Source organism: Arvicola amphibius, chromosome 13 (assembly GCF_903992535.2).
Source record: "Arvicola amphibius chromosome 13, mArvAmp1.2, whole genome shotgun sequence".
Classification (NCBI taxonomy): Eukaryota; Metazoa; Chordata; class Mammalia; order Rodentia; family Cricetidae; genus Arvicola; species Arvicola amphibius.
The window spans coordinates 34883888-35460603 of NC_052059.1; the positions used below are offsets into that span (position 1 = coordinate 34883888).

Below are 576716 nucleotides of genomic sequence, written 5' to 3' on the forward strand. Positions count from 1 at the left end.
TGCCACAGGTTAGGAAGGACAGAATGATGGCTGCATGGTCCTTGTCTTCTGTGAATATCTGCCTGCATAGCCCGGAAAACGTAGGAGCTCATTAAAAGAAGGAACATGTGCAACACCTGCTTGTCTTGGGCTTTTTTAAAATAAATTCTCATGGTTAATAGATAGCCGTTCCCACCCTAGATGTAGCATCTAGCCAAAGCCCATAGGAGTTATATGAATTTCAACTAGCCTGACTACAGTTGTCCTTTCTTTTGGATTAGTAAATCCTGTATTATAGTTAACTATTCTGTATATAATAACGTGTCAGATTCTCCAATCTTTAGATTCTAAACCTGTTTCCTAATAGAAAAGCAAATAAAGATTTCTTAAGAGTTGGTAGTGTTTTGCCTAAAGCTTTGTTCCTCCTAAGAAATGTTAAATTACAAAACTATAAATCATGGTTTTGAGAAATGTGCCCTCAGTCCCTCCGTTAGGGGAAGAAAAAGGATTAATTAGAAATTCTCAAAATGGAAGAATTCTAGAAAACAAAAGAAAATAAATTCCTTTGACTTTGTATTTGACACTACAGTTTAAAAGCCCAAACCAAATTCCTTGGATATAATTGTGTCTGGTAAAATGGAACCTTAAGGTATAGTGTGTTCATCGGAACCTAAATGCAAAGGAAACATGGTTTTGTTTGCCCTTCACTCGTCACAACGGTTTTTAATTCAGTGTTACACAATAGATCAACTGGGTTGGCCAGTTTGGGCTAGCATCCACTGAAAACAAAGGAAACATTATTTGTTTCCATTCATTCATATGAGTGAATGTAAGCCAAATGTAGCACTGTCTGTAGCTAGGGTCAGTAATAATATCAATACGCTATTATTTGTTCTTCCACCACAACGGGTTAAAATTCAGAGCCAGTGGTAGGCTGGAGGCGGGTGCACACTTACTGAGACTATCTCCACTTATCTAGGGAACTTCTAAGTAAAATGTTGTTGGTTTCAGCTGACCTTTTCTCTCCTGTTCTCTTCCTACTTTGGCTAATGTCCCATTTTAACACCTGAAAAGGTCACTGTCTGACTGCGGTCAGAGGTAAGAGGACTGATAATGAAGATGGAAGTTTTTGTCTTTCCCATCTAATCACAGTGGGCCACAGATTGTGTGACATTACCGCGGAAGCGGAGTCAATGCTGTCGAAAGGTTTTACAAGTGTCGCTAGAGAAGTAACAAAATAGCCACTCTGTCCTCCAAATTTCCCTTCCAGCAAAAGCGACATAGCCTGACAGTTTCAAGTGTGGCATTATTATTTGAATGAAGGCTCAATGTCCTCATACTATACACATCTTCGTCAATTTTGATTGTGATGGTAGTTTTAAATGCCCGAGGACGGGTGGGTGGAGGAGAGGTATGGGAAAGGAAGGGAGAAGATCTGTGTTGAGGGAGCACTATTTAGACAGAGCAGGAGAGTACTGCATAGGTAGAAAGACAAGTCGAAAAATAAGCCCAGAGAGGTTCCAGAGGCATCTTAAGGGCATGGGGAACCAAACATATTTTTAGGGACTTGAAGTTTGGCAGGAAATAGATGTAAAGAAATAGACCACCAGAATTATAGGTGCTTTGCTAAAAAAAAAAAAAAAAAAAAAAAAAAAAAAAAAGCATGATGAATCATAATCCAGACAGATCTTTGAAGATTAAACATTGCAATAGAGCCAAATTGTTAATACATTAAGCCCAGACTACCTTGTAAGTAAGTAGCTACTGTTCTGACTTCCAGGGGACTACTCCATATTGACCTAGCAACCTTGCCCTCTCTGGATGGACCTGGAAGAGTTTATCATAGCCAAGAAAGTAGAGGAAAGAGACCACCGATCCCCAGGATGTCACTGCTATCACTGTTGTAAGATACTATGCCTGATCCTCATGCTTTACTATTAAGTGTTTTTTAATCTTTCTTGAGTACAGCAATTTATAGAAAGTGCATATAATTAGAGGAATAAAAAAGTTTCTACCAGAGCCAATCCCAATACCCTAGGAACTTGACCACTTAGTGTGAACCCAGGGTCACCCTAGCTCTTCCTAGTGGCCCCTTTCAGCATTCCCTTCTAACCCACCTCCAGTCCTTTGTGACTCCACTGACCCACAGAACCTCTATCTACTAGGGACCCAAGGCTGCCAAAGTAGGCTGGGACTCAGATCAGGGGCATTCATCCTTCTTCCTGTCCTCCAGGTCTTCAGGTCCTTCCTGTCCTTCCTGTTCTTCAGGTCCTCTGGACTTATCCTTGGTACTGTTGCAAGTGTGCACAGGGCCTCCTCTTCCCAGCTTACTTCCATCCCCTGGGCATCAGACCTCTTAGTGCAGACTCAGGGTCCCCTAGCTCTTCTCCTCTGCTAACCCTTTTATTGCAGCCTTTCGTTCCTTTAGGACTCTCTGCCAACAGGCAGAACAGCTCTCTGTCAAGGATCCCACTTGCAGTACACCGGATTAGGATTCAAGGACACCGGTGCCACCTCACTTGTCTAGGACCTAGACTGGGGAAAAGCAACCAAAGAATGGAACACACAACCAATAATGACAAGGTAAGATATTTACCCCGAAAGCACTTCAAACATCATAACTCCAGATACCTATATCCCGATGCAAAAGCTTCTATATAGCAACTAAGATTATGTGTTTCCTCCAGAAACTGGCAACCCTATTGACCCTGAGATATGCAGTTTAGCCTAAGTATAAGACAAAACTTTCAAAATATCAATTATGCTTGTGTTCAAAGACCCTAGAGATGATATAAATAAATGTTTTGATGAAGACAATGAGAACACAGTTTAATAAAAACAATTCAAGAAATCAGAATTTAAGAGAGAAAAAGACTCACTAAAGAAAACCCAAACTGAAATAAAATTGTAAATGAAAAAGTTCGATGTTAAACAAAAAAAAAATCTCAGAGGTAATCCTCAGCAATGGTTTAAAAGACATGAAAGAGAGAATTTCAGGTCTTGAAGACAAGGTAGAAGAAAAGGAAGCTTAGCCAAAGACAATTTTAAGTCAAAAAAAATGCATGAAACATCCAGGAAATCTGGAACACTATGAAAAGGCTAAACCAATTAAACCTCTATATGTATAGAGGAGGGAGAAAAAAAAAACCCAGGTCAAAGTCAGAGGAAATATTGTTAACAAAATCGTGGAAGAAAATATCCCCAACCCAAAGAAAGAAATGCCTGTCAAGCTACATGTAAAAGAAAATGTAAATAGAATACAGAAAACCAAATAGAAAGGCCCAGAAAAGAAACTCCCCATAACACATAATAAACACTAAATGAACAGAACAAAGAAAGAATATTAAATTCTGCAAGAGAAAAATACATATAAAGGTAGTCCCATAAGAATAACACATGACTTTATAATAGATACTCTAAAAGTAATAGGGCCAGACAAATATTCTACAAGATCACAGAGACCACAGACTCCAAACTGGATTACGATATCCGACAAAACTATTAATAATAATCCATGGAAAAGATAAACATTTCACAATAAAAACACATTTAAACAGTTTCTATCAATACAGCTCTACAGAAAGCCATAGAAAAATGGTTTTCAACCAATGGGTAATGACCTCCCACATGGGTCACACTTGAGATAGCCTGCATAACAGATATGTACCATAAAATCCATAAAAGAGGCAAATTTATAGTTATGAAGTAGCAATGAAATAATTTTATAGTCAGGGGACACCACAACATGAATTCATTAAAGGGTCACAGCATAGGTTAAGAACCACTGTTACATGAGTTTTAATTGATCTTAATAATAAAAGCCAGATGTTGCAGTAAATGCTGAAAGTTTAGAGAGACAAAGGAACAAGCCACAACCAACTCTTACCGTGCTAATACCTCAGCTGAAAAAGGCTAAGATCCTGACTCCTTCTGCCTTATATTCCTCTCTCAGCCCAGCCATGTGGCTTCCTGTCTGACTGTACAAACCTACAGACCTCTATAGTTAACTAGTGGCTAGTTCTGCCCTCTGATCTTCAGGCAAGTTTTATTTGTTAAGGCACAAACAAAACATCTCCACATGATGTGTGATTAGAGCCATGCTGCCAGCACAAACTCTGGCTCTTTCAGGAGACCGAGCATTTAAATGGGGTCTGTGAGCAGCATGTTACAAACTGCTTAATGGCTCAACATAGACCCTCTGCATAGTTGGAACTGGGGCAGTATGCACGGAGGCATTGAACATGCCTCCACCATGCTGGACTGGGTAGAACAAGCAGGCAGAGGCCAGTTGGCCCTAGCCATGCCTGCTTAGCATTTTTTAAAAAAGTGGTTCTGGTCAGAAAAGAATTACAGATATGCAATAAAATCAAATCCAGATGGAAAAGACCTCTAAATGGGTCATAGTGTTGAATAAATGTACATAAGCTTGGGAGAGAGAAGAAAAAGAGTATAGAGAGTTATAAAAAGAAGTAAATGGTTTTTAAAATAAAACAAAGTCTTTAAAGAGACAGAGTAAACTTGTAGAAAAAGTAATAGAGTAAGAAAATTAAGCCATGTAAAGATGAAAAATATACAGTCTGAATTATGTATATTATTGTGTTTTCTTTGAATTTTTGACTATGAAGGAGCTAAGTAACCAACATATATACTTTAAATGATTCTTGTCTTCAAAATTTGAGTCTAAAGAATTGTTGCTTTGGAAAAGAGGATCTTTTGTTTCCAAAGAAAATGAGAACCTGTGGATTCCTTGAAGACAAATAACAAGAACTTTGGATCTTTGCAGAAAGAAACTGAAGGAAACAGTAAAAAATGGAAAGGTCTTCCATGACCTTGGGTTGGTAGAATTAACATAGTAAAAATGGCACTCTTACCAAAAGCAATCTACAGATTCAATGCAATTCTCATCAAAGAGCCCAACAAAATTCTTCACAGACCTCGAAAGAAAAATCCTCAACTTTATATGAAATAGCAAAAAAAAAAAAAAAAAAAAAAAAAAAAAAAAAAAAAAACAGGATATCCAAAACAATCCTCTACAATAAAGAAACTTCTAAAGGCATCATATTCCCTGACTTCAAACTCTATTGCAGAGCTACAGTACTGAAAACAGCCTGGTATTGGCATAAAAACAGACAGGAAGACCAATAGAACCAAACTGAAGATGAAGGTATCAATCCACACATCTACAAACACCTGATTTTTGACAAAGAAGCAAAAAATATAAAATGGAAAAAAAGCATGTTCAACAAATGATGCTGGCATAACTGGATATCAACATGTAGAAGATTGAAAATAGATTTATATCTATCACTATGCATAAAGTTCAAGTCCAAACGGGTCAAAGACCTCAACATAAAGTCAACCACACGGACCGTCATAAAAGAGAAAGTGGGAAGTACACTTGAGCACATTGGCACAGGAGACTACTTCCTAAATATAACCCCAGTAGCACAGACACTGAGAGAAACAATTAATAAATGGGACCTTCTGAAACTGAGAAACTTCTGTAAAGCAAAGGACACAGTCCACAAGACAAAATGGCAGCCTACAGAATTAGAAAAGATCTTCACCAACCCCACATTGGACAGAGGACTGATGTCCAAAATATACAAAGAACTCAAACAAAAAATGGTCATCAAAAGAACAAATAATGCAATAAAATTTGTGGTACAGACTTAAATAGAGAACTCTTAACAGAAGAATCTAAAATGGCTGAAAGACACTTAAGGAAATGCTCAACATAGTTAACCATTAAAGAAATGCAAATCAAACACTAAACAAAGACCTGCTGGAGTTAAATCATATCATAAATCATAAATCAAATGGACCTAACAGACAGCTACAGGACACTGCATCCAAACACTAAAAACATACTTATTCTCAGCAGCATGCAGACCATTTTCCAAAATTGGCCACATATTGGGGCACATATCAAAGTCTCAAAAATAGTTTTTTAAATGAAATAACACCCTGCATCCTTTCTGACTATCATGGAACTCAACAACAATAAAAATGGTAAATGTATACAAACTCATGGAAGCTGCACATTGGACCATGACAGAAATTAAGAAGAAAATTAAGAACTTTTTAGAATTTAATGCTAATGAAAATGCAGTTCTAAGAGGCAGGCACATAGCACTAAGTGCCTATAGTAAAAGAAAAAAAAACACAGAGAAATCTCATATTAATAACACAATAATAAAATTGAGAGCACTAGAAAAATAATACCAAAGAATAAATATCAAACTCAGGCTTAAAATCAATGAAAACAAAACAAAATCTTACAAAGAATCAAAAGATTAAGACTTGGTTCTCTAAGAAATCAACAAGATTAATAAACCTTTAGCCAAATTAAAGAAAGACAGAGAAGGTCCAAGTTAATAAAATTGGAAATGAAAAAGAAGACATTACAACAAACACCAAGGAAATTCAAAGGATCATAATGACATACTTTAGAAATTTGTATTCCACTGAACTGGAAAACTTTTGTTTAAAAAAGCATTAATTTCTTTATATGTACCACCTATCAGAAGTTAAATGAAGATGAAACATACAATTTAGATAGACATCATATCCCCTAGTAAAATATATGCAGTAATGAAAAAGCTACCCTCTCAAGAAAAGTCTAGGGTCATATGAATTCAGCATAAAATTCCACCAGAAACTCATTTTGATATTTCTAAAATTAATTCTACAAAACAGAAATTGAAGGGATATTTTTCTAATTATTTTTATGGAGCCATTATTATCTTGGTAGCTAAACCACACAAAGACACAACAGAGAAATAAAATTGCAGACCAATATCCCTTATGACCACAGTTGAAAAAATTCTCAATAAATGCTTGCAAACCAAATAAAAAAACAGATAAAAAAGATTATCCACTGTGATCAAGTAAGCTTTATCCCAGGAAAAGTTCAACATACATAAATTGATAAATGTATCCATTTATCCATCAATAAACAGACTGAAAGACAAAAACCACATGATCATCTCATTAGATGCAGAAAAGGCCTTTGAAAAAAATCCAACATCCTTTTATGACAGAAGTCTTAGATCAGGTAGACAAGAGGCATACCTTCACATAATAAAGCCAATTTACAGCAAGCCCACAGTTAATAGCATCCTAAGAAAACCCAAAACGTTTCACCTAAAATCAGGAATAAGACAAGGATGTCCACTCTCCTCATACATATTCAATATAGTATTTGCATTCTTAGCTAGAGCAATAAGACAACTTGAGGAAATCAAGGGCATTCAAATAGGAAAGGAAGAAGTCAAAGTATTCTTATGTGCAAATGATATAATTTTATGCATAAAAACCCTAAGGACTCTATCAGGAAACCTTTACAACTAATAAACTCCTTCAGGAAAGAAGCAAAATACAAAATTAACACACACAAAAAAATTAATAGTAGTTGTTCAATATGTAAGTGAAAACCATAATGAGAAAGAAATCAGGGAAACAATATCCTTCACAATAGTCTCAAAAATACATCTTGGGATAACTCTAATTAAGCAACAGAAAGACTATGATAGAACTTGAAGACACTGAATAAAGAAATTTCAGAAGATACCAGAAGATGGAAATATCTCCCATGCTTATGGATCAGTAGTACTGATGATGTGAAAAAAGGCTATCCTGCCAAAAACAAATGTCAGATTCAACACAATCCTCATCAAATTTCTAACACAATTCTTTACAGAAATTAAAAAACAATTTCCAACTTCATATGAAAACATAAAAAAGTCAGGATAGCTAAAACAATCCTAAACAATAAAAGAAGTGCTGGAGGTATCACCATCCCAGATTTCAAGCCTCATAATAAAGACAGCATGTATTCGCATAAAAACAGACATGTTTATCAGTGGGCTAGAATAGAAGATCCAGACATTATGTCACACACCTACAGATACCTGATATTGTTACAAAGAAGCCAAAAATAAACTCTCTAGAAAAGACACCATCTTCAAATAAATGTTGGTAAAGGTAGATACCTGCATGTAGAAGACTGAAACAGATCCCTCTATCACTCAGTACAAAACTCAACTCCAAAGGGGTCAAAGACCATATTATACCCTGAAGCTGACAGAAGAGAAAAATAGGAACTAGGCTTGAACTCATTGACACAGGAAAGGAGTTTCTGAACTAGGCATCAGCAGCACAAGCATCAAGACAAACAATACATAGAACTTCAGAAAGCTAAAAGGCTTCAGTACAGGAAAGGACACCATAATTCAAGCAAAGTGTCAGCCTACAGAATGGGAAAAATACCTTCACCAATTATTCATTTGATAAAGGAATAGTACCTAAAATAAATAAAGAACAAAAAAGAATACCCTGAACATCAGAAAGCAAATAACTGAATTTTAAAATTTGATGTAGCACTGAACAGAGAATTCACAAAAGTTGAAACAAAACTGGCTACAAAACACTTCTAAAATGTTCAACATCCTTAGCCATCAGGTAAACAACAGTTAAAACTACTTTGAGATTTCATTTTACCCCAGTCAGAATTAAACCAATATACAACAAAACATACATGCTGGTGAGAATTTGGGTGAGTAGAAAATTGTGGAGAATCTGGGAGGAGTTGGGAGAAGGGAAAAAATTATCAAAATAAATCTTATAAAAAGTAATTTAATTATAAAAATTTTTAAATGAGAATACCATTAAATCAATTTTATGAAAAATAATTTAATTAAAAAATAAAAATAAGTGGCTATCATGAAAGATAGTCCAGAAAAAAAGTTGGATAAATGTTGTATGCAGAAGAACATGCATGAAAGCCTGAAGAGAAAGTAAACCCTTTAAAAGTAACAGAAATGCAGCACAGGGGTCAGAAATAAAAACAGGCCCTATTCCAAGAATCTCCTAGCATATATTACAAGTTGAAGCTTTTAAGGGCTGAAACACTCCAAGTACTATGATCATGGTAGTTTCTGCCCTAGCTTACCATGGAGTACTGAGTTCTTGCTCAGGGCTGAATAAGTCCCAAATAAGCTCTACTCCCCTGGCTTCCCATCACCAGTACTTAGTGAACATTGATGGTCAGCTTGCATCCAGCATATCCACACCGTTTTCATTAATTTATTTATAGTAAGTCATTTAACACTCACACCAAACCTGTAAATTAGATAATTATCTAATAATTATAAAATATGCAAAAAAATAATTATCCCCACTTCGTAGATGAGGAAGGCAAGAGTCAGAGAGAGGAGAGGTTAAGAGATTTGCTTAGCATGCCAGCAATGTGCAGAGCTAACTCCTTCATTTTACAATGTAAAGAAACTAATACGATTCCAAGTTAAGCAAAGAAATTCAGAAGTTGTAGTATACGTCTTATAGCCAAAGCTAGATTTCCACACAGTGTATCTATCCAGATTAATAATGAGTGAACAGAAACCCAAGGGTCAATTATAGGAATTCGAGTCTAAACACACATCGTGTTGGGTCGGTAAGTCTCAGTGCCAATCATGAGCCTCACACATCATAAATACATCGTGTACAGAAAGAAGGAATGAAACGCAATGGCTGGCCAATGATTGGCATTATAAAGCACATATCTGGGACTTGGAGAGCAGGTGCAGAAGGAAGGAGTGAAATATTTATAGATTTCAACTTCTCATTTACAAGCGAACACCAAGCGTGAGTGATTCAACCATCCTTAGTGGGGATCACATTGGGGAAGATACAAAAATGTAAGAATACTCTCTCTAAAAATGGGAGAGCTGCTTCCCATTCATCAGGATTTTACATCTTCTGACAGAAAGCCAAGGCAATGCCTAAATAACTATGATACAAGGCAGAATAAAATAAATAACTCCGGGCATGTACGAATGAAGCCCAGGGACCCCAAAGGTCAAAATCAGGAAAACGCTGAAGCCAAAAAATGATTTTTTTTTGAGAGAGAGAGGAGAGAGAGAAAGAGAGAGAGAGAGAAAGAGAGAGAGACAGAGACAGAGACAGAGAGAGACAGAGACAGAGACAGAGACAGAGACAGACACAGAGAGAGAGACAGAGACAGAGAGAGAGACAAAGAGAGAGAGACAAAGAGAGAGAGACAGAGAGAGAGACAGAGAGAGAGAGAATCTTGAAGAATAAGCTAAGGATGGAGCTGTTCCAAGGAGGCAAAAGAGAAAAGGTAGTCAAACTGAGGTAGCAGGGGAAAATAAAAGCATTCAATAATTGGTGTATCAGAAATGATGGAATTTATTCTCAAGGGAAATGATACATGACAAATAAAAACCAATGAGGGAAAGTGAGATGTGACCTAGAGAGAGTGATGGCACACGGTGGGGAGGCTGAAGTGCCAGACAAAGGCATCCAGACTCCTTTCATATATGCCAAGGAATCATGGGGACTGGAAGAAGGGGGTGTCATGGTCAGAACTGTGACTGTCAACACGGAGCTTTGAGAAATTTAGTCACAGAGACAGAGCTGAGGAGAAAACAAGCAAAGAAACGACACAGAGAGGTCCCACGTACGTTAGTCCTACTTACATGGGAGAAGAGCTGTAGTAGTGGGAGCAAGTGTTAAAATAGACCTGAGTGAAGGGGGAAAGGAAGTCAGCACACGATATATGATGAGGGAAGTTTATAACCAACATCAGCAACCCCACCAGGGACCTCTGGAGCCAGGAGCAGGTGGTGATGCATAGAAAACACAGATGAGAACTGGGTAATGGAGGCAGAATCTACTTTGCGCTGTCTGTGCCATTGCTGGTGACTACCTTATCCCCAGGAGCAAATTCTCAATTCTGGCATATCTACTTGTCTTTGTCAGGGTTTCCATTGCTGTGATGATACAGCATTGCCAAAAAGAAAGTCAGGGAAGAAAAGGGTCTGTTTGGCTTATACTTCCCCAGCACTGTTCATCATCAAAGAAAGTCAGGACAGGAACTCAAAGAGGACAGGAACCTGGAAGCAGGAGACGATGCAGAGGCCACAGAGGGGTACTACTTACTGGTTTGCTCCCCATGGCTTGCTCAGCCTGCTTTCCTACAGAATCCAAGAGCACCAGCCCAGGGATGGCACCACCCACAATGGGTTGGACCCTCCCCCCCCATCAATCACTAATTAAGAAAATACCCTACAGGCTTGCCTACAGCCTAATCTTCGAGACGCGCTTTTAAAGTTGTTTTCCTTTTTTCAGAGGACTTTTGCTTGCGTCAAGTTGACATAAAATTATCCAGCACACTTTTTTAAACATGTCTAATAACCCATGAAAATCAACATCTGAGGGTGCGTTCTAGACTATATATTGTGGGTGATTCTATAGATAATTAAAAGTCTATAACTAGAATACTGAACGTGAGCTGTAAAGAATGCTATATAAGAACTACGACAAGCATAAAAGCTGATATAATAAATCTGACAACACTGAGACACGGGTCACAGGGTATACAACACTGGAATCACATGTAGACATGCATGTGTTAGTGTGTGTGTATGTGCGTGTGTGCTCCTGCGTGTGTGCATGCGTGCGTGCGTGTGTGTGTGTGTGTGTGTGTGTGTGTGTGTGTGTGTGTGTATGTGTGTAGATGCCTTTTTTTTCCTCTTGACCTAAAAAGAAGGGTATTGGATGCCAGTTACCTTCATAAAAATTTTATAAGAGCTACACTTGTATTTCATAGGAATTCCTAGATCCTTTGCTTAAGGAGTTGCTAGCCAGCACTGGGCACATAGACTCCTGCCTCTTTCTGCTCACTCCTGCAATCAGTACCAGAAGCCTTTAGAAGAAGAATAAGAGAATCAAGTAACAGTCAAACAATGAGAGTATAAGGAGCAGCTTATATCTTTAAGACAATATATTCTACTAACTGCTTCTTATTATTAATTATATTGATTGAATAGTTTATCCCTACAGAAAAACCATAAGTAAGAATTGGGAGAGGGGCAGAATTTACTCTTAGCTGTCTGCACTATTGTTGGTACCTACCTAGCCCATGGGAGGAACCTCACAGGAGACAAGAGAGGCAAAAAGTGTCTAATAATCCTGCGTTTAAAAAAAATCTATCCCCATGCCACAATCTTTCCTTTCAACATAATGCTCAGATTTTCTTCAGAGTAATTCAGTAAAAGGACCATCTAAGCACCAGAGAAGAGGAAACAGATTGTGCTACAGATGTGTGTTGCAGCAAGGTGGCGGTCATAGTGGTGTTCTTCATATTATTGCATTGACTTTGTAAATGCGCAGGTTTCCAAAACAAAACCGTTCATTTTTCCTTAAAAACTTATTTCCTCCAGTGGTCCTCTGCTATGGTGGTACTCTGATCTGAAGGAAGAAGGAAAATCTTGTGGGAAATCCAGCATTCTTAGAGTTGTTGGTCCCTGAGACAGTCATGAATGTGTCTACACTCAGTAGGAACTTCTGCAGACAGAGTGAGCACACAGCTTTACCTCCTAAATTCTCAAAAAGGATCCTCATGAAATGACAAGAAGTTACACAAAGGAAAGCCAACCCAAGAGGACATCACTAACAACGGGACTTGCTTTCATGAATCAGGATAAGCTTCTGGAATTCTGAAAAACAGAAATCAGCAGAGTCGTACTGAGGCCCAACCTGAGCAAAGGCTCAGAGGATTCTCAGTGGGAGCAGGAGCCACTTTCTTCCCGTGCTGAGCCTTGGGGAAGCCTCAGCTCTGATCTTTGCCTAGAGATAGAGTAGAGCACTATGGTGAGTGGGTAGGAACTGGTACAGCACTCTGATATACTGAGGAATGGTGTGGACTCCAGGCGGACACTCTCTTAAGAAGCCAAACAAAGCATTTGGGAAGGACTAGGGCAGACACATATGGCCACAGACACGGGATTTGTAGTCATCCTTTGAAATAGCAAGGTTCTAGGAGAAGCAAACTTACACAAAGCACAGAAAGTCTATGACGCTACCCAGATCAGAAGATATTAGCAAGGAAGAGGGTTCTGAGATGTTCACATTTAGAACAGGATGAAGACAAACAGGTGGAGATATCATTCCAAAGGATATAAAGATAAGTTAAGAAATAGAGTATCCTTTGAGATATTAATAGTAAATAGAAAGAGATATGGAGGGAAAATTAGCCAGAAGATGATGATATGCACACACACATATACATACCCATACACACATACATTTGCATACATATGTTTATACACACATACACAATACATAAACATACATATCACACATATATACATACAAACATGTATAGACATATACACACATATATATACAGTCATACATATACACCCATACACATACATATACATGAATACATAACACATATTCAGACACATATACATACACATATATATACATACATATACTTAAATGAATACATACATGTATGTGTACACACATATGTATATGCACATATACATATGTTAAAATCACAGATCACTCAAAACACTGATCCTCAGAATAAAAACTACTGTGGAAGATGTACATAGAAGGTACTAGTGAGGAATCTCCCCACACACAGGGGAAATGACAGAGATTAAAGCCCCAACCTGAGAATCTAAGTTCCCAAAGGAAAAGCTAGGAAAGATGGAAGACAGAAAATAATTTTTAGAAAATAAAAATAAAACGCTTTCCAATGCTAAAATAAAGGCCCTCATTGAAAAAATCTACTGAACTTTAGTTTTTAAAACTATACTTAAATATGACCTATGAAGTTGAAACTTTTAACTACACAATGTAAAAACAATGGTTTATCTGACAGAATTTGACAGAAAAAAATATAAATCTTATATAACGTCGTAAGGAGTCAGGAGACATTGCTTACAGTTGACATATCAAGGCATAGATGATGAAGCTGTTACTTGAAACCATGCAGAAAGGCTAGAGATCTAAAACTAAGCAAGTTACAGGACTGACGAGGGAGAAAGCCACAGGGCGGTGTTCAGCATACTACAGTCCATATCCTTCGTGATGGGTGTAATAAACACCAGTCCGAAATCAATAATTCTGAGACTTGAAGTATAAAAACATAGTACACAGGGTTATAGAAAGTCATCAGAACAACCAGAAACAAAAGCAGGAATTTCCCATAGGGCCAGATGATGCTGGTACTGTCTTCAGGCCTTGACTTTGTCATGCTCTTCCGAGATCTGCTCTGCCCAGGAACCAACAAATTACAATTAGTGTCTCTACCCTGAAATGTGAGGCAATCATGAGACATTCTGCCCTGGGGAACAGAACTTGGTCTATGGGTGAGAGCACTGCGAAGGAGCACAAGAGAAGTTGTGTGATTTTTGCATGAAGACTTTATTGAAAGACTTTTTATAAAGTTTAAAATAAACTTTATTCAGGTATATTCCTGGCTATAATAACACATACTTTCAATTTACAATAAAAATCTCTTACCGCTAGATCAAAAGTATCTGAGTTTATGAGTCTTTTCAAATAAGTGAACACATCACAGAATACAGTTGCATAAAGCATAGTTAAAATAATATGTGTCAATATTGCTATAATTAAAGAAAATATCAGGCCCCAGGACAGCAATGATTAGAACTAAGTCACAATAAGGCAAGTCTCTCACAGTGAAGACTAGAATGGCCAACGGCTATGTACTGATATCATAAAGAGTTCAGTCAGAGATTTGTTAGAGCATTTTGGCCATTTCATTAATAATTTGCATTGCTAAATGCATAAAATAAATTATACTTAGAAAATAAAATGTGTATTTTATCTAATAGCAAACATCACCATAAACAGCACAAATCTATAAAGCATGCCGTGGCAGCCTATAAGTGAGCAGAGAAAAATATACATATGCAAATGGAAACAGGTAATAGATTAAAATATACTGAGCTCCTATTACTAAGAAGAAAAAAATGCATCTGTATGCAAATAAACATAAACTCTAATGAAATTATATACCACATGCAAGAGATAACAATTAACAACCTGTAAAAACTGAACGCTGAATTACTAAGACATATTTAAAATAAGACTGGTAGCCTTGAACAATAAATGCTTTAAAGGCACAATCTAAAATGTTAGTGGGAAGAAGAAAACATAGTAATATTAATGTCAACATACTTGATTTTCCAACGCTACAGCTATTGATTATTTCCTCTGGCACATTAGCTGGGAACAACCATTTGTCTGATATAATTTTATTTCAGTTATTATTCCCAGCAGCTACTTTTTCAAATAGCAAGTGAAAAAGCAACCAGATTTGAAAAGTTATGGAGAGGTTTCTTCCAGTAGGGAGAGGGGAAAAAAGGCCTCAAAATAGGAATGCATAAGGGAAACTCCATTTGGTCAAGCAAGGCCACTGATTGCAGAAAATCATATTTCAGAATTGGGTCAATATCTGAGCATCTCTGAGTCCATCTCAGATGGAAGCCCCAAGTCCACAAAAACAGCCCCTGGCAATGGTGAGAGGTGGCATGCTGAGATTATGACAGACTCCTGAAAGGGGACTCCATTTGTTCAGGACCACTAGCTTTTCCTGGCATCCAAGACATCTTTGGGAAGATAAATGCCTCGTGTAAGATGCTGGCTTTAGGTGAGGCTGACAGGGAAAGCAGATCTGGGCATGCCATCATTCTGGACATCAGAGTCTTACTGATCCCAAAGCCCTGAACTACCCGGCTTACGTCTTCTCATCTCCCTAGCTGCAGTATCTCCAGTGGCCAGCTGCTTGCTGTATAAACTAGCAAGATCATGGTTCTCAATGGATGCCCTTCACTTTAGATGAGAAACTGAGAACAACTTACCAACTACACGGTTTTGAGAACATGCTATTTTAGAGCTTCCTGAGGTTTCACATTCTCGTGCCTATTAAAGAGAATGTCAGTCTGGGTAATGCCAGCTCACTGCCAGACAGCCCACAATGCTTATTTGCTACCAATTTTAATAACAGAATCACACCATAATGAAACCCTTTAACTTATGGTAATTTAATTGTGGAAGCCCTGTCTGTTTCAACAAAAGCCTTCCATAAGTAGCTTTAAAGATTAAGTTATGGGAGGCAACTCTTCTGCCATCTCCCAGTGGATGTGTATTACATTGCATTACATCCCTGCCATTCTGCGCTGGCACAAAGGCAGGCTCGGATCTCCTTAACTCAGCTCCAAAATTAAAATTTAGGTTTATAAACCCATGCATCATTCTGCACAGTTGAGGGAGTCAGCTATCAACCAGCTCTAGAACTTAATAATCTAGCTGTGTTGAGAATCACAGAAAAGGGAATAAGAGCGTCTTCGAACAGATATAATGATAGGCATAATAATTATGTAGTCACAATAGCCAAAATGTATTAAGCTTCAATGTTTGTTAGGAACTATTACCAAGTAATCAACTTTATCCCTTGAAGTCTCTGGGCTAAGAGTCGTCATTGTCCCAGACAGGGAAGGAATGGCATGGGTACGATCTTCATTTTCTGGGGCTGCCATAACAAAGTGCCCCAAGCTGGGGGAGTTGACAACAAACATTGCCTGTTTCACTTGTGGACCCTAGAAGTCTGAGATCAAGATCCTGTTGAGACTGCTTTCTTCTCAGAGCTCGGAGGGTTGAGAATCTGTTCGATGCTTTGCTCAAGCTTCTAGGGCTTTGCTGGCAGTCTTTGATGCTCATTGAATTGTAAATACATCACCTGAATTCCTGCCCCCATCTTCACCTGGCATCATTGTGTGCATGTCTGCATCCAAGTTTTTTTTTTTTTTTTGTAATGACATTAGTGATGTTGGACTAGAGTCTCCTTGAATGACCCGCACTTAATTAATTACAACCACAGCAGCCCCATTCCCAAATAAAGCCAAAATGGTAAGCTTGGGTTACAGTTTAATATGTCATTTTTAGCAGACACAATTTAAGCACAAGAGTAGTTTTGATGACAATAGCCTTACCAGGCCTCTGATTCTCCTTAATGTGCTTTCTATAGGACCTGCCCTTTAGCTGTAAGAACTAAGAGATAACTGTTTCCTACCTTACTCTAGACCAGTGGTTCTCACTCAGTCTTCCAAATGCTGTGACCCACTAATACAATTTCTTATGGTGTGGTGACCTCTAACCATAAAATTATTTCTGTTGCTACTTCAAAATTGTAATGTTGCTACTATTTTGATGTAAATATCTGTGTTTTCTTGTGGTCTTAGGTGACCCCTGTGAAAGAGTCTTTCTTAACCTAAAGGGGTCATAACTCGTAGATTGAGAACCGGTGCTCGAGACCTACTAATACCAGGAGAATCAGAGTGTCTGTGGCTCCGAGCAGTTCAGCCTAACACCTAGACTTTTGCTTGTAGCAGCCAGAGTGGCAATCTTCTCTGAAACCCAGGTAGAGGTTTATAACTTGTAGAAAGTTCTGGGATTCCAAGAGTTAGCAAACACCAAGTTTGTTGTACATTATCCCTCTATGAAATGGGATGGAGCCTGGCATCCTACATCATGCATGGGCTTACATATGAATACAGAATATCTGAAGGAATTATCCATGGGAAATCTAGCTACAGGTCCAGTATAAGGGGATCCTTAAGATCCAACACCCGCTACAAAGCATAATGCATAAATTGATCCATGAACACAAGATTGACTATTAGACTTAAATGTGGGCCACACTGGGAGAATGGGGGAAAGGAGGGAGGTAAAGTACAGAAGAAACATACCTAAAAAGAATTAACATTCAATGTATTTATCACCACCCCCCTTATGGTAGTCATCCAGTAATTATACGCCTCTTGAGAATAGTGAGACCTTGTTCTTCCTTCATTTGTAGAGACCTAAAATGGAGTTTGAGCTTCTCAACAGATGAATGTTTAGCTAATGACTTCCAAAGCTTCTCAAGTAGACTGCAAGTTATCACCTCCATTAGCCACCTCCATGCCATTATAACAATACTCACAGCCCGCCTTTTGGTGAAAAAAAGAAAGCTATAATCTTGCTGCTGTTTCCAATGCATCACAGCAGCCTGGTGCAGTATTGCCTTGTGCTGCTTCTTGAAATCACCAGGACTTGTTATGGCAATCATTTCAAGAGCCACGTTTCTCTTAATTATTTTTTCAGTCTTTTGCCCAGTGCATCATGATAGTAACCACTACCACCCCCTAAAAGCAAATTCTCAGAGTTTAGTAGGACTCTCTCAGAAGAGATGAAATTGGTTCTTCCAGACTTAGCATGCCTACGTGGTTTGCTCAAGATCATCCAGAACACTGTGATCCTGGAAAAGGCTCAGAGTCATTGATTCCCAGGTCACTTCAGGAAACAACAGCCCAGGTCCTCTATCACCCCTGTCAGGATTAAAGGTGCCTGCCTTCAGCTTTGTGATATGCTTCCCTACTGTGTACTATGAGCTCAGTGTCACTCACTAATGTTTAAGAACAGATAGTTTAAATGGCTGATACCTTATGATTATAATTGGGCAGGGCACTGTCCCTTATTAATTAGGTGAACACGGTGTAATTTATTACCGCAGGAGCACTGGGTGTTCCCTTTACTCATAATTGCTCTGAGTATACCTAGGGAATCAAAATTGGAGGGGCTGGAGATTTACTAGCCCTGCCTGGAGGGAGAGAATGTAATAATCCCTTCTTGCTTACTCAAACCAATCTTCCAGATAGAACAGGGGACTGCAGAAAGGACAGAAGCTGATTCAGCATCCAGCTCTACCTCAGTACAAACCCCCACTCCCAACACCCCTACTTCAGCCCCAACAGACTCAAGGACCCAAAGAAGAGCTAATGTTATATGTAATTGCTTTGCAGCTCTAAATGACCTCAGAGGGGCCCTGAGAGGTGGGGGTAAAACAAGGTTCCTTGCAACTTAACAGTTTCTCGTACTGGGGAACAAGGACTAAAGGGATTCAGAGCTGAAAAGCCAAGCAAGTTGTGTGTAAGCTTTAGTGGTTTTTAATTGAAGAGAAGATGACTGATAACAAAAGCTCTACCCAACGGATTCAAGAAGAAGAACTGGTGCTTGCCTTCCCTCTCTGGCAGTCAAAGACAGTTCAAGATGGATGCAGAACAGAAAGCTGGGCAGAGAGAGAGGCCCAGGGTCCTGAAGCGTTTATGGGGTAACAAGACAAATAGGCATGGAAAGGGGCCAGGAGAAATTTTGGTGGCTAGCTTACACAGAGGTATTGGCGGCGGCGGGGGGGGGGGGGGTCTTTTGTTTTTGGTCGTTTAACTTGACTAAATTCAAACATACAATTTCCGTACTGCTACTTTGTCAATGTCTCTGCTTTCTAGATTTCCTGACCTGGGGGACATCTGTTTTTAATTCCAGGAAATGAATGCAGACCACAGTAATGTATGTTTGGCCAAAAACATTTTCCTAGTTTCTCTGTGGGATTGCCTCTAGTAAGCTGTTGAAAAGATGCCCATAAGGTCCTCAATATGTGAAACAGTCTTATTTACATAGTAAAACTATAACTCCCTAAACATTTTGAGGGACTGCGTGGTCTAAAACTTCCACTGAGCACTTTGGTTTACAGGCATTCAAAGGGTCTGCACTGGAGAAAGGTTAAAGGTTGAGGGTTTATAATCAAGTAGATACAACCAAGTTTACATCTTAGGTCTATATCTTGACGTCTATATGGATTTGAACAAATAGTAATTAAGATCTTAAGTACGATCTCTTACAATTGGGAAAGAATAATGGGAACTGCAAAGGATGTGGCAGAGTGGTTTATTGAACTGTAACTGTTACCTAGGGTCTTAGGGTTGGTCCCTGTGTCAGAGGTCAAACATGAATAGACAATGTAAACTCATTCAAAGAAAGATTGAAGTGATGAACTTTGTGTGCCTAAAATCTGGCTGTGTCTGCAAATACCACAGCTTTCTCTCATTTCTCCAATACAAACTGCGAATGTTGAGTGAGCCCCAGCAATAAAAAAAGGAAGCAACAAATCTGCTAGAGAGGGATTAGTGGTTATGTTATATGAATGGTTCCTAGCCTGTTTCTGAAGTTTTTCTAGTAGAGACTACTTACCTGTATGGTCAAAGGACATGGGAGATCTCTTCCAGTCTTGGCATGCTCGTAGGGCTCCTGGGTTATAGCAATAATATTTTCTAATATTTCTAATGTTGGTCTTGTTCTAATTGCTCTCCCAACATTCCTTGTACTGGGGGTTATAAACGCCATACCCATCAATTCCCATGACATAGAATTTCATCATCCTCTACCACAAAGCCCTACAGAAGAGTGGAGCTGTGTTCTTGGCAGATCCCCAGGCAGACTCACTTCTGATGACAGAGGACAATTACAGGTATGCTACTTGGCTATCCTCAAAATAAACCATACATCATCCATGGACCAAGCTCATGTTCTTGATTCTCTCTCCTCCATGAATTCCTTAATCCTCACACATTCCACCTGTACCCTCTAGCTTCCCCCAAATCTCATAAATCATAATTTTAATATACTCTTTTACTAGATGAAGAAAAAAGTATCTCCCTGACTCTGGTCCCATCTTTGTTCTTTCTTCCTTTATGGTGTCTTAGTGCTGTTGTGATGGTTCTATAGTTCTCTGAATTCCTTTGAAAGGAGTTTTGAATGTCATAATGTAAGATCCAAAGAAGGAAGTTAGAAGGACCAAAGTGGTCCTGAAGCTAGGTTCTGGGTGATGAAAATTAATGCCCTAAATTCTCCAACAAAATGGTAGGAAGAGAAATGGAGAATCTTGAAAAATCAGAACAATAGAGGCTGTGGATCTTTTTCCACAAGGAGTTTCTTCCCCTCTTTGTCTTAATATATATGTCAGAAATGATTTGGAAGAATTATTCGAAGGGAGCCTCATCTCAATTTATGTACAGTGTTTTCTAGTGTTTGCCAGCGACTGCTTTCCAAAACCATTACAAAATTCACGTTGTTTGGATGTATTTGGTAGTTTCTAAATTAGTTATAGCTCATAAGACTCCTCTACTTCTTAAATCTTTTATCTATTGCTTAATTGTGTTGCCATCTCCTCCTCCAGAGGTGCTCAGTCCTGTGATGCATGGATGTGCTTTGGGTGATACAGTTACAGAGTACTGAGAGGCTTCAGAGATTAAGAAGCAAGTGGGAAACAATGAGATTTCAGATGAGATTGGAAATTAGATGGAAAGCCGGTAAGAGAAAGTTGATGAAAGGAAGCCAGGGGCCAATGAAAGCGAACTAGCACAAAGGAGTTTGGGGAAGACAGAAGAGAAATTTAAGTAGGTGCAGAAGCACGAAATGGAAAAACACAAAGTTCTCTGGTCTTGTCTTCTAAATTGTTTTCCAACGTTGTGATTTTTTTTTCAATACAAGTTAATATGCAAACCCTTCTGTCCTCTTATTTAGTGAAAACATTTCTATTGAATACCTGCCATGTGCCAGTCAGTTCTGAGTGTTAGGAATACAGCAGTGACTAAAATAGATGATATTTTATTCTGGTGGTACTTAGAATTCTAGAGTAAAAGCAAACAATGATAAATAAATGTGAAGAAAAATAATGACAGGCACTGTGAGGAGAAACAAGGCCGACTGTGGGGCTACAATGTGATAAATGACCCTAATTTCAGTAAGAAGCCCCAGAAGTCCTTTACGGGAAACTGACAGCTAAACAAGGACCCCAGAGGGAAAAATAAAAACTCCGGGGGAGTATGGGAGTCTCCCAAGCAATAGGGCAATGGAGCTCAGGATCTCTGAGGTGAAACTAGACTATAGGCAGGAGCAGGAAGTAATGAGAGTCAAGCAAGAAGAGACACAAACAGGAGGTAAAAGGTCACCAGAAGCAGGCATTTGGACCCAGCAAAACCTCATAGAGTAATTGTGTTAAACACGGAAGAGCTGTAAGAAGTGTTGTCAAAACTGTGGTAGGTGAGGAGCTCAGCTGCCCTAAAGCAAAGGGCTGATGATTTTTTAAGCACTGGTGTACATGGAAGCTTCTGCCCCACCCAGTCCCACAGCTGTTTAGTCCCAAAGAAACACACAGAGGCATATAATAATGATAAACTGTTTCACCTATTAGCTCTGGCTTTTTATTAAATAGCTCTTTCAACTTAAATTAACCCATAATTCTTGTCTATGTTTAGCCACGATTTAGTACCTTTTCTCAGTGAAGTATTCTCAACTTGCTTCCTCTGCATCTGGCTGGTGACTGACTCTCTGCCTTTCCTCTTCTCAGAATTCTCTTAGTCTGGTCCCCCTGACCTATCCTTCCTGCCAGGTTACTGGCCAATCAGTGTTTTATTACACTAATACGAGTGATAAATCTTTACAGTGCACAAGAGCATTATCCCACAGTACACTGGGATAAACCCTCAAAGGTAGTGGAAGCCCCTAGCAGACAGGGCATCCTGTGGATTGGGTGAACAATGTTATTAAGATGTTATTAAATTGCTAATGAAAGTTGGAGTCCTGTTTTATCCTAGAGAATAGCAGAGTGGGGTCTCTGTCTATCCTAGTTACATTTCAAAGGAATGGCTCCAACACCAAGTTTCTCAAACAATTCACATTCCAATGGAAAAGAGGAGGCCTCTAAAATCGCTTTCAGGGGTTTAAGCCTGGGAGAAAGAAGACTCTGCAGATCAGTTAAAGTGAAGGGAAATTTAAGGTTGTCTTGGTCACCAACAGCAAGTAAACTCCATAGCCCACAAACTATGGCACTCAGTAAGGATCCTCTCCAATGACAACATACAGACTCAATGACACAGGGCCACCATGGACTCTTGTGAAGTGTGCCCCCCACACCCTAAGTCCTTTAAAGTGCTGTGCCCATTCTCAGTGCTGAAATCTGCACGCATCAGGACTACATTCAACCCTCTCAGAGAATTCAGTCAACTCAGTCTGTTCCACAATCACGTTGCAGATCAATAACTAAAATAAGTAATGTTAAAGAAATTCTTGATATTTTTCTGAGATGTGATAGTCACACAGTTCATCTCCTAGTCCTTTACTTAACCTATTGTATTAATTTTTATTTTAGAATAGTTCCTAACTTATAGAAAACTTGTGAGGATTGTACCAAAAGTGCCGCGTACCGCACCCCCGTGTCTGCATTCGATGCCCTTTTACCCAGTTACCAAGCTTTGGGCAAGGGGCTGGATGTTAAAATACACAGACACACACAGACAGAGAGAAAGCGACACAGGTCATCTTTGAATTCCTCAAGAATGCCCCCTTTATTGTGTTCAGGGGCAGATTATATAGAGATAGCCACGCCCCAGCCAAACCCACCAGAAACCACTCTCCTACTATCAGGAACTCCTGAAGGTCTCGTGCTCAGAGCAGCTGTAGGCACTCAGATCAGGGGATTACAAGAAATTCAGGATCTGGGGGTCTCACTGCTTTCAACAAAAAGCACCCTGATTCAGACCTTCCTGCACAGCACAAATTAATACCTTACAGTACTATGGCATATTTGCCAACTAATGACCTGATGTTGTCACATTGTTTTTACCACTTTAGATTTCTTTACTTTTATCTTGAGTCGTTTTTCTGTTGTAGGATTTCATATGTCTTAGTCATTTCAGACTGCTATAACAACAACAACAACAAAATCCCATAGAATGGAGATTTAAATAGCACAAATGTGCTTCTCACAATTTTGGAGGCTAAAGGTCAGGTCGTGGTTGCTGATTTGTAATTCACTGTAAGATCAACATGGTGCAGAGTAAAGGGCTATCCATCTTGTCTCCTAATGACACAAGATGAAGACTCTATGATCCTGACTAATCATTTCCCCAAGTTCCTACCTACTGATAATACCATCCTACATGAAAGAAAAAAAAAACTGTCCCATTGTTTTCCTTATGGTTTTGTAGATCTAAGATATTAAAATGGTGGAGGAAAGATACCATAGAAAAAGAAACTATAACATGTGCTTTGGAAGCTTCTACTTTCTAGTTTCCAGAATGGGCCAGAGTCTGGGGCAGCTATGATAACTATGGAGAGGTTGAGGCTAACAACTATAGAGATCTTCCACTGCCGGCGCCATGGTTTGAAACATCACTGGGTAGAAAACCAAAAATCAATGATTATTAGGCTGAATAATATCATAAAGTAGTCTGTAATAATACTGGTCTCTTAGTAATGAGCAAAGGAAGATTGGCAAAGTTCTGCAGGCAAGAAGACAACTGTAGGGGCTGGAATCAGTCTGTCTATAACTAGTGTGTGTTATGGGTTAATCCTGAATGCTGGTGATAGAGGTAGAAAGAACAGGTATAAACATAATCTTGACAGGCAAGCCTGCCAGGGAATGTCAAATGATCAGAGCAATAAGGAAAAGTAGAAATGGTGGCTCTGTACTCAGGAGTAAAAGGAAGAACTGCAACAAGTCCAAGGTCAGAGTGGGCGACCTAGGCATTCCAGATCAGCCTGAACTGCCCTAGAAAGACCCTATCTTGAAATGAAAATTTAAAAAAAGATACTGGTGAAGAATAAAAGAGCAAAAGAGTCAGTATTAAATATTAACTCAACATTTCACTCCTCAAATGCAGAGTGAGCTGATTTCCTATTGCAAAGTTAAGATGAATAGTTGAATCTGGAAGACAGTAGATGTGTACCCAGAACTGGTAAGTGTGAGGGGTAGGTACAACTGGTTTGGGGTTGTCAATAATAAAAGCTTCTGTGCCTCACCCGTGGCAAGGGTGGCAAAGTTCTATATAATTTAACTTTCACATCTTTACTTTGGATTGCTTGTCCTGTCTAAATCTCCCCAGAAATGTTCACATCAAGCAATCCACTGAAGGGGCAACCATTCATTTCTGTGAGGGTGAAAACTGAAGAGACGTTCTTTATCACATCAGCTCACTCAGGGCTTAACTTGGAGATGGCCACACTGGACATCAGATTTCAGCACCGTCATCAAACAACCATGTCAAAAGCAAAAAACAGCAAATACCCACATCACTTTGGGGTCTTTCCTATGAAACTGCAACACTATTAACATCTTCTGAAATGAACTTAGAACAGTATGAGCTCAGAATGTTAATGTATCTGTTTGTTTGTTTGTTTGTTTGTTTGTTTGTTTGGAGTAGAAGAGCCCTTGAGAGGAAATCGGCTCTTTTTCTTTCAGGAGTCACAAGCTTTCTATCCATAAACTGGAAAATAACTCTCCCATCATAATTTTAAGGATTTTGGAGATAATACTTACAAATAAAGATGACTATAAAGGAAAGGAAGAATGGAACCTCTGAGGTTAACAAATTTGTGGTTAAGGACCACAGGCCTAATATAAGATTTGGGTGGTTATTGTATACCCTGAGGGGCAAATCTGAGCCCTCACTAGGAGTTTAAAACAGTGTTATGACTAAAACCATAGCCGCCGAGAGCAGATTCATATTGACTATCTTGCCTGTGTTTCCTTTCCCATCAATGTTGATTTCCTAGACACGTGTAAACAGACAGAAACACTCTCATTTGTAATTATCTTGCTCCTTCTGCTTAATTTAGTTGGATGCATCAAGTTATGTGACATCACAATTTCATCAAAATGAGAAGAAATGTCACATCTCAAGCTGTGGGTTGCAACATCACTGAATGAATCAGACAGCAGCATGGAGGCTTAATTTACAAATAAGTTTTATTTATACAGAAAGAGAGACAGACAGAGACAAAAAGAGACAGAGAGAGAGAAGTTATGGGAAAAACGGTAAAGATGGAGGCTACTCTGAAAGCATTTAGAACTGGCACAAAGTTGAAGATGACTTGAAGATTCTTTAAGTTCATATAGTTTTGCCAAAGGCCATTTAAAATCTCAAATTTGAGAGCAACAAACTAATTAAGTAATAAAACCAGAACATTTGGGGGTCATACAATCAGAATCTGTGATTTTACAGGTGAGAAAGAAGAGGTCCCATGGTAAAACAGAGCAGAGTCCAGAGTTCTTACTGGCCCACCCCAGGCATATTTGCAAAGCCTGATTTACCTGCATATGCAAGTTCTCCCGTGTGCTAGAGAGCCTGGGTCGCCATGGTGACTTGGCACAAGGCCTGATAAAACCCAGACTAAATAAAGGGCAAAATGTTACTATGAGTTTTTTAAGGCAAAGCTGCTTCCACACCTGCTTTCTCCACACGTTCTATAATAAATGCTCCTACCTTAAATCTGCATATCTATATAATAGCCTTTTGTAGAAAATGCATTATTTCTACAAGTTACATGGGCCATTGTCTCAAAAGGATAGTTTGACTAACTCGACATACATTTCCCAGAATTAAATTGTTCCTTTCTTGACCTGGATTTTGATGAGCTTGTTCTAATGTCCAAATCAATCTCTTCCAATGACTGTTAAGGATGTTCTCTGAAAAAAAATGCAAATCATGAGGTGCTAGGAGAGGCTCTCTCACCATAGGACCTCACCTCACTGCCTGGTATTCTTTTGGAAGAAGAACGGGCCCCCAAAAGTTGGATGATTCTATGTACTCTGATATATTCCTTTTTCCTCTATGCAGATGACACAGATAATGATGGCCAGATACCCTCTTATTGTTTTCCTGATACATGGTAATGTCAACACTTCTGGGCCTGAAGACAGAAACCACAAATGAATCTTCCATTTCTCCCTTCCCTGTACTTTTACACTGACTGAACAGCACTCTGACCCACAGTGAAAGCATTTATCTTATATACAGTCTCCTTCCCTCCTAGAATAAGCTCACTCCATGTGCGATGATCCAAGAAGATTTCTCTAATCCCCAACCTATTTTCTCCATACAGATTCTAAAAGGCAACGTCCACAGACAAGGAAGGCCCAAATGTTCACACATCTAAGTACTAAGTGGTTCATCTAAGCACTTGGGGACCAGAGTGCTTTCATAGGAAGCATATGCTGTGTACGGGCCCAACTTCTCAAGTCCCCTCTACTTTCCAACTTGACTTCTCCACTCACAGTTTTGAAAAGTCCCAAGATCCAGGCTTTTAACCAAAACTCCCTTTTCTTTTCTCAACTTAATGCTTATCCCATTTTCCCTTCTAGAGTCTAGCTTAACCTGCTCAGTCTATCCTTCTCAAACCAGCTTTCGGAGAGAATTCATTTTTCTCTCTTAATCTATCAGCCTATATTTCATTCACATCATTAGTATAACTTTACTCGCTTACGCTTCCATCTGTCATTTCCTGTCCCAGTCCCTTCTCTGTGTGACTGATATGAGTCATAGGCCTTGTCAGTTGGAAATTGTAACCCTTGGCATAGAAATTCTCACTACTAAAGTTACCAGGACGCTAGCTACAGAAGCAGCAAGGATAGTATTGGAAGCTGTGCGCAAACTGCATAAATCTGGAGATCAGACCCTTGTTGGGAGCTTATATGCTTCCTACAGGTGCTAAAACTTCAAAATCTTAGAACTTACTGATTTTCTTTATGAGTTAAGGGAGTGTTGTACAATTCAAACTCCCACCTACCCCCAGAGGAAGAAAAAGATGTGAAATCTAGAACATTGGGAGCTATCATCCCAAGACATAATAGATGTCTAATTCCATTTCAGTGGTCAGAAAACATCTACAGTAAACATTCAGAAATGAATGAGATGGTTTAGGAAAATTTCGGTAGTCATTATTGCTGCTCAACAGATGCTGCCTATTTTTTGCTGAGCACATGATCAGATTCTATTTTCTGCTACTTCCAATACCGCGTGTGCCTATGTATCTTTAATAAGATGTTAGTTCCCTCAAAGGAAAGCTGTAGAAGCTAGGATATGGGTGTACAACTTCTTCTTTACTCTTCTACGGGTACTGGCCATGCTATGAAGAATGGCTCTTTGTAAGAACGACGGTGCAAGTAAACCAGCCAGCCTTTGCGGTGTCAGCAAGAGGCAAACTTCATTGGTCGAAGCCACTTAGAGTCTGACAAGTACAAGTGCTCTTTGAACAAGTTAGAAAAAGCCACCAAGACAAATATATTATTGTTGTTCTCCTTAAAAGTGAAGCTAGGAAACAGACTCAAAGGAGAATCAGAAATAAAAGGTCCATCTTAAGTAAGAGCCTTCATTTCATATATTTGTACAAGTGGAAGATCTGACTGACTATTGGCAGATCAATTAACACTACAAGAGGAGTGAGCACTCAGGATAGAGAGGAAGGAATTACCATATATATCAAGGATGTTTGATCTACTCAACATGAGATGTTATCTGGATACCCCTCTCTCGGAGTCTGAGAAAACTAAATAAAAAAGGAAAATAGCTTTATTCGTGCAAATGGTTAAGCTTTGGGTGAGACATAACACAGACTAAATGGTACAGAGATCTGCAATATGCACTAGGTCCCCATCTAAACAAAGATATCCTGGATTCATCCCTTTATGGCATCAAAACATCATACACTTTTAACTTTACAGAGTGAAAACATGTTGGATGTTTAGATCCCTTTATGCCCCAAGCTTCAAAGTAGAGCTAGAAATAGTCATTGTGGAATAGGGAAGGGCAGAGAAGAGCAAAGAGAAACTGTCCTTGTCCCTTTCCTTCTGCAAATGCCACCTTGCCAGTGGGTGTGTGGTCACAGGCACTGACTGCCTCTGTCACACATTTCACGAGAGCAGCTTGCAAAGGGTGGATGCTTGTCTTTTATAGCCAAGCTGTTTCAATGATAGCTCTAAACAAATGACGGCCTCAGATGTCCCCTTAAAGGTAAGTCTGTAGATACAGAAGGACAATGGCTAGAACCCTGGCATTGGCTTCTGCTCTGTTTTTAAATATCCGTGTACATATAATGCAGATTTTGCTGAAACTTTAACAATAACTTCATTATTATGAACTGCTTGAATATTGTCATGTACTTTTCACCAGCATGAGCTTAACACAATTATGAGACGAGTGGATTGCCAAAGCCCAACAACTCAGTTAATGAAATTGTCATCAGTATGAGCAGTGGGTGTCAGTTCTATCTCTATGCTCCGTGGTTAGCATTCTCAAAGAGCAAATGCAAAGGGACTCTGTTCTGTTTGATGTGCTGAGCAGTGGTCTGCCCAGCCTGAGCACACACATCAATCCAGACTCCCAGGGAGACAAATGGAAATTCAAGCAAGTATTCAATCATCACGAGAAAGCACAGCCTGAGAACGTGAGTGACAGGAGAGGCTGGGGTTCCAGACACAGCTCTGTGACTGAGCAGCTGTGTGACTTTGAAAAGGTTATACAGTTTTTCTGGGTCGGCTTCCTTTAAAAAAAAAAAAAAAAAAAAAAAAAAGGCAATGGAATAGATAATTCCTCAAGGCCCCTCCCTCTTGTAACACTCTGCAATGCTCCTGAGTAAGACCATAAGGGAGAAATATTCAGCTCTGGATTTTACTGAGAGCTCTCTCCGAAAGGAACTCAACAACATTCACATAAACCAAAGGCTTACTTGCTTCTCCATGGGGCGTTGGGGGAGGGGAGATGAGATTTGAAAAGAATAGAAATTAGAATCAAGAGTTAGAGAGAATATCCAAAAGCCATTTGGCCTTGTTGAGTGTCATGGCTCCAGCCATGACTGTTGGTCTAAAACTTTACTCACAGTCTTCTCAGGGTGAGGACCCCAAAGCATGTATTTCTATCCAATGGCAATACCCACCCCACCCATTTTTCAATTTCTACTGATTCCAAGACTACTAAAATCCATTATTATTATCCTGATGTTTCTTCAAGCTTCCAGTGGCCTTGTCACCTTAGGCATCTCTGTCCTGTCCCCCTGGTGGCCCCAGCACTTTCCACCCAGATTTTAAACTCTCCTTTAGATAAAGGTAGCTTTATGTAGATTGACCCCTGAGGCAATTCTTAGCTCTGATAGCCAATAGGTTTATCTCAAGTAATATACCAGCATGACTATGGACTGATGTAAACCAAGAGACAGACCTTATGCTCTAACCAGATACATGCCAAAGAAATGGGCCTCTAGACGTGAAGTTTCTCATCAATGGACTGTACCCCTGATTGTACTCAAAGTGGAGTTTATCCCCTTAGCTTTTCCCTATACTAACTTCTCGAGCATCATTCTTCACCTTTCCAGGAAACCTTAGCCAAAGCTTCGAGAGTAGCTTTTCTTTCCCACCTTCTATGTAGACACTTGAACCCCAAATCTAGACTCTGTCTTCTCCTGCAAAGATTACATAACTTTTATGACCTGAGGTAACACCTCAGACATTCTGGGTTGAGGAAGCCATTGCATGTTGCCAAAGCCTTCAGTTAAAAACATAAACAAACAAAAAAATTAACAAAGCAATTTAGGCAATACAAAGAACCAGGTGTGTGGAAGAGATTTTAAACATCTTTCTCAATTTGGCAAATAAAACCCAACTTTAAAGCTCAAGTTGCCTGTGTTATCTTCACAACTAGGTCACTGAAGAGGATGCTAAAAAATGTCTTTCTAGGACCTTTTAGAAACGGTGATAGTTTCTACCCATCCTAGCAGGTAGTCATCATGGTCATAAATTTATAGATCAATGAAAAGAACTGAAAAATGCAAATATTTTTCAAATCATCTAGTAGCAGAATGCTTGAACAGTGAATCTTGCTGGCTCATAAAACTTCTAACTTCTTACGCCTGAGGCATAAGCAGCCTGAATTAGAGCTACCTGGTTTACCTTTTAAAACGTAGGTTCGTGGGCCTCATCCAGCAAGGCAGAAGCAGCATCTCCTGGAGGGACTCCTGTTTGACAGTCTCTGCAGGAGACTCATACACACTAATGTTTCCTTACCAGCTTCCTGCAGCACTAAGGCACTCTCCAAAATCAAAAGCTGTTCCTCATAAATCTTCTATATATTTCTGGAAGCATCACACACAGAAGTGGGCACCTGGAATGTGACTAATTAAACCCAGGTAGAAACAACATCATTCAGGTATAACCGTTTTCCTCAACAGAGCACCACCGTCTTTGCAAAGGTTAAGGAAGCCACCCCAACACAGAAGTGGAGCTGTAGAACCAAGTGCCAGGTGGGACACCTGCGAGAAAAGACTCAAAGAAATTCCCCCGGGGTTTCTTGCTTTGATTCCTTCCACCTACATAGGGCATGGGAATATTTTCCCTCCTAAGTCAGAGCATGGACTTGAAGATCTCTCAAAAAAGTCTAGCAAAAGTTCTGAAATTCTACACAGAACTACAGGTAATATTTAGAGAAAATACAAGTAAAGCCAATACAGAGCAGTCTCTAGGATTCGTATCTCATTACCCATGGGCTCCGAGACTTCACAATACACAATGACCACAAGGAACTTACTGCGCTCCTATCTCTTCCCTTGAGATTAACTACATCTCAGCCCAGAAGTATGCATTGATATAACATCAAAGGAGTCTACCTTCCTCCCTGTTCCTAGTTTCTATATAAAGTGTTAAAACTAAGATTTTGCAAAACAAATACTCCTTTATGCAGAAAAGAGGAAGATGGGAATGCAATTTAATTAAGGCAGGAAGGGAAAGAACACTAAGAAAAGGATGCAAAGGCCCATCTCTGGCCTGTCTCCAGAAACCAGGGAATCTACGGAGGTGTGCACTGGCATTCCCTAGTGAGTGTTCTTGAAGTGTGCATGTCAGCATGTCCTTAGAAATATATTCAATTAAAATTCACACTGATTATTTATTGATTTTACATTTTCCAGCTCTGCCACCATCCAGGCCATTTTCTAACCATTCTCAAAATACCTCTTCAGCATCCGAGGAAAAGGCTGATACAAACCAAGAATTCCCAAACAAGAGTTGAACTACAAAGCTAATTATCTCAGGCATGCCTCTGCTTCTGCAGCAGGTCTTTATGGGTTCAAGAGACGTCATGGGCTTGTTACAGAGGCCAGATTTCAATTTGGGTAATTAGACTTTGCCCTACCCTTGAGAGTTAACCTGACATAGTTTTCTTGCTTTTCTTCCTGGGTCTCTCTATATTTTAAAAAATTGCTTAGTTCCTCCATATTCTAATAACCCCTTTCAAGAAGCTAGCTCTCACCACATATTTCTGGATATCTCTCATCAACAAGATAAGAAACACTGCCGTGAATCCTTCAGGACCACTGCTAATGCACCCTGCCCCAAAAACCCCTTTTCAGTTCGCTCCCCAGTAGAGTTCATGGTGGCATTTTTTTTTTACTGTAATCTTGTGTATCTATCTCTTATTAGCACAGTGATTGATTTTTTTTTTTTTTTTTTTTTTTTTTTTTTTTTTTTTTTTTTTTTGGTTTTTCGAGACAGGGTTTCTCTGTGGCTTTTGGAGCCTGTCCTGGAACTAGCTCTTGTAGACCAGGCTGGCCTCGAACTCACAGAGATCCACCTGCCTCTGCCTCCCGAGTGCTGGGATTAAAGGCATGCGCTGCCACCACCCGGCAGCACAGTGATTTTTGTTGTAGCCTATATCATAGTTGGCTGTGGGTATGCCTCTTGTCCCAGTGGGATGCAGTTCCCTTAAGATCACAGATACATCTTCTCTCAGCAGCCCCCGTGACCACCCACCTGTAGGAGAAGTGGGACTTAAAACAACAAAACGAAACAAAACTAACAATACTTAAAACTTGTTGTGTATTAGGAAATGCACATAAACTTGTTGTGTATTAGGAAATGCACATAAACTGACTTCTTTAAATCCTGAAAAGAGCAAACACCCTAGTTTTACAGCTGAAAGAAAAAGCTTGGGTTTTAAGCAAGATGTATCAGGCTATTTGAGGTTACCATTCTAGAAAGTTCTAGAGCAAAGATGGCTTGACGAGACGCTGAGACCCCAGTACTCATTTCATAGCACAATACCTCTTCCCCAACCTTAGCTAGAGCCTGTCCTACCATGAACATTCAAGGAATGCTCATGAATGTTTGTGAATCAGGAAATAAAAGCTTCTCCATAAACCCTCTTGCCATTGTCTGCACAAGTGACCGTTTGTGGTGCTTGAGAGAGTCCTTTCTTGTAGACTCCACCCAATGGCTGTCACAGCCTTGATAGGGCCCTGTTTCTTTCCACACAGACAGTAACAAAACCCTCCTCGTTTGCCTTTTCTTTACTGCAACACAGAGGAATAAAAGTAGCATACCAATTTTCCCCACTTCGGCATTATATGAATTGATTCTTTCACCTACTTTTACACTTTCCAAAGCAAAAGTCACAATCCAAGCCAGAATAAACAATAAAGAATTCACTGTGTGAGAGACAATGGATACTCTCTCAACCAGCATGACATCTGCCCAGTCATGAATATGAATGAGCCGCCCAAACATAACTTGTACTAATGTTCTAGGGAAAGAGAGTTGTTTCTCCAAGCTGGTAACTCTAAAACTGGCCTCTGTTGCAGGAATATTTTCTGTCCCTACCAGATCAACATGCCCTTTCATTTTTAAGACTCTAGCAAGCGAGGAGTGATGGCCTAACTACGGTCATATTTATAAACATAAGGGCCTGGAGAATTGTTCAATAGGAGAGCACTTGCCTAGCATGCACAAGGCCCTAGATTTCATTGCCAGCACTGCCACAAAAAATGTAAAATGTGATTTTCTTTTGCCTACAATTATAGCAAGAAAGAAAATAACATGTGCCATAAAGGTGAGAGCCAGGAGTTCACCACAGGGTGTAGCAAGACTAAGTAAGCCCCACAGCCATTAATTCCTGGAATTGACTAGAAGTCACTCCAGAGATTTTGTTCCAACTGATCTGAAGACTGGGGACACAATTAAAATCTTTATTTCTTTTGACTTCATCCCCCTTACTATCTCAAGCTTCTATTGTATATTATCTATACGAACCATACTTTCAAGTATTATCTTTGTAATCTTTTCCCTTCTTATCATAAAATATGCTCTCAAAGTAAAAAGTCAGAGGGCCTCCAAGTCTGAGTAAGCGATGTAAGCAACAGAAGAGACTTTCTGGGCTTGTAGGCAGCTGCTGGCCTTCTCTGAGAGGCCCCTCCAGATATACATGTAGTAGACATAAAAGAGGCTGATCATTTCAATTCATGTTGGGGAGGGAAAATGTAATACAAGGTTATGAGAGTGGACTTTATTACCACATGGCTTTCTTTAGAGATTACTTACATTGCCTTTTAAAAAATTATCTGGATTTCAGTGTTTGTTTCTGGAAAACATTAGACCTCTATAAATTTGATTAAAATCTATAACCAAAACTATGGGTTTTTTTTTCGAAATCCCTTTTCCTTATTCTCTTTTATTGTTTCTATGAAGTATGGAATTTTGAATCATTTATTGGATTTAGTCCACAGTGGAAGAGAATCCCCTTGGAGTAGTGGAGGAGAAGGGAAAGTCATAGAACAATCCCTGATCACCTGAGATGATTGGTTAAGAGACAAAGGCCAGATTATGAATCAGGAAAAGAGAAAAAGCAGATCCTAGGGTGAGAGGAATCTGTGGAAGTCCTCTCTCCCCCCTCAGCCTGTGGACCACCAGGTAGAGAGGGAAAAGAGGTGGAAGGGGCAACAGAAGGCTTTGTACGTGATCCATGAGCCCTCCAGGAGACAGATTTCAGTGAGTCAGCTCAACTTTGTTTCAGAGTATAAGGAATATATAGGATTGCAGAGCCTGGGGACCAACCCTAATTTGCATTAAGTGGCATGATCATATCACAAGACTTAGTATGTGGCAGTAGGGTCCTATAGTAGAGCCCTTAACACAAGTCTTCTCAGCAGGGATCTGTGCCAAGGGTCGAGATAAAGATAAACCAGACATCTGGTTTAGAGACAGCTTTTAGATAAAGTCACTTCTCCAGGCTCAGGGACTTTCTCCAGATAAGGGCAGGTAAAGAAGAGGAAGCTATGCTAGATTTGCTAGAAGGATGGAGTTCTAAGCTACCAAGCTGCCATAGGAAGGCTGCAACCCCTACAACCAGCAGTATATTCCAACAGAAATCTTCACACCTGGAACGGCCTGTTGTTGCTCCCTTCTGCCTTTGATTTGGGTAGCCAGATGTAATTTTCCGGGAAGGGGACTTGTCAACTCCATGGCATAAAGAGCATCTTTTAGACCTTATTCATCATTTAGAAGAGTAAAAGTCCTCACTTGAACTATCATAGTTGCATGTAAAATGTCAAACTAAATTTATGCCCATCCCCAAAATTGGCATTGGTGATTAGCATATTAATAATGACACAGCTATTGTTATAACTATGTGGCAGATATCATATATCTGACCAAAGCAAGGACTGTTTTCCAATTTAATTGTACAATGAATTGCATGTTTACGGGTCTAGTCATAACAACTCTCAGATGAGTTGACTAATTTTGACGAATTAGTTCAAATTAGGAGTTAATTTACATCACACAGAAACCGTGAGTCGATACATCAAATGATAACCAATAGAAACTTCCACAAACCTCGTTGTCTGGAATCTGTGATGGCTCTCAGGGCCTTCTTTCTCTCACTGTCTTTGGCCACACTGCAAAACACAAGATGAGTCTCTCGCTTTCAGGTTATTCTGTATGTAATCCTGCTGCTTAAAAGTCAAGTCCATAAAATGTAAATTCCTCCACCTGACTTTTGATTGATGGACTGGTTAGCAGACAGTTATACAGAGTGTGACTCCCAATTCAGATAATCACAAATACCCAGGGGTTCTTCACAATGTCGGATACCGGAAAGGTTATGGCATGTATATCTGGGGGATTGAGAGCTGATCCGCTCTCCCCAATTAGTCAAGGAAGCTTCAGAGATTTCATGACTCAGAGAACTTTGCAAGATGAGAAGTGGCGATGTCTCCCACAGTGAAGTTGATTGGAAGAAAAATTCAGATGTAGCTAGAAGAGACCTTAAGAAAGCCACCATGAGAGTCTGACCTGTGCTGTTCTCTTTAGAGGGTAGTCCTTAGACTATAAAATCCACACAGGTTATCTGACATTACAGTGAAATTCAAGAATTGATTCAGCCAGCACAGAAAGGGGGCAAATTCCAAACAAACAGAAAGCCATAGAAAACACCAAAATAGATAAACTGGTTTGGGTAATGGTTTATTTGATTGGCAATTAGAGCCATGGAAAGATGTGTTCATGGTAGGGAGCGTGAACCCCTAAGCATACATATAGACATGCTCTTTATCCTGACTCTGTCATTTAATATCTAGGTCTCTTCATTTAAAGAGCTAATATCTTCAACTTTAAAGTAGGTATAATATGCTCTAACTCATAGGCATGGTGATAACATTTAATGAGCTAAAGGACCTGCTCTTTTGATAGAATGCAAAATAGGCTATAGGTGAAATTCTTCCCTGAGACCTCAGCCACACCTTGGACATGGAGATGTTCTCCAAGATTCCAGGTTCAACTGGCCTCTGAGAGGATGGTCCAGATAAGCCATGATGCCCCTCAGAACAAAGTCTTTGGTGATCGTGAGATGCACTCATCAAGGAAACCCAAAGTCAGTCATTGATGGCAAAAAAAAGCCACTTCCATGAACACATCCTTTATGCTCTCGTCCAAAGTTTGGAATCAGAAGCAACAACAACCAATAACATGAAAAACAGTTCAACAATGAAGCACATGTGTGAATAAAAATTTTTATCAATATTCTTTAGAAAGGTTTTTTGTTTGCACATTTTGTTGTACTGCTTAATACTATTCCCTTTACTTAGATGATCTTTTAAGTTGTTTGAGAGCTTTAGTCCTGTTATCTCATCAGAACCTCAGAAGACCCTGGGGAGTGAGATTGCTAGTCCTCATTCACGATCAGAGATTGTGATTTGCACACATGAAGGCTGTCCCTTCTGTGTTCTGCTGCCTCTCTGACCAAGATGTGGCTCATTTGAACCCACCAATTAAAAAACCTTCTTCATGATCAAGCCCTGCAGAAGAAGGAAACGACCACGTTTTAGATTCCATAGCACAGAGAAATGTTTGCTTGCATCTGTTTCACTCCTTTAATTTTACAAAACAAAATCACTAAGGTCAAAAAAATATAAAGACTTGACCAAGCCTCCCCGCAATCTCTCACCTGAAGAGACAACATCCCTTGGAATAGTCTGTTAATCCTGAGTAGAAGTCTTTACGGTTCACACTCCCAGGTGCCCAAAGTTATCATGTTTGCTCCACGTTCTTTCTGACTTGATATAATTACCATTAATTAATCTAGGGCTGTAAGAGTCTTATATTTCATCAGCATGTGAAATTTGGAGATTATGATTAGTAGGAAAAAATAATCCTCTAGTTGCCTTTGCTCTAGTTGTGTGAATCTGTGTGAACATATAAAGGAAGATAAAGGGGTAATGTGCTCAAACTAACAAGGGCTGGGTTGAAACATTTCAAACATGAACTGGTGGGGAGCGTCATATCCACCATCTTCCAAATAATGAATGAGGAGAGGCCTGGCCACTCTCAGCTCCACCGCTGTCACCTCTTTAATCACAGTTTAACAGAATGAATTGCAAATAAAAAGGAGGAAAGAAAACATTAAATATGAAAGGCCAACTTGCTAGCCTATATTTTTAGTTCAAGTGACAGTTTTTAAATTACAAAGGTAAAAAACTTTTGTTAAATCGGGTTTTAAATATGCCATATATCAAAGCAGTACATTTTTATGATGCTTAAGCTACTGTTTTAATGGTGAAAGGTAGAAATCCTAAATGGTGATATTATTCTTCACCTCCACTACACCCCTGTTTGCTTGGAGGGGCCGTTCTGTTAGGATAGAATCCGGACTACACTCAGCAAAACGCATAGAAATATACATTTCCATTCATGTCACAATACTGCTAGATCACTTTCCAGCTCCAGAGCTCTTATCATGGCACAGGAAACGGGAAAATTATTCCAGGAGCAATTACAGAATTTCATGGCTGAAGGGATCCTAGAGGACTAAAGGGTACTGTCACCAGACTGAGGCTCAAAAGGTGCACTGACTGTCTGTGTGCCTTCTGTACCTCAGAGCCTAGCCGAGATTCTAACTCCCTTCAGGCCAGTGAATGGTTTTGTACCATGTTATAATTCCCCCACTTCAAACAAACAAACAACCCCCCACCACACACACACACAAAACAACTGTTTGGGTTTGTGTAAGTGCATACATATCTTTCCAAACAGCCAGCACTTCCTGGTTTACATCACCCAGTTCTCCTCTATGGACCAGGGGTAGAAGCTTGGCTTACAGACTGATCTTGAGGACTTGTAGAATCTTTGCAGACATAGCCAGCAGCCTAACACCTTTCTGTCTTCTTCTCAAGAAAAGAATTATATCACATGCTGTTATTGAGTGTAGGAATGAATGCAGAAGAAATATAATCATGAGCCACACAATGATACTCTGATCTATGACAGTGTTTCCACAAGATTCTAATAGCAATGAAAAGCCCACTGATGCCAAGCAGCTGTAAGTTCACAGCACAGAGCATGGCTAACATGTTTGCAGTGATAGTGGTAGACACAAATAACTGTACTGCCTACTATTCACGCAAGAGTATGGCACATATGATTATATACAGCGCAAAATGCTTGGTAATGATGACAAAGAACCATGTTACATGTTTGTGTGCTTACTTCACTGGTATTTATCATCATCTTAGAGTACTCCCAGTTATTAAAACAAACGTCTGCTATAAAGCAGTTTTTGTGCAACACAGGCAGTACCTTCATACAGCTAGGGCTCACCACAGCCCTTGACTGCACCAAGACACCACAATGAGTGGCAGAAGCTGCATCACCTGGATCTGCTAAGTCCAGGCTGCAACATTAACCCAACTGTGAAATCAACGGACAACAATTACTTTCTCAGCATATAGTCTGTATTCAAACCATGTGTGACGTTTAATTTTATCCGAAAAGAAGAGGACATGGTGGAACCTCCCCTGTAGAAACAACTCTGACCTCTTCTCCATGACTATCCTGAAAAACAACTGCATAAATCTTCCTTAAGCAAGAAGAAGAAGAAACTGATTTCAAAGGCACTTTCTTTACAGCTGTAGAATCTGCTTCTGCATATAAATAGCCATGGCTGATAGGAAGTGAGCTGAAACAGCTATCGAGCAGGGAAAATAGCATCCAGTTGGATTCCGGGACCAGGTTCTGGCTCAGATCTTCTATGGAACTCTGACCAGCCCACTCTCCCATCAGCTTACCTTTCAAAGGGAAGCCCCTGTAGATCTTGTGTTTGCACAGAGTTTGCTTAAACCCGTTGACAAAACCTAACACCTTAACACCATTCTAATGGTATTCATTCTAATGGTCCTCTAGGGACCACACCCTAAGCATTTAAACAGACTCATCCTGTGGCAATAAAAAGTGCCCCATATTATCTTCACCTCCCTCTGACCAAAACTTAAATGTTTACTTTCCTAAAAACGGACAAACACTGGGAATTCATTGTTAATGAAATAAAAACATATTCCTATTTGCTAATTATTTTTACTCACTTATGGTAGAAAAAAGAAGAGAGAAGAGAGAGAGAGAGACTGAGCTTCAAACCCTATAATTTGGTGACCAATTAGTCTCTGATTTACCGTGATGTGCTTAGAAAGGGTGTTTTTTTTTAATATTAAAAAAGGCTTGCAGCTGAAAATTTACATTTTAAAAAGTAATTAATGCCAATTCAATGAAGAAATCTTCAGTTTCCTACAGAATTACATTGAACTTCAAGCCCTTCATAAGTCTAGCGAGGCTTGATCATCTGTAAGAGACGCTTCATTAGTATTCTGCTCAGCACCACGTGCATGGGGCCTTACCCCAGGTGAACTCTACCAGAGCCCTTCTCCCTTTCCTGCTTACCCCTGTGACCCTCAGTTCTTAGAGCCAGGCAGAGGAAGAACGGGGCTCATGGTTGTCTGGAAAGACTTAGTCCTTCAGGTTCCAAGTAGGTGCCTCTAGGCCTAGGACCACTGCCTCAACACCAACTGCTCTTCTCCTGGATTTCCCTCTTCTCCTTTCTCCCCTCCCTGGCTCTCTGAATTTGTCTCCTAAGGTGAGCTCACGTTTTCTTCTTGCCCCATAAAACACGAGCTTTCTTTAGTAAGGAGGATGAAGTAACCAGAAGTGGTTTAACGGCCCAGTATTGCTCTACTGTCTAAGAACCTCAAATGTTATCACCTAACTTCTCCAAGGAGTCTTCACTAACTAGAAGGGGATCTATGTTAGTCTAAACACTATTGGGCATAAGAGATGTCCCATAGATTCTTGGCAGTCTCCTTATGGATTGTTTCCCATTTTAACATTTGTTTTGGATAATTTCATACATGTATACAACATATGACCATACCTACCCCTCATTTCCTTCCTCATCTCTTCCTATGTCCTTCCCATAATACTTCCATCCTAACTTCATATATATCCACTGAATCCAGTTAATGTTACCTGGATGTGTCCTTCTGGCTTTTATATTGACAAAACCGGAAACAAAATTCAATTTACTAAAAGATTTTATTAAAATGAAAATAACTGGAGATGTGATAGATGTTAGTGTTTCCAGTATAAAATGTCAGTGATTCACAACCTCTCATTCCATCACTGTACCATTCAGCCATGAACACTCATCTGTCTCTTACATCTGTGGCCACCACTAAATATGGTCCGTGATCACTAATGCATGAAATATGTAATATATTCACAAATAAATGCCGGACCTCACAAATGATTTTACTTGTCTTAAATCAATAACAAATGTCCAAAATGAGTCAAATAATTTAACCATTGATTTCCCCCACCCACTATGGGTTTGTACAATGCTCTGTACTAAGATTATAGAGTTACACATATGCTATTTCCATTTATTAAAGTCACTCTGTGCCAGGCATTTTACATACATATATACAGGCTTCCAACCAAGGATTTTCTTACTATTCCCATTTTATTGGCAAGGCATGTGGCATTAAAAGAAACTATAGTCTACTGTCATTAGCAAGTGTCAAAGCAGTGCTATGAAACTAAAGACTACACTGGAAAAGAGATTTGAAAATGAGATGCATCCAGCATTACAGAGTTTATGCCTAAAATTGGAATGTGTATTTAGTAACCTTTGTATAGACCATGTGTGTTTAAAGTCTGGATGCTTAAGCTATGTTACATTTTCTGTAGACATCAGTGATGAAGTAAGACGTTGCTTTCAGCATCTCTATTTGATGGCTATTTTCTGGATATGTCAAAGAATGTGAAGGCCCTGACCACTGAAAATTACATACCTTGTGACATATGAAAGGACTGTCCCTTGGAACTAGGCAGTATTTCTCCTGTCTGTCCACCTTTCTTTGACCCAGATCACAAGAGCTTGAGTTTCTAAAGTCCACCCTCTGGCTCAGGTTCCCTGCCCCTGTCCTTTACTTGTTAGGCTGAGAGGTCAAGCAATGACCTGCGTAACATCAGCTCTTAACAACTTCAAAATGAGGCATACTTCAAGACCTGAGATCTGTAGAATCTCACCATTCCTGGACTCGTGTATTGTCATGCCAAGAAACTTCTCTTCCATGCACTAGTCGGAGAATATAGGGAACCCAAAATGAGCCTAAAAGGTCTAAGTAAGGCTGGTCTCTATTTCCTTCTCATGTTGGTTCCACCTATAAAACTGGACACCTCATCACTTCACTCCATTAAATATAATTTCTACATCAACTCCCCAACCTACATCTGGGAATGCATGCTAAGTATGGTGACATGATGCTGAATCAGGCGATCTGTTTTAGATTTTGGAGTCATCTTTCCCAGAAATGTAAGCTTTTTGCCTGATATTTACATGAGCGGATCTTCTGATGCTGTTATCTATCTCATACACATCACATCCTTGAACTTCCTGTCTCTGACTCAACGCTGAGATAGCCTAGATCCACCAAAGGCTGTGTGATATCAGACACGGTCCTTGGACATTCTACCAGCTCTCTTTAAACAGTACTAAATAATTACAAAAAAAGAAAACGATTTCTCTCCCAAGGCCAGCTCACAACTGGCAAGAGGGATTTCCTATGCCACCACACACTTGACTTTGAAGCTTTTCTGATAACGTATGACAATCCTCATCTGAAATGGCTTTGGCTTCCTCATTACCATTGGGGTTATCTTTTCCCTACCACCCACAATGACATAGAAGGGAAACAGTGTTTCCCCTCTTGAAGTAGTCGATTGTTCATCAAATGCCTTATTCTTCACGAGAGTCATTCGAATGCCTGTAACACCTAATCTTTCCACCTGATCACTCCAGTTTAATACTAAGTGATCCTGCAGGTATTTAGGGACATATGTAGTGTCCAAGTTATTAGTGATTTTACTATAATGGTTGCTGCCACTGTACACCAGGAGGCCAACAAAGAACACTTGGCTGAGGAGGTCTTAAAGCCACAGGACTCTATGTCAAGGCTGGCAATGCAGAAATAACCAGAGAACATATTCCAAGCCCTTGCGGGAAGTAAGAATACAAGCAGCCCCATTCACAGCACAGCTTCGACTCTACGGAAAACATAGACTGTTGAAACGACTGTTTCTTTAGCCGTTTCATCCTCTGCTCAAATAAATCCCCAGCAAAGCACCACACACCATCAAAATCTGATTTCTCAACCTCTGTAAGCCTCAAAGACAGGAGCCTGATTACTGGGGCTGACTTTCAGATACGTGGTACACTTGATTCTAACAGCCTTCTCCCGAAGACGAAGGCTGCCTCCCACACAGCCTACCTAATGAATGATGCTAACAGCACTGTTAACTATGCCACATCATTAATTGCTCAATCTAAATTAATCAGATATCCTAACATTTCTCTTGTTTTTTTTTCCAAGGCTCTTGTTAAAATAGGCTTAAAGAAATCAGGTCTCTGTTAATGAATGCAATAATAATATTCTATTTCGACATATTGCCCGACGCCTACCTTTAAAGTTTGCAACATCCACACAGGTAAAAGGGTCATAGAACTGTGCGTTCACCTTAGCTATATTCATGATAGGGATTCAACCTGTCTCAACTAGACCTAAGCAATATTTTTCCACAAACAGCAATTTAAAATTTATAATGACCTTCCTGGCAAGTCTTGCCTTGTCTTGTTTTATCTGAGTACCCCAGAATGATAATGTCAAGAAACAGAAGTCCCTTTGTTTCTTCTGTGCCAGCTAAAAAATCATATCCATTGCAAAATTTATTCTCCAAAGAAGATCCTGAGAGCAAGAATCTGCAGACAGGGGTGACTCTGCAGATGTAAGTAATACCTGATGCTGGATTCAGAAATAGACCAAATAGCCAGGCAGGCAGCCTATCCCCATAATCACCAGCCCTCACTAGGGAAGCTAAAGTAGGAGGGTTGCTGAAACTTGGAGGTCAATCTGGTCTATATAAAATGTTCCGAGTTATTCATGGCTGTACGACAAGATCCTATCTCATAAAAAGCAAAAATAAAACAAGCAGAGCCGCTGATCTTCTGCTCAGTGTGATGTGAAGAAAAGTCAAGGGAGGGTCTCCAGTCAGAATAGTCTTTCTCGTGATTACGATGGGTCCCCAAGTCACAGAATCACCATGTTTACATCGTGAGGATGAAGGAAAGAGAGAAAGGTATATGGAGGGAATCCAAAGATCTAGTTTGAAACCCCATGTCTGTCTTCCTAGCTGTGTGGTACTGGCAGACTGTTTTGTCAGGCCGGTGGTACTCTGCTCCTCCTACCCAGAAAGCAGTAGTACAAACTTCATGTCGAAACTCTCACAAGCAAGTTGCGTTTATAAAGTCTATTGCCAAGTCCCTGAAATGTAAGGAATGATCTCTAAATATCAGATCTTTTGTCTTTAATGGCTATTACTATTATTATAATTATTATTACAAACAGGACAAGGCAAGAATGTTTGAGGAGAGATTGGCAATATGGGATGAGGTTTCGTGAAGACATATTATCCCCAAGTGCATTAAGTTTAACGCTAAGTATGTGCATCCTTTTCCCACAGGGCATTCTCCATACAGTGTTCAGATCAGGTTCCTAGGGTTTTGCCTGCCAGTGGCATGGATTTGCACACACTTGTGTTTCTCAAACCAAAGCAAATTACACAGCAACACCCGAGTTCAAAAGAGCAAGAAGAGAGGACCACTCCCAGTTTTAGAAAAGAACCAGGTATATACGAAGAACCACACTATTTGGATCAAAACCCCTTCTTTCCTAGGGCTAGCACATGAACTAGCACTCCTTTACTTCGGTATGGCAAACGGTTCTTGTCAAAATACTCTGAAAAACTCCATCATCTGAGAGTTGCCTTCGGGAACTAATGTAACTCCCCTCCTCCTCCATTGAAAAGGGAAGTGGTAAAAAGAGATGGAACCGATGTTAGGTGAAGGATAAGGAAACTCCAAGGCCTTTGATGATTTACCTAGGAGGAAATCTCCAACAGAGACCAGGAACATCCAAGTTCCTGAGTCCCCAGCAACATTCTCCAACAGTTATCCCAGATAGGACAAACTCTTGCAGAGACCAGGAATGTCCTTGATCCTAGGTCCCCAGCATCATCAGAGTTAACGGATGCAAGCGTTATGTTCTCTCCACCTGTACACTGAAAACACCATGCTGCCAGCTCAGAATCAGCTAATGAGAAGAAGTTGTATAGCACCACTGAGTAAGTTCTGAGATCTCCGGGGAGGAAAACAGATAGAAAAGATGATTTTTTTTTTCGTAGATTCCTAACTCAGAACATAATTCGCTGGAGTTTTCCTGTCTTCTAACACCTGAAAGTTTGGAACAGGCGCCTGTGCAGAGGCAACTAAATCACACCAACAGAAGTCATTCAAGTAACATGTTGCTAGAAAATGCCACGGGCTTACTTAAATCAACTGATTGGAAAGCTGAAATATTTTCCAGACAGCTCAAGCAAACTCACTGTGTCTCAATTTCAATATACTTGTTTGGCTATGCTGGGCTTATGTAACTTTTAGGACCACTACAGATAGTGAGACTCATGCCTCACTAGTTAGGGGCTACCAAAGTACTTTCTGAGTCTGTTTTTACCTCTTTGATCAGAAAATGTATTTGGAGGTAACTCAGTTCAAATGCCAGAAGGGAGGGATCAGTAAAAACTGAATACAGAATGCCTTATATTATAGGATGAGCCAGTGCCTTTCAAAAACCACAGCACAATCGCAATCCAAAGTTATTGCTCCACTCAAAATCCTGTTGCATGATGACTTATAAGAAGGAAAAAATGAAATGGAGGGATGGAGGAAGGGAGAGAGAGGGGAAGGGAGGGAGGAAGAAAGGGAGAGAGAGAGAGGGAGGTAAGGAACCTGAAAGGTTGTGTGGTTGGATGAATAAGTAAACCTCACATACATGGATGGACATTTGACAGGGTAGGAAAGAAAATGAGTCTCTAATGCACTCTTCCCAGAAACAAACTGCGCTGTGGCAGACAGCACAATCCGTCCCTACTCCCTCTCTCGCCTTTTGCAAAGATTTCAGATACTAAATCCAAGGAAAATCCAGCAACACTTCTTTTTTTTTTTTTTTTTTTTGTGTTTTAAAATTTTATTTCAAAGTTTATTGTTGTATAATGATTTGCAATTAATATTTCATAGACCTTATTTAATGAAACAAAGTCTCAGAACTTTAAAGAACATTCCATTTTAACAGAGGCTTTGGCACTGTCCTTACTATAAATTTTAAATATCTTCTATATACAGATATAAGATTTAAAACTAAGTTACATTCAATTACTCAGCCAAAGAGAACACTGTCTACTTTGTTGTTATTCTTTTTCCAAGTAAACAAAGTCCCCACTAATATTCTTGCATTATAATGAGTTAGAAGTTATTTCCCAACTCATTCATATCCAAATTGCATATAACAATGTTAGTTATTAAAATTAAATTTTCCATATCAATTTAAAATAATCTGCTATGCTACTGAATTTATATATTAAGATAAACAGAATAATTAATTATGTTCCCTAAACTCTTAATTCTTATAGTTAATACAGCAACACTTCTTAAATAAAACTGAAATCCTGCAGCTCAATCCAGACCTAAGCACTGCTTACTGAAGTTGCCATATGTAGAATGGCTTTGGATTCAGGAAAGGAAGGACGAAGGGAAGACACCCAGCCAGTGGCCTGTGCCCTGGATCTCTCTCGTGGGTGACCTGGCACAGGCAGGCTTCATTCCCTGCATTCTTCGGAGAGTGATGTAGCCTGAGCTCTTCCCAAAGGCTTGGGAGCAGAGATAAAGATTATCTCTCTTCCTGCCCATTTCTCCTTCAGCTCGGAGCTATATATCTAGGGTCTGAGACGTGTGTGCCTTCGTCCTGGATATCCAATTCTGGACTCGCCGTATTTATCACTCACTTGCTGCAGTTCCTCACCATTTTTCCTTCTCTTTTCTTCCCGTCTGACTCCCTCATTCATTCCAGAGAGGCTGCCAGGCCATTTACAGACTGGAAAACAATGAATCTAGCTCGAGTTCAGAGCTGACTGGTTCCTGGAATATTTAAATGAGATAAATGACGCCGGTGAGAACACCGGCTCCCTGACATATTGGAGTGCAGAGTGTCACGTAGAGCTGTCACTCCGAAGAATGATTCCAAGCTGCCATCCTGCTGTCCTGCCATCCTGCCACCCTGGCACCCTACCGTGAACGAGTAGTCCCTGCAGGAGTTGAGATAGCAAGCCCATTTCTACTGCCTCGGGCCAAAACCAGCTGAAAAGCAGGTACTCTTTCAGAATAAACTTTCAGAAACTAACCCGGGGTTGGAGGTGAAGAATTGGAGCTACAACAGCATCTCCCACAAAACAAAGGGGGCTTCATCTTGGTTGCAAATGCACCAGCCAGAGAAACTATATGGGGTACGTGATCCCTCTAAATTGGACTATTGTGTTCAAGCCGTCATTTTTTAGACTAGGATCCCTTCAGGTAATCAGTAACCTTGAAAAGAACTGAACTCTCCTGCAGAGGTCTGCAGAAAGTCCTCTGAGAGACTAGGAAAGTTGGTGGCAAAAAAAAAATATAAACATCACTGCCCACGCTGCCCCCTCTGCCTCCTCCTCGTCCCTTGCTATCTCCTTCTATCTTCGCCTTGAACATTTCACAAAGTTTAGACGGGTTTAGGTTATCACTCAAACGCTGTGGCTCGGTCTCGGGGAAATTGTTGCTGTAATGGAGTTCTCAATTTATTGGTCAATTTCACCTTGATTTTGTGTCACTGTTAGTTTTGGTAGCCCTTCACCTTGTATTACATGCTCTTAAAAAAAAAATGTGATACATTTTCAAATATTTTAAATATCAGAGATAATTTGATTCAACTCATAATCTCCTGGAAAACTAAATAAAAATACATTTTTAAAAAAAGACATTGTTTGCCAGCCTTGTCTTTTCATAAATAGCTAAAATCTGCCACCTTCTGGATTTGCAGAGGAAGTTAAGATGAGCGGGCGTTCTTTTCTGAGTCCAAGGCTGGATAGCCTTCAGCTACGTAGTGATACTGCCATCTAGTGGCTCTTCCCTGACTACCAATTCCACAAAACAGGAAAGAAAACAGGCTTTTCCAAGGAGGAGCATATACTGGTTTAAAGCAGTTTATGCAAATTAAAAGAGCAAAAATTAAAAATAAATATTCAGAAAGTGTGTTCTAGTTTATCCCAAGAGTTACCATTTGTGAAATAAAAAGAACTTAAGGGGATATTTATGTTCAAATGGACGCAACCTCCTGCGGGGAGAGGGATGTGTTCTTACTTCCAAAGGCAATAAAAATTGGACAATGCCCACATTAACACCACGAAAATTTCATCTTCCATATAAAAGAATATGAGACTTGGAGCTACTTATTCACGTTTTATCTTCTTGGTCTGAGGAATAGACTAAGTATTGGTTGTCTGATAGTCTTAATGCTCCAATGAAAATAAGATCGATACATTTAAACTTATAGGATTTCTAGGCTCTGCACTCTAAGTCATCTTAGGATCTCTTCTGTGTCTGGGGAGAATCCATTTTGAGGAGCACAGTGAAGTGAGCTGTCCTCATGGTCCTTGTCTGGGCGACTGCAGGCATCCAGCTGCTGCGTGGAGAGCAGAGTGGCCCCTGCTGATCTTTCCAGGATGTTATTTCAGTGCCTGCTTCTTGTGGACGTTTTGAAATCTTCCTATCACTTTCCTGTAAGAAGATAAAGGGGCTTGGGGCATCTTTCCCCTAGCCCCCACTTCCCCAGTGTCAGAGACACTCACAGCAATGTGCTGGAGATTCGAGGTTGTCGGGAATTTGACAAACTATCTCAGCTGCTGTAAATCTGCTTTGTGCCCAAAACACAGCAAAGCATGCATTGCATATCTTCAATCTGGTACCAAATTTTGTTTCAGAAGATCAAAATCAGTTTAAAGCTTTTACTGACTGAGAAAAAGGAGAGGCGGGCACACTGCCCTGATCCTTCAGTTTTTCTGTCTCATTCATTCAGGGCAGCTGCCTCACCTCAGCATGCAAGCTGAATCCATGCACAATTACCACCTTTGTTCTTCTTGGTGATCATGTGATGCTGGCACACAGTGACTCACCCTTGGAGGTGATAAGGTAGCCTCGGGTCACTGTGGACCCCATATTAGCCGCATTGGAGACAGAATCCTTGCTTTTGATGTTATTTCGTCTTTTATTGTTTAATACCATGCGTATTCATGTGTTTTGTTTTAGTTTTGTGGGTAAAAAAAATATTAAATTGGTCTGACCACCCCAGTGTAAGGAACACTGCATCTGAAGCTAGACTCAAGCTTCAAGGGATTTTAAAACTCGGAATGACAGAGCCTTGGTTTTTGGCTCTATTTGGGATCTAACAAAGGATTTCAGCAATGCTTCTGCCTGGGATATGATTAACCAAACCCTCTGCGGGCTGATATTGATCACAGAGCTGGAACTACTACCCCAGCTCTGTTCTCCTTTCTCAGCATGCTCCACAGGTGAGCTGCCATTCTGGGATGAGGCTTGAATGGGAATAGGAGCATCAGGGCATGAGGAAGAGCACTGTGTCTAAACCAGCAGCCCCAGGGTTTTGGTGACCTTTTGATGGGGCCACCAAATGAGGTTTCTAGCATGCTTCTATCTGGGTTCTCCCCAAGAGGCTCTGTCTTTCCAACCCCCAAGGCTTGGGGTTGGAAATTCTCCAAGTAAATCCTCACAGATCCCCCTTTCTCTCCCCTCCTCCAGATGGAAAAGCAAAACAGGAACAGAACATTCTCACACATTGCTAAATGCAGAGCTACTCTAGCCACCAGCTACTGGTTAAATTGGCTGTTGCAAGGGATACTGGGGACTAGGGAGCAATGAGTACATTCTGTAGACAGGTTGTTACAGTACCAGCCATTTACAATGTGCAGGCTGGTGGCAGGAACAGCATTTGGAGACTTAGAGGATGATTCTGCTGAGAATATGCATAATGGAGAGGATCAAGAATTTCTTGTGTATCATAGTAACACACCGGTATCCATAGGTTCATTTTTTTTTTATTATTTCAGTTACTCATGATTAACTGTGTCCAAATATACCCAATGGAAAATGGTATAAATAAGTAGCCCATGGTTTCCTTCTGTGATAAAAAAAAATCAGCATGCTCTAATTAGTCAGTAAATTAGCCCTTGGCCCAGTATATCCATAATGTATATGTACCTGCCCAGTAATCACTAAATAGCTATGTGGGTTATCAGCTCAACTAACATGGTATCAAAGCACTTATTTTTCAAATAACCCTTACATACCTAATACCATGTCACAAAAGCCTAGAATCAAAGTAGGCATGGCACAATATAAGGTATTTTGAGATAGAAGTGAGGAGGTACCACATTCATTCAACTTACAGTATAATGTTAGAATTGTTCTGCTTTATCATTGCTGTTAATCCTTCATTGTGCATGGTTTATAAATTAAACTTTCTCACGGTGTGTATATATAGGAAAAATTTTTACGTAGAGTGTTTGTTATGATCCACAATTTCAGGCATCGACTGGACATCTTAGACTGTACCTGCATGCAACACTAGGAAATGCTGAACACAAGCATGCACTGATAGGTCTTCCACAGTAGTATTAAACATAAGAACCAAAACCATTTCCTGGATTCAAGGAGCTCCCGGGCTGGATGGCAAAAGACAGTTGACACAGGAACGATGGCACGCCATGGTAGCAACAAGGTCAAAGTGAGGGTTAAAAGGCAAAGGTTTTAGGGAAGAGTCAGAGAAAATCCACACAGAGAAGATACCAGGAGGTTTAAATAATAAAAAAGAGGGGCAGGGACAAGATACGAATCCAGAAAAACCCAGTGCCCTGGGCAGAAGGGGTGATAGCAGAGCTCTTGTGTAGGATCAAGACTCTGAGGCAGACCTCCTGAGTGAAGTCGGATGTGGGAGCCGCAGATATCAGGCAGTCCCTCCCAACGGGACATAAGATATCCTAGCAAGCAGTTTCAGAAGAAGCAGCTGACAGAATTCTTCTAGCAATGAGGTATTTTAGAGACTAGCTTTGGCAGCAGTGATGAGCAGCAAGTCCCAGTGCCGATGAAAGAGGTAGAGACTTGAAAACCAGGCAAAGGGCCATTTCGGTGTTCAAGTGAACAACGAGATCCTCCACTTCAGACAGAGAATTAGACACAGAGAGTGGGAGACAGAAAGGTCTGAAGCAGAATCGAAAGACTCGGGTTCAAGATGAAGCTAATGGCAAGACGACTTACGTAGGTTGATAGAGCACTGGGGGTCAGTCTCCTGAGTCACAATAAGACAGAGGACAAAGAAAGGGGATGAGAGGTGCTGGCATGATGGGGTAAACTGATAACTACCAGCACACACACGGGCACACACACACACACACACAAATAAATAAGAAACACAGAGAGCAAAGACAGGAAGGATAGAGTGCCGTGGGTCCACAGATGAGTAGAGGTAGTTACTGTAGCATGAGTCAGTGTTTTCATGGCAAAATAATAATAATAATAATAAGTTGAGGCACTCTGAACACCCCTTTTCTGGATGCCAGAAGCTGGGGTTGTTTTGAGATTCCCCTCCTGCTTTCTAGGATGACATCGATGCTGTAATTTCTGAGACTTTAGTTCAACTGGCTTTGCTCCAGGGTCATCCTCTGTTTACACTAATGGTCTGCCTTTCCTCTCCTTTTAGCACCTGCTCCCTCTCCAGAAGCCACCAATGCAGGATCTTTGTAGGGAACAAGCGAGCCCCGGTGACGCCCAACAGTGTTCTCAGCACCTGGAAGTCTTGAAGCTAAGCTTTACCATCACATCCGCTCCAGACTAGGAAACGCAGCTTGCTGGCTATGTGCGCAGTCTCAGTTGCTTTGGCAAGATGGTCTCACAAGAACACCAGAAAGCGGCTGTCTTCCCATCCCTATTTTAGAGGCGAGAAACTGACGCTTAGGGTTATAAAGGAGGGGTGTGCTTTCATCGGACTCGGGACCCCATGCATAGAACTTTCCTCTCAGACAACACATTATCACCCAGTCTCTGCTTTGTACCAGGCAGAGTTACAGGTGCTAGGAATGGAGACGTGAACAAGGCAGACAAATAGCCTGCCCGCCCCCCACCGGAGCTCACATTCTATGTGAGAGTCACGAGCCACACTCATAGATGCAGATGTAGCTAGACAAGATCATCTCCAGTAATGAGAAGGCCCTTTTCCAAATACCTCCTCGTTCAGCTTTTGGACTCTGTGAGGCTGAGCTGCAAAGCCCCGCGATCGGCAACACAAACCCCTGATTGTTAAGAAGGCAGCACACCCACACAGCAGGCCTGTCTGCCGTGTTTGTGCTGCACCTTCCCACCAAGCTCTTGAAACGTGTTAAATAATCATTGCCATTCCACCGCGAGTACATTTCTCTTTTATTTTAATCCTATTATAGAATTTTTTGATGGCAACCCGCTGTTAGAGTACATCTAACTATGTTAAAGCTCCCCAGGCCCTGAGCATGAAAGAACCTCTTCAGAACACACGCCAGGACAGGTGTACCTTGTTAGCATAGAAATGAAAATAAAAGGCACCGCTCTGGGGCAAGAAGGAGGAGCGTGGACATTCTAATGCCATTGCTTAGGAGGTGATCTCTCATTGATCTCTCCTTCCTGCTTCAGGGACAGTGGCTTGATAGAGGCATGGGTTCTTTTCTGAGCCTGGTGCTTGATGCTTAAGAAGTGAAAACCAGAGCCTAAGCCTGGCAGCCCTTCAGTGCATATGCCCCCTCTGCTCTCCTGCCCTAGGCACTTCTTGAGACAAGGATGCCAATGGTCCGCGCAGCCTGCCGGTCACTCCTCCATAATGGTGATATTTCAGCGATGCTGCGGAAATACATACTGGTTCAGGTGCCTGGTTCATCTTTCCCCACCTGCGGTCATTGAGTAGGAGAGCAGTCTGGCCTGGAACAAATGATAACTGGGCCACATTGAGCTCATTTTCTTGAAACAAGGCTATGGCTATGGGTTGCCATGAGAACTTGCATTTTAGGGACTCATTTCTCACTAAATAAGTGACAAGGTGGGGTGATATTGCATCGGCAGTAGAAATTAGAAGATACGCAAGGCACTGCAAACCCCTAAGCCAAGAGAACATATAAAGGATGCTGCAAACAGACCCAATAATTGAAATACACTTTGATAATATACACCCACTCTTGTTTGTGGGGGTGACAGTGGCAATAATTAGCTACCACATGTGTCTTCCGAAATGCCGGTTCTTAAGAAAATTGCAATCAGTTTCTCAAATGGAGATCACATGTCTTTCTTTTGATCTTTCTGACCACAGAACAAGAAATAATGTTGTATCTCAATGTACCTTCAGGAGGTAACATAAAGAGCAGATGACGTAGTATATTAATAACACCTTCAAATGCTGCTTATGTATTCATCTCCTAAGAGCAAGAGTGGTAACAAGGAGATAAATATGGGATATTTTAAAGGTAGTTTAACCAAATGTGAGGGAAGAAAGACGGGAAAGAGAGGGCGATAAAGAGATAGAGATGTTTAGACAGACAAACATAGATAGACAGATAAAGAGATAGGTAGGTAGACAGACAGACAAAGAGGTAGATAGATAGATAGATAGATAGATAGATAGATAGATAGATAGATAGATAGATAGATAGATAGATCACAGATAGAACAGCTTGAGGCATCATTGCAGATGTGGGAATCTGAGATACGGCTTCTTCCCCCTTCAACACAACAGAAAATTATACTGAGTAAATTTTTTAACTCGGGATGATATTTAAAATACTATATTTGACTATTAGCCATGCCTGAAACTATCTGAATAGACTCTTACAGTACCAATGTGTTTATCATGAGCATAACAAGCACATCCATTCCTTGATTCTCGTGATGTTCCTCTGAAAGGGAGCATCTCCTGCTGCACTCAAAACCAATTCTTACTAAGTATGTTTTATGAACATCAGATATCCTAGGAATAATACTAGGTTCTTAGAATGAAATGATGTGGTATTGCCCACGCAGAGCTCAGAGTCTAGCAAAGAATGTGAAATTCAGATAAAACAATATAGAATGGATAACACAAAGTTGCATCTGTTGCTGTAGGACACAGGAACCATACCATGGAGGGAGCTGTGTTTTAAATGCAACTCGGAGAGCAGATGGCGTTTAGAGATGGAGAGTCAGGGAAGGGGAACTCCAAGGGTAGAAACGACAGTGGTGACTCAAAAAACAAGAACGCATGGCCAAGAGGGTGCTTCGGCATGTCTCTGTCACAGGACCGTAGTTCTGGCATAAGAGACACAACTGGGGAAATAGACCAGAGTCAGATCATAACAAGGCAAGAATGCCAGAGGAAGGAAATTGGACCAGATCCCGTAGGTGTTGGAGCACGTTCAACAATTATTTCAGCAGGAAACTAGCATGAATAGAGCTTCCTCATCAATTAGCCTGACAACATTTTAACCTTAGCAGGTAATGGTAGTTGCAAACTGGCCCCCAGGTGCCAAGCTCAGCTGCAAAGGTCAGGTACTGGGTTGCCTGTGCCCCTTGCACCTGAGCTTGGAGAAATAACTACTTATTCAGACTGCCAGTCACTGGCTTGCTGGAGGCACCCTCTGCGCAGGGACAATGAGAAGTGCTTCCCTTACTCAGTACTTAACAGCAGGATTTTGCTCTGCCCCACAGCTGTCATCTGGGACTAGGACCAAAAAAAAAAAAAAAGCTTTGATTGGATACAGGGATCAGGCTTTGGACACCCCCACTTTTACTATATATTTCTGTGAGCATGATTGACAAGGCCGGTGGCCAGTGCTGGTTTTTCAGCATGAGACAGAAAACAGGTCTGTTGATTTTATGTTTTACGGCTGATCGATGGGGTCAGAGCGAGGCTTTTGAGACTCGCCGAGAGAGGGAAGGACTGTGATGCTTTTGATGGCTTTGGGTTTTTTTGTTGTCTCTCCTTCTGGGAAGAAGGAAGGTCATGGTGACTTCCTCTTCCAGACTTCCTGGCTCAGGCAGTGTCTCTGCAAGGAGGCAATGCTGGGGGCGGTTCCAGCCAAGCAGAGGAAGGAGAGGTGACATCTTTTGAAGAAATGCTGTATCTTTTGGCTAAGGAACCCCAACCGCACCTGCATTTCTGCAGGCTATTCACTTGTTTTTTATATCTTCCCCGGCAGCACGCAGATTTGCTGAAAGGTGGAAAAGATGCATTAGCCCTTAGGTATTAGAGAAGATGGCAAGGGCAGGGGACGCTCCCGAGACTCAGCTGCCCAGTGAGCAGGCACGGGGTGGTGCCCTCAGTCGGGACTACCCCTCTTTATCACTGCAATGCTCCCACGAATAATAGCCGCCAGTTATTAAACATGTTCAGTACAAAGTGCACTAGTGCATGTGTGGTACTTAATGCTTACAAAGCCTCTATGGGGCACCGTTGCAGAAGAAACTGGAGTTCTCAAGGGTTAAGTAGCTGGCACAGTGTCCTGCAAATAGAAAAGCTTTGAGCCTGAAAGTGTACATTCTGAGCTATTTGCTGTGGCATGATTCCTCACTTTGCTTTGCTTTGCTTTGCTCACTGCGTCATGTAAGAGTGAAAACCAAACTCCAGGAACTTGGGAGAGAGCTCAGTAAAAGTGCTGGCCTTGCAAACCCAAGAACCCGAGTTTGATCCCCAGAACTCACATTTTTTTTTTAGACACAAAAAGAAGGGAGCTCTGGAGAGAGCTCCAGGAGATAAAATATTTGCAGTGTTAGCATGAGAACCATGACTCAAATCCCCGGAATCCACATAAAGTCCAGACAGGTGGTGCATGGCTCTAGTCCCAGTGCTCACATGGCAAGACGAGAGCTGGAGAAAGGAGCGCCTCTGCAAGGTCTGCTAGCCTCACATGGATAGAAGCCAACAAGGCAGAAGGCAAAGACTAAAACCCTACATTGTCCTTTGGCCTCTACAAATGTACTGTGGCACAGGAACACCGACATTCATATACAAACACACGCATGCACATCCATATATCCTGAAAACACCCAGGTATGTATGGTGAGGCAATAGACAGGCACAATAGACAGGAGGATACCTGGGGTATATTAATCAGCCAGCTTGGCCTACATAGAGAGTTCCAGGCCATGGAGAACCCCTGTCTCTGGCTTCTACATGTGCACATACACATGTGTAGGCACACACACACACGCACATGCACACGCACACGCACACGCACACACACACACACACACACACACACACCAAGCTTTACAATGCAGTAAGTGGATTCTACATACAATGATGGGCAAAGAGAAAATAGCCCTGCTATGATGTCCTCTCTGCCTCTTTGATTAGGAGCACGGTGGAATGAGATGTGGATATGCTTTCAAAAGCCAAAAAATTATGACCCAAGCAGAAGCATAGAAAGAACAGTCTTTTTACTGTGCCATCCAGCGCCAATCAGGGAAGCCAAGAAAAAGGAGGGGCTGCCCCAGAGCCACAGGGAACATTACACTAGGGAAGGAGGTTAAATGGCCTTTTCAAAAAAAGGAGAGAAAGAGAGAGAGAGAGAGAGAGAGAGAGAGAGAGAGAGAGAGAGAGAGATGCAGAGACACAGCTGTTGAATTCAGCTGTGCAGGAGATGCAATCCCTGACCCAGCAATCCCTTTCCTCTCTTTCACCGATCTGAGCTTTTCCTCCAATGTTCAGCTCTCCATGGTTTGCATGTAAAAGCAGCACAGTGTGGCCATCATTAAAAAATATCTGACTAGAGGCTGCAACGAGACACTTATTGTCCCATTAGGCAACAGATTTCATAAACAAATGTGGTTCATTCTGCCCGCAGCTTGACATCGTGGTCTGAGGAGCGTGGCTGAAAGCAATTTATCTGCAAGCCTTCTACTTCAGGTCTCAGATTCCAGAGAGCCCCTTCTAAGTTCCAGCAAAACAGATGTGCAACGGGTTTGCTGCAGGCATTCAGGGGTTAATGAGCTCCCCTCATGTACTACCTACACCCACCCTCAGAAATCCTCTGAGGGTCCCAGTTGCTGCTAAGCCTCCATGGCTACAAAGTCACCAGTGCGACCAATCAGAGCTGTGGCCTCCCGAGAAATGACAGATTTAAAGGAAGAAATACTGCGCACTCGCTGGAGGCGAGTTATTTTAATATAATGCCGAGATGACAGCCCTCCACATTTAATCATCAAACTCCTCATTTTTCGCTACAACATTAGAATTTCCCACAATTGGGAGAAAAAAAAATGTTTCTTTTCCATCCATGCCTGACAGTTGCATATTTGCAAGAAATGTCTGTAAACTTTTCCAATTATTTTTAATAAAATGCAAATTATTGTCTACATAAGCCCTCTTTTTCCTCAGCCACCACCCACAGCGAAGTGAGACAATGGGCTTGCTCTTGGGCAAGGCCTCTGTAGCTTTGTCATCCTCCTCATGGGAAGAACTTACCAAGCAGAAAGCTGCTTCAGGTTTTGTCACCTGTATTATGACCATTTCCTTTTTAATAGCATCTGTAATCAGTGCCTGTCAGAGAAGCTGTGCATTTGATTATCTCTGCCTCAAGTGGGCTGACACAGCTCGGCTGGTTCCCAGTTATGAGCGCAGACACATCTCTAGGTTTGGAGGCCATTAAAACGGACATTTGCATAAGGTCCCCTAAGATAGGTCTGTACTATACTCCAGCTTGATTCCCATTAGCAGACAAGAAGCTGACGAATAAAGATAGGATATATCTCAATTAAAGAGGCATGCCTAGTATGGCAGCACACAGGTTTAATCCCCGAACCTGACAGGCAGAGAGAGGCAGGTGGATCTGTGTTAGTTCAAGGCCAGGCTCGTCTTCATAGGAAAGCCACGGCTACACAGAGAGACCTTATCTCTAAACACAAGAAAGCAAACAAACAACAAAGAAGGGACAAGTATCGTTGCCTGCGGAAAGAACTGCACAGGCAAAGGCAATAGACATGAAAAAATATGGAAGGTCTCTTGAGCAGCCTCTGTGGGGAGAAAGTGAGTATTGGTCCATAAATGGAGGACACATCAAAAGGTAAAATGAGGGACTGGGAATACAGATTAATTGGTAGAGTGCCTGACAAGCCCTAGATTTGATCCTACCAGTGCATAGACTAGATAGGGTAGAACATGCCTATAATCCAAGCACGTGTGAGGTAAAGAGAAGAGAAAAATCAAGGTCATCTTCAGCCACAGGGTGAATTTTACTAAAAGCCTGGGATATAGGATATACATTATTTTAAAATCATAAAACTAAAAGAAAGATGATTCATAAGGTAGCTAGAAATGGTAGTTCTCTAGTTACTATAGGTCAGCTCCAAAGGATGTCGGTGTTACAGGAAAACCATGAGAGAAGACTGTAGATGGAAGTTCCTGTCCCACCTTGTCCCACAGACAGTCAGTCCCAAAGAAACACACAGAGGTATATAATAATTATAAACTGTTTGGCCTATTTCTTGGGCTTATTACTAACTACCTCTTACAACTTAAGTTAACCCATAATTCTGATCTATATTTAGCTATGTGGCTTGGTACCTTTTCTCAGTAAGGCATTCTCATCTTGCTTCCTCTGCATCTCTGTCTTTCCTCGTCTCAGGATTTTCCTAGTCTCACCTATATGCCCTATCTGGCTACTGGCCAATCAGTGTTTTATTAAACCAATATGAGTAACAAATCTTTACAGTGTACAAGAGCATTATCCCACAGCAGAAGACCACTCAGATACAGTTTATAGACAATTTAAACTTTTGTTGCAAGCTGACAGAGACTACATTTAGGTATTCAGGATCCAAGGGTAGAGCCTAGTATTTAGAGTCACAGGCTTTTGAAGGCAGAAGCCACATCCTAGCGTCTCACTTGACAGTGGAAAAGGGGAGATTTTATATAATTAAACAGTTTAACATAACCTAAGATAAGAATTTACCTGGAGGGGGATTCTGGGTTAGCTGGAGGGGGTTCTGCACAAGCAGACAGTCTAACAAAAGCTAACTTACCTGGGGTATCTTGACCTCCAGACCTAGAATACAGCTGAATAATTTTCCACGGAGCTTCCCATCAAAGGGATAAAATTTCTTCTAGTCTAGCTTAAAATGGCCTCCACCAAAATACAAGATGGAGGAGCCTCTTCACTGTCTTGATCATTCACATTAGAATGGATTCTTAAATATAATCAACCTTTCTCAATTTGCCTTAAGAATATTAAATGTAGAGATAGAGATTAGATATAGAGATACAGAAATAGATAGATGATAGATAGATAGATAGATAGATAGATAGATAGATAGATAGATAGATGACATAGAGCTACTTAGGACCATACCAACTGACTAGTAAATTTCCCATTATGTACTGGAAGAAACTAGTCAGGAAGCTTTCCAAAGGACAATGTAGCCCCATGACTGAAGAAATCATTTCTGGTCCTTAGTAAAAAGGAAAGAAATTTGCTGTTGGAGGAGGAAATTAGAGAAACCAGCTTATTCCAGGACACCTGCCTATTGGCAATTGGTCCACCTTCATGCACAGCCTTCTCTATTGAGTTTTTCCTAGGGACACCTCATTCACTGGAGGGTGGGTCTCAGAAACAGACTATCATGAATAGCTCTTCCCTGTCATCTGAAAGGGGAAGCGCTAATGTGCATTCTCCTGTGATTCTGAGTCACAAAACCACGGAACCAGTGTGGGTGTGCCACCTCTGTCTCATCTCCCTTTGCACCCATTTCTGAAGTATGAAGTTAGGGTCTGAAAGCCGGTACGCCTGATAAAAGCAAGAGGTGTTTTACAGATCTGAGTTGGCCTCTGGACTGTACTATGGGTAAATAATTAGTGCATCTCTCCAGTGACCTGTGTTCCAAAGCTTCACTAAGCAGAGACAATAAATAAAGAGTAGTTCTGTCCTAACAAGGAGAAGCCTGGAAAGGGTAGCATCCGAGACACAGGGCACTTCTGCCAGCACCATGGACAGCGTTACTGGGCTCGCTTGCTCCCATATGCTGCCCTCCTGGAAAGTCTGAGCTGACTGCTTCTTTGTAAAGGTAAAGTATTGTTCCCAGCAAAAAAAAAAAAAAAAAAAAAAAAAAAAAAAAAAAAAAAAAAAAAAAAAAAAAAAACACGGAAGCTTGTTTCTTAGCCAAGTGTGTGATCCAATTTTGCAGCCACTAGCACCTGTGCTATCTTTGCAACCTCGCTTCCTTCTCTTTCAATGTGCTAAATTGAGATACAAATGCAGCTAAAACGGATTCAAATTCTTTTTACAAGCTATACACTTCAAAAGGAAAGTGAAGAAAAATCTCTTGAAAATACTATTTATTCTGCTGCTGCTCAGTGTAACCACCACCATACCGCCTCTCCACAGGTCCCAAATGAAAAATTTTGAGGGCTATTGAACACACCACAAGTTTTCAGAGCAGATCGGTGGAAAGTTACTTAGCACAGTTGTTTCTGTAATTGTGACACATTAGAGAAGTGTGTGATGTTCTGAGGCCCTCAGCCTGGCACTTGCCTGGGTAGTGGGATAGCCTGGGGTTAGGATTCTGCACCATAACCCATTAACACCAGCAGGGAGGTGGCTGTCTGACAGCCACATCCCCAGCTGGGTTCTCTAGCTTAATCCTATTTGGTTTAATGGATTTGTTTCCTGAATCAGATGGTCACAAATACAAAGGGGATAAAAACAGTACCACGGTGATGCCTTTGAACTGACCTGGTGTGCCTGCCTATTGAATGGGCTGTCTTCCTCCGAATGTGTGTGTGTGTGTGTGTGTGTGTGTGTGTGTGTGTGTGTGTGTGTGTGTGTGATGTGTTCCCAAATACAATACAATAGGATATGAAATTCCTCCATGGTCCTTAGCCAAGATACAGCTAGTTTGCTCTCTACATTCTTCAATACCTCCTTCATCCATGCTCACTAGTAGACTTCAGCATCGTGATCCAAACCATCAAAGCCCCTGAACATAAAAGAGACTTAAGGATTTTAGCAAACACATCTTTGCATTTAGTTTTTATTTAGCTACACATATACAAAAGGCTTTGTGATTTTTTATTTTTTTAATCCTTCTCCAATCCTGACCACAGTTTCCCCTCTCTACACTCCTCCAACCTCTCCCACCTGCCTCCTGCCTCCCTTCTCCCCCAGAGCCACTCTTCCTCTGTCTTGCTTCAGAAAAGAGAAGCCTTCCTAGGGATATCAACCAAACACAGCATAATAAGTTACAATAATACTAGGCAGACAGCCTCAGATGAGGACTGGATGCGCCTAACCAGTAGAAGGAAAGGGTCCCAATAGCAGGCAAAAGAGCCAAAGACACCCCCCATAGCACTATTAGGAGTCCCATAAGAACACCAAGCTATACAACAATAACATAGGGCCGAGCTCAGACTCATACAGGCTCTGTGGTTGTCACTTAAGTTTCTGTGAGCTCCTATGAGCCTTGCTTAGTTGATTCTGTGGACCACATTCTTGTGGTATCCTCAACTCTACCTGCTCTATAATCCTTCCTCCCCTTCTAACATGAGGTTTCCCAAAGTAGCCTAATGTTTGCCTGTGGGTCTCTGCATCTGCTTCCATCAGTTTCTGGATAAAGCCTCACTGATGACAATGGGCTAGGCACCATTGTTTGAGTATAGCAGAATATCATTAGGAATCATTTCACTGGCTTTTTTGCTTATTTGTTTTGTTTTTGCCAGTTGCATTTGGTTCTATCTTAGGTCTCTGGCTATGGGTTATCTAGTCTCTTGTTTCAAGCTATGCCCACAATATCAAGCATGGGCTCCCTTCAAGAGGGGACCTTGTGCTTACTGAAATACATGGATGAAATGACCAAACAACACACCATTAACATAACCCAACATTGGCTGCAAAGATAGAATGCACAGCTTGTCATTGCCCTTTTTCTTCAGAGCAACTTTGCAAAGTGCCCGTGATTATTATGTCCACTGTGCAGATAACCAACCAAGGCAGATAATGGAAAGTACAAAGTAGGCATTAAGGATTGCCAAGCCTTGCATATTATTATAACAGCATAATAGTGGACAGAGAAGAACTGGAAATCTCCTACTGGAATAGCAGAATTCATAATTTAGAATTAGAAAGACCTAAGTTAAAAAAAAAAAACGAGCTTCATCATTTATTACCTGTGAATGTTCATACCATTTTCTCATCGTGTCTGGGACTTAAGGTTTCCTGCCTCCAAATGCTTGATTTCAGAACTGAATATGGAAAACTATATGACAGACTTAGTAGAAAGTGGGACCTCGTCCTTGCCCTGCCCACTCACCTCAATTACACATCTCATGAGCCATGTAGTATCTGGTGAACTTCTTATGGCAATTTGGTATCATTCTTCTGGCAGTTTCATATTTCATCACCACAATGCATAAATAAAGAAATTAGGGCAATAGTCCTTTGACCATTCCTACCCAGAAAGGATACCAAGCAAGGTCTCATATCACCAAAACATTAAGATTGCTGTTGGTGAACAAAAATGATTTATAAAGAAAACCTAAATTAACCAGAATTGAGTAATGGAATCATTGAGCTAGAAATTATTCTCCATCAGTCTTGAAAATTATGAGCCAAAAATATAGTTTTTGTGTTTTCATTCTTTGACAACTTCATACACATAGTATGCTGAACTTGTGGTCCTTGTGAATGTTCTCCCATTACCATTCTCATCTATTCCCTCACCCTAAAACTGTTCTTCTCAACAATTCTCCTTCCTATTTTATGTTTTTAACTCCCTGAGTTTAATTTTGACTTCTTGCATGAGCATGAGTAGGGGGTTATTTCCCAGAACAGAAGCGTTTTATCAGTGCCAGCCATTACCTTCCCCAGCCCATCAGTGATGGTGGACCCCCATGAGCTCCTACCCAAAGCCAGATGAAATGCTGATGGCGCTAGTCTTGCACAGGTCTTATGTGTGTTACCATAGCTGCAGTGACCTCATGAGTGCAACACTATGTCATGTCCAGAAAACAGTGCTTCACAGGACTCCTCAATCTCTGGCTATCGTGTTCTTTTTCTCCCTTGGCCATCTGTCCTCTGAGTCTTTAAAGGCATGACACAGAGGTCCCTTCCACGGTTAAAGCCTCCCAGTCACTTGACCACCACACTTTTACCGGTCGTGACACTCTATATTAAACATTGCCCACTGTAAAAAAAGATGAAGGCTTAGAGCAGTACTGTTTATGGGTATAAACACGAGTTTAGAAGACAGGTTGACACATGTTCTTTTAGCAAAACAGCAGTAGTAGATGCTCCCCTAGGCCTTTGGCCATTCCAGTCATAGGCTCCTGACTAGGTTTACATTACAAGACGTGATTTCCTACTTGTGAAACAAGCCTCAAATCTAATCATGAAGAGGTTAGTTACCTCCCCCATAATAATCCTCCCACTGTCCTACCAGGGGGCACATCTTGCCAGACATGCCATGACTGTAACTCTTGAAGTCCCAGACTGGATTAATAACTTATCATTGATAAGTCCCCCCCCCCCACACACACATCAGCACTTTGCTTGTCTCCTCCAGGCATCATGAAAGCTAGCAGCAGGGAGGAGACTTCTTAATCTTCTCCAGTAGGGTCGTGTGATCTAGAGGAACACCTCTTAAAATAGAATGTGCTACCGTGTGAAGTAATGAGCCCCTATCACTGGATATAATCAAGCGATTCCAGATAACCAGCTGTGAGAGTCATTCTAAAGGGGATTAATGCATGGGCTGAAGAGTTCATGAGATTCGTGATTTTCAAACTGCTCTCAGCAGCAGAACATAAAAAAGCAATAGCAGAGCTACACAAGGTGAGGAGACGTGGGAAGCTCAGATCTATCTATGAGGCCCCGAGGAATCCTTGTAAAGTCTTAGGTCTCCACAAAACTGTTTATTAAAAATGATGCAGCCAGACCATCTTTTCTTTGCTTTTTAACATTGTTTTTGAGATCATAATATAATCACATCTTTCCGCTCTTCCTTTCATGCCTCCAAACTATCCCGTACCCTTTCCTCTCTTTCAAATTCATGGCCTTTTATCATTAATTATTTATATAAACATGTATAAACACATAAATACAACCTGCTCGGTCCGTGTATTGTGCATGTGTATGTTTTCAGGGCTGACCATTTGGTATTGGACAACCGATTGATACACTGCTCTTCCTAGGAAAACCAATTCGCCTGATTCTCAGCATTGCTTAGTTGCCCATAGTTTTTTGTGTAGTATCGATGTCTCCTGAGCTTTCCCCATCCATGTTAGCATGTCTGTTGTTGTCGTCCTTGTTCCGCTCATGTTGAAGCAGTCATGTCAGTGAAACTTTATGGCTTTAGCTTCTGACATCTCTAGGGAACACAACCTCACAGCAACTTCCCTATTCCTCTGACTCTTATTATCTTAACGCCCCATCTTCTGCAATGACCCATGACCCTGAGGTGCAGAAGTTATGCTATAGGTATAACTACAATCTGGGGCTCGAATTCCACCAGGAAGTAAGCCAACAATAAAAACCAAGATTTTCATGACTCCATGTAGTTTGTCTTTCTCTGCACACAGGTCATCTTACGGTGTTTGACAGTGTGAGCTCAGAGCAATATGCCCTGTGATTTACAGTGACATGCATTTGGTAGCCCAAATAAGATGAATCAGAATTGATTGCATTGCGGCTGCAGTGGTTATCATGGAAACAAGGGAGAGAGATTCTGAGAGGCCGAGGAATGGTGTTGAAGAGAGAACATGAAAAATGCTACCACCCTGTAACTTCTATACAGGGGTGGGGGAGCAGGAAGAGTCTAAGAACTACTGCCTGATCCGAACTAATACAGCCTTTCTGTTCAGAGGCTAAGCAGGCTGGCAGTTAAAAAAAAAGAAAAAGAAAAAGTAAAAGAAAAAGAAAAACAGAATGTAGAGGTCATTTTTTGTCAATAAATGTGTGCCACTAAATTTTGTAGTGTGCACTCCATAGCAAAGTGATGGCCTAGAATCTGGCTGCTCATAACCCTGGGTAAAGTGGTAAGAGTTATAGCACGATGGGCCATGGAAACTCAGGCTTGAGTGTAGACTGTGCACAGCTACCAACCGATACCCTAAGATTCTTCTGCATGTGGAAATTAGCCCTTTCTTATTCAGGGGACTCCTGGTTCCTCTCAAGCCAGGCCACACTGTGAATTTTGTAGTTCCAAGTCCTCAACGTAAGCTACATAATCTTGTGAGCTTAAATTGTAATACATGTAATAGCGCAGAATGAAGTATGAACATGTGTATATTCCACAGGATCATAGGGAAAGCAGCCAAACATAAACCAATTATTCTGCCATGAGCTTTCAGAAGTTAGTCTCAAGAAATCTCAGCCCAGAACTGGGTCACAAAGAAAGCGGCTGCCATAACAATTCAGTTCTGAACCCTGTAGACCCTGTCACAGCTGTGACAGCAAAAGGGACGAGTCCCAGATGATAGCTGCACATGTGTGCTCTTGATTAGTAGCACTTTGCCGAGAAAAGAGCCCCAGCTGCAAGGAAGTCTGGGAAATGTGATTATTATAACAATCACATTTTCCTTAGGACAAAAAGACAGGTCTAGAAGAGGGGATCAAGTGGACACAAAACAAGCTAATGCTTAGATTCTTTATCTGAAATAAAACAAAATGAGGAAGCAAAACAGACTGAACACAGTTCCCTTAGCCACATTTATATAAAGACTGAACTTGTCAGCAAGTGACAAGGGGTAAGAATTAAGACAGGGTCATGTTAGTGATGGCATCCGACTTGTTATTGCTCAAATTTTGATCGTAAACTATTTTTTTCTATAGAACGTAAGCTACTTAATTTTCTTCTGGTCCTTTTTTTTTTTACCATTATAAGACTTTTTGAATAATTTATTTAACTTTATTTTATGTGCATTGGTGTCAGATCCCCTGGAACTGGAGTTGCGGCCTGTTATGGCCTGCCATGTGGGTACTGGAAATTGAACTCGAATCCTCTGAAAGAGCTGCCAGGACTCTTAACTGCTGGGCCACCTCTCCAGCCCCATTATAAGGTTCTTAATTGGTAATGTCCTTCCAGACGATGGCCTGATGGTGACAAGAAAGAGACTTTGGAGTCAGAAAAGTCCACACTCTGAGTCATAGCTTCAGAACTTAGAAAGCTGTCTGGAATTTGGATTTCCTCTTCTGTTAAAGTGGAAGGACTGTAATAGATGCTGGGCCATGGTGATTGCTGAGTGGGATTGTGTCAGTTGTTTAGAAACTGTTGGAAAGAGCAAATGCTCAATAATCGATTGTTTGTCTCCACTGTTGCTTTTACCCATTAATGCGGATTCTTAAATAGTTGTATAAAGATTTGGGGGCTCCACATAAATCAGCCTAATAATCAGCATTCCTGGAAAATGATACCTCTGTTAAACCAGGTGACCATGTTCCTAGGTGAAAAGCAACCCTGTTGTCTAAGGTGAACACATTTAGGGAGTTTACAGTCTTTAGACAATAGAAGATCACAAATAACCTGCAGTGATATCTCATTTGTGTTTTAATAAACAAGGCTTGTCTGAAGTTCAGAGGGTAAAACAGCCACACTGATCAGCCTTACAGACCAGGCAGTGGTGACACACACCCTTAATCCCAGTAGCCACACTAGTTTGACATAGAAACTGGGTGGTGGTGGTGCATACCTTTGATCCCAGAACTAGAGAGGAATATAAAATGGAAGGAGACATCTCTCACACACAGTCTCATTCTGAAATTCCTGGAGGCAAGATCACCATTTCAAACTGAGGTAGAAGTAAGAGCCAGTGGTTGACTGTTTTTCTTTTCTGACCTTCAGGTTGAACCCCAATTTCTGTCTCTGGGATTTTACTAACTGTACAACAATAACCTCTTTCACTAAATTTTCAGGAGTTAAGGTTTAAACCACTGGCAGATCATATACTTCACAAACACAAGGCCCTGGGTTTGCTATCTGGCATAATAAATAATAGTAATAATAATTGCAAAGTGATCTCATTAAAATTTAGTGATAATCCCAACAAAAGCTTTAATCCCCAGGGAAGCCAACAGCAGGACAGAGTAAAATTGCAAGAAATTGTACTGTGAGCTTGAACTCATGGAAGATCAAAAGAGAAAAAAATTAGGGCAAGTAAAGCTTTCGGCTATAGTGCACACTTGAACCTTGAGACAGGAAAGCAGAGAGGAAGAGCACTGGGGAGAAACCAGCATAGACTATGATATAGTACCAACATACCTTGGCCCACAGGCAAGCCAGAGCAGAGATTTCCTGTTAGAAGAATATTCCTGTTGACAGTGACTAGTCTTTGTCAAAACCTCCCTCATTTGATGGCCATCTAAGAAGTGGTCCCATTTTTCCAAGTAGAGGTGGATTCTGTTGGCACCAGTACTGGAAACTGGTCCAATAGCAGCTGAAGGTCAAGTCCTTATTAAAGGATGATCACAGTACCCTATGGCCTAATGTGGGAAATCCTCCAGTATATGTGTTGCTTTTATTGGCTAATGAATAAAACCATTTTGGTCAATGACTCAGATATATTTCTAGCTAGCTCTTACATCTTGAATTAACCCATTTTTATTAATCTGTATATTGCCACAGGCTGTGGCTTACTCGAAAGGTTCTGGGTCCTTCTCCTCCTTCGGCAGCTACATGGTGTCTCTCTGACTCCGCCTACATTTTATTGATATCTCTGTTCAGATTTCCCAGCTGACTTTAATCTGCTAAACTATTGGCTGAAACAGCTTTATTCTCTAGCCAATAAAAGTAACACATATACAGAAGGTCTTCCCACATCAGTGGCCACAATGGATTAACATAAGAGCAACTGAAAACTACTCAAGCATCCTTTAGGCAAATGCTAACATAGTCTACCACTATCATATAGAACTTGAAAGTTAAGAATAGTTGTATTCCCATCTAATAAATATTGTTCTTACTCTATAACTGGCTCTTGTCTAGGAACTGACTATGACATTATTGTGTTATATGTTTTATTTCATATATAGAGCTAAGGTGTGTGTGTATGTGTGTACATACATGACATAAAAGCAAAAGGACGGGAACCAGCAAGAAGGGAGATTAGGAAGGGTATAGAAAGGGAATATATCGTGTACATGTATAAAAATGCCATGATAAAATCCTCTATTCTGTACACTAACTGAAATGTGATAAAATTACAAACAATTCCTATTACAAAGTTTACATTTTGTAATGAAGAAGCAGAAAAGCAAATGAAAAGTTATGATACAGAGATGTGGTAAGCAGTGACTTACCACCCACATTCTGGCAAGTGTACTCAATTACATAACTTCAAAAGTTAAAAAAGAAAGCCTTTTGGAAGAGGGGATTATCCATGAAAAAATATCAACATGCATATTCTTGGAGAGGCTTGTTTGAGGAACCAGCAATAAATTCCTAAAATGAGAATAAATGTAGATGGGAATCTAAAGATTATGAATTCAAGAAGACAGAGGGGCTGAAACTAAAAACCAAATACAGCATCTAGACTATTGACTTTAATAACAAGTACGATCGTGGCTCTACAAACGTCATTTAGAATACAACAAGTTGTCTGTGAATTAGCTGAGGGTTGAATTCTTTTGAATAAAAAATGATACAATGACTATTTGGAGGGAAAGACACATTTGGAGCATTGCAATACAATCCACACCCCTTCTCTTTATATTCCCTTTCATAATAGATGTTCAGATGAATCAAAGGAGCCATAACATAACAAAGGAGCCAGAAGAGAAGCCAGTGAAGAGTAAAAGACTGGCATGTCTGAATCACAACATTTCCAAGAAGCTCTGATTGAAGAGAGGAAAGCCTCTGGAGTAAGGAAGAAAAGGTCAAGTGTGTGCAGGTATGCAGGCTAGATAGAAAAGAAAATGCTACATGTAATCACTGCAAGAACAGGTTTTGAGCAGGCTTTTGAAATACAGAAGCCCTGCTGACTTGAAAGTCAGGGAAATCTATCTTGATGGCTCCTATAGCCAATTTGAAGTTGTTCACAACTAAGTCAATCCAGCTAATAATGACACTCCTCTTTTCAACAGCAACGGCCCAGGTTTCTTTTCAACCCTTCTCTGAGACATAAGTTTCTTATCTCCTATGTGCTCAGGTTCCCCGTCACAGAAGATTAGTATAAATTCTGGTCCCCGTACAATTTGGAACTTCGGTGAAGTCTTCCCAGTTGTCACCCCTTAACCCAGCACAGATTTGAAACCTTTTGGATTAACTTTGATGATAAATCCGATTTCAAAAAATACTGAACCCAGGCACCTCCTAATGTATTTCAGTACTTTTACTAATAGCTTTAGAAAGCTTATTAATTTATATTTCACTGTATATTAAGAATCCTCCTTCAGTTCACCTGCCTCACTCGGAGAATATTTTTTATATTTTAGACAAAGGCACCAAACACTAGAACTTAATGGATGAGATCATTTTAAATATTATGCAGATGCCCATGCAGGTCAGATATTTTAATATTTTCTCATCTCTAATTTATTTCTGTACTTGTTGAATGTGACTTCTCATATGTCCTTTTAAGTACCTTCTTAGTTTTAATGACATTTTAGAAAATTATCTGAGTATATTCTATATGAAGTTTTTCTATAATAGGAAAAGGCCATGAGGTGATGAAGTAGAAACTATTCTGCTGTGTACATCTAACACAACGGCTCAGAACTCTGCCATCAGTATGTTCACCCACCTCAGTCAAACCAGTTAACCCCCATGGGCACTGGAACTGTTGATTTCCGTCTTTCCATCCATTACTCAGCTCTACCAAGATACATCTCACTCCCCCATCTCTTTTGTACTTTCCAACAACTACATCTTAACGGTCTCTGGTTTCTCTTGATTTCACACATTTTCAGTTCTATTCCCATCTCTTCCTCCCTAATGAACTCTTTTCCAGTGTCCTCCTCTGCCATCCTTCATATTTTATCCCTCATCCTAATGCCAGTTACAGCTCTTTACTCGGTCTTTCCTCCATAACTCTCGCATTCAGAATCTACAGGCTTCTCCTAGACTCAGACTTGATAATTCAGATTACCAGCCCAGGGGCTTCTCTGTCTCTGGGAGAAGTCAATCAAGTTCAGTAACAATTTTTCAGATGCCAAAAAATCCTCAGTTTGACAATAAGAATCTTTCAGAACACACCAACTTGACCAAATAATCATATGTACAAAGTATGAGACAGAGAACCTCTGGTCAACTGTCTATTTCTTTCTGAGCATTTGGTTTTTTATTTAATTGACAAAAGCAAAAGGAATAAAATATTGCATTGGTATCAGTACCTCTGCAATAGTGGAAGAAGTAAATTCAGAGGAAACAGTGTAGAGAGATGGATAACTCCAAGCCTAGTGGAGGAAGAGTTTGGCTATTAAGTTGAAGGGTATCCAGAAAAGTCTGCAAGATTCTAATGTACGAAGTGCAATCTCATGTGTCTATCTTTCTCTTTGGGTATGTATTACTCTGTCTCTATCTCTCTGACATCTCCCTGTCTCTTCCCCCTCTATAAACACACACACACACACACACACACACACACACTCACCCACATGAGGAGAACCTAACCTGACCATATTGCTTCATTCCCAACCACAAACCATGAATGAGACAGACTTGGCATTTTACAAGTGAAAGGTGACCACCAGCCAAATTTCCTGGCACAGGCTGTGGATGTTCTTATGGAATGTAAAGTCAGCATTCACAAGCTCTGAGACTCTCAGTGAAAATAACGGAGGAGACAATCAGGAGCAACTTCTCCTGAGTCTAGTTAAGACACACAGCTGAAGAGAAGGTTGAGCTCCAAATAGTCCTACAGGAGACTTAGGCATGGCATCCTGTGAAGGGCTGGATAATGTGGAACACAGTCAGTACTAACAGGACCCCATTATACTCGCTAATGCTTAAGGCCTGGGAAAGTCTCTTGCCAACCTCATTTCTATATTCTATTGTGAATAATAACCTGTATTCCAGGTCTCTGGAGCCCTTTGCTAGCAGAGTTCTTGGGTCTTGTCCCTCTGCATTTCTTCTCTGAGTGGGTATGTGCTTCTCAACAACCTACAAGACCTGTTTCTACTATTAGCTCTTCCACTAAGCCTTTCTCCATTCCCACCTTTACACTTCCAAATGCTGTCTGGTCCCAAACAGCTGTTTTCCTTGCTGTGCCTGTGGCATGTGGTAAATATATTACAATTTCTGATTATACTTTGTGTGTGTGTGTGTGTGTGTGTGTGTGTGTGTGTGTGTTCTCCACTGAGTTGAAAGGCACTGAATAGGTTTGGGCATAGTGAAGCTTGACCACCAGATCCTTGTGATCTTTCTATCTTCCTCCTAAAGACAGACTACATTGGTCCCTCTGCTCTTGACTTTTATACTCTGTAGGCTTACTTTGATGTGAATGCTGATGATTGCAATCTTTTATTTTGGATCTTTTGTACAGATCAAAATTTTTAATTAAAAAAAGAAGAGACTGGGACAATGCAAGAGAAAAAACCATAGTAAATAGGTAATTAAAATGCATTATATATACATAATGAAATGTTATTTTTTTCTTTCTTTTTTTTTGGTTTTTTGAGACAGGGTTTCCCTGTAGTTTCTAGAGCCTGTCCTGGATCTAGCTCTTGTAGACCAGGCTGGCCTTGAACTCAGAGATCCGCCTGCCTCTGCCTCCTGAGTGCTGGGATTAAAGGCGTGCGCCACCACCACCCGGCTATGAAATGTTATTTTATATTAAAATAATGAAATTCTAGCACATGAGACATGTGGGTAAAAGTTGAACTCATTTTGCCAATTGAATCAAACCAGTCGTGAAAAGCACTGTGTGATTTCATACACAGGACATGTCTAGGACAGTCCTCCTCACAGAGACAAACTGAAGGGAGAACCCTAGGAAGTTGTATAGAAGGCTCAGTCTCAACTTTGACAAATAAAGAGTTCTAACAGTGGTTACAAAAATGTACTTGACACTGCTGAAACACGTGCTAAAGAATAGTTATAACAAAAGTTAAAACTAAAAGCTGGGGTCTGGAGAGATGGCTCAGAGGTTAAGAGCATTGCCTGCTCTTCCAAAGGTCCTGATTTCAATTCCCAACAACCACATGGTGGCTCACAACCATCTGTAAAGGGGTCTGGTGCCCTCTTCTGGCCTGCAGGCATACACACAGACAGAATATTGTTTATATAATAAAATAAAAAAACTAAAAGCTGGAATATTAATTACCAAAAAAGAGAGTTCAGGAATAAAACCTAACTCTGAAGCTCCAGCCATTGTCAAGGAAAAGGCAAGGAAGTAAGAATTGGAAACCCCAAGCTCCTACCATGGTCTACTCTCTACTAGAGCCTATTACAAGTGAAGATACCACCTCCATTCTTTTCCAGATGGTTCTGAATGAGGACACCGACTGTTACATAGCCCCATAATACTCACCAGTAGGGAAGACCTGGAATGGTCTCATGGCAGGATCATCTCCTATACTCTATCCTCAGTCTCCTGGGGATGACCTGTGTCCCCGGGAACTGGGGCTTGGTAACAGCACTAGATGAGCTGAAAGGCCTAGCCAAAGGCAAGTATGCTTCTGTGGGAGAAGGTTTGCACCTCAGCGGAGGAAGATTAAAAAGGAGTCCTCAGGGAAGAGGACTTCCATGTTGCGGATCATGTTTTATTTTCCTAACTAAGAATCAGTTATGTTGGTACCATGTGCTCAGTACGATTTTCTATTTCTTTTAAGACAATTGACTCAAGAAGAGCATTTTCTTCTCTTTTTTCTCAGTAATTAACTAGACTGTATCATGATCAAGCCACTTAACCTCTAGGAATCTGCTTCTCCCTGTTAAATGAGAGGGGCGGAATTTGATGGCATATAGGTCTCTTCCAAACCATAAAATCGCGATTTTATGCTGAATTACAGTGTTTCCACTCCATTCTCACCACCTACCCACCCCTCATTATCATGTACAATACAATTTCATATACCTTTCCCCCTTTCGATATTTGAAATTTTCAAGTAAATTATATCATTAAATGGGATTTTCTGCATTATGAAGGCTATATTTTTTTAAATCTAACACATACACTCTGTGAATACAACTATATATTTTGCTTCAATTTAAATGGTAAAGAAAAACACAAAATTATCTTCTTTTTCTGTCCCCCTTATTCAACAGTCACCAAACATTTCATTACTCTGGAAACTTCCTTCAAGAAAACTGAAGAGCATGATAAGGTGAAGTGTGTTCTTCCTAAATTCTCTTTAAGCTTGAAAGGAAATAAATTGCACAGAGACAGCCTTTCACTTATGGCAGCTTCTGTTTTGAACATCTTGCAACAGGAAGAAAAAACATTAAAACTAAAAGTCTCTAGAAAAGAATAAAAACAGTCTATTTCTTAGTGATGCTGACAGAAGATAGGAGGAGAGGCATTGAGTCTGGACTTCTTACCTTTTTCCTCATTAAAGAAAAAAGATATATCTGTTGGGACTAGGCACCAAAGCTCTGCATTTTAGAAAGTTATGGATGGTTTTCTGGGGGAGATCCCATCTTTGGCAGAGAAGCTTCCTTGTTGAGGGGTTACAGCTATACTTATCTGTGGGTATAAGGACAAATGTTTATAGGTTGTCAGTGATACAGAAGCTATGCCCATGAAGTTTCACCAACATGACTGCCCAAAGGTAATCTGATAAAAGATGACACTAATGGACTTGCCAAAGTGGATGGGGAAACACCCATGATACATCAACCATACACAAAGAACAATGGGCAACTGAGGAAAGCAGGAGCAGGAGAGGTTGTTTTCCCCAGAGAAGAACACACCAATTGGCTATCCAGTGCCAAATGTCAGTCCTGAAAGCATACCTACAAGTAACAGTATACAGACTGAGCTAGATATATTTTAGAATATACATGTAATATATATATATATAATATTTATATATTTAGAGTATACAATATATTGTGTGTATGCGATAACAACTAACGTAAAAGAGGCTATAAATTTGAAGGAAAGCAGGGAGAGGTGTACGGGAGGGCTTGAAGGGAAGACAGAGAAGTGAGAAATGATACAATAAAACAAATGGCAACAAGCAGAGTTGGCATTCATCTTCTGTATTTAGGAGCACCCCAATCTGCTGCTTCTGGCTGCTCCTCTGATGATTGGCTGAGCAGCCTTTCTGATGGATCAGATACTGATCTAAATGATCAAACGGTTGTTCTAGTTGATGGGCACCCATGCCACACAGTCATTAAATATCTTATTGTTTTGTCCTTCCTATTACTAAACAATAGGAAGTCTATAGCTTATTTGCAATGGAATAATACACAATGAGAAAAGAAACAAAGGACAAAGATGAGAGGGACCATGGTAGTGGTGGTTAGTTCATATTCATCACACATGGTAGAAACCATGGTAATTGCTGTTGTGATTACACTATTTACACATGCCACATATGAATTACAGAAATCAAATTTTGTTTTGTTGAAATGATGCCTTCGGTGTAGCCCAGACAAGGCATGGAGTGCAGTTGTTCAGCCTGACCTTGAACTAAGTATTTTATACCTTATCCTACTTAGTGCCCAGATGATAGGTGTGCACCATTGCATCCAGCTATAAGTTACATTTTTTAAATGTTTTTTAGATGAAACTTCAATGATATGGTTTTCTAAACAAGAACTCAACAATGATATCACCAGAAGGCATCCTGAAGTATAGGGGGGAAAGACCCTGCTCCTAAATAAAGAGAATTAGAGAATGAATGACTGCTGAAGGAGGGAGAATTGATAGTATTCCCCAGGTTTACCCTACTCATTTATCCAATGGCATATGGTCAGTCCTAAAAACATATACATATGAGCAACACTAAATGGAACTAGCAGGTTATACTTATGTATTATCTATATTATATTTGTGTTATATATTTATATTATAAATTCAAACTTTCCATTTTAGTATAAATAATGTTTAAGTTTTCCACAATGAACAATAAATTTTCCTGCAGTAATCTTTAAAGTCTCCAGGAAGAAGAGGGGCCCCACAACAGCGATTCCACCTGGTTGATATGATGCCATGATGCTAATAGCACCACCTCAAGATCGGTTTTGGGTTACAAACTGCTCAAGATGATTCCGGCTAGGCTAGCTGAGATGGTGAAGCTTACAACGTTCCAGCCAGAATGTCAAATAAGAACTCCAAAAACCCCCAACAACTACTCAGAGACTATCTACAATTGTACCAGACAGTAATCTTAAAATTTAGCCATCATTTTGGTTTTTACATGATCCCATAGAATTAACGTTGTTCCCATGACAGCTAAAAGTAATTCTATAAAGCAATATCCCTTCTCCCAAGAGTTTGTCTTCAGGGTTAGGGACAATTGATGTCTGCTGGGGGGTGGTTATACTTGGTATAGGGTTAGGGGTGGAAATGAAGTAGCCTTGGGGAATCTTTTTTTAAAAAAACAAAGGAATGGATGTGATGGGATAATAGGCACATTGTTGTATCTATTTGTGAGCTATTATTTATATATAATTTACATTGGTATAAATTTTTGTATATTAATACAAATTTAAATTATATTTGCTATATTGAATGTTTCTATTTCTGTTTACAATATTTGTACATCTATGCAAAATTATTTCATCATATTATATGCATGCATGTTTCTACCTCTGCTTAAAATATTTTGTAAATTGATGAAATTTTAGGATATATTTATCGTATTGCACTATACATTTTCTACATCTATAAGAAGTTAAGGCCTACCAGGCCAAAGGGAGTCAACCTGGAGACTGCCTGAAGTTGTCAAAGGTCTGTGCCTAGCCAATAAGGAGCAACCAAGTTTCCTGAGTGCCTAGCAACAGGAGCTGTCAGAGGTCCTGATCATGCCTAGCCAATGAGAGATGAGTATGGAATGTCAACTGCCAATGCATCAAAATGCCTGAGAGCTGGGAGGGTATATAAGATTTTTTTCTCACTGTTAAATAAATGAGTCTTCTGTAAGCCTTCTACCTGAGTCCCAGGATCTGTGTCCGTTGAAGTCATGCCTTTTGCACTCCCTCCCCCAAGGAAGACATTAGGAACCAGCAATATACCTCTAATCAAGATACTTATATATATTGTTTACATTTTGAAGTCATTGTCCTCATGTCTTGAAAAGTTGTTTAAATATTGTGTATTTTTTATGTAAAGCCTTAGTCTTTAAGCTATATAGGTATTAAAAATTACAGGCCAATAGTCATCCATGTTTGTCATACTTACAGTTATACTAGTCAGGTTCTTTAGATGCATAGAGATTATATTCCTCATAGATAAGTAATCTTCAGACACTTCAAAGAACTGTAGAATATGGCATTTAAATAACTTAGGATTCTGTTGAATTGAGACATGATTGCTCCTAGCAGCACTGATCTTATTTAGACAGAAGGGGGAGGTACACACACACACACACACACACACACACACATATATATATATATATATATATATATATAGAGAGAGAGAGAGAGAGAGAGAGAGAGGCCATGAGTGTGGGAGCAAGTAGGATATGGGAGAGGTTGGAGGAAGAGGGAAGCAAATGTAACTGCAATTTCTCAGAACCATCCCCTGAACTTATAATTCTCTTCAGTTTGACCTGTGAACCAGAAAGACAAATAATTATGCACACACCCTGTGGTAGTTTAATGAAATTAGCCCCCATAAGCTCTTAAAGAGTGGCATTCTTGGTGGTGTGGCTCTGTTGTAGGAAGTGTATCACTATAGAGACAGGCTTTGAGGTCTTCTATGCTCAAGCTGTGCCCAGTGTGGATATAGTTCACTTTCTGTTGCCTGAGAATCAAGATGTAGCTCCTTCTCCACTCTTGGCTCCCTCTCTAGCATCATGTCTGCCTGTACATCATCATGTCCCACCATGGTGATAATTGACTAAACCTCTGAAATTGTAAGTCACCCATTTAAGTGTTTTCCTTTATAAGAGTCGCCATGGTCATGGTCTCTCTTCATAGCAATAGAAACCCTAAGACACACCCCCACTCGAATACAGTGGTAGCACCAGCATATTTCAAGTGCAATAGATATTGCCATTCAAGTGGATGAGATTTGAATCTAAGAGGGGCACATAAGGACAGGATTCATGAGGTAGTCACTGATAAAAAGCAGTTTTGGAATCAAATTGGCTGTTGACTTCCAGCTCAGTTCTGTAATCAACTTTCATCAGCTTTCATTTCTACTCTCACTCTCCTGGAACTTGACTTCAAACTTCATTTACCACAAGAAATATCTGTCCAATACACAGCTAAGAAGTCCCAGTCTGATTCTTGCCCATAAATGATCAGAGATTTAGAGGCCTCTTCCTGTATAGTCACCTTGGTCTCACACAGCCCAAACTTATGGTGTTCTGATGATATAATTCTCTCAGAGTGTGTAGATTTCTTAAAAATAATAGTAGGCTCATGCCATTAGATAAAACCTTTACTCAGAAATCTTTTGAAACAGTTTCTAATTTGTCATGTGTTTGAGGAATACCAATCTTAAGATTTTTAGAAAACAAACAAATGAAGTGTTTGTCAGATACTTAGATGGGAAGTAGACATGAACTCCCATTCCCAGCCAAGAAACTATCTCCATTTAACAACCAATTACTTTCAAACTACCACATCCTCTCCCTGGCCCCCATAATCTTGTAACAATATCATAATACAAAATGCATTTAATACAACTTCAAAAGTCTTTATCATCTATCACAGTCTCAACAATGTTTTAAAGTTCCAAGTTCAAAGTCTCTTCTGATATTCATGCAAGCTCTTAACTGTAAACCACTGGTGTAGGAGGTCCTTCTGTTGATGTGTTGCTTTCATTGGTTAATCAATAAAGAAACTGCTTGGCCTGATAGGACAGAACTTAGGTAGGTGGAGAAGACCTAGTTTGAGGGGTGGGCCACTGGGGGCTGACAAACTTTGAAAGGGCATTTCTCTCTCTCTCTCTCTCTCTCTCTCTCTCTCTCTCTCTCTCTCTCTCTCTCTCTCTCTCTCTCTCTCTCTCTCCATTCTGTTTTCCTCTACTTTCCTCATCCTCTCCCTACATGGAATCTTATTTTCTAAGATCTTCCAGGCTTGTTTCACATGGCTTGGTTCTCTTCTGACATAGTAGTCTCAGAGAACTTGTTCTTTATGTTACTTGACTTCCTGGAAAGTTTGTTAAGTGTGAACAAGTCAGGAGGCCAGGAAACCATTGAGGTTTCTAGTGTACTAGCCTCAGAAGTTACTCAGCATCCAAGCTGGTAGACTTTATTGCTCAGAAGGGAAGCACATGACTACTCTAGACTACAGGAGAGAGACTAAAAAGGGCACAAACATTAAGAAGCATAAGTCATGAGATGGAAATATTTGGAAACTAGCATAGTAAAACTACTGAAAAGACAGAAAACTCTGAAAAGTAGCTAAGGAAAATATAACATAGTACCCTTGAAGGAACAATAAGACTGAGGCCGGCTTTTCAAAAACAAAGCAACAGCAGTCAGAAGATAAAGGAGTGACATCTTTAAATGGCAAAAGAAAAACCTCCCAACCAAAAAAATCTACTTGAAAGAAACAGCTTACAGGGAATGAAAACGTAGAAAGATGCTTTGCAACAACACCAAACTAATTAATTAATTGGTTAGTTAATTAATTGATTGAATTCCTCAAATTACAACCTTAAAAAGTTGTTCAAAACCTCTACATAGGAGAGCAATATTTAACATTGATCAAAACCCACAAATACAATGATGTTGAAATTAAGATGCTAATATGCTTAATATAAAAAGGAAGAGTTAAAAATAAGTAGATGGGAGCTATATATGTAAATATTTTACAGAGTACTTGCCTAGTTTTTACCAGGCCCGGGGTTCAATCCCCAGCACTGCAATAAACAACTCATCAAAAAGAACAAAGCTGGTATCTTAGTCTGTCATATACTAGTTATTATTGAGTCAGTATAGTAATAATGTTATAATAGAAAAACTAACTTATGTAGCAGAATAGAGGCCCAGGAATACACACACAGAGAGAGATATACACGCATATACACACAGACACACAGACTCACACACATGAACACTGAGGTTCAAGTGCATAAAGCTTTGTCTTTTCGATAAATTATGAGGTCTGCTAAAGGGTTCACATGGTGGGGAAAGTATAAATTGAGCCCCATTGCACGTGGAATATGTCCTTTCAATATTCATATGGCAAAGTCTTAGACCCCAAGTTACTGCATTTGGAAATAAGGCATTGAAGGAAGCAATTAAAGGACTGGGGATATAGCGCAATTGGTAGAGTCTTTTTCTAGCATGTACAAAGTCCTGGGTTCAATCCCCAGCACTATATAAACAGGTTTAAAAGGCACATGTCTGTGATTCCAGCTCTCTGGAGTAGAGGGAAGAGGGTAAGAAATTCGGAGTCTTCTTAGCTACATAGAGAGTGCAAGGCCAGCCTGAGCTGTGCAAGATCTTGTCTCGAGAAAAAGGGAAAAATGTAAATTAATAATAAAAGTGGTTTTAAGAGTGGTGCCCTAACCCAGCAGGACTAGTTTCCTCCTGCAAAAAGGGTTGCAGCAGAGATGGAGACACACAGAACAGGGGCTCTAAGAAGTAACAGAGGGAAGATAGCCTTCTGCAAACCAAGCACAGGAAACATGGGAGAGCAGCCCAGGTAACTTGGTCACAACTGTAAATCCATGGTTTCTTCTGTTTAGGTTCCAAGCCCATGGCACTCCAGTAATAGAAACTTGTGTACTGTAGAAAGAGTTGCTTATCAAATGAATACCTAAAATCGTGTAAACATCTCTGATCCCAGGTAATGAGTAGAGTCTGGTGTATTTTGGTTAAGAATAGGGGCATCAAACATGATTCTAATGAGGTCTCAGAGGAAAGGGCTTGTTGCATGTGAGAGAGAAAGGTGGCCCTTGTTAAAGTGGCAAAGGCTGTGGCTGAACTGTTATCCAGAGTTTTGTAGAAGGTAGAATTTGCTGAGCAATGAAATTTCATAATTATCTGAAAAAAAAACTTTTAAAAGTAGTGCTGAAGGTATAATCTGATTTCTCCTTCTGCATATAGTAAAATGAAAGAGGAGATATATACATGAAATTAATTGGTGAGAAGAAACAAACAACCAGGACCTGAGAGTTTTAGAAAATTTATTATCTTTCCATACCACAAAAAATTAAAATACATGTTTTATAGAAAATGCCCAAGTGTGATGAAAAGTCACTCCAAAAAGAGATTAATCATGTATTTTGGGGGCTATTTTGGCAGGAACTAGGAATGGAGATGGGATTACATCAATAGAAGCATTGCCATCCTAGACAGAGATGGAACAAACTGCAGGAAGGCTGCCACAGAATGGATTCAATCCGATGAAGAAATACAGTTATTCAGCTAGGAAAATATCCCTCAAGAAAAAATGATGGGCATCCATTGAAGGCAATTTAGGCCCAAAGCACACATTCCTCAGGGGCAAGGATATAGCATCCCTGGTTTCACTGATCAGGCAGCTACCATTCAATGCTTAGAGGTGAAAGACACTCCTTAGAATCTGGTGTGGGGCTCTGACTTGGAATGATAGACATGATAGTGCCATCCCAACAGGCCTGTAAGGCAAAGTGCCAAGCCAAATAGTATTATTCTGTAGCCGTATGAACTTAATGGAATTTTCCAGATGGGTTTAAGATTTGACTGGCATCCAACACTCTGTTTTTTTGGGCAATTTCCCACTTTTGAAAAGGAAATGTCCGTCTCCTGTCAATTCTACTGTAATATATTGGAAGCACATCTTTGTTCTGGTTTTCCAAATACACAGCTAAACTTTGAACATGGGATTGGTGCTCAAGTTAGCTGACTTTGGAGAAGGTGAGAAGAATCTGAATATATGCTATGCGTGAAGGACATATGAAAATATCTGTGTCCATTTCTATATATGATCAACCAAACTTATCAACCATATAGCAAAATGGCTATAACTATATAGCCACACAATAGACTAGTGTACAGATAAGCATAACTCTCTCTCTCTCTCTGCATACAACATCAGTGGATCTCCTAAGTATAACCGATAGGGACATCAGTCATAAAAGTAACAGATTACTTCCATACACAACACAAAACAGGCCAATGTAGTTGGTGGTGTTATGATTGTGAGAGTGAATACCCTTTGGGACAGTGTTTAGAAAGAGCCTGAGGGTTTTCAGAACACTTGTCAAGTTCTCTTTCTTGAGCTGGCTGCCAATTTCACGGTGTATTTTGTTTGGGTATATTTTTGAAGCCTAATAATCATTATGTGTTCATCTTAAGTGTCCTTATACACTGAAGAAATTTCACTTTTTACAGATTTGTTCATTTTTTTATTTGCATGAGAACTTACATACATGTAAGTACATCCATCACCACATGTGTGTCTGGTCACCATGGAGGGCAGAAGAGCGTGTTAGATCTTCTGGGACTGGAATTACAGGCAATTATGAGGGGCCATATGGATTCTGGGACTCAAGCCTGTGTCCTCTGTGAAAGCAGCAAGTACTCTTTACCATTGGGCCATCTCTGCAGCTGAGAAAAATCCATTTCTAAATGATCTTCTTTTAAAACGAGATGTTTTCAGAAAAATTCAGTACGGGAAATTGATAGCCAGAAAACCTAGAGTAAAAGAATTCAGTAATGCAACTTCTTCAGACATTATATGAAAATGCAGAAAAAAACCTGTGAGTGACAAAAGACAAATAAGAGGATCAAACTAAATAAATATAGATTCAATAAAAATAGGAAGAATATGCTTCATTAATTGAAAGCATATGTACAATTAAAACAACAAGCCATGAACAAGGACAATACCAGCAGACATGTTATCATGGCAAGGGAAACGCTCGTGTAGCCCCAAGCCTAGACAAAGATCTACAGAAACTAAGGAATGTTGAGAGTAGGAGAAGACAGTTTCTTCATATAACAGCACCCAATTGGTTATACAATACCAAGTGGTCAGTCCTAAGGTCCTAGACAAACGAGTAACACTATATAGACTGAGCGGACTGTGTGTGAATATTTACATGCACACACAATTAAAGTGAAAGAGGCCATGAATTTGAGAGAAAATGGGGGTGGTAGTAAGATGAGAAGAGTTGGATGGAGAAATGAAAAGGGATAAAATATGTAATTAATTTTTAAATAATTGACAAAAACACAAAGATATGTAAGTAGTTTATTCAAACTCTATGTCTTCACATGTCCCAGAGAACAGTAAAAAGTTTTAGCATATATGTGGGTTCTCATATATCCAGTACATATAGCTGTCTCTAAGCTAACAATTAAAAAGAATAATGAAAGTAAAATAATCTACAACCAAAGGCAAATAAAAGAGAAAATGAAATAACAATAAATAAAAAATTTGACTAGTCAAAGAAATAGGATATTTACATATTAAATAACAATTACATAAACACAAATGAATATCATTAAGTTAATTTTTAATGGATTTTAAAACTAATTTATGCATACTAAAAATGTGTACTAATGTGTGTGTATATACATATACAGCCAGCCTTGAGTTCCAGAACAGCCAGTATATAGTGAGATCCTGTCTCAAAAAAAAAAAAAACAAAGCATATACTTTAAAGTATATAAAAATGTACCTTATGCTTATAGCATAAAGTATAATACACTTACTAAATATATATAAGTATATATATATATATATATATATATATATACAAAGTATACTAATATACATACATATATGAAGGTTTTAGTAAATAAGCTTTGCTGGAATATGCCTATGTGAATACACTTCATACTAGTGAGCTGTCCACTTAAAAATGGCTTGATGATCTGAATTTGAACCCAGAACCAACAGTTGAAGGAGAGAACCTACTCCAAAAGTTGTTCTCTGACCTACACACACATCATCCTGGCGCATACATGTTATATACATACATACACCCAGACACACAGAGGCATACACACACATTCCTTAACAATAACAGCATAACAACAATAATAATTTTTAATCCAAATGGCTATGATACCAGTGTTCATGTTATGTGATTTTATAATTGATTATTTAAAGTTTCAAATAAGCATTAGAAGATATAACTAGCCAGGTGGTGGTGGCACATGCTTTAATCCCAGCACGCGGGAGGCATTGGCAGGCAGATCTCTGTGAGTTCGAGGCCAGCCTGGTCTACAAGAGTTAGTTCCAGGACAGGCTCCAAAGCTACATAGTAACTCTGTCCTGGAGAAAAAAAAAAGATATAACTAGAGACATTATGTTAAAAGAGCCAATCTCCTAGAGAGATAAAACTGTCAGAAAAATAAAACAAATACTGAGCCTGAATATACATAACACGGTCTCTAAGTACATAAGACAAAAGCTGAATGCACAAACAAGAGAGATGAGTAAGACACTCCCTAGTATCAGCCAAATGTGAATTCCCTACGTCTCATTAGTTCCCATATGCTGCTCTGAGGACTGAGGGCCAGGTGCTTGTGAGGACAATTCATTCCAGGTATACAAGTCCATGATGTGTTATCTTGGCATACAGATACCGCCTAGTATATAGAGAAGAATGAATGGCCTCCATGCCCATCAGCTAATCCCCTGAAGGTAGAAATGGAAAGATTAAAGTGAGCCATCCAGTGTGTCAGAGGGATCAGAGACATGTGCACATGCTTGTTCGGGTGTCTGTTTTCTTCTTTCCATTTAACAATGGGATAGAGTTGGGGCATGTCCAAAGACTCTTCTCTGTACTTTGGACATGCCCTAACTCTATCCCATTTTGAGTATGAAGAGAAAAGGAAACAAAAGCATGTAAATTAAAGTCATGGTATAACCTTTCGAATCCCAAACCACCAAAACTGCCCCTCCATCGAGATTGAAAATCCATCTCTTTGCGACCTGCTGTGGACTGTCATTTTATGGGTACTCACCAAGCAGAGAGCAGATGGTTACAGAAAGATGCTGTTTGCCGCACAGCTGGGCTGCCATCTGTCCCCAGACTGGGATGTCTCCTTCCCTTCTGGGAAGAACAGGTGCTTAACAAGGAGGAAAACTCTGAAAAGAGGCTCTGCAAGGCCAAAGACACGTTTCAGGGCTGGTAGAACATGCCTTTTATGACCTTTCTCTCACAAAGAAATCCAAGAAAATAAACTTACTAACCCTCAGACTATGAAGCATTTTTAAATAAACCGCTGTCTTCATTTACTTGGTTCCAGAGAAAATAGTTATTTTAAGAAGTTTCATGCCACAGAGCTTGAATCTTTCCATTTTCTGTCTTTCTTCAGGTAAATGGAGTCTATAACTCTGACTTTTGTAGTCAACAACTCTGAAGCATTTTACACCTACTGTCTTGGACATGTAGACCAATCACTCCCCACGTTTACCTCTCTGAAGGAATGTGGATGATTGGTTGTGTGGAGTGTTAGGAATAAAATGATAGGCTTTTCAGAAGGAAGATGTTCATATCAATGGCAGAAATGCCATACTTAGATCTAACACCCAGCCCAGATTATTTTAGGTATCTGGACATATGGTGGAAACTGGGGTTCCATGCTTGGAGCTGGTTGTTTGTTTAACTGGCCACTTTGCTAACACATTTCACTGGGCAAATCACAAAAGAAATCAAAACTGTGCTTTTGACTTTGCCCATCTTCTTACCTAGTTATTAAACTGGAGAAGCATTAATGAGTAGAGAATATTAGCAAAATGTAAAAGGTGAAGAATAAGAAATGAGAAGACAGAGACAGAAAGAATAGTCTGACAATCTACAACAGCTTAGAATTAATTAACATAAGTTACATATATAATGATCTATATAAAACTAGGACACTAAGATCTAAGCATACATACACACATACCTATATATACATACAGACACACACACACAAGGGCACAGTATCATTGGAGACATTGCAGAGTTATTTGGGTATATAATATGTTGCCTTAACATTAGTTATTGTGCACGGAGCATTTTCAAAACAAATTTTCATCTAGTCTTGACATCAGCGAATGTTTTCCCCTTTAGCAAACATAATAAAAACAAGTCACACAGCACCACCATAATCAGGAGGAGAAAGACAAAAGAAGTCAACCATTTTAGACATTATATATTTTAAAATGTAGTCTTATTTTGGAAAGTTGGTGGCTTAAAGATTACAATAAAGAGTAGGTTGCAAATGGGCAAAGTTGCATCAAAGAATCAATGAATTAAAAGTACAACCTCTGGCCAGACCTCTATTTTCTAGTGTTTTATGTAAAACTCAAAATTGAATTTGCCAGCAGTCATGGGAAATTAAATTCCCTTGAAAAAGTTGCAAGAACCCACATTTTTCTACAGAAGACAAAAAAAATTAAGAGAATTGCACAATATCTGTCTTTTTTTTAAATCAGAATTTTAACAGGCCCCTGAACAGTAACATGCCTCAAAGGAAGGGACACTGAAAGAGTGAGAGGTGTCCCCCTGATCAGGACCCACCTGTCTATCAGAAGCCACTGTGATAGATGAAGGATGCTCAACCAGAAACAGGTTCCACACTCAGAGCTCCCAGTAGGTGAACATCCATTCCAGCTGTTTACTTGCCCCTGGCAATCTAAACAAAGAAACTCCTAAATGGAAATTTAAGTGCTCAGATTTATCAGCCTCTAGTTGTAATCAGGTGGAGAACTAACAAACTGAAGGAAAGAAAGCCATGCAGGTGAGACTGGGTGCTGAGCCCGAAGGTGCACCCTGCACTGAAGCTATACCACCCTCCGGGTCTATGATCTGTAGTAGTAAATTTACTGCAGTTTTCTCATGAGCAGAGGAAACATAATAGTGGCACCTGCCACTTGGTATGGCTGTTTACATGCAAATCCATACTACATTAGCTATTACTCTACTGCATGTCTGGTATAGATGTTTAATTAAGAAAGGCCATCCCATGCTCTTGTTGGTCCAGTGCAGGCAGGGATCAGAGTGAAATATGTACTGGCAAATGACCAGAAATCTGTAAGATGCCTCAGGGATATTATCTGTGTCAATTACTATATATATATATATATATATATATATATATATATATATATATTTCCCAGATTTCAAAAATGCAGACTCAGGGCCCTGATTGTCCACCAGAAGAAATGGCTCCTTCTCTGAGAAACAGAATCAAAACAACCAATCAAACAAACCCCCTGGTGTTGATGCATGAAATGAAAATCACAATTCATTGATGGTGAAAACACATACATGCCAGTCCACTCCCTAGGGAAGAGCCTGTGTGGGAATGAAATGATAGAGAAAAGGGGAAAAAAGTGTTTGGGGACATACACTCTGGAGAGAAGATAACCAGCTCACTCCAGAGACTTGTCTCTCTGAGTTTCCTGGAACATATTCTGGCCCTTGGGGCCTCTGGAAGGTGGTCCTAGCTCTTGAAATGAGAGTTTGAACTATCTTCCTACATTGTTCTATCTCTACTGTAGAGGATGTAGACCAGTAAGACTGGTACAGAAAAATACAAGCGTGAAGAATGGGGAAATTGTCTACCAAATATTTGTAAATGTCTGAATGTCTACTGGGTCTTAAGTAGGCAGGTGTGACTACATCTGGAAGTAACTAAAATCCAAAAATGCAAGGATTTTTGTGTGAGGGATCTTTGCTTGATTTGAAATAGGAAGACCCACTTCTAACCTGGATCTTGAGGCAGAAAAATGCACCTTTAATCTGGACCACACCTTCTGCTAGAAGCCTATAAAAGACCATGGAAGAAGGAAGCTTTTGCTCTTTGCCTGCTAGCCCTTGCCTTGCTAGCAAGTTCACTCCTTCGCTGGCATTGGAGCCTACTTCTTTGGGATTCCAGCACACAATGAACTCATGGACTGAGCAACTGTTGGGCTCACTCTTGGACTTTCCATCCACAGCCATTGTTAGATTATCTGGATCACAGCCTGTAAACCATTCTAATAAATCTCCTTTCTACATGCATAGGGAGCTCCATTCGATAAGTTTTGTTACTCCAGAGAAACCTGACGTGTGCAGATGGGAATTGCTATAGATTTCCTGGCTCGACAATAGAGTCCTTCCCAGAAGACGTCCCTATTATTTCCATACATTTCCCTATCCATTCTGTCTCCAGCCGCAAACCTGGGTTTGCAGTAGATCCTTTCTGCTAGTGATTTCATGTTTCCTAAAGGGGCTGCCACAACTTTATCATGGGAGTATCTGAGATGATTTGGGTGGTCTATGGGGATATTTAAATAGCATATAAATACATGACAATGCAAGTAAAGACGAGATGGCATGTTTTGTGAGATTATTTATGATTTTGAGCAAAAACCTAATATGTATTAGTACCGAATACTTATCTTTCCACACAAACACCTTCATATGTCTGTAAAAATTCCTGCTGACTTGAAAAATAAACACAGAAGCCGGGCGGTGGTGGCGCACGCCTTTAATCCTAGCACTCGGGAGGCAGAGGCAGGCGGATCTCTGTGAGTTCGAGGCCAGCCTGGTCTACAAGAGCTAGTTCCAGGACAGGCTTTAAAAAAGCTACAGAGAAACCCTATCTCGAAAAACCAAAAAAAAAAAAAAGAAAAAAGAAAAATAAACACAGAGTGCAACCAACTGTAACTATAAGAAAAACACTGTGAAATATGTTTTTCTCGGGACTGTTACTGTGTTGTAAGCTCAGCACTCCGGAAACTGAGGGTGGATGATATCTAAGGCTATCCTGGACCACATTGCAAGTCCCATGTCAGCCAAGACTATAGAGAAAGACCTCATCTCCCACAAATACTTTTTGTGTCCCTCAGGATTTCAATTCATTATTACTCATCCATTTGAAAAGTTAGTTTTAAGAATGAAAATAGATTAGCTATCCTACACCTTCCTATTTACCTGAATGACTCCAGATAAGTATCCAGAGACACCTGTGGATCAGTGTTTACTGCAGTGCCCTGCACAGGATTTAAGTTAGGCACACAACCCAGAGGTCCAACAACAGGGGAATGAATATATAAAATTTGGTGTATATAATCAATGAGAATGTTTTCAGCCATAAAGAAGAATGAATGATGAGCATATGAATGAAAGTATGTTGTCAAGGTTTCTGTCCATTCTGGTTCCTGGAGTCATTAAGTCCCAAAGAAAGCACACAGAGGTCTACATTAATCATAAACTCATTGGCCCATTAGCTCAGGCTTCTTATTAACTCCTATAACTTACATTAGCCCATTATTCTTATCTGGGTTAGCCACATAGCTCAGTACCTTTTTCAGCGGTGTAGTCACATCTTGCTTCTTGTTTCTTGCTTCTTGTTTCTGGACAGGACTGCAGAGAAATGGGCTTCCTTCTTCCCAAAATTCTCTTATTCCCATTGCCCCACCTCTCCTTCCTGTCTGCTTTTCCCACCTGTACTTCCTGCCTGGCTACTGGCCAATCAGCATTTATTTAAAACATAATTGACAGAATTCAGAATTGTCCCACACCAAAAGTAGAAGGAAAATTGTCTATGGGGACAAAGGGAATTATCAGGAGAAGGAAGAAGCAAAAAAGGAAGAAAGTAGGGAAGGGACAGAGGCAAATATGCTTAACATAAACACACACTTGTAAGACAGTTTCTTAAATGAGTAAGCAAAAGTAATAAATAAATTTATTTTTTTAAAATATAATAGTAGCCAACAAAGAGATGTAAAATTAAATGTACTGAGGACAAAGGCAGAAGTAAAAAATAAAGTAATACTTGTAATAGGAAACTATATTTATCAAGGAGAAATACTTTGTGCAGTCACTAACAGCAAGGCATATTTCTAGATATTTATATGTATGACTTCAGTTATCCATCACAAAATCCCAATGAAGTAAGGACTATTATTTCCACTTCATAGGTAAAGAGAAAAAGAGATGGAGGTCGGGGGCAGAGTTGTGGCATTTCCTTTGAGAAAGAAATTATTTTCCCTATCACTTCAGGTCACTTCTTTACATATATACTGGTGTTCAGGCAAAGCACAACGTTGCGCATTGTGTGTTGTGCCAGGACAGAAGGCATGGCAGGTTATCAAACAGCTTACAGAGCCTGCGACAATGGCAACACGGATCACTCATTGAGAAAAACCAGGCGCGCTGTGGAAACCTGTTCTGTAACACACAGGTCAAACCATTCTCTTCAAATGTAATGTTGCGCTGTCAAGAGTTCAGAAAGCTCGAGAGAATTGAGTTGGCCTGTAAAGTGAGTTTCAGCCCAATCTTCTAACATCTCATTACAAAAGGGCTGCTCTGCACAATATCCACCAATGAGAATCAATGAGCATTAAATTAAGATGAGTTAAGAGTCTGAAAGAAGGGGCGGTTGGCAGAGGTTTCTCCTTCCACTATTGCCAAATATTTCATCTTCCTCTAGCGAACAATACGCCTAGCCCTCACCTAATTCAACCTCACGGTAAGGTGACTGTATTCTGCCACCTTAAGGAATGACAGGTGTGTTGCTTCTCCAGAAGTACACTTTCAGGATCAATAGCTGACGTTTACTCGATGAAATACAAATTGAGATTAGCTAGCTTCACTTTTCGTTCAGCAAATTCAAGTCTGCAATCAATTTCTGTGCATGGGTAGACTATGGAGATTGGTTTTAAATTGATTTGTTTCCTTCTTAGCTAATTACAGTGTACAAGGAAATGGGGAATCAATTGCTCACCTCCCTCTTACTGTATACATTTCAGTGAGTAAAAACAAGTCTGTCGAAGACGGGGGCTATTACAGTTTTTCCGAAGAGAGGCTATCAAATGTTCTACGTACGTTGTGGTGTGTCAGCTATGACATGATAAGACTCTCTTATTTGTTGGACAAATATAAAACTTCCCCTTCTGTTACCAATTAAGCTAATAGACAAGTTCCTGATTGAATCAAAAGCCTGCTTGGAGCACTCATAGAGAGCCGTATAATAGTTATTGCACAGTTCACAGTAGTGGAACCAGAAAATTCAGGACTCAGAATCCATTACTCCCTGACCCAACAACTCTGAACCTGAGCATATGATAAAAGAAAAATCAGTGTTTCTATCTACCAAAATATGTGTCGCTTAATATATCGTTCATAAAATACAGAAACTGGAAAATTTATGGTATGCATAAATAAATCATGACAAATCAATTTAGTAAAGTATTATACAGAAATGAGAAAGACAAACTACTGTATGGTATATGATGAATGGGTAAGGCACATGGCATAATTTTGAACCAGTTTTGATATGCAGAATCTGTGTGATATTATCTATATGAATTTCAAGTTTAGAAAAGAATAAGTAACAAGGTGAGAAGATATTGAACAGTGTTTACCCAGGAAAATGGTTTGAACTTCAATGCTGTATGGTTAAGGTACACAAAATGATGTTTTGAAATGTACATATATAGAAACAATGAGGACAGGTGAGTCAAGGTGACATCACTGTCTTTGTCTTGTAGTGAGACAACTTCAGCAATACACTATTGGGAAGTTTGTAGTACTCAGAACTGCATTATCTGCTCTAATCTCCATGCTGCCTATTAGATCTCTAGAACATACCGTGAAGCTCCATACATCTTGACCAACATCCCATTTCTTCTACACCCCATCTCTGGAACCACCATCCTAGGCTCTGCTTCTTTGAATTTGCTTATTACACATTATGAATGAAATCATGTGGTATTTTTCTTTCTGTGTCTGAATTATTAGTACAATGTCATCTAGTTCTATCCATATTGTAAACAGTAAGATTTCATTTTGTTCTGAGGCTGAATAATGTCCACATACCAGAGTGTGTATCTTTGGTTACAGTACTGCCAAGTGTGCATGCATGTGTGCATGTATATATGAACATATGCCTGGTGTGTGTACGTGTGTGTAATTGATGCCCTATCTTGGTTTTTGTGAATAGCACTAAAATTAAAGAATGTCTATCTCCCTAAATTATTGATTTTATTTCTTTTGGGTTGATAAGCAGCAGCAAAGTAGTTGGATTGGTGACCGTATCTATTTTTAACTATTTGAGAAACACCAAATAATTTTCCACAATGGCTGTGCCATTTATGTTCAGCAGGTGGATTATTCTTAGGAAAGTCACTGCTTGGGAAAGTGCCTGAGGAACCTTGTAGGCATCAGGAAACATTCTAGTGCCATGGTTCTCAACCTATCTGTCTTGACCACTTTAGGGGATCAAACAACCCTTTCACAGGACTTGCCTAAGACCATCCAAAACTGCAGATATTTGTGTTATGATTCATAATAGTAGGAAAATTTTATTTATGAAGTAGCAATGAAAATAATTTTACAGTTGGGGGCCACTACCTGAGGAACTGCATTAAAGGATCCCAGCATTAAGAGGGTGGAGAACCACTGCTCTAGTCCTTCATCTTAGGGAATAAGTAAATGAACACATAAAGACAGGACTCCACCTAACTGTAAACCTAAGAGCCACAGGCTTCAACATTGTTTACAGCTCTAAGTCCCATCAATTATCATGTAACCTTTGACAAATTGCTCTCCCTAAAGCTGTTTCCTTGTCTATAAAATCAGAATAAGTATCTAATGCTACCTCACTATAGCAGTAATGAAGTATAAACATAATAATTGATGTAAAAATTTTATTTATGATCCTTATGCATAGCAAAAAGTTTGCTAACTATTACCTGCTGTCCTTTCCGAGACTGAGGTCAGAAGCAGGCAGAGTTCGGGAGTGATACATTGCTTCAAGAATTATGATTAAGGCACAGATACGTGGGAACCAGGTGCTAAGTAAAGCAAGGAAATCCAATTCTATATTTATGAGTTAGGGGGCAGTATTAGGTTCTTGACGTCTAAAGAGTGTACACTTTTGGATTCACTTATGTAACAACCACAACCAGCTTTCTGTACATGTGGGTTCTGCACCCATGCATTCAACCAGTTACAGGTAAAAAGTATTCAGGAAGGAAAAAAGTACTCTAAACTGGACAGGTAGACTTTTTATACTTACTGTCATTCTCTAAAACAAAATATTTTCATAACTGATATGTATCATATATACTGTATTAGACATTGTAAGTTATGTAGAGAAGTCCTAAATGTATGAAAATATATGCATAAATCTATGCAAACATACACCATTTTCTTCCCAGAATCTGAGTATCTGTAGATTTCAGTACCCATGGAACACCCTAGAACCAATCCCTAGACATCAAGGAATGAATATACATATTTTTACAGTGTTGGGAAATCCAGAGGCCCATACATGCTAAGGAAATATTCTACCACTGAACTATAGAGCCAGAATGTGGCCACTACATGCTAGTGGTCTTTAAATATGAGATATGACCCAAAAGACAAGATTTAGGTGAAGCAGAGTATATGAACATTAGCCATTAATCAGGGGCTGAGACCACTCTATCTGGAAAGATGACAGGAGACACAGCGCACTAGTTTCTGAAGACAGCATAGGACCCAGATATCAGCTTAGAGAGCAGTAATTTTCTCTGTGAATCTAGAGACCAAAGGAATTTTAAGTTTTTATGAGTTTCTTGCCTGAACACAGCTAAAAGATGACTCACCGTCTTGCAGCTCCTGGATTATTGTTTGGAAGACTGTCGGAATGAGAACAGACATGCTTTGTCGTGACTCGCGCTACACAGTCTGCAGGGTTATCACACTGATTACAGGGATTATAAAATTAAGGTTCTAGCTGGCACAGGGAAGCAGCCTTTGGAAACTTTCCAGCCTGGAAAGAAAATTTCACCACTGAAAATTCTCATTATAAATTTTTCAAAGATTTTATGGCAAATGATAGAAAGTTCAATCTATTTTGAAATACATGAGCTCATAAAAGGATATAACAGGCCAGGGAAGTGTGGGAGTATTAGTTCGCATTCTCTAGAGGAACAGAACTAATAGGAAATATATTTACATGCGCATATTTGCGTATGGCTATGAAGGAGACATGCATGATTGGAAGTGGCAGGACCCAACGATGGCATCTGCATTTGGAAAAGCCATAGAACCCAGTTGCTGCTCAAGCCAAGAAGATGGAAGCCTCAGAATAAGAGGAACTAATTTTGCAGTTGCGATTCAAGGCAGAAGACCTGGAAGCTCCCTGGGGAGTTGCTGGTATGAGTCAACGCTTGAAGACTAAAGAAACTGGAGTCAGATGTCCATGGGCAAAGCAGCAGGAGCAGACATTCTAGCACAGGAAAAATGGAGCCAAAAACCCTAGCAGGCTCTAATTTTTTTCCATTTCATGCAGGAGTCCAGCTGGTTGGACGGTACCACCTACACACATAAATTAGTTCTTTCCCTTGGTTGCTGTCCCTTATTGGTGATCTCCAAAAACACCTTCACGGTCTCACTCAAGTGTGTTTTACGAGTCACTTGGGCATTTCTCAATGCAGTCGAGCTGACAAAATTAATCCTCACCATGGAGAGCACACGGTTCAGTTGTTCATATGCAGATATGAGGTGAGGAAAATGGGGCAGCAGCTACCCTCGTACCTCAGTTCGTGGAGGTGCCCCCCACCAGCCTGTTTCTTTCTGATCACTGCCTTCCATTAGAACATTTATGATGTCGGAGAAGGCTCATCCCTGCCGGGGCTACTCCAGACCTACCAGCCGTGTGTGGCTACTAAGCAAACAAACTTTTCATTGAATTTTAGTTGACCTCAAATAGTCGCTTAAATGTCAAACGTGGGGATGGCAGGCACTGTGTAGGGCAGCACAGCTCTTGCCTGTCAGACATCCACAACCCCAGACCCTTCCAGCCAATGATATCAACCTTGTGGCCGTCCAGGCTCACTTCTTCCCAAGGTCTGAGCCAGCCCTACAGAAAGGATACTAGGCAGGGACTTCCATCCTGCACATCCCTGGCTGCAGGCTGTCACTCACAGATCTACTGAGATGCAGATGAGACACACAACCCCCACATCATTGCATTTAATCCTCCTTTTGCCCTTGCTCTTCCACACCAGTTCCTCATTGGCTCCAATTAGAGGAATCCTGATAGCAAGTCTAACGCAGATGGCAGATCCATCAGAACCTTTCTCGTTCTTGAATCCCTCATTCTCCCGAACCCTGGCCCCTGAAAGAGCTGTGTACAACAGGGGTAGTTCCCCAGGAGTGCACTGCTAAGCACCTCCATTACATTCTCACCTCTGCTAAAGTCTACCTGTTGTCTACCCATTGGTTAAGCGCTCAGCACCCCTCAGATGACAGGCTAGGGAGGTGGTTTAGGTGAGGGCACATCTCGGAGCAACCTGTCCACAGCCTTACCCCACACGCTAGCTCTGTGATTCTGATAAGGGTTTTCGGCATAATTCAGCCTGAAGCTGTCCTGAAATAAAATGACATGCAAAAGTAAACGAACAGCTAAATGAGATGTTTTATGTACATCCACAAAGGGTCCTAGAATATAAAATAAATGTTCATCTACATTCGCGGCAATAAAGACCATTTTTAAGACTCACAGAACATCCAGGATTATATAAAGTTATCACTCACTCTGTCACAGACTTGGTATAATTTAAGGAGAGGTATGTCAAAATCGGGAGTCTCGTGGACATAAATGGGCTTGCAAAACACTTGACAGAAACGTAAATGCACATATTCCCCAAACGTAACTGTCTCCACGAGCTGCAGCATCTCAGGCCGAAGTGGCTGCTTCTGCAGGATGTCAAGGTGATCTGCACAGGGAAGGGTGATTTAATTCATCATTACATCCAGGAAGGAGGAGGTGGCCCGGCTGCCCTGCAGCTGTAAACTATGTCATATTCTCTTGGCAGCCCTTCACTTTGAGAAGCACAGACTTGAAAATAACATCGCTTGATTTCTGAGTGCCCTGGCTGGAGATTCGTATTTCTCAGCTTGGAAATGTGAGGGTAAAGGGTCATTGAAGAAAGTTCAGCCCTGTAAGTATTTCCATCATGTGACGAAAGACTGGGAATTGGTGATTTGTTGGTTTGGGTCTCCTGGTTTACTCTTTCAGGACCATTGGGTGTTCTCTTCATGAATAATCAGAAATTGTTTGGAAACAAAACAAAATAGTTTAAATCCCCAAAAGAGGAAAAGTCAAAACGCTACATAACAATATGCCTTAAAGCGTAAACAACTTTCCTAGCTGTTCCCTTTTTCCTTCTTACGCTTTTCTGCCAATGACTTGCAGCCCCACCTGCTGGTAGACTGAGAAAATGAAGTAGAAATCAAATTCAAGCAAGTCAATCAGATTATTGCCTCTGGTTTTTAACACAGCTTTGGTTGGGGAAATGAGCAGAATTACAATCAAAACTAAAATTGTAACAAGGCCTTACATTTTCTCCCCAGCACATATAGAAATAACCTCAGAAGATTATTAGAATGTTTGATAATCTTTTGGTGTTATATATTAAGAAACACAATATTTTTTAAATCCCTTCACTGGTCCTCATGTCATGGAGCTCCCAGATTTTAATTCAAGTGCTGTGCTATCAGCTGTAAGTCATCCTTTCAATAGCACCACTAAACGTTTTATAAGAAAGGCAGCAGAGAGTTTAAGTATAAAATGAACTATAAATAAGAACATCGCATGCAAACTCAAAAAAATAGAAACATCCCCGGGGATGTAAACTGGTCCAAAGCCTTTAAAGGGACTCATAAAACACATGCTTTCACATTGACTGCAGCTATGCTCCAGCAGAGAAGTAGGAGTGTGGACAGATTTCGTGGGCTGGAGCTAAGCCTGCCACTCACATTTATCTAACATAAATGATCCGAAAGGATCAGATCACTGTAAAGTCCTCAAGCACTAAGAGAGCGCTGAAGTTTCCAGAAAGTTAGTGCATGCAGTGAGACGTCCGCAAACTCTTAGCCTCACTTCACCCAACACTAAACTGCAGGTGGAGTCAGGAGCAGCAGGCATGTAGAGCGCGGTGGGCGTGGTTCTTAGAGCAGGGCTTCTTAAACATCTTCCATCCTCAGCCCTGTCCCTCAGGAATGTGATTCTGCCTATGTAAGCACATAAGATGGGGATACAGCCCAAATATCTGCTGACATATCTTGGGAGCAAGCAGCAGCTGTCTAATTGGACTTAAGACATGATCAACGAAATGGAATTCATGCCTGATGGTATAGACTCAGCCTAAACTGTGGCTGGTGATGTCATGGACCCTAGAGGAGAAACTTGCTACTGTCACACTCCTAAACCAGTATGATTTGTAGCTCCATTCTAAAAACGAATCCTTATACCACAGATAGGTATAGGTCTCACCTTCATTTAAAAAGGGTGGGGGGGGCTGGAGAGATGGCTCAGAGGTTAAGAGCATTGCTTGCTCTTCTGAAGGTCCTGAGTTCAATTCCCGGCAACCACATGGTGGCTCACAACCATCTGTGATGGGGTCTGGTGCCCTCTTCTGGCCTGCAGGCATACGCATAGACATAATATTGTATACATAATAAATAAATATTTAAAAAAAAAGGGTGGGGGGTGATTCTTTTTGCTGTTGAAGACCATTGTAGAAATCCATTACTGATCCAAATGCTGAGAACAACAGGCCATGGAGGGCCCAACCTCTGCTGATACATTTATAATGCAGCCCTTTCAGTTAAGGCTTGGGAACATTGCTGGTTTAGTTTGCTTTCTGTTGGTGTAAATAAACATCAAGACCCAAAGCAATGTTAAAGAGCAAAGGGCCTATAGCAGCTTGTATATCCTGATCACAGGCTGTCATTGAGGGAACTCAAGGCAAAAACCTGGAGGCAAGAACTGAAGCAGAGACCACGAAAGTATGCTGCTTGCTGAACTGGTCCCCGTGGCTTGCTCCATTGGTTTTCCTGCACCTTGCAGGGCCAACTTGCTAAGTGTAGCACGGCTGACATCAATCATTAATCAAGAAAATGACCCACAAACTTGCTGATAGTCTAACGAAGGTATCTTCTCAACTGGTAATTCCTCTTCCCAGATGACTCTAACTTACATCAAGTTGAAAAAAATCCTAATAAGCACAATCTTGAAAGAGGAGTCAGAAAGAATATAAGACCCAGAAGCCAAGAATGTCTGCTTCAAGATAGTGTTTCACATATATTAAAGGGAAGCAGCACCCATGAAATTATTGCCCAAAAATATTGTCCACCATGCCAGGCAGTGGTGGCACACACCTTTAATCCCAGCACTCGGGAGGCAGAGGCAGGCTGATCTCTGTGAGTTCAAAGCCAGCCTGGTCTACAAGAGTTAGTTCCAGGACAGGCTCCAAAGCTACAGAGAAATCCTGTCTCAAAAAAACAAATATATATATATATATATATATATATATATATATATATATATTTCACCTAAACAAGGCCTGAGAAATGACAACAGTGAATGGAAGAAATCTCCCAGAGCCCCACCCACACAAGAACTGCAGGTAATTAATGACTGTTGAAAGACTTCTCAATTGGGATTCTCTATGAGACAGCTGCCAATAAGTTATCCAATCACATATAAACATGAGCAACACTACACGGACTCAGTAGGATGTGAGTTTGGGTGTGGATGTGCTGTGTGTATATTGTATATGTATGTGTGCGTATGGCTTTATTATTTTTACATACATAACGTGTAGCACTATTATGGACATATTGTCGTGTATATCGTTGAGACAGAGAGGAAGGGGTAGAAATGTGATAAATACCATTTGCATGTGACCAATTCTCAAAAAAAAAAAAACAAAAATAAATTAATGTCTGATTCTAAAAGTTTTTGATACACACCCAATTTTACCATTTACTAAAGATGAGAACAAAACCGCATACTAAAGAGATGCATGTGCTTGTTTGTTTTTATGAAAAAGACTTAAAACCTGCAGGCTTCAAGCATCCCTAGATGACTATGAAGATGCTTCAACATATTTGAAACTACAGTGTCATGATTGAAGCCTGCAGGCACACACCTGATAAGGCATCTTCAACACTATTCAAATTTGATCAATATTCTGATTTTATGATTGTCAATGCTCAGAACTTTATTTCACAAATATAAGTGGTACAAGAGTACAGAAGCATCCATAGGGACATTTCAAGAAATGTTGGAAATCCTGTGCTAATCCTAAGTTAAATTTTATTTAACAATTCCATTTTCTATGAAACTCAGGTCTGCAACTCAAACAGCAAATTTTTAAAAAGCAAACATTCTAAGAATTCAGTGCAGATTTGATCTGGATACCTATATGATGAGGGATGGTGGTAGGGAAATATTTTTAAAAAATCTTTGTTGTAATGAGGAGGCGAGCAGGCCTGCTTTTTGTCCTGCCCTGATCCCACACGGCTAGCTTTACACCCGAAATAACAACACACAAACTGTATTCTTTTAAACACTGCCTGGCCCATTAGTTCCAGCCTCTTATTGTCTAATTCTCACATCTTGATTAACACAATTCTAATAATCTGTGTAGCACCACAAAGTGGTGTCTTACTGGGAAAGATTCAGCATGTTTGACCTGGTGGCTGGCTTCATGGCAACTGTCCCAGAGAGGAGAGGCAGGGCGATTGCCCGAGGCATCTACCTCACTTCCTTCTTCCTGTTCTGTCTACTCCACCCACCTAAGGGCTGGCCTATTAAATGGGCCAAGGCAGTTTCTTTATTAACGAATGAAATAAACACAAACAGAAGACTCTCCCACATCACTTTGGTTTCATTAATTGATTATTTTCTATAAGAACAGCCAAAAACTCTGTAACTTCTAATATACAACAGACTTGCATCTGAGCTGAGGTGTTTCAGGCAGGCTTTGTTCATGCTACATGACCTGATGGCAAGTGCAATATGAAGTGGCATGTCTGTGTTCAGAAGCAAATCTGCAGGGATGTCATCACACACAACCACAGTCGCGCACTTCCAGGCACACCGTGGATTAATCACCTATGATTTAGAATGAATTTTTGGTTGCCTATGCAGACACCTTTTATTGTTATCAAATTATCCACAACTCCCAGTCATATAGGCTCACAACCCACATTTTAAGAAATTGGGTATTATGTCCAAGTTTCTTCCATTCATCCACTCAATAAGGCTGTTATTATTATTTTATTATGATTATGATTATTTACCCCACTTTATCTTGTGTTCATGTTTGATACTGAAGATTCAGTGTGAAGTAGGGAACAAATAGCAAGCATACAGATATACAATGCCAGACTTCAGGAGATGCTGTGATGGATAGTAACATAGAGTAAAGGGAATCAAGAGTGACAGGGAAGAGAAGCGAGCCAATATTTGGAAGTAGAGAGACATTTAAGTCAAAGCCAGAGGCAAGTTGGGAAGTAAACAAGATGGATAAGCTCCCAAGAAAGTGAGAAGTGGGACTCTCAGGACTGTGATAAAGACCTGTTTGGTATATTCAACAAGCAAGAAAGCCATTAAGGCTATCTAAATTATCTAGGGGAAGAAGAGTTGTAAGACATCAGATGAGGGAAGCATTTGGGGGCCAGATAATGTAAAAATATAAAATGTAAAAACCATACGTGGAAGATTTATAAAATCTTCCACCAAAATTCTTTGAATTGTTTTTCATTGCAGGGGTTGGATCTTTGTACCTTCCCTTCAGATGTGCGTGGACTTAAGGCTGCTTAGAACAATAAGGTATGGAATAAATTGATATCATTTCAGATGCGGGTCATGAAGGAAAATTGTCTAACTGGATGCATTGTTCATGTGTGCAACTGTCATGTGACATTCCTGAAACTACATTGTCATAGGAAGCAAAGAAACATGTAAAGTGAGCCTAAAGCCTGTCTTCCTTTTGCCCAAGTCAGCTCTCCAAAAGCTTGAGTCAATGGAGCTCATACCACACACCTAACAAAAGAAGTCTACAGGTAATTCAAAAGTCAAGGCATCAGATTCCCCCAGCTAAGTCATCAGAGACTTTGGAGTAGAGACAAGCTATCTTAGTGGTGTCTTGATCAGACTGACACATAGACTCCATGAACAAAGAAAATGACCATCATTTAAGCCACTGATGTGGGAGAGTCTTCTGTTTGAGTTGATTTCATTGGCTAATAAAGAAACTGCCTGGCCCATTTGATAGACCGCCCCTTAGGTGGGTGGAGTAGACAGAACAGGAAGAGGAAGTGAGGTAGAAGGATCAGTAAGATGCCACACCTCTCCTAAGTTAGGCAGACTGCCGTGCCTCTCCTCAGAGAGATACTAGATGCGATGAAGCTCCAGCCCAAGATGGACGTACGCTAGAATCTACCTGGTAAGGCACCACTTTGTGGTGCTACACAGATTATTAGATATGAGTTAGAGAAGATGTGAGAATTAGCTAATAAGAGGCTGAAATTAATGGGCCAGGCAGTGTTTAAAAGAATACAATTTGTGTGTTGTTATTTTGGGGCATAAGCTAACCATGTGGGATCCAGGCAGGACGAAAAGCTGGCCCGCAGCTCCTCACTACAAGCCACAATGTTCTGGACTATGTTGTTACACAGAGGTAGGCATGCTGACACCACAATGGGATTTGGGGATTTCATTTTTAAAGAGAAAACTTGTAAGAGTTGAGACACACGATTGGGTAAATAAAGTGAGAGAGACAAAGCAGGTTCTTACACAAAGACTAATGAGCAGATGGGCAAGTGGAGAAGAGAGGCAGCTGGGGCTATTGCAGTCACCCAAGCAGGAGGTGATGATGGTGCCTGGTATAGAGTAGCATCACTGAAAGTGGTAAGAAGCAAAATACATGAGAATCATCCAGAAATTTATTTTAACAGGATTTGCTGCTGGAATGGATGTTATGTGTGTGAGGACAGTACCAAAGAGTTTCACTAGAGCAAACAAAAGTAACCAGAGGCATTCTTTACTGAGATACAGACAAATAGATTTGAAGGATAAAAAGCAAGAATTCAATTTCTTTTTTTATAAAGGAAAACATTTAATTGGAGCTGGCTTACAGTTTCAGAAGCTTAGTCCATTATTGTCACGGCAGGTATCATGGGGGCACATGGGCAGACATGGTGCTGGGGAAGGAGTTGACAGTTCTACATCCTGATGGGCAGGCAGCAAGAAGAGAAAGTTATACTAGACTTGTCCTGAGTATCTATTTGAAACCTCAAAGCCCACACCCCCTAACACACTTCCTCTAACAAGGCCACATCTCTTAATAGTGCCACTCCTTATGAGCCTCTGGGGGCCATTTTCATTCAAACCATCATACTCAAACCTGCCTTAAATCTGCAATCCTCCTGCCTGAGCATCCACCCAGTATTGCAATGATGATCACCCATCTGCAGGCCACAGAATAGTCCCTCTAAAGCTTAAGATCTGCTGCAGCTCTCCGTGGCATTTCTTTTTATTTTAATTGACTTTTGTTGAGCTCTACATTTTTCTCTGTTCCCCTCCCTGCCTCTCCCCTCCCCTTCAGTCCTCTCCCAAGGTCCCCATGCTCCCAATTTACTCAGGAGATCTTCTCTTTTATTACTTCCCATGTATATTAGATCTATGAATTCAATTTCAAACATGTAGCATGTCTGTTGTCACTCAGATTGAGATGTTGAGACCATTTTGGTATATGACTTTGGAACCCCAAAGAAAGACTGGCTCTGTGAAGGAGTAACTCCGAATGTCACATTTTGGGAAAGATGTCCACAAACCAGAACATATTCTGAAGAGGGTAGTGAGAGTGTACAAATTTTTAGATACCATGCCAATTTTCAAAAGTGGAAGGCTTTAAACACATCATGTGCAAATGTATTCTTCATAGTGAGGATGCATTTGGACCACAAAGACCTCCCATTTATACCATTTTTAAGTAAAGCTCCATCTCTCATAGAGTTAAGGCCCAGCCTCACGTTCATAAAAGTTAATACACACCTCCTCATAGCTCATTATGCTTTTTCCCAAAGGGACTCCACCTCAGAAGCACACACCATGACAAAGAATTCAACTATCAGAAAATGTGTTGGCAGGAGACAAAACCTCAGAACAGCACAGCAGGTGGGTTTACGGGTATGAGGCTGTCTGTGTACAACAGTCTTTAAACAAAGTTAAGTCAAGCAAAGCCACGTACACATGTTCTTCGCAAATAAAATCTGGCCCTCTTTGAAATCCATCTATCAAAATATACGAGAAATAGATGTTTGCTGTTTAAGCTGCTCACCGGGGGCACCCTGCTCACCTATAGCATTCTCAAATGACTGGGACACATGCGCTGTGTTTCTGGGACAATGTGTCTAATTCTTTTTCTGCCTGGAATAGAAGCGTGGTGATGACTTTGAGAATAAGGTGTTAAAAGACGCGGGTTTGAGCTTATTCACAGCCATCTGATTGCTGTTTTGGCTCCCTCTCTATCAGAACTGCTGTCACTCAGGACACCATCTCCTTCTCCACTGTCCTTCACACTAAATTCATCTGGATTCAGAGGTGTCCTGAAAGTGAAAAAGACTTACTTTGCTACCCATAAAATATGTACAGAATGTCAAACACATTGCTCGGCTGTAACGATAAATACTCAGAAATTGCCTTGTGCCCATAGCAGATTTATCTGCTCTGTAAGGGGATGGGAGTGGAAAGAACTGAGATTGAACCCTGTTTAGAAAGAGTACAGCAGCAGATGCTAATATTTCACCCTGAGATAAGGAGACTGACAGCACAGGCTCTGCTTCCCTCATCAGGAGTGCAGCATCTGGAGCTGACCCTGAAGGCATTTGGTGTTAAAACTAGACCCAGAGGAGTTACCGTAGACAGGGGACAGCAAAGGCAGACCCAGACTCCCATGAACATGCCTATCAGGCCTCCCGTCATCATCTGAGGAGCTCTCCCTTGCTGGTTAGACATTTCAAGCTCCAAATAATCGCACACTGAATTTGCATAAGGCCCCCTGGCATGAAAATCGATTAGAGTTAGTGAGGTCGAAAAGAGAGCTGTGCAGGCTCCCTGTGGGAGGTGGAACCGGGTCTCTGCTGAAGAAAGAGACAAAGCTTGCCCGCTGCCCCCGCACTAAAACATCATGTAGTTGCACACCCAGGAACTCTGATGAAATGAAAAGTGGCCACGATTTCATAAGAATTTGAATTGAGGCTCCCAGAATTAAGCTCCTAAAATCGCTGAGGCTTGGGGCACCTCTCGTTTGCTGTTGTCTTGGGCAACACTCCTTCCTTTGTGTATTAAAAGCAAATTACACCGACAACAGCCACTAGTAGAAGGCTTCAGCCATTGGTGAAAGCTTCAACCCACTTAATAAGAAATCCCGCTACCCCTCTACTCTTAACACTGGGTCCTGTCACCAGCCCTCCTTGGTGCTATTGCAATGCTGGGACCAGCACAACTTTCCCACCAGATGGCGCCCAGTCCTCCTGTACTTAAAGCAGAGTAGCACTACGGCCAGCTCACAACACTGTAGGCCGACCTCTACCAAGCAAGATGATGACCTTGCTGGGGAAGGGGGTGCGGGAACGGAGCACAAGATCTTGTCATAGTCAGCCTCGGCTTTCAGTCATCAGTAGGTGATCTGACCACAGGAGCTCAGGTTCAAGTCCCGGGTGACTATTGTGGCCAGAAGGTTGTTCTTGCTCACTGACCCCACAAGTATTGGCTTCATGCAATTAGCTTTGTCTTTTTTCCCACTCTCACAGTATGGGACCTCCTTTGCCACCTATGTCAGGTCATCCTCTGCGAGGCACTCACTGTCCAATGACACCATGTTGCCACTAGGTGACACTGGCTGGCTGCAGCTTGGACTGATCTTGCGAGTGTAGTGGACTCTGCTCAAGTCAATTGACTCCCGGGTTTCTGTCCAAGGTGCTGACTAGCTCCAACGTGTTGGCCAGTGCTGGGCCCTCCACAAGGTAACCCACACCTCCAGGTCGTGGATCTTTCTAATAAAGTCATCTCTGTTGCAGTGGTAACAGAAAAGGGCTGGTGCACTTGAGAACATTGACAGCCCAGATATTCATGATGACCTGGTGGGTGGCGATCCAGGCCATGTGTCCAAGTTTGAAACCAGGTTATAGATGTTCTGGTGCCTGACGGTAAGGCTGCCAGAACACAGGTCATGCCAGAAAATGAGTCTGGCTTCAAGCGGGATGTGAGCAACAAAGGTGGACACAGCTATGCCTTTGGGACCCTCATCAGGACCTGACATCATTCAGGTCTAGCAATGGTCAGCCGATTCCACTTCAACCAAGGTATCCTGTAAAAGGTTGGGCTATGATCATGGGCACAAGCAAATGGGAGTCACGGGTAGCAAAAGGAGGTTGGCAACCTCTGTCCTAGACTACCAACTCCAGACTGCAGGCAGCATGGCTCTCCAGGTCCAGCTCATGGAGCTTCTCCAGATTGGCACAGTGGGTACTTGTGCCTCTGCTGCTCCATGAAGAAAGTGGGGTTGATCTGCTCCAGACTCTGGGGGCTCATTAGCACCCACATCCTCATTACAGGCACCTCCAGGGTGGGTGCTTGTGCCTAGAGTTCTCTCTGAAGCCAGGATCTGAGCCCAGAGAAAACCACAGAAAGGTCATTTGCATCCCTTACCCCTCCTCACATAGGACCTGATCACATGGAAGGCCTGTGCATTGTGGGGTCTGTCCACACAGACACTCTAGGTTCATGTCTGTGTCCCAGTCACCTGCCCTTTGTCCTTTTATACCCAGAGCAGAGAGCTGTTGGATTGCTTCACCAGGTGAGACTGAGACATTTGTGCTGAGATTAAACAGAACAACATGGTACGTGAGAGCACCTCTGGCTGTGCCAGAATCTCCCTCCTTGCAGATGAGGAAATGGACACTTTTGGTGCAAAACACTTACCAGAGCACCAGGCTCTGAACTAACACGAATCTGAGTCCAACTCTTTACAACATCAACAGAAAATCTGAGGGTCATGGGAAAACAGACAATCTTTGTTCCTCAAAAGACCAATTGCAGGCTCTGGGCTCAGACGTCTAGCCCTTTCAAACCCGAAGACACTTGCCTGTAAGCACATTTCCTCATTAAATGTTCTGTGATGTAATCACTCCCCCCATCCAGATGTAAGCACATCCTCAATAGGACTCCACCAAGTGAATGGAGTGGGGAAAAACATACCAGTAACTATGTGTTTGGGCTAGTCCTGGCACTTGGAGCACATGAAGGCCTGGAGAGCTACATAGTGCCCACGGGTGCATAGGAGGTCATTGAGATCTCTTTATAAATTTATGGAATACCAATATATCTTACTTTTCAAGCATGCGCACTTCTCACAGTGGTAGGAAGACCATGGCATCCACAGCTTGCTTACTCCTTATTAAGCAGCCCCCTTTCTTAGAGGCAGAGCTCCCCTTGGCCTTTACCATTTAGATAAGCATATGCACTCATTACAATGGATCTCTTCAACTCACAGCTATCCATCCATATTGAATTGCCATTTCTCGTCTTAGAGGCCTCTGGAACAACGACTTCTCCAGAGTGAGGCAATGTCTAATCAAAGGAGAACTCTTTTCCAAAGCAATCATTTCTGAATAGCTTTTCTATTGCAAAGGAATCATTAATGATTGAAAAAAACCTAAACACCTTCATCTCCTTTTATGTCAGTAATTACTTATATGTAGGGAATCAGTGCCAGAGAGGTTTGTCAGCCATGAACTACTGTAAGGGATAGTTAAGGGTAAGAAAAAGATTTAGAAAAATATACCGCAATCAGTCTTGTTAGAAAATTACTGTCTACCAATTATTTTTTAAAAGCCCCTGGCTGAAGAAAACCACGGGTGGTCTGATTGGCTGAAGGCTAAAGACACATTAAACCATCTGTCTAAAGCAGAATAAACAGCCTTGTGTTGAATTTCTTTATGTGTGAAATGCCCTAAATGCTAACCCATCCCACGTGTTAATGATGACATTGTTCTTCCTGCCTAGGAGACATCACCACTGCAGAGTTCTCCTTTAACCAGCCAGCTTGAATCAGTGAGCAGACTAAGTTCCTCATATGCACAGGCTTTTCCTGGCTCCTCCGTGATCTGGAGCGTTATTGATTTCCGCAGGGACGTGTCAGTAAATGCCTATTTTTTTTTTCCTCTTCACTCTTGGAAAGAAATTGGCATTCATTTTAGCACTAGGATGTGTGCATCTAATTCTGAGACCAAGCCACCTCTGATGAGATCGTTACATTTCAGGTGTTTAAGCTTAGAGACACAGTTTGGGGTTGACTTTCATGTGAATTACCAATCACGAATGTCAGAGAAGGAGAACTTGAGTTGGTTTGGGTGGAGTAGTGTGAGTTTTATTTTTAAGAGTCATTTCATTTCTTCTAGACTTTTAATCATGCCTAATGAGGCATCCTCTTGCAAAGGAAACAGCTGCCCCTCAGCATTAGTGAACTGCAGACTCTTTTGGAGCCAGTATTTTCAATGGCATACAAGGGAACTTTCTTTCCTAAAACTAAATAGCCCAGGAAGCTCCTGGCTATTTGGGCTCTGGATTTCCGATGAGGATAGGGGAATCTTGCCTTTTCATTCAGCATCTTTAGTCTCATATATCCTTTAAGTGAAAACTGAAATTGCTTCAGCTGCGTTGCAAGTTCTTGCTTTCACGTGCATTGGCCAGGAGAGGGACCCGTTTAACCACATTCTGAATCCTTTCCCTTCCGTCTTTCACACAGTCCTTGCCGGGCTCAGCCTCTACCGTCAGCACTGCTGTGACCATTCATGTTTAGAAAAGCCATTTAGGATTCTACAGCAAGTGAAGAATAATCTAAGACTTCAGATCCACACAGCATCAAAAGATCCAGATGAAGTATGCAAAAAGCAAGTAATCAAACCTATTACTTCCACAATGCTATACATCTGGATGTTTATGTTTGGAAACATCCAGCAATGGTGTTTAAATGCCTGATTGCATTTTCACCCATCTTTCCTCCAGCTGTTTGGCATCAAGGAGGCCATTGCTGGGAAGGAATATGCTTTGCTGTTAGGGATTCGTTATTAGTATTATCCTTGTTTTGTAGTAAACAACTACCTTATTAAAATGCTGCTTTATGAATGAAGGGCAGCTGGAGAGTTGGGAAAGAGGCATTTTCTGAGGCAAAAGCCAGTTCTATGGCAATGGAATGACAAGCTGAATAATATAGAAACGGTATGCTCTATCCCCCCGGGGGGATGTGTCATCAGGAAGCTGAGTTTATAGCCCTGAGCTGCTGCTATGCTCATGTTCCATTCTCTTGGTGCTGTTAGATGAAAATCTCTCTTAATGTTGAAAGCACTATGGCGGAAATTTGCTTTAGGTCACTTGTGTTCCTTTTTTCAGCATCCTGCCGAACTATAGGTCCATAAAATATATTTTAATTTCTGCTGGAGTCAAACATGTAGCAAAGCAAACAGCAGGGTCAGAGGTGGTAACAAAGCCATGGGAAGAAGAAATAGATACAAAGCAGCAGTTTGTTCCTCTTGCTCAGTGTGGCTTCAAAGAAGGAGAATTTGGCCAACAACCTATAGAATGCACCTTTACTCATAAACCTGAGACACCAGGCGTGCTATTGGGCCCGAACATGTCAATAAGTCCCATCTGTAACACATTATTTGCCCTTTGATCATTTAAATAATACATGTTTTGTTTTACTGAACACATAAATACCAACATGTCCTATTGCACACAGAATACATTGTATATACACTAAAGTAATTTTTTACCAGAAACACATAGAAAAAAGTTAGCTTCTTAATTCATAACAGCATCTGGGTCTACTTCATAATTCTCCTTTCCTGTTACATAAATTTGGTGGTAAACATTCAGAAAAATAACACACAGTAAAGTTATAAGGGTGAAAAATTAGTAGGTGTGTCCTGCCCATGGGTCAGAGTAAACAGCAGGTTTGACAGGACTCTATGCCAATACTTGTCTAAGCCAGGGAACAGTTCGATATCATTTAGAACAAAGCACTTGGTGCCCTATTCTGAGACACATTTTCATTTCTCTACTGAACAGAATGTTCTGAAGCTGAAGGAGCAGAGTATTATCAAATGTAATATTATTGTCTTTGAGGTGTGAGTTCTAAAAGTTGAAGCTATTAAATCTGATTGAAAGAAACAAATCAATCTAGTAACTTTTCTAGAAAAAAGACAAACCTTTTTGAAAATCATGCCTTGAAAAATAAATTAGTCGTTAGTAAAAGAAGCCTTCCAAATAGAGCAACTGCCTTCCATTACCTTAGAAGGAGTACCATGAGCTCATTTTCATGCCACCCAATGCATAGAAAATTTATTATCAAACCTTGGGTTTATAGTCATTTATATGAAAAGTTATAAACAAGTTGATGATGCTTTGGGGGAAAAAATCACTTCAGGAAAATAGTTCATCCCAAAGTCACCCAAAATACAATCTACACACATGGTATAGAAATAAATGGTATGTTACCAATCACTTAACTGCTTTAACCTAAGAAAAATCACAGAAAGCTACTAAAGAATATCAACACTAATCACAAGCTACTCTTGGCGGAAAATAGCATTTAAATATGTAATTTTCACATAAAAATAACATTTCTCATCAGGTTAATAAAGGTTTTATCAAAACCATGTAATCTTCAAATGCTACATAAAACAGGCAATTTTACACTACTGACTTTATTAATATGTCTGCATGAAGGAAATTAAGTCAGTGAAAACCTTTTTACTGTTTTGGTTCAGCAATGCCTCAAATACAAGCAAAGCAGGGAAATTGACTTTGGATTTGAACCTCACTACCTAAAGAACCAAATTTCACATGTTCAGTTGGCAGAGAAGAGGACTTTCCTCCAATAAGAACACAGAAAAGCATGGAGAAAATAAAACAGCAAAGACTGAAAAGGAACGTCCCATTGTGCTTACTTTAATTCACTTCTGCTTTTCCTCTTCCTCAAGCCCTCTATTTCTTCTTCACACAAAGCACTTGTCCACACCAGTAAGGACGCTTCCAGACCCTTAATCTACAGCTGTTCAATTACACAGGTGATACAATAAATTACATAGCCCCGTGAGAAGAAAATATCAACTTTACCACCAAAGTTCAGAGATATCACAAGTGCCAAATGGCATAGCTGTGTTAGGCACAAATGAGAAGTGAGCAGATAAGATCATAGTCAACTGGAATGGCCAGGCGTGGAGCTAACCCAGATGTGAGGTAAATGAGATATAGCCACAAAGTCTTTGTAGAAGGACTGGATAGGTCACTTGGCTGGAATGAAGGGAAGTAAGGCACTAGACAAGAACACAGGGTCTAGATGAGAGAGACCTTGATGGTGAGTTTTATAATGTCAGTGGAATGAGGGTGGGAAATAAGGAGGAGTGGGAGGAGGAGAGGGAGAGGGAACTGTGGTGGGTATGTAAAATGAATAAAAAATAAAAAAATAAAATGTCAGTGGATCTAAGGTTGCAATGGAAAAACACTGAGGTCTGGAGCAAGGGGTTACTGCCATGTATCTGGATAAATAATGTCTGTAATTGCTTTCTCTGAACATTGATTAAATCCTAAATCAAGACCATACTCTATTTGAAGTTCTAAGCCAAGATCCAGTGCAAAGTCTGTCTGGATATGGATATCTATCAGGTGAATTATGCAGGTGATATTTGCATGGCCTAAACTTCTTCCTTCCTCAAAATTTTTTACCAGAACAAATTAAACAGAGACTGGAATCAAAAGGAAAGCCAGTCAAGATTTCTGCAACCTATAAATAAGATGTGGATGATTTGAACAATGAGTAGCAAGGTATGTCAGTTAGAAATTGGAGGAACATTGCAATGGATAAATCAGTGGGGTGTCACAACACATAAGCCCTAGGCATGGGGAAATGAGACATAAAAATTTTCTAAAGACTTAAAGGATTGTTGTGTGTCCTTAGAATTTTCAATTTCCAAGAAAAGCAGTATATATCCCCTGATGTAGGTGGGTCTTCTTTCTATGTGTTACTTTCATTGGTTAATTAATAAAGAAACTGCCTGGCCTGATAGGTCAGAAGATAGGTGGGTGGAGTAGACAGAAAGAATGCTGGGAAGAAGGCAATGAGTCAGATGCCATGATTCTTCTTCCGGAGACGGATGTAGGCTAGAATCTTTCTCTGTAAGCCACCACCTTGTGGTGCTACACAGATTAATAGAAATGTATAGAAATTAATAGTAAGAGGCTAGAGCTAATGGGCCAAGCAGTGTTTAAATGAATACAATTTGTGTGTTGTTATTTTGGGTGTAAAGCTAGCCATGCAGGAACCAGGTGGGAACGCAGCCTGCTGCTCCTTCTACAATCCCCCAATAGCTTATTCTGATACTCACTAGCTAAATGGTCAAAGACAGAAGACTTCATAAGCACCCCTTGGTGTGTCTGGGAAGAATGTTGACCCGAGGGGATTGCTGTTAAGTTTGTTCGCTTGTTTGTTTGTTTAAAAAAAGAACAAAGAGCTCAGTGCTTAGCACCCTGTGAGCTCTCCAAACCACTGTGTCCTTCACTGTAGGCTTTTATACACTGTACTGTGATTTACTAATTGAAGGGCAGATCTCCTACTCCTATTATGAATCAGAGTCACAGTTTATACTTTTATTTTCTCCTGGAATAACTCTTGTAGACCAGGCTGGCCTCGAACACACAGAGATCCATCTGCTTCTGCCTCTCGAGTGCTGAGATTAAAGATATGCCACCACCGCCCAGCTCTCAGTTCATACTCTTTAACAAATATGTAACAGAGTGCCTAGCTTAGTGTCTTCCATATGAAAAGGTCTCATTAATATTTGTGAAATGTCAGTGGAGGTCTCATAACACCCTGCCATTTCTATACAATACCTCATAACAATATCTGAATGCAAAACTACAAAAAACAGTCTAAAGAAGCATAGGTTTGATATCTGGAACTGAGTATAATATGAGACCTCTATAAAAAGTGAAACTTACTAAATAATATTGGCCCAGCCATGTATAATAAACTTAGGTTATTGAATTAAGTTTAACATTGGCTATCAGGGAGTCTAAACATGAACAGTTTAGCTCGTCAGCATCCAAATTTATTTTCAGACCCGCATCTCTTCTCCAAGCTAATACTTAAAAAAAGAGTATGACAGACAGGTTCCTCCTCCCATAATTCTGTAATAAGAACAGAATACACACATGACCTGTACTTAGGCAACCAGAAATTCTGTCCTTCTAACTTTGGTGACTGACTCATGTAGAAGCCTGTTTCCCAATTAAGGACATCCAGAGAACAACTGAACTCAGAAGATGTAAACTGGTGGGACCACCATACTGGGAGGTGCTTTCCTGAGGACAAAGTTCGTGTGCTTCAAGGAAAGGCTGAGCTGGTATGGAACACTTTGATGCAACCATTCCTGTGCCTTGCTAAAATTATTTAAGTGAAACCTGAGTTCCACAATAGAACTGAAACTAATTAGTTGAATTCTATCACAAGCTCACTAAAAAAAAAAATACTAATGCATTCCAAAACTGGGGAGGGAATGATTAGAAACAGACCCTAACACAAGTAATCTGCTGAGGGAATCCAGGAAAGGGGTCTGTGGGGGCCTATCCAGGAGAAGTTGGAAGGCTGATTGGCTTTCTTGGTATGTGTTTGCACAGCTGCTGGTAAAGTCGTTCATATTTTAGATTCAGATCATGTATCTTTTAAAGTCAGAGACAGGGAGGTCAAGGATTAAAAGGACTTGGCTACTCTTACAGGGAAAAATCTCCCACTAAATTACCAATAATTGTAAGTCTCCAATTGAAACCAGAAAAGGATAAAAAATATAGTAATGCTAAAATAGACACTTTCTGGATAAGGCCGATATTCCAAGATAGATAACAGTTGGCACTTTCAAGTATGGAAAAAAGTTTCTAAATCAAATTAATGTTAGTACAAAACAAAAAGAACAAAAAAAAATCAACATGAGTGATTATTCACTGGGCCTTTGTTGACAGAGGTTTCTGTCCCCGGTATCCATGTCCTCCCAAACTTCCCTTAAATATTGGATATAAAGACCTGATTTGAGGGAAAGTAATAATTATCCCACAGTCACAGAAATCTTCTGGAATGCAATCTTGGAGCAAATATTCTGGATGGTATTGAGGAGACCTTTATGGAAGCCATTTAGGCTGGAAGCCAAGGGGAGTCTAGAAGGAATCATCTGGTTCTATGCTCAGAATGAAACCTCTAGGGTGGAAGAGAATGCAATTACTGTCTTGAGCTTTGAATGTGGAGCTGATCAAATATAAACAAATGTAATCTTTTTCTGTCCTGCCAGCCATCTCCCAAAAATAATGACACAGAAACTTCTTATTAACTATGAAAGCTCAGCCTATACCTTTAGCTTGTTTCTAACTAGCTTTTATAAAATAACCCAATTACATTAATCTATGTTCTATCATATGGCTTACCTCTCTTCGATCTTGCACCTCCTGTTTCCTCTCAGTGTCTCCTGGCATCTCCTGTACACCTAGGTTCCTCTTCCCCTTCCTTCCTCTCCCTGGAAACCCCACACATACTTCCTCCCTAGCTATAGGCCACTCAAGTCTTTATTAAACCAATCACAGTATACAAATGTATACAAATGTCTCACAACATTTCCCCCTTTTGTCTAAATAAAAAGGAAAGGTTTTAGCATTAATGCAGTAAAACTATATACAATAAGAAGATGTATCAGATAAGAATTTGACAATTTTTGAGAAAGAACTATATTATCTATTATGTCTTAGTGAGTCCAAAGTTGTATACTTAAACCACTTTTTATCATAACTTGCATTACCATCCTCAAAATATCATTTTAGACCTTAAAACACTTCCTTAGATAAATAACTTAAGATTTTATGTTTCTCAGCTTTATAAACTTCATATCTCTTATGTAAATTTTTTCTGAATTTGGTAAAAAGGAAAACTGTGAAACTATCTAGTCTTTAACCCCATTAAAGACCCAAGAGATTCATAAAATTATCTGAGTAAACAGGAAGTGTAGAGAAAATAATTTCCAAAACTATAGAAATGGCAGAAATAACTGACTGCCTGGACAGTCAGCCTAAGGTTCCTCAGCAATGATGCAGCATCTATCTTCAGCCTACAGACCTAGAATATTCTATAAAGCAGGAATTTTGAAGGACTTGCCTACCTTGTCTTGGCAAGGTTCAGCAATCATTTTCTCTTGTATTCTGCTTGCCTAGTTTAGACAGTATACTGTCATTACTCAAGGCAAGGGAAGTTTCTTGTCCAAATGTCTAGCTTTGCCTCATTGAAAGCAAATTCTATATGAGGGTTCTTTGACACCTGTCATCCTTTTCTGAAGTAAATTGGTTTGCCATGTGTATTTCCCATCTTTATATGGCTTTTAAAAATATTACTTCAGTCTTTCTTTGAAGACTTTACTATTGTTTTTAAACTATTTGGTTTTTTTTTTCTGTGACAATCTATACCCCCCTTTTCACTGTATTTGTTTAAATATTTTCTCAGTCTGAAACACTTTACTGTGAACTGGGAGCCTTTCCTGACCTCATGAGCCAAGTCTTAAACCCACAACATGGCACTGACTGACTCAAGTCCATAGACAATGACTGGGAGGCACATTTTTATATGCTGTGGCCCGCCTAAGAGACTGTGGGACTAGGAAACCATGTCTGGTTCCATGTGTGTCTGTTTGGAACTTTATTTAAAGCTTTTTCAGGTTTTATGTAGAAATATGTGCCCCATGTTGAGTGCCATATGTAATGAGTCTTTTTCTTTCCCACCAACCAGCTCCCAAATAATGACACAGAAACTTATTAATTATGGAAGCTCATTTTATAGCTTAGGCTTGTCCCTAACTACCTCCTATAACTTCAATTAATCCAGTTGTATTAATCTATGTTCAACTATATGGTTTACCTCCCTTCCATTTTGTACCTTCTGTTTTCTTTTTGTCTCTCCTCACATCTTTGCACCTACATTCCTCCTCCTCTTCCTTTTTCTCCTAGGAAATCCCTCCTATACCTCCTGCCTAGTTATTGGTTATTCAGCTTTTTATTACACCAACCACAACAATCCATCTTCACACAGTGTACAAATAAATATCTCACCACAAATATAATAGTCTTACCCGGGAATCAAGGGATTGATTTGATACAGGAAAACCTCCCTTTAAAAATTCTTATTTTCACCTGGATTATCTGTCTGCCTGCCCATCTCAGATGCAGTCACAAAAGATGGATACTGAGAAAGACAATCTCTGTGATTAGACTCTGGGGAGAATATGTTGACTGGTCTTGGAAGACATACTTTAGTCAAGTCAGGATAGAGAGGATAGAAAAAGAGGAAAAATAGTGGGGAAATTAAGGAGGAAATGAGTCCCTTTCCACAGAGTCTGGCTCTGCGGAAACCTCTCACCAGGTGAGAAACAAGAGTTCCAGGACAATTAACGTTTGCTTAGGGCCTTTCTCCCTTTCAGCTACAAAGTTGTCCTTTTCTAGGAATCTCACTAGAAATCCCCCTTACAGTAACTATTAATTTATTGCTTGGTTTCTTTGATTAAAGACTATGATATAAAGCAAGTTGGAGTGAAAGGCTTTCATTTGGCTTATAGATCCATCATTGATGGAAGCCGGGGCAGGGACTTGAGGCAGGGATCTTGAAGATAACACTTGATGACTTGCTCTATCAGACTCACACAGTTATCTTTTCTACACAAACCAGGAACATAGTGCCCACCACAGACTTGACCCTTTGACATCAATTAGCAACAAAGAAAACTCTCCACAGACGTGTTATTAAGGCAATCTGATGTAGGAAATTCCTCAATTAAACTATTTTTCTTTCAAGGTATGTCAAATTGACAGCAGAAGCGCTACCTACAGCACAGGAATAAAGACATGGTTATCCCTTCCTGTGCAACCCTAGCGATTCCTGGTTTTGTTTTTATCAGATTGCAGTACTGTCCAAGACACCTTCAGAAAGACCTTAAAAATCTCACTAAAAGAGAGATAGATAGAGAGAGAGGGAGAGTGAGAGAAAGAGAGAGAGAGAGAGAGAGAGAGAGAGAGAGAGAGAGAGAAAGGAAGAAAGAAAGAAAGAAAGAAAGAAAGAAAGAAAGAAAGAAAGAAAGAAAGAAAGAAAGAAAGAAAAAAAAAAGAAAGAAAGAAGTGTAATTTCAGACCTCACAGAAGCTTGGATGTCTACACTGGGTCTGTGCAGCAATGGTTTAGCCAACAATCAGACATGGCTGGAGGAGGAGCTGAGGGGGGCTACCTCCCACTGCTGAACTATTTGTAACTGATAGCTGGAGGGACTGAAAGTGTCATTTCCACTCCCATAGACACCCACAAATTACATGCCCATTCTCTGATGTACAGCTCCTACTCAGTGCTCACACAGATGGCCAAGGCTACACTCAATGGGTCACAAAACAAAACAAAAGGTCATGGCTCTGAAAAAAGTACTGATAGGGATGAAGCAGGTGGTTGATAAGGATGGGAGGGAAATAAAGGAGGTAGAGATCAGAAAATAATCAGATTATATATGGGTGTAAAATTGTCAAAGAACAAAATCAATAAAGTAAAATGGATAAAAGAGACTTTTAGAAGATTGCAAGCCACCAATATGTCCACTGCTAGGACAATTTTGGATCATATTTGAGAAGCCCACACTCATACTCTCCCAAGTGCCTGTTCCCTCCATGAATACCTTCCCCTTTCTTTTAATAAACTCAGACTCAGCTTTGTACTAGCGCTCCCTGAAATCCTTTACTATGTCTAAGCCAGGATCCCATTTTACCTGAGTCTTAGTCCCTAAAGGATATAGAGAGCTCCTTTGCCTGCTGCTGGGCTCTTCCTCCATTCCCCCAACACCACTGACAGGGAGTCCTTCCCTCTCTGTGCCACAGGACATGTTCCTGGGCTGTGGATGATGCTCGGCAGTTTCCCCTTTACCAGTCAGGATTTCTAATTATTTTTTAATTGCAGTAATCTGCTATCACGTGTGTTGGGGAAAACTCAATGTGAGATACAAACTGGCAGATCATGGGCAGAGATCATGGGTAATTGTGCCCATATTTGATTGGCAGCACTGCAAATCTTCCAAAGGCCCAATTTGCTGTGAGACATAGCAATTATATCCATCCCTAAATGATCTCTCTCTCTCTCTCTCTCTCTCTCTCTCTCTCTCTCTCTCTCTCTCTGTTGTGTGTCTGTGTGTCTGTGTGTCAGTGTCTCCCTTCCTCTTCCTCCCTCCCACTCTCTTTGTCTCTCTCTCTATGTGTATGTGTGTATATGTTGTATGTATGTGTGTGTGCGTCTCTCTCTCTCTCTCTCTCTCTCTCTCTCTCTCTGTGTGTGTGTGTGTGTGTGTGTGTGTGTGTGTGTGTTGCTGGGGGTTGAACACATGCTAGGCAAATATTCTGTCACTGAATTATATCACTTGCCCTTGTTTTTTGAAATCTCACTATGTAACCCAGGCTGGCTGTCAATTCATGATTCTCTTGCCTCAATCTCCTGAGTATGAGATTACCAATGAGCTTCTTGACGAAGGAATAAATCACTACCCAACATAGCCTAGTCAGCAAAGCCAAGGGAACATGAGCAGAAATTTGTAACATTTGCTTTTTCCCTTTTCCTGTCTTGTGTTCTGTGATAAATGCAATCACCCTCAATACGAAGCATCTTGTGTCCTGCATGATAGGAAGAATCCCGTGTCTGGTAGTAGTTGTCCCATCTTTGTCTCTCAGCCAGTCACTGGGTGTCTTGGTTAAGTCATCCTGAGTCCATAATGCTGCTCTCAGCCTGCAGACAAAGATCCCATTGAGTTGACTCACTTGCCCTATTCAAATCCTCTTCCCTTGTCCTTTTAATCCAGGAGAGACAAGACACCCCTCATACTTGATAAGCTGCCCTTCAGCTGTTTCTCTTGTTCCTGGCTGCCTTATTCAAGGGCTGCAGACAGTTTACAAAACAGCTTCTGTCTCTCAGATTCTTCTTCAAGGGGCTTAAGGGGGAAGGGATCTGGGGACACTTCTCAGGTTGCAGCAGCCAAAGAGAACCAGACCCATGCAAAATAGAGCAGCCAACACTTCTCTTGCTTGTTCTGACTTCTCATTGTAGCTTTTAAATCTTCCAGATCAGTTTAACTCTTAAATTCCTATCAGTGAAATAGGTGAGGAGTTCCGGGGTATCCTCCCTCACCCTCAGGATCACCCTGTCTCATCAATGACTGCCGTAAACTGAACATCTATTAATAATGGATTTGTTTGATAATGTGAAGGCTGTAAGAAATATGTGGACTTGCATCTTACCCCAAGATAAAGTTCCAGATTTACCTAGAAACTGTCTTAGGAATTGCAGAGAGCTAATAATTAAACGTAATCACTACATCATTACGGATTCCCGGGCCTTTCATAAATGCAGCCCTGTCTCCCCACCACTCATTGCTGTCCAGTCTTTAAGTTTGTTCTAGCTCAACCAGCTGTGGCATTTCCCCGAATCTTCATTGTTCATGCTGTTCCTGCGACCATCTTGCTGTTTCTGCCCTCTGAGTTTTGAAATGTCACATAGACATACACTTTAAAGCCATACTTCTCGAGCACTGTGCCTGCCAATCACAGGAAGGTCCAAATGCAAATTCTGGGATCAGTAGGGTCCTGAGATTCTGCATTTCAGACAGGTGTGGCTTCATTCTGCCTAAATAGCAGCTCTCTCAGGACAGGGACGTTAGCAGTTTTCCAAGGGCCACAGCTTCGAAGAAGTATGCATGTCCTGCCTCAGAAGCCAGGATGCGCCTCTCTCTCCTGCCTTTCTGATCAGATGCACCCCATTTAGCCATGAGCCTTATTTTAGAGCAAAGCTCTCAAGTATAAGTATGCTGTGACACAATTAGTCTGGCAATCTTAGCAATATGCTTTAATATCATAAGAAGGGGGTACTGTCATTTCAGAATTCACAGCAGCAACATGTTCAACATGACTGCTGTCCAATACATGTCTGGAAGAAACTACTTGAATAAGCCTACACTGCCTACAGGGATGCCCTTCTAGAACAGACCCATACCAGACACTACAGCAACTCCCCATCTACTACATAACTGGTCCATGCAGTTTTAAAGAGCAACCAAACCTGTTTACGCCATAGGAGAAAAGGCTTGACCGCAGTGTATCTTACAGGAATGCACAGAACAAGAGGACAACAAATCCTCGACATTCAATCTCTTCTTTCTGCGTATCATCTGCTCGTATAGTAGATGTCTTTAGAGAGCGGTGCTTCACAATTATGCTTGCTCTGCTTTGGAAACACAACATTCTTTTATCAATTTTCCAATGTATACATGTCCAGTGTAGTAGGTAGCATATATGTGTGTATACATATATGTGTGTGTTATATAGTATGTATATACTTTTACTATTCAAACAGAACAGCTATCCACATATCGGTTAAATATGTTAAGAGACAAAGAAGGAGGTTAAGGAGATGCATATTATGTATTAGAGAGATACATGTATGCATGTATAAAAATATATATAGAAATAGAAACAAATGCACATCTATGTGTATATATAAAAATTAGTTTTGCAAATGCAGTTTTTGATATGCCTTTAAATATGAGCTATTCTTTTTCTTCCTTGCCATATAGCAATTTTTGCATGTTAATAACTCCGCTGTATGCTTGTACACTGTCATTTGAACAGTTGTTCAGGATTATACCGTATAAGGCACATGTGCATATACCGTAGCATTCCATAATTTAACCATCCCTTTGCAAGTGAACATTGCATTTGTGAGTAATTTTGTTATTTGTGACAGAAAAATTCAAATGCAATCACTTAACATGGATTGAAATTTGTATCCGTTCATGCATAATAATTCTCAAAGCTCATTCAGTGATTCCCACAACACCAGAACCCACCATCCTTATAGTGTTGCCCCATGTTAAAAAAAAAAAAATACATGGTCCACACCCTACCATCACTTCCGCAATCCATTAGGGGAAAAGGTCAAAGGTCCAGGTAAAGTGGTCTTCTTTAATGAGATTTCTTAGAAATTATATACATTTGTATTGGCCACAGCATAGTAGAAAAAGAGGTCTGGGGTGTGTCACGCTTTTCACTCAGGGACCACATATACATATACAAATGAGAATCCTTATTCCTGAGGAGGAATAGACAAGAAAACAGCAATCTCTAACCCAGACAGTGGCTAGCTGCCCAGTTTTGTTCTTGTTCATAATGCTGTGATAAGCACTGTTGCACACACATCTATACAAACATCCCCAGTGATTTCTTTGGGATAAATTCCCAGAAGGTAAATTGCTCAGACCAAGGATATGCCAAATTCTAAGAGCTTTAACATGCATTGCTAAATTTCTCTCCACAAATATTGTGCCAGTTTCTAGTCTCATCAGGATGCAGGTGGGGAGAGAAAAAAAATGCTAATGTGAGATTCAATTTTTAATTTAACTGTTCAAAGATTCTGTACCTCCTGCCAGGAAGATAAAGATCCCTGCACCTCCAGAAATCTGGCGATTGAGATTTCCAGGAGAAAACTTTGAGACCCCTGAGGAACTCTCTGTCTATCTAATAGCATCAGAGAAAAAGACAATTTGAGGTGTAACTCTGGAAAGGACTGTTGCTGTGGTTGTTGATAATATTTTTAGGAAGTGTGCAAGAGAGAGGAACAGCCTTGGATTCAGTAAATAGTAACTAGGTTTGGATCCCAGCCTCCATTTTGCTATGACTGTAAGCAGCCCATTTAACATCTCAGAGGCTCATTTTCCTTAATATAAAAATGAGGCAGTTAAAACCTCTCTCTCTGCTGCTTTTGTGAAGTTTAAATGTGTTAATGGGCAAAGGTTTAATCGCAGTTGTGTTTGAATTGGAGCTTGTACTCTCCTTCAATTTTATGATATTGCTATTCAGTATTTTATATTCTCCATAACTGCCTAGAGATGAGTAATAAACCCCCTTTCTCCAATAAAAAGAACCGTTTGGTTCAGCATTCCTCAGGGCTTCACTTTTGTCATTGTTTTGTAATCTTTATTAATAAAGGATATTAGTTTTTTAATCAACTTTAATACACAATAAAACACACACACACATTTTAACTTTGGAACTCAGTTCCAGAAAGTTCATACACCCATGAAACTGCCATCTCAATCAAGATGTAGAGTGAGTCCATTGTCTTACAAAGTCCCCTAGTGCCACTTCGATTCAAATCCACTCCAGGCGACCCATGCTCTGAATTCTCTTGCTACCCATTAGTTTTGGACTACTTACAAATTTCACTTAAAAGAAATGACAGAATGAGTCTTTCATTTCTCTCTTCTATGTTGTCTAATATGTCAGATGCACCCATGTATTTCACTTTGTTGGTTGTGTTACTGTTGAGCAACATATCGACAGTGTGAATATGCTGAACGTTGAAGAGTTGTATAACCTTTGAGTTGTTTACAATTTTGCCACTTATAAATAAAGTAGCTATGAATATTAGTATACACATTTTTGAGTACTTTTCACCTTAAAGAGAAGGGGCATAAATACCTACAAGTGCAATTGCTAGCATAAAGAGCAAATGCATGCTTCATTTTGTAACTGTTAAAATGCTTCCCATAAGGATGTGCATTTACATCCATTGTGGTATTATTTCCTCTGGAGGTGGTATGATGATTGCCAACATAAAGCAGAGTGGTGATGGATATAATATTTTGACAATGAAATAAGCAGAACAATACAACTGAAATCTAGGACTAAGGTAGCTATAAGACTGTTGGCAATTTCCTCACAGAAGTAAGGGGGAAAGTCAAAGACCTTCCCTTGAGATTCTAGTCACCCTTCTCCACTGCCTTGGCTGCACAAGGTCTTGAGTTGCTAGAGTATAAAGGAGATGAATGATTGACTGAGACAGGGATTCCTCGATGGTGCTTTACGAATCTCCCATGCTGGGCTGGGACTTCCTGCTTGTGCAACTGCCCCAGAATTACTCATGCTTCAGTACAAATACCAGTAAACTCATGGGTGCCCCACAGTGAACTTCACAGAACCCCTTCTTTATGGTTTATCAGTGCCCTCTCTATCTCGGGTAAATCAGCACATCTTTATGTTCCCCAAGAAAAATAAACCGATTTCTTTTAAAGTAATACAGCTATTCCACCAACTGTGAGCAAGACTTCCAACTTCTTGACATCCTTACCCACTTCCCAGCTGTGAAATGATAGCTTATTTTCCTGGTGAGAAACAATATTTGGCATTTTTTCTTGGCCTCATGGGTGATATCTCTGTCTCTGTCTGTCTCTCTCTCCCCATCTCCCCCATGTGTGTATATGTGTGTATATAATGTTTGTTCAAATCTTTTTTCTATTTTAATAACTTTTTTATCTTCTTATTAAAGGGTAAAGGTTTTCACATATTTTCTTCTTTGAAATGCTAAGCCTATTCCGTCTTTTAATAATTTCTTTATACTCTGCTTGCTGATTCATAAGTGTCCTTTGTATATTCTGATAGTAAAGTCCTTGGCAGATGTACATGCAGGGTGAATTTCCATCCCACTCTGTGGATTACCTTTTCATTTTGTGATGGTGTATTCTGATGAAGTTTTTCACTTTGATGAAATGCAAATTATTGCCTTTAGGGTGATATTTCATGGCTTATCTATTCTATCTAGATAACACCTATTTATCCTGATGTTACAGAGACTTTTTTCCTAACTTATTTTCTCAAAATTTGATAGGAAGAGCTTTGACCTTTATATCTGTGATCCATTTTAAATTGCTTTTTGTGTGGTATTAGCAAAGGGTCAATGTTTGCTTTTTCTCATATGGATAACCAGCTGTTGTGGTTCTATTTGTTGAAAACAATGTTCACTTTTCTGTTACCTTTGTTGAAATGGGTTGTGTCTGTGTAGCTCTATTTCTAAATCTGTTTCATTCCCCGATCTGTCTGTCCCCCTGACCATTCCATACCGTCCTGACCACTGTGTTTAAAATAAAATGTGAAACCAGCCTGCATATGTCCTCTAACCTTTTCCCCAGGTGATTCTCACTAATTTAAGAGGCTTTTTTATTTGGTTTTTAAATTTTGTATAAGTATTAGAATCTGCTTCTAAATTTCAACAAAAATGACTTCTGAGGTTTGCGCTGCCATTGCCTTGAGTCTCCCTTTCAAATTAGAGGAAAACGAACAACTTAACAATCCTGAGACAGCCCATCTGCAAGCATACTGCATTTTCTTACTCATTTGCAATTTTGAAATTTTCTCCCAGGGATGATAATTACTTTAAATACATGAGAGTTTTTATTTTGTTATATTTAGTTTAAAGTACTTTATGATCTGTTACTATGTTAGATATTGATCATTTCTGTTTTTTAGTTGTCTGTCACTCATACAGAAATACAACATTTTATCTGTATGTGTGTTAAGACAGGGTTTGGCCATAGAGGCCAGTGGGGAGCATTGGATCCCCTGGGTCTTGGGTTATAGATGGTTGTGAGCTGCCCTGCTGGGGAATAATCTTTGTATACTATAAATACGTACTGTTCTCATTTTTAATTAATAAAAAGCTGATAACTGGGCAGGAAGAGATTGGATGAGACAGTCTACAACAGAGAGAATGCTGGGAAGAGGAAGGGCAGAGTCAGGAGTCACTAGCCAGATGCAGAGGGAGCAGGAGATGAATGTGTCATGCTAATAAAGGTACTGCCAAATGGCAGAGCATAAATAAGGAATACGGTTTAACTTAAAATGTAAGAGCTAGTTGGTAATAAGCCTGAGCTATTGGCTAAGCATTTATAAATAATACTAAGTCTCTGTGTGATGATTTGGAAGGAGCTGCTGGATCCAGGAGCAGGCAGTCAGGACAGGAAATATATGCTTACATTGCCTTACAGGGGTGCTAGAAAACAAATTCAGGTCCTCTGGAAGAGTAGTAGATGTTCTAAACTGCTGAACTGTCTCTTCAAGTCCGTGGAAATGTAATTTTAATTGGCATAGACAAAATTATTAAATCCATACATTAATCATAGTCTTTCATTTTGTTTTTGCATTTAATAGACTTCCTGGGCTTTTCTATATGTTATTTTCAAATAAAGACAATCTTACTTCTTATTAACTTTTTTGTCTTTCCTTATTTTACTAGCTAGTACCTCTAGTATAGTATTCAGTATAAGTGGTGACAAGACTTTTTTCATGTTCCCTATACTAGAGAAAAAACTATTTAGAGAAAAAAACCCTGTCACTTCTAGCAATCTTATCAAAGCTTCATTTTCTTGGCCATATCAGTGTTGGTGTACACCAGGTCTCACTCTAAGGCGTAGTCTTCTATGGTGTGAGCTTTATGGATCCTCAGGGTATTAACAAGGACGCTCTTGTCAGAATGAGTCAGGACCTCAGCATCTTTCAGCAACGTTTGGTCTCTGATGTCTGTATTCTAGCTCTTGGCCCTACACATGTACACCCAGACCTCAGCCTTAATCTTACAGGAATTCTTCTCTTTCCCTGTCTCCAAGCCCAGCACAAAGCCAGTGGTAGTAGTAGCGGCGGTACCTGACTTTAATCCCAGCACTGGAGGTAGAGGTGGGTGGATCCCTGTAAATTTGAGTCCATCCTCATGTATCTGCGTAGAGTTTCAGGACATCCAGGGCTATGGAGTGAGACAGCGTCTCAAAGGACTAAAACAAAAAGACACTGATCCCTTCTGAGGTGCCTCCAACCCCTACAGTAGCTGTTGACTACTCTATCTCTTCTTTGGCTAAGTTAGGCCACCATGTTATGTGTGTCCTCCAGCTTCCTGAACCACAGCAGAAAACTGGGTCGACACCTAACTATGCATTGGAAGCCACTTCCTCTTCCCTTGAGGATTGTTCTTGTTTAATACCAGAAAACAGCGGCCTCATATCTTCTCACAGTTTTAGAGTCATTTATGACAAAAAGCAGAAGTCCACAGGCTCTGTTGTGTATTAACTCTGGCTTGTGGCAGCCAGAGGGAAGGCTCCAGCTTTAGGAAGATGATAAAGTGAACTTCTTTTACTGTCGTAGAGTTATGTTGAAAGCAGGATGGAGTTCATATAGGGGCCTTTCGAAAAGATTAGTCCTCTAAATCTCTTCACCTTTTAACCCACAAGCTTTTCTCATTCTCCTAACATGCCTCAACATTTCTCTCTAGTAACCCCCTACAGATTAGCTGCTGCATGTGGGATTCTGAAAGAAAAACTCAGGCAGAAATGCCTAGTCATGTGCTCTGTACAGTCAAGAGGACAAACTAGCTGTTTCTATTTCTGAAAATGAACAGACAGACAGACAGACAGACAGACAGACACACACACAAAACATTTCATTGCTTCCTGGACACTTTGGAAGCAAGCAATGTGTGTATAAAAAGTAGACCCAAGTGTTTGGTCCCATGCCCAAGCAAAAGAATTCAGATTGCTACTGACTTTTTCTTATCTACTCACCTCCATGAAACCGCCCTCCCAGCTAGAGATCTTGCCACATATCTAACTAACCCCCCAACACTTAGCAGCTTAAATAACCGCTGCCTCACTTGCTCTGGTTCTATAGGCAAACAGTCAGGGCTGAGCCCAACTGGATGGGCCTTTTCTGATCTCATCTTGGATCTGCCATGTGATTATAGTCCTCTGGCAGCACAAACAGGACTTATTTGACTAAGTTTCCCTCACAGATTTGGTAGAAAATGCTGTCAGCTGAGCCACTTGTCACCAACAGGCCAGAAGACTTCTTTACACCAAGGCTATTTACAAAAGGAACAAGAGATAGGACAAACGGATGGATGGGTGAGCATTTGTTAAGCCTCTGCTTGTGTCACACTTGCTAATGTCCCATTGCCAAAACAAGTCACACGGCCAGAGTCAACATAGAAGACAACTAACAAATGTGGTCCTTCAGTGCTGTCACCATAAAAAAAAAAATCCAGTGCATTTATTTAAGCATCTTCTTGTGTACCTAAGTTTTATACACTTGTGCTGTGTTCCTGCAGCATCTTTCCAGTATCACTGTGTGTTGCTTATAAACAAGGATTCAATAGCCTATACCATCTGCAAGATGGGCTGATGATCTTATGACATCTTCTGCTTTGGAAATGCAAGTCTAGGGCTTCTTTCTCATGGGGGCAGAGGATGCTGACCTTGTAGTGCTCCACTAGTAGCTGTTTATACCATGTCTCCCCTCATAGGGCTGGTAGGCAGTTCTAGCCACTTGGAATACACTAACCCAAGTCTGATAATTCTGCAGGCATAACTCACAACATTTTAATATTTACCCAAATGTTTCAGGCTTCACATAGAGAAATGAGAACACAGAGATCAGGTGACTTACTTTAATTAAGCCAAAGGACAAGGAGACAACATTAGGAAGTTTGGTGACCAGACCTTTCAGTAGTTAGAGAAATATACTTTTTTTTTTTTTTTTTTTTTTTTTTTTGGTTTTTCGAGACAGGGTTTCACTGTAGTTTTAGAGCCTGTCCTGGAACTAGCTCTTGTAGACCAGGCTGGCCTCGAACTCGCAGAGATCTGCCTGCCTCTGCCTCCCAAGTGCTGGGATTAAAGGCGTGTGCCACCACCGCCCGGCGAGAAATATACTTTTAATAAAACATCCTAGTTGGTCATGTGGTTCAGTCCTGTCTTCCTGCCCCATCTTCTAAGTTATTGCTTTAATTTATATCTTTCACAGCTTCATTCCAGTCAAGATCTGGTGTTACACAACTGTCTGGTGTTCTCAGACTGAAGCGGAAGAATGTCCAAAGGTCATGACTGGCTTGAGCTCTATCGCTAGGCCCTGTAGCCCATCCCTATAAAAATACCTGAATTCTGGTCACATATTTTATTTGTTTTGTTTTTTGTTTGTTTGTTTGTTTGTTTTTTCGAGACAGGGTTTCTCTGCAGCTTTAGAGCCTGTCCTGGAACTAGCTCTTGTAGACCAGGCTGGTCTCGAACTCACAGAGATCCGCCTGCCTCTGCCTCCCGAGTGCTGGGATTAAAGGCGTGCGCCACCACCGCCCGGCTGGTCACATATTTTAAATGGAAACTTCCCCAACTCATCAATGGGATTCAAAATAAATTTATGACTCTTACTTCTTATTCTTCAAACACTTGATAGGATCCTGTTTCGTCTTTGTAATTTCCTTCTTGGCACAGATGGGTTCCAATGAGGAAGGAGTCAATGGCAGGCACAAAGTGGTATTTCTGAATTCTCCTCACTCAGTACTTCAGCAAGGACCTCCCGAGCCTGACCCCATCAGGTAAGCCCTGATATTGAGGAATTTCAGCACCTCTATTATTGCTTTTGCATGTCAGTCACTGTCAGGAATATTTCTGTTCTGATTTAGTTACCCATTCATCTGTGCCCCAGAACCACTTCAGTTCCAGCACTTTGAGATCTGGGATATCTTTTCCCCAAAGTAATCTCTTAGGGTAGCTTTGAGCTATCCTCTGAGAGGAGAATTTGACAATTGCACTCTAAAATGGGCTAAAGGGCAAGATACTGAAAATAAAACTGCTTTCTACCTCTTACAAATGCCACATGAGTCTGTCTGAGAAAACACAGAAATACCAGAACAGAAAAAAGGTCAAAAACCCTAGGCCACCTGGGGCCACTCAGAACACCAAGACCTCCCAAGCACATAAGTCTGCACCTTCCCTAGAGCTGCACGTGTTTGAAGGCATGAGAACTCAAAACAGCTACAAATCACTAATAAGTCTGTACAAAAAAGACATCGAAAATCCAAATTTGTCTTTAGCAAGTGAAGAGTGTGCTAGCAGGGGGGGAATATAAACAGAGCTGCCGAGAGATACATAAGCAAGGGACTAACACACCAATTCAAACGCTTGTCAGACATCTCTTCAGAGTGTCTGACAGCAGGAAGCCAATTACTTGAGGAAGAATGAAGTTTGTTTTATGGGCTCGCTATAACAAACTCAGCCCCTTCATCCGAACATCCAGGGGGACTTTTACATTCTCCAGTGGAACCAGCAGAGATCTCAGTGGACGGTCTCGAGTTTGCCTTAGAGGTTAAAGCTATGAGCAATGGGAGGAATAAACAAACTCCTTAATTCACTAAAATTAGCTTTTGTGTTTAGGCTGTGGAACTCAGTTTGTGATAACCTGCAGTGGAAGACGCCAGCCTCAGAGTACACTAGCTAATGCTGTAACATACCGTCTGGCCTCATGAGCCCCTGAAGATCGCTAATGTGACAGGCTTTTAATGCTGTTGGCATTGGTGGTCCACCATCTTCCACAGGGAGATGCACGAAGAACCAAAGAGCACCACTCTCCATCCCGTGATTTACCGGCATCATTGTTATTATTTAATAATGTAATATTCCCTACCAAGAAACAAGCTCTTGAAAGTCTGCATATGAGAGAAGATGGTTTTCATTAAAAGTTCATCCTTATTTTGGAACAAAAATTATCTAGTTGGTCTCTTTTGTTTATCGCTCTCTTTCCACTATATTCAAAGGAACAGGGAGTGGGATTCCTAATTACTTCACACACTATACTTGGTTAAATACTGTTGAAATGTGCCTCCCATAGCTCCCAGACTCCTGCTAGAAAGGAGCAGGACTTCCCATGACAGGAACAGATTTGGCCATCTAGGGAGAGAGAAACGTCTGGCTAACTAACCCCTGAGCACCGTGTCCAATGTTTGTAATTGTCTCAGGAAGCCACTCTAACTCGGTCATTTGACTAAGAATAATGCACTACCCTTTTAAAGCAAACTTTTAAAGCCGTAACGGCATTTCTGTGTCACCTTGGCAAATGTTTCTTCAAACACTGGCAAAAAGAAAATGGAAAGGAAAGAACCCGTCTTCCTTCCCTTTGCACTGTGGTTATCATGGCAGCAGCACTACCTTTTCTCCTTCTGAATTCCAGTTTCGAGTGTGATGCTACCATTAGCCATGGTTTCTCTCATTACGCTGATTACCTATTTTCCAAACACTTGGGAAGCTTCTAGTTATCTTTTCGTGATTAATTTTTACATTCATTATACTGTGGTCAGAGAGCATGCCCCATCACTTCTCAGTCTTTGATTATGATCATGCAAAGAGCATGCCCTGTACGAATTTAATACCTGAAGTCAGTTGGCATTTGTTTTAGCTATACTGCAGCTGAAGAGAGCAATGGTCTAAGCATGTTAGTTACGTCAAGTATAGTAAACATATTGTCCAGTTCTCTATCTTTAAGTACTTTTTCCTCTGCATATTTAATAAAATGTATGCACTGGAACTGTAGAGAAGGCTCTAATGTTTTTCTAAAGTACTGGGTTCAGTTCCCAGCACCCATGTCAGGCAGCTCAAACTACTAGTAACTTCAGTTCTCGAGAGTCCAGTGCCTTCTTCCAGTCTCTGTGGGTACCTGTATACATGTGTTGTATAATCACACAGATACATACATACACATGAAAAAAAATAAATGATGTAGGTGTGTATGCATGTGTGTGTTATACTTACCTAAAACAATTACAGCCTTGTATTTTCTCCATCCCATCGGTTTTTACTTTATAAACTTTGAGATGTGTTATTGGATCTAGGCAAACCATCTCATCACTATGAAATATCCCTCTGAACATTCTTTATATCATGATCTCTTACTAACTTATCAAAACAACTTCTTTTGGCTAATAGCAGCAAGGCAAACCTTTGACATGGTCTTCCTCTCAGACTTTCTGCATTGCTTTTGTTTCAAATGCTGGAGATTAAAGCCCAGGGCCTCAAATATGTCAGGCAAGAACTCCACCCCCAACTTTTCCAATTCCTATATATTTTTAAGTTGTTTGCTTTGGGTAACAAAAACTTTGAGTGTGCCAGTATGGTGCGTGCATATGTGGCACACTCTGTGGCTGCATGCATGTATGGATGCCAGAGCTGACATTAGGTCTCTTCCTCTATTGCCCTTCATCTTGTATTGTGATGCAGGGTCTTTCCCTGAATGTGGAGCTTGCTGTTTGACTGCACTGGCTAGACAGTGAACTCTTGAGATTGGCCTGTCTCCACCCAATCCTGCGGGTACAGATGTGTGATACTGTGTCTGGTGTTTACACTGGTGCTTGTGACCAGAACTCACGCTCTCTGCCTGTCTCCACCCAGTCCTGCGGTTACAGATGTGTGATACTGTGTTTGGTATTTACATTGGTGCTTGGGACCAGAGCTCATGCTCTCATGCTAAGGCAATGAAGTCTTTACCCATTGAGCCATCTTCTTGGTCCCATATAAAGCTTTTTATAAAATTCCAATTTGAAATTATTTGTCTTTTGATTGGAATAATATTTTCATTTAGCACACTTATTGATAGCTATGAGTTCAAACATACTATCTTATTGTGTATTTCTCCCTTTTTCTGCATGTCTTATCCTCCCTTTGCTCTTATTTCTTGCCTGACTATTTTCTAATGAAACATTTTATATTATTCCAGTTACCCCTATATTATCTAATTTTTATATTTTTACATGTATTTTAAATTATTGTTCTTTTTACACATATTTATTTACTATGAGTGGCGTGTGTGTGTGTGTGTGTGTGTGTGTGTGTACACATTTCAGAAGATAACTAGTGGAAGTTGGTTCTCTCCTTCCACTTTGTGAGTACCAGAGTCAAATTCAGGTTGCTATGCTTGGCAGCAAACATCCTTATCAAATGGACTATCACCCATGCCAACTTCTATTGTTTTAAGAGCTACCTTAAAAAATAAAGCATGCATTTTTTTTTACTTCTACCAGTGCATAATGAAGGAACATTAAAATTGGGTTTATACTTAATTCGTCCACTAAATATTGTGACATGCATGTACCTTGTGAATAGTAGATATTTAAATCCCACAAAGCAGAAGCATCATTATTATATATACTACACGGCTTTTCTTCTTGAATTTACCTAACTGTTGATCCACCTTGTACTTTTGCCCCCTTCTTAATCCAATGCCACACCCCATTCCACTGTACTAAGCTACCATGAACTGGCAGTGTACATCTTAGATAGGCTCTTTCAAGGCTCTTCTGAACTTGCTGCCTGCTATACTGCCCAGGCTGCTCACAAGAAAGCTACACCTCTTCATTTCCACACTCTAGATGGACAGGACCCTCTGGTTACAGTTTTCTTCCACTGCTCTGTCTTTAGGACACCACACACAGCCTCCTACCTTTAGGGTTTTCTAAGCTAAAGTCTGATCTCTGACTTTCTTCTTCAGAAAAGGTAGGTTGGTATCCTTCCACTCTCTGGGCTGGATTCTGCTCCCATAATGTCCCTGAGACAAACAAGCTTCTACACCTCATCCAATAGAGTGAGATATTAAACTCTTCTTAGACTAAAGCCATACACTTTCTTTTAAATCCTCTTTTTACACCAAAAAAATAGGAGAAGCATTCCTTTGTCCTTAACCCATAAAGAAATAGGAGATACAAGATTCTAATTTATTTGTCTATAATCCTTAAAAGAGAGTGGATAGAATCTTTGTTTTCCATTCCTTAACTAAACATTATATGAGAAGTCGCTTATTAAAGATAAAGATCTACTCTCCTCATGATTCCAAAGGATGCAAAATTCAAAATGAAAGGGCTGAAAGAGGTAAGATCCCTTCTGCTGGTGGAGACTCTTTATAATCTCTCGAGGTGGCGAGGAATTCATTGTGAGAGCGTGAATGCTTTCTAACTTGTCTGTTTCTTAGAAAGCCACTGATATCATCATGAGAGCCCCACCCTCACTACTGATCTAGTCCTAACTAGACTTTCAAATGATATTAATAGAACTGTGGGCATTCAACTCCAATGTGAGCTTTAGAGAACGCAAACACTGTAGCAACAGGTGAAGGACTAAGGAGTGTTTTCTGATTCCTTTTCTGACAACCTCCATTTTTAAATTGTTTTCGTCTTAAATAACGGGCATAGTATTACTATACTGGTTCTTAATGCTTTCACAGAACTCAGGAATCTTGGTTGTTTTCAGCATGAAGTGCCACAAGATGCTGTGAATTATTAATTATTTGATTCCAAACATTATTTTTTAAAACCAAAATGTTTAACTTAATAGAATTTTTTTTCCTCTGGAGAGAAAAATTTTTCAAGTTTATAAAGGACTCGTGGAAAACAGGCTATTTCTACACAGTTGGCATTCCCTTCCTACTGAGTGACAGAAAATCAGCATTAAAATCTGAGTTTAAAAGTATTTTTATATTAGTAGGTACTTTGAACGAAACTGCCTTCCCTGTGCACAAACATGGGCCACTATCTTATGTCTGAATTTCAGAATATAATATACAGTGTACATCCTCATTTTCTTTCCATATTTTTCTCCTCCTCCTCCCCACCCTCATTCTTCACCTTATATTCCTTCTTCTCCCAATCTCTCTCTTCCCCTCCTCCATCTGTTTTTTCAGATGCTGAGAACTGCATATGTTAAACAAATGCTTCTGTTCCTGAACTACATCTCCAGCCCTTGCTTCTCATCTTTATTGATCCCAAGGCACTTACTGAGTATGGACCTCACAGTAGTACTGACTTACAAATAAAAAAAAAAATGGTCACTTCTTCCAAGCATCTCATAGATTAATGGGAGAACTAGAAAAATAAAGACATCGTTAATATATAGCTGAGTAGTGATGGATATATGTAGAGCTCTCTAAGAGCCCCCAAAGAAATCAATTCACGTGCTTCCTGAAGTGTTTGCATTCTCCTAAAAAAACAGGCAAGAATCAGCCCAGCAATCTTCAGTTTTCTATACTGTGTAATTAAACAGATATTGGTGGTGCCAATAAAATGGGAAATATATAGCAAGATTTAGAAAGAACTATCATTAACATAGCCTTGGATGTAGTTGCCTATGTTATTGGAAGACAGAAACAATACCCATTATTGTACTCCAGGACATATAAGGGTACAACTCAGAGAAGCAGAGACTAGAAGTACAAGTTTTGAAGTCATCAACACATAGCTGGTGTTATTATCATTTAGATTAGAATATCTACCACAGGCCGTGTGTTGAAAGCAGAGTTCAGCACAATATTAAACCAACTCTTTTTATTTGATTGTCCATTTTTTGTTTGTTTTGTTTTGTTTTTCGAGACAAGGTTTCTCTATGTAGCAGACCTGAAACTAGGTCTGTAGACCAGGTTGGCCTTGAACGCACAGAAACCCGCCTGCCTCTGCCTCCCAAGTGCTGGGATTAAAAGCATGTGTCACCACCACCCAGCTTAAACCTACTCTAACAGGCTTATCATTACATCAAAAATTAGTGCATCTCTGAAACCTCATTGGTGGAGTGTTTTGTCTGTTTTGTTGATTGAGTTTCTGTATTTGTTTATTTGTTTGCAGTAAATGACAATTAACAAAAAGTCACACAATTGCTTCAAGTGTAGAAAGTAAGAGACTGCAGAGATCAACTCTAATGGGGCATCTGTATCACACCTCCTCTTCCCAAGACTCAAGGAAGAGAAGAGAAAGATTTTAAGAGCCAGAAGTGGTGGGTGACTACAGCAAACCAATGTCTTTCCAGATACAATAGGTGGGTTCACATATCAGCTCCCAGCAGTGGTGACATCACCCACAAGAGCCATACACACTCAAGCCAGAAAATATCCAGCATGGAGAGACGAGGTGAGCATGAAGCCTGACCCCAAGATGTAGAGTATTGGCAAATGATATCTCCTGAGAGAAGGGGAGTTAATTTTCTTTAAGGATAGGACTGCTGGTAGGTAGGTTATGCTCCCGTTGACAGCCACAAATCTAAGAGATTCTAGGTGTCACAAACTGGCTGGACCCGATAGGCTAAAAAAAAAAAAATGAGAACACAAAGTTGAGTGGGTATGGATGATATGATCAAATGTAGAGTTTGAAATTCTCAAAGAATGTATATTAAAAAATCCAAACACTAAAATGTGACCCTCTCTGCTTTACTACACACTCCCTGCCATTATCTTCTACCTTGTACTTCTCCACACATGCAAAATCAACAGAACCAACCAATCATAAACCAAAGCCTTTCAAATCATGAGCCAAAACAAAATCCTTCCCCTCCATAAAATTTATTCTCTCAGTGATTTTTGTCATAGCAATAATGAATGTACTAACAAGGAAAATCAACATAGGAAACCAGAGATGTCCCTCTAACTACACTTGACTACATGGGTCAGAAGACTTGAGGGTTTGTTTCTGGGGCAAATTTGGGAAGGTTTATAAAACTGTTCTCAAGAAGTCTTAGGATTCTTCTTTGATGATGATTTTGTGGGAGCTCAGAAGAGTAGAACATGGGCCGTAAACACTATGCCTGAGCAATGGATGGAAATGGGAACTTTATTGAAATTTTGGCTAAAGGCCATCTGTGTCACACTCCGGCAAAGAACCTGTCTGCATCTTGTTTATACCCTGGTTTTATCAGGGAGAGGAAATTTCAAGGCAGCACCGCACACTGCAGTAGCATGGGTGTTGCCTTTAGCCAGATTTAGAGAGAGCAAAGGGAACTAAGGGCAGAGCAGAGAGATTTTAAAAACTTGCAATTTGACCAGAAAAGAAGTACACATAAGGTTTTGGCCAAGGAGGATGTAGTTACTAAAAAGAAGCCAAGTGCTTGGAGCTAGGACAAGAAGAAAGACAGTTTGACAGTCTCGGGGAATAGGCTAGAGTCTATCTCTGAAACAGGAGACTCGAGGATATAAGAGGATGCACTTATTTCAAAAACTTTGCTTTCAGAAGAGCACCCCATACCATCCTTCTGAGGTGGGGTTGCCCGGGGAAACTGCTTGCCTAGAATTTATCTTCTTAACTTCAGTTACCAGGACACTCAGAGGCTGCTGACGCCATGGTCAAAGCAGACCCAGCTGCTTCTCAAAGTAGTGGGAGTCTGGGCATTCCCCACACGATGCTGGTTCTGCAGACATACAGACTATGAGAACTGTGTCTTCACAGACTCTTACACCACGATTTAAAAGGAAAGCCTAGGAGCTAGAGGTGTCTGTGATTATACTCCTGCCAATAACAGATCATGCTAAGTGAGTGGTATGTGTATCTGTGAGACCGAAGCCATGAATAAAATGAATATCCCAGGATAAAGATACCAGGAACGTGAAACACCTACTGAGGGGAGCCATGGAAAAAGAACCAGTTCAAGGGGTCACTGGGCTAGATCCAGCAAGGGCATAAGAACAATGCTACACAAGTCCTGCAGAGCTCACAGAATGCCATCTCATATGCCCCAGACACCAAACACGGAGTTACAGTGTGTAATATTCACCATACTGGATTTCAGTATTGTCTTTTTGATTTCTGTGTCTGACTCCCTATCATTCCCTTTCAGAAAATGGTTACTCTGCTCTCATTTTATCTTGGAAGTATATAACTTTCTTTTGATTTTTATAAAATCTGACAACTAAGAATTTGCATTGTGACTCAGAGGAGACTTTAGACACAGCCCATTGACCAATGCTGGAACAGTTAAGACTTTGATAACTCCTAGAAAAAAGACAAACATTTGAGTTAAGAGATGGACATCAATGCAGACAAAATGTTTCAGTTTGAATCTCATATCCTCCCTTCCAAAGACCAGGCACTAGAAGATTGCCCTATTATAGCACTGGTGGTAGACAGTGGAACACTTAAGGGGTAACCCTGAGTTAGATGAAGGGGCTACTGACAGCATACCTTCATAGTGAATATTAGGACCTCAGTCCCTCCTCTTGCTCTCTTGCCTCCAGCCACCAAGACAAGCAGCTTTATTCTGCCCTGTTCCTGTTGCCATGACAGCCTGCCTGGCCACAGACCGAAAGCCCAGGAGCTAAGCTACCACAGACTGAAACTCTTAAGCCATGAACTAAAATAATTTTGTTGTTGATTATCTTAGGCATTTTATCATATGAACAGAAAGCTGACTAACACAGTATTGAAATGCAGAGTGGATAAATCAAGAGAGAATACATGGTGATTTTATGTCCTAGAGAACCTGATGGAAAGAATGGATTTCCTTCCAAGACCAAAATTACCCAGAACTTCCTTGGTACACTTTCCCATGGTCTCTGAAGCAAGTCCTGGAAGCTCATTTTACGAAAGCTTCAAGTCAGAGAGATACAAGTTGTAATAAAGGAGGTGATTTGATAGAAATTCCCTGAGCCATGACTTAAAACACTGATGCTCAGAACAGTATGCTGAACAAAACTACCCAGAAAAAGAGGCATGAAGTAGTTGGTTCTCTTACATATATATAAAACATATATATATATATGTATATATACATATATATATATATATGTTTAACTATGTATTACCTGTCATTTGACTTATACAGTCAATAAAACATATTTCCACAGAATCCAAAACCAGAGGCAATTTTGAAATATACATGTGAAATGGGGTTGGATCTATTCATATCACAGCTTCTGAGAATATATCAACCTAGAGATAATGAGTTCCAGTTTGTAGGGATGTTTACAGCTCAAGAGAAATTGCCTTTTCTAAAGCTTTCCCTTTCTCTGGGTTGCCTGAGTATAGTGCATATGCGTCTACTCTCAAACTCATTTCATACCTTGTTGTTTACAAGTTGACCTAACTCCTTCAACATAGTAGTGTCCTTCCAGATAACCAGATAAGGATTGATTCTGATACATCTGTGCCTTGGTTTTCCCAATTCCATCAAAGCCCCTTATATGGCTATACACACAAACATGATAAATACTTGTAGAACTGGTAAGAATTCTACATCTGCGGTGGTTTTAGTGACCCCGATAGACTCAATATGTTCAAATGCTTGGTTCCCAGTTGGCAGAACTGTTTGGGAAGGATTAGGAGGCGTGACCTTGTTGTAGGAGGTGAGTCACTGGGTACAATTCTCCGTTCGTAGCTCTTCTTTCCTCTCTCTCTCTCTCTCTCTCTCTCTCTCTCTCTCTCTCTCCTCCCTCTCTCTCAGCATTGTAGTTGTTTCAAAGTGTAACCCCTCAGCTACTGTTTCAGTGCTATGCCTGCCTGCCCGCTTACTGCTGTTCTCACCATGATGACCATGGACTAACCCTGAGGAACAATGAGTTCCAATAAATGTTTTCTTTTGTAACTTGCCTTGGTCATGATGTTTCTTTATAGCAGTAAAAAAAAAATACTAAGACAACATCTAATCGCAAAACCTTCATATATCTTAAACAGAAATCAAAGGTAGAGAAGACAGTAAGACAATGGAAGCCAGAAACCAGAGGTTCTAATTGCCTTTCTCCCGTGGAAGCTGATGTTTTTCATTTCTCCGACAGCTGTCCAGCAGTATTATATAAGTGTTGCTAAGCACCTCAGGTCACCACACCACATGTCCCATGTTATGCTACCTGTCATGCTGTGGAATTAAAGAAAATGAATCTAGAAGGTGGAGACAATTCTGCACACGAAAATAATCTTCTGGACAAAAGAAAAATTATCACTTATGCAAAGCAAAGGCCCAAACAGGTGTTTGTACAAGAAAAGATCATCTTGGGGGGGGGGGGTCATAAACTCAATCCTCAGTACTGCATTAATCCACACAAATCAAGAACATATGTGCAGGAATTACATCACAGGTTGGCTTTGTTCACCTTTGTTCGGTACCTTTGTGACTGAGACTGGTGTGCACTCCATCTCAAAACAGTCCTCAGGCACCTGAAGGGAAGGATGCCTTGCCTGACCTTTGCAGATTTACATTCCCACCTAGCAGGAAGTGGATCAGAATGTCAGATGTATTTTCAGAAGAATGTTTGTTTTGGTCTCTTGTTGATGCAGTCATTGCCTAGCGCCAATAAATCTTCACTCAGTGTTTACGAACAGGGCACTTTGCCTTCCATTCCTGTACACAAAATGTCTAAGTCTGTTGCAATATCAGACACGGCCCTTTCGGGTTCTGTGCTGTGTTTGTTTTTCTCATTTTATTAGTTTTTCCATCCTGATGTATGTAAAGAACACTTAAACTCTGATGCCTCACAATCTAAAACATGAAGTGAAATTTAAGGCCAGGTAGAGACCAGTTTTAAACTAGCCCTGGCTGGATGTGTGTGTTCTGACTTTCACAGTAGTGGAGGGGTGAGGCCTGACCCTATGCAGAACCAGGGAAGCTCTATGGAATGCAGAAACTGGCTTTGACCTCAAACCCTCTCCTACTAAGAAAGAGCCCCCCCCCCCCCTCTCTCCCTCTCCCTCTCCTTCTCTCTCTCTCTTCTCTCTCTCTCTCTCTCTCTCTCTCTCTCTCTCTCTCCCTCCCTCTCCTTCTCCGTTCTCCCCTCTCTCTCTCTCTCCCTCTCCTTCTCCCCCTCTCTCTTTCTCTCTCTCTCTGTGTATGTGTACATGTGCATGTGTCTGTCTGTCTGTCGTCTATCTGTCTGCAGGCCTGTATGTTTCTTTCATTTTAATGCATTTCAGTTAAAATACATCACTTTCCCCCTTCCTTTTCTTCCCCCCAACTCCTTTTATTCAGCCCCCTCAAACTGGTAGCCTCTTTTTTCTTTATTACCATCACACACACACACACACACACACACACACACACACCACAATCTCACACATGCAGAGTATGCATAAATATGTAAGTGCAACCTGTTGAATGAATCCATTTCTGCTCTTTGTGTGTATACCATTTCAGGACTGACAACTTTGTATTGGATAAGCAGTGAGAGGTCTCAGCCCCAGAAGAGGCTAATTCTCCGTCACTCAGTAGTCTTTAGTGTTCTATAGTTCTTCTAACGGCAGGTGTGAATTTCCCCTCTTCTGTATTCTTTATTGATATTGTCATTGTTCAGGTCTTGTTTATGCAGCCATTTCTAGAAGGGACCTCCACAGCACTTCTGGAAGTCTGACTTTTACAGTCTTTCCACCACTTCTTCCTCTTCCTTCCTTCCTTTCTTCTTTCCTTCTTTCCTTCTGTCCTTCTTTCCTTCCTTTCTTTCTCTCAACAAGACTTCTACTCTCACATAACCCAGCCTGGCCTTGAACTCATCTCATAGCTAAGAATGTCTTGAATTCCTGGTCTTCCTCCCCCCACCTATAGATGTGCAAAGCTGGAGATCAAGCCTAGGGTTTCCTGGGTACTCATGAGCATTCTACCAACAAAACAACTACCCACCCTTCCAACCCCCACCCCTCAATGTATAAAAACCAAGGAATCAGTTTGTTTTAAACACAGAAATCGATGTAACAAACACAGCACAGAACAAAGCAGCTGTGTTAAACCGAGCATCCTGTATTTCTCCAGCACTACATTTCAGTATTGGGAAGATCAGCCAGGGAAGAACAAGAATATGGTGCTGAGGATGAAAATTGACAGCCAGGTTTGCTTTAATAAACTCAGGCCTTTACTGGAATGCCCTTCACTCCCCCTCACTACCCTGCAGCATGACAAATTCTTCCCTGGCATGGAGGTCTTTGTTCATACATCTTTTATGTGGTAAGAAGTTTCCATAACACCTAAAGAATTCTTTCTCTCTCTCTCTCTCTCTCTCTCTCTCTCTCTCTCTCTCTCTCTCTCTCTCTCTCTCTCTCTCTTTCTCTCTCGTGGTCCCATCTGCATCAGGCCTCTTTTTCATTCTTCAGAAAGTGCCTCTCCCACCAGCCCAAGAGCACTAGGTGGAGTATATTCATCATTGTCTCCCCAGATCTTGTCGTTATAACAAAACTTGCTTAATGACGATCTGTTGAGTCAGTCCAAGATGCTCACAACAAAAATCCAGACCCCCCAGACGTTCAAACTCCACGGACAACTAACATAACTCTGCTCTCCAGATTTAGGGCCCAATCTGAAATGAGGCAGCAAGCAAAAAACATACTGGTGTTTAGAAATCAGCCTTTCGAAAAGGCTGCAACCCAAAGTCAAACTAGAGTGGAGGCAATTCTGAGAATTTGGAAGAAAAGAAGTTGAAAAATAAAACAAAACATCCACCCTTTTGGCTCATTTTCTGAAGAGGCTTTAGCAATGGACATGTTTTCTCATTAAAAAAAAAAAAGTCTGAAAATATTTATCCTGAAGTGTCCCCTGTGCTACATAATGATGTACGCCCACATCGGTTTCACAGACCACATGATAAGGAGCCGAGGCGTCTCCTCCCACTCAGAATTTGCTCAGTCCTGTTTATGAGCAGCCACTTAACACTGTTCTTTAGAAGGAACCAATTTAAAGTGAGGGCTGCACGGACGGCTGCACAGATTGCCATGGACACTGTCCAAATGTCACCTCACAGTGTGATAGGAACCCGGAGCTCATTGAAAAGAGTTCATTTCTTTTCTGTAAATTCATTTTCAAAAGTACATTTAGGTATGTACTTGGTTAATAGAATTACTCAAATGCCGCATAATTTGAATAACCTTTTCCACGAGAGTCTCCTGATTCTCTATGAAGAGGCCTACATGATGCTCTATATTGTGTGTACTATGGAAGCTCACATTTACACAACACACACACACACACACACACACACACACACACCACTAAACGGGAAGGCTGTTCAGTTAAGGATGATCACTTACAGCATAGGCACTGCCGACAGTTCAATAATGAACCGGATGGACCAGCACCTAGTAGGTTTAGATCAGTTACCAGCTGTGGTAAATAACCAGTAGCATCCCAACTCCTATCCTCAAAGTCTTGTCTGATTTGATGTCCAAATTTCATCTAAATGCTAAAGAGGGGTTAAAGATGGGTCACAACATTATAGAAAATGTTCTCCATACTACTTCTCAGGGGACTGTGCTGAAATCACAAACTTGGGTTTTTTTTTGTTGTTGTTGTTGTTGTTTTTACAATGACTTGTCTTAAGTACAGAAGCATCTTGTTGCTTTTCAAGCTCCGGTGGATGGAGACCGCTTTTCCCAAACCCTCCACCTTAGCTTAAAACCCTCCAGAGTTACGCTCTTTGGTGACCCGCTTACCACCACATGCCTGGGGGTAGCACTCCAGAGAAGGTAGGGATGACTTGGGTTGCATGAAATTCTTAAGCTCTCCAGGAAGAGTCCAAATATGGGCATCTGCCAGGGCAGACGGAGCCTCCTGTGGAGAAACAAGGAGGAATTAGAAGCAGATCTGAAAATATTCAGCCTTTCCCAGGTGTTTTCACAGCTTAATTATGCCTTTATCAGCATCCATTTCCTCCAGGTGCTTTCACATCATTGTGGAAGCCTCCTTCGCGCACGGAAGAGGCTCCATCACGCACGTACTTGCCATACAAATTGATCTTTCTTCCATTGATGACACAGGAGAGAAATGACTCAGCTTGTACTCATGAACAAAGAGAAGAGCTGAGCAGTTGTCCAATGACACTAATCAGAGTGAGCAGAAAATGTGTATGATTCATTTTCTACCTTTTCCCTTAGTTGAAATGTTTTGACCGGAAAATCAGAAAATTATTTCAGGTTTACAGCTCATTAGTCTTATGTAAGCATCGGTTCACTTTTACTGAAGATAAGAGTTACCTCGAAGGCTTTTATGCAATCATTTATGCTTAATAAATGAGGCCCTGAAATAGATTCTCAATTTTAAAACAAAAAAACCTGAAGACATGCATGTACTATTGTGTTACGTGGAGGTGTTACAAAGCGTAGATGACATCTTTAAACCAAGTGGGGAGTTAGAACGAGAAAGTGGAGACGAACAGCATGACCAGACTGATCTGCAAAAGCGAACAGACACCCAATTTATTTACTATGTATATGAAACAAGGCATGCAGACACACATTTTATATGTGTGCACACAACACAGTTGAAAAGAGATAGAAAACTATATCTGTACAAAGTCCTCCCCTCCACACACACATCTGGTTTCCTGTTCTTTGAGTCACTGCAGCATTTGAAAAGCAATAAAACAGACGAAAAGAAGTGAGTTTGAAAACTATGTCAAAGTCCTTTTGTTTTGTTTTGTTTTTCAGTTTAAAATAAGCCGTAGTGTTCAGTTTGTCCCCACCCGGGGTGCAACAGGACCCATTTGAGTGCCACAAGAAGATGTTTTGGGTTTTGTGGGGATAATTGGCTCTCCACAGTCAGAGTAATTAACGGCATCAGGTACCTCAGGCAGCATTTGCTCGCCCATTGCCCATCCATTTGTGAGCAAATGGGAGAGTGCAAGGGTGATGGGAACAGATGGGGGAGAGACACAAGTGCCTTGCTGGCACCTTGCGTGGATGCCACATGCTGTTGTTCTTTTCTCTGTCCCCATCATTAGCGCCTCTGGCTCCAAAGCTAGGTTTGGAGAGCCCATGGGCAAGTACAGCTGCCACCAGCTGTGCAGGCTGCCCTTCCCATCGCCAGCTCGGCTCACTTGGCACCCGCTGGCACAGAGAAGGAATTTCTATGCTGAGTCCTCGAATGTCTGGATATGTTGGTTTCACAGTTGAGGATTTTTCTTTTTCAACACTAACAACTCAGTAGGGCTGTACTTAGGGGTTAATTGGGCATAAAGACAATGTGTGAAAAGACCCAGCTGTACCTCTGGGGGAGAATTCCAGAGAGTTATTGTAATGAGACGTACCTTTCAACAATGACACTCCTTCTGGTGGTCACACCAAGACCCCAGATGTGACTGAAGTCATGGAGAGGATTGTAAAGAGGGGATGTTAGAGAAAAAAAAGGGAAAGACCATGAAAAGAAAAAGAATAGATAAAGCAATAACTACTAAGGAATCTAATTCATACCCTTGGGTGTAAATGGAGTGGTGGGTGTTTATTAAGCAGAAGAGCTTAAAATATTAAAATATTAAATAGCACACGAAACTGTGAGTTTTGGGTCAGTGTGACTTTCATTTTACAAATGAGACTCTATGGGTTACAATCTATAGGCCGATAAATACAGACTGTGTTTTAAATCCAAAGAGTCCCTTGGGAAATCCTACGCACTCCTGGGAAACCCCATGCACTCCCAACTGCTTCCCCAGGAGTCTTTCGCTAGAGTTCTGCTGTCTGGACCAAGGGCAGTCTATCAACTACTGTCGTCTATCAGAAGAGCACTCAACTTCAGAGTCCAGCTCTAAATCAAAAGTGCCCATTACAAGCATGCTAACAATTTCCACTTCAAAATTACCTGACAAATGTATTTAAATGTGGATTTCAGAAAAAAAGTTTAATGTGGACTTCTGGGTCTCTTCATAAATCGAATACATCAAAATCTCAGTGGCAAGATGCCCAAGGTTCAATTATTAAATTCCATCCTGGAAGCTGAAGGGCAACAGAACAGCCGATCCCCAAAGTATCTTTTAGGTGCAGAATCCTGGGGCTCTGCTGGTAGATGTGGTGCCCAAGGAAATCTGCTTCCTTAAAAGAAACACTTGAAATCGGTTTATGTAGTGAAAATCATTTCTAATCACATGAAGTAATTCTGATGACTTTATTTTATTTCCAAGATCTAGTTCCTTTTGGAAGGGTAAATAAAGATTGGTTTCAGATAGTCAGACAGGGAATAAAAACTTCAAATTCAGGACTATTCTTTTTTTTTTGTTTTGTTTTGTTTTTGTTTTTGTTTTGGTTTTTCAAGGCAGGGTTTCCCTGTAGTTTCTAGAGCCTGTCCTGGAACTAGCTCTTGTAGACCAGGCTGGCTATTCTTTAAAAAAATTTTAAAAAATTAAAATATATATATATATATATATATATATATATATATATATATATATGCCCTAGGCCACACAGCATTTTTTTAAAAAGTCAGTCCTCTATTGGGATGATTGATTTAAAGAAGCCCATACTCTTTGGGAAAAAAATGAATGAATTTTGGTTGTGAGCCTAGCCTGTGACAGCTGAGTCATCTTTCCAGACCATTAATAAAGCAAAAGCAAAAACAAAAAACAAAACTTGATCATCTTGATTATACTTTCCAAATGATAAACTGTATAGGCCGAGTCAGATGAAGTTGCTTTTTAGTTGCAAAAAACAATAATTTCCTGTGGTTCAACTTAACTTGTATGTGTTGGTGTGCCCTACCCTGGTTGAAGTTAGTTCTTATGACTACAACATTTAAAAGCCAACTTGCTTGATCCTTTAATACAAGGCTGTCCGTGTGTGTGTGTGTGTGTGTGTGTGTGTGTGTGTTCTCCACGGAAGAGGGGATAATAAAAAATTTTTCCTATTCAACTGCTTGGTCTATGTCTAAAATCTCCAGATCTTAATAATAAAGAGATGAATATTCATAACTCCAGGAGACCAAAGAACAAGCCAACAAATTCCTAGTGTATTTTCTCGTATCGGTTCCCTAGCATAAACTACTGAAAGCTGTTCCTCCAACATACAGGTGCCTGGGTATTTCCCCAGATACTCTGTGTTGGGTTTAACTATGTCTTTTGAAAGGCAGCTTCATAGTCTAGCAGATTTTTGTCAGCTGCATTTCCTTTTTAACTCTTCAGGCCATTTTCTTCAAACCAAGCATTCGGTCATTGTCACTAAACACATGAATAGGAGAAAGAAATCTAAAAGTTAACAATTGGGCAAAATGGCATAGATTTATACGGATTGAATGCTTGGCAAAGAAATAAAAAACAATTAGACTCACTCAGCCACATTAAGTACTCTGTGCTTTTTTTTTCCCTCCCTCTGCAATCTTCCTACGAGGTGCCCAACTTGGGGTGCCAGTGGGATTATTGGGCAGCCTCAGCTCTAACCAGCCCCCCCCCCCCCCAGAAGCCCCCATTCAGCAGTGAAATCGTTGTCTTCTCCAGATCCTCAGATTATGGAGATGAGGAGATGAACGTGCAGCACTAAGATTCCCTGCCGAGATAGCTTTTCAATCTCCTTGGTAAGAAAAAAGATCAAAAGGAAAAGAGCTAATTAGCATACCAAAGAAGACAAAACCCCTGGAGCTTTATCGTTGTTGCGATCCAATAATAAACACCCGAGTACAAAAAAGATTATTTGATAACGACACACAGAATTGAAAGCCTTTGAAACAGCAGCTTCTAGAAAAAAAAAATATTTTTGGAAGTGAAAATATCCATAATTATACAGAATATTGCTTATACGTTGGGGAGAGGCTCTCGGTCCCTGAGAGGGCTTGCAGGCCTACTTTCCCTAAGAACAACCATGTGGAACCCCTTCATCTGCACAACTCAAAGAGCCTACAAAAGGTTTCAAATCTCTGCCCAAGCAAACATTCAGCTCTTTCATACCTCCCACCCCCAAATTAAATACAGAATTCTTGTTTTAACATAAGCGTCCCCTTTTCCCAGACCAGGACCCAGTCAGAGACTTCAGCTCAAAAACCAAAGAAATTTGCAACCCTTTGAGATTCATTAGCCTTCTCTGTCGCTTTTTTTTGGGGGGGGGGGGGTGAAAACTCTGGTAGTCTCTGCAAATATGGACGTTTTTTTCAAGGGAGAAGAATGAAGTAACTGTTTAATTATAAACAGATCTCTCTGCCAGAAGAAACATAGGGTCCCACCAGGGCAAGTCAGCGCCTCACTCTGCCAGCCGGTTAATCCCGGGATGGTGGCACTTGTCTCCAGACATTAAATGGACAATGATATAGTCATCAGAATGGATTCTTAGTCTTGCAGGGTTTCATTACCTTGTAAACCTGTCCCTTCCTATAAAGCATATAGCCAACTGTGGCCAACATTGGTTCGCAGGTCAACACTGAACCTTCCCAGACTAACCTTCAGTATCTCCACTAGGACAATGCTCCTCTGAGTTTGGGACCTTGGGGATATACTAATAGAGAATTTCTGCATGGAGAAACAAGCATTGCCCTAAGCCAAGCACCAGTTCCTATTTAGAAAACTACTGGACACAAAAAAAAGGGGGAGATATTAATTTGCAAGGACTTGACACAGGTCAAGTAGTGCCCTTGCCAGAAACCCTAGGCCAAGGATCCACTTGTTATTTTACCTTACTTCCAACCAAATAAACCCGTGTTAAGGAGTCAAATATTACTGAATCTCTATCCTTATAAACTAGAGTTTAAATGAATCATGCCTGTCTTAGTTAGGATTTCTGTCACCGTGAGGAAACACCATGACTATAAAGCGAGTTGAGCTGAAATGGGGTTTATGCAGCTTACACGTCCACATTGCTGATCATCACTGAAGGACGTCAGGACCAGAACTCAAACAGGGCAGGATCCTGGAGGCAGGAACTGAGGCAGAGGCCATGGAAGGGTGCTGCTTGCTGGCATGCTTCTCCTGGCTTGCTTTGCTTTCTTTAAAACACAGGACCACAAGCCCAGGGTTGTCACCATTCACGATGGGCTGGGCCCTTCCCAACTGATTACTAATTGAGAAAATAACTTACAACTGGATCTCATGGAGGCTTTTCTTCTTCCTCTGATGACTCTGGTTGTGTCAGTTGACACACAAAACTAGCCATACAGTATAATGCCTGCTTTATAGACTGTTTTTTAAACAAAACTTGGATGAGAAATGTTATCTTATCTTTGACTGTCCATTCAATAGCATACATTTCTCCTTGGGGCCCCTAGGTTCTTTGCAGTCGGATAAAACTCTCGAAGATATTACTTTTTTGGTTTCATACACAGTTCATTTTGTTGTCATTTTTTTTTAGAAACCATCCACTGACAATGAAGCAAGCTTCAAATCAGAATTTTACTTAGAAAATGTGTCGACAGAAGTTAAAGAAATGTCATTTACACACCACTCCAAAGTATTAATTAGACTTAGCTGTTTGCCAGCTAAGTACCAGAGGAGCCCACGGTGATTAGCCGCACTAATTGGAATTTCAACTGGTGCTGATAACCACACAAAGATAATAGGATTATACCCTCCTGCCCTGGAAAGAGAAGGAGCTTTGTCATAACTATTTAGATGGTGGCTTTAAGTCGTTTCACACCTAACTACTCCCAAAGAAAGAGAACACTTCAAGATTCTATTTTTGTTCCTTCAAAGAAATTAAATTTTAAAAGGAAAAGAAAAGTCTTCCAGGTAGCTGTAGAAACAAAGGGAGCATCCTTCTGTCTCTGGATGCTGAGTTCTCTCAGAGAAACACAGGGAAGAACTTTTCCTGGCCGCCACCAAGAGATCCTATGAGTCAGAGAGCCAGTTAGACCTGCCCCTTCCAAAAGCAACATGTTTTGTCTGGAAGTGAAGAAACTCGGACGTTTGTGGACACTGACAGCCCCAGGATAGCCAGAGCTATAGATACAGCTCATCCTGTGAGAGCTTCCTGCAGATGTTATTAGCTGCATTTTATGTGGGAAGAAACTATCATTTCAGGTGGGGCGATGCATAACCATAATTCCAATGGGGCGATACATATCCATAATTCCGGTACCAAGGAAGCTAAAGCAGGAGGATCACAAGTTTTGACGCCTGCACATACTATATGAAAATTTTCATTTGACCCCTATTGTTCTCTTTTCTTATGAGCATTTCCCATGTATGGACATGGAAAACATTCTAGTCATGTGCACTCAAAGGCTAAGGCACAGAGTTCACAAGTTCAAGATGGCAATACTCTAACTGAAAAGTATGAAGCCAGACCTGTAGCCTAGCCATAAGGACTACTGGACAGGCACTGGCTTAGCTTACACATGAAGGCACTCCTGTTGCACCTGGTCAAGGTTTCATGGAGAATCTCAAGTGTATTGGAGACACATGGCAGCTTAAAAACATACGATAGGCAACCACTACAGATTTTCATCATAAGCCAGACAATAGCTTTAGACACTCTTCATGTCGGGATATTACAACTCTGGAATATTCTGTAAAACTTACTATTTTATCACAGAAAGCAACAGCCATCCATAGTATACTACTAAATGTGTCAGGAAAGTTGGGGAAAACAAGGTCATGAAAAATCCAAATCATCTTTAAAAATTGAAAACAAAAGTCAGTGTGAAGAACAATGAATAAACTCTAGTTAGATTCTGAAACCTTTTCCAGGGGAATTCAAGAAAAAAACCAAAGATGTCCCAAGAAAGCATGATGAGTTTCAGAGTGAAAACCCTCAACAATGGGAGGAGTAGGTGAACCACAGACAGATTTTGCTTACTTTAAAATTTTCCCTGGAGTTAACAAGTAACCAAAGCAGATTTTATGGTTCACTTGATGTTTAGGATAGAAAAGGAATAAGCGCATATTAGAATGTAAGCTTCACACAAGAAAAGACTTGTATTTCTAAGCCTTACTGTTAAACTATATAACAGGATCACAGGAAGAGGTTAGTAAATAGTGTAGGGAGGGCAGGAAGGAAGGAGGAAAGGAAGGAAGGAATCTGATTGCAATTTTCTAAAGGCTTAATCAAGTCTTCGACGGTTAAGACCTCTTGATGAGTGAACGCCACGTTCTGTCATGCTATCCATGGTGGCGCGGAGCCTGATTTCTCAGGCTGTAGGGTTCAGCCATGTATCATCAGGTCCCATAACCGAACACAGGCTAATGAAAAACTTGGCAAAAGCAGAGGTTTGTTTCTGCACATGGAGTGATTAAAACTGAATTCAAAATCCAACATGACATGAACCTGAAATGCTTCTGGCAGCGCCCGCCGGTGTCACATCAGGAAGGGTGTCTGGCAGCCTCAGCTCTGAGCACACAGTACGGACACTTCCCCAGCCCATGCTGTGACAACCATGCACCATGCAATGCTAACCACGGAAAAACCCTGCCTGAAAAATTTCAACACACATTCAGGATTCCTAGGTTCCAATTTTTAGTGTTTTTATCATGTGCATGCGTTTTCTGCTCTTATACAAACATAATGGTTAACTTACAGAAAAAAGCTGAATATTTTTCTTACTAGCATTCTTTACCATGTAAATATCAAATTAATGTATTGTTATTTTGTTGTACTAAAATGTTTTTTTTTTCAATTACTCCTTTGGTGACATAAAAAAAAAACCTATGAGTTTTAGCCTAGGATTAGTAAAGAATTTCTAATAATGTCTGAAATTATCCCAAAATGCTTCTCTGTTTTGCACTATACATTTATGCAATGTGGCATTCTCAGCATTGGTGACTACAAAATCAAAATATCAAAGGTTTTCTATGCTCTACAGTATCACACTTTTAGCCAAAAGTTAATTCTTTGTGTAAAATAAATTAGCACACTTATCTGGTGAGTGGACAAATGAACTTTAATCTTTAACAGATGATAAAATTATAGATATACTAAACAATAAATCTTTATGATGTATTACCAGGAAATGTTTAGCTGGTGCATCTTTTCTAAATGCTGATAGTCAAGAAGTTACATTAAAAATATCTCAGGCAGAAAGGATCATGAGTTGGAGAAGTTTCATAAGCCTTGATCTAGAAGATATAAGAGACTAAATTAAGAGTGTATTTATCGATGCTGATGAGAACAGGATGACCTGTTAGAAAGTGAAGAAAGGGCCTAAGTAAGGTACCAGGAAAGCAGCAGATAAAATTATCATTTGAGGCAATGGGGAAATTAGAAATTAACACTCCAAAGTCAGCTATAACAAACATTTAAAATATGTAGAACTTGAAATTCTGCAAAGGCGGGACCTGATGAGCGCCAACAAGACCCTTAGCAGAAGACAGAGTCCTCGTGAAGAAATGACTCCTGGAAGCTGGAGAAATAAAAAATAAAAATAAAAAACAGTCATTTATAAGCAGATTAATTTTCAAAACTATCACCTGCACTAGCATGGAAAAAAGCAAGCTAGCTAATTAATTTGTGGGTTCAGCTCTAGAGACGTTCATGCAGAATGTTTACGGAAACACCTGGCATCCTTGAGCTGCCTAAGATATATTATGACAGTAAAATGAGCTAAACCTTAACTTCCGTTTTCCAGGAGAAATTGAAGAAAATGCAGAGAAAGCACTTCAGGGGGTGGGGTTCAAAAGTAAAATGTCATTCTTATCCATAGTGTACTTTTGTAACATATTTTCAGACTAAGAAGCTGCCTGAAGGAAAATATCAAATCCAGGACACTGTCATGCAAAACAGGACCTAAGAGTAAATCAACAAATAAAATACATTGTTTTTGATACCTAAGAAAAAAATAACAGCACTGTCTTACAGCTCTCAGACATGCAAAAGAACTGTGACTCCATATGGCATTCCTCATAGACTTTCAATGTGGGCAGAGGTAGGACAGAAGAAGGGGGAAGCTTCAAAAATGCAAGGGGATTACCCATGGTGCGTAGCTTGCAGGACACACTAGCAATGGGTCAGCCCTATGGAACTTTGAGTGTTTAATATCTGGTTAGTAAAATAAATCTCTATGATTTGCAAGAATTATAAAAAGTTTTAAAAGGAAATTGTGTTAACATGGACATTTCCAAACCAGATTAAATAGGCAAAGACTTCTCCAAGTGAAATGACTTGTCTGTGCTCTCAACCTGCCGAGGGCAAGGCAAAGTGACTACATTGTAATTCAGAGTGATAAAGGGTCACTTCCAGGTATCAGAACTCAGCCCTCACTCATAAAGTAACTGTCAATACATACCCATCTAGATTCTAGGACAGCGAAGGACCCACAGCATCAGTAATAGCTCTGTCATTCCCCCATGGTCCTTTGTGAATGGGGGCTGTTGCTACTGTCTCTGTTCTGCCATTTTATTAGTAACCATGGAAAATGGGACTTACAATCTGTTGCTTTAGATCGAGGAGCCACACAGAAAGAGCTCTATTTCCACTTGCCCTGATACACAAAACACCATTCTAATACCCAGGGCCTGCTGATATTGTGGAATCAGTCTTTGGGGAGTGAGATCTCAGCAAGGGCAGAGTGAATTGTCCCAGTAGGAGTTATAGGGACTTTTAGAGTCCACCCAGTTGCAGTAGAAAGGACTAGTAACTCATAATAAGCCATGGCTATCATCTTATGCTCATAGAGATTGGCCACATGAGTAGCTTTGGTCTATGGTATATTAGCATGCATCATGCAAGCGAAGAGCCCGTAAGCACCTTAATCCTGTGGCTGATCTTTTGAGAATCTTCCTGAAACCCAGATGCCTACTGTGTAGAAGCTTAGCTAGCCACTCTCAGGATTTATGAAGGACCTCAGTGATTCTATCCAGTGACATAGTCAGTCCAATAAATAGAAGAGACATATTGGCTATTCTAGTCAAATAAATTTGGGCCACAGATGAATTCTGCATACCAAGCCTTGCTCAAATTATAGACTCAGTAGTATATGTGTGCTAGATGTGATTTATTATAAATAATAAAGTAAAGAAGAAAAGCAGATGTGTTTCCATTTTAAATTATCTTATATTTTGATAATATGGTATGTGAACTAATTTTCTCATGACGACCTTGAAACCCAAAATTGTGCATTGGAAGTTCCAAATTATTTTAATGTTCTGTTCAATTAATTTCTCGGTTATATCAAATAAGAGTAATAATGTTGCATTTTTTAATTATACAAGAAAGAAAATGTGAGCGCTAATTTTGCAGTGCAAGATTAAAATTCTTAGAGAAATTGGCCCTGAATCCACAGGGAAGTTACTTTTCACTATACGACCTTGTTCTTTCCTTATTGCATTTATTCTGGGCACAACTATCCCGTGTTTCTGGTCCCTGTTATTACTCCTGCTACACATGTAAATGTAGTGTCTGGACTATCTTTTCTGACTGTATCCGGAATCTGAAACAATGCTTGGCATACAGTAAGTGCTTAGTGAGTGCTAAAGCCAACTCATACTCTTAACATGAAAATAAAAAAAAAAATGCCTCAGATGGACATCTCTAGAGTCCAGTAGGATTTTTAGTCCTTAGTCTCTTCCTGGGGCATAGATAATGTTTCTGATCCTCCTTTGCAGTTGAGGAGATCATGTGACTGCTTCTGGCCAGCAAAGTAGGAGCAAACGGACTCTATTACTTATTAGGTGAAGCACTGAAAACCTGGGGAATTTCGTCTTGCTCTTCTCCCTTCCCATGCAAACCCCACGACATCTAACGATGAGATGGAGATGAGACTGAATTGCCCAGGATGCTTTGCTCTTACACAGGGTATATGACCACTTTAGGTAAAATGGCAAAACCTTCAAGTAATGAGCCTCACTGTATTAAGTCTCCGAAAGTTTGGAGCTATTTGTCCTTACATCACAACCCTGCCTTCCTGTGGTTGGTATGGTATAATAATTAACAAGCTTTTGAAACTCTGTAACTATAAGCCTGGATGGGTTTCGGAGAGTTGATGGAAATTATTGGATATCTACTCTGCACAAGGTGTACGTCAGGCCAAGAAATGTAGACAAAGACGGAAGAGTTACTACTTTCAAGCAGTGTATGGTCTTATGAGTGATAGATTAGGTATACAAGGAGCTGTAGGGCAAGGGAAAATGTGTGTCATCGTATAGGAATAAGCAAGGTGATACAGAAACCCCACCTGGCACGGATATGATGGTTTCTTAGACCTGACCCTCGGTGAGACTGGCTTCCCATTCACTTGCACCACAGGGCAAAATGTGCAGCTGTTAGGTTGTTTCTTGCATCTCTATTTCTCAGGGCAGTTCCCCTGTAGGTTTGTTGTGCATTGAACTGTGTCTGCCAAAATTTATGTTAAAGGGCTTGTCCTTATGACCTCAAAATGTGACATTATTTAGAAATACTGCTTTACAGAAGCGTCAGATTAAAATAAAATCATTACAATGGACTATTTATAGTTCAACAGACTGGTGTCCAAATAAAAGTAGAAGTTTGGGGACAAACACACAGAGAGAAAGGAACGTGTTATTCTGTATTCAAGGAATGCCAAAGATTTCCCATGAGCCACCAGTAGCTAGGGAGAGGAAAGAAATCAAGGCAATAGAACTCAGAAACACAGACTTGCTGGAGCTTTGACCCTAAACTTAAACTTAAACGAAACAATGCATTTATGTTAATTAAGCTGCAAGTTGCAGTACATGGATACAGACACCTTAGAAAACTAACGGAGTTGTATTGATACATGAGCCAGAGAAAGGAAGGAAAGCCAGCCAGAAAAAGGGTATATTTGAGGCTTAGAGAAATAAATTGATAATTTGTATAACTGGTTTAAAAAGAAGGTTGAGCAGGACACAATGGAGAGGCCAACTGGTTGATCAAGGGGAGCCCAGACCCAGTGGATACATCTACATCACAGTTCCTGCATCCATGACTCAAGAAATTCCAAAAGAGAAGCCAGAAAAATTGTAGTGGGTAGATACCAGGTCAGCTGTGAAACAGTCTCTCCTAGAAATGGCTGCAAAACCAGCCAGGAACATTGGCAATATGCATAGCATAATAGTTTGAAAGGAGGGTATTCTCACAGGTTCCCACCCATAGACAAAGAGCTACAGGCAACTAATGACTGCAGAGAGGAAGAATTAGCCTCTCCCAGGGACAAGCCCCCTGATGGCTTGTTCAATACAAAGTGATCAGCCCTGAAACCATATGCACGTAAACAACAAAAATGGACTCAACTGGTTTTATTTATATATTTGTGCATATACATACACGTAGATGTAGCAATAATCAAAGAAATAATCAAAGAAAAAGTGGCTATCAGTTTCAGAGCGGGTGAGGGGCTTATAGAAGAAATTGGAGGGAAAGGACTTGGGAGGGGCAGAAGGGAAGAAGCAAAAGTGATGTAATTACACACACACACACACACACACACACACACACACACACATACATACACATAAGGCTGAAGAGGGGCGAGTCCAGAGGCTGTAGCAGGAACAGAGCCAGCTCTGTGTTGCAGCTGCTCATTATCTATTTCTCCTTCCTCTTCATTGCTGGCAACAAATCACATCGACTAGAAAAAATGGAAATAACAAATACTTCTGGTTATTGTTGCCTGTGGTGGAAAAAGGGAAGAAAGAAACAATTGATGGGGGTGAGTGGAGGTTGAATCTGTTTTCATCATTTGATTAGGCTACCAAAACAAGGCAAAGAGAGAAAGGGGTGGTGTGTGTGTGTGTGTGTGTGTGTGTGTGTGTGTGTATGTGTGTATGCTGTTATTTTTCCAATTTGTTTGCTTTACACCAGTGATTGCCTTTCAAGCACCATTTTTAGGTTTTCCCAAGCAATACAATATTACAGAAAATCTAAATTTGAAAATGCTCCCAAACTATTTAGTGTTTCCAAAGTTACGTGGGTGTGACAGCATTAGACTGATCTTGTTGGTGTTATCACAATGGTTTCCAACCCTCTGAGCTTTGCACACACCAGCACACTGCTCTCGTGGCCATGTTTCTCACTTTTTCTTACACTCTTCTCTTTATGTAGGATGTGACATGAACTAATGCCACCACCTTTTAAAATGGCATGTACAAATGCTTCTGAAAGCAATTCCAAATTAAGAGAACCAAAATATTGGAAATAATTTGAGATAATATCAGCATTTCTGGTACAATAGATTCTAAAATTTCCTAAAGTGACCATTTTATAATGCCAGTCTCTTTCGTCCACTAGTTCTATTATATTTTTTTGTTTTTCTTTTTAATCCTGTGGAGTCCCACTAATAATTCTAAGCATACATTTTTGTCTCCTAAAGACAATCCAACCCTTACCAACATACTTTTAAAAAATGACAAAATGTGTATTTTTTGTTGTTAGACACCTTGCAGAATAGATGATGACACATGTCTGCCTTCCAGGGTTGATAAAAAGGAACTTGAAAGAAGTCATTTTCCCCTACACACATTTACTAAGATTTGACTTTACTAAACATTCTCCTATAAAGAACAATAATGCCCCTTGAAGTTAGGATATTTTATCACCGGTATAACAGTAAAGGGAAAAGTAAAAAGGTCATGGGGGCGAAAATAGCAATTAACACTTATGCTAGCATCTCTATCTTCAAAGCATTTTATGAAAGATTAAGTTACTATTCTTCTGAAATTCTTGTTGAGTTTATAAAGTGTTAGAAGGTTCTGACATCCCCTCAGTACAGTTCCATACACTCCGTGAAGCATTCATGTTATGTTTTGCCTTCAAACACAACTGAAGTTCTGATCAGCCCACACATGGACAGATAAACTCTCACAGATGCTGATGAGAAAAACAAATAGCATTTAGTTCAAAGAGAAACTCCACATTGAAGGGTCTGCATAGACAATGTAAGCATCCAACCAACTTTGGTTAAAGTGGGATCTTCCTGTATTTTTATTTGATTAAGGAACATGCTCACCTGACGAACAAGAGCTGTGTGTTTCTCCTAAATTTCCAGGCATCACCTGAACCTGTGCTGATTCACAGAGATGCCTAAGAGAAATTTTTTGAAAAAAAAATCAAAAGGTCTTTACTGACAAATTTTTATTAAATTATGAATATGTTCTATCTGCCCTGTCCTCTAGAAAATCATAGTTTTATACAGAAAGCAGCTAGATATAAAATACAAAATTCACCTGCATATGAAATACTACTCTCTACAGGCTCATTAGTAAAGGCTAGGTCCCAAACTAGTGAGCTATTATGGGCGAGGCAATTTCCAAAGGAAGTAGGTAATTGGGCGTGTGCTTGGAATCTGCATCTTGTCGCAGGCCCCTCTATCTCTTGTTCTCTCTGCTTCCTGTTTGCCATGATGTGAACAGCCTCTGACACACACACACACACACACACACACACACACCATTAGCAAGTTCTGTCTCATCATGGGTTGGTTTGGTGGAGCCAAGGGCTCTGGGCTCAAACCATGAGAGTAAAGAATCCTGGTTTAAGAGTTGTTCACGCTACTCACTTTGCCACAGTGGTGAATGTCTGACCAGCACATTAAGTGCCATGTACGTGACTCAGAAATGAGTCCCAGGGGAACAGTTTCTTTCTTCCTTTGCTTTGGTCTTTCTTACGTTGGTTTTGGTTTTTTTGTTTTCTGAATTTCCGAACCATTAGCTGTACTATCTTCCCTTGCATTTCTGTATGTCCAATTATCATTCAATAGCATGCTACAATATGTAAAATACCATGTTTCCTTGTGTGTTTACTAGAGAAAACTCCATTTGTTACAATGTGCAGCATAAACTTAACTTTAATGCTGGCCTTTCATTTAATTTAAGTGTGTGTGTGGGGGGGGGCACACGCATGCATGAGTTTGATGTTGGGTAATTTTCTTTAGTTGCTCTACATGTTTAAGAAACAAGGTCTCTCTGCACCTGAAGCTCATCAGTTTGGCCTGACTTGCTGGACAATGAGCTTCAGAAATCTGTCTCAATGTGTGTACTCTATTGGAGAGCTAAGGTTACAGGAGCACACCACCACCCTTGGGTTTTTACATGAGTTTTAAGGGTCCTCATGAATACACAGTGGACAGTTTATCAACTGAGCCCCTATTTAAGTTATTTTTTTAAGATGAAGCTTCAGGAGGCTTTTTTTAACATGATCATTTATCTTTGATTCCTGAGGACTGAACCCAGGACCTCAAGTTCGCTAATCATCCACTCTCCCCTGAGCCACATCCCTCACTATATCTTAGATTTTTATGATAGTGAAGAAGATCCTGTGCTCATGAGAGCAGGAGAACTGGCCCTGCCCCTTACCAGCTGCAGCACTTGGGAGAACAGGCCCTATACCTCCTCTAGGCAGCACAGAGTGCTGACCCAGCAGGTGAGGGTGCAGGTGATCCTGCCCTGAAGCCATGGGAGTGGGAGAATGGGCCTCAAATCTCTGTCTGCCTTGTAAGACAGAGACAGGTGGTGAGAGCAAAGGGGAGATACCCTCCCTACCCCACCCCTGCCCCTCACCACCTGTAGGTGGAAGAGTTGGCCCTTAGGCCCTGAGAGTGGAAGAACTCTCCCTGCATCCCAGTCTGCCATGTGGTGGCAAGGGAAAGATGCCCTCCTTCCTTACCCCTTGTCATCTGCTGCTGGCAAGAGAACTGACTTTGCCCCATACCAGCTGTAGCACTTGGGAGAGAAGGCCCTGCCAACAGTGGAGCTGACCTTGTTGATGGGGGTGCAGGGGAGCTGGCCCCACCATTTATCTGCCATATGGTGGCATGGGCAAAGGAGAGAAGCTTCCCCAAGTACACACCCTTCAAGGACTGTGGCGGATGGGAGAGCTGTCTCTGAGGTCATGAGAATGAGAGAGCCAGCCCCTGAGTCTCACCAGTCTGCAGAATGGCCCCTATACCTTACCTGGGCAGCACAGTTAGAACTGGTTCTGGTGGTATAAGTGTGGGCATAGATGGGCCTTGAAGACATGAGAACAGGAGAGCCAGTCCCACCCTTTGCTTCTTACTACATAGGGTGAGCTAGTCAGGACGGTGCTGAAAAGCTCACCCTGGTGTTGAGGATAAAGGAGAGCTGGTGGGCTGACCAACCCAGCAACCATCCAGACCCAGAACCAGGGCTATGTGTTGGCCCATGTCATCATTTGCCTATGATTTTCTGGAGCATGTGAAGGGGCAGGACCTGCAGACTCAAAGTTGCTGAATCTCCATAACATGGTACAACAGGCTGTGCAAGAGAAGTCACAGTGAGAGCCCCACGTCTGTGGTATAGCAAAAACCAAAGGCCTCACATTAGACCAACGACTCATTGCAATGAACACTTGGAAGTCATGGTGTATGGGCTAAAGTGTGGCTCGTTGTGCCTACCACAGCTTCCAGGGTGAGATTTTTCTCTTCTTTCTTCTCTTTGCTTTTAAATTTTATTTTGTTTCAGCCTGGAGGGGGAGGTTTCAAGTGTAGAGGGCAGATGGGAAGAAATGGAGAGCTGAGTGGGATGGAGATGAAGGATGTGAAATCCACAAAGAATCAATTAAAAAGATAAATAGGGAAAAATGGGAAAAAAAACATTAACAAAACATTAACTTTTTAAAATGTATTTTTTAAGTTCTTTTTCTTGGTATGTGGGTTTTTCTAGATATTCATAGCCCCAGCATACATTTTAATCTGCAGGCTTTATCCAGGAACTTTTAATTTTTCAGGATAATCCATGGGCATGGATTTGACATAACTTTCTAAACAGAATGTATTACTGTCCTTCAGGATCCAAGACTGCAGTTTTGCCTCGCTGTAATGGATGAGAAAGCTCACACCAGTCTCCTTTTAGTTCGCCTTAGCCTTGCTTTTCTGGTTCCACTTCCTTCATCCCTACGGGAGCCTTTTCAGAACCATGGTCAGCGCTTCGCTCCCTGGTTGCTTTATCTGTTTGAGCGCCTAAAAACCACTCCCTCTGTAGTGTGAAGGCCCGCCTCTCCGTATGTCTTTCTTGTGCTTTTTTCTTTTTGGGGGTGGGGGGGGGGCTCTTTGTCTTGTTTGGTTATTTGATCATCTTTCAATTAGTTTCCTTTAAATTTATCTTATCTTACTTATTATATTATTATTCCTTCGAGGCCTGTTTGTTTTCTAATGAGACAAAGGTGTGGTGGATCTAGAAAGGAGAGAAACTGGGAGAAGCAGGAGGAGGAGGAACCACAGTCAGAATATATTGCACGAGAAAAAAAATCTATTTTTAATGAAAGAAAAACACTTGGAAATAATTTTTAAAAATGAGGCACGGAAAAAGAAAAAAGAAGGAAAGTTCCTCTTCTCAAGACAACCTTTATTTCATGACATGTTTTAGATGCTGATTTTTTTCACTAGCCCTCACATATACATTTCATTTTTGTTTGATAATCCTGCAGCTGAACCCCTTAAAACAAATCTCTTGTGTGAATACGATGCTTGGCTTATCATTAAAGGGCACTGGAGAGAAAGGTCATGGGGAATATATCTCCTGATTTCAGAACTTTTCCTCTTATTGAGTAGCTTCCTTAACAGCAGGCAGTTCAGTACAGGAGCCTCGGTGACACAAACCGTGCCGTGACGTCACCCTCACCTACCAAGTTTCTTCCTGCTAGTCCGTGAGGCCCGCATTGCCTCAGTTAAGTGTTCAGCTACCCGCTGGGTGTATTACAGTGCTGGCCATGGCAGAGCTTCATCAAACTGGGTCCTTCTCTGCACACTCTACCCCAGCCCTCTCAGTAGCATCTTCTCCTGCATCTGTATGCCTATATCCTTAAGGGTCTCTTCATATTCCTAAGAGGTAAATACCTTTCAATTAGTTCATAATTTTCAAACAGTATTACATCTCCCCTTGTTCAAAGTATTATTGTTGCTCATGTTCCCTCACTTTTTACTGTTTTGCTGCCTTTAGTATTTCTAAATCAAACCATGCCAATGTCAGCTACCAACTTGCAATGACTGCTAATATTAGATCTAAACCATCTTTGAGTCCAAAACAAGTCCCAAAGATTGGCCATCCTCATAAATTAGATGGCTTCAATAAGAATTACAGCTCTCAGCTTGAGGGAAGCAGTAGAAATTGCAAGAGAACTTCTGTTCTCACATAACCTAGATCCACTAGACCAAATGGGGTTACACCGCATGACAGGGGTCTGAGGTTAATAAGAAAGAACTTAACACCTTCCACACAGGCTAGAACCACACAGGACACAAAGGTTACAGAGACCAGCTTCTCTCTCCTGATCCTGCTTCCCACACCCACCATCAAGTAAGTAGAGCCTCATAGAGTCAGAGGGATTCGAGAATGTCACCTTCAGCTACACTCAGCAGTGCCAGGAGTTGGCACCATAAGTGTTCCTTTTATTCCTTATTTTTACCATTCGATCTCCATTCTTGAATACATGTTGCATAATATTTTTGCTTTTGTCAGTATACTTTTTCAGGATTACTGTATATGCTTCTTCATCCAGCTTTAAACAAAACATTCTTCACGCTACCTTCTACTCATATACACTGCTCCTCTTATCCCTTTCTTTCTCTCTTCTTTATCCCTCCTCTTTTCACTTCCTAATTATATCTTCTATAGTTTTAACAATCGTTAAATGTGGACTCTAACACCCTCTCAACTTTCACATTACCATTACTTTACTCATCTAGAATTTTTTTTCTTTTCAGAATGGATTTTATCCCCATCCTTCTCTAACCTATTTATTGACTAATTAATCATAATCTTATTAACTAAAATCTGAACCCACTCTATATTACCCTTGATTGTTTATCCTCCTACAGTTATTGAAGTCAAAAGGAGATACTGTTATTGATCAGCTAGGATAAAATTTGCATATTGGTAATACTCAACAGCTGTAGTAGTTCTTAGTATTATCCTCAGGAAGTAATATAAAGTCCACATTATGCAACCTAAATTTATGTACTGTCCTGGGAAGCTGTTGTCTGAAGTACGCACTCAACTCCTTATCCAGCTCCTATTTGGGTGATGTAAATAATTCAACTAATAAAAGTATAATTGTTTTAAAATAATCCTAACTAATGAAATAACTCCTGATACATCAATCCCAGTGCAGTGACATAAGAAACAAGAAAAACCAAGACTGCATAATTCCTCCAGAAATTACTAATGCTGCAGTAACAGCACCTAGTGAAGATGAGTTAGGAAAACAACAAAGAGCTCAAAAGAATGATTCAAATAAGTGGAAAAGCCCCACATTGAGAACATAGATAACCTAGTGAAATAATAAAGGCGATACAAGATATGAAAGAAAAATTCAACAAAGATAAGTACCAAATCAAAATCAATCTGAAATGCTGGGTATGAACATTTTAATAGGTCTTACAGAAAGTTCTGTGGAAAGTTTCACCAACAGAATGAATCAGAGAGATAAATAACATCTGAGCTTGAAGACGAGATGTGAGAATTGTAACCACCAACAAGGACATAGGTAAATCATTACAAATCTTCCAGAGAGTCTTCCAAGACATAACTAATACTGTAAAGACCAAACCTAAGAGTTACAGGCATAGAAGTGTTGGAAATTCATTAATTCATTCTAACGGAATAGAAACATTTTCAAATGGATTATAATAAGAAATTCTCCTGAGTTAGGAAAAGAAATGCCAATGAAGACACAGGAGGCATTTAGAACACTAAACAGACAAAGCCAGAGAATAACTGCTCCCATCATACTATGATTAAAATACTAGTTCTGGCGAGATGGCTCAACAGGGAAGGGATCCACCACCAGCCTGACATTTCCATCTCAGGGAACTATAGAAAAGAAGAGCCTCCAATAAGCAGTCTTCCACACACAATATGGCATCCATGCCTGTGCACATGTGATTGCACATGTCATGTGTATGTGTATATGCACACACATTAAATAAAGAAATAATACTCTAAATACACAAAGAACGTGTATTGAAGTGGCAATAAGCATCAAGTCACATCTGAAGGCAAACCCAGCAGATGATAAGAACAGATTACTTAACTGAAACCTTATAGATCAGAAGCACTTGGAATGATAAATTTCAAGTTCAGAAAGGCACCTCCCAAATCAGAACATTATACCCAGCAAACCTGAAGTCTACAAGATATGGGCAGAAGGTATAGTAAAGAACGTTTTGTATTAAGATGAGCACTAAATCTGCTCTACAGAAGATCCTTAAAGGAATCCTTCTGACTGGAGAGAAAAATAAACCCATCAACAAAGTCCCAGGCAAAAATAAACAACAGGAGGATAATAGTTAAGCAAGAGAGGAAGAGAGAAAAAAATCCAAACACTATAAAGTGACAAGAATCAACACATAACTTTCAGTAATAACTGCTGATATTATTAATCTCAATTCCCCAATCAAAAGATACAGAGTAAATCATTTTAAAAATCAGAAAGCATTCATTTTTTTCCCTCCAAGACATGTACCTCACCACAAAATACAGGTACAAATTTAGACAAAAAAAAAAAAAAAGATGGGGAAAAGTGTTTTAAGCAAATGGACGTAGAAAACAAGCAGGTGCCACTGTTTGAATATCTGACAAAAACATGCTTCAGTCCAATCCTGGTGAGACAAAATAAAGATGGTCACTGCATATGAATTAAGGAAACAATCCTTCAAGAGAACATTGTGATTCTAAACACACACACACCAAACCCAGGTGCACCCAACTTCATCAAACAAATGCTATTAAACGAGTCATCTCAGATTAACCCCAGCACAATAGCGGAAGGTGACTTCAATACCTTTCTTTCTCTAACTGACATGTCTTCCTAGGTAAACATAAAATAAACAAATTAAATGACATTATAGATTAAATTAATATAACAGACATCTACAAAATATACCATACAAAACTGCAGCGTACATATTCTCAGTAGACCATGGAACCTTCTCTAAAATACACCATATATTAAGAAACAAAGCAGGTCTCAGCAAATACAGGTAAACTGAAATAATTCCTTATATTCTGCCTAGTCCCATGGAATAAGACTGTAAATCAACATCAAGAGAAATCTATGTATACGCATATTCATGGAAACTAAGCAACATACCATTGAATGATGAATGGATCCTTGAATAAATACAGAAGGAAATTAACCAATTTCTAGAATCAAATGAAAATGAAAACACAACTTACCAAAATGTTTGAGATATAATGAAAACAGTCTTAAGAGGAGAGTTTATAGCTCCATATGCTTGCATTAAGAAATCAGAGCTACCGAAAAAGCTACTGAGAAAAAAATCTAACATCCCTTCATATTAAAAAGTCCTGAAAAAAAACCTCAGAATGGAAGGAACAAATCTCAACATAATAAAAGATACATATAAAAAGTCTACAGCTAACATTCTATTAAACAGGGGAAAACGCAAAGCATTTCCACTAAATTCAGGAACAAGCCAGGAGTTTCACTTTCTCTACTCTTACGTACTGAACATCTTAGTGGGAGCAATTAGACAAGAGTCAAAGTATCTCTACTTGTCGATGCTCTGATTCTGTGTATGAGACCCTAAAGACTACACCAGAAAACACTTAGAACTGATAAATGTTTTCAGCAAAACGACAAGCTACAAAATTAACACATAAGATCAGCAACTTTCCTATATGCCAATGTCAAACACACTGGGAGAAAAATCAGGAAAATTACTTCATTCATACACACAAGCCTCAAAAAGAAATAAGTAAAGCCAAAACTAAGGATGTATGGAAAAGTATCATGGAAATCCACAGCTTTTCAAGATAATTAAAAATGTAAATCTTTACAAAGGCATTTGAATAGGGGTATCTTCATGGGTAGATAAATGTTTTCCTCAAAACGTGCCAAGAATCGGTTACCTCTCTATAGGTTGTTGGTCTGAGTCCCCAAAGTCTCCACCCCCCAAGAGCAAGACTATTGTCATTGGTTTCCTACCATAGCTAAATGATGAGACCAACATGCCTTGGTTTCAGGACACAGAAATAAAGCTACAGTTGACCTGGAAACTCGGCTGGCTAGCTGTCACAGTGCTGGGAGATGCCATGCAGGCTGCAGGCCATCAGTAAATCCACTCAGCAGTGGACTATGTACTACAATATCAGCCTCCCAGGAAGGTGCGCCTATTGACACAATTGTGAAAGACTATTGTAGGGATGACCAGTTACTTTATGGTTGGATTTGAGGCTGGATCAATGGGATTCTTGCCTCATAGTATAAACTTGGTCAAAAGCCTAAAGGAGCTCTATGATTGGGGAGATCATAGGCCTGAGGGAGGAAACTCACTGTTTTGCTAAATGGACAGGTTATCAAACCTCCTTCTAAATTATTTGTGTTTATTTGGACAAGCTACTGCTGCCAGCTCTTTATTTTTGTAATGTGTATGAGTATCTTCCATGCATGCATATCTGTGTACAAAATGCAGGACAGATGCCCATGGAGGCCAGAAGAAGGTGTTGAATCCCCTAGAACCAGGGTTACACATAGTTGTAAGTTACCATGAGCAAACTGGAATTGAACCTGGCTTCTCTAGGAGAGCAGCCAATGCTCTGATCCATCTCTCCAGCCCCAACTAGCAGACCTTGATCTTGGTCAACGATTTTTTTTTTTGTGTAGGCAGTAGTCAATTAAAAGACTCATAACTGGTGATACAAGTGATAAGAAGTGATATCAGGGCCCCTTCCTTTCAGTGAGGCTCAGGGGAATCATGGAAAAGGTAATAGAAAGGATGTAAGGGCTGAAAGATGAGGAATATACTGAAAACTATTGTCCTCTGAACATGGACACTACACTTATGAGAACACAGCAGTGATTTTTGTGTCTGTTATCTGTACAGGTGAAGTCAGGTCAACATTCTACCATGGAGAGAAGAGGGTTCATGGGGCTTCACTCCCAGCAGAGGAGTTATTGCAGCTATTGGCTGCAGGAGGAGGAGCAGCCATTTTTTCTTCGGGAATACGGCCACTGCAGGTTGCACACACTCCAGTGAATGGCCCCACATCCGATACGGATACGTAATTCTAATTGGACTTAGTGGCTTAATTTTTTTTTAGAGGGCATTAAGGTAGAAGGAAGAAGTACTACACAGGGTCAGGGGATTCTGGGAGGGGTGAGAATTCAATATGATCAGGATACATTGTGTACATGCGTAAAAACAAAAGACTAAAATCATTCTTTAAAAGTTATGATATTTTGCTTGTGGCAATTGTGGTATCTAATGTTGACTGCCAAATGGATGGGATTTATAATCACCATAGAAACAAGTGTCTGTGAGGATGCTTCCAGAAAGGTTTAACTGAGGAGCCAAGAGTCACCCTGAGTGTGGATGCTATCAAGAGTATCCTTGGGTACCACACTGAATGAGACAGAGAAAATAAACTAGCAACTGGCATCCTTTTGTTTCTGCTTCCTGATTGTGAATGCACTATGACGCTCTGCTTCCCATTCTCACCTCCTTTCCTTCCTGTCCATGACTGACCACACCCTTCAACTGTGAGCCAAAAAGCCCTTCCTTCCTGGGGTTGTTTTTGTCAGTAATTTTGTCACAGCTACAAGAAGAGCTACTACAGTGGTCCTGCTATGTGGCCATATGATTTCAAGAATGACTCAGGACTGCCTTCCCCTACATATTTTGCTTCCAAGGACTTATGGTGGTGTGGCAAGGAATGCAATCCCAGGCTGCCATGTCTTGCTTCCTTTTCCACAAACATCACCAGGAGTCCAATTCTCCCCATTTCTAACAGCGTTCCTCAGAGTTATCTGTCAGTGCAAAGGATCCCGATTAAAAATGAAACAACCATTTCACTTGCTTGACAAGAAAAGACCTGGTCTGCCAAATTTCCGTCCCTATCACCAGAGAACAGGATGTTAGGAAATAAATAATAAATGTGTTCTGACCCAGGGCCACCTAGCCTGAAATACTTATGGGCCTCTTATCTTAGTGGAACAATTATTCCAGTTAATGGGTAAAGGGATATATATGTATCTGTGATTACCAGTAATCCTTTCACACTCCTGTTCAGTGCTTCCTTGAGATGCAGGGCACACGTAGTGCAGGATTAGCTCTGTCTCTACTTACTATACCCTTGGAGAGATACCACTTCCTGCTATCTTCTCTCGTGGAATAGAAATGAAGAATAGTTACACTATGGGAGTTATTACAATCAGGCTCTTTTATATCTTTAAGGCAATTACAGGCAAAGACAAGAGGGCCTAATGCACAGCATTTCCAGAATTCGTCATTTCGGCATCTCATCTCGCCAAGCAGTGATAACATCCAGATGTTGCCCTATTGAAAGGTGTTAAATAAAATAAACCTCCATCTGAGAGTACTTTCATGCAATATTCTGGGAACTTCCAGAACGTAAAAGATTTTTTTTTCTTTAAAATATCAGAAATTCAATGGTTTAGGAAATAGTCTTATGTTGTCTTAGAATCTAACAAGACTAATAACATCCGCATTTCTTGGTGTCTTCATTTAGCAAGTACTTATGTAGTGTTGAGTGTGTGCTTCTCAAATATTAACTCATTTAATCCCCTCCATGATTTTCCTGTTACAACATCCTTCAGCTGCAAATTTCTTCAAACTGATTGCTGACGAATTCTGGCTGAGCAGTGTGAAATGTCATTTTTGCAGGGTTCTTTGTTTGAAACCAAAGGGGAAATGACATTTGTTGAAGACTTTGTTTTGCTAGGGGCTTGGGAAACTCTACAAGAAGAAAGACCAACACTTAGGATAACCTTCAAAATTGACATATTCCACTCATGTTCTGTGTACGAAACATCCAGGAGACATTCAGAGGTGGCAGGCTTTTCCACAGAGGATTGACTGCCCTTGTGCAAATGCGCAAAGAGGCTGCCTATGCTCATTTAGCATATCCTTTTCGAATGCCTTTGAAGTCTCTGGGAGAGGTACCAGGGTTATACAGAAGAATAGAACCCTGAATTTAACATCCTGCCTCTGACATCAGCCCTAAGGTGTACTGAGCACTGCCAGAGATATTGACACAGTATGTTGAGTTTTCTAGATGATGCAGAATCCTGCCTTTGGGCATTATAGAGGCCTTCTCAAGAATTAAGGAGAGATCTAGATGGCCCCCATAGGCTCGTATATTTGAATGCCTGGTCATTAGGGAGTACTCTACTTGATAAGGATTAGGAGGTAGGGTCTTATTGAAGTGGGCGTGGCCTTGTTGGAGGAAGTATGTCACTGAGAATGGGCTTTGGGATTTCAAATGCTCAAGCTAGTCCCACTGTCTCTCCCTGATGCCTGCAGATCTGGATGTAGAACTCTTTGCTTCTTTTCCAGCACCATGTCTTCCTGCATGCCACCCTGCCTCCTGTCCTGCTGATAGTAGACCAAACCTCTGAAACTGTAAACAAGCTCCAATTAAATTCTTTCTTTAAAAAGAATTGTTGTGATTGTAGTGTCTCTTCACAGCAATAGGACAATGACTACGATACTCTCTCAAACCTGTTTCATTGTCTCTGTCCTTTCTCTTGAGTGTCCAGGGATGGTGAAATTACTTTAAAAATCCAATGTGAAACACGTGTCTTTATGTCTGCCTTGTTACAGAATGTTTTCTGTTTGCTTGCTTTATTTCTAGGGAAGAGATAACCCCTCTCATTAGTGTCTTAACCAAGGAAGGTTCTTTATAGCATCTCCCAGCTCCCTGTGGGATCCAGCATGGGAACTTTCTGGTTGTCTCTTTAGCAGGCAGAAGTACATCATACCTATACACCTCTTTTCCTGTTTACCTGGGTGAATAGAAGGCTAACTATGAATTCTACTGGGTGTGATGGGGGCAGTCTGAGGTACAGGACTTGGTGGAGAAGAGAGAGATTACCTCAAGGCTTCCTCCACCTGCAGCTGGGAAAGGCGGAGTCATCCTAAACAGTGACTCATCTTACTAGAACCCTGGCTTTTTCTGGGGATGTAGCATAAGGTCGTCAGGGGGGCAATGGTTGTCAAATCTCATAGAGCCAAGAGGAAAGTAAAAGATGCGGTTCCTGTGATTGAAACACAGGGGCTGCTCCCAGCAGTCACATCCTAAGAGCAACAGAATCATGCCACCACCCCTCAATCTAGCCAGAGGAAAACAGTGGGCAGCATGAAGGAACCATAAGGAGTTTAATTGGGAGTGGGCGGTGTGCTGAGCAGAAAGGATGAAGCCAACCAACCAAAGGTTATGGAAGTTTTAGTATACGGCTTCTGCAGCATGAGTTCCAGGCCAGACCTATACTGAGACCATGCCTCCAAAAAAGAAAGAAAACCTGAGTTCCATTAGCAGCACCCATGTAGAAAGCATGGGTACATGCCTGTTATCCCAGAGCACGAGATCCCTGAGCTGGCCAGCCAGTCTGGGCAAATCCCTTAGTGGTTGAGGAACACACTAGATGTGAGCCTCTGGTAGTCACAGGTATGCTTGTACTCCTGCACACAGTCATGGCCATATATGCACACACACAAAAGAAGTTAAAAATAAAAGTTTAGATGGCCTGTGTCCCTGAGAGTCCCTAAGTGGCTACTTCCCAAGTCCCACCCACACCTATCACAAGTCACATGACCCTCTGTCCCTGGGTGGTACCTGCTGGAGAGGAATCCCTGCTTTTGGCAGGTCTGTGGATGCTAAAGACAAGGGTATTAATTGAGAGGAGCATGCTCTGAAAGGTTCAGAAGAAACCAGAAGGTAACAGGACTCTTCCTTTCACAGCTGGCAGGAAGAGCTAAAACTATTACTCACTTATGGCTGCTAACGATGAGCATCAAAGACTCTCAGAACAGAACATTCAGACCAGAAACATTCTTACTCACGGATGTGTCACGACTGACGACTGCCAACATCTCCCCACCCCATCGGTTTCTGAGCCACTCTGATGCACTTGGATCTGCACTTTATATGATCTCCCAACAACTGTACACCCCGCCTGTCAGGGATGAGAGCAAAAAGTCCCCCGACTTATTGTTTCTCTAAGCTTACAATTTGGCACCAAAGTCTGAAAAACTACAAAAGAGAAACCACTTAAGTATTACTAGGTCCCTAATATCTTGACTCCTGGGAATTCTCAAGCCTTTGTTTCTGTTCTTGGATGACCACTGTCTGAAAAGCAAGGTGTGTGTGGCTGCACAGTGAGGTTAGGAAGTCACAGCACAGTGCTGGGGCCCTTGGGGTTTGGTGGACATTGCTTCTAGACATTCTCAAAGTGTCTATTAAAGGAACATCAGGGTGGCAAGTCCATTACCTTTATGTCATATCTCCTCACTTTCTATCTTCGAACGATTTGACAACTCTGTTTCTGAAGTCCACATCTCCAGAAGACAGGTGTGGCTATAACTGTCGTAACGCTGGGGAAAGCTACTTCCTCCCAAAATGGAGGCCTTTAAAGGGAAACATTTCTTTGATTCTCATAATAATAAAGGAAGTTTAAATCTTGTCACCATCCACTTCAGGCCTGTCTTGCTCACTAGCTAAGATAACTGTCAGGGCTCACTGCAGACAGAAGAGGAAAAAGCCAACTGCAAAAGAAGCGACATTTTAAGCATCACACCAACTCGTCCCTTGGAAGTGTCTCTCCACCAGCATTTGAGTCCCCCCGCCTAATTTCCCAACAACAAAGACTATTTGAATGTACCACCCTAGTAACACAGGCTGACCTCTGGAGCAGCCTTTATTCATTAGTAGCAGTTCCTGCGTCTTGCCAGTTAATATAAGACACTCTCCAGAGTCGGGCTCCTTATTTGGCATCAAGGATCTTGATTGTGACTGAGAGACTTAGAATTTCAGAGGACAGGTGGGTGGAGGAGGGGGAGAGCCAGCAGAGGAAGGGGCTGGGACTCAGGTAGTGGTTGGGAGGAAGGATGTGATGCACTGACAGAGGAAGGTCGTGGATGCTCAGAGCATCCCAGATGCAAAGCCTTGACACAGAGAGGCAGGACAACAAGGCGAAGGCAGAACAGAGCAGAGAGGATGAAAGACTAGGTGGAAAATGACATTTCTCAAAGGAGAGCTTATTATTCCCCTTGCAGACGTTACAGTGTCCTGATGCCACTGATGCGGCTTGCCTCGTATCCTCAGGGCTGACAATGGTTATTTCCTGCTCGTCCTGCTGAGGGCAGCTGAAGAATATGCTAGTCTAGCATAGGAACTGAAAGGAGAGGCTCACAGCCCGGCAGTGTGGGCAATGACTTTCAAGAAGGCTGTTACCCAAGGAGAAGATGTCCGGCCCCTCCTCCCCTAGGCAGCACACACTTAGAGCTGACTGCCAAAACAACTTGTCTGACAAAATGTTTGAAGAAAATAATTTGAGGGTAATGGAGAGAAAATAAAGGCTTTTATCCATATTATCATGCCTATGCTTGCTCATTAAGTCCCCCTTTCTTCCATTTTCTTCATTCTTGTTTGTGCCTCAACTTTTCACATAGAAAAAAAAAATATGAAAGCTTACCACATTTCTAGCAGAAAGAAGGAAAATGTGTAATTTTCATAATGTATTACTATATCAGGAAAATTTAAATTTAATGTTATAAATCTTTTTTTTTGCCTGCAAATAGGGCGTCCATTTGAAGAACAACTGTTTAGTTCTTCCTACTTTATCGTGTGTGAGTTTAATTAATCACAATGGAATCCTATTCAAACTATTTTCCAACCCAACAGGCAATTGTTTCCTATAGCACGACACTTCCTTCTAACTAAGGATGGCACTAACTGGAGAACACATTAAAACCCTGATGCGCGTCGTAATGAACTCCATGCAAAGTACTTATATTAATGTAATGGAGTTGAGATCTTAATTGCGCTCGTGTTTATATTTGCAGCCTCCTTTTTTTAAAGCCTTTTTATTTTACTAAATGATTTGAACAGCGAAGTAGGAGAGGTTACATGGCCTGCGAAATAGAGATGGGTTTCTCACACGAAAGGAGGAAAAATGAGTCTGGGAGGGAAGACTGGCTAATTTAATTTCGTAAAGTAGGTTTTATTCTCAGCAGATAATGGTGAAAATTGCTCTGTAAAGCAATCTTTGCAGAGCCAGAAAATGTTCCCTGGACACTTAGAAAGAAGCACGTCCAAGAGCCCTTTTTGTTCCTCCCTATGACAACCATTAGCTGCCACTGGAAAAAAAAAAAAAAACTCCAGCTTGAGAGATGAACCTGTGCAAAGCAATTTAGGCAGATACATCCTTTGGCCTTTGGAGGGAAAGAGCTGATAGACAGTGAGATCATTTCCAGCTGAACTTCAGATCAGAGCTATAGGACAATAGGCGATGGGAAGGACATACCGTATGAAGTCTCATAAAATAGATATTCAATTAAGGAGTATTACTTGATGGGTGAACGAGTGAGTTGAGTGAATCTTCCAAGGCTTTGAGTCTGAGATGGGGATTGACTCACCTTTCCACTTTGTTTGGCTTATCCCGCTCCATCCAATATAGGCCAGGAGGACATGTCACATATCTATTTTCTAATTAAACTATTCCATGAAGACAGTGGACAGATATGCCATTCCTTCTCACAGGCAGCCAGGAATCACCTTGCTATGTGCTGGCTGTTATGAGAGAGGGGACAGAGGGGCTCCCCAGTCATATAACATCCTTGTAAGATGCTTCCCTCGGCTCTCAGGATATAGATACTGCTGCTCTGAGGACTGTGAGTCATGTTGCTGTATGAATACTAATAACAACGTGGACTGATCTTGTGCCTTTATGGGGGACTGCCTAGGACCTAGAAACACACCATAGTCATTTTCTAGCGCCTACACTACCCAAGGCAGGCAGACTGCTCACTCATCCTACCTGTAATATAACCCCAACAACCTTTAGGAAAAATTTTTAGTTGATCATAATAAGAGTACATATTATGAGAGACAGCATGATTATTGTACACACACACACACACACACACACACACACACACAAAGATCAAAAGCCAAGATAGCAATTCTATCATTTTAAATATTTAACATTCTTTGTTCTGTGGAACCTTGAATTCCTAGGTATGTTTTAGTCATTGCTGCTATTATATTGCATTTGTTTTTTTTGTAGAGTAAGTGCCTTACCAGTGAACTACATCTCCAGCCTTCTATTATATGTGACATATATAATATACAAGATATATAGCTTATAAGATATCTATAAAATTAGCTATTATATAATATATATAATATGCTATTTTAAATCATAGTTCACTGTGCTGTAGAATACTAAAACTTCTTCTCTAGCTGTATTTTGGTAGAAATTTTCTTTTCACCTTTCTTTCTAACTCTTCCTGGCTTATAGTAACAATGATTCTTCTCTCTATGAAACAATGTTTCCTAGTTTCCATATATGAGTGGGATTTTGTGGGTTTTGTTTTTTTCTGCATCCGTATTATTTCACTAACACAGTGGCCCCATGTTCCATCAACGCTGTGACAACTGGCTTGAACGGAAATAAAGAGGGTAAGGAAGGTAATGAGAAAAAAAAAAAGCACACATGGAGCTAAGCAAGGAGCTCTGAAGAACCAACTTTCGAAAGCATCCATGGCCTTACTGCCGAATCCAGGCACTGCACTGGTTGCTAGAAAGGCCACAGAGTGCAGAAGAAACAAATGGGAAAACCAGGAAATCACCATGGCAATGCCATACCACTACGGACAAAGTGCCAGGGGCTACAATAGAGGCCACTGCTGTGGTTGGGATTGAGAATGGCCCCTATACAGTCACGTGTTATATACTGAGTGGAATATTCAAGTATATTCGAGTGGAAACTTGAAGAGGCAGAGACTAGTGGGATGTTTTTAAGTCACTGCAGTCTGTGAGATACCCAGTTTCCAACTCTCTTTAGACTTCATTTCCTGGCCCATCAAGAGGGGCACAGTTTTCTCCCATGTCATACTCTTGTCATGGTTGTCTCACTACCGTCTCAAAAACAGTAGGACCGGGGGAACTCGAGCTGCTGGACTGGTCCGAGATAAGGTGGAGGAAACACTCAAGAGACTTCAGAGCCAGAAAGGAGTGCAGGGAATCATCATGGTGAATGCTGAAGCATTCCCATCAAGAGCACCATGGACAATCACACTATGACACAATATACACAATATGCCAACCTCGTGCACGACTTCATCTTGAAGGCACGAGCACTGTGCATGAAATCAAGGCCCAGAGTGACCTAACCTTCCTCCAGATTCGCTCCAAGAGAAACGAAATTATGGTTGCACCAGATAAAGACTATTTCCTGATCGTGATTCAGGATTCAACCGAATAAGCCACCATCTCAGCTTCCTATGTCATTCCTTAATTTAATGTCCCCCAGAATAGTAGTGTTAGTCATGCCAGTAGGCATGTGGTGGTTGCCTGAGCACCCATGAAGTCCATGCCATGGTGATCAAGGGTAGCTCTGCCCACTCCAACAAGGAATGTCTCTGGTGATCCAGCCAGTTCCTGGGAAAGCTTGGATCTCATTCCCGGGCATTGGAGTAAGAGCTTATGATAACCCCACACTCAGCTTCATTCTGACCTTCAGTTCACTTTGTCACCCTTGCAAAGCCTGTTTTTTCTTTTACTAAAGATAACTTCAAAACAACAATAACAAAAATAAACCAAAACAAACAGTAAGACCAACAAATCACAGACGAGGTAGGATCACCAAAACTCTGAACCAAGGAAAATTAACTTTGTCTTTTTAGAAATTAATTATTTCAGGAATTGGTCATTAAACAGTTAGCTAACTAGTGAGAGCTCACTGACTCTGGACTGATAGTGGGGAAACCTGCATAGCACCAAATTAGGTCCACTGAATGTGGGGGACAGTTGTGAGGTTTGGATGGTCTATGGGGCCACCAGCAGTGAGACCAGGAAATTTCTCTAGTGCTTGAATTGATATCTGGAAGCAGATTCTTTTTGGAGGGATACCTTGCTCAGCCTAGATATAGGGGGGAAGGGCCTTGGTCTTGCCTCGAAGTGAAGTGTCAGACTTTGTTGACTCCCCATGGGAAGTCTTACCCTTTCTAAGGAGTGGATAGGGAGGTGGGGTAGGGGAAGGTGGAGAAAAGGGCAGGAGGGGAGGTAGTGGGAATGGGTACAGCTATGTAAAATGAGAAAAGATTGTATTAAAAATTCTTAATTAAAAAAGAAAAAGAAAGAAACCAATACAAAAAGTTAAAAACAGAAAGCTAACAGTCACCAACTCCAACTAAGGGAATTACTAGCAATTTCACAAAGAACTTAACATTGCTGTAGATTATGAAGATGAGAAAGAATTTGTTAGGCAAAAAGGTAAGAAAAAAAAACATCCCACACAGAAACCAAAAGCATGCAGAAATAAAAAAGCACAAAAGAGTGCTGTCCAAGACACAAAGAGAAACATTGTTTGACAAGATTTTGGTATGCTTGGCGATGGGGAGAAGGAAAAGGCTTGAAGAATGGGGGTTAGGTAACAACCAGAGCTGAGAAAGCCTAGTACCTCAATATATGAAATTTGGATATTTATCTGAGACAGGGAAGACATTAGTAATTTCAAAGCAAGACATTGATATGATCACCTTTAATTTTATTAATAAGTCTCTTTAAACTGTAATGAAAAGAGACTTGAAAAAATATTGTCCAAACATGCTATATTCAATGAGAAATGTTGATGAGGACAAGGATTGTAAGAAAAAAAAGTAAGTATTTCTAAGTTGGAATATCAGAGTTTGTTAACTCATCAAGGATAGAAGAGACAATGAACAGACCTCACTCCGATGATGGGGTGCGACTGATATCAGTAACTAAAACCTAGACTAGAAAATAGAAAGCAGCATCAGGGAGGAATGGGAGACAAAGTGAGAGGTATCTGCGGGACATTCAAGTAGGTAGCAGGTAGCTAAAAATATCGATATGGAACTTGGACCAGGCATTGAGACAAGGAAATTATATTTGACATTCCCCAGTACATAAATAGCACATAAAAGGAGAGAAAGAAGATGAGAATATGAGCAACAATAATGGAGTCAGAAGAAAATATGGAACTTGAAGGTGAAGAATTCTTTTAATTCAACAAAGGGGGAATAAGTCCATCTGTGTTTTTTTTTTTTTTTTCATGGAAGTTAAATATAGGCTACGCTTCTTCCTTCTTGGCATAGACATTATTTTAAGCAGAACTGTCAGCCAAGTGACCTGGTAAATGAGTTCAACTAGATCTCCCATTCAGGTCTCTGGGCTCCTTAGAAAGCAGTTGGACATCTAGACTCTCTTGAGTTTTGTTGAAAAAGCACAATCAGTAACTTTAGCAAGAAGGCATCCCTGAATATTTGGGAACAGGCATGTGCTATCCTCCAGAGAGCCAGTCTTTTGTTTGGAAGGAGCAATAGAGATAGAGAACCGGGCTATGTTCCAGTTACAAAGGGCATTTTAAGGTTATTCGAGACAGATCAGAGACTCTAAGATGCGAGAAGCGGAAGTGTTAAGGAACTGCGTGGATGTCCAGAACCTTACAGACGAAGGGCGGAAAGTGACGGCTAGATTCAGGAGCAGGTGAATGGCGTCAGGGTCAGCATGCTGCCGTGGTTAAAGGTTTATGAGAACCAAGAGAGAGACAGCAAAAGGAGAGGGGCGGGGAAGAGAGATGTCATGGGAAGGCGACAGACTGCAGCACAGGGAAGGAACTACCCAGTGGAAGCCTATATTGCTGGTGTGAGGTGAAGGCAAGGGCCAATGTCCAAAACAGCCAGAGAGAAGGCCAGAATTGACCAGAGAACTCCAAGAGAAAGAAGAGATCAAGGGCAGACAGGAGTTCCCAGGGTCAAGGGTAGAGATGAAATAATGGAAGGGAAAATAAAAGTTGTTGGTGAATCAATACACTTTTGACCTGACCTGTAGACTCTAAGTAAGAAAGTTAACATTAAAGACAACCTCTGGCGCTTTCTCTGTAAAGGGATGGGCAAGTCACCTCCTTAATGAACTTAAATTCTATCTTCTCCTTTGTAAACTGGGCCTGAAACAGTACCTTTCCAGGCGACTGGGAAGGAAGCTCAGTGAGATAACAAAAAGAAAAGCAGTAGGCCAAGCACATTGAAAGAGCTAGGCAATGACGTTAAATGATTGAAAAACTGTTGGAATTCAGACAAGGCCAAAAGAACTAACTGGTCAGAATGCTAAGGAGGAAGAGATGAGATATTATTCGCATCGCTTATGTGTTGGAAGCAGTGTGCTAAAGTTCTCTGTTCTAGAGTCTCACGGAGTAACCTTCTCCAAAAACAGGGTCTTTGCAAAGTCAGCCAACCTCAGATGAGGCCGTTAGGATGGACTATAACCCAGTATGATTAAAATCCTTAGATAAGGGGGAGATTAATGCACAGGTGTGCACAGAGACAATACACTGTGAAGATAGGCAGGGACTGAAGTTACATAGCCTTGTGTCAGGAACACCAAGCGTGGACAGCCAGCACGAGGACCTGGAGAGATAAGAAAGGACTCTTCCCCCCATACTTCAGAAAAAGCACCTCAGTTTTAGATCTCTATTCTCCACCACTGTAAGATAATGGATTTCATTTATTTTAAATCAACCAGAAACACAGCAGATGGAGATCTAGAAAAATTAGGAATCCATGAAGCCTGCTGAGACCTGCCATCAATAGTCTCAAAGGCACAAGCAGATCTTACACCCATCATATTGGCATGTCTTGGAGCTTTCTTGGCTATCGTAGGAGTGGGGCGGGGAAGCCTAGGGTCTGTGAGTTACATGGATAGTGTGTGGGGGCAGGAAGAGGGGTGCAAAATGACAAGGCAAGCCCAAGGCAAGATGGAGACTGAGACCTCAAGGAGCAGTTTTCTACCAGCAAGATAGGAAAAGCAGCCTAAGTCAACAAAGGAACATGGCAAATATAGAATATGGTATTATAGTATCCTTTAAGAAGATCACGGTATTTATTATTACAGTAAGAAACTCAAAATGGAAGCATTAATGTCACATTTACTTACCAAGTTACTAAGGCCGGCAGAGAATTAGAAACTTGAACACCCCATATGAATAATGATTGGGAGATATTTGAAAATCCAGTAAGAAAGAAGTTCCATCTTCTTTTGTTTGAGGATGGGCTTATCCATTGGGAGTGATGGTGGGGGGGGAACTTCAGGTATGAAGTATGTTTCGTGACGGGCCCTTGCTATGCAAAGGACACAATCACTTCATTCAGTGTTCTCCATAGCTCTGTATTCTAGGTGAGAACTTGAGACAGTCCCTCTGGCGCCTGCAGCAACTCTTCTGCTTGGATCATAGAATCCAGGTTGGAAACTCACTCAGCTACTGGCTTCTCAAAAGAAAAAAAAAGAAAAAGAAAGAAAAGAAAGAAAGAAAGAAAAAGAAAAAAAGACTCTCTTTTCTATCCCCTCCCTTCTTTCCTCCCTCCCTTCCCTGCCTCCCTCCCTCTCTCCCTCTCTCCCCTCCCCCCCCTCTGTCTTTCTCTCAGACTAAACCCTCACTTATCATATCTTCACTGGGACTACGTACAGCTGAGTAACTTTCAGGGTCACCTGGAACTGTTGAAATTCTCCTGTTTAAAAAAAACAAAAGTCCAAGGACTGAGATCGACTCCCTGGGAGGCTTCCAACCCTGCCCCCAACCAGGTGTATGCTCCCCACATCCTGAAGTAGCTCATTACAATCAAGGGCTGAAGAGTAAAACAGAAATTAAATTGACACTTTGAAGAATTAATCTAAGCACAAATTAATATTCATCAACATCTGCTATTTGTTTAGGTGAATGTTTGACTTAAACAAAAAATAGCATTCTCTTCTACCCAGAGGTAGCATCTACCAAAGAAAATGGCGTGGGCAGGGCCTCTTTGTGCAGCCAGCCAAAACGCCTGGCTCCCTGAGGAGACTGCTTTAAGGCAGATCTCCCAGAGGAGTCCCAGATGTTTCTCAATAAATTATTTCTATCTGGTGACCATTTCCTTCCTGACTCTCAAGACATTGCTGCTCTTCCTTCTCAGTTGGGAAGGAAGAGGAAGCCATGATGTTTATCTATTTCACGCTTGGTGACTAATGTGGCTCCGGTCTCTGCTGTTTGATCACCATCCTGGCAGGAGGCATCTCCTCGCCGGACCATTACCAGCTGAATTGCAAAATGTGTGTCACAACAAGTCAGCAAGTGGACAATGAAACAGAGGAGCCAAGTCTGTAGGTATAGCTCCGCACGGACCGGGACTGGCGCAGTTACACAGTAAACACTGCTCTGTTACAGCCAAGGGGGTGTTGGATATTGTAACACAGAATGTATCGTGGAGCTGATCATATCTTTGGAGCAAGGGAATATTTTTCAGATCATAACCCAGCTAAGAGTTGTTGTTCTCTTCCTGCCAAAAATCCAGGACAACCTCTGAAAGCTATCCCAGGACCGCAGCCAGGGCAGTTCTGAGAGATATTTACAAACATAATCTGTTCCGAGGTAAACAGGTAACTTCAGAGGACACTTGGAGACTGGTTTTTTTTTCCTTTACATTTCAATGCTTTCCTCACACACAGTTGGAATGTGGTCACTAAAATGGTAAATATATATATATATATATATATATATATATATATATATATATATATATAGTTAATGAAGACAGTAAGCAAATTGGGAGGTTACGAGTTGAGTATACTTCGGAAAGCAATCCTTGCTGCTGATGGGCATTCTACAGTCTGGTAAGCAGCCGCGTCCTGTGCTGAGTAATGATGGGGAATTTATGCACATTTTCTAGTCTTCACTGGGAGGAGGTTTTTCTAAGAACAGTTCAGTCACTTTTGCGACTTAATACCTGCGCCTTCTTGAGTGACTCAGTTTCTCTGCACCTCCCTTTCCTTTTCCTAGAATTCAGGCATCATCACTAAATGAGCTGATGTGTAAAAAGCCCTTGAAACAATATCTGTACCTTGTGGATGCCACATAACCATTAGCTATTGTTGTCAACTTAATAATGGAAAGTGTATTCAGACTTAGAGACTGCTATTGCTGGAGATACAGACTGAATGAGCAAGAACTAGAACCAAACAATCAGTTAATTATACTTGTGGAAGAGAAAAGCAAAGAGAGAAAAATTAATAAACATATAGTGGAAAGAACACTATAAAAACTTGAAATAAATTGTGTGCTGGACTTGGAGATCTCTGTCCAGCTGAGTCATCAAGCCTGGCTGAATGTGACCTTGAAGTGAAGAAGACCCAGAAAGATAAACCAAAGGGCAATACTTAGTAAAACCCAGGGAATGTGTGCATATAATAATGCAGTGAGCAGAGAGAGAAATAATAATAACAATAATAATTAATAATAATAATAAATATTGGGTCAGATACGTAAAGTCAGAGGCTTGACATGTAAGGTTCTATAAGCAATAAGCGATTGGATTTCATTCTAAAGAGAAGCTCTTTAGGAACTTTTCGGAAAGGGTTAGGATGATATGACATGATTTTGAAGACTAACTGTCTCCTGTTGTAGATAACTTCAGACAGATCCCACTTTATGGTGTTTCTGGCCATGTATATGAATGTGGCCCAGACTTAGTTACTTGCTTCTAGCTGACAGAAAATGCCAATGGATTGAAACTTAAATCACAAAGCCAGGTGCATATGCTCATGTGTTCCCCCCCCCCTCCCATCTCCCCCACCCACTTTTCAAGTTTAGGTCCCATTTTGCAAGCTTCTATCAGGATCCCGAGAGATGACTTGAAGGGAGAACGGCTCATTCAGTTAGACTTTAATATAACCTTGAAAAAACTTGCTGTGATTTTTGATGCACCTTGGGAACAAAGGGTAGAAACAAAACTAGTAGAATTTTGACTTGAAAAATGGGATGCATACAGAGACGAGGAAAAAGCAAGAAACAGAGTTGAGGGTCAAGGCTTGCTGCCAAGCTTTCTGAGTCACATTGATTTCAGATGTTGCTTCTTAAATACATGAAAAGTTAGTGTTGACACTTAGGTAATTGGATTTAAGAGTCTGGAGTTTGGGAAAGAGATCAGAGTTGGAAAGTAGACTTGGACCCGTGAACATTTGCAAGTGATACTCAATGTCACAGGACAAGATGAGGCCTCCTAGGGATAGTATTAGTTACACTAGTTTCCATGGGTTCAGAATTTGATAAGCAAGCTCAGCATCATGGTGCCCTCTATCACACCAGCACTAGAAAATGGGAGTCTGGAAGATCACTAGTTCAAGACCAGCCTAAAATATTTTCTCTAGAATCCACATGCTTAGGATATAACAGTGTTTGCCTCAGATGCACAAGACCCCAGGTTTGATCTCTAACACCACAAAAATAAATTAATAATGGCAAGTAGAATGATAAAGGCTCATCTGTGGGCTGCAATGCATGGGTCCTTAGCTAGAGCACTATACATGGCCTCTCTAAAGGCCTGGCTTCATAACTGTTCTTGTCGATGCTGCCTGCTCAAGATGTCAAACAAAGACCAAAACCCCAAGAGAAGTAGATGGACGCTTCGTGGTCTTTTATTTTTTAACTTCCCCTTCAATGTTAAATCAATTCTTTTGTTATGCTCGATTGATCATTAACAAATCCTGTGTTCAGTCCAAACTCAAAGAAATGAAACCTAGACCCAGCCTCTAGTGGGAAGAATGCCAAGGAATCTGTAGATTTGCTTTAAAGCCAATGAATAGAATTAACTGAAGTAGAAATGGTAAGGGACTCCTAAGCAGAGGCCTGAGGCATACCAATATTTAGATGGTGAAAAGTGATAGACAAATAAAAAGCCAATGAGGTAGGAAGAAAATGACTGGGTATGTTGGATGCCAGGGTAGTCAAGGGAAGACTCTAGCTCCAGAAAGCTATGCTGCACCTGATGCCTCTGAAAAGTAGAATGTCATGAGAACAGAGAGGATGGGAGCTTCTTCTCTGTTTGACAATGAGAGCTACCAGCAACTCTGATGGAATCAATCTCCATGGTGGGGCTTGAACAGGAGCCAGCTCCCACTGGATTGGAGAGAGACTAAGAATATAGATTAGATGTTAACCATAGCTGGTAGCTTTCTATGTACTTGTTCAAACAGGTCACCGGCAAGACCCCACTAAGCCAGACAACCATGTAATCTTTGCTTTAGGAGATCATGCGGTATGTTATTTCAATCTTTCTCATAGTGCTCTTCACAGTACCTCAGTTCATCATGGCTTAAAAAGTTGCTAGTTTCAAGAGTTCGTTTCTGGTGCCATTTGCCCTTTCTTCCGGGAATGAAGATGAGTCTAATCCCTGGAGTAACAGCTGCTTCGGGTTCTTCTCTAAAGAGTGTATTGTCAACATGTCAAGAGTCCAATGCTTCCTCTCCAGTCTTCATCACTTTCCTTCAAACACGTTCCCATCTCTTCCTGGCTCCCCCACACTGTAGCATTCCAAAACAAAACTCAGTTCCCAAGGGAGTCAGAAGATGCCACCCCCGAGTCCTACACCACCCCCATGGCTGTTTCAGAGTTTGTCGTGCTGCTGACTCAGAGTGGAAACCAAGAGCTCCACCTGTCATCCATACTGAGCTTTATCATTGTTATTGTTTTTTATAAATGCTCAATGATCACTGATACCGTAATCTTAACCAACTGTTTTTTTCTGTAGCCAAGCAGGTGCTGCCAAGCACAGATATGCTGCCAAAGAAGCTACCAAGAGGAAGTCTTCAACACTGTCTCACATCTCCAGCTGCTGTGGCTTTTTTCTTTTCCACAAACATCAAATCAGTAGGACCTATTTGATAGGATCCTGTCAGATTAAGATTCTATGAAGAGGCAGGAGGGCCATGTAAAACCGGAACCAGGGAAGTCCTGGGCAAGCGATCTGGTTTGTTAGTCTGAATATTCTTAGAGCAGTGGTTATCAATCTTCTTGATTCTGCGACCCTTTAATATAGTTCCTCATATGACTTCCAGCCATAAAATTATTTCTTTGCTACTTCATAACAGTAATTTTGCTACTGTATTGAATTGTAGTGCAAATATCCGTGTTTGCTGATGGTCTTAGATGACCCCTGTGGAAGGACTGTTGCAATCTATGGGTTGAGAACCACTACCTCAGAGGTCTTTCTTCCCTCCAGCTGCGTGGAATTCACAAGAAATCAAAGCAAGTTCTCTCTAAAATCCCCTCACAGTACCTTTGAGTTAGCTTTTCAAAATTTTCACTCTCCTATTCTTTTTTTGTATGACTATGAGGCTGTTTGTAAAGTATTTCTAAGTTGTCAAAATCAATATTTGTATCTCTAGACTTTTTCAACCATGGGAAAAGGAGAAAGGGCTTGCCCGAGTTCAGAGAGGTAAACATTTGAGAATGAGGTAAGAAAGCTGGACTTATTCCAATGGTGACTACAATAAAACAGAACATGGCTGCATGCATCTCCACCGCAGCGTGAGGAGAAAGATGGCAGATCCACAAAAGATAGCTTGGCCGCATGGAATGCACAGCACGACAGGTGGCTGAAACGCATTGGTCACACTGGAGCAGAACCCTCATTTCTCTGGCTCCCCTGTTATGACCTCCCCCTTTCCCCCCCCACTTCCTTCAGATTCTGATGGAATGTATTTGGCTAACAAGAAATAAGACATAAAAGTTTACCAATGAAGTATTTGGGTCTCAGTGTTCTGGTCCAGAGCCTGGCACATCAGTTTAGGATTACGTAATATGCTGCGGTGCCTCCACCAAGCCCATCCCCTCATAACGTTGAAGCTGTGGGGATGAGAGCATGAACAAAATACATGCTTTTTCTTTTTTGGTGTTTGGCACCTTTGGGACCAGGCCCTCGGTTATGAGTATCCACAGGTCTGCTCCTTCCCTCCTCATGATATGAGAAAGGGGACTTCTTTGAAGTCACAAAGTGAGGGAAACCATTGCAAACATCTCCCCAGGAAACAGGAGGAATGTTAGGCAAGTTTTGTAAATGGTTGGGCCTCAGTTTCCTTTGCCTTAAACTGCAAACGAAATAGATGTATTGTTGGCATATTCCTGAGGAATGACGTAGGAGTACTTGACACGAGTTCCTTTTTAAACTGTTTATACGGCTATTTTTAACAACACGCAATGGTTATTGGTGATTAATAATGGCAGAGCCTTTTAAAATGCAACAATTCCAGTCAGTAGCAGATTGTGCACAAAAACATAAGAGATTTAATTCCAGTACTGGTTCTAGAAGTCTCCCCCACACCTTGAACCATAAGAGACAAACATGGCAAATTGTTCTAAAAATCAAGAAACGATCCAGAGCGTCAATTGTTTATGTAACCGAATTCTAAAAGGAGAGATCAGAGCATTTCACAACTCACTAAATAAAGTGACCGCTCCTAAAGTCAAAAAGATTCAAGCCTCTTTAGCCAGAAAGGGTTCACCAGCTACAGAATCACGAACAAACTGACACACATCAAGACTTAAAGCATCTGCTAGTTTCAAATGTAAGTTTTAGCAGGTAAAGCTCATAAATGCTCTGACAATTTTTTAAGTTCACAGAGACTCATATATAAAAGGTAGCCATAAATCTCAGCGCCACTTCATTTCTCTCATTGTAATCTGTCTAGCTCAAGGATAAAATAAATCCAATGAAAACCTTTACTTTGTTCCCAGCACTCCCTGTTGAACCTGAAGCAACTTCTCTCTGGACAAAGGATGTACCCCAGACCTAGCACTGCAGATCCCACCTTAAGGCAGGTTTCCCAGTTGTTAAGAATGAAGCCAGAGTCTCCATCAGCATTGGCTTTAGTATTGGTTTCCCTTCCCATCCTTATCTCTTCTCTTGCTTATAGCCCTACCTTCTCTGGAGAGTCCGTTTACACACACGCCTGCCAATTAAAAGCCTGCAGATTCACTAAAAACCACCCCAAATACTTTCCCCCAGACAACCACTAAATATAATCAGCGTTTGCTCCCCAAACATGCTCTAGGACTCAATGCATTTCTCATAAGTCGCTTAGTAAGTGTTATGTCATATGGATAGCAGAAGCATATATCACAAGGCACTTTTCCTTTCTGTCAGGGTTTTTATCCTCTCCACCCGGCTGGGAACTTCTTAGGAATGGAGACACCTCTCATTGTCTATATATCTCTAGCATCTGACATGATGCCACATACCTACTGCACATTCCAAAAATAGTCACCCAAAAGGTTGACTCAACAGACCTTTGATTAAGAAGTAATTACCCACTCAAATTCGCAGGTGCTGGGGCTTACCACGTAAGTGCTGACATAGGCTAAACCAAGGAGAATCAAGGACTACAAGAACTGTAACATTTCAGAAGAAGGCGGGTGATTCTAGATGATTATAAGAAAATGAACCCAGTATCATTAGATCATCTGACATTTTAAGACAATTCAGAAATCCATAAGTGTAAATTTATTCAGCATTAGAAAATAAGATAATCATTAAGTAGGGTGCTGAGCAGACCCACTCTACTGGTTAAGCCAAGCACCGCTACAAGACTTGTCTGTAATCATGACAGTCCTTAAGATGATAATGAAGGAGCCTGTGGAGGTCAAAATTAACTTTCAGAATGATAGGAGGTAGAGCCCAGACGAGGAGGACTTCTCATCCTCCCTGACAAGATAGGAGAGCAGATGGAAGCCTGGGTGGTCATGGGTGGGGAGAAGGAGGCGGTGAGTCAGATTTCAACATGATGCATTTGTGACATGCGGGACCTAGTGTCATCTGCTGCTAGAACACTGAGCCAAATGGGGATCCTCCCATCCTGCCCACACACCATAACTGTGGGATGTTTGTTCTACATCAGTTACCAATGATACCTAGGACCTGCCTGAAATAAATGCTAATCAGTAATTGTAAAAGTCTAGAATACCCAGGACCTGCCTGAAATAAATGCTAATCAGTAATTGTAAAAGTCTAGAGTAGATAACTCAAAAAATAAGGAAAGAATACAGACAATACAAAGCAAATATCACTGGAAAACTTATACATATATAGGAGATACATCATAAGAAACAATAAGTCTTACAAAATAAAATTTACAGGTTGAAAGTCACAGCAGAAAAATGTAATATTATCGTGACTTTTAAGATGAAACTAAGGAGATAAGACTAACTCAAATAAAATGAAATAGACAATAACAAAGCTATAAAATAAAGAGAGGATGATAAATATGAAAGGCAATCCCAGGAGAGGCAACACATGGCTACCCGCTCTTCTGAAAGAAGAAACTAGAACAAATGCAGCCCTCTCCCCAAAACTGTATATGAAAAGAAAAACCCAAAGAGAATCTCCTAGCTCAGAAACAAATTACTTATGGTGGTGAGTTATTGCATTTTGAACAACAAGGGAAATGTAAAATGGCCATTCAAGCCAAAAAAAGAAGACATCTATAAAGGGGACAAAAAAAAAAAAAAAACAGACTGGCCTCAGCCACGGTCAGTTACAGTCATGAGTACAGTCTGTGGAGTAGGAGGGCAAAACTACAACAATAACAACAACAACACTCTGTCACTGTTCTTTTGTGGCTGAGGGATAATGCTACAATGCTACTTATTCATTCATTATGAGGTAGATCCGTGGGAATGACAAAGCAGGGAATCCACGGACAAGGGCTGCCGGGGAGCACGGAGCTCATCCACACACAGACTAAGAGGAAGGACCTGTACCGACAATTGTTGTACTCAGGGTATACATAGCACATAGAGGTTAATGGTAAAAAAAAAAAAAAAAAACACCGTTTCTTTATAGTTTGAACGTTTTACATCTATTTGTCTGTTTTGTGTGTGGGCATGTCTGCGAAGTTAGGAGACAACTTGTGGTTTGTCAGCTCTCTCCTTCCATCCTGTGGATCCTGGAGGTTAAATTCAGGAAGTCTGTAGTAAGCACTGTTATCCGCTTAGGCATATATGTGTGTGTTTAGTCTATACTGTCCATGTTTGATACTCAAGGTCCCAAACTTAATGAAACCTCAATGTTTTAGTATTATTTTATATATTTTCTCAACTTAGTGTCTTATAAATGAATCTGTCTCCTACTTAAAATTGATCAGAGGGCTGGGAAGACTGTTAGTCAATAAAATGCTGGCTACACAAGCACAAAGATCTGAATTGGGATCCCAGCACGCATGTATAAAGTTGGACACAATAGCATCCACCTATAATCCTAATGCTGAAGATGTGCAGGCAGGAGGATCCCTGGGGCTTGCCATTCAGCTAGCCTCGCTTAACCAGTGAGTTCCAGATTCAGTGAGAAAGCCAATCTAAAAAACGTCAAATGGAAAATTGTTGACAAACACACTGACATGGATCTTTAACCTCCACAACCACGCACACATGGGTAAACACACAAATGAATGCATGCATTTATCAGTAAATCAACCATTTTCTTCATTTCTCTTTTATAAGTTTTTAAAGTTAAGTTAGTATGGTTAACATGCTTCATCGATTAAATAGTGTTTTATCATATTCCAATTATCATTCCCTGTACTTTTCTCTGTATTTCTGCAGAGAGATGAATACAATGCTAATGATGTTGTTAATAACAGTTATATCATATGACGGGATTTAGACTCTGTCTTCCTTGTACTTTTCCTGGTAGCTTGATTTATTTATAAGTGGTATTGTTTTTACAAACCCAGTAGAGTTGCAGTTCTTTTTGAAAATATATAGAAAGTGTGAATGAAGCTTAATATTTGGCACCTCTTACTGTTAAAATATGACACGTACCACTACTTATCCCTGCTGCATTCTGCCTACTGACTTCCAAGCTTAATGACCCTGGAGCATAAACACTAAGCTATTTTAAATCTACAGGACAGGGCTGGTGAGATGGCTCAGCGGGTAAGGGCATTAGCAGCCAAACCTAATTACCTGAATTCCATCTTCATAGCCCTCACAAAAGAAGGAGAGACTCATACAAGTTGTCCTCTGGTCAACATACACATGACATCATGTGCTCATGTCCAGGCACCACACACACCAAAATAAGTAAATAAGTAAATAAATAAATACATACATACATACATACATACATAAATGTAATTAAAAATTCATCTATGGGACATCACACACACACACACACACACACACACACACACACAAATCATCAACCTGCCTGCATTCTTGACCCTGGAACTGACGAATCTGCTGTCTAAAAGTTACATGAGTTAGAGATGGCTGTTTGGTTTTCCCCTTAGAGGACGTCCTTTTCATAACGCTAACGGGCAGGTGATATTCTTCCAATACTAAATGTCATCACTTAGGTTGCTAACAATTGTGGCAAAGGGAGGCCATTTTACTATGTATGCAGCTTCTCTGTATGTTTGAAAATCTCTGAGACCCCTGATACACCCCTACCCTTTCCAGAAAGTAAGATGGCAGTTATTTTTTCATTTAGTGTTTACCCATGCAAAAGATAAATAACCAGACCTTCTAAATCAGTCTCCAAATGACCATATATGTGACTTACAACCATTATTAGTGCCCTGGAGACTAGCATGAGGTTCACAAGCAAATAGCATCAGAAAGCAAAATAAGTAGAAGCCAAACAGGCTAAAATAAGCTTCCTTAAGCAAAAATATTTCTAAAAGTAGATGTCAAAAGTAAAAATCTTTAAAATCGATAGCTAAAATCTTTGAAATCACAACATATATACAGAACTTCTCTGAAAGCTAGTACCAAGAACCAACGAAAACACAACTTAGGATAAGGTCAATTCAGAATATGGGGATCAAGAAACTAAATCCAGGAGTTCTGAGGCAAGGCAAGCACAAGAACAGGTCTCTGAGATCCAGAAATGGTCTCAGTAAGATGCACCACAGTAGAGAACATGGTGACAATGATATGTATATGATATGGCCAAATAGAGTCATCCAGATGACCAGTTATATCAAGGAACTTCTACTGGCTTGATGCAGGTATCATCTCATGGGTAAATGTTCTCAGTTTGACTAGACTGGTTTTAGGGAACTCAAAGGGCTATTTTAGTGCCTGGAGACCAATTTACCAACCCTTGCCACAACAAGCCATGAACTTGATTGATTGACGTGTCTTTTCTAAGATATTACAATCATCCAAAACATAGATATTAGGTCTTTTATAACACACTACCTCGTTATTATAATATTACTTTACATGTAAGTTCTGGGGGGTGGGAGCATGATTGGATGGCTGAGTGAGGTTTTGCACTATGATTTAAATGCAAGAAATATGACTACTGGTACGTTGGGGATAACATGCTAAAAAACAACACTCATGGCCCTCATCTTTTTCTTTTGTCATCTAAAATCCAGCAGTGTAGTATATGATCCTATATACTCAGCTATCTATAATGGCAACCTCTGCTGTGGAATAATCCTTCTGTACACTATGTGAATGAATATATGTCACCATGAATAGTTAAATAAAGAAGTTGACTGGCCAATAACTGAACAGAATAAGGTTAGGCAGGAGAGCCATACTAAAAGAATGCTGGGAGGAAGAAGGGCAGAGCTTGGAGTCACCAACCAGACATAGGATGAGCAAGCGATAAACATGCTATGCTAATAAAGGTACTGCTACATGGCAGAGAGTAAATAAAGTATATAGATTAACTTAAAATGTAAGAGCTAATTAGTAATAAGCCTGAGCTATTAGCCAAGCATTTATATTTAACATAAATCTCAGTTTGTTTATTTGAGAGCCACTGTGGTACAGGAGAGCTTCTCCAACAAACCTCTCTTCAAAATAGTTATGAAAATGAGGACAATTTATTTGATATACTATGCCCTAGAGATGGTGAGCTAGTTATACTTTTTGTCAACTAGACACAACCTGGTGTTATCTGAGGAATAGGCCGTCAGCTGGGTAACTAGCTTTATCATACTGGACTGGAAGAAAGTCTTTGGGGCATTTTCTTGATTAATGATTGATGTGGAAGGAACCGGACCACTGTGAACAGCACCACCCCTGGGCATGTAGTCCTGGGAAGTATATGAAAGGTAGCTGAATGTGAGCAATCCTGAGAACAAGCCAGAAAGAAGCACCCCTCCAAGGTCTTTGGAACTCCAAGGCAGTTTGTGCTTCTAGTTTCCTGCCTTGGATTCCCTCAAGGACAGACTGCAACTTTGAAGCCAAACAAGCTCTTTCTCCCCCAAGCTGTTTTGGACAGTATATCACGGGAACAGAAAGCAAACTAAGCCAGATGATGATCTCTTTCCATCTGTCTCCTCTGCTGTCATCAGTCAATCAGCTTGTCCTCGAGTCTGCTGTTCTCATTGTCTCAAGAAGGCTATGCCTGTGCAGATGTGTATCAAAAGAATGGAGCTTCTTTTGCATGGATACATATGTCCCTATTCTAACTGCCCTTAGCCAGAATTTTAACATGGTACAACTCACAAGCTAGCCACTGACTGGAGAAAGAACATAAAGGAAATCCCAGTACTAGTAAAAGAGAACACTTTGTGCAAAATTGTCAGTGACCCGGGTAGCTAACAGCGACTACTGTAAATGCCCTGCTCCTCTATTCATCTCAATGCCATTTCCACCACTTTCGACCCCATGTTCTAACCACATCTGCTTCTCTTTAGATATCCATGAACTTCTAGGCAACCAGATCCCTGCTTATCTCTTCTTCCTCTCTGTATTATCACCTCTGCTTGACGTAGTCTTCCCTCCAACTGTAAAACACCTACCCAACCTTCTACTCTCCACTGAAGCATCATCTCATCCGCGAGGCCTTTCTTGACCTCGGGTACCTAACTGTTACACTAATGGTCCTCCCTACACTCATGTGTCATTTTGGTTACAGCATCCCTCCTGCTATCAGGTACCCCTTTGTACTTTCACGACTCCCATTAGACTAAGATCCACAATGAACAAGGCTAAGTCTTATTCATCTTTGTAGCCCCAACTTTCCAGTTCACTGTTGTGCATTTAGAGAAACTCCCTGAAAGCTTCATAAATTGAGCAAAACTGAATGAGCTGGGCTGAATCCGGCCTTATGTAATATTTCCAACAGCTTCTCTAATGTAGCTGTCTGCCATAGGGGACTCTTTAAAAGAATAAGCCTTGGAAGGCCCAGCAGGAACTGTGCCCTGGGCTGCCCTCCACAGATAATTCTAGGAGTGGGTGGAATCAGAATCACCCAGCACTCAGAGCTACCGTAGGACTCTGAGTCCTCACCTGGAGGATTGCTCATGTCCCTAATAGGATTGCCCAGGCTTTACACTGACAGCCCTGCCTCCTAGGAAACCTCGCAGTAGCAGGAAAAACAGGGCAAATGTCATTGAGCCCTCAAGGGTCCTGTCATGGCTTCTTTCCTCACCACCATCACAATTGGACCTCTCTTAAGAAGAGGGTCAATCCCCACCATGTGCTTAATGTCTGTGAAAATGAGAAAGGATATTTGTTATCAACCTCACTGGGGAAAAGAAGATCAAGATTTTTCACCTGAGGTTAAAGGTTTAGAAACTGTGGGTAGAGGAGAGCAAATTAGAGACCCTAAATGGTTGTTCAGGGAAGAGAATTACAAAACATTTCTTGTTTCTAAGGCAACAGCCTCTCAGATTTATGCCAGAGCTCGGGAACTGTTTCCCTCCCTGGAGCAGATGATTATATGCTCATACATCTCCAGAGAAGCCCTTAAAACCTCCTCTTTCTCAGAAAACCTATTTGGCTGAAAAAAAAAATACCCACAACGTTTAAGATGGAGGGTTACTCCAAACATTTCTGATTCCCCAGGGAAATACTCACAGAGACTGCAATGTCGTCCCAACATTTGGCTGCACTCCCATGTGGCTTTAGTTCAGTGGTTTCTTAGGAGCCATGTGAACTATTGCTTTGGATGAAAATTCTAAGGAACTATCAAAATGGCCATTTTTATGGCAGGGTCTCCTCAGAGTGCTTCTCGGGAGGCAGTGGGACAATGCCACAAATCAGCACAATGTAATTAGTTTTACTAGTGAACAAAAGAAGAACCTGTAAGGATGAAGCTATCCTCCTCAGACAGTAAATACCATGGTCATTTCTGATGAACAGTGTCCAATAATCTCCTCTGTAGGAGTCCTCCCAGTTAAGCAGAGGGCCCAGCTCAGCTCATAGTGAGGATTGCCTCTCTTCTTGGTGCATGCTGAGAAACCAGCATCTCACCACTGGCCTCAGTTGTGACCTCATCCAAGAATGTGCTAACCCAAAACTCATTGTCTCCTGCTGCTGGTTACACTCATTTCTATGGAATATATCTAGAATAGATTAAAATAATACTCTACTCCCTCTCTTGTTAGAAGTAAATATTTGAAGGCTAAGAGATTACGTCTTATTTTTCTTTGATTCCCACTGTCTTTGTTCAAGTCCCAGTCCTGTCACTTAGAGATTGTATAACCTTGGCAGGTTGCTTGAACTCACAAAGCTTTCACAAATTAAACAGAGATAATAATGGTGCCAACCTTATCATGCCTTGAAGATTAAATGAATAACAGCTGCCAAGAGCTTAAACCACCTTTTGATTCCTCACAAGTATCATAAAATATTTAGCTATTGTCATTCTTTATATTCTTGGATCCTGTAGGAGCTTTTGCACATTTCAAATGCTGAAAAAATAAAAATAAAATTTCCTAGTGGAACTTAAGGCATAAATGTTTACCAGTATATACCCATTTCTGACCCTTTTTTGTTGCTTTGCTGGCTGTTAAAATCCTAAAAGACCAAAATCCTAAAAGGAGGTTAGGAGGAAAAAAGGCAAATGGCAATAAATCTGATCTCTCCTGAAGTTCTAGTTCCGGTGGGTCCATTAAATGTTACCACTTTGACAGTTCAGAGGAGAGGCAAATAGACCTGGATGGAGACCTACAAAAACCACAACAAACAAATTGTCATCTAACTGAACCTTAAATGCCGGGAGACAAAGATTATGAAGAACACTCCTAAAAATGGAAGTTGGGAATGTTCCAGATGTACTGAGCAATCCCTATAGACATGGGCCATAGAGGGATCCCGTTTCACTCCTTTCCTGCCCATTTGGAGTTCCAAGGTCGGCAGGATAGGCCCAGATTAACCATGAGATCATGCCAAGAAAGAACTGGCTTTTCCTTTCCAGTTCCCACCAGGATCCTGTGGATTCAAAACATACAGTACCAGCTGAGTAGTTTCTAAGAACCTTAGAGTCCACCTTACATGGAGAAGAACGCAGAGGCTTTTGCAGTAACAGTGCTACACCTCCCTTTTCAAGCAGAGTCTTAATGGATGTCAGAATAAGATTAAAAACAATCAGTGTGCTATCAATATAGCCCAGCCAGCCACAATGCTGGGAAGATGCTGCAGTAATCACACACACAGAGATGAAGATGGGGCTTACAGATCCCAGGGACCATACACTAATCTGGAGTTTCTGTAAGAAAACAAAAAAAAAAAAAAACAAAACCAGATGTAATTTATAAGGCCATTCACTGAAGGGCTCTCCTGATAGACTTTTATTCAAATTTCTATGAATCCATCTCCCATAACCTATGATTAAGATATTCTTCCTTGTCCTGTCAATCAGTCACCCAGTCATTTGGATCACACTACTAGGATGATATTAATATTATCATAACTGTGTTAATAGTATATTATTCTATATGAGCTCTAACTTATCAAAACAAAAAAGAAATCTTTTTAAATATTTAAATGTTTTTTATTCATTTTACATACCAGTCACAGTTCCCCTCCCATTCCTCCTTCTGCTTCTCCCCAACCTCTCCCCATCCATCCACCCCATTCACTCCAAAAGGGGAGTCTATAATGCCTGGTACATGCATTTGAGGCACGACCAAGTCGCTCCTCTCTGCATCAAGGTTGAGCAAGGTATCCCACCATAGGGAATATGCTCCAAAAAGCTAGCTGCTGTAGGAAGTCTTACAGCCAGTGGTTTCCCGCCCACTGGGGCGTGGCCTCTTATACTATATATGCTGATGTAGAGCTTGTTTCCGGTCTCTTTTCTGGCCATTCTTTCTGGTTGCTGGATTCGGTTTCTGTTCTCCGTTCAAGCAGAGGATTCTTATTTGTGAGTTTACCCCTAAATAAATAACCATCTTTTTCTCAATTCTGAGCTAGTGTCAGATTTCTTTTAAGCATCCTTCCACAGCTAGCTCATGCACCAGGTATAGATCCTGATCCCTGCCAGGGTCCCTCAAACAGACCAAGCTATACAACTGTCTCTCACATGCAGAGGGCCTGGCTCAGTCTTATACAGGCTCCCACAGCTGACCATCTAGGGTTCATGAGTTCCCGTGAGCTTGGTTAAGTTCTCTGTAGATTTCCTCATCTTCCTCTTGATGCCCTTTCTCATATTATTTCCTCCTTCCTCTCTTCAACCGGACTTCCAGAGTATTGATGAGATCTCCTGGGTAAACTGGAGGCAGGGGTGGAGCAGGAGAAGGGTGGGAGACCGGAGAGGAGCTGAAAACATGAGAGAACCAGATGGTTGAGCTGGAATGGAGGGAGAAAGCAATGAAAGCAGTATCTTGATAGTGAGAGCCATTATGGGGTTAGGGAGAAACCTAGTGCTAGGGAAACTTCTAGGAACCAAGAAGGATGACTTCAGCTAAAACTCCTAGCAAGAGTGGAGAGGGTGACCAAACTGGCCTTCACCTGTAATCAGAATGGTGACTACCCTAACTGTCATCATAGAGCCTTCATCCAGTAACTGAGGGAAGCAGATGCAGTGATCCACAGTCAAAAAGGAAATCTTATGGACTGACCAAACCCAACATGGTATTCCCAAGAAGAAATAATACAGTTTCTTAAATCACTAAATGATATGAAGTCAGGCCTGGTGGCAGACCTGTCATTCCAGATGCTTGGGAGGCAAGAGGATATGAGACCAAGTCCAGCCTGAGAAACTTAGTGAGAGAAGCTATCTCAAAACAGCATGTACAAAGTGACTAGGAATATAGCTATGCAACAGAATACTTGTCTGGCACACAGTACACAGGCCAACACCCAGCATCACAGAACAGATTGGTTGGTTTGTAGGTTGGTTGGTTGGTTGGTTGATTAATTGATTGAATGACAACAGAGAACTTTTTCTTTAAAGCAAAAGCATTTTGAAAAAAGATTTTGTACAGGCTTTAACTGAATTCTAATAGAGAAAAAATATGCTTTTTTAGATAAGAACATTTGAACTTGAAATAAATACTAGGTGACATCAAGGAATTAATATGAATGGTACCATGATTGCAGGGATTTTGTGTCTTTTTAGAGCTTCTTACTGAAGCAGTCACAGGATTGCTGAGATTTACATCAGAAAACTACAAGAATAGAAGAAGCAAGGAACAAACGTGCCAGAGTAGAAGGTGAAACAAAACTGGCAAATATTGAATTTGTGTGGTAGCTCATGAATTCATTTAGACTCCAGACTCTGAACTTCTATGTTATCCTCTGAAGCCCACTCAGGTTGTCCAGCTAAAGTGTGTATTACAGTAACCACTGTAACTAGGCATGTATACAGAAATGCATTCCACTTATGGGAGCAGAGACCCAAGAAAAGACAAAAGAGAACTGAGAAGCCATTCTAAACCTATAGTTCTTCTTATAAGTCCAAGGACTGCAGACTCAGCCCAGCATTTGCACATGGGAGTATATGGTCAATACGCTTCTACAAAGCTCTCTCCCACTAAGTTGGTGAGGTCAGCTACTAGGTAAACATCTGCACTGACTCATCTCAGGGACTATTATAAGAATCTGGAAAGGAAAGCATGATCCAAGTCTGCCCTTTCGTGGTATGACTCAAATTTCTTCTTTCTCCTCTCACCCAATACTATTAAACCAAAAGTACAAATAGTCATGCTCATCTCTTAGTCCTTTAACTCCTCTCTAAGAGAAGCAAGACCCTGATTATTTAGGATTTAATTATTTAACTCAACTAAAGAGACAACTGTGGGTCTGTGGAGATAGATAAGTTCTTGTGGTGTTTGTCACACATATGTGATTATCTGAGTCCAATAATTATCTATAAAAAGCCAGGCATTCTTGTACACAACTAGTAATCCTAACATTGGGAAGGCAGAAACAGATAGATGTAAAGGGATCACCAACCAGTAAGTGCAACCTACTCCACAAACTCTAAATCAATGAGAAAACCTGTCTTAAAAACAATGAATGTTCCATGTTAGTTACTTTTCTATTACTGTGACAAAGCACCATAGCCTAGGCAATTTATAATAGAAAGAATTTATTGTGGTTTTACAGTTTCAGAAAGTAAATTCATGAGCATCATGATGGGGAGTATGGCATCAGGCAGAAAAGCATGATACTGGAGAAGTATCTGAGAGCTTAGATCTTGGGATATAACCACTAGGCAAAGAGAGATATTTGAAAATGGTGTAAGCTTTTGAAACCTCAAAGCTCACCCTCACCTCCTCTGACAAGGCCACACCTCCTAATCCTTCACCAACTGAGGAACAAGTATTGAAATACATGAGCCTGAGGGGTAGCATTCTTAATCAAACCATCACAACTTCTGAAGAATAACAAGCAAAGTCAGCCTCTGGTATGTGTGCATGCATCACACACACACACACACACACACACACACACACACCTCCCTTGGTGTTGTTGTTATATAGATTATTTCAAGGCTGACTATTTAATATTGAATGATTGCTAAGAGCTGCCATGGAAGAATATAGCAGGTAACAACTAGCATTCAGCAAGTTGACCTACTGGAAGAAAGACTCTGTTGGGGAGCCCCACTAGGCAAAGTCCATGGGGTCACTGGCTGTGGAAACCGGTTGCTCCTGCCTGTAATTTCTCTCATGTTACACTTCGTTTCTTCCCTAGGAACTGCTATGGGTGTTTTCCCATTGCTTGTGGGTTTATCTTACAAAAACATTCCATCTATTGGGCACACATACAGATATGGATAATCAGGAAGATGATTTCTGTTTATTTGTAGAATTTTGATGAATAGAAATAACACTAAGATATCTTTCATTATTCAGACTGACATAGGAAAGTAATGGTATTCTCAGTCACTAAGACAGATAATTTTGGGCTTCAGAGCAGATTTAGAACAGACTGGTTGCCCCTAGAGACAAATATATGAGGTCATTTTCCCACACATTTTTTTGTTGCTGATTAAGGTCAGATTAGAAGCAAATTTAGCAGAAATACCTTTCCTGTAGCAGTTGGCTTTTTGCATGTAGTCTCAGGTTCAGTTTATGTTACAGGCTCAAGGTTCAACCAACTGTTTACTTTCTATCTGAGAATCTTCACCAACTTAGAGCTATGTGCATGGCCAAGTGTTACTCACTGGCCAGTCAATGTGACATCCCTAGTCTAGGAGAAGCTATGTGACTTAACTTGTGTTATAAGAATTGGTCTGGTCCTGAAAAATGTAAGAAGTATTTGTCCATATTTTGGCTGTGAGAGGAGCAGCAGCATCAAGAAGGAAGCTGTGTTGAGCTATGTAGAGAAGTGCTGGAAAAAGAGCTGTGCAGAATGTGAGTGGAGTGTGTGTGTGAGTGTGTGTGTGTGTGAATGTGTGTGAGTGTGTGCTGAGTGAGAGATGAAAAAGTGTGAAAGTGAATGAGAGATGTAGAAGAAGTTAAGTGTGTGTGTGAGAGAGAGAGACAGAGAGAGAGAGAGCTGTGTGAAGGAGATGTTGCTATGGAGAAAAGTTGTGTAAAGGAACTGTGTAAAGACCTGTGTGAGAGGATATAAAGAAACTGTGTAAAGTGTTGTGTGGTGAGAGAGCTATCTATGTAAATGAGACATGTAGTTGTGATTTGTGGAGATTTATAACTGTGTGGAGGCAAGGAAGATGAAGTTGTACAAAAAAAAGATATAGAGGAGAAATGAGTGTAAAAGAAAGGTTTGTAACATGTGAAAACAGATGTAACTGTGTGCAGAGATGTATGGCCATATAGGAGAGGGATGTATGCATGTAAAGAGAGATATGCACAAAAAAAAAGAAAAAAGAAAAAAAAAGCCGGGCAGTGGTGGCGCACGCCTTTAATCCCAGCACTCGGGAGGCAGAGGCAGGCGGATCTCTGTGAGTTCGAGGACAGCCTGGTCTACAAGAGCTAGTTCCAGGACAGGCTCTAAAAAAGCTACAGAGAAACCCTGTCTCGAAAAACCAAAAAAAAAAAAAGAAAGAAAAAAGAGAGATATGCAGTTGTATGTGAAGAATGTAGCTGTGTGGACACAGACAGATTCGCAGAAAGCATTTTTAAGATGAAGTAAACGAGAAAGTTACCATCAGAAAGCAGGCGTGATTCCTCATTTTTCCCCTCAGTTAGAAAAAGTCTAATCATCGGATAGATAAGAATTTTTCCTAAGCATTCACCACATTTTTGGATTTCTTTGCATACCCTGGGGTACTGATTGGAGGCTGGCCCACAGTCAACTATAAATAACCAATTACATAACTAAAACTTGGGGAACATTTTTTTTCACCCATTCTCAGCATTTTTTAATTGCCTATGGTTCTTTGTCTCCAGGTGAGGCTCTGTGAGATGAATCCTATGTTGATTTGAATGAAAATAGTTCCCATAAGCTCATAGGGATTCACACTATTAGGAGGTGTAGTTTTGTTGGAGAAAGAATGTCACTGAAAATGGACTTTGAGGTTTCAAATGCTCAAGCCAGGCCCAGTGTCTCTCTTCCTGCTGCCGCAGATCAGGATGTAGAACTCTTAGCTCCTTCTCTAGTACCATGTCTGCCTACATGCTGTCATGCTTCCTACCGTGACAATAGTGGACTGAATCTCTACACTATTAGCCAGCCCCAATTGTATATTTTCTATTATAAGAGTTGCTCTGGTCATGGTGTCTCTTCACAGCAATTGGGCATTGACTAAGACATACCTTTTCCATGTTAGCATGTCTATTGGTGTTGTACTTGTTCAGGTCTCATTTAAGCAGCCATATTGTTAAACTATCATGAATATAGTTTCCTTGTCATAGCAGGAAGGTATCACCTCACAACAGACAACTTTCCTGGTAGCCTGGTTTGCAGTCATTCTGTCCCCTTTCCCACCATGTCCCCCGACCCTGTGATGCAGGAGTTGTGTTGTAGATGTTCCATGGGGTGCGCACTCCATGATCTGTTGTTCTCTTCATTTTGACCAGGGATTCATTTCTTAGATGGATCCTGAACTGGGAGGAGTTGTTGCTCTGAATATTTCCTGTGGGAGGCTAGACAGCTCAACTGTTTAGACAGTTTAAAGTTTTGAATATTCAGTTTCCCATGTCTATAATTTTCATTTTTAAAAGACAGTCTTCAAGAAATAAAATGGAGGTTCTAAAAAGAAGCCTTTTCTTATTATTTTCTGCTTCTTCATTTGGGTGTATTTTTTATTTCAGATCTCAGAGAATGAGGGGGCAATAATTTTCTTCCTTGAAAGAAAATCCAAACTACTGACATCTTTAAATAGATTTATACTCAAATTATACACTGTAAGTCTACCAGCAACTTCACAAAGAATCATCCACATGGCCTTTTGTATTGGGATCTTTTATATGATACTGAAACTCATGTAGGAGGGAGAAAATAATGATTAGGCTTAAGCAAAGTGAAAAGATATTTTCTCAGCTGGAAGCTGTTAATACTTCAGCTGATAGAGACTTGGAGAATAACTCCTCTGTTGTGTGTTTAACAAATAAATATACAAGCACCAGAATAATTCACAGGCTGAGAAATCGCAGGAGGGAGATGGCGGCAGAGCAGATCTGAGACTGATCATTTTCCTGCTTATGGGGATGTTGCTCCTTTGCCCTAAGCATTAGAGTGACAGTTCTTCCGCAGGTTGGCTCCAATCCTATGGGCCTGCCTATTTCTGAGTAAATATTATATTGCCAGGTCGACCAGCGCTTTACACTTTCACAGAATGCAATAGCAGTTTATTTCCATGGAAATGATCCCAAATGATTTTTTTTTCTGCCCAGACTCTTCGCCTGTCTATCTTCTCTTATGACACGACATCCTTTGTAATATGTTCAGTCATACACTAAAATGGAAAGTCTAGCCATGTGGCATATATGTTTTCTCATAGTACTCAGAAGACAAAAGCAGGTAGACCTCTGTGCGTTTGAAGACATCCTGGACTCCATTACATGTTCCAGAACAACCAAAACTGCACAGCAAGGCCTTGTCTTAAGAGGAGGAGAAGGAGGAGAGATGGAGAAGAGAGAAGAGAAGACAGAGGAGGAAACAAAGGAGGAGGTGAGGTCTTTAACTGATTATGGAATCAGTTAAAAAATTATGGAATCAGTTAAAATTGTGGAATTTTATGAATCAGTTATCCCTAAAGAAGAATCTGGAGCCAAGAGGGACGCTGTGCTCTTGACTATAGTAAATAGGTGAGTGTTTAAGGTCAGTGCCTAAATAGGGCAGACAGGAAGTCATGCAAGCCTCTGGTATGGATTCAGTTTCCTTTCCTGTAAAGTAAACTCATAGAGTTGCCATGAGAATTAAATAAGATAATGAATGGGAGACCTCTGGTACATGGTAAATAATCAATACATGTTAGCTTGTTAGCTCTCTTCTTTGCCTTCCCTTCATTTATTCACCCATTCAATTAATATTCAATGCGCCAGCTTCTTCCCAGATTTGAATCACTTCCCAGTGGTAATATGAGTTAGTGCTTCGGGACATGCCTGCTCTCCTCCAGGCGAGTAGGATACAATTTAGTACTCCTTAGCATGGTGCACTAATTGGTCCCTCAGTGACCTGAAAGAGTTAATGCATTATTGCAGGGTTTAATCTACCACTTCCTGACAATATAAGCTTTAGCATTTTTATACATAAAGTTCCCTACACAAGATTTCCCTCCCCACACCCACTCACACACACACTGCACATAAACACTGCAACTCTCTAAGAGCAGTAATCCAGACTCAATCATACCATTAAGGACCCCATTTGCAGTTTATCTTTATGGCCACAAAAGGAAAATTCTCTCCACCCCTTTTCTCAAACACAGCTTTCAAGAAATACTATGCACATGGTGTTATACCTTCCTTATACTTTTTAACTCTTTTATAGGACACATTCCATATTTTAAATGTTTCCCCGTATACTTCATGAAATGTAAGTTGCTTTATAATAAACATGTATCGTGAACTTTTTTCAAAGTCATTGAAACTCTAAAAGATCTTAACAGCAACTTAACATCCCATCACATGGACCTTCCATGATTTGTTTTTAGCTAAGAGTTTACTGTGAGATGTTTATGTGGTTTTCTTTTGGTTTCTGTAAATAACATTGAGATAACCATTTTATGATGTGGGATCCCCCTCTGTATGCTATAAATATATTTTATTACCATTGGTTAATAAAGAAGCTGCTTTGGCCTATGGCAGGGCAGAATAGAACTAGGTGGGGAAAACGAAACTGAATGCAGGGAGAAAGAAGGTGAAGTTAGAGAGACGCCATGTAGCTGCCAAAGAAGAAAGATGTCAGAAACTTGCCGGTAGGGCACAGCATTGTAGTGATACATAGGTTAATATAAATGGGTTCATTTAAGATGTAAGAACTAGCTATGAATATGCCTAAGCCATTGGACAAACAGTGTTGTAATTAACATAGTTTGTGTGATTATTTGGGTCTGGGTGTACAGGAAATGAACATGTAGCCTCTGTTTACAATTTTACACAAATATTTCTGTTGTTCACTCAGATTGCAACCCTATAATGAAATTATGGGATGGGAATGAGTGAACATCTTGGTGGCTCTTCATGAAGGATATTCAGTTTGCTCTGAGAAAGAGAGGAGGACTAGACTTCTTTATATTTATTTTTTCATTGAAAATAGATATTTTTCTCACATAGTCAATCCTGATCATCGTTTCACCTCCCACTATTCCTCCCAGGTCCTTCCCACCTTACTTCACATCTAGATCTACTCTCTTTCTGTCTGTCATTTGTAAACAAACAGGTTTCTAAGGAATAACAAGAAAACAAAACATAAGAAGATAAAATAACAACTACAGAGTGGAATGAGACAAAACAAATAAATAAAATGAAAAGAACCTAATAAAAGGCACAAGAAACAGAGACTCACTTGTTCACAGTCAGGAATCCCATAGAAACACTAAACTAGAAGCTATAATAAGACTTGGTGCAGATCCAGGCAGGCTCTGTGCATGTTGCCTCAGTCTCTGTGAGTTCATATGAGCTTTGATCATACTGATTTAGAGGGCCTTGTTTTTTTGGTGTCTTCCATCCCTTATGGTTCTCAGACTTGCTCTGGCTCCTCCTCCATAGGGTTCTCTGATCCCTGAGGGGAAGAATTTGAAGGAGGCATCCCACTTAGGGATGAATATTCTAAGGTCTCTCATTCTCCACATAACATTTGGCTATGGGTCTCTGTATTTGTTCCCATCTATTACAGTAGGAAGCTTCTCTGATAATGAATGAACAAGGCACTAATCTAAAAATATAGCAGAATGTTGCTAGGATACTTTGTTTGTTTTATAGAACAAACATTTTAGCTTTACTCTAGGTCCCTGGGCTATCTACTCTCAGGTTCTTGGTCACCCAAGCAATGTTGGGTACAGGTTCTATATCACTGAGTGGTCTTATCAGATACGGGTTGGCTATTCCCACAAAATCTATGCCACCATTGCCCTAGGATATCTTCCAGGCACCATTACCAATCAAAGGGTTTGTGGCTGGATTGGTGTTTATGTTTCTCTTTTGGTAATCTGAATAGTATCTTCTTATACCAAAAGCAAAAGAACATAGGGGTGAAGTCTCTATGTAGGCACCTGCTCAACTTCTCCGCATTCAATTAATTGTGCAGGTATTGTCTTCAGCAATGAGATCATTCCATCAGTTTGTGTAGAGTAACCTATAGTCTTGGCAACAGTTTGGATTGTCCAGAGGTTCCTGTGGAACCCCTTATACTAAAACTCAATTAGATGTAACCCAATTCTGGTATTAAAAGCTGCATTTTGTAAAACAAAATGAGCAGATGAAGCTCTTTTTGTATATACATGTCTGAAGCTTCTACTGTATTAGGTTCCCGTAGTACTCCTCAAATGGCCCCTAATCTGAGCTGTCTCTCCATATTTCCTCTTTGTTCCTTCTTCATTCTCCATCCCCACCTGATTCCTGTTTCAGCACCCCCCCAATCCATCCATAACTATTTCTTTCCTTTTCCTAACAAAATGTATCAATTCTCCCCTAGTCCCTTATTCTATAACTAATCTCTTAGATCCTATGGATTGTATCTTGGTTATCACTGACATTACGGCTAATAACCATATATAAGCGATTGCATACTATTTTTCTCATTCTGGATCTGAGATACCTAACTGGAGATGATTTTTTTTTCTAGTTGCATCCATTTACCTGTGAAATTCACAATCTGATTTTTTTTAATGGCTGAGTAATGCTCTATTGTGTAAATGTACCACTTTTTATTCACTTATTCTCCTTTTGAGGAACATTTAGGTTGGTTGCAATTTCTGGCTAGTACGAATAGAGCAGCAATGAACGTGGTTGAACAAGTATCTCTGTGATGTGATGAAGTGCCCCTAGGGTATACATACCCAAGAGGGGTGTCTTAGTTAGGGTTTCTATTGCTATGAAAAGACTCCATGACCATTAGTACTCTTATTAGGAAAACATTTAATTGAGGGAGCTCGCTTATAGTTTCAAGGGCTCAGTCCATTATCATCACAGTGGGGAGCATAGTGGCAAGCATGCAGACAGGATACTGGAAGAGCTGCTGAGAGTCCTACACTCTGCAGGCAACAGAAAGTCAACGGAGACTCTGGACAGTATCCTGAGCATAAGAAACCTCAAAGCCCACCCCCACAGTGTTGCACTTCCTCCAACAAGACCATTCCCCACTCCAACAAAGCCACACCTCCTAATAATAACCCTGTGAGATTATGGGGCCAATTACATGCAAACTACCACACATGGTATAGACGGAGCTTATAGTAGTCTGCTTCCCATCCTTCTGAGGAACTGCCACGCTGGTTTCCATAGTGGTTTTACAAGTTTTCAGTCCCATGAGCAATGGATGAGTGTGGTGATACTTAGTTTGTGCTACAACAAATAAAGCTTTCCTGAAGATCAGAGTGTAGTTAGCCACACTAGTCAGTCATAGAAGCCAGACAGCAGCAGCACACACCTTTAATCCCAACACTTGGGAGACAGAAGCAGGTGGACAGATCTCTGTGAGTTCAAGGCCACCCTGGGCTCCATGAGAATGAATGAGTCTAATAGAGAAACAGAGCCTACACTTCTGACCCTAGCACTAGGGATCACACGCCTTTAATACGAGCACTAGGGATGTGGAGATGGGAGTGATATAACTGAGCAGAGAGAGGAATGTAAGGCTGAAGGAGACAGGAGTTCAGAGCATCTGGTCTGAGGATTCACAGGGACAGGATTACCCCTAAGGTTTGAGGATCCAGTAGAGGTAAGAACTAGTAGCTGGCTGCTCTGCTTCTCTCATCTTTCAGCATTTACCCCTATATGTGACACCAGGTTTTTATTATTAATTCCAGTTAGAATTACAGGTGAGTGTTCCCTTTACTCCACGTCCTCATCAGCATGAACTATCACTTGTTCTATTGATTTAGCCATTCTGATGGATATAAAATTAAATCTCAAAAGTAGTTTCCATTTGTATTTTCCTGATGACTAAGGGTGTTGAACATTTCTTTGTCTTTTAGCTTTTTTAGTTTCCTTTTCTTTTTGAGAATTTTTGCACCTTATTTTTAATTGGATTATTTGTTTTCTTGATATTTTCCCATATTATAGGCTGCTATTTTGTAGGTACAAATGATCATGTCCTTTGCCTTATTGAAGTTTTTCAGTTTTGTGAGGTCGATATATTAATTGTTGATCTTATTGCCAGAGCTCTCTTCAGAAAGTTTTCTTTCCCTGTGTCAGTGAGTTCAAAGCTATTTCCACCTTATCTTTGGTTGGGTTCAGTGTATCTTAATTTTATTTGATGTCATTGATCCATTTGGAGTTGAGTTTTGTGCAGGGTGATAAGTATGAATTTATTTGAATTCTTCTATATGCAGCCATCAAGTTTAATCAGCAAAATTTATTGAAAAATGTTATCTTTTTTCCAGTGTATATTTACAGATTTTTAAAAAATCAGGTATCCATGGGTGTGTGAATTTATGTATGGCTCTTTAGTTTACTCCATTAAATCAGTCTATCTGTTTTTGTGCCAATGCCATGCATTTTTACTGTAACTTTGTAGTACAATTTGAGGCTCGGTATGGTGATGCTTCCTATGGCTCTCCTATTATTAAGGATTGTTTTAGCTATTACAGTGTGTGCGTTTCCATATGAAGCTTAAAATCACATTTCAAGATCTGTAAATAATGGTGTTAAAATTTAGATGTGGGTTGCATGCAATCTGTGTATTACTTTTGGCAAAAGGGCCATCTTCTCTATATTAATATTTCTTTACATAGATCTTTACATTTTCTGAAATCTTCAATTTCTTTCTTCAGTGTCATAAAACTTTTGTCATATAAGTCTTTTACTTGCTTGTTTAGAGTCATCCCAAGGTATTTTATATTATTTGAGGTTATTGTAAAAGGTATCTCCTGACTTCTTTCTTGGTTTATTTGTCATTTGTGTATAAAAAGGTTACTGATTTTTGTGAGTTAATTTTGTATTCAGTTACTTTTCTGAAAGTGTTTCTCAGCTGTAGGAGTTTCCTGATGGAAATTTTAAAGCTACATTTTTATACATACTATTATTTCATCTTCAAATAATAACACTTTGACTTCTTTTTTCCCAATTTGTATCCCCTTAATCTGTTTAGTTGTCTTCTTGCTTTAGCTAAGACTTTAAGTACTGCACTGAATAGATAGAGAGTGGATAGCCTTGTCTTGTTCCTCATTTTAGTGGAATTGCTTTGTGATTCTCTCCATTTAAGTTGAAGATGGTTATGTTCTTGTTGTAAACTTTTTCTTATGTTGAGGTATGTCCCATTTTCCCCTAATATCTTCAGGATTTATATCATGAAAACATATTGGTTTTGTCAAAAGTCTTTTCTGCAAGTAATGAGGTGATCATGAGGTTTTTGCCTTAAAGTTTGTTTATATGGTAGATTATAATTAAAGACTTATGTTTGTTGAACCATCTCCACATCTCTGGGATGAAGTCTACTATTTCTATTTCACTAGGGGTTGAAAGTCTGTTTAAGTTGATTTTCTGATCTGTATTTTTGCCAATACTCTTTTTTGGGTGTGACTTCTTCTTGCTCTTGTAGAGCTTTCATTTTGCTGTTAAGTTATCTTTATGAGACTTCTTTAATTTTTTTATGTAGAAATATAGTTCTATGAGCTTGACTCTTAGCCCTACCTTAGTTGTGCCCCATAAGTTTGGGTATGCTGAATATACATTTTCATTCAGTTGCAGAAAGTCAAATTTTTCTTGATCCATATTTAATTCCATGAGTTCAAAAGCATTTTTATTGTTTCTTCTGTTGTTGATGTCCAGCATTAATTCATGGTGGTCAGAAAGAATGCAAGGTATTATTTCAATTTTCTTGAATTTGTTAAGACTTGATTTGTGTTCAAATATGTGGTTAATTTTGGAGAAAGTTCCATGAGCTACTAAGAAGATGGTATATTCTTTTGTGTTTCAGTGAAAATGTTCTGTATATCTGTTGAGCCATAAAATTAGTTAGCCCCAGCATTTCTCTGCTTAGTTTTTGTCTGGATAGCCTATATATTGATGTGAGTGAGGTATTGAAGTCCCCCACTATCAGTATTTGAGGGTCAATATGTGATTTAAGCTGTAGAAGTGTTTCTTTTCACATTTTGGTACCCTTGTTTTTGTTGCATAGATGTTAAGAATTGTAAAGTCTTCTTGATGGATTTTTTTCTTTGGTGAGCATGTAGTGCCTTCCCTATCTCTTATGATTAGTTTTGGTTTCAAGACTCTTGTCAAATATTAAAATAACTGTACCAGCTTGCATCTCAGGTTCACTTGCTTGGAATATCTTTCCATCTTTTTACCCCGAAGTGATGTCTATTCTTGAGGTTAAGATGTGTTTCTTAGATGAAACAGAGGGAAGGACCCTCTTTTCACATCCATTCTGTTAGCTTTGTATTGAGTAATTGATACCATTGATGTTGAGAGATATCAATGAGTAGTGTTTGCTGGTCCCTATTATTTTGTTGGTGTGTGTGTGGAATTCTGGTCTCAGAATTATTTATTCCTTGTTTTATTGGGTCTGGTTAAACTTGTTAGGTAGAGTTTTCCTTCTAGTACATTTGTAGGACTAGATTTATATATAGACATTGCTTAAATTTGGTTTTATCATGAAATGTCCTATTTTCTCCATCTACTGTGATTTGCCGGGTATAATATTCTGGGCTGACATCAGTGGTCTCTTAGGGTCTGTAGAACAACTCTTCAGGCCCTTCTAGCTTTTAAAGTTTTTATTGAGAAGTCGGGAGTTATTCTAATAGTTCTACCTTCATATGTTACTTGGTTTTTTTTCTTTACAGTTTTCAATATTCTTTTTCTGTTCTGTACATTTAATGTTTTGATTATTATGTGCAGAGGGGAATTTCTTTTCTGATCCAGTCTATTTAGTGTTCTGTATGCTTCTTTTACCTTAGTAGGCACCTCCTTCAATTTAGAGAAATATTCTTCTATAATTTTGTTGAATTTTTTCTCTTTGCCTTTAACCTAGTTCTGTTCTCCTTCTTCTATTCCTATTTTATTTTAACTTTTAAGAGCTTTGTTCTTTTCATAAATGTTCCAGATTTCCTGAATGTTTTGTGAGAAAGGTTTTCCAGATTTAACATTTTCATCGACTGAGATATCCATTTCTTCTATAGTGTTTTCAATGCCTGGAATTTTATCTTTTATCTCTTATAGATAGTTGGTGAGGCTTGCCTCTGTGGCTCCTGTTCATCTTCTTAAATTTTTCACTTCCAGATTTACCTCAGTTTGGGTTTTCTTTATTGATTCTATCTCCACTTTCAAGTCTTGAATTATTTTATTAATTTCCTTTCATTGTTTGTTCATGTTTTCTTAGATTTCTTCAAGGGATTTATTCATTTTCTTTTTAAGGACCTCTATCATATCCATAAAGTCTATTTTAAGGTCTTTTTCTTATACTTTAACTATGTTACAATACTCAGAGCCTACTGTGGTAGGGTTGCTGGATTTGAATGGAGATACATTGTCCTGGTTGCTATTGAATTTGTTTTTAAACTCTCATCTAGGCATCTGGGTTTGGGAAGATTGTAATTCTAGATACGTCATCTTGTCTTTGTTGGGTGAATGTTTTGTTCCTTGATTTCCGTTGCCCTCTCTGCTCTTTAGGAGAATGTTGTGGCTGTGTGTTGTCTGGTAGACAGTGCTTCTGAGATCTTGCCAGGTATAGCCACTTAGGGTTCCCAGCAAAATGTGTTTCTATTCAATGGGAGTCTTTAGGAATGGGATGGGCTAAGACCTGAGGGAGTCTACAGGAAGGAGAAGAGCAGGATCTGTTTAGTTCCATGGGAATAAGGAGAGAGAAGGGGGGGGGGGACCACATCAGGTAGTCTGCTATAGGGTTGGAGATGAGACTGGAGGATTGTATTTGGAGAAGAAAAAGGAGAGTGAAGACCTAAGCTAGAGTAGCTGCATAGCTGGCCTATTTGCTTCTCTGGCAGGCTTGGCTGGAGGGTCCCCAGGGGATGCTTGCTTGAGGTAGGGGCTGGGATAAAGGGATGAGTTGGGGGAAAGAAGGTTGAGGAGCAGACAGATCTAAGTGCTCCACTGGCAATGGAGACAGAGAGGGAGGGGAGTCTGCAGCACAGGTGGTCTGCTACAGATCTGGGGACAAGACTGGGACATTTGTTTGGGAGGAACAGAGGGAGAAGTTGAGATCTGCAATTAGCCCACCTGCTTCCCTGGCTGGAGTAACCTGTGGGTTCCCAGGGAGTGCCAGCCTGAGATGGTGAGTGGGGTAGAGCAATGAGTGGGGGCAGGGGAGTTAGGTAAGGAAAACCTTGGCATTTTGGCGGATCCGCTGGAGACAGGGGTAGGAGAGGAGGGGGCTGCAGTGCGTGGTCTGTTACAGAGCTGGGCCTAAGAGGGAGAGACTGGTTTTAGAGGAACTGGGGTAAAGATCTGCATTCAGCCTGTCTGCTTCCCTGGCCAGAGCCAGTGATAAACTTCTTTATAACACAACCTGGCCAGTCCTAGTACGTTTACACCAAACCGTCCGAGTTAATCTTACAGGCGAAGCATTAAATTTTATTTCTGTTTTTATTTCCACCCGAATGATTACTAATGAAGTTGAGCTTTTATTCCGGCTTATTGGCCATGTGTTCTCTCTGTTCTGTGAATTTTAGGTTTATGTTTTTGCTTACTTTATTGAGAACATAGAAGTTTTATTATCAGTTATATTAACTCATTACATATTAATGTTTTCCCACTGTTTTATTTTAATTTCTGAAATATCTACTCCATAGAAAAGAGCCATAGACCTCAAGCAAAGCTACAGTATCTTTCTTGTTAATAAACATATCCCATCAAATATCAATAATGCATAATCTCCTCATTTGCTTTTAAATTTTTATGGTGTTTTTGACAGAGTGTTTAATTTTAAATATTAAAATTAATCTTTTCCCTTGCTATTTAGTTTGTTGTCTGTAAGCCTATATAGATTTTCCCTGTTTGGAATCAGGTAAATATTTACCTAAAATGTCTCCCAATTTCTTAGCGTGGTTTCACTTTTCGTGCTTCGCCTTCTAACTCATCTAGAATTTACTCGACTATACAGCAAGAAGGTAACTGGATCTGTTTCAAACCTGGCTTCTAGTAGTGTTTACAAGAAAGCATCCCTTTAAGTATTAATTTCTTATGAATTAGGATCTATCTATGATACCTTTTGTATATATTGCTTACCATTCACTTCGAGCGTATTAGTTCATCTTAAGTTTCAAAGTCTAATAGTTCCGGCCGTCCCCTTACTAATCTTGAAAAGTCCTTATTTAAACAACAGCATCAACTATATCCGAATTATTTTTTCCTTCAGATAAACTCTGGAATAATTCGACAGTTCTGCTACTTGTGAAGCACTGAACTGACTGGCTTTCCAGAATGCAATTCTTCTTTCTCCCAGCTTGCATAGTCCCTGCTTTGCTCAATGAAAGAGTAAGCACAGCTGCTAACAGCCGATGCATTTCCCAAGCTTCATTGCAACGGCACTGAACAAGCAAATCCAGATTGGTCAAGGAGACTACCGAGATTGGGAAATATGTTCAGGGCTGTGAGGATGGTTCAGTGGGTAAAAGCACTTGCTACACAGGCCTGATAAACTGCGTTTGGATTCTAAGAATCAATGTAAAAGCAAGACTTGGAAGTAGTGTCTGTAATCCAGTGTCCATATCACGAGATGGGACACAGGAGAATCTCCCAGGAGCTTGAGAGCCAGTTACTTGAGGTATGCAGTACAGTGGCAAACCACAACAGAGGTCTTCCTCACAAGATAAAGACCAGTACCTGAGATTGACCTCTGACCTATACAGACACACACACATAGACAAACACACACAAACCATGCACACACACACACACACACACACCATACACATACACATACATACATATACACACAAACCATATACATCCATATTTAAAACAAAATAGAAATATGTTCACAAAAATCTTTGGTCTTCTTTCTTCCAGAAGAACTGAGTCACTGCCTTAGTCTATTTTGTGCCACATGAGAAAATACCTAAGGCTGTGTGATTATAAACAAACAACAAACAAACAAAACAGACAGTTATCTCCTGGTTCCGCAGTCTGGAAGTCCAGGATCAAAGCACTAGCATTTGCATGTTCTTGGTGTATTTCTATGGAGCAAATGGCGGAAGGGCAGGCTGCAAGCTGATGATGATTTAAGTCTCTTTTCTAAGTGCATTGATTCTAACCTCAGAAGAGAAGCTCTCATGGGCTAGTCGCCCCTTAGTCCTACCACAGAGGCAACACCAGAACTTGGACAGGACCCTTAAAACTACAGGATTAGCCTTGGGTAGCTGGCTCATAAAATGGTGGTTTCTGCCTTGCTGTCCCTCAGGTCACTTCCTGAGCAAACTGCCATGTCATGAAAACACAACACAGAGACCTTGGAAGATTCAAGTGGTCTATGACAGGCCCCTGACAACTGCCACCATGGAGAGGGATCATATCAGGAACACTTCCTCTGGCCCTAACCATGGTTGATTGGTTGTTGTTAGAAGGCCGCTTGTTGGTTCCTGGCTGTTCGGCAGTTCCAAAATAATCACACAGAAACCATATTATTTGAATCAATGCTTGGCCCATTAGCCATTCTTATTAGCTAACACTTATATCTTAATTTAACCCATTTCTAGTAATGTATGGATGTGACTTACAGGGTAAAGTTCCATGGCGGGGGGCTACATAGCATCTCTCTGACTCCGCCCTTCTTTCTCCCAGCATTCAGATTAGTCGTCCCCTTTCCCCCCCCGCCCCCCCTCCCCCGCCTACCTCTATTGCCTGCTCAGGACCAAGACAGTTTCTTTATTAACCAATGGTATTCACAGCATACAGAGGGGAATCCCACATCAGTTGGTTTTTCAAAAACAAAGAAAATAACATTAATTTGAGGTTAATCAAACCAACGGTATAGGAAAATAGATCCAACCAATCATGAACACATATTTCCAAATTTTGCAAAAATGATGGCTACATTTTGCCTAGTCTTGCTTTGAATTGATCGCCGCCATTGCCAACATCCTCACCAAACCATTACGAGAGCAAAAGACTATGGAAGTGATAATACGCTGGTCAAAGCGTATTATATGCTTGTATGAAAATGCCACTCTAACACCAATCTGTACAATTAGCATACTCATAAAAATACAACTATGAGAAACCCTGAACTGAACCTCCCCAGCTAAGGCTCTGTGGAATTCCTGATCTATAGAAACTGTAAAATAATTGTCTGTGTTTTTATTCTTCTGTTTTATCCCCTATTGCATTGCTGTTTTATGACTTGTGTTTGAAAAGTTTTTGTCCCACAGGATAGATAACTAATGCAAAGATCCAGGCAGCTTTCTTCTATGGCTCTTGACAATGCCCCATGGAAATGGCACAGTTACACTCATCCTTCTTTTCTCCTTGCATACCTGAAGTATAAAAGCCATCTTGCAAGCATCAGGCTACCACGAGTATTAAGGCTGGCACACCGAGGATGAGAGAGCAGAAAGATGGAGCCTGCAGATACCACGGTGCAGCTGAAACAGTGCCTTCTGCTTGCTGGTAAATCATGTCACTCTGTGAGGACCATACTCAGAGCTACTCTTAGTCGGTAGGTCGGTCGGTCGGTGTGCCATCTCAACAAAGGTTTCCTAGGGGGCGTTTGTCATCCAAAGTTGCTGGTGGTCAGCACAGAGGAAGGCTCTCTGTAAATATGCTGATGTGATTTCAGAACAATGAATGGCAATGAATCTCACAGCTGTAATGGGAAAGGAAACACATATATGCAAGCTTTCCACCCTCGGCTTTTAGAAATAAGGGAAGTCAAATTAATAAATGATAGCAGAATTTAGATTTCCTCAGGGGGGAAAAATGCTTCCGAGGATTAGCATGTGAATGGACTCCCTAGCACAGCACTTTTTTGTGCTGATGTCGATTAAGCAGTGGTCAAATTGCCTGCAATCAGGTATTGATCTGAATTCTTTAAAACGCCCATGAAACATCAAATAGGTTAGGAAATGCGTCGTTTTTATTTAAATTCTAAACTACGGCACCTTAAGGCAACCCTGCAACCTTCCCTAGAGTCAAGACCATCCACACTTCAGCACACTGCTCCTGCATGAGTAGCCTGCCACCAACCATCCCCAAGAAGGTTCTCAGTAGATTTGGTTTATATAATCTGCAAGGCACAAATTACTTTTAAACCAATGACTTTTAGCATAACACGTGTGTTCTACAATATGTATATTTTTAAGAACATGGTGTTTTCCATGCAGCTACCCAAAGAGTTAAACGGTGAAAAGCATTGGTGGAAGACAGAGGAAACCAGACCCTCAAGTCAGGGGAGTATCTGTGAGGCAACTGCATTGGGAAACTGTTTAGCATTTCCTAATCACCGAACATATGTGTACTCTTTGGCCCATCAATTCACTCCCAACTATATAACCAACAGTAGTAGCACATATACTTAGCAAAAAGATACATGATTGTACGTAGCAACACTGCTTCCAAGAGGCAAAATCTCCAGGCAGCCCCAACCTTCATCCTCCAAAAAAAGGGCAGATCCAAGGTGCTGGTACCAGATGAACCATGGGAGGGAACGGATTCGCACTGCAGCAGCGGCCATGTGTCAGCTCACACCCCCTTCACCCTTCAGAATGAAAGACGTCAGCCTTAAATAGAAGCACGCTGTATGATCCCACTTACTCAAAGTGGATATTTAAAAACTTGTTCTACTGCATTAGATGTCAACACAATGATTATCTTTGTCAGGGTAGAAATTAGGAAGGCGCGAAGCGGTATCCCAAGTTCTTGTGATATTCTGTCTTTACCGTGTAAGGCTAAGACGGGAAGGTTCAGTTAGTAAAAACCCATCAGGGGCATGCTTTTCTCAACATGACATATGTCACAATCCCTCGACAAGGTGTCCTTTCTTGCCACTTATTCCTGTAGTGTGACTTTCAAACGTGTAATATATTTGTTTGCAAAAGGAGAAAAAAGGCTCTGGCACGCAGGGGTTGTTTCAATAAACAAACAAACAAAAAAAGAGTGGCCTTCCATAAACACTCTCTTGAAAACAAACCAAATGAAAAAGGAGAGAGGAAGAAAAGAATTTTGTCAATGAGGTTGAAACCCCAGAAGTCTGTCCCAGTGTATTTCCTGGTAGAGAACAAAATGAAAAACAGCAGCTGTTCCTCCCACCTTTTTGACCAAATGGAAAAGCAAAACAACAGGCGGGGGCACAGGGAAGAGTTCGCCCCTAACCTCTCTTTCGAACTTCCAATCTCAAGTAAAGGTGAGAACGGGCTCAGACAGCAGGCTGGCAGGTAGCCAAGTCCAGACTGGCTGTCTTTGAGCACCCAGTTGGCCTGCATTGTTCAGCTCCCTGGTGTCAGAACCTGTGTTATCAGCAGTCCCCCAGAATATGGGTGACTATATAAGGATGAAGGGCGTATGATACTTGCCTTTAACATCTATTAGAGTTCATTTCCACACTCCAGATTGTACCAGGCAAAAGGAGTTAAGCTTCTATCCAGTTCTGCTCTGCCTGTCACGGGAGCCTGTGGCATATTTCATCTTAGTGGAAAGAATGTGTGTTCGAGATGACTTCTGTGCCCTTAGGACATTTGGGAGGATTAATCTGGAGGTCAGATACCCAAGATGGTGAGTGAGCTTCTATCCTCAAAGTTTAACCAGAAAACTAGATTCTCTTCCCACACCTTCTTGAACTCAGAATTCCACCTCACACAAGATCATATTTTATTAAAGATACGCATCTGGAATTGCATCAGAAAAAAAAAATATAGAGTAACTTAAATAGTTTTAAAAGTACCCCAGCCCAGACAACTTCACAGACTATCTATATATGGTAAGGCTGCATATCTGCAAGATGGAAAATCACGGGGCACCTCTACTTCTTCCGGTGCCCTGAATCTGGAGGTTTAAAATAGCTCTTTGTAGCACCTCCTTTGGACCTTGACAGATGCTCCGGGCTGTTGGTGAACTTCGAAGCGATTTAACGAGAAACTGCATTTTCTTTTCATGTGTGTACATAGTTGTGTAGCCGCGGCCGGCTTTAAAGCACCCGAAAGCTAGAAGCATCTAAATCCTGTTTGTTCCCTGAGTGGGACTGTTCATTAATGAGCTTATCTGCTTGGTTGCTTCTGAAGCTAAATCTGAGTTCTACATCTACTTTCTCTAATGATATTTTTTTCTTTGATTTGTTCAGCACAATTTGATTGTTGGCCTATTAATCGCATGCTTCCCAGACCTTAGAGTTTGTTTTAAAAATTTATTTTAGATGTCTAAGGTTCAAGACATCCTTAACTTACCTTTTTTTTTTTTTTTTTTTTTTTTTTTTTTAGGGGGATAAACACTTCAACAAAACTGTCTAGGGGAGGTATGATGAAAGAGGGAGGGTATTTGAGGGATGTGTTTAAGCTACAATGCATATATATGTGAAAGTCTCCTTATACAGTGAATATATACAATATTTCTAAGTGGAGAAAAAGGTGTTCCATGTTTGTATTTTATCTCTGTGCTATAATAAAACACTTTAACCAAATGCAACATTTACATGAGGAAAGGATTTATTCTACTATACAGTCCACTGCTGAGCGAAGTCAACGCAGGAAGTCAAGGCAGGACTGCCTGTTGCTATTTCACACAGCATGACCTCCAGCCAGAGAACCCAGCGCTAAAGAAGTACAGCAGAAACCAGGGAGGAATGCTGCTGGATGACTTGCTCACTGGATCACACCTTCAGCTAACCTTCTTATAATGCCAAGGACCAGCCTGCCTGGGAAGAATGCTGCCCACAGTGGGCTGGAAACAATGCTACCCACAGTGGGCTGGGCTCTCCTATACCAATCAGCAATCAAAACACACACACACACACACACACACACGGGAGAGAGAGGAGGAGGAACAGATGCTCCCAGGCCAGTCTTACCTGGTTGGTCCCTCAGTTGAAGTGTCTCTAGTCTATGTCAAGTTGATAGTGAAAGCTAACTAGGACACTCAATGTTTGGAGTTATTTTTTTTCTTCAAGATCTTGTGAAGGGCTAACAATATGCATCCACATCCATTCCTACCCTCAACTTTTTCCTCATTCCTATATTTTTTTGGTCCACATAACAATAAAACAACGAATAAATACTTTCTGGTAAAAAAAAAATGTTAAAATCCTAAAAAAAAAAAAAAAAAAAAAAACAAACAAACAAAAAAAAACACATTCACTAAGCCATTCCCCAACCAGAGCTCTATCTACTGTGACATCTTAAGCCACACACTCTGGGTGCTGTGTAAGAATCCACAGATTCGCAGGGTTGGGCTCATTCTCAGCTCACAGGTCTAAATACAGCATCATCTTCCTGCATGTCAGGTAAGCTAAACCCGAGCACCCTCGTCATCTCTGACGGCTGCTCTCTGCTCTTTCTCAGCCCTGTGGCCAGTTCTCACAAGCAGGGATCTAGAGGGCTTGCTCAGCGAGTGAGCAGGGCCCAGCAACCGAATTCCATCTTAGTCACATGCATGTCAAAATAAATCAGAGGGAGAGAGCAACTCCGAAGAATAAGGACATTTCCTGGGGAAGAGCAGAGCTGGGCAATAGGAATACGTGTTTGGCAGCAAACTCTGAGAGTGTCCAAAGAGGACGAGGCAATGGAGATAGAAGGCAAAAGAAGGAGACACTTTGAAATAGTAAGCCTTAGTTGTAATGACTAACAGCCAACATGGCTTCAGTGATGGGACAGATGTTCCTGTAGAAGCATTACTTCTGTTTGGTTGGGTAGCTGTAGCACAAGGTTGCATTTTGGACAGTCTTTTGTAAATCATATGTGTTACCAGTCATACATGCATAGGACCCCCTTCCTTCATAACCTCCTGGCTTTATGTGTTTTGTGGGGGCTAGGGCTTCACAAAGCAATTTCGCTTTGATTCTGACTCTACGCACGCACTGCCATAACAAGAATGAGAGACGCACAATAACGACCTGTTGTAGATGGAAGAGCGAAGGAAGGCGTCTTCTCAACTCCCAGGTGCACAACAGGGACCTCCCACACATCTTAGGGAAAAGTTCACCTAAATCTAAGAGTCCCCGCACCTCTACTCTCTACTCTCTGCCCTTTCTCAGTTCTGCTGCCTGCCTCACATGCAGGGACCTGGAGGTGTGTCAAAAAAAAATAAATAAATAACCCACCCTCCTTTATTTACTGATCCTCTTGATGGGTTGCAGAAAGATCTAGGGTGACTCCATACCCCTTCCAGGTCACAGGGACTTGGGCAGAGCAATATTCAGACCATCAAAATCCTTCCGTCCTTGCGGTCACCTACACCCAAAGTGCAAATTAAAGTTATTCAGCCTTCAAAGAGATGCTTTTTGTCTGAGGATTTTCAAGCACACTTGTCAGGTACGTGCCCATCATAGGTAACATCCTCGGAATATACTTGTCGTCTCCCTGACATCGGTAAATCCATTCGTTCTCAGCTGTAATTTATCTCTTGATAAATCATGCTATCAAGTTGAAGTGTGAAAGCAATACCCTCAGGACATAAAATACCACTGAATCCGCTGTTTGGTTAATTTATTACTTTTATTAGGAAACTGACAGGATTACTCTAACAATCAAGTGCCCGGGGGCCTCGGGTTTTATCAGGTATTCGATACTAGAACACTGTTCAATCATGCCTGGCTGACCCAGCCACTTTCTTCAGCCTCCTTTTGCCACCGGTCCCTCTGGAGAATTCTTGTCAGCCGGAGTGCTGAACGTCGGGCCGGCTCCTTTAAAATGTTCAGACAGATAGTAGGTCTGACAATCAGGAGGAGAAAGCCTTAGGGGCTTTTCTCAAGGAAGTTGTTTGCTTGCTTAAGAGAACTGTCTCGAGTCAGTCCCTGACAGGGTGGCATTACGGATGTTGGGGCACAGCGCTGAGGACTGGCATGGCAAAATGACAGGAGCTAAAGCCGAGAGGCGGCAGACATGACTGGAAGGCCTAACTGCCATATCTTTAGATTGTGGCCTGAGACAAGTTATCGAATGCTTCCCGAGCCTCAGTTGCTTCTGCTGAAAAAGTGGTGGCAACACTAGAACTACTGGCAGAATTAATCGAGGTTATAGAAATGCCTGTCTCGCAGCAGGGGGGCAACAATGCCTGCTGCTTCCTCTTACTACAGGATTTTTTTTTCTACATTTGTCTACATCTTTCTGCATTCTTCTACTGACTTATGTCTCTAGCTCTGTTAAATCCAGCATCATAAAAGACAGAATTTGCAGAGAAAAGGCACGGACATTACCCTGCAGCCAGCTGTGGCTTCGCCACTCATATTTGCTTGTCTGCTTCTTTGTTTGCGTCCATATTCAGACCAGGTCTTAGGGAGCCCAAGCTGGTCTCACCCTAGATTTGAATCCAAAGCAGATCTTGAATTTCTTCTTCTCTCCCTCCACCTCCTTAAAGCTGTGAGTATAGACGCACACCAATACGCTTTAGCCTTGTGTGGTGTTGGAGATCAAACCCAGGGCTTTGGGTATGCTGGGCAAGTGCTCTACCAACCGACACACATCTTCAGTTCCCAGATTCATTTTAACTTCAGATTCAGCATTCGACTCAGCGTGAGCTCTGAGATAGAAAGTAAATTAAAATAGTTTTGTAAGACTTTCCATGCCTCACTCCCTCATGAGATGCATAGCAAATCCCATTGCAACCTCAATCTTGCAAAAAGATAAAAGGAGTGGGAGATAAAGGCCAGAAGAAAGTGAAGCTATATCAACCAAGTGATATTTTATAATTTTGAACATCCTCGGGCTTTCAGCTTAAACTTTGTTCTGACAGGATATAGACAGTACATGCTACCAAAAAGTTCACTTGGGTCCAGGTTGGTAGGCACAGGAACCTACTTAAGACCCTTTCCTTTAGTAGTTCTTTTTCTAGCCACTCCAAACTTCTCCAGAGCATACTGCTTCCAAGATCCCCCCAGGAACTTCGCACTTCCTGATCTTTCAACATGGGATATCTGCACCAGTCTCAACTGGCTTCCCTTTTCTACTTAACATAGATCTAAAGCAACCCTTCTTAACCTGTGGTTCCCGAGCCCTTTGGCAAACCTCTATCTCCCAAAGCATTTGCAATTCATAACAGTAACAAAAAGAAAACCATGAAGTAGCAATGAAGAATATTTTATGACTGAGGGCCACCCCAACACGAGGAACCGTCTCAAAAGTTCGCAGCATTAGGAAGTTTGAGAACCACTGATCCAAGGTCAATTGTCACCTCCTCGGAATAGACATTCCTAAGTGTCTCTCTTAATACATAAGTTTCTACGCCCACTGCCCATGCGTCTCATTATCTTACCCTCTGCCTTTCTGTCATAGCACTCACCGTGACCTGGCATGACTGAGCCATGCAAGCAGAATGAACTTTTGTCCATCTTAGGCATCACTTACATGCTTATGAATGCCCATAGGTTATGCCCATCATAAAGAAGAGAACGGAAAGACTGGCAACCTCTACTATCATAAGGAAAACAACATGCATTCTCTAAACCCCAGAGTTCAATTCCTAAAACCTTAAATCCCAGGACAGAAAAGGAGTAAAGTCAACTGGACATCAACTACCCAATTTCACCTTGACTCCCAGAATCTCCTAATGATCTTTTTGGTTTTTTGTTTTGTTTTTTTGAGACAGAGTTTCTCTGTAGCTTTGGAGCCTGTCCTGGAACTAGCTCTTGTAGACCAGGCTGGCCTCAAACTCACAAAGATCTGCCTGCCTCTGCCTCCCGAGTGCTGGGATTAAAGGCGTGCGCCACCACTGCCCAATGTTTTTCTATAGGCACATCCTAACCATTTTCCCTTCCTCAATGCACTTTCTGATTCCTAACCTGCATATTCCCTTTCTGGTTTATTTTGGTTGTATCCTTTGTTTAATTTTTAAATTAAGATCATACAATAAAGAACCTGTATTTAAAATCACTAATCAGTAAATTTTATAGACACCTATACTCATGAATCCATTATGCCATTCCCAAAGATTTCCTCATCCCCCAGACCCCCATGCCAATCTACACATTCTAGGACTTAGGGCTGGGGATATAACCTAATGGAAGAGCTGTCACCTCGCACGAATGGAGGCCCAAGTCCCTGGAATGGTTTTGTCTGTATATTCCAACTTTCCATGTAACTGGAATAATATTATATCCGTTCCTGTTCACTTTATTTATATGTGGATTCTTCCATTCAGCACAATTCTTTGAAGACTTATCCATGTTGTGGGTATCAATATGCGCTTCTTTCCATTTGATTGCTACGTGGTATTCTGTTGGATGGATATATCACAATTTGTTGATTTAGTCACCTGTTGATAGACATTTGGATTGTTTCCAGTTTCTTGCAGTTATCCCTAAAGCTGCTATTAACCTCCATGGGCATACAAATCATTGCTGAGACATGTTTTCATGCGAAGATGAACCTAGGAGAGGAGCCCTTGATCGTATGGTAGGTGTACGGCTCACTTCTTAAGGACCTGTCAGATTCCTTTGCAATAGAGTTATTGCATTCTATACTCCCAACAGCTGCTCATGATTGCGCCAGGTGCCCCACTCCCTCACAAAGATTTGGGATTCTGGCAGCAACGTCTAACTGAAAGACAAATCTGGTCACCTAACTCCTCTGCTTAAAATTGCCCCTAGTGTTCTACCTCTGCAGAATAAGGCACCTCTTTCTCAGGCCTTGTTCATTTTCCTGTCTGCTAATCACCACACATCTTGCTCCACAGCTTCTCATCCCCAACCCCCAGACCTTTCCCACAAAATCCATAAGTTTCTTTGGCTTCTTTCCTACCCCACAGAATCTAATCCTGTCTCTCGGTCAGTGGAAAGCCTTGGTGCATTGCATCACTGAACTGTGTCCCCTCAAAATGTGTCTGTTGATGCCTTAATCCTAAGCATCTTAGAATGGGACTGAATTTTAAGATAATATTGACAGAAAAAGCTGGGGGTGGGGAATATAATCCTTTATGACTGTGGTAGTCATCAGAAAAAAAAGCTGTGGACACAGGAACATACATTAACACAGAGACTAGGACCATCTTTAAGTCAATACAAGAGGTCAGGCTCTGTCAACCCTCAGGGAGAGATTTTTTTGCCAACATTTTCATCTCCGACTTCTAACCTCCAGGAAGACAGAAGATAATGTGTAGTAATTTAATCCATCCACTCTGTGGACTTTATTTTGGCAGTCCCAGCAAATAGCACAGTTACCTCATTGATGAATGAGCAACTAGGTTGTTGCTTTCTCTGTTAATTGTCCTAGCCAGGTTTAATTGCCTTCTTTTATCCTTCTCCTGGTACTTTGTTCATATACCCATTGGGACTTCCATCTCACTGTAGTTAATTATTGGCTTAAGTGTTGGTCTATCTTCCCCAGTAGGCGAGATTCTTTTGTAGATGTTTTATCTTTGCATCCCAAGCTGTCTAGATTAGTCTCCTGACACCACACAGGCTTCTAGGTATTTTTGTTGCATGAATTCTCTGCAATTAAGCTGCAGACCCACATGTCTTTCCTCAACAGCCCCTATTGTCTTTTTTAAAAGAAAGAATTCTAGCAATGCTCCTTTATAGGAGTTTATCCCAAGGAGAATTTTGAATAAGTACATAAAAATGGGTATACAGGAAAGTTCATCAAAGCATTGATTATAATATCAAAAACTTACAATTGGCATAATTATTATTCAATAGATTCATTATATAAATTACACTATGTCTCACAGAGGAATATTGTGCAGTCAATAAAAATGATGATGTGGATCTATATTTATTGACACAGAAATAAAAGAAAAACACCGCCTACTATTGAATGAGAAAGTCAGATACGTGGCTGTCGGTGTAGTGCTACCCATTACAGGAAGTTATGTGCGATTGTAACTGATGGCAGCCAGTCAGAAAGAAGGATGCTTGCCAAAAGAGTGCAGTAGTTAAATCTGGGTGGTAAGAATTCAGACATGCCTAATTTGAGCGACAGAATAAAATCATTTCATTTTGAAGAAAATACAATAAAGAGTGAAGTAGCTGTGTCCCACTCCTTTTCTGAACCAGTGCCCTCCCCTGTACATAGGGAGATGGCTCTTCCTAGTTAAGAACATGGTTGCTTCAATTCATGCCCCAGCCTTAAGGCTGGACTCTAAATTCTGATGTGGAAAAAAGAGAGAAGAAAATACAGCGAGTCTATGATAGAATTGTGTATGGGAAATAGAATCTAGACAAGCAAATTCAGTCCTTGGAGAAAACAGAAAAATGGCAAGCTACTAAGGATTTTCAGAGAAATAGAATGACTAGGACACATATCGTTGTGTAAAGATCTGTATATCAGAGAGGGTATCCAGTACAAGAATTAGCTCCCGAAGTTCTGGAGTATTTCCTCCATGTGCCAGCTACATGCCGGGGAAACATGAAGTCCAGCGGTATGATTCACTCTAACTCTAGAGGGTAATAGCAAGAGTGTAGAAGGTGATGGATGCCTCTTCCCCATGAAAGAGACAGAATCTGCCTTCTTCCTTTTTTTTCTATCCCAGTCCTGAATAGATCAGATGATGCCTATGAACATCGCCAAAGACAATCATGATAACCCAGAGTACAGACTCAAATGCTACGTTCTTCCAGAAGTAACTCCACAGACACAACCAGATATGTTTACCAGCTCTAAGGGCCTCTCTTAGTCCAGTCTAGTTGACATATGAATTAAACCCTCAGAGACAATGAATGAAAGGAGAAAAAAAGCAACATTTGGAGTATTTATAAATGTGCCAGGGCAGACCTTGTTCCCCCCCCCCCCCCCCCCAGTGTGCAGAATTCCGCTCTCCTTGATTGCACACATTATTTCTTCTTGTTCACACATGCACACATGAATAGTGATGGCTGGTTACAGTCACTTATGTGACAAAATGGCATGGTGACAATTCCCTGGCATTTTGCATTGCCCATATTTTCTGCTAATCTCCCTGTGGCAGAATGCATTTCCCCAATGTGGACACACCAATACATATTCCACTACACATGCTCCTAATGTGACATAGAAGGGCCTTCCAGGCAGAGGCACAGTCAAGGCTGCCGGCCACATCTCCCCCTCCAACACCAGTGGTGGATGAACCTTTGAAACTGCCTCAACCTATTAAAGGATGCAATGTCTTTTATAAGGTTTGCCATGAAAGGCAGCAGAATTTCTGCCTGATTTGCAACATCCTCTTCCTCTCTCTCTCTCTCTCTCTCTCTCTCTCTCTCTCTCTCTCTCTCTCTCTCTCTCTCTCTTTCTCTCTCTCTCTCCACACATCTTTCCCTGGGAATGCTGCCACCATATTTTGAAAAGGCCCATAGCACATGCATAGAGTGGCCATGTGTGGATCTCATAGTTGATTGCCCTGCAAGGCCCCAAGCCAACAGCAACCCCCAGACACCACATCCACAAGTGTTATTTCACCCCTTCACTTCAGATGATTTCCAGCAGAAGCCGTGGATGCACAAAGAAGCCAAGACTCATCTTCTGTGTACGCTGTCTGAATCCCTGACCCACAGAAATAAGAAGAAGAGTGTAAGTGTACAGAATTAATATTGTTTCTTCCCTTATCACTGCCCTAAGAGGAAAAATACCAACTGTGGGTTTTTTATTTTATTTTATTTTTGAGATTCAAAGCAGTTTTAAAGAATCAGCTATATGATAATGTCTTAAAGGAGAGAGAATTGGAATCTTAAATGTCCTAGCATTTGACTGTGAAATGCAAAGCCCTAAAGAATTTAGAAGCACAATATTTTTCTTACCTAAACAACACATTTGGAGAAAGGAAAGATGTAAGAATGAACTTCTAATAAGAAATTTCAAACTTCTATTTTTATTCTGGAGATAAGAGCAAGTGTATGAAGGATGAATCTGAAAGCATCTGGAGCCTCAGTAGGGAGTCTTCAAGCAAGGACTCCAGGAAGCCCAGACTGGGGGGTGCGAGTTGATTGGTATCAGCAGATCCCAATGAGATTGATAACAAGCATCAAGCATGGGGACAATGTACTATCTCAGCCAACACCCTAAGCACTAGAGAATGATACCCCAGGACCAGATGAGCCCTTCAGTAATCAGAAGTGTCAGGGCCAATTTAATGCCAACCTTGGGTGAGAGGGGAGAAAAACACATACATGAATATTATTAATTTGGAATCAATCATAGTAAATGATCTCTTATCAGTTCTGCAGTGTTTAGAATACTGCTTGAATTCCCTCCGTGAAAATTAGGTGCCATTGCTTCACCATTTCTTGATTCAGTTTCTTCACTAAAGAGTTATTCTCAAGAGAGGAGGGAGGTGACTGTCCCAGAGAAGACACATAACCCAAACATTCCAAATGTGTAAACAAATAAATTAGCATAGCAAGCTCTGGACTCCAAATCGGTTCATCCAACTATCTGCAAGAAAGTCACCCTTAAGGAGCCCAAAGGTCCCTATAGGTGTCTCTAATCACACATCCAAAGCTTATACTCCACTGCCTCTTAAGCTACTGAAGAGCAGGGATCAAGTCTCAATTTTTTAAGCAGTCCTGCAATCTAGTATAATGCCTGGTAAATAGAGAACCCAATAAATATTTGTTGAAGTGATAGAAATGAATGTAAGGCTACGTTTCAAATCCTGACAAGGACAATGTATAATTTGGTTGCCCTTATAAGCACATAAACTTAAAATGAAAACTATAGAGTGATAATAAACAGAGAAAGTCATAATGCCTTTTTATAGTACAGAAATGTTTTCTAGCTGGCCAGCATTTAAAGAGTAACAGCGTGATTGCCCAGGAGTCTGGCACAGTGATTTGCTGTGACTTGTCTCCTTGTTACTCTGATTGACAGCTTCTCTGAGCTGTCTTTTTGTGGGCAGCTATTGCCCCTGGTGCTTCTCCCCCCCCCCTTTTTTTTTTATCAAAAGTACATACATCCTGTCATCTTTTATAATCCTCAGAACTTGAAGATTGTCCTTTACTCAAGTTTTCTCAGCTGAAATTAGGTTTGAATAATAATCAGGATTGTGGATCTTCTAAAGCAAAGGGACTTGATGAGAAAATGCTATCTTATGATTCTTCCAGGCATAGAGTTTCAGAGTTGAAGGATTTTATTCCACCCTAGGATTTTATCTTATTAATATTCTTCTTTGCAATTCAAGTGCCAAGAGCTGGAAAAACCTCTGATTGTCCTGCAGCAACGGCATTAAAGGCTCCTTCCAACACAGAGGACCAGAATTGTTCCATAATTTAGTGAAATTGAACATTACCCTGTGACTGCTAATTTTCCATTGAGATGATTCTGCCTCTAACAAGAAAAGGAAAGGTAAAGTCTTCATAGAAAACGCAGCCTTTCTTAACTGTCGTGAACATTATGAGATGACTTAGGCTTCATACACCATTTTAATTTTTTAAACAGAATCCCAAGTTGCTCCAACTGACCTCAGACTCCGTATGTAGGAGGACCTCACACATCTGACCCTTACCTCTACTTCCCAAATGCTGGAATTATGGGGATGCATGACCCCCTTTGTCTTCACCTGCACAAGGTCCTGCTAAAAATGTTTGTTTCTAGGACGTTATAACTGACACTTTCTTTTCCAGCCTTCCATTTGGTAAACCCAGTTATAATTGTGCAGTGATGGTGCATTCTGTTTTAGGAGACTGCTGCCTCAGCACGTTTATTTTTAGCCTCTACTTTCAATTATCTGCAGTTTGGGATTTCGCCTCCAAAGTTAATTTGGGAGAGAGCTCTCTCTTTTAATAAAGGAAGCCGATTTACCCATTCTGCAGACAAACTCACTCAAAAGTATAAACATACTAATCCTTGAGTTTGGAAACATGCTTTTTAAACATTCCTAATGTATTTGACATCCATCTATGCTCCTCATATCTACCCATATCACTGTATTGTGCTCTACAGTTAAATCTAGCCAATTTTGGATTATTGATATCATGAGGGTTGGTGCTGTCAACTTGGCAGAATCTAGTACTAGGTGGGAGGTGGACCTCTGAGCAGTCTTGGGCAAAAGGAGTCATCTCAATTAACTTGAATGAAGACTCATCTTGATTGTGGGTGGAGCCATTACCTACCAAGGATCCTGGATTTCATAAATGAAGAAAACAAGCTGAGCAGTGGCGTGTGTAAATTCTTCCCATGTGAGCAGCTGCTCAAGCTCCTGCTGCCTCCACTCCCCTGCTATGATGGACTCACCTCACACTGTGAACTAAAACGATCCCTTCTTTCCCTATGTTCCTGAGAAAGAAAACAAAGATAGCATTCCATCTCTGAGACCAAAATACCTAAGGAGACAGATGAATGGAAGAAGGAGTTGCCTCGGTTCAATTTCAGATATTTTAGTCTGTGTTTTCTTGACCCCACAGGCTTGGACAAAGCAGAATGGAGAGAGGATGTGGTACAGGCTGTTCTTCAGGATGGATAGGAAAGAGAGAAAGGACAAGACGGTGCCGAGTACAAGACACACTCAAGAACTCAGGCTTGATGATTTCTCTCACACATCCCAGCTCTTAGAGTTCTTAGACATTCCTGAGATCATGCCACCTGGTCTGTAGACCAAGTCCTCAGTATGAGTCTTCTGGGGAAATGCTCTACACCCAAATCCTAACAATTATATGTACCACAGATCTCTAGTTAAAGGGGTTTCTTTCTTTCTTTATTTGCTTTCAATAGCTGAAAATAATAACAGTTACATTTTTTCTAAAGAAAGCATGTGCTAGCCAGGCGGTGGTGGCGCACGCCTTTAATCCCAGCACTCGGGAGGCAGAGGCAGGCGGATCTCTGTGAGTTCGAGACCAGCCTGGTCTACAAGAGCTAGTTCCAGGACAGGCTCCAAAGCCACAGAGAAACCCTGTCTCGAAAAACAAAAAAAAAAAAAAAAAAAGAAAAGAAAGCATGTGCTTGCTCCATTAAAACAAATGACAATTGTTTACTTTTGTAACTATAATTGATACACCACATAATTTTTAACAGGTGTTAAGAAAGTCATTTCTGTTATGCAAGTCTTACAGACGACCTTGTTTTATTGGGATGGACTAGATTACTGTCAATAGGGCACATGTGAGTTAATTTCCTCTCTTCTCCATCATGTCTTCCCTACTGCACAATACAAAATCCTTGTGTCACTCGTGCCTTTGGCTTAGTGATATCTCTTTCTAAATGCAAGCATATTAAGTGATGGTCAGAACATATTGTCACATCCATGTGACCATTTAGGCATTAGTTTAAGAATTTAGCTAATGGGTTGGGGAACAAAGCACTTAAGCTTTGAATAGTGAACTATAAAACCAGTACAAAAATAGAAATTGAAAACTTACATTTTTATTGTCTTTTCCAACGGTATTGAACACATGCTATTGTTGGCATTTACTTAGCATTGGCTTGCATTTAGGTAACTACCTTTGGCTGGTTCTCTAGAGCTCTAAGTCTTAGTCAAATATTAGAGGCTAAGGCTTCACAGTAGGTGTACTTCAAGGATAAGTGTATCTTCCTATAAAATATCGGGTCACATAACCCACCTTTCAGACTGGCAGTGGAATCCTGAGAATAGTCTATGCTGGACAGGCAAGAGTGATTTACCAGTCAGATTCCTCCGACTCCCATTTATCATTGGTCAAAAGTCACCCCCACAAAGCGTCACCTCCCCTCACATTGCTGAGTTATTGTATCCATTCCTTCCTGGAAGTTGCTGGAGAAGTCACATCTACAGCCAGTGTCAAGATCTGCCCCATATCAGAACTAATGGGCAAGGCATGGCTCACCAGTCCTCCTCTGTGAGTTCAGTCAAGTCAGATCTAAGCCAGGCAGCCCAAGCCCCGTTTCAACAGAGAAGAAGCATGCTGAGGGATTCAAGCCCTAGTAGTAGCCAGGGCTTCCAGGGAGCAACCATCCAGGGCAGGCAGCTATATGGGACTAAGCAAGAAATGTAAAGGACACATGCACTTTTAAAATGGGATTCTTTTTGTCACTTTTTTAAAAAGCAAAACACTCTGCATACTGCAGTATTTAAAACAAAACTCTCTGAAATCTGCTAGACCTACTGATGTGTTTGTACAACCTCCAGCAAGCTGCCTCAGTAGGTCTTGTTCCCTTCTAAAACCTGGGGACAGTCATATGTCATTGCACTGTTGGGAAGTGTATTTGATCACACTATACCAGCTTAGGTAAGTCGGAGCCAATGTTTTCAAGACACCTGCATTCTGTGTAGCTCAACTTTAGGATCAACCAAAAGAGAAGTGGCTTTGAATCTGGGACATGAGGGTGACGCAACACAGAGGTCCTTCTCTGCTATCAGACAGTGATGATAGAGAAAGCCATGTCTGACAGTCCAAGAGACACTGATTCCAATCTGCTCCTTGCTCTACTTCTCTTCCTGACGTTGATTCTGCCAACAGTGGCCTTGGGTATCCACTACCTCAGACGCAGTGGCCAACAGAGACTGCACTTCCCACCGACTTCATTAAGGATAGCCTTTTTGCCATCCGTCTTTGGAAGTTACAAACCCACACCATCACAGACTTTTCTGGAAGTTCTGAGTTGTCCACCTAGGGTCACACTGACTTTCAGTTTCCCAGTACTGTCCGTAGTCATGTGATAAGCCCACCCTTCTGGCATCTTGATGTGCTAGGTTCCCAGTGTACCTTCTTACCCCAAGCTTCCCACCTTAAGTCAAGTAAGGAAGCATCATCACGAGAGGCAGATGGATATTCTCAGCAGGCCATGGGAACCTGGGGCAGAGTATCACTGAATAAGGGATAAACTGAACTACGCACAGTGGCCTTGTTCCACTGACTGAACCCTGTCTGACTTAATCAGGGAGACAAGGAGATGGTTGATGTCATCTGCAATGCAGCACCTGGCACAGAGTAAATGTTCAATAAATTAAAATTAGTGTGTCACACAAACCAGTAATGACTGGCTTTGTATCTGCTCAGGAAATGTATTTACCTGCAACCGGCAAAAAGAGAAAAAAAAAATAGTTAAGAAATGGAAGGATTTCCCAACTAAGGCAAGAATAATTTTTTACAAATATTAATACAAAGCTGTTTCTTTATTTTAAAATTAAGTAGCCAAATTCCATTTTCTACAAGACAAATAGATTAAGTAAATTATGGGATCTTTCATATGTGTGGCCAAGAAAAGTCAGAGTCTATGAATATTAAACAGTGATTTCATAGTTAACATTAAGTGAATAGCTTAGAAAAAAGATTTACCATTCCTAAGTCTGTCCAGAAGACTGAAGCTCTTTTCCAGTACCCGTAATAACAGACAAAGCCTGTGCAAATTTAAATTTAAATACTGCCCTTCCTCTCCTGCATGCTTTCTTGGCTGTGTGCTCTCTGGCTATGTCGCTATGGTCACAGAATATAAATATCCTTATCTCATCAGTGAACACTTTCAAAATTCAAAGCACTTTGACATATAGAGTTCCTTCTCCACCGGCTTATCAAACAGCATTATGACTTAGAGTTGTACTTAATTTTAACCACGGTTTTAGATTAAAATTTTTGTTTTCCCATCTGAGAATGGCTAAATCAATGCCCACTTTGGAATCAATGGCATATAGATTATTAGATGATTAATTTGGGCATTAGCTAGAGCATTGAAAGCATACATAACCTACAGATCTTCCCTGTGCTCATTGGTTTCTGTCCACTTGACACACACCTAGACAGGTTGAGAAAATGCCTCCATAAGATTGGCCTGGAGGCAGGTATGTACGGCATTTCCTTAATTATTGATGGATGCAGGAGGGCCCCGCTCACTGGGAACAGTGCCATCCCTGGGCAGTGGGGTATATAAGAAAGCAGGCTGAGCAAGCCACAGTGAACAAGCAGTAAGCAGGGTTCTTCCATGGGCTCTCCATCAGCTCCTGTCTCTAGGTTCCTGCCTGAGTTCCTATCATGGCTTCCTACAATGATGGGGTATGACCTAAGAGCTGTAATCTGAACTAAACCCTCTCCTCCCCAAGTTGCTTTTGATTACAGCACTTTATCACAGCAACGGAATGCCTAACTAAGACACTTTCTTACCTCAGAATGGGCAAAACATGCAGCCGGATCTTGTCAGGAAAAGCCGTCTCCCCACAGATACTGTGGAAATTTGCCTTTTCCCTTTGCCCTGGGGCTGCACAGTTTGTTGATCCGCTTCTTTGCTTTACAGACTTGGGTCTGACATCTCTGCGCTCTACCATAGATACTTTCTTACTTGAGAGCTTTCAATCCAAGACCAGAGAGTTCTCAGAATCTCGGGCAGCAACTGTTCAGAGTTTACCTTTAAGTCATCAAGCTTATTTCTGAGGCGATTTAGTTGCCTCTAAAGTGTACTCTGTCTACAAAGAGCGGGTGCGTGTAGTCAGTTCGAGGTGACTCTTCTCCTAATCTGTCTTTTTGAACTGCAATGTGGCAATGAAAAGATTTTATAAATCCATCCAGAGGGGCAAAGTTATAAACAAGATTAAGATTAACTATGACCTGAAAAAAGAGTATTCTTTATTGTACAGAAAACACTGCTTTTACATTATTTCTTATATAAAACTATCAACATTGAAGAAGGGGAACTCGTTATAGGCATGAACCAAAGCCTAGTGGGGAAGTTAAACATGCCCTGGTTCAGCAGTGGGTAATTTGCCAGACAGGACAGAGGTAGTAGATGCACCGTGCCATAAAAAAGTGTCTGTCTTTCTTCTGAGTTTGAGTCAGTGGAGTGTCTCTTGTCATCTCTAGTCTAGGATCAGACTAAGCTGGAGGAATTGAAGCAAGCTTGGCAATGGAAATGAAGCTGGGGGACAAAGGTGGGGATACTTCTCCTTTTGCATTTTGTGGAAAGGATGACATCAAAATGCCTGCTTACATTTGAAATGACAAACTTCAAGGCAAAAGCTCTAAGAATTGGGATGGAGAGATGGCTCTGTGGATAAAGTGCTTGCCATACAACCAACCATAAGGGACTGAGCTCACATCCACAGAGCCAACATAAAGCCAGACACTAATACACACATGCAAAAAACATAGATAGATAGATAGATAGATAGATAGATAGATAGATAGATAGATAGATAGATAGATAGACAGACAGATAGATTTTAATGACTAGACTGGGATCCCTAAGGCTTTCTAGCCAGTCAGTGTAACCAATCAGTGAGCTCCAGCCTCAACGGAAGACCCACTCTCAAAAACTAAAATGGAGAATTGACATCAATCAACTTTTAACCTCTACAAACACACACTGCACCCATATGCAGAGAGAGAGAGAGACAGAGACAGAGAGAGAGAGAGACAGAGAGAGACAGAGAGAGAGGAGAGAGAACTGCTGACTGGATGATTTTTTAGCATAGAAAGTATGTGAGTACATTTGAATCCAACAACAAGACAGGTGTAAAGGACCAATCGGGAATTTCTGACAGGATCTGTATGAAAAGTGACAGCATCTGACTAAAGCAAGCACTGGGACATGCCAGGGATTGGGGGGTTGACTAATAAGCTAGAAGTTCCATGTAAAGTCTTTAGGAATCTTGAGGGTAACTCCAGGGGTCTGCTTGTAAAGTGAACGGGTTCCCACTTCACAGGGTAAACGGAAGCGGGAATGTGTGGGCTATGAGAGGTTGAACAGTCGTGCTAGTGGGATTTCATGTGTTCTTTTGTTTTCACTATGTCGAAATAATTGACGAATTCAGGCTAAATGAGGAAAGATTTGCTTTGATTCACAGGCTCGGGGGCTTCAGTCCATAGTAGTCTGGCTTCATTGCTTTGAGCCTGAGGTGAGGCAGAACATCCCAGCAAAGTCAGCATGATGAAAAAGAGGGATTCGTCTCATGGATGCCAAGAAACAATGAGAGTATGAAGGGAGGGTCTGGGAAAAGATACCTGCTTCAAAAGCGTGCCTCTCAGTGACCTATCTCCTCCAACTAGCTGCCCCTCCTATGTTTCTATGACCTTCTCGTAATAACATTAAATTATGACTCCATGAATTAATCAGAGTCCTCAGAACCAATCACTTTCTAAAAGCTCCATCAACTAGAAAGCCAGATAAAGGATATAAGGGCCACCATTGCTGTTACATAAATCCTTCTCTTCTTGCCCATACTTCCTGAAGATCCATTGAGGTCTCCTGTGTTTCTGCCCATTCTTAGTGTGTGCTGTGATTACCATTAGTGAGTAAAGAAACTGCTTTGGAACTATATCAAGGCAGAACTTATGTAGGCTGGGAAAGCTAGGCTGAATGCTGGGAGAAAGGAGGCAGAGTCAGGGAGATGCTAGGGAGAAGTCATGGAGCCACCAGAGACAGATGTGCTAAAACTTTACTGGTAGGTGAAAACTTACCATCTGGTGATGCACAGATTAATGGAGATGGGTTAAATTAAGATGTAAGACTTAGCCAATAAGAAGCTAGAGCTAATGGGCCAAGCAGTGATTTAATTAATACAGTTTCTGTGTGATTATTTCGGGTCTAAGATAGCCAGGCGGCTGGGACAAACAAACGGGCCCTCTTTCAATATGTGCCAACTCTGCTCCCTCCATCAAAAATCTGTCACACTTGCTACTTTTCTCAAAGTATCTCACAGGCTTCAGTTAAGAGTTCATTCTCTCTTAAGGTCTAGACCTTTATATCTGACTGCTTCTAAAACTGTCTGTCCCTCAGATACTTTGACACCACACAACCAAAACGGGATGGATTGTCTCCCCGACTCATGCAGTCTCAGGGATTGTCTTGCCATCTTCTCATATTCATCAGTGATTCCCAGTCTCCTCTGCAAAGTTGGATGATTTCCTTTTAACATCTTTCCCCTCACGCCCCATGTTGATCAAGTCTTGTTGTTGCTGATTCTATCCCTCTGCTGCTTTGCTTCACTTTCTGCCCTTCACCCCAGCTTTAGCACAGTTACTTCGATATTTTCTGTTTATTTGTCTAACCCACTTGCTGTATGAACTCTTGTCTTCTCACCTGACTTTCTTCCCAAATTGTCTTCTGATATGTTTCCAGGAAGCTTTCATACTGCCATCTTGCTTGTTACGTTTTCAAATCCATTCTCTCTTGAGGAAAACCCACAAATTTCTAGGTAAGGCTGTTGAGGGTAGGAGTTGCCCTTACTCCAGCTTCATTTATTACCTGTAGTCTGTCCATTCTTTCTCCCTGTGTGCCTTAGAGTTCTGCCCTTTGTCCTGACTCCATTCAATACTTGTCCTTCAGGGTTCACCATAGAAACCTTTCCTGGTGTTTATAAGCAATGCTTGAAGTCCTTATTTTTCCCGTAACAATTGAGTACCTCTCTTATAGTATTCATCTTATTCCTAGTCTTGTCCATTTCTGTCCCCTCTTAGGCTACAATCCACTCTAGAATAAGGTTCGTGTTCTTTCTCTCCAGTACTTTGGGTGGTACTTGGGACACAGTTATCTTTTGATCCATGTCTGCTGAATCAATAGATGAGTAGATATGGGAGGACAAAGGAGCATTCACTCCCATGTTCCTTCTAGAACCTGCCTGGGATTTCTCGGGCTCTCTTCTCATCACACATGCATTTGCATTTAGAACTTCCTGGAAGCCAACACATAAAGGGGAATACTGATGCATAGGATACTGTCTTTAAGGAAGCCAAGCTTCTACTTCTTCCCTCCTAGTAAACTCAAAACAGAATCTATCACGTGAATTCGTGCACAGAACACTGAACAGCACACAGGCAGTCTCAGCGGTGCTTACAGGAGCCCCAGTAATAGTCTCTACTTCGCTATTTCTAAGATTAATGCTTTTGAAAAGATAAAGACCTAGCACTGAAACGTAGTTCATCAAAGAGCATTCCCTGGGAGAGGCTAAGCTAATGAGCCCCACTTTGGGAAGTTTTCTGGTGATGTGGTTTAGCACCTAGGAGAGAGGCTGCACATCTATAAAGTCTATTTCTGAAATATCAATTGTCTCGGGCAGGCTTTGACAGGAACTAAATGACAGCCCCAAATTGCATTCTCTGATGAGAGCCTAGAAAACTCCCCCTCATTCAAGGGGAGCTATTTGTAGCATGTAAACTCTTGCCAGACTGAATGGAGAATTTGGCCCAGGGAATAAAAATATAGAAAACAAACGTGCAGAAATTGTAGGCGAAGAGGCCCAGGGTCGATTGCCTAGCTGTACTGCTTGCCTTTAGCAGGCTGCAAAGAGGCAGCCCAATGAAGGGTTAGCAGTGTGTGAGCTTGTCGCTGGTCCACGGGTGCACCAAGACACACAAAGTGGCTTCTACCCTGCGTTTTTGTTTCAAAAGGCAATATTCTCTTCCCTCAGCCTTCTCTGACAAAGACAAATTTGAATTCACCAGGAATTAAACCTTTGGAAATAGGACTTGGGGTAAATTGTCAAGGGAAGACTAAGCTATCTAAAGAGCTAACAATGCTTCAGGGTGTCAAACACAATCAAAGATTTCTTTTTAGTCACACCCCTGCTTGCAAGTCGGGAGCAGAGCCATCCACAACAACTCAGACAGGCGTCGGGCTGAGGCTCACAGCTGCGGATGCTGTCGGCTCCGGCTCCATCACTGTTCTTACAGAAAGATCTGAGTGTGGCAAAGTCAAGATGCAGCCCTGACAGTAATCATGACAGGATCACCCAAGAAAGATGCTCACAGGAAAAGAAAGAAAGGAAAAAAAAGAAAAAAGAAAACCCGAAGCCCCAAACAAAAGCCATTGCAATAATTATCTCCAAAGTTAGCACAGCTAAATATTGAGACCCCTGACATGAAGAAAATGGAAGAATCCTGGCTTCCAAAATACAGACACTAGAAAACCAGCAGCCGAACGGTCTTCTGAAGAAACACAAGTGGAAGCTGCTGCAGAATATCGACTGAAAAGAATCCAAACACATTGACTTATGTGTAATTAACAAAAATGTTTAATTAATCTGATGATGGAAAATGGCATCAATCTTATTTGAGTGAGTTTTAATTCAAAGTCAACACCATCATGGGTATTATGCTCAAGCAGTTTCATTTAATTAATTATCAAACGTGTTCTCACATATGCCTTCCTTTAGTCTCAATAAATCACAAAATGGCTGACAAATTTCCTCTCTAGGAGAAAAATTAAAGGTATCAATTTGAAACGCTTCCTTTAATATTATTGCTTGACACGTTCTGAAGCAAAATTAAATGTCACAAATGGTACCTTCTTTCCTCTCGCTCATAGTCTAGAAGACGGCAGCTCTTTTGTGAGTATCCCTGGATCCATGAGCAAATTCTTTCAGCTATTTTGAAGGAAGGGTTGTGTTTTTTTCAGGCTTGAGGAATATGTGAGTTTGTTTTTCTCAAAACTTGGCAGAAAAACAAAGACCAGCTACTGGATAATCACTCACATGACAAGTCTCCATTAGGCTGAATTACTGAAATGAAACTACTTTGGTAATTGTCATTCTCCTTCCATCCTATGCAGCAACTGAAATGAAAATACACTTTGGGTCCAGGAAGCAGAGCCCCCAAAGCCAATTAACGCTCCCAAGCTAGTGGGATGCTAATTAGCAATTATTTCTGCCCACTGATGCCCAGGCATCCTGGGTTGCTAAATTTTTCCCTTGTCTAGGTAAGTCTTTTATTTTCTAAATCCCCAGAGCATATTCACTGGATTTCAGTAGTTCTGTCTAGGGCATTTGACAGAATGTGTGTCTTCAATATACCGAATACCCTCCTCTCTTGTCCTTAATAATGATAAATTGTACACAGACAAGGAAAGGGAGAAGTAGAGGCATAAAATGGAGGTGTTTGTTTGGTTTTGTTTTGTTTTTAACAAATGACACTAAGTAAGGAGTGATCAGCCTGAAAGCATGTGGAATGCTATGAAGGAAGGCGGTGGTAAAATGAAGGCATGCTATTTAGGTGGAGATTTGAGGAAGAAATCACCAGGGGGAAGAGAGCAGAACTGCCCTTACTGCTCTCCTTCCCCCACAGTGTGAGTCAATTCGTAGAGCACACTGTAAGACTCAATTAAAGCCGAAAGTCACTCCTCAAGCCTGTTGGCTTTAGTAATCAAAAGGCCAAGAGCTCCACCGCAGTCTGAAGAAGAAAATCCAACAGAGAGGATTTCCAGGGTGTTGGACTATTGCCATAACACTTGCTTCCACTAAGTACAACTTTTCTAAAATAAATAAATAAACCCAACGATTGCTTTTTCTCTCCCAAAGGAAGCATCTTAGAGCAGGAGGTGGGGGTAATTTTACCTTCTGAATCTATGACTCTCTAGAAATTAATACATTAAATTTCTGGAAGATTCTTTGGAAAGTCATAGTGTTCCTAGCAGGCACATTATTCCAGTGAAGAGTATATGATTTTCACCTTCATTAAATTTTGGTTTAACAAATATTTATTCATATCTTGATTTCCAAGGTAATATCCTATGAACTATAAGAAATTAAAATATAACGTAACTCTACCCTTTAAAAGTTTTTACCATTGAGAAGAATGGACATAGAGACTAACAAAAAGATATCCAGCCACATTAACCAAATCAAATAATTCAGAAGCCATAAAAAAGATACAGGGAGGCTGGGCGGTGGTGGCACATGCCTTTAATCCCAGTACTCGGGAGGCAGAGGCAGGCGGATCTCTGTGAGTTCGAGACCAGCCTGGTCTACAAGAGCTAGTTCCAGGACAAGCTCCAAAGCCACAGAGAAACCCTGTCTGGAAAAACCAAAAAAAAAAAAAAAAAAAAAAAAAAAAAAAAAAAAAAAAAAAAAAAAAAAAAAAGATACAGGGAAATAAAATAGGACATCAAGGAAAATGATTCTTGGTTTCTCCAGGAGATATTTGCTTTATTTGCTTGTCGAAAAACCATGTCATTTACCCAGTCTGTGGGCTGCATCCTAAGGAAGAGCTGTAGCAGTGAACAAAACAAGCAGGAATGGACAACTCTTGGGTGACTGCACCCCTCCCTTAGATTCCATACTAGGGCCCACAGCCCCTGCAGCCTTAAAGGAGGCCAGGTTGGTCCTAGGAACCCCAGATTAGATACTAACTACTAAAGCCCTTTAAATCTCATCAAAAACCCCAGAATACTCACAACACCCCAACCCCACCCCATCCCTGGCTCCATATTCTTGTCTACAATTTTGAAAGAAGATTTCTACTTTACCAGAGGCCAGACTAGACATAGAGACCCCAGGTAAGATAACGCCCACTGCCCTCTAACACTCCTTTAAGCCTGCCTAACACCACCATACTGCACCCCAACCCTGGCCTCCATACCCTCATCTACCACTTGGGAAGAAGTCTTCAGCTTTACCAGAGGTCAGACAGGATCTAGTAACCCAAGATTCCATCTCCTCCCTTTGGATCCATATACCAGCCTATAACTTCAGAAGCAGACTTCAGTTTTACTGTAGCAAAGGCTGGGTTCTAGCCCCAGCATCTATACTGTTAGCCAGACTGGTCCTAGAAACCCCAGAGGCCAGTCCAGATCTAGGGACCCCAGACTGCAACCCTTCCCCTGGGCTCCATATTCTGCTCTACAACTTCAGAAGAACACTTTGGCTTTCCCAGAGGCCAGGACAGATATAGGGACTCTAGATTCCAAAAAACCCAAAGAGGACACCCTACCGGACCTGAAGACATACTAGTCACCATAACCTTTGGCAACTTGGGCCAAAAGACCAGGGAGGAAAGAGAAATCAAGGAAGAAAACACCCGTTCAACAAAGACAAATGCAGGAATCAATACCTAGACCTATAATCATCCCAAATCCAGTTGCCTAAATGCCACTGTAAGAACACAATCAATAACAGAGAGGAAAATGTGACATCCCCAGAGGCCAGATATCCTACATCAGTAAAGCCTGAACAATGCAACACAGCTGAAGCACAAGAAAACAATCTTTAAAATGACTTTATGAAGACAATAGAGGCCCTTAAAATGATATAAAAAATTCCTTAAAGAAATTTTTAAAAAGACAAACAAAAAATTAGAAGAATTCAATAAATCCCTAAAAGAAAGCCAAGGAAAAACAAATAAACACATGAGGGAACTTGATCAAGACCTAAAAATAGAAATCAAGGCAATAAAGAAAACACACAGAGAGGGAATCCTGGAAATAGAAAGTCTGGGTAAGTAAACTGGAGCTGCAGATGCAAGCATTACCAACAGAAAACAAAAGATGAAAGAGTCTCAGGTGCTGAAGACACGATAAAGAAATAGATTCATTGGTTAAAGAAAATGTAAAATCTAAAAAATTCCTAACACAAAACATCCAGGAGATCTGGGACACTATGGAAATACTGAACATAACAATAATAGGACAAGAAGAAGAAGGAGGAGGAGGAGGAGGAGGAGGAGGAGGAGGAGGAGGAGGAGGAGGAGGAGGAGACGGGGGAGAAGAGGAGGGGGGAGGAGGGGGGGAGGAGAAAGAAGAAGAAGAAGAAGAGGAGGAGGAAGAGGAAGAGGAGGAGGAGGAGTAGTAATAGAACTAAAGGAGATCAAGGGATAGAAATTGGAAAAGAAGTCAATGTATCATTATTCACAGATGATATGATAGTATACATAAGTGACCCTAAAAATTCTACCAGGGGACTCCTACAGTTGGTAAACACCTTTAGTGAAGTGACTAGATTCAAGATAAACTCAAAGAGAAAATTAGTTGCTCTCCTACATATAAATGATAAGCAGACTGTGAAAGAAATCATGGAAACAACACCCTTCACAATAGCCACAAGCAATATAAAATATTTTGATGTAACTCTAACCAAGCAAATGAAAGACCTGTATGACAAAACTTCAAGTCTTTGAAGAAAGCAATTGGAGAAGATACCAAAAGATGGAAAGATCTACCATGTTCATGGATCAGTAGGATTAACATAGTAAAAATGACTGTCTTACTAAAAGCTATATATTCCCATTAAAATCCCAACACAATTCTTTAAACAATTTGAAAGAACAGTACTCAACTTCATATGGAAAAACAAAAAACCCAAAATAGCTAAAACAATCCTGTGCAATAAAAGAAATTTTGGGGTTATCACCTCCCCTGATTTCAAGCTCTACCACAGAGATATAGTAATAAAAACTGCTTGAATGGTATTGACATAAAAACATATAGGTAGATAAGTGAATCAAATTGAGACCCAGAAGTAAAACCACATACCGATAAAACCTGGTTTTTGGTTCACAAAGAAGCCAAAAATTTACAATGTGAAAAAGAAAGTATCTTCAACAAATGCTGCTGGTATAACTAGGTGTTGGCATGTAGAAGAATAAAATAGATTCATATCCATCACTCTACACAAAACTCAAGTCTAAGTGAATAAAAGACCTCAACATCAATCTAATTACCTGATAGAAGAAAAAGTGATAAATGCTGCCATTGCTTCCACAGGAGACAACTTCCTGAACAGAACACCAATAGCAGATGTACTAAGGAGAAAATCAATAAATAGGACCACATAAAATTGAAATGTTTCTATAAGGCAAAAAACACCATCAATAAGACAAAACAGCAGCCAATGGAATGGGAACAGATCTTCATCAACCCCACAGAGGATTGATCTCCAAAATATTTAAAGAACTCAGGAAACTAGACATCAACAAGCCAAATATTCCCATTCAAAATGGGGTACAGATCTAAAAAGAGAATTCTCAATAGAAGAATCTCAAATGGCCTAGAAACACTCAAGAAGATGTCCAACATTCTGAGTCATCAAGGAAATGTGAATCAAAATGACTCTGAGATTCTACCTTACACCTGTCAGAACAGCTAAGAACAAAAACACAAGTGACAGCTCATGCTGGAGAGGATGTGGAGCAAAGACAACACTCCTCTGGTGCTGATGGGAGCACAAACTAGTATAGCTACTTTGGAAGTCAGTGTAGCAGATTCTCAGAAAACTAGAAATCAATCTACCCCAAGATCCAGCTATCTCGCTCACGGGCATATACACAAAGGATGCTCAGTCTTATCACAAGGACACTTGCTCAGCTATGTTCATAACAGCTTTATTTGCAGTAGCCAGAACCTGGAAACAACCTACATGGCCCTCAACAGAGAAATGGATAAAGAAAATGTGTTACATTTGCACAATGGAGTATTACTCAGCTGTTAAAAACAATGACATCATGAGATTTGAAGACAAATGGATGGAACTAGAAAACAACCATCCTGAATGAGGTAACCCAGACTGAGAAAGACAAATATGTTATGTACTCACTCATAAGTTATTATTAGCTGTAAAATAGAAGATAACTATGCTACAATTCACAGACCCAGAGAGACTAAGTAACAAACAGGGTTTATGGGCAGATGCTAAGATCTTGCTGGAAAGGGGAAATAGAAAAGATTTAATTAGTGGACTGAGGGAAGCGGGGATGAGAACATGAGGGATCAGGCTTGGGGGGAGGGGAAGAGTACTGAAAGAGACTATTGGGAAAGGGGAGGTATTTTGAGGTCAGGTAAAATCCTGGCACAAGGGAATCTCCCAAGTATTTACAAAGATGACCCCAGCTAAGATTCCTAACAAGAGGGGACACGTAGCCTAAACTATCCATCTTCTATAACCAGGCAAGACTTCAAGTGGAGGTAGTGGGAAACCAACCCAGCCACATAAGACTTGACATACAGTCTGTCCAGCCTATAAGATATGGCCTAGAGATAGATAGAGTGGCCAACCAATAACCTAAAACCCATGCCAGGGGAGAAAGCCCACTGCTGACACTGCCTGGAGCACTTTGACCCACAGGCTGGGTGATCCAGAGATAACTGGAGGAAAGAAAAATGCCTACGTGACGTTGCCTCACAATATTCTGCTACACACATAGATTGGTACCTAGTCCAACTGTCATCAGGGAGGCATCGTCAGCAACTGATGGAAATAGCTGTAGACCCACAGGCAAACATTAGATGGAGCTCAGAGAAAATGGAGAGAAAGGATTGTAGGAGCCAGAGGGGTCAAGGGCACCACAAGAAAACTTACAGAATCAACTAACCTGGGCTCATAGGGGCTCACAGAAATTGAACCACCAACCAAGAAGCCTGCGTGGACTGACCTAAGTACTCTACATATATGTGACAGTTGAGTATGATGGTCCTCTTGTAGGACTCCTAACAGTAGGAGCAGGGCTCTCTCTAATTCTTTTACTGGCTTTTGGGACCCTACTCCTCATACTGGGTCACCTTTCCCAGCCTTAACTCAAGGTGAGGTGCTTAGTCTTACTGCAACACGATATGCCACGTTTTGTTGATGCTTCTGGGAGATCTGCCCTTTCCTAAAGAGAAACAGAGGAGGAGTGGATGGGGGTGGGGAAAGAGAAGGGTTGGAAGGAGGTACTAGGAGGATAGGAGGGAGGGGAAATTGCAGCTGGGATGTAAAATAAATAAATTTTGAAATTTTGAAATATCAGTTGAAATGCTAGACATCTTCTCCTTTTGTGGCTTCTGATGTATTTTTTCCCACAAGCTCACCACTGCATGAACCTGTCTAACCTTCTAACGAAGAAAAAACACATTGCTCCTTGCTTTATTTCACATCATCCTGTAATTGCTGCAATGGACACTTTTTCAGGACTGCATGTTGTTCCACTGTGTTTACGGTGCTGGTGCCCAAGCCAGGAGCTGTGCGCACCATTGAGCTACACAGTGGGACCACATTTGTGTTCTATATTCTTCATTTCTAGTTCTATCTGCCTTCTCTAGCCTTTGATATACTTTTTCCTATTCCCCATTAGTTTTATTTGAATTTATTCATAGAGATCTTTGGTTTATTCCTGATGCTGATTCTTTATCATATATGCAGAAAGTATCCTCTCATCCTCAGTTAGTATTTGGTTTTGATGCAATCAAATTCACTTACTGTTTTTTTTCGTGGCATATGCTTTTGGTTATTTTAGAAATAATTTCTTCCTTATCAAATTAAAGTTGTTTGTTCTTATATTTTTGCAACACATTTTCCCTGATAGTTTTAGGGTTTCAGTTTTTATCCTTCTGCCTGGAATTTGTTTGTGTATGGCAGGAATTAATAACCTAATTTCCATTTGTTTTTCTGGCAGAAAGCAATTTGTCGCAACACCATGCATTTTATAGAGTATTTTCCCCAAGTGATTACAGTGTCATTTTGGTAACAAACTAAGTTCCACATCTAAGTCAGTTTCTGGGGTCACTGTGCTGTTCCAATGATTTGCTTATAGATTCTCTACCAGCCACATGTTGTTTTCAATACACAGCTTTGTGGGAACTGTCTGCAAAGTGATAACCCCCATTGTTCTTCCCTTTCAAAATTATCTTAGCTCACAAAACATCCTGTTATTATTCCTATGAATTTTAAGACCACACCACAAGGCAACAACAACATTCTGTAGAGATTTTTAGAGGAATGGCATTGAATCTTTAGTAATAAATGTGGGAATAAGGATCTTTAATATCTCATCCATGAGCATGTTTTAGCCCACATGTATTCATATCTCCCTCACAATTATCAGTAACGCCTTGAGATTTTTTGTCATATTTACATGTAAAGCATTTATATTTAGTGTTTTTCCTCTCTTGGGGTGGTTCTGATTTTATTAATGTCATAAATAGCATTTCGCTCTATATTATCTTTATTTTGCGAACATAACCCTCAGTGTCTGGCTTGATTTACATTTCTCTAATTAGATTCTATTCTTTATGGGCTATTATTTGTGGTTATGGTTTAGAATTCGAATATTCTCCAAAAGCTTATGTTGAGAGTTTGGTTTCCGTTCCAGCGGTGCTCAGATGTGGGGCCTTTGGGAGGTGACTTACTCAGGGGGCTCTTGTCTCATGAACGAAAAACTAAAGGAAGTAACAGAAATTAGGCCTAATGAGAGGAAGTAGGTCACTGGGGTTGTACCCAGAAGGGTATACTATGTTCTCTCCCTCACCCCAACCTTTCTCCCTCCCCACTTTCTGCTTGGCTTCATGAATGTCTTGAAAGGTACACTGTATTTCTTTCTCTCTCCCCTGTCTCCCTTCACTCTCTTCTTTGCTTCCTGGCCACTGTGAAGTGAATAGCTCCTTCACGTTTCCTACATGATAATCTGCTTTGCCCCAAGACTACAGCAATAGGATTAAGTGACTATGGACTAGGACCTCTGCAACCCTGAGTCAAATAACAAATTTCTCTTTAAATTGATTTTTCTCAAGTGTTTTTGTTCAATGAGTGGTCAAAAGCTGACTAATATAATTATATTCATAGAGTAGTAATTTTCTCTATGTAGTCTCTAAGTTATTTTTCATCTTAAATTTGCTTTTTGTCTATGTTAAAACTGTTATGCTAGCCTTCTTTCTAGTTAGTCATTGCACGGCACATCCTTTTCCTTTATTAATTTTAAAGATTCCCATGTCCCTTTATTTATTTTGGAGGCATTCCATGCAAATGACAACTCACACATTGGTTTGCTGTTGTTTTACCTTCTAAGATCTTGCCTTTTGATAAGTGAGTTTAATCTCTCTGTTTTTATGTGTAAGTACTTGGTGTAACAATTAAAATGTTTTCAGCCTTGAGTAATAAATGATACCATCTCTAAGTGTCAAGACATCCATTCTCTTTCCTGACTGGAAGCCCAGAGGTTGACAGGTTCAAGACACAATGTGATTATTACCTCAGTGATGTCATCCAGGTCCTGGGAACTTTCCCTTCTTTGTCCCATTTGCTTTCCTTCTAACCTAGTACTCCTGTAGCTGCAAAGAAGCTTCCAGAATAAGAAGGAGCTACATGCTTCTTCAAGGAGTCAGAGAACTTGCCCTTGAGCCAGACAGGATAAATTGGTATATTGAGTTCATCTTGGACCCTCATCTTTCTATAGTTATCAGGACACTTGGCCTGCACTGACCATATGCAAAAAGTCCAAGGGAGGTACAGAGATTTAACCTCCATGCCACACAATTAGGATTTAGTTCTGAAATTGTATCTGTTGTTCTATCTTTGTCCTGACTTCATTCTAATATTTTAAATTTTTGTTTGTTAGTTAACCACACTTTATTTGATGTATTTTCCTTCATCCACTTAGTCTATGTCATTTTTTGAGTAATTATACTTTTTGTTTATCATGTATAGGGTTTATATATGGAAACACATAGGGAGACTAGTTTAGACTTTTCTGTCATATCCTCAAGCTAGTTCACATACCCACCTTCCTTTAACAAAGATCCCTTATGAACTCCCCAAGCCCACTGATACTGTGTTCTTTCAGCTTGCTTGGTTGCTGTTTTGGTTCTATCTCGTTCTAACCACATATCATACAGGTTTGTTTCATGGATTCCTTTAAGCTTGCAGCCATAGTTAACTGTTGTCTCTGCTTCTTGCAACCACCTCCTTTCTTCTTCCTGACTCAAGTCAGAATCCAGCATCCCGTCCCCATTTAGCGAGAACAATCTCCTAATGGAGACCCTGGTGGACCTGAAATGCCTTTATCTGCACTTCACTCGTCCACTTAATTTCTTGAGTAGGTATAAAAAGCACATGTACATCTTCAAGAAGTATAATTAAAAGGTTGGCTCATTATGAATTTCAAGAACCCAATTATTTGCCCTTAGGACTTAGAAAATACATTTTACTGCTTAATGATCGCTGTGTAAAGAAATGAGTTGCCAATCTTACGACTGTGGGATCATAGTTAATCTTTTTTTATTCCCCCCCCTCCATTGGTCTTTAAGGTTTATCATTATTCTTGCTATTCTGCACTCACTATCAAAAGTCTGCTTGTTGAACTTATCTATGTATCACTACTTTGGTACTTCGTAGTCTCCCAGCTGGCTAATTTTATAGCTGTTGTGCCTGAGCATCATGAAAGTAGTCAGTGCCAGGACAGATTTAGAGTTAGGTTATGTTCCTGAATCCCTTGCTTCATACAGGTGACAGAACTCAAGCCTATAGGAGATGTGGCCCCCTCACTCTGGACCACAGCTTGTCTGAGGCAGCAGATAAGCTTCAGAAACAAACCCTCTCTTGTGAGAAGGGACTTTTTCATCTCAATAAAGAAAATATTTCTATCTTCAAATAAAGTGTCAAAATCTTGTTCTCGTCACCCCAGGCCAACACTTATGGGCTTCCTCTCACCATAATGACGTCAACATGTAAGTACTAACACCTCTGTTCCAGATCATGTTGGAAAAGGTGACAAATTTACAAATTTGCTATTTTGATTTCTAGCATTGCAGTATCCCTTCTCTTTTTTAATATTCACTTACCTTTATTTTATGTGTGTGGGGTGTCTTGCCTGCATGTATGTATTACACTATGTGCATACCTGGTGCACATGGAGATCAGAAGAAGGTATTGGATCCTCTGAAACTGGGTTTATATGAGCCACCATGTAGGTACTAGAAGCCCAACTGGGGTTCTCTGCAAGAGCAGTAAATGTTCTTAACTGCTGAGCTATCTCTCCAGCTCCATCCCTCCTCCTCTTATTTTTGGCTGTGTTTGGGTGGAAATTAGGACTTTATACCAAAGATTTATATCACTAAGCTCCACCCCTAGCCCATAGGTTTTCTTGCTTCGAGGTATGAATTGTTTAAATTTTTAGTAGTGTTTTCTTCATCATGTCTATGACTTTTTTTTTTTGAGAAGCATATTTTACCACTCTCAGTCCACTCTTTTGTCCAGAAAATAACATGGTCCATTAGATCACCAAGGTTAGAAATTTAGAAATTATATTGAATTCTTCCCTTATGTTCAACCTGTTACAAATCCCTGTTTATTCTATTAAGTTCCCTCAATTTTATATTTTTATTCCTGAAAGATCTTTATTTCAGTCTGGTGGGCCTCTCTACCTGATAGATCCCTTTAACAATAAGCCCCAGAGGCTCTGGTGTGCATTTTAACAAGAGAGGTAGCATTGTGGATGAATTAACACAGAATGCTTATAATCTTGTCTCCTATCTAGCTGGATATCGCTTCTCTGCCATAGCAACCCCCCCAACTGAACAGAACTTAAATATTCCTCTAGTCCTCCTCCTAGCAATATACGCTCCTGCTTTCTTATGGGTTGAGAGCTCTTGCTTGTTCTTCATCCCCTTTCAGTTCCAACATGAAAGCACATACATCCCTGCTTTTCTCTCACAGGATCATGTTCTGCCCTCTGTTAGGCATCAACAGACGAGGGAAACGATTTCTCATTCCCTATACCTACTCACTTGCTGTGCTAAGCCCAGCTCAGCAACGAGCCCACAATGTTCCAGACACGAGGAGCCCAGGGGATGCATGGGAATGCATGGGGAAGGAATGAATGCCAGGGAGGAAAAGCACCCCAGGAAGATAGAGGTTGACAGGCAGCTGCAGCAGTGGAGGCTCAGCTCCAACAGAACCCCAATACACCACCATAGATGTTAACTCAGTTGCATTACTCTCTGCAGCAGAAGAGAAGAAATGGAGAACCAGGTAAGAGCTTCCAAACTTTGCCTGCAGGTAGAGTGAATGAGAGGCTCTGGACTGACGCTGAGAACAGGGTGCAGAGGCTGGTAGTGCTAGATGAAGGAGCTGGAGCCTGGGTGAAAGCCAGCCTCTGGGGCCTGGGAACTGAGATGACAGAAGTTAGGAGGCGGAGTTAAAGACAAAGCATTGCTGAGCATTCTTTCCTAAAGTGAGAACATAGGTATTTATGCAGGGGAGGAAAAACTTCTCATACTCAAATGCTTGGGAAACATTGGATTAAATACAGACGGTTCCTTAGTAGCAAGTTTTCTAAAAGACTTAAATTTTGCAAAGTGTCCTATGACTGTTCCAAAGTGGCAGGCAGTATCCATTTTTACTCAGAATGGTTAGCACAGCATGTGTGATAGTTAGTACTGTTAGAACACAGTCCCTAGCTCTGCAAGCTGCAAATCCAAAATCAAAGATGTCAGGGAATCTTAGATGTCTGTGAGGACAGCTGTCCTGTACTTCTTCCTTAGTTTCTTGTCATTGACTGTCAGTCTTTGACACTCCTTGCCTTGTAGAACTGGCCTTCTCTCCACCTTGATGTTGATATGTACCCTCCGTGTTTAGAATATGTTATTTCCATAGTCCCCCTTGTCATAAGGACACCAACCATGTTGAGTGATAGACCCACCCTGCCCTAGTAATTAACTAGTTACACCCATAACAACTCTACTTCCAGATGGAATAATATTCTAAGAAACTGAGGGTGGACTTCAGTGTGAACTTGAGAGGAAAGTAAGTCAGTCTTAAGATAACCATGGAATGTAGCAGAACTGGTAGCCTACCTCCAGAACCGAGCATCGGAAAGATCTGCCTAGGCAACAGCTGATTAAGGGCTGAATTTGCTGAGTTCATAGGATGTACCAACAGTCAAGGGACAGTGACGAGGTGGCAGTTTTACAAATGTGGCAGCAATTTCTGATTGCACAAGGCATTCATTCAAAGTGACCACAGTGTGGTTCAAAGTAAAGTCTGCCTCAGTACAAAAATCACCCCACCTCTCTCTGTGTGTGTGTCTCTCTCTCTCTCTCCCTTCCCCTCCCTCTCTCCATCTCTCTCTTTGCCAACTTGCTGCCTCCCCCCAAAAATATAAAGCTCATTAAAATGAAATCCGAGCTGTGGAGAAATAATAGGGTTATTTTTCCACCCCTCACTAATGCCTAATCCATACTAAAAAGTGGATGAGATTTGAAACACAGCAAAAGCAATGAGGCTTCCTCCTCATCGCTGAAATAAATCTGTTTAATACATACGAGGCACTCCTGGTTAAATGTTTACCTTTTGAACTCTATACTGAAGGAAATGGTTTCCTGAAGCTCTGGATAATCTTTCAGCAAACTGTCAAACTAAAAACTTGGGTGCTTCTTGATGAGGATTTTAACTGCACTATTGATTAGAGTGCAGCTAGAAACCATTTTCAGTCTTATCTTCATATGATTTAATTGACATTGAGAGGTATTTTAATTGAAACGTTAGGCTTCCTCCGTAGAACAACCCTTTGTTTCTAGCAAGGCAATCTAGCTTTTATGCTTTTAATCGCCATCTGTTGTTCAATAAATGTCAAATCGTTCCTAATGGTCTCTCTAAGCATAGGGTTGGTTTTGTTTAATTTGCTTTTGTGCTCAGTGTTCGTTATGGGCAAATGAGTCCTTGCCGTAAAAGAGCACCATTTCTCATGGTGCCTCAGTCCCGTTAGAAGGAAGGAATGATTAGAAATAAAGAGACAAGAGAAATGCTTCTCTCTCTTTTTTTTCAATCCTTCTCAGCAGCGGAAAGATTTAGAAAGTCTATAAAAATATTTCCACTCAGTAGTGCTGGTGATTTTAGTCCCATTCAAAGCAAAAAAGCAGAGACCTCCAGAAGTCTTTGAGTCATGTGAATTATCTGAAATGATAGATGCTAATATATAATATATATGTATATATACATATGCATACATACACACACACATATATATACATATATACATATATATATATATATATATATATATATATATAGAGAGAGAGAGAGAGAGAGAGAGAGAGAGAGAGAGAAGGTAAGTGAGTAAGTGGTGTGGGCATATCCAAATTCAACATGAACTGAAGGCCTCTTAATGTCATAAGCTAAAGGAACTGATTATTTTAAATCCTATGCGTATTTTGTGTGGATACAAAAGCATTGCAAGAACTCCATTAGGCAAGAGACCTTGAGCTGACCACCCCTCTCAGAAGTAGAAGGAAAGATGCTTGGTAGTGGGAGGAAAGAAGATACATTTTCCGGGAAGATGCAGATGACCGTGTGAAAAGATGGGAATACTTTTGTAACCTCCTCGGTTTCCTGACACTAAACATCTAGTGTGAAAGGTTAGTAAATGACATCTGCATAACTCAGAAGCAGATAAGGACTATATGGCTGTTTGGGGAAGCTGGGGCATTCACAGAGACCCGTGAATATCAGGGCACAGTTTTCCAACCAAGAAATATGCTTGATTGCTTAGATCAGGGTTTAAAATATTCTCCAAGAGCTGAGAAGTATATTCTAAGAAGTAATTAGAATGGGTTGAAATACAGGGCTATAAATGGGGGACTGGCACGCTTTTACAAGAAACAGATCATAACTCAACATTCTAATGACTTTTTCTCTGGAGAAGGTCAGCAAAGCTATTAACAAGGGAAGTGGGCACGCAGAGTTCTCCATCCCAAAATGTGGCTGAACTTTGAACAAAGTACCTCCGTCAGGATTCTTACTTTAATTATCTGGGCTGGCTGCCTTTTTCCACGAACAAATGCTGAGGGGGCTGAATGGGCAGTTGGGCTTCTGAGTGCCCTTCTGCTCTTTGCTAGCTCTCTTCCCCCAAAGGAACAAGAATAAAGATGCTGACATGTTCGGGGTTTTTTTTTTTGTAGGCACTGTATTAAAAAATACAGTAAATTGTTGCAAAATTAGAGCCCCCCCCCCGACCCAGGTAGGATTTGCCACACTGAAAACAAGAGGTGAAGGTTTAACCTCTATCAACCGGTTCCCTGTCCTGAGAAGTGAATAGGCTCACCAACGTGGGTCCTGTGTCCACGGTAGCATTTACAGCGGGGCTTCATCTTCAGGACTCAAGCATTTTAAAGTATGTTCGCTTCCCCACTGCTACCTAGCATTATTTGTGCATGCATCCACTACATTACTTATGTAATGGTTCATCGATGGTTAGAGAATTGTTTGTTTTGGTTCTCCTAGCCCCCATCCTTTGAGCTAAAAAGAATTGCCTCAGAACCTTTACAAAAAACATTTATTGGTTTAAAAAATATGATGTAGCAAGGCAAGGCGGTGAACTTCTGTAATCCTGGCACTTGAGAGGCTAAAGTCAGAAAAGTGGGAGGTCAGCCTAAGGTACACAATGAAACCCCACCTAGAAAAACATCATTACAACCTCAGGGTTCCTCCCAACTCTCCTCTTCATTAGTTGACCTCAGCTTGGAGGAAGTGGGTGAGCAGGGTGTTTCTCTAAACAACCTTCACATCTACAGACACCCATCTCTTCTTTCCTTTGGTTCCTCTGGGGCCTCCTTGAGGCTTCCCTTCTATAATGCTTGAGGACATAGCCCACATGACAAAGCTAGCACGCATGAGACTTGGATCTGATCCCCAGATCCAATAATTGACTTTTTGTGTTTATTTTTTCTTGGTTTTGTTGAGCTATACATTTTTCTCTGCTCTCCTCCCTTCCTCCCCCCTTCCCTTCTGCCCTCTCCCACGATCCCCATGTTCCCAATTTACTCCAGAAGATCTTGTCTTTTTCTACCTCCCATGTAGATTAGATCTATGTATGTCGCTCTTGGGGTTCTCTTTGTTGTGAACCTAGACAACAAAAGTAGCCTGGATTTTCTTTGCTTACGGTCTAAAAGCCACTTATGAGTGAGTTCCTACTGTATTTGTCTTTCTGTGTCTGAGTTACCTCACTCAATATGATGTTTTCTAGATCCATCCACTTTCCTGCAAATTTCAAAATGTCATTTTTTTCTGCTGTGTAGTACTCCATTGTATAAATGTACCACATTTTCTTTATCCATTCTTCAGTCTAGGGGCATTGTTTCCAGGAAATGTTCAACATCCTTAGCCATCAGAGAAATGCAAATCAAACCAACCCTGAGATTCCATCTTAAACCTGTCAGAATGGCCAAGATCAAAAACACTGATGACAGCTTATGCTGGAGAGGTTGTGGAGTAAAGGGAACACTCCTCCATTGCTGGTGGGAGTGCAAATTGGTACAGCTGCTTTGGAAGTCAGTATGGTGATTTCTCAGAAAATTAGGAAACAATCTACCTCAAGACCCAGCAATACCACTTTTGGGCATATATCCAAAGGATGCTCAATCATGCCACAAGGACATGTGCTAAACTATGTTCATAGCAGCATTATTTGTGATAGCCAGAACCTGGAAACAACCTAAATAATAGATTTTTTTTTTAGCTCTTGTTGCTCCCAGCTTTCAGATATTGAAAACTTAATGATTGCTACCATCTGGCTTAGCTCCTTAAAGCAATGACACTCTCAGCCTTGAACTCCACCATTGAGAGGCTCACCCATGCGCTACTTCAGAGTCACCTGAGGTCCCTTTGTTTTCTGAACACCATAGGTCATACTCTGGGCTGGTTCTGTGTAACCAAGATATCAATACCTTGTCATAATTACTCTTCAAAGATGTTTATCACAGAACGCCAGAAAATTTTTTCAAACCTTCCTGCTGTTAAGCATTCTAAAGGTTAAGGCCTCCAGTAAACTATGATTAGGGGGAAAAAAAAAACCAACGAAACAGCTATATAATCACCTGCTATATTTAGCAGGCTAGATTTACAGAGTAACCTGGCATTTCTGCCCTGCAGCCTTCTTCAGCACCTCAGGATGTCTCCTGGCCAGGACATGATGCTTTGCCAGCCCAGCACCTGGAGCACAGCTACAAGCCCAAAATATCTCCGCATTTCCCATAATAAAAGTGAACCCATCTCCAAAAGAAAAAGAAAGGAAACGGCATACTATAAAATGGTTGGGATGCCGGTTCATAAAGCAAAACTGTTATATAAACTTCAAGACAATTTTTTTGTCCCTTTGAGCTGGTGTGAGATACAGCGCAAATCTTTCCAGGGCTCAAGACCCAGAGGCAGAAGAGAGGTTGTGGTCCCATCTCTTTAATGCCTCTCTGTCTCCATTAAGCCCTTTGCTAAATTTCCTCCTAATGTCACTCTGTTCTTCTTTGCCCCAAAGAAAGGGACACTTGCCAGGAAGGCTGTCACTGAGGGTTCCCTGGAATTCACTTTTGGGTGAGAGACAGACAAGAGAATAGCTGGTGCCGATTGCATATGATGGGCCAAGAACCCTACCCTAAAGATGCACCACGTGTGCCCACTATAGTTTCAAAGCCACTCAGTGAAAAGTTTGTTTTCACCTGATTCCCACTTTACAAATGGAAAGGTGAGGTGCATCCCCTGGCATCCCACAGCCTACCAGTAGGAACCCCTCACTTTGAACCTAAGAAGTCTGATTTGTCAAATCCATCCTAGCAAACTGCTGCGCTTTCCTGCCCCTCTCCGCCATTCTCAGGACTCTACTTCTAGGAGAGACTGCAGTCGCGTGAATGTTTAGTCCAGCCCTTTAGAAGCGCCTACAGATCCCCGCCTGTGTGTCAGCTGCCCCAGTGTAACTAGCCAAAGGAGAGAGGAAAGACAAATGGACCTGTTGTTCTCTAGAGAGACAAAGGGGGGCGGGCTGAGAGGGATGCTCACCGGGGAGGGTCAACCCCTTTTCTGCGCTCCTTGGATCTCACTGTGAGAGAGGAGTTACGAGCTAAGACACGCTGGTTTCCACAGGTCATCTCCGCTCTTAGCTGTCTCGTGAAAGGAACGTCTGGGTGAGAACTTTATTGAATATAGAGGTTTACAGCTCAAACAGGATTGGAGACTACAGAAAATGGAGCAGTCCCCCGGGTGTCAGTTTTCTTAACTGTCAGACCCTGCGCACATCTGATCTACATAGTCCTGTAGTCCCTGGAGAGGAAGGTAGTCGCATGTACACTCACGGCAACAACCTCGAGTCATCTGGCTGTCCATTCCCATCTCTGAGACTGTCAGCTCTCCTTGCCCAAAGCACAGAGAGGTCTCCCAAGGGAAGCAGACACACTAGGGAGGACTGGGACTCTATCTTCAGCCCAGGCAGGCAAGACTGAGAAAATGTTTAAGGGTAAATGGAAATAAGATGAACCTGTGGAAGCTCTCCCAGCGAGCACGGAGTATTTGGATATCCATTTCCTCACTTGTCCTCAAAGTTCCTTAGTTTAGCTGCTCAGTGTTCTCCTGCAAAGGCAATTTGTCTCCTGCCTATCTAATCCCCTGAAAGACTTAAGAAGATCCAAAAATAGGTGTGTGTGTGTGTGTGTGTGTGTGTGTGTGTGTGTGTGTGTGTGTACTTCATGCTAGAAGCTAGTTGGTAGCTCACTCAGGGCATGTATCTGAGCAACAGGGGTTTTTGTTTCCTCCTTCCTTCCTCCCTCTTTCCATCTCTCACTCCTTTTCCTTCCTCCTTCCTTCCTTCCTTCCTTCCTTCCTTCCTTCCTTCCTTCCTTCCTTTCCTCTCTCTTGAACAGACTCTTACTGTGTAGCCCAGCCTAGCTTCACACTCACACTTCTCGTCCCTCTGCCTCCAGAGCTCTGGGACCACAGTAGTGCACCACCACACCCAGTCCTGAACTGTGTTTCTGTCTAGAAGAGAACCAATGCCCTATTCCCATCTGTGACCTGACTCAGTATACATCATATTTCGGGCAGCTTCAGACTCATATGACAGAACTCAGTGGTCAAGAGGGGAATGTTGGAGCCTACCTGTTACACTGGGCTCTTCATCCAGTTCTATAAGAAATCAGCAATGGGATTTCTGGAAGCATCCTGGACAACCTCTGTATATTTGGTGTGACATCTGGAAAGTGAGAACAATCATAATTGGGCCTACAGATGGGGTCATTCTAAGCATGAAGTACCAGCAAGAATTCCACGAATGTTAGCTATATACAGCTATAGAGGGCCTTCCAGACCCCTCCACCCAGTCCTAGTTCCATTTCCTCTTCCACTCCCACAAGAGGCCTCGATTGCTGGCTTTGCAGAATGCAGACACCCAGCTAAAATGGAAGACTAGCAGGCATCCTAGCTGCTGACAATCAGAAGTTACAAGGTCCCTGGGAGAGACCGGCAATTCATTAGGCTTTCATGCTGGTATAACTTAAAATGGAAAAGGCTGCCCCGAGCATCTTGTCATCAGAACAAATATTCTTCATTCATTCGCCGCACATTCATTAAGCACATTTTAAAAATAATAGCCAACATTGCATAAACACTCCCTGAGTAAATGCTGCGCTAAGTGCTTTCCCTTCCCCTTCCTTCACAACAAGGCTGGAAGGAAGGTAACGTTATTCTTTATATTTCTGCACAAGAAAGTAAAGAAACACGCCTGGGGTCATACAATAAATGACACAGCTACAATTCAACCCTGGCACAGCCCGGCTTTTCAAATACTCCTGTGTCCGAGAACTTAGTTCCAGATCCACACAGACGGGAGAGCGGGGGTAGCCTGTGGCATCATGTCCTCTCCCTGCACCGTTATCTGGGAGGCTGGAGGCTGCTCATCTCATCTGCGTGCTTGCTAACTCATGGGAAAGTCCCCAGGCTTTAGTCCGCACACTGAAACCAGAAGAGAATAATGCTGGGAAAGCATTTGCTATTTAGATGCACAAACCCTCGCCTTTAGCGAGAGCTTCGCATGCAAACTCCCTCTGTTCTCTTTGCCACCACACTCAGACAGAAGACGTAAAGAGAACGTACCTTGTTTTCCAGCTAGACAGGTGTAAATGTGGTAAAGATTGTCCGGGTCATGCCTGTTTCAGGCATTTTATAACATTTTGGACCATTTCAAGAAGAGGCAGGTTTTTTTTTCTTTTAAAAGAGAAATTAAATCACTTGCTTAGTATAATTGGCAGTGATTATTTTTATCAAATGAACAATAACACTACACAGGATAATGATAATATAGTAGAGATAATGAAATCATAGTTTATATGAAAGATCTCTAAATATATTTACTGTGATACCATATTATATAATGTACCTTCTCAGCACCCCTCACCACTAAACACTACACACTCACACACCCCTCACACACACACACACACACACACACACAGAGAGAGAGAGAGAGAGAGAGAGAGAGAGAGAGAGAGAGAGAGAGAGAGAGAGAGAGAGAGAGAGAGAGAGAGAGATACAAGGACACCATGATTGGTGATTTAGCTATATAATTCCCATTCAAACTTAATGACAGTTACATGGCTAATATGTCATGCAGTACTTTGAAATCTTTTATTAATTTAAAACAAGCCATAGAACAAACCTTGTGGTTTAAAACATTTTTTGAGTTAAGGCATTTTCCAGATATACTGGGTTTATTGGGATGTAGCACCACCGTAAGATGAGCATCTGTACTTGAACTTTATAACTATATGAACCTTATTTCAGCACTGAAAAATCTGGGCATTGGTGCAAAGAAGAGTCAGAGGGATGCTAGAGAGATGGCTCTGCAGTTAAAAGCACTTGCTGCACTTCCAGAGGCCCTGAGTTTGGTTCCAAGCACCGATATTGGATAACTTACAGGTTCCTATAGTTACAGCTTCAGAGGATTTGATACCATCTTTTGGCTTCTGAGGACACTCTTACACATGTGCGTGTGCATGCACACATGCATGCATACACACACAAATAAATAAAAATAATATAAAAAATTTAAAAAGGAGCAAAAGTTTAGAAAGACAAAGGACCTAGGGTTATTACCCAAAGTGCTATCTTGAGCCTGACAGAAAGTAGCAGTCATTGGGAGGAAGCGACTCTGGAGGACAGAAATGATCTGCTGACAGAAGGGCAGAGGCATCTCTCAAGCTCTGGGGACCACAGCATTAGAATTTCTGCCTTGGATGAACCTTGAAGACTACTCCACAGCACCCTCCTCCTGCATTCTTCTGAAGGGGTCTTTTCCATTATGTTGCCTTGGATGTGATACTCACCACCTACCAAGGCACAACATCCCTCAACAAGCCAGTGTTCCCCCAGCCAAGAACCCACTGTTCTGAATTCATTAAAATCAGTTTCATATTCTCCTCCATGCAGAGACTCAGAGGGGTCCCCTGACCCCAATGCTGTCCAGACTCTTAACCTCCTGAAAACTCCTGCAGGAACCTTGGCTCACAGTGTGAATGTTGGGGAACAAACTGTTCCCCTCCCTCCTCACAGAGCATAAATTGTCACTGGCCCCTCCCTTGATGCTGGGCTGCGGGTAGGCAGCACCTGTCCTCTGGAGCCCACCCCTCAGACAGCACCTACCAGGACAGGTATGTATCTCTGTCGGTAAAGTGCATCCTATGAAAAGATAAAGACCTGAGATCAATTCTAGAACCCACACAAGAAAAAAAAAATCCAGGTGTAACACACCACAGTTTTGCAATGGTGAACACAGACAGAGCCTTAGAACTCATTGGCCAACCAAAGTAGCCTACTCAGCATGCTCCTGGTAAGGGGTGGGGGATGGACTCCTAGCTCTGAAAAAGAAAGAAGAAAAGAAAAGAAGGAAGGAAAGAAGGAGGGAGGGAGGGAAAGAGGGGAGGACGGAGGGAGGGAGGGAGGGAGAGAGGGAGGGAGGGAGGGAGGGAGGGAGTGAGGAGAGAGAAAGGAAAGAAAGAAAGAAGGAAGGAAGGAAGGAAGGAGAGAGAGAGAGAGAGAGAGAGAGAGAGAGAGAAGAAAAGAAAAGACTACAGACTACCTGAGGAAAGACCAGATTAACCCAAAGCTGATCTCTAACCTCTACACAGCACATATGTGGGCGCACACACTCATACATGAATATACACATGTGCTCACCCACTAGGCCAGTGGCGGGTGACAAGCTGAGGACATGAAAACTTCCAGGTGAGGCTTTTTTTGCCGCACAGGACCGCGTCTGAGAGTTTGTTTCCTACAATTTTGTATCTCCTAGATGGTGGAGACAGAACTTCCACACTGGGACTATTGTGGGATGAAAGGCACAAAGGCATTTGGTAAACATCCAGTTTAAGACTCTGCTTGCTCTCACTGTGTATTTTGTCTTCTTTTCCTCGTGGGGTTAAAATTTGAAATGACTGATTAAATAGCGATGGCGGTCGTCTTCAGCAGCATTCGGGGTGTGGGGTGGAATGAGAGGAGAAGTGAAATGGTACCCAGGGGATCAGTATTCGGCCCAGCCAGAGCCAGCAATCAGAAGAAAGATCTGTGCAAGGAAGGTGGGTGTGTTTGTCTTCTGTGCGAGGCCACTACCCCCACTGTTCTTGAGGAGCGTACTCCTCTCTACCAGTTCCTTGTGACAAAGCAGAGACCTAACCAAACGTTTTTTGAAAATGTTACTAATAAGTAGGGATATTTAAAGGGGGCTGAAAGGATGACTAAGCATTTGACAGCACTTCCTGCTCTTCCTGAAGAACAAGTTTGGCCCCCAGCACCCACACTGCCTGAAACTTTAGTTCCAGGGCATCTAGTACTTTCTTCTGCCCTCTGAAAACACTGTGCTCATATACACAAACTGACACACAGACAACACACACACACACAATTTTTTAAAAGAACAATGAAAACATTGTGAAAACTCAAGTCATCTGATTTACGCAATGCAGCCTACCCATCCTCAGAAAGTGGCACCCTAGGAGGGCACTGCCTTCCTTTGCTGCTCTTGGGCCTCTGCGAGACAGATAAACCATTTAGCTCCTGCAAACTCAGAGAACGGTCCTGACTTAGAGGTGATCAAGTCTGGTCTATCCGCTGACAGTTTCATACTCTGCTCACAGCAGACATCATAAATCAGCCACACTGATCCCCCCTCAGTGACGGAAGACTCACTGAGTTTCCATACTCAGATACCAATGACGAATCAATCAAAGTTAAACCAAGGTATGCTCCTGCTCTGTATTCTTTATTTGTGCCCTGCCAATTCATAGAGGCTGATATTCTGCCAGACTCCTACTCTCTCTGCAGCATGCATCATTGTTCAGCCGTACTGCTCCTCAGCGAGGGGAGACTTAAGTTCTCATACTCAGATAACAACTCCTAATCAATCAAGGCTAAACCATTGTATGATTCATGATCTGGATTCTTCAGTCATCATCATCAATAAAAGAAAACCCCAGAGAAGGGCAAAAAATTCTTGTACATGCCTGCCTAGGACCCAGCCTCTGAGTTTTGATTTCTGCCCGGAGACCCTTATGTTGAGAGTTATCCTGTGCCCACAGAGATGCTTCTCTTTGCTTACCAGTTCAATATCACACATTCATAGGAAAGCCAGTAAGAGAAGGAGCCTTACAGGGAAGGTCTCCACTCAGCTTCCACCTCATCGCTAGGCTACCCAGAGGGTACCACAGCACAAGGTAAAGATGGGTATCTCCGTCACGCTGATTCTTCATAATTCTACTCTGCTGTCATCCTCACTAGAAACAAGGAGAAATGCAAGGTGCTAGCTGAATGGCTTTCTAAAGTTGGGGATGTAGCTAAGTTAGCAGAGTGCTTTGCTAACCCAGCATGCAAAAAGACCTAGATTTGATCCCCAGCACTACATAAAACAGATGCTATTGCCCCGTGCCCAAAACCCTAGCACCCAAAAGGTGGAAGCAGAAGGATCAGAAATTCAAGGTCACACCTAGCTACGGATCAAGTTGAAGGCCAGCCTAGGATACAGAAGACCCAGTCTTTAAAAGAAAACCAACAAAAGACTTACTTTGTGTGCCCTACATGTTCTCTCATAGTTCCACGAACAACGAGGAAGCATTTTCTTCCCTCAAGTCAACCGACACCTCTCAATATAAATATGAAGACTCTCATGGTTGGGATGCAATCACACCAAGCTCCAAACTTGTATCAGGAGATACTGTAGGAAGAAGCCCTTCCATTGCTAGAACATTCTGCCTCTGCCCCCACGTCTCCCTGGGAGGGAAGCATCAGTTAAGTGTTTTATGTATGCCATTAAATTTCACACAAGCTCTGAGATGTAAGTATCCTCTGTACAGATAACACGAATGTGTTTCAGAGAGATTAAGCATCTTTTGCCAAAGTCACACAGCTAGTAAGCAGTGAAGACTTGAATCCAAGGCTAGAATGGGCACAGCTTCTAACTCCACACTCCGGTTATCCACGTGACAAATCCCGCAGAGCCAAGTTCAAAGTTAGACCGGCCTGGGTCCAGACCCCATTGTCACATTCCTGCCCTTGGTATACACGAGAACAAGTCAGAGCCCTGAAAGGCTGCAATCATGCTGCTTACATAGTAAAGAAACAGACACGTGGCTGCAATTTCCTTAGCCCATTCTCCAAGGTGATTGACTCTAACTACAGCCAACCCATCAGCATGTCTAGGAACTTCATCTCTTCCTTTCACCTCCATGTTTCTCAGCCACTGTCGAAACTCCAGACACTCTGCACTAGCTTAAGTATGACCACCAACTACCACGTTCCAGCGTGCGCTCCCTACAGCCATCAAGTTCCCTCCCATTGCTTCTTAGAATCAGATCTGGCTCCCGATAATGACTTATAGACTTCTATCCCGTGGGCTCCTGCTGGCTCTCCTCATCTTTAATTTACCCATTTTTAAAATCTCTTTTATGTATGTTTTCTCACACGGAACATTTATTTGGGAAAGCATATGTTTTGTCTTGTGTTCTTCTATAACCCAGTATCTAGAAAACAGCCTGCTCTATATACTCGGTGCTCAAAACTGTCTGTGTGACTTTATAAATGAACATTATCCACAACATGTAAATGAAAATAAACTCTCTTCCAAAGCTGACTTCTGTGTGTCTTGGTTTGAAGGACATAAAAAATGCAATGGCCTAGAAGCCAGCCTCGGATCAGGCATTGTATTGGTGTTTTAATTAATGTCATGAGCCTACAAAGATCCTCACCTCAGTTACCTTATATATTAGTGTTGACTTTATCATAGGCAGATACGGTAATGCTACTTACTCTTCAAATGGCATTGGAAACAGCTGTAAGTTCCAGGCTTAGATCATTGATTAACAACATTCCCCAAACACAGAATATGGAAAGAGGTGTTTAGGAACAAATGTGCCAAGTCTGCTTTTGCACCCTCGAGTCTGTTGCCTGTGCAAGCAGGTAAATATAGCAGATGATGGAACCTGCCCCTTTTTGTTTACGGTAGTCACAGATGAAGGGACCCCTTCACCAACTGATGCATCATGCCTCCATCTTCCTCCCAGGTGTGAGGAAACCAGTTATGCTGGTTTCTTCCCTCGTGGGGCTGTAACGAGGCTTTCTCAGCTGTTGAAAGAGCTGTGCTGAGTTCAGACAAAAGGAGCTCCTTTTGTGTGGAGCATAAGGAGACCAAGCATAAAGAAGCATTTACAAGGCCACCTGAAGGGTTGGAGACAGGCCTGCAGGGGGCTCATTCTGGCTTCATAATGAGATTTGAAGATTCAGAAATGAAAGCAGAAGACACAGGCAGCAGAAGATGTGGATCAGTTTTCCTTCCAGACGGACTAACGTTTGGATTGCTTGCCCCAGATGTGAGCACCCAGGATTAAAAACCCACATAGTTCTCCAGCAAGAGGACACTCACACAGAGGTGGTAGAAATCCCCAAGTGGTGGTATAAAGACACAGCTGTCATCAATTCACTCTGGGGACATCACTACAAAGGTGCAGTGGAACATGAGGACCTGCTCGTTGGGGTTTATGTCCTGCCCAGTTCCCCACAGCCGGCAAGTCACAAAGAAAATCACACAGAGGTCTCCATAAGTTATAAACTGATTGGCCCATTAGCTCAGGCTTCTTATTAGCTCTTGTAGCTTATATTAACCCATTATTCTTATCTATGTTAGCCACATGGCTCAGTACCTTTTTCAGCAAGACGGGTCGCATCCTGCTTCTTTGGTGATCTGGGCAGGACTGGGAGGAATGGGCTTCCTCCTTCCCAGAATTCTCCTGTTCTCCTCACCCCGCCTCTACTTCCTGTCTGGTTGACCCGCCTATACTTCCTGCCTGGCCAATCAGCGTTTGTTTAAAACATGATTGACAGAATACAGACAATTCTCCCGCACCAGTGCAGAAGCTGGGGACCAAGTAGTTTCAAGCATGAGTTACAACTTGTCAGAGGTCAGGAAGCTACCCCCAGTCCCCATGCTCACAAATCCCGTAGGGAATGGACATCAGACAACTGAACCTAGACACCTGGAAAAGACAGAAAACCGTTTCCAGGATCCTAAACACCATATGGTTTCCTTTCAGATAAGACTTCCCAAGTGTCCTTAGCACCCTCTCCTCTCAGTTTGAAGAATGACTCCTCCCCTTCCCTGGCTGCACCTGGTTCCTGCCAGCTGTTCTTCCCAAAGGGATCTATGGAAATGAGTCAGGCTTTGTAAGTTCTGGGTAGGGGGGGATCTATTCCCCTAAAAAATAACTCTCCAATGGCTACTTCTGCCTGGATGACTCAATTCCTTCATATACATTCTTCTCTGCCCCTCCCCAACCCCCAGCCTCAGGATCGGTACTAGTTCTGCTGGCGCTCGTGCTTCCCCTTGAAGGCCTGAAAAAAAAAATCGCATTCCCTCCAAGCTTCCCCAAAGCTGGATTCGCCCTCTTCCTCGCTCTCCCAGCTCCTCTGTTGTGTTTTATTTTCTATAACCCAAAGTCTATTTGAACTGTATTCGCTGTGTATCGAAGTTTCTCTCCTACTCGCGTTTCTCAGCCTTGGAGGGAGCTATGGTGAACTCACCCTGGTAGATTCCAGGGTCCGCCATACTGAAGCCGCTCAGTCAGTGTTTGTGGAAATCATTAGATTAGGTGAGGAGAAGCCACACAAGGTGCACGGCTGCCGTGAGGAAAGGCAGGTGTTCTGAAAACGAGTGTGTTTATATGAGCTGCCTGGATTTCATAACCCAGTGTTATTGTGCGGGGATTTAGGGATGTCTGGTCTGGCAAGAGCCATGGTTATAAGCTTGACTATTCTCTGGCCACACCTGCCAGCAGTTCCGAGGGGCAGCTTCGTGCTTCTGCAAAGCATCCTGGCTTAGACATGGATTGGCGGAATGCTGGCATTGGCTCCTTGAAATAGCAACAAAGTGTCTGGTCCTCTGGGTTTCTCAATTTCTTCTTCCGACAAGTGCTAAGTATTATCCCTGTGCTTGCTGACAGTTAAACAAACAGTAGTATATGTGGAGTCTGGGGTACAGGTAGGCACTTTTCAGTGTCTGGCACCAGATCAGCATGCAACCAAGTTGTTTACTAATTCATTCATTGGGGGAGCATATTAACCAAGAAGTACACAACCTAGAGACAGAGGACCCAAGTCTTAAACAAGGCTGGATTTTGAGATGCAGGTATTTTAGCACTATGTATATGTATATATGCTGGAGACTCACAGACCACACCAACCAGAGGAGCAGTTAGGTTAACTACAGATCTTCACCTCTTTCTCCTTTCTGTCAAATCCAATCCTCCAGTCTCACCCCCAGATCTACAGAAGACTACCTGCTACAACCTCTCTCATTCTCTGTCCTCATTCCCATGGGACTAATCAGATCCTGGTAGAATACCCAGATTCCTCCCTCAGGTGGAACCCTCAGCAATGTCACATCTAACCTACCCCCATCCCTAATGTCAGCTCCCAACACCTAGAAACTCATTCAACCTGGAACCCCTAGTAGCCACTCTTGGCTGGATCCCAGAAGAATTTCCTATCAGGAAACACACAGCCACCACAGCCTCCTAAAACCAAGGGACAAGAAAACCATCCAAAAAAGACAAGAGCAGGTATTGGCACCTAGAATTACAATCATTCCAAATCCCAGAGGCCTCGAGGCCAGCACGAAAACAATCAGCAATATCCAGGACATTATTTCCACTGGTGTCTAGTAGCTCAACTATAGGAGACCCTGAGAAACGCAACATAACTGAAGCCTAAGACAAGACCTTTAAAAGCATTTATGAATATGGTAGCGCTCCTTAAAGAGGAAATTAATAAATTAATTCCTTAAAGAAATCTATGAAAACATAAACAGTGGGAGGAAATGAATAAAACAGTTAATAACCTAAAAGTAGAAACAGAATCAAAAAAGAAAAACAAAACTGAGAGAAATCAGGAAACCAAAAATTTAGGAATTTGAACAGAACCTCAGAGGCAAATCTTACCAACAGAATACAAAATATGGAAGAGAGGATCCTTGATATTAAATATGTGATAGAAGAAATGGATATCTTAGTCAAGGAAAATATTAAATCTAAAAATTCATGGCACAAAACATCCAGGCAATCTGGGGCACTATGAAAAGACCAAATAAAAGAAAAATAGGAATAGTTGAAGGAGAAAAAACTCAGGTCAAAATTACAAAAGAAACTCTCCTTAACCTAAAGAAGGAGATGCCTATCAAGGTTTTAAAAAAAGAAAAAGAAAAAAAGCATACAGAAAACCAAATAGACTGGACCAGAAAAGAAAAGGAAATTTCCCTCAGCAATAATAAAACACTAAGTATACAGAAAAAGGAAAAAAATACTGAAAACTGCAAGGGGAAGCAACCAAGTAATATATAAATGCAGAACAATTATAATAATACCTGATTTCTCAACAGAGACTCTAAAAACTGAAAGGCCTGGCCAAATATTCTACAAACTCTAAGATACCACAGATGCCAGCTCAGACTACCAGACCCAGAAAATCCTTCAGTCACCTTAGATGGAGAAAATAAGACATTCCATAGTAGAACCAAATTTAAGCAGTATCTATCAACAAATACAGCCCTAAAGAGGGTTCTAGAAAGAAAACTTCATTATAAAGATATTAATCATACCAAGAAAACACACAGAATAAATTACCCCTGACCAGTGAATCAAAGAGGGAGAACACACTCAGAGACACACAAACACCAACAACAAAATAACAAGAATCAACAAACTCCATTCACTAATATCTCTCAATCTCAGTGCCTCAATAGAATGGCAGACTAAGAGAAAGGATGTAAAAACAGGATCTATTCTTCTGCTGCACCCAACAAACATATCTTAACGTCAAGGATGGATATCACCATTACCTCAGCTTAAAAAGATAAAAGAAGGTATTCCAAGCAAATGGGCCTAAGAAAACAAGCTGGTGTAACCATTTTAATATCTGAAAAGGGAGACTTGAAACCAAAACTAATCAGAAGAGATAGGGGAAAACACTAGATAATCATCAAGGGAAAAATACACCAAGAAGACAGACATTACAATTCTTAACATCTATGTAGCAAGTACAAGGGCAACAAGTTCAGAAAAGAAACACTACTACAGCTTAAATCCCATATTGACCTTCACACAGTGATAGTGGGAGTCTCAGTAATGGGTCATCCAGACATAAATTAAACCAAGAAATGCTGGAGTTAACTAACTTTATAAATCAAATGGACCTAACAGATATCCACAGAAAATTTCACCAAACACAAAAGAATACACCTTCTTCTCAGCACCTCATGGAACTTTCTCCAAAAGTGACCATATGCAAAGTAAATATAAATAGATTAAAAAAACAAAGAAATAACATTGTGCTTCCTATTTGGGCACCATGGATTAAAGCCGGACTTCAAGAAGCTTCAGCATGGACACTAAGAAGAGTAGAGAGGGAGAAAACTGTAATCAAGGTGTCTTATATGAAAAAAATCTATTTTCTTTTTTTTAGATTTATTTATCTATTTTTTTTACAGTGTTCTGTCTGCATGTATGCCTGCAGGTCAGAAGAGGGCACCAGATTTCATTACAGATGGTTGTGAGCCATGTGTTTGTTGAGTCATGTGATTGTTGGAAATTGAACCCAGGACCTCTGGAAGAACAATCAGTGCTCTTAACCTCTGAGCCATCTCTCCAGCCCCCCCTCCAAAATCTATTTTCAATAAAAGGAAAACAAGAAATGTCTATACATTAATGAAGCTAAAAAAATGGGTAAAGGACCTGAGTTCTAACCTAGCTTCCCTGGCACCCAAGAATGTAGAGAATAATCTTCTGAAGTTTGACTACACAGGATCAAAGCCATGGTTCCTGCCATGGGGTTGGTGAGAAAGATAAATGATATGAGGTTGTTGACCCTTAAGAAATATGGACATCTTACATCACTCTGCCCTCAGACTCGAGCGAGCAAGCCAGGAATAAGAATTAGCTTTTGCTTTCACTCTTACATGGGTTGAGCCTCCTAGATTCTAAGCATTAATGTCAGTTTTACTCCTAACTTTATATTCAAATTCTTAGTATAGCATCTGGCAAGTGGGAGGGGTCTCTAGTGACTTAAAAAGGGATTTAACGAACTGCCCAGTCTTTTTTGACCGAGAAACAGAAAGGCTGTGATGATCAGCAATGCTGATCTGGTTCTATTGGCATGCACTGATTTCTAGTCAGATGTAGTGACCAGTGCAAGGCAGGAAGCATTTCAGCTATTGAATCTGTGACTGCATTGTATCATGAATAAAAATAAATCAACATCTTTCTCTTCTTTCTCAGTCTACTTATTATCTCTGGGCAGTAATTGAGAATTGGGAGAAAATTCTATGTTCTTCTTTTCTTAAATGTTGACCAACAAGCTTATGATCTTGAATTCATAGTAATAATTAGCATTGATTAACTTGATTTGTAAATTTGGGCACAATGCTGCAGGGCTGGAATTCTGAAGATCTTCTTGACAGTGACAAAGAACAATCTGACTAACACTGACAGAGAACAATCAGAATCCATAACCACCGTGAGATGCCTCTGGATCAAGACCCAGACAGACTTTGATAGCTACCCAACAAAGGCTCTAGGCAATTCTTAAGGGCTCTCATGCATCCTACAAGCCTTGTAAGCAAGACACCAACTACATTTGCTTCAGAGTATCTTCTTAGGGACATCGATAGAGCTAACAGCCTGGAAAAATAGGATAAGTGGCTTCTTCCAGAGGAAATGCTAAGCACACTTACTGACCGTATTAAACTCAATCTATGCTTGGGGTCCTTCTTGTTTAATACAGTTCACTGTGTATGCAGGCATCCCTCTGGGCTATTTGCAAGGTAAATGTATGTAAATATGAGTAATAAAGTCCTTGTAGCTGTCCCCAAACGCACCTCTCTTCTGCCAGCATCTTTGAAACTATAACAGGCAAAAAAAAAAAAAAAAAATTACATTTGGTGATCGGTAAAATCTTGGACTTGCCTGTTAGCACTGATGAACCTGAGCCTCAGAGAGAGCACTGCTCAAGGTGACCCTGTTAATAATTAATAAGTCCCATTCGCTCCATTATTCTACATTGCTTGCCATGAATAAATATCCAAGGCATTGCTTATTCAATTGTGTATTGCTGAATTTATTATTTTATTTAGTTGATGTTTATTAACTACTTTACTTCAAGCACTATGCTAAAGTGATGCTTTCTAGAATTCTTTACAAATGTCACCATGGAGTTCTCCCAAAATAACCAGTTAGGATTCCTAAAGTGAGCTATTTAAGATTATCCCAATCTTGGAAGATATTATACTTACTTTTTAATGGCCTTTACCCAACAGATAGATGACCTTATAGTATAGCAGAGAGTCGGGCTCCCTATAAATTAATATCCAGTGAACTCTTTGGTTATCAGTACAGTCATAGATCCGGCATCTTGGAGACTTCAGGAGCAAGCACAAAGACTGTGCAGAATTAACAGGATTTGGAGACTTAAAAACTATGTGCTTCTTACAAAGAGTGCTGAGACCCAAGCAGAGACTTCACTCAAGTTGTCTGACTTTTCCTAAGTCCTGCCACTGATAAAAGGGAACCAGAGGCTAAGTCTACCTAAACTGCAACAGAGGCATGCACTTCCCCACACTGCAAAAGCCTGGGCACCCGGGGCCCCAAGAAAACCAAGCCAGACCCTACTAGTGTCCTGCCTTGAAGTCCTCATTCCCAGTATGGTGGAGAGGGCTTGGGAATAACTGAACTTGATTCTGCTTCTAACTGATTTTTTTTTTTCCATGACCCTGGAGCAGGCTGTTTTGACCTTTCTGAGGCCTCATTTTTTTCTTCCATAAAAGTTCCCATCCTGGTTTATAAAATTCTCATAAAGATTAACAAATAAGACCCTGTAGGTAAAGGAGACTCCCTAGCACATAGTAGGCTCCCAATAAGCAGTTGCAACTTACATTATCACTGTCATCATGTTGCTTCAGCTGGATAAAATGAGCATCTCTTTAAACAAAAAGAAAATTAGAGATTAGGTGCAGAGCCACTGGCTGAAAGCCAAACAGGGAAGATAAAGCTTTATAATTGCCTCTCTTGGGAAAAGCAATAAATCCAAGCAGCTGTGCTGCTCCCACACTTGGGAGCCAGAGGAGAGCTGTGTCTGAGGACGCCTGTCTTGGAACAAAGGAGCATTTACCATGTACAAAGTACTCTAGAGGGCCCGGGATGATAGACATAGGTGGGCAACCACTGTCCTGCATAGGACAGGAATGTGTTCTCTGTACAGACTAGACAAAGGGAGAGTTAGACAACCAAAGAGATCATTTTAATATGAAGCACGTCGGAAATGGGGAAGAACACGTGTCAGATGAGCAACAAGGGTGAGATTCCAGTGTGGCAAGGGGAGGAGCATTACAGGGCTTAATAGGGGTATCAGGGCAGTAGGGATACGAATGGATAGATAAACTTCAGTAGAGAGATTCAGGGAAGCAACCAAGAAAGCAATGAGTCTGGCAAGTAGGCTCATTGAGAGAGCAGCAAGTAAAACAGTTTGGCTGCAAATGGGATGATATAACCAGCGTCCACACTATGGATGGTCGTTAGGGCTGCTTAATGGGCTTGCCAGGGGGAACAAAAACCTCTGAACAATATGGAAGGAAGGCTATGCTGGCAGCTACATGGACAACAGGCTGGAGGAAGAAGTTGGAAGCAGGAAGGTCAGAGAGGTGAGTATGCTTTACATGGTGCATGCAGAAAGGAAGCCTAGCAGACTGGGGAGATGTTTCCCAGTTCCTAGGCATCAGTGTAGAGCTACTGGCTATGGGCAGCTGCTGGGTGAGGAAGAATTGTTCTTTTTGAAGATCTTCCCACTGGTATGTTTCCTATGCTTTGGTAGAAGGCTCCACACCCATGTACATGTAGGCAGCACTAACTGAACTTAGTGGGTTACCAAATATATTTTTATATACAGACCATATATATACATATACATAAATATACCTAGAGAGAAAGACACACACAGGGGTGAAGTAAAGATGCATACATGTTGGGGAGGTATGGAAGCAGCTGGAAGAGGGAAATGGGGTTGGATATGATCATGTTTTATGTATACATATACATAATCCTCAAGAATCAAGAAAAATTATAGTTAAAAACTTATGTCTAGGAATCTTTCATAAAAGATGAGTGAAGTCTCAGACAAGGATTCATGTTCTAGGAAGTTTACAAAGGCACGAAAGGTAAAAGACCATGGAAAAGAATGGAGGGGAGGGAAGAGGGGAGGGAACAGAGTAAAAGGGAAGGAAGGGAAAATCAGGAAAACATTAGATCTCAGCAATAGTACAAAGGTTAGATTGTTCTATGTGTGTGGAATACTTTTCCATATTCAAAATCCTATTCTTCAGATATTTCCTCAGTCTAAAGATGTGAAAACAGCATGTTCTTCAGCTCTGGGCACATTAAGCTTACACAACCTTGCCCCTAATCACATTTTTAAAAACTGAGGGGAAGTTGTTCACAAAAGAATGCTGAATCAAGAAGAAATAGTCTACTAAATTTTATATATATATATATATATATATGTATGTATGTACGTATGTATGTATGTACGTATGTATGTATGTACGTATGTATGTAATTAGAGTAGCATGCTAGCACAGTGAAAATGGCTTTACCCTCCAGTCTATCTCACCAGGGCTGTCTCAGAGGGCCTTGAATTGAGGCAGATTTCATTTCCTTCTTCAGACACCTACAAACTCTCTAATTTACATCTGCAAGTTTGCATTAACGGTAGTAGACATTCACGGAAGACTGTTTCCAGGTAAAGTACTAGGAACTCACACGTGTGTCATCCCATTCAACCCTTGCAAATAACTACAAAACAGAAACAACTTTTGAACCAATTTTACAGCTGAGGAAACAGAGGCTTGCAGAGGTTAATTGATCAACATCACCTGGGTGGGAAAGGGCAGTGGTCAAAGCCAAAGTCAAATCCAGTGGCCCCAATCTCTCTAGACTCAATTATTGTATAAACTCTCCCGTTTTAACTCACAATGTCCTTTTCCCTCTACGTTTTACTCTTAAGGGAGCACAGGATATTCAGTAGAGGAGAGCATGACCTTCAGGGCTAGGCTCTGGTTTTCTGCCACGCAATTTACCTTTTGATGACAAGGTCACTACAGTACCAATGATAATTTCCTTGCAGTCAAAGGCAAATGCATTACAAAAGGCCAAAGAAAACTACTTTCCATTGTTGGCAATTAGCTAATTAAGTAAATTATGTTAGATAGTCAACACTAAAGCCAGTCCTTAGAGTTTATAAATAGATTAAGAACAAGTAAGAATGTGTTTGAGGGGGGGGGGGAGTCTCATTGTGTTGTTGTTTTTACTTTGGAATAGAATGAAATTATAGAGGTCAGCCCGTTTCCCCTGGGAACCCTGACTGTGTTTCTTCAGTAGGCAAAGCGATAGAAAAGCATAACGAAGCTCACCTGGGCTTTCGATGCAGCTCAATCTCTTAAAGCTGTTGTAAGGGACTTGGAAGAGCACTCACCTTTTGTGGGTCTGTTTCCTTTAATATAAAACAAATGTTTCTAACTCTGGTGATGTCTGTCCTATGACAGTCAGTATGGAAGACAAACCTCAGTCTTACAAACCTCAGTATCTGACAAAGCTAGGAAGTGGGCTTCTAGGTTGAGGAATCCATCACTTTATACTATTGTTCTCCCTGAGAAAGGGGGACCCGACCATCCTTCCCAAGCCAAAAGCCCTTGCTATGCTCACAGACCACAGGCAGCAGGCAAGGCTTTCCGCAGCAAAGAGTTCAAAATGAGGGTTTGCTAAGAAGGCTAAGTAAGATGGTGCAGGAAGGAGATCATGGCTCTCTTGGGGTGACCAGATCCATTTTTACTCATGATTCCCTTGGGGAACTGCTAAGAACACTGTGTTCTGATCCTCCTCCCACTTTCCAAGGGAGTCATAATTGCAAGGGTCGCTAAACTCACATCTAAAATAAGAAGAGAAAGTTACTTCCAGTGCATGTGATGTGATCCCCCTGCCCCCACCCAACAATGCACACACTGGGCTGGTGGTACCTGGATCAATTTTCCTTCTCAGCAGCTGATATTCTGCTTATGACACAATGCCCAGGAAAATCAAGACCAAATACAAATGTTGTATGACTGAAAGGGGCTAAGATGAAGCTTTAATGGGGAAAGACCCTAGTACCTTCTTAACATTTAGGGGTAGCAGAAAAAAAGGAGCATGTTGAGAAATATTTGTTTGACTATGCAAAAATGAGTTGTGTTCGTTTAACTCTGTGAAAATGCGTTACATTTGTTTATGTTGCAGAATATTTATTTGACTATGTAAGGATGTGTTGCATGTATTTAATTATGTATAGATGTGCTGCTGTTTTACCTTGCCTTCCTAAGGCACCTGATTGGTCCAATAGAAAGCTGAATGGCCAATGGTGAGGGAGGAGGTATAAGCAGTGAGAGTAAATAAGAGGAAGAGTTTAGACTCAAGGAAGAAAGAAGGAGATGGCAGGGAGACAGACACCAAGGACCACAGAGGAAGCAGGAAAGTAGGAAATACAAAAAGAAAGAGAAACAGGGGTGGGAGAAGGAAGGAAGGAAAAAGAAAAAAGAAAGGCAAATGTAGATGAATAGAAACACGTTAAATTAAGTTTAAAACACTAGTGAGACAAGTCTATGCTACATCTGAGCGTTCATAATTAATAATTAGTCTCTGTGTCTTTATCTGGGAGCTGGGTGGCAGCCCAAAGGAAATGCCAGCTGCAGAACCAGGCCCTCCACAGTGTCTTTAAAGGTGAAACACCAAATCCCTCCAGGATGGATCTGCAGGAACTTCAAAGAATAAAACAACCCCGAATTTCTGGTGCACCCAACAGTCCTGGGCCTTAGCCAGCTTCCCTCTTCCAGGCAGCCACAGTACGACAACCACAGTGGAATGAACTGTAGACTGACTCATGTATATGAGGCTGGAGGAGTTGGGCCGGACCTGCATGTTGCTCATAAAGAACATGAAAACTGAGATGAAGTCAAAGATGGCTTCCTCACCAGAAGAGAGCACATTTCTCTCTCCAGCTTGCCTCCCACTGCTCAGGCCACCAGCTGATGACTAACCAGATAGCTCAGCCATGCTACCAAAATTTGGAACATATTTTATCAGATAGTCTTCATCTTCACAGCTACCAAACTTCAGAGCAAAGGGTTTTGGAAACCTGATAAGGACATCATAGTTAGTAAATTGTGAGGATGAGAGACTTTGAACTCAAGCTTCTAGTGATCTGATGTACCCGCCTCCCCAAGCTGATCTTTCTCTGATGCTTCTTGTGGTATCATACTGATGTGTTGAGTGTCTGTGTTATGGTGTGTCTCTGCATATGGATATCTTCAGATCTGAGCACAAGTCCTTCACTAAAGAGGAATCCAAGATGCATTATCAGCTTTGAGTGCCTGCTGGTGTTGAGAGCAGGTGTGGCTAAGTACCTCTGCCATCATAGATGCCCCCATCACTTATCCACATCTTCAGCATAATGCTTTCACAAAAGATCCACTCAAGCTCCTGGGCCATTTCCAAAGACTCCTTTCTTTCAGGGCACTGTAGCTTCAGAATGGTGGTCCCTCCCAGCATCTAGGGCCTGAGGAGGAATCAGGGGCTGGCTGTTCTACTGCATTACACCATTTTTTGAGGGGGGTGTATGCCGCCTTGTTTCTTTGAGACCAATCTTGGTCTTTTCTCCAATGAAATCATGTTTCCACAAAGTAGAGGTCACGTGTCTCCCTGCTGCTTGCCCAAAGCAATAACAAAGAGAGCGAAGAGATAAACAAACAAAAAACAAAACAGATGACTTTTTCCTTTGAGGTTGTGATAGTTAGGGTGACTTTAGAAACTAACGTTAGTGCTAGAATGCCCCTGAGAGTGAAAATCCACAATCAGTATTTACTCCCCAAGCCAGGTGTGGAGATGCATGCATGTAAACCCGATGCATGCATGCAAACCCGATACTCGGCAAGCTAAGCTAGAAAGATGATGAGTTAGAAAGCAGCCTGGACGACATATTGAGAACTGGTCTCAAACAGAAGCAAACAAATAAACAAACAACGGGGCAACACATAAATCAGACTGCTCGTGGGAGCGGAGATGTCATGCCCCTAAACAGGATGTAACTTAAGGAAGCAGTATCTGTTTCCCTGCTTTTGACTGTAGCCTGTAGCACACCAAGACAAATTGTGGTTGCTGTTATAGTTTTTAATATCTATATAATACAATAAAAAAAAAAACAAGAGTTTTCTTCCCTGGGGACGGAGCTGAAAGAATGGGAAACAGTACGAAGTGCTTGGGGGTTGTGTATTTTTGTTTGTTTTCATCTGTACCGTTTCTTCCGTACGCCTTGAACCGTCCTGATTTTCCTCATCTGCATTGAGCCCCCACCTCCCTCAATGGCTTTATGTGTTCCATGCTTTAAAATTTTCAGACAAGGTTTTGAAAACCAAATCATTATGAATAAATTATCTCTCTCAAAAATATTTCCATTTTAACTGTGAATAGATTCCTAAGGCCAAGGAGTGGCTCTTGTCACCTCAATCTATACCAGGTATGAAAACAGCCTATTCTTCCTCTCACAAGGTCCCTTCATAAGGAAAAGTACCGCCCCTTTCTTAAGTTTGCCAGAGGGCATGAGGGAATAATCTGACCACCATGTATATTGAATCCGTGGGATTAACTAACTCTAGGTTTTGTCAATACAAGGTTAATGAGCAGTTCATGCTGGGGATGCTTGACATGCCAGACACACCTCTGCAAACACCCCACAGACACTGGAGCCTACTCTACGATCTCCGTCTCCTGTTGACGAAATGAAATTTTTTCCCCTGGAGGCAGTGACAGTCATGCAGACCTGAGGTCAGCTGCTGGCCCGGTCTACAGACAAATGACAGCAGACACCACCAGGAAGGGGTTTCTGGGGTACTTCTTAATTGGGTGCACAGAATCCAGAGTCTACTAATGGCCATTCAAACACCAGCACCATTAGCCACTCCGCTGTTGAACAACCTACCAGATGTATAACAACCGTATTTACTGGTCTGTTTGCAGCTGGTTGTACCTTCTTTGGCCCTGTGCCCCATCCGTTCAAATAGCTGTTTTCCCATCTGCTTAAATGAGAGAAATGTGGTACAGCCCATGGGCATGCCATCTCAGAGGCACACACAGAAGGGCCAGTACTCAATCAGGAAGGAAGGCAATGTCAAGGTCAGGTGACAATCCAATTTTTGTTAAAAAAAAAAAAAAAAAGTTAAGGAGAACAACTGTGCTCTTGCTAGCAGAGCCTTGTACTTTATTTTGCTATTGACAGAGAAAAAGCTCCCTCGGTGTTTTTCATTCAGCAGGACTTTAACAGTACCATTAGAAATTTTCTTCCCACATGAAGTCCCTGAGCATAGACCGCTGGAATTCCTCCTTCTCTTGGACAGTTCTGCTCTCCCTCGCTGACTTCTCAGCTCTGGCTAGGAAAACTGCCGCCTGAGTTCCAGTGTAGGGTTCCTTGTAGAAATAAAGTCGAAAAGGCATAGTGCACCCATGACTCACCTGGGTGGAGGTAGAGCCGGCTGAAAGCATGGATTCTCCCCATTTGTGTTCTCACCTCAAGATTCTGAGAAAAGTTCCACAAGCAGCTCTTGCCAGCTAAATGTTTCCATTGGCCAGGCAAGGGAAGAAATGGTAGAAAGGATGTGGGATACCCCAAGTTCTGGAAGATTCTGGGTGACTTTAAATAAACAAAATATTTTGCCAGGCAGTGGTGGCACACGCCTTTAATCCCAGCACTTGGGAGGCAGAGGCAGGCAGATCTCTGTGAGTTCGAGGCCAGCCTGGTCTACAAGAGCTAGTTCCAGGACAGGCTCCAAAAGCTACAGAGAAACCCTGTCTCAAAAAACCAAAAAGAAAGAAAGAAAGAAAGAGAGAGAGAGAGAGAGAGAGAGAGAGAGAGAGAGAGGGAGGGAGGGAGGGAGGGAGGGAGGGAGGGAGGGAGGGAGGGGGGGAGGGGAGGGGAGGGGAGGGGAGGGGAGGGGAGGGGAGGGGAGGGGAGGGGAGGGGAGAGGAGAGGAGAGGAGAGGAGAGGAGAGGAGAGGAGAGGAGAGGAGAGGAGAGGAGAGGAGAGGAGAGGAGAGGAGAGAAGAGAAGAGAAGAGAAGAGAAGAGAAGAGAAGAGAAGAGAAGAGAAGAGAAGAGAAGAGAAGAGAAGAGAAGAGAAGAGAAGAGAAGAGAAGAGAAAATTGTTATCTGAAGGCAGATGAGACTGGAGTATCTGGTCACCTCTAAGGACAGGGAGAGTGACATACGAATGATGGGCTTTCAAGGCTCACTCAGAATCATCACTGTTGAAAAAAGACCTTCCTCTCCTCACTGTTGTTGGTATCAAACAAAGCTATCGCTGGAGTTCGATGATTAAATATATAAAAACATATATTTGTGTAATATAGATATTTAAACCTTTATTTATACACACATACACAGATGGCTTTGCGTTTAAATGGTTCAGCTTTACGATGGTGCAAAAGCAATACAAATTCGGCAGAAACCGTACTTCGCATTTTGAATTTGGACCTTTTCCCAGGCCAGCTATATTCAGTACCATACTCGTGAGATGCTGGGCAGTAGCAGCCAGATACAGCTCCAAGTCAGCCAGAAAACCATGAGGGGAGACAATATTCCACAGTGTACCAAGTTGCTTGGCTGTGAGGTTGTTGAGTAGGCTGGAGCTATTCAATGCATTTTTTTTTACTTGATATTTTAAAATTAACAGTAAGCCTGCCTGAAACAAGCCCTGTAACAAACTGAGAAGCATCTAAAGTCAAGCATGCCCAGAAGATAAATTATAGGTGCTGAGAACATTCACCTAAGGCAAAATGGGAGCATCAGTAACGACAAAGGCGATGGTGACACTAACGCCGATTCCAGCCTCTCCTGTCACCTTCACTGCAGCCCAGGGAAAGGACGGTTTCCAGCACCACAGGGACAGGGTTGGGCAGAGAAAAGGAGGGGAAAGAGGCAGCAACTGAAGCGAAGCATGTATGACATTGCCGTAAGTATACCTGTTAGCTTGTGCGTTCTTCGGAGATAATGTTCCGTGTGTACTTTAGACTTCGTCAACAAAATCCATCCGTGTCAGATTTAAAAAGTGAAAGATTTTTCAGGGCCACAGAGATGAGTGTCACAGAGCTGAGTGTCTGTAGCAGGCAAACTCTGGGATGCATTGTCTGGTACCAGTTTGGAGGGGTACAAGGATGACAGCAAGGATGGTAGCAGATGCCAAGTTCTTGGGTTCTGGGTTGTAGCAGCAGCCTGACCCCAAAGTCAAATGTTAAACGGTAGTCTCTGGTTGCTTCACCTCCGCCTTCCCTATAATTTCCAAAGCAGTTCTTTAAATCAGATCCATTCCTTGTAATACCTACAGTGGTAAAGCAAACTGATGACTCAAAAGCCATTTTTTTTCTGCTCTGTATGCAGTAAACTAGATTTCCCACCCTGCCTGGCAGGTGGCTGTGGCCCTGTGCTAACAGATACAGACAGGAACGATGAACGTTGCTTTCAGATCATGGCTGAGTCAACTTTCCACGTAAGAGCCTTCATATTCTTGTCCTATCTGGCTGCGTTGTATGGACAGTGATCCCAGTGATCTCAGAGGCTAGATAGAACAAGCCGGAGTCCTGGAGTCGCTGCTTAGGAGAGAGTCATTTTGGAAGGGAAAATAAGTCCCGGTGGCACCAGAAAAACACGCAACTGGGACATGAAGCAGAGAAGAAAGAAGTTAAAAGAAATACTGATGCAGATAAACTGGTGATGTGGGCACCACAGAACTGAAGGAGAAAAAGCGGGCTGCTGTGCCAAATCATTTGTGGTGGTTTGAACGGAAAATGGTCCCTATAGGCTCATGTGTTTGAATACTTGGTCCCCAGATAATGGCACTGTACTGGAAGGTTATGAAACCTTTAGTAAGCGCTGCATAGTAGAGAAAGTGGGTCACCAGGGGGCAGGCCTTAGGGGTCCTCCTAGTTAGCTTTATCATTCAAACTGACACAGTCTAGGGTTATCTGAGGGACTCTGGGAGATTGCCTCCATCAGATTGGCCCGTGTCATATCTGTGGGGAATTTTCCTCATTGCTAATTGACGTACAAGGGACCCTACGCACCGTGGGCAACATCATCCCTATTTAATGAGCCCTGGGATGCATATGAGCTGGCCAAGCATTAAAGTGAAAGCATACCAGTAATCAATGTCCCTCCATGGTTTCTGCCTCAAGCCCCTGTCTTGTATTTCTGCCTTGGCTTCCTTCGATGACTGCCTATCACTTGTAAACTGAAATAATTCCAGGTTGGTTTAGTCATGATATTTATTGAAGCAACAGAAACCACACTAGAACAGGGATTATAGTCGGGTCCCTGTTTCTAAGGGTGTCTCCCTGCTTTTTGAGCTGATGAGATGCAAGCTAGCAGTGTTCAGGCACTACTGCTACCAAAGTCACTCCCAGGTCCTTGCTGTCATATTGCTATACCTTCCTAAACCATGAACCAAAATTAACTTTTTCTCCCTTAAGCTGTCTTGCCTAGGATTTGGTCATAGCTCCACTAAATTAATCAGGCTAGATTCATAAAGGTAGTGGAACTCCAGAAACTGTTTCTATCCTTACCATGAAACTTATCTGATAATAGCCACTAAGGTAAAAGTTAGAGCAAGTCACCAATAATTCCTATATAAAAACAATATTGAGGGTTGGGTGTGTAACTCAATTGTAGAGCACCCACTGCCTAGCATGTGTGAGGCCCCGAGATCAATCCCAGTAATCCAAGCACAGAGAGAGGATTGCTGGCTACAGTTCAAAAGCACATAGAGTTGGCTGACAGAAAGAAATTGACTCTTTATGTGGGGCGATGGGTATGCTAATTTAGCCCAAAAGCAGTGACCATTTCACAGGGCACCGCAATGGAAACGCAATCAAAGTTGTATGCCTAATGTTTGTTTATTGTTTTCAAGAAAGTTAAATGGGGATGGAAGGAAGGAAGGAAGGAAGGAAGGAAGGAAGGAAGGAAGGAAGGAAGGAGGGAGGGAGGGAGGGAGGGAGGGAGGGAGAGAGGGAGGAAGGAAGGAAGGAAGGAAGGAAGGAAGGAAGGAAGGAAGGAAGGAAGGAAGGAAGGAAGGGAATCCTTTGGCAGCATGTGAACCCTGACCTAACCATCACTCCATCTTATCCTCAGTTACCTTTACATCCCCTGAGATCCAAGGCGCCTGAAAGTCCCCAATCACACAGGTCTTCCTTTAGTAACTCTCATGGGAACTGAGGTTTGCAAACTCATCCTTATAATGGGGATCCTGCCTTGAGGAAATCCTGGGGTGACACACTATGAAAAGGATCCTCTTTCGGTGGACTGAAAGCCGTCTTTCTCCTCCATGGATCTCAATTCCAAGAGTGGTTTCCCCCTGAATGAGCTCCAGGAACAGATGCAAATTTCAGAGACAAATGGGCACATCCCATGCGGCCAATGTGGAGCCTGGCAATGAGATGACAACTTAAATAGTGTGCTTTCCCCATGAGCCAGGCCAGCTGGTCTGTTTTCCTGGTTGGGACTATGCCTTAGAAATGTGCTTGCCTTTTAGTTTCTCGTATGTTGCAATTCACCCTTTTGTTTTATGTTATAGTCAGGAACACAGGAGGCTAATCACTCTTCATGATGCGACATCTGTTTGAGAAGAGGATAGGCTCAGACCCAGATCCTAACTACGTCATCCTGAAGGTCGCTGCACACTGTCCCCTGTCCCTCTTTTGTGGGGCTTTCCCTTTGCAGTGGTTCACAGCTTAAAAAGAAAAGGCCCACCGCTGTGGTTAGTAATTTAACAAATCCTTAAAGGGTAGCTATAATTAACTAAAGGTGACATGCAAAATCATACCCTCCCCTGGACTGAAGACGGATATCCCTGTTGATGAGAGCAAGGCAAGTGGAAAACATATGCATCTATTTTAAGCTGATCCACAGGGCATGATGAAGCCAGCCTTCAGCTAAATGAAAAAGAAAATGGCAATGGGCTTGGTTGCTACTGCTCTTGTAGGTCTGTCTTTTCGAGTCAAAGCACCGGAAGTATCAAGTCTAAGGACCAATCTTGGATGCAAGGACAAAGAGAGAATGTTCTTTGTAACTTTTCCAGGCCAAAATGTACCTGCTCAAAAGGAAACTGCTTGCAACAGTTATCACAGAAAGAAATGTAACCTCTAGTCGAACTTAGCTTTTTACCTTGTCAACACAATGAGTACTCCAAAGCGAAAATCTAACAGGAGAAACAGAAGTAACTGTGAAGGACAGAGCACAGACCGGAGAAGAGTTTATATGCTTAGCATCATTTAATTCACCTAAAAGGACTCTGATCTGGGTGTTCATGCAGCATGGTCATATAGAAAATGACACTGAGTCACAGGAATGTGAAAGACACCTGCCCACAGCCATCCTGTTAATAACCAGTAGAAAAATCAAACCAGCCTTGTCTGACTCTGCACTCAGAGACACTCCAGGTGTCACGAATTAGCATCAAATCTCCCGAGTAAGAGATGCTCATGGCATGAGGGGGAGGAGAGTTGAGGAAAAGCCTCTGCATGGCTGAGAGCAAGGGAATTTTCATGCTTTAGAGGTACAGCTGAGAGCTAGAACCCCTTCTCTTGGCTGCTCCAAGCCACTAGGGGACATTTAGGGTCCCCACAGGCCCCTATGCAGCCCCAAGGAAAAGGACGGAAAATGATAGAAGCCTCAAGAGCTCTGATAAAGCCCTAGGGTAACTCAAACCCATTAGTTATCCTCAACAGGAGCCAGCTCAAAAGGCTTCCATCTCAGTGTCCTTCTGGAAAAAGAAATAAAACGACTGTGCCAGTGTACCACACCAATTAGTGGTATGGAGGCTGAAATGTGGGAGAGGGGTTGACTGTCAAAAGGGTTTGAGACGCATTTTTAAAGTATGAAAGAAATGTTTTCTTTCCTAATTATGATGCACATATAAACTATTCGTCAGCAATATTTAAGTATGTATGCATACAGGAAGCTCTGAAATGATGGCTTAATCAATAAGTGCTTGCCATGCAAGCATGGGAACCTCAGTTTGATTCCTAGCACTCATGGAAAAAGGTAAGTGTGGTGGGGCACCCTCGTAACCCCAGAACTGGAAAGGCAGAGACCGAAAGATCCCTGGGGCTTGCTGGCCAGCCAGCCTAGACTAATCAGCAAGCCCAAGGCCCGGTGGGAGACCCTGTCTCAAGCAACAAAGTGAACAGCTCCTGATGAACGATGCCCAAAGACCTCTGGCCTCCACGTATACACGCATGCCCATCTACACGTGTGCAAGCACCTGCACACACAAGGACACCTAAAATAGAAATCTCAAAGTCATGTATACAAATTACGTGATTCAAACAGACAGTGGCTGATAAAGTGTGGACTAAAATTTCTGTTGTGGAACTGCACTGCAAAAACCCCTGAGTGAAAACCCCTCCATCGTGCGGCCTTCCCCATGGAGAGATTTTTCTGCAGGCAGTCATTGCAAGCTGACACACCATGGCCAGTAGGAAGGAGGGTCTGAAGGGAATTTTCAGGCAAACATTTCTGTAGCAGTTTGAATGAGAAGCTGATTGCTAGGGTTACCGTGGCTCCCTGCCTCCTTTCCAGAATTTTCAGAGGTCATTCTATGTACTTAACAGAAACACTCATCTGGAAAATTGCTTTAAGCCAGATTAAATATAATATCACTGTTCTTAACCTATATTTCAGATGGCATGTGTGTCTTTATCTTCATATCCTGCTACAATTGGAAAGCCATACCTGTCTCTATGATGAGCTCTATGATGAACAGATCAAAAAACAATCTTGCTAAAAATACCAAATAGTAGAGCTTCTGGTTGGTTAAAACAGCTTGGCATGTATTTAAAGTGAGAATTTGGTAAGAATAAATAGCCTAGTTTCTCTGTCTTTCCACTTGGGTTATGCGTTCTCATGCACCGCTTTGGTAAAGGTTTCTTTTTCTAATGAAGCCTCTTAGTCCTTTTGTTTTCTTTCCAACACCTACTATTGGAGAAGGATCTGGAGGTTTTCAGACCAATGTTAAGAGCACAATTGTGAAAGGAAAATAAGTCACCCAAATATAGTCTAGCATGGAAAGTAACTGGTCAGCCATGCAAATTAAAAAGCCCATAAGGTCACATCCCTGAAGACAATGGAATGGACTTGGATGATAAAAGCTGCCAGAAAAAAAAAATGTTTCAAGGGGAAATGGACAAGGAAGACTCATCCACTTTTGGCTCTTCTAAAAGTTATTGATATTTTTTTTATTGGTATGCATGCAGATGTTTGGGAGATATACATTGTCCTTACGGCATAGCAGGATGTGGTCACTGCCTTAAGTTGGGTGTTTGTCTGTCTGCCTTTTTAAAATTAAAATCAGAGATTAAAACAGTCTTTGGTTCAATGCACACTTTAATCATTTATTTTAAAAAATAGGAGTACAGCGTTTAAAAATTAGGATTTGAACATCAATTCAAAATAGCCAAGACCATATGAAGGAGCCATCTGAAGCAGCTGGAACATCTGTACCCGCCGGGCTCTTAACCACTGCACTGATTAACCAGATACTTCAAGGAGCTTTTCTATAGCACTTTGTAGAAAAACAAATTTTCACTTCCTTATAAATTCCAGACTTAAAGAGAGAAGTGATCCAGCTTACTCTGAGGTCTTTATCATACAACTAGAAATGCCACCCCCTTGCCACTGTCAACTGAATTTATTTTACAGTCTTGATGCTATGCAAACCAAAATTGCACAGTAAGACAAAGTAAAGTTAATTTTATCTTATATCTATCCTGTAGAAAGCTAGTCAATGGTTAAGAAAAACGCATAAGCCGTAGATACAGGCAACTGGTTGCTAACTTCGCTTCTAATATTATGGCTGCCTTGGGAACTGAATTACGAGGTTAAGGGTTCTACTGTGTTACATAGGTGAAGAGTTGGGAAAAACAAGAGCCAAGTCTGTCATTTGAAATCCCCTCCAGGACTGGTTAACTTAATGCACAAAAGGTTTCTTTCTTAGTCCAGAAAACTCAAAATGTCTAACAGACATCATGTAAGGTGCCACATTTACCTATCCTGGAAGCATGGAGCAGGTCCCAAGAGCTAGTGAAAAGAATCAAAGATAGATATTTGGCCCCTTGTTCACCTTCTGATGTTAATCTACCTAGTTGAGCCCCGGGTTCCTTTCCCCCGTGGACAAGTCCATGGGCTACAGGATAGATGACGACGTAAATGTTTTTCCTCAAGAAAGAATCCCCAGAGTGCACACTGAGTTCCCCTTAAGTTCCTTAATTTCCAGATTTCACCTCACTGGAGACTTCATTAGACAGTTAGCACCCCTAACCTCTGAGAGCTTCACCCAGAAGGACCTTATTTCAGTTGTTAAATCCATCCAAAGAGGAGGATAGTCCCCAAGAGAAGTCAAATTGAGAGAAATATGCTAGGTCTCTATTGTGCTAGAACTATATATATCTCTACTAAACATCACTCCAAAGAAATACACTCCAGGATTTCCTTTTGCAGATGTCTAAATATGTGGAAAAGGCGATTTTCAACCAACTTTTATTTCTCCTTCACCCTAACACCTAGACAGGTTGCCTGGACTCCCGTGAGAAGACAAGATCATAATTCAGAAGATAACCATCATTGTAGACATAAAGTTTTTGGTCAATGGGATGATAATTAATGCTCTGAATTCTTTCCTGCATCTTTCTCATTGGAATGGCTAGATTGCCTTCCTGCCCTGTGTTTGTGTCATAGTAGTAAAAAATCTCTTCTGTTTTGGTGTTCAAAGTGCGGGTAGCATAGAGAACTCCACAGACCATGAAGGCGTTAGAAACAGATGGTTTGTACTGCTTGGTAACCCATGTGTTTAGCACCTCAAGAGAGGTATCATTGAGTTTACTGATCACTATGTTCCCTGTGCTGGCCTCGGTGGCATAGATCACCCACAGTGCTTGCTCATCCACAGCTAAGTCAATGTCTTGCCAATTCACATTAGCATATGAGAAGCGGTTATTGTAGGCAGCCATAGGGAGAGGTTGATTAACAGTAACTACATTGGTAGTCAGGTTAATTTTGGCAATGTTCCTCCCATTATACCAATTTACATACATGTTGTTGTTGTATGCAACCAGACCACCCCCTTGGCCGTAGCGCATGCGATAGTCTCGAGAATGTGAATAGATTAACAAATTATCCAGTGAGTCATAAAGTCTGTAATATTCTAGAACCCTGGCATCTGTATTCAGAGGAGCCACCCAATAGAGAGTTTCCTCTGGGTGCTGAGGAGAGTAATCTCGACCCCAAGCACCATATTTATAACTGAACCCTAGCCAGTTGAGCTGAACCACAGAGGGAGCGCTGATGTTCACCACACCACCATGACTGCAGCTTCCTAAAAAAGGAGAAAAAAAGAAGACATTCTTAGAGAAAATGTACGCTTAAACAATTTAACATCCTAAGAACCAAAATCAAGCCTCGCCATTTTCTCCATCACGGCTCACCCTCAGTGGTAGCTCTGAAGGGGAAGAGCACCCTTTGTTTCTGCCTCACTGAGACCACTGCCAGATCTAGAGAATTGCCTCATGTTTTTTTCATCAGTAGGTTTTCAAATTAGAAAATGGATGTGCTATAACTACATAAAGCCATATTTTAAATTTTGAGATCTCAGAGAGAAGAGAGAGTTGATATTCCATATATTTTCTTCTCCCAGAAAGCATTTTGCAAGTATCTTAAATTTTGGAGCAAAACTGAGACACTAATACCATTCCAGAAACATGTCCTTTCCTCATAAAGCCAAAGGAGCTACTTCACAGGGTCAGCCCTAGGAAAATCTGGGATTAATGAAAGATAGACCCTGGGGGAGTCTCCTTGCCTTCCCTGGGATCCCAAGTATAAATCCACAGCAGGTACCAATGCTGCTGTGAGCTAATCTCAGAAAAGGAAGTAATAAAAACAGCATCTGCGAGGTCAAATAGTCCTTTAATGATAGGATTCTCAAGCTTCTCAGCCTTGAGGAACTACAGTCATTTTGCAATGGACTTGCCTAATCTGTTCCCAGAACCACACCCATTCACATCAATCACCCGGTGAGCATCTTGCCTCAGAGCTTTGAGATGAGTCCCCTTCTTCATACTCCCTATGCTAGGGCGCCATAGGAGGGCAGGCAAGTATTTCATCCTTCCCATTCTGACGCAGACATTGTCAAAATGTGTACAATCAAGTGGGACCAGAAGCGCCAATCCATTGAGTCTTCTTCATTCCATGTAACCCATGGCTAAAAGACTAGAATTGGGCAACTGGCCCTTTGATTGCATACCCTCTGAAATGCCTGCCAACCAAAAGGGTTTGTGAACTAGAAAAAAAAAGGCTAAAAAATAAAAATAAAATTCCTCTAGCATTTTTATGACATCTATCCAAAGAACTGAACACATATTCTCTGGTATTACAACAAATATCCTCCTTTAAAAAAATAGTAAGCTACTATATTGGATAACAAAGAAAAATCCAACTTGGAGCACATTTGAGGTTATTTTTTGTTTGTTTGTTACTTGGATTATGGAAGGGGAGGGAAGTAAGGGAGGGAAGCAGGCAGGGAGGGAGGGAGGGAGGGAGGGAAAGATGGAGGGAGGGAAGAAGAAAGAGGCAGAATATGAATATTATCTCTGGCTCTAAGTGCCTGGATGGAATCAAGGAGCCATGGAGGGCACAAGCCTAAACTAGAGGCAAAAGCGAGCTCCACAGAACTGCCTGAGATTAGCTCTGGGAAGTAAGGGGAGCCAAGCGACTGGCTGCTTCCCCTCCTTGCTAAATGCTTCGCCCTCTCCCTTCCTTACTCAAGGACTGCTGGGAGGTGAAACCATTACTAGAAATCCTGCTTTTATTTTTCCAATCTGCTGGGACTTTTCAGTCCCAGAATTAAATACGTGCTCTTTAAATGCTCTCATAAATCCACAGTCGGTGGGAAAGTCAGCCAACCATACAACAGGTAGAGAAATAAAACCACACTACACCCAACCTCAAATAATTTTGCATATCATTAAACAGAACACAGTCACAGGTTTATTTTAATAATGCATGCACCATTTCATAAATAAAAAAGCAACGTGTGTTCAGCCAAGAGACTGCTCTCTGCTAAAGAAATAATAAATAAAATTATAAATTATTATTTCTTCCCCTAAAAGTGATCTCTCAGATGAATGCTTGTTTGCCTTTGTTTATGAAACAATGCATGAATTATTAAAATAAAGTTAGCAGTGTGTTCGGTTTAATGATAACAAAAACTGGAATGATTTCCATGTGCTAAAACTGGATTTTCCGGTTAAAATACCTAGCAGAAAGCTTATTTATACAGCTACATTTCACTGTGAGGAAATGAAAGTCACTTCTCTTGTTTCAGGTTGGAAGACTTTAGGATTGCCTGCTTCATTGAACCTGACTTTCCTGCAAAGAAAATATCCCAAACCAACAGTAACACAGTATTTCAGAAAAGCTGATGGAGCATATAACTTATCCTCACATTAGTAGGGGGTTAAAGATAGACTCTTCGGTCTTCAATGTGAAATCTTTAGACAAGAAGGAACCAAAATACACGATTAATACTGCTAACATTACACCATTAAAACAATAATGCTACTTCAAATCTAGCACTAACAGTGTTCCTACTGATAACAATGAAGGTTTATCTTTTCTTATGCTGACCAGAAACAGAAGTATTAAAATAGATTACACTCTAAACTTCCTTTCCCTTTCTTGTTTCTTTCCTTCTATCTTCTACCTCCTTTGGATATTTCTAGTGCTCTGGACCTGGTCAAAGTGAAATAGAAATAGGGACCCCCCCCCAAAAAAAAGCATTATTGTCAGCATCACAGATTGTGGCTCCAGTACAGTGGTAACAAGAGACAAGTCAGGCAAAGGGCTGTGGTGGGGTGGTAGGTTTCTCCAATGGCTGGAACTACCACTGCTCAGCAGAGTGACCCCCTCCTCCCATCCCTTTTGCAAGGGTCTCTCACTCCACATCTTTATTTCATGCCCCGCCTAGCTCCTGTCTTCATGTCAAGGTCTTGGATATACTCCATTTCTTACCCATTTCCCATCCCAACTTCACCAGCACCCTTGGGCAATGACCAATGGTCCAGCTCATAATTCAAGAACTTTCAGGGGCCAGTGAATCATTTCACATATGCTGGTGGGAGAGAACAGAGCACCAAATTTTCAGGAGCCAGGGTGTCCTTATGGCAACTCCATAAGCAAGGAAGCAAAGGTAAAACTGGGAGTTAATCAATTGAGTTCCTTGCTGGAACTACTTTGTCATTCTGGAAATCACAGGGACACCCCTTTTGTTAGAGCCACTACAGACATACACCAGCCCGGTACAGAGATGATGTTACCAGATGGGCTCCGATCTAAATCCTGACTCTACTCTTTGGTTACTGTTTATCGTGGAGCTAGTAGCTTAGACATCCCAGACTCAGTTTCTTTATGTTAAATAAGCAATGCCTATCCCACAGGATTGTTGGAAAGAACAGAGACAGGCTTGTAAATACAACTCAATCAATAGTAACCACCACCATCATAATCACAGCATACGGGTTCTGGTTTACATGGTTGTTTTCTGGGTTATGGTGTCTGGGTATTTCTTCACCCATTCTGGTAGTCTCTAGCAGTCTAGCAGACAGAGGGATGATCACACAAGGGAATAAAGAAATAAAAGACTAAGCAAATCATTAAACCCAACCCTCATTGGCAAAACACTAGAGAGCCATGCTACATGTCTGATTTATTTATAGAATGCGGGGCAGGGGATTCTTTATGCAAAGGTACTTTCTTCATCATGAAATCCATTAGTTCCTTCCCTGGCAGTCTCATAGTGTGGCTCTGTTCACTTTTTAAGCTAATGGAGTTGGATTTTTTAAATGCCAGAATGGTATTCCTTCAGAGAACACTTAATTATGGGTCTGTCAGTGCAGATTCTCACCTGGACAACTAAGCTGTCTGTGTACCAAGACTAGGAAAAAATATGATTAACTTGTAAGAATTAGGCAATTAAGCCAGGTTGTAGTGGCTCATACTTTGTAGCCCACTACTAGGAAGCCTTAGGATATAGGCTTGGTGTGCATGTCAGGCCACCCTGGACTGCAAAATGAAAGCCTGTCTCCAAAACATCCAAAACAACCAAAGAATTGGGCAAGCAGAATGACTGGAGTCAAGCAAATGGATTCTGAATCATTGGTTGTGTTCTCTGAGTATCTCTAAGCTTAGGATTTTAGCGTGCCCCCATGTCTTAGGATTTTAGCGTGTCCCCCATGTCTTAGGATTTTAGCATGCCCCCATGGCTTTTATGTCCCATTCAATTGCCCACCCTTTACAGAATACTTCCTATGTACCTGCCAAGTCTAACTTCCTCAATCAAAACAGTGACTCCTGGGAATTCTCATCATGTGTTCTCTAGTATGCTTCTGCCATTTAGATTCAGAGGAAGAAAAGAGACTGGAGTCAATTGTTTGAGGGAGGGGGAGTTAATAAACAGATGACCAATTACTTTAAGTTAGAAAGCTCTGAAAAATGAAGCAGGAAGAGAATTTTTTGCAGGAATATGTATATACACGCATTCATACACACATGTGCACATACATATTACACAAAAACATGCATAGCATTTTATTAAAGACAAAATATATTGCATTTAAGTTCAAGCTGACTACTAGGTTAGCAAAGTGCAGCTGTAAGGGTGGAGCCCAGAGGGTGCAGGATTATTTAGAGCTGAGACTCACATACGGTCTTTTTTTTTTTTTTTTTTTTTTGGTTCTCTGCGACTTTGCAGTGCAAAAAGGCAGACAGGCCAGATTTTAAAGTCCCATCATGGTGTGGAACTTTAATTAAAGCCTCCACAGGCTCACGACTTGGTGGTGCCTGGGAATTTCCCAGTTCCGTATTATCAAGCAATCCAAACATACAGAGAGCAAGTGAAAGAAATTGATTTAAAAACATGACAGAAATCAGTTTAATATAAACATCATAAATATAATATGAACAAAGCTGGAGGAGGGCCAAGTGGTTTGGCGGGGCTCCAGACGCAGCCAAGGTTGTGAGAAAGTGAGTGGGAGTCTGGGTTCAGTTTGCTTAAACCACACAGCTGGGCTGAGAGAGTCCACACCAGTCTAACTGTGAAGGCCTGGGGGAAAGGTTCGCAAACATTGCAAAAGAAAATAACTCAGAAGACTTGCTCACTTTCTTCCCTAAATAAGGAGCAATGGCTTTTCCTCCCCCACCATCACTGTTAGGTGACTGCCACCTGACCACTCAGGTTATCAGGGGGTCCTGAGATGACCAGAGGTCACAGACACATGACAACATAAACTCGGTCACTGAGGGCCCGTGTGCCCTCAATAAAAAAGCAACATGCTTCAGACGCAGGCCCGTCCATTAAAATATCACAGAGGTAAGTAGGATGGGCATGAATAACCCTTCTTGCTTTAAAATGTGCTGGATTTCCAAATGGAGACTGGAGACCTGTGCCAGGAAAAACCCATTTGCAGGGGGCTCCTTGCTCATCCAGGCCAGCACTTGTGACACTGCTCTGACTCTTGCCTCAGAAGGCTGCCACGGTCCGTCAGAATCAGCTCCCACTTTTGGCGTGATTATGACACGGATCCGTGTCTGTCTCTGAAGACAGACCACGATCTTTGGCCTAGACACCCTCTGTCAGTCATATTAGAACAGACCTCTGACCACAACTGCAGGGACCATGTCCCCTGAACAAGACCAAGAGGCTTATAACTACAGCCCGAGCCTAATTGAAGCCTTAAAGAAATCAGTTACGTTGGTGAGATCCTAAAATATACAGTCCCAAGGAAAAGGCTGGTGAGTATTGGAATTTATTTAAAAATAAAAATAATGAAGGCTTCACAATTGGATGACAAGCCACAGTTTCCATTCAGCAGAAATGCTCAAGACCATGGGAGAAGTTTCTTCGGTGTGGAAGCTCTAAAGGATGGGACTGAATTCTGTGACTGAGAGGCCGGAGGGAGGTACTTCAGTGCAGCGGGATTTAGCCCTATCTCTGTTCACAGCCAGGCTTTCACTTCAATTATCATGATTACTAATAATATCCATTGCCGGTGTATGGGTGCTGATTACAGAGCCCCGAGCTTCCCAAGCACTGCCTCATTAATCCCCATAGCAACCCTATAAGGTGCGTGCAATTATTCTCCCATTTTACAAATAAGATGAGGATCTTTTCTCTGCAGCCACATAGCTGGCGAAGTCAGGGACTCCAAAGCTATTCTCTCCAAGCCACCACTCCGCTGTTTCCATTCAGGGATGAATTCAACACCTGCTATTCCTCCCCTAACACACACTGTTCTGTAGTTAACCTAGGGGAAAGTGAGATGCCATCCTGCTAGATGGGTAGGTAGCAACACATGTCCATGGTGCATGAATCCACCATCCTGTAATTCTCAGTGAGTCCCAGCACTCAGATTGCAGCGGGTACCCAGCATGCACTTCAGGGAGGAATAAAGGTGATGTGCAGTGTGAAAGAGAGGGCAGGAAAAAGGAAAGGCAGAAAAACAAAGGCGCACACCCAGCCTATAACATAAATGAGCCAATCAGCCCTTTCCATCTACCAGAGGGCAATACCACAGAAAGATAGATCCTATGTGCTATGCCATCCCTGGTCCCATAACTCTTTTCGCCTTCAGACAGGTTTTACCTGATAGGTAAATGCAATGGGAATGTGTATAACTAGTGGATTCTGTTCTTAAGAACTCACTTTTCCTCTGTGAACCCCAGCATATGATAATAGAACTAGTCGAAGGTGGGAAGATCTCAAATGTGGAAGAGTGAACTCAGAACTGCAAAAGTGCCACAACTCCTCCATCACTACAATCTCAACTCTTTCCCCCACCCAACGCAAGGCTCATTTTGGGGGTCTCACTCAAGTGAGCAGGCTTACCGGGAGCAGGAGGAGGGGGCGTGGCAGGTACAAGCTCACTTTTAGAGGCCTCACATTCTTTTAGTTTGTTCTTCAGAGCCAAGATTTGCCGGCGAATGCTAAGGACGTTGTTTTGGTCTAGCGTCTCCAGCTTCTCTACCAGGAGAGTCATATTCCTTATCTAAGGAAATAAAAAAAAAAATCAGAGTGAGTTTATATTATTGTGCAATTTCTTTCATAAACATTCTGGGGCTGAATTTGTCATTTAGTGAGACGTTGCTACAGAATCCACCAGAGATTCTTCTGAATGGTTTCATTTGGAAGAATACATTTTATGGTTTAGACTGAATGCCTGTCACATCTCAGGCAACGTGTGTGACAAGAAGAAAATGGCAAAGATTTTAACAGCTTTAATAACAGCGCGCAGGCCCACTCTAGGCATTCACAAATGTCCATTAAAGTTCATTTCTAACAACCTTACCCTATAAACTCGTGTTTACTCATGTTGTATTATAATTAAGTTTCTAATGAATGGTGAAAGCTCGGGAAAATGTAAATCCTAAAATATGTAACTAGAATTCTCAATTATAGCCCATGTCATGACTGTGCTGGTAAATTCTGGATGATGTTAAATTACCCAACCATAACATTAATATGGTAATCTTATCCACAGATCTTTAAAGACTTTGCAGAAACATATTCACAAGCAATCTATTTTTTTGCTTAATTCGTGCATGTTTTTATTTTTCAAGTCATTCTTTGAGAATTTTGCATAGTATATTTTTATAATATTCCTCCACCCTCTCCACTCATTCAACTTCATATTCTTTCTCTCTCTTTAAAGAACAAAAGAAAAAGAAAAAAAGCAACTTAAAAACATGGAGTCCAATTTGTGTTGGTAATCCACTCCTGAGCATGGGATTGTTCTGGAGTGTGGTTGATGTGCCTAGTGTCATTCAGTTAAAGAAAGCTAATTTTCCTCTCTCCGCAGCTATGATTTACAAACAGCTTCTTAGCTAGAGGTGAGACATTGTGCCCGCTCCCCCTCTGTCATGCTTAGATTTTTAAACAGTTTTAGATTGCACAGGTCTTCTGCATGCTATCGGTCCCTGTGAGCTCATAGGAGCAGCTCTACCTTATTTCTGGAAACTTCTTATTTCCTTAAAACTGTCTGCCACCTCTGCCTCTTATAATCTTTCCACCCCCTCTTTCTCCACAGATCCCTGAGCAGTGAGGGCACTGATGTGGCAAACACATCTCATTCAGACCTGAACAACCCAAAGTCTTTCAATTTCTGCACATTGTCCAGCTGTCAGCCTCTGTGTTGATTCCCATCTCTAAGAAGAAGCTTCTCTGCTGAGTGTTGAGTGATGCACTGGTCTAGGGTGTAGCAATATGTCATCAGAAGTTGTTTCATATCTATGATGGACACACTGCCATGCCATATTTCAGAATGTACTGCAGGGCCACAGTAATAAGAAAACAGTATGGCATTGGCATAAATACAGACTTATTGAGCAATGTAATAGAGTTGAAGACCGGATATAACACCACACAACAAGAGACAGCTTATTTTTGACAAGCAGAAAATGCCCACTGAAGAAAAGACATCTTCAACAAATTGTGATGGTCAAACTGGATAGCTGCATGTGGAAGACTAAAAGTTGATTGATATCTATCACCTTTGTACAAAACAGTTTCAAGCAGATCTATATAAGGCCTGGTATACACGTAATTTAAGTATGTGGAGAACAATTCTAAGAGAAATTAATGGTCATTCAAAAAAGGAAGGTATCCACAATCAGGCAAATTATATTTCTAGTCTCATGAGAAAAAGTCCAAGACAGAGAAGATATCTTATTTAACATGGCCAATTCTGATTTAATTCCTCACTTTCTAAAGAACATAAAAGTCTTTCATTTCTGGGGCAGAATTCTTAGTGTCCAGCATCTGCTTCTCAGTCAACATGTTCCCAATACACTCAACTTATTAACAACTATAGACATTTATCCAAAACAGAACACAGATGTGCCTCATGGTCCTGAGACAGGAGCAGAATTAGGGTTGAGGAGAGAGAGCATCCCACGTCATAGCACCCGTTCAGTCCCTGAACAAAAGACACAGATATACTAAGAAGTGAGTCATTCCTTACCTCCACTTCCAGCTTGTCAATAATTTCTGAGCTTCCCACAAAATTCTCCTTCAGCTGTATGACCAGTTTGTGCATCTCCTTCACTTCTAGTTTGATAAGCTCAAAGTCCAGTTCTGTGTAACCAATACTGTCCTTCTCCATGACCTCTACTCGGACAGTCAGGTTCAGGAGCTTCTTCTCATACACACTGATGAGCTGGACATACTCCTTCACCTGGAGGAGAGGCAAAAATCTTACATCAACTCACAGAGTGACAGCAAAGAGCCTTCCTCCACTACGCAATGCGTGGAGATCATTTGATCCTCGTCATCGCTGCAAAGGAGTGTGTCAAAATATAGCTACCCTTTTTTATCCAAATGCCAACTAAAACTAGCATGTTACTGTGGCTTGGGGCCACACTTAACTACACTGGAAATAGCATGTGTGTATACTTTACTCCGTTTTTAAAGTCTGTGGATTCTAGTTCACTGGAATGAACTGCTTGGGGTCATCTATCTTCTCAGATCATTTGCTCTAAATCAGAGTCTCTTGGCCTCAGTGCTATGACATTTTAAGCAAGTCTCTTTCTTGGGGGGTGGAGTCATAGAGTGAATTGTAGGGTATTTAGTTATGACAACCAAAAATATCTCAAGATATTAAACATTCTCCGGAGACAAATCATTGCCTCTACCATCCTTTTGTTTAGAGCTATTACTCTCTCTAAATCTCGGTGTGTCCTAGAAGAAGAGAAATACATTGAGTAGATTCCTCTCCTCATGAGTAATGTGCCAAGAAGGCTGAGGCCCTCTGCCTTTTGCAAAGAGGCATAAGGAAGGACCCAACTTACTATACAATGTGTGCGCGTAGGCACAACTGTAAAGCGCACATTTCATTAAGTGAGTTCACATTTATTCCAAGAACTGATTATTGCAATCAGACCTTTAAATTGCACATTTGTTGCATATATTTGAATGTCTGATCATTAAGTGAAAATACTTCCAAAAATTCCCTTGGCGGTGGAGTGTATAATTGGAATCTCCGAAAGGATATTTCAATAAACAGTTGGCGACACATTTTTGTATCTGATCTCTAAAAGAAATGTCATGGCTTTTTCAAAGAACTGCTCATTAAAAAGTTGCTGAAATGTGAGCATAAGTAATTCTTCTCCCCAAACTGCCCTAATGTCAAGGGCCTGGATGGATTCAGACAGATGTTGGCCTGTGGTCTTTCTAATGACAAAGGCTGTCCTAACTCCTGTCACTGTAGCCCTTCCACTTAACCCCACCATGCAAATTAGAATAGATGCATGGGCCCCAGACCTTCAGAGCTAGGACATCAGCAGAAGAGAATTCTAACGAACGTTGGAACTGCAGCCCTTGGCACTGCTACTGTATCTCCTCCGGCGAGTGGTGTTCATTGCCATCAGATGCCCCATTACTTGGAGGCTGGTAGGGATCATGATATTTTGGTGGATATAGGTTTAATAAAGAGTACAGGAGGTGCATAAAACAAGACCCCTAACCCTCAAAAAAATGAACACAGACATAAGGTACTCAGGTTCCATTTTCGTTTTTAAAAATTGGCCATAAAGCCTTGCCTCTGGTGAAATCATAGTAATAATGCACAGTCCGTTACAGGAATGGAGGTTTGAGGAATGAGTGTGCTTGTTGGCATTTGGCCTTGCGAGCTCTTGGAACAAATGAGACACCCTCAGCTTTCCTGGAACACTTCGGTATCGCATTATAGCTACTGTTCTGTGCAAATGAGTGATGTGACTGTCATCCCTGCTAAACAAAATGAGGTCCCCCTCATTCTCACAGAAAACCAAGGCATGGCCTGGAGTGTATGACCTGTGGGAATTTGCGCTGGGTCTGCCCCAAGTTCAGTTACAAAACAAAAGGTCTCTCTCTAAATCCGGCACGAAACTTTGAAGGGTGATCCTTTCTGCTGACATTTGGAGGAAAGCTGGGTGATTTTCAGGAAAAACTGGAATTATCCACAGTTACGGTGGGCAGGAGAAAATTTGAAGATGAGCCAGAAAGGCTTCTCATGCGAAATTTACAGTTGTACAGATTCTGTGCACAGAGATAACACAGACACCTCTGAGATCTTAAGGTTTGCCCTCGGTAGATTCAGCTTGGTCATGGCAGACTAGCATACCCAAGCGCAGGCCCACACCACTGGCATTTGGTACCTTCAGCACACTTTTTTCCTCCTGGATAGAATGCTTGTTCTAAACAGAGAGAGGAGACTCAATCAGGGAGTTTGTCTCCAGGGAATGCTCAGCAATATCTAGAGATATTTTGGTTGTCCCAACTGGAGAATTGAGTATGTGCTACAGGCATTTGGAGGCCAGGGATGCTGTACAAACATGCTGGCTAGAATAAGGGTCTAAGATGGAGAGGACATGCAGCTGTAACAGCATGTTTGTCCCGTTTCACCACTGCAGCAAGTGTGAGGCTGAGAGCATTACCATGCTCACCTTCAGATCACCAGGGCGGCACTTACAGCTTCCACATTATTCTGTTTTGTATGTACTTAGCCATGTTGTGGAGTTAAAAAATAATCAAAGTTGGTTTAGAGTTTGGCTTTGGGTGACTGCTGTTCTTTCTTTCTTTCTTTTTTTTTTTTTTTTTTTTTTTTTTTTTTTTTTTTTTTTTTTTTTTTTTTTTTTCGAGACAGGGTTTCCCTGTAGTTTCTAGAGCCTGTCCTGGAACTAGCTCTTGTAGACCAGGCTGGCCTCGAACTCAGAGATCCGCCTGCCTCTGCCTCCCGAGTGCTGGGATTAAAGGCGTGCGCCACCACCGCCCGGCTACTGCTGTTCTTTCTTACAAAAAAAAAAAAAAAAAGGTGGTCTTGTCATAAATAAGGAGATAATGCATCCGTTATTCAGCTAAATAATTAGTCTGGTTCATAGTTCTGTCAGTTCCTTAAAACCCAGGATTATAACTATAGCCAGATTACTTGAAATAAGTAAATGGACTTTGAAACATACTGTTATTTTCAACATACCCTTAAAAGCAAATGCAATTAGGTTAATTGACCCTGAAAATATCATCAAAACATGCAGTATTTGGTACAAGAACTGCCTGGGCTCAAATATAACTTCAGTACCCAGTGGGCAAATCATTTAAATTCTCTAAGCTTTACTAAGCTTCCCACACCAAGGGTAATGACATCAAGACTGCAAGATCATTGTAGAGACTGGAGCTGATGTACATTAAGGGCCTCGCTAATGGGTGCTCTATAAATTCTGGAAATTAATAGAGAAATGGTTATTTCGGTGTTTTTCAATCTGACCCTTTAATTTTCTTTTATTCCACTGCACAAAGCCTTGCTCAGTCAATATTGTTTATGGGTTGCTCAAATAGCTCGCAGGCTTCCTAAGCCTTCTCATGCATGCACAACTATTAGCAATGTGTCCTATTAAATAACTTGCCCCAAAGACCAAGAACCTTGAGAGAAAGAGCAAAAAATAAAAAAATAAAATAAAACAACCTGAGCTGCCTTTTGTGACATCTCCTTCCTAAGTATGATCACACAGGATGTCTCAGAAGAAAGAGAAAAGTCTAAAAGGCTTTCAGTGTTTCCTGCAGAGACAGCTTCCTGACTTCCTGTGTACTGACAGATAAGGAATTAATGGAAGGCAGTCTCCAGCTTTCACCTACTCAGAACGGGCACTTGCCCAGGTCCCTAGATAAATGGTGATTTCTAAGACAGCCTGGGGACAGCTATAATAATTCACCCAGAAATCCAGAAGCCCTCGGCTAAAGAGATAACTTGGGATTTGAAGGCATAAGTGACCTATTCCCTGTCTTGAGTCTTCTCAGAAGACTTCTCAGAAGAGGAGCCTGGACAGAGGAAAGAGATCCAGCTTGATTCTGAAGACTCAAATCTCTGACCTTCCTATAGCAGCCAAGAGAAGGACAACCTCAGGAAAGTCCCTCTGTCTGTGCAAACCTTGAATTTTCTGTCATGAAAGTGGAAACGAGGGGAAGCGGCCTATGTCCTTTAAAGGCATGTTTGAAAGAACAGGCATACTAAAAGCACTTGGACAAAAACAAATGAAGGCTGTCACTATTATCACTGGTGTCATCTGCCCTGACAACTCAGCAATGCAAACCTCTGCTGACGGTAAACTCCTTTGTTAGGCCTTCATTTCTTTTCTTTCTTTTTTTTTCTTTCTGTTGGTAGTGGGGGAGGGACAAACCACTTATACCTTCAGAACTGAAATTTTTCCCACCCTTCTATCTGCCAATTATTAGCGAAGCAGAGGTCACCTGCCCCACCCCACATACATTGGAACTAAATGCCCCACTCACAAACCTGGCAAGCCATATGCTTTCTCTGGAGCAGCTTGAGGTTTCAAACTGCCCTTCACGCTCCTGCCAGCAAAGATGACACGCAAATCAGTGGTTTCCATGATTTCAAAGCAAATGACTCCAACTGAAAAAGACCTTTACCTAGGATTTTCCTCTACTTGTTATGTTTCTATGCATAACTTCTTATCTCTACTTGATTATGCGGGAATAAGGCTATGAATATTAATGGCTGGAATTTATAATTTAGTGCTATGCCTTTTCTGCTGATTAATTCAAGGACATTTTATTCCTTAAGAAGCCAGGTTCCTGGAGTAGTCAAACACATTTTTACTGGCCACTCATTTTAACTTAGAATATTTATCTACCAATTCAGATTGAAAGCAGGGTCTCAGGCTCACCATATATTTGATTGTCTGAAAGGATAACTATATTGGAGGTTGAGGTGGCTATACTTAAATTGCTCAGGAAAACTTATTTGGAAGGCTGCAGTAAAGTCAGAACTCCTTGTAAATTAATGGGGTTGTATTAAATAATGCATAATGTGATTATATTCTAGCCTGGACTTCACCTGGGCATAAAACAGGAGCCTTCCTAATTGATTTGTAGCTTGGCTAAAAAGCTGGAAGGGGTTGAAATTGGAATGGCAAGACACATGCCTCCAGCAGGCTCAGAGAAAGACAACTACTTTAGAATGAATTCCTCTGGCTACGCAGAGCTGAGACCAGAAGGTTCAAGCCAGGGTTTCCCCCAAGCCGGAGAGACCCATTAATCTTCATTCAAATTGCCAAAGAAGCCTTCAATTTTGAGTCTCATGGGAGACACGTGGGATGAAATGGCATGGAATGAAATATTCCTGCTCTAGCAATGAAAAATAACCACCAAGCAAGAGGGGGAAGGAATTTATACAGATTTCAATATATGTATTTAAGTAAATGAGGGAAAGAAGAAAGGTGGGAAGGAAAATGGAGAACAGGAAGCAGAAGATTCGAAGGAGAAAAGAAAGAGGAGGAGGAAAGAGCTATCTAAAGGTGAGAGAAAACCAACAAGAGCACAACAATGAAAAGAACCAAAAAGTAAAAGAAAGAAAGATTCGGAAGGATAAACAAGAGGAAGGATTACAGCAGAGTGAATAGGAAACCAATGGAAACTAGAATGAACAAGAATTGAAGAAAAGAGTAACAGGGAACGAAAACAGAACTCAAGAGGGTGAAGGAGAGGGGAGAGGAAACTAGTCAAAGCCGGAAGGATACGTGAGAGCCAATGAGAAGAAACCACAAAGCAATCAGAGTAGCAGGGCCAGAGGGTCTCCAGCTTTCCCACTGTGTGGGGACCAGAGTCCTGCAGTGACTTCTTCCACGGTGTGCCAAGCCTCCATCCCACTCTTCCTGGGTTCTCACCCTCTACTAAGAGGAACTCAGGGGTTTACTACAAATCAAGATTCTGTTAGAAAAGAAAACACTTACCTTAGAAAACTCTCTCTCAAACTTCTGAGAAAGGTTGTAAGCTGTGAACTCTAAGCGCTCCACTCTGTCAGCAGGAAAGGTGGTGTCCGGCAGGGAAACAGAACACTGGCAGGTCCCATGCTTGTCCACAGAGCCCAGGAAACTGGAAAACGGCTGTAAATAATAAACAGCAAATGTCAGTGATAAGCTGGGAAAGGAACCTTTTAGGAAACAGGAATGACAGAAACTGGGTTGGCAAAACAGTGGCCAGAAGCAACAAGTATAGTCCCACATATCAATAAACAGTGTCACAGAGACGAGCCAACCCCCATCTCAACCTGCTGGCTAAGCCTCTGTCCGCAGCTTACATCCAAAGCAAGATTCTCCATGCTTGAGGAGTCCTAAAGAAATCACCGTTATCTCTGTGCAAAGAAAGGGAACTAAAAGGGGGCCAAGAGGGCTAAGTTTGAGAGACTCCTAAATTTGAACATCTTTCTGTTCCTCCATTTGCTGGATGTGACACCCCCTTAAGTCTGTTTTCTCCTCTATGAAATTCGGAGACCCTGACTGAAGAAGACAAGAGATGAGCTCTGAGTTTCTGCCACGTGACAGGTGATTGGGTGCGGTCACTTTATCCTTCCTTCTACTAGTCTTCACAAGTGCACACACACGTGCACATACATGCACGCATGCATGCACACGCACGCACGCACACACACACACACACACACACACACACACACACACACACACACACTTTTACTCCAATCCCAGCCCAGTTCATCCCAATTAGAATAAAGAAACCGTGAAGGTTTGTGGACCGTGGTAAAGATTCCAGTGAGAATTCAAATCCTCTCTTCAGCTGGGAAATTACAAAAACTCACATTTCTCCAAATGGAAACAACCATCTACTTGCTCAAAAATTGAGCAGTATATGAGTTTAGAGGTTTCTTGCAAATTTATCAAATAGAAGTTCTCTAGCTTACTACTTGCAAGGGGAAAAAAAGTCATTTTAAAATATTTGAAGTTTCTGTAAGATATTCAGGCTCACACTTCGATGCCACTGCATATTTTAAAATGACAGGTTTGAAAGATTCTGTTTTTCTTTTGTCCCCTTTGAACTACCCCAAGGGGATCCTGGCACAATTAACATTTTTCATTACTACCATTGCCTTGCAGAGTGAGCCTTGCCAGCCAACTGGCTGTGCCTTTTAATGATCTCATCTGAAGGCCAGCCCAGAGCTCACCTACGGAGCAGCAGCCTGAAGGGACTCTGTGACACCGAGGAGGAGAAGGGTTTTCAGAGTCTGGAGAGACTCCAGCCTCGTCTCAAAGTTCACATCCGCTGGCTGCCGCTGAGCGTGGCTGCTCCACACACAAGTCACCTCCACTGATCTCCATGACCCCTGAACAAACTTGGCCCAGATGCTCCTGTAATTACGATTTAGTCCAGCAGTGACCTCTGGGCTAATTAAGGCTCTTGCAAAGGGTGGTGGTTGTGGGTGGTTTTTAAATGAATCTAAGCTTCTCTAAGATTATAAGAATGAACTGTGTGTGTGTGTGTGTGTGTGTGTGTGTGTGTGTGCGTGTAAGACTTAGACGTCAGAGGACAACCCCAACTGTCATTCCTTGGGCAATATTTCCCTTTTTTTCTTGAGACAGTCTCTCATTGGCCTGGATTCACCAAGTAGGCTAGGATGCTGGCCAGTGAGCCTCAGAGATCCTTCTCATCCTGCTCCCCAACACTGTGACAACAACCCCACACTACCACACTTGGTTTTTAAACTGGGGGTCCTGGGTTTGCAAGTACTTTATCCACTGTGCTGCCTTTCCAGCCCTCTGTGCCAGGAGAAATCTTGAGACCATCCTTTCTCATCCAATCAGATCCCTCCATCTGTAGGAATTAGGGAGTGAGGGGTAGGAGCCCAGCAGGTTTATGTTGCACATGCAAGCAAGGGGTTAGAGTGGAGATGTGAAGGGTCTTTGCGAAGAGTGAATAAGGACTTGACAATATATACCAGGAACCTGTCGGAGATGTGGTAGGAAAGTTGGATTCTACTAAACTGAGATCTACTACTCCATCTAAGATAGAAAGATTCTAGTACAGGCATGCCAAGATTTTTTTTACAGGCTTTTAAAGAAATACCTTATCATAATAACTGTCTAGCAAAGAAAAAAATCTTGCACTGCATTGACAAGGGGAGGTTAATTAGCATCACAAGACATGGGGGACCATTCCTGGGGTTCTCAGAGAAGCTCTGTCAATTCCGGAAACAGCAGATATCACCAAAAAGTCTCTAGACAACCAACTAGGAACCACTAGCTAACAACTTTCAGTCCTGAAGTTCACCTGAAAGACAAGCAAATAATTATGAGCCCTGCTGACAGTCATTCCACCGGCTTCTATTGAATGTCTCTGTCCCAGTGCTCTGGACTCCATCCTGCTTATCATCAGCCCAGCGTGCTCAGCTGACATCAAAACGGTCCATAAGTTTGATCAGTGTCTCCCATTAGAGATATTTCTGGTCCTGGAATTCAAAGACAATGAAGCTAATGGTGATGAGTCTCTCTGCGGTGAATGCTTAAAGTACATGGATGAAATGTGGGGAATGAGACGCAAAGACAAGTGTTTGTCCCCTTGGCCTTTGGAGGGATGTGTAATCCCCTTGTGGAGGCGAGGAGGACCCGGCGTGCCCCACAAAAGTGACTATTCTGTTAAGTTCTCACCCAGTATAATGTTCAATTAACATTTACTAAGGTCTACAATACCCCGTGTTCTGGAATTAGAAGCTGATTAAAACCAATTCTGGTCCAATCAGGCTCGCTTTCTTTCTGACTGCCCTAGGGGCTTTTCCAGCAGCCTCAGACTCTGGTGACAAGAGCACACAGACCACAGCAGACCACTGTGGCTCCAACTCTGCCTGTGACCATGAGAAGCCTTCCCGAGATCTGAGAAAGGAAGTGGCCGATTCGTTGGAGGCTTACACGGTGTTCTGAGCCTGCCAGCAGACGGTGGGACTCACATTTGTGATTTAAGGTCGCAATTGGCTCTAATTAGCAGCCAAGTCTAAGCGCCCACAAAGATTCACGACATAAAATCATGGTGCTCGGCGTTCCGAAAGTACAGAAAATGATACGTTTGGAACTTGCTCAATGACAGTTATAAAAGGGTTTTCCACTTCTTCCCAATAAGCTCATCAAGCTGACAGCCAGCCCTAGAAAATTAGGTTGATAGTGGAATTGACACCTGGTGCACTGTAAAAAAAAAAAAGGAAGTTGGAATTGTGATGCTGACTCTCACTCACCACAGGCAGATAAGCAAATGATGAAAGAAATTGAATCTTCTAAGTACAATTTAACTGCTAGTTCTTACTTACTTTTAAATATTTGTCTTCTTACCAGAGAGTGGGCACTTTAAATTTTCTGTCCCTTCACTGGTATTTTTTCTATTACTCCAACTGCTGACTTTTGATTGGTTGTGAAGCTTGATAACAAATTGTTATTGTTAACCTCACTTTGCCAAAAAACAGAAAAGGGTAACCCATCCTAATTGCTCCCAGAAATTTAGTACCACAAGATAAGAGTCGATATGGGATTTCTGACACTTGAGGGGCTGGTGTGTGATGGTGACTCTCTGAACTTTCTCCTTTTAAAAGCAGTTTTCTCCAGTACCCCCAGAAATACAGAAAGAAGCATACAAAGAAATGATTTTCACAACAGGTTTCTCTGAAGTGAGTTAAACCTGAATGGAACAACTACACCAGCAGGAGCAGGCTGAACTGGGGTGACGAATCCTCTCAGTTTAATAACTTCGAGCCCATGACCTCCCCATAGTAAACCTCAGGTTCAACATCTCTAGAGCGGGCGTTGAATGAGCTGTAGATGTGTTAACCCAGTCTCGGCACTTGTTAGGCACCCATTGGCTATTTCTGACGTCATTGCCATCTAGGCCCCATCCAAATCATTTGTTGATCACATTTTCATTGTCTGCACATTTTAATGATGCTAATGGAACACTCCAAAAGAAGGCTCCCCCTCCCCTTTGCCTATTTATCCTTCCACTCGAGTTCATGAAAGTGGCTGGCTAGGGGATCTTGAAATGATTTCTGGTCGCTCTACAGGAGGAACTCTGGATGGAGTTAGGAGCCCTCAAGCAAAGTCACACTGCCACAAGGCTAGCCTGGGAGGAACACTTCTGCAGAAAGGGCTCGAGGTGAAGTGGGCACCTGTTTCCTGTCCTGCATCCTTCAGCTTCTCCATGCCTCTTTTTTTCTTAAAGGAAAGCCAAAGAGGCCTCATCCCCCAAAGAATCAGGCAATCTGTGCGCTCTACAGAGGGAGCCTCTCCAGGCCCATTCCTGGAATACAAGGAGCCTTTGTCGGCTCATTTCAGGGTGGCAGTTGTTGGCAATGGAGATAGCCCCAGCCATTCCTTATAGAAAAGGGGGCCTTGGTCCAGCCTCAAAGTGATGTGATAGACTGTGCTCTCTTCCCATGGGAAGCCTTACTCTCGCTGAGGTGTGGATGGGGAGTGGAGTATGGGGAGAGGTGGAGAAAATGGGAGGAGTGGAGCGAGTGGGAACTGGGATTGGTATGTAAAATGAGAAAAGATTATTTTTTTAAAAAAAGACACTAATTAATTAAAAAAGACATTGTTAAAGAAAAATATGAAATAATTATGTATGCTTCTCGTGGCTACATTACTTATTAAGTAAGAACTTCATGAAATTCACAAGTTTCAGAGCAAAAATTAATGTCATTTATTATTTCTCTTATTATAATAAAAGTAAAGACACAAAAGAAAAAAGAAACAGAGATTGAAAAAAGTTAGCAGTCCCTTGGGACATTTCCATATGTAATGGCATTTCCCTAAGACTAATAACTGCTCTCCTTGTAGCCCATGTTCTCTGTGTGTGCGGACAGGTGTATGTGCTTGTGTGCGCGTATGCCCATGCACGTGGATGGGGAGGTAGTGGATGTCTTTCTACATGCCACCCTATTTTTCTTGAGATAAGACCCGTCAGTGAACCTGGAGCTCACCGATTGGCTGGAATGCTTGGCAAGTAAGCCTCCTGTCCTTGCCTCCTCCAATCAATGATGGAGTTGCAGATGGGCGCTGCCTCCTCCAACCCGTGATGGGACTGCAGACGGGTGCTGCCTTGCCGGGCTTCTTACGCGGGTGGCAGAGACACAGACACAGGTCCTCACGCTACTGCAGAAAGCATTTTACTGACCTTGCCGTGTCCTTGGACCCATGACCCATCTTCCTCATAAATGAGATGCAGAGGAACTGACAGGGCTCCAGATGCCGCATGGAGACTCTCGCTCAGTCGGAGTGTATTATTTACCCCCCAAAGGTTCCCTCTAGGCAGCAAATCAGGTGAATAGATTTTGCTGGAGTGGCTTCTCGTGGGATTTCATTCCTAAAAGCTCCCATCCCAGGCTACATATTAGAACCAACTGGACTTGGCAAACGTCTGAGTTGTAAACAGCTGTGCCGGCTAGCACCAAGGCATTTGAATGTTTAGGATTCTCCTCACTGCCGATCCTACTGGTTGACCCGGGTGGAGAACCTCTTTAGAACATGCCTTTTCCCAAATGCATTAGCTAGGAAAGTGGGATGTTGTCTCTCCTGCTAACAATTTAATTACTTCGCCCGGGTTTTAATTCATTTCCCAGGCATCTACAGTGAACAGAAAGGGTCATAAATCCTTGAAAGTGCTCAGGTCTAGTCATCCATGAAATTGTATTCAGGTCCCCAAAAAGCGAGAGGAAGGGAACTGAACATAGCTCACCCAGACCCAGCAACTTCCTCACCTGTGACACAGTACCACCTTCTGCCCAAGATGTGGCTCCTGGAAGCGTAGCCTGGGGCGTTATTGGAGTCAGCTTCAGGAAAGAGGTGGTCTGAGCCTCTGAACTCGTGGTGGCAGCGCCAAGGCAGGGCAAAAGGAGCAGCAGAAAGTCAAGTCGGTAACTCATCTTGCCTTTTTTCCTAAGATGCTGGCTGCTTCCCACTGCCCAGGGCTTCTTATAGTGCCCAGTGGGGATTTCCCCATGGCTAATGTGTGAAGAAAGAGGAAGCAGCCAGGCAACATGTGACCCACCCTAGGAGGGCCAGGACATCTGCAACCTGAATCCTATCCACACCTTGTCACCAAACCCCACTCTGTGACCTGCCCTAAGATACAGATCACCCACCCACCCCCACCCCCGCGTGCAATAAATATTAACTCACCCAAATTTCGTCAAACCAATATCTGGTTTTCAACTTGATACTTCCTTGAAGGAAATGGAATCAAAGTAGTCTTTGTGGATGAGACAATTTGGAGGCCCCAAGAAAATAAAGCAACCCTTGGCCCTCTGCCTAGAAATAACTTCTGGATGTTAACGAGAGAGAGAAGGGGGAGAGAGAGAGAGAGAGAGAGAGAGAGAGAGAGAGAGAGAAGAGAGATGAGGCAGAGAGAGAGAGAGAGAGAAGAGAGAAGGAGAGAGCAGAGGAGAGAAAGGAGAGAGAGAGAGAGAGAGGAGAGAGAGAGAGGAGAAGAGAGAGAGAGAGGAAGGGGGAGGAGAGGAGAGAAAGGAGAGAAGAGAGAGACTGGGATGTGGGCTCACTTTAGAGACTGCCTCTCCTCTACGATGTCTGAAGCCTTCCTCTCCAGAAACTGCTGCCCAGAGCCATCTGACCTGCCCTTTGTCTTGTCTGTTCTTGTACCAAGTTCTTTCAACAACACAAGAATTGGTTCTCCAGAAGTCCACAAAGGAGTCTGCACTCTGTGCTTCTAAAGGAAAAGGGTATTGCTGCTAGCACAACCATAGAGGCCCAGTTTCTCTGACTTCTATTGCCCTCAGCTCTGTGTGGGCTAGCCGGGTAGTTGGAACTTGCAGGTCGCTCTTCACGCTAGTAAAGACTGCTAGGGCTTCTTCTCTGCCAGCCAGCTGACCTGGCCCTGAGCTTCCAGCTGCCTTTGCATCTCTCCAACGTCACATACAACTTTGTGCCCTCGGCTTTGCTCCCTGTTGAAGGAAAGATGTACTTCTCTCCCTTGTGCTCTCTCTCTTGTGCTCTCTTTCTTGTGTTCTCTCTCTTGTGCTCTCTCTCTTGTGCTCTCTCTCGTGCTCTCTCTCTTGTGCTCTCTCTCTTGTGCTCTCTCTCTTGTGCTCTCTCTCTTGTGCTCTCTCTCTTGTGCTCTCTCTCTCTCTCTCTCTCTCTCTCTCTCTCTCTCTCTCTCTCTCTCTCTCTCAGAATTCAGCAGAATGGGAGTGAACACCCAGAAGTCATTCTAGGCAGAAGGCTAGAGTAGTTTTGTTTTGTTTTGTTTTGTTTTCTTGAAGCCTCTGTACTGTCTTACCCACAAAGACTACTTTGATTCCATTTCCTTCAAGGAAGTATCAAGCTGGAAACCAGATATAGGTTTGAGGAAACTTGCATGAGTTAAAATTTGTCGTGGTGGTGAGGGAGCATTTGTATCTCCGGGCAGGTCACTAAATGTATTAAATGTAATAAATGTATGAAAACTTAGTTCTCTCACTCAGGAGCTGGTGGCCTTGGGCATGTCATTTAGCCTCTCTGTAGTTATAACAATTCCTAAATTGTTAGAACTCACTGGAATGGTACTTTATGTTTTAAAGTGCTCTACAAATGTCAAGGTTCTTCTGGTTTGGGGGTTTAATTCCCCAAAGCCTGGATCATTATGTAAGGCTATTGAGTTTATAACAGGAAAACCAGGTAGAATCTATACTCTGCCTAATTTCATCCCAGGAGGATTCAGAAGACCTGGTTTGCACGGCTCTTTCATAGCTTACCCTCACAAGCATCACGGACTCTCCAAATCAACACGGTGCTGATGTGAGCCACCAAATCTTAAATCCTTGGTACATGGTTCACATCATCAGGGGTAGGGGGGCCAGCAAGGAGAATACAAGCAAGAGAATCGAAAGTAGAGAGAAGAAAGAGGAAAGAGGGAAGGGGCAAAATAAAAGGAAGTCTAAGTCTTTTAGGTATTAAAAAAGAAAAGCCCCTCAAAGCCCCCTTGGACCCTTCCCCTGGTCCAGAGCGCCACACTGTCCCTGACTTAGGAGGACTGAATGAACGATCCACCCAGTATCCACGTTGCCGCATCACGCAGGCTGACGATGTTGCCTCCATCCGCTATCCACATCAGAACACACTTGTGGAGTCACCGGCAGGCATCCGCTCAGACCAATGTATTTCTATTCCACGGGACATTGGATTGGAAGCAGCTGGGGAGACGTAGAAAGGAGAGGGACTCACCACCAGATGCTTTCCGGAAACATCAGCCAGCTAGCATCAATTCAGTGGAAATCTATGGTTAAGATCAAGGTCAGAGACAGACGGCCCACGTTTAGCTGCTCAAAGAATAGGAAATGTATTTCTAAGCTCATATCTCTTATTGTTCCCTGTACGCAATTTCATGTTAAAAGTTCAATAAGCAACACATTAGTTTTAACATAAGTAGGCCCTGTGCATATTTGGGATATATTTATAATAAAATAAATGTTGCCGGTTTAATATTCAAATTGAACTAGATAGCCTTTTTTTCTGGAGTTATTGAAGCAGGATGTGGACTGTGAAATTCGTTATTCCCTTTTGGAAGTAATTCAACCTTGGCTCTTTTGACAAAGTGGTCTAGTCTCTTCAGTGCTTTGCCCAAGAAAGAGAAAGCATAGGACATTTGTGAGAAAGAAAACCAGTGCTCTGCATTCACTATACTAAGATTGAATGCTATCAATATGGGTGTAGAGAGAAGAGCATTCCTCTACCTCCCATCTCAAGTCCCCTCTTCCTCCTGACTCCTACCACAACAAAGGCTGAAATCTGCTCTCCTTTGCTGGTAGCCTCTGCCTGTGCCTATAATGAGCCTTCCTTATCCCTTTTCCAAAACACATATTGGGTCCCTTGTCCGGGGGGGGGGGGGGGGGGAAGAAAATCTCATTAACAATGGTTGCCTGTTGTCATGGTTACATTTGAAAGCTTCTATAGTGAGTCCTCTGGAAGACCCCTTACCAGAGAGGGCTTGTAGCCTACAGAACAGGGGCAGCAGTTCTCCCCAGCAGAGGGGTGACTTAGCCAAGAGAACCAGCACCCCATTGTGCTTAGAAGCCGCTTTGCTCCCGGATGTCTCCATGTTTTCAAACTTACTTGGTAACCTCAAATACACAGAAGTGAGGCGATGCCTCCACAGTGTAACAACAATAGTTTGATCCGTTCCTCTGAAAACACCTTTGTTGTAAGAAACAACAGGCCTCTTGTTATTTGACAGCCCCCCCCCCCCCAAAAAAAATACAAGAAAACGTTCAGGGCGGCAAAGTGAGCATTGTTTTATTTATAAAAATGGAGCCCAACCTGGACTTCCCTTATAGTGTGGGGTCACTGAAATTCACGTCAGTAACACAGTGTACCGCACTAACAGCTTGGAAGTTGCTATTTATTATGCACTTGGTAAGTAACTCACCAGAGCTGTACTTCCTATGCAAGTGCAACATATGAGAAAGACCTGAATTGATATCACCTTAATTTAATTCTCCCGTCATAAAAAACTTAACAAAATAACAACAAAAAAAAAATACCAAACACACTGTCAGATGATTTCATAAAGGAGTGCCTATATATACAGCACCATGCATACTAAGCAGCAGAGACGGCATTTGGGCTACAGATTGACATAGATTACATCCAATATTATAACAATATCAATAACCAAGTCTAAAAGCACAAATGATTGGACAGCATTTACTCATTATTCTTTAAGAGAAAGGGGAACTTCACATCCTCCACTGAGATATTTCAGACTAATGAGATACAATGATGTTCCGGAGAATTTCTTCGGCCAAGAAAACATCTCTGTCACTTCACGAAGAACATATCACATTTCTATACCCTAGAATGCGCTCTGCCCAGGGATCTGGACCCAAGGATCTGAAGTTCATCTTGCCACCTTCAGACTGCCTTGAGATACCTCTTCACTTCCGTTCTTCTACGCTCTAAAGTTGACATACATTTTCAGTACTGGGAGGCCTCCTGACCCCGAGTGTGCTGAGGTGAATCTAATTCATTCTGTGAGGCAAGTTCCTGCAGGAGGAAAAAAAAAATCCCCAAATGCAACTTGAAACATTGTCTAATCTCAGCCAGAATGAGGAGTGAAGGTCTGTTGTTAATACGCCACTAACTCTGCAGCGCTCAGGTTTATCTGGTGAAACTCAGACAGTCTACGAATACCAAGCCCAGTCAAGATGTCAAAATCCCGCATTTGATTTGCCTAGAAGCAAGACAATGTGGTGAAAAGGGAAAATTGCAAAATAGCATCTCAGTCCTGGGCCTCACAAAAGGGTAACCACTAGCAATATATGGTGTCTGAACACCTAAACATGCTCGTCAAACGGGGACATAAAAATACGTATTGAATTTTAAGTATCCAGCATGAAAAAGGACTAAAATTACCTTATTGATATTTGTACATTGACCTTATACTGAAATGATAAGTTTGATACACCGGGTGAAATAAAATGTTGTATTAAAATTTGTTTCCTCTATCTCTACTTCTTATTCAGCTGTTAAGAACTTGTTGTTGCATGTGTGGTTCACATTGCATTTCCTCGGCAGTGCTACTCAAAAGCAAACTTCGTGACACACTGTGATGGACAGGATACTGGAAGCAACCAGAGAGCCAACATTGTACCAGTGTCCTCCCCACAGAAAGTGAGCTAACCAGCCGGGTTGCCATCACTGGGCTTCAAACTAAAACTTCTTCACTAGTGTTAAACGCTATGGGAGTTATCTCTAAAGAGACTCAAGATGACACCAGACGTTTTCCTATGTCTCAAAAAGCCTATCGTCAGGGAAAAGGGGGAAACATGCCAATGATACATGAGAACAAGTAAATGTGTCGGTTAAGAATTATTTCTCCAAGCACAATCACATGTGATTTATTTGTTTCCCTGAAGATTAAGAGATTTCACATACATGTCTATGCTTGGGGCTCCTTCGGGGAGGAAAGGAAAGAACTCAGGACCCCAGACATGATGCTCCTCATGGTCACAGTGAGCTAAGCTGTGTGACATCAGCCTTTCTGGCTGGCACACACCCAGACAGGCACAGTTGCTCCAACCTGCGCTTGATTTCTTCCCTTGGTGCAGCGATACATCTGCCCTTGGGTATTCAATCATTACTTTAAGATTTGAACTGGCTATTTTTCTTTTTTAAAAAAAAGATATGTAAATAATCTGTATGCATTTCCCCCTCTCTCCTCAGGAGAACAGCATATTGTGAAAACGTACTTCCAGGTATAACAGGTGTCTATAACAGAACTTCAGATTTGTAAATTCTGGGAAACCGCACTACCAGGAAGTTGGTTTTAAAGCTGTTATTTAAATGGAGCAAAAGTTAATGAATCATTAAATGAAGCAATGTCCAAACATGTGCAGGAAATTTTTACAAATAAATTTCACGAAACTATCTAAGAACTCTGCCTCCTCTCTGGCTATGTTGGAGGACATTGGCTCCTCCATCCTGGTCCTCGCCGTGCACTCTTCAGCTCACCCAGTCAACAGTTACTGAGATGACTTGGCTCTGGTAGGACACAAAGCAAAATAAAAAAATGTAAACCCTCTATCCCAAAATGATTGAGAAATTTAGGTCAGTGCCAGCGATGCCTTAAACCAGAGTGAGAGCCCTCGGGATGGGGAGCCCTGGGTGACTTGGAGGCCGCCTGCCCATGAAGGGAATCTGAACTGACTGAGGTGAATATAATTCATTCTGGAAGGATTAAGGAAGTTCCTACAGGAGTAAAAAAAAAATCCAAATTCGACTTGAAATATTTTCTAATCCATATCATCAAAACCCAGACTGAGTAGCAACAGGCAGAAGGGGGACATCGAACTGGCACCTGTGACCATCAAGCAACAATTGACAACTCACTGTTAGGACCTCAGTGACCCAGAAATTCTTTGATGGTTGGGGCCAGAGGCTCCTTTGGTTTAATCCACACTGCAAAAGTTTTGCATTCAGTTGCTTTATAATGATATTACGTATTTTCATATTTTCTTGGTGTATGCGAATCTCGCTACTGTACTTAGAATGGCTGTGGGTTTGATGTCATCATGAAAATTTTATAAGATTATTTTTAAATAAGTGCATTTGTACAACACACTAACCTGATTTTAAGCATATTGCTTTGTTCAACTCGCTTGTGATAGATTAACCATGTACCAAATACAAATAGTCTACATCCTACCTTGACCCCGACACCTCGCCTTCTCTCTCTGCTGGAAGCAAATGGCCTTCCACTTTTATGGGCCTCTGCTTGGCTATGTTTCATTTATATGTATATGGGTTTGAATTTTTATTGAGTTCCCAGTCCCTTCATTCATAAATGGGAACAAAGAATAAGCATATGCAGATTTGATTTTTTTTTTAAAAAAAAAAATCATCTTACTTAACAAATAATTTGGTGAAGTATTTCTATACACCAGGGGTTATTCTGGGTTCTGGGGGATAGAGTAACGGAACTACCGACCTCTGCTTTCACACGGATCTGGGTATGCCCTGGTAGGAATTCCTACTAGCCAGTAGACCTTTAAGGGTTACCTGCCCACTTGGGGCGTGGCCTCTTATCTAACTAAAATTCTGATGTAAAGCGTAGAATTCCTCTCTCGGGTTCTCTTCCGGCTGCTGGATTGGTTCCTGTTCCCGTTCGTGCAGAGGAACAAATTAATCTGTGACTCTACCCCTAAATCAATAACCCTTTCTTATACTCAAATCCTGAGCTAGTGTGGGATTTTCTTTTTAGCATCCGTCTTCACTGGTAGACGTGTTAAGGAAGTAAATAAATACCAAAGGAAATGAAGAAAACGTGGGAGGAGGTAGGAAAAGCAGTAAGCAGGGGCTGCATGTCAACGTAGGCTGGTCAGGGAACATCTTCACAAGTAGGAGATACTGGAGTGGTGGTAAGAGAAAAGGAAAAAGGCAGGAAAGACATGGGGCTGTCTGAAGATACAGTACTCCCAAAAAAGTAAGCGCAACGCCCGTGAGAGGCATGTCCCTGGACTGAATGGCACAGCAAGGTCATGAAATGAGGTGGAGGAGAGTGGTCTGAAGTCAGCAGCCATCTTTAACGCCATTGTGGGGATTTGGGTTCTTGCTCTGGGTAAGTGGAAGCTGTTTGAGTAGAGAAGCAAGTCTGATTAACATTTTGGCTGGATCTGCTCCATTTATATCAGAGAGTCTTGAGCAGAAAGCAATGTGGGAAACTGGGGTGGGGACCCCTGAGCTAATTCTGGCAAGGAATGATTGGATTTCAGACCAGACACCGGGTGATCAGCTCTGGAGACAACCCTGGGACGTGGCCATATTCTGGCTGGGACACTTGATAAAAACTGTAGTCTGGGTGGGGAAGATTCAGGGAGACTCTGAGGTACTTGTACTCAGCCAACAGGAGGAGGAAGTTGGCAACCTGAAATGGAGGCCACAAAAGGAGCATGTTTAGAGAGGAGGGCCAGAGGCTCTGTTTGGGGAGTGTGAAGCTGGGCATGGCATTTAGATATCCAAGCACAGATAATATGCAAGCATTGCCTATGGTTCTGGGAAATAAGAGACTTATGCCCATGATAAAGATTGAAGAATTTTTTAAACAGTTCAGGGATAAAAACTCAATGAAAGCAGTAATGAAGTATCAGTAGGAAAGAAAAGACGCATGCTATCTCAAATCTGGGAAGATCCAAGAGTAAAAAATCCAGGCAGTGCAGATCTCTCTGCCTAGGGCACGGAAAGGAGTTGCCCATGAGGTCAGAAGAAAACCAGGCAGGTGTGACGTCCTTGGAGCCAAATGAGGAAGGATTTCAAGAGGAGAGAGCAATCAGCTGTGTCAAATGACTCAGCTGGGTCAAGTGAGATGTGAAGGCAAAAGAACTGACACCTGAAGGGGTTGCATGTCGGTCACAGTGACCTTCTCGAGCCCAGTGCCAAAAAGAGTCTGATGGCCTAGAAATATAATGAGGGGCTTAATAGTGAAAGAAGCCGTGGACAATCGAGGATAGACGTTTGTTTAAAAAGAGCACCAGCTAAAAGGACCAAGTGAGATTCTGTATAAAAGAATTGGAATTTATGAGCACTACATAAATACTGGGTACGATTTTAAGAACTAAAACCTATCGTGTACTAAAAACATGGCTTTAAAATGTCAGCTAGGATAAAGAATTATTGTATTCGATTAGAGCTTTATTACCCTCCAAATACCATGTCCTTACACCCATGCCTATTCAAAGCAACCACTAAATCCTCAAGAAATCAGAATTCTGGTGACAATTAGGCAGGGTCTGTTAAGTTTCCCCACCCCACTTAGGTTAGACACCTCAGCCCACAAAGGGCAGGATGAAGAAAAAGGGAGAGTTCTATACACAAAGGAAAGCTATGACCAATCTCCCTGAGGAGGAAAAACGGGGACGGTCCTTTGTTCCTGAGGTTTGTTAAAGATTCGTGGGGAGATTCTGAAGATAATCAGTACATCATGTTTGATTTCGTGTTCAAACGAAATTTGAGGAATTCCCAGCACCAAAGCGTCCTTCTGTGCTGGTTGGAAGAACAAACACCCCGGTGGCAACAGAGGATGTGGTAACTAACTGTTCAGAATAGAGTTTGTTCAGTTCTGCTCCAGAGTCCGTGTTAAACTTTGGCGGAAATGTGAACACAGGTGTACAGTGTGCATGCAAGAAGGAATCCTCTGTCTTAAAACAGGGCGCTCTATCCAAGGTTACTCCATTCCTGAGTATCCACAGAACCCCTAGCAGCCAGACTGCACAACTGAGAGAGCTGTGGGGTTGCACACGGAGCAGAGGACTTGAGCTGAGGCTGAGGGAGGAGAACAGACATCACGGATCCGTCCACTGAACTGTTCATTCAGCAGACATGGCCGACAGTATGTTCCAGGCCAGCAGAGATCCAGAAAACTAATGTGACCCACAAACGCAAGAGCTGCACTATGTCTTAAACTTCCAAGTGCCACATGAAACAGGTGATTAAAGTCACTAATACATCTTATTTAAAACCACATATCCTAAGACGTATTCAACAAGTTGTCAAAATAAAGAGCAAAACTAAGGATATTCAACGACTTATTTCACTACCAAGTCTTTGAGATCCAGGGTAGGTTTTGCGCTTCCTGCTGGTCTCAGCTTAGGCGGGGCCATAGCAAGTGTCCAGCGCCATCACTGGCTAGCGGTGACTGAGCAGACGTGCAGTTCTAGGCACACACTACTTGCAGAGCAAGAAACGTGTAGACTCTGAGGGTGAAAGAGGACGCAGGTGGGGACTGAGCTCCACAGCTCTGCACGTTGATTGCTTGTGTCCATGGCAAAGAGAAATTTCCTTAGTAAGGAGTGGGGACTATGCTTCTACAGGTACAAGTGTCCCATATGCACACACACGAAGAACCGCACCTAAGAACTCCAGGGTCATGGCAGGAGAGGAAGCAGAAGAGGAACAGGGAGTGCCAATGAGATTCTGTCCTCTAGAATGTCAGCAGCTATGCCCATAATGTCCTCGCCAACACGACTGCCCTAAAAAATGACCTGAAATGTGACCTGAGCAGGAGCAACAATATACATGGTAGTGTAGACGGAGGAAAGGTAACCAGGCCTCCAGAGAAGAACACACCAATTCGTTATCCAAATGCCCAAATGATCAACATAATACAAATAACATCATACAGATGCAACAGGTTCTATTTGTATATGACAGGGAGGAAAATGAAGGAGAGAAAATGATATAATTATATTAGATCTCGGAGAAATAAAATTAATATTTTTAAAAAGAGGACTCAGATAAGAAAACAGGCCCATTAGGAGCCAGGTTAAGTTTAAATTAACATGTCAGTGGAATGAATGTAAGAAAAGTAGCACCCACCAACTCTGAGCAAGTAGGAGTCAGAAAGGTACTTGAGGAAGTGAAGTCTTAGCCCCCCCAAAGGAAGCGACAATCATAAGAACTGGGACATAGAAATAGGGACAGGAAAGCAGTAAGGACAAAGGGACAAGCATCTGCAGTATCTGAGAAAGGAAACAGCCTGCTCTGGGACCTTCGCTTGCTTGTTATTGTAGACCATAGAGTCTAAAGAAGACTGAAACCAAGACCTCAGAGAGAAGAGGGACCAAACCATGAAGGGCTTTGCAAGCCATAGTGAAGAGACGAGGCTGCCTACGGATGGTGATGAGAGTTCTTATGGAATTTTGAGTAAGGCTTCTCAATTGCCCGTTTTCTAAACCCTTCTGCTTAGCTGGCAAACAAAGAAACTGGAGAAGAATGAGGGGCTTTAGGACCACTTACTGGCTGGCAGCAGAGCTAAGAACTCCAATTATGACCCTGATCCACGAGGTCCTCCCATTGCCCACTTAGCAGAACATAGGTGTGTTAGAGCAGAAAAGGGAGGGGGGGTGTGCCATTGTTCCACACCTCGGATGCCGGTCACAGAGTGAATCACAGGAGGAGATGAAGCAAGAAGATTAAGAACTAACACCCTGCAGAAGAAAAGGGAGCGCTGCAACTGTCCACAACAGAAATCAGTGGCCAAGGACCAGCACTGCTCACCTGACTAAACCCAGGCAGGCATGAGAAGAGAAGCCTCGGCTCTGGTAAGGAGAGAAGCCGCAGAGGTGGTTATGGCCAACAGCCTTGGGAGTTGCTGGCTATAACACAGGCCATCTTGGAAAGTAAGGATGAGAGAGCATCCCAGAAATTCAGCCAGTGAGACAAGGAGTCAGGAAGGCTGGAGTGTTGGAATATGAAGGAAATATGTAAGACAGGCAAAACTAGAAAGAGGATCATAGATATCCTGTCCGCTAGCCCACCAGAGACAAGGCGCTCAGTGGCTCAGTACAGCCAGCTGTAAGGTGGGCCAAGAAGGAACGTCCTTTCTCCAATGACGCCCAGGAGAAGGTGAATTTGGAGCCAACATCTCCTGGCTCCTTGTTCACTAGGGTGTAAAATCTGGTTGGAATCAGAGCTCTTTGTACTCGCAGTGTTCCACTATTTTGGCTTCCTTCTCTGTGTCAGTGAGTTCTTAACTCCACTCCTCCCCTTTCAAATACAAATACCTCCAGGAAGGTTCTAATCTTAAAATACCATCCATTAACAGTAAGTCATTGAAATAAATCAGGAATTGGCTCCTGTTTCCAGGAAAAGTTAATGGTCAGGAGTCAGAATGTAAACTCGCACCCTCCAGGCTTTCCCCAGTCACAGACACCAGTGATAAAGGGGACCAAGGAAGCAGAACACACAAGTGTCAGCTTTGTCTCTCTTATCAAGTTTCTTGGAACCGGGTCTGAGGCCATAAAGCAAATGTATACTTAGTGCCTAATGTACAGTAGGCACTAGCCGCTATCTGGCACGTTTATTAGTTTTCCCATTGCCCTGTAACAAAGAGATACTATACGAGATATTGTCTTACTGCTTTGGAGGTCAGATGTTCCACACCTGTCTCTCTGAGTTAAAAATCAAGATGTAGTCACACCGGTATTCCCTTCTGAAGTCTCTGACAGGAAAACACGTTGTCTTGCATTTCCCAACTTCTAGAGGCCAGCTGCCTTCCTTAGCTTGTGACTCTGCCTCCTGCCTATATGGAGGGGGCTCCCGTGTATGGTATTACTCTGACACCAACTCTTCGGCTTTTCTTTCTGTGTTCAGAGACCTTTATGATTACATTGAGCACAAGAACGTAATTTGGGATTGCCTCATCTCAAAGTCAGGGGTTCAGTTGGCCTTCATACTGCCTTCAGTGCTCCTTTCGTTTTTGTATAATATCGCATGTTCTAAGGAATAGGACCCATTCATATCATAGGAACTATGTGGATCATAAGGACACTAGAGTTGAAGAACAAATGTCACTTTCTGATAGGGTCAATGGAAAGACCTGGCAGGACAATGGGCTGTGTAACGTGCATTGGGTACAAGATAAACAAGACACGGGTTGTTTCCCACAGGTCCAGCTAAAGAAACTGTGGCCTCTGCAGAGATGAGGAGTCAGGGATGGGTCACAGAAGGGCCTGGCTGCCACACCCACTGATGAAACTTTGTATCTTTGTCTCTGAGTAGCTATGAAAATGAACCCCAAAATATATCAGGTGATGATGCAGGAACAACCGTGGGGAAGAGAATGACAAGGGGGTGAGAGAAGAGTGCTTTTAACAATACAAAGGTAGACAGAGGGAGGGAGGGTAGGGTCTCTGGGCAGGGGAAGAGCACAGACCATGTGCCTCTGCCAGCAGAACAGAGGGGACTGGTGAAAGGTGGCTTGGAAGAGCTGAGCAAAGAGACACACAATGACAGGAGGGAGACGGCACAAAGCAAGGGACATGTTTCGGCTGGCTCCCAGTGAGAAATGGTCCAGCTGGCAGAGGAAACACAGGCTGGCCTGGAATACTGTCAGGGCTGGAAGTCCAAGGGGAACTAGTATCTGTGATCATGAGTAGTGTTGAACAGGACTGGAGCAGCGAGGCCAGTACCTGGGGGAATAGCCTGCTTAGGGTCTGGGGCAGATAGGATCCCTGGCACGGAAATGTCCTGCCTTATCAGGAACGTAGTGATTATCTACCACACCTACTAATCAGCTACTAGATTCCCAAAGCCATAGCTCAGAACAAAGCGGTCCCTGAGAAGCTATGACAGGTGGATCCAGTTGCTGATTACCAAAACCCGGGAGTCTGCCAAGGAGCTAGAATTCAAAGTTATTCCTCTACAGGCTAAATTGGTAGCATTACTCTTCCTTATTGGAGGGCTTCCAGAAGGACTGGAAGGAAGCTGAAGCCAGCTAGCTCAGAGGCCACAGTTCTCCTGCAAACCCTGAGCCCACAGGATCAAGTAGGGCCCCTTCACAGTTTCCCCATAGAGCCACAGTTGCAGATCTGCAACATCTCTTGGGTAACTGGGTATGGAGCAATGCCCCATGTGTAAGAAACCAACAGCTCCTATTCTTTACAAGAATCGGTGGAAGGAAAGGACAGACCTACTCAGGACACCCACCAGCATGATCTTTCTCCACATAAAATTACACTATGGGGAAAGAAACACATTGTGCTAGCCTAACTTGTTATGTTAAAAAGAAAGAAAGAAAAAAGAAAGAAAGAAAGAAAGAAAGAAAGAAAGAAAGAAAGAAAGAAAGAAAGAAAGGAAGGAAGAAAGGAAGGAAGGAAGAGAGAAAGAGAGAGAGAGAAAGAGAGAGAGAGAGAGAGAGAGAGAGAGAGAGAGAGGGCTCAGCGGTTAAGAGCACTGGCTGCTCTTCCAGCTGTCCTGAGTTCAATTCCCAGTACCTACATAGCAAGCTCACACTGTCCTGGTAACTCCAGTTCCGGGCATTTGTACTCTCACACCAATGAACATAAAATAATAATAACAAATAAAAATAATTTTTAAAAAGAAGAAAGAGAGAGAGAGAGAAAGAAAAAAGAGAAGAAAAGAAAGGAAGGCAAGGAAGGAAGAAAGAATGAAATGAAAGACAAGAAAGAAGAAAGAAGAAGAGAAAGAAGAAAAGGAAAAAAAGAAAAATGAAAAAAACATTTAAAGGGTAAAGTAAGTATCTGGTGTTACAAGCCAGAATAAGGGGGGCAATGTGGTTTCAACAGTCTGGACTTGTTACATGAGAAGGTTGGTGATGAATTTGCTGATGAGTGTACATTCTTCCTGCATGTATGTTCTACTAGTATTCAAAGAGTTCCTTTTTTAAATGTAGAATGTAGAGGCTATGAGATAGCCCAGTTGGTAAGTCACAGTAGTAATACTTGTAATCCCAGCACCCAGAAGGCAGACATAGACTTATCCCTGGGCCTTGTTACCCGGCCAGCCTAGCTGAATCAATAAGCATCAGATCAGTGAAAAACCTTGTCTCAAATGAACACAAAAACAAAAGGAAAGGTTATGGCATCCGTGGGTAACTCCCAAGGTTGTCCTCTAGCCTACACACACACACACAAACACACACACAGACACACACAAAAGAGACAGACAGACAGACAGAGAAAGAGAGAGCTGCTATAGAAAAGGGCCTATCTGCTTAAGTGTGGGAGGCTAGAGCTGGAATAGACGAGAGGAAGGAATACAGGGGGGAGAATGACCTGACTGACCTTAAAACCCCTATGAAAACTACACTTAGCTTTTCTCCAAAAGAAGGAATCAATCAACAGAGGAAATTATCAATCAACCAAACTCCCAGGGCATACTTGAAGCAAGAGGCACACCTCACGGCTCACTGCCTGTCATCTGAAAAAGACCCTACAGTCAGAAGGGTGCTTGGTCTCTTTAAAAGTCACGTTTATATGTCAACATAGCTGGATATAATGCCCATTAGCGTGGTCAAAGATGTTGCTGTAAGATTCTTCGTAGATGTGATTAGAACTTCTGGTCACTTAACAGACTCCTCGTCATGCAGGTCGGTATTATCGACACAACTAAAATCATTAAAAGCAAAACCTGGCCCCTCCTCCCAAAAACAGAACTCTGCCTCTAGATTGCGCAATGTTTGAACCCGAGATTATAACACCAAATTATATGAATTGGCAGCCCCCACTATCATGACTATTCCAGCCCCAGTCACAGTAGCCAATTTTTTTAGTAGATGATAGATAGATGGATGGACGGACAGACAGACAGACAGACAGACAGACAGACAGACAGACAGATAGATAGAAATGGATAGTATGGAGGAGGAGGGTAGATGTGAGTGTGTGTGTGAGAGTGTATGAGTGTGTGTGAGTGTGTGTGTGAGTGTGTGTGTGTGTGTGTGTGTTATCAGGACATGGTGGTATACACTTGTTAATCCCAGAAAGAAGTAAAAAGATTAGGAATTTAAAGCCAGCCTCAGCTACACAATATGTTTGAGGACAGCCTGGGCTACATGAAACCACATTTTGTGGAGGGGAAATAGATAGATAGATAGATAGATAGATAGATAGATAGATAGATAGATAGATAGATGTGTGTGTGCGTGTGTGTGTATTTTTTTGCACACACACACACGCACACACACACACACTCCCTCTTGTGCTGCTCTTTTGCTGGAGAAGCCTGCGTGATATCATGTCCAGCAGGCTGTTTCAGGAGTCCAGAGCATCTTCCTCGGGCCTCCTCTGAGAGCAGACAAAGCAGCACAGTACTTCAGTTTGGGGGCTGAGGCCTAAACTCAGGAGCTCTCTTCTTTTTTTCTTTTTTTTTTTTTCTTTTTGGTTTTTTGAGACAGGGTTTCTCTGTAGCTTTTGGAGCCTGTCCTGGAACTAGCTCTTGTAGACCAGGCTGGCCTCGAACTCACAGAGATCCGCCTGCCTCTGCCTCCCAAGTGCTGGGATTAAAGGCGTGCGCCACCACCGCCCGGCTTCAGGAGCTCTCTTCTAAGATAAAAGAAATCCCCTGTCAGTGCAGGGGTCTAAGGGCTGTCTTTGTCTTTACTCTCAGGTCAGCTAATCCGCACACGCTGACATCTGTCTATAAAAACAAGTACTGGAAGAAAGAAATATCGATAGACACCTGCTAGGGGTCCTTAAGCGCCTTTTTCAGGGTCCCTAGAAACAAAGTCAACACCACATTTCTGAAAGTGTATTCAAGTCACCTAGGTCACTCTGACCCACTCAGATGCAGCGCAAGGAGTGGACAAAACAAACACGAATGTTTGCTGCTGCTTTAATCTTCTCCAAACACTGAAATATTGAGATGTTTTATCTTCTCTTGCACATGGAGGAGATTAAAAAGCCATGATAAATGGCACACACTCCAGGAGGGAATGTCATACATAGGACAATACATAATTTCCTGCTTCTTCTACCGTTTGGGATAATTGTCCTGGTAACGTGAAAACAGGGGGATATTAATTTAAGATTAAAGCACAATTATAAGTTCTGTCATACTGTTAATTTCTTTTAAATGTTCCTCTGAATAATTCCACCTTTGCAAGATGGAATAAGTACACAATTAAAAACTGCATTAAATAAATGAATAACTAATTAATGGATAAAAAGAACTCTGAAAATACAATGGGCCATGCAAATCCTATATGATAATTTGAACAGGCTAGGTCTTTATCCCGCAGATCTCTGAAAGAGTAGTGTGTAGGCACTGAGGCATTTCCCTTTGCATGAGAACCTGGAAGGGTTATGGTTTCCACTCATATGTTGCCCAGAGGAACTTTAGGAACCTACCCGCAGGCAGTCAGACATAATGGACCAACTGAACACCACCCAACTTCTCCAACCTTACCAACATGGCCTTCCCCACAACCCTAAAATCCTGGCTTCCCTTTGTCTTCCAGTCAGAAGGTCCACCACAGTGACTCTACCATTGTTTAGGATTCCCATTCAGAGGTGCAAAGGGCAAAGAGTGGTTGTCATTAACACCTGGGTCTGAATCTCTCCGATTCAATTGCTTTCTTCCCAACACTCCATTGAGGCAAGCATCTGTTTGGCAGAGAGGACTGAGAGAGAGGAATGATCATTTTGCAGCTAAAGGTAATAGCGGTCAGAGAACAGTCGAGAGTCTGGATGTAGCTCAGTGACTAAGTCTCCACCAGGTACTCATCACCTGGTGGCCAGGCAAAGAAGTGGGTACACAGACACAATGAAGACTACTCAGCCATCAAAGGAATGGACTGGAAGCCTTTGTGACAACACAGATGTAACTCATTGTGCTCACTGAAATAAACCACACACAGAAAGACCAGTGTAGCTGGGCCCTAGCGTCTTCCTCCCAGAGTGTGTCATTGGCGTGGCACCGAGGAAGTCGTTAGAGCCCAGCAACATCCCAGGACTGCATAATCTCACTACCACTTGGAATGCATCTAGAATGTTGACCTTATGTGCTAGAGAGCAGAATGGTTTCCGGAGGCTGGGGAGAGAGAGCCGAGGATGGATCAGTGGGTACTAGGGTCCATTGGAAGGACAGATACTAATCATGTATATCTCGAGTACAAAAAGATTTTGAACGTTTTCACCATAAAGAAATAATTTGTCAAAGGAGACAGGTGTGTTTAACATGATTTAAATATTATACAAAGTATGTATGTATTGCCAACATCCCCTAATACTTCATAAATATATACAGTTTGACAGTTTTAGGTATTTAAAATATACATTTTAAAACTTGAATTAAGTAATCTAAAAAAAAGTCCATATAAAGCCCCATTACATACCCACAAAGGTATGGTACACTTTAAGGATGGGCCAAGCACAAGAAGAGAATGAGGAAATGGAATCTGAAGGCTACAGTCTACCCTGCTGTTAAAATGGTTGTGCGGACTCTCCATGGACCATTGTATTTTCGAACAGTTGAACTGAAGACTGGCGCCACCATACCAAGTGGAAGTCTGCAAGATTGAATACAATGAACAGTTGAGGAAGCTGAGACTCCTAAAAACGTTGTTAGGAACTCAAGACCACATAGTACCATGGTAAACAGAAGAGAAGAAATTAAGGCAATTACCACCTGCCCCCAGACCTGTGTTCTTTCAACTAGCCCATAGTTCCTCACAGCAACCCCAGGGTCAGCTCTAGTTGTTCCCCCACTTTTAAAATTAGCAAGTCTAGGCCTACGTGCTTAAAAGGTAGAAGCAGTAGAACTTGGTAGAGCCACTGGGCATGCTCAGTGCCTGCAAAACTGGGCCCCATGTACTGAGTGCTGGCCTGACAGGTGAGGCTGAAGTATGGGGGGGGGGGGGCAACCCTGTGGAAATCAGGAAAAAACAAAACACTAAAGCTACCCACACACATGAGAGTCAATCTGAAATCCTTGCCTCCAGACTCTCAAGGGACATTCTGACCTTGATGTGAGCCCAGCATTGAAGCCTTGTTTTCTTTGCAAAGCAGCTTGCTCCAACAGCTATTGATAGGAGGTGCAATGAACAGTCCTGATGCTGGGGGCAAATCTACCCACAGAAAATTCTGAGGTTATTAAAATTATCACGGATAATGAGATAACTCACTTCAGCCGGTACCAGGTCAAGAATTGGGGTGTGAAGCTCAGGAAGTGGTCTGAGACTCGCACCAAGCAAGATTCTCACGAAGCCGGTGGCGGCAGACCTCACAGAGCTCAGAAACACCTGCTCAGGAACACCTGCTCAGGAACACCTGCCTTCCACCAGCCAAGGAAAACCGAGGAGCAATCTCCCACCCCCTCCACCCCATCCTTTGATGAGAACCACTAGCCTGCTGGCAGATAGCCCAAGTTTTCCCAGTTGGTTCCTAAGAGTCCCGTGGGGTCCTAAGAGATGCCCTGCCACCTGCTGTGCCTCCCATGATTCGGTGGATGCTAGACCTCTATCAGCTTCCCTGATGCTTGGACAAGCTGTGGACTGAACCCCACAAGTCTCCCAGATCTTCTGAAGATAACAAGGATCCCCAACATCACCTGTTTGTTCCTCATCAAACCCCATCCTTATCTTAGCTCGCCATGTGTTCATTTTCCATGTTTCTTTTCTCTTCTAGACGATTCTAGCAAGCTCACAGTCCCTGCTACACCTCACTGTCAGCATTTCTGCCTTGCAGAGGGATGTGGCAATGTCTGTCCTTCCCACCTATTGTCTCCAGTGTGCTGTGGGCACTGGGGGCACTGGGTATAAGGAGGTTAGCAAATAGGCACCATCCTGCCCTTACATTTTCTCCCTAGGTTTCAAATGCCTTTGAGGGCAGAGCCGTGGCTGTACTGTCTCTGAAATTCTAGTCTCTAGTGAGGTGCCTGGGACAGGGTACAAGTCATGTGGCAATATCAAAGCTAAGGAGTACATAATCACAGTCATGGAGGGTTTATTGCTGTCTTCAAGTACTTAGCCCCCGTGGCCAAAAGAGAATCAATAGGTTTTCCATCGCAGATAATATATTTAACACCTTAATGAAAACCATTGATCCTATAAAACTCCTGCCTAACCCTTCTCCCCCACCCTACTCTACAGCATCCAGGAATCTAAAACTTACAGGCAAAGGCAAGTTTTAACCCACAGAGGTTTCCTATGGCCCAATGTTGTTGTGCAAAATCCAAATTTTATGAAGTGTGCACTTCAGTTTGTCACTGGCCTCACCCTATTCTGTTCCTTCCTCACCTTTCCCCAGGCAGCAAAGTTATGTGCTTCCTGGCTACTCCTACCCTAGGCACATTTAGATCTGTTTACTCGGGACTGCTATGCAACCGTTTGAAAGTTGTTTGAGATCCTTAAAGTCAGTGAGGGGTAAATGGGACCGCTGTTGTCCTGTTTCTTAGGTGAGCAGTCTAAAGCCTGGGGCAGCTGGTTTGAGGTGTCAATCTAAAGCTGGGCTTTGGGGTTGTTGACAGGTGCTACGCCCTGTACTCCCTATGTAAATGAGGGGAGAGTCAGAGTCTAGTTGTCCATCAGGATATGCCTCTCACATGGAAGAGGACCCAAGCCCTTTTGAAAGTTTCTGTCACAAACAGAGACATGAAATTATTGTCCAGGAACGTAGGGAAAAATACAAGGTCTCAGCTAGATTCATCAAAGCAGACAGTGAAGGTACTGAGAATTGCCCGAAGATGAGGTACAAGGAGCAAATCTAGAAGGCAGAAATGAGCACAACCCAAGCTCCAGCAAACACAGCAGGCCTGCTGTATCAGCTCCATTCTCCTCAGCGGGATTTCTGCCCCTCCTTTTCCAGAACATCACGAGCCATCATAGAAGTTGACTCCAAAGCAAGCCCGTGAACACAGTTCCACTGGAGTCTTAAAGATGCAAGGGGCTAGGCAAAGCCCTCCTGGGCTTTCCTATGTGAGCTTTGCGTTTTAGGAGGGTGAGATATTTTAAGTGAACAGAATGAATCCCTACCCACAGGATCTCTAGCATCAATCCAGCAGGAAGTGGGAGGGAGATGTCTTTGTTGCTATTGTGAGAGCACCTGGAGAGACGGAAAGGGAAAAAAAAAAAAGGAAGACAAATACTGAAGACCTGGGCTTCTCAGAACAATTAAATTATCTCGCATATTGGGCTTTTATTAAGCTTCCATTTAGAGAAAATATTGCTTCCCTTTTAAGTACAAGACAATTAAAATCATGGTTTGAATATCTCTAAGACAAGGTATTTTAGGTTCTAAGCAGTACAATTTCTTTGATTCCAAAAGCAGTCATGAGATGGCTCAGGGAGAGAAGGTACCTGGCGCCACGCCTGACAACTTAAGTTCGATCCCCAGGGACAACACAGAATGACTCCTGCAGGTTGTCCTCTGGCGTTCATGTGCACAGCCACACAGATGCAGATTAATAAGGAACAAAAAAAAGTAATTTAAATTTTTCATTTAAATATATTTGATTTCAAAGATTGGGCCCCACCCATCCTTGTCATATGGAAATCCCTCCTCAAGTCTTGCCAAAATGCCCTGGTAATTACTCAAGACATGACCCTAAAAGCTAACTTTAGGCTTTCACCCTGCCTGGTTAGCCAGTCCCACCCACCTCTAAGTCAGCATTCCAGAAGCCTACCCCTCACCTCTCAATCAAAGGCGCTGACATCTACCTAAGGGCTCAGACCAATGGTCCAGAGTCTTGTTGGGCTCCCCTCTTCTCTCCTTGCTCTCCACATTACTTCCATTAATAAATTCTGCCGGTTCTGCCTTGGGAACACATCTGGAACCTGACCTTCCCAGCCTCCCTGCAACAACCTTTATGAACTCTGGTTTGGACCACAGGAAAAGTTCCTGCCTAGTTTTGCTTGCGTTCCCAGCTCTCCCCCCACCCCAAGTTGCTACAGTAGGGATTTTAAAGTATAAACTGAGAGGAACCACTCAGACAGCTCAGCGAGGGATGACCTTTGTCTGACAACTTGGGTCCAATTTCCAGAACATGATGGAAGGGGGGGAAAGGGAGAATGTCTCCCTAAAGTTTTTCTCTCTCTCTCTAACTTTCAAATGCACATTGTGGCACACACAAGCCTTTACACAAAGAGAATAACAAGTAAATAAAGTAAGTAAGCAATTAAGTAAATTAGAAGTATTTACTAAGCAGGTTTTCTGTGCTTAGAATCCATTCCTCTCATCTAAACTCTTGCCATGTCTTGCAGAGTTTGCTGTGAGCAGTCATCCATCCTGACTTCATCTTCTTTTAACCACCTCGGATTCATTTCTTCCACTGACCTCACCTGAAATTGCCTTCTCTATTCATGTGTTTAGCAAGCACCTACTGGGCAACGGGTAACAGTCATTCAGGATGTAGTTCAGGTCCTAGGAAAATAGCAGTGAACAAAACAGATTTTTTTTTTATTTGCAATACTGTTTAGCCAATAGCTTAAGTGTATTTCTGGCTAACATATCTTAAATTAACCCATATCCATTAATCTGTGTATTGCCACGAGGCTGTGTCTTACTGGGTAAAGTCCAGCATTTGTCTCCAGGGCTACATAGCTTCTCTCTGAACAAAACAGATTTTTAAAAAAAATAGACAAAACTGCCTTTGTAGAGGTCTTATTCTGCTGAAGGTGAGGAGAGCATATTACTCCCTTGATGGTTGCTTGTCTTTCCTCATTCCTTGGGGACAAGGACTTTCATTATCTTGATCAGTTTCCCCCTCCTCAGAACTACGGCTAATTGCTGATGACCAATCAATGCTTATTTAATGAATTAATAGGTGAGAGACTCTTGAGTCAGGATTGTTCTGTGTTCTTCCCAGAATATCAACTCTCACTCTGCTCTGTACGAAGGGCTAACCATCCATGGCGGAAGTCGTTGCCACGTTCTCATCTGTCTTCACCCCACATTGGGAAACCTGGGGTCCAAATGTTTCCCGCTTCTGAGCTAGAAAGATTAGGTAAGAAAGAAAGTTACTCTTCCAAGCATTGGGTACACCATCTGTCTTGGTGTTGGGTGGGAACTCCTAGTCCAAGTACCTTGCTGCCTGGTCCCAGCCTCTATATGCCCATCTATTCTCACCAGTCCCTAGGCCAAGAATCCTAGAGGAGGCCCTTTTGGCTTTGATCAGGGTGGCATCTTCTCTACCTTTTCAGTGTCTTTAGAAAGTGAGCTAATTAAGGTGTTTCCATCATCAAATCCTGTAGTCTTTTTCAACGCCTTTGAAGCATGGAGGCACCCCCACTCAATCCCTGGCAGATTAGGGGAGTGCTCATTTTTACAGGATGGGTTAAGAAGCTAACTTTGGAAATGGTGCTTAGCCTCTCCTTCAGCCAGAGTCTCAAACACCTCATAGGCAACATCTAATTAATCTCGCTGAGTCCCTAAGATGGAGGAAGGCATGTTTCTTGTTATTATTATCCTCTTTCAGCAGCAGGGGAAGCATGGAGAATCAGCATTTTCCTCTGCAATGTGGATATAGCCAAACTGCACAGCTGCTGTCTCCACAGACAGAAAGCCCTGAGTATTGGACCTGGTTGCATCACCCTGGGAAGCTGAAAGAGAGGAAGAGACAGAAAACAGAAATCTAAAGACCCCCCCCCACCCCATCTGTGACAGGACAAGGTGTCAGAGAAAGCCTGTGTGTGCTGTGCAGCTCTCGTGATGCTGCCTTCTTGCTCTGTCCTTGCGTGTGCCGTGTACTTTCTCTGAGATGTAACAAGCTTGCACACTGAAAGATTCCTTTTTATCTCCCTGGGAAGTTGGATACCGGAAGACTGTGTTTTGAAATACATATATTGACAACCAATTACATAGCTCTCTCTCTGTGGTGCCTTTGCCTTTGTCAGGTGATCCCAGTCCCGACTGTGATCTACTCATAGCTGCTTCTTTTTCCCTGAGAAGTCTCTTTCCCTCTCAGTGCTTCTCAGTAGCTTACTGTCCCCAAGGAGAAAGGATGCTGACTGAGCCTGGTAGGAGGCAGAAAGGGAAAATCATAGAAATGAGGAGGGCGGGTGCCCCTAAAAGTCAATTACATCCAAATTTCAGCATCTGGAAACACCCATTCCACTGCTTGCCTATTCTCTGCCTGCATCAAGTTGCTTCTCAAATGTCCCTCGAAGGGAATTCCAAGCTACCTTGAGTTCTGCCCATCTAGAGTCCTTTATTCTGAACATGAGAAGTCAAATAACTCACTCCAGTGTGGATAGAGGTCTCAAAGACTTAGTGTCCAATAAGCAATGATTCAAACTGGGCTCTCTGATGTATCCTAACCCAAATATGTTGGTGGAGGGGCGGCCTCCCTCCTACACAAATAGTCTTAATGAGGACTTCAAAATCTGTCAACTCTAAAACCCTGTACAGGTAAAACTGTACAGACACATAAATGTATCTATTATTAAAGTGCTCTGGATTTTCATATTGTCCTGTTCATTTATAATATTAAGAAGTACATAGCCAACTGAATGACTGCTAGGGATGATTTTTCCCCCAACAATTAGACCAGAAAATCAGACAAGAAGGGCAAGCAAGCCCTCCTCTGATCCTTAATTCTGACAGCCGGTGTGCATGGGAACTTCCCAGGTGCCAGAGGGATTTTGGAGCTCTCTCCGTTTATAAACTTCCCAACCCCTCCTCACAGCGTACAAAAACCTAATATGACTCAGCCCATTCTACAGTTGATAAAGTCAAGACACCATCAAGCAAAACATAGACCTGGACCTGATGCCAGAGAGCCTGGCTGTGGAATCTCTGCTCTTGACCACAGCTTCAGCCTCACAGCTGAAGGCTCCTCCCTCTACCTCCTCTTCCCCTGACACCCTGTGCCCCACATCCTCAACGCACCACAGAGACCAGGCACGAGATGGTCTATTTCAAGCAAGTGCTTTCTAAGCTGCACGGTGCAGCACAAATGTGAGTTAGGGTGACAACTGCGCTCTACACGATGCCTGAGAGGGTAATGGTTTTTAAATCATCCCAAGCGCTGCAGGACATTTCTAGTTGAACCAATACACTTTTTGCTTTATTCGCTGGTGACCGCGTTTTATACTTAGGAGGCATTCCTCACAAAGTATATTTAAATGCATGAAATACGACACCCTTGCTTCCAAGCACTGGGAACATAAAATTCCCCAACTAGCACATCTGGCTGCGTAGCAGCACAGATGTGTGCACCGTGCATTCAAAGAGTTCAGGTTTCTCCCCCAGGGCTCTGCAGCCAGTGGGTGCTCAAATATTTTGTCAGGATCGATGGTGACATCATGAGAGGTTGCATTTCTCCTAATAATGTTAGACCTCATTTCAAATTCAAAGTGTCCAATCCGATCAAGTCAGAGGTTTCAGTCATAATTATCCCAATGAAAATCCTCTTCGTCTCATTGAAGGCCTTTTTTTTTTTTCAACAAGATCTCAAAACTCCCTAGATGTAGAAAATATATCTTCCAGCCAATTTGATAAGTCTTCGTTTCCAGAGTTAAAGAGCAAATGAAACCTGTGATGAAAAATTGAGCTAAAAAAGATTAGACTACGGGAACAAAAATGAATTATGCCTGCTTTTTTTTCTTAGTATTAAAACTCAGGACTGCTTTCAGCTGACTTCTTATCTATTTGTTCACTTATTCATTCAACAAACATCTCCTGAGCACCTCCTATGTGACAGGCCCTGTCCTAGACTTTGCAGCTGCATCTATAAGCAAAACGGGCAGATCCCAATCCCGGGAGAGTTTGCACGTATCAGCCAGCAGATAGACAAAATTCACGGTGACAAGTGTAGATTAGAAAGCCAGTTGGAAGGTAATCACTGCTCTGCAGACAGCCGAGCTGAGTGAGAAGGTCAAGACAACTTGGAGGCTGAGGAATTCCCACTCTACATAAGACAGAGAGGTCTTCACTCAGAAGGTAGGCATGAGGAAAAACATGGAGTGGGCAGAGGGGTGGGAGACAATGATATCTGAAAGAAGAGGGTGCAGGAGGCAGATGTGTTGGGAAGGAAGAAGTACAACCTGCCTTGGAAGAGCAGGGAGGCAGTATGAATGCACCAGGGATGTAGTGACAGAGTATGAGATCAGAGGGTGGGGAGTTTGGGAGGGGCCTGGCCCTGTAGGGCTGGTAGGCTCTCCTGTAGGTTTCTGTTTTCACCTGTGGGAGATGGGAAGTCACTGTCATGTTGGAATCAAGAAGGAGGTGATGGTTAATGGGACTATTAACTTGACTGGATTGAGAGGCACCAGGGCATTTCCAGGGAGGATTATCTAAAGGGTGACGAGCCATCCAGAATTTAGGTGGCACCATCCAGAAACTGAAGGCCTAGATGTAATTAAACCAAGAGGATCAACTAATGCAGGCCTTTGTCATCTTTCTGCTTCCTGGCTGCCATTAAGTGAGCTCCTATATTCTGCTACATATTCTCAGTTGTGATGGACCGACACCTCTGAGACCGTGAGCCAAAACAAATATTTATTCTTTAAGTTGCTTTTCTCAGGTATGCGGCCATACGGATGAAAATTTAAAATAAGGAGGTGCATTCTGTTAAGAGGATCCCCACTTCTGGCTGCTGCATGAAGATCAAAGGGTATACATGAAGCAGTTCAGGGCAGAATCAGAAACAAGAGCAGGAAGATCAATTAAGATGTTATTGAGTCACTTGGGCAAAGAAAAGGTCAACTGAACCTGGGAGGAACTGTGGAGACAGTGGGATGTGGCCAGATTCTGGGTATCATTTTGAAAGGAGAGCCCATGAAATTTCATGATGGATTAGATCTAGGACACCAGGTGAAAGACTCTGGGCTGACTGGCTTTGGAACCTGCACAGCTGATTACCAAAGATGACCAGTTCCTCAGTTCTCTATATGAAGAAGAAAGGAAAGGAGTGGGAAGAAGAAATATCCTTGGCTTATAATTGTGGCAGCGACTGTCTGATGATGAAAGACAGAAGCCCCTGTATCCTTTCTCTGCCTGCAGCCTCACCCCCAAAGGCCTTTATTCTCTGCCCTTTGACCTCACCTACTTTCTGTAGACCGGGACATCCAAGGCTCAAAGGACGCCGGGCCTACCTAGTTTCTGTATTTCTTTCCTTTTCCTTTATGGTGGCATTGTCTCTACCCTTCTCCTTCAGTCTTCCAGACGCACTCGGAGCCCTGATCTTGCGGGACTGGCGAGCAAAAGTGCTGGTCAGGAGATCAGAGATGTGGATCGCATTCCCTTTCAGCTTCTAAATCTATAGACAGAATGGGTTAAACCCAAATTTCATGGATTAAGGAAATATCACGGAATTTTTTTCCCCCAAATATATCTCTATAGTGGTTTAGCAAGTGACACATTAGTTACCATCTAACCCAGGTGCAGGAGTTCATATTTGTTCTTTTATAAAAGGCACCTCATTAAATCACTGTCTAGTCCGTAACTGGCTTTATTGGAACATAAATTCATTTCACTAAACCAATAAATGTTAATTCTTCACCCTGGAGACTCGAGTCGGTCTGGTTTTATCCTGCTCCAGCTCCTGAGGCTGCCATCAATTACTCATGTTTGGGTTTATATGTCGTTGTGGAATCACTTTAGCTAGAACTAACGGGAAGTGAAAGGACAATCAAGCTAAGCCTCGTTCCAAAGAGAATATACCGAGGAGGGCATTCACCTGAACCCCATTATTCTTTTCTATAAATTAAAATACCCTGGCATTCTGCAGCAGCAATCCATTATATTTAGATTCTCTGCAAAAGCCAGGGCAGGCGAGTAGCGGATACAAATGAAGGCGGCTGGAGGGTCTGGGGAGAAGACAAGTTCGGACTCACAAGGGTTGGGGTTGGAAACCTACTTTGCAATAACTAAGTGTGACTTTCAGCCAATTGCTTAATGTCACGGAAATTCAAAACTCACCGTCAAATTGCATACGAAAAGAGCAGTTTCAAAGACTGGGGAGAAGCTCATGAGAGAGCCGGGGTGGGAAAAGAGGGGTGTGAGCCAAAAGGAGTCTTTTTTTCTTTCTCCCCTTTCCCTGTTATTAACCCAGCTGCTAAGGCAATTGCTTATACCAGCACCCTTCCATTGTGGTCTTAAACAAGTGATTTAACCTCTTTGGGCTTCAATTTTCCCATTAGAAAAATAGGTCTGATCATATCTGTCTTCCATTTACCCTCGCAAGGTATGCTGATAGAGATCATCTCTGTAATTCCTAACATCTGACCAGAAACCAGGTCAGATTCGGAGAACCACAAGATCACTAAAGCGGGGTTCCATTTTTTAAAAACAAAGGCACTATCTCTTCAACCAAATGTTCTCTCCTATGATGGAAGGTTTCTCTTTAAAGCCGTCAGCCCTTTTTTTCCCCCTTCAGATAGAAAATGGCTTCCTCTCTCAGAACCATATATAACTTCAGGAGCAAGGGGGTGGGGAGTGAAAAAGCAGACTTGGCAAAAAGTAGAGGTGAACTGAATGCCTGTACATCCCATTCAGGATAAACTGCCCTTGGTGTAAAACAGTCAGTAACATTTTACAAGGAAAAAGTGCGGATAAATGACTGCAGTCCCAAGATGGTGCTCCTGATGGCTTTTTATAAACCGTGCACACCGCCTGGATGCCTCTGTGCCTGCTCCTCCTGCTCTGGAGAGAATGTGGAAGCAGGGATGCACAGGGCTGCGAGCCAGCCACACTGGTAGTGCCAGTCAGCCGCTGCCAGACCTGTCTCCTGCAGGCCAGAGAGCCTTCCGTCAGCACCGGAGTCTGTCCTAAGGCCGAGGACATCCGAGGGCCAGACTCAACCCTGGAGAGGGACAGGGGGCTTCTGTGCAAGGGTCCCAGCCAGACAGTGGACAACTGAGCTACAAAGTCAATGGGAGAAGCATGAACTTGGGGTCACTGTGGGAAGCTGATTTGAAAACTGGGCAAGCAAAATGACCTTGACCCACTTCCTCCTTCTGTAGGACATGTGTTGAGAGGATAATGTGATAAATACCATTGTCAATGACTTGACGTGTACTCACGTTCAATATATTGTTACCTTTCCTCCTTGTTACTGAGCTGGGCTTGCCTAGTCCATACCAGAGTGTTGCCAAGCAATGGGGAATTTGTAAATAAGGATACTGAGCCATAAAATGTCTTCAAAAGCTGTGTGTATCCAACTCCATGTTTATTCACTACAGAGTCCCAGTTCTTTATCTGATACAGACACAGAGACTGGGAGAAGTAAGTGGGCTGGCTAGGCACACTTCCCAGGGCTTTTGGCAAATATGGATCGGGGCTACTTGTTCCTAATGAGGTGCTCTTTGTATTAGCCTAGCACCCCAGAATCATTTGAAGTCCCACCCCACCCACCAAAGGCAACTGCTTGCTCAATCACACTCCAAACATTAACAGAGGAACTTGAGAACTTTCAAAGTCCCTTTGGGTGTGCTGTTTGGTGGGCCCACAGCCTGTTGTTCTTGAACTGGCGCACTGAGAATCTAATACACCCAGGAACAGCCTCAGCTCTGAAGGAGTTTACAACCAAGTTCAGAGATTTTGGTCCATGGGCAAGGTCACTTGAGGGGCAGGTGACAACCCAGATGGGAGGGACTCTGTGGGTGGGACTTTCTGAAGGAAGTGAGCCTTCAGCCAATAGCAGAGTAGACACTAGTAAGACCAAATGAGGGGAGCAAAGTATCCATGGAGTGGAAATGGGGAGCTGTGGCCTACTAAGGAAAACACTCACTCACACATACATATACACACATACAGAGAGAGAGAGAGACAGAGACAGAGACAGAGACAGAGACAGAGAGATTAAAAGTTGTTAGCTAATTCAGTCTGGTAACTGAATAAAGAGTTTGAGTTACACAATGAACTACTGAGCATATCTGTGACCAGAAGGTCAAGATCAATAGGATGGAGAAAGACAGCTAAATCTTCATCATGTACAACATGCTTCTGGATGCTGTATCGAAATACTAATTTTATAGCACTGAGATTCAAATGAGTATCTGGTAGAAAAAGAATAATTCAGCCATTAAATAATGTTCCCAACTTTTAGTGAGCCAGTTCTGCTCCAAAACCAAGAAAGCAAAACACCATGTTGGAAAATAGTCCTAGTCTGTGACTGAAACCCAGCTGGCTGGACGGTTATTCACAGAACCAATTAAATGCTGAGGTCTTGTTCAAGCAAACTTTCCAGTATCACTCGACAGAACCCTCCCGTTGGCCAGCCCTGATGGGTATGCTCAAAACCACTGGGGAAGAAATGGAATACATGTTTATCAAAAATGAAGATCGGTCCAGCTGAGGAGCAACACCAAGCACCGCATGAAGCGCCAGCTTACCAACATCCATAAGCGCACGTAAAGAAAATGAGAAGTGAGTCGGGACAAACGTAAACCCTGTGCTCCACTCAGAGTGAACGATTTAGCTGATAGTAGCGTGAGAGAGAGAAAGGTGTTTTTGATCACTGCATGGCATGATTGCCAAGGAGGCGCCGGCTGATGCAATGCTCTATTAGAAATAGGAACGAACAGAACAAATGAACACAACGTGGCTTTCATGTCCAGCTGGTGTGATGTAGGTGGCCCAAGGACAGCCCCAGAAGGTATCACGAAGCAGGGATTTTATTTTTAGACACTAAGGTCTCCCTGCCTACCCCAACAGGAACACCATGAAACCTTAATCTCCCACTTCTGATAAAAGTTAGGTAGGTCGTAGGAAGACGAGTCATGGGTTGCTGTGACTTCTCCTGAATCCCTTCCTTTCACCTCATTAATGTCTGGAACATGGCTTTGGTTGTGGAACTCAGTGACTTAGAAATTTTAAGTAGAACCCTTTTGTCCTAGTTAGGGCTTCTTTTTTATTATTATTCATTTTACACACCGACCGCAGCTCCCCCTCCCTCCCCTCCTCCTGTTCACTCCCACCTCTCACCCCCATCCATCCACTCCTCAGAGAGGGTAAGGCCTCCCGTGGGGAGTCAACTAAGCCTGGTATATGGAGTTGAGGCAGTACCAAATCTCTTCCCCCTGTGTCAGGGCTGAACGAGGTATCCCACCATAGGGAATGGGCTCCAAAAAAACAGTTCATTCACCAGTGATAAATCTTGGTCCCACTGCCAGGTGCTCCACAAACAGACTTTGCCATACAACTGTCACCCACATGTGAAGGGCCTAGTTTGGTCCCATGTAGGCTCCCTAACTGTTGGTCTAGTGACCATGAAGCCCCACAAGATCAGGTCAGCTGTCTCTGAGGGTTTCGCCATCATGTTCTTGACCCCTCTGCTCATATAAGCCCTCCTCCAGCTCTTCGACTGGACTCCAGGAGCTTGGCCTGGTGCTTGGCTATGAATCTCTGCAACTGCTTCCATCGGTTACTGGATGAAAGTTCTATGATGGCAATAAGGGTAACAAATCATTACAGTAGAAGGCATGTTCGGGTACCCTCTCCACTCCTGCTAGAAGCCTTAGCTGGGGTCATCCTTGTGGATTCCTGGGAATTTCCTTTGTACCAAATTTCTCCCTAACCCCATAATGGCTCTCACTATCAAGGTATTTCTTTCATTGCTCTCCCTCTCCATCCCTCCCCCACCTCATTCATCCCATTCCCTCATGTTCCCATCTCCCCATCCCCTCTCCGTTTCTCCTCCCCCTGCCCTCAGTTTACCCAGGAGATCTTATCTATTTCCCCTTCCTAGTGCAATCCATGTTTGTCCCTTTTATGGTCCTCCTTGTTACTTAGCTTCTCTGGGGCTGTGGATTGTAGCCTGGCTGTCCTTTGCTTTTATATCTAGTATCCACTTATGAGTGAGTTCATACCATGTTTGTCTTTCTGGGTCTGAGTTACATCACTCCGGATGATTTCTTCTAGTTCCATCCATTTGCCTGCAAATTTCATGATGTCATTTTATTTTACTGCTGATTCTTCTGTTGAGAATTCTCTGTTTAGATTTGTACTCTATTTTTCAGTTGTATTATTTGGTATTTTGATGTCTAGTTTCTTGAGTTCTTTACATATTTTAGAAATCCGAGGTTTGTACTGTTGTGATATAAAAAAGCAGCTTGAGGAGGAAAAGGTTTGTTTCATCTTATAACTTTTAGGTCACATGCTCCATCACTGAGGGAAGTCAGGACAGGAATTCAAGGCAGGAACCTGGAAGCAGAAACTGAATCAGAGGCCATGGAGGGGTGCTGCTTACTGGCTTGCTCAGCCTTTTTTCTCATATAACCCAGGACCACCTGGCCAAGGAGGCACACACTACAGTGAGCTGCCCCCACTCCCATCCCCACCCCCACCCACATCAGTCATTAATCAACAAAATGATTTACCTTGTTGCCTACAGGCAATTTGACATAGGCATTTTCTCAGTTGAGAGCCCCTCTTCCCAGAAGATCCTAACCTATGTCATGTTGACATAAAAACTAGCCACCAAACCTAACTCCTAACACTCTCCCCAAATGTCATTTTCTGAGAGTTCCATTATACTGCTGACTGTGCTCATCAACATTTCTTTATACCAGGGCAGGTTTCCTATACCTACCAGCTCAGACCCCTGGAAGTCGTCTAAATTTTCAGAGTATGATCTTTTAGTTTCACATCTATGTCCTACATACTTGGTCTCTTTGCATTAAGATTTTGTCCATATCAAAAGATACCAAGCCTTAGCTTTATCATCATTGTCATCAAATATACAACAAGACCATGGTTTCGGAGGTTATAGTTCACCAAGTTGAGGAGGGCAAACCATAGATGTTCACATCAGCCAAGAAGTAGCAAGAAGGGAATACAGGAAAGGACAAGGATACATACAGCCACAAAGGTACAGATTCCCAGTGACCTACTTTCTCCAACTAAGCCCATTCTCTTACTTTTCATCATCTGCCAGTAAGAAAATATGTTGACTCCAATAAAGGAGTACTACACTAATAGGTTAGAACACTCATGATTCATGAGCTAATCTTTTCTGGAAATACCATCAGACACCTCCAGAAATATGGCTTTATTTATTTATCCTAGGCATTTCTCAACCCAACCAAGTTGAAAATTAAGATTGACCGTCATAGAAACAATTCCCCATAATCAATTCATATTCTTTGGACATCATGCTGTAACGCCATCCTCAAACGAGAATGCTTATAGGATGAACTAACCTGGGCTCCTAGAATTAAAGAAGAATTAATACAGATGTGGTACTTCTCTTCAAATACCTGGCTATCCCATAGGTAAAAGGAGTCACCATATAGAGTTCCAGCACAAATGACTCCGTTTAAGATGGAGAAGATGCAGTGAAGTATATTTTTGATCTTGGTAAGGCAGAACCTCCTAACAATTAAAGAGATCTAGAAATGAATTGACCTGCCTAGAAAAATAAAGGCTTCCCAAGCACTGAAATCATTCCCAGCACATTCCTGAAGGCCTCGGGGCAGGAGTATTGAAAAAGAAATAGCCCTGCCTTTATGGGCAGTTGGACAGGTTACTGGGATATTTCCAAATATAAGGTTCTTCAGGTTGCTGGATCCCTGTTTGGATGACCAGGGTGCTCTGTGGCTCTCACATGAAGTACACAGGCTTCTGAGTACCAAAAAACAGGCACAAAAAACAAAGAGAAGTTGACTTTTTCTCTAGTCTATCCTCCTGATTTTATACACAAAATGGATGAGACTCGAAAAATTACATTATTTCCCTAGATAAGCTATTCTAGTTTATATCCCTGATCAGAAAGATTTCTGGGTATTTTTTCTTTCTCCTAAATCTCCAGGCCTAACTCTTAAGCCCATTCCTTCTGGCTTTATGCTCAATGAATATGAAGAACAATCAATCAAATTCCTCATTATACCAATTCACACAACTCAAAATGGATTGCAGGAGGCTGCTCCTCTCTAAACTGAGAGATTTCAGTTCATTTCCTGCTCTTCTTAAATATTCTTCCTAATGATCGCTTCCCCCAAGTTCCCCTAAAAGTTCTCTAAAACTGAACACAGAACTCATAATGGCTCCCTGTTTTCTGTAATAGCGTTTCCCAAAAGTGTTCCACGGAACATTAATTGATAGTTATTGCTTTTAAGTGCTCTGTGACCAAATAAATGTGACACATTCCAGACTGAGTAAGGTTAATTGGATTCCTCAAAGCCCGGGATATGTACCGTGAGTCTCCTAGACCGTAATACTACATATAGCAGCCCCCAAACTTCTTAACACAGAGATCTCTTTCAGAGCATGTCACATCCAGTGCTCTAGAAAACACCATTGGGGAGTCTTATAGCAGAGGGTTAAAGCTGCACCACCCTACAGGGCTCTCCAAACTGAAACTCTCCTCTTACCATGTGACTTTGTAACTGTCTTCATCTTTCCAGGGTACCTCCATACAGGATACAGCTTATAATCTCACCTTCCCTCTCCCTCTCAGGTTAGCCCCACCACCACCACAAACAAAGTCAAATCTTTTCCAAATGTCAATCCTTCAGTGATTTGAATGTTTGAATATTTGGTCCCCAGCTAGTAGTGCTGTTGGGAAGGCTGTGGAGCCTTTAAGAAGGTGAAGCCTCATGGGAGGAAGTGAGTCACTTGGGGAGGGACTTGAGGTTTTATAGCCCAGCCCTGATTTCTGGTCTTTCTCTGCTTTCTAACTGTAGTTGAAGGATAACCAGCCAGCTCTCTGCTGTCATGCACTCCTTCTCTTCCTGCTGCCACACCTCCTCCACCATATTGTAATAATCCCCTCCAAGTGTAAGCCAGAATAAACCCTTTCTCCCTTAAATTACTTTTTGCAAGGCTGGTCACCCCCATAAAAAACCATACACTAGCTTGAACTGAAACAGTAGTATTGAGCGATTATGAGAGAGGGAAGAAGAGACTCTCAGTCAGTGAGACACCTTCAAGAGACCATGAAGAACAGAAATGTTGACTTGCTCAGATCACGCAAATGGTCAGGGAAATTGTCAGAACTGAGGTCTCCAAGTTCACAGTGCTATATGGTACGCCAGTGGACTGGCCTGCAAGCCAAGAACCTGCTAAGAAAACATCCTTCTGGGCCTCACTTCAAGCCCCTTGAATCAGATCACCTTTTAGCTCGTCTTTCCAAAAGTCTCACTGATATATTCAAAACCACCCAGTTTGAAAACTGTCCTATTCCACAGGGCCACCTCCCCAAGTCACACATACAGGCCAACCTGGCACCTGCCAGCAATTTACTGAGCGGTTTATCTGAACCTCTTTCTGTTTCTGTGTTGGTAGGAGGAGTTGGTTGGACCTATTTTCCTCTAGGGTTCCTCCTAGCAATCTGAGTGTCATGTCCAAGTGCTACCTGAGTTACGTTCAGCACTTACCCACCTATTTTGCTGGAGTTGCTCTCTCCAGCCTCTTGATACTTCTTTAACCAATATTAAGAGTTAAATGATTATATATTGTGCAATATAGCAACTTGAAACACTGTTTTTGGTTTGTCTCCAGTGTAGCAGGTGCTCTACAAATGTTGCTAATGCTCACAGCAAGTCTAGATTACCTAACCTTTCTGGTTGCTGTGATAGAAAGCCTGGTATAATACCATACAGGGGCGCTGTGGGACAATGGTCTTGTACCCTGTAAAGATTTGTCAATTGGACTGGTTTAATCAAATGCTGCCTGGCCAGTAGCCAGGCAGGAAGTATAGGCCGGGTGACCAGAACAGAAGAATTCTGGCTCAGTCTACAGTCATCACCCAGACACAGAGGAAGCAAGATGAGAACACCTGACTGATAAAAGGTACCAAGCCACATGTCTAACACAGACAAGAATTATGGGCTAATTTAAGATATAAGCGTTAATACAAATCCTGAACTTATAGGCCAACCAGTTTATAACTAATATAGATCTCTGTGTGTTTCTTTAGGCCTGAATGGCTACGGGACCAGGCAAGACAGAAACCTCTGTCAACAGAGGAGGGAGGATTTATCTTAGATCCTGATCACAGATAATTCAGTAGATGGTCCCTAGACTCTGGGTTTTAGGATCTGTGCTAAGGCAGAACATCTAGGCAGCAAGTGCATGTGGCATTGGGAGACTATTCACCTCATGCCAAGGTAGGAAGCAGAGTAAGAAAGGAAGGGCCAGGGACAAGATGCTGCCAAGGACTGGCCCCTAGTGACCTACTTCCTCCACCTTGGCCTGCCTCTTAAAGTTTCTAGAATCTCCCAAAATAGCACCACCAAGTAGAAAACAAACATTCAACACAGAAGGAAGCCTATGAGGAATACTTCACATTCAAGACAGTGAAAGCTAACACACTAGCCTCTGTATTTTAGCATAGAGAAACTAGATGTTTATAATGTGAACAATTTCAAGATCAAGGCACTTCTTAAGCTGTAGAAATGGATTTCTTTCTTTTAAGCATTACTTTTAGAGTGTGTGTGTACATGCATGCGTGTGTGTGTGTGTGTGTGTGTGTGTGTGTGTGTGTAATATACACATACAACCATACATGTGAAGGCATGAAGGTCAGAGAATAATTTTGTGGAGAGTCTCTCCTGCTGTAGGTCCAGGAACTGAATTCAGATCACCAGGCTTGTGTGGCAAATGCTTTAACTTGCTGCCCCATACTGCCAGCCTGGGGATTTATAAACCACATGGGCCACATTTCAGACGCTGTGCCCTGGCCACTAGGCCATGAGTTTATGAATATGAGGAGTCATGTTTTCCCATTGAGGGTGGAGTCTCTCTTCACCATGCGTCCTCTACAACAGTAGCACCCGGATGGCCATCAAGTAGGCACTCAATAAACACTTGTTGACTCAATTAGCAGATTTAATCTCCTTCTACCTGGAACACAGACCGTATCTTCTCCAGTGTCGTGAAAACACGTTAAACTGGGAGACCATCTGCAAGTTTTCAGTTAACTCAGAGTGGAAAATTATAGCCTCGTAGACTGCACCTGTAGACACAAGCTTAATTAATAGGCTTATCTTGGATCGAATGAGTGGCAGACACAGTGCCTTATGGAGAAGGCACTGAAGAGCATGTCAGTGTGGAGGGGGCATGTTTCATTTTTCTTGTTCCATACTATTAAAGCCATGTTAATGAAAATGCATTATTAGTGGTAATAATAATAAAGATGAAAATCCTCCCTCTTCTGATCCCTTACAAATGTTGTTTTTCATTTCGAATCCCAGATCCTCTGGGGAGAAGTGGGAGGGAGTGTCACAAATCCAGATAATGATCGTGGGTATTACACTGTTCATTTGGAGCTCTGATTTAGCTAAGCTGACAGATGTTGGGGAAAAACATGTCTAGCCTGAAAACTCTCTGGTGGCTGCCCAGCTGTGGCTGCAAAAAGGAGTGAGGTTTCTCAACGAAGCTTCACATTCATTTAAATTCAGGATTTGACATGCAGAATCACTTTGCTCACAAGGTAGAAGTTGAAGCACCCTGACATTAGAAATTGACTCCAGCCTGATGCTTTGGGACTAACCACACAGCTCCTTCCGAAGTCCTTCAAATGGCTGTCCCTCCTTATGCTCTGTTTTAACAAAATCTGCCTTGTCATAACATAATCACCATACACACTAGGAAAGAAAAGAAACACATCTTTGTTTTAACCACCAGCACGTCAGACTTCTCTTGTTCACTCTTCAGAGCAGTTTAGGAGGGGAAGGGATGTTTAATTCACCTTAAACGATGCAGGTTTCCCTAATGACAGCCTGAGCTCAGGGTTGTGTTTTTATTTTTGCTTTTCAGAATAAATAGGCAAGGGGCACCATGAAAAAAGCAGACTCTGGAGGGACAAAGCCATTTAAAGAGTGACCTTTGATGTCCTTGGGCCTCAGTTTTCCCAAATAGGAAAGAATTTAAGGCGCTTTTGATCTCAAAAGAGAAAAATCTGCTAATTAAGCATAAGGCAGAAGGCCAGCTTCGTGGCGGTCACAGTGGAAGGAGGTCAGCCCTCAGCCCAGCCTGCAGTGAGCACCAGGGAGATGGAAACAAAGCCAAGGATGGCTCCGAGCTGGAGATGTCCAGTAAACAAATGAGCCTGCATTTCAGGAACCTGTAGAACAAAATTTACAGCCCCTAAAAAGCCGGCATGTGCTCTGAGAGGCAGAAGCCTCCTGTGATGGAGAATGTGGAGCTCATTTTCATCATTCCAAAGTCTGCTTATTACAACGGAGAGGGAAGTGCTTATAAACACAGTTAAATGAATTCACGGAAGAAAAAAAGGCATCAATAGTTAATTTGTCACTATAGAGGAATCCTAACCACAGGTCTCTTGGAAATACTAATCTCCTCATTCCTTCCTCGCCAAATAAATGGATGAATCTGCAAACAAGGTTTGAAAGAGATGTTTTAATGAAAGGTGTAACTTAGAGGTCAATGACACCGGTGGATGGACGAGCTATGGGGAGACACCATCCCTGGTTCACTACCAGGCTCTTGGACTGTTTTTTTCCTGCTTACACTCTGGACCCTACACAGGTTCCTAATATTTTTAAAGTCAGTCATCTCCTTTAGACAGCATTAGTGAACTCAGCTTACTAGCAACTAGCTGTGTTATAAGCTCATCAAAATTCACCCGCTTGGCAAAAGCTAGAATGAAAATATTACTCTAGGGCCAACCGTCCTTGAGGATGTCTAGAATATGTACTGTACATTTATCATTAAAAAAAAATCCAGAATCACCAAAGAAAGATATCTATTTAATTGGGCCACATGTAATATTTATAAGGAAAAGAAAAGATGGCCTAATGGCAACCTTTCTCTCCATATTGATGAATGCGGAGAATGTGAAGACAACGGTCCCTAAGCAGATCTCAGGCATCTTGCGTAAGGTCACCCCGCCCATCATTTCACACACTCTCACTCAACAAACACTTAGGAGTCACATTTTGATGAATCGGGCTATTGAGATGACTAGAGTTGGAAAGAAATTTCCATAGAGAAATCGTGAAGCTATAACTTAGATACATACAAGGGATAGAGAAAAGAAAGCCCCTATTGATCTGGAGGAAGACAAGATCCAGAGTAGAACCTGAATCATAAAGCAAAACCAACGACCCAAAACCTAACTGTGTCTCCCCTAGGGTACCGTTACTCAGCTGTGACTCTACACTGGGCCACGTGGACGTTTCTCAAGACCCGCAGTATGCACCCTTCTAATAGATAAGTTGAATCAGGCTCTCAAATGCGAGACCTAATTAGCTGTCTTTTCAAACAATTCCAGGCAATCCTGTTAGCCAGTATCATTTAAAACTGCTGTTTGAGGCTAGGCCATCTCTACTGAGCCTATAGAATAATGCAATGGCAATTCTCTCTTCACTCATGGGCACCTTCTACCTTCTGCTCCTTCCTCTTAGATCGTCTGCCCCTTCAGGACAAGAACCCAGGCATTTACCTCTTCCACGCTCCCATGAATGGTCCCCGCCACGGTACCGCACATCCTAGACAAGTGTTCCATGAACACATCTACTTTAATACAGAAGATAATAAAGTGATGCTTGAACTGGCCAGTGAATATCTGATGTGTATGACTCAAAGGCTGATGTATCAACATGGTGTTTTTAAAAAAGCGTAACATGTAGATGCAACTCGGGTGGATTGGAAAGATATATATGATCAAATCCAAAGACAATGATTGACCGGATAACCAGCCACCATCTGTTAATGTGTTTCTCCCCCCTAAAAGAAAAATAGAAATAAAAATTGTTGCCCAAGATAATTCAGTGCCTTTGATTAGAGGGCAAAGGACCTCAATTCCAGCGGAATGGAATTTAAAAAAAAAAAAAAAAAAGTTGAGTTGACAGCATCCAGCTCTCAGCTGGCAATCAATGGGTATAGAAGGAAATGAATTCAGGCTTTTGTTAGATTAACTGCTGGCCTTGTAAAACGGAAGCCACTAAGAAACTGCGCCAAGTTTGGGGTCCACTAAATCAGCCAGAAGTTTCTACCACCAAAGCCTCCCTGAAAATGGTTGTCAGGGACAACAAGGCAGATCGCAGTGACTGCCTGAGACCTACCTAGAGAGATGCCTTTCATTCAGGTGCCCACACCAGCTCAGCTTTCCCCACGCCCAAGACAGAGTGGAAGTTTTCTGACTGAACTAAATCCTCCAAGCCTCATTAAATCACGCTTTAGTACCACATTGTTCGGCCATTGCCGTTCCCAGTGTTGTATGTCAAACCTGTCCCCTCACCGTCCCGGATAATAAAATGTTTTATGGTTTTGCTGGATGATTGCTCCGCGTCCCTTTTATTTTGAAAATGGCACATAATAAATACCCGCGCAGAGGAGAGACTGAGTTGATGGAAAACACTGCACTAGCAGGGCCAAAAGCAATCAGCCTCACCCGGGAAAGACAGCACAGCTGGTGGGGCGCCGGAACTGTGTCCTTTGCGAACGTTCCCTCGGTCGTTCATGAGAAGAGCAACCCGCAGGATGTGGCTCGGCGCCTCTGGAGAAGCCACACCGCCAGTTCAGCCCACTGGTTCCAGGGTCAGTCACAGGCTGGCCACAATGGCCACCCCTAAATTCAGTCGGAGATGCCTCACGGAATGAAGAGATGGGCTCATGCGTGGCATGTTAAAGAAGGGCCGATGGCTGGTGGTCACCACAGGAGAGTCAGGCAGGGCATTGTGATTCCGGGCACATCTGTACCTTCCCTCTGAAGGCTAATCGGACCAGCGCCATCATTTCATTGTCTGAGAGTGAAACTGCCATTCCCTGTCAACCAGCCTCATTTAGCTCATAAAGGAGAAACTTAGCTATAATCAAGAGCATATGGAATTCTGACTCGAGTTCAGTCTGATATTTTGATAGCCCAATTCAATTATTTTAACAATACATAGGCTTGAGTTTTAATCCGACCTAGTTCAGTCGACTTTTCAAAGATGAAACTTTGATGCCTTTTTGTAAAAAAAAAAAAAAAAAAAAAAGAAAAGAAAAGAAAAAGAAAAGAAAAGAAATTAGCATTTGGCTTTGGTTTTAAGTTACTAAATTGGTGTGATAGATTCCCACCCTGGCTTTGGAGCTTTAGTTAAGTGCTTTGCTCCAGTCAGAATCATTATCACGGGGCTCACCATGCCTGTGAATTGCATGTTCAACAGTATGATCACTGCCAGCACATTCTGCATATCATTTAGCCCAGAGTTATGAAGCTCACACACACACACACACACACACACACACACACACACACACACACTTACGGGTTAAAAGTATGTGTCTCCATGTATTAAATCATTTCTTCTTGCTGGCAATTATTTGTAACTGTAAGGTTGTTCTTCGGATAGCTTGGAAGCATCCAGGTCATGCTGCCAACTGGTCTGCTTCCAAGCAGAGAATGCAAGCATCTACCATCTTCAAAGGGTAAGTTGATGCATCTACCCACGGTCACTAATGGCTACCTTTAATCAATGACACCATCTTTTAAGGAAAGAAATGAGTCAAATTTGTCTTGTAAGTAAGAGATAATTCATTAATGAGGTTATTACTCTTCCCATCCAGGACATTAGCCAGCAACTGGCAAAGAGTGGGTTCTTCTACCAAGGACGTATCAATCTGACAAAGGCAAGGGTTTCTCTATCATAAGTCTCATTTCCAACTTCAAAAACTTTCTCTAAAGTGGCAGAGCTTTATCGTAACTGCAGCCCCGAAGGGCAGCCCATTGGAGACGGGACAAGATCCAGCTTCTGCTTTTCACAAGACGCCAGCACCAAGCAGTCAGGTCATTTGTAGTCACTTGTTGGTAACACAGACTAAAACAACAACCAGCCGTTACCTCTGAGAAGAAATCAATACACCTCTGAAAGCTTTCGAGGCTTGGGAGGTTAGAAAATAACCAGCTGAGTTTACATAATTCCCAGAGTCTACCCTAGAATAAGAAATCTCGAGAATGAAGCTTGGCGGTTCCAGAAGACTCCAGAAGTCTTACAAGCTTTCGTTTTGCCACGTCTGCAGCACTTAAAGGCTGGATTGACTTAGAGATGTGATAACTTGTAACTATATTTGTTCATTTCCAAATTATATGTATATATAACTATATTAGTATAGCAAATACAGTCTTAATTTGTGAAAAATAAATGTTTACTTACGCATAAAATGGGCAAATGAAACATAAATCTCTTGCTTCTCATAATAGACTGGCTATCTCAATCAACCCTTTCTGGTGAAAGCAAGTATGCTAGCTACAGAGATTTTGTTTTAGTCTGTGTAAACGCAAGAATGAACCAGCAAGAAAGTAATGAATTTTCAGAGGCCAAAAACTCAATGAAGATTGATCCTGGGAAGTTCAATGGAGCATGGAAGCAACTTAAGGGCATTTGCTTAATCTGATAAATTTAAGCTTCAATTTTCACAGCCTGGTGACTGAAGAGTACAGGAAACAAGGAGATCGCCTCTCCAAACAGAGTCAGACTCCTCCTGGGAGGCTACCCTTCCACACTGGATAAAATAGGAGTAAATTCATCCCTCCCACAAAGGACTAGCTGAAAAACTGGGCTGTTCTACACCTTGCTAAAGAAGAACCATCACTTCAGAGTTTGTAGTGCATAAATTATCCTCATCCTGCTTTTCAACCCACAGTTACTGTTCCTTAGACCAGACCCTGACTCTACAGTGGTCCACAGCAGGTAGAATTCTGGCAGGAACAAACACGAGGTATTCCCTTCAACTCAAGCCTTAAGAACACCACCTGATAAATACATTGCAGGAAATGGAATCTTGTGGAAGAAAAAGATCAAAGATCACAAAGCATGGAAAGCAAACGTGGAAATCTGTGAAAAAGCTGCAGAAGTAGTTATCAATGGGATCCATCCCATAAACGCAAAGACTGATAGACCACCAAAACACACACACACACACACACACAGAGCAAAGATACACAAGTCAAATTATACTGAGAACCCACCTTACCTCAGTCGGAAAAGCAGCCATTACAGAAAAAAAGGACCACAGATGCCAATGAGGATGTGGAAAAGGGAATCCTTATACATTCCACTGGACAGAACAAACCAGTCCAGCCAGTATGGAAGTCAGTATAGAGTCTCTTCAAGGACTAACATGGAGCTCCCACGGGACCCAGTTGTGGCACTCTTGAATACTTAACACGGAGGACTCGAGGTCCACGTGGCACAGAATAACTACACAGCACGTCTGATTGCAGGACTCTTCACAGTCCTTCAGTTATAGAACCAACCTAGGTATTCAACAGCAGAGGGGTGGATAAAGCAACTGTGGTGTCGCAGGCAATGGAACTTTATCAGACACAGGAAACAACAGAGCTATGCCATTTGTCAGAAAATAGAGACATTTGAAGATAATAATAGTAAGATAAAAGGTGGTCTCTGAAAGACAAATATGCCTTATCTCCTTTCTAGCTCTAGATGTTATATATATATATGTATATATATATATTCATAAAATCATGTATGTTATATAGATTCATAAAATTATGTATGTTTATGTGGCATGAAGGAAGAAGTGGGACTGTCTGGGAAGCAGAGAGATTGATGAGAGGGAAGCAGGTGTGCAGGGGCAAACATGTTCACCACACAATAAATACTTTATGAAAAAGTAATAATTCTTGAAAACCCATACATATATAATTTTTAATGAAAGAAATAAAATATATGTTGTAGCTAGGAAAATAAATGACTAAAACCTATCTGTCATGAAAAAATATACATGAAATTAAAATCCAACAGATAGATTGAACAACAAATTTGATCTGGCTAATAATTACCAGTGGCAATGCAAATTTGCAGAACTTCAGACCTAGAAGAACAAAACCTGAAAAGTGCTTAAGAATCCAGAAAAGCAGAGTGAAGGGGGCTCTCATGCTAAACTCAGGCTGCAAAAGAGAAAAAGCCAAAGTGGAGAAGAGGGAATCATCAGGATGAGACAGTGCGGGGAAGCTGAGGGAAGACAGCGCAGGCTCAGGACGGCTAAAGAATCTCAATCAGAAGAATTTTTAGAGATGGGGGGGGGTGTGCGCGCGCGCACGCGCGCACGTGCATGCATCTGTAAGTACAAGTGTCCTTGGAACATCTATAAGTAAACTGTCCTTGGAGCATCCGTAAGTACAAGTGCCCTTGGAGTTGGGGTCCAGAAGGAGTCATCAGATTCCCTGAAACTGAAGTTACAGGGAGTTATGAGCCACCAGATGTGGATTCTGAGAACAGAACTTCGGTTCTTCACAAGGGTAATAAATGCTTGTAACTGCTGAGCCATCTCTCCAACCTCTCAACCAGCAGAATGTTTTTTAAAGAAAATTCCAGCCCTAGATATGTAATGATGAAACTGCAGAACAACACAAAAATAAGACATGCAAGAATACACACACACACACTGCCCACAAAGGAGGGACAATTAGACAGCTGAGTGCTCACAGCGACCAGAAGACAGGAGTACATCGCAGTGCACTGAAAGGGAATGACCCAGAAATGGATGATGTTCCTCTACAAATACTAAAATAAAATCGGAAGGATGTAATTCAATCTGAAAAAAAAAAGTACTTCAAATTATCCGATGAAGAAAATATGATGAGGAGAGGAAATAGTAAATACAGAGTCAATTCTAAACACATATTTACCATACAACATATAAAACACATAAAAACAGGGACTTGGGGAGATGCTTCAGAAGTTGGGAGTGCTTACAGCAGAAGAACTGAGAGCCCTCCCAGGACCCTTATCAGATGCTCCACCATCTCTGGCTCTGGGAGATCTGGTGCCTCTCGCCCCCTCAGGCACCTCCACTCACATGTGCATACCTCCATACAGGCACAGACAGACACATAACACTAAATAAGGAGAAGGATCTTTTTATAAAGTACACAAACACATAAATTATGCCATTTAAAAGGAGGAGCCCAACTCCTCGATATCATGCAACACTTCAGTCTTTGATTGCCTTCTTTGGGGCACTAAGAATTGAATCCCTGCAAGGCAAGTGCTTCACCACTGAGCTACAACCTAGGTCTAGTCACCTTCTTTGACTTTTCTCAAAATATTATGGGTGAAATATGAGAGGCTAAGGCATAATTTATATAGGATAACATGTACATAATTTTAAATATCCAGTGGAGCAAAGTTGGACAATTGAATATAGGCATGTCCACCACCTAAAAAATACATTTCTTTCCTTCACTTCAGAAAGTTACACAGAGTTATATCCCCTCATGTCTCTTCTTGGGAATCTGCCTTCCCTGGAGACAGCCACTGTTCCGATTTTTAGAATCTTAGATTATGTATGTCTATTCCTGAACTTCAGGTAAATGTAGTGCTAGAACTATTCCTCCTGACTCCAGTTGCTCGACATAATGTTCTTGAGACTCATCTTGGTCTCACATTGATGGATTGGTCATTGGCCTTTGCGTTGCCAAGTAACATTATATTATATACCTATAAAAGTAACTTGTTTATTCTTCTGTAGGCAGACATTGGGGTTATTTCAGCTTGGAATTGTTACTAATAATACTGCCATGATGGCCTGGTGGTGCACTGACCAGGCAGTGTCTTTAATCCCAGCACTTGGGAGGCAGAGGCAGGTGGATCTCAGTGAGGTCAAGGCCAATCTGGTCTACAAAGTGAGTTCTAGAGCATCCAGGACTGCTACACAAAAAAACAAAATAATAATAATAAAAATAATAACAATAACAATAATAAAATACTGTGAGCATTGTTATACAAAATTTTTTGAGATGCACATTTTTCTGTTGTGTAGGATTTCTTGAGTTGTGGAGTCAGGGTAAATTTCTAAATAAATAACTGCCAGACTTTTTCTCCAAAGTAATTACACATTTCTACTTACTCCAAGCAGCATTCCTGATGCTCCAATAGCTGATATAAACAGCTTCTCTCACTTCCGTCACTCCAGCAGATGTTTCTATTTCCAGTTCCCCATGACTAACAGAGTATTTTCTTATGTATGTTAGCTATTTGTATGTCTCCTTTTTTGAAGTCTCTGTTCAAATGTTTTGTCCATTTTTAAATACATTTGTGTGTGTGTGTGTATGTGTGTGCGCGTGCGTGTCCGCGAGTGCGTGTGCACACGTGACAGGTATGAGTGCATGTAGAAATCAGGAGACGACTCTCAGGAGTCAATTCTCTCCTTCCACCCTGTGGATCTCAGGATGGAAGGCAGGGATCAAATCCTGGTCCTCAAGCCTAGTGGCAAACGCCTTTACACACTGAGCCATCTCCCTGGCCCTGCTTGGTTCTTTTATAGTGTTGTTTTTCTTTGTATTGCTATTTCTAGGAATTCTTTGTATATTCTGAATACAACAATTTTGTCAGACATGGGCAGGCTGATGAGTAAATATGTTTGGTTTCAATGGTCTGTTTCCCCTAAATTAACCTATAAATTAAATGCTATCCCAATCAAAGTCTCATTCAGATTTTCTGAGATAATTGACAAATTTAATCTAAAATTTACATGAAAAAAATAAATGTTTATGCACATTTAGCTTGGCCTTGAGGAAGAGGTGTAACATCTAGCCAACAGGACTTAAGACATTCAACAAATAATAATATGAGGTTTTTTTTTGAGAAACTCAGAGACAAATATATAGATATATGTGAGTGGATCTATTATGCAGTAAAAATGGCACCAAAAATCAATGGGTAAGAACAGACGGCTTAGTAAACACTGTCAAAAAAATTGTCTTGCATCAAAAAGGAGCATAAACCAAATTCCTTCCTTACACTACACACAAAGACTAAGGGAATGAGGAATGCAAATATAAAAGGTAAGAGAACAAAGTTTCTAGGTACAAATATAGCTTTTCTTTAAAACGTGGTCTTGAAAAGGTCTCGGGATTTTTTTGCCTCAGAGTTTTTTAAAATTTTTTTTATTTTTTTTATTGAGCTTTATATTTTTCTCTGCTCCCCATTCTTACTCTCCCCCACTTCAACCCTCTCTCATGGTCACCATGCTCCAAATTTATTCAGGAGATCTTGTCTTTTTCTACTTCCAATGGAGATTAGATCCATGTATGTCTCTCTTAGGGTCCTCTTTGTTGTCTAGGTTCTCTGAGATTGTGAATTGTAGGCTGATTTTTCTTTGCTTTATGTCTAAAAGCCACTTATGAGTGAGTAACTATTTTATTTGTCTTTCTGGGTTCGGATTGCCTTACTCATGATGCTATCTAGATCCATCCACTTGCCAGCAAAATTCAAGATGTCATTATCTTTTTTCCACTGTGTAGTACTCCACTGTGTAAATGTACCACTTTTTCCTTATCCATTCTTCGGTCAAAAGGCATTTAGGTTGTTTCCAGGTTCTGGCTATGACAAACAATGCTGCTATGAGCATAAATGAGCACATGTCCTTTTGGTATGATTGAGCATCCTTTGGGTATATACAGAAAAGTGGTATTGCTGGGTCTTGAGGAAAGTTGTTTCCTAATTTTCTGGGAAATCGCCGTACTGATTTCCAAAGGGGCTGTACCAGCTTGCACTCCCACCAGCAATGCAGAAGTGTTCCCTTTATTCCACAACCACTCCTGCATAAGCTATCAACAGTGTTTTTGATATTGGCCATTCTTACAGGTGTAAGATGGAATCTCAGAGTTGTTTGGATTTGCATTTCTCTGATGACTAAAGATGTAGAGCATTTCCTTAAGTGTCTTTCAGCCATTTTAGATTTCTCTGTTGAGAGTTCTCAGTTTAGGTATGTACCTCATTTTTTATTGGATTATTTGTTCTTTTGATGACCAGTTTCTTGAGTCCTTTGTATATTTTGGAGAACAGCCCTCTGTCTGATGTGGGGTTGGTTAAGCTCTTTTCCCATTCTGTCGGCTGCCATTTTCTCTTATTGACCATGTCTTTGCTTTACAGAAAGAAGTTTTTCAGTTTCAGGTCCCATTTATTATTTGTTTCTCTCAGCAACTGCACTACTGGGGTTATATTTAGGAAGTGGTCTCCTGTGCCAGTGCATTCAAGTGTACTTCCCACTTTTTCTTCAATGAAGTTCAGTGTAGTTTGTTGTATGTTGAGGTCTTTGATCCATTTGGTCTTGAGTTTTGAACATGGTGATAGATATGGGTCTATTGCCATTCTTCTACATATTGACATCCAGTTATGCCAGCACCATTTGTTAAATATGCTTTCTTTTTTCCATTTTATATATTTGCTTCTTTGTCAAAAATCAGGTATTTGTAGGTGTGTGGATTGATATCTGGGTCTTTGATTTGGTTCCATTGGTCCTCCTGTCTGTTTTTATGCCAACACCAGGCTGTTTTCAGTATTGTAGCTCTGTAGTAGAGTTTGAAGTCAGGGATTGTGATGTCTCCTTTATTTTACAGGATTGTTTTAGCTGTCCTGAGCTTTTTGCTTTTCCATATGTAGTTGATGATTGTTCTTTCAAGGTCTGTGAAGAGTTTTGCTGGGATTTTGATGGGCATTGCTTTGGATCTATAGCTTGCTTTTGGTAAGATTGCCATTTTTACTATGTTAATTCTACATACCCAAGAGCATGTGGGACCTTTCCATTTTCTGGTTTGTTCTTCAATTTCTTTCTTCAAAGATTTAAACTTCTTGTCATACAGGTCTTCCACTTGTTTGGTTAGAGTTACTCCAAGATATTTTATGTTATTTGGGGCTATTGTAAAGGGTGGTGTTTCTCTGACTTCTTTCTCAGCTCATTTATCATCTGTACAAAGAAGGAATACTGATTTTATTTCAAGGTTGCTCTGCAATTCTGGAGGTCTTTGGGCCTGTTCCCATGGAGATTGCTCGTTTGGGCCTGGTCCCATGAAGGTTACTAGCTTGGGCCTGCTCCCATGGAGGTCACTGGCTTGGACCTGCTCTTGAGGAGGTCAGAAAGGACTCTTCAAAACTTCAGAAATATAAACCATTAGCCAAAACAATGGAAGCTAAGTGCATTAAATGTAAGGATTTCTACTCATCAAAACTCACCATGAAAAAGGGTTCATAAACACTCAACAAAATCAGTGAACATATTTACAATATTTACAATAAGCCTTACAAAAGACCAAGGTAACTAAGAAATGCCTTCAAGTCAATGGGCAAAAGACAGAAACCATAATAGAGGAATTTTGTTGTTTTGTTTTGTTTTTAAATCGGCAAAATGTGTGAATAGTCAACTTACAAAAAAATGCCCCCAACAGGCAATAAACACATAAGAAAAGACACCAATAAATAGAGAATACAAGTACAAGTAAGAACACATCTTGTGGTACAGATATTGAACTACTAAAGGGGGGAGGGGAAAGAATCCAAGTGGAAGTATGAACGTGAACATAGGAGCCACTGTCTGGTGCCAGAACTGGCATCAGAGATCATCCCTAATTATTCACACTGAGGCCACAGAATTCACAGCCAGAAAGCCTACTCCTGATTAGGTATGCCTGCACAGATGCATAGGAGACATAGTATAGGGTGCCTATTGTAGCATTGCTCTATAGGGGAAACTTGGGACTTATCACTAGAAGGGTAAATACAATAGAGATTGCTGGCAAAACCAAAACTGGATGTTTGATAAAGGACAATATTGGCAGACTACTAACATAACAAGAGAAAAGGCACAGATATGTCTTCCCAGGAATCAAAAAGTTATATATAATTGCATGTAGAAAAGTTTAGAATAAGACTATCATAATAATTCTAGGATACTGTTGAAAACTTAAAGTGAAGAAATTTCTAGAAATTTTTTCACAAATAGAAAATAATCATAGTTTTTTTTTTAAAAAAAAAAAAGGTCTGCCATGAGTTCACACACATTCATTTTCTTTGCTACCAGTTCAGTGTTTCAGGTCTTATCAGTTTGGAGTTGAGTTTTGTTCACGGTGAGAGATGGGACTAGAATTTCCTTCTTCTATGTAACTATCCAGTTTGACCTGCACTATTTGTCAAATATGTTCTCTTTTCTTTCATGTGTATTGTTGGCCGTGTTATTAAAAATCAGATTGTTTTAAGCAGTCATTAAAATCAGCAATTAGGGTAAAAGTTAAGAGCAGACTATTCTCAGAGAACCTGAATTTGATTCCCAGTATACACATCTGCATACGTGCTGCTTACAGACATCTGTAATTTGGGCTCCCAGGAATGCAAAGCCCTCTTCTGGTCTCCTCAGGCACCAGGTGCACATGTGGTGCAGACATACATGCAGGTAAGACATATATACACATAAATAATAAAATAGTCTTAAAGAGTTCAACAGCTAACAAATGGAATCTCATGAAATTAAAAGGTTTTATACAGGAAAGAATGTCATCATTATAGTGACAGAAAGAACGGAGAATGAATGAAAGCAAATCCTTCCCCAGTTATACATCTAACAGAAGGGTACCACATAGAATAAACAAAGAACTCAAAAAAAAAAAGTAGACGTCAAGAAAATGAGCAATCTAATTTTAAGAATGGAGCATGATACTACACAGAGAGTTCCCAAAAGACAAAATGTGAACAGCTGGGAAACATTTTAAACAAATGTTCAGCATCTTTAACCATCAGCAAGACTGCTGAAGTTTCTTGGTCAAGAGGGAAAAAGCAAGTTCCCCTGAAAGGGTCTCATCTCTGGTAGAAGAGTGCGTTTGTTGCTTAGGACACAATTTTGTCTTCTAGTGCATTGAAGACGTCACTGTCATCAAAAGAATGCCCTTGTCCATCATCTTACTTTTCACAAAGTCAGTATGAGCTACTTCTCTTATCCTTCTGTAGCAGTTGGAAACAGCAATCAAATTAAAGAAGCAAGAGTCTGCATTTGAATTAACTAGGAATTCCCATACATCTAAGTCATTGATGGGAAAAATAAATTAAAGTATCTAATTGTCTCTCGGGTATTGACTTTAAGAAAAGCTTGAGAGGTGCCACGAGTACTGGAGACAGGAACCATGGATCTAATTTCTCTGCGGTTTGCTGGTGTTCTTTACGTTTTGAACAAACCCAGCGATCTTCAGCACGTGGTCTTTCTTTTGTCATTAAAAGCTCAATGTGATCTTCTAATTTCACGAAAGGTTTCATTTGGGAATATATTCCACACTTTCATGCTTTTCACAATCCTCAGTAGCATTCTCATCAAAATATTTCTTTTCCAAGCCAAGACCCCAGTCCAAAGAGAGAAAACAAAAACTGTTGGCACTCTAGCTGATGAAAGCCCTAGAAGCCATAGCAGAGAGACTTTCTACTGATAATGTCTAGGAATGAAGTTACCCACCACATGAAAATGGAAGCCTGAGCTGAGGAGTTTCACATTTTCCAATGCAGATCCCTCAGGAGACTTCAACTTATGAGGTCGTGACATGAAACACAACGGAAACTTTAACATAAATAGTCTCTGAATGCGTTTACAGGCTTGTATTTACAAACTAAATACAATGCTCCATTGAGGGTTGTGCCTAGGAAGTCACAGATAAATCCCTTTTAAGGTTTTTTATTCATTATTATTATTATTATTATTATTACAAATTTTACCTCCTTCCCTCCTCCTATTTCCCTCCCCTTCCTCCTATTCCCACTCCCCCTCCTTCTCCAGTCCAAAGAGCAGTTAGGGTTCCCTGCCCTGTGGGAAGTCCAAGGTCCTCCCCCCTCCATCCAAGTCTAGGAAGGTGAGCATCCAAACAGACTAGGCTCCCAAAAGCCAGTACATGCAGTAGAATCAAAACCCAGTGCCATTGTCCTTGGCTTCTCAGTCAGCCCTCCTTGTCAGCCACATTCAGAGAGTCCGGTTTGATCACATGCTCCATCAGTCCCAGTCCAGCTGGCCTTGGTGAGTTCCCATTAGATCAGCCCCACCATCACAGTGGGTGGGCGCACCCCTCGTGGCCCTGACTTCCTTGCTCATGTTCTCTCTCCTTCTACTCCTCATTTGGGTCTCTGGAGCTCAGTCCAGTGCTCCAATGAGGGTTGGCAAGAGACTGGACTCTAGAGGGATTCCCAGGTATCCGAGGAGATGTCCCCAGCTTGCTCCTTGAGCAGCTGAGGACAGGGCATCTGAACTGGCCCTATACTATAGCCACACTGATGAATATCTTGCACATCACCATAGAAACTTCATCTGGCATTGGATGGAGATAGAGACAGAGACCCACATTGGAGCCTTTTATGTTTTAAAAACAAAAACAAAAAAAAAACTGCTTTGAGATTTTGTCATACCGCAGCCAGAATAGTTAAGATCTGAAAAATTAAATGATGACAAATGCTGGACTGGATACAGAGAAAGAGGACACTTATTCACTGTTGTTGGGAAGGTAGACCTGTTGTTGGGAAGGTAGACCTGTGCAGACACCATGGAACTCAGTGTGGAGGTTCCTCAAAAGGATGAAAATAGGACCTCTGCCAGAGTAGGCTCGAGCCAGCAACCTCGTAGGACCAGGCCTGGGCAAGCCACCCAGCAGGAGCAGGCCCAAGCCAGAGACATCTGTGGGACCAGGCCTGAGCCAGCAATCTCCTCTGGACCAGGCCCAAGCCTGCAACCTCCACAGGAGCAGGCCCAAACAAGCCACTTCCATGGGAGCAGGCACAACCAACCTCCAGAATTACATAGCAATTTCTGGAAGTGCCAAGCAACCTCCAGGGAAGCCAAGTAACCTCTGGTTTGACTGGAACCATGGCCCCAACCCCACCAAAAGGAGCAACCATCTGAGCCTTGGATCCACTGGCACCTGGAAGATTGATCACCAGAATCACAAACAGCACCAAATACACCAAATAGAGGAAATGATGGGTAGACAAGGTAAGAACACACACAACACCACAAAGAACAACATAGCATCAGTAAAATCTAGTGGCCCTACAACAGCAAGCCTTGAACAACCAAATATAGATGAAGCAGAAGAAAATGACCTAAAAAATAACTTCAGGAGAATGTTTGAGGCCCTTAAAGAAGAAATGAAAATTTCTCTCAAAGAAATGGAGGAAAAGACAAACATAAAAGTGGAAGACATCAACAAATCCCTTAAAGAAAATCAAGAAAAATCAAACAGGTGAAAGAAACAATTCAAAGCTTGAAAACCAAAACAAGGGCAATAAAGAAAACATAAACTTAGAAAATTTTGGAAATGGAAAATATGGGGAAATGATCAGGAACCAAAAATGCAAGCATAAAAAGCAGAATACAAGAGATGGAAGAAAGAATATCAAATGTTGAAGATATGATAAAGGAAATAGACTCATCAGTCAAAGAAAACACTAAATCTAACAAAAGCTTAACACAAAATATCCAGGAAATATAGGACACCATGAAAAGACCAAACCTAAGAATAATAGGGATAAAAGGAGAAGTCCTTTCAAACACAGAAAATATGTTCAACAAATAATAGAAGAAAACATTCCAACCCTAAAGAAAGATTTGTTTATTAACATATAAGAAATTTACAGAACATCAAATAGACTGAACCAAAAAAGTCCCTTTGTCACATAATAATCAAAATACTAAATACACAGAATAAAGAAAGAATGTTAAGAGCTACAAAGGAAAAAGGACAAGTAACATATAAAGGCAGACCTATCAGAATTACACCTGACTTCTCAATGGAGACAATGAAAGCCAGAAGGTACTGGTCAAGCATTATGCAGACATTAAGAGACCATGGATGCCAGGCCAGACTACTATACCCAGCAAATTGTTCAATCACCAGGAAGGACAAAACAAGATATTCCACAACAAAACCAGATTTAACCAATACCTAGCCACCAACCCAGTCATACACAAAGTACTAGAAAGAAAATTCCAAACCAAGTAAGTGAGCTACATCCACAAAAACACACATAATAGATGATTTCACAGCAGCAAATCCCCAAAAAAGGAAAAACATACACAATAGCATCACCAACAATAAAAACTAAAATAACAGGAGATAGCATCACTGGTCATTAATATCCCTTAATATAAATGGACAGACACAGGCTAACAGATTGGATACAAAAACAGAATCCATCTTTCTGCTACATACAAGAAACGCACCTCAACCTCAAAGACAGACATCACCTCAGAATAAAAGGATGGGAATAAATTTTCCAGTCAACTGGACCTAAGAAACAAGCTGGCATAGCTATCCTAATATCTAACAAAATAGACTTCAAATTAAAATCAATCAAAAGAGACAAAGAAGGACATTTGATATCTTTCAAAGAAAAAAATCCATCAAGAGGAAATCTCAAGACTGAAAATCTATGTCCCAAACACAAGACACTGTCATGCGTAAAAGAAACACTACTAAAACTTAAATCACACATTAAACCACACACACACACACACACACACACACACACACACACACACACACACTAATAAAGACTTCAACACTTTACTATCACCACTGGACAGATGTGCCAGGCCAGACCGAAACTTAACAGAGGAGTATGGGTACTAAAAGTTGTTAGGATTCAAATGGAATTAACAGACATCTATAGAATATTCCATCCAAACATAGAAGACTATACCTTCTTCTCAGCACTTCATGGAACCTTGCAAAAATTTACCACATATTAGTTACAAAACAAACCTGAACAGATACAAAAAAATGGAATAACCCCATGTTTATTATCAGATCACCATGGCTTAAAATTAGAATTCAGCAGCAACACAAATTTCAGAAAGGCCACAACATATGGAAATTAGACAATGCTCACCTGAATCACCAAAGGGTCAAGGAAGAAATTAAAGACTTCCTAAAATTTAACTAAAATGACCACACAACATACCCAAATTTATGGAACACAATGAAAGCAGTATTAAGAGGAAAGTTCATAGCACTAAATGCATACATAAAGAAGCTGGAAAAATCCCACACAAGTGAGTTAACAGAACACCTGAAAACTCTAGAACAAAAAGAAGCAAACTCACCCAGGTGGACTAGATGGCAGGAAATCATCAAATTAAGAGCTGAAATCAACAAAATAGAAACAAAGAAAACAATACAAAGAATCAATGAGACAAAGAGTTGGTTCTTCTAAAAAATGAACAAAGTAGGCAAACCTTTATCCAAACTCACCAAATGACAGAGAGAGAATATCCAAATTAACAAAATCAGAAATGCAAAGGGGACATGACAACAGACACGGAGGAAATCCATAGAATTATCAGGTTATACTTCGAAAATCTGTACTCCACAAAATTGGAAAACAAAGGAAATGGACAATTTTCTGGATAAATATCACTTACTAAAATTAAATCAAGAGTAAATAATAAAAGTAAATAGACATAACTGCTTAAAAAAACAGAAAGTCATCAAAATCTCCCAATAAAAAAAAAGAAAGAAAAGAAAAGAAAAACAGAACTATATGGTTTCAGCACAGAATTCTACTAGATTTTCAAAGAAGGACTAATACCCATAAAGGTCAGGAAACTATTAAGAAACCATGGGGAACAGTCTTCAAGTGACAGAAGACAGAATGCATTGGTATAAAGGGTTAAAGGGGATAATGGAATAGGAAGGGTAAACTAGCGTGGAGGAGGGGATAGAAACGTAGAGGAGAACATATGGGAAGGTACAGATAACACTAAAGACATTTCAAAAAAGTCATATAGAAACCTACTATTATAAAAAGCTACTGTAATACAGAGAGAGAGAGAGAGAGAGAGAGAGAGAGAGAGAGAGAGAGAGAGAGAGAGAGAGAGAGAGAGAGTGTGTGTGTTTTAAAGTGGAGTGGCGTTTCTCTATAATGGGGCAGCATTGCCCCTACTAGACTAAAAAAGTAACAAATTAAAGGTTTAGAGCCAGGAATATGTGACTTCTTTTGAAGTTGTTGGCCAGCAAGATCCCAAAGACCCACAAACATTATGTGTTGTTGCCAATGATCTTGGTTTCTGTGCTGGATAGTTTTGTCAACTCGACACAAGCTAGAGTTATCTTGAAAGAGAATAGCTTAACTGAGAAAACGCTTCCATGAGATTGGGCTGTAAAGCATTTTCTAATTAATGATTGATGTAAGAGGGCCCAGATCATTGTGGGTGGTGCCACCCCTGGGATGGTGCTCCTCGGTTCTATAAGAAAGCAGGCTGAGCAAGTCATGGGGAGCAAGCCAGTAAGCATCACCTCTCCATGGCCTCTGCAACAGCTTCTGCCTCCAGGTTTTGCCCTGTGTGAATTCCTTCCCTCACTGTTTTTAATGAAGAACTCTTACGTGGAACTGTGAGTGAAATAAACCATTTCCTCCCCAAGTTGCTTTGGTCATAATATTTTGTTGCACCAATGAGAACCCCTACAAAGACAGCTATCCTCTCAGACTTGATACTTAGACTTTACTGCTGTAGATGCCAGATACTTGACTCATGCGGAAATGGATAAATCAGAATGGTACCAGCCTGGAAGCATCATTCCCACTTGCTAACTTTCATACTGCTGGAAAGAGGATGAGTGACATCAGAAAAGAAAAGTAAGAGTCATTATTACCCAGCTATAAACCTTGTGAGCTACAATAATGACTAGCCTGGCAAGACATGCCCACTGGTACAACAGCGACAGCAACATTAGGGGAGTAACCAAGCACTTCCTGATTTGATTTAAGTACTGCTCCACAAGATGAAACCAATACCTGACACTATTGTACAGATAAGAACCAATCAATGCAGACCACAGTAGGGAAAACCCACTACTGCTACTTTGCTAAGTGGACATAGCAATCTCCTAATGACTTATTGCTGTACCTGTAGATTAGTGTACATTTCAAACTTTATCAGAGAAGCTTCCATTGCAGTAGATAATGATTCATGAAAGACCCACAACTGTCCAAGGCACATGCCTTAGTCACATTCCTATTGCTGTGACAAAACACCATGGCCAAAGCAACTTAGGGAGAAAAGGGCTTATTTGAACTTAAAACTCTCAGGTCATTTTTCATCACTGGGGAAAATGAAGCAAGAACTCAAGGTAGGAATCTAGAGGCAAGAAGTGAAGCAGAGGCTGTGGAGGAATGCTGCTTACTGGCTTTGCTTGCTCCTCTTTGCTTGCTCAACTTGCTTTCTTACACAATCCAAGACCAACTTCTCAGGCTCGGCACCACCCACAATAGACTGGGTCCTTCCACATCAATCATTAATCAATAAATTACTCAACTGACTTGTCTACAGACCAATCTTATGGAGGCATTTCTCAATTGAAAGTTCTTCTTCCAAAATGACGATATCATATGTCAAGTTAGCATAACTAACAGCATAGAAACTAAGAGACAGTAGAATACTCATCTCTAAATGGAACATATATTCCATAGCTCTTCCCCCGAAGACCCAGGGATCATTGTGGAAGAGGGAGTGAAAAGAGTGTAAGAACCAGAGGTCGTGGAAGACTACAGTGAAGCAGTGTCTTTTGGATACAGTAGAGTAGCTTCTCATATGGACTCTCAGAAACTGTACAGCACACACAAGATCTATGAAAGTCCAAGCAGGACTAAATCCCAGTATGCAGAGTGTATAAAATCCTCTCCCTAGATGTGTAGCTACTGGCAATTGTTAGGTGTTGGGAGAGACAGAGTCAGTTTTGTCTAAGGATATTGCCCCTGGTAAGTCAACCACACTCCAGAGGAAGACCACACATCCAAGAATATTTGGACAGCAGACATTGGTCTTCATATTTTATTTTGTTTTTTGAAGAAATGGAAACATAAAATTGGATGGATTGGAAAGAGGTGGATCTGAGAAAACTTGGGATGAATATGATCAAAATGCATTATACACAATTCTAAAAGGAGTAATAATTTTTTAAAAAACTTGGAATCAATAGTTTCAAATGTTCCCATGCAGAAAAACACAGTTTATTCAATAAATTATATCAAACCTTCAAGGAATAATAATTCCAATCTTTTAAAAGTCTATTCCACAATAGAGCAAAAGAGAGAATATTCCTTATTCCATTCAATTTATTGGTTTGGCAGCACAACCTTAATTCTAAAGCTGGCAAAGGCAATTATAGAAAAGAAAATTATCTATGCAACCTCATCCATGAACACAGATGCAAAATCACTAAGTAAAATATCATCAATCCAAATCTAACAATCTATTTAAAATGTCATAAAGAACTTGAATTTGTAACAGAATTAAAAGTCAGCTTAACATTAGAGAATCAAGTTAAAGTTTTTTACTACATTAGAAGATAAAGTATGCTCATTTCAATTTCGATAAATGCAGAAAAGGTATTGGGTAGAATTTCAAATATTTTTCAGGGGAAAATAAAATTTCTATGCTGATAAATAACATTCAAGAAAAACCATAAACCTTCATGGTCTTGACATACACAAAGCTTTCTTAGATGTTTCACCAAAAGCACACATGACTTAAAGTAAATAAAGCCAATGTTACCTGAATGAAATACTCTTATACTTTGGGAAATACTATCAGACTGTGATGTAGCTCAGGTAGAGCATATGCCAGATTCTTAGATATAAGAACCTCAATAGCATTCCCTCCGAACATTGGAGGAAGGCCCGAGATGTCTAGAAAAATCCAGAACAATAAAAGAACTGCTGGAGGTTTCACCATCTCAGATTTCAAGGGCTACAGTAATTTAAAAAAACAAAACAGCATGGTATTGTCATAAAAATAGATACATTAGTCAATGGAATCTGAATTTTTACAAAGAATTCAAAAATACACATTGGGGGAAAAGATGGGATCTTCAACAAATGCTGTTGGTTAAACTCAATGGCTGCATGTAGAAGAACGAAAATCGATCCATACTTAGCACCCTGCACCAAACTCAACTTTTACTGGATCAAGGACCTGAGAAAAGAGACAGTGAGGAATGGCCTTAAATTCAAGGCACAAGAAAATATTTTCTCAACAGAATATCAATAATATCGGCATTAGAAACAACGATTAATAAAAGAGACCTCATGAAGCTGAAGAGTTTCTGTACAGCAAAGGACACCATCATTCCCAGTAAAATGGCAAGCTATAGAAAAGATTTTTATCAATTATACATCTAATAGAGGGTTAGTATCTATAATATATAAAGTACTAAAAACTGCGCATCAAGAAAACAAATAACCTAATTAAAAATGAATACAGAACTAAGCAGAGAGTTCTCAAATGGCAAAACATAAATGACTGAGAAATACTTCAATGTTCAACATCCTTACCCATCAGGGAAATGCAAACTAAAACTACTTTACCCCCATCGGAATGGCCAGGATTGATAAAACAAATGACAGTTCATGCTGGTGACGATGTTAGGGGAAGGGAACACTTACTCACTGCCAGCAGCGCTGCAAATTGGTACAGCCACTATGGGAGTTGGTACGGCAATTCCTCAGGAAGTTAGGAATAGCTTTACCACAAGATCCAGCGACATAACTCTGCATCCTACTGCAGAGATGTGTGCTCATCCACGTTCATTGCTGCTCTATTCATAATAGCCAGAAACTTAAGAGAGCCTGTATGTCCATCAACGGACAAATGGATAATGAAAATGTGGTACAATTACAGTGGAATACGACTGAAAAAAAATGAAGTTTGAAAGTAAATGGATAAATCTGGGGGAGGACATTCTGGGGGAGGTAACTTAAACCCCAAAAGATAAATATCTGTTTACTGTATATGTAGATGTTAAATTTTAAGCTTTGGATATGAGTTACAAGGGCACCGTCATGTGTAAAAGAAACACTTCTGAAGCTTAAAGCCTACATTAAACCCCACACACTAATAGTGGAGACTTCAACACTCCACTCTCAGCACAGGACAGGTCAGTCAGACAAAAAGTTAACAGAGGAATAAGGGAACTAACAGATGTTAAGACTCAAATGACCGTCACAGACATCTATAGAATATTCCATTTAAACATAAAAGAATATACTTTCTTCTCAGCACCTCATGGGACCTTCTCAAAAATTTACCACATATTAGGTAACAAAACAAACCTCAACATATACAAAAATCTGGAATAACCCCATGTATCTTATTGGATTACCATGGCTTAAAACTAGAATTCAACAGCAAGCAACACTAATTCCAGAAAGCCCAAAAATGCGTGGAAATTAAATAATGCTCCCCTGAATAATCAATGGGTCTAGGAAGAAATAAAGGGAGAAATTAAAGACTTCCTAAAATTCAATGAAAAATGACCACACAACATACTCAAATTTATGGGACACAATAAGAGCAGTGTTAAGAGATTCATAGCACAAAATGCTTACATAAAAAAGCTGGAAAAATACCACACTAGAGAATTAACAAGACATTTTAAAACTGTAGAACAAAAAGAAGCAAACTCACCCAAGAGAACTAGATGGCAGAAAATAATCAAGCTGAGAGCTGACATAACAAAATAGAAACAAAGAAAACAAGACAAAGAATCAATGAGACAAAAGAGTTGGTTCTTTGAGAAAAATCAACAAAATAGACAAACCATTGCCCAAACTCACCAAAAGGCAAAGAGAGAATATCCAAATTAACAAAATCAGAAATAAAAAGGAGGACATAACAACAGAAACAAAGAAAATACAGAGAATCATCAGATCATATTTCGAAAACCTGTACTCCACAAAATTGGAAAACTTAAAGGAAACGGACAACTTTCTGGATAAATATTACTTATCAAAATTAAATATAGACCACATAAGCAAATTAAACAGACCTATAACTGCTAAAGAAATAGAAACAGTCATCAAAAGTCTCCCAAACAAAAAAAAAAAGCCCAGGATCAGATGGTTTTAGCTCAGAATTCTACAATATTTTCAAAGAACTAATACCAATACTCCTCAAATTTTTCCACACAATAGAAAGAGAAGGACCATTGACAAACTCTTTTGTGACGCTACAATTACCCTGAAAACCAAACCACATGATATATTACTAAGAAAGATAATTACAGACAAGTCTCACTCATGAACATTGATACAAAAATGCTAAATAAAATACTGGCAAATTAAATCAAAGAACACATCAGAACCATCATCCACCATGATCAAGTCAACTTCATCTTAGAGATGCAGGGATGGTTCAACATACAAAACTCTGTCAACATAATCCACCATATAAACAAAATAAAAAATAAAAACCATGTGATCATCTCATTAGATGCCATTAGATGTTTTCAACAAAATACAACATCTCTTCATGATAAAAATCTTGGAGAGAGCAGGGATACAAGGAACATACCTAAAAATAATGAAGGCAATATACAGCAAGACAACAGCCAACATCAAACTAAATACAGAGAAACTCACAGCATTCCACACTGAAATCAGGAACAAGAAAAGGTTGTCCACTCTCTCCATATCTATTCAATATAGTTCTTGGGGTTTTAGCTAGAGCAATAAGACAACAAAAGGAGATCAAGGGGATACAAATTGGAATGAAATTCTCACTATTTGCTGATGATATGTAGTTTACATAAGCAACCCCAAAAATTCTAACAAGGAACTTCTACAACTCATAAACGCTTTCAGTAATGTAGCAAGATACAAGATTAACTCAAAAAAATCAGTAGTTCTCCTTTACACAGACAATAAATGAGCTGATAAAAAAATCAGAGAAACATAATTCTTCACAATAGCCAGAAATAGCATAAAATATCTCAGAGTAACTCTAAACAAAGCAGTGGAAGATCTGTTTGACAAGAACTTTAATTCTTTGTAGAAAGAAATTGAAGAAAACACCAGAAAATAGAAAGATCTCCCATGCTCTTGGGTAGGCAAAATTAACATAGTAAAAATGGCAATCTTACCTAAAGCAATCTACATATTCAATGCAATGCCAATTAAAATCCCAGCAAAATTCTTCACAGATCTTGAAAGAATGATATTCAACTTCATATGGAAAAGAAAAAAAACCCAGGATAGCCAAAATAATCCTGTACAATAAAGGAACTTCTGGAGGCATCACAATCCCTGACTTCAAACTCTACTACAGAGCTACAGTCTAAAAAAATAGCCTGGTACTGGCATAAAAACAGACAGGAGGACCAATGGAACAGAATCAATCAAAGACTCAGATATTAATCCACACACCTTCGAACACCTGATACTTGACAAAGAAGCAAAAAATATCAAATGAAAAAAAGGAAAGCATATTTAACAATTGGTGCTGGCATAACTGGATATCAGCATATAGAAGAATGAAAATAGACCCTTATCTATCACCGTGCACAAAACTCAAGTCCAGATGGATCAATGACCTCAACATAAAGCCAGCCACACTGAACCTCATAGAAGAGAGAGTGGGAAGTACACTTGAATGCATTGGCACAGGAGACCACTTTCTAAATATAATCCCAGTAGCACAGACACTGAGAGAAATAATTAATAAATGGGACCCATTGATACTGAAAAGATTCTATAAAGCAAAGGACATGGTCAACAAGACAAAACGACAGCCTACAGAATGGGGAAAGATCTTCACCAACCCCACATCAGACAGAGGTCTGATCTCCAAAATATACAAAGAACTCAAGAAATTGGTCATCAAAAGAACAAATAATCCATTAAAAAATGGAGTACAGACCTAAACAGAGAACTCTCAACAGAGGAATCTAAATTGGCTGAAAGACACTTAAGGGAATGCTCAACATCCTTAGCCATCAGAGAAATGAAAATCAAAGCAACTTTGAGATTCCACCTTACACCTGTAAGAATGGCCAAAATCAAAAACACTGATGACAGCTTATGCTGGAGAGGTTGTGGGGAAAAGGGAACACTCCTGCATTGCTGGTGGGAGTGCAAGCTGGTACAGCCCCTTTGGATATCAGTATGGAGATTTCTCAGAAAATTAGCAAACAACTTTCCTCAAGACCCAGCAATACCACTTTTGGGTATTGCTCAATCATACCACAGGACATGTGCTCAACTATGTTCATAGCAACATTATTTGTCATAGCCAGAACCTGGAAACATCTTAAATGCCCTTCGACTGAAGAATGGATAAGGAGTACTACACAGCAGAAAATGTTCCAGTGATCTGCTTCCCACATCTAGGCCCCTGTCTCCTAAGGTTTCCAGAGCTTCCCAAGAGAACACCAGTAGTTGAGGACCTAAGTTCTGCCAACTTCAGAGCCATTTCACATCGAAACAATAACAACCTTGCAGTAAATCTCCACAGAACTGTGTGGTGGTGTTGGAATAAAGAGAAATATCAATGGAATCGACTTAAGCGCCCCCAAACAGAAGCAGACACTTGACTTGAGATTCAGATAGACTTGCAGGTCAAATGAAAAAGGAAGGACTTCACAATATCAAAGTATTTAATATGACTTCGCAGATTCTTTCATAACAGAATCCAAAATCAATTCCAAGATAATTAAAAAATTGTTAACATGGGAGGTAAATCTATAAAACACATAAAGGGAAATTTTTTAAATAGGGTGATTTCTTTATTGTCTTAAGACAGGGAAAACTGCTTAAACACAGAAGGGGAAAATGGGGAAGAAAACATGTTAAAATTGGACTATATTAAATTAAATTAAAAACTAGTTTATATCAGGAGAATATAAAATGATTATGAAACAAAATACAGATTGAGAGACTATATTTTAAAATACATGTAATTGTCAAAGGAGTAAAATCTAGAATGTACAATATTTCATCATTATAAGATGCAAATTTATTTCTGCCTTAGCAGCTCTTTAATCTGGAGACATCCTACAATCCACTGTGTTTATTTCTGTATTTGTTAGTGTATTTCTTTCATAGCAATAAATAAAAGAGCAGTACCTCTTATAATAAGAGATCTCAAAAATTCAATGAAATATACCATAAAGAACTCAAGATCAACATGCAAAAGAGGCAAACAAAACTCAATCAAAAATGGGCAGGATATTTGAACAGGCACTTCACAGAGAAGAGCTCATGAATAGCCTATAAATATGTGTAGAAAAGGCTCAGCCTCATTAGTAATCAGAGAAATGCAAATTAAAACTATAATGAAATACTGCTTCGCACTTGCCAGCTTGGTAAAAATTAGAGGTTTGACAACACAAAGTGATAGAATGTTGAGCTAAAATGCTTAAATTTGCTTCTGGGAGTGTGAATTCACACAGTTACTATGGAAAGCGTTCGGGCTTTATCTAGTCTCAAAGGCCCATAACCTATGACTCAGCAACAGCAGTCCTAGATCCAGAGATCACCTCTCAGAGATGTGCAGTAGGGACGCAGACTAAGCATGTTTATGGCAGCGGCATAATGGCATAGCCAAGAAACAAATGAGTCTCAGGATGGGGTGTTATACATCAGAAAAATAAAAGAAAAATCCAGCTGTACCACTGACGATAGCCCTTATGAGCATGACACTAAGCCAAATGAATATGTGTTTCTGAATGTCCCATTCAGGAACAACCACAGATATGCAAACTTAAAACATTGTTCAGACTTCAAATACACATTATGAAGCCATCAAAATGAAAGATAACCATGAAGAAAAATTGAGTGAAGAGTCCAGAAAGAAGCATCTACACATCATAAAGGTCATTGAGATATCCTGATTTTAGATAGATTGGAGATAGACACAGGATGATGGTGCAGTTACTTGGGTTTACTATACCCATTTTTGAAAATATATTTTAGTATTGGCTCAATATTTCATTTAAAAAATTTTTTAAATTTATTTAAATTTAACAAAAAAGGTCTTCATGGCTAACACGTTCCCTTACCCCATATATCGTACATGCTTGTGGCAATCAATTTTCTAATTCTTTCTAATGTCCCTAGAAGTGACAGTGTCACCAGAAAAAGGATTAAGGTCCATGTGTTCTTTCAAAGAAATAGAAAGCTCTCTACACACTGTGGGAATACTCTGTTCAGTATAAAATGTATTTTAAATGTTTTTGTACTGAATGAGGTAAGATGTTTATTTAGAAAATTCACTGAAGTGGGAAGACTTGAATATTCATGACGACAGATGAAGTGTTATAGTGCATCATATTTAAATAAACTCATTATGAATAGAAGTTTTCATATTTTCTTTGCATACCCAGTAGAACAAAACTCCACTAAATCTCGCTTTCCCAATTCTGCTCATTTCTCCCAGGCCTTCATCCAAAAGACAACTTTTCGCCAATATATTCAGAAAGTTTCCACAAACCTAAAGTTATAGAACATTTGTTTTAAGTAAATCAATAAAAAAATAATGAATAAATGTCCTGGTTAGTTTTTATTAACAACTTGACACGATCCAGAGTTACCTGGGAAGAAAGAACCTCAGTGGAAGAATTGTCTACACCAGATTGGTCGCTGCCATGCCTCTGAGAGACGGTCTTGAGTCCCAGTTGATGTGAGAGAGGAATCCAGCCTACTGTGAGCAACATCATCCCTACACAGTCAGACTAAGCTGTATAAGAATACCAGTTGAGCCAGTCAGAGGGCAAAGCCAATAGGCAGTATACCCCCTACAGTGTCTGTTCTGCCCTGATTTCCTTCAATGAAGGACTGTGACCTGGCAGGATGAGCTTAAATAAATCCTTTCTTTCTCCAAATTATTTTTATTCATGGTATTTATCACAGGAACAGAAACCAAGCTAGGACAAATAAATAAAGAAGTAAATAAATCTATGTGTTTATGTATATATGTTGGGTCATTTTAGTTTGTCATGGTTTTAGGTTGGTTTGTTTTGTTGTTGCTTTTTTAGTGGTGGCGGTAGTGGTGGTGGCGGTAGTGGTGGTGGTGGCGGTAGTGGTGGTGGTGTGATGATTTGCCACGCTGGAGGTCAAACCCAGGCATGCCAGGTGAGTTTTTGACCCCTGAGCTCTGTCTATAGCCCTTGAAGAAGGGTTTTAACTGTGTAAATGCTGCAGATGAGACAGAAGCAAATCCAAATGGAATCCCACACTGAGGATGCTTACTGTCTAGGAGGGGATGGAGTCACTAATCTAAATAAATCACTCAGATAAGAATTCAGCTTCAGTCGGCCTAAGTGCTACATAATGTACGAATTTAAATAGAGGAAAAAATAAAGCCCTGGTCAAAGTCAACTGAGCCGGGCCATGAAGAAAGCGTAGGCGTGAACTAGGCTTGCGTGCTGAGGGAAGGAGTATAGTGAGAGATGAAGGGAGGAAAATTCCAGGCAGAAGAGCAGAGAGTGCAGACCACGGTAGCAGATACTGCATATGATTTACAGTCAGGATTCAACACTAAGGCAGAATGCAAGACAATAATAATACATATGGATTGGCTTGCTCGGGTGTAAGGATTGTCTGAAAGTTTTGAATAAATATCAGGTATTTCTTACCCAGACTTAAGTATTCATAGCTAATCTTTGGGTGTGATTGATAGTACTTGTACTACCCACTTTTTGGTTTTGATTCAGGTTATACTTGGGAACATATGAATATTTGCATAATGAACTCAAGAGTGTAATGTAAAGACAAGGAGAAAGGAAATTGATGGATTCAAACAATTATATTACCATATTTTACATATGAAAGTAAGCCCATTCAAGCATATAAAGCCTAAACTCATTTGTTCAACACCCCGTGGAAATACGGTCATTCATTCATTCATCAAATACTTAATGAACATCCATCTAGCACACGCCAGAGGGAAGGATACAGTGCTGTGCTCAAGGAACATGACACTTAGTAGAGAATTTGCAATGAAGGCAGACGGCATGGAAGACTGAGGAAGGGGGACACACCTTGCTAGAGTACGATCCACCCTTTCAGTTAACATTGGATTCATGCTCATGTACGGCCATAGAATGATGTGTTCTTTCAATCTGTGGGCCACAGAGGATCATGGGGGCGGTATGATCAAAATACAATATATTCATATCTGAACCATCATAGAGAAACTCATTGCTATGTTATTAATATGTGCTAATAAAAGACTCTTTAGATGTGCAATTGTGCGGGATGTATTAAGAACAAACAACGCACAGAACGGGGAAATCCTTTGGAAACCTGAGTGAAAAGAACAGCTATTGGAGAGAGTGTCGTCATGGACCTCCACTGGCTCTAAAAGGGATGTGACTGCACACGGTCAGCCATTCCAGAAAGTTCTCTTGGGAGGAATTCCTTCTACAGGCAGGCATTCAGAAAGCCATAATAATGTAGGCATGTCATTTCCATATCTGAGGAACATTTTCTGAAGGACAGGATGTGAAGGTGTAGGGAGAAAAGGGTGAAGTTAGTGACCACACTGCATAAAGAGAATAATTAATGCCTCGCGCTGATAAACCTAAAAACAGCAAAAACTGAAAAGCAACAGCTACAAAGGTTCAAAGCGGTTTCTGAGAGGTGGACGGCTGAGCGGAGAGCAGCTTCCGCTACCTCCCACTCCAAGTCTTAGGCTGCCTGGTACTTCTTGTTACATTCGCACACTATTTTTGGTATTTTTAAGAGACGCTGATTTTAATAATATCTTTTAATTTGTTGTTTGAGAATTTAATGCATGCATATAATATGTTTTGATCAAATCCACCCTCCACAGACGCTGTTTTTAAAAGAAACTGTTAAAACGCAAGACCTACATAATCGCTTATGTTGCATTTAAAGCAACGAGTGGCTTTGTCTTCACAAGAAAGACACGATGATAACTCTGCTCGAAGGCTCAGCTGAAGTTTGCTGCTGTTGCCGGGTGGTTGTTTGCATTTTGCTAACTCCTCTGTTAGCCGGCTTTCTCACACAAAGCACCTTTGGTACCGAAGTTATAAAGAAGAATGTTTGGTACTAACTCGCAGTTTTGAGGACCTCAGCTCATAACCAGCTAAGCCCCTGCTGGTTGGGAGCTTGTATAAAGACACAGGGCCATCACATCACAACAGCCTAGAAAAGAGGGAGGGGGAGGGAGAGAGATGGGGAGGGAGAAAGAGGGAGAGAGAGAATGAGGCTAGAATCCTGAAGTCCTAGACCAAGAACAGATCTCTAACACCCTAATATTGTCCACTACCTGACACCTCTTATGGGCTCCACCACCTCGTGGTATGTGGGCTGGGGACAAAGGCGCTCCCAAATGGGCTTTTGGGGGATTTCCAAGTCCAAATAATAGAGAGCCTCGTTATCCAGAGGCTCCACAGGTCAACTCTTGGGGTGGCTCCCCTGTAGCACTGACGTAACCTGCTGCGCACACTTATGTTTCCTCACTGTTTATCTTCTCGTGAGAAATCCTCATCTAACCCAACTCTATCTCCCACGTCTACAGAAAAATAAACTCTCTGCTAAAACAAAACATGGTTTTTTTTTTTCAAAAGGAATGTACTGCATATGTAGAGTTTTTTTCTAAAAAAGTTCTCTCAGGAGAGATTTGTTCTACAGACATTTTCTTTTGTGTGTGGGGGGGGGAAAAGTACAAAAATTAGCTTATTCTCTAAATGTCGGGCACCATGCCTACAATACCAGCATTCAGGGAGTGAAGACTGGAGAGCAGAAAGTCAAGAGCAGTCTGGACTATGTATTGAGTTCCAAGCCAGCCTGAACTTCACAGTGAGATCTGTTTCAAAAAGAAAAAAAGAAGAAAAAAAAGAAAGAAAGAAAGAAAGAAAGAAAGAAAGAAAGAAAGAAAGAAAGAAAGAAGGAAATGCTGACAACCCATCCATCCTTGCTCCAGAGAAACATGCAGTCACTCACCTGTCTTGGGGAAATGTGTACATTTATAGTGAATCTCTCTCCTGGATTCAATATATGAAATAACTGTTTAGCTTTGGGTGATTCTGAAGTATCTATCACCCGACTTGCCTTCTCTCATCTATTCTGTTCCCTCCAAGCCCGGAAGGATTAATGGAAAGCTATTGATCTTGTTGAGCGAAATGCTGAAAAGGTTACCAAGAGTCAAGGGGACCCAGCTATCAGGGGGCAGGAAGCAGCCAAGCTTCCAACTCAATCAAGGGTTTATCTTCAGTGGAACGTGGGTGGTGTATACTGACAAGGACTCCTGCCATTCTGCTCTGAGAGGAAGATGGTGTCCTACCTCTGCTTGGTGCCAAAACTTTCCAGGTAAGAGCTTAGATAGTTTCACTTCTTATTCTCCATAGCTTTTATATAAGTGAGCAATCTGTTGTTGTTACTTAACCCTCTCTCTTCCAGATCAAATGTCAGCCTATGACTTCCAAGTTAAGAAAGACAGAAAAAGCCAGACAGTGGTGGTACACGCCTTTCATCCTAGCCTTCGGGAGGCAGAGGTAGGTGGATCTCTGTGAGTTCAAGGCCAGCCTGGTCTACAAGAGCTAGTTCCAGGACAGGCTCCAAATACAGAGGGGGAAAAAGAGTGTAAAAAGAAAAAAAGGGGGGACTGGAGAGATGGCTCAGAGGTTAAGAGCATTGCCTGCTCTTCCAAAGGTCCTGAGTTCAATTCCCAGCAACCACATGGTGGCTCACAACCATCTGTAATGGGGTCTGGTGCCCTCTTCTGGCCTGCAGGCATACGCACAAACAGAATATTGTATATATAATAAATAAATAAATAAATAAATAAATATTTTTTTAAAAAGAAAAGAAACACAGGAAAATAAAAACAATGATGTCTGTGCATTGAAAGCACAACCAGAAAGATGTAGGTGGAAACTCTCTTTAGTAATGACAGACATTCAGGACGGCAAGTTCTGGATAAGGAAGGAAAGAGATCTGATCTGTTGTCTTTATGGGACGCCATTTGGTACTTGTGGTCACGACTTCCATCAACACCATCACGGTAGGTGACGAGAGACAATGCAAGATTCAGAGCGAGAAGTCAGCAAAATACTTGTGTAAGAAAGAAATTAAGGAAAAGTACGCTTGCTGGAACATGTGGGTAGACCCGAGTCCTGATTCAGCAAGGTGCCTTGTGCACGGGGGACAAACTTCAGGTGGACCTCCTCCATCATTCATCTCCTTTATTAAGGACAGGGTCTCGGATAGCCTGGGATAGCTTTGAACTTGCTATGTAGCTGAAAATAGCCTTGAATTTCTGACCCCTCTGCCTCTGTGTGTCACGATTACAGATGTGTGACATCACACATGGTCTATGTGATCTGGGAATCGAACCCAGGGCTTTGTGCATACTAAACAAGTGCTCTACCAACTGAGCTACATCCCCAGCACCCATTATTCGTCCTTATTTGGTGAATTAAAACATAGCAGTCAAGAGGGTCGGGACACTCCTTATGCAACAAAAACCACTTGAGAACGTGTTGAAGTTTGCTTGCTTGCTTGCTTAGAAGTCAACCAAAATCTCTTTATATTCTCTCACCCAATCACTCATAGGGTCACTTCCATAGGTATATATCTCCCTTGGGAACACTCCTTGTTCTTGTCCTTCTAAGACATCACTTCCCTCCAGGAAGTCTAAGCTATAGCCCATAGATCAGAGATAAGAACCCAGAGTACATGATCCACAGCATCCCACACCCCCTTTCTGGAAGCACTACAGGTCTTCTCACCTCTCCACCATTCCAGAAGGGCAGACATTGTGTCTCCTGCAAAGGGCACACTCCACGTAGGCATATAATACACTTCAGTGAAATCAATGTGTACTATAAAGTGGTACTACACCTGACACTACAAAAATATAAATATATGAGGGCTTTTCCCATATTCTCAAGTTCCAGAAGCTAGAATGAAAAGTAGCAAGCAGCTAGAATTAATTTATGATAGGCACACTTTTACTCACATTGTGTGAATTAACTCAGCTATTTAATTCTCATCCATAATCTCATCTACTCACAAGGTAGACACAACTAATATCTGTACCTTGAAAATGAGGAAACTGAGGCACAGTATGTCTTACCTTCCATAGAAAGAAAGAGGCAGGAGCAAGATAAATGCACAGACTTTGGGATTCCTGAACCCGAGACTGTAACCAATCAAGCCACTTTGCTAGGCTACTGTTGGTTCCCCAGATGAGGACAATGCACCACACAAAGCATCACCACACACCTCTATGAAGTACACAGTGAACCAGGAGCAAGGAGAGAGAAATCAGTCCCAGCTGAGGAACTATGTGAGGTCAAATTTGTCCTCTCCTGTGTCCTCTCCCTCTCCTTCCCCAGCCTCATAGATTCTCCAAGCAACCAGTTTTTTTGAACCAAGTTCAACACTTCAGGACCAATTGACACCCAATCAAACTCAGTGCCCGAAATTTAAATGGAAAGTTGAGGGCTTGGTCCTAATAAATTTCAACACTGGGCCACAAATTATGCTGCGAGTGGAGCTGGCAAAATCCTTTACCTCCCAGATGAGAGAAAATAAACTTGCTAAATATTATATATGGCACAATCTGACATAAAATATTTTTTAAAAGAGAGGGCTCTTGTCCTGACTTCTATATTTATGGGCTTAAAAATTGAAAAGGTTTAAGATGTGGATTTTTTTTCTTTTTCTTTTTATGTTTGGCTTTTCTTCTCCTTTACTGCTTTGAAAATAAAGTGGCAGTTCATGGCCATAATGGATAACTCCACAGTTTGCTGTCTGGAGAATAAAGAACAAGGCACCCTTCACATTTGATATTCATGAGTTTCTGGAGGCCAGAGTTCTGACCTTGTGACCTATGGTGGCTAAGGGTATAAGCCAAACTTGTCTACTTCTCATCTTGATCTTGTTCAGACGGGTCCTCTGACATTTTCAAAGGACAAGGAAAACATTCCTGGGCATCTGGCTCCTTAACCCCATCCTCCTAACAGCTCAATCTGTCTTTGAGGAGGTCAAGATTTATTGTCGTTATAAGCATCTTCATAGTTCTCAGGAGCAGGAATGGCTGAGAACAATGGAGGAAAAGGCATTCTGCTGGGGTGGAAAATGAGGCAGACTGAATGCCATTGCCATCATCAGTGATGTGTTTGGGGTGAGAAGTCTCTAACAGTAATTATTTTAAGTCATCTTTATAAAATAGAAATTTCTAACTAAGACTTTTAGGCTTCGCTACTTTGTACATTTGCTTTTCCTTCCCACTGAGTTTAAACTTCAGAAAAGACCAGAATGGTACCTATCTTCTCCTCCAAAGAAAGGGGTGATACATAGCTTCAGAAAGGGACATTTGGCTGGTTCTTGATGTAGAGGAAAACCGTGATGAGCTCAAAGCGAAGACAACATTGGCAGCTTCCCTTTAAAGACCTTCCTGCCAGGCTCTGGAGACAGCTCAGTTGGCCAACTCTTGTTGCACAGCCATGAGGACCTGCATCTGAGTCCCAAACCCACCAAAGAGCCCTGTATAAGGGCAGTGCTCTTGTAATCCCAGGGTTCATGGGGTTTGCTGGCTTGCCTACTTGGAAAGCCCCCTTTAAACTCCCTTGGAGGAATCTCTCAGGCAGAGACCATCACAAAACAAAGTCCCCAATCACCCTCCACGCAACTGCCAAGCATCCTTCATTGACCACTAAGTGAACTGTCTCTTTTCCATCATCGGTTGATTCCTAGGAAAGTTATTTTTCCTCGGCACCTTCATTATCATCACTACCACCATTATTGTCATGACAACTATTTAGAGAGCTGTGCCAACAGACAATGCTTCCTGTGTTCTTTGTTTCTTCCAGTTACTCTTCATAACAGTGCTCTGAGCCTGACGGTGCTTCCGCACTGAAACTGAACCACTAAGAAAACAGTAGTAAAGCACTTGATGTTGCCAGCCCTGCAGCCAAGATCCAAATCCAAGAGTCCCCCTCTAACGCCTTAGAGGCCCTCAGACAGACCTGAGTGCTATCTGAATCCTTACGTTTTCATGGGTCTGGGTAACAATTCAGAATACCTGGAGGATTGAAGTTGATCCTAGCTCCTTCCCAACGCAGAGGAAGACTAAATACATTGGAAATTCACCGACTTCCTAAACTGGAAGTTGTCTTAGCAGGACTTTCCAAGTATGAATCCTCCTCTGGAAGCCTGATTCAAATGCAGAGTCAGCTTCGCAGGTAGAACAGAGACTCTCTGTCATTGCCCTGGTCCAAGGGTTTGGAGGGGCAAACCCTTGAGGAGATCTACTCCAGCCTTTTACCCCAGCGTGTGGTTATTCTGCACAATCTTCCCAAAGACTGAATAATCCTAAGGAAAGGGCTGATGAATCAGAATCTAGAAATGCGGGGCCTCGCCTTCTTAAATCGAATGCATTTCTACCCAAGCAGTACAGTAAATGCAGAGGTTTGTACAGAGTTTCCTGTGAATAAGGCTTACCTATATGCATCCCAGCCAATGCCCAGGCAATAGCAAAATAAAACTAGAAAGAGCCCCCCCATAATGCATTTAGTCATGGAAAAAACACACTGTTCTTAACTTGTGTTGTGACACATGAAGCTTTAATTATTTACCAGTTCTTAATGCCTGATTCATAATTAATACCAGAATACACTTCTCTTCCGAGCTGCTCCTTGATTGCTGCCACAGCTATGGGATTAGCATATCAAGATCAAATTCATCTTTTCTTAGGAAATCCATGAATATGTATCCAGCTCATTGAAGGAGGAGTTTAGAATGCAATTTGCCAAAGCATTAAGGAACTAATAGGAAACGAAATTGATAATGGTCACCTTCTTAATCTGAATTAATTTAATTAAACTTAAATTAAAAATTAATATAGCCAGAAAGTATAAGTGGATCTTTTCCACACTGACAAAATAGCAAAACAGTGTGCATGCTTTGAAATGTCCCTTGTGAAATGATCGGAAGTAACACCAGTTTTGTCCATGATAGCCTGTGTTAAAAATGGAAAAATTGCCCCTGAAAATTTACCTTCTAGGAATCCAGAAGAGCAAGAGTTCTCATGAAAGCAGCTCCCTTAGGGCTCGGAAGATGGCTCCATTGACAAAGTGTTTGCTGTGTGAGCATCAGGACCTAAGTGCAAATCCCAGTCCCCTCATTGTCGTGGGAACTCATTCAACCAATAGCCTTTTAGATACCAGTCCATTAGGGCATGGTCTGAGGTACTATAAGCACAGACAGGAAGCATGCTAGGCCCTTTTTCTTTTCGCTTGGTTGGTGGTTGGAGTTTGGTTCGCAGCTCCCAGCACCCACAGTGCAAAGAAACGCAGCGGCTCTCTTATTGTGAGTGTTCCCCAATAAACATTTGTTATTCTTCATTATGGGCTCTCGTGGACCTTCCTTTAATTATACAACGTTCTGATGCTCACCTGTAATCCTAGAGCTGATGAGTCCAGAACAGGCAGATCCCTGGAGCTTGCTGGCCAGTCAGCACCAAATTGGTGATCTCCATGTTCACTGAGAGACCCTGTTTCAAGGTTAAGATAATCAATCAATCATCAAAAGAGAAAGACTCCAGGTGTCAACCTGTCAGCCTCTGACCTCCACCCATACATCATGTATGAACATGTAGATATGCATGTAACATAACACCCTCCCCCCCACACACACACACTTCCCATCTCTAGAATAAGAATTAGGGGCCCTAGCAACCTACAGCCTTGGTCCCGGGGTCCTGGCCTATAAGCAAATTGCTTTCATCCTCAGCACTATGTGAAGGATGAAGCAGATGTTTTAAAGTATATCTGTGGCATTCTTGCTAAGATCATCTCTCTGGGAAATTTGGAGGCTGTTCTCAATAACAAGCAGAGGATTTAGAAAAACAAACAACATTAATTTAAACTGCTAGTTTGAAGTATAAAAACGAATTTGCATTTGGAAGGTTTGAATGTCTCTTGCTTGCCTATTTTTTTTTTTTTTTACTGCTCCAGTTCAAAGTCAGAATGTGTAATTTTGAAAGCTTCTTAGATTTCATCTCAGCAGCATGCTAATCAACACTGATCCACAGATTCCCAAGGAAAAAGCACCGGCCTCCTTCCACCTGCCTGGTGGACTCCGTGAGCATCGCTTCTAGCTTCAACACTTCCCTAGATTCTCCGTATACTGCTGCCACTGCCTGGACCACCTTCCCTTCAGTTCCCACTGCCCATCATTTTCTGGTCCTGACAACTCCCTTTTCTCAGGACCCACTTCAGCTATCTCTTGCCCTGAGAACCCTCCACACCCCAACTGCCCACCATCAGCTCCAATAGGTGGCTGGTCCAGTGCCCTTCCAGCATTTGGAAACTCTGTCTTCATCACCACACCGGTTCCTTGGGAGTCTATTGACACCGACAAAAACAGTTGAGCTCAATAGAAACAGTTGAGCTCCTCGTGGAAAGTGCCTCACTTTTCCTGGCATCTAGAAATCATTTAACGAGTGCACATTAAGCCTAATCAATGAAAGAATGATTGAATGCGTGGATGATTAAATTGGAGAGTAATTTTGTTCATTCTCTTGAACCAAACCAGATCCTCACCCGTCATCCAATCCATTGTCCAGTGATCTTCGGTTCTGATGACACTGCAAAGCCCAGAAGGACATACAGTACATCCGCAGACCGGATGCCTAGCACGTAGCAGGTACATCCAGCATACTCAATACCTATTTTCAAATGAATGATAGATACGTCGGTACTAACCAGCCTCCAAACTCTTCAAACCAACAAACCCCAGAGAGAAGCCCTGCAGCAATTCTCTGCAGACATGTCCCATAGAGCATGCTCCACGTCTGGCAGAGCTTCACTCAGAGCTCAAGATGCACCGGTAGTGTGGCTCAGCTCTAGCCCCTGAATATTCCTCTTCTCAGGTCTTTAATTAGTGTCCAAAGACAGAAGGCAGCCTGTACTTTCAGCGCAGTGAATCGCCTCTCCACTGGTTTCGATTCAGATTTGTTCGTTTTTAAACAAAGCTTCCCAGAGCCAAGCTGTTTCCCAGGACTGCCAAGCCAAACAGGTTCTTTGCAAATCCTGAAGGCGGCATTAAAGCACACTGGGGCTGGCAAGCATCTGAACCATAGCTACATTCTTGTTGGTTTTTAATTAATGATGTACACAGTGCTTAGCAACCTGCCACTGCCACTCACCGGCAGGCTGCCCCTCTGATGGGCTTGGTGTGCAGTGAGGTGGTGACTCCAGAGGAGGGTGGCCTACTTGGATCTGATTCTAACAGACATCTCTGACAAGGGGCCTCTGGGATTGAGCCTTCCGTCCTTACCACTAGCAATTTTGGTTCGCTCTTCCCAGTAGATATCCCCTTGCCTTCTGTCAGAAAATGCTGCAAGACTCACTCTGCAACCACTAGCCGCCTTACCCACAGGGACCCAGCCACCCAGAAGCTGGAAGATGGAATTCCTATGATACATTAGCCCTTGCTCTGACTCTCTTGTCCTGTGGCGGCCCAGGAGAGAGCATCTGTACTTTAAGTATCCACACATGCCAACATCTAGAGCATGAAAATTAGGACAAACCTCTGTGGCACCTCCCTACTAAAGCTAGACTAAAAAATATCAGGATCTTGACAGAGTCCTGAGGCTCAATTCAAAGGTTTCCTGCCCTGTGAGACCTTCCATGATCAGCTCACCTTCGCCAACCTTAACAGAAAGCAAGGTGGATTCCTTGTGTTCTGCGTCTTCCTGACATTAGGTTCCAGTTTTTATCATAATTTTACTATTTGTTTGGGGGTTTCCAAGGAGATTAAAGAGAAACCTCAGAACAGCACGACCCTAGGAACTATTTCCATACACCCTGTCTTCCATCCAGCTTCACATTTGGTGACATTGTCTCCTGCCTGGGAATCCATCCTTCCCCTATCACAGTAGCCCTGTCTTTACTTGGTCTGATAAAATAGTAAGAGAATAAAAGAGGTCTGGGAACAAGTAAACTATCTCTCGCCCTTCACAGCACCCTGTGAGGAGATTCCAGACCCAGGGAGCCACTGGGCAAACCTTGCCCCCAAGGCACGAGCCATGGCTTTCTGAGTCTTTGCTGCAGAGAGAAAAATGAATGTCAACCTAAACATGACAGACATTGATTGAAGATTAGTATGTACCAGCATTGGACAAAGCTTAGGAGATAGGCAAAAAAAAAAAAAAAAAAAAACCCAAGAGGCGTGAAATATGGTCTAAACTCACATGAAATCCCAGCACAGATTGTAGGTACAGTAGGAGATCAGGGGAGGGAGAGAACTCATAGATAGAAAAATCTTCATGAACCAGATGGGATTTAATGAGTCTTGAAGAATGAATGAAATTTCGGTAAATGGGTGCTAATGGGAGAAAGGAGGGAGTTCTCAGTGGGTTGAACAGCACACACAGAGGTGGGAATGGGTCTGATATGTGCCAGGAACAGATTTACGGGCACCGTCTGCATTCTCGCACTCCCTAAGCATGTTTCCCAGGTCAGGGGTGAGGATTGGGAATCAAAGAAGTCTCCTTTCTACCTTCCTCAAATTCCAAAGAACACTGCAGTGTTCGGATTCCAGGAAACTCCAGTCATTCTGGTGGGTTCGGTGCTGGAAAAGTCCACGTGGCCTTAGATGGACATACATGTCCCCCATGGATAGCTGGCACAATTCTGAGGGAGTGTCTTTATTCTGGTTGGGGCAGATGCAACCCAGCCTCTGCTTGGAGAGGAGGTGGGGGGGGATACTCATTGGCCCCACATTTCTTTGTCCAGTACAGCCAGGTGGCAAGGTGCCAGCCCATTTGCTGCCTGTCTAGGAGGATATTTATGGGCACATATTTTTCCTTCCTTTCCTGGTAGGTTTGAGGAGATGGATGACGAGTGAGAATTCCCTCTAATAGCCAGAACCCATCGTGTTCCGGGGAGTGTCGTGCTCCCACTAACTCAGCAGCGGTTGCCAGAGCTGTTAAGAATTCTGAACCTCAAACTGCATGTTGGAGAAGAATAAAAAGAAATCCCAGGCAGTAAAAATGGGCACCCCAAAATGAATTCCCTCACACAAACCATTTCTCCTAGTTGAACATTATCAGCCTTTGGACCTTGGCTGAAACCGAGTCGCTTCACCGTCAATTCACGAAATACAATTATCCGCTGTCTGCTTTTCTGATAGCAATTCTTTCGTCGGTGAAAAATGCAACTGTTGAGTCCAGTGTGGAGAAACCTTGATGCAACGCGGAGCAACTGGCAGCAGGCAGCTCATCAAACTCCAAACCTATTTCCCCTGTGCCTGGGGGAGGTGAGCTGAGCTGTTTGCAGTTTGGAGCAAACACTAGAAAATTAAGTGCCCAAATAACCACCATCACCAAACCTGAAAGAAACGTGTGTCCTATCTCTGGCTCTGAGGTACCTTCCTTTTTTTTTCCCTTACAACGTGCTTGAATTGCCAAGCAGGAGTGGGCTGACTTGGAAAGATTGGCCGCCTTTTTCTCACCTCAGTAATATCCAAACCCATTCATTATCTCTGAGCCTTGGTTTATGGGTTTGTAATTCCCACCAACAAGGCTGGGAATATCAAACCCCATTCTGTCATGAAGCAGAAAGGAAGAAATCCTCTCCCAGGGAGCCAAGGGCTCACTGTGTGAAGTAAATTACCTCTTCTGCTGTGCAAAATGCCTGGGATCCTAGCAGTGGGGCTTAGGAAAATACTCCCTCAAGAGCAATCTACTCAACCACATGTGATAATGTCAGGTTGTTTTCAAACTACCCTTTCTAGCGCACGTCTGAGCGTGAGCTCAGGTGAGGAGAACCAGGCAAAGCAAGTCAATCAACTTCGCTTTTCCTCTGTTGTGTAAGCTCCTTCCCGGCACTCTTTATTTGTCCTTTGTGCAAGCATACTAACTGGAAACGTTCACTCACATGCACACGTGCGCATGCACACACACACACACACACACACACACACACACACAAAACCTTGCCTTGGCCCTTATCTCTCTATACCTTTTCTCCCTTAATTCCTCCTTCCCCTCCTTCAGAATCCTCATCAGACTCTCCCTGCCCCCTCCCCTTGGCTTCTGTTTCCCTTATTAGCCCTCCTCTTCTCTGAAGGTCTTCTTCCTACTCCCCCACCCTGAAATGAGCCTTGATAAACAGAGAGGTGTGGCTTTTCTGTGCTCTTTATTTGACAGGACAAAAAAAATCAGCAGAAACAAAGCAAGATATCCTGTCTTAACGTACAATCTAAGCCTTTTAAAGACGTGATGAAAATTTGGCAGGCGTATGGGATATGAAGCTTGCATCTCTGCATAATGAAACTGACATCAGCTCACAGACACAATGATGCTGGCTCTCTGCCTCTTTAAAGGGAGAGAGCATGTTTGCAGTCATTATTGACATCACTGTCTAACAAGAAAAAGGAAGACTCTAATTATGACTAGACGAATCATGAGTGAGATTCATTTCATTGCAGTCCTGGGAAAACAGTGTGCTGGGGAAGATAAATGAAGCCAGGGGGTGAATAAAAGAGAAATGTCTTTAATTTGCTAAGCATCCTCAACTGCTCTTCCAATCCAGCCATCCTGGATTATGAGTTTCCTATTTGTTTGTTTCCTTGTTACCCTTCCTGCCCGGGTACCCCTTGGGTTACCTTAAACCTTGAGTTCACAAAGTGACTGACCACGCCGAGGAAGACTGGAAAACTACTAAGAAAGCTAATACTGTACAGGAGCAGACGCCTTGTGTTAAGGGATTGGCTGCGCCCTCGTTTCCTCATTAATTTTATAAATTATTCTTTTCATATATTAGATTTTCTTAAAACTGGCTTGCACTGCTCATATCTAAGGTCACGTCCAGGTGGGTAAGTCAACAGCCTTCACAAAACAGACCCTATGAGCCCCATTGCTCTAGGTCCTAACTGGAATAGAAAGTCAAGAGCTATGGGAGGCTGCATATCAGAAATTTGGCTGTGGCCCCTGCCATATGAGGTTACCAAACATTTGTATTCCAGTAGGAAAGTGCCTCCCTCTCCTATATTCCAGATTTCATAGTCACATAACTGTCCCTGAAACAAAGGAAACCACTGAAGAATCGATCCCCAAACCACGGGCAGCCTCTCTTTTCCAGTCTGGGTTTCTGGCTGATGATATGGAATTCAATTCCAGAAAGTAGTCAGAAGGCTGTTTCTCAGCCTTCCCAAAAGCCAGTTCAAATCTGTACTCTTGGGTGCTTTGCCCTAATACCACCTGGATGTATTCCCATGTGCGGGGAGGAAATCTGGAAATTTGGAAGGATTTAGGGAAAGGGGATTGTGAAAGACATGAACAATGGGTGCTTTCCTGACCTCAACCAGAAGAGCAAAGGAAAGAAGAAAGAGGTGCTATGAAGAGATATTCAACCCAAGGTCCCCCTCAGTTCAGAGTGATAAGCAGAGGATCACAAAGAACTAACCCAAAGTACCCAACTTCCTGGCAACCCACACCCTCTCCAACACCATCAGAATGTTCTGAGGAGTTTGTGCCAGCCAGCACCTGCTGTTTATTTACTTGCAGATGAGCCTGGCATCTGACTACTTGTGTAATCCCTTCTGAGGCACTCTGACACTCTTCAGTGAAAACCCAAATGACAGGCACTAATCTCTCCTACCATTGGTTTGGTGACAACAGGCACGATGAAATAGTCGAGGGCCACTTGGGATCCTCTATGTTTTCCCAGTTCCTACTTCCTGCCCTCACTCTGACTAAAAGAAGGTTTGAAGATTGATGATAGAGCACACCCATCTGTTGTCCCAGTTGCCCGTTGCCATGGATAATTAGCCATTGGCTGCTTGTTTACATAACTCCTACTTGCCTAGGGACCCATAAGCTTATTTATTCCAATAAGCAGTATACACCTGTATAAATAAGAAGAGAAAATGCATGACTTTTTTTTTTACAGGAACAGACAGGATTTTTTATTAATAAACATACATGTGACAGTAGTAGATTATAATCAATATTTGACTTGGTGTTTTAGATCTGTCTTCAATTTGCAAAATAATAAAACCTTATTAATTCAAAACTCTAAGGACCAGAAAAAAAAATCTTAACAGCTTAACGCACTTTATAGTATCTAACATTTTTGCCCAGGAAAGGGTGGGGCATCCGGCGGCTGAGGAGAAGCAGTTGCATCCAGTCAAGCATGATTTGGGATAACCAATATTGATTTAATGAGGTTTTCGTCTATATCAGCATTTCAGGCACACAGTTATAACTGCACAACCTTCCAAGGTCAAGCCTAGAGGTTTACCCCTTACCTGAGGTGGAAAATAATGAAATCTATTTTCCCCTCGGGAAAAAAATACTTATAAATCACATTTTCCACACATCATGTGACTGCCTCCACCAGCCCAACTCTGCAACGCGTCTACCTGTCACTCCTTCAGCTGCCTCAAGGAGACTCCACCAGGCTCTGGGGAAGGAAGCAGCAGGAAGAAAATGACAACCTGGGCATCAGACTGACAGCCTGTGCATGGGCTGTGCTGCATTGATGCTTGCAGTTTAGGGGGAGACTCTCAGCATTTCGGGGCTCTCTTTTTCCCCCCTAAGGAAAAAATAAGCATGGACTCTGAGAGTCAGTCAGCCTAAAAGTGGGAGAACACTCAGAATATAAATGCATTGCTCTTTGTTTTCCTAAAGTCACAACTGTGGACTAAATCCGACCATTTTGAATTTCTGTGTATACCCCTCTTTTGCAATCAATGCAGGCATGTAACACAATGCCAACTGGCAGTCTTCTCATGCGGATTCTAAACCAACCACAGAACTCGGGGTGCTTATTAGAACTGATTTCACAAGTCTCCTTATGGAATGTAGGTTGCTGCTGAAAGTTGCTACACAATTGAGTCTCTGCACCCTAAGAAAGGAGAGGAAGATTGTGTGCTGCTGTCGAGTCTCCTCCACGATGAATTGGGACCTTGAAGAGGCACACAGGGAATCAGAGCCTTGCCCTGGGAAGAGCAATGAGCAGAATGAATGCTTTGTGATATTGTGGAATTTGCACACTCGGGGACTTGGATTTCAATGTGACAGGCTTTCTTTGACAACTGTGCATACTAAAGGCCACTAGAGGGTGCAGCAGGGATGATGCCAAGAGCTGCCCTCTGTAGGATCATGATATTGGGAGCTGTGTAAAATTTGATCTGGACAAAACTGACACATACAACCATGTGTGCATTTTTAATTGCCCTAAATGATCTACTTTTCCAGCATAACTTATATTTATGGGCAGCATCATGGAAGACAATCACTTTTGGAACCTTGGGCCCTAGGATATTTCTGGCACACCATCAGTCAACCCAATGCAATTTCTTTCCTTGATGCTTCTTTTCTCTTCCCTCCAACAAAGGCTTAATTCACATTCCGCTCATTCCTGCACATCATCTTTCTATGCATTGAGCATCTGCTATGTGCTAGAGATAGGTCACTTGGTGGGGAAAGGCACAGGTCCTGCTCTCAAGGAAATTACCATCTAATGCTCCTGTACTCTCTTATTCGGCGAGGACAGGAAAGCAACATTTGGGAAGCTATTTGGGGAGCATATCGTGCATGCCAAGGGGTCTAGAATGAGCCATTTGAACCTGGAAGTCCAGCTGAGTTTCCAGACATTCTGGAAGCTTTAAGAAGTCTTTATTAGTGATGCAACTAAAACCACAAAATGATATTTTTACCTAACACATTGCCAAAGTTGTTCTTAAAGACAATGCTTAGTCTTGGCAGAGGCTCACTTGAAATTAACAATATTATCCCTTGCTGACAAGAATGTAATTTGGCAAAAAAAAAAAAATTACCGAGGCTTATTTGGCGTACATATCAAACACAGGAAATGAAGCATCGCCTTTGACCCAATAATGGTACTAATACAAGCGCGAAGTGATAGAAGCCTAATCCAATATGATGATGGTGAAATAAAGAAGACAGGCCCAAGAAGTGTCCATTCCAAGTAGGTGCCATAAAACTCATCAGCAACACTGGGGATCAGGGAAGAGGGGAAGAGTTGACTGTGGTTCTACAGGCTCTTGCCTGAGCAAAGATCTATGAAGATGCTTTTAAATTAAAGCAGTTAGAGCAGGAAGAGAGATAAATTGCAAGAGGGCAATTGAAGTTAACTGTTGGACATTAGGGAATACGGAGCGCTGGGGAATGTCTGCAGGGTACTAATGAAAAGTCTAACTGCATATGAAGACTGCTGGAGATGAAGCTTGGGGAGCACTTGTGATATTCCTAAAGGAAGCTGAATTGCCAAGCTGGAAGTCATGTTATAAAAATCTAGTGAATGAAGGAAGCTGGAATCCTAAGTAGAGTGGGTACTGGCTTGAAGGAGAATAGAGTCAGATGAAAGATTCATATCTGTTCAAGTCTTGCAGCAGAAGAGGTTGGAGCAGACTTTCAAGCTAAAGGAAAGCACCCACAGGAGAAACAAAAGCTCCACAAAGGAGAAAGAGAAGGAGACACTTCAGCAGGAGTGGGGTGGCCAGAGTTTTTAAAAGAAATGCCGAATTTCCGGGGAAATTTGAGCCTCGGATAAACTGAGTAAGTGTTGTAGAGTAAGTATTTCCTCCTGCAGCATTTGGGGCATCTTTCATTACAGTTTGCTCACTGTTTATCTGAGATTCTAAGTTCATTAAGTGCCATGTGTTTCTCAGGCAGCCCTGGTACTGAGAGGACAAAGGAAAGCATGCAGAAAGAATACAAGGTTACTTCTGCTGTGAGAGGAGACAGAGGAAACACAGAGCAGAAAGCAGAGAATACTAATTTGAGGAGCTTAGAGGTCACGCTTTCCACTGCCCTAAACAGGGAGGACAAGCCATACAGAAAGCAGGCATGACAACCGTCAACATCCAGTGGAAGGGGATACAGTTTTGCAACATCAATAGATACAAGGGACGTAGAAGGGGAGGCTGGGCAGAAGGCTTCCAGGAAGGCAACCAGAGATTGAGAGCCGCATAGGCTCTGCCATCAGGCTGGCATTTCAGTCTTATCAGGGTCATGGGAAGCTAAGCCTGTGTGTGTGTGTGTGTGTGTGTGTGTGTGTGTGTGTGTGTGTGTGTGTGTGTTGCATGAAAGGAGAGGGAGAGGGAGTGGGGCGAGAAGACAAACTTAGAGAAATGATTTTTTTTTAAGGAGCTAAAGGAGGGCGCTTCAGGGTGATTCCCCAGTGGCTAACATAAACAAATGGGGAGCAAAGAAGAGAGGCAAAGGAAAACAAAAGGAGAAAGTGGCTGAGCAGGAGGGACCCTGAGAACCATAGGAGACACCAAGACAGCATGGGTCCCTTTCCTACCTATTCTCTGAGCATCTCACTACAAGCATTTCACATTCAGTCTGAACTCTTCAACAATGCTTCAGGGAGGATGCTATTTTCCCTGTGTGACAGGATAATATCGGGAATTATTCATTGATTTTCTGTTTTGCACTAGGTAGTTGGCTGCTATTTTTTTCCCCCTCACTTAGTCACCACTCCCAATTCAAACAGCTAGACCAGTCAATAGTCATCACATTAGGGGGGAAGATGAAACAGGCAGAAAGTAGAGAAAAGAACTGAAGAGAGGTTCCGGTATTCTATTCCAAAATTTGATGTTCTTATAAAACTCGAAAGGACCTTGGGCAGAGGTTAAATGTTTGTGTGGAATTTAAGAGCACAGGTTTCCCTGGAGACGGGAAAATTTGCTCCTAGTTAGGGAGAAGGAAGACACAGGGAGGGGAGACACAATAGCTGCCGCTCAGCCCCACAGAGGACATCATGTGCCTCTTGTCAAGCAGAGCCCAGGGAGGCGCAAGCCTTGCAGAGAGAAATGGACAATGAGTCAGGACAATGGTACCCCAGCAACAAGAAAGAATTCTGTGCCCCAGTGTCACCTGAAAACAACACAATTATTGCAGGAGCTCCAGGAAAGAACAGAGAGAACCAGGGAACCTGACTGAGCCACATGAACAGGAGCAAGGGATTCCTTAGAAGTATCTGACCGAAGTTAATAAGTGGCCAAAATTCAGACGGATCCAAGAGTGCTGTGCTGGAGTCGGGTGGACAGCGGTCGCAGGGGAAAGATCCGCTGTGTAGTCCTTTGACACCGGAAGATGCCAGCAGGAGTGAGAAGGCTCACTCATTGGCTGGAAGGCACTGACAAAATAGAGCAGCCTTACAGGACATAGGAAGTCCAGTTGTCACAAATTTTCTAAAGTTATATATTCATTCAAATTAATTATAAACTGTGGCTGGGGCGGGGGGGAGCTTAAAAGGTAGCTCAGTTGGTAAAATGTTCTCCAGGACTCAAGTTTTTGTTTGTTTGTTTGTTTGTTTGTTTGTTTTTAAAAAAACCTGCTCCCAAGGTCCTGATGAGGAGCAGAAGGAGGGAGAACATGAGCAAGAAAGTCAGGACCACAAGTGGTGCACCCACCCGCTGAGACGGTGGGGCTGATCTAATGGGAGCTCACCAAGGCCTGCTGGACTGGGTCTGAAAAAGCATGGGATAAAACCGGACTCCCTGAACATGGCGGACAATGAGGGCTGCTGAGAAGCCAAGGACAATGGCACTGGGTTTTGATTCTACTGCATGTACTGGCTTTGTGGGAGCCTAGCCTGTTTGGATGCTCATCTTCCTAGACCTGGATGGAGTGGGGAGGACCTTGGACTCCCAACAGGGCAGGGAACTCTGACTGCTCTTTGGACTCTAGAGGGAGAGGGAGGGGAGGGGAAGGGGGAGGGAAATGGGAGGCGGGGAGGATGCGGAAATTTTTTAATAAAAAAAAAGCCTAGAGGATTCTTGGAGAAAATTATTTATTGTCTACAGAGGAGCACACAGGCTGCAATGGACAGTTCTACACCCATGGACACACAGATGATCCTGGTTAAGCTCAGAGATTCACGTAACAAAACAAAAAGACAGGAATGTTGTAAAGAACTTGTAGGGAAATGGGGAAGGAAGGCGTGGAGTTGGAGGATAGATAGATGGAGGTGGGTGAGAGTAACCAGGATACATTACACACCTTATGAAATTATCAAAGAAAACATTGAACAAAATGATAATTAGGGGACTGGAGGACAGCTCAGAGGTTAAAAGTACTTGTTGCTCTTGCAAGGGACAGGGTTCTGTTCCCCGCACTTTCGTGGTGGCTCACAACCATTTGAAACCACAGTTGCAGGGGATTCAATGCTCTCTTCCAACGCATGAATGGGTATACTTACATACATGCAAGCAAACACTCAAAGACTAATAAATAATTAAAAATTTTCTTAATTATAGTTTTAAAATCCAGGGGGGAAAAAAAGCACTGGGTGGCCAGACAGGTATCTCAGTGGGCAAGTTCAGATGATTCCTGGGGCTCCAACCTGGCATGCTTCATGGGGTTCAGACCAAGGAGAGGCCCTGGCTCAAAAGAACTCTGAAGAACAATATCAGAGGGCTTCCTCTCCCTACCCCCAAACACACACAAAAGTTATGAACTGAGAATTATGCCTACTGCTAACATTTTTTATAACAGCAAAAACTGAGGCTTGAAGCATTGTTGGATCTTAACCATGAAGCTGCAGGACAGCCGGCAGATTTGGTAAAGGGTCTGCTTTGGTCCCAAACCGGTTGACTCCACCCACTAGAAGTCTCCATCCAGGGAGAGAAATTTCTAGCTGTCTGTCACCTGCGGCTGAGTTCCCTTACAGACCAGCTTCATGAAGCACTGGAACTGTGAATACCAGCAGCCAAATGGATGCTTTGAGATGCCCAGAGCTGAGAAACCTTCCAAAGTGGAAACTTTCTTTAACACTCAGTTACTTGAATGCGCTGCTGTGGGGATCCCCAGACCACTGAATGCAGTGAAAACCACAATTTGCATTCTGAGAGCCCACAGCTTTGCCACCGGGAGTCACACTGAGATTTTTATGCTGCCATTAAAGCAAAGCTCCGCAATTCCTTGGCAAATCCTCCGGGAAGGGGAAAGCAAGAGTTCAAAGGACACATTAGCAAGTTTCTCAATTAAATGCCAAGCAGTAACACGAGTGTGTTTTAGGACCCGCTTACTTAGTCATTTAATTTTTCTTGAAAAGGAAAGCAACCCCCAAGGTGTCCAATCTAATGCCTGACTAAAGCAGACAGAACCGATGACTTCTCAGAAAGGCTTCCAAGCAATATCTCCGATTATGTCTGTTTCTGAACAGGAAAATTGATCAATTAAGGAAAAAAAAAAGAGGTTTGTAGAGAAAAAAATACAGAAAGAAAGAAAGAAAGAAGAAAGAAAGAAAGAAAGAAGAAAGAAAGAAAGAAAGAAAGAAAGAAAAAAGTAGCCATGGGCCATGCTCCTGCTGGCGGTTAAGGAACATTCCATATGAGAAGTTAAATTCCAATTGGAGGCCATGAGAGCTGCGTTCGCGGCAGCCAAGCGAGAGCGAATAAGCATGGTGGAGAAAGATAGAAAGAGAATGGAGTTTGAATTAATTCATGTATTTATGGAACTGAAATGTGAGCACATACTGGCCCCTGTGAGCCACTTTCATCTAGGGTGCCTCTTTTGAAAACTGTCAGTCATCAGAGGTCAGAGGTAGATGCCTCATCTTGTCTTTATAGACCCAGTGCAGATAACAAACCAATGATACCTTGCGTGCTATATGTATACAACCTGGACTTGCTGTTAGATGATTAATGAGCAGCACATCCTGAAGAAAACAGGTGAAAACATACTTATTCAAAATGTATCAGAAGCTCTGCTCCAGAAATAAAGATGGTATCTACTTTGATCAAACCAGAATAAGCCATGCATAGTACCCAAGTGCAAACTTGGGGGTTCCTGTTTCATCTCCGTCACTGCCAGACCTTGGCACCTAGTATATACTAAGCATATATTATGCACTTGAATGAACAAAGGCCACAGAATTCTGCCATCACTGGGACTGGAAGCAGCCCCTCTCGGGTTACAGATTAGTCTAAAACGTCAGCACTAATAAATAGGTGGAGACCGGTCTACACACAAGAAGGCCCAAGACAATACGTATCAGTTGAGAAAGACAAGATAATGAAACGCTGTGCAGAGGCCGTGTCTGTCTCTCGTGGGAGACCTTGGGAAGAAGATACAATCTGATGTGACAGTTTGATTTTGTTCCTGTATGGGAAGAGACAGATCTGGGGAAGAGAGAAATGTATATAGCGTCCCAACTTCATGGCTCTCTTGGGTGTGTCGCTGTTAGGACACCCACATTGGCATTAGCCTGTATCTCTCCCACTTGTCCCTATAATGAACCAATAAGGCTAAGACTCATTTCAAAGCACTTCCAGTCCTCAAATGGTCAAATAACTAATTCTGTCTTTTCTCTTGAAATACTCAGGGAAATATTTCATTTTCAGGATTTGTCCTATATAAGGACAAGTAAGTCTGATTAACTTTTAAGAAACTAATCCTTCTAACACTTCTGTCGTTCTACCTCAAAACAGGCAGTGTTGGCACCTGTCTTGAAGCACTTCCTTTCCTTGTTCTAGAAATTCTGTATCTGCCCTAGAGTGCAGTAGGTACAGTCTTGAGCCAAGCTAGTCACAGTTCCTATCCTTTGAGAGCTCATATAGTGAGAGATCCCTGGTCCTGAAAAATGTCAAATCACAGGTTTAGCATCTGCAACAAGTGGCCCACAAATTCCCCCAACATTTCTCATGAAAATTAGCACCAATAAGGACCCATTACATAGCAGCCTAATACACAATGGGTTTTCTCCCTTTCAAAGGACTTTGTGGGAACCACCTCCCAAGAATCAAGACAAAATTCCTATGTGTCCCACTGAGGCCTGCCCCCGCCTGCCACCTCTGCCTCCCGCCTCCTGCCGTCTGAAGTTGCCCAGTTTGCGACACCATATGGCAAAGGTTGAGGTCAGACATATAAAAACCTCTCAGTGTGCTGAAGAATGGGTTAACAAACATGTGAATGTAAATTCTAACACATTGTAAAACTGTGGCAAACCAGGCTGAAAAGGAACTTCAGCAAAGGCAGGAAATCTGTTTCTCAGCTCCACCCAGCCCTTCCAGTTCATTACAGGTTTTGTGGAGAGAGAATGGAGCTTTGTGCCCTCTCTTGGCAATCTGAACCCTGCTCTCCTGCCAGATTTCTCGTGGCTTTTTCATGATGATTTAGGAAGGTTGGTGTCTGCAAGATGGGAAAGACTTCAGCCTTGTTTGCTCTTTCTGCATCCTGCATCCATCTGCTGACATGGAGCGCGCGCACACACACACACACACACACAGACTCCCTTCCACAGGACCAGCCCCCACAAATTTTGTCCAAGTCTCACTCCATAACTCCATGCCCATGTCGCAGTGTCCTCTGAGATCATTGGGTCAACCTAGTGGTAAGAGAAACCCATCCGGAGCTCAATGACTTACACTAGAATTGGAGCTATGGCAATTTCTTGGTTTTTTTTATTATTGATTTATATTGACCTCTGCATTTTTCTCTGCTCCCCTCCCTGCCTCTCCCCTTCAACCCTCTCCCAAGGTCCCCATGCTCTCAATTTACTCAGGAGAGCTTGTCTTTTTCTACTACCCATGTAGATTAGATCTATGTATGTCTCTCTTAGGGTCCTCAGTGTTGTCTAGGTTTTCTGGGATTGTGATTTGTGGGCTGGTTTTCTTTGTTTTATGTTTAAAAACTACTTATGAGTGAGTACATGTAATAATTGTCTTTCTGGATCTGGGTTACCTCACTCAAAATGATGTTTTCTAGAAGACATGGCAATTTGTAAGCAATGTTGTTGCTACTGCTACCCTACCACTGAAAAGGAACGCCATAACCCTGTTGAGGAATCTGAAAGGAAAGGCAACCTTCTCTCCAAGCCATTGGCTATTGTTCAACCCAACTACACACACATGCTCACACTCCAGAAGTCCCATTGAAATACCTTAAATGATTCAACCATCCCCTTTGACACCCATGATACAGAGAGCTCTAGGGAAGTTGTACTTTGGGACAGCAAGGTTCAAGGATAGATAGTGTGGTGTGAATGAACTGTTCTATCCAGTGCTCTTTCTCTCAAAGTCATGGTAGGAACAATATGGAAGTCCCTCAAAAAACTAATAGGGGGATAGGGACATCCTATGCTCAGTTGGTAAAATATTCGCCTTTCAAGCATAAGTTCAGGCCACCTAACCCCCATAAAGAGAAAGCAGATCTGCTGGTGTGCATTTGTAATCCCAGAGCTGGCAATGCAAAGACAGATGACTCTCTGGAGCTCGCTGGACAGACAATCTAGTCTACTCATCAATCTCTAGGCCAGTGAGAGACCCTGTCTCAAAAAAACCTAAGTAGACACGTTCTGAAGAATGACATTTGAGGTTGCCATTTCATGTGCATCGGCCTGTGTGTGACTATTTGGGAGTTTCCAGATTAGAATAATTAAGGTAGGACAACCTACCCTAAATTGGGGTGGTACCATCCCATGAACTGGAATTGCAGACACAAAGTGGCCAGTTGCTTCATGAGCCTGCCACCGCACCTTTCCCATTATGATGGACTGTTCCTTCAAACTAGAAGCAAAACCAAACCATTCCTTAAGTTGCTTCTTGCCAGATTTTTAGTTACAGCAACAAGGAAAGTGACTACTACAGTCAGTTAAACATTTTAAAAGAGAAAAAGAAAGAGACAATCTGTGCTTTAACCAGGCATCTACCATGCCTTTCCTTATATTCCCATCTTCACTGTTTGACTGGACAATGCAGCATCAGAGCCATCTCTAAGCTCAACGGATCTTAGATGCGTTAGAAAGAGGATCATTCTCCAGTTCCCATGGGCACAATCTCTCCCCATACTAAGGTACAATCCGAGTCTCCCTTCATTTCAAGGACAGGGAAAGCACCTTCTTTAGTGTATCAACCTCCTTGTTCCTCAATAAATCTTTTCCTCAATGCTAAATACACTTCTCAGTACCACCTAACAGTAGATTCTAACTAACCCGTGACATACAGGGATGCTGAAATGGACACTGTAGAGCATCCTTACATTCTCTTCCCTAGCATCTCGGGCTCACATGAAGGGACCAGATCCTAGTAGGAAGCCCATAGTCCATATTTTATTTCATCAAATGTCATAGAAAGACATTCCAGCCATTGGTTTCCCACCCGGAAAATAGGAACGACTAAAATCTTTACCTTTTTCTTTCTTTTTATTTTAGAAATAGCACTTCATGCCTTCCATTTTTCCTCTACACATGCACATCCCAACAGCCACCACAGATGTCTCCAGTGGTTGCTACACAGTGATATACTGACTAGCGAAATAAAACCATAGTTTTATTTACCCATAGAGTATGGGAAGATTGTGGGTAAGTACTTACCAATGGTGCCATTGACCGGAGTCTCCTGGGCACTTGTCTGTTCTTGGATGAACATAATCCATTTAGCACCACTCATGAAAGTTTCTTACTCAAGGGTTCTCTGAGGAAGATGGTGAGGGTAACCTATAAAGTCAAACTCCATTCTAAAGCTTTTCCATTCGATGGCTGGGCCTTCTAACTCAAAAGGCCTTCTAAATATCATGTAATAGCACATTGCTGCCACAGCAAAATAGGAAAAGAAGCGAATTTGCCATTTCCAGTGTCAAAACTAAAGCAGGTATAGTCGTCCACAGGGATAAGAACTCTGAGTCAATGCAGAAGGTCAGAACAAGCTGACCTGACAGCTACGAGGTGACAAAGGATGTCTGTTCCCCAACTCTCTGCTTCCCATCACCCACTGGTCTGGAGTTCCAGGTAAACACCAGCAACTGCTAAAAGATATTTTGCTTTCTTACTTTTTCTTACACACACAAGAAAGAATTTGGTTAATGGAACCTGATTGAAGCAGGTTTCTTTCTTGGGTAGCCCTCAAGTTCTCTTATATCATCTGGAAGTGAAAAACAGCGAGGGAGTCAGAATCTTCTACCCTGGACCCTTTGCGATGAGTGCAATGAAGAACTACATCAGAGATGCTGTACTCAGCGTAGGAATTTCTGACATCTGGGCATTTGTGAGCCTCCAATACGAACAGAATAATAATCCTAGGTTGCCATCGATGGTATACAATTAAAGACGCGTGTGGTACTTGTGAGGTTAGAGAAGACAAGGGAGAACACAACATTGGAAGCTGTGTACGGGGTACAAATTATTCATAAGGAAGCTTGGGAAATAGTTCTTTCCCATCACATTAATAATATTTGAATAGACATGGAAACTTCTCAGCATTTCAACAAGCAGCTTGGGACCTTGCTGCACCCATCCTGACTCCAGGCCTCACCTCCTCACCCCCCACCAATGATTGATGCCTGAGGAATCGGCCTGGTGACAGCCTCTTTCTTTGCTTTCTGAGACTCCGTTTTTCCTCCTTTCTTCTTCATAAGGGGAAAAAAATAGGCGAAGGGCAGTGGGGAGGGGTGGTGATTGTCCTTTCAAATGCAAGCCTCAGAAAGAGCTCCTTCTCAGCAGGGAATGGGGAATTGAAGTGCCAGTCAAGAGCACTCTGGAAATGTTCGCCCTGGACATGCAGAGGGGTGGAGGCAGATTTGGCTGATGCCAGCACCTCATTCCCCTCCTCATTGCCTTGCCTAGGCCTTAGCTTGTTCTCCTCCCCTGCACAACCCCAATCCTGTATCCCACGGCCAAGTTCAGACCTTCATCTACAGCTGGAGGAGAAAGAGGCCAGGCCACAGGAAGATGAAGGGGAGAGGGTCAGGCATGTCACCATGGGCTCATCCATGCTGGGCTAGCTCTGAGGTCTCCTGCTGGACTTCATGGCTCCTACACAATGCATGCATGTTACAGCTGCCTGTAATTAAAACACAAGCCTGGTATAAAGAGAACATTCCGCTTAAAGATTTGATAGAGATGCATTAAGAATTCCTATACATGAATGAATTCATAGCAGCCAAATGACATTTATGCCATGTACTTAGTTACGCTTTCACTAACTCTGCGGTTTTAATTTATTTGCTGGTAAAACACCATCCCTGCTGATGTGCTCTGCTGAGTGTACTTCTGTCAGATACCTATTCAATAAATAAACAGGGTGGCATTTGAATAGCCACGCCCACTGCAGAGAGTCACCATGGGTTTTACCTTCCTGGTGATAAACGCTGAGCTTTCGGTACTGCCCCCTCCTGCTCTGTGGGAACATCCACCAAAGAGGTATCAGGCATCTTCCTGAGCAACCCCAAACTTGATGCCTCCTTTCAGGGTTGGAAAACTCAAAACAACTTGCTCGCCTATACCACTACTGAGCTTACCTTCGCACCTTGCAAGACTTCATTTCTGCCTCTGACCTCAGGGCACTGTTGAAAGGTTGCAAGCACCTGCTAGGGGAGCTGGTAGCCACGGCTACCATGCATGGAGCATCAATCATGAATCAAGAGCCAGGGGAGCTGGTAGACACAGCTACCATGCATGGAGCATCTATCATGGATCAAGAGCCAAGATGACATCATTTAATACAATTAAGAAAAATGCTGCAAATATCAGTAGCTCTTCTATATTGGTGAGAAATTTGGGCACTGAGAATCAAGCATCTTCCTAGAAGCTGGGCAGCCAGGCAGAGGACAGAGACAGGCCCTGGAACCCGGATCTATCCATCTCCAAAGCCGAAGCACTTTCGAGAACATATTACTGCCTCGACTGGTAAAGCTCAATAGAGAATAATAATCATAATAATTGATGGAGATCTCCCCATGCTCTGGGCAACTTTTAAGTGTTTTGTGTGTAATTACTCATTTAACAAATGAGGCAAGGATTGTCATTATCACCATTTTCCAGATCAGAAAACAAACACAGAGCCTAAGTAATTTTCCTCACTCAGAGTCCCAAGGATGGTTAATGGTGATGCCAAGATTTGAACCAATGCCATCTGCTCCAGAGTCTACATGTTGGATCAATACTCTGAGAGCCACTAATAAAACTATAAGTGGTATCTCCAAAGACCCTGTAGACTTTTCCAGAATTGATTGCTTCAGCCAATAAAGGGATGGAGAGAGCCGGAAGAAGTAAACCATAGAATCACTGGAGAGTGTGTACTGTACACGTGGAAGGAACATCTGTAGAGGATTTCCTGGGCTTTTGCACAAGAGACCTTGTATCCATTACCTCTTTTTATTTTACTATCCAAAATTGGGCCAGACTTTTCAGGGTCAAGATTCTCTATAGAACTGTCCATGTTTAGATATCATGCAAATTGGGGGGAGGGGTCCCCAGACTTCTCTCACTTCTAGCCAGCTGGCTACAAACTCCCCACCCATCTTTCAGCTTCAATAATTTGCTAGAATAATTCATAGAACTTGGGAAAACATTTTGCTTATTATAGCAAAAAAGATAATATTCAAAACCACCGAATAAAGAGGCATATGCAAAGTCCAGAGGGTCCCAGTGTGCCTCATCTATTGTCTGTAGGAATGCATTACTCTCTACATGTATCAGTGTGCAGCAATGCATGCATGCAAGAATACTGCTCAGCAGGGAAACTCATGCAAGCTTTGATGTGCAGAGTTTTTATCGGGTTTTATTACACAGAGGTGTTGACCTGAGTCATGTGACGTCAGCTGGGTTCCACGTGGGAGAACACACTCTCCAGTTTCCTCCTCTCCTGATCAAAGCCCCCTGTCTCCTAAGGACAGGTATCATCTTTCTGCCCTGGGCAGCATGTACCCTCGGTTATCTCATTAGGATAAATGATGTCGGAGTCCATTGTTCCCACATTACTTCACTACCTCATTACCGTGAGCTCTCAGGTGTGATCCAGAGGGCCCGCAACAAAACAGCAAAAATATCACTCGAGAAACCCCTACAAAATGGAACGTACCTCCAGTAAGCAGGGACAGAGAGGCCAGTTGTACTTTGTGCTATACAGAAACAGCACAGACTTTAGAGCAAAACACCTCCCCACAAAGCATGGGGTTCTATGCAGAAAGCAGCCAAAACTGAGAAGCCTACCAAACCATCGACCCAATTTTTAGGCCATTTATTTAAATTGGAAAGATCACACAGTAGCCCCATTAGCTTCTCAGCGATTAACCAACAGACACTAAGACAACGATTCCTGGGTGTTTTTGATCCAGTCATTGACGCTGCAATAAAGCCTGTGCTGAAATGCACAGTTCTCAGAGAGTCCAGGCCAGCAACCTTTGCCAGGAGAGCCTCCTGCCTTCTGAGAGGAGAAAAATCAAATGATGAAAGTAAATAGACTATCTGAGGCTAGCTAGCCCAACAGCCTGAACTTACAATTGAGGGAAACCAGAAATAGATGTCTCGGACAGTCCAGTCAGCAAGCAGTATCTCCTCACTTGAGAGTCACACCTCAGACCTTTCCCTTCCAGCTCACTTCTTTATTAAAAAAAAACAAAAAACAAAAAAACAGAAAACAATATCCTTTGGAAAGAAAAGACATTAAGAAAATTCAGCAATTAGGACCAACTGAGCCTCAGTTTGTCACTTAAAATGATGGCATTCAATGGGTCTCCATAAATCTAAGATATACCCAACTTGAGGGAGACAAGTAAACTGACTGACTTTAGTAGGTAACTGGGAGACCGCCTGGAATCCTAGAGCTGGGGAGAAACAGAAAAGACACACCCCACTGGACAGACTTTACGCTTGAATTTAAGAATTAAGGTCAAACTTCTGGGTTGAGGTTTGTAATCTCTGGCCTGCATGGTTTCCCAGGTCCCATCAGGTTCTCTGCTTTCCTTAACCATTTGATGAAACAGCTGTCTCTGTGATGGTCATTTATGCTAGGAAATCAGAGCAGGTATGGTGGGGTGGGGGGAAGAAGAGAAAGGTCTAAGCTATGGAAATAGACTACTTTAGCACTTTCGAGAGCATGATTTGCCACAACACAAAACAGAGATGTAGGCAGAAAAATGTAGGCAAAGCTTTGCCCTTCGTTACCCCTGATTGAGTAACCTACACAAATGAGAACAATAGCCCCTGGGAGCGTTCAGGGTACAGCCTGCACCACTGTGCACAAAGCCTGCAGTGCCCTGACTCTTCCAAATAAGAGAAGTTCTAGAGACCTCTAGACCCTAGAAGAATTTCTTGGCTTGTGCCTAAACCTAATGCAGCCATTAACCCAGTTCTGTTTCCTGAACCAGCTTTTCTGTCTGCTAATCCCCTCTGCCCCAAAGGCATTTCAAACATGTGGACCATTTTAGCAAGAAAAGGTTCCAGAGGGGAAGGCCTCTTTGCCCTCCCATGTACACAACAACCCTCCCGAGCAACTTAGCATCAAGGATGTTTTTCCTGGGCATCTTCTTTCTTTCCCAGGTGTCTGCATCAAGTTCTGTTGAGGTGAAGGGGACACAGGGGCTAAGCCCTCCTTAAGTCAACCTCAGACTTGATTTGCATAAGTTCCAGTCTTCTTGCCTCGCTTCTTGTCCCTTCTCCAAGATCTGCCACCATCCTTGGAACCCCGCATGCGAGGCAGCCTGAACTCAGGCTGCAAAGAAATCACAGATCCTTTCTTCAAAGGGAGGGAGCGAGGGGTGGGATGTTGTCAGGGAGCAACCTGCTCAGAAGGCCCACCTTCCTCCCTTGAGATGTGGCAGGGCTTCTTCAGCCTGCTGCCGTCATGGCCTCACACCCTTATGCACGGGAGGCCTCCAGGACAGATCCAGCAGGAGTGAATTAATAATTGCTGGCGACAGCTCTTCTGCAGCAAGCAGCTCCTCCCCCCTTGGGGACTGTTTGCCCTTCTTCAGAGAGTCCCCACCACAGTTTGCAAACTTCCCTCTGTGAGAACAAAAGGCTTGGAAGTGTGTGTTCCCCTGGGCCCCCTTGTATTCAGAAAAGCTCATTTTCACCTCGTCCTGGGTGTCAGGACACCAGCGTGCTTGACTGGCTCAAATGCCAACTGGGAGTTTAACCTTGAGCGGGTCAGAATTTTTGCATATTGTTTCCATACCTGTAATTGCAATCGAAGATGTATGGACCAAAGCTTTTCCTTGCTCCAGATCCCATTACTGTCACCTGGATTAAGGATCAACCCTCCCACACCTTCGAACACTTGGCTGGGTCATTATGCCTTGGCTCTCACCCTGCAGCCAGCTTCACAGTGGAGTTCACTTGGATGTAGATAGACCAAGGAACCAACATTTTCTTTCCCCTCTAGTCGGCTTGCCTCAACCAGCAGGGCCTCAACCCTCTACATCCTACCTAGTCACTTCTCTCTGGAGTCTGCTTGGGACTCACGCCAAGGCCTTGCTTCCCCACAGAGGCCTTAGGCAAGAGAAGGATTATGGTGTGCAAACCATCTAGTTCCATAAATAATCCAAACGAATCTGCAATTTTGGAAGGATACCAAGGTGCATAATGGAATTCCAAATTTTGCTTCAGGAGTTTCTAATCCATTCGGAAAAGTTTGTCCCAGCCTGCATCTCCCCAGCTGTCCTCCTCCAAGCTTCCAGAAGGTGTGTGGCCCATCACGCTGGTTGGCAGTAGACCTGAAGCCCTGCAAGATGGCCTCTTCCGCACAGCTGCGTGAGTGAGTGTGGGTACCTGACAGGGCTGAGCCAATGCAGATCTTGAAAGAACACATCTGAATTAAGAAATCAGTAAAGCAAGACATGGACAGGTCAGCACTAGGCCTATTAGGTTGGCCTCAGCATGATGGCTGTACTGAAGACAACCAAGTTGAGTCATGTCAAAATTGTCTAAGCTTGTCTTAGAGAGAAAGAGAGCAAAGGTCCCAGCTGGAGACCATGGGACTCCAGAGAGATGTACAGTCACCGCAGACAGCTCTGGGAATCTGGGAGCTGCAGCCTCCTGCAATTCAAGCTGTAAGAGTAAATGCCTGATATCAATCCTACTTCCTTCACCTTGTTAGTCAAAAGCATGGCCCATGAAACAGCAAGAAAGGCATCACCTGAGAGGTATTTGCCTGTATCACTTTCCAAGATTGGGCCGTGTAAGACGCTAGGGCCCACTTTTAGAATGTGGACAAACTACTTGCTACCCCAGAGTGAATGCATGGAGATTTCACACTGAAAGAGATCTCAGGAACTTATGAGTACATACAGCTGCTCTGAGGGGAGTTTCCCTACCTGTTTAGAGCCCCAACCCACCCTGCCAAATCTAGGGCCCCATCCAATATCACTAATACCCAGCCTCCTGCTGTAGACTCTCAGCACCAGCCCAGTTTTTGGCCCCAACAATGGGCCCCCTGGATCTCTTGTAGCCTGCTGGCTCTCCCTCATGGGGAGGATGGTCTGCCCTTCCTCACAGAATCCACCACAGCTGTCTACTTGCCTAGCTCTCAGCCATGGTGGCTGGCACCTAGAGTATCTTTGCCTGGATCCCACCCACCCTGGCTTTGGCTCAGCTGAACCCTCTCCACCCAGATTCTACCTATAGGCCAGTTTTCCCAATCCTGTGATAAAAGTAGCCCCCATTTGGACAACATACAGATGATCCTGGGGCTTGGGTACCACAGGTTTGCCATGGTAACAAATGCTGAACCTAGATCCAGGTGGGGTTGCAGTTCTCAGAGACCCAAAATTGGTACCCCAAAGCTGAGAAGTCTAGGTTATCAACTTCTTTATCTGCATCAGGGTCCCAGATAGAATGTGGGATCAACCTATGAGTGCAGAGGACACGGCTGTAGCAAAAGGATGGCAAATACAGTTCCCACTGAGACCAAGTGCTTCGAGTGCTTGAGGGAGCTTACTCCACAGCTTAGGCCCTGATGTTCTATCTAGGCCTTCTGAGTCCTGTAGTCCTGTGTCTAACAGATACCCGAATTTGGAAAAGTTTTCCTACATCACATAAGACAACCATTGTGTCACAATCTAAAACCTCTCTGGGGCCGTATCTCCTGGATCGTCCAAGGTCACTCAAAGGTAGACTGAAGGGATATGACTTTAGGGGTGAGTCCATTCTAATGTGATTAAGATCCTTATCAAATGATACAGACAAGTAGACATTCAGGAAAGAAGGCATGTGATTATGGAGACAGAGAAGAGAGTGGCGCATCACATAGTCAAGTAACCAGGAGAAGAGGACAAGGAAGCCTGCTCCCTAGAGGCCTTCTGGAGAGCACAGTACTGCCAACAACCTTGATTTCAAGCCTTCTTGAAACAGAATAGCAAGAAAAAGCCATTGTGTTGTCTCAGGAGGCCGCTGAGTGGAAACGTGTTGTAGCAACGATGACAACACACACAATCCCCATGTTGCTGGGGTCCCATGGATGATGTGCCATCCTTCAGGGGCACACTGCACTCATCCCACAGCCTCTCCCATGAGTGCATTCTCTCCAGAAACGGTGGCAGTCACGTTCTCCTGACTTTTACTCTCAGGCACCTCCTTTGCAATCCAGTCCCCCAGGTAGGATGAAGACCTTCCTCTGGATGGTCAGTACTCATCGAGCTCATGAAGACAGGGTCTACCCAGGTTGCTCTCGATGCTCCAAATACTCTCTCCTTGAGAAATCTCATCCAGTCTGTCCTTCATTCACTGCCGTCCCATAAGCACCTTCTAGAGATCAGAGTCCGGTCCTTTCCTTTGAGCATGGATTGGCTCCCTCAAAACTCAGCAAACTTCACGAATCCAAAGAACTCACATTTGACAAAAATACAGCCTTTGATACCATCTCTCTGCCCAATCCCTTACAGGTCTTGGGCTTACTCTAAAAACACATTTCCCCTTTCAAACCAATCTGCTCCCATTCCATGGCCACAGACCTCACACACATGACTTTAAGCATGTTTCACCCTGGAGTCTGTGACTGCTGCCAAGCTTCCCCAAAAACGCAAATGTTTCTTCCCCACTTAAAATACTCATTAGCTTCCCATGGTCCCTAAGCAAATACCAAAAGCCTTATAAATGAACTCTAAGACAACTGAAGAAAGTTGTCCCAGCCCAATTGGGAAAAGAGTCACTTAAACTTCCATGTGTCTCGATTTCCTCTCCTATAAAAATGGAAATAAAAAGAATTGAATGTGTTTTTTTTTAAAGAATTGATATGTTTTGCATAGTACTCGGCTAGTATGCAATAATTCCCTGAGTTTCCATTTGTTGGCACTACAAAAGAAAATTAGTGAATATTTTTCAGTTCATTAGAAAGAATAGATGAGTTAGTATATACCAAACAGTTGGTACGGTACATGGAACACAGCACCCTTGAAAAATCCTAAATTAATATTATTACCACATCGTTTATGACACTTCTGACATTACATGACAACGTGTTCCGTTTTCGATCCCCCCTCATCAGAACACGTGAGGTTTTCTTATGTCCCCTCTTGCACAGCCTCCCACACACTGGCAAGACCTTCCTCCTCCTCCATGCTTCTCCCTCCCACTCAACCTGCAGCCTCCAGCAGTATTGCCTCTTCAAAGAAGCCTTCCCCTGACCTTCTAGACTGAAATTAGACTCGTAGACTCGTAGTCACTAACAACATGCTCTCCTGACTTGCCTCTCCCACCGTTGTATTACACTGTATTCAAGCAATTGTTTTATTAACATATGCCTCTTTGACTATGCTCGAAGTTCTGTGAGCCCACAACATCTGCCTGGTATTCTTGTCACTGTACCCCCAATGCTTAGAAGAGTGGATGCATTACCAACTTCAAAGAATATTGGCATAAATGAACACTTAATCTAGCTCACTTCCCCCAGTAAATCATCACCATACCTAAGTCCTCCACAAACCCATGATGCTGAAATTACCCCCAAGACAAGGGAGAGAACAAATCTAGTAGCGGCTTCATGTGCTCTGTTCCAAGCAATAGGGGAGTAAGTGTTCTCTGTTCTAATTCTTCTCTCTGGGCAAACCCATTCTAGAAGCATTAAAATCAATCAATCATGCTGTTTATCACAACATATTCCAGTAATGCTCTGAGCAATAAAGCCACTCACAATACACAGGCATCCCATTTCGAAGAGACGCTCCAGTCAAGTCTTCCCAGGGGGTGTTTCAGAGGAGCAGAGACCCCCATCTGTCTGGGGGTGGGGCTTCTGTCCTCACAGCTCCCTTTCAAAGCCTGGCAGCATATGTCGTGGGACCTGCGTTAGCAACCTGCAAGGTAGCAGACCCTGAAGCGGAGCTTTGTCCAATCGGGAATGACAGCAAGCGCTGCATTTGTTCAGGGTGTTAGGAAATGCCACGCTCAGACTGACTTGCTAGGAGAATCTCCAGTTCAAAAATAAAGAGGGATTTTTTTTCCCCCTGCAGTCAAATAAAACCAAACTTTGCAAGAAAAGGCTTTCTGCTGAGAGCAAAGTCAAGAATCCAAAAGAAAAGGAGCATCAGGCTCCTGGATTAATGAACCAAGCCTAACAAGAATGAAGTTTAAGAGGAATTAGCTTAAGGTTCTTCACTTGGGCCCAGAAAGCTAGTAAAAGCAGACTAGGGTGGTAAGAGCCGGTATGAAAGAAATGTGGGGATTTCAGCTGACTTTCTGCTCAATAGGAGTTGTCAGTATGACATGGTTGCCACAAAAAAAAAAATCTTAAGCAGCATTAACGAAAGAGTGGGTGCCAGGAGATGGGGAATGGCAACCCTCCTCTCAACCACACAGGGCACAGCTCTGGGTACAGACGCACAAAGCAGAATGCTTCCCACAACCCAGTAGGACCTGCAAAAGCATCTCCGTTGACATGAGGAATGACAGTTTTCTACCACATAAGGGTCTAGGAACCAAGGTCACGTGAACCAGAGAGCTGGCGCTACAGAAGAGTCGAGCCAACAGTGGTCAAACATTTGAACAAGATGGAAAAAGAACTGGGTGCTCTATGGGACTCCATGAGCACCCCCAGAACAAAAGACAGGAGGTGTAAAGCAAAAGTAGACTCGGGCACAATAACACTAGTCAGTGTTGGTACCAGGCTTGATTTTCTTACTTACCCCAAATAACTGCAAAAGAAAAATTTGAGCAATACAGATATAGAAAAAAAAATCAGAATTCTCACTGAGTTTCCTCTAGCATCTATATTTACTCTCCCTACCACAGGATAAGTCTATATTCAGAGGCCACTTGTTCATTTCCCCGGCCTCCCAGACCCAAAATAATCACACTGAAACTATATTAATTGTAACATTGCTTGGCTAATGACTCTAGCGTATTCCTAGCTAGCTCTTAAATCTTAAATTAACCCATTTCTATTAACCTGTGTATTGCCACGTGGTTGCGGCCTACTGGTAAGGTTCCATCCAGCAACTGGCGTCTGTCTCCTGCTGCACCTACATGATGTCCTCTCTGACTCTGCCTACTCTCTCTTCCTCGATCTGCTTGGAACTCCCGCCTTGTGCTATTCTGTGCTGCAGTAGGCCCAAAGCAGCTTCTTTATTAGTCAATGGTATTCACAGCATACAGAAGGGGAATCCCATATCCATAAGTTTAGAGTAATCAATGTATCTGTTTGGGACTCTGTCTTCCCCCATCATGACATCATACTGTTGGGAAAAGCATGGTAAGCAAGACCTTCCAGAGAGACAGAGGGCTTTCCGCCACAGAAGTGGGGCCTGTTTCCACTGAAGACATTCACAATGTGCAATTTGTAACTGTGATTCCTTAAACAGAGCTCAAGTATTCTGGGATCCACCAGAATCTTATGAATATTCAGATTCCTAATCCCAAACCCAAAGGATCTGGCAGAGTATGTCCCTAGGAACTTATGAATCTTCTTTCTTCCACAAGCACCCTACTTAAGTGAGTGCAAAACAGCCAGTGTGCCATGTACTAGAAACCATGACACAGATGCTTAAACCAGCTGACCTTGAGGCTATCCTCACTCTATAACCATTAGTGTGGAAAAGAACAAATTGGAATGTTTCATTCTAGAAACTTAGTGGGATCCTGGTGATTGTTCCTGTCTTATCAGTTGCATTTTGTCAGCTCTTTCCAGCTCTTCAGACCTCACGCCACACCCTTCCTGATCTCTTTGCTGAACTGAAAGAACACACACAACCAGGACTTACAAGGAACAAACGCCTAGCTCAGAAGCAAAGTTAGGGGACAGTCAAACTATGGAACTTCAGTTGGCCACTCCTGCTCATCCTACAACAAAGACCGCTGGGGACCAATTTTGAGAAAGACCAGACCCTGCCCTGCCGCTAGGACCCTGGAAAAGTAACAAAGTGGTCTAAGACTAGATGGAAGACGGGGCACCTACGGATATCCAGGACTCCTTTGTGCTTTGGGGGTTCTCTACAATCCCTGGAAGCAAAGGCAGGAAATTGTTTCAATAATCAAAATGGTTGGGGATGTGTAATTATCATCCAGTAGAGGTTGGACTGAGCATATTAATACGCTGTACCAAAGTTGCACCAAAATGGTGAAATTTGTTATCTCTTCCCATCATGTACTTCCAGCCATCAACCTATTCCAACAGTGTCAGTATGTATGGTAGGGTTTTGTCTAGCTGTGTTGAACTTCGGTTCTAAAGCAGTAAGGGGGATCCTATAAAAGGGAACAAACATCCCAGCAGAAATATATCTCACGTGTATGTCCACCAGCAAGGTACCCAGCCAACCCCTGGCTAATCGGGTCTCACAGACCTGACAAATCGTCCTCTGGCCCTGACAGGTACTTTTCAGGCAGGTGCCAGCACCTAGCAAGGAGCTGCCCTCAGAGCAACAAAAAGGCGCTGTTTCCAGGCTATCTCTAGGAGACTGGCGAATAAAAAGGCTTTTTCCGTGCTCACCTCAAGGTGCTCTTGGCTGGTTCAACAGGAGCGCTATGCACAGCAGGAGCCATGTCCTCAAATGGTGGAGGCCATTCGCTTTGTCACTGACAAATGTCATTTATCATTTGAGACAGAGATTGGATATTGGAGCCTCTGGGCTGGTGAAAGCTGTTGAATATTTTTTGTTTCAGGATGGCTTAGCAGAAACTTGGCAAACTGACAAGTTTTTCTTGAGCTGTGGATTAAAGGTACAGTCTGTCCTCTGTAGAAAATACGTTAGCCATGCTTGGCCAAGTGACTCACCCAACAGTTCAGTTCCATAACAAGCGACAACTAGCTCACAAGTGAAGCAAGGGGCTTTCCCAGTACTGTCCTCACACCAGTCCCTGCTCCTGATAAGTGCTAAAAACCCTTAGGGATAGGGAAGCCCACACCTCTCCCTGCAGGTCTCATGGCCCCTTGGATAGCCCTAATACTGTGTCCCCAAGGGATGATTGACTGGCCATTTCTAAGCACATCTGGAGTGCTGTCACATTTGTCTTACTCCTTTTGGGCTCTGGAATAGCCATTGTTCTCCCCTTCTCCTTCCCCACCTCTTCCCCCATTGCAGTGCAGGTGTTTATCTATGATCTCACTTGAGATGGCGTGACCTGAGGTGTCTGCCTCACGACTCTCTTCCATGGTGTCTCCCTGGGCTTAAATGAAGCAACCAGATAAAAAAGCCTGTGCTTGTGCACTGTTTAAACAACTACTGCCTTCTTACCTAGACTCCTGGCTTCTTGAACATGGATGTCACAGTTGTTTGACACCTATTTTATCCCCCGATGAATGCTGGCTTTATAATAGGTGTTCATCAATGAATAAAAGTAACAAGAGGAGGAAGATAAATAAATGTTTTTGTCTTCCATAGGGGTGTACTCCTGAGTCAGCCGTGCTTTACAGTCCAAAAAGCATTTTTTTTGCACTGTTTCAGCTCCTTCTTGTAGATTACCTTGCCCCTTGAATTAGCAGCCTGATGAGAAAGGGTCTCTCACTATAGAGGTTAAGGATCTTAAAGCCTGTGCTGACCCCAGAGGTCACACAGCCAACAAGCAACAGAGTCAGGAGGACTCAAACCGGGGGTGTTCTCAGTCTAAGGCTGAGGTCTCTCCACTAAACCAGACTAGCTCACTGAGCCATGTAGTCTGCAAGGGGTCTGAACTTGGTATTTTCTCTTGTTACTAAAATTCATGCGCAGTCAAAAGTGCAGCTTCCATGTGTTTTGCAGCCAGTGTTTAGTTATTAATAATGCTCTGAGTGACTAATTTAGAATTTATTATCTTGAGACCACGAACAACCACCGAATATATTTCATTATTTTAGGACAGCGAGGTATACCCTTGGTCCTATTAGGTATTTTCAGATCTGTTTACAACTTTTACAGTGGCAGACTTTCAGTGCTGACTATTCCCGGGGGCTTTCCAAGACTTTGCATGTTACAGCTACTCCACTTGCCCCAGGGAATTTTGAAACTCTCCACACTTTAATTCATTTACACAATTTTCCCAGGACAGAAGGACAACGCCACAATAATAGTCAACATTTGTTGAGTACTCACTGTAAGCCACGCATGCATTGTACAGACCTTTCTGCATGTACTATTTTGTTTAATTTCCATCTGAAGATGTTACATTAAAATCACTTTTAAAGAAGAGAAACACAAGTCTCCAAAATGATAAGTCACTGTCCAAGGTCAATACAGAGCATAAAAGGAGAACTGGTACTCAAACCTGGGGTTATTCGACTCCCCGGCCCTAATTAGGAGCCACTTTATTGTAATGACACTACCAGCAGCCAGGGGAACTGGATATGTATATGAGCTTCTGCCACTAATTGCATGACTTCAGGGAGGGTGGGATTCACGGAAGGGGTGACATTTGAGCTTGAAGGGTGAGTAAGCATTTGTAAACGAGCAAAAAAAATCACTTAAACAGACAGCAGAGCATCTTCAAAGATTTAGGGAGACGTGAAGAGCGAAAGCAATACAGTTGATGAAGCCATTTAAGATCAAGTCAAGGTGACAGCAGAAGATCCGCATGTGTCTGGATATAGAGAAATGGAAGATATGAAAACTCCTCCCAAATATTAAAATCTGACAACCCCACGGTAGTTTAGATGTAATTGGCCCTCATAAGCTCATGGGGAGTGACATTATAGAGGAGGTGTGGCTTTGTTGGAGTAGGGGTGGCCTTTTTGGAGGAAGAGTGTCACTGCAGAGTGAGCTTTGAGGCCTCATATATGCTCAAGCCACACCCAGTGTCTCAGTTCATTTCCTGCTGCCTTCAGATCAATATGGAGAATTTTAAGCTTCTTCTCCAGCGCCATGTCTGCCTGAACACTCTGCCTGAACACCACCGTGTCCCATCATGATGATACTGGACTAAGCCTCTGAATTGTAAGCCACCCCAATTAAATGTTTTCCTTTATAAGAGTTATTGTAGCCATGCTGTCTCTTCACAGCAACAGAAATCCTAACTAAGACAGACAGGTAGAACTATGATCCAGAGGTCCCAGAATCAAAGCAGTGGTCAGTAGCTTAAGTCCTGTAGGAAAGAGTCCCCTTTAGAAAAGCAGATCTGAGTCAATGTCCTACCTGCTTCAGTTCATGCCATCTCCTTTCTCTGGAGAACTCTGTCTCCCCTGATTTCTTCCTATTGAGTTCCCAATCACACTCCTACTCCAAAAGGCCTTCAACTTTGAGGAGCAAGAGAGCCAACTAGTTAGATCTATCATTTGATGACCAATACTCTAGAAAGCTCAGAGTTGAGATATTGAGATCTGCCTGGGTTCATATTAAATCTAGCTGTTCAGAATTACTCACAAGCCACTCTAAAACCTTCCAGTAATTGGTTCTCACTTAAGTTAGTTGAAGTCTAATGTTTATAGCCAAGTTATTCTAATCCTCATTGTTGAAGAAAATAGGAAACTAATAATAATGTTCCAAATGGAAGGTGGGGAGGTGGCTTGGCCGGTAAAAGTACTTGCCATGCAAGTCTGATGCCCCAAATTCAATGTCCAGAACCCATGTAAACAGTCAGATGTGCTGTGACACATCTGTAACCCTGGCACAGCAACAGGAGAACTGATTGAGGGTCATAGCCTGGAACGTACAGTGCTGTAGAAACAAGAGATACCCTGACTCAATAAGGTGGAAGGCAAGAATAGACACCTGAGAACTCCATCTATATGCCATAGCACACATGTACCCATATACCCACAAAGCATGCATGCATGTGTATGTGTGTGTGCGTGCACACGTGCATACACACACACACAGAACACATTAATTTTTTAAAAGAATTTTCTGTATGGTCTTGGGCTTGTCAAGCCTTGGACAGTCAATAATACAGAGTTTGCTTTCCCAGATTGAAGCATTCTCTCCTCTTCTTCCTAGATGGAGAAAATAAGATTATGAGGCTCATTAAAACCTCAGGTTTACAGAAATCACAAGACTCTTGACACAAGACTCGCAAACCCCTTCATGGAGGTCATAGAAGCAGCAAACAGGAGAAGAATCTTCTCTGATGCAGCTGCCTCCAAGTCACAGAAGAAACTCTTGAGACCACAACTTCCAGGAGTTACTGCCCATATTGGGGTTGGCTTCTCAGTGACGCAGCTACCCCCCAAAATCGCCCATGATCCCATCAGTCATCCTCTGCCTTACTTCTGGAAGAAACCTCAATAAATCTCATTGGTTCACTAAGCTGGACTTGAATAGAATCCTTCTGTTGTTGTTGGTTTTGACTTCACGGCCTCCTCACGGCCTCCCAAGGAAAAGCCCTGCAACAGCTATTATCTAGGACTGGTAGCTGAGCAGTCATAACCTGATGGGCTCCAAGAGAATTCCTTTGGGAATATTTCTATATCCAGCAAGACCTACTGCCATAGTGCATCCTACGAGCAGGGAACATCTTACTAAACCATCCCCTTCAGATAATGGAGACGTTGAAGCAATGACTCCCTCCCCACATGGCCATCTCCACCCACTGCGGCAGCTCCGCTCTCTCCAGCCTTCCTATGACTCCATCAATTCACTATAACCTGAAGGTAGGGGTACGAGAAACCTTTCCCCAGGGTTTCACTTCCAAAATAATATATGCTAGTGCTGTTTCCCTTAGCTGTCCCTGAGAAATTGGAGGTAAGATGTAGGATGAGTAATAAAAACCCAGAGACAGAGATGTTGGGGTTCGACCTGAAGGTCAGAAAAGCAAAACAGCCTTACCTCTACCTCAGTCCGAAATGGAGATTCTGCTTCCAGGAATCCTCAGAATGAGACAGTGTCTGAGAGCTGTCTCCTCCCCTTATATTTCTCTCTAGGGCTGGGATTAAAGGTATGTACCACCTGGTTTTTATGGTAAACTAGTGTGGGCTACTGGAATTAAAGGTGTACACCACCACTACCTGGTCTGTAAGGCTGACCAGTGGAAGTGTTGTACTCTCTGGTCTCCAGGCAAGCTTTATTTATTAAAATATAAATGAAATGTAACTACATAATGATGGAGGCTTCTCATTGGCTAATAAACAAACTGCCTTGGCTTTTTGATAGGGCAAAATTTAGATAGGTGGAGTAGACAGAACAGGAAAAAGGAAGTGAGGTAGATGGCTCAGACAATTGCCCCACCTCGCCTCTCTGAGCAGACTGCCATGCCTCTCCTTAGGGAGAGAGATGCAACGAAGCTCCAGCCCAAGATGGACGTATGCTAGAATCTTTCCCGGTAAGACACCACTTTGTGGTGCTACACAGATTATTAGATATGAGTTAGAGAAGATGTGAGTAAGAGGCTGAAAATAATGGGCCAGGCAGTATTTAAATGAATACAGTTTGTGTGTTGTTATTTCGCGTGTAAAGTTAAGCATGCGGGAGCAGGGCAGCGGGAATCCGGCCCACAGCTCCCCACTACAACATAAAAGGCCCCTATTGCTGAAGACACTACGCACTATGGACATTTTGAACTCAGAATTCAAACTGGATTTGACCTGGAAGCCTCTTCCCTGAGAACTAGCTTTTATTGTACTGGAAAGGGCTATACAAGCTACCAGGGGAAGGAAGTCAGTCAATAGTCCTATCCAACTGCAATATCTGTGAACAGCAACAATGATGAACATTGAAAGATATCTCCATAGATGTTTTTAGCAGAATTCATATCTTGCTGGTAATGAATAGCTGTCTAGTTTGACTTAAGTCCCCACTCAGGAGGACAGAAATCATGCCTATTCTTTAAGCCTAGCCAACTACCCAGGACTAGTGAAGTCATAGACCTTAAAGGATGATCTACTACTGAGACTTTACTAAACCAAAATGATCCCTAGCCACATTCAACGTAATTGCCCTTATAGCCACAAATATGCGCAGCTCTCACCCTCACCAAAGAAGCTTCTCTTTGAACAGATGAAGACCATCACAGAAAACCATAATGGGTCAGAATGTAGAGGACAACAGACTCTGTGGTGGCTGGCCCCCAATGGATGCCGCTACAATAAAACTGCTTTATCTGAGACAAAGAGAACACGACAGAAGAGGAAATATTGTAAGAGGCAAAAAGAGCAGGACATCTGTTGCAGGATCATGTCTCCACCTATGGAACCTCAACAATATGACTGCCTCAGAAAACCTAAATGGCAACACTAAAAGACATGCCAACATGGAAGGGGAAAAACGACCTAAGGCCCTACCCCTAGGTAAAGAGCTACAAGTGCCTAATGACTTGGGAGAAGAGCAATTTGTCTTTCCAGGGATGAGTCCCCTCATTGGTTACCTAATACCAAGTGGGCATTCCTGAAATCATATCCATACAACTAGCACCGGTCTAAGCAGGCTGTATTTATATAGTCACATCGCATGTAACGACTACAGTTAAATAAAAAGAGGTCATGAATTTGGATGGGGACAGGAAGGAGGCATGAGAGGGGTTTAGAGGAAAAAGATAGAAGGGAAATGATGCAATCGTATTTTAATTTTTTAATTGCAAAAAAAAAAAGAAGCCTTTCCCCCCAAATAAACGGATGAAAGAAAGTCATACATTACACCAATCTTCACAACGCTGCAATGTAGACAGCATATTCACTACTTTATCCAGGGAAAAGCTGAGCCATAGAGACGTTAACTCACCCAGCAGTTTGCACAGCTGCTAGCAGCCCAAGTCCATCTGGAATCTTTTGCTACATGTATCTGACACAATCTCTGTACTTCCTTGGCCTCATCTCTTGTTTTGCCAAAGTTACCACCTTGCTGAAGCAATTATTGAGGCCAACTTGGTGCTTCCACCTCAAGTCAGATATATACTCTGTGCCAGGGCTCCCCTGGGTCCTAGGAATCAATCAAGTACTTATAGTCGTATTCCCAACTATAAGCAATTATAGCAACAGAGTACAGGGCAAAATCATCAACGGTAAGGAATATGGACTCAAAATCCAGGCAAATGAGGTATAAGCTTCCAAAAGGACTCTCTTAACTCCCCCTGGTAAGAGGTTACAACTATACATGTGAAATGCTGTCATCTACCAGGGAAGCGCACTAGAGATTCAGTGCCACAGGTTTTGCTGAGGACTAACTAGTCAGATAGGCACCTCCCTGCCAGCACATACCAAAATTCTAAACTCCTAAGAGGAGCTCAGTGGTCCAATATAAACTACACTGCTCACACAAACACAAAAACAATTAGAAATAGTGAGCCAGTCTCACCAGGAAATGGTGAAAACGCCTGAAAGTCAAGTCCCCAGATTCTAATCAAGGACCAGCTTGGAGGCAGGTCTTGTTTTTTAAAGAAAATAGTCTCCTCTGTAGTCGCTTATAGCAGCTGTGCAACTTAGATGTGGCCACCTCATAGGCATGGGCTTGGATTTCCTGAGTAGCTTTTAAGGTGGCAAGAAGATGATTCAGCTGACAGGTCCTTTTGTGCAAGCTTGAGAACCTAAATATGGCCCCCAGAACACAAAGAACAAATCCCAGCTGAGTAGTACAAACTTGCAATCCTAGAGCTGGGGAAGCAGGGATGGCAAGCAGAGATACTAGAGACTCACTAGCTGGCGTCTCTCACTCCCCCAACACCCCCACACGCACACACACACACACGCACACACACACTCACTCACTCACTCCAGATAATAATATAAGAAAGTCCTTTCCCCGTAATATTTAATTTTTACTATAAGAATAGGAATGTGAGGGCACATTCTTGTCCCTTCCCTTTCTGAGAAAAATCATGCCTATTCTGTGGCATGATTTTTATGACTTCCATCCAGAAATATTCTGTATGGCTGACCAGTGCACCAGTTGACCTATGCTTTTGTTGTTTAGGTGGCTGGTTGGCTGGTTCGTTGGTTGAGTGGGTGGGTGGGTGGGTGGGTAGGTGGGTGGGTGGGTAAGTGGTCGGTAGGTTGGTTGGGTGAGTGGTCGGTAGGTTGGTTGGGTGAGTGGTTGGGTGGGTGAGTCGTAGGTTGGTTGGTGTGGTAGTGTGTGTAGTTGGTACCACATACAGCAATGGCAAACAAAGAGGCATACAACCTGGAGTTGGCTCACCATTCTTTCCTGGTTCCTTTCTTCCTTCACTTGTGTTCGATCTTCAAACAACATGCTTCCACCTAAGCCTTGTCTTAACCTCTGATTCTCCAGAAAAATCTACCTCAGATCCCACAATTTGTTATGATGGCATATTGACACAGTTTCATCATACTCTGGAATTAACCAAACAGGGTTGATGTGGGAGATGGTCTGAACATAAGAATTAATGGAAGATATTCTTTAACTTTATTCTCTAGAAGAATTAGACAGTTGTTCTTATATAATTTATATAAGAAATTACATATCAATATAGATTAAACCCGCAGCAATGTAATGGACCTAGAGAAATAACAGTGAGCTCAGTAGACAAAGTCTCTCCCTTGAGGACATTGTAGCCTTAGGAGACAGAGTGGTTAAACATGTATTTGCAAGACTGGCTGTGATGACTGAGATGCTAAAGAGCAGGATACTTGGGAGTATGCGAGACAAAAATCTAACTTGGCACAAAGACCAAAACCTCTTGGAGCAAATGCTACTTGCATTTGCTTAGATGTAAGAAGAGTAGGATTGGCCAAGAGAGAGGCTCATGGGAAATATCTCAGCTGAAGACAAGGATTTAGGAGTCTTGTCCATATGTGAGTAATGAGAGCCAGGGGAATGGTTAAGACCGTGCAGAGGAAAGTGAATCTGGCAGAGACTGGGCTCTTAACCATCTCTCTCTCCTCTAAACTCCCAAGGAACTCCGAACTGCCAAAACATCTTCAAGTCTGTAACACTTATCTGGCACATCTGCCGTGACTTCACATTGCATCTGCGTGAGGCTGTGTCTGCAGCTGGGTTGTGATGTCTTTTAGGACAAGGGGACCATACGCTGGGAACAAGGTGAGGCAGGAACATTCTTCATCTGACTGCCCAGCTGATTGCTTGCTATCCCAGAAGGGGAGACTCCCTTGAGGGCTTAACTTAAAGTTCTGCATTTCTCCCATAAGAAAATAGGAAGTAAAGAATGACTATCCCCCAAGTGTTGTGCGTTTTTATGCTGTATTAGAATCATCCAGTAACATTTCTATCTCCCTTGTTGGCATCTGAAAGCCACACAAAGGAAAGCCTTGCATCTATAGTGGATACTCTCCTATCTCCAGGCACTCCCTATAAATCTTTTTTGAATGCATGACTTAGTAAAAATCTAGTACGCACAGAACTCAGGCAAGAAGCATGTTCTGTGACCATGCCCGGTGTAGGAGCCAGCAACACTGTCTCTCTTGCCCATCACATAGAGAACTCCCCCAGCTTCTGCAGGCTGATAATCCTCTGGTTTGAGCCCCAGGCACAGAGACCACCCTTGCCCGCTGCTCTGAGTATCAGAAGTGTGTTGAAAAAGTACTTTAGTCCAAGTACAACATCCAGCTCAGCCCCAACCCTCTGCTAGCGCTATTGATTTGTGTGGGGTTTTGAAATGGAATGAGTGGCTGATTTTCTCCAAATGGCACACTTCATTCATGATGCATGATTGTAATCGTGGCTGCCTGAAGCCTGCAGTTCCCAGCTCGGCAAAAAGAAAAAAAAAGAAAAAGGAAAAAGAAAGGAATGGCTATTTTCTGGAGTGAATACCCTGAAAGGGCAAGAAATCCATATTCATTTTCTTGCCTCTCGGCTGGACTCTATATTTTGCAGGCAGGTGGAACAAAAATCTTTAAATATCATGCTGATCCAGGAAACGCTGGGCAATATTTAAAGAGCTCTGTCTGCTGTCTCGTGCAGCTCTCTGCTCTCCGCAGGCTGGCCCCCACATCACCGGGCTGGACAGCTACTGCCACAGCTCCTGGGCACTGGGCTCCAGACCCCGGGTTCAGATGAACTGGCGTGTGACCTTTACAAAGGACTGTAGTTTATAGGAATGCTGAATTTTTCAGCAGCTCGGGAGGACTGGTACAAGTGGGAAAGGGAGGGTGGGAAATGACTCGAGGCTATTTAAGCCTCCGAGGGGGGAAATGAACTCAGCTTTGACTTTGACTTTAATTATGTCCATCGTCCTTAGAGATGCATAAGGAAGACAATGGGCTGGTACCGTTAATAGCTCTTTCACCCTCTACCACAATAAATAACTTGGAGAAGGAAAGTCTTCGGACTATTTAGATTCTTCCTTTTTCCTTGGCAGATGGTTGGAAAGCCTTCCCCACTACCCACGGGCCTCACTGCCTTGAACTCCTGCAGATGTCAGGTTTTGGATGAAGTGTGACCTGGGACCGCTGGGGAAGAAAGGACTTCTAATGTGCCATATCACAGCAAGCAATGGGGTGGCCTACTAACTGCTTTTTTATGATTGTCACTTACCGGTCCTGATTTAGCCACACTTAAAGAGTGGTGTCAACAATTGTAGAAGGCCTCGAAGGGAGGCCCAGGCCAGTGAGGGTGAAGCATTATTGGAAGCTGGGCAATTGGGTGATGAATGGGAGATTATGAGGAGGGGCAAATGGCCATCGTCAGGGATGCCGTAACAAACTAGACGTTGATGTATTGTCGCCTCTGAGATCCTCCGGCGGGCCATTATGACTCCCCTAATGAGATTGTCATGCACTTCTCTTTATGTAGCTATTAAAATCTTGTCTACATCTGCTGAGGTTTTCCTGGGGAGGAGAGTGAGGGGTCAGCCAGGAGAAAGACACTCAATATTTTTCTGTCTGCTGCAGTCCCTCCTGATATGGCAGATAGGGCTCTGGATAAATGTGACGGTAGCAGACAAATTCGCAGGAAGCAAAGGGTAGGACGTGGCCTTGGCTTGAAGGAACACAGGAGAGGAGAAGTCATCAGAAGCCTCGACAGGGGACATTTCTGATCACAGGGTCTGCTTGGCATGGTCAAGGCAGTGCAGCTTGATCCTTCAGTTATTTCTCATCCCAGATGGTGAAATCACAAATTCTGTGGTTCTCATTCATTTCAAATCCCTGGAAGGTAGGGTGTGGATGGTGCCCCCAGCCGATTCCAGTTAATACTGTTCCACTCAGCAAATACCTCAGGCCTTAGGTGGGGAGGAGGGGGGCATTGTTTTATTCTCTATAAGACTGGGGGAGGGAAGATGGAGAGAAGAAGCATGTGGTCCCTCTGTGGGGTGAAAGTGACCCACCCAGATACAGACCACACTGCCCCTCACCACTTTCAGAACAACTCTGCCTCCCAGCTCCAAATCCACCTGTTTATGAGAAACCATCACCAAAGTCCCTGCCTGTGACTCTGCTCTGACATCGTTTGTCCTCTCCATTTCAGCCCTGACATGGGTGACATTTTCTGCTGAATTCTCGGGAACAGACCTCAACGCTTGCAACTGGTACCTTTTGAAATAAAACACACACACACACACACACACACACACACACACACACACACATCCTTTAAATGTATGTGGCAGAATGACTGGAGAGCAGTGTAAAATGTCTCCAGAGCAGAGTTTGTAAAGAATGTATCAGATATGCCCAGGCAAACTCCACCAGAAGAAGACATCTCCCTGCTCAGATGGGATGCTCCACAATGGGAGAATGCACTTGGATACACAATGCCTCTGTGTCTCATTTGTCTTCGAGAAAACCAGAACCCCTTTTTCCCTTTTCCAGGCCACACGAAACACAATAGAGCAAAGCCACATGAATCTATTATGTCTTATAGGGCTTTTAGCAAGAGTATGACTGTTTAACCAGGCGGTGACACGAGAAGAATTACTATTAGACACTCCAGCTGAAAGTAGAGATTTTATTGATTCCCACACTGGCCTGCCTTTTTATCTTTGATTGAGTGGCTTTCATGAATCCAAAAAGGTAACACTCCTGCATTGAAAGCAGCAGCAAGCAGTCCTACCCAGACCGAAACCATCTGTCAGTCTAAAAGAAGGATGAAGGTACTTCCCAATGTGTCATCCAGCGCCTCTCCCCCCAGGACCATCCACTGCCTACCCTGAGCACACGGCCCATCCCCTCTGTCTTACGGTTCCTGGAGGAGTCAGCTAAATCTCAACAAAGGGTTTAGCGAGGAGATAAGCAAACTACACCTTTGTATAATTGGGACACTAATTGCACCCTGAGACAGAGTAATTATGTCCCTCTTTTTAGGAAGCATTTAGTTCTGCACATTTCCAACTCTCCAGGTTTTTTGTGATCATTATTTTTTATTGTTTCTGAGGTCTCATTTAGAAAATGATCAGATTTGTCTCTCTGTTTACTAAATACCAAACACGATGTACAAACATCTTTCAATTAGGTGTTCTGCAAAGAGCCCGCTCTCCCCCTCTCTATTTTAAACAGGACTCATTTGCATTCATGGGCAAATTAGAATGCAGGAAAGCGTATGAGCAATGTGCAGGTTTACACATCAGTGAATATTCATAAAGTACCGAGTCTCCTTGCAACCATTTCCCTGCGAATGGCCCTCCCACTATATGTGCTGTGTTTGTCATTCAGGGGCCTTTTCATTTGTTTGAAAGTGCCAGGTCTGGAGACAATACAAATGCATTCGGGCAGGCCCCTGTGAAAGCAGGAGCTGAGAGGAAATGGTATTTGTGTTCCGTGCCACAACAGTGCTCCCTGGGAATCCTTGCAATTGATGGTGCTGCCTCTTGGTGCAGGTATAAGGAAAATAATCCAAAGTGACAAATAGATCAGGCTGAGACTAAAGGGAAGATAGGCTCCTGTTCTGCAACACGAGGCCCATTCTCCTAGCTCCTGCTGGGCAAGGTCCACGGGTGCACAGTTCGGTGGAAGTGGGGGCTCTCCCTGCATGTGTCCCTGGACCCCCACCCTCTCCAAGGCAACGTGGATAGCAGTGTACAGACAAGAAAGACTTTATAAACAAATACTGGCTTCTGCTTTTATTGTGTTGCTCCGATAAGTCAAATACGCCCCATCTGTGAAATGCAAAAAATCAATAGGAAAGAAGATAGGCAAAATGATTGGTAAGCTTGTTTCCGGTCCCTGAGGTATCTGGGCATCACAAGAGGGATCACTGAAGTACATAATAAGACAGGAGAGGAGGTAAGACCTTGAAGAAGAATAAAGGTCCCTACAAAGAAAGTGGGATCTTGCACCCTAGGAAGATGGACTACCAGCCTACTGAGCAGATATGATTTTTCCCTGTGCCTCTTAGAAGGGTCTTGGTAAGCAAAAGCTTCCCAACTATAGCCCTGGCTCTAAGACTTATGAATTGGCCTCTGCCTAGAAGCAACTAAAGAGCACAACAAGGAAAGATATAAAAGGCGACATGGAGGGAACTGGAAAATTAGAGTGCGCTGGGGCAGTGCCAAGGCCAGGGAGCTTCTGCCCCACTGCCTCTTGGCACACACGCAGACTTGTTGTCCCCGATGATATGGCTGTGGACAGCATTCATGATCAGAAGGCAATGACCTAACTCCTCCACAGGGAAAATACCAAGGCATGTTTTGTCAGCTTGTACTGGTCCATCTGCTGACCAGACTTCCCTCTTCAGGGCAGATATCTGTAGGCTTCTCAAAAACCGCACGTGCCCCAATAATGAATCCAAAACCAGTAAACAGCCGTACCTAGAGGCTGTCAACAGTGGACAAAGGGCCATAGTCTTCCTGTCGCCAGGAGCATCGCTCCACTTTTCCTCTCAAACTGACAACCCTAGGACCGTGTTTCCAGTCGGTTCACTGGGAAAGAGTCACAAGCTCAGACTCTTCCAGACTTATGCATGGGTGAGGGCACACAGATGTCGTATGCCTGGCATCTGCTTTTAGAGAACTTCCCGTACCTTTGGAGATTTGCATGAGGCTCTCTGAAAACAATAGGCCCATGGATACTTTCTTTTCGGCACTCATCCTCTTCCAAACCAATCAGGAATCAGGAGACAGCATTTAGTATAGCTAGATGCTGTTCTGTAAAGCTATAGCAAGGTCGGGTTAGTGGGAACTCTGACAGCTCTTAAGCCGTCGGCAAGGTGGCATGATTTCACACATGTGACCTGGTCAAGAGTATTGCATGCAGGATTACAGGCAGATGAGGTTACCCCCAATACAGCCAGTGCGCACAGAGGAAATGGGACAGAGTAAATAGAGTCAGGGCAGGAGGAGAGAGAGAAAAGGGAAAGAAGCCGTGACGCAGGAAGAGGAGAGCAGAGAAGCAGGATCCCCTCTCTGCCTTCCTGTCTCCTTGTCTTTCTGGCTGCAGCTCAGCTGTCTTCAAACCACGCCTCCTCACCTCCTCCTGCCCCTCCTTCCTCAGCCTCCAGCCAACAGGACTAGAAAAACAAGTTCTTACCAGAGACCAACCACTAGTCAAGTGGGACCACTTGAGTACCTCAGACCTTCTTAAAGTCCCCAGGGTGGCTGGTCACCCTCCTGCATTGTCAACCACACTCCCAGCACTGTGGCCGCCTCAGCTTTGCTTCTTGCTTCATTAACCTTATGCCCGCTCCTTCCTTCCCTAGGGAAGATTAGCAGAGCACACCTAGTGAAGAAGAACTCTTTCCCCCTCCCCTGAGCTTCCATCCCCTCTCTTGACCACCTCTCTTCCACTTCCCAGCCTCTGCCAGCCCCTCCCATTCATTCTGTAGTCAAGTGAAGTCACCCCACTATTTGGCTAGGTACTCTTTTTACACCCTTCTTTTCTTCCCTTTCCAGGCACCCTGGGTCGCAGAGGCTTTTAAAGCCCCTCCACCTAACCCTCTTTCATCCCTTATTCCCTTCTGCCTCTGCCCATAAAGTTCAGGACTGATCTCCCAAACACATCCCCTGTGGGATGGTTAAGCTTGGCTATCAAGTTGACTGAGTTGGGAAGGGCCTAGAGACCAGTAAAGCACGCCTCTGCTGTATCCACGAGAGTACTTCAAGAGGAGATCAACCAAGTGGGGAGGACATGCCTTGAAAGTGGGTGTCACCATGCTAGGGAGCTAGGATTATACAAAAGGAAACTGTCCATCAATGTAGGCATTTTCTCTCTCTGCTTCTAGTCTGCAGGATGTAAGCTACTGTGCTCCGGCACACCTTTCCTACCATGATAGAATGGCACCTCTGAAATCACCAGCACTACACCCTCCAAAAAACGTTGCTTCCAGCATTGTCATAATGTAAGAAATAACACAATACTCAACTACCTGACTTTCATACAGCATTGGATTCTACTGCCTGTTGTATTGGTCAGGATTCTCTAGAGGCACGGAACGTATGAAATGAATCTATATGGGATTTATTAGAATGACTTACAGGCTACGGTCCAGCTCGTCCAACAATGGATGTCTACCAACAGAAAGTCTAAGAATCCCGTTGTCATTCAGTCCACAAGGCTGGATGTCCCAGTTGGTCTCCAGTAGATGCTGGAATCCTTGAAGCCAAGACAGGAACTCAGACAGGGTGAGAACCTGGAGGCAGGTTCTGATCCAGAAGCCATGGAAGAGTGTTGCTTACTGGCATACTCTTCAAGGTTTGCTCAGCCTCCTTTCTCATAGCCCATGACCACCAGCTCAGTAGTTGCTCCACTCACTGTGAACTGGGCCCTCCCACAGCAATCATCCATCAAGAAAAAGTATTACAGGCTTGCTCGACTATGGGCCAGTCAGGTAGGGGCATTTTCTCAATTGAGATTCCTGCTTCTCAAATGACCCTATCTTGTGTCAAATTGGCATAAAAACCAGTCAGCACCCAGGTACCATGGTGTGGAATATCAGTGTCTACTACTCAGTAGCTCAAGAAATTATTCAGTTGTGGACCGGGATGTGTCTTACTTGGTAGAGTACTTAACGAGCTAGCACAAAGGCCTGGATTCAATCCCCAGAACCACATAAACTAGGCATGAGAATGCATACCTGTAATCTCAGCACTTGAGACGTGGAGGCAGTAGGATCTTAAGGTCAAGTTCAAGACCAAATCAAGTCAGACTATAGAGCAAGTTTGAGGCCAGCCTGGGACCCTGGTTCATTCATATTCTCTGTGTGTGTCTCTCTGTCTGTATCTATATCTATCTCTCTCTACCTCTCTCTCTGTCTCTCTCTCCACATCTCCCTATCTTTACTCTCATCCATCATGATACTCTCTCAGTCCATGTTGCCTTTGCATTTTTGCCCATATTTCACCCCACGTCAGCCTCACTCTGCCTCTGTGACGTCAGGAGGCTACTAAGGAACGATGCTTATTCTTCTAAACCTTCAGTTCATGGGTAGAAAACTCCAGAACACCTCCTTCACCCAACAACCGAGGTCCTTGATAATATGTATCTTTCTCTCCCTCCTCTTTCCCTCATTCTTGCAGAACAGTACATATGATACCCTGTCATTTTATTAAGAACAAATCCATATGTGTTGTTTGTCAAAGATGATCTGTCTGTGTTTGCACACACTAGAATAAGACATAGAATGATCCTAAGGACTGCCATTCAACAAGTGCCTTTTACAGCTAACTCTTCCAGGCACTAATAAAATAGCATTCCTATGAAGTAGATATCCTTTCCCTTATTTTGAAGATGAACAAACCAAGGCAAAAAAATATCAAATTTTTGCCTAACGTCATGCAATCAATAAGTGATAGAGCCAAGCTGTGAACTCAAGTGGCTAACTCTGGGCTACTGTGCTCTCATCAAAGCGGAAAACAGAACCATCAGAGAAATTATTGAATTGATCCCTTTTCATACTGCTTGAAATTCACAAAATAAATATGCTTTAATTTTGTAACTGAGGGGGGAGAGGGAAAGAGAGGAAAAGGGAAAGAAGAGGAGGGAAATGCAAGTGAGAGGTGAGGAGAGAATTGAGGATGGAAGGGAGGAACAGGAGGAGAGAAGAGGAGAGGAAAGGAAAAGAAAGGAGAATATGCCAATGTTTGTTTTCCGTTGCTACCATAACAGGGCATTACAGAATTAGTTGGCCTGGCAACACTCTTGCGTCCTTGTGGGTCTGGAGGTCAGAAGTCAACAGACATCAGCAAGTTGTGCCACTTCTGAAGGCTCGTGGGAAGAATCCACCCTCTTGCCTTCCCCAGCTTCTAAAGTTTACTCAGGATGCACAGCTTTGGACTCCATCCTCTGTCTTTAAGGCAGTAGTGTAGGATCTTCTACTCTGTCTCTAATGAGGACCTCCAGTCTCCCACTACAAGGTCTCTTCTGATTCCACACAGGCCCCACAGCAGGTTCCAGGGCCATCTCTACATCCTTAACTGAGCTAGGGGCCTTTTCAATATTTTGCCATAGAAATATTTTCACAGGTTCTGGGAAGTCAGAAGACAACACCATTAAAGGTAAGGAGAGATTTTTCCATCTTTTACACAGAAGAAAGAAAAGAAAAGGAAAAGAAAGAAGAAATTCTATCCAAGCTTTGGGACTTCTGTTTGTCCCCACTGGTCAAATGGATATCTTTGCATCCAACCTTGAACTCCAGCTGCCCTTCCTTTTCCTCTTTGTGGTATCTAAGCAGCTAGCACTTGAGCTCTTTGGACAGAAACTGTCCTGTCCTTTGCTTCCTGGGCAGCCACCTCCAGTGCTTTGTGCAGAGCCCAGACTCGGGAGTATTTGTGGCACAGGATTGAATTGTTGCGAACACAGCTTCCCCGCCTGAGCCTGCCCTTGTGGCCTAGGCTGACAGCCTCCAGATTAACTGCCTAATGAATAAAGTTGCTGAGCTTGGCCCAGCTGTGCCTTTCAGAGCGTGTTTGGGTTTGCTATGCCAAGTACAGATGATTGCCCCTGTCACCAGCCTTTCAAGAACCTGAACTGCCAAGGCGAGGCAGGCAGGGCCACCTGATCTCCACCGCAGCTGCAGAGGCAGCCAGGGAGACGTGGCTTTGGCTCACCTGTCTTGAGTGACGTGGAACATAACACTGCTCTCCAAAGCTGCCAGCGAACGGGCCACTCAGGCCTGCGGCAGAGCTGTCATCGTCCACCCAAGGAATTCCAGATCACTTCTGCCCACCCTGTCCCCACCACCCCTGCTGACTCGGTGGCAGTGACGTTTGCATAAAGATGCGGGGTTACATGTCTCAGAAGTTGTTTACAGTTCCTGTTTTCAAAGGAGTCCAAATACACACATTCATAGAAATAGCTCTAAAAACGTGAGTGTGAGCCTTCAAAAAGATGTGCCATCCAGACACTGAGGCCGCTGATTCCGGTTTGCAAAAGGGTCTAAGGGGAAAAGCCCCAAGGCAAGTAATCAGACAGAAGATTGTCATCTCCTTGAATAGGCTACAAGGCTGCTCCCATGGCCTCCAAGAGGCCATGCAAGACAATTCAGTGCGTCCCTGGACGCTGAGCACAGCCCCCCACGGGGAAGAGACACCTACATAGTGATTGCACAAGAGTACGACCTGCATCTGTTCCCATCTGTGCCTCCCTTGGAGGGCCCTTGCCATCTGCCATGGAGGGCGACTGCTGTGGCCCAGGGCTCCCTCTCCTCTCCCGGCCCTTCTCCTCTGGGAGTGCGTAGGTGTGATGAGGCTCTAGAATAACAATTCGTGGGTGCACTGGGAAAACTGTCCATATCAGTCCAGTGTTTTGTTTCTGTTTTAACAGCAAACAGTGTGCCTTATGATGGGGCCAGCACTGCTCTGAGTGCCGAGGAACAGCATTAAACAAAACGTACTGAAACCTTCCCGTCCTGGGAGACAGGAGTGAACTCAGAAAAAATAAGGAAAAACAGGCAGCGTGCACGACAGCACTGAGTACCTAAGAGAAAAATTACACACACAGAAAATGCGGATAAGAAGTGTGGGCCAAGCTGCAGAGACGGCTTGGTGTGCAGCCAGAGTGACTCAGCCAACAGAGAACTTAGCATGCTGTCGTCTCTACTGTGGTTCTTGTCGCCTGAGGTGCCTCGTTCATCGAGACTTCAGTACCTGGAACCACAAAGAGGTCTGTGTTGTTTGTAGGAATCTGGTACCTGTTCTGAGGATGACTCCTACCCCCAGAGGGAGCCAGATGGTGCCTGGCAATTGTCTTTGCTAGCCCAAGGTAAGCCTTCAAAATTGCTTTCATTAATTCTTGACAATTCCATGCAGTGTATATTGGGTCATATAAACCCTCACCCCTCCCCTTAATTCTTCCAGCTCTTAACCCTCAACAAACTTGGTGCCCTCTTTTTTTTTTCCAGAATAACCATTGACGCCAAAAGTTTGCTGCCTCCATACTCATGCATGTGGGACCATCTGCTGGAGGGTGCTCAGTCTCCCATGAGCCACACACACCCTGAAAGAAAAACTTATTCTCCATCCCCAATAAACCATCCGCTTTTCATAGTTCCCCAATTAGTGATGTGGGGCTTAGGACCTCTTTCTCATTCCATGGAAGAATGTCGGTTGGCTTGTCTTGGGCAGGTATTCTTCGATCACCACAGCCGCTGTGGGTTCGCCATGCAGAGGTCATAGCCCGACACTTTTTTCCCCAACGTCTGATCTTACAGTTCTACCCTCTCTCAAGCATTGCTAGCTGAGCCTCGGGGAGGGGCTCCCATTTGTGTCTGAGGAATCCACAGATCACTTTCATCACTTGTGTGTTTCTAAGCTAATCGTTGTCCACTGCACAAGGAAATTTCTCTGATGACGTTAGAGAGCATCTCTAACTTATCGGTAGAGACACATAAATTTAGAGAGAAGCTTGACACTATATGCATTTAAGCAGAATAATTATAGTACTAGGTTATCCTCTGGGGCATTTAAGCTCTCCAACCAAGAGTTCTTAACTAGATTGTAGTACCAAGCACGTGATACCTTCTGTGGGACGGACCTTACATCTGTCAGAAAGCATTGGTTATACCTGTAACGTGAATGCCACTGTGACAACCCATGGGCCATGTCTTCCCAGGTCAGCTATTATTGAAACCTAAAAGGATTCACAGTTGAGGATGATTGCAGGTGACTCCACTCCCTAATAGCTGAATAACACCTTCAAGTACTAAGAAAGTTAGCATGGGAAACAAATCAGAGAAACATCATCATTCACAATAGCCACAGACAACATAAAATGTCTCGGAGTAACTCTAACCAAACAAGTGGAAGACTTGTATGACAAGAACTTTAAATTTCTTTGAAGAATGAAATTGAAGAAGACATCAGAAAGTGGAAAGATTTCCCATGCTCTTGGGTAGGTAGAATTAAAATAGTAAAAATGGCAATCTTACCAAAAGCAATCAACAGATTCAATGCAATGCCAATCAAAATCCCAAAATAATTCTTTACAGCCCTTGAAAGAATGGTACTCAACTTCATATGGAAAAGCAAAAAACCCAGGATAGCCAAAACAATCCTGTACAATAAAAGAACTTCTGGAGGCATCACAATCTCTGACTTCAAACTCTACATAGAGCTACAGTACTGAAAATAGCCTGGTATTGGCATAAGAACAGACATGAGGACCATTGGAACCAAATTGAAGACTGGACATTAATCAACATACCTATGAACACCTGATTTTTGAAAAGGAAGCAAAAAACATCAAATGGAAAAAGAAAGCATATTTAACAAATGGTGCTGTAATAACTGGATTATCAACATATAGAAGAATGAAAATTGAATCCATATCTATCACCATGCACAAGACTCAAGTACAAATGGATCAAAGACCTCAACATAAAGCCAACCACACTGAACCTCTTAGAACAGAAAGTGGGAAGCACACTTGAATGCATTGGCATAGGAGACCACTTCCTAATATACCCCAGTAGCACAGACACTAAAAGAAACAATTAATAAATGGGACTTCCTGAAACTGAAAAGCTTCTATAAAGCAAAGGACACAGTCAACAAGACAAAACGACAGCCTACAGAATGGGAAAAGATCTTCACCAACCCCATATCAACAGAGGTCTGATCTTCAAAATATACAAAGGACTCAAGAAATTGGTCATCAAAAGAACAAATAATCCAATTTTAAAAAAATAGAGTACAGATCTAAACAGAGAACTCTCAGCAGAGGAATCTAAAATGCTCAATATCCTTGGCCATTAAAGAAATGCAAATCAAAACAACTCTGAGATTCCATTTTACAACTTTAAGAATGGCCAAGATCAAAAGCACTAATGACAACTTATGCTGGAGAGGATGTGGGGTAAAGGAAATACTCCTGCATTGCTGGGGGGAATGCAAGCTGGTACAGCCCCCTTTGGATATCAGTATGGCAGTTTCTCAGAAAATTAGGAAACAACCTTCCTCAAGACCCAGAAATACCACTTTGGGGTATATACCCAAAGGATGCTCAATCATACCACAAGGATATGTGCTCAACTGTGTTCATAGCAGCATTGCTTGTCATAGCCAGAACCTGGAAACAACCTAAATGCCCCTTGACCAAAGAATGGATAAGGAGAATTTACACAATGAAGTACTACACAGCAGAAAAAAATTGACATCTTGAAATTTTCAGGCAAATGGACAGAGCTAGAAAACATCATATTTGATGAGGTAACTCAGACCCCAAAAGACAATTATCATTAGTACTCACTCATAAGTGGTTTTTAAACATAAAACAAAGAAAATCAGCCTACAAATCACAATTCCAGAGAACCTAGACAACAATGAGGACCCCAAGAGAGACATGCATAGATCTAATCTACATGAAAGGTAGAAAAAGACAATATCTTCTGAGTAAATTGGGAGCATGGGGACCATGAGAGAGGGTTCTTTTAAGGAATACAAAATTTGGTATGTAAGATATTCACTGCAATACCAAGAAGCCAGGAAACAACCCTGTCCACCAAACAGAGCAGAGGTAAAACAGACATCTGCTTGGGGAACTGTGATGTCACCCATTTACATTGTAACTGTTCTCAGACTCAGCATCATTGACATTTGTAGCTGGATAATTAATCCCCTTCCATGGGTGCCATCCTGTGCATTGTAGGTTGTATAGAAACATTCCTAAATTATACCCAGTAGGTGTTGGTGGGAGTGTCCACTAGTTATAATAACAACCAAAATTATTTCCAGACATAGACAGGAAACCGCCACAGGACAAAATAATACTCATAGCAAAGAATCATTGTGTTTATAAATATAAAGCTTTGGCAGAGGTATGGAAAACTTAATTAAATATTGCAAGAGAGTAGCAAAGATTTTCTTTCTGATGCATGAATTGATTTCTTTCATCTTGTAAGAGTATACACGTAAATCACATCTTACTATATGTTTAATTGATTTGGAGATCAGATATACTAGAAAACAGAATTATTCCAGAAATGGACTTTTGAAAGGAAAAAATGTAGCACGATTATTAAAAACCCAGAGACAGATATTGGGGTTCAACCTGAAGGTCAGAAAAGCAAAACAGCCAGCCACTGGCTCTTACCTCTACCTCAGTCTGAAATGACCATCCTGCCTCCAGGAATTCTCAGAATGAGACTGTGACTAAGAGCTGTCTCCTCCCATCTTATATTCCTCTCTAGTGCTGGGATTAAAAGCGTGCACCACTACCGTCTAGTTTCTATGGCAAACTAGTGTGGCTAGAGGAATTAAAGCTGTATGTCACCCCTGCCTGGTCTGTGAGGCTCACCAGCATGGCTGTTTTACTCTCTGATCTTCAGGCAAGCTTTATTCATTAAAATGCAAATGAAATATCACTCCAGAAAAAAAAGTTAATGGGAAAAAATAGAGGCATGTTCCATAACATTTCTGAAATCTCTGCAGTATGTCTTTCTGGGTAGCCATGAGGGAGATCTGTGAGGGAAGTACCTGTGAGACCTTGTCAATCACGGAAGCACTCCGCCCTTGCATTTCAGGAGAGCCCGGGGCCTCTGAAACTTCTCGGCCAGCAAGAGGTACATGGCTTAACCCAGAAGAAAGTCAGTGTGCCCATCAGAAATACGAAGTCTCAGGACTGGAGGCCTGGGTTCAGTGGTACAGGGCTTGCCTAGATGTAGAAGGTCTTGAGTTTGATTCTAATCAGGAAGAGAGGGAGAGGAGAGGCGGAACACTGGAACTCCACACAGAAAATTATAGCACATGCATGTGAGTACAGACACACACACATACACATGCGTGCACACAATGAGAGAAGGACAGAAAGATACAAGGCTCTAGGTGGTTCTTCAGGAAAGGCACTTATTAGAACACTGGAACACCACATAGGAAATTACAGCACACACACACACACACACACACACAGAGAGAGAGAGAGAGAGAGAGAGAGAGAGAGAGAGAGAGAGAGAGAGAGATTTCCTCGACAACTTTCAAGTGTTTCAAGGAGACACCCTTCACAACTGGTCTAAATATTCCTGGGGTGGCCACTGCTCTTGCCATGCACAGCCGCCTAGGCTGTGACAGTGAAAAGCCTTTACTAATGACTAATGACTTAATGTATGGGGGCATAATGAAAATCTAGGACATCCCTCTTTAAAAAAATACTAATTTCAGCTCTTTGGTCAGCAGCAGACAGTCATAACACTTGCCTTCTCTTTCTCTCTCTCTCTCTCTGTATTCTGTCAGCTAAGTATAATAGTCATCAGCCTCCGTCCACCACGTGGACATATAATCCTGGACACGATTGTTTAGCAGAGTCTAGCAAGTGTAGAGAAAAACAGGGTTGAGTTTTCTCCACTCTCACGGTTTGATTCCCAAGAATCTCTCTTTCTAAAATGATAGGCATCGGGGATTATTTCACAAGAATGAGCCATCTAAACAAACCTCCGAGGTCCCAACAAGATAGCTCTGTGGGCCTGCTTCCCAGCTCAGCAATCATGTAGAAGGTTCTCACATGCAGCAGGAGGGTGTGACTGAGTGACAACGACCTGATTTGTTCACGGCCCGTCGATTTTATCAGTTTCTCCGGCACCTTACAGACAGTCATAGCTCTCATCCCAACACAGTGTCTGGCAGAGGTGAATTGTTATGTATCGGCAACAGAACGGTACACAGACATAGTAGAGAGCACAGCAGAATGGGAGCTTACTGTGCCAGTTCAGGAACCAGACACCTGGAGTTCCAATCCCACCATCTGTCAATCAGCTACCTGTAGGGGAAGTATGACTTTCCTATCAGCATCTGTCATCCCTGTAAGGCCATTTTCATCCTTGCTGGGACCTCCATTTGACACACACCCTTTCAGTAATTTCCTGTCTTCCATTCCCTCTGAACCCTCTCCATCTCCACGGCCCTTCATCTCAGCCTCCCTCTGCCAGGGCTCCTAACCACCACTCCCCTCTTATCATTCCCCATCTTCAGAACCCCCAGTGTCTGTAACCCTGCTTGGTGGGTCAGCTACTCAGGGTCCTCTGAAGGGGCGCTAACCTGCAAGACATGGGCTGAAGAAGAGGAAGGAGACCAAGCAAGATTCTATTGTCAAGGTCTCCATTTATTGGGGTGAAAGTTACAGTTTATATAGCCCTTGAATGGGGTGGAGGTAGGGGCAGGCAGGAACTCTGCTAGGGTAACTGAAGGTCATCAGTCAGCACCTGGAGTAAGCTGAAACATGTGATCCATTAACATTGGAGTAAGGGGAGGGTTCCGTTAACAGATAGTTCTCAAGATAGTTGGGATGAGGGGTGGGATCTCCATAAACATCCTTAGGGCAATGACCTCTGCTATCCCTGTAAGGACGATGGTCCCTGATAAGTATCCTTATGGAGACAGTTATGAACTTCTAGGTAAGACAGTTCTCTGCTGTGAAGAGTTATTGTGAAAGCAAGGTGTTCATACTTCAACTGTCTGAGCACCAAGACTCCATCATCCCCACAGGGCAGAGCCTCAGAAACAGTAGGTGAGGACATGGGGTTGTGGACCAGTCCTTCCATCCCCAGGCAGCACTGCTACTTCTGTGAAACCTGGTTCTGTTTCTGAAGTCTTTCTTCTAATTAAATCTAGCCAACCATATTAGCTAAGATAATCTTTACTTATATTACAGTTTATAGACCTGAGTCACCTCTACAAGATGCCATCCCAGCACCACCTAGGCCAATGTCTGATTGAGTAACTGGGCACTCTACCCTAGCCAAATAGACACATAACTGACTGTCATAAGAGACCATGAGTGTCAATGGAAACTGCATCACCTTCAAAACCTATCACTCCAATACCAAAATATCTAGACTGAGACATTCTTGAGTGAATGGAAGAGCTATTCATAACTATGCCAGAACACATAAAAACTTTTTTAAAAGACAGAAAAAAAATTGAAATACAGAGCCTCAGTAAAGCTATGGGATTACTAAAATCCACCCCACAAATTCCCCCAATGACTTAGTGTGGCTCAGCAAGCAGCAACAAGCTTTCTGACATGACAGAAAGTAGATTCATCATGTGTAAGCAAATCTGGAAGGGCCTTGTGGTGGTTTAAAAAAGATGTCCCCCCATAGTCTCAGATACTTGAGGACTCAGTCCCAAGTCAGTCACTGTAGATACTATAAAGATCTGGTGCTGAACACCTTGCTTGCTTCCACAGCCACTCTTTAGAGGTTTAGGAGGTGTTGTCTTGCTTGAGAAAATACATCACTAGAGGCAGGTTTTTTTAGTTTAAAGACTTGTACCATGTCTAATTCTCTCTCTCTCTCTCTCTCTCTCTCTCTCTCTCTCTCTCTCTCTCTCTCTCTCTCTCTCTCTCTCTCTCTCCTTCATTCTTGTGGTTCAAGATGTGACCTCTCAACTTGCTACTCTGGCTGTCTTGCATATTGCTTGCTGACATGCTTCACTACCATGGTGGAATCTTATCCCTCTAGAACCGTAAGACCAAATAAACCCTTCCTTTTCTAAGTCACTTCCATCATGATGCTTTGTAATAAAAAGTAACTACCCCTGATCTCAAGCTCATGGCCAGGATACATGCAGCAGAAGATGAAAGGCCTGGAGGAATTTCAGATTTATTTCTTCTTAATACATGCTACCTAAGCAACTTTTAGGAACGTTAGCAATGACTTGGAGATAGCTTGGAGGAACCAGTATACAGCAGTGGTTGGTGATACAAGAACCACAACCATGGTCTCTCTTCTCAAATTACCTACTGTGTATCTTTGGGCAACTTACACAGGCTGCATGTGCCTCAGAGTTCTTTTATAGAAAATGCCAGTAATAATGAGTTATGTTTACATGGATGAGTTATAGAAGTCCCCAGTAATAATCACAGCCACCATTACTGCCCCTTGCAAACAGACACACCCTGCTACACTTCTCTAAAACATTTGAACAACCCTCCCTGTGAAAGTCTTATTTCCTGACTTTCATAAGAAGTACTGCCTCGGCTGTCTCCTGCCTGCTCATTTCTCAGTACATACTTTCTTTCCAAGGAATGTTATCCATGCCTGTGACTTTAATCATTATTATCTGGCTCTCAGATTCTTATATCCTGGTCAGGGCCACTTCTAAGTATCAGACCTACACATTTATCTGTTGACTCAACACTGCAATAAAACTTTTCCTTTCCTTCCTTTCTTTTTGTGTTACTAGGGAAGAAGCATTGCCATAAGAGACACGTGGAAGGAAGAGGCTTAAATTCAACCCATTTGGGACTGAACTTACGACCTTGTTATTTGAAAACTGTCCTTTCCTCCCTGGTTCTATCTCAGACAATGCCACAACTGTCCAGCCTGCCCCATGAACCAGAAACCAAGAAAGCAGCCCTTCTTAACAATTCCTCCCGCTTCTACCTTCAGGCCATTCACCTAGGCCAACCAACAAATGGCAATCCCTTGCTTTGACTGTGGTTCAGCTCTTAGCATCCACTCTGGACAGTCTTTGAGTCTAAAATATTAAATGGAAATTTTCAGAAATAAACAACTTATAAACAGCATGCTGTTCTAAGTGGTGTGGTGAACCATCCCTTTGGTCAGTGTATCTCAGTTCATATGTTACCTACTCTTTCAGCTCTTAGTTGCCACCCCGGTTACCAGGTTAACTGCTGCCATACTCCATTATTTGTGTTCAAGAAACCATTATCTGAGTGAGGAAAAGACCCCCCAAAGCAAGACGCTGACAACTTGAATGCGCCAGAAAGAAGTCATATAATGCTCCCTTTCAGTAGAAAGAGGCACATTCTTGATTAATAATGAAAAATTTACATGCTGAGTTTGCCAACATCTACCATAAGGAAAAATTATGAGTTTTGCTGATGCATGTCAAACTGCAAACATATAAATGCAAACATAAAATGCAAACTGCATGTGTGGTAAACAGTTATGGCAGTAAAGTATTAAAATGTGTGCATGATTATATAAGCTAGAACACTACATAGAGAGTTCAGTGCTGTCTATGATGTCAGGTATCCCTGACAACAAGGGAGAATTTGGTACTCTCTCATACTCTATACTCTAAGCTCCTAAGGCAGCTACTCACTTGGAATCACATACTGATGCAATGGGTTGGTTGTCTCTCTCAATACACTGTAAGCACTAAGAGAACAGAGACCATGCCATACTTCATATTCCCAGTTCCCATTACTGTGTCCACCTCATAGCAGAGGAACAGAAGAAGACTAGGCCATGTCCTTATGGAGTCAGCCCTAGCATTGCCAATTTAGACCCAGGAAATTGAACTGGCACATGAGGAAACACAACGGGGATAGAGCTAGAATGCAGCAGAGCCAGGACTCAAACCCTATTCTTCAGATGCCAAGCACATAAAAGGTTTTTTTCACCATCTACAGAATTACTCTGTACGACTAAACATGTAGAAACAGCAACACTCAAAGAGCTTTTGCCCTCTGAAAAAAGCAGATCTAGATTTGGGCACTGAATTTATATCAATACACTCAACACAAAAGGATTTCCATCCAAGAGACTGTCATAAAGGCTCTAAAAGATTGCCACCTGAGACCAATATCTTCCTTCTTGGCTTTCAAAAACTAGCCCCTCTCCTTTGAAGGGCAGAGCAGGCTTCTCTGCAGTCCCTGGCCTCATTTCCCTCAAAGCTTTTCTGACTGGGGAGTCACCACTTAAAGAGAGAGAGGGGGAGAGAAGAGAGAGAGAGAGAGAGAGAGAGCTTCTGGTGACAAAGGCTAGGGAAAGAGTTGTGTGTGACACACAGCTGTGGTGCTATCTCATGCATTTTGGTCAAATCTGTTGAATTCCTTCCTTAGTAGCGAATGACATCAGGGTTATTATGTATCCATCATAGTGGGCTGATTTCCTAGCAACTGTTTCTAGAGATGGGAGGGGCAAGTTTTACTTGTGAAAAGAGAAGACTGGTGGTTCATAAGTGTAGAGAGAAGGAGCAATGGCTTGGAAGACAAGAGATCACCAACCCAACCCCACTTTCTCACCAACTCCCCAAATGGTATTGGCTTCAAGTGTTTTGTTCTTGTAAGTTGACTTTTTCCCCCTGATGAAAAGAAAACACTGCGAAGGGATGGGCTCTAAAACCTCTCTTCTTAGATTACAACGCCTAGATGATATCTCTCCAGGGAGTGAATTATTGAGGCGATTCCAAAGATATGGTAAACCAGAGCCTGTGTGAAGCAGGAGGCAGGGGCCACATCCTGCCACCCAGCTAGCTTAACCCCCAAAATAACCACACAGAAACTGTATTAATTAAATTACTGCCTGGCCCATTAGCTCTAGCCTCTTATTGACTAACTCTCACATCTTGATTAACCCATTTCTATTAAATCTGTGTATCACCACGTGACTGTGGCTTACCGGCAAGATTCTAACCTATGTCCATCTCAGGCTGGAGATTCATGGCATTTGCCACTCTGCCCTTCTTCCCAGAATTCTGCTCTGTCTTCCCTGCCTACCTGAGCTCTGCCCTATCAACTAGGCCAAGGCAGGTTCTTTAACAACCAATGAAAGCAACACAAATACAGAAGGACATCCTACACCACCTGTGAATGGGAAGAGTCACCAGAGGAACAGTTACCAAAATTACCCGGGAATTAACAGGATTAAGATAAGGGTTCTGTTTCTTTCCTTTTTCTCTTTATTCCACTGTGTTTTTTAATTGATGAATACCCTGACTCTCCAAACTCCTTTATCATCAAGGAAAATGAGCATTGCTGACCTAGAGAAAAAAAGAGTAAGGTACTGATGGCAACATCATTTTTGATAGCATAAAACTGGAACTAACCAACATCCCCATCAACAAAGGAATAGATAAATAGAATGTCATATCATAAAATGGGATTTTATGCAACACTCAAAATGAATGAGCTGATCTCTCAATGTGAACAGAGCTTGAAACAAAGTTGAAGAAAAAAAAAGCAAGAATCAAAATTAACGCTTTTGTATGTGAAACCTATTTTAAATGGTCTGAAAGATTCAATATCTAACGAACAATAATTGCCTCAGGGAAGGGACATAAAGAAAGGAATTAGGTTAGACACACTGGCTAAGGAGCCTTAAATATGTCTGTATTGTTTCATCTCTTTGTAAAATGGTCAAAAAAACATAATAATTAACAGTTTTTAATTCTTGGTAATAAGGTGAAAGATGTGGTCATATCTGAAAGTTTTTGTCATACTTTCTTCTTTCCTTAGTTAAAATTTTAAAAGTATATACTCCCAAACTTGACGTATAAAGTGTCCGTACCTTTCTCCAATGTGTATCCTGTATCCTCCTGTCGGAACAAATTACCTGTCCCTCCTCCCCCAGCATATGACCACCTCCCAGACTTTGCACATGAGATACACTTTGCGTGTCCTTCCTCCCAACAGCCTCACAACTGCTGCTCCTGCTTTCACTTATCACACAAGGCCCAGTCTTAGGATGTGGCCCCCATCCTGTTGGGACACAGCTTGCTGCCTCTTTAATGCCCTTCAGCACAGCACCATTCTTTGGCTGCCTAGCATCTAGCCTAGTGTCTGTCGCATAATCTATAGTCCACTTCATCCTCTGGGTGAATGAAGAAACGAAAGAAAAGCACAGATGGCTAGCTATGAGCAGGAGTTGTAGATATATGACAGGCCAATGAAGTCCAGCAAAGCCGCTTCAGGGACGGGAGCGCTGCCGTCCCCCAGCTCTGGTACAGCTGATTTTAAAATGTAGAAGGTTGAGATAGCCGTCCTCAAAGGCATAAAGGGAGTTTGAGTGGAATACTAAAAAGAAATACTCCATTTCTTCCATGCACCGGGATAATGAGCTGAAATTATAGCTAGAAAGATACTGATTAGATACTGAAAAGAATTTGGGAAGAGCAACATACTGTACTGGGAAAAAAAAAAAAAGAACATGGTTTTGAAGTCAGGAAGACCTAGTAACAAGTCCTAATTCCTCTGCTCAGTGGCCTTTAATGTAAACATGTTCTTTAATCTCTATATCCCCATTTCCAGAATGGAATAGCTACCCTGTGTATTAATTTGAGAGTTAGAAGGTGATACATGGAAAGCCCTTGACACATGGTAGTTACTGTTCCTAGACCAGCAAAGAACTAACATAGGAAACCCCGCCTTCTCCCAGCGTGTTACATTGTACAACCATTAGAGCTTAAAGTGGAGCATGCGTTTAGGGACTTCCATAGGGCCATTGCTCCTTTATGGTTATTGTGTGACAGAGCCCAAGGGCTCCCCTGCCCAGGTTGGTGAGAGGATGTGAAACCACCTCTTTGAGGGTTGCCCTGTCCAGAACAACAAGGTCATAATGCAAGGTACATTTTTCTACCCTGTGGCCAGGTATTCACAATGGAGTTCTCTTTCCTCTTTAAAAAGACCTGTCACTTGTGAGCCTGGTAACAGCCCAGGCTAAACTGTTTAACATTTCCTTTTAAAAGGTGATACTTAAACTGTCTTCTCAAACTTTCGCTATAAAAGGTGATAGTTAAGCTGTCTCCCTTCAGCCCTAAGGCAACACCTTCCCCGATCCAGTTTCCAACAATAAGCCCTGGGATTAGGTTTGTTTGGCGATTTAATCAGATTTCTCATTCTCTTCTCCCAGCTGGAGTAAGAAATGACTTGATCCCAACTCTCCTGATCTACTTGTGTTTGACTTCTGGACGAGGGGACACGACCTCTTCTGGACACGATTTTGGAATCGTGAAGTAGCAGTTCTGGACAATTTTTGGAATCGTGAAGTAGCGATGAATCCGTGCTGTGGCAGCCACAATCTCTATTTACAATGAGATCATCTTTGCCTCAGCCTTCTCTAAATGGAGAACACATTGTGCTGTGGTTGGAACATGAAATGTTTCCCCACAGGCTCATGTGCTGAGATCCTTGTCCCTAGCTAGTAGTGATGTTTTGAGATGGTCTAGAAACTTTGGGTGGTAGAATCTAGCTAGAAGACAGATCAGTGAGGACCAGCCCCTAGGAGCCATATCTTGTCCTAGGTTTCCTCCCTCTGGCTCTGGTTCCTGTTCAGCCACATGCTCCCACCACTGTGACGACCTGGTCAAAATGCTTGGGGTCAAACCACCATGGACTGAGCTCCCTGAAACGATAACCTAAAATAAAGAGCAGTCTTTCTCAGGCATTTGGTCACTGCGATAAGAAAAGCTATAATATCTCCTTGCGTGGCAAAATTGGGGCTTACCTCTAACTTGAAGGACATGTCATGTAGCTCTAGCAGGGCTAGACAGAGTCTGGGTTAGGAATCTTAAGGGCCCTAAGCCCTCAATTGCAAGCCCTGTTGTGCTGAGGCCTCTGCTCTCTACTCTTCCCTTCTCATCTCCACTCTGAAACTTTTCTGACAAACCAAGAATTTTTTTTCCAGCCCTTTCAACAAGATTCTTCACAACAAACACAGCTCTCCCCCCCCCCCCAGCGAATGCACTGCACTGTTTACAGTGGGCCCCTCAAAGCCACAGGCACAGCGCCGGTTTCCTTCATGGGATGTGACAGGGTTCAATACATAATGAACAAAATGTCATAAGAGCTCAATAAAGGCGCTTTGTAAAACACATGGAACAAGCAATTAAAAAAAAAACCCTTCTAAATGAATATTCAATTCCAAAGGGAAGGATGCCTTTGGGTTCTTTTTGTGTTTGTTTTTTTTTTTTTTTTTTTTTTTTTGACAAAGCAAAATATTCTAAAATTCAATTGTTTAATGGGGTTTCCCCCAGCAGCACTGGCACATACTAATTCTTATTTCAAGGCAGCATGTTTATTTTAGCTCCAACCTACTTTCAATGGTAGGTAATTAGGGAAACTAAAAGTGCATATCTCATTTCTTAATTTAGAGTCTACCACTATGTTTCCAGGCCTTTCTCGGGCTGTGTTTTAATGGCATAGAACGATAAAAAGATTTTTACTCAACTTTAAGTGCTAAAGAAAGGCAGTGAGTAGAAGCCAGGTTATTTATTCTGGTTTTTAAAAGAAGCCCCCAGCCTATTACTTTAAATATTGCTTTTGGATATGCAAGCTAAGGCCTTATGCAATCGATTTCACCCAAAGTTCTCAGAGCACCAGAAATGCTCTGATTGTTTCTCTGAATTCTGGGCCCTTGCCATGATCCCCACCATTGCCATCAAGAAAATGTCTTGGGTGGCCATCATGGAAGCCACAAGTGTTTGTGGTTTCAGATCTGGCAGGGATTCTTAGGAGAGCTATCCAAGAGCACATGTGTCATTATGAGCGCCATATGGAATTACCTTTTGCCAGCATTTTTTCACATTTTTAATATGAAATTGGTCTAAAAATGTACTCTAATTCAACATTTGTGAGGTGTCAATGTATAATCAATATAAAAATTATTGCTGAAATGACCTACCCTGTTCCTCATCCTAACTCTGACATTTTCTCTCTTACACATCTCAGTTTGGCTACTAAATTTTCGACAGATAAAGTGAAACAAAGTCATAAACATAAACAGCAACTCCAGGAAACGGAGAATATTTTATACCGCCCACGTTTTAATTTTAATGAAGGTTTTTCAAGCGTCACTTCTTCACCTGTGCCAGCTGTGTTTCAAGGGCCGTGTGGGACAGTCAGACAGACAATGTGTCCTCAGCGGCCATTGCTAAGTTCTCAGCTGGGCAGCAGTGACATCCGGGAACTCAAATGGTTAGAAAGATCCTTTTTATTTTGAGGTAAAGCCACCATCCTGACATTTCCAACTTTAGATCCTGGGTCAGTTCCTCCCTAAAGAGACAAGGAGAGAGTCACACGGTCTAGCTGCCCCAGAGACCTGGCTGTCCAGACGCTCTCAGTACAGGTCTCTTGAGATCTCTTTCTTGTCTTTCTACCCAAAAGGCACCATATCCTCTGAAGGGAGACCAGGCCTTCTGAGATACTTCGCTACCTCTGGCCATTTGATGAGGACATGGGAAGGGGAGGGGCGTCAAGAAAAGCAGTTAATAAATACATTTCCCTGTGCTGTGGTGAATGTTCTGTTCTTTCTCCACGTCTTACACACACACACACACACAAAAAAAAAAACTGTAGAATAACTGGGCTAAATACTGCAAAAAAAAAAGCGGGGGGCACATGAAACTGAACGCTTGGTAAGTGGCACCAGGAGGTTTTTGCAGAGACGGCACTTCTGCAGAAAAGATGAGCTGAGTGAAACTATTCAACTTTAATATTACCTAGAAATATTAGCTTTGCGTAAATGAGATCCTAGTATAAATGTTGTTAGCATGGATGCCATCCCTTACCTCACATCAGCTTCCTCGTCCTGTTTTCACACCCCACCCCTGCAATTCATTTTAAGAACTCAGCATGTAGCCTAGAATTTATATAAGCCACTGCAGCCCTTTATATACGCACTTATACCCAGAGTTGGAACGGTCTGCCATGGTTCAGTCTCCAAAACTGAGCTCTTCTTATGCACAGTTTGCTGCACCCAGCTTTCGTCACAGCGCCCCCTTCAGGTTGGGTGGAAGAGCAAAGCCTTCAGAAGGCTTGTGCCACTCATCCCCTTCTTTACCCAGAACGGCGACCAGCAGCAGACAACGGGCTAGATTTCTAGCAGCTGAACACCTGCTAAAACATGTGCGTTCAGCCTTTGTCCAGCCCTAACCACCTAAACAGGCTCTCCAAGAGTGGAACGGAGGGGCTACTATCTCCGGGACTCCAGGGGCTCAGTGAGATTGAGTACTAGCTACCTGCCGGACAAGACAGAGGAGGGCCCCTACACGTGCCCACCTCCTGCCCGCTTCTTTAAGAATCCATGTTGCCAAGGCATACACAACTGCTCCACACTCCCAAGTCTGGGGGAGCATCTGGAAAATTGAAAGCCAAGCCAATAATTGGAAACCTGACAGGTCTGCAGGTGCGAATGGAGTTCTTTTCGCCAGGTGTACCAAGTTGACAGAAACAATTAGGCTGCGAGGCAGGGAGGGGCCCCCTCTACCCAGGACTTTGCTCAAGTCCTCTTGTTCCTGCCTTCAGCTGCAGTCCTGAGTGGCAGCGGCATCCCCAGAGGACCCAGTCTTGTCCTTCATCCTCTTGTCCTCAGTGGCAACGGCTCCCCCAAAAGGGCCTGGAGTAGCGCCGGAAATCACAAGGCAGTGTTTCCTTCATCCATTTTTAATTGCAGCAGGTTGTAATGGCGGTCTTTGGAAAATAAATACTTAACCACCTTCCCGTAGATTTTTCAGGCCCAAGGAGGAGGACGGTGATGCAAAGCCTTCAGTTAATAGCTTAGTTTATTTATTCTGGTGTCATTTCTTTTATTTCCCTTCGGCTTGTAATTTATGGTTTAAATTTTTTGCACCCTAGTGCTTGGCCTGCTTTCCTCAGGAGGATAATTAAGAAAAAAAATGTAGATGCTAAGGCATCTTTGTTTTTTTTCCCCCTGTGTGTAGCCTTGGGCTGGAAGTAGTCAGTGTTTCAGGGGAAATGGGGAGAACAAAAGGAACACCATTGCAGTCCCCACCAGCCCCCCAAATAAAACCTACCATTTCTCTAAAGTGCATCAAGCTGCTGTCCTTATCAATGAGGATGGTGTGGCCCGTTATGACAGCACTCGCTGGATTCTCATTGGCAGATAACTAAAGGACAGGACTCTCCTGGGTAGACAAATTACCATAGACCTCGTCTATAGCCAACGGTCCTGTAATTGAAATGGGACTGGGAGCCTCCAAAGGGTGTCTGCCCTACATTTGACCACATCTAGTTACATGTCTGTGAGCCGCTGAGAAAAATAGGATCCGAATGGAAACGGAAATAAAGGAACTCTGCTCCCGCCACATGACAGAGAGTTTAATTAGGCAGGGGGCTATGGATTGCAGTCTTTCCCAGAAAACAGAGGGAGAAATAAAACTTTCTCTGTGAGTGACTCTGGTTACCCTTGAAGACAATGATAATGAAACTGACAAACACACCTTGGAGTCCGGCTTCTAGAATCGAATCGATTTATTTAATAATTTAGGAATCACTTCCAGCCGTCGCTCCCATTAAAAACTGAGGGACCATTGTACTATTTCCTTGGTTCCTTTCCTTTCTCTTAGTTATGCCTCGCTGGCTTTAATAAATAAGTAATACGGAGGGGGAAACACTTCTCTGGAGCCCTCGCCTTCGCCTTCACCCCTCAGGGCTCCTCATTCTTTACTACTTGGAAATAAATGGAGTGTAGAATAATTCTTTTCTACTGGAAAGGCTGGGACAACATGGTTAGAGCCCTGAGTATGGACACAACGGCCAGGCAGTCCAGAGCATGGCTCAAGCCCACAGAGAAGCAGCAGAATGAGTAAACACACTACGACAGTCTGGAATGGTCAAGGGCTTGTTGCCAAGGTGGAGCCTGGGTCCTGGTGACTCGGCAGTGAGTGAACAGTAGAAAACCACTAAGACTGGCTGAGAGAATCCCAGCAGCATCAAAGCAAACCGGTCCTATGTAGTTTAAAATCATTTGTCGTTTATTGCTCAGATGTGAGGGCTGCTGAACCCAGCGGCAGTTATATTTCCTCACAAGGCTTTGAGGAAATGGGAAAGAGATTATTGTTATGCTGCGGGTCTCAGGAAGCAAGCTTGCTGATGGAGCAGGATTGTGGCTCCACTCAGTTGCAGCCCCTCCTTAATTTCCCAACTTTCCCCACTTTGGTCTCTTGCTCATTTGAAGGCCAGCAGGGAGCCCACAGAGCCATTGTAGACCTGGAGCACAAGAGAGCTTGTTTCTAGCAGAGGAACCCTCATGATGAGCTCCAAGTCACAGTGGCCACACACAGCACAGACTCCATCTTCCACCGACAGCCCCTAAGCAAGAGCCAAGTCCTTTGTAAGACCAAATACTCTCCACATTTTTCTTCTTAAGTCTCCTCTGGATTTCCTCTCAGGGTTGGCCCCAAAACCAGCCTTTTCTACTTTTCCCAGGTCCCGCTCCTGACCTTTTTAGGGTGATTCCTTCCTTTCTACCCCGTTCCTGTCCTTGTCTCTAGCTACTCATTCCTTTTTGTCCTCTAGGGCTTACATATGAACATTTGCACTCAAGAATGACCCACTACCACTCTTAGAGACATGCATTTCTGACACTGGTCACCTGGTACATTAGAATTCTATGTTCCTTGCCTGTGTTCCCCTGCCAGAGACTTCTGGCCCCTCTAAGGGATAGAACATACAGCCTTGGATTTAAGACCATGCCTCCAGTAATCTTAAATGCACAGTAGTACTCAGTGGTGCTTAAAAGACACACATTAGCTCAAGGTTGAGGGAATCCAAACTGGCTTGCTGCTGAGAGACAGGGCCTTTGCCATTGGCCCAGGTATAATTTGTGCTTCCTTGGTTTTTCAACTTGGAGAAAGAGAAGGAAGAAGAAAGTCCAAGTGTGTGTTGCCCTTGGAAACCAACATCCCAAAGCTTCACCTTGCAGCCCCTTGGGAAAGTAATTTATCCCTGCCAGGAAAATATGGGCACCAAGCCACGCAGCAACTTCTTTACCTCCACAAATTAATCATGATTCCAGTGTTAATTCCATAAATAATTCATGAAGCCACACATAAAGCATCACACCGCTCTCACCATCCGTGCCATGCAGCTTTGCTCATGGAGAAACCTAAGCATAAACCTGAAAGCCTCATTAATTTGCAGGAAGTTCTGACATGGCAAACACACATTGCATTTCACCAAACACCTTTCCTGAATACATATTCATGAAGGACCTTGCCTGTGCTGGACATGGCACCTGGTGAAGCTGGATAAAGGGCACATCTCTGCAATGAAGGGCACAGCTTCTTCCCTAGAGTTTGGATGGAGAGATAAGGAGCTATCATGGTGTTCAGATAACATCTGAAGATTGTGCAGCACACTGGGTGTCTGCTCTGTGCAGGCTGACCTGAGTTCCGACTCCAACTCTTGGCTGTGTGACCAGAAGCCATTAATCTCTCTCTACACCTCTGCCCGCTCTTATGTTATGTGGTATGATGGCAACCATATCTACCTAGAACCTGGCCTAGCAGCGTGGACCTGAAACCCCAGATACGTGGGAGGCTGACACAGGGAAAGTTCAAGGCGTGCTTGGGCAAGTCAATTCAAGGTCAGCCTGGACAGCTGAGAGATGCCATCCCAAAATAAAAGGGGTTGGCCACCTGATCTCAGCTCATACTGCTGGTAGACGCTTCCCGCCACCCAGAGGCCAGACCAGCATCCTGAACCCCAGCGACCAGGCCAACACCCTGAGAACCAGGCAGAAGCTTCCTACCCCACCAGAAACTAGGCCAACATCCAAATCCCAGAAGATCCCCAGTCAGATCAGAAGGCAAACACACACGTAGCCAGAACTTCAGCCCCAAACGTGGGCAGCAACCACCTGCTGGACCAGAGGCCATCTGACCATCAGAAGGCCAGCCCCCAATGCAGGCGGAGACTCTCTCCTCAACCATGGACTACAGGATCTAGAAGACCAGAGAGGAAGCAGATACAAGGAAGAAAACAGCCATCCAACAAAGACAATTCCAGAAATTAGCACCTAGACCTATAATCGCTCCAAATCCAGAGGCCTAAACACAAGTGTAAGAATACAAGGAACAATAGCCAGAGCAATATGTCACCACCAAGAGCTCAGTCATCCCACTACAGCAAGTCCGGAATGTTCCAACACAATTGGATCACTAGAAAGTGATCTTAAACCCAACTGTATAATGATGATACAGGTCCTTAAAGAGAGGTAAAAGACACCCTTAAAGAAATCAGGAGACCACAACCAAAAAATTGTAGAAAGTCAATAAATCTCTTCTTTAAAAAAAAAAAAAGCCAAGAAAAAAACAAACAAATAGGTGAAGAAAACATGAAAAGTGAAACAGAAGCAATAAAGAAAACACAAGCTGAGGGAATTCAGGAAATGGAAAAATCTGGGTAAAACGAACATGAACTACAGATGCAAGCATCCCCAACAGAATTCAAGAGATGGAAGAGAGAATCTTAGGCATTGATGATGTAATAGAAGAAATAGACTCATCAGTCAAAGAAAATGTTAGAGTTTAAAAAAAAAAAACTCCTAACATAAAACATCCAGGAAATCTGGGACACCATGAAAAGACCAAAAATTAGAATAATGTGAAAGACTGGTATGACAAGAACTTCAAATCTTTGAGAAAAGAAATTGGAGAACTTACCAGAAGATGGAAAGATCTCCCGTGTTCATGAATCAGTAGTATTAACATAGTAAAAATGGCCATCTTACCAAAAGCAATCTACAGATTCAACACAATTCCCATTAAAATCCAACACAACTCTTTATAGACCTTGAGAAAACAATACTCAAGTTCATCTGGAAAAAAAAAAAACAGGATAGCCAAAAACAATCCTGTACAATAAAAGAACTTCTGGAGGTATCGCCCATCCCTGACTTCAAGATCTACTATAGAGCTATAGTAATAAAAACCCCAGGGTCTTGGTGGTAGGGATCAATAGAATCAAGTGAAAGACCTGGATGTAAATCTGCACACCTGTGAACACCTGGTTTTCGACAAGAAACCCAGAATTATACAATGAAAAAAAAAAAAGAAAGCATTTTCAGCAAATGGTGATGGTATAACTGGATGTTGGCACATAGAAGGATGCAAATACATCCCTATCTATCATCCTACACAAAATTTAGTTCCAAGAAAGACTTTAACATAAAACCAGTTACAATGAACCTGACAGAAAAGAAAATTGGAAATAGCCTTGAACACACTGGCACAGGAGACAGCTTCCTGAACAGAACACCATTAGCACAGACGCAAAGACCAACAATTAGTAAATTGAACCTCATGAAACTGAAAAGCTTCTTTAAGGCAAAGGACACTGCCAATAAGACAAAACAGCAGCCTGCAGAATGAGAAAAGATCTTCACCATCCCCACATCTAACAGAGAGCTTATTTCCAAAATATATAAAAAAAAAAAACTCAAGAAGCTAGATATCAACAAGCCAATAATTCTATTTTTAAAATGTGGTACAAATCTAAACAGAGAATTCTCAACAGAATAATCTTAAATGGCCAAGAAACACTTAAAGACATGTGCACCATCCTTAGCCATCAGGGAAATACAAATCAAAACAACTCTGAGATTCCACTTTAAGCCTGTCAGAAGGGCTAGGAGTCGAAAAGAGGGAGGAGAACAAAAGGGTCAAGATCATGGTGGAGAAATTTCCCACAGAAACAGCTGATCCGAGCTGGGGGAGCTCACTGACTCCAGACTGACCGCTGGGGAACCTGCATAGGCCCAAACTAGGCCCTCTGAATGTGGATGACAGTTCTGTGCCTTGGGAAGTCTGTGGGGCCACTGGCAATAGGAACAGAATTTATCCCTAGTGCATGAGCTGGTTTTTTTGGATCCCATTTCACATGGAAGGATACCTTGCTCAGCCTAGATACAGGGGGCAGGAACTTGGTACTGCCTCAACTTGATATGCTAGACTTTGTTGACTCCCTGTGGGAAGCCTTACCCTTTCTGAGGAGTGGATGGGGGACTGGGTAGGGGAAGATGGGGAGAGTGGAAGGAGGGGAGAGGGGTAACTGTGGTTGGTATGTAAAATGAAAAAAAAAACTTTCAGGGGCTGGAGAGATGGCTCAGTGGTTAAGAGCACTGTCTGTTCTTCCAGAGGTTCTGAGTTCAATTCTCAGCAACCACATGGTGGCTCACAACCATCTGTAATGAGATCTGGCGCCCTCTTCTGGCATGCGGGCATACATGGAGGCAGAAAGTTGTATACATAATAAGTAAATAAATCTTTTTTTAAAAAAAACTTTCAAATAAAAAAAATGAGATAACTCTTTTGGTAAAGTGCTTCCCTCACAAGCATGTGAACACAAGTTTGATTCCCTATAACCACATAAAAGCCTGGTATGATAACATGCACATATAACGACAGCATTGGGGAGGTAGAAGCAGCAAGATTTCAGGGCTCATTCAGCTAACCTAGCCTAACTGGAGAGTCCCAGGCCAGTGAGAGACCCTTCCTCAAAAACAAGGTGAATAGTTCCTGATGAATGATACCAAGGTTGACCTCTACATACACAAGCATACATACCCCTTTATACACACACACATCAGAGATTGACATCATCGCTATTAGAAAATCAACACTCTAATACAGATTGAACATCCCTGTTCCAAACACAAAACTTAAAATATTCAAAGAGCAGAGACTATTTGAGCGTCATCATGAGGTCACAAGTAGAAAACTCATGTTTGATCCCATGAAATAGCTGCATTTTTTATACTAATAAAAATTTACATGTGAATAAATGCGAAAAGTTATTGGTAATATATAAATTCCGAGTCGATAATGATGGCCATGCCCAGACGACCACAGGCAGCCAACCCATATGATTGTCTGCGAGTGAGCACTTTGCTGTCTAAGGTTTGGTTCACAGAAACTTTGTTTCATGCACAAAATTATTTAAGAACTACTATATTAAATTACCTCCAGGCTATCTGTATGACGAATCTATAAAACATAAATGAATTTCATGTTTAGACCTATGTCCCATCCCTGAGATGTAGCATTATGTTTATTCCAGGATTCCAAAATGTAAAACGCTTTGGGTCCTGAGCACTTCAGAGGAGGCGTAATCAAGCTCAAGCAGTACCCTCCAGGGAAATCATTAAAGGTTGCTCGGAGAAGCTGAGTTCTAAGGGATGCAGAGTGAAGAATATAAAAGATATGAGATGAGCCTAGGAATAATTCGCAGAATCCGGTACATAATGAAATGGCAGGCTTCCTTTTCCAAACTTATTAAGGCTTTCAAAAGGTTGGCACCAAGAACACCAAGGCTGGTATCATACTCTTCAGAAAGCATGCTGGGCAACCACATGGGCAGCACCCTTCTCCTGCAAACATGTGATTGATAAATTGGTCTGCAAGAGGAATAAATGATACTGGCTTCCTAGAGACCAAATCCTTCCCCTTCACTCTTTTACAAACAGAAGATACTTCTGACCTGTAAATTCAAGGGGGCAAGATAATGACATCTAAGCTAAGACTAGAATGTGTGCACACACGTGAGTGATATATACACACACCCATTCCCCTGATGCTAACATGCCCAAGAGAGAGCATGAGGCCATTTTCCTTTCCCAGGTCTCTCACCTGGCCTAGGATTCCTGGGTCGGGGGAAGAAACCAACAGTCTTAGTATAGACTGATAATAAGTAGTGCTAATTATCAGAGCAAGCCACCTCCCACCTCCAGACAGCAATGTCTTCACCCATGAATTTCAACAGTGGACTCACTGATCTCTAGGGTTCCTTCTGGACAGAATATTCTGGGTTTCTGCACAGTAGCAGCAGGAATACGAAAATAAAAGTCTGCTGCACCAGAGCGAAGTAATAATAATTTTAAAGCAAGCTCTCTGTGCCTGCTGACTTTCTAATATACCATTCCTAGACTGAAGAGAAAAAAACTATATTATGCAAAATAAAAGGCTGTTGAAAACTCCCATAATGTCCCCATGTGTGTTTCATTTAGCAGGTGTGGCGTATTTCATGCCGTTAAGGCTTTGTGTAATAGGGGCTTGGAAACCCAGCACAGATAATACGCTAGACCACTCAGCACGGGAAGCATGTATTTCCCCGTACATCACTGGCTGGTTTTATGGCTCTGAACATGTGCATAAAGCAAAACAATTATCCCCAGGGGGTAGATCATTTGCCTCTGCTTTTCCTCACCTGAAGTTGCCATCCTTCAATCCTCCGTCTTGGAGTCATTGCCCAGGCTCCCAGGTGGAAAATCATCCACTGTGTGTGTAACAAGCTCCAGGAAACTTGAGCAGACCCCCTCAAAGGCTTCCAGGTCCCAAGGCCTTCTGCTTTGGAAATCTGCCTAAGGTTAGTAGTAGGCATGTTAGGATGGGAGGTCTTGGGCTGCAGCATGTATTCATAGGTGTTTCCTGAAAGGATTGTTACCCACGGTGGCTGGCTTGGCTCCCAGTTTCTGACTCCGGGTGTCTGGGTTAAGGCTGAGAGCTTGGCATTCTGAAAATTCCCAGTAATGCAGTTGGTCTCAGATCATTTTGGGAATCATTGTGTTAAAGAGGAAAGAGCAGTAAAACCCTAGGGGTGGGGTGGGGGTGGGGATATCTAAAATATAATCAAGGTTGGGGAGATAGTTCAGTCAAAAAAAAAAAGCAAGCATATTAATAACTTTGGTGTCTTGCTTTTGGCTGCCCAACAACAAGATGGCAGGATTCTATGGCTGAAGATACCACACACTCTTTTGTTGCAAGAAACTGAGAAATCGGTCTTGAACTGACCAGGAAACTCTGCCTGTTGGCTAGCTTTAGCAGTCTAGAAGGTGTCATGCAAGAGGCTGAGGGAGAAAAGATTTCAGTGGTCTTATCCAATCCTGGACTCTGCATGCTAGAATATCACCTCCTAGGCAAGGTATGTTCACTGTTACAGAAGTGGAATATCTGGGAAGAGGGACTCTTAATTGAGAAAATTCTTCCATAAGATTGGCCAGTGGTCCATTATTTTAAATTAATGATTGATGTGAGCGGGCTCAGTCTGTGGAGAGTAGCACCACCCCCTTGCAATAGACTGTTACCTAGAAATGTAAAGTGAAATAAACTTTTGTTCCAAAAAAAAAAGCACAATCTGCAGAAAACACAGAGAAAGAGGCGGGGGGTGGGGGGGATCAGGTATGGTGGCATGATCCTGTAATCCCAACACGAAGGAAAAGGAAACTGGCTCATCTCAGGTTTACCAGCCCAGCCAGCCCAGCTTCCTTGGTGAATTCTACCACACAAGACCTAAGAAAACCTGGTGAGTCTGTCCAAGCCCTGCCTGTGGAGAGATTGCAAACACACTGCCTGGGAGCACCAGGCAAGGATCGGGGAACAATGTATGAACTGTGGCAGATAGACGACAACAGTCACTAAAGGGTGGTGGGAATTTTGGCCACAAAGAGAACACATTTCTTCGAAAGGTTTTCTGGATTCAAACAGCTGAAAACACAGAATTAGGAGCTTCCTGGGCCTGGCCCTAAGGATCAATTTTGGATCCCTGCCCTTAGGGAACAATACTATTGGCTAAAATGTACTGGTCACCAACCAAACACTGTTACCGTTATCCCCACTTCAGACTTGCAGCAGCTGAGGTTCAAGCCAATAAGGTAACTTGTCCCCAACTCCCGTAGCTGAGAAAGAGCAGAGCTAGGGTTTGGGGAGGAAAGCGTTCATTCAGCATACCCTGCCATATCACTGTTCGTCACTGAAAGAAGCCAGGACAGGAACTCAAACAAAGCAGGAACCTGGAGGCAGGAGCTGATGCAGAAGCCACACAGGGGTGCTGCTTACTGGCTTGCTCCTCATAGCTTGCTCAGACTGCATGGGCCTAGGGATGCCATCACTAACAATCTCTCCCCACTCAATCACCAATTAAGTATATGCCCTACAGGCTTGCCTGCAGCCTGTTCTTATAGAGGCATTTTCTCATCCGAGGTTCCCTCATTTCAAATAACTTTAGTTTGTGTCAAGTTGACATACAACTATGTAGCACACACCACACACAAAAAAAAATTAAGAATCCAAGTCCAACCTGCCCTTTCTCCCATATCAAGACTCATCCCTCTGGAAAGGAGGAGCAAAGAACAAAGAGTGAACTATCCAAAAATCACAGTTTCTTCACAGTCCAAAACCTGCTCCCATCCAGAACCAGTAACTCTAGAGTCTGACAAATAGAAATAGCAATTGTTTGCAAAGAGTGCACACCCAACTTTCTCATTGTGCCCTGACATCAGAGGAAGAGAAATGTATTACATCCTCCCCCAAACCTCTACAGGAAACTCAGACAAGAACAACAGAATCAACCTGTTCTGAGATTGAGTCAAGCCTGGTGACCATCAGGACTTGAGGCCCAATAAGAGGGGAGGATTATAGTTCTTTTTGGGGGGCTGGGGAAGACTCATATCATGACAGTTGGATTGTTCCTCGAGCAAATGAAATGAGTGACCACAGTTCCTGGTTGGTCTGGCCCTGGGTCCAGTTCCACCGAAGGAAGCTGCCTCTACTTTGTACCAGGTTCCAACTCATCCTCTGCCTTCTGTCAGCAGCTGTGCATCCTTGCCCCCGCCATCCAGACGGTATGGAGTCTAATTGCCATTGTTAATACCAATGGTGCATTCCGCAAGAGGTGAGGGGCACTGGCACCATAGAAAATCCTCCTCCTTTGGGAGGAGCCCCCTCCAGATGTGTTTGAGTGTGCTCAACAGTCAAGAAAAGCATTGCCCAAACTCAGTCTAGAGTTCTTCCTTCTGCAGGGAGGGAGGCGCTTACAGAAAGTTGGGGGTTATGTACCATATAAACTGCAGACCACGTTCCTCTTCCCAACCTCAAGATGTTTGCTAGGGTGCATTCATGCTGTTGTGCATTTTTCTGTTGATGTGTTCTACCTTATTCATATATTTTTTTTAATTTCATACATACCTACTGTGTTTACCTGATTCCCTGCCTCCTCCCTCCGGGCCCTCCTGGGTCCCCCTCCCAAATGCATGGCTTTTTGTCTTTAATTCTTATTGTTTATTATTGTTTGTATATAAACAAATGAATAGATAATACAACCTGGTGGGCCCAGTTAGTTAGTGTAGCTTGTGCATATATATTTTTCAGACTGACCACTTGGTACCAATAACCACTTAGGGGGCTATAGAAGACAAACATCTCACATAGTTTTAGAAGGCTTTTTTTTTTTTTAAGTGAGTTCTCTCTCTCCAGGCCTAATGGCAGCTGCCCCCTACTGGAACCCAAGAAAAGCACATGTTCAAAAGCAGTTTGGGGCACGGGGTATCATGGAGACTGGACAGTACGGGAAATCCCTTTTGGAATTTTTCTTCAAGATTTTATTCATGAGTTGTTAACCATTTTGTTTAGCAAATCGGTTTATCCCAGTGACCTCGGTGGAAACGGCAGATGGTACCAAATGCGGTCCCCGTCTGTTTGCTCACCCTCTGCTGGCTGCCCTGCCCCGTTCCCAGGGCTCAGAGAGATGCTCAGGCAACAAGAGAAGGCTGAGCTGCCAGGGCGGGGCTGTGGGGTCTAAACAGGGCGTTCACAGCAAACAAGAGTCTGAGCTTTGCCTTTGCCCCGTGTGCCTTGCAAATATACACAAAGCCTGAAGCCTGGGAAAGCACGCTAGGGAGAGCAGAGGGGTGAAGGAAGGCGGCCAGGGAGACTTAATTTGTATGAAAATCCAGTGGGGATTTGTGGAAGAGGAGTCGGAGCCCCGTGAGATGGCCCTCTCAACTTCTCCACGCCGTCAATGGTCCCATCTGGTCCTTCTAATGGGGGGCCTCAGAGCTTGCAACATGGGGGCCTTTTTCAGGCCCTGGCTATCTGCTGAAGAGGAGGGCTGAAGCAGATGTCCTCAAGGAGTTAAGTCCTGGGACAGGAGGGCAGGGAGGAAGTGGCAGCGATGAGCTATAGTTCCACTTTTAATCTCGTAAAACGGGATGAAAGAATATTCATGAATCAGTTTGCAATGTGAGTTTCCCTGGGCCTTTCAACTTGGTAACCAACTGACTTTTAAAAGTAGGGGAGAGAGGGATTTCAGAGTTGTCGGATCTCTGCTTCTGTCGTTTTAAACCTCTTGCCTTTTGAAATTTTGAAATACTTCGATTCTCACCTTCTAACAAAGGCCTCCCCGCAGTTCCAGAAACACTGTGTGGAGGACTTCAGAGCCCTTCGCATTTGCTGCTTTGAGAAACTTATTCTCAAGATAATGACTTTCCCAAGCCCAGGGTTCAAGATGCTATTCTGATTCAGCAATTGCTCCAAAAAGACATCACCTCCAACTCCACATTTATTCAACAAAAAAACGTACAGTCGTCTGAGAGTTCCCCATCTCTGGTCAACCACACAGAAAACATTTGAAATACAATGGTGTATGTACTGAACATATGTCCAACCATTACTCTTGAACAACAAAGAATAACAAATATTTACGTGCCATTTGTGTTGTATTGGGCATGATGAGAAATCTGTGGCTGAACGCGTGTGGGCCAGGGCTGGAGAGATGGTTCAGTGGTTAAGAGCACTTGCTGCTCTCACGGAGGACCCGAGTTCAGCTCCTAGCAAGCATGTCAAACAGCTAGCACTCACCTGTAACTGGAGCTCCAGGGACGCCCAAGTCTCTTTCTGGCCTTCACAGGCACCTGCATGCACATTCACATATCTACACACAGACAAAGATAGACCCAATGAACAAAATAAATCTTTAAAAGTAAAGGTAAATAAGAGTACAAGGGAGGCTGTGTAGAAGTTCTTTGCAAACTCTATACCATTGTCTTATAAGAGACTTGACCATCTCTTCCCTTGGGGATGAGGGCAGAACCGAACCGATCTTGGAGATTCCATGGGGCAGCTGTATTCAGTGGTGACCAGATACCGGGTCTCGCGCTGAACACTGTGACATACGGTACATCTTAGATCACTGCAGAAGGGGAATGGCAGAGCTACAGAAAACACTGTGTGGTGGGACAAGCGGGAAATGGTGGGGCACACCAAAAGGAGTCGTTGTCCCATCAGAGGAGCTCGGGGAAGCTGCCCAGGGGAGCGACACACACAGAGAACAGAGAATGGGGGTATGACAGAAGCTAGCTATGTCGTGGCAGAGGAGCGTGGTGTGCCTGGAGAGCAATGTTTCTCAACCTGTGGGTCACCTAAGACTATCAGAAAACAGATATTTGCCTTACAATGCATAGCAGTAACAACATTAGAGTTATAAAGCAGCAATAAAATAATTCTATGGATGGGGGGGTCACACAACACGAGGAACTGTGCTAAAGGGTCGCAGGAAGGTTGAGAACCACTGCTGTAGAGCGACCAGAATGTGCAAATGTCGGGAGATGAGAGCTCCCATTTTCAAGGCTCAATGCAGAGAACATCATGAGCAAAAGAAGCCTAAAAGTCAAAGGCACCAGATCATAAGAGGTCTAGGAAGCCATCTGAAAAGTAAGACCCGCCCCGAGGAATCTGAGTGACTGGACTTTTGGATGAGGAAGGTTCTGTTGGTTGCTAGGTACAGCCTGGACTGGAGGAGAACAAAGCAGGCCTCGGGACGCTTCCCAGCACCTCATGTAGGGCGGCATTAAGTCTGAACCAGGGAGTGAGGGTAGATAAGACAGAGGACCACTCAGAAGAAGGGCTTAGGCCTATTCTCTTCTTGCCCCTTGTGAAAGGAAATGTCTCAGAACATAGAACATTAACCTCCAATCTAAGCAATCAATCACTTTCTTCTGGCTTTGATGTGCACCTACTATTTGTCAGGCATGGACCAGTCTAGTAATTCACAGGAAGATGACCAGCAAGAACTGCAGCATGGCCCCATTCCAGCCCAGTAAACAAGGGTTCTGAAGTTAAACCTACAAGGTTTCAAATGCTGGCTCAATTTATACACTGTGACCAAAGAAAAGCTGCTTAATTTCTAATGCCCATTTCCTGTTTATAAAATAAAAGAAAGGCATCAGCCTCTAAAAGTAGTTGGCAAAGCTGAACAGGGCCATGTGTATAAAGAATAGAGTACCAGGTGTAAAATAGTTGATGGATAAACCGAGGCTAAAATTATTGCTGTTGCCGCCGATGCTCTTGCTGCTGGCAAACCTTTTAGAATTGCTTTCATAGTTCAATTTCTACAAATCCTGTTTTAGCATAACTAGCAAATCCTGTGCAAGCAAAAATGTTGCCTACATTTTTCCTGTGGTTGCCATGCAGGTAAAAGCTGAAGCCGAGACCCCTCATGTCCAACTGACAAAATAGTACAGTTCAAAAGAACTTTGATCAGACACAGAAAACAAGATGAAGTGAGATGCCACCAGCATCAGTGTGGTTGGTGTCTTGAATGCCCAAGATGCACACATGGGTTTGAACAGATTCCCTGAGCGAACAGATTTACTGTAAAACTGATAATAAAAAAGATTTTTAAAAAAATTTAATAATAATAGACAAATTCCAGATTACAGGAAATTCCACATCTCGGAATATTCTCCAGTAATTCGCTTGTTGAAAGCTGCCCTGAACGCTGTTGCCTAGGCAGCAGAGCATCCAATGATGAACTGTGGAACGGGAAATAGAAAAACAGATCAAGAAAAATGGCATGACCTTTGGGAGACAGAAAAGCAGAATGAGGGCCAGAGCTGCATTTAGCTCTGTGCTCTACCAGCGCTTCACAGACCAGAGCTTTCTTTATAGCTTCTCCATCTGCTTCTTTAATTTTCTTTTCTTTTACTTTACCAACAACAGGTCAAAACAGAATCATCCTCAAATGCTCCAACCTTGAAGCAAATCAATGTGCAGCTCAGCCCCCATGGGACAGAAACTGCGTGGAGGGCAGATGTAATAATAGCGATGTGTTGGAAACACATCTTGAGGTTTTAAGCAACATTCACGTGCACTGCAAATACCCTCATTCCTTCTGCCCACCCCTGTCTCCCCGGGGCAGACACTTCAACATCCAGCACTTACTGCCCCAGGGAAAGGGAGAGCAAGGCTGAAACGCCAGGAGAAAGAAAAAGTCAATTCTTGACTTGGGAGTTTCTGATTTGAAGCTCACAGCTCCATTTAGGGCAAAGACTTTTTGCATTTCAAAAGCTCAACAGAAAGCTCTTGTTCCAAAGGGCTGGGCACAGAAAGGAAGAGAGGAAAATCAGGGGTGAGAGAAGGTAATTAGACATCCTGTGCGTCACACTCAGCAAGTACGGTGGAAAAGGCACAGGAAAGACCTCACAAGGTCAGGGGGCTCTTAAGAGCTTTCCACACGGAGCCAGAAGGCAGCACCGGGGAAAGATGCAGAGGGATTGTAGCTGGGCAGAGGTGAAGCGGACAAGATCTCACTCAGCAACAGCATGAGTATAAGGCAGACTTGGAGAAGCCTGGCAGGTGGAAGAAGAAGATGTAGCTGCTGTCTTTGCGCACAGAAGCTCAGAGGACTGATGGAAGATGGAGAGGAGAGGAGCCATGAGGTCACAGCTACCAGGGACCGGCTCTTCTCCATAAAGGTTTGCATAGGCCAAGATCCTGAACTGATTCAGATTCCTTTTGTTGCCACTGTCCTCTAGGCCCCAGGGTGTCCCAGAATTCTCTCCTCCACCTCCTTAGTAAATTTACAGGTGTAGATTTTCTTCTCTGGTGCCTCCCGCCCCATCTTGTGTTGGGGGGGGGCGCTAGTTGTTGCTTCTGCTGGCTTTGGTGTTGTATTGTTTTGCTGAGGGGCAGAATGGAGTCTAGAAGAAGGGAAGGAGAGGTGGGAGAGGAGGGGGAATAACTCAGAGACCAATAACTATAAAGAAAACTAAAAAATTTTTTACATTTTGCACACCTGGCCACGTGGCGTGCCACGTAGTGCCGTCATTGCTATTAGTAAACGGCACAGATCTCCTTTGAACCCCCTTCTAATGCGCCCACCATCAAGGACAGCACATTCAGCCAGACTTGCCCTACTTGTCCTTCCCAATCATTCTCCAAAGGGGCATAATATTTCCTCTCCTTTACAAAGACGAAACCAAAGCCGAGCGTTTAGTACTTTGCCCAAAATCTCACGGCTATTAAAAGGCAGGTCCATGATTTTCCCAGTCTTCCTCCCACTGCGGCACAGCCAAGTGGCTTTCGCTTGAATAATGGGTCGAGAACAGCCCGGAGCAGCAGGGAAGGGCAGAGAACAGTGCTGAAAATCATAGGATAGAGCTGAGCACACTGGTGAGGGCTGTGTTTCCACCCTCAGCCCACATAGCTGAGCTGGCTTCCCTGTGAGCCAGCACATGAGTGACTCAGCATCAGTGAGAACTGTGCCTTCCCAGGACATCAACATGCTCGCCCTGGCCATCTATACACACATATGCAGCTTGAGAGCCCCCAAAGGTCACTACGCTCATGCCTGGCCCAGGGTTAATGCAGGTAACTGGAAGGACGTACCCAACAGCCGTTCTGTTTGTGTTGTAGAAATATCACAGATCCCTGCTCAATATGCATTTGGGATGATTTATCATTTGCTCGATGCGCTGATGGCTTCCTGCAGTCGGATTTTAAGCCTCTCATCCTGCCTGCTGGAGCTGATGTCAGCCAGGCAGCTGAGCCCTGTCAAAGCCTGGGAAGGAGCTATTTCAAAGGACAGAATAACTAATCCTTCAAATAACGAATTTCAGCTAAAAGGAGAGTTTTTCTCTTTACCAGTCAGTCGCACACGGCTCCTCTCATGTGCATCCTGTCCTCACCAAGCAGAGGATTCCAGGAGTGCAGCTTTCCCCACACGGGACATTTGAGGGCCACCTGCATTCGGTGCCTAATTGCCACTCTTCTAACAGCAAATCCTTTATCTTCCAAATTAAATCCCTCCTTTTAATCCTAAAACCAATATCTTAAGTCCTCTTTATTTTTTTCCCATTTCTTACCCTTCAAAAATCCATATCAGTTGATTCTTCCTTCACAGTAATCCCCCCAAAGTGTCCCTTCTCTGCTACTTAGTTAAAGCCTGCATTCAAGTATGAAGCTGTCTATATAACAATTGATCTGGCCTCTCCGAATTGCCCCCCCCAACAGTACACTTTCTGCTTTAATATCAGCACCCCCTCGACTTCTTCAAGAGGATCCACGACTTTCCTTCCTAGGGATGCCAAAGCCCAGACAGGCATACAAGCCATTTCTCAAGAGAAATAAAGGCCTCACCGCGTGCTCCTTCTGGATCAGATTCAACACGGTGGGTCACCACTACAACTGCTCTATGCCCTCTGTGTTGTTGGTAAATGAAGTACCACCACCACCCCCACCATGAATTCCTAGAGTCCAAGACTTGCCAGGAGCCCCTCCCTGCTCTGTGCTTCACACTGCAAATGGCACTGGAATGAAAACCACATGCGTTTTACCCACTGGCGGTGTGAGTCTAGTCAGGGAGGGGTTAGTCCAGCAAAGCTTCCAGGTGCCCTGCCCCCCCACAGTCTCCACTTGAATGAACCCAGCCCAAGTTTCCAACTTTCAAATGATACCCAAACATCTCAGTGTGGCAGGGGAATACCCTCGGCACTAGAAGCCTACTCTTCACGAGAAGAGGCTGTGCTTCCAGATGCCAGAGATGACTGTAAATGGTTTTGGCTAAGAGACATAAAAAATGAAATATAACGAAGAATAATGAAACACAAGCTTACATTTAATGGGCAGAAGATGAGGTTGTTCAACAACAGCCCATAAATACGTCTAACGCCGGCTTTGCAGCTCGGAAGATGCTCTCCTTACTCTTTCTGCTTCCATTTGAGCACTTACTCACAATGAATGGTAATAGCCAGATAACTTGCCCTTTCCTCCAGGAATCAGGGAATGCGCTGGAGGCAGAAACCGCTTGACTCGCTGACATCTCCCCGTAATCTGGCACAATACGTTGTGCCTCATGATAGTGGGTGTGTTAGGACCTTCCAGGAGTGAATGAATGAATGAACGGCTGAACAAATGATGTGTCCTAAGAACACCTGGTGGCAGGAGGGAGTTGTTTAGAGGCAGTTTAGAAGCAGTTAGGTTCCTTGGACCTTTGTGGAATGACAGACAAATAAGCCCCCTGAGTGACAGAAACAAGGCCGGCTGGGAAGAACCTCCCAGGCTGGGGACACTGGACAGGATCCTCGAGGTGAGGACCTCAGTGTTCTGTCTTTCCTGAGTTCTCTTGCCCTCTTCACCCTCCTCTTCCTGATGAGCGCGTCCCTGTAGAGTGGCATTACATTAAGGGCAACAGAGTGTGATGAATTTAAAAATGCCTGAGGCTTTCAATTAACAGCAAAATATGAAACAACTTCCAAGTGGACAAAGACCCTGAATAGTCATTTCCAAGTAAGCTTATAGAGCGGTGGCTCTCACCTTCCTACTGCTGGAACCCTTCATGCTGTACTGACCCCAAGCATAAAATGATTTTTGTTGCCACTTCCTAACTGTAATTTTGCCACTGTTATAAATTGCAATGTAAATATCTATGTTTCGTGATGGTCTTAGGCGACCCCTGTGAAAGGGTCACGACCCACAGGTTGAGAGCGGCTGTTGAAGAGTTATTCCGCACCATTGGTCCTCAGAGAAAAGCAAAGCAATGGTAGTATCATAAGGAGACCATACTGTTCCATACACATCTTTATCATGCAGAAAGCGGCGAACATTGGTGAGGATGTTAGAGAAACCAAAACATAAACAAAAAGAAAATCCTGAAACTTCAATAATACTGTAAAAGCTTAGACCCAGAACGCCATGGGTTTCCATAGTCGTACATTGAGGTAAACAACTTGAAGGACTGAAAGTAGAGATACGGACAGACATTTGTACATAAACACTCCTCACAGCATCACACACAAATGAAACGTAACAACCCAAGTGTCCATCAACGGATGAACGGACAAACAAAATACAACACAGGCATACAATGGAAGATACTCTTTCTTTAAGAACATAGGACAGAAAGAAAGAGAATTCAAGTGCACACTAGATCGGGGATGAGTGTTGAAAACAATGTGCCGAGTAAAATAAACCGAGAGCAAAGACGACATACATTGCATGGTGTCACTTACGCGCAGTAGCTGGAGAAGCCAAACTCATAGAGGCAGAAATCATAGCGGAGGTTGTCAGGCCAGGGACCGAGAGTAGATAGAATGGGCAGTCATTGGTTAATGGGTAACTTTCCAATTCAGGATAATGTCGAGGTTCTGGAGAGAGATAGTGACTATTGTATATAGTATGAGTATATTTCATAACACAGAGATAAAATGGTAAGCTTCGTGCTTTTTATGTTTTCCATAATATAAAACCAAAAGTTCCAATGGGACTCAGCCATGATAAGCTTAATAGGAACCATGAGACCCACCATGAGAAGCTGAATGGAGGCCTGAGTCTCAGTAGTTTACCCTGAGGCAATACCTGGTTGCAGGAAGGACCACAAACTGAGACTACCCAAGTACCACCCAGGAACAGACCATCCAAAGAAAATTCCTAATGTCCCATAGTTCACCTGCCAGCACACACTCACCAAGACACCCTTAGACAAATGTCAGCCAATCAGGGTCCTGAACTTAGAAATCCCTCACCCCCACCTTTGCTACTATAAAAACCCAACTCTAAGTGAGGGCCCAATATTGATAGGATAGCTGAAGCCAGAGGCCTTGAACCAAACCAATGACTCATTGCCATGAACACTTACAAGTAAAGATACATGGACTAAAGGGTATACTGTGTGACCCACTGGGCCACACTACAGCTTCCACACAGAGATTTTTCTTTTTGTTTGCTTGTTTTGGTTTGGGGGTGGTTTTTGGTCTTCTTTTAAATTTTATTTTATTTTGGGAGGGGGAAGGTTACAAGGGCAAAGGGTAGATGCAAAGGGATGGGAAGATGAATGGGATTAGGATGTATGATGTGAAATCCACAAAGATTCAATAAAATGTTGAAAGAAGGAAGAAAGGAAAGAAGGAAGGGAGGGAGGGAGGAGGAGAAGGAGGAAGAGGAAGAAGAGGAGGAGGAGAAGGAGGAGGAAGAGGAGGAAGAGGAGAAGAAGGAAGAGGAGGAGGATGAAAAGGAAGAGGAAGAGGAAGAAGAAGAAGAAGAAGAAGGAGGAGGAGGAGGAGGAGGAGGAAGGAAGGAAGGAAGGAAGGAAGGAAGGAAGGAAGGAAGGAAGGAAGGAAGGAAGGTCCGTTTAAGTAGGTAAATCATTCCAAGCAAGCATTTTTATTAGATGGGATTAGTGCAGTTATCACAGAATGCTGGTTACTTTCCTCAAGAAGGGATCAATAACATAACAAGACTAGCCCTGCCTACTCTGGCTTCCCATCTCTCCAAGTGATTTCTTCTGCTCAGTGCTGTAGTTCTGTCTCCCTTTCTTCTCTACAGTGGTATGTGCTCACCATAGACCAATCCAATAAGGTCACATGATCTTGAATATTTTGCCACCAGAAACTATAAGCTAAACAAAACCTCTTTCTTCTCTGCACTTTACAAAGTACCTAGCCTTGGGTATTTCTTGCTCCAACAGAAAAGTAATACAAGGGGAAATGGTATGTCTCAGAGTTGTGATCATCTGTTTCTAACGTTTTCACCTGGATGGCCTTCTCACAATACCAAATGTTTTAGCACCTGTGTTTTTGGATACATGAAAAGGCTGTTATCAGCCAATAAAGAGTGTGATTTGCTGCACAGAGGTACTTACTTAGTCATGGGGATGCCATGGACCTTCGGGAGAGAAGGTTCCTACCACTTGGCAAGGAAGAAGATCTCTGCCTCTTACTCTCAGGAGGTGCCATGCCTGCCTGGGCCTCTATTACAGGCAGGATGCACTCACTTTCCTGAGAGCATAAAGCTGGTAGTAGTGTCATGCAGGAAAGAAACAGGGACCCTCAGGAACTTGGACATAGTGTGGATAATTCTTTATGCTGAGTCACGGTAGTCTATTGAAGCACTTGCCGACGTTCACCAGGGTGTCTAGTAATCGCTACACTTTCTACCATGCTTCCAGATAAGAATTCTGGTTTCATTTCCTCTGGGAAGGCCTGACATGGATGGAAAAGGAAATGGTTTTAGAGAAAGATTGTTTTGGGTTTCAAAAGCCTAGGACTTGGGGCATACACAAAAGATTGAACACACTCTCATCAGTCAGAGAGTTTCTCCTGTTCCTGGGAGGCAAATAAAGGTATCCCACCTGGATAAAGGCTACCATAGGAGAAATCTGAGATTTAGAAGCTTCTAAACCTTTAGGGAGGCTTCTCATCCCTGCCCTGCCCAAATAATACCAGGTATCCCAAGAGAGCGGCAGGCTCTCACTTTGTGCTGAGGAATGGCCAAGTTGTAGCAATCTACTTCCCATGGAGGCCAGGGACAGGAGCCACAGAGAAGGCACACTACATGAGATGTGAGACGGAAGACCAGGGGAAGCTTTGTGGGCTTTCTGTGGCCCTGGAGGAACCAGGAAATAGTATTTCTCTGGCATGTTCCAGGGAAAGAACAGAGGACCAATGAGGAGAGCAGCCAGGAACGGTCAGGGTGAAAACCATCACAAGACATTCCAACAGATGACAGACCAGAGCCAGAACCTCCCACGCCCGTGACAGGATCCTCATCCACCAGCCCAAGTTAAAGCCCTATCCCAGCAAAGAAAGAAGGTGGTGGATCAGTTCAGCAAAGTCCCTGCCTCCTGGTGTAATGTATTCAGATGAGAAATCCTGCAGCGGTGGGAGGAACAGGTATCGTCTTGCCTTAAAGCCTGGGTTGAAGGTTGAAGGTTAAAGGATTCATGCCAACCACATACAAACGTGTTCATCACGAATACCCAGATTTTACTCAAGGGTTAAGCTCTAACATTGGCTCGTGACGTGAAAACCAAGTATATTCACAATTGACCCTGAAAATATCTTAATTTGCTCATAAAAATACACTACTGTGCCATCGCTCAATAAATTCGAAGCAGCCAGATTTTCCACCAACTCTGAAACAGATTGCTGGCTTCTATTTCCCAATTTAGCACCAAATATAGTAATTGGCTTTTGTTTAGAAATATGTTGTTCAAAAAATTAAAAATAAGTTATTTTATCTTCAAATGCTAGAATCACATGCATGTCATTATGACTTCAGCACAGAGGAGACAGGGACTAATAAGGAAAAACTCTTCCACTCCCACCTCCCTTGGGACACCTCACAAGTGGGACAGAAGGGACCCTCACCCACATCTGACACTGACAGCCTCCTGCTAAACTCACGACTTTTCTCCATGTGTTCTGCGTGGCTGTGTTGGCGTCACCTTTAAATCTAATTTACAGGGTGCTGAGACTCGTGTGACGTGAATAATTCTAGAAACTGTATGTCAGCTGCAACTTCACGCCAACCTCCAGTCGATACAACTGCCATTTCGTAGTCACCAAAAGGCCCTCTCGCTCCGGCGCATGCATCAGACACGTTCCCTGAAGGCTGTCCAAGTGAGTCAGAGGATGGGTTTACATACCTCATACACAGCTTCGTGCCAAAGCCCCGTGAGCATCCTTCCTCGGCCCGCTCATCCTTGCTCTGCCCCCCTTTCCCAGTCCTCCACCTTTTGTTCACAGACTTCACTGATTCAAACCCTTGTCCTCCCCGCTGTCAATCCACACAACAGAAGGGCTCCTGTGCCTACCGGAAGCCAATGTCTTAAAGATACAGGGGAACGCGTGATGACGTTTTCACATTGCACACTCATTTTTATGAACACGATCTGAATTCTGATAACTACCTTAACAGCTGTCAACTATTCACAAGTTTAATACACTAGACACTTCGTATTTGTGATCCTAATGGTGTCCCATAATAACCCCAAGAATGTTCTCCAACTCACAGTTAGGGGAACCAAAGGTCAGGGGTGAAAGCCATATACTGAGTCATAGAGCTCAGCCCATAGTCCCTAGGTTTGCTCCCATTGCCTTCCACCTGCGCTGAGCAACGTGGGCTTTCTTACTTCAACTCCCATCTCATGTCCAGTTATCCAAGTTTTAAGATACCGTGGAAGGATATCCAGTTCAAAGTACAACCACATAGTCCAAGCCGATCATGCCCGCAGAGAGGGAGTGAAAAGCTGTTGGCTAGCCAGTTCATCTCCACTTACCCAACTTTCTGCTAGAAGTTGCTATAGGACGCCATTCTGACCAATAAAAAAATATAAATGGAGATTATGAGATAGAGACTCTAGCAACGTTTTCAGAAGGAAAAAGCCAGTTCTCTCCTAATCCCTGTTTGGTTTCTTCTTTTTAAAAGCAGGGTCTCACATAGCCTAGGCTGGCCTCAAATTCACTACGTGGCTGAGAATGAACTTGAGCGTCTGTCCAATCCTGCTTCCAACTCCCAAGTTCTGGGTGTCTTAGTTGGCTTTCTGATGCTGTGATTAAACACAACAAGCAAGAGTTAGTTAGCGGAGGGAACAGTTTTGTTTCTAGGTTATAGTCCACCATCATGGAAAGTCGGGCAGGAACCTGTAGGAACGCAAACGCTGTGAAGGACCGCTGCACACAGCCTGCTCTCTAGGCTCACTCCTAGGCTCACGTTGAGCCAACTTTCTCAAACATCCCAGGCCTGCCTATTCAGGGATGTGCTGCCCACAGTCTGCTCCCCCGACCCCATCAATCAGAAATCAAGGAAATGCCCCACAGGCCAATCTGAGGAAGCTTCTTCCTCAACTGAGAGTCCTTCTTCACACTATGTCTGGGGTTGTGTCAAGTTGACAAGAACTAACTATGACACTGAGTAGCAATTATATTTCACCATGCCCGGTTTGTGTTGTGATGGGGACTTTGTGCATCTAAGGCAAGCGTCCAGCCCACTAAGCTACACCCCACCTTTTCCTTCTCCTTCCTGCTTGAAACACAGAGGCCAAGACCTGGAATGCTGCAGCCCTCATGTGCCCCAGAGACAATTAAGGTAATGCCATGAAAATACAGAAAGTGCACAGCTAAGATGTGTTTCAGCTGCAAACTACCCACCTTGGCCTGCTGTGTCTAAAGAGAAAGTCAACTCCCTGTTTGCTGTCACCTCTTGGTAAGGTGTTCTACATCCGATGCCAGCACTTTCTCTGTACTGTGTTACACTTAATAAACGGTCTCTTTCTTGCTATCAGGAACAACCCAGAAACACACCAACCAAGGACAAACCAAGGTTAACAGTACTCAAACAGTGTCAGGGACTTCCCTCTCCAGACTAACAAAAGTCAAACCCATCCTGGAGGGTGAGAAAGCATGGTAAAAACCTGCCAGCAAATGTCACGTTCAAGTGAATGGAAATCCTGCAGGCCACATCCTCATGGTGCATGCAATTAAAGGTATTAAAACAACCACGTGCATGTGGGAAAGATACTTTTTATACTTCCCTTCACCTTGTTTTTAATAACCAAGTCTCTCTGGTAGGAGGTGTCTGCCTTTGGTCCCAGGAGAGTTCTTCACGCACAATGCGATCTACAGAGTGGACTTCAGGTCGGAAAGAAAAATTCTGCCCTGCCACTTCCAAACCACTAAATGGGTTCCCTAATGATTCTGGGCAAAGGACGTTTGAACAGCTGAAAACCAAAGGAGACACCAAGTCTGCTGAGGAGAAAGGAGCACCTTGCAGGCGGGGTGGCAGCCACCATTCACCTTGTGTTGAGGGCTGATGGGTGATGTCAGGAGGAATGAGCCCAGTGCGCAGAAGGGCTTGCTACCTTCGTGCCAGCATTAAGGGACACAGAAAAGGTTTGGGCCTTTCTGGGCACTGCCGTTGCTTAGACACCAGGCAAAGAGCATCCAGGGCTTGCTATGTAGAAATGAGGCTTAGCCGCATCAAAAAATTTAGACATTAACCCCTATTTACAACATTTGTTCACAACATACGGCCTAGAAGCTTTTTAGTAAATCACTTGAGATGAGCTGCCTGGCCTCACATAAAAGATGTTTGCCAATTTCTTGGTAAGGCAGAAGAAGAACTCTTTATCAAAAGCATATTAGCATATTTTGCCTCATTAATAACTTCACTGCAGCATTAATTTGCCTAATTATCACATTTGGAATTCAACATGGTATCTAATTAATTCAGAACCCAAAAAAAACAAACCCAGAATTCTAAAGTGCACTGGCTCTTGCTGGGACACCCCCTCTCTCCTTGGGGGGTGAGTGTTTGTGCAGGTGTGTGTGTGTGCCACATCTGCCCCAGAAGCACATAACATTCATTGGATCCTATGTAAAAAGTGTGTATAAAGCAACCATCTCCCGATTTAGCAAGCTTGGTTTTCTGCCTTCAACCCTCTTCTCTCACTTTTTTTTTCTTCTTTGTCATGGCTTTTCCTAAAATCCAAAGGTATGTCCAAGAGCAAAAGGACCACCAGTGGCCTGTCTCTGTCAGCCGGTGCCTTCGGCACCAAATAAATGAGCCGTGTTTGCCCTCCTTTCCCTGGAAACCCCTTCGGACTCGTTTCCAGGAGCCACTGGGTAAACACCTAGCTGGCATTATCAAAAATAAAAATCAAAACATAGCTGCTGAAACCTCCAGAAATGGTTGAGCCTGTTAGAAAATAAAACTAAGAAAACTTTGGTCTCAGGGTTCAAAGGAGTGTACCCATACGCCTTCAAACTGGCCACGGCCATCCACACTGTGTACTGCTAAGGGAGCAGAGAGACATAGAAAAGATTTAGGTTCACGTGATGTTGCAGGGGAATAACGGTTGTTTAAATAAATTTTGCCTCAATGTGCCTGCTTCAGGGCTATTTTTAAAAAATAAAGTTGTGGCCAAGAACAGTCAGGTCAGGTTAATGTACTAGGGATGCTTGGATTTTAAAAGGTGTTATTAACCACCCAATGAGAAATGCAGTTCTGGCAATCTAAAACATAAAACGCGGGGCCCGCCTTCTTCAGGTAATGTATTCCAACACAAAGAGCAGGTATTTATGGGTTGCAAGGCACATCCTGCTACAGGTCAAGTCTCCACCAACAATAATCTACTTCCACAGGCAGAAAATTTCCTCTGTGGGTGTGTATGTCGGACGCTCTTAAGCTATAAGCCTACTGTTTTTGCTTCTTCTAGATTAAATTTACTTTGATAATGAGTAGTCTAAATTCAATAGTTTAATCCACAAAAATTACTAACGAGCAAGAAAAAAAAATGTGGTTGCCGTGTGACTGAGTGTTCCTGCCTGATATATCTGGCGGCAGCTGACCCTTGGACCTTCACAGCTCGCTTCCAGTGTACCCACAATGAACAACCTTAAAACCAGTCTAGCAGACATTCTCGGGGCTCCATCCTGTAGAAAGAAAACTTGCCCAGTCTTGATATTTTTATCTTGATATCCTAGCATCAGTGGCAGATCATAGATTCCTCAGTATCAAAGAGCAGGGCCTAAGGAAATGGTACAAGCAGTAATGTGCCCAGTACTGAACCATGAGAGACCAAGTTAGGATCCCAGCACTCACTCTAAAAAGCCAGGTGTGGCCGTGCACATCTGCAACTCCAGTACAGGGGGTGTGGAGACAAATGGATCTCCAGAGCTGGCTGGCCAGCCAATCAATCCAGTGAATATTGGGTTTAGCAAGAGAATCTGACTGGCTGACACACGTGTATGCACACATATACATATATGCACTTGCATACACACTACACACACACACACACATACACACACCAAGTGTTCCTGCAAGTATCAGCCAACATGCCTTCATTTTAATCCAACCTATGAGAAAATACCAGTGCCTTTCCCCCGGCACCATAAGACTGCTCATCTGTGCTATCATTGTGGCACAGTGATATCATGTGCTCATCACTGAATGTTGCAGCCAGGTGCTGCTGGACTTAACCCCCTGACAGACATAGCCTATACCTACGTGGCCAGTAAGAGAAGAGAAAACACATTAAAATGCTCCCATACTCCTCTGAAAAGAGACATGAGTCTACATCATAAAGCTGTCACACCACCAGCAAAGATTTAGTATCTACTCAGGAGACAGAAATGCCCAAAGTAACAGGGTCCGAGGTTAAACAGTGTAGGGAAGGCACTTTGTGAGCGTTTCTGGCCACCTCCAACCTGTCAGTCCTCACTTCTGTGGGCTCAGGAGGCATGCAGTGGCTTTTCAACCCTCAAAAAAAAAAGGTATTAAGAAAAGAAAAGGCATTTTTTAATCCTTCATGCTCAATAAAGACCATGCAGACATAAAATCCCTCATTTAAATGCCTCGAGTTTTAATATAAAATGTATTATACAGGAAAAAGATTTTATTGCCATTAAATTCTTACTGCAATCCAACAAAAGAAGAAACTGACCTTGAATCCAAATCTTCTGCCTATTTTAGAATCCTCTATTATCCTAAATGTTATTTACTGAACATATTTTCATTATCTCTCTTCTTTTTTTGGAGAAATAATGATTTTTTTTCCCCTAGAAGGTCTAAAAATGTGCATTGTTTTCTCAAGACAATTCCAAAGACGATTTTGCAAAGAAATGCTAATACAGACCAGCTCGTGCCCAGAGGCCACAGAAACTCAGTCTTAAAAGGGTGACAGAAACAGCCTTCCTCTGATCCACCAGACTCACACTGATGTGTGTTGAGGGGGTGGGTAGTAATTGAAGAAAATTTAGAGGCTATATAGTAAGTAAATGGTGAAAAACTAGCCCAGGTGGAAGTTATAAATAGGAAATTCTTAAAGAGCAAATAAAACACAAAAATCATCATTTCACAGTTAAAACAGTCATTGATGGGTGCAAAACTCAAACATTATACCATCACCAAAGTGACATACACCTCTATCTGTTATGGTCTCAAAAAGTAACAAATGGCACCATCAACTTGGGTAATCCAACTGTCTTACAGTGAGCCTAATCCACAAAGGTGGGTGCCAGTGTCCAGGAATGGGGCTAGCAACAGCAGAGACCTACCTAAGCCTAAAGAAGCAAGGGCTAGGAGCAGTCACTACAACCCAGAAAAGAAAACAGGATGAAGAAGAAAGGAATCATAACATTCAAGATAAAAGCTATCAGAAAGATGGAAGATACAGGGTTTGCCTATAGTCAGCGCAGGGAGTGGAAGATCAGGAATGGGCCAGCCTGTGCTACAAAATGAGAGATACTATCTCAGTAACAAAACCATCAGAGAAAAAATGAGGTCAATTGTGAGGGGTGCGCCCACCCACTGAGACGGTGGGGCTGATCTAATGGGAGCTCACCAAGGCCAGCTGGACTGGGACTGATGGAGCATGTGATCAAACGGGACTCTCTGAACGTGGCGGACAATGAGGGCTGACTGAAAAGCCAAGGACAATGGCACTGGGATTTGATCCTACTGCATGTACTGGCTTTGTGGGAGCCTAGTCTGATTGGATGCTCACCTTCCTAGACCTGGATGGAGAGGGGAGGACCTTGGACTTTCCACAGGGCAGGGAACCCTGACTGCTCTTTGGACTGGAGAGGGAGGGGGAGGGAGAGTAGGAGAGGGGAAGGGAAATGGGAGGAGGGGAGGAGGTGGAAATTTTTAAATAAATAAATAATGAAGTCAAACTGATATGTAACTCATTTCCAACCATCTGCTTATCACCAAAGCCTTGTTTGAGTCTCCCATTGACCCAACCCTATAAAACAGAAGTCTGTCATCTGCCAGGGCACACAGAAGAGAGAAGGAGGGAGAGTGGATTTGCAGAGACAAGAAGAAGACATCCTATATATAAGCACCAAGGGTTCAAACAAGCAAGAAAATAAAAAGTCCAGCAAGCCATCATTCAGAGTCAAATAGTAAAAATGGTGAGGTCAGCTGAACATGGTGGCATCATATACCATATATGACTCTAGCACTTGAGAAGTGGAGATGAAGGCTCCAAGCTTGGCGCCAACCTGGGTTACATAGGATGATTCTGTCTCAAAAAAATCATAAAGAGGCAAATAAAAATAATGGTTAATTCATGAGAATCTCTTCTCAGATACTGGCTCACATGACGTTCTACTCTGCCATTTACTGTATGATGTAAAAAAATCTTACACACTCAACTTCACCTCCTCTAAAATAGGGCTATAGCTTATACTTGGGCTTTGTTTTTGAGACAGGACCAAGAATTTAACAGACTTATAAATCCTGATTCTTCCATCTTCCCCACTCATACATATTCTTTACCTTCCCTTGGGTTTTTATCATTATTACAAACCCAAGCAAGGCCTTGCAATGCTGGGAAAAGCGACATCCCAACAAGTAACATCCCAAAGTCTACAGAGGTTCAACTCAAGCACGTTACAAAAAAAACGTAAGAAGAGATGAGCCATACCTCTTTGTGGGTTTAGGCATAGCATTGCCTCACTTTGGAAGTATCAAGGACACTCCATTCCCTGTAGCTTCTATGATTTTTTTTCCCAGCAAACTACTGGCCAGAGAATGAGCCTGGAGCCTAACTCAAATCTTTGAAGTATTCCCTGCCGAATCCTAAGCGCTCTGGCAGCCTCCCTAGGCACCTGCACTCGTTATGGCGGGATTGCTACAGGCATGGTCATGTGCTCAGACAACAGAACGGCTGGCAGATCTTCATGCTTCTGGGTTTATTTCTTTTATTCACCTTGAATCAGAAGCAAGCGAGCACTGTAGAGGGGGCAACACCAGGTTACAAACACACCCTTTCTGAGAACCTAATGGTACATTCTTTTTCTTAAAGAACAATGCCTGCCTGTTTCCTTTTGTCTTCGGAGAGACTCTACATCTCATTCCTCAGGGTCATTCCCCCAGCACAAAGTTCGCCAGCACACTCTAGCTTTCATGAGACCCAAGGAAAGAAACTTTACAGCTCTCCTGCACTAAAATGTAATAACTTTCTCCACACGGCTGCACAAAGGATTTCTTTGGGAACAAGGGACCGAGTTTCACAGTTGCATAAATATAAACTAAAGTAGAAATCCATCTTTGAGTCTGCAGGCGCGCAGTCAACGTTCCCATTTTTCAAGAGTCTCAAGGTCATTCTTCACTATGTGTTCTTTCAGCTCAGCTTTAAAGTTGAGCTACTTTAATAATTCATGACATCATACCCATTAAAATATGAGCATTTTCTACCAAAGGAAACAGCCTCTCCCCTAGCCCCCGTTTCTCAGTGGAAGAGGCCCAGACGAGCCTCTGCATAGAAAAACAGTGTTGTTCACAAGTATTAACTGATGAAGTTTCAGAACAAGCCTTGCAATTTAGTCTACCAGTGCACACAATGACTTTTATCATGAAAAGCCAGCGCCATATGCCAGAGGAGACAGGTTAAGCCTCTTAAATGTTCCTGAACAACAATGAGCTTTCATTTATAAAAAGTAAACATCTGCCTCATGGGGAAATAATCCACAGCACAATAGGGATGGGTTATTTGTTTGCTTGATTTATTGTGACTGTGCTTCAGACTGGAGCATTGCAGACATTCGAGATATGTCAAAATAGGGATAATTTTTTAAACATTTAAAAAACAGTTTGAAGCCTTTTATAGACATCAAAGAGGAGTCCTGTCCATTACAGATACTTCTTATGAGGAACTGATGATTTCAAAAATGGGAAAAGACCAGAATTCAGGCTTTTTGGTTCTGTCCTTGCTAGCTATATATCTTGGGTAAATTATTTAACTTCTCTAGCTTATATTTTCCATAGCTGCGAGTGAGGGTCAAAATTAAATCCATTCTGCCACATGAAAGGGTTCTGATGAGGCACTGATGATTTATGACTGTGGAAGTCCTCAGTAAACGGCGCAGCAAGACAAATGTTAAGGTGGCACTTGGTACCAAACAGACAAAAAAGACATTCTGCTCTACGCTTTTAAAAGTCAATAGGCAGAAGATTTATTACCCATGTAAAAAAGAAATCTCCTCTTGCTTATGGATCTTTCCTGGAATTCCCGCAGCCCCCAGAATCTCTTACTGTGGCTCAGTGTGCATGGCAATGGTCCCTTGAATGTCACCTGGTAAAATCAGTGGTCACAGTAATCCATCATGGGCTGGCCTGGAAAGAAGGGAAGCACGTCGTTATCCCCACCACCATCCTCATCAACAGCACCGGCAGAGCAGCGTCCTCTACGGTCTGCAAGAGTCCTTCTGGACATGTAAAATGTTGGTACTCGTGAAAGCTGTAAGTGGTCTTATTTGGAAGTGAGGAAACTTGTATTCAAAGGACTCTGGATAAAGCATAAGCAGCAACAGCAGTGGGAAATGGATCCTGAGAACCGAGACTATAGAAGGGGTCACCCGCTCCTTCCTTGCATCCCTAGTCCCTATGCAAACATTTACCCCTGTTCCTGTAACTCTCTCAAAGTCCCCAGACCTACCTACCCTCTCCCATGTCCCTCAGAAAGGGTTTGTCCTTTGACCGCCTTTGATCTCCCAATCGGCCCCTAACACAACACTTGACACGTAGGGGTACCTAAGAAAACTTTGTTAAATAAACAGGAAAAAAAAGTGAACGGCAAGAGGAGAAAACAGTGATGTCTCTGTTCTTTGTTTCCCAGTTCACTTACAGAAAAGTCTCTCTCGCTTTAAATTTTCTGAGGGGATCAGCAAGATGGTTCAGCAGGTAAAGGCACCTGCCGCCCAGACTGAAGTCCTGAGTTCGATCCCCAGGATCCACACGGTGGGAGAAGAGAACTGACTGCCAGAGCTGCCTTCTAAGGTCAGCACGCATGTCCCTGCCCCTTAGCTGCCTTCCAATGTCAGCACACACCTCCCCATGCCATTCACATAAGAGCAATTATTAAAACTTAAAAATACCAATGAAAACAAAACTTCTGAGGCTTCAGAAACAAGCCTCTCTTGAGCTCAACTACAGACTCCATAGTTAGCTGTAGGGAAGCCAGCGCGGGATAGCAAGACCTAGGGCGATTCCAGGCAGATCCCAGAACATGGCTAGTTGGGAATACTATTTAGAAAGGGGGATACAGCAAAGCACCTCAAAAACATATCACTCCAGGAGTCATTCAGGTAGATGTGTTTAATGTCTAACCAAACCTCTCTATTGTAGTCTAGACTGGGATCACTCAGGGCTTTCCCAGCTGATATCATGAGCTTGCCCTGATTTGGGGTTACTCAAGGCCACATCGTGGATGCTGCAGCCTCTGCTCTGGTGTACGCATGGCTTGCGTCTTCAGGCAGCGCATCAAGCACATATGTACCTAAGCACACCACTGAAGCAAAGAGTGAACCAGTCAAACACACCCTCATTTCCCATGAAAATTCTGCTTTAAATATAACAAACTACAACTGAGCGTGACTGTGTGTGCGCGCAGGCACATGCGCGTGCACACACACACATGCACATGTACACACATGCTCATGCGTGTACATTCAGAGAACATCAATTTCCTCCAGCCTCAAACCTAGATACCCCAACCTCCCCAGCCCTCTGTCCCTCATGTTCTAGCATGTTTTCTTCCTCTAATTGTTCTAAAGTTAAAAATGTCAAACATTTGCAAAAGTAGAAAGATGCTATCATATATGTTCACATGTTATCATTGAACTTTGACCATGCTCATCTCGTGACCAGTGTGGTCACAGCAAAAACCACCCTCTCCCCATCTTTGTTCATCCTTACATCATTACATCTACCAACATTTCAATGACATGGGATGTCTTTCTACATATGTGCTGCTTCTATTGGATAATGAATAAAACTGCTTTGGTCAATAGCTTGGTAGGGTAAAGCCAGGCTGGAAATCCAAACAGAGCTATAGAGAGAGAGTAGGCAGAGTCAAGAAAATGCCATGTAACTGCCGAAGGAGACACTGGAACCTTATCGGTAGGCCACAACATCGTGTTGATACACAGAATACAAGTGGGTTAATTTCAGATGTAATAGCTAGATAGGAATATGTCTAAGCTATTGACCAAACAGTGTTGTAATTAATATAGTTTCTGTATGATTATTAGGATCTGAGTGGCTGGGAAAAGAACAAGCAATCTCTGCTTACATTTTGATATGTATCTCTAAAGAAATGGTTCTTTTTAGAGTCATCTTGGCCCCATTTTTAAACTTCTTCATCCTTTATATTGAATTTATAAATAACTCACAGAAGTGGTTTCCACTGTGCTTTTATTTTGTCTGCATTTTTACAGACCTTCTTTGACCTTAGTTTCCAGATTAGAAGCCTGGAAATACGTCTCCTTTTGTTTCAACTCTACACTCTCCCCAAGCTCATCAACAGTCTCCCTTGTTCAAACACCCATGGTATGGGTTGGAGGTGCAGTTCAGTGGGAGAGTGCTTACTTAACAGTCACAAAAGCCCTGGGTTTGGTTCCAAGCACCAAAAGAAAAAAATTCAATGGTAGACTATATTGCCTCTGTTGCCCAAACAACTTAAAAACTATCAAATCAAATCAAAGCCTTGCTCTCTTGCCATCCCGTGTGTATATCATAGTGTATGTATATGATGTGTGTGAGTGTATGTACATGCATGCCCATGTGCGCATATTCAGACGCCAGAACAGGACATCAGAGGTCTTCCTCCATCCCTGCCCCACCTCCTGTGGTCTGAAGTGGAAGCTTACCATTTCAGCTTGGCTGGCTGAAAAGTAAGGATCCACCTTTTTCCACACCCCACTGATGGGTTACAGGATCACAAGCCATGTCTCGATGTTATAGGAGGGTGCTTGGGGCTCAAATCCATGCCCTCGTACTTGCAGAGCAGGGACAACTCTGGTTTCTTGAGAGCTAGGAAAACTGGCTAGCTGAAGTCCAAGCTTGGCGTCAAAGGACAAATCCCAGCGGTGTTGTAGTAAAGGAATCCAAGCAAAGCAGGGTGGTACTGGTGAGCTGCGTAGGCAGAGGTCGTAATTTGGGGCAGCTGACCTAGTTGGAATCTCCTTACTAGGCACAAAGGTTGAAGGATATGAGCAGTGCAGTCATCAGAAGCCCATGAGGTGTGAAGCTCTGCGAGAGATCAAGCAAGGACAACGGTCCATGAGTAAGGGACGTGTAGCCATGGTTACAGTGATGGGATGAGTAAGGGGCGAGTAGCCAGGGTTACGGTGATGAGCCCATTCTGAAGTGTGGGCCGGAACTGACGTGCTGGAGGTAAGCAGTGTCTGGAAGTTGGAGCGAGACCTTGATAAGGCTTTGTGCACAGTCCAAGCATCCGACTGAAACACTGGGAGTGGCTCTATTCAGGAGTAAGAAGCACACCCCAAGTAAAGCTTACGAAAGTCTACCCTTTCAAATTTACAACCAAGCCCTCACAAACTGAGTAAAGGGTTAAAACTCAAATTCCTCAGCTTAAAAAGACTTGGAAAATCTTAAGGTTTCCACAGATACTCCCTAAGAAAGCATAAAAGCTGGCCCACCCAAGTTCATTTTGACCTATAAGTAGTCAACTACCACTAAAATAAAAACAAAAAAAAAAATAAAAGGAGGGAGGGGCAAAGGAGGTAGCTCGTTTGGCAGAGTGCTCATCTAGTGTGGGTTCAGTCCCCAGTACTGCATAAAAGTCTGCATGGCACCTCACATCTAACCATGGCACTCAGGAGGTAAAGACAGGAGGATCAGAAACTCAGGCCAGCCTGGACTACATAAGATCCTTTCTCAAAACAACAACAAAGTAAATAAAAAAAATCATGAAATACAGTCCCTACACAGATTCATCCACAATATCAGTATAGGATCAAAATTTATTATACACACCAAGAATTACAATGCAATATATACTATTAAAGGTAAGAACTAGGAACCAACATATGAGTGTCTCATATTTATAACTTATCAGACAGACAAATTCAGAGAAATACATTAAAATCATCGAGGTAAAATAAAATCTTAATAAGTGAAAAGACAGACTTTCAGCAGAGAAAGGAGAGAGAATTTTAAAACTGGAAATGAAAACCTGCTGCATGGACCTCTGAGCAAATTGAAGGCAACAGAAGAAAAATCCAGTAGATTGGGAAACAGATCGATAAAAATCTATCCAATCTGTGAAAAAGAAGGAAAAGCAGATAAAATGAATGGGGCCTCAAAGTCCTAAGGACAATATCAAACAGTCTACCTGGTGCAATTTGGATTCCCCTGAGGAGAAGATGATGATAGCAGAGGAGGAAAAATCACCAAAGAAATACCGAAACCTCAGCTCAGCTGGGAGACAAGGGTTGAGCTCTTAGGGGTGGGAGGAGACAAAGGAACAAGCCCAGAATGAAAGCATCGGCTGGGCTTGCGGCTCAGTGGTGGAGGAGATAGACACAGACACAAGGCCTTGGACTTAAAATCCAGGACAAAACAGAGTTAAGAGAGAAGCTTCTGGCACTGGGCAGCCTTCAAGGCAGAGACACATCCTGGGTCATCATGCTGAGAAGAAGTGATTGAGTGCTCAGCTCCGAAGGGGACATCTTCATCAGCCCTTCCCTCCTCCCTGCAAGGCTCAGGGAACATTGTAGAAGAGGAAGTAGAAAGGACGTAAGAGCCAAAGGATGGAAAGAAGGTACATGACATGGCTGGCCCACCCGTGAATTCACAGCAACTATGGTGATCTGCGCAAAACCAGCCAATATTCAAAATTCCAACGCAGATGAGGGAGGTGCTCTCCATGGCCTACCCCATACGAAGGAGCTATTGGCAGTTACAAGGGGGATGAAAAATCATTCTTTTTTCCTGTTTTATTATTATTATTATTATTATTATTATTATTATTATTATTATTATTATTAAGCTCTACATTTTTCTCTGCCTCCCAAGATCCCCATGCTCCCAATTTACTCAGGAGATCTTGTCTTTTTCTACTTCCCATGCAGATTAGATCTGTGTATGTCTCTCTTAGGATCCTCATTGTTGTCTAGGTTCTCTGGGATTGTGATTTGTGGACTGGTTTTCTTTGCTTTATGTTTAAAGGCCACTTATGAGTGAGTACATGTGACAATTATCTTTCTGGGTCTGGGTTACCTCACTCAAAACGATGTTTTCTAGCTACATCCATTTGCCTGCAGGATTCAAGATATGTTATTTTTTCTGCTGTGTAGTACTCCATTGTACTATCCATTATCCTTATCCTTATCCATTCTTTGGTCAAAGGGCAGTTAGGTTGTTTCCAGGTTCTGGCTATGACAAACAATGCTGTTATGAACATAGCTGAGCATATCTTTGAAAATCATTCTTTTTTAGGGTGCTCCCATTGGTTCCCATGTTTCAATGGATGGCCCAACACCTATGCACATATGGACAGCACTAATTGGACTTAGTGTGGGAGGAGGAGGAGAAAGACAAAGAAGAAGTTCAAGAAGATGTAGTTGTTTGGAGGGGATATGTTGAGATAAGGTGAGAGTTGGAAAAAGGAAATGGGAGTTGGATGCTGTGCTGGCTTGAAAGAAAACCCCAAGGGGAGTGGCACTATTAGGAGGTGTGGCCCTGCTGGAGGAAGGGTCACTGTGGGGGTGGGCTTTGAGATCTTTCTTGCTCAAGCTGCCCTAGGTGTGACTGTCAGCCGACTTCCCGGGTTGCCAGCAGGATGGAGCACTCTCAGCTCCAGCACCACGTCTACCTGCACGCTGCCATGCTCCCTGTCGTGATGAGAATGCACTGACCCTCTGAAACTGTAAATGAGCCACCTCCATTAAATGTCTTTATTTATAATAGTTGCCATTGTCACAGTGTCTCCTCACAACAATAAAAACTCCAACTGAGACAGATGTAATCATGTTTTATTGTATGAATGCAGGAAATACTCACGAGAAAAAGAATATTTATGATTTTAAAAGTCTCCAGTCAGACTTTATAACTACCAAGAGCTAGAGCCGGGGAAGGTGCTGAGTCCCTGTTTATGTCAGCTTCTTGCCTTGATTTTATGTTTGCCTGTGAAACAGCACACCAACTTCCAGGCAGGTGGGCCGCAGCAATTGGAGATTACCTCACTTTGGACAGAGCCCACAATATAAAAGGCTCCTTCGGTTTCATGGACTAGGGGTGTTCCAGGAAAGAGAAACAGAAAGAACCAGAGTGGGAAACTAGCAAGCACCAAGAGAGAAGAACAGCATCTTTACGGCTTCCCTTTTGGTCTATAGCTGAGCGGTTCAGCAAAGGCCTCTGAAGAGGTCTCTGTACGAGGCATGAATGAAAGAGAGCTAGGCAGCGGCACAAGGCTAGCAGTACAAAGCTGCAAAAAACGCTCCACCCGCCTGAGGGTCCCCGAGTCCTTACCGGCGACTCCTTCACAGATTGTTGTGTACTGGCTGGGCAGAGGCTGTGAGAAGGGAGAGTTCCCCCCGAGGCTTGTGAGCAAAGCCTTTCACCTGGCCCATCGTCTGCAAGGAAAACTAACACATAGGTTTTCAATCAGGAACCAAACTCTTCAGGAAGAATAGCTGAAAATTACATTCGATGAAAAACTTCAGCTGTTAAAGCCAAGCAGCTTGGTGAGCCTCAAGCAGGATAAACACAAAGAATGCTACATGTAGGTTCTGCATTGTCAAACTGTAGGAACTGACAGTAAAGCGGAAATTCTGAAAACAATCGGGGAACATAGATTTGGCATGCAGGGAGCAATAATAGAAATGCTGGCTGACTTATTGCCAGACGATGGGAAGAAAGAAAAGAGGAGTGGGGAAGAGGGGGAAAGAAGGGGGCAGGAGGATGACCAGAAGTCAATGGAATCACACCTCTAAAATATTGTGCATCAGTGGGGTTGGGGTGGAGGGATGACCCTGTTAACCCAGAGTTCTACAGCCCGAACAAAGACTCTTTAAAAAATAAGAGTAAAACCGACCTTAGAGAGAGAGATACAGAGAGAGATAGAGAGAGAGAGAAAGAAAGAGAGAGAGACAGAGACAGAGACAGAAAGAGAGACAGAGAGAGGGGTGCAGTTAGCAGATTCAGGCGGAAGATCCCAGAAAGACACCCTCTGCTTGAGAAGCAGCTATGGAGAGGTTGCCCACACCCCAGTGGATGGATCCACACCCATGCACACATGATCAACACTAATTGGACTGGAGTGGCTATTAATAATAATTTTTGTTTTTAAAAAGGACATGAAGTCAGGAGGGAGATGGGTTGCTGGGTCCCAGAGGGAGGTAGTGAGGGGGGGGGCAAGATCCCAGAATACATTTCTCACATGTATGAAATTTTCAAAGATAAGTAAATATATATATATCTTATTTTATATACATATATATATACACACACATTATAAGAAAGGAAGAAAGAATAAATAGGGACCCAGGATTGGTAAACATACAAACGGAATACTAGGTGCTATTTCTTCTCGCTGTCTCTTCAGAAGAACACTGTTTAGCACAAATGTAACACCATAAGGGAGGTTTCACAATTCACTGAACTAAAAGACATGGAAACATAATAGCCTGGGAGAGGGGACATCGGGGGTCACCTAAAAGTGTAAGATTATTAAATGTGCGAAGTGAAAGCGGGAAGCGGGAATGTTCAAGCGTGAAGTAGAAGGCTGGGGGAAGTGGAGCAGCATCAACTCTGATGCCCACTGACCATAAGAGTCCACGAAGGGGAGCTGTGGCTCTCCTGTGAGAAGCCTGGCTTTGACTGGCATCTCTTCAAAGAATGACTGTTGCCTGCCGGAATGGTAGGCTGTGGGATCTGAAGCTAGTACAGACTCTCCCCACCTCTGAAGGTCACAAAGAATGGACTGTTGACTGCTGATGGGTGTGCCCAGGCCTGACGCCATCTTTCGATATTCAGTGCTCAATTTCCCAGAAGCATTTGCTCTCAAGAATCTGCAGTACGTGCATAGGTACCATGATGTACCTCAGGCACTTGGGAGGGAAATTTCAGAATCCATGGAATTTCTACCCCAGGCATGCTCTTTTTGCCATAGGTATTGGCAGATGCATAGCCTGGCACATGTCTATGTTCCCAAACCTACACTGAGGGCCAAAATCAGGTTCCAAGCATCTTGGGACTACTATAGGCCTTAGTGGGCAACTCAAGAATCCCAGTCTTTGGTCCTCTTAAGACTTTCTGGGAGTCGTCGGAATTCTGGGGGCTGTTTTGTTGATCTCATAGATCACTTATTTGTCTTTTTTAAGGGACCTTCCAATTTATTTTAGCTATATACATTAAGAAACTGTTCCTCTACTGCCTAGCACAGTGTGAGGCCCATGGTATGCCACAAGAGTATACTTGAGGGAGTTCATGAGCCAATGAAGACGTGGGAGATGATTGAGGCTTAGACATCCCTAGGTCAGCTAGCCAAGACTGTGACTGAGCTATTTCTGTAGGGTCTCCTGTGATACTACCCTTCACACAGCAGTGTCTGTGGATGCCTCTTCCCAGTGTGTAATACACATGGTATTGTGGTGAACACAAAAGAAGGAGATGGCTTTAGACTGTGGGCTGGGGTTTGACAGCACCCTATCTAAGGCCCATAAAGCCTTATCTCTGGACACTTGAATGGTAAGCAACCAACATGTGGCCTGCATCCAGGCTGTGGGGCCTGGGCTGTTCTCACTGTCAAAACCTTCATCTCCATCTCGGGGTTGCCTCAAGTTTGCCTGTGTGCAACTTCGCTTGGCCTGGAGCCCAGAAGAGACCTCGACATACAAGCTGATCGTCCCTTTTCAGTAGGCATGAACAGCATTGTTCAAGGATATGGTCCTCGCCAGACACCTTTGTTTGTTTTCTGGTTTTCTGAAACAGGGTTTCTCTGTGTATCCCACACCATCCTGGAACTCACTGTGTAGATCAGGCTGGCCTTGAACTCAGAGATTTGCCTGCTTGTGCCTCCCAAGGCTGTGATTAAAGGCATGCGATACCAAAAAAAGAAAAGAAAGAAAAAAGACAAAGAAAAAAGAATCTGCAATACACACAAACACGCTTTACTTTTCACATTCTACCAGCTATTTTCATTGAATGTTGACTTCAATTATGTTTTATTGTGGGTTTAAAAGATACATATTGTATGCCATGCTATTATTGTACTAACTACAGTCATCCCTTGGTATCTGGGGAATTGGTGCCAATATCCTTCTCAGATACTAAAATCCCCAAGTGCTCAGGCCCTCGTGTAAATGACACAGCGTGTGAGCATCACCTGTGACCATCCTCCAGCATACCCGAAGCCATCTTTAGGTCCCTCCTCACACCTGGCACCGTGTAAACACACCAATCACAAACAGTCATCATATTACATGACAAGGAAAAGGTCCAAACACGTTCAGTACAAAAATAACTTTCCCTGAATATTTTTGATGCACAGTTGGTTGAATTGGTGACACAGAACCCATAGATACAAAGGGCCAACTATATTATAATGATGACATTTTACAATCGGAGAAAAGTGGGCCCATAACAACAACAAAATGAGCAGAAAAGGAGGCCAACTCAAATGCCAAAACAATAAAAGCGGGGACAATAACTCTTAGCAGCTAAGATCTTTAACTGGTCAACATCAAAGGAAAGTCGTTGCCATTAGGAACCCTTAGGTCAAGACCTGAGGTGAGAATGAAGATTTCTGTGCCTGCTGTGTAAACAGGAGCACCCCCTGTCTCCCTGCCTCCCTCCAATGATTGTCTCATTTGTGCCCGCTACCTTTCTGGCTCTTTTCTCCAGTCTTCTCCTGTCACTCTCGTGGGTCCCCTAACTAATATGTCTCAGCCCCCTGTAAACTTCGACTCCACCCTCCTTCAGGGCCAGACATTCTGTCTTAGAACCTGTCAGGCCCAAGTTTGTCCTGTGAGCACCTCCGTGAAGCCCAGCCCATCCTGCCGTATAAATCTGTCATCATAAAAATAAAGATGCAGACTTTAGTCTTGACATTTTATTCTTTGCCCTTGACAGCTGTCTAGGTTGGGGCTGGTGAGTTCTAATAACAGTCTATCAAAGCCTCGATGTGTTTGCTATTACGATGGTCTAGAGAGCTGCACGCATCTTATAAATAGCCAGCTTTATGTTGCTGGCTCTTGAATTTCCCAGACGTCAAGAGTCCTCTTGTTAAGATAATTTTTGATGGCCTGAACCTATAATCACATGGGGCCTCCAGGCTGAACCTTTGCGAATCACTTGGCAGAGTGGGTAGTCCTCTGTCCTCACCTTTTTGAGCCTCTCCTCTGGTGTTGCCGGGGTGAGTTCGCCTTTGCTGGAGAGCAGTAGCTCCTCCATGTTGATGCATCTGACAACAGCATCTCTAGTCCTCCCCAGGTATCCAGGCAGCGGCTGCTCAGCTCCCCCTGCCTTTGCTCTTCCCTGCTGCTGCTTCCCATCAACTGCCTCTGTTTGCCTTCCGCCTAGCACCAAGGAAGACGGGTAGAGAGAGTGCGGGCAGGGATGTCCTCTCCAATCTATGCCTCTGATTTCTTTCCTGTGCAGGGTGTGTATACCCACTCTTAATTTATTTTTTTTCTTCTGGTCAATAACTCTTTCAAATATTTACTGAGTACCTCCTAGGCACAGGCATTGGGCAGCAGCAAATACCAGAGGTTATAGCCAAATGGGAGTGGAGGAAGCAGACATTAAATAACAAATTATCCAATTTATACTTTCAGCTACAAAGCTGAGAAGGGGTGGGTGAGAAAGGGGCTGTGAGAACAGGCAAGGACTCCATCTGATCCAAGCATCAGAGAGCTTCTGTGAAACAATTTTGACCTAAAGCCCAAGTTTAAAAGCAACCTGGTTAAAGAACAGACAGAGAAAAATCAGAGAGGCTCCAGAGTGGTGAAGGTTGCACAGGACCCACAGAGGATGAACGTGACAGATTGACAAGACCCTGTGTCTGTAAAACCCAGCAGGCATCTGGAGGACTGGGGCTCTGTCTAAAAAGCGGTAAAAGTTGAAAGAGTTTTAGTCCCCCACGGCATCAATTTCAAAGTTAGTTCAGTAGCAGAACAAAACAAATCCACAGACATAAAGATACTGCTGATTTTCAGTGCCACTGGCTAGAGCGGACCATCCATCCTCCAGCAGCTAGGGCTCTGACAATCCATCCTCCTGCCCAGGAATCTTCCCCGTTACATCACATTAATGGAAACAGCACAGTCAGCGGCAGTGTGGATAACTGGACTCTTCTGATCCACCTAGGCCAGAGGTTAGCTCTGTTTTCATGCCAGCGTCATCCCTCAGAGGGGTGGTCTTCCAACTCCTCTGTGAACATGGGCAACAGTAGCAGATCAGGCAGTGTGCTGTAAGTTTCCTAGGAGATGGAAACTATCCTGCAAGGGAGCTCTTTAAACAAGAAGGTAAATCACTCAAAAACAGCTTCAGGACGTTCCTGAAACTGACCGGATTCACTAGGCCTCTCCCTGCCAGAGTAAACAATAAAAGTTGAGCGTTCCCCTCTCCCAGTCTGAAGGAAGCCAAGATACAAAGAAGACTTGAGACCAGACCAGCTGCCTGAAAGAAGCAGCAACCAGCCGGCTGTCTAGAAGAGGCACCAGGAAAGACACTCTCCAAAGTGTTGAGCTGCCCATGGGCTGTGTGGCATTCTCCATATCCTCTGCTTTGTGAATGTCACCCATGCTGAGGTAGAGGTTGGCGATGCAGCTGTCTTTGAGTCATTTCTGCTCCTGTAAGTAACCCCTCGCCCATAATTTCTGTAAGTAACCCCAGTACAACTCATGATTCACCAAACTGGACTTTGGTGGTTTCCTTACTTTGGTCTGTCATGGATTCCCTATCAGTAATGAGCAGATGTGTGCATTGGATTTCCCCAGGAGAAGTTTTGTCACACAACAGGCAGAGGGGACATCAGAGTCACACACACATGTGCGCATGCACACACACACACACACACACACACACATACATGTGTACGCATACATGTATGCATGTTTCCAAATGTGAGCATTTACTAGCTAACAGGCTGACAATGAGGACAATGAGTTGTCTTCTTTAGGCAGCTGGAGTGTAATGATCTGTCCTGTCCCTTTAAGAGACAAGCCACGCCCACAGCCCCCCTCCCCTTGCTGCTCCTTGAGACCCACTGCAGCCACTTGGGGAACTGTGCTGTCCCTGCCTGGTACTGGCTGCTTTTGGGACCTGCAGCCCTCTGCCTTAGGGGACTTGGGACCTGCGGCATGGTCTGGAGACCCGCTGCCCGCTGCAGCCAATAGGGAACTTGCAGCATTTTAGTTAAACCATAACAAGGGGTACATCAGACCATCTTCCACTCTGCAAATCTGAGATTTTCCCACCTCACTTAGGCAGAGGCTGTCATTTCTCACTTTCATCTTCTGCTCAGTCTCATGCAGGTCAGATGCCTCTGAATCACCTTTCTTGGCTGGTACCCCAGCATTGTGGCCCATATGAACCACATCAGTAAGCTTGCTTGTTCTCCAGTTTGCACATGAAGTCAGACCCTAGGAATCACTGTCGGAAGAATGGGGAGGATGGGTGTGAGCCTTCTTTCGCAGGGTTCCCAGCTTCTTATAGGTAGCTCCCATACTAACCTCATGGCTTCAGTAACTGGTCACTCCCCATACTCTTCCCCGGCAATGGCTGCTGGAATTGTTGGCCCACAGAAACTGTTCTATCCCCTGTTGCTATCCCTATACTCTCTTGTGGTAGTTTGTAAGAAAATGGCAACAGAAGCCCTAACTAACTACAGAAGTTGGTATCAGGGACCGGGGTTTTGCTGTGATGGGCCTGACCATGCTTTTGTTTGAAAGAATATGGGCTGTCGGACTGTGAATTAATTAGAAAAGCTATTGAATTCTTTAAGTGGGGCTTAATGGGCCATGCTAGTAGGAAAATGGAAGACAGTAGCACTGAGTGTGATTTGAATTGTGGGTACCTAGACCAAGAGATTTCAGAGGAAAAGAATTTTAATATGTGGCCTAGAAACTGCTCTTGGGATATTTTGGTGATGAATGTGGCTGCTTTTTTGCCCTTGTCCAAAAAGTCTGCCTGAGCCGTAAGTGAAGAGTTTTGGATTGCCTTGGCCCCAAGATGTTGAAGATGACAGAGTCATGGGACACCTGCCCAGGAAAACTGATAACAGGAAGTGGAACCAGTCCAATAGAAAGAAATGTGTTGCAGTCAATAAAGTTGGAGATCTGAAGAGCGTTTTGACATCAGACATGGAGATGCAGTGTTTGGAGTTGGCCCAGCTGGCTTTCAGTCTTTCTTTGGTCCAGTATTTCCTCACTATGCTCCTTTCCCTTTGGTTTGGAACAGTACTGTATATCCTGTGCCATCTTATGTTGGAAGTATGTGATCAACTTTTTTATTTTGATTTAATAGGGGATTACAGTTAAGAGATTGCATGAATCTTAGAAGAGGCTTTGAACTTTAGACTTTTAAGTAAGTTTGGGACTGTTATAGACTATGTTGACTTTTGAAGCTGGACTGAATATATTTTTTGCATTATGATATGTCTACAACCCTTTGGGGAGGGGGGCAGGGAGTAGAATGTGGTTGAAAGAAAATGGCCCCCAAAGGGAGTGAAACTATTAGAAGGTGTGGCCTTGTTGGAGGAAGTATGTCACTGTGCAGGTGGGCTTTGAGGTCTCATATATGCTCAAGCCGTGCCCAGCGAGACAGTTCACTTCCTGTTGCCTACAAGATGTAGAACTCTCAGCTCGTTCTCCAGCACCATGTCTGTCTGCATGCCACCATGTCCTGCCATGATGATAATGGACTGAACTGAACTGTAAGCCACCCAATTAAATGTTTTCCTTTATAAGAATTGTCATGGTAATGGTGTCTCTTTACAGCAATAGAAACCCTAAGATGTCTGCCCATACTTTTTCAACTAGCAGTTTTATTCAACCACTCAAGGTTGCTAGTTTTAGTGTGCCAGGTTTCCTTCCTTTTCTGCTGTACCAGTCTCCAGAGCTGGCAAATCTCCAAGTGTGGTCTAGTCTTAAGAAAGCAAGTACTTAGTTTATCTTTCTGTTACTTTTTGATTTAGATTACCTAGTGATTGTCTCCTGAACAAGGTAGAGAAAACCAGCAGGTGCAAATGAATCAGAAGGGCATGGAGTCTACTTCTTCTTTCTTTTCCTAGCAGGTTCTCCCTGATCCACCATGCCCACTGCCATCTAAACTGTTCTCCATGCCAAACACAATCAGACTTGGATTTGTCCATCCCCTTTCCCTCTGTCCGTTATTCTCTTCAATCAGAAATCTGAGCGGCTCATTTCCTCATTAGCATAAGGCCTTTCCTACCAATGCCAGTTTTCAGCTAACTTCCTACAGCCTACTTAAAGTTGGCACCCACATACCAGCCCTCGTTACCACCTTCCCTAATTAATTATGTCCATAGCATCTGCCAGTTTTACTTCGTAAAGATTTGGCACTCTCTCTCTCTCTCTCTCTCTCTCTCTCTCTTTCTCTCTCTTTCTCATACACACACGCAAACACACACACGTATCACATTTTCAATAACCAACCCCAAATTCCTTGTGCTATTTGGTGAACTAACATAATCTCAGTTTAAGGGGGAAGATATGTAGAAAGGATGCAAGTTCATTATTTTGGCCCCAAAGCTTCCAATCTGTCTCTTAACACCGCCACTTCTAGCAAAACCCTACCTTTAGCAAGGGCCCTTATCTCATCCACCGCATCCTGCATAATGCACACCAGGTCTGTGCATCATGCTAGTTTATGCCACTTCCAGTTTGGATGCATCTGTGAGGAACTGACAAGCCATTCTTTCCTGCCTGGTCTCCATTTCAGAAGCAAAACCACACACGGGAAGAATAAAGTTCTCCTGGATCTAGAAAGGTGACCCCACTGACCCTGAGGTTAGGTATGCACTTTGAGCAGACACCTCCATCCACATGCTCTTGATTGCGAAAGCTCCTACTACATGCTAGGCATTGTGCCAGCAGCTGAGAAAGCCAACGTGAATAAAATGCTGCCCCATCCCTCCAGGTGCTCGGACATCCCATGCTGGACTTCTGTGGGGTGAAAAGATGAAAGCCATCCTCTTCTGCAGTACAGAAGCAATGATGGGATTCCCATCACTCAGCACATGGAGAAACATCCTGTCCCCCGGAAAGCCAGGTCTTGACCCACGGATACAGGTTGAGAAACCACACCTGTGGTCTACATCAATCATAGATCCAGAGAAAGCTCAACATCTCAGCGGGGCACTGTCATACCCTGGGACTTAATTCAAGTCCTTGGGGTTTAGGAGAGAACCACAGTCATGCCTCAGACCCAGCCCTCACAAGTGCATCCTTGTGAGTGAACACATGAGTGACTGAGAAAGCAATAAAGGCACCAATAGCAGTCAGTCCACATTCACGACTCCTGAGCTACAGCACCGTGGATATGGGAGCCTAGAGGTGCCCACTGTGTCCTCAGGAACTGGAGAGGTGAGGCCAGAGTCCACAGAGGGCTCAGCATTAAAACAAGGTGACGATAAAGAGTAGAAACAGGACAAATCAGTAAACTCACTCCAGGATTAGCTCTCTGGACCCTCAGGTGTCAGCTGAGCATTGATTATTAATTAGGTCACGCTATTGCACTCAACAAAAAGCACAGCGAGAGCCCTGAGTGCTTCTAAATGCAGCCTTGGCTACTTGTATCCTTTGGGAACAGCGTTCTGCAAGGAACTATAGTTTCTCATAAATAATGCTCAGGCGTGACCTGTTGGGATAGCCATCGACTAAGCCGCATGCTTTCTGCTATTATTATATTAACACACACACACAATTAAAAACACAGCCCTCACCTCGAAGGGAATAAGTGATAGTTTATTCTGGGTTCAAATATAAGTGACTGTGACCCCACGTGCCATGTTCCTCCATGGCAACTGTTCCATGAACTCTTTGTAGTTTTAGAACAAAGAAAATAATACATCAAGACGTCTTTCAAAAACACTGGTAGGAACATCACATGCTTATGTTCCAGAAAAAATGAAAATCTGTCATAGGCCTCAGATAATATCGGATAACATTCTTACCTTAAAAGTCTAGTCATATATTCCAGATGGATTTACCTAATAGTCACAAGGATGTCACACCTAGAAGTAGGCAGACAATGACTATTTATGAAGCTGAAGTAGCCTAAGATAGTTGGGTTCTGGACCTGCAACTTTCCAACTCTCCATGATTATTCAAGTTCTGATCTGTCAATGGGCCTTGAAGAAGGCTTAAGGTGGGTGGGTACAGCTGGGACCCTCACTTCATACTTCAGAAGTTGTCTGTAAGGAATTAGACTCCAGGAACCAGGATGGAGGAGCTGGTAAGGTGTGAGGAGAAGTCACTAGAGTCTTTGCATGGGGTAGGCTGAGGGGCCTGAGAAGGCAGTGCCGCTTACACTGGCCGTCTCTGCACTGTGACCTGAAGTCTCTGCCACCATTCAGATGAGATGGTGAAGATAAGCACCCGCAGGAACCTAGTCACAAAGCAAACTGCAGAGCTGACAGTCTTCTGCCTACAGCAGATGCGTGCTATTTGTGCGTGGCTTGGGCATACGTAAGACTTGTCGGGTGTCGAAACCTCAAGACCACAGCTTTTAAGCACATTACCTGCTCTAACTCGGTTCAGATTTCAAAAATAATGCTTGGCACAGTCTTCATGCAACCGATCCCGGAAAGCTTCTGTCGGCTATTTTGCAGAGGTTTCCCACCTGAGGATTTCCAGAAAGAATGCCACTTTGCTTTCCATAGTCTGCCAGCTGGTCAGAGACAAAGCAGGTGTGGCCCTTTCTAAATACCATATGCACATACATGCCTTCTCAGCGCCTGCCCCCCACCCCCCGCCACTGCCAGAATTGTGAGATATGGCTCTGTTAGTGGTAAGACTGTTTTCTCCTTAAAGCAAACTTTATCCAACATTACTATGGCCAAAAGCAAAAGTAAGAAACACAATGAGAAGAATAAAGGCTGCTTAGTATGTGCCTGTGTGTGCATGTGCGTATGCGAGTGTGTGTGCAGACCAGAGCTCAACTGTGGGTATCATTCTTTTGGGGGGGGGGGTTGATACAGGGTTTCTCTGTAGTGGGTGTCATTCTTGAGTCACTATATCCCCTTTGCTCTTTGATCCAGGGGTCTCTCACTGGTCTGAGGCTTGCTGACTCAGGCTGGCTGGCCAGTGAACCCCAAGGACTCACCTTTAAGCACTGGTATTACAAGCATGAGCCACCATGCCCAGAATTGTTTTCTATATGGGTGCCGGAATCCAAACTCAGGTTCTCACGCTTGCTTAGCAAGCGCTTAACTGACTGAACCTTCTCCCCAGTCCTAAGAATGTATTCTGTGACTCCCAAAGCACTTTGTACAGAACACGATGTCTGTCTGAGGCTTTATCTAAATCCAGGCAGAATAGCCTGAACCGACCTGGAACAGGGGAGAGGCAATTAGACCTCAGCATCAGGACCTGTGCAAGTGATGGAGTCGAATTTGCTCAGCAGTTGATTAAAGATGCCTGTGAACTGTTCATCTCGGTGTTTGTGAGCCTGTGCCCCCTGGAACACCCGAGGCAAGGAGCAGGCGGAGTCCATCGCTGTGGTCTCACCACCACCACCTTCCATCAGGACATTAGCTTTTTCCATTTCGAGCAGGAATGGAAATAAAGTCGGAAGTCCCCAGCTATCTTTGATACAGGCCTAGAATAGAAACGAGAGGAATAAACAGTCCCAGGGCCCAGCTCATTGCTCTTTCAGGTGGAATTCTATTACATTTAAAAGTATCCTTTGAAATTCTGATTAGCCTGAAGCCTGTGAAAGCAGATCATCGTTATGCAGCCATCTGAAGCCGAATTCTCTCGCTGTCTCACTGCTCCCTATCCTTTTGACCTCCAGCCTCTGGAAACCTCTGGCCAGCCACCTGCCACACAACCAGATGTTTTGGAGTTTGCTGAGGTGTAGCCCCCTCCTACGGGGGCATGAGAAGCTGGAGGCAAGGGGCAAAGCCAATCATGTTAGGAAAAGAGTTACATAAATTGATCTGAGAGAACAGAGCTCATCAACATAAATGCATCCCAAGTAGATGGTCCTGTGTACTCGTGTGAGCCACGGCTTAGATGTAAAGTGTCACCCAAAAGCCTCGTATGTTGGTCCTCAGTATGGTTCCTGACTTAGTTCCTGATTGATGGCACTATTGAGAGGAGACAGGATTATCCGGGTGCTAACTTCACCAAGAGATCAGTCCATTGATGGGTTCATAATATGATGGCATCAATATGATAGATCATAAGACAGAACTAAGAGATGAGGCATGCATGGAGAAAGTGGGTTACTAGGGTACACCCCTGAAAGGTATGCCTATCCAAAACCTCTAAAATAATGTGCTAAAATAATTTCTTTTTCCATATTCGCTCAGTTTCTCTGTCACAATGACAAAAGGATTCATATTCATTATAGAAATGATTATTGGGCACCTATCATATGCCAGGTCCTTTGCTGGCTACTAGGAACACTGTCATGACTACACAGACATACCCCTGCCCTCTCAGGACAGACAGTCTGATGGGGAAGGCAGGGATTAACCAAATGACATCATAAAGCAGGTAGAACAATTTCTGAGACCCGAGAACAAGATCTAGTAAGCATGCCCAACCTTTTGGCACTGCAACACAACTTTATCATTTACAGAATTCAGGCTCAAGAGCAATACAATAAAGTCATCAACACACACACACACACACACACACACACACACACACACGAGAGAGAGAGAGAGAGAGAGAGAGAGAGAGAGAGAGCCCTCTCCATCACTGAAAACCACACATGAATACACATTATAGCAGCGGTAGCATTGCTTAGAGCATCACAAAGGGCAAGGCTTCTTGCAGGGTAAGCCACACATTTCCGCAGCTCTGGGGCAAGAAGCATGTTTGAGTCAATCCCAGATTGCAACGTTCTCTTCATAATGCTCTTATCTGTCCAACCCACCATTGTTCTGTCGGTCTGTGTGGGACTCTCGGTCCTGACAGCTGTGCCTTCCAGTCTCTCTTAAGAATTCTGTAGTCCCAAGGACACTAAGCCATGAGAAGTGTTACCTCTGGGCTCTGTAGGCTTTCTCAGTAATCCTGATTCCAGGGAAGGGTTCTGACTGACAGCCGAAATAAAAAGTGCCAAAACTCCGGAACACTTGCATTTACACCTTGTAAATCTCATTAGCATGTGTCAGAGCGCCAGGGGTTCCAGGGTAGGGGAGCTGGCAGAGCAGGTCGGTCGTGGAATGTTTCATCCAGCTAACACATAGACCCCAACCCAGTTTACCAACTTTCTCTGCGTGCTGCTCCCCGCTGGGTGGATTGCACAAAGACCTGTCTCAACGCTCTGTTTTGTGGCTGTGCTTAATAGAGATAGGTGGAAAATTCCGGAGGTAAATAGAGCACAGGACTGCACTCCTGGAAAGTGTATACCTCATTCCTGCTGGGGCTTTGATGTCTAATTGTTCAATAGTTTCCTACTTTAGTAGGCTTGGCTTACCCACACATGAATGATCTATTACTCAGGATTAGGTTCGTTGGCAAGTGACAGTAGCATAAGCAAGATAGATGTTTGCTTCTCTTGCATAAATGCAATCCAGGGAGCTTGCTGGGCAGCCCTGTTATGACTAAGAATAGAGGCTTCTTCCAGCTTGTTTCTCTGCCATTCCCAGTACAGGACTTCCACCTCGGGCTTCAACAAGCCTTCTCTCCACCTACTCACTCCATATGCACCCAGAGACGAGCACTCAGCAAATTACAGGTCACAGGCCAAGTCTAGCCCCACTTCTGTTTTGATAAATAAGGTGATATTGGGACATACAAGGGCAAATGGAACACACCCATTTGTTTGAGTATATTCTATAGCTGTTCTAACAGTTTCGCAGCAGAGAGGAGACGCTGTAGCAGAGACCAGATGGCTCACAAAGCTGAAAATATTTACTATCTGGCCCTCTCCAGCAACAGTTTGCCAACCCCTATTCTAGATAGGAGCTGGGGAGTGGGGGAGGGAGTCACAGCAACCCAGGCTGTTTCCCAAAAACCACATATGACATTTCTGCTTGTATCCCATTGCCAGAACCGAATCTCAGAGCCATTCTCAGTTACAAGGAAGGCTGAGAAATGAAGTGCATTCTGGATGGCCATCTGCCCAGATCAGATCTACAGTCCCTTCACGAAGGAAGAAGAGATGGGATTTGAGTCACCCAGGGGCCCTATTAGACCCATGGGCTCAAGGCAGAACCCAGCTGAGTGTCCTACTGGCATCTCCCCCCGGGACCACAGATTGACTTTGATTGTCTGCACTGTAGCTTCCAGTCAAGGGGAACTATCATAGAGCTAGACCCAAGTTCAGCCAACCCCCCACCCCCACCTGCCCTGCCACCATGGCCATGGCAGGACTAGCCAGCTAAGGGCTCCTTTCCGTTCTGGCTATTAGCTGCTACTGGTCTCTGCTGCCTTCAGTGGAGACACCCAAAAAAAGGAGGTTACCCAAAACCGCTAACTTCATCTTGATGAAACGCTGACTTCATCAAGAGGTCAGTCCATTGATGAGATGAGGTGTGGAGGATGGTATGGAGACAGAAGGAGAGAGAGAGCTGGAGATAGAGGAAAAGGAAGGAAGGAGGAAGGGAGGAGAAGGCTTTTAATGAGGGTAGAAAATGTTGTTTGTAACACGTGTGAAAAAATATCCATATCAGCTTATTTCCTTCACTCAATAGGATTCTAATCCTCCCTCTAATAAGCAGGTTAGAAATACAACACAAGCAATATGACCTCCCCCTTCGGACCCAAGCCAAGGTCCCAGGAGCTTTGGAAATGATCCCTTCTATCAGTGTTCATGGCGGGTGCACAGGGACAACATATGGTTCCTTCAGGTGAGGCTGGGAAACCTTAGGAGATGATAGATTCCCTAGAATCTTCACAGGGCAAGGCACACCTGTTTCCTTCCTAAGAGAGAGGAAATTCAACCCCATCCTCATCCACAGTACCAGAAACATAACCCTGTCTCTCCATGCCCTCTGGTTCTTCCAAGAGCTTCTACTTGCTACACAATAAAAAAAAATCCTATAATCAATGTTTTATCCATAGATAGTCAGAACAGGGAGATAGGCATTCATTCATAGATACATACATACACACATACAATACTACATACATACATACATAAATGGATGTACAGAAAGATAGACAAATAGACATACAGTGTTTATGTAGAACATTACTCAGGTTTAGCATCTGTGCATCTCATTACCCTGTAATTCATGTTTCTGTCTCTGTTGGTCCCTTTCTTGGCCAGGAACTGTGCTTCCTCCAGGGAAATGGGGGGGGGGTAAGTGGAGCAATTGGAAGAAGTTAGAGAATGTGATATCTTCAGTGGTTCCTTGATGCATATATACAAGTCACTTAAGCCTGCTCTTATCACACTTCAAATTCTTAAATTTCAGAAACATATCATAAAACAATCATTTATGTTGAAGTCCTTATTATCAGTGGGAATACAGTGGTTGTGAAGTGTGAAAAAATATTTTAAAACCGTTGATGGATACATTTGTATCAGACACTGAAGAATTCCAGTGGGAGAAGCATAGCTATGGTTTGGCTTATATGCACCAAGAAAGCTGTACCTGATGTCAAAAATGTTAATATGCTACCACCTGCTTTTGAACTCCAAACACTACTCTAGCAACTCCCCAGTGCCTCTCCAAGTTCCCACAACACAGCAATCAAAGGGTAGTGTCCAGGTCTGCATGTAGCCTGCAGGTCCCGCTCCAAAGTTAAGACCAAGGTCCATTCTGATGAGTCAGTGACCATTTGTGGGATATTTTGAAATCACCTGACTACAGATGCTTCCAGTGGAGTGAAAAATATGACAAGCTGAAAGCTCACTTCCAGCATTACCATGTTCACAGTTGGGTAGGCTGCTCATTGCATGAGTTCTCGTAAGTAGGAGAGTCAGTAAGAACTGAACTCCAGCCCTGTATTCTGCTTGCCACACCCATGCCTCGTGTAAGGTTGTACCACCCAAAGAAAAGAAGAAATAAAAACGCATGTTCCAACTGCTGCCTCGGTGTCGAAGCTTTTTTCAGTCACCCACTGCTAAGTGGAAAGGATCTGGACTAGGATGGGAACATAAGCTGAAAGTCACAAACAGTACATGAATCATTTGGGAAGTTCTGCCCTATCAACAGGCTAAGGCAGCTTTTTTATTCACCTATGAAAGCAACACATAGACAGAAGGACCTCCTATACCACTAGTGCTGACAGGATATAGTACCAGAAGAAAAAAAATGGTTTTAAAAAAGTGGTGGTGTGAGGTAAGCTTCCTGTCTGCTGTCTGGGAAACTACAGCTGGGTATCCAAATAGGAGCCCCAACTCCAACATGGGGATGAACAGAAGAGACGGGGACTTCAGAGGCAAACCCCAAGTGGTCTGTGTAAGGAGACCACGGAAACCAAAGAACCCTTAGGAACAAGGGATGTAATGAGGTGTGGTGTCATAGAATAGGAAGGACGGGGGAATCTGATTCTAGCTGGGTGTAGTAACACACCCCTGTGATCCCACCACTCTGAGAAGGTCGGGAGTTCAAGGCCAGCCAGGGCTATGTAATGAGATCTAGATCTGTGCTCTATTGTGAGACCCCTTCGAAAAGGAGAGAATTGAATTTAAGTCTTTCCTTGCCACTCACCAGCTGGGAGCCCTTAAAGACATTAACTTCTCTGAACTTGAGTTTCTCCGAAAATTGTTGTAATAAGACCTACACTGCAGAGTTGTTCTGAGAATTAAAATAAGCGCGTGAACTGCCTAGCTCAATGCATGACAAGAAACAAGTGCTTTACACTCACAACCATTGTTAGAAATATTATTGCTATTATTATCAGCAGAGAGCTGCATTCTAGGCCATGAAAAACACCTACGGAGCAGGGCAGAAGGGCATGAAGAGACAGACAGGGCAGATTAAAAGGACACAAGATAAGTGACGAATTTCCCAAGTTCTGTCCTAAGACTATAGCTTTTCCTCTAAGAGACAGAATTTAATATGGGAATGTGATTTTGATAAATTACATGTAATATGAGCTTATCTGTGACTGAACTCGACTTGCCGCTGAGTTGAGCAGGAGGAGAGCTGACATCTGGGGGGGAAATGAGCTACCAGAGTCTTGCTGTCTTTCCCTGGGAAGATTCTACCCAGATCAGAGCCTGAAGATGGCCTGCCCAGCCCCGTATTGAAGAGAGGTAGTTGTAGGGGTTGCCATCCCCGCTATAAGAAACACAGATCATTCTGGCCTTCCCAGGGAAGAGGGATCAAATGTGTCCTCTTAGTGGAACCCAGAGCCAGCAGAATGGATAGGATCTGTTTCCAGTCTGCATCTCTGTGGTCCAGTCCAGACGCTGGAGTGCTGCTGTCCAAGGTACACGCTCTCGCCTTGCCAGACCAGTCTTGAGATGCCGGTGCTAAGTTTAACATCCAACACTGAATCTGCCCCGCTGATGGCTTTTACCAGCACGCATTTGTTAAAATGAACTGGAAGGTGTCTTGAACATGTTAAAAAAAAGGGGGGCGTGGAGTGGGCACCTCTTCCCCTAAAACAAGCAAATGAAGGAGCTGGGAGCTGTCGCTCCAGAAGATCTCCAATCGTGACACAGGCAACGATCCTCAAAGTCAAAGAGGATGATATTTGAGGGGTTGGGTTTGGGGGGGGGTCTGTTTTTTGTTTTGTTAATAGAAGTGTGTGGCCCAAAATGGCCTGGGACTCACTGTATAGCCTAAGGTAGCCTTGAGCTCATGGCAATCGGCCTGCCTCAACCTCCCTAGTGTGACTGACTCTTCATGAGCCTTATTCCTGACTCGTTCATCTGTCCATCCATTCGCTACAACTCTTGTTTATTTGGGCTGCTTGAGGCCAGGCGGATAGTCTATAGCAGTAGAAGATCGGTTGTCTGATCCACGGTCCACCCTCTTCCATCCCGGCTACTGAGCATGACTCTTCCAATCACTACTCCCTACTTCCTCAGAAACTTCCCCAGGGGTGTCGGACCTCGCCTCCACCCCGCCTTTCTGCTCCCTTTCCCCTTAGTTCACTTTCCACTGCGCATGCCTTTGCCTCTGTGACGCTGGCTCGGCGCCGCCCCCCTCCCCCGTAGTTTCAGCATCTCCACAAACACTAGCGGAGTGCCCGTAATGCTTTATAGTTCATAAAAAGACGTGGGTCCCTCATTTCAACTCTGAGCGAGTTAAAGTAGGAATTATCTACATCACTTAACCAACCTAAAATACTGTATTTAAGCCAGGACACCTGCATGGCGCCCCGTGTTTCCTTCAGCTTTTTTAAAGTCTATAATTAAGTAAGTCTCATATTTCCTGTGTGCCCTGCCGACTTCCAAAAAGATGTGAAATGATACTGATCCACGACCAGAGGTCTTTCGATCCAAGCTCCTTTGGAAACAGCAGCTAAGCAGAACGGTGGGGGGTATACATAATGGTGATTTTTCCCGCCCTACGCATTTCTTCCACACCCAAAGCTTAGCCTAACACGAGCTCTTCCTTCACTCGTGCAAGTCACAGAAGTGTTTTCTCCCCTTCTTAACAGAGTTCTTAAATCTGATTCTCTTTCCTAGGCAAACCTCTATTTTGTTAACATTTATTTATTTTGTGGATATGTACGTGTCCATGTTTGTGTGAGAGAGCTTATACATGCCCTGGAACTCATGTGACAGACAGAGCACAATCTCTGGCGTTGGCCTTCCGCATTACCTTGTTCGAGGCAGTGTCTCAACAAGTGTCTCATTTATTGTTTGCCACTGTGTGGCTCTCAAGACTAGTTGGCTCACAAGCATCTGAGCGATTCTCCTTTCTCTGCCTCCCATCTCGCCATGGTAATGCTGGAATTACTGACAGGCAACCACAGTCTCTGGCTCACACATGGGTTCCAAGGGTCCAAACTCAGGTTACCAGGCATGCTCAGCAAGTACTCTATAAGGAAACACATTCCACCGAATCTGTTCAAGAGTGTGGCTGCCTTTTCTCTGATCATAATATACAAAGGGTAAGGCAAGAGTTCATATCCCAGTGCCTAACTATGTGAATGGCACATCAGTAAAGTCAATTCTTCCAAAGAGTGGCTCATGGCACCTTCTCTACTAATTACCTTACAAAAGCAAAGTAACAAAACCTACATTTTGTTCCTCAGCTTTTGTGATGCATAATTCTATATTCACCAGTCCTGGTGTTTGTTTAGCTGTTTTGAATCGGTCCATCCCTGTCACCCTAAACTCTTAACTGGCGGATATGTCTAACCCAACTACAGAGTGCTCTACACTGCCTCCTTGCCCACTTTCACCGTTGCTTAGTAAAATGTTTTGGATCCTGGTGGTCGGTTGATGGCGCTAAAAGGAAAAGCCATTAGGACTGTGATTAATGAAGATGCTTTGTGCAAGTTTTCCCCAAGCACAAGCAAGAGGACATGTAATCCCATTACCAATACTCAATCTTTCACTCTCCGGAGATTTCCTCACACTAATTAGTCTGAAGCTGTAATTTAGCCTCCACTTTAAAGAATGTGTCACATGAGGACACTTCTAATTTATTTCTGACCTTCCTTGGATTTCAAGGCACATATGCCTTTGAGTACCATTTCTCACAACTGCCATTTTCCTGCCACAAAAAAAAAAGAGGAGGTTGGGAGGAAAAGACTCATCTAGGAGGAGAGAAGAGATCAGAGCACTTGTCCTAGGCCCAAGCTTCATTAGGTTCTGTCCAATGGTGCCACTCTGTTTCCTCAAGCTCCCTTTAAAGGCTAATAAACTTGGCACTCTGTTACCAAGATTTTTTTAATGGACAAAGAAATATAAACAGAAGCTATTCTGTTATAACTGAGCACAAAATTTAAAAGTCAATGTACAACTGATCATGTTCCCCCACCACATACATACTGCACAGCAAAGACCATGTTCTAAGTAGTGGTTCTGCATCAGGCCCAGGGTCTCCAATATGGAAGCCTAGAGTACATCCCCCCAGGTCTCCAATATGGAAGCCTAGAGCACATCCCCCAATGATTCAACAGGTGGAGAGAGTAAAAAACAAGGTTTAAAGTTAGTAAGGCCTGGGAGGGGGGCTGGTTGTCCCTGAAGCATCATTTGACCCATTCTGACTAATGCGAAGCTAATTAAATAAGGAAAGCTAATAAAAATTAAAAAGTAATAATAACAACAAACTAATCCTGGAAAAAGTACTCTTAAATTTTCTTTGGCAAGCTTTATTTTGCTACTGTTTCCTCCTGCAATTTTGTCTCTGCAGATGAACCCCCATGGCCTTTCTGCTCGATCCCTATAGAATCCATAGCTTCTTACCCATAGAATTCTCCTTCCAAAGTCGTCTATTCACCCTGTTCCACTCTTGGCAATGCCACTCCTCCCCCCTTTTACCAATTCCAACATATCCTCCAGGAGGTTTGATGGAAAGGTGTGTAATCTCCCATACATTGAATATTGTTCCCTCCTTCCAGCTCCCGTCCATGGAGGATTCAGAGCCTGGCAGGGCCCCCTGACCACTGAGGGAACAGAAGTCACCCATCCGCCATGTTCTGACAGTCTGTCATATTATTCTTCCCCATGGGGGCGCGGGTCCCTCCAGCTAACCCTCTTCTCAGTCCCCTGAGACCAGAGACCACTATACAAAACTCCTAAAGCAAAGCAAAGCAAGATTGATGCCCTGTGGACAGCTATGCCCGGGAGGGCTCAAGATTCAATGAAGGGAGAAGTTCCTTCTTCCCTGCCTCTGGTTCCCACACTGGACACCCAAAGGGAGCTGGGGCCAGAGCAACAAGAATTCAGCCTTTGTCCATCGCCTGACCAAATGATCTGCCATACTCCCCTAATCTCATGAGCCCAGCATTCTCACCTGGTCTACTCAAAATTTTTCTAGAAGTATCCCAGGCCTTCTTGGCCTAACCCCTGATTCATGCCATCCTGTCAAAGAGAAGTTAGACTCAAACCAGGATACAAAATGTGTTATGGGAGGGGACCACTCATTTAAATATCACCCAGGAAAGACCCTGTCTCCTCCTCTGGCCCTCTGCCCCTGCGCATTTTTTTTCCACATTTGCCTCTGTTAACACAAGCCACGTCTGAGGTCTGGAGGCTGGGTGGTTCTGGTAAAAAAAATCATAAATTAGTATTAACACTCATGGCTGTTTAGAGACACCATTTCTGTCCGGGAAGCTGGGGCCTGCAGCAGGGTTATAAGACTTCTGGAAGCTGTGGAGCAATGCGTGTAAGAATGATATCATCTGAACTCCCTGAGAGGCTTCATAGACCAAAGCACCTCTGAAGGACAAAGAGACAACTGTAAAATTATCTGGAAATAAATGCTGCTAAAGTGGTCAGAAGGAATCCAGAGTGAGGGGAATTCAGAGGGTGGGAAGTAATCCATCAGCTTTTTTTTTCCCCCTGATTTGGACTTTTTTTTTTTCCAAGGCTACAGGCTGTCATTGTGCGGTTTATCAGCCATCACTCCATCTCGATTCTGGGTGACATGAGATCAATGGCCTAAAACTGTTCTCAGATCGACGACGAAATTTATAGCACCAGCCCTGCGTGGACCTCCTTTTGGGGGTTTAATGCTGAGACTGCTGTGTGGACTTCATTTCCATTTCAAAAGTGGATTGTGATCCACTTGGAGCATGGGAGTTCAAGTCACAGACGCAAGCAGTCAGAAGTCCCCTGCACTTACACCCAGAACAAAGACTTGGGGGGGGGGGGAATAACTAGTAATGATTAAAATTCTCTCTGTCCTGGAAATGCTCCCTCCTTCTGATTTAGGTCATTTTAAGTCTTGCGAAATTTATTAATAAGGAAACCCTAAATTTGTAGCAACACGTTTTACTCCCTGAAAGCAGTTAATCCGTTCAATTTATTGAACTCCAGAACTCCAGCACACAGTTTAAGCAGAGATTTGTGTTTCATTCCCTCCTCGCCGAGGGCTCCTTTGATTATCCACAGCCCTTTTTCCTGCCATAAACTATGTAATCTGTCTAATTCTGACTCAGAATGTCCACGAACCATAAACCAGGCCTCACTAGCCCATACCCTACCCTCCCCAGCAGAAATCATTCAGGAAAAAAAATCTTAATTTCCTACGTTCCTCCCCACATCCCTTCACTGAATGGACTTTTAAGACTACTACAAGACCATAATTAGCCACGGAGTACCTGACCCCACCCTACTCCTTGTCCTTGACAGACAACTAACACAGACACACTGAGATAAAGGTTTCACCCTAGCTGAGAACGGAGAACTCTTAACTTGCAAAGCAGATGAGAACTTTCCCTCCCACCCTGCCTACTGTGTGTCTGCCCTGAAACTAAACACCCAAGAAGAGGTTCCCAGACCTGCATTTTCTGGAGGGACGTGATGAGTGGGCTTCTTGGGCAGCTGCTCCTGCTCTGCTTGGGTTGGTGGAAGGGGAAGGATTTTTACTAGGAAACCCAATGTTCTGCTTCCGCTCATTGATGAGCAGACGGCAGTGCCAAGCATCCTTCAGTCCCCTGAGTCTCTTAGGGTTTGGCCTTACCTCTAGCAAACGAGTCCCTGTTTGGGGCTGCGCTTTGCTCTTCTCCCAGATGAGAGTTTAAACCTCCTCCTCCGTTTCCCTTCAACCCAGTGAGCCTAGTTATTGATTTGAGGGGCAGCATCCCTGAAACAGCTCCTTATGGTACAAAACCCAAATTCTTCAACGTGGCACATAAAGTGCCTAACCCATGCCCCTTGCCACTGCACCTGCCAGCTCCCCTCACGGGTCCCACACTCCAGCCTCGGTCCTTTGCACAATTCCGTGTTCCTCTTACATAGTACACCCTTCTCGCCTCCACCTCTTCCCTCTCCTTCTACCCCTAGTTTATTTCCATAAACGTCACCTCTCCCTGGAAGGTTTCTTAGGTTCCCTCTTAACCTCCCTCACAGTTGGTCACTTCTGGGCTCCAACAGCATGCCTGCAGCACTGTTCTTAGACCCTGTGATATGTCTCCAGGTAGTCTCCTCTTCTGTAAGGAGCCACCTGTGACATCAGCGTTGTGAACCCTCATCTCAGAAGGTCTCGTACCCAATTTGTTACAGTTAATGATTGATGTGGATAAACTGATTTTACCCAAAGTGAAGTCAGAGTTCCTTGACTTTCCCTTAATGTGAACCCCTTTATTTGTGTGTTTATGTATGTGTATGGGCATGTACATATGTGTGCGAATGCACATGCATGTATGTAAGCAAGGGTGTTGAGGACAACAGACGTTGACGTCAGGTGTCTTCCTCCACTGCTCCCCACTGTATTTTTTAAGACAAGATCTCTCTACTGCTTGCTGAGTTTTGATTTATTTATTTAGCCAAAACTTATTGCGTGTCTTATTATATGCTTGATGTTTCTTTTGTGCCAGGTATAGAGTAGAAAAAAGGAAACACTATGTAAAGCCCTCTGGCATGCAGATTGTTTTGATTTATGAGCAAGCAAAACCAAATCTCTTCGTTTATTTTGATACTTTATTAAACACTGAGAGTTTTGTATAATATATTTTGATTATATTAACTCCCAACTCCTCCCGTAACTCCTGTCACAGATGTAGCTGCACCTCCATTCTTCCTCAAGTACATGCCCCCTTCTGATGAATTGTTTGAAGTTTAACAACCCATTGGCTACTTCAATTTGTGATGCCCATATATGTTTGTTCCCAAAAGCCCATCCCCTGGAACCTGGTCCATCTACCAGGGGCCACACTCTTACAGAAAATCCAAATGCACTGCTGTGGAAAGACTCTTCTATTGCTCGCTTTCTTAGAAACAGTCATCTGCATCTACACCCGCAGCCCTGGACGTGAACTCTGCAATTTCGCTTTCCACCCTCACTCAGCCTGAGCTGTAGCATCAGGCACCTTAATGTCTTGTCTTATCCATACAATGGTATCTTCTTTCTCAAATGATCGCGTGAGGTTTAAAGGACAAAATATACCTGTGTTGCTGTGCATTTAATAAAAGTAACTTCATTTAACTTTAAAAACAAAAAACAAGATCTCTCTTGGATCTAGAGCTCACTGTTTTAGCTAGAGTGGCCATCCTTCAAATTTCAGAGTTGCTCCTATTTCCTCCCCCCCGCCACACTGGGATTGTGCAGCTTCCACTTTGGAGTTGAGAATTGGAACTCAGGGCCTCGTGTTTGCATGGCAAGCACTTTACCAACTAAACGGTCTCCCCAGCTCCTACAGATGTCCTTTCTCTACTCCAGGATGCTTCGTTGCATTTGATTTTTATGTCTCCTTAGGCACCTTTTAGATTCTCGGGTTCTCCTTCTCTTTGATGACCTTGATAGGCTTGAGGAATATTGATCAGTTTTTTTGTAGACTATCCTTCAGTTGGGGGTTTGTGCAAGATGCTTCTCATGATTGGACTAGGTTTATCTAGTTCTAAGGAAGACTACAGACATAAAGGACCATTTTCATCACATCGTATCTAAGGTGTATACCATCAACATAACCTGTTACTTGTGATGTTGATTGTCTTAGTTGGATTTTTTTTCAATTGCTGTAATAAAATATGAGCAAAAGCAACTTGAGGAGAAAGTAGTTTATTTCATTTACTCTTCCATTTCAGTTCATCGTCAGAGTCGGATCAGAATCCAGGAGGTAGGAGCTGATGCAGAGGCTATAGAGGAGTTCTGTTTACTGACTTGTTCCTTGGGACTTGCTTAGCCTGCCTCCTTATAGAACCCAGGACCACCACCCAAGGGGTGGGCAACACCCACAGTGGGCTGGGCTCTCCCACTTCAGTCTCTAATGAAGAAAATTATCTACAGGCTTGCCTGCAGCCGGATCTTATAAAGACATTATCTCAATTGAGGTGCTCCTATCAGATGACTCTAGCTTGTGTCAAGCTGACACAAAAACTAGCCAGCAAGCTGACCTTTATTGCCTGTTTGAAAATGTAGATAAGGAATGTCTCTACTCGCTTCTCTCAGTCATTTATTTATATTGCACTGGGTTGTTTGCTCCTTAATTTCTGTTCTCATAGCACGTGTCTCTGAGTCTGAGACTCGATAGCAGATGAGCATGTAATAGGCTGACTTTGTCACCTGAAAACTCACACTCTGGGAGGTCAACCCTGAAGTACCACAAAATGCAACTGTGTTTAGAGACAGGACCTCTAAAGAGAAAATTAAAATTAGAAGAGGTTACCAGGGACTGCTTATGCGCACAGAGAGAAGACCTCATGAGGTCATGTGGAGAGACAGTCATCTACAAGTCAAGAAGGGAGACCTTCGACCTTGAACTTGATCATGGACTTATGGCCTCCAAAAGCACGAGAAAGCACATTTCTGTTCTTTTGGCCACTTGGTGGGCTGTGTTTTGTTGTGGCAGCTTCAGCAGGTCAATGACAAGAGGAAGCACAGGACCTAGCATTTTTCACAAGAGGCCGCCTGCTGTTCTGTAGCATCCCAGAATGGAAAGTCTCTTACTACTCAGCAACCAGGGCTTGCTGCTCATCAAATACCTATGTGCATCTGGTTTCAATTATGATAGATGGCTTTTGTGGAACTAGGTACCGGAAAAGGTCTCCTGATACCTTCAGTTACGGTCTGATTTCAACTAGAGAAGACTTTCCCATAGCAAGAGGCCAGGAAAGTTGCTCAGATTCCCACAAGATCATTTTCTCCTTTAACAGTCTGCGCACCGCTATAATCTACTATTTCCGGAGAATGAGAAGCAAAGAAGCAAACCAGAAATGGATCTCTCTTTCTTTTTCCCTTTCTTCCTTCCCTCTTCCTCCTGTCCCTTTTTCTGTCCTGAAATAATCCCTCACCTGTAAGAGCAACTGTTGCAGTCTCCGATAGTTTCCCTCCTGATTTGAAGGGAAATTACGTGTTATTTCCTGGTGGTGTGTCATCTCACACAGCTCCCAAGACAGTCCTTGCAGGTTCCATCTTATGCCCTTTTTAATAGATGACGAGACTAAGACACAAAAACATCAGGTAGTGTGCCCGGGGTCACACAACATATCAGTGGTTTCTCCATGATGGTGGGATTGGAGCCCAATCATAGTGGCCTGTTACAAAGACCCTGCACTACTTCCTGCCAGGTAAAGTGCCTCCCACAGAGTTTCCCACCACACAAAAACACAGAAGGATGGGTGACCAAGGCCTGGAAGTGTCCCAGAGTTTGAGAGCATCTGGCATTGGGATTAGTCCAAAAATCCCCGCTTAAACATCAGTTACTGCCCCATTGTTTGACTGCTGAGACGCAACCATGTTATGGAGAATGCTGTTCTTTGGTTTAGCATAAAGTTAAAAACTCATTATGGTGCACTGACAGCGAGAGAAATTACAGTGAGCATTTGTGTGGACATCTCCACACGTCAATCTGAGTAAAACTCAGAGATTCGGGAGCTCTAAGAGATTTTCACAAATGGTTTCATTTGTTCTTTGTGGCAGAACACTAGTTGCACACGTCCGTGGGAGATTTAACCAATGGATGAGCTTGTGGGGAGAAAGCACATGGACCCTGGGTTTTGTTGTTGTTGTTGTTTAAGATAAAATGTTAGGAAATAGCCCCTCTCTCTACCCACCCGTAGAGTTACACTTTCCAGCGAAGTCTAGTTCCCTTTCCTGGCAGATATAATCCTAATTAAAAATAAATTACATGCCGTACAGAACTTGAAATGGAAAAGATAATCCTATTACATATGAGAATATATCCTGACTTTCTTTCCCTCTAAACTGTGGGAGATAGCGGATCAGGCTGAGCCCCCCATTGTCACCGCTTTGAAAACTTTCCTAGAGCCCTAATCCGTCACGTGATGCCAGTGTCAGTCCCGGGGTCTGCACGCGAGCTTCACAATGCCGGCATTAGGCGCGGTAACAGGAACCCTGCTCGCCGAGCCGGCGACATTTGCATCCCGAAAAAACTCAGCCATTGTGGGGCAGTGTTTGTTCTCAGGATTGCCAGACAGTTGTGGGCGAAGTTGCTAAAACCGAAAGAAAGGGGCTCCTTGGAGACCTTTTGGCATGATAACCAGGAGATCTGGGCAGCTTTTGTGGGTGGATCCGCCCTGGGGACTTGTTCCTCCCTGCCTACGATGTCAGCCCTCCCCCGACTTTCTCCAGCCCTCGCCCCCTGTACATTTCTCTTCCGCGGGGAGTCGCAGTGTCTGCCGATGCGATACTTTAAATCGTATTTCCATTATTTGGCGAGGCAGCAGGAGCTCCCTGCTCGCGTGCCTTCGCATCTGGACCTCTAGCCCGGCCAGGCCCTTGCTCAAGGGCTGCATGGTGCTCGGTGCTCGCAGCAGTCCTGCTGCAGCCCGAGGATCCACTCCCGGTTTCCCCTTGCCTCAGTAGCTGCCACTTCCAAGCTGCGGAGGCTCCGGCAGCAGACAATAGTCTTTGAACCTGGAGCTAACCTCCCCAACAGCTCCTGCCGCGGCTGAGCTTTTAGCTTGCTTTCTCTGCCCTTTAGCTCTTTCCAAACACTTCATTTCAACCTTTGAGGGGGAAAAAAGTGAGGACGTGCACGGGGTAGGGTACAGACTTAGAGCTCCCGCGATTCAACCTGGAACTCAGTGTCCGATCACAAAATCGTGGTGGAGCCCCACCTCATGCCCCTTCCCATGTCCAGGCCGAGGCGTTCTGGACCGGGTAGCTCTTGTGCCGGGGACACCGAGTTCCCGGGTTATTCCAGCAGCCAGCGCGGAGCTCAGAGGCTGCTGTCCATCATCTGGGTTCTGAAGACATTCCGGGCTGTGCCTGAGCAAGGCCGTGATGGAAGAACTGGAAAAGCCAAAGGTCAAGTAGGGGCCCAGACCAGGGTGTCCTGGGGTTCTAAAGAAGATTGAGCATTATTCTTGGACAAGAGCAGGGTGAGAGCCAGAAACTAAAATGATACTTGAGAAGTAGAGGGAAAGTTTAGAAATTAGGATCCTGTAGGAGTTTGACTGCAGACATGAGGCCTCGCTGCCTGCAAGTGCCAGGACTGGAAGACGGAGGAGATTGAAGGAAGCCCCAAACTGCGCACAGACCTCCACCTTAACTTCACAAAGGCTTTTATTTACTGATGGCTAAGATTGCATTTCCTGCCCCCAAGCAATTCCAAACATCCCTCTCTCTCTCTTGCTCACCCCACTGCCCACCCAGACCTTCTCCCACTTGCTCTCCTAGTCTGGGTTGAACCCTTGATACCCTTGTGAAAACACTCCACATGAGTCTAAAGGGAAGAGACTTGAAAAGATCCTTACAGAAGGACCAAGACCCAGGAGTGCAACCTGCTTACCAAGCTCATAGACTTCTTTCCTTATTCAAGTGTGTGACTTGTGTCTGTAACTCTTCCTCCTGCCTTTGTATTTACAGTGTCTGCTCAATAGAGCCCTCCAGTAAGAATCAATAAGAAACAGTCTTGTTCCAGGTTGGCACAGCTCCCGGCCCTTCCACTACGGGAGTGGGGCGGGGGAGGGGGGGATACCTGTGTAGGCAGCTTGAGGACCCACCCACGGGGAGGAGGCACTGCTGAAGTTCCACTTTCATAGGCAGATGGTTAAGTTACCCCCGGGTTCCCGCCAGGTTTCAACAGCATGCTGTGATTTTGTTCCTCTGTGTTGCTCCCAGAGAGGCCCTATTAGAACAGAAAGAAAATCCTCTAAATAGGCGGAACAAGGGATCAGGAGGAAAAGGTCTCTAAATGCACTTTTAATACGAACCTGGTATTGTGTGGAATTCAGCGCCCATCACCGTTTAGCCTGAGAGTTATGGCAGTGATTGAGGATGAATAGAGGCGCATAATGGATACATGTGGCGTTTGCTCATTATATTCAAGTTAGCCCAACTCCGCTGTGGAAACTGCTCAACTTTCTCTCCCCCTTAGCTTGTCACAGTGAAATAATACAGACATTGGGGCCTCCAATGGGATCGCCTGCCACGCCATTCTATTTCCACTACTAACGAGGGCTTCATAAGCCTTTGATTCAGACTGATCTTTGAAACCTTTCCAAATCTCCCCGAGCTTATGCTAAATCCTATTTGGAACTTTTTTTTTCCTTGCCTGCTAGCACCTAGGGCTTAAGAAAGCCATTTGAACAGTGACATGCATACTAACGTGTATGGTCGAGCTCTTTTCCGAAAGGCAAGTGGCACCAGGGCTCACGCGAGCAAAGCACAATCGCATACACAAATTTGAATAAAATCAATTTTGCTCTATCTTTCAGGCTTCTTCATTGACAGGCTATTCCCAGCACCGTGGGAAGCTGGGAGAGAAGGCAAGCAGAGCCTCACTCCGCAAAGCAAGCGTGGAAGCCTTCAAGATGCAAAATAAAAGGGCGGAGGGGGTAAGATATGAGATCCGGAGCCTCTAAAGAGAAACCCGGCTTGTTCGCGCTTAGTACGAGCGAGCGGTTAGCAGAGGAGTCGGGATGCCGAGCGCCCAGTTACCAAAACCATCCGCTTCGTTTACTCCAGAGCCCAGGGCTAACTTATCTACAAGCAAGGTGCTAACAGAAAATGGAAGCAGGAGTTTTTAAAACAAAGGAAAGATTTCCTCATTTTCCTTTCTTGTTTTCTCCTCTAAGCCTTTCCACATTAAAAGGATTGTCAGCGGTTGGCGGAGGAGCGGCGCTATGGCTAAGCGGCCATTGGCTGCGCGGTTCCGGTGATTTGCATATCGGCAGCTATAAAGGCGGAGGCGGCGCGAGGTGGCGTAGCTCCAGCCCAGGGACCGGAGGTGGAGGCGCCGAGAGGGCGGGTCCGCGCGTCCTCCGAGCCAGCCCGAGCAGGAGCTGCAGCTCGCAGACTTCACCCACACAGGGCTCGCAAAGAGCGTGCTCCCGGGAGCCTGAGACTCACGCTCCTGTCTGCAAACCGGAGAGGACTCTAGCTTAACCTTTCGGAATAGTACTCGGGGCTTGGCGGCATGAGTCCTATGAAGCACTGGGGCAGCCCTTGCCTTTTTCCCTTGCAGCTCTTTAGTCTCTGCTGGGTGCTCTCAGTGGCCCAGAGCAAGACAGTCCGATACAGCACCTTCGAAGAGGATGCCCCTGGCACGGTCATCGGGACCCTTGCAGAGGACCTGCACATGAAAGTGTCTGGAGACACAAGCTTCCGCCTGATGAAGCAGTTCAACAGCTCTCTGCTCCGGGTACGTGAGGGCGACGGGCAACTGACCGTCGGGGACGCAGGCCTGGACCGTGAGCGTCTGTGTGGCCAGGCTCCACAGTGTGTGCTGGCCTTCGATGTGGTCAGCTTCTCCCAGGAGCAGTTCCGACTGGTGCACGTGGAGGTGGAGGTGAGGGATGTCAACGACCATGCGCCCCGCTTTCCCCGAGCCCAGATCCCGGTGGAGGTCTCCGAGAGTGCTCCCGTAGGCACGCGCATCCCCCTGGAGGTGCCTGTGGACGAGGACGTGGGTGCCAACGGGCTGCAGAGTGTTCGTCTGGCCGAACCTCATAGCCCCTTCCGCGTGGAGCTACAGACGCGCGCGGATGGTGCCCAGTGTGCAGACCTGGTGCTGCTCCAGGAGCTGGACCGCGAGAGTCAGGCTTCCTATAGCCTGGAGCTGGTGGCTCAGGACGGAGGGCGACCGCCACGTTCCGCCACAGCAGCACTCAGTGTGCGCGTGCTAGATGCCAATGACCACAGCCCGGCCTTCCCCCAGGGTGCCGTGGCCGAGGTAGAATTGGCCGAGGACGCACCTGTGGGATCGCTGCTGCTGGACCTGGACGCTGCGGACCCAGACGAGGGTCCCAATGGCGACGTAGTATTCACCTTCGGCGCCCGCACCCCTCCCGAAGCCCGCCATCTCTTCCGGCTCGACCCGCGCTCTGGCCGCCTCACCTTGGCCGGGCAGGTAGACTACGAGCGCCAGGACACATATGAGCTGGACGTGCGGGCTCAAGACCGAGGCCCAGGGCCCCGGACAGCCACCTGCAAGGTCATCGTGCGTATCCGAGACGTCAACGACAACGCTCCCGATATTTCTATCACCCCTCTGGCCGCCCCGGGGGCTCCAGGCGCCTCGCCCTTCGCCGCCGCAGCCGCCGCCGCCGCACTCGGAGGAGCGGACACGGCCTCGTCGGTGGGGCCCGGGACACAGGAAGCCGGCGCCACCTCGCTGGTGCCAGAGGGGGCGGCGCGCGAGAGCCTGGTGGCGCTGGTCAGCACCTCGGACAGGGACTCGGGCGCCAACGGGCAGGTGCGCTGCGCCCTCTACGGGCACGAGCACTTCCGGCTGCAGCCGGCCTACGCGGGCAGCTACCTGGTGGTCACCGCGGCGTCTTTGGACCGGGAGCGCATCGCCGAGTACAACCTAACGCTGGTGGCCGAGGACCGTGGCGCGCCCCCTCTGCGCACCGTGAGACCCTACACCGTGCGCGTGGGTGACGAGAACGACAACGCGCCGCTCTTCACCAAGCCAGTCTACGAGGTGTCAGTCCGCGAAAACAACCCTCCAGGCGCCTATCTGGCCACAGTGGCCGCCCGCGACCCGGACCTGGGCCGCAACGGTCAGGTCACCTACAGGCTGGTAGAGGCCGAAGTGGGCCGCTCCGGGGAAGCCGTGTCCACTTACGTCTCGGTAGACCCGGCGACCGGGGCCATCTACGCTCTGCGGAGCTTCGACTATGAGACGCTGCGCCAGCTCGACGTGCGCATCCAGGCCAGCGATGGCGGATCCCCCCAGCTTTCCAGCAACGCTCTGGTGCAAGTGCGGGTGCTGGATCAGAATGACCACTCTCCGATCCTCGTGCACCCGGCGCCGGCCAATGGCTCCCTAGAAGTAGCAGTCCCTGGACTGACTGCAAAGGACACAGCTGTGGCGCGCATCCAGGCCCGGGATGCTGACGAAGGCGCCAACGGAGAACTGGCCTTTGATCTCCTGCAGCAGGAGCCACGCGAGGCCTTCTCCATAGGCCGCCGCACGGGGGAGATCGTGCTCACCGGGGACCTCTCGCAGGAGACTCCAGGCCGCGTGTTCAAGGCCCTGCTGGTCATATCCGACGGCGGCCGCCCTCCTCTCACCACCACAGCAACCGTCAGTTTCGTGGTCACAGCAGGCGGCGGGCCAGCAGCGCCTGCCAGTGCCGGGAACCCGGAGCACTCCCGGCCACCTGGCTCTCGCCTCGCGCCGTCGGGGCCTTCGCTGCAGTGGGACACGCCGCTGATCGTCATCATCGTGTTAGCCGGGAGCTGCACGCTGCTGCTTGCCGCCATCATCGCCATCGCCACCACCTGCAACCGCCGCAAGAAGGAGGTGCGCAAAGGGGGGGCCCTCCGGGAAGAGCGGCCCGGGGCGGCGGGCGGCGGAGCCTCGGCCCCTGGCTCCCCGGAGGAGACCGCCCGGGGAGCTGGGCCCAGGCCCAACATGTTCGACGTGCTCACCTTCCCTGGCAGCGGCAAAGCGCCCTTTGGCAGCCCCGCGGCCGACGCGCCCCCGCCCGCGGTCGCCGCGGCCGAAGTGCCGGGCTCGGAGGGCGGCAGCGCCACTGGGGAAAGCGCCTGTCACTTCGAGGGGCAGCAACGGCTCCGAGGCGCGCACGCCGAGGTGAGGCCTTCCTTCGGCTGGGCGCCCCCCTCCGTGCTCCGCGGACAGGCTGGGAGAAGGGAGACAGGAGGGGTAAGGGTGGGCTCTCGCAGGGAGACGCTTAACCTGTCGCACTTGTTTTTTTTTGTGTCCTGTCCAACCCTCACACCTACCCCCCCCCCCCCCATTCCCTACTGCAGCCCTACGGCGCCTCTCCGGGCTTCGGGAAGGAGCCTGCGCCCCCTGTGGCGGTTTGGAAGGGCCACTCATTCAACACCATCTCTGGCCGAGAAGCTGAAAAGTTCAGCGGCAAAGACAGCGGAAAAGGAGACAGTGATTTCAATGACAGTGACTCCGACATCAGCGGGGACGCTTTGAAAAAGGACCTCATCAATCACATGCAGAGTGGTGAGCCTACTTCTCCCCAGCCCGGGCCAGCGGTCCACCTTTCCTTCCCAACTGCTAGCCTGCTCGAAACCACTGTTCCCAGCCCCTCTCCCTCATCCCTCTCTTCAATATCCCAGCCCCAGCCTGTTAGATGCGATGCTAGCCATGGAAGGAGGGTGTTCTGCTTATTGTTGCTGCCTTCCTCCCCGCAAAAGAGCTACACTTTGCATTATATAAAGTTATCTTTATGAAAAGCATGTGCCTTTATGTTCTTAAACACACCTTCCTCTTCAGCCGCCCCTGATCCTGGCTGACATTCTGCAGACAGAGGCCTACGTGCACTAACAGTAGGAAATTCTTTCTCTTTTTGTCTAGGACTGTGGGCGTGCACTGCTGAATGCAAGATCCTGGGCCATTCTGATCGCTGCTGGAGCCCATCCTGTGCCGGACCCAATGCACACCCCCCTCCTCACCCACCAGCCCAGATGTCAACCTTCTGTAAGAGCACATCCCTGCCTCGGGATCCTCTGCGCAGGGACAATTACTACCAAGCCCAGCTGCCCAAGACAGTGGGGTTGCAGAGCGTCTATGAGAAAGTGTTGCATAGAGACTATGACAGGACAGTCACTTTGCTCTCCCCTCCCCGTCCAGGGAGGCTCCCAGACCTGCAGGAGATTGGAGTACCCCTCTATGAGTCCCCTCCTGGTGGCAGATATGTGTCCCCAAAGAAGGGGGCCAATGAAAATGTGTAATCTTATGCTGCATGTCTTCACACTCATATACAGGTCACCCTGAGACGTCCCTAAGTTATTGACCGGTTTCAGTGTTGTACATATAAATATGCAAGACGTGCCTTACAATGAAGTTGTTGGAAGCTCTTTCCAATCACATTGGTACTGTTTGGTATTTGCAAACAAGAAATGTAGTTCATGTAATTTTTATGAAATGTGTGCAGTATTTAATTTTTCTTATCATGCTATTGACTTTAATTTCACGTGTGGCTTGCCATTTTCTTAGTGTTTTTAACCTGTACATTGTGTAATGTAATGTTTGTATATACTGAAATTTTGTTATATTTTTATATAATAAAAGCTAAGTGGAAGTTACTGCCAAAGGATTGTCTGTAAGACAAAAAAAAAAAAGACATGTTGGAATTGCTTAATGGAATTTTATCTTTCACCAGAAACAACCTAATGTTTAAGAAGTTTTTGCCTTGCCAAGTCTAACAACTTGTAGATCTTGAGTCTGTGGTAGATTTCAAGTTGATGTTATTTAATTACATTTGGTTCTCTGTAAGCCGTGTCCCTTATAAGCACAGTAATAAAGGGTTTGTCATGTATTTGAAGAATCTGCTAATTGCTTTTCATGAAGTTGCCTGAAGTCAGACATTCACAAATAATTTCAGTACCAGAATTAAACATCCTTTCAAGAGCTAATTATTCAGGCATTGTTGGGGCTTCTGGTGATGCTGAGCCTGTGGGATTTGGGGTATTGCAAAATCTTGCCCAACAACTAAAACATTTGTTGACTTTGTAAAAATATTTATGACTCCATACGCATCTGCTCCCGAGCAAAGTTCCTGCCCTCATTTACCCCTCCAACAAATAGCTATTGAGCATTTACCAAAAAGTGAAGGAAAGCTAAATCTGAGTTATTCATCCACTAATTAAGCAAACATTTGTAGAGGTTTTAGCAGAGCCCAGTAACTCCTTTAGGACCTGGCCTTGAGTTGAAGAGGATCCAAAACCACTTATCAAGGAGGTTGTATCAAAAAGATGCACAAATGGTCTTGCTTGCTCTGGGTTTGATTCCCTGCACCACAGCAAAAGGGAGGGGGAGGGGGAACACACACTGTGGGTAGAATGATACAATGCACAGGATATGCTTTAACATATTCAGCAGAAAAGATCATGGAACTGTATGAAGCCAGACTGACTGTCAGTGGAGGCATGGGTGCATGGTGGTGTGGGTAGGGTGACTGACTGGGAAGGTTTAAGGCAGCCATTAAGTCAGGCCTGGTGGCACGAGACATTCATCTTAGCTCTTGGAGATGGGGGCAAAAGGACCAGGAGTTCAAGGCCAGCCTGGGCTACAGGAGACCCTGTCTCCAAAACGCAAAAGATAAAAAGGCATTAAACTATCTATGTCTTCTGTGCATTTCATTTAAAATTGAAATGAAGATAATAATGAGAGCTGGCATTTACTGAGGAAGCTTTTCTATATGCAAAGCTCTTCCCACCATGTTCTGTGTGAATTTAATTCCCCCAACTACCTCCATGCCACAGGAACTATGGTTAACTCTACTTTGCAAATAAGGAAACTGAGGCATAAGTAAGCTAGACAAAGCATGATCGATATACATACTCGTAAGAGTCCAGGATGAGCATCAAACCCAGGTTACTCAAGAAAAGGAAGCAATGAAAGAAGCTTGCAGAATCTTTATTAATTTGAAAGAAACAAAGAGTTAGGAGGAAAAGTCCAATGCCTTGCCTTTGCTGCTTGATTATTGTTTAGCCCTTTGTATTTCTAAGTGCCCATGTTCCTTTATTACTAATTTTAGAGTGAGCCACTGTAATGAATAGAGGATCCCTCGAAGCTGCCTGTTGAAGGCATAATTGAAGCCAGTGGTAGTTCCAAGCTGAACAGCAGGTCAGGCACACAAGTACTTCACCACTCACGGCCTGTGCAAAGTTCAGCTGTTTCTCCCAGCAACCAAATGGCACATGAGCCTTACAGGCTGGCTGCCCAGTCCTCGGGGTCTAAAAGCAAACACCGGACATAAAGTGTTCACAAACCTTATCTCCCAACTCAGGAAAGCCCAGTGCTAGAAGACAGGTCCCAGGGAGCTATTCCATAACAAGTAGAGCTTTATTTTTGAGTCAGACCCACCAAACATAGAGCAGAAGATTCTAAAAGCAGGCTGCCTCTATGTGTTTGCTGATTGGAGCCTTCGAAATAAAAACAAGGAGGGCCAGCAAGATGGCTCAGCCGGCAAAGGTGCTTGCTGCCAAGTCTAACAACCTAAGTTCGAGCCTCATCCCTACCGCGTATGCTAAAGAGTACCGACTCCTGAAAGCTTTTTTTCTGACCTCCATACATACACCTTAGCACATGTGTGTGCCCCAACACAAAAAATAAATCAATAAGTATAACTTTTAAATTTTCAAAATAAAATAATGTCTCATGTGCAAGTTATTGTATTTCTCCATAACTTTGAAATTCATAATAAAATCATAATTTTATTATAATACTCATTCTTTGAGAAAAGACTGTGTTTTTACAAAGTAAACATACAGCCACTCCTTAAAATTACTTCCACAAAAAGAGGAAGGGGATCTGTTCTAAGGGCCAACATAAGGAACACTTTCTGCTTTTCTCCAGAAATATCTACTCTTGATAGACCAGCAAAATGCCTGGTCTAGAATGACATTCCACCACCTACTGCCCTCCTTCCTCTTGGCTGTTCCCTTGAACCTAGGCTCTGCTATTACTCTCAACCCACTCCACCCCACAAGGGAAGAAGTAAACTCAGGGCATCTGGCCCTTGCTGCGACCCCATTTTCTTCCCCCACCTCTTCCATTTTCGCCAAGTAGACCAGAGCCGCTACACAGCCAACAGTTTACAAACCAGTCTGGCTGAAGCAAACATCACATACAAACTCACAAGTCTCTCAGGTCTGTGGCTGTGACAGAAATATCTCTCTGGAGGTGGAAGCTCACTGCACCTTGGCAGTGAGCACCGGGACAGGGGATGGCCCTAGGGGGAAGACGAAGGTCACCGTGAAAGAGAGTCAAACCAGACTTTACCTCTTTCACATCTTTGTCTCTGGCTCCATTGGCTTGGGAGTCCTAAACTTCTTCCTATAATAAAACACCCATCAAAGAAACCACTTCAGAAAATTAAAATGTAAGTGGTTTCAACATCTATTGAAAAATGCATTCTGAAATAGAGCAAAAACAGGATGCGTGTCTCCAAATGCAAAGATATATGCCTATGGGGAGAAAAATATATATAATCAGGATGAGTTCCATGCTATAATTAGCTAACTATCTGGCTTATCGCACTTGGCAAATATGAGCTCTTATCATCTAAAAAATTCCATCTCGGAAGGCAAGCACATTCACGTTAGTACTGAACTCAGCAACAGCAGTATAATTTGGAAATGCAGTATAATTTGGAATGCAGTAAGTTTTGAAAGCAAACTGAAGCAGGGTAAGACAATGCTCAACGGACTACTGGGCTCTGCAACAACTCAGGAGAGACCTCAAAATGTTGTCCTGATTTTCAATAGCTATGCAGTAACTCGAAGAGTGTGTATTGTTCCCTTTCCTCACAGGAAAACAAGCTGCAACCAAGCTCACCAGCAGGATCAGCAGCAACTAAGGGAGCAGCAGATGGTAACAGACCCCAAGCTATTTTTACCGTCACCACTTAAACCTCTGTGCTCATGTGCTCTCTCGGGGGAGGGGGCTTCATTCATTATCAGAATTAGGACTTGCTCTACAAAACCTCTTTTAAATTTTTCAACACGTCTAATTGAAACCTGAATAGTTTAACATGGAGATGCTATGTTATCTGATGCTTGACTGTATCACAGACTCCTCCAACTCAGCATCCTCTGCTCTGCTCCGATTAACCCCCAACTACCCCCATGGCAACTGTTTAAAGCTCAGTAAATAGAATTGCAAACTCAAAATATAAACATTGTTTTAATGCCCTCTCTTTTTTATTTTTTTTTTTTTTGAGAATGGGTACTGTATTTACATCATTACCATCTCTGCTCTCCCCCTCTAACTCCTCCTATATCCCCCATACTCCCTCTCAAATTCATGACCTCTTCTCCTTCCCTTTTTCTGTTGTGTTTGTTACATATGTGCATAGATATGTATATATAAATACAACCCGCTGAGCACATTTAATACTGCTCCCACTTATACGTGTTTAGGGAGGACCACTGGGATTGAAAAGCCTAACAGGGGGATGATCCCTAGAAAAGACTGATTCTCCCTCCCTCCGCATCCATTAACTGCATGTAGCGATTCACCTAAGGGAGGTAATACCCCTTATTTCCTACTCCTAATATCTCATCTTCCTTTTTAAAATTACACGTATTGAGGACACTCTGGGTGTGTCTGTGACGGTCTCACCAGAGATGACTAACTGAAAGAGGAAGACCCACCCTGAATGTGCACAGTGTACCCCATGGGTAGGAGGTTTCAATGGAAGAAGAGGAAGAAAACTAGCAGAGTACCAGCTCCTTTGCCTCCTGGTGCACCGGGGTGTGAAGTGAGCTACCCGGTCATGTCCTTCTTGTGCTGAGGGATGGAATCCTCTGACATAAACAGAATAAATCCTTCCTCCACCATAAGCCGCCCCCAACAAGTTGTTCCCATCAAGTATCTTGGTCACGGCAGTGAGAAAGGAGCATCCTATGTCCTCAGCAAGGCCTGAGCTGAAGACGACCGCCCCACTTCCCTATCTTCCATCCAGGCCGTGGACTCTAAGACTGTCCGTGGTTCTCATCTCTCCGTTTCCACAACCCATATCCTCGTTTCAGTTTCTGCTTTCACGGGAGCTGCCCAGATTGATCAGGGAGTTATGTGTTGGAAGCTTGTTTCCTACGTAGCAATGTTAAGAGATGGTGAAGTATTTAAGAGATAAGGCTTAGCATGCCTTGATTGAGAAATAGCAGGGTTGCCCTGGGAAGATTTCAGCAAATCCCAAGAAGGCATGCATATCATTCCCAAGACAGGACCTTATTAAAAAGGAAGACGTACCTCTCTCTGTTCTCATTTCCTGTCTTGCCATGGGTTTTTATCACTATGAAAGGACACCATGACCACAGAAACGCTTATCATTTATGGCATTTAATTGGGTGGCTCACTTACAGTTTCAGAGGTTCAATCCATTATGATCGCGGCAGCACACAGACAGATGTGCTGCTGGAATAGTAGCTGAGATTCCTACATCTGGCAGGGCACAGGAAGTCAACTGTCACACTGAAGGAAGCCTGAACAAAAGAAACCTCAAAGCCTGCCCCCACAGTGACACACTTCCTCCAACAAGGCCACACCTCCTAATAGTGCCACTCCCTTTGGGGACCCTTTTCTTTCAAACCACCATGGGATCTCGCTTCTTCTCATAAAGGAAAATAAAATCTCATTCTGTTCACCGTGGTGAGAGGTAGCCAAAGAAGCCCTCACTGGACTGGATCAATCGTACCACTCCATCTTAGACTGTGAGCCAAATAAACATGTATCTACAACTGAGCTACCTCCTCAGCCCTGCGTTCACTTTGACTGCATTCTGTGATGTGGTCACTACACCAAACCCTTCATTGGTTCTACCTCATCCAGTCCTCACAACCTGACACTGAGCCATCTTCCATATGGAGCAGGTAAGGCTTAGAGAGGTAGTTCCATCTACCACAGCTCACATGGGCAATGTCTGAAAAGGGAGCTGAGATTAAAATCAGAATCTGTCCATCAAAGAATGAGGTACGCTTCCCTAGTCAAACCTTCATTGCTTCTTTCCTCTGTCATCTCTGCATTGATAACCCCCAACTACCATACGTCTATCAAAAAATCTGCCTAATGTCCCCTTTCCCCATCCATCCAATTGATATCCTTATGACTAAGAATCACTTTGATGATAAAGTCCAAGGCGATGTATTTAGCATCACAGACCTTTCATGCTCTAGACCCTGTTTTCTCCCTCAGTCTTACATGCCCACTACACACATGACTCTCTCTCTACTTCTATTGTGCCTCATCTCTCCACCCTAGTCTGAGTGTGACATTCTATTGCTTCTCCTCTCCCAAACCAGTCTTTCCTATGTCTGGCTCATTCTTCTTATCCTTCAAGACAACTCAAAGGTTACTTCATTAGAGAAGGTTTCTGCTCAGTGGTTTCTCCAGTCTCCTCCACCAGCCCCCAACCAAGCAAGGCAGGGTTCCTTCCTGCGTGCTTCCCAGCATTGGTCTAAACTGAAGGCAATTGTTTCTCCACTTTCTCTCTCTTACCTTTCCATCCCAGGAAATCAAGGCCTCCCTGTGTCTTTCATCTCTGTATCCACAGCACTGGGTACATAACAGGAATTCAATAGAAAGTGCTTGCTAAATGGAATTACTCACAAAGTAGAGCACAGAAGGTCATGGTGACATCTTACACAAGAGACTACATCCTCAAGTCACGACATCCCCTGCCTAAGACCCGTGCTAAATGCATTTCCAAATCAGAATCACTCAATACATCCAGCATCCCATTACCCCGACTGCTCTAATAACTCCAACATCAACCCTGGCCAAGTCCAAGTGACTTTGGCTGCAGAAAACAAAGCTCTCCCAATTCCAGTCTTGATGCTGCAGGATCTCATTAGACACAACTCCAGAGAGTCCCTGCTTAGAAGGACATAGTCACAGAGATTTGGAATAATCTTGTCCATTTTGCTGCCAAATCCTTGTAGCCCTTGCTATCCAGATAACTATCAAATGACCTCATTGTCCTATGCAAGCACAGTAAATTATAAAATGGATGAAAACATTAAATTGTTTTCTATGCTAAATATTGGATGGCAGTCCTTATTTCACTGAAACTTTATTTTGACACATTTCCTGCCCAGAAATTCTTTTTCTTCTTAAAGTAGTTCTAGAGGGGTGAGGATATATATCTAATGGATGTCATGTGATCGTTAGAGGAAGGGATGGGTTACAGGGTGTGGGGGTGGAGTTCGGTGGGGAAGTAGAATCTCATTTCACTTAGTCACTGGCTCTCAGCCATCCCTTACCCTTCCTGTGATTCATTCTGCTATCAGTCGAAAGTCCTTAATCATAGCCCTCCCTAGAGGTCTGAGAACAAACTAATGAAGATGCTTAAGCAAGAAGGCTAAGGACCCAGTTGGCACTAAAGAAGCTGAATGTCATCATCCCATCTCTGGTATTCCTACCAGTGTGCCTGGTAGCACATCTTTCAAACCATGATACATGGGAAAAGCTAGTCAAAAATCACATTCTGGGTAATTGTCTAAATACTCTCAGGTGTTCACATGGGACTCTAAAATTACTTCAGAAATCCTTCCGTTCTTCACTTAATTCTGATGACTGTCAAGTTCCTGAAAAGTACAGTCGGCGATGGGCATTCTTCTGAAAAGCACTTGCTAAGAAAAAATTCTAGGAAGGTTAGCGAAACAAGCAGGGTAGCTCAGAGGGGGAAGAAAGCTCTACGTGGCTTGTGGCCTTAGTTTATATCTAGTCCCCGCCTAGAGTTCTAGAGCACAAACTGGCTCTCTACCGTGGTGAAGGGTTTGCCTTTTAGACTCTCTGTCAGTCATTGGCCTCCGCATTGAGGGCAAGGGTGGGTTGCTTCTATTATCTTCCTGTTTGGCTGGTGGCTGGTCTCCAGGAGGGGAGCTACCAAAAGCCAATAAGCAGCCAGTACTCACAGGAAGACATATAAGCTCCGTGAATACAGCGTGAATATACCAGCCTTATTCAAATCACACTCACCTGGAAGGGCTGCTCTGCCAGGGTGTACTAGACGTCCAACATGTGCCTATCTTACAGCAGGCCCGGGATGACTCCCATTTTATCCAGTTCATAAGTGGCACTGGCGTTGCTAACCTGAAGACTAGCTTTGGTAACCACCATTCCGTAGAACGAATATGGCGTTGTCCTGGCTCGTTCTTTCTAGCAGGCTTAGATTTGGCCAACTTAAAGTATTTCAGCTGCAGAATATACTCTTCGATCATTCTTTCCAGAGTGTTTGGTTCCCTGTTTAGCGCTGACATAAAGCATACACATACAACTCCTTCATAGAAAGGAGGTCAGACTGGGGGTGGAGCTAAAGAAGCGGGGAGCCCTGTCTCGTCTAAAAGGCGTCACCAGCATCTCACCTTTCTCCTTCTGTATCACAGCAAACGGCTTGACTTGACATCTGGGAGGGGCCAAAGGGGAGCATGGAAAGTCTGAGAGTAATTGTCCCACGATACACACTGGTGGGGTGCTGCACACACTGCTGATTCAAGCAACTGAAACACGTTCAGGAAGGCTTGGGGGAAAAGAGAATATAAACAGAGACTGCTTTTTCGTTTTCTGGCCGCCCAGACCCAAATAATCACACAGAAACTGTATTAATTTCAACACTGTTTGGCCAATGACCCAGGCATATTCCTAACTAGTCTTACGTCTTGAAATAACCCATTTCTATCATTTTATATTTTACCACGGGCTTTATTGGTAATGATCTGGTGTCTTTCTCCTTCAGCAACTACATGGCATCTGTCTGTCTCTACCTTCTTTTCTCCTCTATCTCTGCTTGGATTTTTTTGCCTTGCTATATTCTGCCCCTGGCCATAGGCCAAAGAAGCTTCTTTACTAGACAATGGTAATCAAACATGTTCACAGCATACAGAGAGGAATCCCACATGAGGGGAATCTCTGTAATGTTTCCTGGGGAAGGGGGAGATATTCACAATTGACCAGGCCTGCCTTGAGAAATGGTAGTTCCCCGATACTGGGAACCTTTAAGCCAAGATAGACAACTAGCGGATAGAATGAAGGAGTAGTGGAAAACTTGAGGTTATCAACAGGGCTGGGCTGGGCTAAGGGATGCCCATACAGCTGGTAAAAGTTATTTCAGAGTACATCTGTGAGAAGAGGTTAGTACCCGAATCAACAGCTGAGTAAAGAAGGGCTGCCCTCACCACATGGGAGAGCATCGTTCAATTTGGGGAGGACCCCAGAAAAACAAAAAGGCCAGGGAAGGGATGGGATGTGGCTCAGAAGTAGAGCACTTGCCCTGAGTACAAGGCTCTGGGTCTGCCTCCCAGCACCAAAACAAAACAAAGGTACACGAAGGGTGAAAAGAGTGAATTGTGTCTCTTCTTGAACTAAAGGGTCCCTCTTTTTCTGCCTGTGGGTATCAGGGATCCCGGTCCTCAACGCCAGTGGACAGGACACACCTTCCCCACACCCACTCCCTGCCTGCACCTCATCCTTGAGCCTGCACCCTTAAATAAGTTAGTTTTCACTTTTGTTCTTAACCATTCATGTGGTTAATTCAGGGGCTTCTCAGATCACACAGACACACACACACACACACACACACACACACACCATGTTGTCAGTTTTGTTTCTCTTGAAACCATTATAGTGGCTTTACACAGATTCCTGGTGTGCCCTTTCCTTCACTCTGAGGTGTTTTGATCAACCTGTCCTGTTTTTTACCTGATCGGCAGGTGATAGAAAGCTTAGCCGGCTTGCTGCCTTATACCACGTGACTTGGATGAGCCGCTACCTTCTGCTGAGAATTCTGAAGAACCAGAGTCACCCCTGTGTCCCTGCTTGGATGCTTGGCTGATCTGAGAGACCCAGTTTGTTTGTCATTTTATCTTGTAATGCCATAAAGCCTCACTCTTTTCCTGTGAAATTGGCTTTGATAAGGAATTTTCCAGGCCACTTCCAATCACTTCTGAAATCTGCTCGTGAGCAGCCCCATCCGGTAGAGAGTGAAGCCGAGATGGGGAGAGCATCCAAAGCAGTGGGCTTCCCACCCCATGCCTTGGCCATTCCACCTTACCTCTCTTCTTAATACTTATTAAATGGGGATATTTATTCAGCATAAGTCTCTAGAGTTATGTTCAATGTAAATCATTTAAGGATTGAGTCACCGGGGCTGTGTTTTGGCCGACCTCCCGCATTCATTCATCCCAGACCCGTGTCCTAGAATACAAAGGCACTATAATTCATTTTCTTTTCTTAAGCTTCAGTAATCAGAAGAGCCCATTGCTTTTGCCACTCACTGTGTGATATAGCAGAGATTTCTAGACTGAGGGCATTAGATTCAAATGCAACCAGGGGGAAAAATATCTGTCAGGCAGCCTGATTTATTGTAGCTGTAGAGATGTGAAGGGGAAGGATAAGGAAAGTTGGTTTATGTGTGTTCTTTTTTCTTCCTCCAAAGCTAGAGACACAGACAACTGCCATTTGCTTGACCAAGTCATCCATGGGAAGTCTGGTAGGTTCACAGGGTTCTAGCTTGACCAAGAGGACTCAGCAGGTCTAGGCAGCGCATGGAAGCCAGTTCAGCTGGGGCTGTATCTGAGTGGGCAGTATTCATCTAACATCCACTAAGTCCTGGGATGGATCTTCAGCTCCACAAGAACCGGGTATGGTAGTATATGTCTATAATTCTCGCACTCTGGAGGTGGAGGCAGGAAGATCAGATATTCAAGGTCATCCATAGCTACACAGAAACTTTAAGGCCAGCCTGGAATACATAAGACCAGGGGCGGAGAGAGAAGGTGGAGGAGAAGGGAGGGAGGGGGGAAGGGATGGAGATACAGCTTAAAAGGAGCATCCAGGCCTCCATAAAAAGAAGCAAAAGAATCCAGAAGATTCCTGATCACCTCTCAGAAAGAGTCCTGTTGGTCTATGGGATGGGGTGAGAGTGGGGTGCCTAGCTACTTCGCTGCTTCCTAGGGGCATCTGTCCAGTGACTGTGTTGCTTTTGTTTGCCGAATGGGCAGTTGGGGTGGGGAGAGCTTAGCGGCTAGAAGGAGAGATTATCCTCCTCTGCCCTTTCTTGCACAGTGCTCTGCCATTCTTCAAAGTAAATGTGAAATGAATATTTAAAGAATATAGACTAAGGGGACTTAAATCTTATTTGTGATGTTTTATTTCTTTTATTTGAATGGATCTACAATAAATATGACGAAACATTAACATCTGTCAATTCTGGTTGGGGAGACAACACCAGAGCTTGCTGCGCATGTATTTTTTTTTTTTTTTAATTTTTCAGCTACAACAAACGATTGCTGCTCGGCAAGACCACTCCATTCCTTAGCGCCCCCTGGGCCCCTTGGGTCTTTATTGCATGATATTAACCATGCTCTCATTCGCCCACTCGCCGCCCACTTCCCATCCCCAGCCGAGCACTGCTCTGGACAGGATAAAGATCGCATATGAGCAGCAACCATAACCACAGATCCAAAGGCAGGATCCTGCAAACATCTGTAGGAGCATCTGGGATACATGGGTGATGCTTCTGAAAGCCCATCTCTCCTTCAGGGAACACCACAAAACCAGGAACTTCACCCCGACCCAGTCAATGGGACGATGTGGGGGTGGGGGCTGTCCTTAGAGGAACTGGGGGACGGCTAGCAGAGCCTGACAGCTCATGATGTGTCCCTAGATGGGCATGTAGGCACCTCTCTGTATTAATAGAGAATATAGTATAGTGTTCACCCCCAAATCCAGCAGTGTCATGCTTCTCGTTCCGAAGAGCCTTAGCATTAAACAGCTGAGAAAGAGACAGGAAAAGAGAATTCAGAAACGTGAATAGAACACCTTTGCTGCATTCAGAAGTATAGCTGTTGCCTTGAGCTTAGGGGCTAAAGTCCATGTTTGAATTACAAATTACAATCACAGAGATGAAAGAACTGGCCCCAGACTATTAGGTCTGAACATGAAGGATTCTGGCTGGGCTTAAGGTGGCTCTTAGGAAACGGAGAGTCAAAGGCATGGCTTTCAATACAGTGATAGGGTCCCCGGAGCATCCCTAGAGTTTCTGGTAATTCATAAAGACAGAAAACGGTTTTCATAATTGGCACGTCTTGGAAGTGGGTTGACTCCCAGCTTCATTTGTTGGGAGCTTGGTCCTCAGTTTAGCAGACTGAAGGAGCACAGAACCCTTATGAAAGGAATCGGATGAGTGGTCTCTAACTCATGGGGGCCCATCTCTGGCATCCTATTGGCCAGATCTCTTCCTCCCTCGTATTCTTGCCATCTGCTTAGGACCCTTTTGCTGATTATCCCTTCAGCCTCCGTGTCTGGAAATAAGGCTAGCCTGACTCCAGGGTTGTGTTATAGCAACAAATTCACTAGCACCCTAACAATTCCGATCTCGTATCTACTGCAATGTGCTCCGATGATACAAAAGAAATTACTGCAGAGTCAAGGCCACAACACTACCAAGCATTGCATTATGTAGATGGAATGGCGGGGCTGCATCCCGCCACCCGGCTAGCTTTATACCTGAAATAATTACACGGAAACTGTATTCTTTTAAACACTGCCTGGCCCGTTAGTTTCAGCCTCTTATTAGTTGATTCTCACATCTTGCTTTAACCCATATTTAGTAATGTGTGTAGCACCACAAGGTGGTCGCTTACCAGGAGAGATCTTAACCTGCGTCCATCTCGGAGAGGAGAAGCATGGCGACTGCATATGGTGGATGCCTGAAGTGTCTCCCCCACTCTGCTTCCTTTCTCCCACAATTCTGCTCTGTCTACTCCGCCTACCTAATTTTCTGTTCTCTTAAAGGGCCAAGGCAGTTTTTTTTTTTTATTAATCAATGAAAGTAACACATAGACACTCCTCCATCAGCATTCTTTGCACCTGCCCAGAAAGTAGCCTTCAGAACAACCTGAAGAAACAATCGGGTTGCTCTTATTAAATCTCAGTCCACTGAGTAGATAGATTTTAAACACAGTTTGTAAAAGAAATCAGAAGAGTGGAAAGAACCTTGGCTGTACTCCTAAGTGCAATGGTTATACTAAACACCAGCAAGATGCTAAAGTTACCAACTAAAGCTCACTGTCTTCTGATAGACGTCATTTCATCTGGAAAGAACGACTGGCAGGCAAACTATGGCTGCTATCCAGATGCAGATATTTGGCAGACATTGTCTTGAAAAGAGTCAAAGTCAGTTTGTCATTTTGAAGGAATCAATGATAATATTTGCTCCAATAATAAATCGTGAACTTTCAAAAGAAAACTAGAATCTGCAGAAACCCACGTACATGGTGTCTATCCAATATTTAGAAACATTTTTAAGGAGATTGGTGTTGATATTAATAAGCATGAGTGTTTCAGAACTTAACTGATCCGTATAACGTAATGAATCAACATTTTCCGACTGACCAATGAACGCTGTGAAAGTCGTGCGTAGATGAATGGCCCTTTCAAGGTGCAAGATAGAGCAATACTTTAAGGCAATGGAGAATGAAAAGTTCATTAATATGATTTCAGATTCCACACTGCAACTAAGCTTTAAAAATCTACCTAGCCATGTGTGGTTGCCACGTACCTGGCCACTCTGGCTTATTAGGTAGAGAAATTCTGTATTGAAAGAAAGAGTGGGGGGAGGGAAACAGAGGGAGGAAGGGAGGGAGGGAACAAGGAAGGAAGGAAGGAAGGAAGGAAGGAAGGAAGGAAGGAAGGAAGGAAGGAAGAAAGGAAGGAAGGAAGGAATCTTGTAACCATCCAGTATAGAGAAAACCACAAAATGGACTATGATTATCTGACAGACTAGAGAAACAGCCCCGTCCTTTCCAGTTACATACTTGTGTGTCCTGGATTGTCCTCGTACACTTAAACACAAACATTATATTCAGCACTGCTACAGTTTGAACACAGGAACAATGACAAGAATCTAATTATCTTGTATTAAGCCAGGTCTTAAAGAAGCTTGCAAAAAATAAAAAACAATGCCTCTTTCCCCTAAGTGTCTTTGTTTTGAAAATGTGATTATTTTCTCCAGTAATTATGTTATTTTATTCATGTGTATTTGGCTTATTGTTATTTTTAATTAGTAAATTAATATTTTTAATTTCTTTATTTTAAATTTTAATAAAGTAAATATTTAGATATAACACACATTAGCAAAAGTTCTCGGAGTCCTCAATGTTAAAGAGTGTAAAGATATTTGAAAGTAACCAAATTAGAGCATCATTTAAAGGCTGAATTACAACATATAAAGTATCCAGCTTATAACAAGTGTTTAGTGGGCAGGCATGGTTAGGTAAGGGCTTATAAATCCAGCACTCAGGCAGCTGAAACAGGAGGATCAAAGAAGTGAAGCTATCCAGGGCTACATAAGAATGTTCTTCTAAAGAAAAAAAAAGTATTTAGCAACCATCTTGATAAGCAGCATATATTTGCCATCTGAAACTACCATTTTCCATATTCATTCTACTTTGCCAACACATCTGTGATGGTTAAACTCACTGTCAAATTGACTGGGTTGGCAGTTGCTAAAGACGAATATGAATACATTCTTCTCAAACCTCCGAAGACATCTTCAGAGACAATTAGACAATAAGGGCCCTGATGTAACAAGTGGGTCAATTGTTAGATGAATTCACAATATCACGGCATTATGGGAAGGTAGTTCATGGGGTGCATGCCTTTGGTTATACCTTACTCTGGCCCCTCTCTGTATACTCTCTTTGCTTCTGGAACACCAATAAGGGAAGACCATCCTTCACCACACTGTCCCACTCCCATAATGCTCTTCTCAAGCTTGCAGCACCAAGCAACCATAGACTGAACCATCTGAAACCAGGAGCCCAAAGGCCGTCTCCCCTCACGTTGCTTTGCCAGTCCGTTGGTCACAGGGATGAGAAGAGTTACTAGCATGCTATTATCTGTTTTGCGGGTACCATCGCCAATTTTTTAAAGATGAGGAAAAGGACCATGAGGTCAAGGAACCTACTCTAGGTTAAAGAACAGATAAATGTCAGGGCTAAGATTTTAGCTGGGGGAGTTTGGCTCCACAGTCTGAGCTCCCAATCCCCAAATACTAAGAGTGTCTGTTGGCGTTAGCAATGAGTCGTTTGGGTTATAAACAAGATTCTATCCCCTCAAGGTAGTCTATTCTCCTCTTGTTACCTTAGGCACTTTTAAAGTCTTATTAATATTACAAATTAGTCTCCAATGTGCTCTGAGATACAGTACTAGAATTAAGGAATGTTTTAATAAGAAAGCAGTAGCCACCACCCCGTTCCTGGCATAGAACCAGTAAAAATTCACAAAATGCTCCGAATAATCAGGGCTTAGATGTCCAGCTGCCCCGCCCAGGCAGGGATCTCCTCCTTCACAGCCGAGAGCCGAAGATTCATATTCTGCTAAAGTAAAATGGCACCTCCTGTCGTTGTAGGCCCCAGTCCTCAAAACGTGACAACCTAATTAAAGGGATAAAACAAATATGCAGAATAAAAGCTGGAACAGATGACAATATCTAATTAAGTGCTAAATTAATCTGAAACCAGACTGCACTTTTTAAAATTTCTCTTAGATGATTTAGAAAATACTTCTGGGTCTGCAGTGCCTCTGGGTCATAATTAAGAGTGGTAATTATTATTGTACTCCTGATGTCACCGCGTTCCGAGGTAAATTCTTGCACATCTCAATTTGGCAAGCTTTCTCCCTCTCCAGCAATCCTGGACCTGACTTTCAGTTCTCTGACACCCACATACAGCGATTTTTTTTTCCAGATTGAGCTTTGCTGTGTTGCCATCAGCGACCAGCCCTGCGCTGAGGAATGCTTGGATTAGGATATTGTTAGGGACCTGTAGTTACAACCCACAGAGCTCTTTGAATGGGCAATGCCTGTCAGATACTGATGCCAGCAACGATTGGACTTCCTGGAGTTCCTGGTCTGTGTTTCTTTCATGTGTATCCTGGATTTGTGTCTGCCTGGATTTCTCTTTCTGTTTTGACATCAACATACAGATATTCAGAGCCAAGTTTGGGGATAACCTTTTGCTGTTCGTCTTTCTGATGTGCTTGTTTGACCTTGCTCTCAGCTCTTTTGAAAGTCCTTTCTTTCCTCTTTTGTTTCTGAGTGTAATTGTAAATTCTCTTTTACATTTTAGGAGCCCTTGAAAACACAGGCAGCCTCCCAGGAATACAAGGAATTATAAATAATCATTTTGTTCTGCCTTCCACCAGCACCATGGCCTTGAAGGAATCCTTCGCTGTTCTGGTCTTCCCCGGGGAATGTCGTCTCCAGGGTGCCCCCCAGCTCTAACACCTTCTGATTCTTAGGAACAGATGATTGAGAATCATGGTGAATAAGATGTTCAGACCATGGTTGGTATCTGAAGAGTGTTCCAAAGATGCTTTGGACATGGTCCCTCTTAGCCGTTACCAATAGATAGATGTGTAGAAATCAGAGTGGAGAGTAGAGGCTGGAAGCATTGCTGTCACCATGGTGTCTTCTGGTCCCTGACTGGTGGTGAGGACATGTTTGAAATAAACACTGTGTACCTAATTTGTCCAAGGCAGGCACACACAGAACACAGTGTGTAAGATCTACTGCCTTACCTTCGAGCTTCAGAGAAAAACTCAGCAGAGCAAACAGGGAGGGGAGCATGGGAAAGGAGGGACATGCTAAGTGAAGGCAGAGCTGAAAAGGTTAGTGTTTAACACCTAGGAACTGCAAAGCCATCCACCCTGCCTGAAGGAGAGGCACCCTAGGGCCAGGAGCCCTGTGCCAGCTGTTTCACAGCAGCTGCAGAAGAGAAGCTAGGGAGGGGTGTAAACAGCTCGCACTGCCGCCAGCGCCGGAATAACCCAGAATGATAACAATAACTTGCCACGTGAGTTAGCCCATCTTTCCAGGCTCTGCCAAGTTTACATGCCAGATGGCTCTCGCCTCTACATCTGATTTGCTGTAGGGCAGAACAGTATGCCCCCATCTCAGGGCAGACCCACATCTGGCAGCCAGTTAGTGGGATTCTGTCCCTGTGAAACACGTGCCCTTACACTGTAGTCCCCAGAGCAAGTCTATTTCTGTCAAAGTTTTTTTTTTTTCTCTTTTTCCTAATCTGTTTTTGTCTTCTTTACTTTTGGCTAGGACTATTGTTAATATCTGTCAACCCCAGATCTACCCAAGTACCTTCACGTCAGAGGAAAGAGTCTTACTGTGAATATGAACAATAATCCTCCATACCCTGTAGGGAAATGCCTGTACGTAAAGGAAAGGGGGGGCACTAGGGGACTGTGTCCCGAGAGTTAACTGCTTTCTTCTGTAGTCTTGACACTGGCTTTATTTGGGGCAGGTAAGTTAATCCTGGGAAAGTACCAGCCATAGTTAATAGAAAACGGTTGCCCCAAAGTGACCCCAGGCCCTCCCCTTAGGTGATTTGGTTTGGAGATGTGGGAATGACCTAGAACCAGCCAGGGGAAATTATGTGTAAGACTACAGGGCACAGATGGAGAATTTGCTGGAAATGTTCTTTTCTGAGGAGGGGAAACTGAGAGAGAATGTAAGAGAAAAGACATCGCATCTACAGACTTCCTCATGCGTGTTCTTAGAAACTGTACTCATAATGACCCCAAGCTGGAACCCACGGCAAGTGACAAGATCATCCCATGGCTACCCTTAGGGATTAGGCAGTTCATCTGGGCCCTGGTTAGTGCTTAATAATTGCTAGAAAAGGCTAAGACAGGCCCCAACGCAGTCCTGGCATCCTGTGCTCCATGAGGCCTCTTCCTCTAGCTGGTACTCCTACCAGGTTGGCCTTGGCCATGACGTAAGGCACCTGGAGAGCCCTCAGTAGAGCCAGCACTATGTTTTTTAATCTCCAGAACTGAGTGCTTTAAAAAAAATAAATAAAAGAAAATTTCTTTCTTAAGTTATGCGCCCTGCAATGACGCTTTCTTCCCTAGCAATAAAGAGAAATCCACTCCTATTTCCAGAGAAGGACCTAAGGATGGCTATACCTAGTTCTGGGATAATAAACTAGAAAGGAAATGTACCTAAAAGAAATTCTAGAAAGGATTTCCTCCTCCTAAAAGGGTCCCATGAGCTGTGAGATGTCTCCGTGGGGCATTTGCTACCAAGCCTGATGACCTGAGTTCAACCACCCTGGAAGACGAGAACTGCCACCCGCGAGGTGTGCGCCGAGCTCCCCACGCACAATGTGGCGCATGCCTCCCTGTCCCATCAACACAAACAAATGTACGTCAGAGGGTCCCAAGAAAAGAACTTTTCAGGACTGGGTTGTAGTGCCTGGAGGCCTCAAACCTTTGGCTGCCATTCAGACAACCTTTAGTAAAGCTCGGCAGAGAAAAGGAGATGTAGCCTGGGTCCTGGTGCCGTTACTTCCCACTGAAGTACATGCTGGGAGCCGGGCACTCGGCTAAGTCAGAAACAAAGCAGTACCCACCTCATGACGGCAAGAAAGATGGTAATTCCATGGATTGGCTGTGACCCAAAACTTGCCAATAAATGTGCCCCATTATTGAACAGCTTCCAACTCCAAGTTTTTGTCAGACTTACAGATAAAAACATCATTCTTATTTTAATTTGTATTTTCTTTTTACTAACTGTTAAATATTTTTATGTTCATACAATACTGACTTCTGTATTCTTTTCGTAAATTGCCCAGTTATGTCTCTTATCTATTGTGGGACTGTGCTGGTGGTTTTTAAGAGCTCTGAATACAATATTCATTCACCATTTGTGGATCTTAGAGTTTGCAAACATTTCCTCCTGCCTAGAAGTTTTACATTTTGGCCCATCTCTTTAACCTTCAAGGAGTCGAGCCCACCCAGCTTTTCCGGTTCTTAGTTAAGGTATGACAGAAGACCTCAGCATCATATTGTCCTTACTTTTTCTGTATTTTCTTTCAGTACATAGATTTTATGGTAGGTTTTTTTTTAACATTTTGCTTAATCATTTTTTATCATGGTGCAAGCTGTATTCTAATGTTATCCTTGAAGATGAAGTGAGTAACTTCTCCAATATTGTTTCCCACTAACTGAGATGCCATTTTCTTAAAGATAGATGTGTTTGGGGTTTTTTCAGTCATTTCTCTTGCATTTTGAGATTACACTATAATGACATCAAAACCCTCCAATAGAACCCTTCTCACTCTCTTTGATGATGGAGGATTCTCATTGGCTAATAAACAAACTGCCTTGGCTTTTTGATAGGGCAAAATTTAGATAGGTGAAGTAGACAGAACAGGAAAAAGGAAGTGAGGTAGATGGCTCAGACAGTTGCCCCGCCTCTCCTCTCTGGGGCAGACTGCCGTGCCTCTCCTCAGGGAGAGAGATGCGATGAAGCCAGCTGCCAGGTCAGACATGCTGAAACTTTCCTGGTAAGACACCGCTCGTGGTGTTACAAAGATTATTAGATATGGGTTAGTCAAGATGTGAGTAAGAGGCTGAAAATAATGGGCCAGGCAGTGTTTAAAAGAATACAATTTGTGTGTTGTTATTTCGGGTGTAAAACTAGCCTTGCAGGAGCCGGGCAGCGGGAAGCAGCCCGCAGCTCCAGTACTACACTTTGAAATTCATGGCTCTTTTTTCATTAGTGTGTGTGTGTGTGTGTGTGTGTGTGTGTGTGTGTGTGTGTGTATGTGTGTATGTGTGTAAATATTATCCTGTTCAGTCAGTGTAATGTTACCTGTATGTTTATTTTCAAGGGTGCTCATTTGGTATTTGGGGTGATTTGAATGAGAATGGACCCCATAGGCTCATACATTTGAATACTTGAACCCCAGCAAGTAGGCCTGTATAGGAAGGATTAAGGAGTGTGGCCATGTTGGAGGAGGTGTACCACTGGGGACGGGCTTTGAGGTTTCAAAAGCCCTCACCATTCGCAGTTAGTTCTCTCTGTCTCAGGTTTGTGGACCAAGATGTGAGCTCTCAGCTACTGCTCCAGAGCCATGCCTGTTGCCATGCTTCCTCCCATGGACTCTAGCCCTCCGGAACCGTAAGCCCCCAAATTAAACATTCTTTTATGAATTGCCTTGGTCATAGTGTTTTATCGTAGCATTAAAAAAAGTAAGTAAGACAGTGTTGGATAACCAATTGGTATGGCATTTTTATCACATTACCCAAAGTCTCATCAATTGGCCTGTCCAGTGCTCTGCCATCTGCTCTATATTAATCTATTTGTTAATGTTAGTGCTAACTCCAGCCTGCTTGAACTCTAACTTTTGTCCCATGTTTTAATGTGCTTCTTAGAAATTCTCTTTTCTTCACAGATTAGTTTTACAATAAGTCTACAAAACTTGGGGCCTTATTTGGCTTGTGCTAATTCTGTAGATGATTAGACGAGGTCTATCCTCTTTACATTGTTGCCCAACTCTGTGAGGAAGTATCTCTTCATTTGTTCGGGGTTCCGTTTCTTGTCTTTTTGTGCAATGGTCTCACCGTCTTTTTTAAGAATTTTCTAAAATGAGTAAGCATGTGTACGTGTGTGCATGCATGTGTCAAGAGGATGCACATTCCAGAAGAGAAATTCCATTGTGACCCATCCCTGGAGATGCTGGGAACGAAACTCAGATCCTCTGCAAGGGCAGTCCACGCTCTTCACTGCTGAGGTCTCTCCAGCTCCTTGGTGTCTTTTCATGGTTGTATCTCTGTGCTTGCTTCTGTCTTGCTCAGTTTGTTACAGCGATTGCTGCTGACAGTGTTCTTGACATTTTATACATTTTGTTGTTCCCATGAATGTAATTTGTACTCCTTTTCATTTTCCCATTGGATACTGGTAGCATATAGAAAAGCTATGGACTTGTGTGTCGGCTTTGTGTCTTGTCATCTCCCTGGCCTCCCTTGCAGGCTCTAACACTGTCAGATGGTTTGCTGCTTCCTAGTTAAAAAGCCATGTCAAATGTCACTCTCCATTTTGGCTTCACATATTTGACTTGCAGCTTTTTAATATGATGCTAATATTATCACACATTCCCCTTCCTCCAGACTTTTCCTGGGAGATGTTTTCCTACTGCTTTCTTTCCAGACCATGTACATGAGCAAGGCACAGTTTTATTTTGTTTTGGTTCCCTAACAGAATTGTTGCAAATCAAATTTTAAAGCATCTATCTAATAATCTTTTTTCCAATAAATACTTGCTTGACTCAACAGGGAGCGGGGCCAGTTCACATCCCTACTTCCCTGGGACTCATGCACTAGTGGTCTGAGCTTGCCCTGTCTACTCTGCTTACCCTGTCACCTTGGTTGATGCTTTCTCTATGTGTTTTTCTCTATCCCTTCATTTGCCTTTCATTAAGCTGGAATTGTCCCTCTTTAACAGTCCGGAAATTGCACATCTCATTTCCATTTTCCTGGTAGTCCGCAATAAGTTTTGACAAATAAGATTTAAATCTGCTATCCATACATATAGCTGCAACCTCTACTACAATCTTCTACCAGGAACATAACTCTTGAAAATTCCAGGACTCCCACTGGCTCTTGTTCCTACCCCTCATCACGGTAGCCAACAATGCAATATTCTGGGTCCCCATGGCCTGGGTTGGGCTGGATAATCCTCAAATCAGTAGTTTCACCTGGATGATCCAGAAAAAATACTCGGAAGAAGAGAGAAGGGGAAGGGGGTGCTAAGGACTGAGGGGAGAAAGAGAAGGGAGAGGAAAGAAAGGAGAGATGGAAGGAAAAAGAGGAAGGAGGAGGAGGAGGGAGGAATTGTGAACTTTTCTGAGAGAAAAGGACAGAACAAATGAAGCAGAAACAGTAGACAGCAGTGAACACCACGGTCCACCACAGTAGATAAAATTCTCTTTCTCTGAAATAATCTCAGAGATATATGTTTGGAAGCTGTTCTTCTCTCCAGGAATTCTCTCTCTCTCTCTCTCTCTCTCTCTCTCTCTCTCTCTCTCTCTCTCTCCTCTCTCTCTCTCTCTCTCTCTGTGTGTGTGTGTGTGTGTGTGTGTGTGTGTGTGTGTGTATCTTCTCATGTTGGTTCTACTGACTTTCAATGGTTCTTTTAAAATAAATGGTCCTTAGTATCTCTTTAGTCTGCAGAAATATTTCTTCTATTATTTCCTCACTCCTTACTCCTTTACCTCTCTATTCTCTGGCTCTAGAATTCCTGTCCAACTGGCATTTTGGCCTTTCTGGATTGGTTGAATGGAGTCTTTCTTTTTGCATTAATTTTCCTTGTGTTCTGTCTCCTTACAGCTTTACGCCGGACCCTGATACACTCCCCACGCCTTGTCTTACAGCTCTCTCATGTCAGCAGTTCCAGTGCATGGTCCCTCCCTTGAACCTTTCAGATCAGATTTCAAACTTAACAATAGTAGCAATAACAATTCCTGTTCCCCCATTTTAAGTTTTTATAGACTCTTTTGTTATTGTTGTTTCTTGATTTAATACAAATAACTCACAGGTGTTTGCAACTTTTCATTTCCTGAGTTGTCTCTTTTCTTCCAAGATCAGCAGTTCAGGCAATTGTGTTGGTTGATTGTCTAAAATGCTCCTCCCACTGATAGGTTCTCTGAGAGATCCTCCCTAACACGGAAGCTGGAAGCTTGCGCGTGACACAGGTATGAGGGTCCATTCTCTTCCTGAGGGCTAAAGTCAGGGGGCTCTAAACTGGCAGCGAATCTCCCTGACTCCCTGAGAAGGTCTCTCCTTCCTGATATCTTTTTCCTCCATATTTTTTGTGAAGTCTGAAATGTCCTGTCCCTGTAGCCTTCCTCCTTCCGGAGCTTTGTGGCAGCTTGCTGTCCTGCTATGTCGCAATGGTTTAGTATGAGTTGCTAACAGGAATTCTCTCAGTTCCCCTAAGTCTCTATCCGTTCCCTAGAACCCACTTCCTGTTCACTCTGTCTGCTGAGGCTAAACTTGGAGGGTCTTCTCATTTTACTCTCATTGTAAAGTCTTCTCCTGGGTGAGTCCAACTTGGAGGTTTCTCAGTTCTGACCAATCCTCTCCACTTGAAGAGTGTCGGTGACCAGCTTTGACAAGGCTCTTACCAGGATAGAGGCATGGGGATTAGAAAAGTAAAGAGAACAAGATACAAGTGAAAATAATAAAACAGAAACATAGGACAGTACTAGAAGGGAGTTCCACTGAATACTGACATTGCCCATGTTTAATTTTCCCCAATTATATACCCCAATACAACAGGAGGAAGAAGACAAAAGACTGCTTTAACATTACACAAAGGACAACTAGAACAGATATTTGCTTTGTTACTTTAGACAGGAAGCCATTAATTCATGAGAAAAGCATTCTGTTGTTTTGGCAGTGAACCCACCCTAGACCAAGTATCCTGAAGGCAACCACTCCCTAGGTCAAACCTCTGAATTCAAAAGAAAGAGCAGAAGTATGCTTGAATTCTCTGACCTTTGGTCAAGGTGGAGTGTGTCTACATGTACGGGGCCACCTTAATGTCTAAAACACCAAGTAACCACATCTTAGGTCAGGGTGTAGCCAAACTTGCTGTCAACAACTTTGAACAAGCTGAAACTCTTGACCTTCAGACAAGCTGGAATAGGCTCACATTTTTGGGCCTCCATAGAAGAGTGCCTCTGGTTATCTGGAGTCTTTCACGCATTGAGAGTACTGAAGAGGATCAGTGCCCCACCCCCCACCCTCTGATCCACTCTCACAAGTGTTTGGTATTCATTGCACGGTTCCCTTATATGCTGAATCCCTCATGAAGCATCACTAAGTATGCTTTCTAGAATTTAATTTATATGCAGGGGAAGGGAACTTTTGAGAAATGCTTTTGACACACAGTGTCAGATACTACATCGCTTTCTCTGTGGTTCTTTATTTAAGGCAGCCTAATTGTCTCAGAAACAACAACCTGTGAGCCAGAGATGAAGCCTGAGGCGAGGAGGTGAGGGAAAGAAAAGCACACAGAGCATCTGCAGGACTTGCCCAGAGTCACGGTCACAAATCCACTAAGAAACAAAGACCAGACCTTGCCAGTCTCAAAACCCAAGCATGTCAAATGCTTTGTAGACTATGTCCAAGAAAATGAACAGATTGTTTCATTTTAATATAAATCTGTAACATGAGTGTTGGTTGAAATAAGCAAGTGATAATATCTGCTGTGTTATAGTTTAATCTTTTGCAATAAATTTAATTGTGACTACAAAAAAATCTTTAATTGTGTTTTAAAGAAGTTGAAGCATTATTGGAAATTAAAAATAAACTTCTCCTTTTCTATCTATCTATCTATCTATCATCTATCTCTCCATACTTCCCTCCTTCTCTATTCCTAAAATGTTTTTGGATACATCTTCCCCTTGACCTTCTTTGGGTTTGTTGTTGTTGTTGTTCTTGGTTTTTCGAGACAGGGTTTCTCTGTAGCTTTGGAGCCTGTCCTGGAAATAGCTCTTGTAGACCAGGTTGGCCTCGAACTCACAGAGATCTGCTTGCCTCTGCCTCGCGAGTGCTGGGATTAAAGGCGTGCGCCACCACTGCCCAGCTTCCCTCTCCCAACTCCAGTAGGAAATGTACTGGGCCTTCATCTAAAACAGGTCCCCTCCTGCTCGGTCTGTTTTATCTAATTAAATGTCTCACTTCGAAACACAACTTGCAATTATTTTGTTTACTGTTAGATGTTTTGGGTTTTGTCAATCTCTCCACTAAATTCTAGGCTCCAAAAAGGAGTTCTCATTTCTTACATCAGCCCCTCTTGCTTAGCCTGTTAGTTAACCCTCAATGTTAAAAAGAAGTAGAGGGAAGTACTTTTCTCCAAACCAGAGGGCCATCAAAGCCGGGAAAGAAAAGGAGTTGCGCAAACAAACAGCCTGAGAGATACCGACCCAATCTTCTTTCATAGGGAACCGAGTTAATAGCGAATCATAAACGCCATTCTCTACCTTCTGCAAATTATCTCCTCGAGAAACCCCCTCTCAGAGGCCTGCTGAGACCCTGATGAAAGATGATTGATGTAAAGGTGCCAACCACCTTCCTTGATCACGCTGATTGAACCAAACTGACCAAATGATCTCCATTAGACTAATCCTATTAACCAGTCAGAACTCTGGTCTGGGGAAGTTCACCCAAACTCCCAAAGGAGCCCAGGATTCTCTATAGATCAAGAACGATACAGATGTGTGTGGTGCAGGGGTGACTCCAGAGAACCAGTAGGAGGGGAAAATGACTCCCTCTGCAGGGGGCTATAGAAACTCTGCGGACCTTGGGTAGTTTTGGAGTTGAGGGATTCAGCACTGTGGGGGTTGTCCCACAATCGTCTCTGCTTCTGAACTTTGTAAGACAAATTCTCCTTTTGTCTAAACCAGCTTGAGCAAATTGTGACCAAAAGGCTCCTTGGTGTTCTCCTCCTTTCTGTCCCTTCAGGGGGTCGGGAGGAGGTGGAGAGAAAGATTGCTGGGTGACAAAGTCAAATCAGTCTTAGCTTTTATAAGCATTAATGCCACCTGATCATATCTGTCAAAATGAAGAGGAAGAAAGGCCCGTATGTTCAAGAGAAATGCAAGGCACGGAGGGAGAATGGGAGAAAATTGCTAGACAGCAAGGTGAAGCTGCATGGATCTCGCCCTCTTGCTTCCTCCTTTCCCTGCCCTTGCTCAGTTTCACGGGTTTTACTGCCGTCCTGACATTAACTAAATTATGATTTGAAACTCATTCAAGCAGAAGAACTCACAGCTTATCTGTAAAATTTGGAAAAGCAAATTTAATTTCTTTCTTCAGAGAGACAGAGAGAGAAAAAAAAAGCTGCAGTGTTATAAATACAACCAAGGGACTGTTGGCGTGTGCTGGGTGAGCGGAGCCAGCAAATGCATGGCTTTAATATCCACTCTCATCACCATGGAGGGCGGCCTCCAGCAGTCAGTCCCCAACAGGCTGTCCCATGATCTCTTCAAAGCACCACACTAATGAGCTGCCAGCACCTGCACAGACAGCCCTATATGACGGGTTTGCTTTTGCAAAGGAGAAGAAAGAGGCTTGAAAACTGGGCCTAAGTTTTCCCAGTGGCACGGTAAGTAAACCCATAGCACAGCCCCAAATTCCATTCCACCTGTACCTGATCTCCTGAGCTAAGCTTACCATTTCAAATGAACCTCGGCCACATGGTAGACCTACCATGGTAGGGGCTGGAATAGAAGCAGAAATGTCACCAGTGGAGATAGACTTTAGCCGTACTGTATACAAAGTTCCTGTGCATATATCTAAGGCAACCCTACTTTTTCCCACATGGTTCATGAACAAAGGTTTTAATAAAAATCATAGTCATCTCCAGAAGTGCTGTCTTTCTAAGGAAAAATGAGTGGCACACACGTGGGTGTGGGACCCACATAGTTACTTCTGTATACTATCCTTAATTTAGCACAGGATGTAAATCTAATTGGAACTGTTTTGATCCACATCTGGAATTTTCCAATGAATAACCCATTGCCTAATTGGCCCCTTGAGTTAACAAGTGGTTGCTATTTTGATGACTGAGTTTTCCTCTCTGTAACAACATTTTGTTGCAGATAGGTCAACATTCTTTTTTAATTTAATTTTTAATTACAATTGTTCTTATTTTGCACAGGAAACAGTGCTAGATATCAAACAAAGGAAGGAAGGAACGAAGGAGTGGGGAATAAAGATAAACACCATGCAGGCTGGGGATGCATCTCCATTGATAAGAATGCTTTGCCTAGCATACATGAAGCCCCAAGTTTGCTCCCAGTCTTTCAGAAACTAGGCCTATAATCCTGGGATTGAAGCTATGGAAGAAGCAAGAGGATAAGAAGTTCAAGGTCATCCTCAGCTACATAGAATTTGAGGTCAGCCTGAGATACATGAAATCTTGTCATTGAAAATAATCCCAAGGGATAAATAATAAATAGCGTACAGTTTTCTGTCTCCAGAAACATAAGTGCTATTTGTATAAATAACAAATTGGACGTTGAGTCAAAGAGATCCGAATGCTGAGGAAAAGACTATGGGGATGGCCAGAGGCAAAAGGAGAGTAATTGTAATGATTATACAGCTTCAAGAAGGGGCATTTGAAGGAATGTAGGTCACGAGGAAGGAATAAGTATGACAGGTGAAGGAGAACTGGGCATTCTGGACAAGCGGAACAGCGCATCAAAGACAGATGGGAGCAGAAAGGCTAAGGAGGAATAAGTTAAGTGCTGGCTGGGGTGAGATTATGAGCGACATTGGACTTAGCTCGGTAGGCAGTGGGGAGCCACCAAAGGCTTTTCAGTAAGAGAATCGAATGCTCCTTTGACAGCCCCAAAGACCTGGGATACTTCTGAGGGAGAGCCGAATCACCTTTCTTATTTAAATCACTGTATTTGGGGAATACATCAGCTAGCCTTACTTTATCACAAAACGCCCTCATTTTACAAAGGAACCCGGAGCTTAGAGAAAATGGCCATTTAACCAGCATCGTTTTGTACCAATCTGTGGCAGAACCAGGACCAGATGAAAAAAAACATGCCCGAGCGTTTCCACTACCCTGGAAATTACGATGAAGATACTGATGATGGGGGCTGTGATTTGAGGGCAATGATGGTTATTTGGGGCAAGATGCCTTTGGGATATTATTTCTATACCTCTCCCTCCTCTGTACATTTTCTGTTTTTAATGGGACCCGGAACAGATTATCCACGTAATCACTTTAGTCAGTTATCCGTAGTTGATAAACTTCCCTGCAACTTAATTAGCAAAGTTGTTTCCCAGAGTAACAGTACCACAGCATCATCTAAAAGTCATTTCAGAAAGCGGGAACAATTCATTAACAATCACTAATTTCTGCAGGGTTGAAGGATGTACAGTGTTCATTCAGAGAAGGAGGAAACCACCCGTAATGGCTTTCACGGCCCTGGTTTGTCACGCTCTGTGTCCTCGGGATGACTCACGTTGCCAAAGCCCGAGTTTAATTAACATGCTTATTCTGTGCTGCTACCTCCATTCTAACAAATTAAATGTTTAAACAGCCAGCGCAAACATTTAGATCTGAGTCAAAACTGTTTGCACTCTGCCAGTTTAGGCATTTAATTTATTATAATCTTTCCCATAATACATGCCTTGAAAGTCATTTTTTTTTTTTTGCACAGAAAAATGCAGTTAGTATCTCAACCGATGATATTGAATCTGATATTATCAGAATGTGATGTGAGAACTAATTTGGACTGCAGGCGAGGGTGATAAATGAGATAATAAATGGATTCTCGTCTGTCCTGACTTCCTCAATTGACCAGGTGATAGCAAAGACAGGTGCCACCTCAGGGCCTTCCTTCTGCCCCAGGAATCTCTGGTATGGCTGAGACCGGCTCCAGCCTGATAAAATAGCAGTCTTGCAAGGCTTTCAGCTATTTCATCTTAAGAGTCCTCATGGAGCCTGACCCCTTCCTCCCTGCAGTTATTTTTTCAGAATATAGAAGTGTGGAAGCTTTCCACAAGTTCACCTTTCCCCGAGGTGAAAGAAAGTCAGACTGCACTGTAACAAAAGCTCCATAGAAACAACGGCTAGCAGTGGGGGAGGTGTCAGGCTTGCTGCCAAAGACAAGGAAGCAAACAGTCCAGGAGAATGACCCTCTGTGGTCCCAGGTGACCACAAGGTGGCAGTGAAGGTCTTTGCGCCTGTCTAGTGGCACCCTCCCCAACCCAGACCTCCAGGATACCAGGACCCTGGATACCCTACCTCCTCCCCACCAACTCATTGGAAAGCACACACAGACATCCCCTGATCCAAAGAAATGGCGCTGTGTGTGTGTGTGTGTGTGTGTGTGTGTGTGTGTGTGTCCCACACTTCACAAGTGAAGGTCAGAGTACAGCTTTGTATGGAGGGTTAGTCCTCTCCAGTTCTCTCCCTCCACCTAAGTGGGTTGCGGGGATGGAGAGGAGGTTGGAAAGTTTGTATGACAAGCATCTTTACCTGCTGAGCCATTTCGAAAGCCCACTGCTACATTGTAATCAAGATGTCTTTCCCTCGTGTTGCAAATGGCCCAAAACTGGAGAATGGCTGGAACTGCATCAGTAGCTCTTGCTTGAAGAAAATGTGTTGAGACAAAGAAGAAAAATATTAAAGATGATAGTTACGTGAACTCATTAAATCTCGGTTTCCTTAGTGATAGGAAGTAGGGCTGGCCCCCCTTAGCCCTGACATTTTTTGTAGCAGTCTTTCCAGGTGGAGAAGAATGTGTCCCTGTCTTCTAGCCAAGGAGAGGATAAGATTCCACAATCAGCCATTGTTTTGTTGCCGTGTGCTAATCAAGGTCACTCAGAACTGAAACTCTGGCTCTCCGGGCTTCTGTTTCCATTCAAGGTCTTTCCCCAAAGCCTCTAGGTTGTTTATACCTGAAGATGATGTAGAGTCCAGGCTAGATTCCACAGTGAGGCCCTAGCTACCCAACTACAGTCTGGTGGAAAAGAGGAGGAAACAGCTGGATTCTGCCAATTTGTTATTTCTCAGAGCAATCAACTGTGATCAATGCAGCTTTATTTTCTTTTCCTTTTTTTTTTCCCAGATGGCATAGGTAGTTTAGACTCAGCAGAGGATTTTCTGTGTGAGCCTGGTCCATGTAGGAGCTAGGCGTTCAGAAGAGCCCTGCTAAGTAAGAAAGGATGTGCCCCCACGTCACACAGGTGCTGCTTCAACCCTGGGAGAGCAGACTGAGCAATAAAACATCAGAGCCTTTCCCACTGAATTATCTGTGCTGAGGCATTTTTAACGTTTTTAATGCTGGGGGTTTGTGATTAGATAAAGTATTCGCTTGATGTTTCAAACCACATTTTAGAAAGTGAATCATAAGTAGCATTATGATTGAGAATTCACTGAGAACCAGACAGTAGGTTACAAGCTTGGTATCGACTCTCATTCTAGCCTTAATAAAGAAAAAGCCGGCATCCCCTCCAGTGTGTAGATGCCCAAACTGAGGTTTTGAGCGAAAGCTGGTTGGCTCAACTAGAAGAACTGTAAAGCACTTCATTCAGAGGAGAGAAGAAAGTGCCCCAGGTCACACGTAAGCAAGCGTACCACTCATAGTCCCAGCCCGTCAAGGCAGTGCACCACACTCCAGGTCTACTCTGAGTGTTCTAATGACCGTTGAAGATGAGCCTTTTCTTCACTGGACCTAGGGAACTCAACCCATTTAATATTAATAAAATAAAACCTACTCCTTAAGATTTGCTGTGGACGCCTTATGGTATACAGGACAGCGGAGGTCAGGACAATTAGGGTAGCTCTCAGTTTCCATGCAATTAGCATGAGGTGATTGCTGGTCCCAGGTTCTGCTTCAAATTCATCAAGGAGATTCCACGCTTTTGGAATTAAGGAATCCACTCATTGCCTCAGCTGCCATTTAAGAGCCTTCCCTCGTGTCTGAATCCTCAGGACACACACACAGAGAATGGCCAAGTTTTTCTTCTAATGCACTGCCAGAGAAATGCATAATTCTGAGGCTGAACTTAAAGACTATCACACACACACACAGACACACACACAGACACACACACACATACACACACAGAGACACACACACACTCTCTTACCAAGGTATAACTTCACAAAGTCATCTAATCAGAAGAGGGAGCCTAACTGAAACCCAATGAACTCAAGAAATAACAAAATATTAGCATCCATGGCTAACTCTGGTGAAGCCTCCCTAAAGTACAACAAAGCTGATCCATGCCAGCTCATTTTACAGTTCAGAGAACGAGAGTGACTAACCAAAGCCACACAGCCAGCCAGTGTAGGGCTGTGATTTGGATCTACTGCACTGAGTTTACATGTCAGATCTCTGCTCTATCTCCCTAACTTCAGCTGATAGGAGAAATTGGGGTCATGAGCCTTGCTACCTTTTAAAAATTTTAGTCGATAATTAACTTAGTTTTCATTGTATTGGTTGAAAGAGGATCTCACTATGTGGCCCTAGCTGGCTTAGAAACTCATGGATCCTAGTCTGGGCTCACACTTGCAGCCTGTCTCTCCTCCGTGCTAGAATTACAAGTATGCACCACTACCATATCTCAAATGTTGGCACTAATGAGAGCTGGTGAAACTCTGAGGAGATCTTCTGCACAGTGGGCCTTTGGTCATTGGGAGCAAGTTCTTGAGGAAAACGGTAAGACTTCTGCTTCTTTGTCTTCCTGGCCACAAGGAGAGCAGCTACTGCCATGATGTGCTCCCTGGCCCCAAAGCAGTAGCGCCAACTGAACTAGAACTTTGGAGCTGTGTGTCAAAATAACCTCTCCTCTTAGAAGTTAATCTTTCCAAACATTTTGTTATGGTGGTAGAAAGCTAACACAGTTACAGTGGCAATCTCCTGAATGTGTTAGCTTACTTCTCTATGACCGTAATAAAACACCATGACCAAGACGACTTATAGAAGAAAGGGTCTATTGGGGGACTTACAGTTTCAGAGGGACAGGAATTCATCACTGCCAGGCTGGATGAATGGTGGCAGCAGGCAGGCTGGCATGGCCCTGGGGTGGCAGCAGTTGAGAGCTCACTTCTTGAGAGCAGAAGACAACACACCCAGAGTGGCAGGAGTCTTTTGAAACTTCCAGTCTACCTCCAGAGATACATCTCTCCCAACAAGGTCGCACCTCCTGATCCTTCCCAAACAGTTTCACCAACTGGGGCCAAGTATTCAAATCTATGAGCCTAAATGGGTCATTCTCATTCAAACCACCACGCTGAACAAACTAAAATAAGAGTTACCATTGAATCTCTTGAACCTGGCAACTCGTGTGTGTGTGTGCGTGTGTGTGTGTGTGTGTGTGTGTGTGTGTGTGTAGGGTATTCATGCCTGTACATTCAGAGAGGGAGCTACATGCTTGGGTACATGTGTGCAACCTTGTGTGGAGACTAGAAGTTGATATTCAATGTCTTCATCAATAGCTATCCATAATATATATTGAAGCAGGGTCTCTCACTTGAACCCACAACTCAATGTTTCGGTTAGTCTAGCTAGCCAGCTTTCTCTGGGGATCCCCTATCTCCCATATGCTGGAATCACAAGTAAACCACTAATCCACCCATTATCTACATGAGTGCTGGAGACCCGAAAAGAGAGACCAAGGAAGCAGTAAATTGTGAAGCAGCAGATGAGCAGACAGCCATGACTGTCCTGTTCATGTCGCTGGAATGCTGCACCCACCAGGAACTTATTGCATTTTTACATTCTGCATTCTGCATCCAACCTCTGTTTTATCTTCAGCATGTTAGCATTGCACATTTATATTTTGCCAGTTATCTCTTCTATTAACCCGGGCACTCTGCAAAATGACTTGTCATTAATAACGCAAACTGGCTTTTTCAGTTTAGACAGCAAGGAAGATATGGACTTGAAGGAACTGCATTATCTAATGCATTTTCAAAGAGATTTGTTTGGAGAGAGCATTCGTTAGAAATACCTAAGCAGAGAATATCAAATCTCTGGCAAAATATATATTCGAAATATTCTTAGAGGACTTTCAGGGATTAGTGTTGACCTGCTTGCGTTGCCTCAAAATTTCTAGCAAAATTTTAACAGCCGCCATATATAACCATACTCATAAATGTCGATGCCCAAATCACAAATGCCAGCCTGGGGGCATATCCGAGGGTGTGTCTGTCAGCAGACATTCTTCCCTTTGTTGTTTAGTTTGTGTGCTTGCTTTTTCAAAAAGATAAACCCAGAATTTTAGAGCTAGAAGGAACCTGAAAGATTATGTCTGCCCTACTCCTGTGTTCTCAGAATGAAGAAATTGGGCCCAAGTCCAGGAGTGTTCCCAAGGCCATCCACCACCACACGAGCTGGACTCAGGCACGTGATTCTTAACCCCTGAGTTTCTCTAGCGTGTTGTCACTCTCCACGGAATGGGAAAGGAAGGTTCAGGGGACCTGTGAGTAATCAGATAATGCTGAGCCTAGAGATGAATGTTCTATAGGGACAATCAGAGCCCCAGGAATGGTAAGCACCCCCCAAAAGGAGATCCTCTACACACTATGGAGCAAAGTGGGGGGCCCTGAACTGATCATTAACACCCTAGCAACAGAAATTCACAAAGAACACCTCCTGTTTGGAGTTTTTGGGTGGTGGTTGGTTGGGTTTTGTCTTTGTTTTTCAAACTTCGTTTTTTAATTTATTCATATGAAGGTCTGGGGGTGGGGGGAGTATTGATTCTTCTCTTCCACCCTATGAAAGGAATGAAATCAAATCATTGGGCTTTGAGGAAAGCCATCCCGCCAGCCCTGTCTTCTTTTCACCTTTTCCCCCCTCTTTTTTGAAAAAGGATCTCAAGTAACCTGTGCTAGCCTTGTTAATCCCACTGGCAAGAATAAGACTGTTGCAAGGAGGGGTTGTTCATTCCCGGCTGCCCAGCTAGCTTACACCCAAAATAATCACACAGAAACCATATTATTTAAAGCAGTACTTGGCCCATTCGCTCAAGCTTATTGGCTAACTCTTACATCTTAATTTAACCCATCTTCATTAATCTGTGCATCACCACAAGGCCGTGGCCTACCAGCAAAGTTTCAGCATGTCTATCTCCGCCTGCGGCTCCATGGTGTCTCCCCGACTTCACCTCCTTTCTCCCAGCATTCAGCCTAGTTTTCCCTGCCTACCTAAGTTCTGCCTTGCTTTAAGTCCAAAACAGTTTCTTTATTCATAATTGGTAATCACAGCACACAGAGGGGACTCCCACATCATAAGACCACTACCACAATTTTTGAGACAAATTTGAAACAAGCTTTATTAAATACTAGCCAGGTCCATACCCAGGATTCCCAGAGACTGGCCATAGATTACATTAGTCCAGTGCTTACAAAGGCAAAGGTACTTCCTGCCTTCATCCGATGGGGAGCAAGCATACATCTTGATGTACTTCCTGCCTGCATACCTCCAGCTACATGTGATCAACACATTCTGTGCAGTTGGAACAATCAATATTGTCTATAAAAAGTGAAAACACGTGTCTTGTTATCTCCCATGAACCATAGCCCCCAGCATTCCAGGAAGTTGTCTATCTTTGGGCAAGTGGGACTTACAGGTAACAGGCATTTTTGTTTCACATTGAGACATCCTTGTTTGCTAGACAACATTGTGAATTAGTGCATTCTAATACTGTGACTTTCATTCATAAATATCTTTAATGCAATCAGCAACTGACCAACCAACATCAGTCTGCACCTTTTCCAAGTGCATGAATAACAAACTCAGTGTAACAGGGCCAGAAGCTGGATTCCTGAATCCAGAAGTGGTTGCAAATTATGTAGTAGCAGCAAACACTATCCAGTTCAGCTTCCTTTTTTTAATGATTTTTATTGAGCTCTACATTTTTCTCTGCTCCCCCTCCCTGCCTCTCCCCTGCCCTTCAACCCTACCCCAAGGTCCTCATTCTCCCAATTTACTCAGGAGATCTTGTCTTTTTCTACGTCCCATGAAGATTAGATCTCTGTATGTCTCTCTTAGGGTCCTCATTGTTTTCTAGGTTCTCTGGGATTGTGATTTGTAGGCTGGCTTTCTTTGCTTTCAGCTTTCCTTAATGTCACTGCCTGTGTCTGTTTAAGCTCAGGCCAACCCATCTAAGCCAAGGGAAACACTACTGCTATTGTAACAAAGACCTAGGACTGGAAGAGGGGAGGCAGCAAGGAGCCTTGGGACAGCAAAGCAATCTTCCCTGGGCAAGCTGGACAAAGCCTGCCGAGGGCACTGGGTTAGGAGGAAGGCAAATGAGAGCTGCCTTTTCAGACAGCATGTACTCTCCAGGAACTGCTCAAAGCTCAACTTACCACAGAGGACCCAAAGACAGCTAAGGTCTTTTAGGGACACACCTGCTAACAGCACACCTACGTAAACTACTGTATGAACAGGAACTGAGAGGTCTTGGCTGCTGAGCAGGTCTAAACGGAAAGACTCAAAAGGGAAAGAGGCCAGCAGCGGAGCTAGAGAGATGACTCAGCGGGCAAAGGGTTTGCCATCCAAGCATGAAGACCTGAGGTCAAATCCCTTGAACCTACATCAAGTCAGGCGATAGTATCTCCTGCAATCCCAGTGCTTTTGCTGTGACTAAAAGGGAGGAGACTCCTCAGAATGTCACAAGCCAGCTAGCACACAGGTATACACACAGTGGCAAATAGCAAAGATGTCCTGTCTCAAACAAGATGGACGACAAGGACCAATATCCAAGGTTTCTCTGACCGCCATACTTTTAGACACACACATGTACGGGGGGAAGAAGAGAGACAGACAGACAGAGAGAGAGAGAGAGAGAGAGAGAGAGAGAGAGAGAGACCCCAAAAGGAGCTGAAGTCCCAGAGGTTCAAGAGCAGACTTCAGACGGTTGCTCTAGAAGGATCTTTTCCCTCAGAGTAGAAAATGTGTGGTTCGGTTATTAATCAAGTCGTCAGCTTGGGTAGAGATCTGCCTTCTTGGACCTGTTCACCACCCTGGGCCGTGTTCATTTCACACAGTTGCACAACCTTTTGTTTCTCCTTAGCTCTAATGCCATAAGCTCCCCCGGTTCCAAGTGGAAAGAAATATTTAAACAATATGTAAACAGAAGAAAGTTACCTTAAAATATTAATCAATTGTACCTTGCTTGCTGTGGCTCATTTCTTTGATCGGTCGGAGGCATTCGTGTGGCCTAGGGGAAAATCAAGAATGCTTTGGTGGGGATGCAAAGAAAGGTCCTATGTTTTACTTTCAGAGCTAACTTTTCCGAGAGCAAAGCAAAGCTCCGTGGAAATGTGAGGAGAGGTTTTGTCATAATAATGGGTTGGAAGAAAAGCAGGGGTGACCCTGGGTAGGAGTTGGCTGCAGGATCCAGAATGGGATAGGGTAGGGTTGAGAGGAGAACGCCCATTTCTGAGGTTGATGCATCCCGTGGAAAGAAGAAATCGTGTGACATACTGGATAGCATCCTTACTCACACCCGCGTGCACTCCGTGAGACCCTGTCTCGCCTGCCAACCATCTCACCACCTATCCCACTGCAGTTCTGGTTCTGGCCAGCAGCATCTCCCACTTGCCTTATTCCAGACCCTCCCCGTCCCCCGTGGGCCTCTGCAAGTCTACCCATGATCCTTCACTTTCTCCTTGACACAGCAATTGGAGCAGTGGGGCTGCACCAAGGAGATCAGGTCACTCCTAAATCACCGGTGATCCTCAGTCTCTCAGGATGCCACAGCAAGCCCTTTTGGATGGCCTCCCAGGATCTGCCATCGTGTCCCTCACGTTCTTCCAGTGAGCTCACTTCCTTCTTGGGCATGGCAGACACTCCCACTGAGGGCCTCTGGAGGAGCTCTCTCTTCAGTGGATGCTCAGCAGACATCCTCACAACTGTCTATTCTTCTTCACCTTCTGTCCAGGCTTACCTTACTTTTAAAAAGATAGTGTGTGTGTGTGTGTGTGTGTGTGTGTGCACGCGCGCGTGCGCGTGCATGCGTGCGCACGTGTATGCGTGTGTGCGTGTGTTTACAGGAGTATAGAGGGCCTAAAGAGGTCATCAGACATCCTAGAACTGGAGTTACAGGCAGTTGTGGGCTCCCCAACAAAGATACTGAGGATTGAGCTCAGATCCTTTGCAAAAGCAGAAAGCGCTCTTAACCACTGAGCCAACTTGCCAAGCCCCAAGCCCAGCCTCTTATCACACTGCCAAGTGTCTCCTAAACACTCCTGGCTGGGCCTCGCTGATCATTTGCTTGGGACTCTGCACCATTTAAGACCTGATTGTGCTTCTGTCTCTCCCACTAGGATAAAAGCTCCATGGAAACAAGCATGGACTTCTATTACTAAGTGCCAAGAGAATGCCTAGATTCAATAAATATTTATGGAATAAGTGTAAGGGAATGAAGACCATCCCCACCACTGGAGCAATGCCTCTGGGGTCTAGATGAATGTCCCAGCAGTCACTGCGGGTAAGTTGTCAGTATCTGCCCATCAGGAGACCTATCTGGGCCCAAGGGTATTTGTTAACCTTATTCAAACTTAACAATATGATGGATATGCCCTCTTTAGCTATTCTGGAGGTTTGGTGTGAGAGGAGCAGGCTTTGCTTGATGGTAAAGTCCAATCATGACTAAAGGTCTATAAATGACATTTTTTAATCAATATTTTCTTGAAGGTGGAAATTAATTGTACCTGGTCAGATCTTGACAAAAAGTTTTAAATATATACAAGAATATATAAAGAACTTTTATAAACAGTAAGAAAAACACAGAAAAAAACAACAGAAGATGCACAAAATGTTTATGCACATCCCAAAAGATGATATCCAGATGGGCAATATACATACCAAGTGTGTTCAACCGTCACTAGGGAAGCGTTGACTAGAGCTAAAATGCATTGCCAGAATGTCCAAAAGAGCATCTGAGAAATCACCAAGAACGTCCAAAAGAGCATCTGGAACAAGCAGGCTGCTGGTGGGAGAGTAACTGTGGAAATGGCTTTGGAAATCATTAACAGTATCCACTAAAGCTAAGCAGAGTCGCATCATGCTACCCAAGAATCCCACTTCCAGGACCACACACAGCAGAAAGGCATCCATATGCTCATCAACAGACACAAACAGCTGCATTATCTGTGCAGTAAAACTGGAAACCACCTAAGTGCTCAGCCGAGGCAGGTGAATAAATGATGCTTTACTTTGGGGATGGAGAACAATCATTGCCTACACCGTTTGTCTATAACTTGCAAAATTCATACTCAAAGGGGCCAAACACAATATAATTGCAAAGGACAATGTAATCCACAGAGGTGGAAGGCAGGCTGGGAGCTTCCATGATCAGAAAGGTGACTAAAAGGGAGCCCCAGAGGTTCAAGCGCTGGTGATGAGGCTTCTTGATTGGAATGTTGCTCACTCAAGTGAGATACTATGGAAAGCTACTGTAGCTGATAGTCACACCATGGGCACTGCGTTGTGAGTATACTAAGCTTCAATACAAAGCTCATAACAAAGACATTGGATGTGGTAGCTTCATAGGGGACTTGGCTCTAATGAGGGTCACAAACACGGAGTCCCTTCTAACACTGGACCACGTCGGTAGGAGATGGAGGGAGGTGGGATGTGCTGTGAAGGTCAGGTGGGGGAGAGATTTGTTCTGACTTGGGAGAGGTACAGTTCACAAAGACGGAAGCACGATGTAGAACATGAGTCATCTGTGGGCTAAGAGAAAACCAGAGAGCCAGAGTTTGAGAGGGAAGCGGGGAAGGAGGAGGTGGCCCACGCTCACCTTTCCTACATCGCCCTTACATGGCAAACTCACCCCACAGGGCACGCCGGGTTCCTCTAGCTGATGTCTGCAGAACGACAATGGGATGGCAAGTGCTGGAAATGGGTCATACGGCCAGATGTTTAAAAAACAACTACTTCTCTACAGATCTCTTGGGGATTTGTGAGACTGCTTTTGGTAAATTAAAACTTTGCAGCATCCTGCAATTATGCTGAATTCACCGCTTCCCAAATCAGGCAACGGAATCTTTTCATTTCCATTTTTAATTGGCTAAATATTAAGATGCCACCTGGTTACACTAGTGAGCTTGTTAGGAGAATACCAGCTACCATAACAACAATAACAACAGCTTCAGTGTCTTCCGAAATGCACATTTTCCCTTTACCTCTTTACTCACTGATAGCACGGTACAAGTGTTACAGGTGCAGAGATAGGGGATCAGAGTCTATTTCACTGTGTGTGTGTGGATGTGTGGATGTGTGTGTGCGTGTGTGTGTGGATGTGTGTGTAGATGTGTGTGTGGATATGTGTGGATGTGTGTGTGTGGATGTGTGTGTATGCGTGTGTATGTGGATGTGTGTGTGTGGATGTGTGTGGATGTGTGTGTGTGGATGTGTGTGTGTGTGGATGTGTGTGTATGCGTGTGTGTGTGTGCGTGTGTGTGTGGATGTGTGTGTGTGTGGATGTGTGTGTGTGTGTGAATGTGTGTGTATGTGTGTGTATGTAGATGTGTGTATGTGGATGTGTGTGGATGTGTGTATGTGGATGTGTGTATGTGGATGTGTGTGTGTATGTGTGTGTGTATGCGTGTGTGTGTGGATGTGTGTGGATGTGTGTATGTGGATGTGTGTGTGGATGTGTGTGTGTATGCGTGTGTGTGTGGATGTGTGTGTATGCGTGTGTGTGGATGTGTGTATGTGGATGTGTGTGTGGATGTGTATGTGGATGTGTGTATGTGGATGTGTGTGTGGATGTGTGTGTGGATGTGTGTGTGGATGTGTGTGTGGATGTGTATGTGGATGTGTGTATGTATGTGTGTGTGGATGTGTGTGTGTGGATATGTGTGGATGTGTGTGTGTGTGTGTGTGTGTGTGTGTGTGTGTGTGGATTGCATGCACATGGGTGCAAGCACATATGAAGACCACAGGCAGATGTCAGGTGTCTTCCACATCTGCTTCCATCTGACTTCTTTCGAAATCGGGTCTCTCCCTGAATGTGGAGCTGGCTGATTCAGACAGACACAGCCACCAAGCCCAAGACATTCATCTCAGCACTGGGATTAGAGATTCCTACCACCACACCATGGGTTATGGGGGTCAAACTCAGATCCTTATGGTCGCACAAGAAGCACTTTTTCCATCCATTGAGCAACTCGACCTTTTCTCCTGCTGAGAACTCATGCACTGGAAGACAGAATGGAATAGCAGGATCGGGTACAGATCACCTTAAGCATGGTGAGAACCAGTCACTTGTTTCAATTAGATACAAATGCATGGGACATGCAGCCCCTGGGCATCCCTATGGCAGTTCTTGAGAGTTATCTCTACTATGTCTAATAATTCACTTCTTAATCTCCCCAAGTGTGTATGAGTGGGTGGGTGAGTACATGTGTGGTATTCACGTAAGCAGGTGTGGAAGCCAGTCACCTCTTCTTCAATACTTCCCCACGTTATTTTTGAGACAGGGTTTCTCGCTGAACTGGGAACTCACTGTTTTGGTCATATAGGTTTGCCAGTTAGCACACAGAATCCTCTTATCTCCATCTCCCCCCACCCCCAGAGCTGGGGTTATAGGCGTGTACCATCATGCCTGTTTTTCACATGGGTGCTAGGAATCCAAACCAGGTCCTCATGCTTATGCTGCAAGCTCTTACCCCTGTTTTAGTTGGGGTTACTGTTGCTATGATGAATCACCATGACAAAAAGTCACTTGGGAAGGAAAGGGTTTGTTGGGATTACCCTTCCATGTCACTGTCCATTGTTGAAGAAAACTCAAACAGGGGATGAACCTGGAGGCAAGATGTGATGCATAAATCATGGGGAGGTGCTGCTTACTGGTTTGCTCATCATGACTTGCTCAACCTGCTTTTTTATAGAACCCAGGACCACACAGCCTAGGCATGGCACCACCCACAATGAACTGGGCCCTCCCACATCAATCCCTAATTAAGAAAATGCTGGGCTGGAGAGAGGACTCAGCGGTTAAGAGCATTGCCTTCTCTTCCAAAGGTCCTGAGTTCAATTCCCAGCAACCACATGGTGGCTCACAACCATTTGTAATGAGGTCTGGTGCCCTCTTCTGGATGCAGGCTTACACACAGACAGAATATTGTATACATACTAAATAAATAAATAAAACTTTAAAAAAGAAAAAGAAAGAAAGAAAATGCCCTACAGCTGTAGCTTACGGAGGCATTTTCTCAATTGGGGTTCCCTCTTTGCAGATGACTCTTGTTTGTGACAGGTGGAGGTAAAACTAGCCAGCACATCCACTAAGCCATCTCCACAGAACCCTGGGCCTCCAGTCATCCCACTCCTTTGCTGAGAAAGCTGCTCCTATCACAAAATCCTTTCTCCCAAAATTCCTTCATGCTAGAACAAAGACAGAAGCCGCCTCCCCGAGGCCTGTCCAGTTCTCTTCTTTGTGAGCTTGTAAGACTCTAAGCAGGGCTCATTAAAACCTGTGTGTATAGACAGGCTAGAAGAATAACCCCATGTGAACAGGGTCTGTCTATCCTGTTCTCCAGTACAATGAACCGTATTTGACCAATAGTCTAGACTTGATAAATAGGAAAGTAGGGAGGGAAAGGAGAAGGGTGGGAAAGGGAAAGGTGACTTTTGGGGGGCAAACATAATGGAAGTGTAGCCAACAATCTGGTGCTCTCTAATTAACAAGGGCATACGGGGTTTTTTTGTTCCACTCAGGAGCCCAAGACTCAGACAGGTGCCTCCGATGGCGACTGTGCTCTCGTCTTTTTCTCTGGGTGTTTTTTTTTTAATAGACGTTCTTTAACGGCACGTAAATCAGCCCCCTCGCTCTTTCCGTCTCACACTTGACACCCATGTAAACAGTTGTCAAAGTTTCCTCTCCAGAAGATGGCTGGCTACTGTTTTGATCTGAATGCAGCCAGTCTGTACTCGGTGGCATATAATTTAAATGAGCACAATTAAAATGGATAAGGAAAAACCTGAACAAGATTTGCTAATGTAAAATAGAAACTTTTAAAATGCAACCTCACAATATCCTTATTGATGCTGCCAGGGTGAAATAGTATACGGAGAGGACCATTCATCTTGATCCCCTCCCATGCAGAGGAATCACCTGCACAAGGTGCCTCACGTGCCTCTGCCCAAGGGACACTAGAACCTGATATCCCGTATCTTGCTCCTTGTTCAGTGTTCATGACTCAAGCAGGATTTGAACCCAGAACCACAGGGAAACCTTTGTCAGGCTTCTGCAGAATCTGAAATGAAAGAAGGCTCAGGTCGGCGGCAGGTGGGTGGGCAGCAGGGTTCCGGAAGGACTCCCACCTCCAATTGGTAGGCAGGACAAATTGAGCCCCTGGATCAGTTCTCACTTTCCTCTACGACTCAGGGTAAACAAGGTGTTTAGCCTTTTTTTGCTTGTATTTTGCTCATCTGTGAAAAGGAGTTAACAGTATCTATCTTCCCTCACCACCTCAGAGGGCTGCAAAACCCAAATGGAACAAAGGCCAGAGGACAGAAGGCTTCCATTTGCCCTTGCTTCCCAAGGCCTGTCTGTGCCTGACAAACTGGGGTGCTGCCCCGCATCCACACACCCTAGGGTGCTTTTCTGGCATCTCCATGACAGCCCTTCTGCACAAAAATGACCCTCGCCAAAGATCTGCCCTGAGCAAGAGCCGACGAACGCCCTACAATCTCAGCAATAAATACGCCTTTGGCAGGGTGGCAGGGGGCTACTGATGGTAGCCAGGACCTTAATGTTTGATCCCTTCACTTCTTATCTCTACCAGACGTCCAACAGAGACGTGCCCCTAAAAGCCAGTTTGGCCTGATGCTTGCTGCCTTGTTTGCAGCGGCTTTCCTTCCCAAGGCACACCGGCTTCATTGATAAGTGTTGCTAGCTCTTTATCGACATCATTTTAGAATTGGTTGCCAAGGCAACGGGATTCAGGAATGACTCTCATTACTGTACAGCCCCGACAAATGAGTGTCTGCCTTTGCACGATCTCAACCAGCCTTAGCTCTCCCCCCTCAGCCGCCCCAGAATCAGAGCACCAACACTTAGAGCGTGCCGCACACAATTCAACATGTAATTATATATTGTCTCCTGATAATTATACATTGTCTTGGTGAACAAAACAACTATGGGCACCCATGTCAACCCGTATTAACACCTCTTACAGTAACAACCTCCCTCCTTCCCTCCAAATATGCACATTTGTAGAAATCATAAAGAAAGCCAGATAGTCACATGAGGGTATTTATGAAACAAACCTACCCTCTGACTCCTAAACACTGCCTCAGTTTCCAACTCACAGGACCCTGTGTTACCCAGGGCTGTCAGCAACCAAATGGTTACTGCTTTGTCTTAACTGTTTGGTTGTTGATTCATATTTATTTATTTAAAGACAGAGTCCACGCAGCCAAGGCTAGCTTCAACCTGGCTAGGTAGCCAAGGATCACCTTGAACTTCTGGTCTTCCGTCCTCCATTTCCCAAATGCTAGCGCTATAGACACACGCCACCACGCCCAGTTCATGGGTCCCCAGTCATCATGCATTCTAAGCGAGCACTCTGCCAGCTGAGCTACACCCCCAACACCCAATTTGTGAAGGAAATATTATTAATCTCTGTAGCCAGAGCTTGACAAACTGAGGAAACTCCTTCAAACCGGAACAAATCCCGACACGAAAATGATGGGAAGGGGGCAATGCGCATCAAAATTGTCTCCAGCTTCAACATGAGGCTTCATTTGCATCGTGGATCTGCACTCTTGCCCAGGAATGTGAAATCCACGCAAACCTTTAGACTTGTCACCCTGCTTTCCGTGTCCTCTGTCCAAATCCACAGTGACAGTAGAGTTGAAAAGGAGAAATGAAAATAATTTAAAATCTTTTTGGATTGCACTCACAGCCCTGTCTTTCCTTTACACACACACTCACACATATGCCACACGTACATGCACACACTCACACACACACATACATACATGTACACACGCTCACACATACTCATACACACACTCACTCACCTACATACACATGCACACACATACGAGAGAGAGAGAGAGAGAGAGAGAGAGAGAGAGAGAGAGAGAGAGAGAACATGCCTCAAAGGAGATTAACTGGACCACGAAAGGTCTGAGGCTGTGAGCGCTGAGTTGCATTTTAAAAGAGTCAGTGGCTCCAGGTCATTTTAATCAAGTTGCATGTCAGCTTGCAAATTTTCCAAATTAGTTGTCGCTAGAGGAGAGGGGGATGTTGTTCTTCTCTCCTCAAGAATAAAAACAGAGTGTTGTGACATGTTCTCAGTCATGGTGACAGATTGGAGCCGCCGTCTGTGGTACAAGTCAGAAACAAAGCAACTTCTTTCTCCCCTGAAGTTGTAACAGTTGATTGATTTCTGGTGAGATTTGGGCATCTCCCAGTTTGTCAGTGATGTTGATGAAGTTCACAGAAATCTCCTGGGAAGCCGGAGACAGACACAGAGGCTGACTTACAGCAAGATTGGTTTTCACAAGGAAAGGAAGCCTCTTGTGCTTAAGGTCAAGTTTCAGGGATGCTTGATTTGGGCGCTATTCGCATGTTGGTCCTTTGAAAACAGAGACGGCTAGCCACAAGGGGGCAGGTGGCATTTTCTCAGCCCAGGCAGCCCTCTGTTCCAACACAGGAATTCTGACAGCAGAGCTAGGTGAAGCTAGCCTTACACACTAACCAGTGGCTTCCTGCCTGACTGCAGGGCTGTGTATCCCAGCACCCACTGATACTGCCATGGATCTCCCCTGCTTCATGGCTAGTCCAAATGACCAAAGCACAGAAAGTTAGATTTCACAAAGCATAAAGAAAAGCTTAAAACTCATCATGAACTCAAACAGAAGGCAACCAATTAACAGCGAAGCTTAAGTCTGATTTCCAGATCTATATATAGACTAGCTAATTAATATTTGTACCATGGAAAGAAAGAAATAGGAACCCAGGGAATGAGCAATTATAGTTCAGACTAAAGAAATCCCTCAAAATATCAAGAAACCCCCAAATAAGAAAGCTCCTTCTTTATTCTCTATACCTCTTTTCCTTGCCAACTAATATCTATTTTCATATCAAAACCCCTCTTTATCTCAGTCCAGCTTTGAGGGTCACTGCTCCCCCACACAGAGCCTGGAGGCACAACGGTGAGTGTGTTCTTGGAGAAAAATCATAAAATACGAGGATAATGCCTGAAACCTTGAAGAATGCACAGAGGGACGGGGAGAGGGGGAGGATGAGGGGAAAACAAGCCACTAAGGAAGAGGAAGTGAGGGAAATGGCTGTTGGGGACCGCTGAGTTCACAGAGAACTGGGGACCTTGTGGGGAGTGCATTTGAATAAGCTGAGAGGAATAAAAGTCTGAGGGACCTCACAGGAGAGAAAGTGTAGGTGACAGGTGAGGATTACCAACTAGAAAGCTCACAGGGAGAAGGAGAACTTGTATTGATCTGGGTAGAGTGAATGTCTGAAAGCCTAGGAGGATCAAGCAGAGAAAAGGACAGAGAGTCCAAACCAAAGGAGACATCCCATGGCCCAGATCCAAAAGAAAGACACCCATAGCTATCTCTACCGATATAATGCGCCCCACCCTGAAACCAGAAAACCAAGATGAGGTGTATATTAGAGTAGAGGGGGAATGACCAGGAAAGCAAAGACATAAGTCACGTCCACTACCTAATTGGGGCAGTGAAGGGGACAGCTAAAGAAATAGGCATGTTTCCTAGCACCCCAGACAGTGTCGTAGGTGGATGATGGCAACTGTAGGGGGGAATCAAAGTGAGCTGCATAGGGGAATAAATGCATTTAAAACCCTGGAAATAACCCTCCTCCCTTCCTTCCCCACCCCCCCTTCTTTATGCCCCCCTTTCCTCCCTCCTCACACTAGCCTCAAATGAGGCCACAGTCCAATCAGGCTTCCTAATATCCAATAAGATCAGCAGTGCATAGGCCGTTCCGAGGGCCTCCAGTCCTAGACTCAAGGCTTAATGAGTCACCTGCTTGATATTTTCCACTTCAGGCCCTTGGCTTTCTGGGACCTCAGTCCACTCAGCTGCAAAATTAACTTACGGGATCGTGTCAATCGGCAGGCGCTGCAGAGCAGAGCAGCAGTCCAGCGTCTGCAGGTAAATGCACGGCCTGAGAGGAAATGAGCACTGATGTCCCGGGGAGTCCCCTCTGAAATGTCGTTAGTGTCAGCGTTTGACAGCAGGATGGCCTTCGCGAGGAAGCTGAAGTGTCCTGTGGAAGCACCTGAGCCTTATTAAGATGATGTCAGCGCCTGCTGGGTTTCACAGCACACGAACATGAACGTCCCACAGAGGGAGAACCCAGTCACTCGGACAGGTGACCACGGTGCTTCCGTCCTTTTGGCCTATAGAATGCCCTGGCTCCACGTTCTTCTCTGGGCAGGAAGCCACAGACACAGATGTGTCCAACCTGTGGCTGGTGGGCTGTATCCCTCTGAGGAAAAATATGAAATCAAATTTGTAAGCTTATTTAAAAGGTTTTGAGATTTGCTGTGATTTTATTCTTGTTTTCTTTTTCTTTTCTTTTTCTTTCTTTTTCTTTTTTTTTTTTTTGGCAATTGAGTTGTACATTTGCCAAGCATTAATTTTGTAGGTGATGTTGTTACGTTGACAAAGTCAAATGATCGGACACACCCGCCAGAGCCTTCTGTTTCCAGACCCCATGTTTGGCTGATGGTTTTCCTCATCACCTCTGTTATGGGTAGTCACATGTTCTCCCATGCTATAGCACGCATGATGCGGGTGTTAGTGTGCCTGTTTCCATGAATGGGTAAGTTGGAGCTCAAGAGAAGTGGGTTATTATCCATGATCACAAAGTCAGTGAAGAACCTGAACTGAGATCTCTGTGACTCCAGAGTGCCTTCTCCTAACCATGACACACAGAATGGCTGTTACACTTGGGGGTAGACTGTACCCCAACACAGAGAAGGTTCCTATTCCTATGCCCAGTTAGGTGAAGATAAGGCCAATACTACCTGCACCCAGAAGCTCTGTGGTCTTCCCCTGGCAATGGGAACAGCTGGGTCCTCTCGAGGAGGAGAAAGCCATCTCCTCCAGAGGGCTGGTCGCCGAGAGCAGGCCTGTCTACTTCCATTCTCCTCTCACAGAAGGACCAGGGTGGCCTGCACTCTCCCAGGCCCACACAGTCACCAGCATCTGCTCAAGGCTATCAGTTGGGTGCACTGAACACAGAAACTGAGGAAGACAGGTTTCTCAGCCCCTCCCTGGCATGTCACCTGCAGCGGCTTCAATGAGAATGGCCTTCATGGGCTCACATGTTTGAATGTTTGGCCCATCATTAGTGAAACTGTTTGGGAAGAATTAGGAGGTGTGGCTTTGTTGGAGGAGGTATGTCCCTGAGGGAAGACTTTGTGGTTTAAAAGCCTATGCCATTCCAGTTAACTCACTGTGCTCTCTCTGTCTCTGTCTCTCTGTCTGTCTCTGTCTCTCTGTCTGTCTCTGTCTCTCTATATTTGTCTCTCTCTGTCTCTCTGTCTCTGACTATCTCTGTCTCTCTGTCTCTGACTATCTCTGTCTCTCTCTGTCTTTCTCTCTATATCTCTGTCTCTCTGTCTCTGTCTCTCTGTCTCTCTCTGATGTAAGAGGGTCATCTGTCTATGTGTTACTTTCATTGGTTAATAAAGAGACTGTCTTGGCCCTTTGATAGGACAGAAAATTAGGTAGGCAGAGTAAACAGAACAGGATGCTGGGAAGAAGAAGACCATGAGTCAGACGCCATGATTCTTCGACCCTAGATGGATGTAGGCTAGAATCTTTCCCGATAAACCACCACCTCGTAGTGCTACACAGATTATTAGAAATGGGTTAATCAAGATGTGAGAATTGGCCAGTAAGAGGCTAGAACTAACGGGCCAGGCAGTGTTTAAATGAATACAATTTGTGTGTTGTTATTTCGGGTGTAAAGCTAGCCATGCGGGAGCCGGGTGGGATGAAAACCAGGCCTGCCCGCTGCTCCTCACTACATCCCTCTGTCCCTAGGTCTGTCTGTCTGTCTGTCTGTCTATCTGTCTCTCTCTCTCTCTGTCTCTGTCTCTTTGTCTCTGTCCCTCTGTCTCTGTCTCTCTGTGTCCTTTGGTCTCTCTCTCTCTCTCTCTCTCTCTCTCTCTCTCTCTCTCTCTCTCTGCCTTCTGGCTGTTGTCTCAGCATGTAAGCTCTCTGCCCTGTGCCTGGCTCCTCGCTGTCCTGCTCCCAGCCATGATGGTCATGTGCTCACCCTCTGGAACCAAGAACCCAAAATTAAATGCTTTCTTTTATGTCACTTTCGTCACAGTGTCTCTTCACAGCACTAGAAAAGTAATTAAGACATTATCATAATTTTCCCAGGATCTGAGGACCACAGGGAAAGTCCAGGCCAGAATTATTCCCATTCACAGGCACATCCTCTATGCCAGGAAGTTCTGCACCAGCCTGCTCATTGCAAAAGGACCAGAAACTAACTAGAAGATCTACCTCTAGTCTAATTTAGTGAGACATAGAAGTTGTCTACAATTAATGTTCCAAGTGCAGGTTTTTCTGTGTGTTCACTGCAGTTTCTAGACACAACTTCTCTGACCTTTTCAGATCCTTGCTATACAATTTGCCTCTTGTTCAAATAATTTGCAATTTCTAGACACCAACTGGCTGCTGATAAAGGCTAAATGTAGAATACCAACAGTCCCTGACTTCAAAAGAGGGCTTAAGACTGGAATAGTTACGAACAATAAGCCATGGAGGGAATGAGAAGGAAAACCTGGATTTCCTGACGGTCCCACCACATCAAGGAGACAAGGGCTGCAGTCCTTTATGAGGGCTTTTTTAAACCATCAGTTCATAAGCAAGAAGCCCATATGCATAGAAATATGTATAGTCCTCATTTTCTTTTAGGACCATGTTGGCAATTAGTTGTTGGACTAATTAAAGGCAGAAAGTAGCTTCCTAATCTGTCTTTCTTCCCACCCCCTTTCTCCTTCTGTCCCTTCTCTTCCCCTCCCTTCCTCCCTTGACATTTGGTTCTCCCCTCCTAGTCACGCCCTTCCGTGTCTTTTTCAACCATGCTTATAATACCTTGCGCACTGTATTAAACACTGAAAATGTGAAATAGAAAAGACTATGCGTACCCTCAAGGAATATAAAGCTCAAAGAAACCCCACAGAAAGAGCCAATACACAGAAGGAAAGTAGCAGGCACCCCAGGAGCAGCTGGAAGAGGCGACCTACTCAGTCAGAAATTAGACCCTGTTCTAGCCCAAGAAACACCACCACAAGAAGTCAGTAGCCTGGCAGTGCTCTGTAACGGGAACCGGGAGCCATGAACCATCTGGGGACACATAAGCAGAAGGGAGAGGCGTGTTCAACCAACACTCCCAATAGAAAGCGGGAGCGAGCCCATTCTGAAACAGTACCCAACTAGGTCTGGGGTAGCTGTCACATTCCTGCCACTGGGTGGACTGGGTACTGAGAGACCAAAGTCTCCCAGCAGCAATTCTGACCTCAAGAGTATCTGGAATACCACATCTAGAATTCCAGCCTTTGGAATCTAGAATCTTTTTGTTTGTAAGTTGGTTTGTTTTGATTCTCTGGAGACTGGTCTCACCATGTAGCCTTGGGATTACCTCCCCAATTCAACAACCCCTGCCTCAGCCTACCGAGCTCTGGGATTAGAGACACACACCACCGTGTCTGACCTATGAAGTTAGAAGTATTGTATCTTTACTCAAGCTCAGAGGTCCCCAGAAAGCAAACCCTGTTCTTAGGTCAAAAGAATAGAAAATCCAAGGAAACCAGAGATGCCGAGGAAGGCTTATTTGTGGAGAGCAGGAAGAGAGGCCGAATGGATGTGAGCAAGAAATATACCCTTTGAAGTCCCTGAAGCCCTAGGAAGCCAAGCCAGAGGAAGGGGGGTGGAAGGAGCTTATTTTTCCTTTTATAATTTAGACGAGAATGAAGTAGGTCTGTGGTTGTCCCCTTAAGCGGCTGCTCATGGCTCTCTCTCTCCTGTAGCTTTTTATTGTTTCATTCTGCACAGAGAAACAACTGTGTGCCAAGCTCCAGACCTGGCTGGCAGCTGTGACAGGAAGGTATCTGGAGGATTCCTTGTCTTAGGTCGTTTCATGAGACTGAAGCCTCTAACCTAGGCCAGGAAACCAAAATGCCGTGGCTGCGGGCAGTACTCTGTATACCATGCCCTGCCTGGCTCTCTCCAAAGTCAGTCCTGGCACCAGGAGAGAGGTCTGGGCTACACGGTATATACTAGCGAGAAGCATTTTGTCCAAAGACTTTCCTAAAGCCTGGCACCTGAGGGTTAAAAAATAAACTAACAGGTGAAATGCACATTAGAGGAGCTGCAACCTGCTGAGCCTCTTAATCTGTCACTCTAATCTAGGGCTTTTAGCTGTAATTGAACACCCTACTGTGCCTATTATGAAGAGGAGGAGGAGGGGGTGTCAAAGTTATGGCTTAAGAGGGTGGAGGAAAATAAATTTTCCCTCAAAACTAGTCAATAACAATGCCTTTGTGTTAAAGGAATGAAATGTTAGCTTAGTCGCCATGAAGGAAAAACAATGCATCCAGGGTCGTGAGAGGCGGCTGCCTGGCTGTCTAGGAGGTCATTATCCTATGCGTGGCTAGAGGGCTGCTAGGCAGTCCCCACAGACTTACCATGAACTGGAAAAGAAGCCACCTGGCACATGACTGCAGGCATAGCACGCCTACAGCACCATCTTCTAAGAAAAGGGAAAGAAAGAAGGGAAAGAGGGAGAAAGGGAAGGAGGCTTCCATGCAATGTAGCATCAAAAACTCCCCCGGTTTGCAGGGCCGGAGAGGTGGCTCAGATAGAAAGAGCTTCCCACGCCAGCACAGGGCTTGAGCCCAGATCCCCAGCACTCAAGAGTCTGGTACAATGGTATGTGTCTGTAATCTCAGCTAAGAAGGCAGAGATAGGAGAACCCTAGGCATTGGCTGGCTAGACAGCCTCGCTGAATCAGTGAGAGACCCTGCTTCAAAGAAGAAAGTAGAAGAGTAACAAGAAAAACACCTGACATTGACCATATTGACCATTTCATATGCTTGCATACCTATACACACGCACACACACACACACACAGAGAGAGAGAGAGAGAGAGAGAGAGAGAGAGGAGGGAGGCAGGCTCTGGAACTATAACAAGGGGTGGGGATAATTTTGTGAAGAGCGTACATCCTTTCAGGCTAATCAACACAGGGTGTCTGAGAACTCAAGAGGCCCCTCCTCTTCTGAATGAGAGAAACTCTTCCAAGCTCTCTGTCTCCTTGGAAAGGCGGCATGCTATAAATCCAGGGGGTGGTTATATGCCTCTATTACTATCATTACTGGACTGAATTGTCTTTGAGAGTGTTCTCCTACATAAGAGGGAAATTAGGCTCGGGAACTGAATTGTTTCCTCTGAATTTCTTATATAGAAAAATTAGGTTCCTGGGGTATGTGAGGCATAGTGAGGGGTCTGGATAGATAGCTCAGCAGGCAGACTCTATCTGCACAGAGAAGGAACTTGATCCCTGAATGTGTGACCTTGTGAGAGGCTGGGTGAAACCAAGTTTGCTGTAACTCTCTTCGGAAAGGACTGGGATGAATATCATATTCCACATCAAAGCCATTCTTAAGAGTGCCAAGCAGGGGCTATTCTGCCCCTGCATAATCACCACCTTTCAAATAATCAGAACTGATCCCAAAACTCCACAGAAAGAACCACAGTCATACCCAATGTCAGAGGAGAGCGACCTCCTTCAACCTCTCCTGCAATAGAACATCTTGGGAGCGAGCTGGTAGACACACCCTGCCAGAAGGATAACTGCAGGTGCCCTGTATGCAGCTTGAATCTCAATCTCCCCGCGATGAAACTGCCTTGATCCCTTCATGAGGAGTGAGCCAGGGAATGAACGCGCCCTGTAATTTTGCCCGTAAAACAGCAAATAATAAAAACAAACAAGGAGGCTGGCTGTACTGCCGACTTCCCTGCTGAAATAAACAGAAAATATTTCATACTTGAAGTTTTACAATGTAGGCCATCATCCTGGGTGAAAATGGTATTGTGCAGCCATCATTTGTATGTACCAGGTAATAACAGGTTAACAGCAGCAGTGACTTTCAACCGGCTTCTGGATGCTTTTAATGCGACCTGATTCCTGAAGCATTCCATGTTATTAAATACTTTTCTGTGTGTCTGTTCCGCGTTTATCAGGGTTAATGAAGGAAGCATTAAAAAGGCATGGTTCAGAGTAAGAAACGCCATTACGCACCAGAAACTGTGTCAGTGATTAGTTCCCGGCATCGTTGTGAGCAAGGAGACCTGAATAATTGATCTTTTGCATAATGCTGGCAGCAGCCGGGACGTGAAGAAACAGCATGGCAGCTAAGATCTGTTTGGGAGAAGCAGCAAAACCCAACTTGGAATAACTCAAGCCAGAAAGGGGGCCCCCATCTTGGGGGCCAAGCTGAGTAGGAAGGCACCGTGAAGAGCTGGATGATGGCTGGTCCACACCATCCCTCGCAGGCCACCCTCTCACTCCCTCTAGGAGCAAGTCATCCTTTGGGTTGCACTCTAGTTCCTTCTGGTGCCTGCAGATTTCTACAATTCCTGGGAGAGAAACGATCAAACAGACCCAGTTCTGTGGGTCTATTCATGTGATGGGGTGGATATAGCCCAGTAAGTGGAAAACCCACAGACCATTGAAAATAAAGAAGGCACATGGTTGGTCCATAAAAAGGAGTGTGGGGTGCAAAACAAATAACGAAACCCCACAAGGGTTCTCTAGCGATACCCCGCTAAGACGGTCTGTTCTTTTTCAGATCCCTCAAAGTCTTGTTGCTCTTAGTTACATCTGAATGTAGTCTTCTCTGCTGTTCATCCCTCAGAGGGTTTAATAGGCAGACTGTGCCCCTTCGGACCTGTCTAGACCCTCCCCGGAACCTGTGGACGGGGAGGGGGGGCAGGGGGGGGGGGACTTCGCACAGAAGTGAAGAAGATAATGGGATGTGAAATACAGAGATCGGCTTCAGTTATCCAGGGAGTCCAAAGGGGCAGAGGGATTTAGACAAAGGGAAAATTGGAGGAATTCTGAGCAAGAAATCGCTCAAAGGAAAAAGGATATAAAATGTGAAACATAAGGATTCAAGCAGCATCGTGGAGGATCAGCCTCTGCCTGGTAGCCATTGTATAAACAAGAACCTCAGTCCTTACCACATGCCAGGAACTTAACCCAGGTAACATCTTGAGCCCAAAAGCAAGTTCACACCCAGAGCTTCCAGAAGGAAATTTCGCCTTGCCCACACTTTGCCTTCAGCCATCAGAGACTAGAGGCAGAAACCCCAGATGGGCCACACTGCACCAGGAGAACCAGGAAGTAATGACGTGCATTGTCTGAAGCCACACCTCCGAGTCATTTTTTATAGCCACAGTTGGACACTTCAGACGGTGCAGCTGCTTCATCTATACTGTTAATACTGGCCCCAGTGTCCTTCCCTGTGACTACCTGGGGGGCTACATTCTCTTGGTTTATTGACCTAGCAGGATTCTTTTCTACACCAGGACTAACAACAGCAACAAAGCTATTTACGGAGCACCTGTCACATGATGCATACTCTATAGCCATTACGATTTTTCTGATCATCACCCAAATAAATATTTTACAGATTTAAAAGTGTCTATAACACCAAAGTACTTAATGCCTACTTCCCTAGGTATTTATAAGGTTTAAGTAAGATACGGAGAGTCATCGTGGTTTGTCCAAGTTTACATGAACGATAGCGTGAATCTGGGATGAAAACCCCAGTCTATCCAACCCAAACCTACATTCTTCCACTAAACACACTGCTTCAATAGCAACACTGTAGAAACACTCAAAATAACATGTAATAGGCTGACACCCAGTGTCACCTTGGAGCCTTCAGCGTCTCCAATGCCTTAGACAGAGCGAGCTGAGGAAACAGGACCTGACCAGGCTGCCGTCACTCTTCTGCTAGGACTGTGAGAGGGGAGGGAACACACTGAATGGTGCAGCCACTGCTCAAATCTCCCTGATGCTTGTACTCCCCAGGTCTTTTGGGTCTCCACCAGGCAAACAGCGTCTTCCAGATAGGTAAGAATCTGTGGAGAATTTGTCTCAGACTCCTGCAACTCTGCTCAGCTGGGCTGATGACAGGAGATAGAAGCATATTTAGATGCAGGGAGCACAGATTCCTACTGTCTTTATTCAAAGTTTCAGAAATTTTGAAGAGAAAATGAAAATTGCCTTATTTGATGCCAACCTACGGTTAATTGGTGGTGTTTGGAGATGGATCTTCTACACGATTCTGTTCCAGTGTCTGTCTAGTTTATGAAGAGGAACCCCGAGGGGGGGGGGGGCTTTCTAGTGCTAGCTAACTTGTTCTCTGGCCATGTCAGCCCCCAAACTGCCCCAAGGAGCATCTGCCTGTGCCCGCCTGCTCCTCCCTGGGATTTTGAATGTGAATCTCTCACATGCCCAGGGTCTAATATCAGAAAAAACCAAAGCCTAGATGCTTGAGGCTTCAGTTTTATGGTCACCCTGTTTTTCACTATAGTCAATGAACCATAGCCACACCAAATACTTTGGCTCTCGGATTGTGGAAGCCAATATTGCAAACTGGATATCAGTTTACTATTGCCCAGGAAAGACAGAACAAGAAAGATCTTTGTTTGCGTGGGTTTTGTTTACTTTCTTTCTATTCAGGCCCCATTCCTTCCAGAAGACAGCTTCTCTTTAGCTTGATGCTCCCCTTTATTCTTACTAATGATCCCTTCGGACCTCTCAGAAACTGGAAGAAAGCAGCGGTCTTCCACAGCACACAGTGTGGCAGCCGTCTAGGGAGGTGGTAGCAATTGCCAGCTGCTCACGAATCTAAATGCCATCCAGTCATTGTGCAATACGGGTACAGCCTCTGTTCAAACGCATGGACATCTTCACTGCAGAGTGGTGCTGTGCTTCTTGGACGCTTCCACTAACACTGGAGATCGGGTCTACTCAGTGTCCTATACCTACTGGAATGGCAGATATGGATGTAATGCATTAACGTGGAAAAATAGTCTTTGTTCTTAGAAAGGTTGCAGGGCCTGGAAAGATAGGTCAGTCCTTGAAAAGCTTGTAGCATGGACATGAGAACCTGAGCTTGGATCCCCAGAACCCAGGTAAAAAGCCAGGCACAGCAGCCTGTGTCTGTAACCCAGCAATGTGGGGAAGCAAAGGCAGACAGGGCCCTCGGAGTCTAGCCAATCTGATTCAAGTGGTGAGCCTCATGCTCAGTGAGAAACTGTCTCAAAAAAATATAATAGAATACAACAAAGGAAGACAATCATTGTCAGCCTCGCCCTACACACACACACACACACACACACACACACACACGGGAGTAAACATACTCACACATGCACATACACAAACACGGACACATACATACACCACAAACACACACGGGAGTAAACATACTCAAATGTGCACATAAGCACATGTGAGCACACACATGCACGCGCCACATACACACACACACACACACACACACACACACACACACCATTCATACCGTTAGAATCACTAATCCAGGGAAGCTGGATCTGTAGTAAAACACCTTCTCTTCTCTTTGCAGGGAACATATCAGAGACAGAGTGCTCTCCACCATTACCTTCAGCTCATGCCCATGACATTAACCAGCTTTGGGGACAGCACCCTGGTAGCGCAGACACTGGTCTGAGAGTCTTACAGATCAATCTTGTACTCTGAGGGTTGGAGACTTACTGGGGAATCTTGTATGCTTAACCTTCTCTATCATACATGAATGATGTCAGAAATCCCTGCCAGCACAGCCATTCCATGACTCCACAACTGTAATTCTGGGTGCCTTGCACACACCTTCCTCCTCACAAAGCCCAGAATGGACACACATCTTTCACAGATGACTGTATTTCCCAGCTCAGCATTAACAGTTTCTTCACTTGACTGCTGATCATAACAATAAAGCACCAGTCAAGATACAAGTGGCCCCAAGCATCCATGCTCAGGCATGAAACTCACACACCTTCCCCTGCATCATTATCAGGTTCTGCTACTGGGCACTTACTCTGAGCCGGACACATTGCTAAGAATAACCTTTGATCTCCTTACCAACCTACATGGTGTCCTGTTATCTTTCCCATGGCTCAGGAAAGAAAACCAAGTCCTTCTCTGGTTGTGTCTGTATCATTGCTACATCCTCTGGCTCATCCCCTGCCCCTTATGCCAAGATGAAGAATTATGAGTTCTTAATTTGTAAATATGTAAGCCATCACCTTGGGGGCCCCTGTCATGAAACACAGCAAGATTCTGAGAAGGAAATAGAAGGTTCATTTCGGTATAACTATCATTTCCTTCTCTGACACAAATGTCAAATGTCTGTGTAATTATCCTCAACTCCCACTGGCAGAAGGAAAGAAATCAGGGATTCAAAGTTTTCCGTTCCTTTAAGCTAATGTTAATAGGAGAATACATGAAACAGTGGGAAAGGCTCAAACTGGACCAAGTTCTCGGCAGCTAAAAGGAATGGCTTCTATCACCGAGTCAGTCAGCTCCACCCCTGCTCCTTTTGATAGCAAACCAAAGAAAATGAAGCTCTCCTTAAATACACATTAAATCTGAACAAAAGTGGGCAGATGGGGATCACACACAGGTTGGTAACATGGCCATGAAGTCAGCCTTCCTGTACGACTTTCATGTCAAAACCAAACAACAGCCACTTCTGGCAATTCCACTCCCGAATTTCTATCTCCAGAAAATACATTTATAAAAAGACCCCCAGAGGTCGGGGAGACGGCTCCTAGGGTAAAGCACTCTGCAAGACTAAGGACCTGAGCTGGATCCCCAACGTCTATGGGAAAGCCAGTCACAGCAATGGACAACTGAAATCCGACACTGGGAAGTGGAGGGGGGCAGGAATGAAGACAGGTAGGTCCCTAGAGCTCGCTGGACACAACCAGTCTTGTCAAATTAATGAGATTTGGGTCCAGTGAGAGATCCTGACTCCAAACTGAAAGGGCAGGCCAGTCACGGTGGCACACGCCTTTAGTCCCAGTAGTCGGGAAGCAGAGGCAGGCGGATCTCTGTGAAGCCAGCCTGCTCTAAATAGCAAGTTCTATGCAGCCAGGGTGATATGTCTCAAAACAATAAAACACAGAAACATCAAGCCAACAAAATTAGTCAGCATTCCAACAGGCAGTACTAATCAGACTCAGTGGATTAAATGGCAAAAACCAAAAAACAACAGAAAACAAGGACATGAAGTGAGGAGGGGGATACATTAGATCCACCTGGAGGGAATTTGGCTGGATATGCTCAAGATACATCATTTACAGTTGTAAAATTGTCACGGCATAAATAAGAGATTCCTTTTAAAAGAGTGCAGAGAGACCAAGGAAGATAACCAAAGCCAGCGCCTCTAGCTTTCACACTTGTATACAAGAGCAAGCATACCTTACCAACACACACACACACAGACACACACACCAGAGAGAGTTCCATCACAGCATTATTTACAATATCAAAATAATAAGACCAACATAAACAGAGGAGGGAGAGTGCTTTTCAATATCTATTGAACATATGGATGTGACAAGAACTGTGCCTGGCCCTAAGATAAATATGATTCTGAGTCCCATGCCAAGTATTAAGGTTTTTTGTTTGGCTTTTGGCTTTGCTGGAAGGTTGGGAACTATGGATGTGAGAGGGGTTGCATGGAGTTTGAGAGTTGAAAGACAGACGGGAGGTTCGATAGCCACCATCCTTCCTCCAGTAACAATAGTGGGCACATGCAGCATCTTCAGGTGTGTTGGAGGAGGCCACTAGTTAGTTCCCGACTGCTCAGCCCTGAAATAATCACACAGAAACTGTATTAATTAAATCACTGCTTGGCCCATTAGCTCTAGCTTCTTATTGGCTGACTCTTACATCTTAATTTAACCCATTTCTACGAATCTGTGAAGTGCCACGTGGCAGTGGCTCACTGGCAAAGTTTTGGCATGTCTGACTCTGGTGGGAGGCGGTGGCTCCATGGCTTCTCTCTAACTCCGCCTCCTTTCTCCCAGCATTTGGTTTAGTTTTCACCACCTACCTAAGTTCTGCCCTATCAACAGGACAAGCCAGTTTCTTTATTCATTAATGGTAATCACAGCATACAGAGGGGACTCCCATATCACAAGTGTGAGGGTTTGCCAAGTCCAGCTAAATCTATTGTCAGTCACCTGCTTCGGTGTTATGGAGCATTTGGGACCACCAGTAGAATGTTCCTGCAGCTTTCTAACACCCCTCACCAAACAGTAACTTTGTGATTTTCACAGGAAAGTTAGGGAGAGACCCAGACACGCTCATTTTCATTCCTCCAACCTTCCTAGTTCATTGTAAATGCCTGATGCCCCATGTTAAATCCCTTTCTGATTAGAATGCCTAAACTAATATCTATTTCCTTCATTCCTAAGTTATTGCTGAGAGAATAGTGAAGAGCAGTGCAGTTCAGTAGAAATATGAGCCATGTGCATAATTAAAATTTAAATGTTCTATCATAGCAATCATTTAAAAAGTAAAAAAGAGGGACCAGGATGCAGCTTAAGTAAGCACTGGCTTAGAAAGGGTCAGCCCCTAGATTCCATCCTCAGTACCAAAAAGCAAATAAAAATAAGTACAAAGATTTTAATGATATACTCTGAACATAACCAAAATATTATCATCTTGCCAGACATAGTGGCTCATACCTTTAATGCCAGCTCTCAGGAATCAGAGGCAGGTGGATTTCTGTGAGCTCAAGTCCAGCCTTGTCTACATAGTGAGCTCCAGAACAGTTGGATCTACATGGTGAGACCCTGTCTCAAAATCATATATGTGTGTGTGTGTGTGTGTGTGTGTGTGTTACACATGTGTATATATGCTCACTTGTGTATAGATGCATGTCCCCTGGTATGCACGCATGTGTATAAGCATGCAGATAGAGTCCAGAGGTTGATGTTGAGTATCATTCTACGTCACTCTTCACCTTACGTTTTTAGACAAGTTCTCTCACTGATTCAGCGAAGCTGGCTGACCACCAAGCCCCAGGGATCCACCTTCCACCTCTGTTCGCCTCTCCTCTGCCGCCTTAGCACAGGGATGGCTGCTGAAGTGGGACTAGAACTCAGGTCTTCATGTTTACACAGCAAACGTGAGGAACCAAACCATCTCCCTGTCCCCCGAGGATATAGTTCTTCTTTGTGTTGATTTATAGTTTACACTTTTTAATCATTGTGTCTATATGTGGGAGGGAAGCACATATCATATAGGGTTCGTGTGGAGGTCAGAAGATAACTGGCAGGAATCCATCCTCTCCACTATACAGGTGCTGGAATCAAACTGAGGTCAGCAGGCTCGGTAGCAAGCACGAAGCCTCCTCTCTGCTTTCCTCGGCTTTGTCCTGGTGATGAGCAACAAAATTTCAGAGGAAGAGATGTGAGAAAAGCAGGTGGGTCTGACCCCAGTGTCTTTGCTTAGGAAGTTCCAGCCAGATGGCCCTTTGTGGACTCCAGGATCTTTGTCCTATGAGGCCCACAGGACAAAGTGGTGTTACTGACTTCCCAATGTTTGTCTCTGGATGCTTCTCCCAACCATGCAACTATAGACAAGCCTGTGGAGCATTTTCTTAATCGGTGATCGACAGGATGTACAACCCATGGTGGGTGGTGCTATCCCTGGCCTGGAAGTCCTGGGTTATACCAGAAAGCAGGCTAAGCAAGCCATAGGGAGCAGGCCAGTAAGCAGCACCCTTCCATGTTTTTCAGGTTTCTGCCCTGCTTGATCCTGTACAGACTTCCTTCAATGATGAACAGTGACATAGAAGTATAAGTAAGCCAAATAAACCTTTTCCTCCACAAGTTGCTTTTTGGTCATGGTATTTCATCACAGCAATAAAAACCCTAACTAAGACAACCCACATACCAAAAACACTTTATTAGTATAAATGAATGTCCATGCCTATAAATTAATGAATACTTGAATAGTGTAGATTTCTATGCTAAGCTCCAGTTCCAGTACACTATAATGGCAGATCACTGTGCTGGTACCAAGTGAACTCAGAATTTGGCAGAGAATTTGATTTTGCCACTACAGCTGTTTCATCCCCCACCTGCCTATTGGTATCTATCAAGCGGAACTCAATACATTGAACTGAAGGCACTAAATTGTAAGCAGCCTTCTAAACGAAGAAGAATGTAAGTCTGTGCACACACCCAAAACACACAGCAAATTCCATCATGTAAAGAGGAGCCAGGCGGCTTCGAGAAGTCTGCCTTGGGCTGAGGCAAACTAGAGACATGCTCTGGCCTGAGCTCCCCCACTGTGTCTACTGGGAAGGGTTGGGCTGACAAGGGAGAGTCTGTAGTTGCAGAGATGCTGAGCTGGACACGTAAGTCTATAATAGGAATCTTCTATATGGGCACATCTAACTGCTTAGGGACTAGAACTCAGCTCTGGAGACAGTATCACATCAAGAATGAACAAGTATCAGGAAGCCATCCAGTGGTGATGGCGTGTTAAGGAAGAGAAGCCGTAATCAGGATTGGGTCAAGCCAAGATATCTGCATTAGACCGTAGGTGACAAAGGCCAAGTGTGAGAGCAGCTGATGGCCCAAGGGTCAGGCTGGAAACCAAGCTAGTGTGGAAGCTTCTGGGGGTGCCTGCCCATAGCTAGGGTGGGATAAACCCTGTGGCAACAGGTATCCTCCAGTTATGGCCCTCTTTGCATCTTTCAGCCTGACCGGGTCATACACACACTCAACACATTATCATAATGCGAATGGCTTCTCTGGGAGTTCTTACTACATGCCAGGCACCCCGCCAAGAACTTTCCATACCAAATCCTGATTTCATCCTCTCTGAGCCCTATGAGGAAAGTCCTATTAGCTCCATTTTATATAAGAAAAACCTAAGCAGGGAAAAGAAACTTAAGTAAATGCTGAAGCTCTGGTTCAAAGGTAGGCCCCTGAATTCTGGAGCCTGCCACGTAATTTCTGTCTGTGCAGCTCCAGGAGAAGTTTGGCAGCTTTACTTGGGGGAGGAGGGGAGCTGAGGGCCAACTGCTAAAGCCCAATTTCCCCCAGTTTACAAATAACTGTTGGGCCTAAGCAGGGGGACAGGTAAGAAACAACAGGAATGACACTGCCAATGGGGACACTGGCACGCTGTGTGTACAATACCCTTCCTAACAAGGTCATCTGAGCCCATGGGGAGACCTAGTTGGGTTGGGGGGGGGGGGGAATCTCAGAAAACTGCCTTGTGAGAAAGGAAAGAACCTTGTTGGGCAGAAAAGGCACAGTTGTCATGGCGACCACAAATTCTTGGCCCAGTGGATTGAGTCTTAATTCAGAGAGCCCTGCCCTTCCAGAGGAAAAATGAAATAAAGCAAATCAGAGTCCCTCTGAGCTGTGGCAGCCCTCCACAGAGGGGCAGTGTCTCCGGCGGCCTCACAATCTAAACAGATTAACCGCCAGCGCCTGGAGGCCTGTGAACGGCATCTGCAGAGGATGAAGTGGGTTTTCATACCTGACAGTCTCCCAGACGGAGCTTAGCGCGCGGCTTTACCAAGGAAGCTGCCAGAACAAATACGACACACTGTGCTGACAGGATCCCGTTCCAGCTGTGGGTCTCCCGCAGCGGACCATGGTTGGACCCTCACAATGCTGGCTTTTTCTTAGCCAGTCAACTGTCATTTATTGACCTAAGCTAAGCCCCTGGCTCTTGATGCTTTTCCTACTCAGCTGCCCAGAGCCTTCACAGCCCGTTTCAACAGAGGCCGCCTTGTAATTCTCCGCGGATGGAGCCCTCATTCTGGGACAGTAGTGACCCAGTGTGAGGAGTCCTGCCACCACTCTGGTTCCCGGTGGCACTTCCTTTACTATCCTGCCCAGCCCTTATGCTCACAGTCTCTAGATACCTAGCAAGTCATCCCAAAGTCTAGCGACAGGCTTTAGGAACACACATTCCTCTTGGGCTGATCGTCCTGACCCACATACTGTTCCAATGATAAACCAGCTATCTACTGTACAAACTAGGTTCTGATTTTCCATGTTTCACCTCTGTCTTGACGACAAGATGCCAACAAAAGAACCCAGTGCTGAGGGTGGGGAGTGGGGTGGGGGAATCTACCCAAATCCTAAGACTTCCTGAACCTCAGGAGGGTTCCAAGAGGCAGAGCCATCTAATTGGAACTCGTGACAGTGGTCCCATACTCCTTTGTTTCCATACGTAGGTTTATTTAGCTCACACAAAAGTTATTCAAGCATTACAGACTTCTAAATAGTCAAAGAAAATGTTTATCCCATCTGGGGTCCCCAATGAGGTGAAGTGTTTTCAGTTTTCTGCATTCAGTTGGTGCTGGGCTTCCATTTTCTCAGAGAACTCTCGTGTTACCTCCTCTGTCTCTCAGTTCAGCCTCCCTACTGCACAGGAGAAGCCAACAAAACCAGCACCCTGGACAGGCAGCTCCAGTCAGTAACTCAGCTGCTCCATCACCCCCGGACCCTAGCAGACATAGTAAGTCTCCACCCAGAGCTCCATGAGGCTTGTCCCAAACACTGGAGATCCCTGGCAGGCTGGGATGTTGTGTTGACCTGAGGCCTGGGCAGATGCATTAGGAGATCGGTTTTCCTTTGAAGAACCAGTGGTGACAATTGTCATGAGGACAGTTGAAGTCACTGGGTGGCAGTGGCCGTAAGGGAGTGACTTTATCACTATGAACACTCTTTGGAACTCTGAATCAGCTATTCAGAAGAATATTAACATTTAATCTCAAATTATTTTACAAATAAAATTTCCCCTACCACCAAAGCGATGTAATTAAAACATATATTGTGATTAAGAGGGCCTGTGAGCTGTGTGGGAGATGAGCCCACAGCTTACCCATGGACTCAAGGGAGATGGAAGACACTGGGCTGTACCAGGCTTTCTTTTTCAGGTCACCAGCCAGCTCCCAAATTACGACATAGAGATATACTATGAGTTATGAATGCTCAGCCTTAGCTTAGACTCATTTCTTGCTCGCTCTTATAACCTAACCTGTTTCTCTTCATCTACTTCCTGCCTCAGGGATTTCTACCTTCCTTTCATTCTGTGTATCTTATTTTCACTGTTTCTGTGTCTGGCTTCTGGACCTGGGCATGTCCCTCTCTTTCCCCCTCGTTCTCTTCTCCTTCTCTCTTGTTTTTCTTTCTCAAGCCTAGATTTCTCTTCCTACTTATTCTCTCTGCCTGCCAGCCCTACCTATCCCTCTCCTACCTATTAGCCATTCAGCTTTTTATTAGACCAATCAGGTGCCTTAGTCAGGCAAGGTGAAACAGATGCAACACATCTTTACATCATTAAACAAACGCATTATAAACAAATGTAACACATCTTTACATTGTTAAAATAATATTCCACAACACTGAACATGCATTTGCTCCACATCCAAAAGGAACGGAATCTAGTGGAAATAAAATAACCGAATCTTAATTATCTATGCCAGCGAAAGGAAATCCAGAGTCAGTGATTTAAAATGTAAGTAAACGTGAAAATTTCTATTTTGTATTTGGACTATGTTGTCTCCTTTGGAATACAGATCTGTTTTCACCCAGAAACTTTTAGCACTGAACACTAAAGTAGCCCAAAGAACCAAAATATTGGGAAGCCATCCTGTTTTCTACGCGTGCCTCTTAGGATGCCTTTGGCTGCTGGAAACAAAAATCTCAACCAAAATTGATTTAAACAATGAGGCAATATTTACTATCTCACCAGCGGAGAACCCAGGTCAGGACCTTAGCGTGTGTTGGTCAGTGATGCCGCAGACGTCCCCAATCCTTCTATCGTCTCCTCCGCTGTTGACGGTGCCGGCTGCAGGCTTGGAATCGTGGGAATGCCACAGGTGGGCGTTAAACTTCGCCTCCAGGTACAACATTAGGGGGAGAAACTGTCTTTCATAGAACAAGAAAAGCTCTCCTGACTCCCCATTTGGCCCCCAGAAATCACAGCATGCCCCCCCTTCATCCCACGCCATTGCAGAAGCAGCCATTAGCTTAGAGAGGGATGGAGTGATGGCAGTGGCCTTAGGGATGTTAGAGGAAACAGCACACATCCAGCCCAGCCAAACCTCCACTGCCCACCCCCTCAAGGGCCCTTTCTAGCACTCAGCTGTAGCACAGTAGACTCATTGGTACTGAGAGTCAACTTACACGGAGATGACTCCTTCCTTCCCAGTTCCTCCTCTGGGTTTACATCTGCTTAAAAAAATGTCAAGAAATGAACTGTTTTAGCTTCAAGTTCTTACTACATGAGGACTTCGTATGATGAAAACTAAGTCTAAGCAAAGATAACGCTCCCATCACTGAGACAGCTTTCAGTGGAAGGAGAGTTCAGCAAGCCATTGAAAACAAATTTGTCACAAGAGAACACAGTAAGCAGTAGCCAGGCCCCAGGTCAAGGTGTCTGCTTCTACTAGGGTGGGTATCGTGTTCACTATTGTCATTTTCAGAGACCCACCTGATTCACAGCTATTCTCAAAAGCTAATGATCGCATGCCCTGTACGGCAATGGTGTCATTGACTCTAGGGGTCTTTGTACACTGCAGACAAGTACCTCACCTTTGACCACTGTGCCTGCCCCCGGGGAGCTCAGAAGTGGACACTCAGAGAGTGGCCTCATTAAAGGCACACAGTCCCATAAGACGAGAAATGGATTGATGTCACTGCCTTGCTGAGCTAATAACCACCTCAGCTGCACAAAGCCCCAGCTGGTGGTAAAGAAGGGAATTGCCTATGAGCAATTTACACAGAGGCAGCTAAGAAATAAAACAGTGTCAAATGGGCCACTAAAAGCAAACCCGGGACTGCGTACCCACCCCCACCCTCCCACCACACATCCTGGAAAGAAACAGAAGGTGCAGCTACTGGCTACATTTGTGCTGGAAAGAGAAATAGATGGAAGAATGTGTAGACATGGATTTGTCAGATTAAGTCCTAGTGCAAAACATTCATCTCAGGGTTAAGAAGGGCCACACACTTTGTGACCTGCACCATCAGCAATGCCCAATTGGGCCTCAAGTTTTAACAGGAGAAGTAGTAGAAATGCCAGATCAGGATCATTCTAAGCCAACACTGAAAGAAAAAACAATCCCGTTCTGAACCGGTAGAGCCACACTGCCCCTGAGCACATCGTCAGCTTCCACGTCACAGGAATTACCCAGGGAGCTCACACAGACGCAGGCTCTGACTCGAGAGGTCCGAGCAGGGCCCGTGAGCTTGCAGTTCTAACAAGCTCCCAGGTGATATTGATGTTGCCAGTCAGGGAGGCAGGTTCTACCTCACCCATCAGAAGTAGCCAACAAAGTTTATTGAGTAAGTAAGTCACGTGGTTAAGACACACAGAAATTTTAAAACAGGAATCACTAAAAGTCAACCAAGGGAAAATAAGATCAAAACATTTGATTTTCGTTAATGATCAGGGAAATACAAATCAAAGGCATAAGGTAGCACCTAAGATCCACTAGAGATGACTAACATCATCAATATATAAAAATAAGCCAACTGTGGTACTCAGAAGACTAAGGCAGGAGCATCACCAGGAGTTTAAGTTGGGTAACTTGGTGAGATTCTGCTCAAATAAACAGGGGAAGGAAGGAAGGGAGGGAGGGAGGGAGGGAGGAAAGAAAGAAGGAAGGAAGACTAAATCCATTTAAAAAGTGTTGTAGGTGATGAAGAGAAATCTAACCCTCATACATTGTTGGTAGAAATTTGAAGTTTCACAGTCTCTATGAAATACAGGAAGGAAGGGAAGCAGGAGGGAAGGAAAGGGAAACCTACTACTTTCATGCACAAAGGAAAGAAAAAGAACGGTCATGCCTGGCAGAGCAGGGCATAGCTGGTTGGTGATGGGAATCAAACAGAAGCCTCTCCCTAGACCTGACTGGAGTTCTATCTTCTCTGTCCCAATACCTCTGGCACTGGCAGCTCTATAATAATGTACAAACACAAAGGGGACCAGTGGTGGAGGGTCCCAGGACCTAACTACAATGGGCTCCTCCTGCCTGTGGTCCTTTATATGAAAACTTTACTCTCCTGATATTATTGTCCTTCCAGTAAAACATGAGCTAGATGACGCTTCCATCTGTAAAACAAAGGGAATGTCTCCCAAAATATTTTGCTGAGAACACTGGTCGTCAGAGATATATCCTGGGGATAAAACATGACTTTGTGATCAAATATTCACAAAGCATACCATTTTGTTTAAAAAAAAAATTCTGGAATGTTCTATGATAAAGAAATATGGGGAGTATTTAGTTTTTTGTATTTTGGGGGGTTGGGGTATTTTTTTTTTGTTTTTGTTTGTTTTTTACCTGATTATCTTTCTTTGGGTCCCCAAAGCTCAAGCTGAGACAAGGCTGAGAGCAGCAGTTGTGTGCTTTGGAAGTGAGGTAAAGAAACTGAGAAGAAAGGGGATATGATCTTAAAGGAAATAGTATTAAACTACCTACTGTTGGAGCACCTGAAGTGCCATCCACTGGGAAAGAAGTCATACTGTATTACACAATCAGCAACCACACATAGGGCCAGGGAACTGGGGCCACAGTCAGCAACCACACATAGGGCCAGGGAACTGGGGCCACAGTCAGCAACCACACATAGGGCCAGGGGACTGGGTGTTCATATGCTACTCCAAGCAGTCCGAGTTTGAGGACTACTCATGGTTAGTTCAAGGTCTGACACAACTGGCTCATTGTAGGACAGAAAACTTGTGTGGCTTTCAGAAGGTCCCTGGGTAAAGAGACACCACCTATGACCCTTTGCAGGGAAGCGGAATAGCTGACACCACCTACAACATCAGCGTTTTGCCAAGCTTCCATGACCAAGAGTACTGGTCCCCTTATTTCCCAACAGTTAAACGTATTCCACAGAACTTTCTAAAATCCCTCTGGTTCTAACAGTGTTCTACTATGCTCTGATTTTAGTTAAAGTAACTTATGAGCCAGACCCTCAGAAAGCTGAGACAGAGGGATGACCGTGAGTTCGAGGCTGGCCTGGGCTACGTTAGTAACTTTTGAGGCCAGCCTGTATGGTAGCCTGAAGCCTTGGTAAAGCAATTACAGAATAAGCTGAGGACCTCAGTCCAATCCTCTTAGACATGAAGCCAGGCGTGATGGCGCGTGCTTGGGGTTCAAACACTAGGGAGGCAGACACACGGGGATCCCTGGCCCTGCTGGCCAGCCAGCCTAGCCTGATTTTAAGTCACAGGTCTAAATCAGAGACCCTCTCAAAAAAACGAGGTGGATGGCTCCTGAGGAATGACACCCAAGGTTGGCCTCTCTTGTGCACTTACACACACACACACACACACACACACACAGAGAGAGAGAGAGAGAGAGAGAGAGAGAGAGAGAGAGAGAGAGAGAGAGAGAGAGAGAGACTTTGATTAAGCCTCTTCTGGTTGAATCGTCACCCTGTTTCTCAGCCTTGACCGTTCTCACCCTGTGCTAGACAAGGTGGACCTCCTGTCAGGGCTGGTGCAGACAGAATGTCTCGACGCTGATGGTCCCTGTCCCTCTGGTGCCTCGGATCCATCCATCTGTGGCATGGCTTCCTCCAAGTGAACTCACCACCCATGAGCACCTGGCAATCTCCTCTTTAACTACGTGTGCTCACTGGGAAGGGAAAGTCTTCCCCAGGTTCCCAAGTCTGCATATTTGGCTTATTTTAATCTTTTATTCTCCACAACAAACTAACCTCCCAAAGTGCTTTCTTGTGTTTAAAACAGAAACTCTTCCCCGGACCTGAGAGAAATTTGGGTCAGAAGAGGCACTTGGTAGGTCTACTATCATTTGTTTGCAGTGGAGAAAGGACAAACGCCTAACCAAGAAACACGCAGAATCCTCCAGACAAATGAGCTATCTCTAAAGATGTCACAGACTGACAAACAGTCAGCCCCATCCGCTAACACTCATCTCCTCTCAGGTCCGGGCAGTTTGAAGGCTTTCTCTGTGAGGAAAAAGAATTGCACTGGCCTTGATTCAGGCATCCTCACTCTCTTTAGCTGACAAGTCTTAAAACGAAATCAAGAACCAGAAAGAATTAAAGGTTTGCCTATTTTTCCTCCATCAGAAGCCTTAGCGCTTCTAGAATTTATCTCGAGGTCCTGTTTTCAATCTCTTTCTTCCCGCACAAACATATCAATAATTGTCCCATTATACACACACCTGAACTATATTTACACAACGTGAGTATAAATTATCCTGCAAATCGTATTAACACTGTGGAGAGATTTAAAGACGTTCAAGTGAAGACCACAAATCAGCCTGTCCCTAAATACCTAAGGCCAGTGTGAAATCAGCTCAAGCCAAAAGCCGAGAGCCTGGCCCCACGTGGGTGCTGAGGAGAAGCAGGCCGGCTTTTGTAGATGTTGTCCTGGTGGGCCGAGAGCGGTCAACCGTCAGCAACTCGGTAGGCCTCACCCCTCAAGAAAATGAAGCTCACACACCTGAGGTCCAGGCGGAAGAGTGATGTATGAGACAACCAAGGTCAAAACAAGGAATTCAAAAGGCCAAGCAGTGTGTTAAGAGGCTGAGAGGCGGTCAAGGCAGTTGTCAAATGGAAGTGAAATCTTCATTTTTTTATAGTCTGGTTAAAAATATAACATACATACACATACACACACATTGTATATATATATATATTCGATACACACATCATAGTTGTACATGCCTGTGATTTTAGCCCTTGGGAAGCAGAGACAAAAGGATGCCAAAAGAAGTTCAAGGCAGCCGGGCGATGGTGGCGCACGCCTTTAATCCCAGCACTCGGGAGGCAGAGGCAGGAGGATCTCTGTGAGTTCGAGGCCAGCCTGGTCTACAAGAGCTAGTTCCAGGACAGGCTCTAAAAAAGCTGCAGAGAAACCCTGTCTCGAAAAACAAAAACAAAAGAAAAAAAAAGAAAAGAAGTTCAAGGCCTGTGGCCAACAGCGGGGGCTGACTGAGAAGCAAAGGACAATGGCGCTGGGCTCTGATTCTTCTGCATGGACGGGCTCTGTGGGAGCCTTCTCAGCTTGGTCGATCACCTCCCTGGACCTGGGGGGAGTTGGGAGGACCTTGGACTTAGCATAGAGTGGGGAACCCTGATGGCTCCTTGGCCTTGAGAGGGAGGGAGGGGAGGTATGGGTGGAGGGAAGGGGAGGGAAGGGGGAGAAGGAGGGGAGGGAAGGGGGAGGAGGAGCGGAGGGAGGGGGAGGAGGAGGGAAGGAGATGGAAATTTTTAAATATAAAAAAAAATAAACCATGAGAAAAAAAAAAGAAGAAGAAGAAGTTCAAGGCCAGTCAAGGTCGCATAGTGCATTCCTAGCCGGTCAAGGCTACTTAAGTAAGGCCTTGCCTCAAACAGCAGCAAAAACTAAGACTATGCAATTTTTTAAAAATTTCCCCACGAGGTCTGCTACCCTCTAAATATAATGTTTACTGTGTTTCAGACTTTCCCCCACACCTCCTTTGGTTTCTTCATTGTTTGTTTGCTTAAAGTGCTGGAGACTGAACCCTGGCCTAGCTAAGCACTGCACCCCTGAGCTACAACCCTTGCTCTTGCAATCATGTATCCATCCATCATCCATTCTTTTTAAAAGAAAACTGAGTGGTTCAGTCAACATTGTTTTACAATGTGTTTTGTTCGTTACCACTTAGAGTCACAGGTCACTTAACAGTGGGGATATGTTCTCAGGAATGTGTCACTACCCAAGGCGTCATTGTGAAAACATCATACATAGACTGTAGTTACTCAAACTAAGATGGCCGTGTCACCGAGTGGTATGACTTCATGGGACCATGGCTGTATATGTAGTCCCTTATTGGCCTGGATATAGCTGTTCGTTACATGCCTGTATCTTGATACAACATCCTCTGTGTTGTATCGGTCTCATTTTTCCAGACTTTCTCACACTTGTGAGAAGGTCTCAAAGCTTGTTTCATTTTCCCGGATCAAAGGACATTTAGGTTGTTTCCACTTCTTCATGTTTCAAACAAAATTACAATGGGTATCCTCAAACTTGAATCTTCCCCATCCCTACATTCTTTTCTAGTTTAAAATTGCTCAATAAAAAGATACAAACATTTGACTAATAAGCATTGTCTTACTCCACGCCCTGAAGATTGGGAGGCGAGAGCAGACAGAAGTGGGACTTTAACAGTAAGCGGGAAGCTGCTTCCTGGGACCTGTCATTTAAATGGTAACAGAGGAGGCCCAAACTGTTTGGCTGGGGACAGTGTTTGGAAGGAACAGACTGCCATGGTGCTCCATTGCATCCCAGCCCCCAGCCCTGTGCCCCTCCCTCAAACCTGCCCATCACTGCCTGTCAGTGGCTGTAGCCCAGTCATAGAGTCTCTGTGAGGCAGTTTCTGAAGGGAGCAGAATTCTCCATTCCCTCTCTCTACTTGGATGTCTTTTGAGTTGGTTTGTCTTTTGGAGGGACTGGTGGTTGAACTCGGGATTTCACACGGGCGAGGTGAGTGTTCTGCTACTGAATTATATCCCCAGCCTCTCCATTCTCTCTGTCTAATCCAGAGCCACCACCCGGGTGATGGGCTCATGGCCACCCACAGGGAAACAGCCCGTCAGAACTTGACTCCAGCTCCAAACGCATCACCGGCGAGACTCCAAAACAAGCACCTCTACCCATTAGTAAACACAAAGACAAGAACAGACTATGTGGGGGTGCCATGAGGATGGAATGAGGTCTTCCAAAGAGCTCCAGGTTCCTCAGGTCCTGTGGCGTTTACTGTTCTGCTGCAGGCCTTCTGTAGCTCTCTGCCTTACAATGACAGTGGCTCAATACTTCTCAGCAAAGAAACAAGCGAGGACCTTGGCCCCCTTGGCTCAGATATAAACAGAGGTGACTCTGTCTACCTTACAGGATTCACAAGGTATATGTGGTAGACCTGGCACCCGGCTAGGACTCAACAGCTACGTGCTGCTGACATGAATACTGTTGTTGCCATCACAATGTCCCTTGCCGATACACACCGATGCATTTACACTGCCGTGACACATTTACACTCATCTCTCCCATGACTCTAAGGGGCATGAATTCCCTTGTCACATTGTTGGTCATTTCCTCAGGGCATGCATTTTCCACCCTGGAGCACAGCTTTGCCCAGGCGAGAGGCTTGTGAGACTCCTGTAGCGAACATGGGGAAGGGATACGATCTGTACATGTCAAGAACCCAGGAGAGGCTTCCTGACATCCTGCGGTGTGATGAGAGATAGCCAGATCGGGATCTTTTATTACACTCTGTCTGATCAGTGAATCAGAAAGGATTCTACCACGCACTGAGCTGTATTCCGTAATCAATGATAAGTTGTCAAAAAAAAAAACTGTTTAAATGAATGGATTAGACTAGATTAGGACCTGAGAAAAATGGCCCTATGTTCAGAAAAAAACTATTTTTTGAAAGAGAGAGAGTGGCAGTTTTGGTAGCTAAATATTTGAATGTGCTTAAATATTTATAGATTCACGATGTTAAATATTCAGGTTACCTCTATAGGCAGATGCTTCTTATCATCAGCCTTAGACTCACAGATCCGAATATCTCATTACCTGCTTCTTCGGTGATTCTTACAAGTCCTTTCAAGTGACTTAATTGCTCCAGGAACCAGGACATTTTGATCAGTTCCTGGGAGCTAAATCCCTCACTCTCCCGACACTGTACCTAAAGCTGAAATAAGTCTGGAACCATGACTCTCCTCTTGGCTTTTGTCCCCCCATCCCCTCCAGGCTTCCTCCGTCACAGCCAGCCCTCTCTCCAGCTATGAGTCTGGTTCCGTGGAGGCCGCCTTCTCCCTTGCTTCCTCCCATGGTGGGCGGGCTAGACAGCTCTTTCAGGTCTCTTCTTAAAATGACTTTTGAGACTTTATTTCCTTTATATGTTTGGGTGTTTGCTTGAATACATGTCTGTGTATCATATGCATGCAGTGCTCTCAGAGGCCAGCAAAGGATTTCACATCTCCTGAGAATGGAAGTAAAAGACAGCTGTGCACCACCAGGTGGGTGCTGGGAGTTGAACCTGGGTCTTCTGGAAGAACAGCCAGTGTGCTCTTACCCTCTGAGCCATCTCTTCAGCCTGTTGGTCCTCTTTTATAGGACACCTAATCCAATCCTTAAGGACTACACTTTCACGACATTCTGACCTCCAAAATTTCCATCTCTTAATGTAAAAAACTTTGGGATGAAGATTTCAACATATGAATTCAGGAAGATCAAGACATTTAAACATAACGCTTCTCTAACATCCGTCTGCCTACGGAAGGGACAGTTTGCCACCCTGAGTCTGCTTCCTCTACAAGAACAGTGGAGGCAGTTAGGTACTCTGGGGATTGCTCTTAAATAAATCTTGCAGTCTGGGCCCAAAGCAATAAAGCTGAGACTGGCAATTTATGTATTCACCTTATTAGATTATACACAACCCAAATGAGTCTACTCCCTCTCCCTGCTCAGCCCTCCACCTTTACCTGAAAGCTAAGCTCCAGGGAGAAATCAAAGTGACAGCGCAAGGGTCCATCCAACACACAGAGCCGTTGGGTTTGGTCCTTGATGTCCCTAAAAGTGCCCTGGTTCCTTCATCTTTTAGGTCAGTCCTGCAAAATCATGTCTTTCTATCTAGTCCCCTTCTTGATAGCTTGAGTTGGATTTCCGTTCACACATTACATACCATAATAGTCAACGAATATATGTGCAAGATGTAAACTTCTCTTGCTTTATCATCCTGCTGGGACAAGACTTGAAGGATTCCAGTCTGTTTTCCTCAAAATAATGCAGCCCCCACCTACAGGTGCTGCCTGCCAGCCATGCACAGATCTGTGAGCTGTGCTATCACCAGAATCAACGGAAGGCTTTTTGCCTCTAATAGAAACCACTGCCCTCATGAGACTGCTATCCCAAGAGGGCATGCACCATTAATTGTGGCGCCATGATGACTGTCATAGGAAAGGAACCAATCGCTTGCAATAGCAGCTCAAGGTAGGACTGGTGATACCCTGCTGCGGGAGGGAGGAAGGCTTTATGCCTGACAAGTTGCCTGTCTGAGAAAGAGTGCATACACCAGTGTGCTTGTGGGTGTGTGCAAAGGTGTGCGTGTGTATATAAAGGTCGGGGGTCGATGTCTGTCATTATCTTCAATAACTTTCCACCTCCTATTTTGAATATTGGCCTAACTTGAAACTCACTGGTTCTGCTAAACTGGCAGCCATCAAGCCCCTAGTGTCCCCGTCTCTACTCCCAAGAGCTGGGATTGCAGGTGAGCACTGTGGCTCCAGGTTTTTGTTACTTGTTGTTGTTTTGCTTTTTGTTTGTTGGTTTTGTTTTCTTTCTTTTTTGGTTTTTTTAAGACAGGGCTTCTCGGCTCTACCTGTCCAGGAACTCACTCTGTGGACCAGGCTGGTCTCGAACTCACAGAGATCCTCTTGCCTCTGCCTCCCAAGTGCTGGGACCAAAGGAGTACACCACCATCACCCGGTTTATTTCCTTTTCTTTATGTAAGTACTGAAAGCCACCTAGAGGATGAGAGGGTTGCTGTAGACAAAGATCAGAAGGAACTTTCCAGCCAGAGAGCTAGGAGAAGCAAATTTAAGAGCAGTGATACCCAGTCTGCCATATGCATAAATTTAAACCATGGGGAAGACACAACTGGGGACTGGCTTTGTGCTGGGCTGAATGGGTGTCCTCTTAACTTAATAGGCCATGGGGGAGAAGTCCCAGAAATCTGTCTGAGCCAAAGAATGGCTCGATCTGAGCTATACTTTAAAGAGCTTAATCCAACAGCCTTATGTGGGATGGCTTCAAAGGCAGAGAGGGTAGGGGCAAGAAGAATAAGAAGCCAGACGAAATAATCCTGGGCAGAAGATAATGAGGGATTGAACTAGGC

General features: G+C 42.8%; 2 protein-coding genes across 3 annotated transcripts; one reads left to right on the forward strand and one right to left on the reverse strand.

Annotated features, from left to right (window-relative positions):
* Window positions 1–276882: 276882 nt before the first annotated feature.
* Window positions 276883–298110, reverse strand: Olfm4 (olfactomedin 4). Its single transcript, XM_038310700.1, has 5 exons — window positions 297946–298110; window positions 292151–292303; window positions 286387–286599; window positions 284256–284415; window positions 276883–277694 (listed from the first exon to the last, which is right to left on the reverse strand). The coding sequence occupies exons 1-5, from the start codon at window positions 298108–298110 to the stop codon at window positions 276883–276885; spliced, it is 1503 nt and encodes a 500-aa protein (XP_038166628.1).
* Window positions 298111–499839: 201729 nt separating this feature from the next.
* Window positions 499840–503582, forward strand: Pcdh8 (protocadherin 8). 2 transcript variants are annotated; one of them, XM_038310575.1, is made up of 3 exons: window positions 499840–502464; window positions 502644–502851; window positions 503206–503582. In XM_038310575.1, the coding sequence occupies exons 1-3, from the start codon at window positions 499840–499842 to the stop codon at window positions 503580–503582; spliced, it is 3210 nt and encodes a 1069-aa protein (XP_038166503.1). The 2 variants fall into 2 exon arrangements, with proteins under 2 accessions (XP_038166503.1, XP_038166504.1); XM_038310576.1 differs by having other exon boundaries at window positions 499840–502173.
* Window positions 503583–576716: the final 73134 nt, after the last annotated feature.

Excerpts from the sequence above, each read along its gene's own strand:
- Olfm4 (XM_038310700.1), bottom strand. The coding sequence starts at position 298,110 with ATGAGTTACCGACTTGACTTTCTGCTGCTCCTTTTGCCCTGCCTTGGC. Across the intron at positions 286,600-292,150 it reads TTGAGAGAGAGTTTTCTAAG|GTGAAGGAGTATGTCCAGCT; the intron begins GTAAGTGTTTTC and ends CCTCTCCTCCAG. Across the intron at positions 284,416-286,386 it reads TTGACAAGCTGGAAGTGGAG|ATAAGGAATATGACTCTCCT; the intron begins GTAAGGAATGAC and ends TTATTTCCTTAG.
- Pcdh8 (XM_038310575.1), top strand. The coding sequence starts at position 499,840 with ATGAGTCCTATGAAGCACTGGGGCAGCCCTTGCCTTTTTCCCTTGCAG. Across the intron at positions 502,465-502,643 it reads TCCGAGGCGCGCACGCCGAG|CCCTACGGCGCCTCTCCGGG; the intron begins GTGAGGCCTTCC and ends TCCCTACTGCAG. Across the intron at positions 502,852-503,205 it reads CATCAATCACATGCAGAGTG|GACTGTGGGCGTGCACTGCT; the intron begins GTGAGCCTACTT and ends CTTTTTGTCTAG.